Source organism: Falco cherrug, chromosome 4 (assembly GCF_023634085.1).
Source record: "Falco cherrug isolate bFalChe1 chromosome 4, bFalChe1.pri, whole genome shotgun sequence".
Lineage (NCBI taxonomy): Eukaryota > Metazoa > Chordata > Aves > Falconiformes > Falconidae > Falco > Falco cherrug.
This window is the reverse complement of record NC_073700.1, coordinates 48442631-48911595: the sequence shown is the minus strand read 5'-3', so window position 1 is coordinate 48911595 and position 468965 is coordinate 48442631. Positions and strand designations below refer to the sequence as shown.

Below are 468965 nucleotides of genomic sequence, written 5' to 3'. Positions count from 1 at the left end.
ACTTAATTTCTTTCTTGGAAAAATTATGCTTTGTTAAGAGGAGGAAGAAAAAAAAGATTTTAAGTAAAAGGCACTTTTCTTGCTGACCATTTTCCTGTACTTAGTACAGCTAATGTGAAACAATTAAGGAAAAAGATGGCCTGAAGGATAGGTGAGCCAGCCCAGGACCTTCACCTGGGCTCCAGAGGAGAAAATCTTTGAAGTTAAAAGCATTTTCTCAAAATAAATATAAAGTAGTATTTGGTAATATTAAGTCTTTCCTCTAAGGAAGGGCTTTGAATGTCAGCTCCGCGTCTAATGCCACTCTCTTACTCGGTGCAAGAAATCCTTCCTCTGCCTCTTGTTTCAGGAATCATTACTGATGGCTTTTCTTTAAATAATACATAATAAAATGCACATGACCCCCCCCCACCCCGCTCTGAGCTCCCCCTGCTCTCTGCCACTGCACACCCTCAGCTTCACCAGGAGGTGGGAGCCCCCCAGCATGGGCAGACCAGGTGCCACCAGCCTCCTCAGAAAGCCCAAACCAAGTCACTTCGCAGGTGAAAGAAGAGGTTCAGAGAAGCTTCTGCACCAAATGGCTGTGCCCCACGCACCTGGAGGTAGGAGGGTGCCTCCTCATTATCCCACCATCTGGCCTGGAGCTCAGTTCCCTCTTTACACCCAGCAGATGAGGGCTCAAACGCAGCGCTGGGATCAATTCACAGAGGCGCAGAAATTCCAGGGCAAGCCCTAAGCTGACAGGGAGACTGTCATCCCTTCTCCTCCTGCCTCTCTTTGAAATGTCCTCGCTGCTGCCTTTGTTCTTTTGGCTCTTCCTAATCAACCCCCTACTAGCTTTATAGAAGTCAGAATGATGCTCAGCCTAATTACCAGCAAACTTGGGGAGGCCGACGGGGAAAAGGCAGAGCTGGCTTTCCCAGGCAGCCAATAACTGAGCATTACGAGGAATGCGGCTCTGTCAGCACGTCTGCAGTGCTCTACAGAGCTCAACAAGATACAAAAACTATTTCCTGGGCCTGACCCTACGATACCCATTTCAGTTCAAACAAACATGGACTTTACCTGGTGGAGAATGGCGGAACGGGGACGTTGTATAGGGCAGAACAGCAACAAAAGCACAAGGAACTGCATCGTCCCCCCTCGCAGCTGGTGACAACTGGTGAGGCAGGAGATCAGCTTTCCCATCCAGCCTAGTTTAATCCTCTCTAACCTCTACATGGCAATCATCGTGTTGCTTATACGGGCACTGGATAGTTAAAGGTGTCCCGACACCTACAAATGCACACAGGGTCTTTGTTATGTTTGCAGAACTGCCCAGAAATCTGTCTGCAACTTCTGATGACCATGTACTTAAAAAAAAACACAAAAAAACACCAAAACCCCCACACACACTTTCAAGCATCCAAAGCAGGTGGTATCACATAAATGGAAAATTTTTCTTGTTTCTTTTCCAGGTGTTAAATCAACCACAGATCTTTACTGTTGGAAAGCATTTGTAACACCAGTTAAGACTTTATTTGGGTCTGCAGCCTAGGGTATCTGCGCTAGTGGAGATGGTTCTTTGTGCTTAGAACAGATGCTGTCCCATGCGTCACCTCTGGCATGATCCTGCTCAGTCCACTTCCTCTGTTAATTCACGTGTAAGCGATCTCAGAGAACACATTTAATTAGCATTTCCTGGACACATTTGCCCTCCCCTCTCTGTTTGTGGGATACAGCCCCACAAACAACTGGCACACAAGGGAAATACACTCTTTCCTTTTTCTGCATTCCACTTTGGAGGGTTAAGCAGCATTTTCATCCCTCCAGCATATGCAAACCTCTATGAACACGATGCTTTTAGCTCCCTCCCTGATTTTCTAGAGCAGGGCTTTTCAGCACAGCTGCATGTGATTAGGGCATAGCAAGCCCCAGGATTCAGGCATCCCAGCAAGATCTCCTTCAGAGTCTTATTCAAGCCTCCAACCAGTTCTTTATTTCCCTGCCATCAAACGCTTGTTGCTGGCCACAGGGAGACACAGACACAGGTATTTATTTGTCTGGTTCCCTGTCCATTTTCCCCGGGGTGGCTGGGTGCTTTGGTATTGCTTTTGCGCACAGTAACATCTTCACCCCAAGCATTCCTGGATCTACCTGGTCCCAGGCAGCATGGAGAAGGCTACAGGTAACCTAAAGTGTACAACCTACCTCTGCTGTTTGCATCCAGCGTAACTTCATTGCAGACCTCAGGTTGGGGATGGGAGAGGGAGCTAGAGGAAGGTCGTCTTTCTTTCAGGCAATACCGGGGTGCACAGCAGCCCCTGGGAGCCAAGAAGTGCTGGAACAGCTGATGTTTCTCAGCTGGATTGCTTCACAGTCCACAAAACTCTACAGAGGAAAAGCTCTGAAGTGTGAGGAGCAGCAGGATGGCTAAATACACTCCCAACCAGCCCACGTAAAATTACCCTAAATAAAAAGCAGCTGCTCTTCTGCAGTTAAGAGGCAAATGGAGAGTCCCTGTTTGCAGGACTAAAGGCACAAGTGTATCAATCATACAGCAGATTTATCTGGAGTGAAGTTTGCTGTAGGACAGGAACAGTAACCACTGTTTTAATTAAGGCTGCCTAACTGACAAACATAATTAAGTCTGAGAAATTTTCTTAGCTTGGCCATTGTGGCTTACGGGTTATACCTAAATAAGACTGAGGGCCCAAACCTTTTTGAAAGTGCATGAACTGCTGTAAAATTGGTATCATAAGAAAAAAAAATCCATCTCCAGCCCCTCAAAATTAGCAAATATTCTCTCATGCCAACTACACTGTGTTTAAGCTCCCTGCCTGTAAAACAGGATAACGCTGTGCCTTAGTTCACAGGGCTGTCACGAAGATAAAGTACTTTTGAAGTGTTTCAGTTTTAATATGTGAAGCACAGTGGAAAAATGCTTGTAATTAATTATTATCATTAATGATGTGCTTCAAACAGAGCTGTACAAGTGACTTTTTTGCTGCACTGGACAAACTGAAAAATAAAAGAAGGGAAAGGAAGAGACATTTGGTGGTGATTTGATGAACATTTTAGCTTGACATGAACATATAATTTGACATTGAAAAATGCACTTTTGGTTTTGGAGGGATTTTTAATTAATGTTATGTTATTATATTTATTCAAGCTCCTAAAATGATGTCTTGAAAGGCAAAAGTACAGCATATAATTTTACGATTAGTGAAATGAAAGATTTGCAAATTATCTGTCAAAATTATTTGACAAACTCGGTAGAGATTTTCAAGTTTTTCATGGTATCGGACCAGGAATTTTTGCCACATCTCTTGTGCACCTAGACTGAACTGTGGGCGATAAATAATGCATACAGCTATCTGACAGGGTAGAAAAAAAGATCTCACCTCTTCATTTTGCTGAGCTCCAGGTAGCATGTGTGCTGCATGTACCAATCCTATGGAAAGAAAGCATGAGGTCCACATTAATTAATCCCATTATAATCATGAAAATGCACAGGAGAGGATGTTTAAAGTTACTTAGAAAGCTGTTAACGTCAATATTTTCTTTTTAATGCTTGGTTGCCTCACGGCTCTTTCTCTGGGCAGTACATATCAGGATCTTATGAACATAAGTATAATGAGAGATGGGAATCTGGCAAGTCAGTTCTGATGTTACACATTATTACAACTCTTGCCTACATTTCTGTATAAAAGTGTAGGAGATGATGTCTTCAGTCAAATCAGTGACTGTCAAAAACATAGCAAAGCTGAGTTAAAGTGGCTTTAACTTTTCCATTTCTGACTTCATTCAGTGTAATCTGAAAAATGCATTTGCTAAAATTAGTACATGTTGCTTCTTGCAAGATGACACAATTGCTGTCAGGACAGCAACAGTTCTTAATCGTGATGTCATTTAACAAGAAAAAATAAATCAAGATCAGGCTCTTGTGTTCAGTTTCTTGCTGAGAGCTGAGGTCAGGGAATGTGGGATTTACACTGCTGCTCCAAGCTCCCTGCAAGGCTGTGTCCCGGCAAGCCCACAGCTGCTCTCTTTAACTTTGGACCTAAGAAATTAAGAGGGTTTATTTAAAGGGAATGGTGTAAAATGGTCTGAGGCGGCTAAAGTGAGGTAGTCATGGCTGATAAACCTGTACTACCTGAGAGCTTTGTGGTTCCAGGGCGTGGGACGCTGCCAGCAGGCAGAGCTGGGATCACTAGGACCAGCTACTGGGATGATGGTGATGGAGAAGGCCAGGAAAAAGAGCCTAAGAAGCCAGAGAGCCGTGCCTCTGCAAAGGTGACCATGGGCTCCAAACCTCCTTGGTAGGGAGCCAGAAATGTTCTGTCCTGGGTGGAGCTGTGAGCCCTGGACTCCTCCCAAAAGATGGGTGGATGTCCCTTGGGCCCAGCGCAACCTGCAGAGCATCCCTTCCTCCTCCAGCTGCTCCAGAGATGCAGAGTGTGGGCAGAGCCCTGTCCCTATAAATGAGCCAATATGCTTGTCACAGAATCACAGCACAGTCGGGGTGGGAAGGGACCGGCGGAGCCCACCCAGCCCAACCCCTGCTCCAGCAGGGTCCCCCAGCGCAGGCTGCACAGAGCCGCGTCCAGGCGGGTTGTGAATGTCCCCAGAGAAGGAGACGCCACAGCCTCTCCCGGCAGCCTGTCACGGTGCTCCATCACCCTCAGGGTAAAGAGGTTCTTCCTCATATTCAGGTGGAACTTCTTGTGCTGCACTTTGTGCCCGTTGCCCCTTGTCCTGCCACTGGGCACCACCAAGAAGAGCCTGGCCCCGGCCTCTTGGCACCTGCAGGCACTGGTAAGTTGAACACATCGATGCTGTTCCCAGGTGCTCTACGATGTAAGTGGGTTTTGTCAGATGAAGACAGAGCCCAAGAGACAAGTTCCATCTTTCTCCAGGTCTGCTGAGGGGTGATCATGACATCCCTCCCTGCTTCGGCTTCCGCGCTCCCAACTGGGGGCATGACGCCGTCTGCCTTTGAAACACGCTTCTGCAGTGAACCGGAGTCAAAAACAGATGCAGGGAATTTCCAGAAACTTCTCATCAAATTTCAGAACGTATTTGAGATCAAAAGTGGAAGCTATCAGCACCACATGAAGCATTTAAAGACAGTCACGAACAAATTCAGACAAAGGTTTCCTCAGGGAAATTGTTCAACAACATTAACTGTTCCACTTGCTTTCCAGCTTAGCACGCAGTCTAGCGCGATCAACAGATTTTTAACATCAAATCGGACTGGTTTATCATCTTACCTGCCATTCTAAATAGTGCAGCCCAGATCATTTTGCTGTCCCACCTTTTGCTGAGTCCAGTAATATTTGTTTGCCTAAAATGTGCGTTCAAAAAAGGCCCCGAGGGACACCAAGGCACTAGGATTCATGACCTGAACTTCCTACTCACACAGCCAGAGGACGGAAGGGATGAGCCCGGGTGATCCCTGTCTACGGTTTAAAACAGCTGGACCAGCTGTGCTGTGCACTGCTGCCCAGGGCCAGTGCCAAAGCAGGGCAGCCTGTGCAGCGAAGGGTTAAACGACATTCCAGTACCTTGTCTTTGTCACAAAAATGTGACTCTAATCTCCACAGCAGAGAACCTACTACCACCCCCAGACATTTTCTCCCTCATTAATCATCCTGTGATCTAGCAGGGGAGGGGGGCTGGCAGGGGGCAGCCAGCTCTGAGGTCAGTGAAAGCCCATGCCCCAGAAAGGACCTGAGAGCCCATCGGCTGATGGTGGGATGTAGGGGTGGTGGGATGCAGGGGTGGCTTTGCCTCCTGGAAAACCGCACTGTCTGCTCCTGCACATTGTCTAGATGCCCTTTAAAATTCACCAACAGGCAGATGCGCTTGCTGGCTCCTTCCTTCCCAGGGCTTTCCTGGCTTGCTGCAGCAGAAGCTTGTGTCACCTGGAGGCACAGTGGCCATGCCGACACTGCTAAGAGTGGTGTTACCTCTTTGGTGGGAAGGAGGTCTCGTTAGCAGTCCACCCCCTGCACCCAGCGCCCCTGGAGCAGCCTCCTGGGGCAGATGGAGGAAAGCTGGGTCCAGCTGGGCTGTGAGCCACTGCCCCAGCACCAGCGAGACGCATTCCTGGCTCCGTCGGCTTTGCCCGAGTTCAGCAGGGATTAACGTGGATGAATCGGTACCCACCCCGAGACTTCGGTCAGTCAGGGGCCTTTCATCAATTCACGGAATGGTTTGGATCTATGAATTTATGAGACACCCCTGACTGTTTAGACAGGACTGGGTCAGATTCAGATCCTAATGGGTTTGCCTCTGGAAGTCACGGGAAGATCTGAGTCGACCTCAGGGACGGGGGCAAGGGGCCAGCAGAGACAATCAGATCCTCACTGCTTTCTGCCTTTCCCAGGGCTGTAGAAATATTCCCTCATTTTGCACACACGTGTGAAGCATTACATTCCCGTGGGAACTGAGATGCGTACAGAACCAGACAGACCTGTCTGCTTCCCTGGAGCCAAGGGCAAGGATCGAGCCCACGGCACCCACTCACGCTAAGCTGCTATCAGTGTCCTGCTCGAGCCACGGCTCCCGTCTGTGAGATTTGCAGTCTTAGAGCTTGTGACCACAGTTGCAACATTCCTTTTGTTTTCTAGGAATTCGACTCCACCAAGGAGGGAAACCACAGGGAAATTGTTTCAGTGTGCGCTCTGGATTGGGAGAGAAGGGATGGGGCCGAGGCATGATGTATAACACACAACTCAACAGCCAAGATGTTTAAAAAAACACACTTTTCTTTAAACCTAAGGAAAGTAACTTTTTTTCTCTTTAGCTTGGCAGGCAGCAGCAGCCGTGCTGAGCCCAGGCAAGTGTAGTTCAAAGCCAGGCAAGTCTGCTGCAAAAAATCAAGCACTGGACATTTATTAAGATTTTATTCATAAAAAGCCACGCAGTGAGTGCAGTGGGATTTCACTGTGGAACTTCTGACATGGGAGCTGCCTTATTTAGAATGAAAATTGCCTCTTTCTCCTGCCAGGAGTAAGGCGATCCCTCCATTTCCTGTGAAATTCAAATCAGGGACACAAACACCTTTCTTGTTGCCCTCAGGTGGGCTGGAGTCTGCATCCAGCCCTTGCTCGTGGGGGTGGGGAGCCTCAGAGCCACGCAGTGGTCATCTCCAGGCAGATGTGAAGTCTCCCCACCACAGCTGTCTGCTCGAGCCCCAGAGAGGCCCACGCTATTCTCTTTTCCCTTGGTTGAATTCAAAGTCCCCCGTTCTCAAACCTTTTTTTCATTTGTAGCTCTTTTCTCCCCTTTGTGCAATCTGTAGGACAGAAGTTTAACTTGGCAACGGTGCTGGAACAGATGGAGAGCACTGGACCAACTCCCCAGATCCCAGGAACTTCTGCTCAATGCCGTATGCAGGATTTCCAGCCACTTACTGCTTGGATCTGCCAAGGCAAAGCCTAAAAACAATTTTCAGATAGAGAAGCTGGAATCTTCTTTAGGACATCAGCAATCCACAAGTCACCACATGAGCGTACTTCCCCACTGGAAGGTTCAAAGTCTGCAAATTCCATGTGAACTAATTTCAAGTGAAAACAAGGGGATAATTTTAGGGAAAGCTGTAATATTCCTTCCTACCACTCGCTTTGTGGAAGTATCAGGGTGGTGAAATCCAGCTCACTGGCTTATCTTGAAGACAAAGATCAGGCAGAGCTCTGCGCCTGCCTTTCAAACACATCCACACACTTCCAAGCCCAGCCATGAGCAAGGCACAGGTTGGAGCCATTCCTCAGGGGAAAGAACGTCCTTTTTTCTTTTAGTGCAAACAAGTGAGTAAAAAACTTGTTCATGCTCATGAGCAATGTGCACAATCCAAGCCCACCGCAGTCAGTTGGCGCAAGGAGACGGAGCAAAGGAAGGAACCCACAGGGGCTGGAGAGGCTCAGGAGGGGAGCAGGGGGCATGAGCTCCCTTTTTTCCATTGAAAAGTGGTTACTGGTCATTTTACATCATGCAACAAAGGACAGGTGAGTTAAAATTACAATAAGCACAACTTCATAAAGTCTACAAACAAATCTGAAATAGTGATGGGTAGAATTTTCCTGTGGAAAGCAAATTTTCTAGAAGAAATGTTGTTTGAAGTTCTGGAATCATCTGCAAATTCTTTACATTAAAACAAAGAAGGATGTATATATTTTGGAAAGTGAGAACTTCAAGTTTTGATATTTCTTAGACCTTTTCTTTTTCCCCAAAAAACAAAAATATGCAGGGGACCAGATGGGATGCGTCTGAAGGTGCTGATGGTGCTGGCCAAAGTCATTGTGAGGCTGCTCTCCATCATCTTCGAAAGACCAACTGCATCCTAGGCTGTATCAGCACGAGTGCAGCCAGCAGGTCTTGGGCAGTGATTATTTGCCCCTATTCATCACTTGTGAGACCACATCTGGACACTGGCTCCCATTTCTGGCTCCCCAGTATAAGGAAGACCCTGCTGTACTGGCGTATGTCCAGCACAGGCCACCGAGATGGTCAGGGTGTTGGGGTACATGATGTATGAGAAGAGGCTGTGGGAAATTAGTTTGTTCAGTGAGGAGAAGGGAAAGGGAGGAGGATCTTGTTACTTCCCACAGCAACCTAACCACAGGGTGCAGAGAGGACAGAGACAGATTTTCTCAGAGGTGCCCAATGAAAGGCCAAGATGCAATGGACACAAGCTGGAGCAAGGGAAATTCTGCTGAGATATAAAGCTTTGTACAAATATTGGTCAAACACTGTGGGCCAAGCCCAGGCAGATGATGGAATCTCCATTCATGGAGATAATTACCACTCAACATGGACTGACAAGGTGCTCAAACCAGACTTGCTTTGGGCAGGTGCTTGACTAGACATCTCTGGAGGCGCCTTCCAAACTACACAAGCCTATGGGTTTAAGATTAAAATGACAGCTCCATCTCAAATGTTGCCTGTCTTGTTTAGGGTTGGTAAAATACCATGCAAAACCAAATGCGTTATTTCATTTTAGGTCACAGGGCAAATTTCAGGTTGACCTAAGGATCAATAAAGAAGTAATCAAAAAGGGATGTGCAGTGAATCAAAATGAATGTTCCATTTTTCACAACTCCCTGGTGTGGGTGGGCTCTGAAGTACTGAAGGGCCTGAAAGATCACACAGCAAAACCTGGCTAAAAGTGTGGGATGAAGAACCACATAATGGCCAAGAACAATATTCTAGGACATGAGAGAGGATACCTGACATCTTCCCATAGCCCTCAGGTGCGCAGGGCTCAGTGATAAAGTAAAAATGAGAAAAGTAAGCAAAAATGTTGGAGAAAACCTTGTTTCTTGCGTGCAAGAGTCCTTGCTCTCAGACGCAGATGAGCTGGGTTTGTATCTCATTAATTCAAGCAGGAATGCAAACATGGGGATGTCACAGAAGGACAAGACATACTGGACCCTCCATGTGAAAAAGCTGCTGGGTTTTTAAGCAGGACGGGTAGCCTGGGTGGTCAACTGGTGACCAAATGCTGAAGAGCCGCTGGCAGTTTTGGGAATGGATCGAGTGAGAAGACCAAACTATTTGTCCTGTCAGGGCTCTTGGGGTCTGGACAAAACTGCTCTGTGAGCTGGGCTCGGTTCTAGTCCACCACTGTGTTTTGGTGACCTGTGCTACAGAGTGGAGGCTATTCTGACATCCCTGTCATGACATGCCCATGTGGGAGAGGCAGGATTTTAAATACTTCAGGACCTTTGTGGTATGGGGAAGTTCTGACCAGCCCATAGTCCTGAAGGCACCTGCTGGAGGGTGGCTCCCAGACATCTCAGTACTGAGCATGAGTGGAGATAACCACAGATTCAGAAAGTGCCCTGTGCATGTCCTGAGCCAGGTACTCCTCTCCCCACTGGCTTCCCATGCACCATCAGTTTGTGTGCCTAATGAGTATTTTCCAAACGAGGTGCCTCCTCACACATTGTCCGATCCCACTTTCAGACTGAACTCACCTCCTCATGGATCGCAGAGAGGCAAATAACGAGCATCCCATTACATAAAGGTGAAAGCAGCTGGGTTAATCAGCTATATATTTGGAGAATAAAAGCCGTTCTGTGTATGATTTTTATTTTTTTGAGATGGAAAAGACCTGTGAGGTCATCTCTCCTGTTCTCTGCCAATGCACCATGTTGTATTTTGTTTTCCTTTCTTACCAGACAAAACAATTCAGGGTGGTTGAGACCATTGAGCTGCAGTTTAGCTCTTCAAAACCTGTCTGTGTTTGGTACAGCACCGTTCAAAGGAGATATTCCTCGGGACTCCCAAAAGCAGAGGCAGAGTATGAACCGTGCAATGTGACTGACGAGCCATGGGGGATGTTCCCACTACCCTCCTTCGGGCTGACAATGGGTGTTTCAAGGGCAGGCATCTTCAACCCATCGCAACCCAGTAAATTCTGGAAATGTCACTGAAAAGAAGGTGTCCTGACACTCTGACCGAGCACTAGAGCTTTCAGCTGACTAGCAAGCCAAGGTCTATAAAGGGCTTTAAAAGTAAACAGGAAGCACGGTATGTTTATGTTTATTAATTGTTGCAGTTCTCCAGAACACTGTATCAAATCAGCATTGTTCTTCCTCAGACAGATCCCACCCCGTAACACCCACTCTTTCCTGGGACCTCTACTCACTAGCAAGCAAAGGCAGGATGCCTTTTAATAATTTTCTTTCACAGGATGCCATCTCAAACTCTGTACAAGCTCTACTCAAAGCAGAGAGTTTTAAAGAAGGCATTTTGGGGAGCTGTATGTGTGCTCAGGGATGAACACTGGATGAATCCCTCGGGAGAGGCGTGGATGTGCAGGTTTTACACAGTGCATGCTCACACGTGAAGGAATCCCTCCTATGTTCTCTCTCGGCTTGTCATCAGTCCTGCCCAGTTCTAACACAAAAGATGGGAAATTCTGTGAGTTTTCATTCAAATCTTCCCATCTCTGAACAAATCATTTATACCAGAGGTTTCAGCTCCCTGACTGTGGCAAGCGCAATACAATTACAATACAATTGTAAATGTCTACTGCACATATGGCCACCACGCTCCCACATACCATCAAGACTGTCAAAACATGTTAAGAGTCATCCCCCTGCACCCAACAAGCAGTCGGTTTTCAGCAGCATAAGTAACGGTGACCAACCCTACTAAGGGTGGCCTAACCACAACCCAGCATCACTATGAGCACCTGCTTTTTTCCCCAAGCACTTCTTTCTGCATCTGCTTCTAAAACTAAGGCAATGACCTACGCTGTCAAACAACTGCCGTCTTCTGCTTCAGAGCTGGGTGTATTTTAAGGTCAAGTAAGTATTTTTACACACGGCATGGGGCAGTGAAAATCTCTGCAGACAAGTGCTAAATGTGTGAGCCCGTTCGTTGAAAAAGCACAAGGAAAGACTCATCCTGAACTATCAAGTATTTAATCCAAAAACTTCACCTAACAATGCACAGATGGAATGGGACCATCTCTGGTTTTCCTCAGTAGCCTTTTGTTTTCACCAGCAGAACTATCACAGCATCTCAGCAGCTTACAGCTACAAAATAGAAGAGGCGGGCCCTTCCACAACCTTCCTAGATAATTAGAAAATCAAGAGATACATCAAAGTGGAAGTATGGCTGGGTTACCCTCCTCCCGACAGGAGCAGGTTTAAACATCTAGTGAGGAAATGTAGGAGAGCAGGTGGCCAGTGGCAGAATTTTGCATGGCATTGCAGTGACTGAATGTAGCTGCAGTGCATTTCACTTTATGAGGAGAAGGACTAGTCCACAACTTTCCAGGTGAAATTTATGTCAGTTTTTTCTTGCAGCTGGAATCCATAAGTTCTCAGAGGCTATGTCTGTATTAGCAACTAAGTAGACTAGGGACTACTCTTTGGCCCCAAGGCTAAGTGGTGTGGCATGACTTGTGCCGAGTACTCTATTTGCAAAAACTGTGTGGCTGCATCCAAAGAGCCTGTTGGAATGGTTGCTGGACAAAGCCCTGCTGAGAAGCACGGTATGCTCGCTCAGGTGGAGCCCTGTGCTGGAGTGCTTATTGGGCTCCCGTATCTAGTAGCACCTGTAGCAACAGAACAAGGTGTAATGGTTTTAAACTGAAAGAGGGGAGATTCAAACTAGATACCAGGAAATTTTTTTTTACCGTGAGGGTGCTGAAGCACAGGCACAGGTTGGCCAGAGAGGTGGTGGATGCCCCATCCCTGGAAACATCCAAGGCCAGGTTGAACGGGGCTCAGAGCAACATGACCTAGTTGAAGATGTCCTTGCTCATGGCAGGGGGCTGGAGTAGGTGGCCTTTAAAGGTCCCTTCCCACCCACACCATTCCATGATTCTATGATATACCAGCCCGATCGCCCATCACTGACTGAGGCAGCATGCATCACTTCATGTGGCTGCACTGTCCTGGATGGATTCTTTTTAATTCTTGTTGCCTGCAATACAGCGGTTGGTTTGTTCTGTTCAAAGGAGGTCCACAGCTTTTGATTTATTTGCATGTGCAGAATCAGTGGGTAAATGGAAACTTATCCCAGGTTTCTACTGCCTGGGCATTCTTTTCTTCACTTCTTGTCCCAGGATTTGCCTCCCCAGAAGGGGCTGCACAAAACTGCATCTGTATTGCGAACATTGCCAGACCACACAGGCAACACTGGAGCTGGAACAGTACAGCATGTGCTGGAACACTCTTACCATCGCATAACTGCAGTCCAGTGCCACAGACAACAAACCATCCCGAGCAGCACCGTCAGCCCTGTACTCTCCCTGCAGTAAAGTGCAACAATTGAAACGCCTGAGCAAAGCCCAATTCTGCCGTCCATAAATCATGTTACACTAAAAGAGGGGGGAAGCAGCTCCATTCAAATTGGTGTAACAAGGACTGTTCTCCTGCCCTGAAAACAACTACCACACCATAGATCACGTCCAGATCCTCAAACTCTCTTCCTGCCCCAGGACGAAGCAGTGACATCTAAACTGGACCATGATCTCACTCATCCCCTGAGCAGCGCATGGTAACGAGCTGGAAGACTCTTCACTGGCTTCCTCCAGACCTGGGCACTAGCGGTTTATCAGCTTGTACTATCACAGAGCAATGGCCAGCCCCACGCAAGGGTCTGTTTTGTTACTGGTCTGCCCCTGTTGTCTAAGAAGAATCCAAAATCTCCAGGATACATTTGAAATTAATTACTGAAAAACACAGAAGGACCAAAAGTGATGAGAAGAAATTTGTGCCAACCATTCACTCAGTTGCAGTGGCCATTTACAAATGGCTAGCAGCACAAGGATGCAGGATTTCTCTCTTAAATCATGAGATCAGTGCAGCCTTCAGCATCCTTGTAAGAAACACACAGAGCAGACGTCTTTGTGTCTTGGCCTGTCTGGCAGAAGATCTTTCTGTGTCTCTTGGGAGTTGCATCATTATTTTGTCCTCTTGCAAATATTATTAATATTTCAAGGTCTGGGGAAATAGATTTTCCTTTTTCTTCTTTTGGCTCATTAACAGACTCTGCTTGTCAGGGTCGTGTGCGAGTCACCATCACCCTCTGTTATGAGTTAGTCTATCAGCTGATGTCATTGTTTGGCCATAGTAACCTGAATGTCTTTAGTCCGTCGCCTGCAGGGTCTCTTTTCCAGTTCAGTGTAATGAGAGAGTAAGCCAAGAGCCAGCAGCAAATCTGTTTCCTTTTAACATATATAGATTCGAGCTAATAGTTTAGCTCTTACTTCTTTGCCTTCCCTGGGAGGTGCAAAACACCCTCTTTCTTCTCAGCTCACTCTGCCTGGTGCCAGCTGTGAACTAACAGCAGAAGCAAATTTTCCTCAGTGCCAACACCTACATGACTTATTTGAAAAAGGCAGCCCATGGCTGACGTCTGACACAGCGCAGGTGGTGGACCTCGGCCTCAGAGGGCTGGGGCGGCTGGTGGAGGGAGCAGGAACTCTGCCAGGAAAGGTGCTGGTGTGCGCTGACACCACTCCCATGAGTCTTTATTTTTGGTACCTGTTCAAGACTTTCACCGAAATGGGGAATTAAAAGCCTGAAGGAACAGAATGACAATCAGATTTGACTTCCTGAATAACACAGGCTTAACCATATGGCCTGTGTTGCTCCCCATACTGTCTATAATAAAAATCCCTGGGAGTAATTTAATGACAAGTTAAAGGGTAGAAGTTCAGCTAATATCAATACAGTTGAAATCTGCTGGACTAGTAAGGTTTCATACAAAAGTTTGGTTCAAGGACAGTGTGGATGTAACAGGCCAGCAGAGCAGGTACAGCATGAACGACATCAGTAGGGTGCCTACTCAACAGGTTGAGAGTTAAGACAGTTGTCGATAGGATCATGAGCATGCAATAATATCGATGGCTCTGTGACCTTTCATGCCTTCAGCAGAGGCACAGAAAAAAATGCAGAAGTACTGCTAGGAACATTTGCAGACCCCAAGCCAGACAAGTTTTCAACGAGGATAAGGACAGGGCCATTAAAGGGAGTGAGCTGAGCTGCAGTGGCTGTAAAACAGCTAAAAAACTCATCAAAGGTCTGAAGAAAGTTCCTGGTCACAGGGCTGGCAAGGCTGATCTACAGGATTTATCAAAACAAAAGGAAGTCTGAGGGATAAACTGATTGCCATGTATGAATATCACTGGGGGAAGGGGGGAATGCAGGATAGAAAAGAGATCTTTACCACTGGGGGAAAACCCCATAATCAGCTGGATGCCAAAGCCAGATGATTACAAATTAGAAATAAAGAAAGCATTTTTAATAGCAACAGTGATTTGCCCTTGCAACAAGCTGCCAAGGAAGCCATGGATTCCCTGGTCCTTGATGCCTCTGAGCAAGTCTGGATCTCTTGCAGGAGGAAACGCGCTAGTCAAATTGGGTGACTAGGCTCAGTACCAGGATAAATGGGTGAAATTCAGTAATCTCTGATCTATATGAGGTCACTCTAGATGATCTAATGTCCCTTCTGGCCTCTGGCTCTGTGAAGCTATATCACCACGTAAATGTCATCACACCTGCTCACTATGTGTGTGATGACTTCCTGGTCCTTCCCCAGGCTGTTCATCCACATAAAACCGACAACTATGGCATTGACAATTTCAACTAAAAATATCTGAATACCCATTTCCCCTGGGTTTCCTCCCCTGAACCTGTTTCCCCGGGCATTCCTGTCCAAATCTGTCCTCCAAACTTTCTTGGTACATCTGTATCTTTAATAAAAGACCAAGAGCCCTCACCAAAGCCTGCGCTGCACCTGCGATAGCACAGCTGTGCTCAGTAAGCGTGCCGCACAGGCAGTGGAGCCTCCCAGGGCTCCTGAGCATCCCCCTACGGCGGCACCGAGCAGGGAGCTAACAGGCAGAATACCAGCAAGTTCCCCACAAACGCTGGTGGCCACATCTTGTGCTCATGCCCCAGTGGCTTCAGACGGATTGAAGACCGCTGTTAAAGACCAGAACTGGCTATTCCTTGCTTGTGCTACTGAAGAGTTTACAGTGAGCTCCGCTGGCTTTTCAAGGGTCAGCCTCCTCATTTAAGAAACAATGTCCCATGTGTGTGCCTTTCAGCAGAGGTTCCAAAGCTACCACCTACATGGTCCATCACACCTGGCCTCAACAATTGTCTGAACCTCCCTGGCGCAGCTTTGAGCCATTCCCAGGTGTCCCTGGATCACAGGGAGAAGAGCTCAGCACCTCCCTCTCCATGTCCCTTCCTTGAGAAGCTGCAGAGGTTGGCCCTCAGCCTCCTTTTCTCCAAATGAGACCAACCCAGCGTGCTCAGCCACTCCTCACAGGACATCCCTTCCAGCTCTGTCACCAGCTTTGTTGCCCTCCTCTGGTCACCTAATGGGTGGTGGAGACCCCGGAGAACTGCTGATGTTCCTGTGGGTCCCAGCAGAAGGTGAGAGTGATGTGTTTAAGCCATAAGTATACATAGCCAGCAGTCCAAGCCATCTCTATGCTTTACCTGGACGAGCCCATCCTGGACAGGATTGCTCCAGATTCACATGAGCCTTAGGGGACATGTCCAGGGAAGATTCTCAATCCAGAGCTTGAATTCACACTTTCTGCGATGAGCCAGAGGACAATTTTCTGCTTTTTTTTCACCCTGGAATCTTCTCTTTCCCCATTCCCTTTCAGTCTAGTCTCTTGTGTTTCCTTGGCTGCTTCTGTAGGGACACAAGCGAGGCCATTCCGCAGGAAGTTTGTGTCTTTCCTGCAGCTGCATATCACCCAGTGTGTGCCGGGTTTCCTGGTCCTACTCACCGGAGACATGAGTTCATTCAGGCTCCCTCCAGTTAATCACTAACAGGCATGGAAAAAAAACCTCACACACCAGAGGAGAACATAAACATCAATGTGATGTGCACAAGCTTATGAAGACAGGACTATGTGAAACACATGGTTCCATTTTAATAAATACTCTTACATTTCCAGTGACTTTTTTTTTTTTTAATGGCTTGTTACTGAGCTGTGAATAGCAGCACTTGTATTGTTGTTATTGTTGTGTTTTATGAGGACAATACCATGTCCATAGCTGCAGACATCAGATATTTTGGTGGGGAAGATAAGCTTCCAGCAAGAGCCCTTGGCTCCTGCCCAGGTGTCTATTAACTCCTTCTGGGATTGCTCAGGGTCTGACAGCCAGGGGCGGACAACAATGGAGTGGTCAAGAAGCCCCATATGCTCTGAAATATTTTATCTCATCTTCCTTCTTAAACAATTTCAGCCCCTACAGTTGGATGCTTCAAAGTCCTTCATGCTTTCTTTGTGCTCACAAGCAATTTCCTGACAGCCTTGAGCGTGCAGGGAAGAGGCTTGTCTGCCCGTCGGAGACAAAAGAAGGTGAACGTGTGTAGCATAAAGGCCCATATAGCTCATAAATCTCTGTGAGCCTCAATGAACTAGCGTTTGATAAAACTTGAGTGAGAATGGGGAAAAGTAACAGGGAAAAGATAAATTTTCTCCTTATACAGACACATGTAGCTTCATTAACAGCCTCTGTAGCTACAGGGGTGAAGTTTGGAAGGGCAAACTGACACAAGGCAAGACCAGATGTGGGGGCCGGACTCAACTTGCCTGAGCTTCAGCACAGGGGATTTGGTGTCTCCAGGTGTGAGAGGGGTTCTGCTCTCTTGTCCAACACCGCACCCGACACCTTCCTCCTCTGCGGGTGTCCCAGAGTTTACTGGAGGCATGGGCTAGGACCAGGTTCCTCTGAGGTGACACCCAGATACCTGCAGACCGTGCTGGGAAAGGGAAAGTGCAGAGGCAGGTTCAGTGAGCTGGGTCAGCCACATGCCAGAGCCCCTGGAAGGCAGCTGGACACAGTCCTGCCTGGCTTCTCCCCGTGAACCTTGATCACAAGGCTCAGGGTGATGTCTGGAGAAGAAGAGACACCCCTTGTAGCTGCCTCTGTCAGGGAGCCCGGGCAGTCTATTTTCAGGTCATTTGCTTTCTCAGGATGTGATCTCTAGCTGAAATAAATGTATGGACTGGTATTTTGGGGGGAAAGGAGCTCAGCACGCTGAAGTTCAGGATGGCTCGTTGGGTACAAAGTCGTGGGTCTGGGCTGTTGTTGTTCCTCCTCCTCCCACGTGTCTGGCCATTCTGTGTTTGCCAACCTCCTCCATCACAGCAGCATTGTTTCCACTTCAAAAGCCCCACCAAATACAATCCAGCCTGCATGGACCCTGGTCTACAGCAGAGTGTAAACAGGCAGACCTCCTTCCAGGCAGGGCCACGAGGCCAATTTGTGAAGACATCCCAGGAATCCTGCCTGAGGGCTAAAGCATCCATGTTGCTTTTAACACTGGACCACAAAATACTGTCTTTCTGGGTTGAGATTAGACAAGAATTTTCAGGTAAAGACCAAAAGAAGGAAACAGTTATACTGCGTGGAGCAGGACTGTGGGACAGAGGCCCAGCAGCTTTACAAAGGTGAAAAGGCAATTTTCACACCAGCACAGCAGAAGAGGGCACATGCAGGGTGCGGAGAGCCTGGCATGTGCCTGGTTACAGATCCCCCAGCGCCCCTCCTTGCCATTTCTGATTTAACAGCAGCCTCTTACCATGTGCCTGGGATTCCAGCTGCCTGGTGAAGTAATGAGCATGGGCGACCAACAGAAAGAAAGAAGGAAAATTGAAGTTAGATCTAATCCCAGTGCTTCGGGACTGTCTGAACCAGCTCTGCCAGGAGCCTGGAGAGGATCATGGGTTACTTGTTCATAGTAAAGGCTGAATGCACTTTTCAAACCATTTGTTTATGTATATATATTGCTTGGGGAAAGGAATCAAATTAAGCAAAAAGTAAATATAACAGCAGGATTTTAATCTTTCCCAGTGGGTGGATGAAACCTGGACTAACGCAGAGAGAATATTCAGACGCCTAGAATATTCTTGGAGATTTCTGCATGCTGCCATTCCACTGCATGCATCCTCTGCAAGACCCTTCAATCCCACCAGCCTCTTTTTCTGTTTCCTGTTTTATTCCTGTTACATTGTCTTGTTCGTAAGCAGGGAAATTAATCTGCTGTAATTGCTTATGTTTTCCCCATCACTAAAAAGAAGTGTCCTGGAACAAACCCCACATGCTCAGCACCGATCATATAGTGTGTCTGCCCAAGTAAAAAGGGAGAGAAATCCCTCAATAAACACTCCTCAGGCTGTAGGAGCTAGGAAAGGACTCAGGTCCCATCCCAGCGCTGCTGACTCCTTTGCTATTTTGCTCTGCCGCATCACCTCCAGCACTCGCTAGGCTGGGATACGCAGCCTGCTCCTACTGTGCTCCTTTTACTGCTGAGCCCCATGCTCTCCCCCTTCCCTCTTCCCTCCCATGTTGGACAGTACTATGTTTATTTTGGTATTAACTAGAAAAGCCTGTTTTCTGCCCGCTGCAGGGAAAGAGGCTTGGCTGAATGAAAGGGAAGGGGACAGAGGAAAGCACACAGGTTAAATGAGGAGCGGTGTGTCTCCTAGCCCTAAACATCATCCAGACATCATGGGTGCCATGCCACACTGGCATTCTGAGAGACCACAGGCAATCTCAAGGGGAAATCAGGCTTTTCCAGCTTTCACCAAAATCAGTAGGATTCTGCCCACTTCCTAGAACATTCCTGGAACTGAGGATCGCAGAGGTGCAGTTCTCTAAAGCCATCACGTTCCATGTGGAGAGCTGCCATGGCGCTGAGCTCAGGGCTGCGCTCCACTCAGAGCCCAGGACTGCGTCCAAGCTCTTGGCCACTTCCCCACTCCACTCGTTTGGATCTGCTGGAGTTAGTCTAAGCACTTCTCCCTCCGTGCTGGGGAGAAAACACAGAAGTCCTGCTTTTTTTCCAGCGGGCCACTGCAACATGGCAAACCAGCTTGGAAGCGATGCACAGGCAGTGCCTTCACAGCTCAGGAGGAGAACAGCCTGCCATGGCTCAAGGAGCAGCAGCTGCAGGTATCACCACCTTGCAATTACACTACACAAATGCTGCGGTGGTGCACGCACACGATCGAGATGGGCTGTTCCTCATCCACCTTGACTTCAGTTTAAAATAACCCTGCCTTTAATAATTCACACAAGGAGAACACATCCTGTTGCATATATCGGGAATTCGAGAAGCATGACAAATATAAATCACAACCTGGCACATGGAGGTGAGTTCTGCACTTCAGTTGCTCCGTCAACACACTGGTAGATGGTGCTGCAGTAGTAGAAAACCGGCAGGTAGGAAACGTGTTCTGTGCCAGGCTGGAGTGCAGAAGGACTTGTTGCATCTATCCAAAGTGCTACGAGATGGTGAAAAACTATTATAGGGTCAATCTCTCACTTCCTTTGCCGCTTCCACACCTCTGTATTACTGCATCAGATTTCAGCTTCCACTAGAGCAGGCCCTGGCAGGCAGTTTACCCTCAGACACTGCACTGTCTCCTGCGCTTTCCTTAAGTCAGCGGATGGGAAATTTCCAGTATTAGCTCTAGGCACCTCTGCCAACCCTGCCTATAAGGCAATGAGAAGATTTACCAGCTGGTGATAACCATGGCCCTGGGCAGAAGCAGAGTGTATTAGATAACCTGATAACTGCAGCTACCCTTAACAAAGCAACGGAGACTTTAAAAGAACATGAGGGAATATGGGGCCCACAAAAACCACCCTGACAAAGCAGTTTAATTCCCTCCATTCACAGAGTAAAAGCTTAGAAGAGACAAAATGCACTGGGAGTCATCTCTCTCCACTTTATTATAATGTTTGATATGGTTCATAGCCTCAGAGAGAAACCAAAGAAATACCTAGCTACTGGGAGATGGATATGAAAGACATTAAAGGCGTGAACACAGAGCAATTGTGAATGGGTCTGTGTGATGCCAGGAGAGGGAGCTGGGACGATCACACTGCTGGAGGGATCAGAGGATCTCGAGAATTTCAGGTTCATATGCAATAGAGCAACCAAAATCCAGTCGGGTTTAGCAACTGGCTTGGAAATCTCCCAGGAATCTCTGGTTTCCAGCAAGTTGGAATAAAACAAACCATTCTCATGGTATTTAGCCTTTGTGTTCAGACAAAACTAAGCAGCAAGGGAGCCTGAATTTGCTATTTGCACAGCGAGCGAGCAGAAGTTTTTCACAGCCCAAGAACGCTGCCATTTCTGGTCAAAGCTTATGCCAGCTTTTGGGCTATTTATTCTGATGCAAATTATCGTTTCCAGCTACTGTGCTGACAGACTCAGTTATTCCTTAGAAGGAAGGGCTGGAATCAAACTCAGGCTGACCCATGGAGGCGGTACTAAGAACACATGAGAAACACAAAACCCCCACTGCATTCAGAACAGCTAAGGCACGCCAGAGAAATGGGAGAAGCTGGAGTCCAGGAAAACTGGGTAAGTCATGCCCACTGACCAAGAATATCCCTATGAAAATAAACCTGAAAGTAGCTACTAGCTGTGTGGCCATGACTGCCAGAAACCACCAGTTGGCCACCACTGACAAAGTAGCTGTCAGAACTGGAAGAAGTGATGACATGAGCAACGTCTCTCTTCTGCCTGAAGTATTGCCTGGCTTCTGCCTCAGCTCAAGGTCATCTTTTGACTTGACTACTCGTACTGGTTCTGTCTGGGATAAAGTTAATTTTCTTCATAATAGCTCATATGATGTTGGTTTGGATTTGTGACTAAAACAGCGTCGATAACACATCAATGTTTTAGTTATTGCTGAGCACTGCTTACCCAGCACCAAGGTGTATGCAATAACCAGCCATGAGCCCTGCTTGGTTCTTCGCTTACGCTGGAATTTCTAAAACACTGAGTGCCCAGCTGCACTTCTAATCTCTTAACAGGTCAAATTTTTAAAGTGGCCTGATTTGGGGGATGGGGATAAGGTCATCTCTGTAAGGCTGGATTTCACTGTGACTGTGGCCTTTCTTTTACTTCTAACATCACTGGTTCTGGTATCAACACAACCTAAGGTTAACAAGTGTTGGGTTTGCTCTCAAGCTGATGGTCCATGCAGTTTCCACCGTTACATTTTCCTTACAAAAAGTCACTCTGCTAATCCCCCTGCCCGTGAGCCATGCGGCGCACACCTGCATACCCCAAAGTCAACAAACCATTACAGTTCTCATCCATTTGCAAATGCTGTACTTTGGCACTGTCAGCCACAGCATGACCCATCTGCTATTGACTTTGAGTCACTAATACTTTTGGTGTCATACGCTACTATACTGGGTTTACCGATCATGTAAACCAGAGTGCTGCCCCCCCTTTCAAACCCTTCACGTCCACTGAGGAGTCTCCTTTGTATTGATCTTATTGACTTTGTTAGATGACCTCCAGCAGTCACTGTGTCTGAGGCTCAAGCCATCGCTTAAATTCCCTGCCATCATCCTTCGCAGTCCCTAGACTGCAGCTCTGGCAACGCTTCTATCCATTGCCTTTCCTGACCTAGAGCACTGCTCTAAGTTGCTTCTAATTAAACAGAGTTGTGTTTAATTCAGCAATTGCTCAGCACCTGACAGGGCTGCTCCATTCAATATCTAGGCTCCAGCTCATCTTCATCATGTTACATGGGTCACTTCACCCCCTAACGACCTGTTTCCAGCTGCTTCCAGCCCTCCTCGAAGGCCAGCTGCAGGGTGGGAGGCTGCAGGGTAACGTGTCCAGCCAGTCCTACAAGATGAGGAAATGGTGCTCCCAAGAGGCTCGGATGAGACACACCTTCAGAAATATGTATGAGCAAGGCTAAGGTCATGATATATTGTACACCTTAGCAGAAGGCTGCTGAAGGAAATTCTTGGCTCACACTTAAGGCACTTTTTCCAAAGTGTTTGTCACTGGCACTCCCATCAACACATATTCAGGGTGGAAAAATCTGTCCAACATATAAAACAACGCTGCATCCCCTCTCTGTGTTTGTTGTTAGGTTGTTCTGCTTTGGTCTAACCCTTAAATAATCTCCTCCAGTGACAGAAGCTTTTATTCAGCCTCTCTTGTATAGGGAGACCTCTGTTTCAAGTGGAGTACAGATCTTTCAGGAGGGAGAACTCATATTTGACTAACTTGCTTGGAAAAAAAGTAAAAGCTATAACAGTCTTGGAAATTCTGAAATGCAGCCACCATCCACACATACACACAGACGAACACACACTCTGAACCTCCAATCTGGAGGAAAATAAAGGCATTTTGGAAATAGCACTGGCACTAAAGACTTGGTGTCTTTAGTGAAAACACAATTTTGTTTGAACCTCGTAAAAAAAAGGGGGTGGGGGGTGGGGTGGGAAACACCCAAAAAACAGAGATCTGAAAACCCAAGAGTTACAGGTACACAAAAATGGCCACACTGAAATCCACCAAGGTCCTCCTACTGACAGTGAACAGATGCCACAGAAGAAGTGCAATCAGAGGGATGAAATACAGTGTCTCCTCAGTGCCTCACCCACTACAGCTCTAGAAACAGTTACATCCATTCATGGACTCTCTGAATCTGTAGGTTACACTATTTCCTTACTATAGGAAATACAGTAGCTTCGTCCAATGCCCCAGTCATGTTTTTAGAGCATTCACCTCTACGTTGACTAACAGATGCAACTGCTCAGAAATTGTCTTCCAAAGTCTTGGCTAAGGGCTGGTTACTAATGGCAAAAAGAAACTCAACAGAAATTAATTACCGGCACCACTCTAAATTCAACCAGATCCTAGCTCACATACAGAAGGTTGCAGCAATTTGTGATCTCAAAGAACGATCACATCTCCAAGACACTCTAAACTAAACAAATGTAATGATGCCTCTTGCAAGTCCCCTCTGAAAGAAGAACATCTGTTTCCTATGCAGTGGGGAGATATCCTACAATCTAATAGATTTTGGGAGATTAGAAGGATAATAGAAGACATTTGCAATTTTTTAGTATCCTAAAACTTTACTTTTTACATTCAGGAAGCCTGAAATGAAGAAGTTGGATCTAAGTATGAATGTGTGTCTCATGTAATAAAATTGGGATGAATAAAGAACACCAGGAAACACAAAAAAGCTGGAATAATTTACATATCCCTTATCAGCCGGAAAACACTGCATAATACAGACCTTTCTGTCACCATCATTAGCTTTGATCCAGAGTTTCTGCACAAAGAGAAGTGAGCTCAAATGTCACTCCATGTCTTGGAGATCACAACAGTTCACGGAACGGTTCACGAAAAGTGAAGCACCAGAGGCTGGGAGACTTGCCCCCAGTTTGTGCAGGTATCAGTCCCTAACCACAACCTCCAGCAGGAAATTCAGCCTAAATTTGGAGACGTCCTGGCACGATCCACTCCACTCACTCCTTAGCTGACCCTTAAGCACCCACATCCCCACATTGCCTGTCCTCCCAGCTGCGATCACAGAACCCAAACCTAAGAAAATACGGCCCCTTGAGAACTCTAGAAAGGGCTCTGTGAGGAACAGCTGACTCTAACTACAAAAATGGGTCCCCAGATCCCAGCCCCAACTGCAGATTGGAGGAGGATACCGATTGCTGGGAGCTAGAAACTCACACAGCCTGCAGTGCTTGTGGACAGCCAAAACTTGGCTCTGAGGGCAATCGTTCCTGTTGCTTCTGACATGCTGAAGGATCAGAGCTCCTGTGGGGGGGGACAGTCATACCGTGTGGTCTTACTGGGTTTCCAGCTCTCTTTGGAAGATGGGTGATGGTATGCAGAAAGAAGACCCTTACCCTCCTTAGGGCTCCTCGGACTCTGTGTATTTCACAATGATCTTATGGGTCTTTTCCAACCTAAATGATTCTATGATTATCCTCATCTTAGAAGAGGAGAAAGAAGCTGGGAGTGGAGGAGAGATCAGTGACTTGGTAGGTGGTGAAAAGAGAGCAGATCATAAGCAGGACCATTAGAGCAGACAAAGCCCAGGTCTGAGGCCAGGCCACGCATAGCTGTGGAGCCACCTTAGAGGAGCAGAGCCAGCCCTGCAGCCATGCCCCCAAAAAGCCAAGGAAGTCTGTCAGCTCGTTGGGCTCCCCTCGTCTGCTGGCAGACATGGTCAGCACACCATGGGTGAAAGAGCAGGCAGAGATGAGTGGGGTCCTTGCCCCTTTCCACTGCTTCTCAAGGGTGTCTCTGGTCTCTAAGCAACAAAGGCTGGCTCTACAGAAGGGAAAGTTCAGCTCAAAATATGTCCAGACTGAATCTGGGTGTTGTCAACTATTTCTCTGCTGAACTCCTTTCCAGAGACATCTGTGCAGGTGAAGTGGGTCCTAAAGAGCTGTCAGCTATGCTTATTCTCTGGTGGAACATTCTGTGCTCTTCCCATCCATCTTCCCTATTTTTCTGTGTTTTAACAAGTCGATGAGCTAATTTCTGCGCTAGAAGGAAAAGCCTGGGTGGAAACCTTGCGTCAGAGTGCTGAAAAGAGCAGGAAGGGATGTGGCGTCATTCTTGCTGGTGCTGGACACCGGTCTGACTTCATGGAGCTGTCCATGTGTTGGAGAAGACGCTGGCTGTGCACTCTAATTCCTCTCTAAATATCAAAACCAGATTAAACAAGCTAAGTCTCATGGCATCCATAAACCTAATCTTGTGAGGGCTGCAGAGTTCTCCTGGTGCCCCAGGCAAGGGGCTCCAGGTCTGATGAGCCCAGTTACTCCCCAAAATGCACATCAAAATGAACTGAGTCCCAAGACATTCAGCCCCCGTCGAGGCTGGGGCAATGTCGCCTTATGTTTCCATGTGCTGGGTTCAATTCTGAAAGGAAAGTATGCTACTAAAGCCACACAGCCCTCCTGCTCCTTTTGGGACTGAACCAAAAATGTACCTCCCCTCCCCCTGCATTTCCCCTCGACACACCTTTCCTTCCACTGGAACATAACCCCAAATAAGATGTTGGCCTGACATTAAAGTAAAATGTATAAATATTTTTTAAAAGAGAAGAATTCCTGCCTCTCTAACAGTTTGCTCCAACTAATAGGTTTCAGATGTCTCACATACTTCATTCATTCAGCCCCATTCAGTCTCCTAGGAGCCCCCGCTGTATTTATTAAACACAGCAATTGTGGAATGTTCAGCACTTACAGAATAAAACACACCATTTTTTTTTCCAAAAGAGCGTAATTAGAAAGCTTTGTGAGTGACCTAAAACTGTCATTCTGGTTCCAATCCCAGTGCCCACTCCAGCATTCTGCAGCTGTCCCAAATGCTGTGCCACAGCTTAACCCTTGCGGGACTGTACAAGCCCCCAAGAACACTTTTTTTTTTCCTCCTTCGCAAGATCATTTTGCCGCCTTCCCGGAGCACCTCCATTTCACTGTGTTATTATTAAGCATGTACTTTCGGACACTTGGCTCTCAAATGCGTCTTGTCTCTGCAGCCTCAGTAACTCTTCCCACTGCTCGATGCAAGAGTCAAGCCCTGAAATCCTGCAGGATGCCAGTGCTAATTTCAGCAGCAAAGAGCTGGAGAACACGAGATCTTTCCTAGAGGGATTCAAATGGAAGCAGACATAATAGAAGAGCCATTTTTCATTACAATGCTGGCAGCAAGAGCAGAGGAGGATGTCTGGGCTAGAAACACTGTAGAGAGGCAAGAGATGGAGTTTGTTCCAACAAAAGTAACCTGCCAGCACTGGGTGATGGGTCAGAACGGTTTGCTGGAGTCTGGAATCATCCCAGTCCTTCTTTCAGGAGAGACACATGAAAAGCAGATCTTAAAGCCTCTGAGTCTGGGCTGCAAAGCTCTGGTGGAAGCCAGCAGCGGAGAAATGGCCTTTGCTTAAGGCCACATCCAGTTTGTGTGACCGATGCCTTTCTGTCAGGGGCTTGAGTACACTAATAGGACTTAATGGCCCCCAACCAGCCTCGCCTGGGGCCCCTGGGCCAGGAGCTCCATTTCGGCTCCGTCCTGCCTGAATTATGTCCAAGGTGAGCCTGTCCCCAGCTCTGTCACTGGTGGTCTGGACTCTGGCCACCACCTCCACCTGGGTTCTGGTGGGTGTGCACCCTGCCTGGAGAGCTGTGGTGTCCTTCTCACCTACTGCTCTCTGTACTTGAAGGAGCAGCCAACCCTCTCCCAAGAAATCTGGAGGTGCAGAGGAGGCAACTGGAATGGGCAGCGCAAGAACGAGGACATGGGAAAGCTGCTGTCTAGGAGTAAGCATGGCTGGGAGGGAGCAAAGCACTCAGGTGAGACTCACTGGACCTGGGCAGGCATCGGTAGTAAGAAGGGGGCTGTAGGCGCTGCTCTAGGAAAGGCTCATGGCTGTACAGCTTCTGGCTCTTGCTGCCGTCTCCAGACCCCGTGGGACAGAGCAGGATTTTGCCACACCATCAGCAAGGGCTGGGGATGGCAGTAAGGACAAAAGGGTTTAGGGGAGCTGCGATCTCCCCAGTCTGCAACTTGCTGTCCATAAATGTCCTTGCAGAACTGTGGAAAGTGCCCCTCTGCTGTCCTTCTTTGTGTGACTGGAGGAGCCTTCCTCGTGCCCTTCATCTCCCCTTTTACAAGCTCTGGCCACCACATACTGTGCCACTGCTGCGGGTTTTTCCCTCCTGCAGTGGCAGCAGCATCGCAGTAACAGCTGAGCCCTAAACAAACACATCATGGGAAGACTGACCTCTCCCCAAAGGTGTTATGACTCATTTTTCACCCTTTTTTGGCTGAAGAGCTCCACACCCATGCCCACATGGGAGACCCCCTAGTTCATGGGAACTGCACTGGTGTCACAGTTTCCACATTACTACCCACTTCAAAGACCCCAGAATAAGTCTTGTCCCAGACACATCCCCAGGGGAGTCATTGGTTTAGAGTCAGGATCCTTGATTATTAGTCCCACTGCAGGAGGTTATACAGGAATAGATGAATACTAGTGTGCTATAAAACGCACCGAATGCGCTGAGAGTCACTTCAGAGCAATCGTAATGCTTCATTACAGCACTCTCTATGGAAAGCACATCTGTCACAGCTCTCCACTCGGGTAGAAGGACAACTCCTTGCTCTGATCACTTCCAGGGGGTTCCCGTCTTTCCTGTATTTTCCACCACCTAATTGTACAGAAAGCAAAACACTCCCAGGACCCCCAGTTCCTGGAGTATTGCAGATGCTCTGGCTTGCTCCCTGTCCATCTACTCTGTTTTAGCACTGCCTGGTAGCATCACACCAGCCCTTCATTTCCCCTCAGCCAGTCTCCTTCACATCATCTTGGAGTGTTCCTTTTCCTAAATTTCATACAACTGTAAATCAGATCCCACCTGGCCACAACTTGCAGTCAATATAAAGCAATTAGCAATCAGATTAATTCTCTAGTGCATTCAGACCCCTCCAGAGGCACTCATTTCTACTTACAGAGTGTCCATCCACACCCAGGTGCCTAGCTAAGACTGGGATATCTCATGTGTCACTGACCTGGGAACTCCAGAACTAGACAAGGGAGTAAAGGGAATTTCCAGGATGCCGCAGGAATTTCCAGGACAGTTTTCTCATCAAACTTTCCATGTCAAAATTCCCAGCTTGCTTGGAAACGTCTTTTGGGGCTTCAGGTACAAGGTGAGAGTGTGAAGACTGCCGTTTTGAGCCCCTGTGGGCAAAGGGTACCTCTTTCCTTCTTCTCAGGGGCTCCTCGTATCTGTTGTCCTGGCCGGGCTCCCATTTCCCCGAGCTGGGAACATCTCTTTGCGTGAGCAGTGCCCATTTACCAGGGGTTGGACTGGATCACCTTTAAAGATCCCTTCCAACCCAAACTATTCTATGATTCTACCAACAGTTCTACTTTGCCAGTCCTACAGGGACCTTGTCAAGCTGTGTGGCTGCCTCCCTCCCTTCTCCTGGCAAAAGAACTCCTGAACAGCAGGGTGAGGGAATGGATGCAAGGGACAGTACAACAGTGTCACAGGGGAAGGGTGTTCCTGGGGGTTCCCTTGGAAAGCGATGAGATTTGGACGCTCCCAGGGCTCATTCAGGGCTCAACATCCCTGAAAAGCCTCCTCAAGAACCTTCTACACAGCAGGAAACACTGGAAGGTGGAGAACCTGGAAGACCATTTGGGGCACTGGCTGTGCCAGGCTCCCTCCCCTTCCTTCTGTGACTGACCGAGGAAAAGCAGCAGTAACCAGGGGCCAGTGCTGAATGCAAGGAAATGTGGCCGAGCCATTTCTGACTGTCACATGGGTGTGATGCTGATTATCCTGCTTGACTGAAAAGCTTTTACTCCATCATGCTTTCAGACATGAACAAAGTTCTTCCCAGGAAGGGTGTGGCCATCAATTGATCACAGTCTAGCCTCTGTCTATTCCCTCCAAGAACCATGGCAGCCCCGGGGAAGTATACAAGGAGTTCCTTATATACTTCCTTCCCTCAAAACTCAAGCCGGTGATGCTGCTGGGATACCAGCACAGGTATCTCATAGCCACATCCCAGGCAGGTTTTAGACAGGTTTTTCACAGTGCTGTCTACGGAGAAGGTTCCTTTGAAGACCAAGTCACACAAACCCCAACATGGAGCACAACCCCAGTTAATCAGATAGTTAAAATGGCAGAAACACAACTGGAAAATATGCTGCATTGAAAGGCCAGTATATTCAAATTCCTTCTCCCTAATTACATGTGATTGCTTTTTGGCAAATGCTCAAACTGCCAGAGCAGTGAGGTTTTACAAACATTCACATAGGCATTAGATCATTGTTTGAATGAGTTATTGGCAGCCCAAATCTGAAGTAAAAACATAGTTTAAAGAAGACCATATTGAACAGGGTGAAGCTGTCTGTTTTCAAGTCTCCTGATTGTCTCCGGACACCCAAGATCCCCTCTAGCTTCATGTCACTCACACCACAGCAGCATTCACAGGTACAGATGTCATGCTTTTGTGGTGTTCTGACACAGACTCATCACTCACACAAACAACAGGCCATGGGGGGATTCCTTTGCCTTACTGTAGAGTGGAAATGGCAGGTTTAAAATTTATGTGGTGTTCAGGGAGGACGCCATGAGCACCCAAAACCTGAGATGGCTCAGAGTGCAAGCAGCTACAGACAGCGACTGTAAGCCCACACCGACATACACTGGTGATCTTCACTGATCTGCCCATACACGCTTGCATGATACCAGTGGTATGACCATATTAACACTTCAGTTTTCTCCATATTACTAAATATAATAGTGCACATGTCCTCCAGCATCACTCACCACTTTGAGGAGGAAGATGGTGCCTTATAGGAAACATCACTGAAAGCAAATGTCATTGCTGGGAAAACAGATTTCTCTGTACCAGACCTTTCCACATCCAAACATTGCCACACATTTGGAAAAAGGCCTTTCCCCTCTGTATTTTAATAGCCATTTTGCTCCAGCGAAATACATCCTTGCCTCTGCTGGAACAGTTTGACAACAAGGGACCAAGGATCTGAGCTCTGGAGCACTATGCCATCCTCTAGCAAAACCTTTCAGAAAAAGCAGGTGGTAACTCAGCCCCATGGCAAAGGACAAATGGGAACTAACGCAGAATCCACTGGTCCCTCAGGTCAGTACCAGTGCCTGGAGAAAGCCACCTGAGGCAAGAGGATGGAGGACCCACAAAAGAAGGAGACTGCAGACCCAGCGGACCAGACTGCACAGGGTGAGCTGACATTGTACCAGAGCCACACCACAACATCCCTGTAGCACAAGGCCTGGGCTTGAGCCTTTCTGTCCAGCCTGTTCCACTACCAGTGCCTGCTGCCAGCTGCTGCCATCAGGGAGTCCCTGCACCACTGAGGAAGAATTAATGCTGGTTGTAGGGATGAGTCTGTCCTCCACAACACTCAGGTGGTGCAGAGCTTGAGGAGAGCCTCTGGCAGCTTGGCTAGTGGATAGAAACACTGAGCTCTGGCAGCCAACCAGCCTGGAGTACTGCATGGCATGGCTTCCACCCCAGAGGCCCTTGCAGGACACCCTTGCCTTACATGTGCTTCCTAAATTAGACCTCCTGAGGCCAACGTTGGCTTTTTAAGAGGGAGGTGAGCTTGTTAGTAACCAACGTTATCCATTAAACATGAATCAGCAGCTTTTATTAGACTTAGAAGTGCTGTAAAAGGAGAAGAGGGAGGGTACAACATCATGAACCTACTCGCCTCCCCAGTGGAGCCCCTCTGCCTGGCACAGAGGGGTTTTCAGTCAGGCATTCTTGCAGGTTACTGTAATTGTTAAGTCACCTAATGCTGCTAAGTTACAGAAAGCCCCAGACTAAACACAGGAGCCTTGTGAAGGTGCAAGAAGATAGAGACAAGGTTTGTAAAGGGCAGCTCCCCAGCAGGCCCCTTCTCCTGAGGCCAAAGAGAAAGAAAAACCCAAGCTGGAATGGATCTATCTGAGGACTGCCAAGCTCTCCACCCAGGAAAGTCAGGGTATGCAGGCTCCTTTCTTACCAAATCATTTTAGCCACACACTCCCTGCCTGCCACCAGCTGTGCTGCTGGCACACAAAATGCCAGCTAAATCACATCATGACACAGGAGTGAAAAAGCACGTGCACTGTCACTGTGACCCTAGTGATTCCCTTCATGCAGATCCCTTCCACAACATGCTCAGAGATCACCTATACCTGCTGGAGAAGGACCTCATGAAACTTTGGTCCATGGTTTCATTGACTAAGAGGGCTGGTCTTGTAGTTGCATATGTTCTCATGTCCCAGGAGCTACCATTCCAGCTACGGAGATACCATAACCAAGCACACTCCGATTGCCTCAGGTCGCTGTCTTGTAGTCCAAAGACTCAGCTTCCATAAGGAGATTAATCAAGTGGTGTATTTCAGTTACAGAGAAAACTGCAGAAATAGAATCTGAATGTAAATGATGGAGAAACATCTGTGAAAGTTTTGAGAGCTGCCAGGCAACAATAAAAACTGCCCTGCCAAGGACATTTTTTAATCAGAATCCAAATTCAAAGATTTCTTATTAAGAAGGTATGAAGAGAAAACAAACAAAAACTACACATGATGTTCAGACGACAGGAACCATCCTGCAAAAGCCCTCATTGATTTCCCATCATATTTTAGAAAGAATGTGGAATTTATGCGGCTTTAAACTGATTTTAGAATGCAAACCTTGCATTGCATTGCAAGCAATGGCTTTAAGATCTCAATCAACAAAAAGCTTAAAGATATTTCTGAATATTAACTAGTTCCACTCCAGCATCCTATGAGGTATCAGTTATTACTGCCACCCTAAATATACAGAAATTTTGCAGCAAAGCTGATGTCCTTCCTAAGGTCATACACTGATGCAGGTGATGGAGCCAGGAAGAAAAATAATTGGTCGGGGCTTTTAAATAGAAAGCAACTCTGCCTCCCTCAAATAAGTAATGTAAATAATTTTTTTCTTGCTCAAACAGCAGAACCTACAAAATGCAAAGAAAATCAGGTGGACTTTTGTCCCCATACATATAACCAATTTTTTTCATTGCCAGACCTTGTAAACATGCATTCCTAACCTACACGCATTACTGACCTGCTAGTTGCTCTAAACTGCACAGATTTCCCATGTCAGAGACCCAATCTGACTCCATATACCACAATATTAGCTCAAAGGCTGGCTGGCTTACACAATTGCACCAGGAAAACCCAGGAGTTCAGCCCCGTCAGTTTGGAGTCTCTTTTAGCGCGTTTTAGATCACCGAATGGACACACAATGGCCAATTGTCAGCGTGAGGCCAAAGGGAGCTGACATTTTCCCAGAGAAAAATGCCTTTGCTGTGTTTGGAAGGTTACACAGCTGTAAGTCAGACACAGAAGGAGCTGAAACCCTGGAGGGATTATTGCCTCAAACACACATGTCCTATGGAAGGAAACTCTCCTGTGGACTGACATACCATTAACTCCTGCTGGTGGGAGCCCACTCCTATGGCTGGACATCCTTTACAGCCGCAAACTGCTGGTTGCTTGTCCTGCAGATAACTCTCGTCTCATCTCTGACCTAGTGACTTGGCCTGGCTTATATTTATTTTCTCATTTTATAAGAAACAGGCTCTTCTCTGAACTCATTATTGGTGGGAATACTGGCGTGGTGTGAGGCTGAGACCCACACTGTACAATATCAAATACTAGAGCGGGAGAACTGGGACTTGGTCTATTTTCCTGGGAAAAATCTCTGCTCTACGTGCTCCCAATCGTGCCATCAGCTGGAGCAAGACGGAACTTCACTGCATGAGCTGAACGAGCCCTTTCCCAAAACGCCCTTGAAGGGCAGGTAGCACTGCCCGGGCCCAGGCAAAGCCCGGGGAAGGCTGGGGCTCTCCGAGGGGCAGAGGGACACTGCCCGGGCCCCTCCGAAGGGTGGTGAAGGTGCCGAGGAAATCTGGAGGGCAGCAGGGTCCTGGCAAGCCTGGCAACGGCCCCGGTGCTCTCTGGAGGGCAGCAGGACCCTGTGAGAAGCCTGGCAAAGCCCAATGCATCACAGCACAGTCGGGGTGGGAAGGGACCGGCGGAGCCCACCCAGCCCAACCCCTGCTCCAGCAGGGTCCCCCAGCGCAGGCTGCACAGAGCTGCGTCCAGGCGGGTTGTGAATGTCCCCAGAGAAGGAGACGCCACAGCCTCTCCCGGCAGCCTGTCACGGTGCTCCATCACCCTCAGGGTAAAGAGGTTCTTCCTCATATTCAGGTGGAACTTCTTGTGCTGCACTTTGTGCCCGTTGCCCCTTGTCCTGCCACTGGGCACCACCAAGAAGAGCCTGGCCCCGGCCTCTTGGCACTCGCCCTTAAGGCATCTGTAGGCATTAACAAGGTCCCCTCTCAGTCTCCTCTTCTGCAGCTGAGCAGCCCCAGCTCCCTCAGCCTTTCCTCCTCAGGGAGATGCTCCAGCACCCTCATCATCTTCACAGCCTCTGCCAGTAGTTCCCAGTCTCTCTGGAACTGGGCAGCCCAGCACTGGACACAGCACTCCCAATGCAGCCTCACCAGGGCAGAGCAGAGGGGCAGGATCACCCCCCTCAACCTGCTGGCCTCGCTCCTCCTCATGCACCCCAGGATGTCTCAAGGAACAGCAGGTGACAGCAGGGCCAAGCCTGCGCCTTTGCAAAGGCAAGTGAAGTCTCGGTGCTCTCTGGAGGGCAGCAGGGCCCTGCCCGGGCCCCAGGAAAGCCTGGATAAAGCCCTAAGGCATCCTGGAGGCAGCAGAGCTCTGCCTGGGCCCTGGCAATGCCTGGCCAAGAGCTCTGAGGACTCCGGAGAGAAGCACAGCTCCTTGTGGGCCCTGGCAAAGCCTGGCGAAAGCCCCAGGGCTCTCTGGAGGGCAGGAGAGCCCTGTCCTCGCTTTGGCTAAACACAAGGACCCAGGGAATTCTGAAGCAGGGCTCCTTGCAGGTACCAGCACAGCCCAGTAAAGGCCCTGGGGCTCACTGGAGGGAAACAGAGCCATGCCTGTGCCCTGCCAAAGCCCGGTACAAGCCCTGGGCAACATGGGACACCAGCACGGCCTCTTGAGCATCCAGGAAAAGGGCTGCGCTGGGGGGAGGCTGCCTGCAGGGCTCTGCCGCCTCATCTGCACCCTCATGTGTCCCACAGCCTCACCAGAGCCCAGGTCGCACACAGAGCCCAGCCAGGGCCTCCCACGCAGCAGTGGGCAGGACCAAAGCCCTCACCTGCCCTGGCTGGGGGAGCTCGGAGCTCAGGGTGGGGTCTGAGCCCACCACCGGGCAAGAGACGGAGTGGTCAGCCGAGGGAACACAGGGCACCAAAACTGCACCCAGGGACAAAATGGAAGACTTGGGAGGGGCTCTGAGGGAACAAGAGGGCTCTAAAGGGTTAAAAGATGGCTGTGGGGCACCAAGGAGGCACTCGACAGGCCCTGTGAGGCAAGGAGGAAGGTCCTGAGGGGGGCAGAGAGGAAAAGGCTCATAGAAAAAACGGAAGGCCTCGGGAGGGAATCTGAGAGGACGAGAGCCGTCCAGAGGGGGTTATGGCAAAGACTACGCGGGCCCGCGCAGCCCAGCGCAGTGCGGCCGCCGCCCGCGCACAGGGCCCCGCTCTGCGCATGCGCGCCCCCTCCCGCCCGCGCGCCAGCCCCACCCCGCCGGAGGGCGCGGAGCGCCGGCTGCCAGCCCGCGTGCGAGCGGCGGGAAGCGGCGGCAGCACGAGCCTGGCCATGCGCATGTGCGAGCAGCGCCGCCTGGCGGCGGCCACCTGTAAGGACCCCCGGCGCTGTGGTCTGCAAGTGTCCTGCTGCCCCACAGACCCCCGGCGCTGGGGTCTGCAAGTGTCCTGCTGCCCCACAGACCCCCGGGGCTGGGGTCTGCAAGTGTCCTGCTGCCTCCACAGACCCCCGGGGCTGGGGTCTGCAAGTGTCCTGCTGCCCCACAGACCCCCGGGGCTGGGGTCTGCAAGTGTCCTGCTGCCCCACAGACCCCCGGGGCTGGGGTCTGCAAGTGTCCTGCTGCCTCCACAGACCCCCGGGGCTGGGGTCTGCAAGTGTCCTGCTGCCTTCAGAAACCCCCAGGGCTGGGGTCTGCAAGTGTCCTGCTGCCCCACAGACCCCCAGGGCTGGGGTCTGCAAGTGTCCTGCTGCCCCACAGACCCCCGGGGCTGGGGCCAGGCTCAGCTCAGGTCCAGGCAAAGCCACTGTGCCCTCCAGTGCTCCCTGGTTTGAAGGGGAGCGGGCAGGGCCCTGCTGCCCTCCACAGCGCCCTGGGGATGTTTTGCCAGGGATTGTTTCCTCCTTTTCCCTCTCCTTCTGCATCATCTTCTCCTTTTCCTCCAGGAATTTCTCTGCTTACAAGATGTCGTCGAGAACTATGGAAAATGCATGACAGCAATGTCATTGTATTGCGAAATTCAGCTCTGGCCATCCCACCGCCACTTCTGTAGCTCCAGGTGGACATCTCCCAATTTCACCCACATCCCAGGGCAGACCCACACCCACGCCCCTTCATTCTCCTCCAGCTGCTGCTGCTGCTGCTCCCTGCCCATGGGTGGGTGAGACACCTTTTAGCACCATGAATTGCTACAAAAAGGGACGAGACACCAAACCCCCCAGGCTCAGGCTTTGCTAGGACACCCCCTTCCCACTAGGTACTGACAGATCCCAGTGCTCAGCAGAGATCCTGCAGCTCCCTGCAAAACAGCAAATACTTCACCTTGAAAGTGACCTCTGCCAGGCGCCACCGAAGGCAGAAGATGGGAGGTCCCAAGTATGTCTCGTTCCAAGCAGTCTCCTTACGGCCATTTCTTATGCCTAGAGGTGTATTCACCACGCATCTTGCACCTAGAAAGAAGTCCGTAACACATCAAAAGAAAAGAACAAACAGACCAATAAAAGTCCAAGTGATTTTTGGGCCGTGTGAGCCCAGGTTCTGAGCAATGGTTCTTCTCTCCTTTGGAGATTCAGTACCTACTCTTCAAACAAACCCAAAATCACCCACAGCATCACCTCCCCCTCCCTCACCCTTTTTCTTCTGGTCTGTGTGACCTCTAATGGCTGCCGGCAGCAGCTCCCCTGCAGCATACGGAGACTAAATGATTCCCAAGCAACCTCTCCTCCCCTACAGCCACTTCTTTCTGACCAGCACAGCTCCTCTTACCGCAGGCTGAACAGGGCCAGGGCCATCACCTGCACCACGAACTGCTGGTGCTTGAGGAGTTTCAGTTTGTGGCTTAGCAGGGCCGAAGTCTGGTAGAGAGTGTTTCTGCAGGGATGGGGCAGGGACCTGTATGTACCAGAGGAGTGTGAAGCGTGTCAGTGAGGCTCCCGCTTGCCTTTCCAGCCTGAGGCAGCAGTTCCACCCAGCAGGAGCCAGCGTGCCCCAGCCAGCCCAGTACCCCAGCCAGCCCGGTACGCTTCCAGGGGCCCAGCACGCTGCGGGCACTGCCTGTCTGGCCCAGGCAGCGGCCTCTGCCTGCCTCCTGCCCTTAGCCCGAGCCCCCCCCAGCCCTCGCATCACTTTCAAGACCTAACCTGCTTGCCCAGGCAGCCCCTGCCAGGCACCCCGCAGCCCACGATCGGCCTGAGGCTCCCCACACCCCTCAACCACCCTCCCGCCCTCGGACTCCCCCTCAAGGCCCACCTCAGCCTGGGGACCCCCCAGAGCCACCGGGTACGCCTCCAACCTGGGAAGCGCTGAAGACTCCCCCAGCCTAGGGTCCCCTCCACGGTGATCTGGGACCCCGCGGGACCCCCGCCCTCCGTACCCGCCCCGCAGCGACCAGAGTACCCTGGTCATCACACCCAACACCTCCCGCTCCGACATGGCGGCACAGCCCCCTCAGCCGCGACCCGCCACTTCCGGCAGGCAGCCCCGCCCTCCTGCGCCGCTCATTGGTAAGACGGGCCGCGGCCCGGCGGATCCTCGCCTCTCACTGGCTGTCTCTGCCGTCCGTCAGGGAGCCGTGCCGCCGTCGAGGGCCCGCCCGTGGTGACAGGTGGTTCCGGGGCGAGGGCCGGGCCCTGCTTGGAACCCCCTGGGGTCGCCCTGGAACCCTGGAGAGCGGCCACGGGAACCACGCAGGCCTGGGGGGGGGGGGCAGGCTGGGCCATGGCAGGGTCACAGGGACCAGCTGAGGCTACAGAGACCAGCCAAGGCCTTGTGGGGGGCAAACCGCCCCCTGCTCTGGAGCCTCCTCAGGGACCGGTCATAGAATCAAGAGATCATTTGGGCTGGAAAAGACCTTTAAGATCCTTGAGGCCAGCTGTTAACCCAGCACTGCCAAGGCCACCACTAAACCACATCTCCAAACGCTGCATCTGCTTATTTTTAAACACCCCCAGGGATGGTGACGCCACCACCGCCCTGGGCCGTGAAGAAACTTTTCCTGATATCCCATCTAAACCTCCCCTGGTACAACTTGGATATGGACATGGACCAGCTGAGGTGCTGGGGGCTTTGTCAGAGCCAGTGCCCGTCCCTGTGCCCGTGCCCAGGGCTGGCCTGGCCCCGTCTGGCCTCACAGGCAGCAGTGGGACCGTCCCGGGGCAGCTCCACTGCTCCGTGGAGAACATCACAAAAGCAGGACGAGATCTGAGCCTCAAGCTGGTTTATTACCTTTTTCTGGTGGGTCCCTCCAGTACTGGTGGTACCACACTGCTGGGGGCATGGGGACACAGAGTGGCCAGGGCATGTGGCGTCCGTCGGTGGGACAAGGGAGAGAGGGAGGTTGGGGGTGCCACCAGAACTGATGGGATGCCCCGTGCATCCAGCACTACAGTAAAGGAATGCCTGCTTCTTAATGCTACACTGCTGTTCAGGAGTTTTCTTGTTCCCAGTTTGGGTGACAGGGAAGGGGACGCTGGCCCTGCTCTGCCTGTCATGGCTCTACCCAGGGCATCCCCGAGGCTGGCAGGCTCCAGGCGCTGAACTCCCCAGAGTCTGTGAAGTCCTTGGCAGCCACCTGGATGTGGTGGAGCGTCCTGGGTGGCACTCCTGTCAGGGTGTATGATGTCTGCTCGTATGGCCCGATCTAGGGGTAAAGGGGCAGCCATGTGCTGGGGGGCCAGGACACAGCCTTGCTCGGGGGCGCACCCCGCAGCTGTGCCTCAGTTTACCCCGTGTGGGAGGGTGGGGGTGCGGGCAGTACCGTTTTGGTGACAGAGCCACCCTCCTGGGCATAGCGGATGCGATACTTCAGTGGGAAGTACTGTGGGAAGGGCCAAGACCCTGGCGGGCTCCACTCCACCAGCAGCTTCTTGGTCTCCCCGGGGATGGGTGAGACCCGCAGGTCCTCGGGGGGGTCTGGCTTTACTAACGAAGCAGGGAGACAACGAAGGTGTGAGGTGCTGGCTGGGAGACATGGCACGGGACCGCTGGAGACAGTGACACTGTGTCCACCGGCCCCATAGGAAATCCAGGCTGCAGAGGTGGCCTGAGACCCAGCACACCGCACTGATGTTTCCGCATCCCAGGCAGGGGAGGGAGCCGGAGGGGAAAGGCCCAAAGGAAGCCCCAGGGCTGGCTCAGCCTCCGGCTCGCTGCTGGGGAGCGGTGAGTGCAGGGGTCTGCGGGGACCTGGGCATCCCGGCCCCTCCCAGCATCACTCACTGATGTTCTCCAGGAGGAAGGGCAGGAGTCTGGAGGCAGAGCCCAGGGGGTTCATGGCTGTCACATTCACCACGTAGGGGGTGAGGGAGAACATCTGCAAGTCCCCGAAGGAGCAGCTCTGTGGCCCCGTGCGGACGCACTCGCCCATCTCTGTGGCCCCCCCCACACCATGCCTGGGGGGCATAGGGGGAGCTGCTGCGAGGGGGGCTGCCCTGCCTGCAGCCCCACTGCAACGCCATCATGGAGGGCCTTGACCAGGACCCCAGGGCCTCACACTGACCTGTACGTGGCCACAAAGTGGGTTTCCAGCAGTGGCTCGGGGGCCAGGACCCAGGAGCAGTTCACTGCCTGCGGGTAGCTGATGGCCCAGCACTCGACGGCAGGCAGTGCAGGGGGATCTGGGGCAGGGGACAGCCATCACCCCACTGCTGGTCCCCCCAGGGGACCCCCAGCCAGCAGCAGGGGCCACGGTGGGGCCAGGATCACTCACAGCCCAGCTGCAGGCAGACAGTGGCCCAGGTCTCGCCGGTGCCAGGGTGGTGGCAGCTGTAGTGGCCCTCGTGGGCCAGGCTGGCATTGGGGAGGGCCAGCCCCGGTGCAGGATACGTTCCCAGGACAGTCCTGCCCCAGCGCCACTCAGCCGGCCCCCCTGCTGCAGCCGGGCACCGCAGCAGCACCAGGGTGCCCAGGGTGCCATGCTGCAGGGCGCAGCGGCCTGGGGGACGTGGCAGTGGGCATGGGCTGCACCCCCAGCACACCCCCCCAGTGCCCCACTGCGGGCCCTGGCAGAGGGGTCAAGGGGACATGTCATGGCAGGGGGTGACGCTGGGTCAGGAAAGGTCTGGGCCCCCCAGCTCTGTTCCCAGCACCCCAGTGCCCCTCCCTCCCCAATGCCCCCAGCCCCCCTGCCTCTGACCTTGGTCCCCTGATGTCCCCAGACCCCCATTGTCCCTATTCCTCCATCACCAGTCCCCCCATGTCCCCTCCCTCCAGTGTCCCTATACGTCTACCCTTAGATGCCCTGTAATTCTGTCCTCAGTCCCCTCAGTGTCCCCAGTCTCTTTTCCCCTACACCTCCATCCCTGCTCACTCTATCTCCATCCCCAGTAAGCCCAGTCTGCCCAGCCCTTCTGTCTCAAATCACCCCAGATCGCACCATTCCAGACCCACGGTCCCTCTACCACCTGTCCCCCATGGCCCCATACCTCTGTCCCCAGCCCACCCATCCCCCCAGGTCCCCCTGTACCTCCATCCCAGCTGCCCCAGTCCCTCTGTCCCCAGTCCCGCATGCCCCCATACCTCTGTCCCCATTGTCCCCATTGTCCCCAGGGCTGCCTGCCGTGCCGTTGTAGGGAACGGTGCAGGTGGGTGCCACAAAAGCCACCACCCAAAGCCACTTCATGTCCGGAGACACAGCAGAGCTGCCCAGTTCCAGGGACCTGTGGGGACAGGCAGGACGGTCAAACCCCAGGGCAGAGGACAGCAGGGACACCATGGCCACAGGTCCCCAGGTGATTCAGGGACATTGCCATAAAGCCAGGGGTTCAAACCTGTCTCCAGGCCACCCCACAGTGCTGTGCCTCAGTTTCCCTTCTGGCCTTGCCGCACAACCTGGGGACAGGGGATGGGTTCTCACCGCAGTGGCCAAATCCTGCTGCCAGGAAGGAGGAGGGGGCAGAGGCAGGATCGAACGCACCCCGTGTGACCGGGGCTCCCCATGGGGGACCCGCAGCCACCCTCGTGGCCCCATGCCAGGAATCGGGGCTTTGGGTCGTGCTGGGCCTCGAGCAGGGAAGGGGCCAGCACACTCGGATGGCCCCCACCACCCAGGGCATCTGGGGAGGGACTGTCCCTCACAGAGGCTCCCAAAACCCAGCCTGGGGGCTGAGCTGAGGTCCCCACTGTGAACAAGCCCAGCACCACAGGGACGGATCCTGCTCTTGGCATCGCCCACCTTGGCTATGGGCTGGCTGAGCCCGTGGGGGGACAAGCCTCACTTTCCCCCTATCATGGACAAAAGGTTCCCTCCACTGCCCCCCAGCCAGGTGCTGTGGGGTCATCCCTAGCCCCTGACACCCCCCCTGCCCCCAGCCCCACGGGGAGCCCTGTCCCCCGTCACGCTCACCACATCAGGGCCAGGCATCTGGGACCAGAGGCTCTGTCACTGCCGGTGCGGGAAGCTGCAGCCCCGGCCGGCCTCAGCCCACTTCCTCACGCAGGAAACACCGTCCCCAGTGGGGACCCACCGCCCAGCGTGGCTCCACAGGGATCCCCTGTGCATGGGGCCATGGGGCCGCAGGAAAGCAGTTCCAACCCTTCCCACACCACCCCCCCGCTTCCTTCATGGTCACCCACTCCCACTTGGGGACATCAGGGCTGAAGGAGATGATGGCACCGATCCCCTACTGTCCCCAGCTCCGCCACCCTCCCCAGCACCCTGTGCCCACCCTCATCTCCCCCAGAGATGAGCCGTCCCGTTGGTGTGAGTATAAATACTTTATTGCTGCTGTGCTGGGATGTGTGGGGCAGCTGGGGGCGGGTGGGGGTGCATGTGCCAGTGACAGGGTGCTGCCCAGAGAAGTAAAGGGGCACAGGGGTGCTATCATGTGTCTGTCCCCCCAGCCGTGTCACTGGCTGTGCCACCAACCCCTGCGGCACTACCGTGCTGGCGGGGACTCATCTGCCCTGCTCCTGCAGCTGCTGCATCCTCAGGATCTGGCACAGAAGTTTCTGCACATCCTCATCCATGTGGCCCTGGGGTGGAGGGGACATTGGGGGGGACGTCAGAGGGGGGACGTCAGAGAGGGGACGTCAGAGGGGGGACGTCAGGGAGTGTCTGTGGCGCATGGCCCACATGCCCCTGGGTTGGCACCTGGATCCAGCCCCTTGCTGCCTCCCGCATGCACGTGGGCACTGACACGTGGCTGGCTGGTGCCCCGCTCCCCCACACCAGTGTCCCAGTTCCCCTACAGCCATGTCCCCATCTCACCTGCACTGCATAGAGCAGGTGGCTCCGGTAGAGCTTCACCACCTTGCTGTGTCGCTTTTCTGTCTCCTGCAAGAGAGCGAGTGGGTTTAAGTGTGAGGCTGGGGGCTTGCGGAAGCCCAGAACCCACCAGGTGATGGCCATGAGACCCCCCAGTACCCACCACCAGCTTCTCCTCCAGCGCACGGATCCTGTCCTGGAGCAGAGCAGTGTTGAGGGGCGGCTGCGGTGGTCCCCGGGCCTCAGGGAGGGCATTCAGGGCTTCCTTCAGCCTGAAGACCTCCTTAGAGAGCTCAGTGATCTGCACGGAGCGCGGAGGTTACCGGGACCCCTGAGCCCCGGCTCCACGGGGGTCCCCGGGCAAGGGCAGAGCCGGGGCTTCCTCCCCCCACTCCTCCTGCCCCCACTTTCAGTCTCAGTCTGGGGAGGAAAAAAGGGAACAGCCAGGAGAGCGGCATGTCCGCACGCAGGGGCGCGTGCGCATGTGTCCGCGTGTGCACTTACGTGTACAAGCGTGCATTGAAGTGCAGGTGCATGTACATGTATGCACATATAAGCATGTGTGCACATACGTGTCTCCACCCTTCTGCATACACGCATGTAGCTTGCAAGTCTGTCTCCCCTGCGACCCGGCCAGCTCAGCTCACCCGAGCAGCACCCAGGCCGCCGTTTCCCCTCCCAGGAGCCCCTCGCCAACCGCCAGCACCCCCTCCCTGTCCCCCACCTTTCTGTCCCTGTCCTTGACCAGCCGGGCCGAGTCCTCAGCTTGGCTGTGGAGCTCCCGCAGCCGCCGCGCCTCGTCCTGCGCCTCCGCCAGCTGCTTCTGCACAGCGGCCAGGCGATCCTCCGCTGCCTGCCGCTCGCTCTTCATGAAGAGCGCCTGCCGCTGCACGCGGAACACCTCCTCGCACGTCTTCTCGTGCCGCCGCGACAGCTCGCCCAGCTTCTGGGCCAGCGCCGCCGCCTCGGCCTGCAGCCCTGCCTGCGCGGCCTCGTGCTCGCCCCGCGGCACCGCCGCCGCCAGCTCAGCCTCCAGCCGCGCAGCCCTGCGCCCCTTGGCCTCCGCCGCCGCCTCCAGCTGGGCCGCCCGCTCCCGCAGCGCCCGCGCCTGCTCCTCCAGCGCCGCTGTGGCCCGGGCGTGCTCGTCCCGCGGCACCCAGCCCTCCGACTGCGCCTGCCGCAGCCGTGCCAGGGCTTCCTCGTGCTCCTGCCGGCCCACCGGCCGGGCGGCCAGCTGCTCCCGCAGCACGCCCAGCTCAGCCTCCCTGCGGCCCAGCGTCTCCCGCAGCTGCCCCAGCTGGGCTGTCACCTCCTCGTGCTGCCGCACCAGATCGGCCACCCGTCGCTCCAGCACCCCCGGCTCGGGCATGGGGCCACCTGCTGCTCGCCAGTCCCGCGCCTTGGCCTCCAGCTCCCGCCGCAGGGCCTCCGCCTCTGCCTCCGCCCGGCCGCAGCGCTCCAGCAAGGCCTCCCTCTCCCTCGCTGCCTCCTCCAGGGAGGCCGTTGCCTCCACAGACTCCACGCTGGCTTCCAAATGGGTCTGCAGCTCCTTCACCCGCTGCTCCCGCTCCTCCAGCGCCTCCTGCGCCTGCAGCAGGGCTGCCCGGGTCTCCGCCAGCTCAGTGCCGACCTCCTGCTCGGCCGCGGAGGAGGCCTCGGTGTGTGCCCGCAGCTCACCCGGCGCCGCCTTGCTCTCGTCCCTGCTCCAGGCCGGCTCCTTGGCGAGCCTCTGCACCGCGCTCCCCTCCATGACATGCTCCGAGGCACCGCTCCACGCCGCTGGCTGCCCACCGGCTGTGTCCTCCCTCGTGTCCGTGCCCTGCGGCACCTCCAAGCGCTGCGCCCGCAACTGCTCCAGCTCACGTTGGAGGGCTTTGTAGAGGCTGGCGGGCACAACGTCCCCCAGGGTGGACGGGCTGCTCTCATCTCGCTCGTAGTTCTCCAGCACCTGCTGAGGACACAGCGATGCCAGCAGGTGCCAGGGGACGGAGGCAGGGAGGGACAGACGGACAGACAGGGACTTGCCTGTATTTTCTCCCTCAGCTCCTTGTTCTGCATGGTGAGGGACTGCACCTGCCCCTGCAGCGTGGCCAGCAGCTCCTCGGCCGAGGGGCTCAGCGTCTTCTTGGAGAGCAGCAGTTCTGCCCCTGCGGGGCACAGGGCTGTTGGTGCTGCGCCCACCCAAACCCCTGCTCCCTGCTGCAGGGTGCCACCTCCCCACGGGCTGCCAGCCCCACGGCGGCCTCGGGAGGCCAGCAGGGCCCAACCTGGGAACTCAAGCGGGTCTCCCTCCTCGTCCTGCAGTGTCTCGATGTCATAGCTCGTGTTCTCCCTCTCGTTCTAGGGGGGCAGATTAGTGGTCAGCCCCCACACGCCCCAGCCCCTGTTGCTGCCAGCTGCTACCCGCACCCACCTCCAGTGAGGACAAGCGGCTCTGCAGAGCCTCCACCTCCTTGCCCAGCCGCTCCTTCTCTCTATCCCGCACCGCCAGCCGCTCCTCCAGCTGCTGGATCTGTGGGGCAGGACACAAGCACAGGGTCCCCTTAGCTCCCACCAGAGTCCCGATGGCATCCCCAGCACCAGGACCCCTCAGAGAGCTGAGCCCACCCACGACCTCTTCACTGGCCTCACCTGCTTCTCCATGGAGCGCAGGGAGCCCTCGTCCAGCTCTGCCTGCTAGCAGGACACAGAGAGAAAACAGGGAGGAATAAATCCTGTCCTCATCCTTCCCATCCCCTCCGCTCCCTAGGGACATGGTGGCATCTCCCCCATGACGCTGCAGCTGGCCGGTACCTCCCGTCTCTGCTTCTCCTGCTGCTCCAAGCCCCGGATCTTCTGCAAGAACTGTGCCCGCTCCTGCCGCAGCCGCACAATCTCCTCATAGGCATCCCGGTCCTCCTGCAGGGAAGCGGCTCCCAAGCCTTGGTGCCAGGCACCGCCAGTGCCCTCCCCGCTGTCGGCCCCCTCCTGCCCGTCCTCACCAGGGGTCTGTGGCAGGCTGAGCCCAGCCAGGCAGCACTGCCCCCATGGGCAAGCCACACTCCAGGGGTGTGCACGGCACTTTTTCACACCAGAGAGAGAGAAGGAAAGGCTCTGGCAGGGCACAGACCCCCCGGCGCCACACAGCCCCCCAGGAGAGGGGTGCTTGGGGCCTGCAGGGTGGATTGAAAGGGGCTGAGAGCCCCTGCCCTTGCTGACAGTAGGGGCTCGGGGCCTGGGGTGCTGCATGCACCCCAGGTGTGGGGATGAAGCCCCCGTAGCAGCTCAGGTCAGCCTGTGAGCACCACCTCTGCTGCAGGAGCGGGTGAAGCTGGAGTTTGCCTGAGCTTGGCTACCCTGCTCCTGCCAAGCTGGCTGTGGGCATGGAGCTAAGGGGGACCGCCCTCTCACCTGCCCGGGGATGCCCAGGGGAGGCAGAGGGGCTTTCCTCTTCCTTGGGGTGCTGTTCTTCTCCCTGACGGATGACTGGCTAGGTGAAGACGTCTGCAGAGACACCAGGGCAGATAAAGTGGCCTCCCTCCTTCCTGACACATTGTCACCCTGCAGAGCCCCAGGGCTCCTGGGGACCCCCACCCAGCGGCTGGGGCCAGGCCAGCCCTGATGAGGGGTGGGCAGCCAGGCAGGCCCTTACCTGGGATGTCTGCTCAGCTGACTCCTCTTCTGTGGGGCAGAGCGGAAGGAAAGAGAAAGAAATTGGGGAGGTTTAAGGGATCATAGGAGTGGGCACAGCAGGCAGAGCCTGCACAGGTGCAGGGGCACTTCTAAATGTGCTCATGCAGGGATGAGCGCTCAGGGGGAACACACAAGCGCGTGCAGAGGAGAGCACGTGTAGAGGAGAGCACGTGTGTGTACAAGGGGCACACATGCAGACAAATACGAGGATATACATGGATGTGTAATTTCAGGGATGCATACACATGTGCAGACACAGGAAGATCCATGCATACAGACATGCACATGCAGACACACATACATACACACTGGCTGATACACATGCACAATTACACCCCCATGCCTGCAAACACATGTGAATGTGTGTGTGCAAGCATGTGCAGACACTAAGGCAACCCAGGCTCAGCACCACCTCCCAGCCCTCAGCTGGTGACAGCATGGGCAAAGGCACCCCCACCACACGGCAAAAGGGGACATGTGCCCCCAGCCCCGCTCAGCCTCTTCCAGCCGTGGGTCAGACAGCCCTGCCCCAAAGCACCCGAAAGGGTGAAAACGCCCCCGTGGGTCCATCCCCTGCAGACAAGAAGCACCAGGGCGGCACAGCTGCCTTACCGCTGGCCCAGGACCTGCGCTGAGCAGCCTCTTGCAGGAAGTGCTGGATGAGAGCGTTGCCCGTAGCCAGGCTGTAGTGTGTGGCATCGTGACCTGTGGAGTCCACCACGGCCACCCGGGCGCCAGCGTTGACGAGCACCTCCACTGTCTCCACACTGCCATTCTCGCAGGCCAGCATCAAGGCTGTCCTGAGCAGAGTGATGAGACCAGAGGTGAGGGTGCCCATTCCCTCCATCTCCCTGTCCGCCTCCAGTCCCCACCAGTGCAGACTCACCTCCCCTGCAGGTCCTGGCTGTTGACAGCTGCGCCGCGGTGCAGCAGGTACCGGCACAGCTCCGAGTGGCTCATCTTGGCAGCAAGGATCAGCGGTGTGGAGCCATCCTGGGCAGAAGCAGGTTGGGTGAGGGTGTGCAGACAAGGTTCAGATCCCGCTGTGGGGCACCCCGCTCCCCTTACCTCCCCAATTTCCACATCCCACTCCATGCCATTTCACCCCAGGAACTGCCAGCTGCTGCCTTCCACCACAGAAGCTGCTGCGTCCCAAAGGCAGCCCCAGCCCAGCCCCCTGCTGCTCTGCACGGCACAGCAGGGCAAGGAGCAGAGGGATCTCACCTTGTCCTTGATGTTCAAGGGAGCCTTGAAATCGCAGAGGATCTCTGAGCACGAGATGCAGCCACTGACCGCTGGGAGAAGGACAGAAGCTGAGCGCTCTGCCTCCCATGGGGACACGAGCAGGACAGGGCTGGCGCTGTCCCTACTCACCTGCGTGGTGCAGTGCTGTTCGGCCACTGCCATCAGCTACGTCCACAGGGCAGGAGGCCTGAGGGAGAGAACCTGGGTTACAGGAAGGTAAGGGACAAGACAGACAGACTGCTCAAGTGGACGTGTCTCCTTGGTATTATTGGAGGGCCGAGCAGGTGCCAGGCAGCACCACACAGTGCCGGGCAGAGCCAGGAACCACCATGCCAACCACCACCACTGAAAGGGAGTTCAAGGACAGAGAGGACACCCGGCTGGCACAGCACTCGCCCTCCCTCACAGCACCATGCTCCCAGCCCCGGTACCTGCAGCAGCTTGCTGACGCACTGTGGGTGGCCATGCTTGGACGCCAGATGCAGGGCAGTGTAACCTGGGGAGCGGGACAGACAGGCGGGTCAGAGAAATGGGCTTGTGACAGAGGCCACCTGTTGGGTGACAGCTGGGCAGATGGGCACACAAGAGGATCTGCTGGACTGGGGCTAAACAGAAGGGGACATCCCCAGGAGCACCATCGGTCAGTGCTTGAGTCCCCGTAGGAAGCTGAGACAATTTATAGCCCCTGCAGGGGTGGCCGTCACCTCTGTCCCCTCAGCCTCAACACCTGCCAGCAGAGTGGGGACAACCAGGGAGCACCAGTGGCCCTGGGTGCCCATGGCGTTAGCCAGGGGCGTGCGGCAGCCGTGCCCTCACCCGAGCTATCCTTGGTCATGGCATCCACGCCGTGAGCCAGCATGGCTTCGAGGCAGTCCACGTTGCCCCGCATGGCGGCCAGGTGGAACCTGCAGCAAGACCAGGGGCTGTTTCACTCACATCCCTGGCCCCCAGCCCTGTGTCCCCAGCGTGCCAGGGACTGGGTCAGCACTCACGCGGATTTGCCCTCCGAGTCCAGCTTGGTGGGGACCAGGCCCTTACGGACGAGGAGAGATGTCACCCTCCCGGCATCGTTGTAGTCCACAGCTTGCAGAAGCTTCTCATCGTTCTTGGTCCAGTCCTGGCTCTGCAATGAAGCCGAGAGGAGGCTGTGTTGGGCATGCTGTCCCCAGGGACTGGCACGGTGCTGGGCTGGGCTTGGGTGCCTGTCCTCACCCCCATCCCTGCTATCTTCCTCCCTTCCCGATCCCTTGGGGTGGCCATCTCTGGACCAACCCCCTTCCCAGGTGCTGTGGCGTCTGGCCCCCAGTATGGAGGGTTTAGCTGGGACAGGTGACTGGGATGAGGATCCCCTTCACCCTGCCTCCAGTTTGCAGCTCACAGAAGATTTACAGAGCTGCCCCGGTTTAGCTGTGGGTGGGCCAGGCTGTGAACAGTCAGGATCTGGGAATGAGCTGACACTGCCTGGTTGCCCCTGCCCCAGGGTTTGCCCCCGCCATCCCAGTGACCCCACTGCTAAACACAGCCAGCACCCAGGAGGTGCCTGAGCCCCATCCCTGCCCAGGTTTCCCCACTGAGCCCGTTCCCAGCCCTGCCTCGGTCCCCACCAAGGAAGGGACCAAGCCAAGGCTAGCACAGCTGGCAGTGACAGCAGGTCCCCTGGGATGGCTCCAGCCTCCCTGGGATATACAGGGCACAATGCTGTCCCCACCGCTGCACAGGACTGGGGCTGGATGGGGGCTTATTGACCCAGTGGTCCTGCACATCCCCGTCCCGAGGGAGTGACCTGCAGCGGGACAGGACCAGCATGGGAAGCCCTGTGTTCACCCCACAGCCCGTGATGACAACCCGGAGCTCACTGCAGTCAGGGCAGCAGGAAATGGATGTCACCTTTTGGGAGCTGCTTGCATCCAGCCTTGCACCAGCCTGCTGCCCAATGCTAGCCACAGGACCCGTGCCACTGTGCCCACCTGGTGCCCCTGCCAGCCCCTCCAGCCCTGCGGGGGGCAAGGGACCCCATCCAGGGGTGGGGAATAAACCAGTCTCCCAGGATTACTGGGCAAACTGGGAGGGTGGTGCCTGCTCCCCCGCCCCCCGCCCCTTGTCATGCAAAGACAAAGCAGGCTGGAGAAGAGGCAGCTGAGCCCTGGGATGGAGATGGAGGGGGTCCAGGTGGGTGGGAGTGACATGGCTTACCCCGGAGGACGTGACCAAAGGGGACCGGAGATGGAGGGCAGGGACGTACCGCGAAGGAGGCAGCAGCACAGAGGCAGATCTGCTTCATGGTGTTGAGGAAGAGGTGGCGGGCAGCCATGCATCCCTTGCCCCCCGCCTGGGCGAGGGCAGGCTGGGGCTCCAGGCCGTGGACCCCAAACCCCAGCTCGGTCCAGCATCGCTGCCTGGGTGGGGGCCGGGTCCTGCCGCAGTAGGAGCCAGGATCCGCCTCCCTCCATCCCTCAGTCCCTCCTTCTTTCTCTCCTTCCCTCCCTCCCCAGCATCCAGAGCTCCAGGCATCCCTGCATCCCTGCCATGGAGCAGGTACCAAGGTCCCAGTCAGGGAGCAGCACCCAGGCTGGTCCCAGTTAAAATGGGAGGGGCTGGGCGGGGGGGCAACTTTCCCACCCCATGCTTAAAGTGAGGCAGCAATGCACCCCCAAACAAAGCGGATGTGCATCCTCCTGCCAGATCCAGCTCCTCGAGGAGGGGGACATGGGACCCCCTGCACTGCCCTGGGGGGCACAGACTTACCTCCCACCACAGCCCTGGGGCCAAGGGAGGGGCAGGACCCCCTGCCTGTGTCTCAGGGGCTCAGCAAACCCCCCTCAAGGATGGGACCCCAAAATGCAAAGGGTCTCTGGGCAGCTGTCCTGGAAGAGCCCTGGGGGTGGCAGGACAGCCGGAGCCCCTCCCCGCTCCCCACTCACAGCAATGTCCAGGGCAGTGTGGGGAAACTGAGGCACAGAGCACCCTGAGCAGGGCAGGCCTGCAGACTCCACAATGGAGGGCTTGAACCTGTGTCCACATGTCCCCAACCATGTGTCCCCAGTGCACACATCTGCCCGGTGCTGCTACGGGCCCTGGGGACAGCACTGTCACCCTCTGCCCTGCGTGGAGGATGGTGAGAGCCTGCGGCCCCGTGCCAGGCTGGTGCTGAATAATTGAGGAGCATCAACATGCTGGTTCTACTGGCGGTGGCAGCTGGAAAGCTGGCAGCCGTCCCCAGGAGCGGGACAGGGAGGGGACCTGGGACCTGCTTCCTTCTCGCTGCTGATGCCTTTATTCCTTTGCTTTGCCCCACTCCCAACAATGGCCCTGGGAGCACCCTTGGGTACACCGGGAGCTCAATCCCACCAGCCAGGGTTGCACTGCCAACGTCCATGGGGATGCTGTCCCCACAGTGAGCAGCCATCTCACATCCTGGGGATGACCCCCATGTCCTCACGTCCCTGTGAAACTTGGAGCATGCCAGAGCAGGTCCTCGTGTCCCTGTGAAACTTGGGTCATCCCAGGACACGTCTCCATGGACATCCTGGGGCAGGTCCCCATGGACATCCCGGGACAGGGTCCCATGTCCTTGTGCAACCTGGATCATCCTGGGGCAGGTCCCCAAGGACATCCCAGGCCAGGTCCCCATGTCCTTGTGCAACCTGGACCATCCCCGGGCAGGTCCCCACAGATACCCAGGGCAGGTCCCCACGTCCCCATGTCCCTGGGGATGGCACTCACGTCAGCCTTCTTGAACTTGGCCTTCAGGCTCTTCATGGCAGCCCCAGCCCCGTGGCACCTGGATGGGGGATGGCTGTGCTCGAGGGTCTCTCCCCCACTGCTCCAGGCCCAGGCGCCCCCAGCCCTGCTGCTCCAGTGCCCCGGCGGCTGCCGCAGCGCCCAGCGCGGGGGGGCCGCAGGAGTTGGGTTACGGCTGCGGTTACAGCTGGCAGCGCTGGGCAGCCGGGGGGGGGCTCGGGACACACACACACACACACACAAACCCCATCTGGGGAGGGGGCTGCTTGCACCCCTCCAACACCCAGGGGCAGGGAGGCAAGGGGCCATGGCTGGCGGGGCCAGGCCCGGAGGGGGAGTGGGGGGGTCTGAGGGCAGCAAGGCCGGGCTCCGTGGGCCTCTGGGGTGTCTGGGGCTGCGGGTAGTGCGGGGCAGGGCTGGGCTGGGCTGGGCCCTGACGAGCTGGGACCCCCTGCCCCGGCCTGGGACCCCCTGCCCCGGCCTGGGACCCCCTGCCCCAGCCTGGGACCCTACGCCCTGGCCTGGCGCTTCCTACCCTGGCCTGGCACCTCAGCCCCAGCCTGAGATCCCCTGCCCCGGCCTGGCACCTCCTGGCCCTACCAGCACCCCCTGCCCTGCCCTGTCCTGTCACCCCCCGCCCCGGGGGTCCCGGCTGAGGATTCAGCACGGTGAGGGCAGCAGCCCCCGCCCTTCTCGCCCGGCACAAAGATGGCGGCGGCGGCGCCGTCCCCCGGGCGTGCCCGTCCGTGCGCCCCGCCCCGGCGCGTCGCTGCGCGCTTCCGCCCGGCCGCGGGGCTGGCAACAATGCGCGCTCCGGCGGCCGCGGCGGGCCATGGCGGTCAATTACGCGGCCGGGCTCTCGCCCTACTCGGACAAGGGCAAGTGCGGCCTCCCCGAGGTGAGCGCGGCGCGGCCGGGCCCTCCCGCGGCCTGGCGGGTTCCCATGGCAACCGCGCCCTCGGCCCCGTGGGTGGCTGCCGTGGGGAGCCCGGCGCCAGGGCCCCTTTGTGTGTCCCCCGGCCCACGGCTGCCCCCACGAGTCCCCCGCGGCCCACGGCTCCCTGCGTGTGTCCCACCCCCCAGCCCCACGGCTCCCTCCGTGTCCCGTCCCGTCCCCCACAGCTCTCTCCCATTCCCCCCAGCCCCACGGCTCCCTCCGTGTCCCGTCCCGTCCCCCACAGCTCTCTCCCATTCCCCCCAGCCCCACGGCTCCCTCCGTGTCCCGTCCCGGCCCCCACAGCTCTCTCCCATCCCCCCCAGCCCCACAGCTCCCTCCCTCCACGCCTGGCACTACCCCCCTGCTTTGTGCCCCCACCCCGGGGCTCCCAGCCCTGTGGGGACCCCCTGTATTCCCCAGCGGGGATCCCAGAAGGTGGGTGTGAGGGGCCTGCCCAGGCACTGCGGGGTGATCCCAGCCCTGTGCCCCCAGCAGTATTTGGGAAGCTTAAAACAGGTTTTGAGGTGAGGGGACAGGGACATGCAGGGGCCTGTCCTCAGTCCCTCTCCCCAGGAGACCGGGCTGGAGAAGCTTCTCGCAGAAGCGAAATCCTGTGCCCACACCAGAAGGCTGGGTGGGTGCGCAGTCCCACCTAGCCACAGCACTCCTGTGTCCCCCACCTTCCTGGCTTCCCACGCAGCTCGCCGTCCCTCAGCGCTGGCCTGCCTGCAGGGCTGGTGGCCGTGCTGGTGACAGCTGGAGCTGAGCACACGCGGGGTGGCACCGGGTTCACGCCTGCCCTCCCGCTGCCCGGCGGTGCCCTGGAGCCCAGCCACTTCTCGGGGTATCAGCTGCCTGTCAGCGAGAGCAATAAATACCCCTGTCTGCCTTAGGTGTTTTAAGCCCTTACCCTGCATGGAGATGTTTATACAACACAGTTTCTCTCTGATTAAATGCTTTTGTTGTTAAGGAATGCAAAATCTTCTTTCCTTTGGATAAAAAAAATTGTGGTTTACTGGGTCTTTGCACCAGGAGGGGTGTAGTTGGATCTATCCCTGCACCTCTCCATTCCTGTGGTGGTTTGTCTTTTCTTGCTCAGATTTTTGACCCCCCGGAGGAAGTGGAGAGGAAGGTGCAGGAGCTGGCAGACTTGATCAGGAGTTCCTCCAATGTGGTGTTTCACACGGGGGCTGGGATCAGCACTGCCTCGGGGATTCCCGACTTCAGGTAAGGGCAGTGGACTGCAGGTGAGGGGTTGGGGGGATGGTGCCTCCTTCAAGTCCATCTCACACCTTGTAAAGCTCTGGACTGTTTCCCCTGCCAGACCTGCTCCATCCCTCCTCTCCGGTCCTGGATCCAGTTGAAAATACCCTCTCCCTCTTGCACACCCGTTTGAGGTTAAGCCACGCCCACAGAAGCCCTGTGGGCACCCTGCTTGCATCAACGACAAAAATCGCCGGTGATCCACAACCTTCATTTAGTGGTGCCCTGCTCATCCTCCTCCCCTGATAGGGCTTGTGCTGCGTTTACAACTGTGTTTACAACTGTCATCTTGGAGCCCGGGCTGTCAGTTCTCGCTCTTTCTGTCCCTGTTCCTGCAGGGGCCCCAATGGTGTCTGGACTATGGAAGAGAAGGGGCTCTCCCCAAAATTCGACACCACCTTTGAGAATGCCAGGCCCTCCAAGACTCACATGGCATTACTGGGGCTGCAGAGAGTTGGCATCCTGAAATTCCTGGTCAGCCAGAATGTGGACGGCCTTCACGTGCGTTCAGGATTCCCACGGTACTGCCCCTCCCGCCCTGTCTCCACGTCCCTCATGCTTTTCCCTGCCACTGCCACGTGGCTGTTCTCGCTGCCTGATCAGCGTGGCCTTGCAGGCAGGCGTTTGGTGCTGGGTGTTGATTTCCAAGGCTGGCTTGGAAGCTCTCCCCCACATCTGGTGTGGGGAGCGGAAACTGGAAGGGGTACATGAACTAGACTGAATGTAGAGAAGTTATTTTAGTAATTCAGAGGGTGATCAAATAAAGTCAGCCCCAGTTGATGCTCTCTAGAAGTACACCCAGAAGCCATTTGTTCACAAGAAAAACAAACAGGTCATGGTTTGGGCCATCGCATGTTGCCACCCATCAGCTGTGTAGCTGTGGCTGTCGGTGCTGCTGTGAGCAGCCTGGCTGCGCTGCATGGCTGCCTGGGAGATCGTGGCCCAGGGAGTGAGACGTCAGCTTCAGTTAGGGCACATGCTCCTGGGAACTGGGCTCAGAGCTGCGCTCAGAGCACACGATCCTTTCCACTGCCTCTGCACCCATCCAGAGGGGTGAAGGGACAGGAGGGAGGATGAGAGGCTCTGAAGCTGCTCCTGCTGCTCGCAGAGATGCCTCTTGACCTGTTTTACCCGCGTAGCTAGAGCTGTCTCAGAGCACTGGATCTTGTGCTATTTTACAGTTTGCTTAAATTTAATTTCTTGAGAGAAAATAAAGGCAGTGCTGCCCCAGTGATGGAACAATGCCTGGGCCAAAGATGGCCTCAAAAGTATTTTGCCTCACGATAAATTTGCAAAACTGCAGGGGCAGCAAGACGTAGAGAGGGTCCCGCGGTTGGAACTGGTCTGACTTACCGGCTGTGGTCTCTGATTTTCTCGCCCGCTGCGATGAGGGTCAGGGATCCTGCGTGGCTGTTTCCTCTGCAGGGAGCTGTGACGTGTGGGAGCCGAGGGTACAAGATCTCCGCTCCCCGTATGGGTGGGGTCTGAAGCACATTTAGCAGCACAGCTGCCATTTCAAAGATGTCCTTGAAGGAACCTGCCTTTCCATTAGTGCTTGTGGCAACAGGCTCTTTTCCCTTCAAGGAACTTCAGCCTGTTATAAAACCCATTTCCAGCACTTAAGACCAGTGAGCAATTGTTTTGTGAGGCAAACTGCTTGGAGCTGCCTGGAAAGGAATGGGGAGAGCAGCTGAATTCAAGTGAAAAAATAAAATGAAGGGAGTTGGGATGAGAACAAGGAGCATGAGTGGGACCTCAGAGAAGATGTCTCATGAATGTCTTCCGCCATCACTGGCTGAGCAGAGAGCTGCCTCCAGGAGGTGCTTCATAAACAGCCCCGAGTCCTGGTTCCTGCTCCTAGCACCGCGTTTGCCTTTTTAAACTAAAGAACCATGGGAAAAAGAATAGGAAATTCTGACCAGAACTCAGCTGTGCTCCCTGCAGCCTTGTGCTGCTGGCTCCCGCTGTGGTTTAGCACAGCTCTTCTGCCTAAGCAAAGCACGTGCTTAAGTAAGCGTTGCAGAACTGGGGCCAAAATAGGGGCAATCAAGTCCGTCCTGTCTTCATCCACCCTGGAGGAGGCTCCCGGTTGCTGTGGGGCTTGCAGGAACGTGGGGAGAGTATGGCCTTGTTTTCCTCTAGCTTCTGCACTTTGAGGCTTGCACTGAGCTTGAGGGGAGTTTTAGTCACAAGTGGCAGGGGGCTGGAACCGTGCGAGGACATAGGGGAATGCTGAGTGCTGAGAGAAGTGAATATCCAGGTTACTACTGAGTGCAGAGATTTGAGGCTGGATCAGATCAGAGGAGGGGCTAGAATTGGTGCTGCAGATGGAAGCATTTAAAATTAAAAAACCAGGACATGCTGTCCCTCTCCTTAGTCCCAGTTGCAGTGGTTATAGTGTAGCACTTTTGTGATGGGAGATAAAACCACGGTGCAGAAGGCTCTCAGCAGGATCTGAACACATCCTTGGGGTCTCCCCTGCCCCACGAGAAGGACAGCTCTGCCCAAACTCCCTTTGAGCGACCTTTTTTGCATGAAATGCACAAAGCGGTGCTCAGTGTGCCATAGTTCTGCCAGCGCCTGCTTGCCCTGCATGTGATGGCCATGCTTGGCACAGGGAAGCCCCCACACTTGGTGGCTGAATGAACAGCCTTCTCTGCCGGGCCAGCTGCCCCCCTGCAGCACGGCCAGGTTGTTCTGTGGCACCCAGTGCCTGCCTGATGTTGGTGCCTCACTCTGATGCAGCCCTGTTTGTGTCTAACTAATATAATTCCCCCCCGGTGCTGACCCTGTGCTGGGGCACTGTCCCCAGGCCATGGCAGAGGGTCCCTGCCACCCCACCTGTGGTGGTCTGGCAGGTCTGACCTAGCTGAGCTGGGAAGCGGGGAAGCCCCGGAGGTGCAGGAGCTCCTGGTGAGGAGGGGGGCTGGGGCAGCTTTCTCTGTCACCCCAGGGCTCTCCACCCTTCCCCAGCTCACCTCTCCTGTTTCTCCCGCAGGGACAAATTGGCTGAGCTCCACGGGAACATGTTTGTGGAAGAGTGTGTGAAATGCGGCAAGTACGTGAGCCCTGAGCCTGGGGAGGATGGCAGTGGGGTGGGGACTTCGTTGCTGTCCCCGGGGAGCCCTGGAGGCCCTGCACATGCCATGGGGCTGTGTGCATGGGGTCACAGACAGATCTGGCCGTCTGAATCGTAAACCCTGTCAAACGGTGGGAGATGAATATTCTGGGAAATCTCTGTTGCCTGGGAGGCCCTTGGCAAATCCTGCTGGCCGTGGCAAGGCAGCTGTGCCAGCAGGGCTGCCTGCAGCAGGGTCTGTACCTGCCAGCTGGAGAGGAGGTTGCTACAAGCTGGGTTTGCCATCCTGGTCTGTGGCAGACCCCTGGGGCTGTCGCTCAGAGCTGCTGTCCACAGCACCTGGTTAGAGGCGCAGGCAGGGATCGGTGGAGAACTGAGGTGCCTCTGTCATTGCTTGTGTCTCTGAGCCACCGCCTGCTCCTCCAGTGTGGCCTGTGTGGCGTGAGGTGTGCCACATCACGGGGGGCCTCTCACAATGGGTGCCACCTCCCTGCGTGTTTGGCCCCGGATGGCACCGTCTCTCTTGCAGGCAGTACGTGCGGGACGCAGTCGTGGGCAGCATGGGGCTGAAGCCAACGGGCAGGCTGTGCAGCGTCACCAAAGCCCGGGGGCTGCGGGCCTGCAGGTATGGCTGCTGGGGTGCAGGGCTGGGGCTCCCGAGGGGATGTGGGGTGGCGGGGGGACCCTTCACCCGAGCGAGTGACTCTGGTGCACAGACGTGGCTTTGCAGGGCTGGGCCGACAATGCCTCTGGTTGAGGTGAAGAAGCAGAGGGTGTAGGGGGGATCTCCAAAGCCCAGATGGGAAGCCAGCACCCATGTCTTCAAGGAGTCCCAGCCTCCTTGGCAGGGGGTCTCCCACCGATAACTGAGCATGTCCCAGTGCTGGAGAATGCCCTGCTGTGGGATGGCAGCTCTAGAGAGCGAGCCCCTTCCCCTCCAGAAGGATGCGGCCGCTGCGCTGCCTTGCTGCTGCTTTGCCCTTGGTAGGGAAGCGTAAATAGCATTTCCAGCTCTGCAGCTGGAGGTACCCCGAGGTGATCCGGCATCCAGACACGCTCCACGGGCCCCGTGTGCTTCCTCAGCCAGGCTCACCGGGCCCAGCGCAGCTGCTTTCCGCAGCCAGGCTGGCTGCAGAGCCGGCACAGCAGAGCTGGGGGCTGCGGGCGGTGGAGCAGAGCTCTCCTGGCTCAGCTCTGATGCTGGGGAGTGAAAGCTGCATCCCAGCTCTGAACCAGGGCAGCGAGACAGCTGGGGCTTTGGTGGCATCACAGCACCAGCCACAAAATCCCTCGTGCAGATGAAGTCTGTGCCCTCGCCTGCCGGCGAGTCCTCTCAGCTCGTCTGGGCTCACTCTGTCCCTTCACAGTGCAGGGCCAGGGAGGGTGGGACAGGATCTGGGTCGCTGTCCCCTCTGGCAGGGCGGCTCTGCTGGCTGTTCCCGCCTGGCAGGAGAAGCTGCAGTCCCTATGCGTGTTTTCTAGAGGGAAGTTAAGAGACACCATTCTGGACTGGGAGGATTCCCTGCCTGACCGCGACCTTACGCTGGCGGATGAAGCCTGCAGGTACTGTGCTTGGGCTCTTCGTGCCGTGGGTGCTGCAGACACCTGTGGCTGGTGGTGCCACAGGAGGCTGCTGGGGCTGCCTGTCCTCTGCCTGCACCATGGGGGACCTTGGGCTGGCCTTGCCTGGCGTTGGTAGTCGTGTTCTGTGCCTCGCAGCCGTGAGGCTGTACTCACGGAACAGCAGTGCCCAGCTCTCTCCTCAGAAAGCGGCTGAGGGAAACCGCAGCAAATTCTGGCCACAGCTTTGCTTCCCAGCTGCTTGTAGAGTCCACACTGGAACAGGGTGGGAGAAGCAGTCTGCAAACAGCCACGGCTTTTTCTCTGGTCTGGATGTTTTGTCTCCTCCCTACAGGAAAGCTGATCTCTCCATCACCCTGGGGACCTCTCTGCAGATCAAACCCAGCGGCAACCTCCCGCTGATCACGAAGAAGAGAGGAGGGAAGCTGGTCATAGTCAATCTACAAGCAACCAAACACGTGAGTGTCCTTGCCGTTCTGTGCTGCTGCTTTCCCCTCGCGTCCCTTGTTTCGGCCCCATCCCAGGTTAGTCCCCGTGCATCGTCCCCTCCCAGGCGGCCAGGTAGAAGAGTGGCCTCGCTTAGCTAACAGGCTGGGCTTCCCTTGCTGGAGAGTTTAAACCTGCAGCTCCCAATAAACACTGAGAAACGGAAGGTAAATCTCAAGAGCAGAATAAAAACAGCCCAAAGCCTGATGTATCTTCCAGTGAATTACAGCCCGATGAAGTAACTGCACACACATAACCTGTGCTGCGAGGGAGAGGAGTTCGGTTCGTGTTCGGCCCTGGTTTTGGTGCCGTTGTCCAAAGTCTTTCAAACAACCGGTGCTGGGGGGTACCTGGGATGGCATTAGAGCTCCCTTATCCCTGTCCCACCCTGTCCTGGGCTCATAGCCTGGCTCTGCATCCACGTCCCAATCTCAGGGCTGTGTTTTAAGGTGTGACTGCCTGCCCGCACCCTGACGGAGCCCTGTCAGCCTGCCGTGCAGCTGGGGTCAGTTCGTGTTCCACCAGGGATGATGTCTCAGGGACTGGAGCCCGCGTGCAGCTGAGGCATCACCCTGTCCCCGTGCACTCCCTGGGAGGGGACGTTTGTACCCGCACACTATGTTTGTCCCTAACGCCGTGCTTGCCCTCGCTTGCCCCAGGACAGACAGGCCGACCTGCGCATCCACGCCTACGTCGACGATGTCATGACGAAGCTGATGAAGCACTTGGGGCTGGAGGTCCCGGAGTGGACGGGGCCAGTGGTGGTGGAAACCGCTGAGCTCACCAAGCCCGAACAGCTCTTCAAATTTGACCCTGGGGCCCGCAGGCTGCTGAAGGAGGAGCACAATGGCATGGAAGGGCTGTGCCCTGACCTTGGGACCACACTGGTGGAGCACCGTGACAGTCTGAAGCAGGAGTGTCCCAGCCCAGACACAGGGCCAACGACGGTGAAGAAGATGAAGGTGGAGCCTCTCCTCACCTGACCCAGGCTGTTCCCTGTCTGTCTAGACACTCATTTGTGCCGCTTTTCCTACCGACTTTTTTTTTATACCCTTAAACATTGTCCCTTTTTTTATGTAAGTATTAAATACACTTGAATCGCATGTGTTGGGGCAGCTGCACCCACTGGCGCAGGAAGGGTGCTGCCTGCTTGAACCATACCCAGCAACTCGTTCCTTCTCTGCAAGGAGATGCTGGTGGGGCCCAGCTACGTCCCACAGAGCTCGGGGGGCAGAGGGACAGGGGTGCTGGTGCCAGGGCAGTGACAGCGGGGATCGTTGGGGCAGCTGATGCCATCTCAAATGAAGCTGGGGCCAGGCAGTGGTCGGAAGGAGCTGCTGCGATCTCCTGGCTGAGATCTGCCCGCAGAGCCAGTCCTGCGTCCTGCGTGCTGGTGATCTGCGGGGATGTCGCTGGGTCGGGGAAGGGAAGGGGACTGGTGCTGGCCAAATCCTGGCCCGGTGCAGGGCTGGGAGCTGTGGGAAGGTGCCCTGGTCCTGCTGCCCTTCCCTCTGCCTCCTGCTGTGCCCGCTGCTCCCAGGGCAGCCCTAGGCTAGGTCTGGCCACCTCTCCCAGCTCTATTGGACCCTGTTGCCTCAGGATCCCTGGCCCAAAGGTCCTTGAAACCTTGTGGATCACCCCGTATTAAAGCAGGTGGATTTTTTTCCAAAATACCTTGTATTTAGAGATGAAAATAAAACTTAAAAAAACAAACCAAAACCAAAACCAACCAGTTGCAACATCAATAGCCATCCAGCCCAGGGCCCCTCCAGTTCCCTCGTCCCCATCCTGAGCGACCCCGTGTCCCTTCCACAACTTCTGCTGCACCTGAGGGGCAGGAGCAGCCCCTTCCCTCCCAGTCAGGCCAGTGGGAACCGGTCTCATCTTCCCAGTTCACAGATACAAGTAAAGCCAAGTGGGTCCAGCATCTGCCCGTGCCTGGAGGCAGATCCTAGAGGGGTCACCCCGAGGGCTCATTCCATAGGGGATGAGGTGCTGAGCCACCCCATTGCATCCCCCGTGGTCCCTGGGTGCTGCTTAGAGCTCCTCAGCCGGCTCCAGCACCGCAGGCCTGCTGTGGCCGGCCTCGGTCCAAGCCAGCGATGCCAGGCCGTGGTGCGGTACGGTGTCATCCCCCAGCACAGCATTCGCTGGATCCTCGGCCCCGTGGCTCAGCCCCTCAGAGGTGAGTGGCTGCGTGCTGTTATGGGGGGGGGCTTTGTCCAGGCGTGGGGTGAATGTGCGGCCACCGAAAGCTTCGTGCAGGGTCTCGGGGGCGTCACCCAGGTGCTCTGGCCAAAGTGGCTCTGGGAGCTTCTCGTCCCCAGCTTGGGGCTGTGAGTAAGCCACGCGGGAGGCAGCCGCATTGTGCAGGGACCTGGAGAAAACTGAGTGCGAAGGAGGGTCAGGGCCTGCTCTGGTGCCCCGAGCTCCTGGTGCAACCCCAGCGCAGCCCTCACCTCGCACGGGTCTGAAGTCGCCATCTGCTTCTGCCTTGCCAGGGGCAAAGGGGCTGATGGAGGGGAAGACGATGAGTGTGAAAGACAGCAGCAGGACCTGGGGGCAGAGGGGGATGTCACCACGCGCAGTGCTGGAGGGGGACCAGGTTCTGGGACACAGCTGCCAGGGAGGGGGCTGGTGGCAGAACCAAGACTGCATCCCTCTGTCCCTCCTGGTGCATGGGCCCCTGCCAGCGTGGCACCATCCATCCCTTCATCCATCCATCCCTTCATCCATCCATCCGTCCGCCCTCACGTGCCTCCATCCCTTCTTCCACCCATCCAACCCTGGAGCATCTATCCCTCTGCGTTATCTGTCCCACCATCCAGCCCTGCCAGCACAGCTCCACGTGTCTGAGCGCCCCTCCCTCGAAGCAAGGAGGCCAGGGGGGTTTGGGGGTTCCACACACCGCGATGCAGGTTCCCGTCTGCGCTGCCTTGTTGCTTGACTGTACCACAAGGGCCTGGAGCTTCTTCAGCTGCTCTAGGAGGGACCTGGGGACAGGGAGAGCCCATTAGCACCTCCGAGCCCCTCTGGCCCCCCAGCAGGTTTGGCTGGGGGGCGAGTGAGTCCCAGTTCCATCCTACCCCAGCCTGTCCCTCTCCTGCCCTGGGGACACCTACGAGTTCTGCTTCTCTAGGTGCAGGACTTTCCTCTGCAGCTCCTGGTTCTGGGCCGTGCACGCCGACATCCTGAGGGACAGGGGGAGGGAACGAGGTCAGGGGGGACAGCTGTGGGGGCTGACAAGGGGCAGTGTGCCCATCATTGGCCAGCCAGGTGTCCCCGGGCACCTGGGGCAGGGGGAGTGCCAGCCCCAAGGGTTGGTGGCCAGCTATGCCTGGAGCAGGGGTTTGGGGTCCATACCGGCTCTCCAGCCCATCAATATATTCCTTCTTCTTCTTGCGGCTCTCCTGAGCCGATTGCTTGTTCCGGATCTTCCGCCGGATCTTCTTCAGCACCCGCTCCTCGTACTGGGGGAGACAGGGGAGTCAGGGCCACAGTGCTGGGCCCCCTCACTCAGTGCCCTTCCCAGGCATGGTGGGACCCACCTTGGTGAGGGGCAGCTGTGTGGGCAGGGACACCCCCTCCTTCGCCAGCAGCTTCTTCTCGTCCTCAGTCAGCACCAGCTCCTGGAACTGCCCCTGGCTCTGCCGCAGCAGGGAGGTGGGCACCTGTGGCTGCTGGGGGGCCACAGCTGGGTGACAGCCCTGGGTGGTGGGGTCACCCCGTGCCTGACCCCAGGGACCATGGCAGGGACAACAGGGCAGGGATGAGGATCGGATCGTGGTTCAGAAAGGGCCGGGGATGGGACCGTGGTGTGGAAAAGGGGTCAAGTGTGGGGATAGGGAGGAAGGAGGACAGGAATGGGGATGGGGTGGGATGGGGATGGGAATGGGGATGGGGAGTGATGGGGACAGGAATGGGGATGGGATCGTGGTCCAGGAAGGGACAAGGCTGGGGACAAGGAAGGATGGGGACACAGGGGCTGGGACTCACGGCATCAGAGCTGCCCGAGAGCAGCAGGTCCTTCACGGTGAGGGTGCAGGATGCTGGTGGGGAGACCGTGGGCAGGTCCTGGCTCTCCTCCAGGAAGAAGCCGGGATGCCACATGTCTGGGTGAGGGGAGAACAGAGGCTGTCAGCAGTCCTGTGTCCCCGCTGCAGGAGACTCACCCCTGCCATGGCCCCAGAGCTATGGTGACTTGATGCCACTTACCAGTCCAGTGGCCCCTGGCTCTGTCCCCCCAGGCTGTCTCTCTGGCTCTGCCCCAGCCGCCGAACACCCTGCACTGCCCAGGCCACCTCAGCATCCCCAGTTCCCCCAAACCTCCCTCACCATCCAGTCTCCCCCTCCAACACCAGCCTGACCAGTTCACCCCAGTTCCCGAGCTCTCCCCACTCCCCACAGCTCCTCCCCAGTCCTCCCAGTTGTCCCCCGTCTGCCCAGTTCCCTCCAGCACCCCCAGCTCCCCTAATTTCTTCACTATCCCTGAGAGACCCCAGCTTTGCCATCCCCCTCAGCTCCCTGGTGTCCCCAGTCCCTCCAGTGTCCCCAGCCTGGTCCTTTGCCCAGTCTCTCCCCCATGGCTCACCCAGGTCGATGGAGACCTCGGGGTGCAGGACCCCAGTCCCCCCCGGGAGGGGCAGACCCCGACAGGGGCCGGCGTAAGGGTACAGGACCTCGCTGGGACCCCCATCACAGCACCTGGGGGGGCTGTCGAGCTGGTCAGAGGGGGGGTCCTCAGAGACCCCGCTGTCACTGGCAGCCGGGGACCAGCTGGGTGAGTCCGACACTGAGTCCCCGGAGCCCAGGATAGAGCTGAGGAAGTCCTCGCTGTCCTGGGCATGCTGTGGGGACACGAGTGCCTGTCACCCTGGGATGCTTGTCACCCTGGGGTGCCCGTCACCCTGGGGTGCCCACAGGAGCTTCCTGCACTGCAGGGCACTCCCAGCTCCCGGGTAAGGCATGGCAATGGGGTTCTCCTGCCAGACCCAGGGCTGAGGTGGGGATGGACCCCCCAGCCCGTGGGACTCACCCCATCCTTGTGCCAGGCACCCGGTGGCGTCCCCAGCTCCACACCACGGAGAATCCCATCCTGGCGGTCAAAGAGGAGGTCCAGCAGGTCGAGACTGTCGAGGCTGCCCACGCCAGAGGCCATGGCTGCAAGGCGGCAGGGTCAGGTCCCTATCCCAGTGCCCATGACTGCCCCAACACCTCCCCCTCCCCTCCAAGCTGCACAGCTCCAGGGACACCCCAAATCATGGGGCAGGCATGGGGCTGGTGAGAGGGAGCAGGGAGCATGTCTGGGCATGGGCACATGTGTGTGGGACCATGGGGAGGTATATCTACATGTGTGCGCATGTGTGACTGTGCATGTGACCATGTGGATGTGTGCACAGCTGCATGTGCATACAGCTGTGCTGGCACACGTGAGTGCAGAGCTCTGTGTCTGCACAACCACATGGCCATGCAATGTGCATGTGTGTGCTGACGCAGACATGGGTATGTGAACACATGCACACACATGTGCCAGCACCTGTATGTGAGCACATATGGGCATATATGGCAAAGCCCTACATGTACATGTGTGGGAGGAAGAGCATAGGCATGTGGGGGCTCAGGGGCACAGCAGTGGACTCCCCCCCGGCTCCTTCCAGCAGCTGTAGCTCCCAAATCCTCTATTTCCCCCCCCCCCGCCAAGAGAACTGCACAGCTGGGGGTCCCTGCAGGCACCCGGCTGGCCCAGCCCCACCATGCCCCCCAAGTGCAGGAGCAAGATGAGCATCCAGACCTGAGGGCTGGGTCAGGTCCCCTGTCCAGCCCTGTCCCATGTGTGTGATCCCTTGGGAAGAGCAGGTTAATCATTTTGGGTAGCAAGTGGAAAGGGAGGAGACTGCTGCCACCAGCCGGCCCGAGGAGGGGACTTAGCCCTGCTCTGCCACTGCCACCCCAGGCACTGCTTGAGACCCCAGACTCAGAGCAAACCAACAGGCCCACTGACCAGTTGCCCAACTGGCCAATCAGCTGACTCACAACCCAAAAAACCAACCAACTGACCAACCAGTTGACCGACTGACCAACTGGTTGACCAGCCAAATTAACAAACCTATCAAGAAACAGACCAAATGGTAAATCTGTTGGCCAACTGACCAGGTGGTTGCCTGACCAAATAACCAACCCACTGACCAACTGAATGACCAGTCAATTCTCTGATCAATTGATTAACCAACCTGCCACCCAACTACCCATCCCACCACTCAACTCACCACCCAACTACCCACCCCACTCCACCCAGCCATCCAACTCATCACCCAACTGCCTTTCCCAACCTATTAAACACTGAGTCAAGTGTCCTTCAAGCCTAGTTTGGGGATCGTTGTCATTACCGTGGTGTTTGGCTGTCCAATCCAGGCAAGGAGCTTTATTGCACCCTGTCCTTCACCCCCAGTCCTTCCAGTGAGCCCTGATGGCCCCGGGGGACCCTCAGGTAGAGGGACCCTATTGAACACCAGCAGCCAGGACATACCTGTGTGAGATCCCGCTCCCTTGGAGCTGTCCTGTCTTCTCAATCCCCTCAGCACACAGGGGAGCGGGGTGGACACCGAGCCCAGCCACCTCCTTCCGTGGTGCCCTGACCCAAGTGGCAAAGTTTAAACTCCAACTGCACAGAAATAACATCCTGGATTGCAAAATCTCCCATCCCTGATTGGGGATGGCGGTGAACGATGGCAGGGCCGCCCTGGGGATGGACCTGCTGTGCTCCGTAACTCATTAGCCAAATGTTTTTGTCCTCCTCCACCAAACAGGGCAGGAGGGGCCTAAGGCTGGTGAGCGAAGTCCGAGTGCTGTGATTGCCCGTGAACTTTCACCCATTTTTGGGGACAATTTCCCTTTTTTTCAGACAAGCATAGGGGCGTTAATCACATTTTATAGGTGTTGAGAACAACATCCGGGGAAGACATTGACTTGGACTCTACCACTTACGGCTTCCTCCATAACAAACCTTGGTCCCATCTGCTCCCTGCAGCCAGGGCTGGCCCGGATGCCTGGGTTCTGCTGCCTGCTGGCAGGCTGCCTGGACCCCTCCATGCTCATTTTCCCCTGTGGCTGTTGGGGGGGCCGAACACACTACAGCCCTTTGGCAGCTATGTCCATCCCTCCCTATCACCCCGCGATGTGGGTGTCAGCCCAACACGCACCACCCTCCAGGTGAGCCCCTCCCCACCAGATCCCCTGGGATCCCCCCAGATCCCCTCCACGCAGGGAGGGGCTGGGTGAGTAAGGGAGTGTGTGACCCAGGTGTGGCACGGGGACGAGGCCACGTCCCGTTATCTACTGCTCGACGCCCTCTGACCGGGTGGCAGCACTGGCGGCGGCTGCCCGTGCTGGCGGGCCGCTCCCTACTTTATGGCCCTGCGGCAGAGATGGGACCCCCTGGAACTGAGCAAAGGGCACCTGCCCGCCCAGCGCCACAGTTCCCCCGCGGCTGCTCATTGCCCGGCTTCATTAGGGACCTCCAGCATCGCCTGGCCCTGCCGCCTGGGCCTGCCGCCTGGGCCAGGCAGGGGGCAGCGGCTGGGCTACACGGGCAGGGGCAGAGTGGGGGAACGCTTGCTAATTACTAAGTTGCTAATTACTAAGTTGCTAATTACAGGCAAGGCCACTAGCGCTCGCTCCCCCAGCACAACCAGGGGCTATGCGGTGCGCCCCTCCCCCCCCCAGCTTAGGCTTGTCCCCTCAGCCATGGCCGCCCACCTCCTCCTCCCTCTTCCCCTCAGCGAACTCTCGCGAGACCCGGCGGCCCCACCCGCGCCCCGCCCCCGCGCGCCCCCGCCGCGCGCCCCGCCCCCGCGCGCCCCCGCGCCGCGCGGCCGCGCCCCCGCTAGGCCCCGCAGGCGCGGCCCGGCCCGGCCATGCTGGCCAAGAGGAAGCCGGCGCTGCCGGCCCTCAACATCGCCCCCAGCGCTGCCGAGGGGCCGAGCCCCGACGGCTCCGCCGAGTGAGTGAGTGGTGGCGGGGCCCGCCCGGCCTGCGCCGTGGCCGGCGGTGGGCTGGGCCTTGGCGCGGGGCACCGGCCTGGGGGGCCGGGCCAGGCCGGGCCTGGAGCGTGGGGAGACTGGGGGGGCCGGGGCAGGGTGGGTGTGGGGCCCGGGGGGGGTTGGGAGGCCTTGGGGGGCCGAGACGTGGCGGGTATGGGGCCTGGGGGGCCGGGACATGGCGGGCAGGGTCGCTGGGGTGCCGGGACATGGTGGGTATGGGACCTGGGGGACCCTGGGCGGCCGGGACATGGCGGGCAGGGTCGCTGGGGGGCCGGGACGTGGTGGGTATGGGGCCTGGAGGGCCAGGACAGGCCTGGGGGAGGTGAGACAGACCAGAGCTGGATGGGCCCAGCCTGAGGGTATCTGGGGTGTGGAAGGGGCCAGGGAGCTGGAGCTGGAGGGGCAGACTGGGGGTGAGAGGGGCTGGGGCTGGGTCTGACACCCAGGCGTGCTGGGGAAGGTGGAGGCAGCTGGGGGAGCGTCTGGGGACAGCCGGGGGCTTTGGGGAGCAGGCCTGGGTGCACAGTTTGGAGCTGGGATGGGGCCCTGGGCTTGGGGGTCAGGATTTGGGGCAGTGACCAGAGCTTGGCCAGCAGGACGTGTGGGGCGAGGGGTGGCGTGGGGCGAGGGGTGGCGGAGAACAGGGCATGGGCAGTGCTAGGAGGAGGCTGAGCATCACATAGGGGTTCTGGGTGGGAGGGCTGGGGTGAGACCCTGCCGAAGCATCGCCCTAGGTGTGGGTGGTAGAGGCTGAGGGGGTGGGCAGCAAATGGGCGAGAGCAGCTGGAGCTTGCGCGGGTGATGGAGGCTCAGCAGCAGGTGCTGGGGGAGCACAGGCACCCCTTTGTGCTCGGGAGCGGTGGGTTTGGGGGGTGGTGGGGAGGGGTGTTACGGAGCCAGGGGGTTGCTGGACGCGTGGAAAGCCCTTCTCATGTTTCGCAGCAAAACCTAAGAGTGGCTTCTCGTGTCAGGAGAGGGAGAGTTTGCTGGTGCTGTGGTTCTCTCTGGGCTGAGCTGTGCTGCCTCTTTAAGGGTTGAAGGATTTTCCCTACTCCTTGGCTTTCCTAAACAGCTGACTGCACTGAAGCTCCTCTCCAGAGGAGATGTGTGTGTTTGGGCAGATATTGCACCATGGGCTTCACTGTCCAGGTGACCCTGTCAGCACCAGAGCTGAGCCCTGCCTATCTCCAGAGCTTTGCTTTAATCTTGCTGCCATATCAGGGGCTGCGTATGTGTCGCACTATGGGTTTCAGTTGTTTCCCTCCACTTCCCTAAAAAAACCTAACCCCTCTTTTGCTGGCACTGCCCTCACAGTCTCCTGATCATCCCTCCTATCTCCTCCTCCCCTCTCCAGGGCAAACCTGGTGGACCTTCAGAAGAAGCTTGAGGAACTGGAGCTGGATGAGCAGCAGAAGAAGCGTCTGGAAGCTTTCCTCACACAAAAAGCCAAAGTGGGCGAGCTGAAGGACGATGACTTTGAGAGGATCTCTGAATTGGGGGCTGGCAATGGCGGTGTGGTCACCAAAGTGCAGCACAAACCCTCAGGGCTCATTATGGCACGGAAGGTAACAGGGGAGCAGGAGTGGGCTGTGGTGTCGTGCTGGAGAGCGTCCGGCACTCCCCGTGGCTCTGGAAGAGCTGGCTGTGGTTGGGATCTCTCTGCAGTGACCTGTCTGTGCCCTAACTGCCTCGCCTGGGTTGGCACTGTGGTCCCAGCTGCCCCCAGCTCGGTTTTATGTGGAGCCTCTCCTGCCTCGTCTCTGAGCTGCCCTGCCTGCCTCCAAGTCCTCCCCTGGGAGAGGCCACGTTCTCTGCAACAGGTCGATGGGGTTTGGAGTGCCTTGTGTGAAAACACAAGTTTATTCTTTTTTTCCAGCGAAGCTGGTTTTAATGAACTCTGCTAAACTGGATAGAAGCAGTAGGAAGCAGATCTCTTGAGGATCCTAGGTCATGGTTAATGAGGACTGGAAATGGCAGGTGGAGGGATGGGGTTGGCACACACACCATTCCTCGCCCCTCCCTGCCCACTTAACAGATCCCCAATGTAATTCCAAGCAGCTGTGACAGTGGTTCCTCTCAGACATGGATTTATGGGTGACATCTTCAACAGTGGTGCCCTGTAGTGGAAAACTAGGCGATACTTCATCTGCCTATTAGAAAAGGCAGTGCTCGGCAAAACCAGTGCAACCACTTATCCGTAGGGCGGCTTCCTTGAAAGTCTCTGGTCTCACCTGCTGTTGGGATGGTTTAGCGGGTCTCCATGAGCAAATCTGCTTCTCTAGGTGGCTTCGCTCAGAGCTGAGCTCTCAGAATCTTCCAGGGTGTTTGATTTGGGAGTGTTGGATGTCACTGGGTGGTTTTGAGGTTGTTGGGAGTCCAGAAACTGAAGCGAAGGCAAGTTACAGTGCTGCTGTCCTTCCTGCAGAGACTGGCCTTCGTGGGTCTGTGGGAAGGACAGATGTCCCTGGGGTTGGGTGTCCTAGAGCTTATGGTAACTGGCTCTTTTTTTTCTGGCTTGCCATTGTATTTTCTAGCCTCTGCCTTCCCTACCCACAGCTACCCTAACTGACTCTACCAGGAGCCCAAGGAAAAAAGCAACTGCTCTTTCACGTGCATGATCTTCATGGGTTTTTTTACGTTCTGTGGTTTCCTTGATATCAGAACACCTCTTCTTACAACACCTACAGAACTTGTGAAAATGTTCCCGTCTGCTGAGTCAGTTCTGCATCAAACTTCTGACTTGTCTTTCTGCTCTGTTTCCTGTGCAATCTCTGTGTGTTATGTGGCCAGCGGTTGCTTCAGTCGCCGACAGGCTGCACGGGGCTCTGCCTCTCCCTTTATCCTTAATGTTAGTCTGCAAATGGTAAAGCCTACACCAAAGCAGGGCTTCCCTTGAAGACACTGTTTCTTTCCAGCACTCAGGATTTGCTCATGTGGTTCCTGTAAGTTTGTTTTCTGGTTTTTGAATTTTTTCCCCCCATGTATTACACCTTGAATATTTATTTTTTTTCTTCGCAGCTGATTCATTTAGAAATCAAACCGGCTATCAGAAATCAGATTATCCGAGAGCTGCAGGTGCTGCATGAGTGCAATTCCCCATATATCGTGGGTTTCTATGGAGCTTTCTACAGCGACGGAGAGATTTCCATCTGCATGGAGCACATGGTGAGTCCCCGTTCCTCCTCTGGAAACTGCTGCTGCCTGGACTGTTCTGAATTGCATCTCCCTGAGACTTGAAATCGCAGGTGGAATGGGTTAGGGTGCCAGCAGCTGTGATGGCTCCTTGCTGTGGCTGCAGCAGGACTTCTGTGCTCCTGGTTAAGAGCTGCATGCTCTTGCTTAGGCTTTGAAATGACAGAGAGATTGACTTTTTGGAAAGCAGAAGCAGAGGTTTGGGGGTTGGCCAAATGGAAATGTTGTAAACCCACCGCTTTACAGAGCTTGCTGTGAAGCACTGTGTGTGTTTTCTGTTCTCTGTGGCAGAGAATAGTGTTGTGGCTCCTTTGGATTGGTGCTGACAGGATCATCTTTGCATTTACCACTGATGGAAAGGAAGCTCAGAACTAATAGCAAGCAGCAGAGCTGATAGAAGATAGCATTAAAATAGTTTTCAGCAAGAAGCTTCAGCTCTCATCACCAGATATCTTTTGGTTTTTTTCTTCCCCTCTCCCTGGGAAAAGGAGTGTGCTCAATGCTGAGTTGTTGCAGACAGCTGAGCTGCGATGCTATGTGCTGCTTATATACCACTTGCCCTCCCTCGGCATGCTTGCCTATACAGCCAGCTGCTCTGTTTTCCTGCCGAGGATTGGCACATTGGTCATTTCCATGTGTTTTTATTTTAGGATGGGGGCTCTTTGGATCAAGTGTTGAAAGAAGCCAAAAGAATTCCTGAGGAGATCTTGGGGAAAGTCAGTATAGCGGTGAGTTATGGTGGCTCTTTGTGCTTCCAGAAAGGATTTGCTGGGCACAGTTTGGGAACAATACTTGTGTTGCTTTAGGAAGCTTGCTCTGTTTTGCCATACATGCTTTCCTATCCCGAGCTAGGGCAAGAGGCAGTGGTGTGTGTGTGTGAGAGGGGGTGGGGAAGGCATGTCCCCAGCTGCTCTCCGTAGCTCTGACCCCTTGCGTTGTGCTGGCTGGTGTTGAGTTCTCCTGGAGTAGATTTAGGAGAAGCTTTCTCGGGTGGTTAACCCAAGATCTGTGATTGACTTGGTGATAAATTGCAAACCCTGAAACACGTGGACAGTACGTGGTAGCATGCAGAGTTTGTGCAATGTGTCCTGCTGAAGGGAGAGCACTTCCCGTCTCAGCTCTGATCTCATCGTGTCTTTGGTTTCCTTCTAGGTTCTGAGGGGTTTGGCCTATCTGAGAGAGAAGCACCAAATCATGCACAGAGGTGAGAGGAGGAGCCTAAAAATAACTGCCTCAGTTCAAGAGCCCTGTGTTTTACCTAGGTGTGTTTACACTCTTCTCTTGCTGTTGTCAGATGTGAAGCCTTCTAACATCCTGGTTAATTCTCGAGGGGAGATTAAGCTGTGTGATTTCGGGGTCAGCGGTCAACTCATTGACTCCATGGCAAACTCTTTTGTGGGAACTCGGTCCTACATGTCTGTAAGTTCCTTTCAACTTTTGGCTGGTTTTTTGGAGCTTGTTTTTGTGTTTTTACAGTTTGGGTTCAACTCTGCTCTTACAGAATCTGCGTGTAGTGTCTGATTTGCTTAATGGTTTTGCTCTGTGTTTCCATCCTCATCCAGGCTGCCCCATTCCTGGCTCATGCTGGGGGTGAGCCCAGTGCTTTGAGGCACTGTTCTGTGCCGGAGAAGCAGATGCCTCTGCATCCTCTCAAGGAGTCAGTATCCTGTTGGCTCCAGCCTGTGCCCAGCTAGCACTGATGCATGTGGGAGCGCAGAGACTTGCAGGGAAAGACGCTTTGTATCCTACAAATACTTCCATATTATGGCGAGTGTTTGCAGGTTCAAAACCATCTTTTTCTGTGTGCAAAGCTCTGTCCAAAAACCTGAGCGCAAAGGGGATGCAGATGCTGGTACGTGCACCTCCTCTGCTGCCTTGACCCCATGCATTTGCTGGCAAAATGGGGGTAAAAACAGTTTAGTGCAACTGAGTTTTGGTACAGGCTACTGGGAAACTAAAGCCAGCCCCCAGGTCCTGCTGGCTGAAGCGCAAAGGGTGGGGGGTCTTCTGCCAGCACCATGTGCGGTCGTGGCTGGGAGCGAGCGGTGGGTTATTAGGGAAGCCACCCGACCACACTTGTGTGCTTAGATCTGAGCTGCTCTCATATTTTGGGAATGGTTATTCAAGTACAGTTATAGTTAGACAGTGGCTATTTAAAAATAATATCTCCTTTGCACTCAGCCACTGGGCCTGCACAGCTGACTCAAAGCTGCCAGTATGGATGACTTGGATTGATTTATTTATTTTTTATTTTTCTTTCAATGGTAAGAGCTTCGAGTGGATTTTCTGCTTCTCAAATTTGTCTTGGGTTTTAACAGGAATGGGCAGGAAAAAATTATTTTTGTTAATAGAGTTTGTTCGATCGCAGCATGCAGAGAAAGATTCCTACAGTGTACTCTGGACTCCTAAGTATAAGCAGTTGTAAATCAATGGTAGCTGTTGATTAGATGTGTACAAGTGCTTTACGTTTGCACATGATCTTTCTTTTGCATCCTCTTTGCACATGGGCACTTTGGGACAGTCTTTTCCCTAGAAGGGTGGAGAGCTGAGATCGAGAGACCCTCAGGATATAGCGTCTTGTCTATTTAATTTGAGTGCATGATATTTATGACTTTGTGTATTGACATTTTGTGTCGGCGTGTGTTTTTGTGATCTTTCCTTCCAGCCTGAGCGGTTGCAGGGCACCCACTACTCGGTCCAGTCTGACATCTGGAGCATGGGTCTGTCGTTAGTGGAGCTGTCTATCGGAAGGTACCCAATCCCCCCGCCAGACTCCAAGGAACTGGAAGCAATATTTGGCCGTCCTGTGGTGGACGGGGCAGAGGGAGAGTCTCACAGCATCTCGCCGCGGGCCAGGCCCCCAGGACGCCCCGTCAGTGGTAGGGGCTGTCGTATGCATTGGAAACAACACGGAGACGTGGGGGCAAAGGGGTCGGGTTTTGTTCGGTGTGGCTGGGTTCGCCAAAGGCCGTTTTGGATGAGGTTGTGGCGGGGAGGTGAGTGTTCCTAGGGGGACCACTCCCTGCAGAGCAGACAGAGCTGTTTTGATGCTCTGGTAGAATCCGCTCTACAGTGGAGGTTTGTAATTCCTAACAGGCGCAGGTGGGAGCCTGGTCTTGCATGGGGAGGTGGAGATTGCTCCCAGAGTGCTGTGAACGAGCAGGTTTGGAGTGCCAACTAGGGTCTGTTAAGGTTTTGAAGAGCTCAGCTGATCCACCTGCCATGGGCTTCTTTAGACCCTGCTGTGTCCCACAAGAAGGCTCAAAGCCACGCAGCAAAGCCATGCTGGGGATGGAGCAGGCTGTTGGGATGCGGACCCCGTGGAGGAGATACTTTGAGGGACACTATCACAGCCTCTGTTGCTCCTCAGGCTTTGCCCATGCTGCTGACAGATTCCTTTCAAGCTAGTGGCAGCTTTTTGGAAACAGCTTTGCTGGGATCTCTCATAGAAGTACCAGACTGGCACAGGGGTTGGAGGCAGGCTCTGCTTGAGCCATTTGCTTGGAAGCAGAAGGCTCTAGAAGTGCTGCCAGCCTGCCACAGCAGATGGTCTGGTACTCTCCAAATGCTCCAAGCTGGGAAATAAATCTGGACTATAGGCACTGTGAAAGAAATCTGGAATTTCAGAAGTGTTTTGGCTTTCTCTTCGTTATCTTTTAACCACGAGTCAGTTCAAGTGGGTTGCCTCTGCCTCTCCCAGCAAAAGTCCCACAGCACACTTGCTTTTCAAGCAGAATGAAGTCCTTCGCTGTCCCTGAACAGCCTCTTACCACTGTTTTTGTCATCTTAACCATGCAGGCCACGGGATGGACAGCCGGCCTGCCATGGCCATCTTTGAACTGCTGGATTATATAGTTAATGAGGTAGGTGTTTCTTTACTGTCTGCTCTGGTGGGCTTCCCAGAGGTGCCACGGTGTTGTGTCTGCGCTGCTGAGTCAGGGGGAGCTCTGAAACCTTTGCTTGAACAAGGGCTCTTTGATAAAGAGCCCCCCCCAAGCTGCACTGATGTCCTTTCCTTCTCCCTCTGTTCCCTCTTCCCATCTCTTTGTATTGCAAAAGTATCTCTGGGTTTGGACTAAGGCTCTGCAGGGGGAAGTTTGTAATCCCCTTGAAAGAGGAAAGCAGTGAGGGGAGGTCTTGGCTGTAATAATCCGCTCCTGCAACCGGCCATTTCAAACGTGCTCCTTCCTAGATCAGCGAAGGATGAATGCTCCCTCTGCGCAGGCGCTGAGGTCGTGCACGTTTTCTCAGATGAAGCCCTTTGAATGAGGGTGACCGGTGCTAAAACCCCAGACCGAAATGTTCCACCAGACTTGCAAGGTAGGGTCCATCCCACCAGCAAGTGGAAAGAGCAGCTTCCCCTTTCAAGGTGCTAGGACTTGACCCCCAGTTATCATTCCTGGATCAGCTTTGTCTGCCGTAGGCATTGCCAGAGCTGGGATTTGCAAGGTTGGATCCAGAATTGCGATGCTGCAATTCTGGTTTCCCAGCTTTGGCAGTGATTCAGCATGGGGTCCCCCCAGCTGCACGTCGTGCTGGGGCAGCAGTTTGCTGCCAGCCCAGCCGCGTGCTGCCAGGGCAAGACATGGCAGGGAGCAGGCTGCTGGCTGCAAAGGGCAGCTTGGAGGAGGAGGGGAGCTGCAGAGCTGCAGAGCACAGCTTTTCTGCAGCTCATTAAAGGCACTCCTGGCCCATTAATGCGTCGTGATGCAGAAAACCCTTTTCCTTTTCTCTGCAGCCACCTCCCAAGCTGCCGAATGGAGTTTTCACGCAAGATTTCCAGGAGTTTGTAAATAAATGGTAAGGATTTCACCTTATGGCTGAAGGTGGAGGCCTGTAGGTGCTCCCTGACAGCTCTGCAGGCTGCTGCTCCACCCAAAGCGTTCAGCATAACGCAATGTTCTCCATGCTCTGTAGGTGATCTCTCCCTGGCTGCGGTGTGATCCCACGTTGTGCTGGGAACTCCTGCCTTGGGAAGGGTTGAAATAACAGCAGTTTATTTGTGGTGGTGCTTAGTGGTATCCCAGCACCTTCTAAATAGGAGCCTGGCAGGGGGATGGTGGAGCAGATTGCTGGGGCTGTGAGTCACCCCACAGCCTTGCAGGCACCAGGCATACGCCATCGACTTCCAGACCTTCTGATGTGGTGGAGGGACAGCTGAAAATATTGCCAGAGCTCCCGTTAAACCAGAGATTGGAGATTTACAAAAATTGTTAATCCTCGCCAAGCATTAGGTCCTTTTCTCCACTTGCAGGATGCATTTCATCCACACGGTCTAGAAAGAGTCAGATCCTGCAGCTCTCCATAGGAGCTGGGCTGTTGGAGCTGGTGCTTTCTGAGCCGTTTCCATACTGCCAGGCTCCTGGGGAAAGCAGCTGGGGAACCACATGGCTTTTGGTGAAGCTGGAGACCTCTCTAGCCAGATAACTGGTTTCCCCCAAGGAATGTCTCAGTGTTGGTTTTGCTCTCTTGTTCTTCTCATTTCAGCTTAATTAAAAATCCAGCAGAACGGGCAGATCTGAAGATGCTGATGGTAAGTGGGGAGGAGAGCAATTTTCTTTCTGCAGTGGGGCGGCACCACATCTGCAAACTCCTGCCCCATCCCTCTGTGCCTCTCTTGTTCAAAAGGTGAAAACTCCCATGCTGAGCTTAGGATGAGCCAAATAGAGCCCGGGAGAGGGAGTGACTCATCTTTGATTCAAAGGCAGTGATGGTATCTAGCCCCGGACAGGACCCACCCAGCTGTCCTGTGTAGGTGCCTGGGACAAACCTCTGCCTCCTGAGCTGGGCAGATGGACAGGAATATATGGGCTGGACGTGAGCTGGCCATGTGCGCTCCCAGCCCAGAAAGCCGACCGTAGCCTGGGCCACTTCAAAAGTGGTGTGGCCAGCAGGGCGAGAGGGGGGATCCTCCTCCTCTGCTTGGGGAGCCCCCACCTTGCAGTACCATGTCCAGCTCTGGGGTCTCCAGCATAAGGAAGCCATGGACCTGCTCAAGCCACAAAGATGGTCCGAGGGCTGGGGCGCCACACCTGTGAGGGCAGGCTGGGAGAACTGGGGTCTTCAGCCTGGAGAAGAGAAGGCTGGCTCTGGGAAGACCTTATAAGCAGCTTCCAGTACTTGAAGGGGGCCTACAGGAAAGCTGGAGAGGGGCTTTTTATCAGAGGGTGTAGTGATAGGATATGGGGTAATGGTTTTAAACTGGAAGAGGGGAGATTTAGATGAGATCTAGGAAGAAATTCTTTACTGTGAGGGTGGTGAGGTGCTGGCACAGGCTGCCCAGAGCAGCTGTGGATGCCCCATCCCTGGAAGTGTTCAAGGGCAGGTTGGATTTGGCTCTGAGCAACCTGGTCTAGTGGAAGAGGGGTGGGGACTCTGTGATCTTTAAGGTCCCTTCCAACCCAAACCATTCCATGAGCCCAGTTTAACCATGTTGACCTCGGCATCATGCTGAGCCCCTGAGCTACTCTGGGGTACACCCTGGGTGCTCCCATGTAGCCCTGGCAAAGGAGGTGGCCCCGTGCCCTTGTGTGAAGGTTGTTCTGTCCTGCTTGTGCTTCTCTGTTACCTCCTGCCCCCAGGGAGCAGGGTTTGCCATCCAGGGGCAAGCGAGGACCACGGGAAGTGCAGGAGCTGCGGCACCTTGCTCTGCCTGCCTGGACAGAGCAGTGTTTCAGGGCCACGCAGGCTCTGCTCTCCTTTAAATCTTCCTTGCTGCCCTGCCTGCGTGCCCACTATGTGGCCAGCAGCAGTCAAAATCCCAGCCCCAGGCCTGCAAGGAACAAATATTTTCTCAAAAATCTGCTTCTGCTGTCTGAGCTGTAGCACCAGGACGTTCTCACCTCTCCGGGATCTGACCCATGGCGTGGACCTAGGGCTGGGGTCTGGGAGCCGGGGAGCAGCCGGCAATGCTCCTAAGCCTGTTCCCTTTGCTTGCAGAGTCACACCTTCATCAAACGCTCCGAAGTGGAGGAGGTGGATTTCGCCGGTTGGCTGTGCAGAACACTGCGGTTGAACCAGCCCAGCACGCCCACCCGCGCTGCCATGTGAGGGCCGAGCCGACTGCCTGGTGTCAGTACATCTGCCTCTGTCACAGTTCCCTCTCCTTCACTAAATGACAGAACTACCCTCCTTCCTTCTCCCCGGCCCCCCCTCGCCTCGCATCCCAGCGGCAAAGCACCGTCCCCTCGGAAGCATCTTTGCTGGCCAACCCCCAGCCAAAGCGGGGTTGGTGTCTTTGGGTGTGGGGGTGTTCCAGGCCTCTGCTCCAGCTCTGGAGCTCCTGACACTTGGGAAATGTGGTGCTGCTTATGTTAAATTTTTTTCTTTTTCTTTTTTTTTGAAACATGTTCACTTGGGTTAAAAAAGAAAAGAAAAGAATCGTGTGTGTGTGTGCACGCATGCTTGCATGTGTGTGTGAGACGGTGGCAGGGGATGGGGTTGATGCTTCACCTCCTCCCTGGTTTTCATGTGGGCTCCAGGGCGGAGAAATCGGTGGGGCCAGAAATGGAGAAGCCCTGTTTAGGGTGGCCCGAAACAGTGTCACTGTCCTGGCCAGGGTGGCTGGGGATGAGGTGGGCACCCCGCAGTGCGGGCGGGAGGTCTGCGGGGTGCTTGGTGGCTGAGCTGGACAAGAGTGTAGAGGTGAGCTCCCTCCCAGCCCGGCTGCGGGTGGAGGAGAGGAGAGATTTGTATTTTCATTATTTTCTTTTTAAACGGTTGGTTTAAAGCCTGCTCTCATGGCGCGCTGGATGTTTAGCGAAGGCTCTTGACCCGTTGGGCACAGGCTGAGCCATGGGCTCGCAGCGGGAGGGGATGGGGTGGGGGCTGTGGGATGGGGCCATGAGCGGCTCCCCTGGCCCCATGGCAAAGCCCTGGCTCCCACCTTTGGGTGCTGAGGTGAGGGGAGCACCGGCTTTCCTTCCCTGGCGCCTTCCAGTGCGGAGAGGCGGGAGGCAGAGCCCGGTTGTCCACCGTGGCCAGGGGAGAGCTGGGCTAGCCCAGGAGTGGGGTCCCTCTCCCGACCCCGCCATCCCGTGGGAGCGGGGGGTGGGCAGAGAGGGGTGAAACCCCTCCAGGCTGCAGGTTTTCCCCTTCCAGCTGCCGCTCAGCCGGGGTCACTCATGGAACAGGCACCACAGCAGAGCTGCAGGGCTCCCCGTCGGACCCTCCGGAGCCCCCCACTCCCCTCAGCCAGAAGGTGCAGACTGCTCAGGCTGGGCCTTGCAGGGGGGGCAGTGAGCCCACCCAGCAAGACCCACGTCCCAAGGCTGCAGGTTTTTCCAAAGGCCACCTCGGCCCGCCTGTGGCTGCTGGTCCCTCCGTGCCCATCGCGTCCCCTCCTGCCCATGAAGGGCCGGTGGTGGCCCTGTGGCGTGCCCGGCTCTGTGCCCACCGGCACTGGCTGCGCTGCAGGGATAGCAGCTCCCCGCTGTTGCCTCATCTGCCACCACACGTATATATTTTCGGGTGACTTGCTCCCCTGCTCCCCCCACGCAGGGCTCTGCGATCCCCAAGCCACCCACCAGGAGATGATTTTTTGGAAAATTGGTGGGATTTCTTTTGTGTGCTTTTTTTTCTCCTTCTTTTCAGGCTGGGTTTTTTTTTGGGGTGGGTTTTTTTTTTGGTTTTTTTTTTTTTTTTTTTCCCCGTTGGGGTGGTGGCTGGCATCCCCTCTGCCTGTGCTTGGGTTCCACCATGACAGCCCCCCAAAAGCAAGCGCTGTGACTTGGTAACCCCAAACCAAACCCCTTGTACCCTTTTCTTTCCCTGGCAAAGGACAAAGGTGCTGCCTTGCTCAGGGTGAACCCCGGGGAGCGAGACCCCAGATTTCAGGGGGGTGTCTGTGCTTGCTGGCCCAGCTCCTGCCTGGACAAGGCACCCTGGTGCTGTGGGGATGCTCCTCATTACGGGTTTTGTCTCTTAATTTAAGTGGGAGGAGGGGAAGGGCACAGTTTGTAAAGCTTTTGGGTATTTTTCAGTTGGTTTGGTGCTGGGTTTTGAAGGAGGAGGAGAAAGCGCATCAAGCGTTTTGTTGGTGCAATTATTTTTTTTAAAACTCAATATTTTCATCATGGGAAAAAAAAAAATAAATGGCACTTTACATTTACAGGCCTTTTCTCTTCTTGGTTATGCTGCGAGTAGCTTTAACCCCTGTAGGGCCGGAACCTCGGTGTGTCCTCCGTGGATGGGAGCGATGTCACTGACTGTGCTTGGGGACAGGGATGCGCCGGTGGCTCTCGCCGCGCTGCCCAGCGGCTGCCTCCAGTGGAAGCAGGAGATAACGGAATTATCCCGGCACGAGGCAGCCCCGGCCGGTACAGATGCGGGGTCCAAGGATGGTGTGATGTCCTAAATCCTGCCCCAGGGGAGCTGGGATGGACTCTGAAAGATTTGGGGTAAAATATTTATGATTCTGAACTATTTCGGGTGAACAGAAGGGAGAGGCCAGCCCGGGGCAGCTCTGCCAAAATCAATAATGGGCCCAGAACTGAAAAATAACTTTATTTTACAGATTTCTTGCACTGTTAGCAATGGCAGGGCTCAGGGGGGTGGTCGCTGTGCACCCACCATGGAAGCTTCTGCAGCAGCATTTTGGGGACGTCCCCGGTTTTTCTTTTCCTGGTGCTTTCAGGACCCCTGGGGGGGCTGGACCCTCCTGCAGAGACCGAGATAAACTCGCTGCACCCATGGGAGCCGCAGCGTGTTTTGGTGGTGTCGGCTGGGTGTTGTGGTGGGGGTCCCGTGGGGTCCCCAGGCTGGGTGTGAGCATGGCCCCTGGGGCACAGTGGGGTTTTGGGGGGCAGAGGGTGGGGGTCCAGCCAGGGCTGGAGGAACCTCCCTGGTTTTGTGGGACGGGGTGGGGGTGGGTGGGGTCCTCCCTCCCCCAAAGACATACGTGGGTGCTCTCAGTATCTGTGCTGCAGGCACTTTTGGGGTGGCCCCTGTGTGTGGAGGGCTTCTGGGGGGCTGGGGGGCCGTGCTGGGGCTTCATCTTTGAGGCGGGGGGGCTCTGGGCGTGCCCCCGGCCGGGGCAGGGGGGAAAGCGAAAGCAGCCGGCGAGCGTGTGGCTGCCGGCGCGTGGCAGGGCCGGGCCCTGAGGTGCAGCTGCGGGGGGGGGGGGGCCACCGCAGCCCCCTCCACCACCCCACCCCCCCGGCCTTCCCCCCACCCCAGTGTGGTGGTGGGGGCCAGGGTCGCCTCACCACCACCCCCACCCCTCATTTATAGCCCTGTTTCCTCGCCCTGCCTCAGTATCCCCACCTGCAGAAGGGGGTTAATGATACCGACACCCCACCCCCCCCCCCCCGAAAAAACCCCACCAAAACCAATGCTGCAGGCCCCCCCCCACCCCTTAGGGGCTGGGGGGAGGTGGGTGTGGGGGGGTGCAGGGTCAGTGCTGTGGGTGAAGCCCTCCGTGCCCCTGGGGGAGCTGAGTGGGGCTATTTAAGGGAAAAAGGGGAGAAATGGGGAAATCCCGGGGACAGAGGCCCCTGGGAGCCCCGGGGGGGGGGGGGGGGGGGGCGGGCTGTTGATCAAAGCTGTTTCTTTTTCTCTTTCTCTTCCTTTTAATTAATTTTAAAAAATTACTATTAAATCAAAATCTTCCCTAAAAACTTGCCGGGGCTGGGTGCCGCCTGGCAGCCACGGTTTCTTGTGGCTGAACCTGGCACCCTGCAGGAAAGCGGCCCTGGAGGAGCTGTTCACTCTGGAGCGTAATGGTGGGGTATCACTCTGCCCGTGGGTGGGGGCCGCCCCTCCACGTGGGGCAGGCCTGGGGGTGGTGGCCTCGGTGGGTTTGTCCTCTGTCCCTGCAGGGCTGGCACCAGGCCCACCACTGACCTTGGGCTGAGCTTCTCTTTGTGTCCCCTTCCCTGCGTAGGAGGGGGTGTCCTGAGGGACATGGGGGGGACACAAGAGGGGGGTGACAGGCTGGGGGCACAGGGAGGTGCCCTGCAGGGTGATGTGGTTAGGCTGGGGGATGGGTCAGGACAGGGACATGGGTGGGTTTGGGGGTCCAAGGAAGGTGACCTGTGGGGTGACACCTTGGGGGGTGATTTGTGGGGGGGTTCAGGGGTGTGGGGAGGGACCTGGTAGGGTGGCACATGGTGGGGAGGGTGACACGTGTGTCTGGGGGTGTTCAGAGGTGCCATCTGGGGTGACACAGAGTGGTCTGGGGGTGTGGGGATGTGTCCTGGGGGGTGACGGGGTGGGTTTGGGGGTCTGGGGAGGTGACATGGAGCGGGTGATGGGGGGAGGGGGGGGGGGCATGAGGAGGTGCCCTGGGGAGTGACACAGGTGGGTTTGGGGGGTGTGGGGAGGTGGTGGGTAGGGGTGACATGGGAGGGAGCAGGGAGGTGCCCTGGGGGGGTGACACGGTGGGTTTGAGGGTGCGGGGAGGTGCCCCCTGGGGTCACACGGGGGGTGTGTGTGTGTGTGGGTGACACGGGTGGGCTCTGGGAGACGCCCCCGGATTGACACGGGTGGGTCTGGTGGCGCGGAGAGGCGCCCGGTGGGGTGACACGCGGGGAGTGCCCCACACCCCACGGGGCGGGGGTGTATTTGTGCGCGTGCAGGAGGGTCTGGGGTCCCTTCAAAGCCCCTCCCCCCCCCCCCCCCTTTGTCTCTCCCTTCCGCGCTTCCCCCCGCGCCGAGCGGCGCGCGGCGGGGGGCGCCCCCCCCCGGCTGGGAGGCTGCGCCCCGAGGCGGCGGGCGCGGGGGGGCGGCGGGGGGGCGGCGCGCGGCCCCTTTAAGAGCGGGGCGGCCCCGGCCGGAGCAGGAAGGAGCCGCATACGGGCCTCGGCGAGCAGCTCCCGCGGGGCGGCCAGAGCCTGCTCCGCCCGCACGGCTCGGCCCGGCCCGGCTCGGCTCGGCACGGCGCGGCCCGCTCCGCTCGCTCGGCCCGCTCGGCCCCCGCCCGGTACGAGGGGGGGGGGTGGGTGGGGTGTTGTGTGTTCGGGGGGCGGCGGGTGGGGGTCAGGCCTGGGGGGGGGGGAGGGGATAGAAGCCCGAACCCCCCGCCCCCCCCTTGGGGGCAGCGCTAGGGCTGAGGGTGGCGGTGAGGCGGGGGGCGGGGGGCTCTGCTGGCCGGGGGTGGGGGTTGGGCCGGGCCGGGGCCGCTGCCCCCCCCCCCCCCCCCCCTTCGCCGCCCCCCCCCCCCCCCCATTCCCCCCCCCCGCCTGCATACGTTGTACTTGGCCGGGCCGGGCTGGGGGGGTCGCGGAGGGGGGGGGGGAGGGAAGGGCCCTGCGGGGCCATGGGGGGGGGGTGGGGGGGGTGCGGCGTGGCGCGGCGGCTCCTGGGAGTTGTAGTCCGGCGGCCGTGCCGCCCCGCAGGTGCGAGGATGAACGCGGACTCTGTTTCCCAGCAGGCCCCGCGGCCGCGGCGTGTGGGAGGCGTGTTGATAGGCAGCGGGCGGGGCCAATCAGGGGCGCGCCCTCCGCCCCGCGTACCCGCCCGTCGCCGTCCGGCCCAATGGCGGGCGGCGCGCGGGGTGCGGGGTGGCCGAGGACAGGCGCCGTGGGGCCTGCGCTGCCGCCCGGCGCCCCCCGCCCCGGTCCGCCCTGGCCCTGGCCTGAGGGGAGCGCAGGCGGCGGCCGCGGGGCTGGGGCCTGGCCTGCGCGCCCCCCGCCGCCTCCCCCCGCCCGGCCTCCATTGGCGGCGGCCCGCCCGGGGGAAGGGGTGGGGTCGTGGCGCCCGGCCAAGGCTCCCTGTGGGCCCCGCCGCCAGCGGGCCGCGGCGGGGGGGGGGGGGGCGGCCCGGCTCGGCGCAGGGGGGCGGCCCGGCTCTGGGTGGGGTCCCCCGGGGCGTAGCGTCCTGCCAGCCGGGCCGCGGCTGGGCTGACCCGTGCGGGGGCGCCGGGCCCGGCCCGGCCTCTCCCTCCTTCCCTTCCCCGCCGAGCCCCCCCGTCCCCGAGCACCCCAAGGTCGTCACGGCGGGGCGGCGGGCCGGGGGGGGGGGGGCGGCCCGGCTGCTGGCGGGCCCTGCCTTCCTTCTGCGGGGTTGTTTGGTTTTTTGCGGGGGGTGGGTGGTTTGGTTTTTTTTTGCCCGCCCCTTCCTTATCTCCCCCCGGCCGGCTCCGCAGCCACCCCCGTGCGCTGAGCGGGGAGAGGGAGGTCGGCGGCCGTTCGCAGCGATAATCCCCCCCGCCCGCCTGGGTGCTGGGCCCTGCGGGGGGGCAGCCCGGGAGGGCCCTGCGCCATCAGCCCCCCCCCGGAGCTGCGCCGCAGCGGGGGCCGGCAGGAGCTGGCGTGAGGGGCAGCATCCCTGTTCCCGGCGCAGGGCAGGCCTCCGCCTGGCCGCTGTGACGCTCCCCTCGCTTCACCGCCCCCATCTCCTGCCTCTCGAGTTCGCGGTGGTGGGTCGGGAACCGACCTTGAGCTCCAGGTACCCGAGGCTCCTGTGCTGAGCTCCCCCCGGGACAGAGCTGAAGGTTACTGCCGGCTTCCCCAGCAGCGCGGCGTCTCTCAGCCTGATGGCAGGAGACAAAGTCACGGGCAGGGCAGGTCGCTGCGGTGGCCCTGCTCTCAGAGCCGGGTGCTCCCTGGGGAAAGGGCTTTGCTGCTCGCAGTGTTTCAGGAGTGCAGGGAAAAGCCCTCAGACCCGTGCGTGGAGCACAGCTCCCAGCACTTGGGGCTTCCTCTTAGCAGAACTTTTAAATCCTGACGATCCTATGTTGAAAGCAACAGTTCCTGTTGTGCACCCGCAGCCCATGCAACTGCTATGCCTCGGCTGGCTCTGCTGAGGTCTCAGCTCCTGGAGACCCTCTTACTCACAGGGCAGCAGGAGGCTGGCCAGCAAAAGTTTCTCTTGGTAAGAGTTTGCTGCTGGTCTGAGTTCAGGATTAGCTCTCTTCCCTGTGCTGTTAATTGCCTTGGCTATTGAAACCATAACTTATTATATAAGTACTTTATAGACATGGGTAGAGAAGGTCTCTGCCTGGAAGAATTTACAACCTAATGAGGTTTAAAGTTGTGTGCAGCGGAGCTAAAAGGTCATCCTGTCATTTTAAAAAGTGTTGTGTTTTGGTTTGGGTTTTTGTGTTGGTTTTTTTTTTTTTTTAAGGAAATGTTTTATTTCTGAATGTTTCTGCTGGTCCTGGTTGGAAATTGCAGTATGTGGGCACTTCTGGAGGCTGATCAGGAAGAGACGGGCTGGCTTAATTCTCATGGCTTGCTGGAGATGTTGTATTTAAACCACTTTTTAAAAGAGAGAGAGACAGAGAAACAGAGCAGTTTATTAGACAGGAGCCGTTCTTGTTTAATATTCATTCTGGCCCCTGTTTAGGCTTGTTCTGGTGAAAGAGGGAGTGAAGAGGCGCAACCCAAACACGGGTGAGATGGTGGGATTTTTCCACCAAGCCTTAATTGCGTTAGTAACTCAGGGGAGGGTTTTGCAAGGCATGAGCTCTTAATAAATTTGGTGGTGAATGAAAGTAGTTCTTCATTTTCTGCTGATCTGCAACTCTTCTTATGACTTTTTTTTAATTTATTTTTTGCTCATATATGCATCTTGTCGCATTGTGGTAGCGGGATCTGATGATCTTCAGCTGTATCATGGGCTTACTGAAGAGCTCTGCTTTGTAGAGGTGCTGGGCCAGCCGTGGCTGGGTGAAATTAATTTGGCACGGTGAATGTGGTGGGGTTCACTCTGTGCTTTGTGACTTTTAAAGCAGAATTGAAAGTTACAGTTGCTTTCCTGGCTTAAGAATCTGGATGTCAGCACAGGACACAAATCTGGGAAGAAATTTATGCTTCTATCAAGGAGCTGTGATGGATTGGTTGCACTGCTTGTCCAGCTCAGGACCTCGTTTGATGGATAAAGTGCTGCCTGAGCACTGGGTTTTAGCTCCGCAGAATTGAGTCTGCCGCAGGTGTCCAACCTAAAAAATTGGGGGAAGGGGGGAGGGCCTGTGAGATTCCTGGTCTGCATTTGAGACGGAGCCTAAATGCTTGAGAACTATAGTTTAATCTTGATTAAAACTGGCACTTGAGGGTTTTTTCCCAGTCTCAGGATGCTGTGTTTATTGAAAGAGAAGACTTCTGTGCCAAACAATTAGAATCCTACTTGTTATCTTGCATAGTCAAAGCAATAAACAGTTGCTCTTAACTATGCTCTCCACCAGCCTTAATCTCAAATTTGAAGAGACCAGTTTTAATCTGTAATTAAAAGCCATTTGACGAGCAAAACTCGGAGAAAGGGAGAAAGACAGTCAGTCTCTAGGGTGAAGAGAAGCATTTGTACCTAATCCTATGACCCTTTGATCCAAACTGGTGCGTGTTTTGTGTTCGGTGCCTCCTGATCGGCATGAGCCGCTTAGCCATGTGTCTGCCCCAATACCTGTGCCTGGAGCATCCCGCCGATCCCGGAGGAGCTCTGGTAGGACGGAGGAGCTCTGGTAGGACGTCAGAGCAGGAGTAAATGAGGTCAGACAAGTGTCGGGATCCTCAGCGAGTATCTAGGGACAATTGTTTCTTGCCCAGCTCCCTGGCCGTATCGTCTTCCCTCTGTGCATAGTTTCAGTTTCCCTGCCTCCCTGGTGTCATTGCTGGCTCCCGTAGCAGAGCATGGATGTGACTTCCACGGTGCAAATGGAGCAAATATTGTTCTGTGCCTCGAATCGTGGTGGGGCTCCTTCCCCCTGGATACCCAGCTGCCTGAGGGACTTGTAAATCTTCCTGCGAGATCTCGGGCAGCAGCCCCAGGCTGCAGGTGGAAGGGAACTATAGGGATCGGCGTCCTCTCTTAATGTGACAAGGTGTGAGAAACTGGAAACTGGTGCGAGCTGCCCTGTGGCTGCAGGTGGGAGCCAAGGCCACGTTGGTGAGATGAGCCACAGATCCCCTGGCTTTCAGATCCCCTGGCTTTCCGACGACGCCGTTGCTTTGCCGACCCCTTAAAAAAATGTGTACTGCCAGCCTGTCAGGAGCGTGATCTCCCTGACGACAGCCTGGCTGGCTCAAATACTTTTCACCGATCGCTTCGAAGCTGCGCACAGATCCGGGTGCCCTGCCGGGGTGCAGAGGCCTGGGCAGAACACGCAGCGCTGGTGGTCGCTGGGTGGTTTCTTTGCCTGCGAAGGGTTAGCACCTTCAGGACCATTTTCCTCCTGCTTTCCACCCCTGCAGTTCTGTAATGCCCGAGTGAAGCTGCATGAGATCGTCTCCCTTGCTGCTGCCCTGCTTTTTTTCACAGCAGAGGATGCTCCTGAGCTCCCCAGCGCAGCATTTTAACTCACTCTTGCCCACTGTTAGGCTGCAGTTGTGCTCCCTATTTCCTTCCTGGTTCATGCACCTACTTATTTCCCACCGGCAAACTGGAAACCAGTAAGTAGATTTTTTTTTTTTTTTTTTTTGTTTGCTTGAGTACCTACCCTACACAGAGCTGGGCAAACATCGCAGGTAGGCTTGTAGCTACAGGTTGCTGCTCTCCAGTTACTTGGAGCCTCTTGCCCCGACAGGCAGAGTACATGCGGTACTGGTTCAGCGTTCCCTCCCTTCATCCCTGCGCTGCCCAGTTGTGCGCCGAGGAGGGAAGGAAAAGACCTTCGTGGCAGGACAGCGTTGCCAGGGATGAAGCGCATGGCATGCTTGCTCTCAGGATTCGCTTTTTCACGTCGCATGGAGTCAAGAATGGCAAGACAAGCTGTCTGTTTATCCACAAACTAGGAATTACATAAGGGACTGCCCTGCCCGGTACGCTCTGCTTTGTCAGTAAACTCTGATCTTATTCTTTACTTATTTTTCCTTTCCGCCTCCCCCACCTTCCCGGTGTGGAAAAGGCGACCGGTCTTTGAGGTGCCATTTGAGGCAATTGGATTAATGCTGGACGTCGGACAGAATGCTGAAGGCAGGGGGAACAGGGCAGGAAATGTCAGCTTTGGAGGGGGAGGACGCAGAGGCTGCAAAGGGGAACTACGGGGTGGGAGAGGGACCAGTTGGTTTTGGGGCTCAGGGGAGAGCTGGGCATGCAGGGAGCGGGTCATGAAATGGATGGGTGCTGGGGGAGGGGGCTGCAGGATTTGGGATTTTGAGCAGTTCTTATGGTTCCCTTGGTTAAGGAGATGGAGGGAAGCTGTGACAGGGGAGGAGGGGGAGCGTGGTGCGAAGGGGGCAGGTGCTGTCGGCTTTTCTTGGGGCAAAACGCTGATGGTAACTTGGGGAGATTTTGGCTGGAGTGGGGAGTGCAGGATTTGGCCTCTTGCTGGTCTGCAGTCATGCCTGGTCTCTGAAGGGGAGGAGGGTGTAAAAATACGACCCGCAGAAGCTCTGGTTTTCATCCAGCTTTGGGCGGATGGGATGTGCTGCTGGCCCTGCAGCCTCTGCTCAGCCCTCGTGCTTTGCTGAGCAGCAGGTTAATGCCGGTGGCCGCTTCGTGTCTTCAGTCGCTCCCTTTGGTGAAGGGGCCCAATGTTGCTTTTTTGAAATGTTGGCGGCTTATTTCTGGTGTGGATCTCGATGCTTCCAGGTTTAGGGGGCTTTTGAGTTGAAAAAGAAACCTTCCCCTTCTGTACACACAGAGCTCCTAGGCAAGGGCTGGTCCTTCAGCCAGGGTTGAAACACACGCAGTTTCATGTTTTGTGTTTCTGTGTTTTTATTTTCCCTCCCCTCTTTGCGTGTAACTTCTGAGGCTTTCTAAAGCATTTAGGAGAACTAGGGGCTGAATAGCACCGGCTTGGTATTCTGCAAGATCTCCCGAAAACCCCACTGTGGTTTTGCAGGGAGCTGCTCTTTTCTGTATGGCAACAGCGGAGCTATGTGGGAGCAAACCCGTCGGAGGGCTGTGGCAACAGGCATGTGGGCACACTTGGGCTTGGCTTTTGAAGAGTTTGTTTCAGCAGCAAAACAAGCAGCTTCCATTAACGCAAGGGTGGCCGGCCTTCCTGGCCCTGTAAACCGTGCTTGGCTGCCTCAGCAGGCTGAGGGCTGCGTGCGTAGGCTGCAGTGGTTCAGCTGAGGAAAGGAGGGAGCCCTGGGAGTAACTTGCACGCAGCCTGGCTGGAGTGAAGGGGGTCTGAGCCGGGTCTGAGGGTCACTGGGCGGCTCCTGGCCTCCTCGGTGGATGGTGGCTCGTTTCTTCTCGGTGTGGAGAAATTCCTGCCAGCTGGTGGCTGTTGGTGCTGCTCGGTGACGGTCCCAGCGTGTGGACCTCATGTGATGAACCCAGGAGCATCACGTTGAGAAACTCCAAGGCAGAGCAATGGTGCCGGTGATGGGGGGGCTTGTGGCACAGAAGTAAACCCCCACCCACACAGAAGGTCAAGGGACACATGCGGGCCTTGGGTCAGTGACTACACGGGCTTGAACCAAGGTGCATTCCTGCTGGATTAAATGCAGTCTCTGATGACAAAGGAGAAAATTGGCAAGGAGGTCTGGGTGGAGTAACCAGTTCAAACTAACCTTGCAACATAAGAGAAGTATGTCCCGGTTGTTGCTGTCAGTGGTCAAAAGGGCCGCGTGTTGGTGTGGCGCAGGACATTTTTGGAGGGGTGGCAGGTTGGGGAGGCCCTGCACCACGCCGTGCTGTGGCTGCCACTTTCGGATGTGCAGAAACAAGTCTGGTGGAGGCTGAGCCACGGTGCTTCACCGTGTGACGTGGCAGGCAGGAGTAGACCACTGCCGTCTGTTGGGGTCTAAGTTGACTTCTGGTTTTTGCTGGTAGTTGATGCTGCAGCGGAAACAGAACTTCCCCGTGCACTGTGCAAGGCTGTGCTGTGCTCTGGAAGGAAATCCCTTCCTGCTTACTGACATCGGTAGGGATCTGCAGCATCACAGAGCGTGATGTTTGCTCATCTCTCATCTCTCCTCTTAACTGTGGAAGTGAGCTACCAGTATCTTTAGAGATAGATGCCATCAGGCATTAGGTTTATATGAAAGCCACAGACCTTGTCCTGGGAGATGCACAGTGCTTCCCCCATCCCCCAAGCTTTCAGGAGATGTCACAGTGAGCCCTGTGCACTGCAGCAGGTGACTTGCCCTTTGCTGGTTTGGTTTAATTCTCTTGGTAAGCAACAGTAACGCTCTCAGTGTTGTGGTTGTGCTTAGAGGTTGGAGTTGGGATCGACATACAGAGTCTGAATGAGGGAGGCAGGGAGAGAAGCAAGGATGGGATTTCTGAAGAGTCAGTCGCTTGGTGGATTTGGTATTAAAGGTGGTAGTCGTGATCCCTTTCCTCAGCAGCACTTGTCCTTTCACTGTCCATGCCAGTAGAAAAAAACCCCTGCATCTGGCATGTCCCTTCTCTTCTGGGCCATCACGTGAAAAGCCCTTAAACTCAAGCAGTTCTGGAGAATGAAGAGCAACAAGCCCTCTTCTTCCTGGTGTGCTCCATAGCAGTGTCCCTTAGGATTTCCTCTAGCATGATGAGGAATCACAGACCTCTAGCATCTCATTAAGAGACCAGCTCCACTTGGGTAGTCATTATCTCCCTGCTTCATTGTGATCACTCTGTCATGATCGCACCATCTCTTCTGCTGCTTGCTTTGCAACCTGTCGCTGCCAGCAGGATTTGGAAGCCCGGTTCCAGTTGCTCTTGCTCTGGTTCTGGCTTGGCACGAGCAGGCACTGTTTCACCACTGAGGTGTCTTGGTGAAGTTCTCCTTTGCTTCTTCCCACTGCTGCCACAGTGGTAACGGCTGAGAGGGGGCCAGGTTTGGATACTGAAAAGGTTATAAATGGGTTGAGGTGTAAATTTTAAGTTGGTCTCTTGGGGATACCTTCAGTCAGCTGCCATGGTTTGCCGGCAGGGAGACTGCTGAATTACCCCCAAAACCTGTCCAGGAGCTGCTAGGCGATGTGTCACCTTGATGAGAGGCTTGGTGGTCGGTCGTTCCTTCATAGCCCGCTTCAATATCCGAGCTGAAACGCTGGTGTAATGTGGGCTTGGGGCTTCTTCATCCAAATTCTTCAATGCAGCTCTTCCAGCCCGATTTAGATTCTCTGCCAAATATATCAGACCTACGCAGGCTTCTCTGAATGAGCACAGGATGCAGCCGTTCCTGAGCGAGGAAATGGCTGGCTGGTGTCTGGGGAAGGGCTGTCCTTGCTCCACCAGCTCTGCAGAGCTGCCCCTTTTGGCCGGCCTGAGGAGCAGAGGGTACCACGGCAAAGCCAACGCTTGGCACCACTCCTACCTCTGAGGTGCTCTGCTGTGGGAGGGGATCATTATTATTTTAATAGGAAGGAAAATCAAGGTTCTTTATTACTTGTGGTCGTTAAAGTTCCCATGATGCTCATTGAGAGTCCGAGGGGCGTTCAGTTCCAGCACTCCATCCAAACTTCAGTGGGAGCAATTAGCAGATACTCTTCCTACCGAGTTCCCTTGGCAATGGCAGCAGGATGTGGGATTCTCCTTTCCTGTCTGAACTTCTGTGCTGCTAAATTGTTGTGTGTCCTGCCCCAGAGACTGTTGTTTCTGTAGTGTATTAGGTGGTTCTTCCCTGTCAATACACAGCTCGTAAAGTGCTTTGGCTCCTCTAAGATGAAGGATGTGGTGCTGGTCTGGGCTGAAGGATCGGTGGTTGGTGTATCTGCAGGTTTTTGGGTAGATTTCCTTTTACCTTGGGCAGCTGCTTGGTATGAAACAGTCCTAGAACAAGGGTTGACTTGATGTTGGAGCTTCCTGTGCTGCCCAGGTATATATTTCTAGACAGTAGGGAGAGGCAAACCTCCCTGGCAGGTCAGACCTGGCAGTGGCAAGGAAAGCTCGAGCTGTTTTGCTTACCTGATAGTGGGGCGAGTTCATCGAGTTGGACTGAGAGGAAGGGTGGTTGCTGTAACTGAGGAGCTCAGGCTACCTTGTCAGATACTGTCGCAGCATCTTGGTTGTTTTTCCACTTCACATTAAATTTGAGATGTTGGAGCAGGATGCTCGGAAAGCCTCTGGTCTTTGGAAGGATCAGAACAAAGCGACCACCCCGCTTTGAGGAACCGGCGGAGTGGTGGTTTGGTCTGGTTGTGTGAACAGGAGCCCAGTGCCTGCTTGGGAGCCAACTGAATCCTCATGATGTGGTCAGTCTCGTTCTTTAGATGAGCCTTCATGTCATAAATCCAGCAATTAGAGCTGCGGTAACAGAGACTCTGCATTGACAGCTCTGGCAGAGGCACTGGGGAATAAGATGCTCCCAGAGTCGGTGCCTTCAGACAGGGATGTGTAGGGGGCTGGAGGGCATGCCCGTTCGCAGAAGACAGAGCCATATTGTCCACAAAGAGGCCACGGATATTTGCAGGATGCACGTTCTGCTCTGATCTCTTCACTTCAATAGCTGCGTGATCTTGGTCATGCCGTATGTGTCCTCTGGTCTTTTACCCCAGATGCGATATTCAGTCAAGATAAAGGAAAGCTTGAATTTGCTCTTTTTGCTGTTGATGGCTCAATTACCTGCTAAACACAAAGGATTTCTTCCCATTGCATTATCAAAAATGTAGATTTATTAAAAAAAGTCAACACGCTTTTAGTTTATCTTAATTTATTCATCCAGTGCAGTTTGCTTCTGTGGATGTGGAGGGTCTTCCTCTCGAGAACATGCATCTGTTTTGCAGGTCTACATAATTCAGATAGTTTGGCGCTAAAGTGCCGACAGCGCATTCCTTTTAGAGAGCAGTTGAATTTTAATAGCACCATAGAGTGGTTGAAATAGAGACTTCTCCCAAGCAGGCAAAACACCCTCCCTCATTTCCTCCTGCCTACCATCTTCCCACCTTTTTGGCTTTCTGCTGCTGCGTGCTAGGTGTGTTTCCCGAGGCCTCTGCATAGTTTAGGGTGGATCCTGGGCAGAGGGAGACCTGCTTGGGCTTGTCCTTGGGTTGTTGCAGAGCTTGGTGTCAGCAGAGATGATGGCTCATGCTCCAAATGGCCAGAGAGCTGCGTTTTATCTGAAGGGATCCAGGCTTGCAGATACGTCCATGCAGCTGGAAGAAGGAAGGGGGGAACTGGGATGATTGCTCCCAAAATGTAAAGGGAAGAGACAAGGACTTGCATTGTGTGACCTATAATTGGGGTGAGCTATTCATAGGGAAAAAATGCCCGTTTCTCCAGTCGGTGGTGAGTGAGGGCTAGGATAATGTTTGGGCCTTGGGCAGTAAACCACTGACTTTCTTTTTTTCTGTATAGCAACATTATTTTAATAATTCTTTTCTAGCACACAGCACAGGGCTGCTGCAGAGTCTGCCCTGACACTGTCATATGTGCATTTCCTCTAAGAAATAGGGGATAAATAGGGGATAGCAACTTGTGAGCTCCGTTCCTCGGGCACCTTGAGCTGCAGGAGGCCAAATAACCACGTGTCATAGCCCAAAAGGCAGTTATTCCCGGGAAGCCTTGCGCTGTGGGTTGTAGCGGTGCCCTAAAGCCATTTTGCCCTGCGCTGGCTGGAAAAGGCGACGGTGATTTTTCCCTTTGTGCCCCGAGCAGGTGCCTGGTGTTGCTCAAGCTTCTCATCTGTGCTGCTGGAGTGGGTGGCACCTCCGCGGGAGAGGAGGGCCCTGCCTTTGTAAAGCGATTTGGGATCTTTTCCGGATGAAGAGCACATTGAAAACATTCGCTGTTACTGGCTGACCAGATGTGGCTTAGCTCTTCCACCTGATACCTGCATATTTGATAGCCCTTCTAAGCTGCTCAGGTTCCTCTGTTCGCCCAGCTAAATTTTAAAGCAGTGCAAAGAAGCAAAAGGAAAAAAAAAAGAAAATCCCACTGAGGTTATGCGGAAAACTAGTAATTAAGCAGTGTTTTGTCAGCACTTTTGGTTGTGATCACATCTTAATGTGGTCGTCTCATTTGAATGTAAATGTCAGATTCCAGAACTCCTGTAGGAAAGCGATTGGGTGACATCCCACTGGACTCGAGGTGAGTAAAGTGCAAGGTCAGGGGTTTCGGTTAACGCTCTGTTCTGCTCTTCTTTAGTTCATCTAGTAGGTCTGAAAGGAGCAAGTTGATAACTTGAGCTTAAGAAAAGAAAATAAGCCTTTAGTGTTGAGGAGCAGCATCAAACTGCAGTTGGCTCCGGTGCAAAACCAGTCAGATGTGGAATGACCGAGATTGCTGCAAGCATCGTCCTGGGGAGGTGGAGGGGGCTTCCCTTGCTCACGTGGTGCTCAGCACAAAAAAAAATATGTTTTTTCCTGCCTGGAATCGGGCTGACCTGGGGAGCCGAGGCTCAGTTGTGTTGGTATTTTGGAAATGCAGAGCGGGGCTCAGCACCGATAAAAGCGACGTTAGCTGGGTAGTTAAGGATGCAGGTCGTGCTGTGCCAGGTTTGTAAATAAATTTGAGAGCTCCGGTATTGTTGTAAACTCACCCCTTTCGAATGGACCGTATTTTAAGTTGACTGTGAGCCCTCAGCTGCAGCAAGTTACATGTGAGAGCAATCTCTCAAAACGCAGCCGCTTCGGGGTGAAATGTGGCATCTTTGCAGCCCTGCAGAGACGCGCAGTCTGGGACACCAAGTGTGTAATGCCTTTTCGGCGGGCGGAGGGTGTAGGGAGAGAAAAGAGCTGCCTGGGAAATTTAGGTCAGTAGTTGAAGCTCCCCCTTGGTGGCCCATTCAGACCTTATTCTTGCCAAGGAGGGGACTAGCTGGTGGTTGTGCCAACGGCTTTTGTCACTTGTCACCTGGTCGTCGGGACCTTTCCAAGCAGATTTCACCAATCCCTCTGCCGTGGCGTCGTGCCCTGTTGCTGCACCTACTGCAGGCAGGCAGTGGGGTGGGTTTTTTTGAACCTGTAAAGGTGGAAGGCTCTGTCTCTTGTTAACTAATCCCCAGGCTTCAATACTCTGGCTGTTCAGCCCCCTGAAAAGGGAGCAGGGTGTGATTTGTGATTTTTTTTTTTTTTTAAATTTTTTTTTATTTTAAGGGCTGTGTCTCTAGCCACGGCCTGAGCGTCCGGGTGCCGAAGCTGTGCCTGGGGGGCTCAGGGCAGCCTGTTTGCCCCTCGACGTTCTCTGCCGCTGCAGATGAAGGACACAAAGGGCGTGTTGTGCGAGGAGAATGAGTTGCGAAGTTGTACAACTTTCCATGCCAGCCCTCGGCAGTCTCATGACCCTGCAGCCGTTCCCACACTGTCCGGCCGATTGTCCCGGCCCCCTGGCCGGGGGGGTGACCTTGCCTGCATGGCCTTACTTGCTCCCCCAGGCCCCCTCGGTCCCCAGAGCCAGGCACCGTGGCCGACAAAGCCCGGTTGTGTGGGTGATGAAGCTTGACTGTCCAGAAGACTATTGCCCAAAGCTTCAAAATGCTTCATGCAGCTCAAATTCTCTTTAGAGCAGCGGGGAAAAGCTTTGTAAAGCATCTAACCTAGAGGGGAAAGGGGTGGAAGGGGTGCTCTAATCTCACTTTTCAGGACCAGGGGGCATTGCAGGGTGGGCAGAGGTATCAGATCCGCTTTTCCAGGGAGCGGTGTGCCTCAGCGGCTCAGGTTGGGGTGTTTCAGGGAGCTCTGGGATTGCCATGGTGGGAATGGGGCAAGCGATGCCGAGGCAGTGGAGGCCTCCCCTGGTGTAGCCCAGTCCCTCGGGAGGCCAGGAGGGGTCCCTGGGACCACCTGCCGGTGCAGAGACGCGGTGACCTTGCCAAGGTCACGTCTGAAGCCAGTGCCTAAATTCGGAGTGAGTCTTGGTCCCCAAGCAGCGCTCAGCCGTCAAACAGCCTTTTCCTGCAAGGACCCCTTATCTGAAAGCCCCATGAAATAAGAGCTTTGAGTTCAAATCTGCCCCTGTGGGAGCCCAGGAGGCGGCTCTGGCGTTGGTGCCCTTGTTCCAGGTGTCTCGGGAAGCCGCCTGTCTTGGGTGCTTGGCCTTCGTGGCAGGATTTGTGCCGGCTGCCTTGTGCATCCAGCCCTTGGGTTCTTCCCTCCCACCCTGACTCCCCCATCGCGTTTGCATGCTGAGCTTCAGGTGTTACTGTTCAATATCGAGGGGTTTGTTTCAGGCTGTTGTTTCACAGACTCAGAACTGCCTTCTGCCTTTTCTTTGTATTAAAGAAAGTGCAGAAATTCCTTTTTTCCCCCCTTGAATTAATGAAGCTTTTTAAAAATAAGAACTACTGAGAAATCTGCTAGCAAGTGCAGAATGGGGGTGGGTGTGTGTGTCGGGAAGTGAGCGTTGTTTTGCAACCTGGTTGCTAGCTCCCCATGCTGTAACGTGGTGCTGGGAGTTGCTTCCTGTATAATTACTTCTGTTCTGGATGTGATCCTGACTCAGCCAGCCCCCTGCTCCGTCATGTGGGGCAGGCCACTTCCCGCTGTGCCTCAGTTTCTCTATCTGTAAACTGGGGACTTTGATACCGTGCTTGTGACAAGTTGTTTTGTGAAGCAAATTATATATGCGCGGATGTCTTATCTCCTAACGATCCCCATGCTTGGGGCGGAGGCAGCCGATTTATTGATTTATAGGCAGAGAGCATCTCTGCTGCCAGCAGTATGTGGGTTTACTGTTTGAGATGGAGAGCAGGGAAGTACTGTTCTCGGTTTTGGGGATCCGAAGACTGGGCTTGGGAGAAGTTGAGGGGCTCGTTCAAGGCAGGCAGCATGGTGAAGCTGGGCAGGTTTCACTCTTGCCTGGGTTTGACCCCAGTGCCCTTCTCCCGGCAAAGGGGGATCCTTCCCAAACGGAGCTGCTCGGTGCACCCTGGCTTTTTCAGCTCTGGAAAGAGAGGGGATGAATTTACAGTCAGGTGGCTCCGTTTGTGTTGCGCTAGCATGTCAGGAGTGACTGACTTCTTTATCTTTTCCCAACCAAACCCTCGGTGTTGGAAAGAACTGCTGCTTCTGCTGAAAGCCTTGGGATGCAGGGGGCTGGTGCCAGGTCTGCTGCCAGTGCTTCATGAGACCGGTCTCCTTTCCCCTCTGGCCAGTGCAGAGGCTCCTGTTCCTGGGCACGGTGCGGTGGGTGCCTTAAGTTTTAGCGTTGAAGCTCGTCTCTCTGCAAAACGCCCTTAGCAGCAGGGTGGGGTGGTTGGTGTCGCTCTGTTCCCGCACACCAGTGCCCTCGAGTGCTGGGCTTGCTGGTGTGCCCTTTCCAAAGGATGCTGGCTGCCAGCTTCTGAGGTACCTGCAGACCCTGGGACCCCAGGGACAACCAACGGGAACAGTTTCCCCAGCAATTATGTGATTGTACCAGGAGTTGGGCTGGGCAGAGCGAGGCTGAATGAGCAGGGGACCTTTCCGGTAGAAGTGGTGGGAATGGGAAATACTCCCAGAGATGGACTGGGGTACACTGGTGAGGTTCAAGCCGCTGTAGCCCAATGCCGGGCATGCCTGCCAGCTTGGTCCAGATGCTGCCTGGCTGTATTAACTCTGGTCCTTGCCAAGGCTTGCTTACTCTGGCCCAGATTTGTGCTAATTCAGCTGTTCTTCCAGCCTCTAGCTTGAGAGCACCTGGGCTGCATTTCTCCTCCTTCCCAGCGTGAAGATAAGCACGGGTCCGTCCTCGCCTGCCGATGGAGGCATGTCTTAGATGCCAGGCAGGACAGCGGGCCTGGCGGTGATGTGGAGGGGTGCAGAGGATGTGTGAGCCGGTAGCTAGTGCTTGCTGCAGAGCGTGCTGGCGTCGGTCGACAGGTACCTGCTCTGTGCTGGGAGCTTGCCTGTGCGCTGTGATGCCTCCGAGCAGCCAAGGCCCCTGTGACTCATTGCTCTTTCCTTCTTCTCTCGTAGCCTTTTGCGTTGAAGATGGCGGGTGGCGTGGACGGCCCCATAGGGATCCCGTTCCCCGATCACAGCAGTGACATCCTCAGCAGTCTGAATGAGCAGAGAAACAACGGGCTGTTGTGCGACGTGGTCATCTTGGTGGAAGGCCAGGAGTTCCCCACCCACCGCTCCGTCCTGGCAGCATGCAGCCAGTACTTCAAGAAGCTTTTCACCTCAGGGTTAGTGGTGGACCAGCAAAACGTGTATGAGATAGACTTTGTGAGTGCAGACGCCTTGTCGGCTCTGCTGGAGTTCGCTTACACCGCAACCCTTACTGTCAGCACTTCGAACGTCAATGACATCCTCAATGCTGCCACACTGCTGGAGATCCCGGCAGTAAGGGATGTTTGCACGGATCTCCTGGACAGGAAGATTCTGGCCAAAAATGACCAGATGGATACAGTAGATCAAATTGATCAAAGGAACCATCTCAGAGCAAAAGAGTACCTGGAGTTCTTCCAGAGCAACCCTGTCAATGGCCACCAAGGCAGCTTTCCGTGGACCAACCCAGAGTTGAGAGACCTTCAGAGACTGAACTTCCGAGGCCAAGAGGAGGAGGAGGAGCCGGACTGCAATGGCATGGACTTCTACTCACAAGCCCCTCTAAACGAAAGACCAAAGGTGAATGACTGTGATCCTGACAGCAACCCAGCCATGTGGCTGGACAGAGAGGAGGAGGAGGCGGTGGCTCCTGGCTCTCTATTTTCACCTTCTCAGAATGGACATTACAGCAGCCGTGGCCTGCCCACACCGGGAGAAGAGGAGGGGACCCTGGGGGGGCCTCTGGACCAGCAGGAAGCCGGCGACTCCCCCAGCTTCGCTCCTGCTGGAGCGGACACGGAGGATGATGCGAGGGAGGTGGATGGCTTGGCTGCTAGTGCCCTGCTACAGCAAATGATGAATTCTGTGGGGAGACAGCAGCTCGGGGAGGATGACCGAAAGGATGATGATGGGGTCATGGATTATTACTTGAAATATTTCGGCAGTTCGAATGAGGGCGATGTGTATCCGTCCTGGTCCCAGAAGGTGGAGAAGAAGATCAGGGCAAAAGCATTCCAAAAGTGCCCCATCTGTGAGAAGGTGATCCAGGGGGCTGGCAAGCTGCCGCGCCACATCCGCACCCACACCGGGGAGAAGCCCTACGAGTGCAACATTTGCAAAGTCCGATTCACCAGGTAAGGAGTGGGCAGACGCTGCGGGCGAGGGGACTGTCACACAAAACCAGCTCTTGGCTTTCCCTGGGGGCTGGCGCAGGGCTGGTCTTGTGCCATTTTATCTTGCCTGCTCAACTAATTTCCATCTTAACAGGTGAGCTGGATATATGGAGGGCCAGAGTTTGTTCCAAAGAGATGAGCAATTTGGGTGTGTGATCCTTGAGATGTCTCAAGGAGTGTGGCTTGATAGCCAGTGCCGTGCTGTCCCGGTGTCCTCAGTTGCTGAACTCTGCTGGAAACCTGGCCAGACCCGGGCTTCTGCTGAGGCCAAACGATGTGGTTGATGAAATGGAGCTGCAGCCCTTGGTTTTTCCATCGTGGCCAAAGCGCCTAGGGTTGAGGCGAGAGTCGTTTAGAAATGGCTCTGTGGGGTGACAGAAGTGCTGCTGGCTGGCAGTTGGGTTGGGAAGAGGTTGGACCTTGCACTGCTTGTGTCATCTCTCAGTAAACCGTGATGGGCTAAGCGATGGCTGCCCCGAACAACACCCCCCAGTGCCTTGGTTCAGCTCCCCGGGGGCGTTTGCCTCAGCCCTGTTTCTAATCAGGGTTCCTCCGCTCCTTCCCTCCGCTGCGGGAACGCTGAAGAAAGGGGATATTGTTTGGATTCCTCCGGTTCACTCGAGTCCACGCGTTGCAGCGCCGCCTCCTCTCTCTGGTCTCTGCGGCTGTGATGGCTGAGCTGGGGCGGGGGTCCCATCCCAGTGCCCCCCTGGCCCTGCTGAGGGGCTGCGTGGGCTGCCTGGCAGAGGAGCCAGACTGCCTGCTCTGCCTGCTGAAACATTCCCAGTTTCACCAGTGCCCACTGCTCTGCTGCCAGGGCCAGCCCTTCCCCAGAGCCTTGTCCTTGAGGGGGGGTCTATGGGGCTGTGCCCCGCTGTGGGCAGTCTGGGGTGAAGCCTCTGGTGCTGGGACATGGGCAGGAGGCTGTGTCCTGCCCCCGGCGCTGCTGGCCCCCTCCCCTCGGTGCGCCATGGCCGTGGCCGCACCCAGCCCCACGTTGGATAGCTGAGGAATGCAGATAATGGCGGGGGCAGGATGCCAGCCCTCCGCCGCTCCCCCAGCACCAGGCCCTGTGCCTGGGCCTTGCCACGCGGCACCTCCCTGCCCCGTGCCGGATCTGTCCCGCGTGTGTCGGGGCGCCTGGGTGCTGCGCACACAGCCCTGTGCAGGATCCGGCTGCCGCACCTGAGCGGTCCAAGGTCCTCACGCACCCGGGAGCTGGAAGATGTGGAAATGCTACAGGGTCCCTGGCAGCCATCGGCCTTGGGGGTGGCGGAGAGGGGAGGTGGGGGGCTTTTTGGGAGAGGAGGGCGGTGGGGCAGTGCCACCTCGTCGCTTGGCGATCTCGGCCTCCTCCTGTGGGTTTCGGATGGGGACATGCTCCTGGGCGGGCCTGGCATTGCAGAGAACGGGGTGGAAGCTGCCTCCCACCCCCATAAACGAGGCCCTTTCATCCTACACCCAGGCTGCGCTATTTTCCAGCCAAGCGATACCCCCTGCTTCTTCCCCCAGCTGCCGTCTGGGCATGGGGAAGCCCAGACGGGGACGGGGAGCCGTGCTCAGCCCCGCTGTGCCCCATTGCCTGTCTCGCCCCGACAGCGGCTGCTGAGCTCGGCTCTGGTGTTCGCAGTGGTTGTGGAAGACCTTCCATGAGCCTGCTGCTCAAAGTCCCGGCTGGTTTCCAGCTCCTTCTGCTCTCACCTGGCTCTCTGGGGGTGCGTGAGCCTCACCCCCCCAGCACAGCCTGCCGTGGGGTACAGCAGAGTGTGATAAACCCAAGCTGCTGGCCCAGCTCTGCTCTGGGGGCTTCCCAACAGCGATGTCAATGAGTTGCTTTTTGCTGCTTCTCCCCCAGCACCCAGGCTGTGCTTGAAGCCTTATCTCAGAGGCTCCCAATGCAAGAATGGGTGCAAACCTGACTGAGCACTCCATCATCCTGATTTTTCCCCTCGATTTTACCATTATCTTGCATTCCTTCACCATGCTCTCCTTCCCCATCCTCATCCCATCCCTTGACAGCGTATTGCTTGAAAACAGATCTCTTCCCTGTGCTGTTAACAAGGCCGTGCATCCTGGTGGGCTGGGGAAGCCTGGGTGCGGGAACCCTGCTGAGCAAGGAGCAGTCCCTGCTCTTGAAGGAGCTTTTGGGGTAAAGGCAGGAGGAGGAGCCAGGGCTGTTTTGCGTGGGGTGTTTCCCTGCCACCCCCTCGTCGCCAGGTGGGGACCAGAGCCCGGCGGTTTGTGCTGATTTTTGCTTGCTTGTGCTTCCTGGTTCCTCGGCATTCACGGGGGAGGAGCGGCAATGGCATTCTTAATCTTCTGAAAGAAAGGCAGAGTGAGTCTATAAAAATTATAAATACTTATAAAATTATATATATTATAAAATTTTATTTGAAAAAAGCTGTTTTGATGTGCTGCTGCATGCCACGCTGCTTTAAGCAAGGCCCACCTTCCCAGCTCCGGTGGGATCTGCATTAAAACCAGAGGTGGACACAAGGGCCTCGGTGTTTTGATCCTTCCCGCAAGGTTCAGAGTTTCTGTGGCATCGTGCTGCAGAGCTTCCCCCGCCCCCCCCGGGGGGCACAGGCAGGGGTGGCTGTGGGGGGGGGGGGGCGGGGCACGGGGCTGGCACCTGCCTCTTCCATGCGGGAGAGCAGCAAGGGATGGGGCCAGATCCACTTGGGCAGAGGCGAGTGGTTCCCTCGCCCTCCGCCGGGCAGGGATGGTGCTCCTCGCTGCCACCACGTGCTTTGGGCCTGATTTTTTTTCTCCTTCAGGAAGAAGCGAGATGCTGTGCTCACGTGGCCTTGTTGGCCCCCAGCCTGGCTGCTGCAGCTGCCCTCCCCTGGCTGCAGCGAGCTCGGCAGTGTGGGCCCTGCCACGGCCACCCAGGCCAGGCGGTGCTGGGCCCCATACTGGTGCTCAGCCCTGTGCTGATGCTCAGCCATGTACCAATGCTTGGCTCCGTACCAGCTGATGCTCAGCCCTGTGCTGATGCTTGGTCCTGTACTGGGCAGCGTTCAGCCCCGTACCGATGCTCAGCCCCATACCAGGCAACACAGCCCCGTACTGGTGTGACACTCAGCCCCATATCAATGCTCAGCCCCATACCAGGCAATGCTGAGCCCCATATTGATGCTCAGCCCCATACCAGGCAACGTGCAGCCCTGTGCAGGGCGGTGCTCAGCCCTTGTACTGATACTCAACCCTGTACCAGGTGATGCTCAGCCACATATCCATGCTCAGCCCTGTACCATGTGACGCCCTATATGGATGCTCAACCCTGTATCGATGCTCAGCCGCATACCAGATGACGCTCAGCCCCATATGGATGCTCAGCCCCGTACTGGGTGACATTCAGCCCCATATTGATGTTCAGCCCTGTGCAGGGCACTGCTCAGCCCCATACTGGGTGATGCTCAGCCCCGTACAGATTCTCAGCCCTGTACCCAGTGATGCTCAGCCCCTGTACCAGGTGACACTCAGCCCCGTGCTAGGCACTGCTCAGCCCTATACTGGGTGGTGCTCAGCCCTGTATCAATGCTCAGCCCTGTATCAGGTGATGCTCAGCCCCATATTGATGCTCAGTCCTGTATTGATGTTCATTCCCATACGAGGCAGCACTCAGCCCCGTACCAGGCAACGCTCAGCCCCATATCAATGCTTGGTCCTATATCGATGTTCAGCCCCATATCGATGCTCAGCCCTGTACCAGCCGATGCTCAGCCCCGTATCGATGCTCAGCCCCATACTAGCCGATGTTCAGCCCCGTATCGATGCTCAGCCCCGTACTGATGCTCAGCCCCGTACCAGCCGATGCTCAGCCCCGTATCGATGCTCAGCCCCGTATCGATGCTCAGCCCCATACCAGCCGATGCTCAGCCCCATATCGATGCTCAGCCCCATATCAATGCTCAGCCCCGTACCAGCCAATGCTCAGCCCCGTACTGATGCTCAGCCCTGTACCAGCTGATGCTCAGCCCCGTACTGATGCTCAGCCCCGTACCAGCCAATGCTCAGCCTCGTACTGATGCTCAGCCCCGTACCAGCCAATGCTCAGCCCCATATCGATGCTCAGCCCCCTACCAGCCGATGCTCAGCCCTATATCGATGCTCAGCCCCGTACCAGCCGATGTTCAGCCTGGTGCCGGGCACTGCTCAGCCCCGTACTGATGCTGGACCCCGTAGCGGGCTCCAGGCCCAGGGCAGACCCCCAGGCTGACCTGCCCCCCCTGTCCTTTCTCTCCACGCAGGCAGGACAAGCTGAAGGTTCACATGAGGAAGCACACGGGGGAGAAGCCGTACTTGTGCCAGCAATGCGGCGCCGCTTTCGCTCACAACTACGACTTGAAGAACCACATGCGCGTCCACACCGGCCTGCGGCCCTACCAGTGCGACAGCTGCCGCAAGACTTTCGTCCGCTCCGACCACTTGCACAGGCACCTTAAAAAAGATGGATGCAACGGTATTCCATCCAGGAGGGGCCGTAAACCCCGGGTGAGAGATGCTGGGGATCTGCCTACCACCCCTACGGGGAACCCCGAAGATGGAAGTTTTCAAGTCGGTGGGGAGAGTCAAGAATCAGAGGACACCCTGCAGAGGGACGGCGAGGAGCAGCAGCACTTTGAGGATAATTCAAATAATGAAGCATCAGGATTGAATGTAGCAGGAGGGTCGTCTGAGGGTAACACGCAAGGACTCTCCTAAACCAAAAAAACAGAGTGTCACAAAATCTAGTTAGTACTTTTCCTCCGATTTTTCTCTTTAAAGATGTTTCTCTCCCTTTTTTTTAAAAAAAAAAACAGAAAAAAAATATATATATATTACGTTTCCAATCTTCCCATCGTAAGCAGGGCTCCCCCAAGGATCCCTCAGTAGCCAAGGACCTTTTCTTGGAAAGGCAGACGCTAGGAAGCACGGGGTGGGGATGGAAAGTGGCTCTGTCGCATGGAAAAGAGCTTCCATGTAAATCCAAAGCTTTATTTTGTGTCCAAACACACGTTAAAAAAAAAAACAAAAAACAAAAAAAAACTTATTTCAGAGAGAGATCTATTTAAGGAAAAAAAAAGCAAAAATCGAAAAAAAAAAAAAGTGGTAGGAGCAGAAGGGCTCTTTCAGGGCGGGCGGTACACGGTGCCTCGGAGGGCCGGGGGAGCGGGGCAGCCTTCCCCCCTCCGCTTTTTGGGAATTGAAGCTCCGGTGGCGCGAGATGTTGTGGTTGCTGCATCCCGGGACAGAGGTGGGTCGTTTTTTTGGGGTAGGGGGTGCGGGTCCTTTCCACCAGCCCTGGTGCGAAGCTGAATTTGCCAGAGAGGGGAGCCGACAGCTGTGGGTCGGTGTAGAAAATGGCCCAAAATTGCCGAAAATTGCCTAATCGTGTGAGTGGATGAGCAGGATTTTGCAGGGCTGCGGTCAGCAGCGGGTGGCCGACACGTGGGGCTGGGGACACCCGGGGCAGGGGACGCCCGGGGCTGGGGACACCCGGGGCTGGGGACACCCGGGGCTGGGGACGCTGGCTTGGCTGGAGCACCTGCCACCACACCAGTGCATCCATCCCAGTGCCCATCCCTGCATCCATCCCCATCCCGGCGGGTGCGGCAGGTGCCGGGAAGGGGCTGAGCTGGACCTGGCACAGCGCAGATCCCACCAGGCCCTTCCCAGCACCCGCCCCCCCGGCAGAATTTGGGTCTGGGGGGGGAACACCCCCCTCCCCTCCTCCCCCCCCGTATATTTTAGGCACTGAGTCAACGCAGCAGTGTTCCCGCACGCCCCGAAAGCGCCTAAAAATGGCAAATTCCTTCTAAAAAAGGTTATTTGAGGTCTCCCTTAAAGGGGCAGGAGACCTTTGGGCGGGGGGGGAGGCGAGCTGCAGTGGCCCTGGCTCCCCCAGCCCCCATTCCCAAATTATATATATATATATATATATATATATAGATGCTATATGGCTCTAGAGGCGGGTATATAACCCTCGGGGTTAGCAGAGGATAAGAAAAGGCACCTTTCAGCTGGTCACCTGTTTTCTGAATGCACATTTTTAAATGAAAAAGAGATTTTAAGCCCTTTTATTTTGAAAGCACTTTTTAGATTCTCTTCCTTTTTTTTTTTTTTTTGGTTTTGTTTTGGTTTTTTTTTTCCTTTTGGTGTTTTGTTTTTACTTTCAAAGCAAGAGCAGGTTTGGCCGAATGTATTTTGGAGAGGGAGTGAGAGGGGAGTGTGTGCTGGGGGGGAGGGCTGAGTGGTGGGGGTGGGGAAGAGATGGATGTTTATTTAATGCAGAAAAAGCAATAAAAAATAAAAAAAAAACCATGCTAAAAAAATAAAAAAAAAACAAACAAAGAAGTCTTAGCACTTTGCAATGGAACGGGTACTTTGAGATCACTTTATCTTAATTTAAAAAGCAAAAGCAAAACATGTTTACAAATGAAAACCAACTTCTACGGAAAAAAAAAATATTATTAAAAAAAAAATCCTAAATTTATTTTTGTAAGAAAAATGTGTATATATATATATATATTTAAAAAAGAAAAACAAAACCATAGGCAGAATCCAAGTTATATTTCATGGAGTAATAAAAGCCGCAAGGTGTCCGATGGGAGGAACGATGCTAATTAGGTTCTGTGACATGCCCTGACACCAGACCCTCCGAAGTCATTGCACTTCACGAATTAAAAAACAGAAAAAACCATGGAAGCTTGAATTTTAGGCAGGAATCATGGGGTTTTGTTTTGGTTTTGTGTATTGTTCATTTTTCCCCACACCCTTTATTATAATTTTTTTTTAAATTTTATTTCTTTGATGTTTTCTAGCCAGTGCTAGTCCAGACGTCTCTCCCACCCACCCCGGAGCCGGGGGGGGCCGTGATGCTCCCCATGGGCTTCGCATCCCTCCCAGTTCCCCCCTGGGCCGGCAAATTCAGATTTGGGCATCGAATCCTCCTGGGAAGGTGCCGGAGGGACTCAGATCCAGGCCGGCAGCGGGGGCTCTGGGGTGGGGAGGGCTCAGCAGCAACCCCCCCCCAGCGAGACCCCGGCCGGGCTGAACCTTTGCGTAGCACTGGCTAATTCTGGCATATTTAAAAAAAAAACAAAAAAAACAAAAAACCAAAAACCAACAAAAAAAATTAAGCGTGGATTTGTAAATAGACATTTACTTGAGGTTCTTTATTGTAATCAGAGTTGTGGTATCTCTTTTCTAGTTTGTGTTAATTTTCTCCCTGGTTTTTCCACCCCCACCCCCCACCCCCAGCTCCTCGCTGCTGCTCCCCCCCCCCCCCCCCCCCCCCCAGCCCCAAAGGAGCCTTGGAGGGTTTGGGGTGGGGTCCGGGCAAATGGGCCTCTGGCACTTGGGGGGATAAACCCTGTGGCTTCCCTGGGCACCCCTTGGACAGTGGGGAAGGGGGGGGGAAGGGGGGCACAGAGGGAAAAGGGGTAAAAAAAAAGGGGGGAGGGAGAGGGAAAGGAAAAGGGGAGGGAAGAGAGGAAAAAAAAATGAGAAAAAGAAAAAAAAAGGGGGGGGGAAGGGGGGAAGAGAGGAGAAAAAGAAAAAAAAAGGGGGGGGAAGAAAAAAAGGGGAAGGGGGGGAGGCAAAAAAAAAGAAAAAAGGGAAAATGGCACAAAAAGGAAGAGGAGAGAGAATCAGTCTCAGGATTCCCCGTGGAGAGAGCGTCTGCGACACCCCTGTGCCCCCCGCCCTGCACCCACCCCCCTTCCTGCTGGCAACACTTTAGCACAAATTTTAAGTTTGCACTAAAAACCAAACAAAAAAAAAAAGCAAAAATCCCCCGACCCCATCCCGCTGCCATCGCCTGCCTTAACCCCCAGCCCCGCAGCAGCGACGAGGCCCCCCCGCAGCCGCTCCCCCCGCCCCAGCTCAGCATCGAGAGGTGGTTTTTGTTGTTATTGTCATTATTTTATTTTATTTTTAATTCAGGTTGTGATAAAGTGTTGCCAAAGATACTGCTGAGTTACGCCGGGTTGGGAAAAGAAAGAAAAATAAGAAATGATAATAATAACGGGAAAAAATGTGAGGGGGGGGTCAAACTGAACAAGGAAAAAAAGAAAATTAAGGTTTTTGGTACAAAAGAGGCAAAACCAACTGCCCCCCCCCCCCGCCCAGTGTAAGGGCAGTGGGGGGAGCTAGTGTGGGGCTCGGGGCTCAGCCTGGGGGTCCTGGCCCAAGACACCAGGCAGGGCTGGGGTGTCCCCCTGCCCCCAAAGCAACTGGTGATGGTGGGGGGGACAGTTGGGGTTTCACCTCGCTAGTTTGGGGTTCTGAGAGGTGGCAAAGGCGGGGGGGGGGGGAGATGCAGGGGCTTCACCCCCTCCTGGGGGCTGGGGGGCTATGGGGAGGGGGGACATTCCTTCCTGCCCCCCACGCTGCTTGTAAAGATGCTGCATCCAGCCCCCCAGGTTGTGCCCCACAGCCCCCTCCCCCATCAGAGGGACCAGCTGGGGGGTCCTGGCCCCCAGGCTGGGCAGGGAGAGGGGGGGGCTTGTTCTTCCATAGGAAAAGGGCTTATTTCTTGCCCCCCCCCCCCCCCCCCCCAATTCTCCTTCAGCACCCACCAGTTAGTGCCCCCCCCTTCCACCCCCATGTTGGGGCGAGGGTCCCACCGGCAGCTGGGACAGGCCCAGCCCCCCCCTCCTCCCCGGCCCCATTCGCCTATTTAAAAAGAAAATAAGAAAAAAAATTATATATATAGCTATATATCATATCTATTTATATTTTCGATTTATTATGAAAAGTTTTATTTAAATAAAGAGGAACACTTTTTAAAAAAGAGCAAATCACCACGGCGTCACAGGATGGAGCTTTCTTGCGGGGTGGGGGGGGGGAGCCGGGTGGGCCGTACCAAGTAGCAAAAATGCTGCGTTTAAAGTTGTGTTTTCTAAAAATTATATATATATATATATACACACACACACACACACACACACCGAGAGCTTAAACTTCTCCTGGGGTGGGGGGGTCACGCGTGTGCCCGAGCTCTGCCCGGGGACCCAGCGAGGATGCTCAAGACGGGGCCACTTCTATTTTATTTTTTTTCTTTTTTTCTTTTTTTTTCTTTTCCTTTTTTTTTTTTTTTTCTGCGTCTTTATATATAATCTATTAAAGAGATTCTCTATCTAAAGCACTCGCAAGGTTTCAGCGGTTTTTATGTGTAAACTACTTTTGTGGTATATCTGGGTAAAGGAGCGAGGCGAGGAAATTAAAAAAAAAAAAAAAAAAAAAGCACAGAAAAGACATTCCATAGATTGTAACTTTGATAGTTCTTTATAAAGTGTGGGAGATGAGGAAAAAAAAAAATTAAAATAATAAAAATTGCACTTTGGGGGGGGCTTTAAAAAAAAAGAAAATAAACTATATATTAAAAATACACACGCAGCCGTTTGGTCTTCTTGGGAGGTGGAAAAGCTTACGGAGGGCAGCAGCGCGGGGGGGCTCGGCTCGGGGGAGGGGGGGCGGGTTTTCTTGGGTTTTGGTTTTTTTTTTTCCTTTTTTTGGTGTTTTTTTCCCTTTTTTTGTGGTTTGGGGCTGGGGGGGCTGTGCTGGAGGGGGTGACCCACGGCTGCAGGGAGCAGGCGGGGGGGGTGGCCCTGGTTTGGGGGTGTCGGGGTGAGGGGGCGTTGGGGGGCAGCAGTCCCAGGCGGTCACCGTGCCTCAGTTTCCCCAAATGGAGCAACTCCCCCCCCTTGTAAAATAATGGCAAAGGGTGGGGGTCCCACCACCCCAGCGTGGAGTCGGGTGCCCCCTCCCAGTCTGCCCAGTGCCCCCATGGCTGGATCGGGCCCCATTAAGCTGCTTGCGGGGGGCTGAGTCGGGGGGGCGGGGGGGCTGTAATCGCGTTTGGGCAGAGATTAGTGCCGGGGCAAACGCCGGCCCCCAGATGGCCGCGGTTTAAGGGGCCTTTGGGGACGGGGTTTGGGGTACACCCCCCCACCCCCACCCCGGTGGGGACCGGCTGCAAACAGGGAAACTGAGGCAGGTGGGGGGGCGACACGACCGGCAGCACCAAGGGGACCCCGCAGTCCAAAGCCCCCAGACCCTGCTGCCTCCCTGCGCCCCAGCCGGGGGTCCAGCCCCGGGGCCCCCCCAGCCCCCCCAGAGGACACGGCCAATGTTAACGGATTAATTAGTGTCATAAGCTTCCTAGTTTTCGGGAGCGCGAAGAGCTTTGGGGGTTTTATCTCCCGGGATTTAGTGGCCAAGTCGTCGTGCTTAGCGAGACGCCCTAATGCCACTTAACACCTGGGAGCCGCGATTTTCATTAAGGGCGTCAGGGACAATTAGTAAGAAAATAATTAGGGCAGGGGCTGCCGCTGGAGGGTTTAAGCCCCATCCATATGTGCCTGAGCCCACGGCGGGGGGGCTGGGACCCCCTTTCCTGGGTGATGCTGTGGGGGTGGGGCTGGCCCTGATGGGAGAACAGGGGGCAGGTGGTCCCCCCTGGGGTGCCCCTTGAAGGCTGGACCTCAGGGAGGTGGGGGGGGTGTCCCCACTGGGGCATGGGGATGGGGGGTCTCAGCCCAGCGCATCGGGGTTCACTGGTGATGGGGGGACACGTGACCCTGTGACCTGGGGGGGGGGAGGCTGGGCTACAGAGCAGGTGACACCTGCAGAGTCCCTGAGCGGGAGCTGCCCCCACCTTTTGGGAGGGCCCAGATGGGCAGCCCCCAGCCCTGGGCCAGGGACTACAGGAAGGGGGGGCCGGGGAAGGAGGGGGCCGGGGCCCCGGGGTGCGGGGATCCGGCCCCAGCCCCAGCGCGGGGGCAGGCAGCGGTGGGGGGCTGTGGGCAGGGCGAGGGGGGGCAGTGCGGGCAGGGTGAGGGGGGGGGGGGCGGGGGGCGGCGGGGGGCAGCAGGGGCAGCAGCAGCCGAGGCCGTACAGGGCGTAGGGGTGGTAGTAGCCGACGTTCACCCTGCGAGGGGAAAGAGAGCACCAGGGTCAACCCTGAGCCCCAACCCCCGCTGAGGACCCCCCCAGGTCCCCCCCAGCCCCCCCGCTCACCTGCGGGCGCGCCGCCGGGCCCGCCGGCGATGGTAGTCCCCTTTGGCGAAGTCCTCCAGGTTGGCGGGGTGGATGGCCCAGAAGTGGCCTTTACCGTTGTCGCTGCGGCCGGCCTTGACGAAGCACTCGTTAAGGGAGAGGTTGTGGCGGACGCTGTTGCGCCAGCTCTTCTCCTGGGCCGAGAGGCACCGTCAGCCATCGCGCCCACCTCGTGCACCTCCGGGACGTCAGTAGGCACCAGAGTGAACGGTGCTCGACCCACCTGGAGAACCCAGCCCCCCGGTGCCGCCTGACGCTGCCCCGGTGCCGGCACACACACACGCTTTCCCGGTGGATTGGGGTCAGCAGAGACACGGTGAGCCGAGCCCAGCTCCGTCCCGCACCCGCCCCAGCACCCCGGGCTCAGCTCCCTGCCGGCCCACCCCAAACCACCGACACGGGGGGAACCCCCAGCCAAGGGCCCGGCCCCGGCGCCCCTCACCTTGTTCTTGAAGTAGGGGTAGTTGTCCATGATCCACTGGTAGATGTCAGAGAGCAGCAGCTTCTTCTCCGGGGAGGAGAGGATGGCGGTGGAGATGAGGGCGATGTAGGACTGCGATGGCTTGTCCCCGGGCTCCGGCGGGGGCCGGGGGGCGGCCGGGGGGCTCCGGCCAGGGGGCTCGGGGCTGTGGGGCGCCCCGTCACCCCGCTCCGCCAGCAGGGACTCGATGGTGAAGGAGGCCCCGGGCGGGCGCCGTCCCCTGGGCACCGTGTCCCCCATGGTCCCCACGCCGCCGCCAGCTGCAGGGAGACCTCCTGGCCCGGCCCGGTAATTAGTGCAGATTATAGCGTTTGCTAATTGTGTTTTCACAAACGGGCTGCTTCGCAAAGCAGGCTGTTTATCTGGCAAAGCCCCGGGTTTAGCGGGATTTGGACCTTTAAGCCTCATAAATAAAATGATTAATCCGCTGGAGGTGGAGGAATTCGAAGTGGCACCGAGGTGCCGTGGGGACGGGCCCTCGCTGCACCCACCTCGGCCCCCGCTGCCCCCCAGTACGCGGGGGGCTGTGGGGGAGCAGGGGTCTGCCCTGGGCCCCCCCTGCCCCATGCACAGACCCCCCCCTTCCGGGCTCACGCACCGGGGAGCTCCTGGGGACCCCGGGGACAAATCCCAACAAGCCGACACTGCATTAAATGTAAATCTTTCTTTTTATTTAACAAACACTATAATTTGAACTTTGAAGAATGTGTACTGAGGGAAAGAAAAATAATTTTCTTTTTGTTTTTTCTCTTCTCTTTACAAAAAAAGAAAAAAACAGGATATAAGAAAAAACATATGTACAGGAAGAGCTGGCCAACTCAAACAGAAAGCAGTAACAGAAGCATGATGTTTCCAAACAGTGGCTTGGCCTGGAAAATTTAAAGCAATTAAATTAGAATACAAATATTAGAAAAAACTGGACTCTAAAGCTACTGTGCAGCCAGGGATGTGAGCCACAGAACTTTATACAGTAAAACTTAATTTTTGAGCTCTACCCAGGTTTTTGTTTTAATCCCCCTTCCCACCCCCGTCCCCATTTAAACCTGAAAACATATTGCTTACACGCAAACAGAAAAAAAAATTAAAAAAAAAAAACCAAAAAAAAAAAAAAGAGAAGGAAAAGAAAAGCCTATGTCGGACAAATAAGGGTTTCTCTGTGGGAGCAAGACTGGAAACAGCAGAAGAGCAAGGGAGCAGCGGCCGTCTCCTGCCTGCTGCCCACTCCCCCGGCCGCCGGCCGGACACCCTCGCAAGATGCCTGGGGAGAAAGCGTGGGGCTTTTTTAGCCCCCCCCTCCACCACCTCCTGCCTTCCATTTTTCATTTGCCGAGATAAAATGTCAATGGGCAGGAAGGGCTGGGAGTGCGGGATGCTCCCTCTGCCCGGTGCCCTCCCACGGTGGGCAGGGGATGCAGGATCCCAGCCCCGCGCGGGAGAGACTGGGAACTTGGAGGGGAATCCTCCAACATATGCCAGGTCACAGCTTCCTGCTCAACAGCATCCAGAGAGTGATTCTTTGCTTTTGGGCAAGTCACTGACAAGGATTTTTAACAGTTCTGGGTGGACCTTGGTGGCTTTTCTGCTGACGTGAGATCATCCCTGCTTTTGCTTTTTCTCAATCGCAGGATGAGCGCTTTGGAAGTGCCGTCGCTTTGTTTCTGCCACATCGCTGCCGTCACGGGGACGTGCCAGCGGCTGGGAGGAGAGGGCCGAAGGGAGGCCGAGGTGCCAGCAGGGCCGCCCCTGGTGACACCAAGCGCCCCTCACTGAGCTCGAGGGTCTCACTGCAGCATGGCCAGACGCTGCTCAGGCAGCCTCAGCTGCAGCGATGCCCCTCACGCTGGGCATGGGGGCATTGCTCCGGCTCACCACCCTCCCAGCGGCACGGCGAGAGGCAGAGGCAGAGGCCAGCTTCCTTCCAACGTTTACTCTCATCCACGGATCAGAAAAGTCAGCAAGATCCAAAGCAAAACAGAGTTCAGAGGCGTTAGCGGAACAGCAGAGCTGCTTACGCAAAGTTAACTACAAAAATTCTCTAAGACAAAGTCAAAAAGGTTACCGTTTGCAAACTCAAGAACAACAACATTTTGCCATCAAGAGCATAGCAGTAGCTTTGGGTCTGGGACCAAAGTCTTGAACAGAGAAGTGGAAAGTCCAGAGGCTGTTAACGCGTGGTCGCAGGGCTCCACGCATCGTCCCTCGGCTCTGTCCTCAACACCCTGCCAACAGTGCCGCCAGCAGCGCCGGTGCCGGGCCGCACACTGGTTCGTGACTGAAAGAAACCTGAATTGGAGTTTACCGAGGTAGTTGGCTAGAAACTGAGATTCCCCCACCTGGCATTTTCTCGAAGGCCCAAGCACCCCTCACCCCCCACCCCGCTCCTCCTCACGTGCCAGGTGTCCAGCTGTCCTGCAGGTCACTGCCACCACCTCCAGAAACAAAGCCTTCCAAAGAAAAGGGAATGCGCAGCCCTTTTAAGTCTTCAAAAACACCAAGTTATTGCACTTCAAAAATACAACAGATTTGTGGTTCGAGCCCTCCCCACCCTCCCCATGGCTTCTGCTCAACTAAAACGATTCACTACGCACAATTTCTACATTACCTTCGGATTAGGTTTAAAAGATTTAAAACGTGTCTCTTTACATGAGGTGCAGAGCTGCTGGAGCTCCTATCTAGAACAGTGCGGTTCCAATCGTACATCTCTTCCCTCTCACCCCGTGCCCCCCGTCCCCACCCCTAAAAATCCCCCTCTATGCTTGCTGGGTTATACAAACCTCCCGCGCCCACCCACCCTTCTCCGGCCCCTCTCCCCACTCCCCCCTCCCTCCCCACCCCGGACTCACACGTCCAGCAAAAACTTTAGATTAATTAAGGAATGGTTATTTAACAAGACGATAAAAATGCACACAGCTTTGGAGATGCACGGGAGTTAGATGTCCTGTAGATCTGCAGGTGAACTCCACCCATCCAAACCGTCCCAGGGAAGGGCAGCGGAGCGCAGCGAGCTGCAGACCCGACCGCCTGGCTTAAGACACTTTCCTTCCTTCCGACTCCAGTTCGGGGTCAGGCTTTGAGTGGGGTCATTTTCCAACCAAGAAGCAGCTCAATGGTTTGTTTCTCGTTTGTGGTTTGGTGGGTTTTTTTCTTCTTTTTCTTCTTCTTCCTCTTTATCTTGTTTTAATGATTAATTTGGAATAGGAAAGTCAAAAGGAGATCAGGGAGGGAGGGAGATGAGGTGGGAGAGGACATTCTCCCCCTCCTCCAGTTTAATAAGCACCAGAGTATTCAAGTCTGTCCATTCTGAGATTCAGAGCTGCTTCCGCAGTCAGCAGGCAGAAACTAAACCTTTCTCATAAGAGCAGCGTCGTTTTGGTTGGGGTCCCTCATCATCATCATCTTCTTCTTCGTCTTCCTCCTCCTCTTCTTCCGATGACGAGCTGTCCAGTGTTAAATCCACAACATCTGCAGTGGCCTTGCCATTCTCACCGTTACTGTTCGGAGTGGGCAACAGCCCGTTCACATCTGAGGAACCTGAGAGAGGCGGGGGAACAGAGGACTGGTCAAGGCTCAGGGGACGCCCTGGCACTCTTGGTCTCTCACTGCTGCGCGGTACTTAGACGAGCCCAGCTGGAAGGGACCTACAACGATCACCTTGGCCAACAGCCTCAGGGCTGGCCAAAAGCTAAGCACGTTACTAAGGGCATTGGCTGACTTGACTCTTAACATGGAGCGGCTCGGGGCATCGCCTGCCTCGAGGGAGCCCGTTCAGTGTCTGAGCACCTTCTCGGTAAAATGCTTCCTCATGTCCAGTCTGAAGGGCAAAGGGGCACACGAAACACACTGCATCCAAGCAGCCACCTACAAAGAGCCGATGCCACAAACCTAATGCTCTCTCTGGGGTCAGAACTGGCTACAGCGCCCAACGGCACCTGCACCACCCGCTCGGAAGGCACCTGCCTGAGAACCAGGAACCGGCTCAGCCGAAGCAAGAAGCTGCACGACCGCACCGCCAACCCCACCAGCAGACATCGCCCCTGCCAGAGGGCCCAGCTGCACAGGCTGCCCCACAGACAGCCCTGCTCGTCAAAATCCTCTTTTCCCACAAAAATACAGTGCTGTTCCGGGCTGGTCCTGCCGATGACATTCTGGGGGTCGTTGCAGAGGTGCACAATATGACAAACGTGTTCAAAGCCACCAACAACCCAGCTTCGCTGAACAACCCCATTTGGGCTGGGCCCTCCTCTGCAGGGACATGATGCGCCCTGGTGGAGGCTGCTCATTCCTGGAGAGGCTGAAACCGAAGGGGCTATCCACAGGAAGCTCTCCGAGAGTCAAACTCATGTTAAGGTATCACTCAGCTTTTCCCAAGCCAGTCAGGAAACTCTACCTTTGCAATTTGGGCCCATTTCCTACAGTAATTTAAAGTCTTTAGCCCCAGAGATGCTCACCTAGAACTAATATTGGACACTGAGGGCTGCAGCTCCGCTCTTTCTCGGCTCTGATGGGACACCAGGAGCCATCCACCAGGTACTCTATTTCATCTGCATCTTCACATTCCGTCAGGATCTTTGACAGCAGCCTGGACAGGAGAAAAGATGCCATCTATTAAGCTCAAAGCAATCAGCAGAATGCATTTAGCGACGGGCCATCAACCTGGATCTTCACCTTAAACAGCCCTAAATTTACAAGAAATTTGGGGTTAGAAGAAGGCTGCCAAACAGATAGCCCTTGCAGTCAAGGGCTCGTTTTATTTCCCATAAAACAAGCACAGGTTCTGACAGTGCAAACTGTCCCAGTCCTTGCTGACAACGTACCTGAACCATGAACTAACATTTTAATTATGTACAATTAGAAGACAGCTTTGCCTCTTCACCCAGTTTCCCAAGTCTGTGGTACCGCTTCCAGCCAGACGTCTGATGCCCCATCTAGAGCTATGTCAGGGCTGGTGCAGGTATGTTCACACCAAGGCATTAGCAAAAACCAAAATATCTTAGGATATTAGGAAAAAAGCAGTTCAACAAGCAGCGCTTCCCCTCCTTCCTATTTTTATTTCCCAAAAGCTCCACAGCAGCCACCAAAGCAATATAAGCAGCCTCCTGCAACAGAAAAACCCCAAATCCCAAAACATGTTCACCACTGAAAACACACCCAGCATAGACACCTCGCTGTCAGCCACCTCTCATTGCAGACACTAACCAGAACGAGGCCCTTGCTCAGTGTCTCAGGAACCAGGTACCTGCTTTATTCTGACACGTCCCACCGTTTGCCTGGTATGTTTATTCGGACACACTACTGGAACCACAGTTCTGCAAAGCCTTGTTCACTCCTGGACTTGAGCATTTCCCTTCAGTATAAAGAAGAACTAACAACAAACATCTTACAAGCTGAAGAAAACTATCTGTGGCACACTAGCGGGATAAAGTTTCTGCTTTCTCCCTGCTCAAGTAGGAAATGTGTTTCCACAGATGGCCCTGTCATCCAGCCTTCAAGGCTGTGATTCCAAAAAAGCTGACAAGGCCCAGAGGATCTTGGACTGGACCAACCAACTACCTCCTCAGGAGCCTACACCCCTTTTTTTGACTAACAGCATCCAGCTGTGATTGCCAGGTTCCCTCTCGCTTACTTTCAGGGAGGTCTGAAGACTACCTTCATCCAACAGAACTGGCACCGAAACCCAGTCCTGAGCACTGCAGAGCAGGGACAAAGAAATCTGCTGAGCCTTCACTAGTGGCGGCCTCCTCCTCCTCCTCGAGGGACACATGCATTGCTGACCTGTGGAGGTTCCACAATCCAGCCCCTCGTACCTTCCCCTTCAGTCTCAGCAGCCTTGTTAGAGATCTCAAAGGAACTGGATTTTCCTGTCTGTGTTGGCTGGAGGACAAAGCAAACAGGTTATCTCTGCCTAAGCTGCTTCAGACTGTCTAAAAAGCCACAACTCCTGGATCAAATCAGTACCTACAAACGCAGCAATGCTCAGAATATTATCAGCCTGGCCCTGGGAATATACCACCCAGGCGGAGACTTGTCTGCTCACTTCACTGCCTTGTGTGCCAAGGGAGCTGGATGCACCTGAACAATTCCTCTAAACTCTTCCTACTTTTGAGGGAACCTGCATTAGAGATCAATTAAACAAGCCACGAGGGTGGAGATCATTTTCCTGAAGCCAAGAACCATGCATCTTGCTCCACCAGTCCTCAGGGTTGCTCTCAGCTTGGCTAGCACCACTATGGACATCAGTGGTCCCAGCCCATAAAACAGGCTCCCTGTGTTTTGAGGCAACAAAGCTTCTTCTCGGGGTCAGGTGGAGATCACTGTTCACATTAAATTCACTCCTTGCTCCTTCCCTTACTCTTGGACAAAAGCCAGGCAAATTACTGTGCTCTTCTCTAGAGATAGCCTCTGGAACCCACATTTCTGGAGCTGACGAGCATCGTTGCCAGCTTTCTGGCTTGCCTCAGGTGGCCCCTACTGTCAGCCTAGCTCGTTCTGCAGTTTGCATACAGGACACCATCCACCGGGTCTGCAACAAGGAGAGGGAGATATCCTGTTTTTTTCAGGCTAATCCTCTTGGCACACAGCTGCATTTTTAGGCTTTCCAGGATGAAACCTCACTCAGACATACGAGCATCACCTCCAAAATGTTCTTGTACTGTTGAACTGCAGCACTCCAGCTCTCCTAGCTTATGGCGAGCCCTCTGCTCCTCTCTTTGTTAAAAACACAGAGCAAGCTAACTCTCGTCCAGAGATATGGGAAACATCATTCCCGTACGGACTGAAAACTAAGACAAGTTGAGTGCCAAGTCTAAAGCAACCTTTCCCCAGTTCACAGCCGGAGAACTCTTGGCAGGGCTTGGGGCATGCATTTCTTGCCTCACCCTTTTCCAAATGCTGTTTGGAATTTACTTTGCTTTAATTCCCTCCTGTGCTTTTACAGGACTACTCCAGCTATGCCACATTCAAAATAAGACAGTAGAAAGAGAACATCCCTCACACGGAAGAGACAGGGGCTGCCTGGCTGGGAACACTGAGGATGGGGATGCTGGTGTGGCTCCGTCCTTCTGGCCCACTACAGGGCAGACAGCAGCCCCTGAATGGCAGCCAGACAGAAACACAGGGCTGGGGCAAAACTTTGCCATCTGCTCTTCACAACCCCACTCTAAAAGTGCTGTACCAAACGCCTGCTCCCTCCCAGCACGCCCCATTCATCTGACGAGTGCACCGGTGTCCCCTCCCACACCAAGGGGGATGGCAAACCCCAGCAGGGAGTCCCCTGAGCACCCCAAGGTCCTGCTGCAGAGGCTCAGCCTGCTGACAGGGATCGACCAACACTGGGTGTCTCCAGAGGAACCAGGGTGGAAGGCCCAGGGACCCCAGGTAGATCTGCAAAACCTCTAGCCTGGATAATATATCCAAAGCGCTTTAATTCTGTCCTTCCAGTGCATCTGAACCTCCTGCTTCCTTCCCCTGCAGGCATGCAAAACACAGAAACAGCTCCGCTCGAGGCATCCTTCCCATCTAAGATATTCACAACGGCCATATAAATTGTACTGCAACAGTCACACAGACTGTACAAAACCCAAATACTGCATTTGTACCTCTACCTCAAGGGCTGGACGTTCTGTTTACAAGCTGGCACAGAAGGTCCCCCAATCAAATGTACAGCGTGCCAAGAACCGCTTGTGAGCTGATGAGCGCCTCACACCAACAAGAAAACAGAACAATGTTTCCTATCAAAAATCATCTTATCAGGTGCTCATAAAGTGGTTTATTCCATGCAGCATGGTATCTGTCAACCAGGATGGCTAGTTGTGCGGGTTCACCAGCCTGATGAAAAAAGTGAGGCAGTAAGTGCTTGATTCTCAACATGCTGTAGTGTAATCCAAAGAAGTTAAGAACAACAGACAGTCCAGTCTTGCTCTAACACACCAAGACGATTAAAGTCAGAATATTATGCGCCAGCAGAATAAGGTTCCAACTTTGTTTCAAGGTGAGCTTCAATCAGAGGCACAGACCAAAAGACAAGATGTCACACCTAGCAGAGGAAGAAAGGGGTTGAGGACAGTACGGACTCACCCATCAATTATTAGCTGGTCATAGGGTGCTGGTTTGTCACACACAGGGCACATCCATGTGGGCTTTTTCTCATTCATCTGTAGGTAGAAGACTGCATCAAAGCACTGCAGATGTGCACAGGTCTCCGCCCGGCACGGGACTGACAGCCGCATCTTCACTAGCTGTTGAACCAAAGAGAAGATCAGTGATAAAAGCCACCCAAGCAATCACCAGACAGTTCTCCTCCTAAGCAAAAAGGTTCGTTAGTTTGCGAAGCTGGTCTGGCAGCAGAATAGGGTTTCTTGACAAAAACAGACTAAAATATATTGCCAAGACTTACCGGACAGATAAGAGAGACACGAACACCTGTAGTGGCAATTTCACTGTCTGGATCCAAGCGCAGCTTCTCTTTTACTGCAGTAAGAGTAGAGGGCACAAAATGTAACAGATGCAAACTCAGACCCTAGAAACATGTAGTACAGGTCAAGCAGCTCACCGACAGCCCTTGGCTGCATATGAGTCATTTTCCCCACAGATGACAACCTCTGTCAGCCAGGGACAGAGGACATCAGAGACAGAAAACCGTTTGTGTTGGACCAGCCTTACGCAACCTGCAGCGCTCAGTGCAGGCGCTGCTTGGCTAGGCAAAAAACCTCACGGGTGGCGAGGCGGCTCGTGGTCTACAGCCCAGCTGGAGCACACTTCTTGGTCGACCAGGAAGCTCACGTTTTCATACAGACCTCCCGTCCCAGCGACCCAGCTCTCCCAGCCAAACGGCACATGCTGCCTCCCATGCAGGCAGAGCAAATGAAGGAGGCTGAACCGACTCAGGCGTCAGGACGAGGGCATGCTACCTGCTAGCTACTGCTAACGCTCTCTCAGCAATGCTTCCACCTCTTACTTACAAGCTACAGGCTCGCAGCTGGGGTACACAGACAAAATCATGCCGCTGACCAGCTTTGTCGTGTTAATACCATACCAATGGAGCAAACCGGGAGTTAACTTTGTCCCAGTTTGGACGGGACTAAGACACCCACATACCTGAACTTCCCACAGGGAGGGAAAGAATGGATGGATAGAGCTCTAGCACATGGCAGGACTTCGGGAACGAAGTCAGTTTAGACTTTACTGGTTATTAGCATAAGGATCATGGATTTTATTCCCTTCTGAGATCAGTGGCAATAGGACAGGGTTAACTGTCCCCTGAAATGCAGAAAAAGCTCCTCCTCCCCGAAGTAAGCAAACATGGGGTACAGTCAAATTGACAGGAAACCACATCCCATCATTACCCCATCAAATAAACAAGCCTCCTTTTAGTGCTACCAGGCTGTAACTCTTCCATTTATATGCTGGCCAGCTCATTTATTCCAGCAGACTGTTTCACAGGAACTACAAGCAGACCCAGAGGTACCAGGGCAGACAGCTCAAAGAGCAAGGCAGCCATGCAAAAACAGTCACAAGCAGCGATCCAGCATGTATTTGGAAAGAATCAGATGTTAGGAAAGGAGGTAGAGAACCCTGCCCCCGCTGCTGCATCCGGAAAGGAAAACCCAGAGGAGCTGCAGGCAAATCAAAAAGAGCAGCAGATGTGCAGGTCCCACATCAAGGTGCAGAATCACCATAAAAAATTAGCTTTACACTACTACACAACTCCTAAAGAGTAGCTGCTGCTAACACTGCTGTCTGAAAAGGCCTTTGACACTTCCATCACCATTTTTCTTTGGAGCAAGTCAACCATTTATTTTGACCTTTTCAGATCATAACAAGATGTCTCCAGACAATGAGGCTACATGCAGTTTTGCAACACACAGCTCTAATTAAAGAGTGACTTCTCAGATGTGAAATTTCCACAAGATTACAAGATTTGGTGTTGTTTTCTTCACATTAGGAGTGTTTTCATCCAGGCTTAATTTTTCGTAAAGTTCTTTGTAAGAGCATTCTGTGTGCATCAATTACTATGATGCATGGGAATGAGAAATGGGCATTTTCTAGGACCTCCTGATTAGAATCAAGATGCCTTAAGACTGCTTTTGGACCCACAGCCATGTATGTAAGCACCTCTGCTTTCAGACAACGTTCCTATACAGAAGTCAACAGAAGCATATGCAAAAGATGAGTCAGCCCTGAGATGCAACCAAAGTCAAAGGCTAGCTCTAGTGAGTACTGAGGGATGCTGCAACGAACGTGATATGGAAACATTTGCAGAACAGACCAGAGCTATAAAAGCAAAGTTTACAAGCTACTCGTGCTTGCCAGTTTCAGATGTCCAAACAACTTCCAAGCAGTAACTAGGCCAAAGGAACTGAAACAAGACAACGTTCCTATTTGGTTAAATTTAAGGTCACTAAATGCAATTTGCCTCTGCCCTGAAGTCCAGCCAGAGCTGTTAGTTATCTAACTCAGCAGAACTGGAGGCACACACTTGTTACCGAGTGGAAAAGGCGAGAAAGCTGCTTTCAGAACCTGTTTGCCGCTCTCAGATTGAGTGGCCATCCTGCACGTGCTCGCTTTGAAGGGAACAGCACAGACTGCTCAGCCTGGTGTCAAGAAGTGTCAGAGAATGAGAGGATCCTCTGCAGTTCGGGACAACTCAAAAGCCAGCTTCTGCTCAATTCAGTTAAGGTTCTGGTGAACGGCAAAAAAGGGAGCACAGCCAGAGCCTCAAGCTTCTGAGAATGGTGGATATTTAACAAATGGAAATTTTCATTTCTTATGTCAACAGGTAAGTGCTAGCTGTCAGAGTGGTCTAATATGATCAAGACTGCCGTGGACGCTATTTGGTGTGGCGCAGAGATACAGAAGTGTTCAGCATCTGCTGCAGAAATGCTGCATTTCACACAAAGATCAAAAGTTTGGCAGAAGCAGCCATGCATTAGGTGCCTGAAGACTGGACATGCCTGAAATCATCATCTCCCCTATGAACTACAATCTACCTTCAAGATCATGTTTCTTATAATTGGTAAGAGTTGTCCATGATCTGAATAGTATGTTTTAAAGACCATTAACGATCCATTGTTTTAGCTCTCCCATGCAGCACTGAACAGTAAGAATGCTCTCTCTACTCTCTCCAGTAACATTAAATAACTGGAAATCTACCAGACCCATGAGCTGCAAGTCAGATTCTACCTCAGCAAGGTAATTTCCCCTCATTTTCAATAATGTTTTGCATTTGCCTCATACCACAATGATTTACCTGAGTGGTCTAGGATAAGCATCTCTCAGGATCATCTCTTCTCTGAAGTTTTCAACGCATATGAAAGTGCTGGTGGTGAAATCCCACTGCCAGCCCCTACGATTCACAGGGGGTTGGGGGCAGCAGGACATTTTCACCAGGATCCCTTGCTCCAGAAATCTCCTTTGGAAATAGTGCGGGTCAAGGCCGAGGTGCTGTGGTAATGTTCGCCAGCTCATAACTACTCAGGTGAAGGCATGAAGGCATCGCGTCAGAACGACACTGGCCCTCAGCGGCACTCACCACGATACGACCTGGGGACAAATTCTAAATCCAACTAAAGTGATTCAGGGCTTCTGCAGAGCCACAGGAACCACGCACTGCAGAAGCACTGCACTTGCACACAGATCTAGGGCAATTTCACACGACTGACATAACAGCTTCACAGGTCTGTTCAAACACAAAGTGTTTTTATACAACCAGATAAAAGAAATGGTATAAAACTTGGCAGCAGATCCCAAGCACATTTTGAGCAGCCTGGCTACTAGGAATGCTGCAGTCTGACAGGCATACAATGGGCCTCCCCGAGCCACCTCACAAGCAGACATACTCACCAAGAGCTTTGCAGAGTTCCGGATGTTTGATCCCAATGGTTTTCAACCTCTGCAGCAGCTCCGCTGAGGTCATCTGCCGCACTAAGTACAGCCCCACGGAATAGCTCTATGAGACAAGAAAGGGAAAGAATGAGCGAGGCTGCTCTTGTGCACTCGCTCGTGCAGTCCTGTGCAATCTCCTCTGGCACGTACCTTCCCGTAATTCCCCCAGGTAACGGTGATGCGGTTCGTCGCTGCAGACAAGTACATGAGATGGGTGAGGTTGATGGGACGACAGGGCCTTTTAGGTTCCACTCCAGGTTTGTTTGATGGATAGTAGCCCTAAGGCAGAAAGATTAAGTATATATAAATTTTTGATGCTTCTACATGGGTACATCTATTCATCAGCTTTGCTAAATTCTACTCACCTACAGTTTTCAAGGAGGGGGTAGAAGGGAGCTGAACAGTCAGACCAAGCACAAAGTAAAAAAAGGAACAAGACTTTTTGCAAGAACAGTTTATTAGCAACATAGCTAATCCATAGCTTTAAACTAAGCGCTGCACTTTTATACTTTGGCTTCTTGTCTGCATTCATCAGGAAACCAATTTCCTTCTAAATTACACAAGTCCTTCCAAAGTTGCAATGTCACACCTTCTGGCTGAGCTGACTTACCGGCACTGAGCAGTAACTATGATTCACTTTCACTGCAATGTTCGGAGGGTACTGATCCTCCTGAGGAGAACTAGTGTCTGTGTAACAGATTCTGTAAAGAAACGACACATCTCTCAATATCCCCATGCGGTTTGCATGTTCAAAGCTCTCTGCACATCAACAGGTACCAGCAGCCAACCATCACCACACCAACCCATGCTCCCTCATCTGGCCAAAGCAAAGCCAATTCCACTCGGCTCTCCCAGATCGGATGCAGACTCCATACCTGGGCAGCAAAATCTGACACACTGCTGTTTGCTATTGCAGCACTAACTCAAGCAGTACACGTAGGCAGAGGTTAGAAAGCAGAGTTTAAGATGCTTGCGTTAGGCATGTGAGCAAACAACTTACTGCAAGTTATCTTGGTAGCTACAAAAACCACACTGAAAGTTACTTTTGGTAGTGCATTCCCTCCTCCCCTGTTCTCTACCTGATGTTACATCATCCCCATGCTCAGACATACCTTAGCACAACCTGAACCGATTTCACACCGGGTTGCAACTCCCTAGTAAATTAAAGAAAAAACAGAAACTTCAGATTAATTATGTTAAAAAAACCCAAACAAACACCACCCACAAAAAATCCCCCAGAATAACCAAAATCAGCTGTCGCTTTTGCCAGGCTCAAGAGTTTTAGTTTTTGTTTGTTGTTTTTTTTTAAGAGACCTTTAACAGAATTACTTTACAGAATTTTATTTAAATTGTACAATTCTCCCTGAAACTATCAGTGGTCCTGTGATTTTTTTTTTTCCTAATGCACCAACCTACAGCCTTTCTCTGGGTTTTCAAAACTGTAAAGGTGTTGGGTGAAAGGTATCAATTTGCTCGGCATCCTCTTGCTGATTTGTAAGCATTTACAAAAACTAGGTTTTAAGGTCAGGTCTATCTGACAGCATTCTTTCAAGATTCCCTTTGTTCAATTATTCAGCTAAAGGTGTTTGTGCAAATCAAGGAACCAAGTATTATGGCACCAGCAGAACAACTGTGAATATTGCTAACTTCAGTCAGCTACTGATAACAGGATTTCAAGTGGTATCAGGAAAGAAACATACCACAGAAAAAGGGTATTTTATTAGGAGTCTTTACACAAAAGTGTAAAACATACTCTAATTTTGCACAGGACACAAGCCATTAGATAAGATCCCAAAATTACTCTTGATTTGCCTGTGAAAGTGTTTCCCACTCCAGTTCAGTGTTCTAGCGTACATGTTTTGATTCTGGCAGTGGAAGGGATGGAACCTCAGTTCAGCTGACAGACAGGAGCTGATGTGGCAGTTTTAGATCTGGGGGGAACACATCTGGATACCACCCACAAGCAGTGGAAGATGATGGACCTGCACTGAGTGATCATTCAAGACAAGGAAAAACTTATTGTGACTCCCGATACGAAATATTTCAGTCGTGTAACTGACAGTGAAATTTTTCTCACAAGTCTGAATATATGGAGAAAAGAGCATCAAGAATCAGCTACAACACGTGTAGTCTTTTATCACCCTTAAAGACTTCCGTAGTATATCATTTCCTTTCTGTTAAGTTTTCAAACAGCTTCCCATGCACTGCTTCTGTTGACCTACTGGGATCACAACAGTAATCAAGCACTGGATATTCAAGAAACATCATATTTCTCCAACTCTATGATAACAGTATGATTTTACCATAAAGAGAAATATTTAAAAGGTTTTACGCTTAGCTTTGGAGGACCTCTTCTGCATCATTGTCCTTTCACAGCAGCAAGGACAAAGGGAGCAGGTCAGTAAAAGAGGAAGCGTTCCTGCCTGCACTGACATCTCTTAGGCATTTCATTGTGTGAATCAAAAGTTGTATCACGACAGAGGTCAGGGTAAATCCTAATCGGTGCAAGATGTTTTCTTATGCAGTTACTATAGCATCCTTTACCACAAGGAATCCTTCTTTCAGATGCAAACAACGTTACATGTATAGCTTTTGAACTTTTCATGCAAAGAAAAACCTGCAAATATTCACAACACAAGCTCAACAGAGAATTTAGGTCATCAACGATTCCATACCGCTTTTCCTGCCCAAACGGACTATTCAAAAGCAAGATTAGAGGAGCAGAAGTGAAACTTAGGGACTTAGATGGGTAAAACTGTACAGCTCACCTCCCCCAGAGCTATCTGCTTCACATGAGAAGTAGCCTGTTTGCTAATATCTTCAAACAAACAGTGTTTCCTTGCAGAGAACAAAAGCTTCCACAAAGAGGGAACATGGAGGAATTATACAGCTACATTTTCTTGAACTGTTAATACCCAATGCAAAGTACCTGGAATTTCTGATCAACTCCACTTGTCTTGGTGTTAATGCAAAAATGCATGGACTTTCCTGAAGCTTCTCATTATTCTGTGGAACTGAAGAGGAAAAAAAAAAGATTGTACGTCAAACTGATAATATCTAGTTCTTCTTGCATTGCTAAGCACAAGGTGATTTTTTTATGTTCTGAGCTATGTTTATTTCCAAGTCTTGTTTCCTCCCATTCTGCACAAGAATCCCAAACATCATGTGTTTTGGTAAATCTACCATTGATTACAGCTTTGCTCATTTATTGCTTGCCTGTTTCGCTAGTTAGCACACCAACAGTCCACAGTGGCTGTGGACCTGCTTTTTCTTTTTTATTTTTCCTCCCCTCAAATAATCAATGAGCCAACAATCATGTGTTCACATAAGAACAAACCATAAGTGATATCACAATGTGGAGACTAGAACCAGAACTAGAAGCAGAAGAAGAAACCTATGCATGACATGAAAGCATGAAAATACCAGACTGATCAGTCTGATTCTGGAAAAGAAAGGAAACAACAACAACAAAAAGATCAGCTTAGATAATTAAAAAAAGCATGTCAGAAAACAGCTGGAAGAGACAAAACATGACTTACAAACAGGTGACCTTGAGGGTGTATTTATAGGTAGGGCGTTAGAGCAGTTCACTTTCAGAAATACTGAACAGAGAACCCAGCATTAGTTGTGGCTTTTTATCCATTGATAATTTTAAGGTCAAATGCATTTAACATGGTTAAAATGAAGCTTGAGATGTGAAGAACTTACGTTATGATTTCTGCTCCATACCTTTTAATAAATTCAAACACGTTAAGTTTTATTCTCAGTACACGTTTCCAACTGAAGTGACCCTGAGCTGGTGAAAGTCACAGGACAGACACAAAGAACACGAAGTGATAAAACAGCTTTTTTTTTTTTCTTCTCCTTTTTAGCAAGATTTGGGTGTTTTTCTTTGCATCACTTCAACTGCTAGTTTATTCAAAGCCAACATACCAGAATTTGAGAGGTAGGAAAGTGCACTTTATTGTCTATGAATAAGATGAGATGAAGGAAGGATAAAACTTCAGCAGCTCTAAGATCCTGGAAGACACAGTGACAATCTGATTCACTGACTACAGACACTTTCCTTTGGTAACTCAGCTTTTAAAATGAAAAAGGTGCTTTCAGAAATAATAAAAAAAATGGTATCTTTATGGACTTTTAATTTAATTCCATTTTCCATCCAGATGTCTCTTGACCAAAACCAGCGAGAAGTAAAGCATTTCATAAAGACTTATTTTTAGAAAGTGATTAATTAAGAACAACAACAATTGTTTTAATATTGTTGCTTAAATAACTGTCTATAGATATGCTGTTCTGCTGATTGTTCAGCTACACAAAGACAAAGCAAACGTGATTAGGAAAACTGAGAAGCTTTTCATGTTTTATTTTGCATTTATATCAGCCCACTCTTCCTTTAAAAAAAAAAAAAAGGGGGGGGGGGGGGGCACAAAAAAGGCTGAAAGCAGGCTGCCCACAACACTGGCTGGCACCATCAAAGGATGCCATCAGTGATGGAAGTCAAACCCTGTGAAGTATCCACCAAAATTACTATCACCTTGCCAGAAAAACTGTCTAGCATCAAAACCAGCACACTTCTGAATTGCAAACCAGGTTAATTTGCTCGCTTCTGTGACACACCAAATAGTTGCTGACAACACCTGAAGTGAGTACTGCTGGAGGCTGAAAGACTACCACTACCACATACTGGATGTGATGGCAAGTTTGTACAGCAGCCCTGGCTGCAAGGCATCAGCTGCCAATGGGCTACACAGCTTGACTGTGCGACCACCGTTATGGGAGAACAAAAAATACAGTCAGGTGCTGATGTTTCTCTTCAGCTACTTTACTAGCTCTCCTCTTTGTGTGTGAAGCGAAATGAGCAGCAGCGGCATGTGCTCCCCATTTTCTTTATTTCTTAGTTTGAAAGTCTCTTCTCCCGGCAAAAAACGAGGGGTACTTCTCAACTGTGCTCCAGAAAGCTGCTGGAGAGTCACATAAAGCACTCCAACATTACCTGGACAAGAAACAGCTGAAGGGAAATCAAAAAGATATGGACTCAGGATGTGTCCATTCATACCTTGTTGCCAACAGCCATCAGAACTGGATGCTTTGGAGAAAAGAGCAAGAGAGCATGCCCTGAGAGACTGGAAGAAAAACCTCTCCAGGACAGACCTGCGTCAAGACCCAATACTTCAATATCTTAATGCTGGATATAATAAGCCCAAACTCCAGGAGATACAACTTTAGGGTACCTAATCAGCTGTTCATTTCTTTACTGATCAGCCAGAAAAAAATTCACAGTTTTTTAAAGCTAAATATTTTAAGATAACTGAGTTTCATCCTTTTTTCAGGACAGATGCCTCAGCACACAGCTCAGCTCCTGGACTTGTAAGACCGCTGCTGGGATCGATCTATTTTAACAGCTGACAATAGCAGGAAATCAATTTTTAAGACTGAGCTCGATCAGCAGTCCTCAGAATGAGTCAAGACATGAAACTTCCAAAACCCAAAAGGACTTGGCAAACCATATTCAAGACTTTAGCTCAACGTAGCTGCAAATGATTCCCATTCTGAGAAGGCAACCTCGCCAGCAGCTCTCCATCCTGCAGGCCAGACCTGCCACTGATTTCAGGGTTTTAGGGTTTACCTGCACCAAGGTGTATTTTTGGTTTGTTTTGTTTTTATTTTAAGGTGTAACATTCCTCACTACTATACCTATTGGTCAAACTCACTAAAAGCATTAATACCCCCAGGAAAGAGCGATCATATTGTCATCACTGTGACCAGAGATCCCAAAGGTTGATCAGGCAGAGATGAGCTGCTGGCAGGAGACTTCTGTAGGGCTGGGGAGCTTGTTGTGAGTCCTCCTTCACACCCCCACACCTCCAGAAGAGCCCACCTCAGGGCACAAGACAATATACGGGTGGGCTTTTCTTTTTTCCTCCTTGGCTATCAGAACTACTTTGACTCGACTGAAGGGTATTGGTGTTCGTGCAGGTTTGGGGAGATGAAGTTGATTGGTATGGCATCTTTTCAGAAGCAGTCATTTTAACGCATACCACGGTTTGTTTAGGTAGCTATAGCAAGTGTGAGCATGTGCTTTTGTGGGGATTCCTTGGAGATCGCTCAATGCAGCCGTGTTTGCCCTGCAGTTGGGAGAAGGCAGCTGGCTTTGCCACAAAATCGGTGGCCCTGTTTACAGTCACTAAAGTCCAGCTTCAGAGGAGGGGACTGGAGCAGCAGTTTTACCACCCACACATGAGAGGGGACCAACACCACGCTGCAAGACAGGTGTTATCAAAGGGAAAAACTCAAAACAAATCCCGATTACATTGACAGTGGCAGGACCTCCCAGACTACATGGCCTTGTGCTCCCACAGCTGCACTGCAAGCTCTCCTTTGGTGTGCCTCCAGGAGAAGATCAGAAGCTTCAGTATCTACAGCAAGTACAGGCTGCCACAGCTAACATTCACAACAAAAAAAAAAATCATTCAGAATGCCTTACAGCATGCCATTACTGTCAAAAACTGTATTCACACTGCTTTACCCAAAAAGGTGCCAGAGGATAAGTACACTTATCAGCAAGGTGCTCAGAAACCACAGAGCTCACACAAATACTCCACTTGTTAGCTACTTAAAATACAGTGCAGCAAAGATATTAGTATTCACTCCCTCTAAAAAGGTATCTGATCAATCTTAATTTTAAGCCTTATCTACCCAAGAGAATTGCGGCAATTTCAGTAAATTAGAAGAATTCTTTCATGTTGACATCCTTAGACCAAACCAGAAAGCTGCAGCAGAAGCTGTTTTCATGTAGATAACTCAGATGCTAAACTCAATACCTAAATTGTGTGCGCAGTTACCAAGTATGAGACATTAGCTGGTTCATAACGGACCTAATTTATCTGCTTTTAGCTGAAGCCACCTTTGTCTATGAGTATAATAGTAATTTGATAGTTCTTCAGGGAATCTGCTTGGCTACAGACCAAATCAGGCATCCTCACCTTTGATCTCAAGGCAATAGCCTCAAAGAAGCAAGAGAGCCTTTTTATTACGAAAGATGCTTCCAACTGGAGCCTGGAACACATAAATTAACCTTCCCCTACTCCCACCGCAGCTATACGCTTAAAACACCTCTTTGGTAGCCCAGCAAAATGGGGTACTACAACAGCATCTGGGTGTTTCTAAACAGATCCAAGGTCTTAAATCTCTTTTCAGGTACATCCACCATTAAGGAGTTTCTGAGGCTGACGAGAAGCTTACACTTGGTCCAGACACGGAATGGGAAATCTGGGCAACAAAGCATGGATCTATGCAGCTTCCATATGGAAAAACACTTGATTTTCCTCAGAGCGCTTTGTCTTACCATCCTTCCACACTAAGCAGAGCCCCATGTAAGCATAACTTCTAATGTGGAAGTTATTCCAGCACCTGGCTGTTCCAGGTAGCAATGGGGAGCAGCTGATACCCATGAAGTGTTGAAATAACCCCAGTTTTACAGAGAAACAAATGCTTATTATTCACATCGGCATAGGCAGAAGGAATAGTTACTGGTCACCAGGTTGGGAAAATTAAACAAGCGTCTAGAAGACATTGTTAGGTTCTGAACAGCTGACTGGGACAATGGAGACTGAACATCTGTTCATACCCAGCTACTCACCACCATTAAGCAGAAAACGTTCTCATCAAGAGGGAGAATGAGTCAAATATGCTTTAGGGAACAAGCTGACCCGAGGGAGGTGTCAGCTAACAGAGGTGAGATACTAAATTTAATGAGACCTCGGTTCTGATCTGATGTAGAAGATTTAATGCCAACTTTTAACAAAATCTGTTAATCACAGTAAGTACACCACAGCTCTTTGCCTATCACTGGATTTTCCCACATCTCAAAAATTTCTTTTCCTTCAAAATACTACATTTGCGTTTCTGACTAACAAACACCATCCCACATTTAAGACTGAACTAACCCATTCTTCAAACAGCATTTAAAATTTTTTAGCTTTACAGTGGCAGCCACCCGTCAATGACTTTAATGGTCACAGCAGTAACATATTTAATGCCTCCAAATGAAGACAAAAATTACATAAAGTCTGATTAGTCCTTTTTTTTTGTACCTGCACAATCACATCTCCATCTTTTTCCCCCCCCTACAATTCACATGCACATTTTTTTCAGCAAAGCCAGACCAGCTTCCCAAGCTCTAGGTTCATTTAGTCGTGAAGCCTGATATTACCACACTGACTTTATGAGACACTGAGGCTGAGCAGACTACAGTGATACCTCTCCTCCGTATACACTGTCTTCGCTACAAGAACGCTATATTTAACATCAGTGACAACACTCGCTGTTTCTTAGAATTAAGACAATGAAAAATCAGTCTCCTAACCCTAGGGGTGGGGAAATCACCTCTTCCAGTTTTCCTAGCCTAGCTGCCCCTCAAAATATACACCATCATGCACAAATAATTATGACAAGCACAAAAAAAAAAAAAAAGTCAGAAATACTATTTCATGTGCACATCCACCCTCTTTCATCCATAGGGGGCTTTAAGTCAGGTATTTTAAGCACTGAAAAACAGCATTAGTGTAGAATATGCCAGCACACATGCGACACCAACACAGATTTTCCTCAATATACTGCCACATTACAGAGATGGAAGACAGATTATGATTCGCAACATTGCAGTATTTCCAATGAAGGATATGTAAACCACAGCCAAACAAGACAGGCTTTCAAATTACATCTCAAAGTGACCGTGTTTCAGGTCTACAGCAAGGGAAAAAACCCTAGATCTAAATATTCTTTAAATTCTAAGCATGAGGGGAGAGAGGTGGGCATTCACCACCATGTTAATCAGTCTCTCCTTCTGTCACACAGATCCTTGAAAACACTGTCACCTTTTTGACACTTAAACTAGGTTCATTTTTCTTCTCCCGGACCGAATCCATCATGAATGCACCAGCATATTGAAAACTCACCTAATTCTGTTGGCTTCAGCAGTTCATCCAGGGTTGTATAGAAGGGAAGTTTCACCAGTCGAACTTCAGGCTTTGCAACTTTGGGTGGCAACCTTCCCAGTCCGTTAAGGTACTTCCCATAGAGTGCAGGATAGTCAATATTAGTAGTGGAGATAGAAGTCCGAGCAACGGTGCTCCCGCGGTCATACGATGAATGTATGGAGAGTGCCTCAGGAGACCGGTGCTGCTGTGGCTGAGGGTGTGCGACTTCAGAGCTCTTCTTGGCATAGCGAGTCTCATAGAGCTCCTTAATTTTCTTGAAAACCTCAGGGCTGCAGTCAAATTGAACCAATTGCAATGCTCTGGTGACTAGTTCGTGTTTAAGTCCGCTTTTACTCCTGCCAACAAAACCCAGCAACATCTGAAGATCTGAGACTCGGAAACTCATCACCATGTTCTAGGGGATAAAAAATTAAGAACATTCTTACAGTTATAAAAATTCAAAGTGTCAGTTCTCACTATACTCTATAACTGGAATCCAAAATACTAAAAAATAAATTGCTTATAAGACAGACACCAAACTTTCTGTTCAAATCAGCTGTTATTCACCTGATTAGCATCCCATTTCCTAGCTACTTGTTTGAGCAAAGCAAATACAGAGGAGACCATCAACTGATATATCACCAAAATCAGAGGAACACCACGATAATCATCAAATTAGTCAAAAATAATTTGTCATAAATGCTAAGCGTACTCAAGACAGGTTGACTGGAAACAAGAGTGGCCACAAAGGAAAACATCTCCAACAGTAGGCCCACCTCCAAAACAGCACGTCAACTGCTTTACCACAGAGGCTCAAAGCATCCAAACTTCCCAGGCAGTTTTGGGTAATAAAAACTTCATCAAAAATGGTATTAGTGTAAGGCAAAGGAAGAAAGGGAACATGAACTGGAAGTCAGGTGATATTTAAGTGAACTGGGGCCACCAACCCTTTCGCACTGTATTTCTGTACAGGCAAAAAACCCTCAGAAACCTTTCAACATATACAGGATCTTTAAAAACATATAATGTATTTTAGGCTATGGAAAGACATTAAAAGACTGTTAAAGAGAGAAATATGTTTCCCTGAGAACAATGCCTCCAAATTCTATTTGGGTGCTTTGCCAAGTGCTCCCCCATGATCCCTACCAGCAGCCGCCTTGCTGTTGCACTGGTATTACCAATTTCAGTGTTTCAATAAGCAGTAAAATAGCACCTTCATCTTCAAAAATCTACTCTCTTGCTGTGGAAACTCAGGTGGCCTGCAACTGTCAGCAAATTCAGAGACTATACTATACCATTCAACAAATTTTCATCAGATTAAGAACTAGAAATTATTTCTGTTAAAATTACTGCTAGAGCCTGGTCAGACTTAGGTTTCAGTTCTCTCTTACGACAAAGCAGCCTTGTGAGTGCACAAGACAAGCTTATCAAGTACGTATCTTTGAAAATTCAAGTTGCCCTGAAAATATATTTGATAGGTATTCATTCAATATCCTTCCTGGTTTGTGGGAAACACAAGAATTCAAGAAGAAACGCAGCCACCTCACAGTAAAAACCAAAACAACAAAAAAACCCCAAAGCAGCAGAGATACAGCAGGTCTCTCTCCTCCCCAACCTATACTTCACTCTTGTCTGAGGATTAAATAAATAAATTTTAAAAAAGCATAAAAGTCAGGATTTCTGTGGAAGTTAACAGTAGCCTTATAATTTCCTTCAATAAAGCAGATACAGATATTTTTTTTTTTAATTAAATTACTACCAACTCCAGAAACATTTAACAGCTGTTTTTGCATGTGGGGGAATTAGACTAGAGAGAAAATGCCATTTTATTTTCTCCTTTTTCGTGAAATCTGTCATTTCTGGAAGCCCAAAAGATGTTACATAAACACCACTGTCTGTAGATAAAATTTTTGGTAGCTGTGATGTGTCCCAAAATACCTTTGGTGAGAGAGGGAAAAAAGGTAGATAACTTTAAAGAGGAGAGAAAGGATGTTTAATTGCTTGAAAGTCAGGATTCAAGAGATCTCGATTCCTATCGCTTCCTCACTAGATACCACCCAAGCAATCTTTGAGAAATCTAGTTTCTGTATCTCAGTATTCTTCAGCTACAAAATGGAGAAGCGTATTGTCCCCTCTGAGACACTTTGAGGATAAACAGCATATTCGCAAAGATAAACACATCAAGGCAGCAATGCACACCAACAGCATGGCACCAGGGAAGTCACAGTAGTGCAGCAGACAGGTATTCCTGCGCTCCCTGCTCCTACACCACTGGTCACTTGGGACTGTTGGGGCCTAAAGCAGAGTTTGAGCTTGCAGCCTTCTGCAGTTTACGTTTTGAAGAATTTAAGATCCAGAAGGATGACCAGATTTAAGCAGTAACAGAAGAAAAAGCTTCAGACAAAAAAGAACGTCACTGAGGCTTGGACCTGCATGATAATATGAGCAGTAGGGAGATCACCACTGAGATCATTAATGCTAAAGTCTATTCCTCCCCCTGAGGAAACCTGGCGTGCAAGAGGCACAGAACCCATCAAACACCCGCTACGGGGGCAACCACGCTGCCTTGGAAGCGCATCTCCTCCTCCGGAGTCCTGGGCTCAGCACACAACACTGAGAGGGGCCCAAGAGCAAGGAAAGGCAGTGCCTCCTAAAACAAGCCTCTCCAAATCTTATTTGTGCGGCCATCCAGCCACATCGTCACCGATGAGCTGATCCTGCAGGCACGAAACACTTCCCAGCCGTTGGCATTGCTCCAGAAGCGCCCTCAGCACCAGCCTCCTCACGATGTTGTTAGATGAAGCCCACTCAAGTGCCGCCAGCTGGTCCTCCGCACTGCTGGGCACCGACAGCAGGACACAGGGAAGTCCTGGCTCCCAGAGAGGTGCCAGCGAACAGCGAAAAGGGGAGATCCGAGGCAGAGCAGGGGGCCTCTCCACCCCCAAGGCACAAGATGCCTTGGAAGCCCCACACAACCTCGGGCACGTTTGCTGCAAAGACCTTTCACTTCACCCCGCCACGGAGGCCGCCCCCAGCCTCCCCGCCACAGAGAGCCGGGAGCTCTGCCCCTGCACCGGGCACTGCCCGTCCCGCTGCCAACCCCAGCCACGGCGGGGCCAGGATCACCCGAGCCTTCCCGCCGGGCCCGTCCGGACAGCCCCGCTCCGCCAGCCGCGCCCCCCCGCCGGCCCCAGGCGAGCGGCCGGGCCCCGGGCACCACCGGCCGGGCCTTCGCGAGGAAGAGGCGAAGGCCCGGGGAGCAGGGGAGGGAGGTCCGCTGGGCAGCGGGGGAGACACCTGCGTTAATTAACCACTGGGAATTAACGGCGGGGGAGGCCGGGGCCCGGTGCGGCGGCCTGGGGGCAGGCGGCTCCCCGGAGCGGCGAGCCTGGCCGGGCCAGGCCCGAGGTCCGGCGGGGGCCGCGGCCAGGCCCAGAGCCGGGGCGGGGCAGCCCCTGAGGTAAAACGCGGGGGGGGGGGGAGGGGGCGCAGTCCCGGGGCGCCGCCCCCCCGGCTCTCTCCACTGGGGCCAGGGCCGAGACCGTGCCGGCCGCCCCCCCGCGGTCCCCCCGGGCCGGCAGCCGCCCCCCCCCCGGCCCTGCCTGGCCCGGCGCAGGCCCCACCGGCGGGGTGGGGGCACGGCTCACTCACTTTCGCCTCCACCAGCTCCGCCGCCATCTTGGCCTCCAGCGTCCACCGCGCCGGGAGCCGCCGCCGAGTCACGTGACGCCCGCGGCAGGGGAGGGACCGCGCCAGGCGCGCGCCGCCCAATCCCTGCGCGCCCTCCTCTCCTCGAGGGCCGCGGCCCCGCCGCGCATGCGCACTGGCCCCGCCCCGCCTTCCCGCCGCCCTTAAAGGGCCAGCGCCGCTGTAAAGCGGGGCGGCGGCCTCGGCGCTATGCTCTACGGGCGCGGGGTCGGGGCTGCTCCCCGCGGCGAGTGGGACTGAGAGCCAGCGGGCAGGCGGCGGCGCGGCTTTCCCGGGAGCGGTGTATGGTGCCCCCAAAATGGCGTCAGGTGGATGCCCAAGGCCAGGCCCCACCGCGCCAGGTGTCGGCTCGGGCCTGCCCGGGGTCCCGCTGCCTTGTGCAGGCCTCTCCGCCGGGCCCTGCTGGCCCTCCCCACTGAGGGCTGCGCTGGAGGCAGCGGGCCCTGGGGGTGGCACTGGGGGAAGGGCTCCCCCCCCCCCCCCCAGCTCCCAGCCCGGTGCCAGGGGCTTTGCTTTGGCCCTGGGTGGCATTGGCACGCTGCGGCAGCTTTGTCCAGAAACTGCCAAGCACCAGATCCAATCACTCCTGGTTTTGCTGAGAAATGCTGTGGAAGAGCAGGTGGCTGTTGGGGGCTTTTCTGAAGAGAAAACACTGCGGAAAATCCCAAGCGTGGTTCTGGATGGGTGCCTTAAGAGAACCCCCCAGGTCACCAACCCATCCATCCTTCTCCTCACCCCACAGCTGCCTCCACTTGAACTTGAACTTTTCATGTTGGATCTTGGACCCCAGAGCTGCCAAATGCTCCAATGGCCTCTGTTAAGGGATACCACTTGCCCCTGCGTGCCTGCTTCAGCGGCCTTGAGAAGCTCCCACTGTGCCTTCCCTGCAGACATGCTCCCTGCCATGGCACGTGTGGCATCTTCTGGCCAAACCCAACTGTTCCATGGTGATGGTGGCCCAGAGATCCCTCAACTCTCCTGCACAGGTTTGTGCCCCCCATGGGTGCTTCAAGAGGAGATGTTCTCTCCAATAATTCATTTCTTATTAAAAATACCTTCTTTGTAGGTAGAAATTATTTCTCCTAAGCCTGATACTGTTCCCCCTGGGGTCTGGCTGCTCCATTTTGAAGCAGCAAGTGCTCAGCGGGGTCCTCACCAGCTCTCGGCTGAGTTACCAGGAGGTAACCCCAGTAGTCAGGGTGAAATGCTGCACTGGGAGAGGTTTTCCAGCACATTCCTTTCCCTGTCATCAACCTCATAAGCTAATTAAACAAAAAGGCAATTAGTCAGTTTCCTAGGCAGGCTGGTATGTTAATCAGGTTCCCCAGTGTTCCCTTCCAGTCTGGCAAAAGCCAGTATTGGTGCTAAAAATTCAAATGATTGCTATGGAAACCCCAACAGCTGATAACTCATCCTGTCACACCAGGAGAGCAGGGGGCCAAATCTCTCCTGGGTGTAGCTCCACCACCATCCTGCCAGTCCCTGCCTGTGACCAGTGGAGGGGACATGTGGGCTGGGGATGTGCCGAGAGAATTTGGCAGCAACCGTAGCTGCCAGGCGAGGTGGCATGGGGACAGAGCAGCTTGGATTTGTGTGAGCATTCTTACGCTGCAGCCAATGGAGGTGGAGCAGTGGCCTCCTGCGGTGCTGAAAAGAAGGAAAAACCAGCAAAATATTTATGCTGTGGAGATGGAGGTTACATTCCTCCTATCTGGGGTCCCTCTGTCCTTGCGCATAACCTCCCTTTGACCTGTTCCTAACTCTGGTAATGCTATTCACCGCACAGAGCTTGAGATTCCCAACTTGCTGGGACAATTGGACAGGAGTCTGGCCCTTCCTTCCCACGCTGGGTTGGAAGAAACCATCCTGAAATCGCGTGTGGGGTCTTCCTTGGCCTGGCACAGCCATTCCGTGCCCTTCGGCAGGATTATCCTGGTCTCTGCCCTGCTGCGGCACGAAGAACCACGCTGTGGCCCAAGGAGCAGGTGGGCCGCTGGGCTCCCCAGAGGGACCCAGCAGCACAGTCCGGGGCTGCAGGATGAGGCCCCGTGTGCGGAGCAGCACCGTGCGGCCACCCCGGGACCCCCCCGGGACCCCCGAGATGTGGTACGGGGGCGATGAGGGCAGGCAGGGACACATCGTTGCCCGAGTTCTGTCGCTGTATGACGGCCCTCTGCCCGGGAGCAGCCCGGGGCCGGCAGCCCGCAGCAGGGTGCGGGGTTCCGCGGGTGCTCCTTACCCCGGTACACTCCCCGCCGGGGCCCCCGCCGCGCTCCTCCCGACCAGCAGGGGGCGCTGCAGTGCCGACGCCCCTCTTACGGCCGCGCCGGCCGGCGCATGCGCAACGCGGGGACCCTGCGGGATCGGGGCGGGCAGGGGGCACCGGGCGTACCGGGCAGCGGCGGTGCCCGAGCGGCGTTGGCAGGATCCGACGGTGGTCGGTACAGGTGCTCGGGCCGCGGCTGACATCGGGCTCTGCCCTACCGCCTCCTGGGCTCTGCTGGGGCCGGCGGCGGGGACTCTCATCGCTCTGGCAGCGCCGCCGCCCCGGGGATCACCGTCCTCAGCGACTGTACCGACCCCGGTCCCTCCGAGCCGGTTCCCAGCCGAGTTACCGGCAGCGGGTGGGAGGAAGGACCTTCCCCCGCGCTGCGGCCCGAGCTAAGCCACGGCGGGGCGGCGCGGGAGCCGCCGTCCCCAGCTGCCCGCAGGCCCCGGTGCAGCCCCAGTCAGCGGCCACGTGGTCCCGCCTCGGCGGAATAGCTTCGCAACCATAGAGTCTACTAGCCGCTGCGGACCAGAGAGGCGAGGCAGCGCATGCGCATTGGCCACTGGTTGCGCAGGTTCCGCCCCCCGGCCGGCGCCGGCGTATAAGAAGGGGGCGGTTGACGTCAGCGTTCTCTTCCGCCCGCTCTGCGCTCGCCAGCGAGACAGGGCTGCCGCCGCCGCCATTGCTGTAACCCCCCCGCCCCGGAGAATCCACCGCCATCCGCCACCATGGTGAGGCCCTGCGTCTTGCCGCTGCCTTGGGGGGCTGAGCGGGCCCTGTGCTCGCCACACTGTCGGGGATGGCTCGCCGGGGGGCGGTGGCGGGGGCCTGGCGGGCCGGGCTTGGCCGCTGCTGAGGGGAGAGGGGTGGGGCTGGCCAGCGTGCCGCGGGGGGAGGGAGGAGTGTCCCCGGGGGGTTCAAGGCCTTTGCCCGGCTGGGGAGTGGGCTTGGGGGCCTGCGCCATGTCCCAGGCGGGTCCTCTCCTCCCGGTGCTGGTGGGGCCTGGCGGCACGCCGCCTGGCCGGCGGGGGGGTAGCGAGCAGCCGTGATGTGGCACCGGGGCGGTGTTGGCGCTGGGGACGGGGCCTTGCAGCGGCCGGCGGGTGCCTTATGTAACGCTGCGGCCCAGGCGGAGACAGTGGCACGGCCGTACCTGGCTGTCACCGCCCGCCGCGGCGCAGCGCCTGGAGGGGGCTCGCTTTTCGGGAGAGCTGGGCTCAAGGCAGCGTTCCGCGGTTTGTAGGACGTTGGGGTGGAGGAGGAGCGCGCTGGGGGCTTGTGCTGCAACCCCAGGTCCCTCTGCTTGCAGCGCCGCTGTCTGCCGTACCCTTACTGTGGGTTGTCTTGTGACATGGGCTGCATGGGCAGAACTGGTGTCAGTGTGGCGATGGCAGGTATTTGTGGTGTTGGTTGGGCTTCTTAGAGCTACCAAAGCCCTTTCTCATACCCTGTTTTTCCTTCCCCCCCCCTTTCATTCTTCAAGGTGAACTTCACAGTAGACCAGATACGGGCCATCATGGACAAAAAGGCCAACATCAGAAACATGTCTGTGATTGCCCACGTTGATCACGGCAAATCAACCTTGACTGATTCTCTGGTATGCAAAGCTGGTATCATTGCTTCTGCCCGTGCGGGGGAGACCCGTTTCACCGACACAAGGAAGGATGAGCAGGAACGGTGCATCACCATCAAATCAACGTGAGTTTCCTCCCTTCAGGCACCCCAGTGTTCCTGCTGCATGGTCTGAGCGCAGGGGGGGCTTTGAGTCTTCCACTGGTTTGGTTGCAAGGTGAAGGAAGACGGCGTCAGGCTTTCTTTAGTCTAGTTCAGAAGCTCCTCTCTTGTTTGTGAGGATTGCTTAAATGGAAGAGCAAGTATTGATTGGCTTCATAGAGCACTACCTTGGTGGCCACTGGGAAACAGATGTGCAGCTGGGAGCTTCAGTCTTCTGTTTTAGCACTGGGACCGCTGGATGTGGCGGGTGTCTGCCAGAGTCCTGCTGATGTGGCGTGGAGATTGTCTCTGGCAATGTTGGCAGCTGTGTTACCACGGGTGGTTTGAGGACCCTGAGGGACGTGAAGAGGGATGAGAGGCGGTTGGGCCTGGTAGGAAAAGCGGAAATCCTTGGTTGAAAGAAGTGGAATCCTGTGTGGGCACTTCTAATTGCATGGGTTCAGAAGAGCATAGGAAGGGCTGTTCTTAGCCTGCACTCCTGGTTATCTCCCACACTGGCCTCCCAGGAATATACTTCAGGAAATCCTTAAGCCCAGGGGCAGCCATCTGTGTGGGATAAAAGGATGCTTCTAAGCACTGGGGAGGGGTAACGTAAATAATAATTTTAGTAGTTTTTCTTTTATTTCAGAGCTATTTCCCTATTTTATGAGCTTTCTGAAAATGATTTGGCCTTCATCAAGCAGAGCAAGGATGGTTCTGGCTTCTTGATCAACCTGATTGACTCTCCTGGGCACGTGGACTTTTCATCAGAGGTCACTGCTGCTCTTCGTGTCACTGATGGTGCCCTGGTTGTTGTAGATTGTGTCTCTGGTAAGGTTTTTGCAGCCATATAAAACTGGAGTGTATGTTGGGCGAGTTTGAAGACAAGGATAACTAATTCCCCTGTGTTTGGCAGGCGTGTGCGTGCAGACAGAGACTGTGCTGCGTCAGGCCATTGCTGAGAGGATCAAGCCTGTCCTGATGATGAACAAAATGGACCGAGCGCTGCTGGAGCTGCAGCTGGAGCCAGAAGAGCTGTACCAGACCTTCCAGCGCATAGTGGAAAATGTGAACGTTATTATCTCCACATATGGAGAAGGAGAAAGTGGCCCCATGGGAAATATCATGGTAGGTGGGAGGCTGTGAATGCTGTGTTTGAAATAATCCCCTTTAGTGAGAGAGAGCAGTTGTCTCCGTGGTTGTTCTTTCCTGTTTCAAGCGGAGAAGCAAGAGCAGAATGATGAAGATGCTTGTGCTGGTTTGGAGCTCTTGCTAGCTTTCCTCCAATGTCATCTGTTCAAGGCTCTAGCAAGTAGAGGCTATAAATACAACGATGTTTTCTTCCTTTACGAAGGGTGCTGTTTCATAGGACACCTTCTTGCCTGTATAATATCTGTGATGTTGGGTGGTGTGAGATCCTAGGCTCCTGCACAGCATCCCCCCCCAGCTGCCTTCTGCAGTGGAAGGCCAGTAGGTGTTTGCCAGTCCCCACGCTCCGAGCACTGCTCCCTGCTGGGTTCCTGGGTAGCGAGTGATGCTGTTGGCTGGAGGCTCTGACAAAAAGCTTGCGCTTTGTTCCCATTGAGCACTCTCCTGAGTGCTGCAGGCTTTCATGTATTGCTGAGCCTTCCTGTGAAGGATGGGAATGTTACCTGTGCACAAACCAAAGTGGTTGCTGAGCTATCTGAGTGCGTAGCTGGTTGAAGTGAAGAAAAACCAGTCCAGTTCTGTGGTACAGGGCTAAAATGATGGGTGTGGGCCAGGCTGTCCCTGGACCTCAGAGATGACTGCTGTCACAGAACTCGTGCAAGAGTCACATAGTCCTGAAGCTCCATTTTCAAACTTTTTGTACTTGGGTGGTGGTGTTTGGGATGCAGTAGGCTGACTGCTTTTAATGCTCCGTGGCTGTAAGAGCTGTGGCTCTTCATCTATAACCCGGCTCTCATGTTTGTTTCCTTTCAGATTGATCCGGTGCTTGGTACAGTCGGCTTTGGTTCTGGCCTGCATGGCTGGGCTTTCACTCTGAAACAGTTTGCTGAAATGTATGTTGCGAAGTTTGCTGCCAAGGGTGATGCCCAGCTGAATCCATCTGAGCGTGCCAAGAAAGTAGAAGACATGATGAAGAAGTTGTGGGGAGACAGGTGAGGAATCTTGGCTGTTGATCTTAATTCCACATCAGCCCTGTGTTGCTGCGACATGATGCTGTAGAAGATGGTTAAGGAGGGGGGATGTGGCTGTGTCACTTGTCTCAGTGTCTTGGTGCATGTGCTAGCAAAAGAACCGCTTCCTATGAAATCTTTGCAGTATGGGAAACAGATAAATGGGGAGGGGGTGGTGAGTTGGCAACATGAGTTAAATGTGTTTTGGTGAGTTCTGAAAACCTGAGAGTGATGGGGAAAAGCATGAAGATGGTTGTTACTCATCAGCTCTTTTCTCTGGCCTGAGGAAGTAGAACAAGCCACGCTTCTGTAGCTGAGCTGGGCATTTATACTTATCTGACTTGATTCTTTCTCCAGATATTTTGATCCTGCTACTGGCAAGTTCAGCAAATCTGCTACCAGCCCTGATGGAAAGAAGCTACCCAGGACCTTCTGCCAGCTCATCCTTGACCCCATCTTCAAGGTGAGTTCCTTGGTGTTCAGCTGTGGCTGGTTCCTTTATGCTCTGTGGTTTGGTTATGGTGTGTGATGATGGAAAATTTCTTCACTTTGACCTGACTCGTCTGACTGAAGAAATTTAAGTATCTGACACATCTTGTTACTCGGTGCAGGCAGGGAGGCTGGTAGTAAATACTGTGCAGGCAAGTATGTGTCTGAGCCTTGAAATGGATTCAGCAGCATGATGAACCAGAACAGAGATTCTCCTTAGAGACATTTGTGCTGCTGCTTCAAACTGGGTCACTGGTAACATTCATACCTGCTGCTGCTTTTCCAGGTTTTCGATGCAATCATGAACTTCAAGAAAGAGGAGGCGGCTAAACTGATTGAGAAACTGGACATCAAACTTGACAGTGAAGATAAGGACAAAGAGGGCAAACCCCTGCTGAAGGTGAGATTGGTCTGAATCGCCTGTGGGTAGGAGGCGAGTAGTTGTACTGCTCTAACTGCGAGCTTACTAAGCAGCTACAAAACCTGCTTGGGTAGGAGGGTGCTGCTGGGATGTTGGGGGAGCACAGGCAGGTTAACTGCCAGGCCGTGAATGATCTGATTGGGTCTTACTCCTGTGATTTCTGCTCAGGCCGTGATGAGGCGGTGGCTGCCTGCCGGAGATGCCCTGCTGCAGATGATCACTATTCACCTGCCTTCTCCCGTCACAGCCCAGAAGTACCGCTGTGAGCTGCTCTACGAGGGACCCCCTGATGATGAGGCTGCCATAGGTATGATGAGCTGCTGCTTTGCTGCCAGGTGTCTCTTCCCATAAGTGCTCAGCGCTCCAGCATGCGTGTAGCCACCTCATTCTCCAAGTACACAGCTTGGAAGCTGCTGTAGTTCTTGAGTCTGTTGCTGCTATGGATCAAACAAACTTACTACCTCGCAGCTTTACTCCGGAGGACTGAGCTAGTTAAGTAACTGGAGAGTAGCCAGGGTGTATGCCAAAGGCTCAGGCTAAGCCTGCATTTGTTTAAAACATCTCTTAGTGATGTGATCTTTGTCTCTGTGCTGGCCAGCAGTCTGGACAGAAGTCAACAGCAGGATGGGAAGATAGTGTGGCTGCAGGTCTCGCGTGGGGATTTGGGAGTGGGTGGGGGGACAGGGCATGCATGCCAGATGCTAGAAGTAATACTGAACTAAGTTGATTTCTCCCCTTCCTGCCAGGTATTAAGAACTGTGACCCCAAAGGCCCCCTGATGATGTACATCTCTAAAATGGTGCCAACCTCTGACAAGGGACGTTTCTACGCTTTTGGACGTGTCTTTTCTGGTCTGGTCTCAACTGGCTTGAAAGTCAGAATCATGGGACCAAACTACACACCTGGCAAGAAGGAGGATCTGTACCTGAAGCCAATTCAAAGGTCAGTCCCAGCCAGGGTGTGCTCTGTGCTTCACGTTTGTGGTTCTGGTACTCTTCTTGGATCTCTTATCTGAGGCCAGACAGGGAGCTTGGCTGTGGGCTTCAGGTCTGCTGCTGAACTCCAGGATACTGCCTGGTGGGACCTCCTCTTCCAAACGTCCTTAAAACAGCTTTCTTTCACCAGGACCATTCTCATGATGGGCCGCTATGTTGAACCCATTGAGGACGTGCCTTGTGGAAACATTGTTGGTCTGGTTGGTGTTGACCAGTTCCTTGTGAAGACTGGAACCATCACCACCTTTGAGCATGCTCACAACATGAGAGTCATGAAGTTCAGTGTCAGCCCCGTTGTACGTGTGGCTGTGGAAGCCAAGAACCCAGCTGACCTGCCCAAGTTGGTAGAGGGACTGAAGCGTCTTGCCAAGTCTGACCCTATGGTGCAGGTGAATGTCCAGAATGGTTTTGGGGACAGGAGGAATCCTGGTCCTGCTGGCACAGGAGGCTTCTGCCTTGGTCATGATTGCACTGGGGATGCTGGCAGAATAGTCTTGAATTAAGTATTGCTCCCAGTCCCACCAGAGTGAGGAGTGCTTGGGGTTGGTACTGACTCACCCCAGATTGGTGGAGAAATCATCTAAAAGTAAGCTCTATGAGTCAAAGACAAGAATCAGAGACAGTCGCTAGTGTTTTATGTGCAAGAGCTTTCGCTGCATTGCAGCCAAGCTTCACCTGCTGTGTAAATGGTCTTTTCAGTGCATCATTGAGGAGTCTGGGGAGCACATCATTGCTGGTGCTGGGGAGCTGCACTTGGAGATCTGTCTGAAGGATCTGGAAGAGGACCATGCATGCATTCCTATTAAGGTAGAGGGCCTGCAGTGGCAGAGCTGTTGATGAGCTCTGAGCGGCCGTCCTGGTGAGCTGCCTTTTGGTTGGTGGCTTACGCCTCTCTGCTCTGTCACTGCAGAAATCAGATCCTGTTGTGTCCTACCGTGAGACTGTCAGCGAGGAATCCAATGTGATGTGCCTTTCCAAGTCCCCCAACAAACACAACAGGCTGTACATGAAGGCCCGGCCCTTCCCAGACGGCTTGGCCGAAGACATTGACAAGGGTGAGGTCTCTGCCCGCCAGGAGCTGAAGCAGCGAGCTCGGTACCTGGCTGAGAAGTACGAGTGGGATGTCACTGAAGCCAGGAAAATCTGGTGCTTTGGTCCCGATGGCACTGGCCCCAACATCCTGACCGACATCACCAAGGGAGTGCAGTACCTGAATGAGATCAAGGACAGCGTGGTGGCCGGCTTCCAGTGGGCGACGAAGGAGGTAAGGGGCAGCACCTGGCTCCAGTCATGGTGCAGCTGGGATCACTGCGCGATGGGCAGTGTGCAGTGTCATCAAGGGCTGCTGCATGCCTTTTCTCAAAGACATTTCAGAACAACTGTCACACAGTGCAACATTTATAACTCAGAAGTATCTTTTAGGATAAATTAAACTCAGTGACAGCTGGAGTGAAGATGTATCAGTTTAGATGCTCCACCTCAAGACAAAAAACTTTCGCCCAGGACTGCAGAGAAACTCATGGCAGCATGTACTTAAAATTTAAAAAGAGTTCTCAGAGAGCAAAATGCAGCAGCAGGGACAGGAACTATTAAGATGAATAATACAGCTGGCATCAAAAGAAAAGGTACTTTGAGAGCCTCGGCAAAGATCTGGCCTTATTTACCAAATATTTTTTTGTCAGGGCTAGACGGGAGGTGACTCCAGAATAACAAGGTGACAGACTGGGAACAACAACAGGAGAGGGGGTTTTTGTAAGTTAGTTTCAGTCTCAAGAAGATACATGTGAACAAGTTCTTCTTTTTGTCCCAGTAATGTGGAAAAACTACTTTTCCTGGCCTAATGCTGGGGTTGCAGCTTCACAAATGTGTCAGGGCTTCTGTTGACATGAACCTTGGGGCTGTTGCGTGGAGATGCTGGTACGAATGGTTTCAGTGTGTGAAGCCTTCTCTGAGGAGCTGCAGTGGTGATGGCAGGCAGGAATAGCTGACTTGTAGGTCTTGGACAAGGAAGTGATGTGCCAATGGCTCCTTGGTGTGCCAGGTGTGGTCTTGGTGACCTGTTTCCAAGGGACAACCAGAGCCTTCTGGTAGGGAATGCCAGCTGTCTTCCAACATGGTGTTGACTGATGCTCTGCTCTGGTTTTCCAGGGGGTCCTGTGTGAGGAGAACATGCGTGCTGTGCGTTTTGATGTGCATGATGTCACCCTGCATGCTGATGCCATCCACCGTGGAGGTGGGCAGATCATTCCCACTGCTAGGAGATGCCTGTATGCCTGTGTGCTCACTGCTCAGCCCAGGCTCATGGAGCCCATCTATCTTGTGGAAATCCAGGTGAGGAACCTCTGCTCAGCCCAGAAGATCCTGGTTGAGGAAGATGTGAGCAGGGTGGTTTGTGGTCCTGACACCTCTCTCTTTGCAGTGCCCCGAGCAGGTGGTCGGTGGTATCTATGGTGTGCTGAACAGGAAGCGTGGCCATGTGTTTGAGGAGACCCAGGTGGCTGGCACCCCCATGTTCGTGGTCAAGGCCTACCTGCCTGTCAATGAGTCCTTCGGTGAGTGTGCTGGTCCTGGGCCTGTGCAGCTCCTGGGAGGGAGATACTTTTGGTCCAGCTGTTTGACCACAACAATTGTGGAGTCATAGAATCATTTAGGTTGGAAAAGACCCTTAGAGTCCAACTGTGAACTTGCCACTGCCAAGGCTATCACTAAACCATGTCCACACATCTTCTGAATACCTCCAGGGACGGTGACTCCACTGCCTCCCTGTGCAGCCTGTTCCAGTGCTTGACATCCTTTTGATGAAGAAGTTATTCCTAACACCAACCTAAACCTCCCCCAGCACAACTTGAGGCCGTTTCCTCTTGTCTTGTCTCTTCTTACCTGGGAGGAGATAGTGGTGTCACAGAATGCTGTGTGTTGGAAGGGACCTTCAAAGTGCAATCTAGTGCAATCCCCTTGCCATGAGCAGGGACATCTTCGGTGGGATCAGGTTGCTCTGAGCCCCGTCCAGCCTGACCTTGAACACATCCAGGGATGGGGCATCCACCATCTCAGCGCAACCTGTGCTTCAGCACCCTTGGCATAAAAAAGTTTCCCTTGTCTAGTGTGAATCTCCCCTCTTGTTTAAAACCATGACCTTGCCCCGTTGCCTGAAGGCTGCCCCCCTTCTTCTAGCAGCCCCCTGGGAGGCTGCCATGGGGCTTCTCTGGCCCCAGCTCCCCGGCCATCCCATGGAGAGCTGCACTGGTGTCGGCATCTGCTCTGGCTTCCTCTGCCTTACCTGTGCCAGCAGCGCCATGGGGTGTGGGATCAGCGGGTGGTGATGCTGAACGATGCCTGTTCCCCATCCCCCTCACCCCCTCTCTTCTTCCTCACAGGTTTCACAGCGGATTTGAGGTCCAACACGGGGGGCCAGGCTTTCCCCCAGTGTGTCTTCGACCACTGGCAGATCCTGCCTGGGGATCCCTTTGACAGCACCAGCCGTCCTTGCCAGGTGGTGGCTGAGACCCGCAAGCGCAAAGGGCTGAAGGAAGGCATCCCTGCCCTTGACAACTTCCTTGACAAACTCTAATTAAACACCTTGGACTCTGGGGGAGGGAGAAAAAGATTAATTAATTAGCGTTAATGCCCATGCAAAGGGGTAGATGCCCGTGCCCACCATCTCTTTGCATTGTTAATCAGTTTCATAGCAATTTGAGACTTTAAATGAGGAGAGGAGGAAAAAAAAAAAAAAGCCTTATAGGTTTCTGTGTTGCACATGACTCATCTTTGCCATTGTAACTAAAACATTTCCACTAGACTTGCCCAATTCTGTATTTATTTGACTCAAAAGCGTTAATGCAGAAGGTCAGGGGAGGGGACATGCTCCTCCGTTTGTCCCCAGATGGGGTAAATCGATGCAAAACGGGGAGGGGGGGGGAGATGCCCGTCTACAGTGTGACTGTCCGTCGTGACCATCGCCGCCTGTATTAGTGCCACTGGAATTAATAAAATCGGATAATGGTGATGGGTGTGCGTTGCGGTGCTTTGCCGGGAAGTCGGGCGCCCCCTGGCGGGGGGGGTGGGCTCGGCGCGTTACGTGTGGGAGGAGTGTCAGCCCCGCCAGCCAATCCCCGGCTCCGCCTGGGGGCGGGGCATCGTGCGGCGAGTGGGCGGGGCCAGCGGCAGTGCTGGAATGCGGCGACGCGGGCGGCGGCGGCCCAGGTGGGGCCGTGGGGCCGGGGTTGTGGGGCAGGGAGGGGGGTCTGGGGGGCTCTGGGAATGGGAGAGGGGCGGCGGTTTGAATTTTGGGGGTGTGTGAGGGGTGGGATGGGGCTGGGAGGGATGAGGGGCGCGTTGAGGCCTGTAGGGCAGGGAGGGGCTGTGAAGGGCTGGGGGTTTGGGGGCTGTGGGGCGGGGAGGGGCTGTGAGGGATCAGGGGGGCTGGAGGTTTGGGGACTGTGGGGCAGGGAGGGGCTATGGGTGATCGGGGGGGCTGTGAGGGATTGAGGGTGTGGGGCAGGGAGGGGTGGTGAGGGGCTGGGGGTTTGGGAGCTGTGGGGCAGGGAGGGTCTGTGAGGGATTGGGGGGCTGTGAGGGATCTGGGGGGCTGGGGTTTTGGGGGCTGTGAGGCAGGGAGAGGCTATGGGTGATGGTGGGTGGGCTATGAGGGATTGGGGGGGGCTGGTGCCTGTGGGGCAGGGAGGGTCTGTGTGTGAGAGGCTGGGGGTTTGGGGGCTGTGGGGCGGGGAGGGGCTATGGGTGATCGGTGGGGGGGATGTGGGCAGGGAGGGGCTGTGAGGGATCAGGGGGGCTGGGGTTTTGGGGGCTGTGGGGCAGGGAGGGGCTATGGATGATTGGGGTGGTGGGCTATGAGGGATTGGGGGCTATGGGGCAGGGAGGGGCTGTGGGGGATCGGAGTTTGGGGGCTATAGGGCAGGGAGAGGCTGTGGGGCAGGAAGAGGCTGTGAGGGATTAGGGGGGCTGGGATTTGGGGAATGTGGGACAGGGAGGAGCAGTGGGGGATTGGGATGAGTGGGCTGTGGAGTTGGGGGCTATGGGGCAGGGACGGGGTGTTGGGCAGGAAAGGGCTGTGGGGGATTGGGATGGGGCAGCAGGATGCTGCTGGCTGGGTCAGGGGTCCCTCTACCAGTCTGGTGTCACTGGGTGCAGCGCCAAGAGGTTTGGGATTGAGCGTGGCCCACAGCCGTGGGGCCCACAGCCATGGGGCCCATGCAGCCACCACCCTTGTTCCTTCCTCTCTCCCCCCAGGACATCACCACTGGGGCTGGGGTGGGCAGGGGCTTCCCATGGGCCTTGGGGCATGATGAGGCTGGGGGGCAGCCCCAGGATGAATCTGCAGCTCAGCCCCAGCTGCCCCACGGCACAGCACCCAAGGGGCTGCACTGCTCTGGGGCTCCCTGCTGTGTCCCCCTGTGGGGAGAGGGTCCCTGTGCCACATCCTAGCCCCGAGCTGTGCTGCTGTTGGTGTGCAGCTCCCGGGGCATAAACCCCCTTTTCTGGTGCCGCAGGTGCTGATCGCTGGCTGCTCCCCAGCGTCCTCCTCCGCTTACAGGGTCGGAGCGGCTGCAGCTCCACAAGGGCCCCGCAGCCATGTCCACCTTCCGGCAGGAGAGCGTGGAGGACTTCTATGAGATGGGGGAAGAGCTGGGCAGGTGAGTGACATCCCGCCACGCTCTCTGGGGGGCTTCTGTGGCTACACCCCCTCCCCGAGCACTGGGCCAGCAGCTTCATCCGGCTGCTGCAGCCCCCGTGGTATTCCCATGCCGGTGGCATCCCCTGTGCCACAGGTGTGCTACCTGCAGGCAGTGGGGCTGGGGGCTGTGCTGAGAGCCAGGTACCTCTGGCAGCTATTTATTTAAAAAAGAGAAGTCATTAATTAACATTAAGCTCACTTCTATATCTGGGCAGGCCTAGCAGCTCCCTGCGGAGCTCCCGTCCTGTCTGGGTTTGGCCAGGGCTGCCGGGCCTGTGCTGGTGGCTTCCGGCCCTTCCCGGTCGCTGCAGCCTGGCTCTGCGCCTGCGGGACAGATGTGGGGGTGAATCACTGCATGCAGATGGGATTTAATCATCCGGGATGCAAAGGCAGTGGCAGTGGGGGGAGTGTGGGCTGGGTTTGGATCCTCCAGCGCTGCCTTGCCGTGCCAGCCCCATGCCGGCATGGCTGGGACTTGGGGTCTGCTGCCACCATGGGTCCCTGGGGGTGCTCCTCCTTGGGCACTGGGAAGTAATTCTACAGCAGAAACCTTTTGGGTGGCTTTATCCTTTTTTTTTTAAGAGGGCTTTCCAGGGCCTTGTTCCAGGTCTGCTTCCCCTTTGGGGCTGCGCTGTAGCTGTGGTCTGGTGTGAGCCTTGAGGATGGATGTGGTGTCTGGGGGTCGGCTCTCACCTGGGCAAGGCTGGTCCCTGCCCTGGGGGGCCTGTGGGTGCCCACAGCTGTGATCCGCGGGATGTATAAAGGAGTCTTAGGTCCGGGCTGGTGCAGATGCTGGTGACAGTGGGCAGTGACGGGGACTGCACATCACCACGTGCTGGTGGGGATGGCTGGTGGCGATGGCCAATGGCCAGGGCAGTGGGGAGAAGCCTGGGGACTGGGATGGATCCTGTCCCAGGGTGTTGAGGGCCACTTGGGCATTCCGGCAGAGGGGCCGTGGGTGGCTCAGCCAGGATGGGGAGGGACAAGGGTCGACATCCTGCTGTAGCAGTGGTGCTGGTATTGTCAGACCCTAGCCCCTTGAAGTGCCTGTCGATGCCCAGAGCCCTGCCTCCCCCGGCCCCTGACGCAAGCATGCTTTGAACTGCCAGTTCCTCTTAGTTCAGGCATTTCCTCCCCACCTCAGCCCTTCCCCGCTGGAGCTTTATGGTCCCCCAAGGGCCACTGGGCTCCAGGGTTTGCTCCTGGGAGCAGCCCGGGGGCTTTTGGCTGGAAACAGGGACAATGGCATTTCCCACCCGCCAGGCAGTCACAGCAGCACCCAAACAGCCCAAGGAGGGTCGGCAGCTGCCGCATCCCTGGGGGGAATATTTTTCCTCCATCCCAGGCAGTGCTGGGGTTTACATGCCTGCTGTGGCAGTGCCAAGGTGTGTAAACCCCAGGAGCGTGCTGGGAGCATGGAAGCTGCATGTGGGAGGACCCTGATTCCTGACAGTGCTGGGGGAAACCATGTGTCCTCCTGTGCAGCGCAGTGTCCCTGCATGCAGCATCCCACATCCTCATGCTGGTGCTGGCCCCGCTGCCAAGCACACGCTAGCACACGTGATGTGGGAAATCCTCTCCTCACCTCCTCCCTGCATCCCGCAGCGGCCAGTTTGCCATTGTACGAAAGTGCCGGGAGAGGAAAACGGGTCTGGAGTATGCAGCCAAATTCATCAAGAAACGTAGGCTGTCATCCAGCCGTCGGGGCGTGAGCCGGGAGGAGATCGAGAGGGAGGTGGACATCCTGCGGGAGATCCAGCACCCCAATATCATCACGCTGCATGACATCTTTGAGAACAAGACAGATGTGGTGCTGATCCTGGAGCTGGTCTCAGGCGGCGAGCTCTTTGATTTCCTGGCTGAGAAGGAGTCCCTGACAGAGGAGGAGGCCACCCAGTTCCTCAAGCAGATCCTGGACGGGGTGCACTACCTGCACTCCAAGCGCATTGCCCACTTTGACTTGAAGGTGAGGTCTGGGAGGTGCAAACACTGTGAGCTAGGCATCTGGGGAGCAGGGACGAGCATCCAGGCTCCTGTGGAGCGGTGGGGCTGGCTCTGGGATCTCTCCCTACTTGAGGTGTATGTCTTGTCCTCTGAGGAGAGGTGCCCAGGGCAGCACAGGGCTCCCACGGGTTGGCATGTTGGGGTAAACACCAGCTCCTCTCCCATCGTAGCCGGAGAACATCATGCTGCTGGACAAGAACGTGCCAAACCCTCGCATCAAACTCATCGACTTTGGGATCGCCCACAAGATTGAAGCTGGGAATGAATTCAAGAATATATTTGGGACTCCGGAGTTTGTAGGTGAGGCTGGTGGCATCCCTGTGGGGCTCCTCTGGGCTCCAAAAGCTTTGGCTTAATCCTAAGGAGATGCCCAAAGCCCTGCTGTCCATGGGGGCAAGCTTCTTTCCCCCAGACTAAGCCTGTTTTCTCCCCTCTTTCCTTCTAAAGCCCCAGAAATTGTGAACTACGAACCCCTGGGGCTGGAGGCTGACATGTGGTGAGTGTGTCCCCTTCCAAGCACCTTCCAGTGGCACCAGCAGCTGGTCCCCGGGACCGGGGTCATGCAGGCATATCTCCCCTCTTGCTGAAAGTGCAGGGAGAGGGGACTGACAGCACTCTGCGGGGCTTCAGCCTCATCTTCCTCTCTCTTCCAGGAGCATCGGGGTCATCACTTACATCCTGTGAGTATATGGGGAGTCTGGGGGAGGTGGGCTCTGCAGGGTGAGTCCCCTGCCTTGGGCTGTTGCCTTTTTGGGGTGTCATCCCACTCTTGCTGCAGGCTGAGCGGAGCATCCCCCTTCCTGGGGGAAACGAAGCAAGAGACCCTGACCAACATATCTGCTGTCAACTACGACTTCGATGAGGAATATTTCAGCAACACCAGTGAGCTGGCCAAGGACTTCATCCGCCGCCTGCTCGTCAAGGACCCCAAGTGAGAGACAGGGAGCACAGCTGGGGATTGCCCTGGGAGAGGGTTGGTCCCTCCTACCTGACACTCCGCTCCGTGTACAGGCGGCTCCCCCATCTCCTGCCTGCTGCCAGCCCAGAGGGCCTTTGCCCATCCCTGTTGTGCTGCTTGTTTATAAATCCCATTTGTCTCCCTGTTTCCCTCCTGCTGCTTGTAACATTTGGTGTTGTGAAACATCTGGAAACTAAAGTCTTTCCCCTAGGCATGGGGTGAATTCTGGGATCACCCTGAGGGTGCAGCAGCTCAGCTGAAAAGGAGGGAACGGGGTCTGGAAGGGACCAAGGGCTGACTGGAGCACCCAGGGCCTGGGCTGTGCCAGGAGCAGTGGTGTCGTACGATTGGCCATGGGTCGGGAGGTTCCTGAGGGCTCTTCTTCGCTCCTGGGAGGCTGGCTGAGGGTGTGGGGGCTGGATGTGGCCCCTGTCTGGAGCGGCCTCTGAGTACAGGGGGTTTGTCTGGGCTCATCCGTGCCCCAGAGGTGATAGGATCTGAGCTGCTTTTCCAGGACTTTAACAGGGAAGGAGGCAGCAGAGCCTCTGCCCCTCAATCTCAGCCTCACTGTCTTTGCAGGAAGCGGATGACCATTGCTCAAAGCCTGGAACACCCCTGGATTAAGGTGAGGACTCAAAGAATTGGCACTTTTTGGGTGTCAAACATCCAAGAGGTTGTGGTTAGGTGTTGATGCACTGGCAGCTCTCCACTGCTCTTTTCCAAGCCCCAGGTGGGGCTGGTTTGGTGCTGCTGGTGGCCGTGTTGCTGGGGGTGCTGAGCCTGTCTGGGTTCTGCTGTCCCGGCTGTGCCCCACACCTGCAGCTGTCCTTCTCTCTAGGTGATCAAGAGGAGGAATGTCCGCAATGAAGACAACTGCAAGAAGCCTGAGCGCCGCCGGCTGAAGACCACGCGTCTGAAGGAGTACACCATCAAGTCCCACTCCAGCATGCCGCCAAACAACACGTACATCAACTTTGAGCGCTTCTCCAAGGTCATGGAGGAGGTGGCTGCAGCCGAGGAGAGCCTGCGAGAGCTGGAGAGGAACAAGAAGTCCTTCCAGGAGGACATCGAAGCCCTGCTGTCCATCTATGAGGAGAAGGAGTCGTGGTACAAAGAGGAGAATGAGAGCATCAGCCAGGACCTCCGCCAGATCCGGCAGGAGCTGCAGAAGACAGAGGCCCTGAAGAAGCAGGCGCAGGAGGAGACCAAGAGCGTGGTGCAGGTGGCCAACAGCCTCAAGAGGCGTTACCGAAAGCTGGAGAACCACTATGAGGCGCTGGCCAAGCAAGTGGCTTCGGAGATGAAGTTTGTCCAGGAGCTGGTGTGGTCCATTGAGCGGGAGAAGCTGCAGAGCAGCGAGGGAGACGGCAGCATCCGCTAGCTGGGTCGATGCTGAGGTCAGCTGCCCTGGGGCTGGGTTGGGTCCCTCCCGATTCCTCCGGCTGACCCACAGCGGCAGGCAGCGCCGAAGGGGCCTCGGTGGCTCTGCCCCTTGCTCGCCCAAGGAGCCGGTCCACCGACAGCCTTTGGTAAATATCCCCAGGCTCTGCTGGGCTTATGGTGGCATGCTGGGGGCTTACGCCTCCTGGAGACCCCTGCCTCAGGGGGCTTGAGTTGCACTCGCCTGGGTTTTGGCTTCCTGCGTGCAGCTCTTGCTTGGCTTGCCGTCCACATGCTCCCCATGCTCCCCCTGCTTGCTCTCCCCCTCGCTGCCGCAGTGCTTGGAGACCACTTCTCCCTGTCCCACCTGCGGCCTGGGTCTCTGAGCTGCCGCACCACCCTGTCTGGAGCGGGGGTTTGGTGGGGAGACCCCTCCTCTAAACCCTGGCAGCAGTTCAGCATCTGCCACGTGTGAGCCATGACCGAGGACTGATTCCCATGTGGCCAGACATGCTGCAGCCCCATGGGTGACCCTGGCCATCCCTCATTCCCACCGGGGCGTCACACCCCGCTGTTCCCTGCCCCAGCCCTCAGTCCCACCGGGTGCTCCCCCTTTTAACAAAATAAAAGTTTCCATACACCGGGGTGGCCGCCTTGGCTCCTACAGTGGGAGGATGGGTGGTGGGAAGGGAATGAGAATGTGCTCTGGGGTGACAGCTCCTCTGCTGTGCCTCCAGATGGTGTTTGCACCCCTGTTCGAGTGATTACCTTAATTTGGGAGGAGAAAAGCTTTTTTTTTTTTTGTCTTATCAGCCCCAGTGCAGGTGAGGTCCATGCGAGCTTGAAGGGACTCAGGGGATGGGTTGCAGGGTGCTCCCAGGCTGGGGGAGCCCCCAGCCCTTCTTGCCTCAGACATCTGGGGGGCTCAGGGAAGGCTGAGGGATGGTTCTGGGAACTGGGGAAGGTCTATGGGATCTGGGGATTTCCCTGGGACTTGAGGAAGGCCCTTGGGTGTGGGGAAGGTCCCAGGGTGTCTGTGTTCCTACCCTTTTCCCCAAGGATCTCCCTTTTGCAGGGGACCAGCCAGATCCCATTTCACATGGGAACAGAGTGGATAAGGAATTGGCCTCAATATTATTTGGGCCAGGAAGGGCTGATGGGCTCTGCCATCACTGGAATGCACAGGAGAGCAGCTGGTGGCTGGGACTGGGGTCCAGCCCGTGCTGGACCCCCTCCCCTCACCCCTGGCCTCCTGGGGATGGAGACAGGGATGACAAGATCCCAAACTGCTGCCTTCTCCAGAGCGTGTGTGAGAGTCCAGGACAGGGTTTTCTGCCTGGAGCACCACAGGGTTTCTGGCTGCCCACGTTCCTGTGGCCATGGAGCCAAAATCCAGCTGAATTTGATCTGGGGGAATCACCAGCCAAATCCCAGCAGATGGCAGGCGTCTCTCTGGCCCGCCAGCCCCCATGGCAGCAGGGGCAGTGGTGGGTTTTCCTCTGGCTGAGCTCCGGGTGAGAGGATTTGCTCAATTTAAACTTTATTTGTCACTCCAGTGCTTCCCCTGCAATTCCCCAGGGGTCTGGAATAGCAATGAGATGGACACAGATGGATGTAGGAGACGTTCCCCATGCCCCCGTCTGTGCCAGCCATGGGGCAGCCCCCGCTGCCCACTGACGTCCCATGGGGTGTAGGTTTCATCCCAACCCGCAGGGCACGCGGGTCTGGGGATAATTTTAGTCTGCCCTGTTTTTCCAGGGCATGGCACTTGGCATCCAGTGGTGACGGCGTGACTACCTGGCTGGTGGCAGCATCCCAGAGCAGAGCAGGATCTGTGCCACAGCCTCAGGGTGCAGCTCCTGTGGCTCACGAGGGCTCCAGACATGGTGTGGGACATCAGAGCCTGGCTGGGGGGCTGGGGGCTTTTGCCCTCTCCCTGGGCGCTGCATCTTGGGACCTGGTGTTCGGGGAGAGGCTTTGGGGTGTGGGTTCTGCCGTAGTCCTGGGCATTTGATACGCTCTTGCAGAGCTGATTCATCACCAGAGCCAGTGTGTGAAAGGATGTACAGAAATCCTATCGCAACAGTTGTTCCCAAGCTGTGCAAAGTTCACATAGTGCTAAGGCTTCCCAGATGCTCCTTGTGCTGCGGGTTTCTGTTTCATGCTTCTGCAAGGCTCTTGGAAGGTGCTGGCCATTCACCCTGGCTGGCACTGCCTTCTCCTCCTCCTCCTCCTTTTTAATAAGCAGAATTTGGGGTGGTTTTTGTTGACACTGCACTCAGGGTGACCTGCTCTAGAGGGTTTTAATTTGCAAAGTATTGGCTTGACTTCAGCAGGCTGCATCATGTACCATGTACAGCTGCAAAGAAGGGGGAAAATACCAGCCTCTCACCGCGGAGGAGGATTTACTGGGGAGAAAGTGTCTGGGAGGAAATACTGCAGGGACTCGGCTAATGCTGAACACTGTAGGAGCTACGGTGGTGCTCAGAAATGAGGGGGTGTGCTGGTCCTCAGGGGATTTTGGTGATTGGATGTACTGGGATGTTCTGCCTCGGTTCCCCTCTCTGCAATGGGAGCTAACGCCACCTAGGGTGTTTTATATTCTCTCTGGGCAGAGATTATCAAAGTGCCTTTTTTGGGCTTCAATTTTTGCTTCCTAGAGGCTGGCTTGAGGCGAGTGCAATGTCTTTTCCCTTATATGTTTTCAGAAAGTAAAATGGTTTTGCCCGGCTTATCAGGTGAGGGCTAAACCTATCTGTTAACACCGGGGAAGCCCTGATGGAAATTATATGCCAGATCCCGCTGGGGAGCCGGGGCTGCTTTCTTCCTGCCAGCGAGCAGAGCTGCGGCTAATCTGCGGGAAACACTCCACGTAACGATGTCAAATGGACTTACAAGGTATCGGTGACAAGTCACAGCACGCTGTCCCTGGCCCAGGCGTTCCTCAGCTTTGCCATTGATGAGTGCCCAGCCGTGTAACAGTGTAATTATAGTTTTGTGGGTCTCTCCAGGCACGCATGGTGCTGCACGCAAGGCAATATGCCTTTTTATAGCTTGTGGAAGTGTGGGTGATGCCATCAGTATTCATGTCTCGTTTCTGGCTGTGGTGTCCCTGTTCCGGCCAGACAATCGGAAAATATCCGTGTAACACTAGGACAAAGTGGTGGATCCGACTTCCTTCTGGCCGCTTCACCAGGCTGTTTAAAAAACCCCCTCGAAATAGGCTTTCTGGTGGGTTTTTCGGGTGACTTTTTGCTAATCTGTAGCAGCTGCTTTTCTGGAACAATGTTTCTAATTAAGGCATACCCAAAAATCTTCTGAAGTGAGCTGTGCTGACACCACAGCCAAGTTATTTTAGTGCCCAAAAGATCACCACACTCATCCCACGTGAGATGTTTTGTACTTTTAACATGGTGAACCTTTTCTGCGTGGTGCGCTGCACGTGCTTTAGTACATCAGTTTGCTGGCACTTCCTATCTTTAGCCAGTGTATTTTGATAGCGAGTTGACAGATCTCGGCGTGCTCACCTAGCTCACTACACTATTTAACCTCAATTAGTTACCAGGCACAGCGCGGTGGGGAGAGGTTATTATTAGCATGGAGCCAGGCACTAGCCAGGGGCAGCGTGGCAAGCAGGTTGTTGCTCTGGGTTGGTTTTGTTTTGAGAAAGGGAGGCCGAGGGCCAACCTTGTTGCTCTCTGCAGCTTCCCGAGGATGGGACGTGGAGAGGGAGGTGCTGAGCTTTTCTGCCTGGGAACCAGGGAGACACCAGGACACCTGGGAATGGCTCAGAGTTGCGCCAGGGAGGTTCAAACTGGACATGAGGAAGCATTTTACCGAGAAGGTGCTCAGACACTGAACGGGCTCCCTCGAGGCAGGCGATGCCCCGAGCCGCTCCGTGTTAAGAGTCAAGTTGGCCAATGCCCTTAGTAACGTGCTTAGCTTTTGGCCAGCCCTGAGGCGGTCGGGCGGTTGGCCAAGGTGATCGGGTCCCTTCCAGCTGACCTTGTCTAGTCTTGTCTCTTCTACAGCCGCAGCGAGCTGTTCTCCCCAGCACACAGCTGGGTGGCCTTTGCCTCAGGTGCCTGGTGGCAGCACAGACCCACCCAAGCACACAGGGCAGAGAGGAGATGATGTTTTTTGTAGCACTCACTTGTTGCGTTGCTCAGGCTTCCTGCGGGGCTGCCTGGGTGAAGGTCACCGCTCGGCTCAGGGCTGGAGGTTCTGCCAGAAAGCCTGGCAGAGAATAGTTGTGCTGTTCATAAATGAGGAAACTCAGGCAGAACGTTGTTCTCAAAGTACATGATAAGCAGGAAAATAAAGGTCTACCGCTCGGCTTTAGCTTCAGGAACAATATCCCCATTCCTTTCTCAAGCATGTTTTCCTCCATGTTATGAGTTATTTCAATATTCTGATTGTGTTTGCTGAATTACTTTTGTGCTGTCTGGCTTGAAGTGGGAGGCTGCCTTTATCTCACTGAAATACTGAGGAAAAGCTGATCAGCAGAAAAATCAGTAAAATTATTGCCACTGATATTTTACTTGTAGTTTTGCTAGAAGGGGAAGACATGGATGTATAAGAAATCTGTGGACTCCCTACAAACTTACTGGAAGGACTTTAAGAAGCAGAACCTCCTGTACCTGCCCTTTGGAGTTGCAGCATGCTGCCTGGCACATGAACGCAGGGTGTTGTCACAAGCACGTAACCTGCTTGGGTGCAGGCTCCTCTGCGGGAGGTTGTGAAGGCTGGTTACATGGAGTGCAAAGGACAGTTTTCTACAGCCCACAGTCCTCAGAGCACTTTCACAGTGAGTTAAGGAAAAGTCTTTTAGTAAACAGACTGCACATGTACTCCAGGGGTTTTTTTTTCCAGACAGACTAGGATGGAGTTCAGTACTAATACCTGAAGAGTTCCCCAAGCTAGCACAATTTTAATACGAGGCTGCTACTTTCATTCACACACATAGCCATTTCCACCTCTTGAGGCACAGCTACCTGGAGAATTTAGGACCAAATAGCATTCTTGTTTGGATCACAAAAGCAGGAGAGGCTTCTGTCCAGGCTTTGCACCTTGGACACTCATCTGCTATGTGAGGCAGACTGTGCTATCTTTGTGTGCTAATTTGTTTTGAGCACGAAGTGAGAAACACCACAAAGCTGAGACAGACATTAAACTGGTTTCATACCAGCACTTTAACAATATCTGAAGCACTGTTCACCTCCTATAACCACCCCTGAGAACCTCACTCTTGCTGGGATGTATGAACAAGGTGCCCAGGCCAGCGCTAGCACTAGGTTTGAAGCTGCACATGTGTGAAGGCTGTTGTGTTTTTGGAGGAGTTTTGTGCCTATTTCTACTACAGTAAATGCAGTTTATTTATTAAAACAGGACCTCAAAAGAAAAACAGGAAAAAAAAGACTTTGATTTTTACTGAATTTAAGAGATGACATTACAAACAAGCCATTACATAAAGACTTAATAACTGCAGAAGCACATAAGCAGAAGAGTCAGTTGTTTCTACAAGTTGCTCTACTTGTTCCATTATAAAAAACACATTTTCAACTTATGTTTCGTAAGCCAGTGGAATATAAAATAATAAAAAAACCAAAACACCAAAACAATCCTGTCCATCACAGAGTTATGAATAAGTTATCTTCATTTTTCAATTATATACAAAAGATACTTCCCAACGGACAGTATAAGAAGAGTTTACACAAATAAAATGCTCATTCTGACTTCTAAGTACTATTTACATCATCCTGTACACAGGTCTTTCAGGTCTTCTGAGACCCTGAAAAGCAAGAAAGGAAGGTATAACTACACAAGCATAAGAGCAGGTTGCTTCCAGCAGTCAAGTTTCACCCCCTCAGAAGCAGGGACATCCTTACCTATAAGCAATTTAAAAGCTTGTTGTGAATATCTTCAAAGACTTGGTTATAAAGTTCATCTCTAGACTTCAGTCCATCTAAATAAACTGAAAGAAAAGGTTGGAGTCAGGCTGTAGGCTTTTGATCAGAACAAAATTTCTGTGGATTAATTTTAAAATATTTCAGACTATCAACCCAAATGATAGATTGTTAACTTGTTTTCCAATTGGAAAAACAGAACCAGTCTGAAAAACCTGTGGCCCACAGAATCTCTTATCCTATTATAATATAATGTGTTGTTGTATGGTTGGTTTTTTTTCCTGCCCCTCCCAAAGTGCTCTAGTATGAAACAAAGGGAAAAAGTTCCTAGTTCTAAAACGGCACATATTTATCTGGACAAAGTAGGCCAGGATTACAGCTTAGTAAAAATAGTGCCTTGCATCATTACAGTTAAATTTTCATTGAATTAAATTACTGTCTTCCTTAAAATCCACAGTACAATGCCAAAAGATTTGTATTTGGTGAGGCTTACCAACATCAACACCGCAGTCCTCCATTTCTTTCCTGTGTTTTAAGTACATGGGCCAGACGTGTCCGTCAAAGAGACCCGGTGGATCAGGAACGGTGTAGTTCCGTGTACTGCAAACCAACACGGAAGAACATCAGGACTACTGGGATTGTGCTGCATCCTGCACTCTGCTAAAGCCTGAAGTTAAATACAACTGAGCAGCTGTCAGATTACATAAAAGCTCATTGTCATCATCCAGTCTCTCATTGATACTGGTCTGTGTTTTGCAACAAGTTTAAGCACCCAAAGCGAATGCAGAAGCTACAGGTAGCTGATGAAGGCAAAGCAAGCAGTCTGAGGGTTTACTGACATTTGCGGGGGACGCATGCAACAGCTCTGCTCCTTTTGCACCAACGTGCTGATCTTCATAAAACCTGAAGGGGACTGCCAGATCAAGTTTCAGAAAATACCATATGAAAGTTTCTTTCTCCAGTTATATTAACTTTTCAACTGTAATTCTGATGTGACACCAATATATCCCATTAAGAGCACCGTAAAGGTAGCCTGAAGGCTTGCCTCCAGTAGTCTTTATTGGAAGGATTAGACTTGCATCAGAGAATCTTCTTACCTTCTCCTCCTTTTGCATTCATCGTATGGCACCGCCAGGTAGTAGCGTATGTCAAATAGGTCTATCAGTGGTCTAGGGTAGGGTAGAGAGAAAGAACATGTCTGTTTTTTTTTCCTGACACAGGAAAGTGTTAAATCACCCCGAAAGCCATAAAAAAAATCTGCCTCTCATATTAGGGTCTATTGCAGACAAGTGCAACTGTTTTCATTGCGACAGAAGCTCATGTACAGTAGGTTTGTTAGTAGCTATAAAGCATGGAGAATGCTGTTTTCTGAAGATCTGAATGGTATGCCAGGTACTTTTCCCACCCGAGTGCCTGCTACTACTTACTGTGGAAGATCAGACACTAGGCTGGGAAGACCTGGGGTGGGAATCATGCCTCTTTCTAGATCATTTCTAATTCTGCTTGCAGTAGGCCAGTCTAAGTTGCAATTTATCAGTCTGATATGAGCTGACTTATCAAACCGTCTGGCCTGTTGTGCTGCAGCAAGCTGCCAAAACACACATGGACACACACATCTGGTACAAGGCAGCTCACCAACATGTTCTTTTCCAGAAACACAGGGAGTTTGCTCTATGCTATTAGGCTGAAGAAAATAAACCCAGAAAAATCCTTGAAGCAGATCTAGTTTGAACGTAGTGGGATTGCCAGTGCTTAATATAGTATGAACTGAGCAAGCCCCAGGTCTGTGGATGGAATACTCCCTCTGGACTATGGAGAGGCTCCTGTTAACGACATGGAGTGGTTCAGAAGGATCAGTAACCTTCAGGGAAGGTACCAAGGGTTACTTCCCTGGGGGCAGGCTAAGAACACCCGGCAGTTTGCCAGCACGATCTCCAGCTGGCCATTCTGGGTATGGCTAATCCGAGACTGCCATTTTACATTCAGTTTGGAAAGCCGGAATGGTGCTGGCTTGTCTTGTGGTACAGCTTATAAACAGCTCCATTTTTGCCAAGTGTCATGAACAGCTTGTTCTCTAGAGTTTTGTAAACAAAACTATAGTTTGGAGCCAAGAATCTTCTGCTCATTATGTTTATAACATAAACTTAAGAAAATTGCATGTATTTAGCCATTGGAAGTTTTCTCTCTTCACTGCTAGTCTGGTCTCCCCATCTTCCCGGCAAGCACTTTTCCCCCCCCATACAAAAAAAAAAAAGCTCAGTCTTTGCTCCAACATACAATTAATTACTAAGCTCAATTTAGTCAGTGTTAAACAAGTACATGTATCACATGAGAGATCTATTCCTGAATTCCAGGAGAGATTCCAAGCAGTGAATGCAGAATGGATTATCTCCTCGTTCTCATCAACAACCTTTGCAGGTCAAGGCTTAGGCAGCGTGGTGGGAGACCAGGAGGGAAGCCTGTGCCTTCACTACTGGCTCAGTGTTTCCAAGTTCTGGTCTAAAGTTTTCCATGCCCTAGAGTTCAAGGGTGCAGCCTAAATGAAAACTTCCTTGAGAAAGTCACCTTGTGCGCCCCACTTTTGCCAGTATTTCCTGGTAAAATTTACATTTCACATGAGAAAAATTCCTCCCTGTGATACCTCAGAACAAGACAGGAAGGGTATATTAGTAAAGAGGAGGTTTTAGCCCTGGCACTAGAGATCTAGTGTTCTTCCCTGGCAAACCATTAATAGTTCCCCAAACCTTACTTGTAATTATAAAGCAGGAAGCCTTCAATGACCAATATATGGATATCTTTGGAGGCTGGCTCTTTAGAGCCAGGCGTAACATTCACCCCGTGGGAACGGGCAAACTTCACTGGGTTCTCAATCCATGCACGCACAGTGCTCACCATTGCCTCCATATCCAAGGAGTCCAACACTAGTTAGGAGAAAGGGGGTGGGTGGGGAAAAGGTATACAATCAAATACCATCAACCATAGTGGCTTGAAAGTATAAAATAGAATAAACTTGTAAAATTGAAATTACATAAATTTACTGTTAAATCTTTAATAATTAAAAAGAAATACTTAGGAAAAAATATACATTACTGCATCCTATAGCGAACACTGCTCTTACCATCCCATTGTTTAAAGCCGTCTTCCCCGACTTCTATTTGATCTTGTGGCTGAAATATAGTGAGCAATAAAACATTGCTGCAAACTCAGCGTGATCAGTTACCTAAGATCCGATCACAACCTGGATGCTACTGCAATACACAACAAAGCAAGTGTTCACTTAACAAAACAATTACAGACCCTGTTTGGACTATATCAAAGTTCCCATCCTTCACCAACCCCAAGAACTTTGAAAAGTTTTTCTTGGCCCAGTCAAGCCACTTTGGACAAAGAGTTCTAGGTTAATCGTTTGATAGGGTGTTATTAGCCAAAATACTATACAGGCCCCTGTTTATAAGTCAATGTATAAGAACTTAAAATGCAAATACAGTGTTAAGTAACTGCTAAGATTTCACATTCAAGAATAGCTATTTTAACTCCTAGCAGCTGTAAAAAAAAAAAAAAGTAGGATAGCATAGCATGACTTCTGGTCACTCGGTCACTAGCTTTACTTGTGCTAGCATCTGCCAGCTAAACCCACCCGTGAGAAGTCACACAGAATTCCTCCTCTACTTCAAGAGCTCACACCTGCCCAAATTTGTGTGTGAAGTTTCTGGCAAAGAAGCCCTTCCAAATGGGCGCTCCATTCTGTTCCATATGGCTCGTGCTCCTGCACAGGCGGGACAGACCAAGCAGGCAGCTGCCAGTGCTGGAGCACTCTGCACATCAGGGGTCAACACACAGCCACCTGAAGTACCTCTTGGACTTCCACGTGCAGTGGGGTCCAGGTATGCTGTAATTGCTGTGAAGTGGCTGTAGCCTACAAGGTTTAGTAACGTGGTTGTGCAGCTGCTTCCCCTGCTGCTCTCCCAGATGGGTCTTCCACTTTCGTGATTAGTAATCTTTTAATTGGGTTTCTCATACGGAGCTATCAGAACTCCCCAGTACAGCTGTCTGTCTTTATTTAAAGCAGCACAGAGATTGCATAAATCCTGAAGTATCATTTAGAAGCAACATTTTTATTTAAATACAATAAGGGAAACCCAATTATGGAGAAAATTACTTGTGCAGATTACAATAAATAATTTCTAACTTAAATCAGTAGTTCGACCCAAATTTAGATCTGTTGTTAAAACTAAAGGGAACCTTTAGAGAACAACCGTTCTGTGCTTGGCTGTGCCAAGCTCCGCTTCTGCAAAAGCTGGCAGATCCCCACATTTGCAAAGATCAGTATCTCCTCGCCTGTCCAAAGCGGTTTAAAAAATTAAATATATATTTAAGAAAAAAAATTATTAGAAAGTCTGCTGCTCCTAAGCTGTCAAAATGTACTTGGAAAGCATGCATAAGTACATAAAACTTCCAGGGGGGGCCGGCACCGCTATCGCGACACGTACAAGCAGCGGTTAGTGTTTCGAGTAAGGGCAAGAGCTCCGCTTACCTTGAAGAAGTCATCTTGGTGGACCACGCAACAGTTGGGGAGCGCCTTGATGATCCTGTTGGTCAGGGTGGTTTTGCCACCGTTGGTGACACTGCACGGGGAAGGCGAGACAGCGGCGGGAGAACCGCGTTAGAGCCGCAGGGCCCCGCCGGGCCGCCCTGAAGAGACACGAACCGCCGCGGCACCCCGCGCCCAGCCCGTTTGAATTTCCCGCCTCACCGGCGCCGCGGCGCGCGCTGGCCGCCGATTGGTCGGCACCGCCCCTCGCCCCACCCCTTTCCCGCCACCGACTGGCTGGGCCCGGCGCGCGCGGGCGGGCAGGCGGGCTCGGCGGCGGCTTGCGCTGCTTCCCGCCCGCTCAACGGCTGCGCTGAGGGAGCGCGGGGCCGCGCCGCCATCTCCGCCCTCCTTAGAGCCGCTCCCCGGGCCGGGGAAGGTCAGAGGGGCTGCGCGTCTTTCGGCCGCCCGCCACGGCACCCCCGGAGCGGCCTGCGGTGCCCGGCCGGCGCGGGGAGGTCTGAGGCGAGCTCTTAACTCACCCGCTGCCCTAAGGTGCCCCGGCTGGCCTTAGAGGCACCGCCCAGCAGCGCGAACAGCCGCCCGGGGAAAGGCCGGCGGGTAAGACGCGGGTTTATAAAGTGAGGTAGGAACGCGAGCAGCTCGCTTTTTCCCTCAGGGCGTGACTCAGACCTCCCCACACCCGCAAAGCCTGTTTTAATATAAAAGGCTTGACTAATCTTCCTTTCCGAAAGACAAGAGCTGTCAAGACAGCGCTTACTCCTAATTTTTTATTCAAAGGCTGTAAAAAAAGTCTCACGCGGCCTTTAACCCACGTTATTAACTCTAGGCCCTGCCCGGTGCCAGCGCTGCGAACCACCAGCAGCCGGCAGGGGAGCGCCAGGCTCCGCCCGGCCCGGGCACACAGGCTGCCCTGCTCTGCCGGGGAAAGCGACCCTACGGTTCCAAATTAGTACATAAAAATGGTATCTTCAACATAGAAAAATTATATACCAGCATCCCCGTTTTATTTGAATCAGGATTTCTTTCCTCTCTGTCTTTCAGAGCTTTTAAAAGCCTAACTTCATGCTGAAAACGTTCTTTTTCATAGTTGCAGCACATAATTTCATCAGACCTATAAGCTTACTTGAAATGAGTTTTTTTTTCCTTTGTCAGTGTACCTCCTGATCATCTCAGTTTTGTGTATGCCCCCCTGCAGAGCTCTCTAAGTAGCACAAAGAGTCAGCAAGTTGCATCATTTCTAGAGCCTTGTAATATTATAATGGCAGATTTATAATCTTCAAGTCTTACATTATCTCACACACAACAATTAAGTGGGAAGAAAAAGCAGTACATATATATATATACACAATATGAACAGGAACTTACCCTCCAATGCCTATGATGTATTTCATCTTCGCAGAGTTGCCTTCTTAGCAGGGATGTGGTAAGAAAAAACACAGGCTTAGAAACGCTGAAATTGCTTTCAGCGAAACAAGCCTACACCTGACCCTGCTCCCTCTCTTCAGCTCTACCCTGCCTTACTCTTTCATTGAGGGAAAAGGCGCGTTTGGCTCTAATTTATAGGGCCCTGCTGCAGTGCCCTTCCCGCCCTCCCCGGTGGCTCCCCGCCCCGCTTGCTGATGGAAAAGCCCTGTGACTATCATAAGCCCAAGATGTCATATTTTTGAGCCGGGTTTAGCCAATCCTCACCCCGGCAGATGGGGTCATGCGCGTTGCCACCGCACCTGTTTCGGCACCCCTCACAGCCCCCCACTCCCCTGCCTTGCCTATAAATAGCTTTTTGGCAAGCTTTTCCTTTGCCTAAATTAGTAATAGGGTAGGTGGAAATGTCACCCCTTTCCACAATTCCTTTGGGAGTGCTGGGGAAGGTGCAGAGGTGTGTAAGGATATAATTAAGTGTTGGGTTTTTTTTTTTTTCTTGAAGTCAGACAAGCTATGTCTTTGCCTTCCTCTTCATTTTTCCCAATTCCTATTTGATTATTTGAAATGCATTTAGCTATGTCATAAGAAGGATTTTTTTTGTTTCCCTAAACCAATAGGGAAGGCAAGGGATTTTTTTTTTTTTTCTTACTCCTTTTAGTGAGGCTGTTCAGAGAAAGGAATATGCAGGGGGTGATAAGTGAATCCATCTGGACCATTATCTTTTGAACCTTTCGGAGGAATTTTTTGAACAGCTAATTCTTTATACATAGATACAAAGTCATAAAATATTAGCTATCCAGAGGGCCTCCTTCTCCACAGTTTACTCATGTAAGGTAACACTTTTTAAGGTAAGTTAACTCCAGCTGGACTGCTTCCTTGAATAAATACCTCTCACCAATGTGGAACCTGTGCTTTAATTTTAATTATTTCAGATGCTCCTAAAATCAGGGCTGTCTTGAGAGATGTTAGGTGAAGGTAGTTAGCAACAGTTCTGAATGGTTTTTTTCAGGTGAATGTGATGTGAGGTATATAGTACCTATTTTTAAATAGTATCTGGTCTAATAGGGCTTAAATCATCCAGACTATTGTATGCCTTTGTTCTTCCTTTTTATAAAATCAGTCTATGGAAGTATTTAAAGACATACTTAAAGTTTCTTTGTCATACAGTGGTTTGTAAAGTAATTGTAGAAAACTTAGTAGCACAATTATCTAGGTGTCTGGTGTCCTGTTCATTTTCTTTGCAGCTTTGGAGTCTGTAGAGCTGATCCTTGCATCATGATCTTGTACTGCTGGATATGTGTGTGGCATACGAGTGCTGGAGCAGGGCTTGCTCCCTGGCCGAAGGTGAAGGTGGAACTTGTTACAGTGGGATGATTTCAACTGTGTTCAAAGTAGTAGACAGCCATTATTTCTGTTCTAGTTTCTTTGTGGTGCCTCCATCATTTGGTTGCTGGCTACAAAGTATTATCCCTTGAGCTTTTCAGCTGTTAGAGCATAAAATCTGTATATCCAGAATTTAACCATCAAGAATGTGAGGACAGCGTTTTTGAAGGGAGTATTCCTAAAAATCCCTGCTGAGGGCAGGGTGGGGTGCAGCTCCAGCAGCACAGACCGTTGCTAATCCAGGCTACCGAGATGCACCTGGGAGCTTGCAGCTGCCTGGATGTGTGTGGGTACCTTTTGTGGAGCTTCCCCATATACAGCAGCTTTGGAGCTACTGAGGCAGGATGCTCCCTAGGGAGCATGATATCTACAGAAGCCTATAGAACATTCTGGCTGTTAACTGCATCTCTTTTGGCTCACATGGTATCCTATGGCTTAATCATCTCATAACTTATTAATATCCCAGTATTTTGTGTATACCTTTTCCTCAATTTGGGTAATTGTTTGGCATCATGAAATTTTACTCAGAACAACTTCTCCCAAGCTGTTTTTAACTTGAATTTTTCTGCTTCTATTTCAGGACTGAAGAAGGGTTTTGTGGCCTAAAATTTTGTGTTTTTCTTACCCCAGCTATGGCTGTTGATCTAACAAAAGATGTCACTTTCCCCTGCAAAGCTATTTTATGTTCACCAGCCACAAGATCGAGGTCCAGAGCTTTGATAAAATGAGCTGATCATGAATAAACACAGACTGCAAATTAGAAGGTTATTAACTGCCAGAGGTGTAAGATTCTGGAAATCTCACAGTGAAGATGTTGAAGGCAAGAAAATAAATTGGTTTTAAGGAAGAGCCTGGTAAATTTGTCAATGGGATTATAGCAAATGATCTTTTCCAGTTTATTATGCTGTCTTAATTCTGTGTGCTTAATGAATAGACCTCAGCCAGTGTTTCCACTATAGTTATTTATGGTCAACATTAGTACAAGATTTGACTGTTCCTGGAGACATCACTTGCAAATTATACTTTCATCATCATTTCCAAGGTAACTACGTAAAATAATCGCTCTAGAGAAATTCTGAGCTCGAATTCTTGAATATGAAGGAGACATGACTCTCGGGGAAGTTAATTTCCAGCAGCTGCCCATCACTTTAAGCACAGCATGGGGAGTCACCACATCAGCCTCTCAGCTGGTGCAAATTGTCATTCTGCACTGAAATGGAGCAGTGCTAATTTACATCAACTGAAAATTCAACCTAAGATTAGCCCTCTGCTCCAAGTTTTTATGCCATTTATTGTGTTTCTCTTCTGCCCATGAGCTGGGAAGGTGTCTTGGGTAAGAAAGCAAACAGTGGGTTACTTCAGTGTTTATTTTACTACATTGGACCTTATGTACTAGGCAAAAACTGGGAGACTTGGAAGTTGTATGCAAGTTAGGAGGGGACACTGGTCTCTGCTACCTCTGATCCACTCCTCTGTGCACTGGAGTCATGCTAATCCAAATATTTTGGGAACGTGCCATCCCTGAGGTGAGTAAAAATGGTATTCTGCCCTGTTGGATTTATGAATGTGCTTCAGAAATACAGGTTGGGTTTTTGCATGGGAAAAATGAGTATTTGGCCTAAGATGTATCAAAAGAAACAATACATTTCACGGGTAGATAGCAAACAAAAAATAATTATGGCAGTAGCAGCAGCAGTTCTTTCTATTTGGCTGAGTTGTCTGAGATCAGTGAATTCTGGAGCAGTGAAGTCCCATTGTCCCTGTAAAGAATGTTAAAGCTCTGTTTCTTCTGAAAACTGGAGGAATAAAGGACAGAAGGCACATTTTTTTGTTGTTGGTTTGGGGATTCCCCCCACCCCCCTTCCCCCAAGCTCACAGTTGCAAAACTCATTCATGCAGCCCTTGTGTAAAAGCTCATTTTTTAAAACCTTTTCTTCGTGGTCCCTCAGTGCTCCTGAGGATGTGTCTGGCTTTTCCTGAGTTTGTTTTTAAGCTACTTGACGTGGTTTTTCAATCACCCATATTCATACTCATGCACCAAACATCCAGCAAAATAGTATTCACCCACATAGCTCAAATTCTCAGATTCCTGAATGGCCTCAGACTTGCTGTTCCTTTAGGCAGTGGCATGTGTCTGCCTGTATTCGGAGATCTCTGGCATTTCAGCTGTCTGCTTCCCTAAGAACAAAAAAGACCTCGTGCAAAAAAACTGTCTGAAATGAATGTGACAGTTACACTGACCAGCTACAACAAACTTTACCCAACTTTTAAAAATATGTCTATGCAAATGCCAAGTGTTCATAAATGCTTTTTTTAGCAAGTTATGTTAGCCACATTTCTCGGCGAGTTATGTGTTGGTCATCTGAAACTTCCTTTTTTTGGGGCATGTTTATCCTGCAGATACGTTATCTACTTGACACTTTACTAATACAAATACCATTCATCAGTGTGCTTCAATCAAAGATAGAAAATGTTCCCTCCCTTCACATTATTTTTAGAATGTTTACTAAAAGTTTAATATTAATCTTTGTTAAAACTAAGATAAATTTGACAGAAGCCAGTTTGATATTCATGGAGCAGCCATGGTATCATTTCCCTGGGACATTTTAGTTTCTGTGTGCCCACTGTTGCAGAATATGACTCATTTATTCTAAAGCTTTAGTTCAGAATTTAAATCCTTCACTAATCATAAGACATTGTCTATGGTATGAGGAAGGTTATGCCAAGGTTCCTTTTGATAGAGCCCTGGGGGAGGGGGCTGGATGAGACAGCATACCGATTAGTGAAGGAACAGTTGAAAGAATGAGAGCAATTTTCACTTGTGAATGTTTAAATTGTGGGTTTGTGTTTTCTTTCCAGATCACCGCGTTAGGTTGCTAAGAGAGTCCTTCTCCAAGGCTTTGGAGGCTGCTCATCTCTTGACAATGCAAAAACAGTCATACCTGCTCTGGAGGAAGGTAGCCTTTTGTTTCAAACAAAAATGAGGGAAAGAACATCATCACTGTGAACTGCCAGTGACTAGAAAACTAATAATAAAATCAGGCTAGTAGAATAACAAGCTTAAATAGTATAATGCTTAACTAGCTGGCATCTTGTCACAGTGCTATGCAGACTGGCTCACAGCCAGGAGCTACCACCGTCATTGGTGATATTTTCTTCCACTGCTGCAGCTGATCCCATGGCTGCCACTGGTGGCAGAGGGTCTGTAGTGCCGGAGGAGGCAGGGAGGCAGTGGCAGAGAGGTCACACTCTTGAGAATTTAGGCAAGATGGGATCGGCGAGAAGCAGCTGTGTGTGCAAGAAAACCACAGACGAAACTATTTTGGTATACCGTTACTCTGGGGGCATGGGATTAACCTGGAAAAAATATTCCAGAAGGAAGGAAAAGCAATGGGGCCTGAATGAAGGACAAGAGGGTAAGTGTAAAAGGAACAGGTTAAGAGGTAATCTGAAGTGAAGACTTTGAGGGAAGAGAAAACTGGAGCCCAAAGGCAGCCAGTTTATTGCAGCATAAGTCCAATCAGAGATGGAGAAATTTTTCTACATTCTCTGTTCCCAAAGTGTCAGGCTCTGCAGTTGTTTCACTCCCCATGCTCCGCTTCCCGAACCGTGGCTGACTGGAACCCTTTGGAGCTGTTGACCACAATGCCCCAAGAAAGGATCCTCCTTAGATTTCAGTCGCCTGTATAAGGATTTTTTTTCATGGGATCAGTGGATATAGAGGCAGAAATGAGTAAGATATGCAAGAAATGCTTCTATTTTATATCTATTTGGTGCCAGGTAACAACTGCAGTAATTCCAGGGGTAACTTTTTCAAAAGATGCCAGGCATTTCTAATGTCATTTCACAGCTGGTATATGTTTGTAGGTGTGTGACATTGTTAAATTAGTAAGTCCTGATCTGTGTGTTGCTATAAATTGTAATGTCGGTAGCAACGAATTAGAAGCATTTTAAAAAAGTAATAGAATCCCACTTTTTGACTCTCTGGTTTATATTCTAGGAGAGGTAATGTCTAATCTTGCTCCCCACTCAATTGAATGTTGTGGCCAATGTAGAGTCTACTGATGGATGAAGGAGAGGAAGTAAAAACTCTAAGGTAGTTTGGAAAATGAAGAAGGATGGAGAAAGAATAAGGTTTGAAATAAGTGTTCAAGCTTTTCACAGCAAGCAGGCAGTGAAGAAGCTGAGCTATTAAGGTATGTTGTTGATGTGTGATGATTCACCCAGCACTCCAAAATATTCTGACAGTTTTTCAGGTATGTTTGACAGACTCTTCAAAATCAGTCTGAATAGGTAATATACAGAACAACAGAGGGAAGTTTTCCTTTTCTTGCTCTTAAAAGCTCATCCTTGGCCATGCTGCTTCATTCTGAGCTTGTCAGGGCTAAGCCAGCTCTCAGATTTTGAGGTTTCCTGGTGCTCTGCCCCTTGCTACCCTGCTGTCTATGAAATTCCCAGGCTACAATCCTCCCACTCCACCACATTCTATCTGCCTGTTGGAGAAACTGTCTGTCCCAATGGGATTTCACGAGGGAAAACAGAAGCCTGTTGCATTGGTATAGCTGTTAAAAAGGAGCCTCAAGAGAACAAAGAATTCAGCTGGGTGAGAAAGGCAGGCAACCACAGGCTTCCTGTTTTTAGCTTTTATGTGTTGTTTGACCCTACCATGCCACCTGTGTGAGGTGCATTTCTGGGCAGGTTGTCTCTTAAACACTTCTACCAATTCTAAATGTTTCCAAAGATTTTTCTGCTCTTTTCTGCATTCTCAGCATTCCTTCGCAGCTTCTAACTGACTCTTCTTCCTCGCTGTTTCCACTTGCACTGTCCTGGTTCCTGCATGACTAGTTCCTGCTAGGTGCTTCAGTGCAGCCCCTGTCAGAACATCGTGCTGCACTTTAATTTCCTGTGTCGCTCATACGGGACTTGGCGTATTCTGGGCTGCAGCCTTTCAGCTTCCGCTTGAAAGCGTCTTGCCACAGAGTCTGCAGCGGGTAGCTTGTCCTCTGAGTTATTTTGGCTTCAATTTGGGTTATTTTGAGATCTGTTTTAAAGAAACAGAGCATATCAGTTTTGAACCTCATATAGGATTTATATATAAAATATATACTCTAGTATACACTCTATTTCGATAACACTTAAGAAAAAACAGGGTGCTTCAGTGTGTTGGAGTTACTTATCCTGATACAATCCTGGGGTAAGAGACAGTTAAGTACATGCAGCAGGGTGTGCAGGGCTAAGGCTTTGTATTTTAGAAAGGAAATGCTATAAATAGAAGACAAGTTAATGAATACACATTTCTCTTCTTCCGCTCTTTGTGGTTCTCTTAATACCTGTGTTGCTACTCTTTTAGCCATGCTAAATATGTTCAGTACTGTGGTAAGAACGGAGCCCATGTTGCCTTTTTGTGCTCCCCTCGTCTGCCTTGGCTAGAGGTAGCTGAAGAAAAGGACAAAACGCTCCCTTCCCTAGGAGTGAGCTGCCTGCCTCCGTGGGCACCGTGATGTGGCTATGGGATCCACATCGGGGAGCAGAACAATTGCCTCCCATTTCCCGGAACTGGTGTACTCTCAGGGCTACTCTTGCTGTTTGATCTCATTTCAGGGGCACGGAGGTGCATCTGCCACAGCTGCGAGATGCCAGGAGCAGCTCACAGACCAGCTCTGCCCCCAAGAAGGGGATAGTTCCAGTGACAGGGGAAGCTCATTTCTTACCTCTGCTCGAGTCAGCCTGAGGAAGGGGTTCATTCTGCTCAGCCACCTCCCAGTTCAAGGACTGGTGCCATCTGGAGCTGGCAGTGGGACAGCCAGGCTGAGCCCTCCAGCCATGCCTATTTCTGCCTATTGACATGGGCCACAACAGTGACAGCATGAACTGCGACTCGTGTAACTTGAAGATCTCCGGAGAGAGATCCTCGGCAGGGAGATGATCTTCACTGAATAAATTAAGTTGCTGTGGAGGCATTTTATATATAAATTTCATTCTCTAGGTGGATTTACTATGTGGCTGACATTTGTAAGACTAGTTTTGTTGTTAAGAGACAGACAGAAAAATGATACCTATCTTCAATTTTGCCCAAAGCTTGTTAAAGCCACACCATACATGGACTGGTTACTTTCATTACCAGTTTTATTTTGGTTTTTTTTTTGTTTTTGTAATAGGTTAAAACTTTGTCACACACTCTGTGTTCATATTGAAATTTCCCATGCTGAGTGACTGCCTCAGGCTAATGGGTTTTAGTAAGTTCTTGCTAAAATAAGTTGAGTACTTGATGTAATGAGTTTAGCAAAAAATCCCTGTTTTGATAATAGAGCTATACAATTCATTTATTTGTAGCTTGCTTTGGAAAAAAAAAATCCACAAAATTAGACTTACCCAGCAAGCTGCATTAAAAGAATGTTAACATTGCAGAATTAACACATCTATGAGCTAGGTGCCCTGTGTAAAAACATTTTCCGTTTATCATGTAATTAATGACTGTGTTGTAACACACAAACGGAAAGGGTTGATAGCTTTTTAAAGTCTTAAAATGGATTTTAAGAAATGTTCCTTCAACTGGATTTTTGTGGATGTGATCTTTTCAAAGAAGCTGTATTTGGAATTTAGAACATAGTTCACGGTGGTAGAATTACTAATCATTAACCTTGATTTATTTGACTGCAGTATGAGGTACAAACAACAATCAGGGGAATAAAAATTTTTGGCATTTAAAGAATGAAAAAAATGTTAAAATTGAGTAATATGCTGTGAGAAAACATCCTTTAATGTGAGGAATTATCCAGATATGTGAGACTGTGGGTTGTTTGGGGCAGGATGGGGGACACAGAGCAGGACAGAATCAAGTTTATTTTGTTGCAGTTCTGCTTGCTTGCAATAACACAAGGAGTCACTGTCTTTGCATCGGGGCCCAGTCAATCTTAGCTCAAGTGCTCTGCCAATTAGTTTTTCTCGAAGTTCTCTTCTGAGCATGTATAAGCAATATTTTCCAATTCCTACCCATACATTCTCTTTTCCTTCTGTTCCAGGTACAAAATCTTGTTCTTACAGTTCACATTTGGGCATCATTAACTTTTACTTAGAGGCTGAGTTTTCTTTTGTGGCTGTTCTCTGATGGACTGAAAGAAAAAAAATACAACCTATCTAAAATGTATTTCAACTGGAATGTATTGGCTTTCTCTCCTGCTTCAAATCTCTTCTCAAAACTCAGCTCTTCAGCCGGCATTCCCTTATTAATCTCCAGTCTTATGTTACTCAGGGAAACTGACTGCTTTTGATCATATTAGATTGTTAAACAAAAGGTCAAGTAAACAAAGTCTCAAGCATCCTGAGAAGTTAACCCAAGGTGACAAGTTGAACGATCAAAGTACTGAACTCCTACGTGCTAAAAAATGAGGAATGTTCCATCACTTTCTCTCTTTTTCACTTGCATTATCACTTCGTTTTCCTCCCCTAGGCTGTGATTCATTTAACTGGCAGTCTAAAAGATACGTGTGGAGTGTAAGGCTTGATATTTAGCTACATCTCTTACCAGTGGGGAGAGAGAGGCCTCACCACGGAGTGATTCATCCCATCCTAAGATAGGTGAAATCATCTCTTTTCATCAACTGTAGAGGGAACCTAAAACTCACTTAGACTCCATATCTAATTTTTAGATTGCTAAAATTAGGTGAGATGAAGCTCATCCTAAGGTTGTTGTTGAGGTTAGTTGTTTGGAGAAGATTCTAATTGTCTTAAGCTGGGAGTCTTGGTTTCTATCTGTGGCACATCATGATTAGCAGTGATGGCAAATGCCTCAGAACAGCCTATGCCATAATTAGCACGTTCTTGTATACTGCTTCATTGAGGAACCTCAGTCATTTCAAAGGGAAGAACAGTCACATCATGCACATGTGGGAGAAGTGATTTCCACTTGGGTGACAGTTTAGTTCACAACTTGTGACAGAATAGGTTTCAGTACTGAGAAGGAATGGGAAAATACTGACTTTTCATTCAAACTGCAGAAGTGAGGTCTAGGTGGAAAGTGATTTTATGTTTTGGAAGAAAGAGAAGCGTTTTTTCAACATTTTAAAATCACACAATATATGTGCTGTTATAATTTTTTTTTCTGCCTTAAAATTAGAGCTGAGGGTGGAGTAAACGTAGGGTTCACGAAGACAGCATGCAATTTAGCTGGGTTTCAGGCACCTAATTTGAAGAAAATGAGTCATGAAAACTAACTGTGCGGCTGATGGAGAGCTTATAGTGTTTAAACTTTCATTAGGAAAACTTCCAGAAAATTTACCTGTCTTTCTCCTATTGATCTCAATCACAGGTGCTACCATCTTGATTAAAAGGGATAGATATGTACCTGGATCACACGTCCAGTTGCGACAAGGGAAGGAAGTGTCCCAACTCTTAAATCCACTGCAAGACTTCACCTGGTACCTTCAGAGCAGACCCGACCCACAGGATGAGCCATGCACCCCTCCCAGAGTGCTGCAGCAGAGCTTTGCAGGCACCTACTTAAGAAAAATGTAGCACTGGTATATTAAATGGTTTCAGAGCAATAAACTGTTTACCTTTAACTTTCCCATTCTGCCCAAACCCCTCAAACCAACAATGTAATCTTAATATATTTACAAGATTGTGGGGGGGTTTGGGTGCCTCTCTTCTCTGTCTTTTACACAGCAGCCAGTTGGCTGGTTTGCTTTTAATATGTCTCTTCTAGGGAATATTCTTAGCTCTTAAGGACTGCTAAATAAAATTAATAATAGAAAGTGGCAGTCAGTCAAATAGAGGAATATAATGTGGCTAATGGAAAACTACAGGGAAGGGTGATTAAAGGGTATGTTTTCTTTTGAGGAAGGATGTCTTGTCTTCTGATTGGGAACCTTTGTTGGTTTGGTCGGGTAGCAGCTAATCCCATTTCTTGTGGCATGGCGTAGTCATAACAGGGCGAGCTTTTGAACTGTGTCTGCTTGTTGGTTGCATTCTTTGCGCTTAGAGCTGGGTTTTGGCATACCTCAACCAAGACTCCCTGTCTCCTTTTTTGACAGCGTGGACCAGATTCCTTCATGATATGCCATTGATGCTGGTGGCCCTTTGGTGCAAAGCCATGTGAAATATTTTAACGTGTTTCATTCATAACCTAAAAACATGTGCCTACATCAGAGGTGCTGCAAAATAAAGTAACAACAGGTTTTTATAGCACGCTGCCTGGGGTTAGTAGCGTTCTGCTGTTACACCCCTGGAGCAACAGCTTCCTACATTGTTATCATCCACACAAATTTAGCATTTGAGATCTAGCATTGTAGTTCTTCAACCTTTTGCATATAAATTTAACAAAAAATCAGAGAATGAGTAGAAGAGCACATTGCTGATACTACTGTGTTTGAGGTAGGAGTTTTTTGGTGAAAATAAAATAATAGCAAAAAATATGTTTTCATACATGCATACAGCAAAAGTGTAGCCCTACGAACGTATACTCATTTAAACTAATATACATCTCCTGAATGAGCTATTTCACAGTGTGAAAACAGTAATGCTTGTTATAGGATTAGACATGTATGTATTCATACTTCCAATTAATTAACTGAAATATTTTAATAACCTATCTAAAACCGACTCAAATTAGACATCTCAGGCATTTTCCTGTAAATGCTTATTTGTAAGGGTTTGGGGTTTTTTTCTGTTTAAGTGGATTTGGGTTGGGTTTTTTGTGTGCATGTCTTTATTTTTACAATGTAATTCCCGATCTTGTTATCAATTTGAGTATAAAAAGATACGTAAAAATAATGTGAGATGAAAAAACCTGAAAAAAGTGTGGTTCTGTACAGGTTGATAGAAATGCAAGGGAAGCAATTTTTCCTTGACTCTTTTCTAAAGCATAACACTAAGGGAAACTTGGAAAGGTCATATGGCATATTGGTAGAATGGAAGTTATTTTAGTAAAAACATTCCGAGATGTTCATTTTGCAGTATCATAATTGCCAGGGAGGACTTTGACTTGCTTTGTTCTAGGGAATAGGATCCAAACAAAAATTTTCCTTGTATTTTCCATATGGAGCCAAAATCTAAATAAAAGATACTGACAAAAAGAGGGGTATGCATTTTTTGCTTAAGGATTAGTCTCATTTTAATTGAATATCCACAGATTCTTATGGAATAATACAAAGCAAAAAGAATAATACATACTTAACAGCAATCTATGTCTCTAGCATAAACCACCTAATTACAAACACTTTAGAAAAATGACAGTTCACACATTTTTACATGTAGGTTTGGGTTAAAAGGACCCACTACAAAGGAAAAAGAAACTGAGATAGATTATGTTATATTGTCATGGTGACTTTTTAAAATTCACTTTACCAGTAGCATGCTGTATTTTTGACTGCCAGTAGATATGGAAATACAAAAGAGAGAACATGTGCTTTTGTATTTATAGCTGTTTTGCCGGTACGTTTCACCTGCTGTCAGGCCAATCTGAGCTTATTGTCACCAGCATTTCAATAACTTTTTTGTTTTTTCATCCCTAGATAAGTAAAATAGAGGATGCGTTGCTTCTAAAACCTTTACCACTTAGGTTTTCTCATACATGTGTATGCACATCTGTAAGCAAATAATCTTTGGAAAAAATAGATGGAAAAATTGCAATGAGGTATGCTCTAAATATCCACTCACATTTACACAGTACTGTACAGGAGAAATCGTGTTAATTATCCAACTTGAATATACAGCAGCATCTCAGTTTTATTTCCTGTGTCTTCCTTGGGAATCAAACTGACAACAGGTCAAGTCCTGTGACTACCTTAAAGAGATGGGAAGGTATGTCCTAGTCTGTCACCAACGGTACAGGAAGGGATCTGATTTTCCAGTTTGTGGGCTGATGCTGGATGAATATTGACATTCAGCCATTAGACTGTGAGTAAGAACACTGTGATTTTTGTGAATATGCTATCATGGGTGTAAAAAATCTTTTTCTGCAGCTGAAATGTGGCTATCTGTTGATTCACCATTAGAAAATATCATGAAAGGTAGAATCCGAGACCAGGAAAATGCTGTTGGTAACACCTACTTTTTGATATAACACAGTGGCATTCATAAGTCAATATATTTATCCTTCAGAGATGTTTTTGTGAGAGAGAAACAAGGCCTGGTATACATTTGGAACATTGACCAGTATAGCAGTATTGCTAGAAGGATTTAGTTTATTTCATTTATTTTTTAAACATATGTATATATACTGGCAAAAGTTCTAATGTAAATGCACTTTTACTAGCAACTTTTATTTTTTTTTCTTTTGCTGGTATAGCGTATTTCTCTTATGAACTGCATCTCCAGGGGAAAGGTAAAGCTTGGCTGGCAAACCCTTCTGCAGACAGGCTTTGAGGGCAGCTCTCTTTAAGGAACTGGCAAAGAAATTTGAACAATGGCTTCAGTCACCTCCGTTTTCTGTTTGGGCCATTGTCACTGCTTGACTCTGGTGCAAGGTAAGTCTTGGGTTTAAGCCGCTGGCTGACAGCTCCCCACCAAGGCCGTTATACCACGTGGGCAGCCTCTGAGAACCCCATCAGCTGGCCTGGAGAGCTACTGAGATCTCTCACCTGCACTGCAAGGTGGATCGAAATCTGTAACGATCTTCTGAAGATGAATGCAGCATGTTTGGTGCTGTGTTTATTGCAACATGTAGGTCTGATTTTGTTTGAAGCCTGTGCAGGTCTATCAACATCAAACTTTGCTATTTCCTCCGCATTTGGTAAAGGGATGCTGCCAACTTGATTGTTTCTGTGTTTCTGTCAAAGAATTTGTAGCTACTTTGGTTTCAAGTAGCATCTAAAATCACTGTCTGAAAGAAGTCAAATGATACTTTTTTTCTGTTGCTGCTATAAAAACGCGCTTTTTACATTTAGCTATAGTTTATCCATTATGGGTGGCAGGTTCTTTTCTATGTTGAAAAGACATACAGACATCCGTCCATCCATTCAGGAACATAACATTTATACGCTCATAAAATTTTGTTAAAAATTAAAATATAGTGCATACTACTTAGAGTGCTCTATCAGAAAGTGCACTTTTTGAAAAACTGTTTCAAAGAAGTTACAAATTGACTTTTGTATTCAAACAAATTACTTGCTAGCTTGAAATGAAATTGGTCATCTGTCCTTTTCACAGCTGAACTCTTAACCTTGCCCTGAAGGAATGACTTGAAAAATTACGAAGTTTCATCTTCAGGTCTGCTTATTCTGTAGTTCTGCTGAAAATGTAGACAGAGTGTCTTTTCTTTGGAAAAAAACAAAACAACAAAACCAAACTCCACATTCTTCTGGTATGGTTACTGCTGAGGATCAAGAAGCCGTCTGCTTCTTCAGGCCCCAAGACTGAACGTAATTGGGGTTTCTTATCTTCCATGTCCATGTGTTCCATAACAGCAGTGTTTTCTGTGGTGCCAACATTTTTCACTGAAGTGTTTAGTAATTACAGATACATAAAAGCTTTCTGGAGCTGTACTTTTAAAACATTACTAACGCTCTATCAGTTTTTTTCGTTATATAATTGTAAACTACCCTTTCAGTGTCCAACTGCATTGCATTCTTTTGTGGAAAGCAGAGCAGATGATTCTTTATCTAAATGCATAAAAATGGTGTCAAAAGAAAAGAAGGAAAATCTAGGTTTAAGTATTATCAATGGGAGACAGTGAATTAACATACTCTTACACTACAGGGAGATCTGTGATTGTTTATAGTCTGAGCTAAAATTAATTTGATCTGAGGAGTTCTTTCTTAATTTCAGTGGGTTCGTTTAGTCCATCTGACAGACCATGTGTGAAAAAGGACACCCAGTTTTGCAGATTGGGTTAACACATGAATGTTTGGAAATTTCTGACTGCTGCTTCTGTCTTGAAACAGATGCCTGCTGACTGTTGGGAAAGCTTAGGACAGAATGCCTTTTGCGGGGAGGTGGTACTTGGCATAAAACCTAAACTTCAAAAACCCCCAAAATGCTGGTCAGAATTCACTTTGTCAATAACTGGCTCATAATGAAATTTCTAGAAAGTTATGAAGACCGATTTTTGCTTGGTGCTTATCATTAAGATGCCAGTGAGACAGAATCAGGCATCTTTACCATTCTCAGCTTCTAGGCTTAATGCTGCGGGTGCAGTGCTCTGTTCTTCATGCAAAGGTCTGTTCAGTAAATACATCTGTGACTGAAGTGCAGGAGAAAAACGTGTATCAGATAAGAAGTCGTGTCAGAAAGCATATATGTTGCTCCTTTGTAACATTCAGGAAAATAAAGATCTCATCTGTAGCAGCTTTATTCACTGAAAGGAAAAAAGAAAAACTTCATGTGTACATAGGAGGCATCCCTATCTTGAGGAAGATCTTGCTTTGCCAGAATTGTTCTCCAGGGGATTTCAGAGCAGAGTGAAATGGTGGTAATTTCAAATAGCCACGGGTTGGCGTTGCCAGGCTTGAAATATTCCTTAAGTGGTGAAATACGCAGGTAATTCTTCAGCTGCAGTTGTCTGCAAGGGGTTTTGCCTGACAGCATTTGAGATAGTTTGTGTAAGCTGGCTCTGGTGAAATCAGGAGTTTCCAAATGATTTTGGCCAGACAGTTGTTTCTTAATTTTTCTTCCCTCTTTTGCTCACAGAATCCTCACGAGTGCAAAATACAAAAGTCTCGATATCACCTCTGCATCTCTTGGCTAACTGAGAAGCTGAACCCAGATACAGCGACCTGCCTCCACACCTGCAGCATTCTCCGCCTGGTATGTTTTTTTTCCCTGGCAGGTATGTTTATAGATGAGGCCCTTGTTACCCAGGGATGGCAAGTAGGAAATGTCAAACATCTAGCAGCTTGTCTCCGCAATAGGAGGTATTAACAGTGAATGATTGTCTGGTGTCATGAAATCAATACAAAGACAAGGCGTGAAAAACTTTCCTGTCCGTAAGGCTCCTTCTTAAAACCAGACCTTTTTGGTGTGTGTGCGTTGGTAGAAGAAGATGTGCATAAGAAGGTTCTGTGGAGGCTGCCATACAGATGGGACTCTCCTTCTGAGTTATCAGAGTGCCTTACAAACTGAGACAGAACAAATCGGGGAAAAAACATGGCATTTGCTCACAGGAATGGTATGGTGTGAGTTAATGAAAGGAACTGGCAATGAATTAACTGAGGCGGTCAAGGCTGGAATAGGTGCCTAGACCAGTGGGCACTTGGTATTTTCAGGAAGAAACATACACTGGCAATAGAAAGGACAAAAATGCACTCTTTTCATGGCCTGGATTAGATATTCCCTGGGGCAATGGCTGTTGTAACGTCAAACTGGCTGTGCAGTTTAAAGCAAAATGTCTCAGTGCTGGCCAGCAGCAAGTTAGGGGAAGGGTTTATAATTTAAACAAAAAATATATCTCTTTCTGGGCTGGTGACTAATGGACTACAGGATGCTCTTAACTTACTAAGGGTAAATATGGTATCTATCTGCACTACTTAATAGCTCTCCACAGACCATTATTGAAACACACTGGAACCTGTCCTGAAAAGTGCTATTCTTGGCTTGCTTTGCTTTGTGGTTTTTTTTTTGTTTTGTTTTTTGTTTTTTTTTTTTTTTTTTTTTCTTAAAGTAAGATGTTTCCAAAAAGTTTTAAGGACTTTGCATCTTGGAGACAGGGGAGGCAGGCTCCATGATCTTACAGAACTCGGAATAAGATGGCGACAAGGTCTTATACCAAAAGGTCATTTACGTGGGTGACTGCCAGGCTGTGTCATTCTTCTTCTCCATTCATTCCACTCTACTTCGATTCATGACATACTGGGAAGGAACAGAAAGACAGTTCTTTTTAGAAAGCAAATTGTAGCAAAAATGTTATTCCCACTATGTAAAAAAATGTTTGGGTGTAATCCTCTACAAAAGGGTATCAAAGCCAAAGATAATGTCATTCATAGCTTTAATGGGCTTTCTTCTTCGCTAAGGACTCTTCCTGAGTGCATGGGACCATGAAAAAGTTACTGTAGGGTAAAGGAAGGCAGTAAGGGCCCATGTGCACACCTTTACCATGCGGCAAATGCCAGGTAAATTATGGAGGGACAGCTTTTCTCAAGTGCCTCCGCAGCAGCTGCAGCTGTGAGCAGTCCCTGCTTTGGGACAGCCTGCTGTGGTTGCGGCTGTGGCTGCAGCCGCCCCGCAGCAGGGTGAAGGTGCCCCCAGCTTCCCGGTTTGGCATCCCACTGCTGCAAAGTGGCTGATGCCTCTTCTGTGCTAGGTGAGTGGCACCGGGCTAAAGAGGTCCTGAGCCTAATCCAGTCTTGCCTTTCCTTTAAGCGGATTACAAATGCAATGAAATCTATCACATGGAGACAAACAAAGGAGTGAGGGGCAAATCAAACCTGGTTTCTTGATCCTCTGCTGGGGGCACAGGCCTGCTTGGAAGAGAACCAGCAAAACAACAAGTGAGTCTCCATCACAAATGAATCACCCTCTCTTTTGGCCCTGAGGTCCCACTAGTTTCTCAGAATAGTTCAGACATCCAATGGACCTTGTCAATTTTGATCAAAGCTCCTTTTTCTCTGGGAAGAGAATAGCAGAAATATGCCCTGTTCCCCCTCAGGAGCTAGGTAGATAGAATAAAAAAAGAGAGGCTATGTCACTCTGAAGCAGAGCCAAATTCAGGCCAAATTATCCTGGCATTGGATTTCGACACTGTCTTCCAAACCTCCTTAGAATTTTCCTCCCCATCTCATGTTACAGCCTCATATCTTGCCTTTATGCACACCCAAGATGCGCCCGACAGCAGAATTCAGCCCTCTGCATTGCACCGTCGTGCAAATGCTACAACTGAATGTCAGGAGAATGTTCGCCAGTGCCTCTGGCTCTGGTCCACGACCAAACACGTTCTCTAGCTTCTCAGAGGTCAAAAGCTGCGTTGGGAACCCATTCGCATAGGTGAAGGTCAATAACATCACAAAAGCGATGGCACAGGGAGCAGTTATAGAGAGGAGAGGCTTTATCAGTCCCCAGACACTTTAGAAGTGTCCTGGGGTCCAAACATCTCCTGAGATGGCAGAGCCTGGCTCACCAGGCAGTACCGCCAAACAACAGGGCCATTCTCATCACCAAAGACAGTTTAAGATATTTTGTAAGGGAAGGATAAATAAAAAAAGCATAGCTACCTTTCCTTCTCAGCCATATCTTGTTTCTCTTCTGCCCTGTAAACACAAGTCACATTTGAAATCCATGACCTAGAGGCTAGCAGCATGGAAGGGTGACGTACCCAAGGACTTTCTGGGGAGACAGCTGGACCTCAGACAGGTTACCGGTCTGGTCAGAGGTGACCGTTAGCTTTCTGTCCCCGTGATAACTGACGCCTTGATAATCCCAGTGCTCTGGGGATGCCTCTGTTGGCCCTCGAGGGAGGCAGCGGGCTGATTTGGGCTGGTCAACTTGCTTTTCAGTAGCTAATGAACTGAATCCTCCTGAACCGGCATCTCCCGTCCAGTTCAGCAGCACGAGGAGGAGCTGTTACAGCACAGCGCTCTTGTGCTGACCCAGCTGGTCCTGCCTCTGTCCCTGACTGCCTTTTGCTTTTAGCAGAGCTGACTTATCACTGTTTATGGCCACCACTTCTAACCTACATCACCAGTGATGTAATGGGTCTAGAAAATGAAACAAAACAAACTGTAAACTAATGGCCCTCTTTATGCCACTCCAGCAGAATGAAGTGGCTTTTAAAATAAGCACTAGCTCCCACTTTAAGGTCAGTTTGCACAGTCATGTGGGGAGAATGTGCCAATTTTATACATAAGAGTGATTTCTGGTGACCTTTGCTAGCACATATGGTGCATGTTCAGGATGCATGCACTTGTGGGGTTAAGAGCAATGGTTCTGTGGATAAATAACCTTTTAATCAAGCTTCTCCTCCCTCCTGCAGCTTTTGCTGATTTTGAGCAAATCAGTAGAAAGTAAGCGTAGGCTGTGTGGGATAGCAAGGTAGGATGAACACAGAATTGACAGGTTATGACACAAATAACGATGAGAGAAAGCAAAAACATCCCAAGAAAATGAACCCACCCTTTATCTCTGCTCCCTGCTGTCCCCCCAATAATTGTACCTTTCTTTTCTGGCCTTGATCCTCTCTTCTTCATATCTGCAACAAACAGGAAACATTCTTTAAATGTTACCCAGTCAGGACTGTTCACTTTCAGCAAAATGCAACGTTTGCTTTGAAGGTAACAGAAACTGCAACCTGGCACAGCGTGCAGGTTCTTGCTTGGCACCGGTGTAGGAGTGAGCTAAGGCTTGTGCCCCAGGCTCTGCCTTTCTGACACGTGGGTTTTGACTCCACACAAAATCCTGCTACAGAGGATTTCTGTCCTGCGCCTCCTTAGAGCTACACGTGCCCCCACGGCCCCCCTGATACTCACTGTAAGACGCAGTCTGGAATCTGCACATGCTCCATTGGTATTAGTTGCTCCAGTTCCTCCAGGCTGTGAACATACTGGATCTTATTGATAAACTTCACACTGGCAAAGAGAGAGAGAGAGAGTGTGTGCTTGAGGTCTTGTTTTGATGTTCTCTCCATAGGAAGTCAGAATTTTCCTGATGGAAACAGGGAGTTCTGCATCTCTGTATCCTCTGTAGTCTGCGTGTACCCATCTCCTCCAGAGCTAATATGCTGATGACTAAAAATTGTGGTGTGATGCCCTGTTACTGTACCTCCTTTGCTTTGACCCCCATCTCTCAATATCTGTAGGAGGGAAAAAGAACCACCATTTCTGCACATCCCACTAAATCTTTACACGCTATCCACTGGGACAAGCCTTGATCTGCATCCAGACCACCACAGTGTCTCCTAAGACCACCTTTGGGGTTGTCCTTGGAAGTATCAGAGAGATGTAAGACAAATGATGAACAGTCTCAGCTTGGTCACTACTGGTTAAAGGTGAGTTTAAGATCTAATTTTTGAGATTAAACTCCCACTCCAAAACAGCCAAGTTTGGCAACATGGTATATTTACCTGATGAAGGGTCTGGATATAGCCAGCACTGTCCGGATAAACCACGAAGGATGCACAATTATCAATGCTTTGAGGTTTTTACGCAGCCTGTGGAAAAGCCAGGGGACAGAAAGTCAGATTCAGAGTAGCTTTTCTTAAACTCACCTGTAATGTATCAGGGCGCTAATCAGCAACTAATGACGCTCACCAGCCCCAGCTGGATGGCTCCATGCAAAAGCCCTGCCCATGGCCTTAGGAACCCTATTTAAGCAGACCTGGCAGGCTGCAGGAGCACTGCTTTGCTTGGGTGCTGTGTTAGCCTCATCTCTGGGAAGGTGCTTGTGGTGGAAGGAGGGAGAAGAGGAAACGAGGAGAGTGTGAAATAAGTCAGAAAGCTGTCCTAGAGTAAGAAAGTACGGAGTCGGGGGAGTAAGGAAGGAGGGGTGGCTGGGAAGGCTGCAAGGAAGCAGTGGGAGAGATGTGGGAAGAGGCCTGGGAAGAACGAAGAGGCAACACCAACAGGATTCTCACCTTCTGTCTATCATCTGATAGCATTTCTTCAGCCAGCCAAGGCCTGGCATCCTCCTCCGGGGTGTTGCTCCATTTAGATACACGATCATGTAGTCCTCAGCCACCAGCAGCTCCAGGCTACTGATCACGTATCTGTTGGGTGGTGGTCAAAAGCAATGGGAACATGAGACTCAGAAAAGGTCCCTTGAGGTTTTTTCAAGTGCCTGTGTGTCATCCCAAAAGGCACCCAGGCCCTTTCTTTGTAGACCTTGGAATAGGTTTTGGATTCTCCTGGCATCTCTGCAGGATGCCTCGGGGTATTTCTCAGGGATCACTGGTACTTGTTAGCATAGCGCATACACTGATGGACATCCCTGCGCCATTCTTCTGCCTAGCAGTAGTATCTACCAGCTGTTCGGTGTTGTATGCATATGTTCACTACCATGCATATGGTAGTGAGTCCATCACTGGCATAATTAACGCTGAATGTTTGAATACTTTGACTTATTGGACTTGGATGCAAATATTGTGGACAGTGTCTCACCCAGTGATGCTCCAGTCTACAGCTGCACACTGGGTACCCTTGGCCTGGATTCAAACTATTTCCAGCTGAGGTTCCTGATGCAATGAATACATAGAATCTCTTTTTCCCAGAGCCTGAGTTACCTTCCTTGCCCTCCTCCCCCTCGCAGACCTTGACCAGTCACTTACAGGAAGAGATTCTCCATGATGTAGTGGTAATCGGCCAGGTTACTGTCTGGGAGATAGCAGGCAGCAAAGACAATGATGGCATTGAGACCTTCTCCATAGTATCCTGGGAAATAAAGATACAGGCAGCATCAGTGACGCTTTCTGGGGGAGATGCAAGAGCTTAAGGAGAAAAACAGCAGCAAAGGTGTATTGTCAGCTTTGGGCCTGGGCTGGTTTTTGTGCCTCTGTTCAGCTCTAGGTAAGCGCTGGTGCATTTGTCCTTCTTGTGGATCTTTTTCAGAAGTAGATCTGCCTCTGATCCTGATTGTGGCTATAACATACACATGAAGTTCAGGGAAGGAATTTAAGTGTGCCAAAGCACGGAGCTGCGAGCTTTGCCCTTGGTGGCTGCTTGGCTTTGCTCAGGTTTCAGACAGGTCACTAATTTGACACATGGACTGTTAGCTGTGCCACCAGCTCCGGCACTCAGCCACAGAGGGAGTAAGCGCCCACAGCCCCTTTCATCGCTGGCGATGCTTACCTGCACCTAGCTGAGAGTCAGGGTATATTCAGTCTTGCTCAGAGCCAGCATTATCTCTACTCTTGTTTATTGAAACATTGCTCCATGGCTATATGTTTTTTGGCACGAGTGGGGTGCTTTTGTGCTTAGCTGCCACGTAGTTGCGCAAAACTAACAGCAATTTTTCCCTGAAGACAATCAAAGCAATCGGTCAATGATTCCCTCCAGCTTAACAAAGATGGGCTGAAAGAAATCCACTGAGCCAGGATGAGGCCACCCTCTCCCTCACCTCCGTGTGTCACCACTCTCATGTAGGGTTTGATCATCTGGAGGTCGATGCGGTGTTCCTGCTCTCCAATGATGACAGTCCTCCAGAGCCGCCCGTTAGTAGCACTCCCATCTTCTGTCCCGCCATCCCCAAACAGGTCTGCGCTGTCCCCAGGCATGTTCTTGGCTGTGGCTACAGGAGTGTCATCTGGAAAAGGGACAAATATTTTTGCCTTTAATATAATGTATGAAGAGGCTCTGCAAGAGCTTTGGTGCACAATAAGAGACAGTGACAACCACAGGCTGAGGATCATCTGTTTCATCTACAGCTTTGAGCTGTGTAAGTTTGTAGTTCTTAATAATTTTGCTCCACGGCCAAATTGTAATGGAAATAAGCTTAACATCTCACACTGCTTATAGTACCTGCAGTCCCAGGTCGGGCACTGGGCTTTTTGCTGGATCTTCCTTCAGATCCATCTACGCTGGCTGAAGAGGGCATCACCTGTGCCACTTGTCTTCTGACCTGCTCGCAGAGCTGCTTGCATGAATCCTTCTTAGCCTGAGCCAGTCAAAATCAGCCAGGTTGGCAAAGACCATGTTATTCAAGAAGTTTGAACGTTCACATGACAGCTCTAGCAGGCATCACCTTCCAGCCGGGGGGTGGCCCAGCTGCAGCTGGAAGGGAATGTTTGTCTACAGCCTTGTGCCTTCTTCTCAGTTAAGGCTACTCTGATGTTTGCAAGTCCCTGAACTACTTCTGCCCACCCTATCCCTGGATGGAAGTGCTGAGATAGCTGGGGTCCTAGTGGGACAGATGCTGTGTGGAAGATGGGGCTTGGCTGTGCTTTGCTGCTGGGAAAGTTGATCCTCAGCTGCTGATGCTGAGTGGTGTCAAAAGTGATTAAAATGACACTAAAAAAAGCTCCAGCCCCTGCAAACGTTCACCCAGAACCAGCCTTTTACCTTCCCATTCTAGTTCATTCCCATTCCCCAGGAATTCGAGGGAATCTGTCTCATCAGGTGTTTCGATATCATCCACGTTAATGTCCAGGTCATCTGGTGTGTCCAGGAAGTCGTCGGAGAGAATGGAGCCTTCACTCTGGTCCAGGGAAATGTTGATTTCAGGTGCAACAAGTGTCTTCCGTTTCCGATGCGCCCCATTAAAGTTTAATGTATTTGGGGGAGCTGGAGTTAAAAGGAAAATAGCTGACAGGTTGTCCTTGTCCTGTGTCCTTAGCACAAGACATGGTGCTTTCATTATGCATCTTTCAGACTATGGTCCTGGAAGCTAAGGGTGGTGGGTCATAGCTGGGATGTACTGGGTGCCTGCAGGTATGGCTGGATTAAATTCCCAACGCTTCTGACATACCCATGTCCTCCCCCAGCTTCTCGTGAAAGGTTAGCAAATTTAAATCTCTGCTGGTTTCCTCTCCCGCATGGGAATTTTTGCAGATACTCCAAGGGAACTGGCTTTTGCCCTAACTGCAAGCTGCTGTTCCCATTGGCTTCTTTTCCTTTGAACTCCTGATAAGGCAGGCTGGTACTTACAGGATGTATTCTCATCTTCTGTAGGGCTGCCCAGTGACTCCATCCCCGTCTCTTCTGGGAGAGGTCTGCAGGCAAGCCAAGATGCAGAGGTAAAAAGGGAGGAGATAACAGGTGATGTTTAGGAGAAAGTCACTCCATGGCAGGCAGTGGAGAGAACCGGGGACATCAGGGAAAAACAGGCAACCCCATGTGCGCTCCGCCCTTTCCCTCTTACCTATGAGCTCAGCCTGAGCAGTACCCTCAGGTGACTTGCCCAAGAGCAACCCAGCAGCTGGGCCTTCTTGCTGCAATACTGTGCAATCCCTGCTAACACCCGAACCATCCCTGCATTTCTCCCCTAGTACATCCCTCATGCTGCCACTCAGCCAAGAGGCTGGAAAATCCAGCCAGGGACATGGGAACAAATCCTGTCCCCAGAAGAGCCTGGTAACATCCTCATTCTCTCCATATTATCCCCATTTTTATCTCTGCCAGAAGTTTGAGAGGCAGTGCCAAGCTCTAGGGCTCTGGGGTACCAGGGAACATATTCTGCAGTCGGTACTTTGCCTGTATCCTGTTCCCTGCGCAGCGCAGGCAATGCAGCGGGCTGCCCAGCCAGTCTGGCGGTTCCCAAGCCCGGTGGGGGGTGCTTTGATCCCAGCAGCAGCTGAGCTAGCAGCGGAGGCTTAGCACAAGAGCACTTTGCGCTCTCTGCCAATGGTTTTGTAAAGTGCATCTTGCTTTCTGCCACAGGCCCTGGCTGCAGCAGAGCACAACTTTATCCAGCGCAGCTGCCTCCTGAGGCTGTAGTGACTTTGCCCTAAGGCAGGCGGTGGTTGAGGCAAGGGTCAAACCTAAGTGTGAACCCAGAACTGTCACCCCATCCTCACCTCAGCCCTCACCCGACAAAAGCTGACTGTGATACCCAGACCCTGCTGAGGTCTGGAAGCCGGCTTGCCCTCAGCTAAGATGCAGGCAGCAACGCTCAGACCCGTAGCTCGGAGCCAGGACCCACCGCTGCCTTCCTGGGGCTCCAGGAGTTGTAGCTTCTCATGCCTGGCTCCTGCACCCTCCTCGTATAAATCACCATGCCTCCAGCCGGAGGCTAGAGGTATTGATTGATTTAAAAGTTGGCTTGCCTGTATAGATGCTAATGCCAAACCTCATTACGCGGCTGCCACCCTTTGGAAACTGCAGCGTTGCTCCTGACCCATGCTGGGGTAAGTGAAGCCAGGATCTGGCCCCCAGTACTGCAGTGAGGAGCCCCAGCTGGTGACTGAGCAGCGTACTGCCCACCCTCAGCTGGAGACTTCTACGGACAATCTTCCCCTTAATTTGGGCTGGGACTTGTGCTTGTCCTCTGGCATTAGCTGGGTTTGAAACTTCTTGCACAGCTTGACCAAACCCCAGCAACCCCATGGCAAGTTCATGGTGTCAAAGGTCTGCCTAAAAGGGTCCTGAGCCATTCGTGTTTCACCTGCCCCTTGCTGGAAGCTCTCCCTTGACAGGGAAGGGCTCATCCCTCCAAGTGTAAAATCCTGGGTGCTGGGACAGCCCTGGGGTGAAATGGGGATAAACCCCACCAGTTTTAAGGCAGCGCTGTAATGGGGATGTGTGTGTGCAGATAAACCCCACCAGTTTTAAGGCAGCGCTGTAAGGGGGGGGGGGGGGGGGGGCCGGGCGGATAAACCCCACCAGTTTTAAGTCCAGCAGCTGCTGAGGTCCAGCGAGACAGCGGGGGGGAGACTGATGGGGACCGGTACCTCCCAGTCCGCAGGGGGATACAGCCTCGCTCTGCCCTGCAAAGGCTCCTCTTCTTGCTGCCATGACACCAGAGCCACCAGCCAAATTAAACCCTATAAATATTTAGATTAAGGGATAATCCTCTCCTAGCTGGTTATTGTATATTTATGAGTGTTGAAGACCTGATCAAAGGCGCTTGCTCCTTGCTCGCAGGTGCAGCATCTGGACCCTGTGGGCTGCCACGATATTCCTGAGCGGTCAGAGAGACCCCTCTGCCCCCTGCCAGCTTCTCCCCCTCCCTTCGGCTTTTGTCTGGAAGGGGTCGGGCTGGTTGTTTGTCCGGCTGGGAGCTGGCGCCTGGCACAGCTCGGTGAGGCAGCATCACAGGGCCCAGCTGTACCCCAGGTACGTGCTGCACAGGCACCCCGCGCTCCGGTGCTAGCAGCCGTTTACAAAAAGCGGTTCAGAAGTCAGAGGTGAAGAAAAAGGCTTTCTTACCTTCCCAAAGGCTGCTCGGATCACTGCCTCCCAGTCTCTCCCGTAAATCTTCCTTCCCAAACGCAGCTAGCCCCGGATGCCAAATTTTCTGAATGAAGCAGGTTTTCTAGGGGACGGGTGCCACCATTTTGCTCTCTGCTGCCAGCATGCTGCCCTGCTTCCCTCTGCCAGCACCTTCTCTCTGGCCCCAGCCAGCCCGAGCCTTCACTGACCGTGATCCGATGGATTCATGGATTCGTGATGGAGTGAGCATGCTCCTGTATCCGCCCCGCTGCATGCTACAGCATCATTGCAGGACAGCACTTGCACCAACAGCTGAGACACTGTCAGCAGGAGGCTGAACCCTGGGGGGAGCAGCAGGAGGGGGGACCCTTTCCTCCCCGCTCGCCCAGCGCCTTGGCGCTACACCTTTGCAACCTGCAAGGCAGGAGCTTGCTCTGCAGATCAGCTTCTCAGGGAGGGGTGGGAATGTCGCCTTGTGTCCTTAATGAGCAGCTGAATTCAGTTTCCCCAGCCCAGATCTTTTTCTAGGGTATGCTTGGTTTTGGTTTTTTTTTTGGGTTTTTTTTTTTTTGTTGTTGCAAGATTGGTTAATCACAGCTAAGCAAAAATAGCTATGCAGCAAATCATCTGCTGGAGAGCTACTGTCCCACATGCAGCAGCTTCTGCCCTATTATTTTAATGCTTCTAGGGGGAAGCGTCTTGAAAATTATTATTTATTTATTTTTAATGCTAGTTAAACACAGCTGGCATTCACTCATTTGCCTAGTGGCTGTTTGGGCTCTGTTCCCCTTGCATCATTCCTGACTGAACCGCTCTGCAGCCAGTCTATCAGCAGGCTGGGGAGCTTGTTCGTCGGGCTCTGGCCTTGTCCCTGCCACTGATCTGCCACCCAGCCACGGTCACATCCCTTTGCCTCTGCCTCAGCCCCCTTTGCCAGGCAGGAGTGGTGACACCCGTGTCCCATGGTGCTGAGGGCTCGGCAGCAGAAATGCCGTTGAAGGCTGGACTGTGGCTGGGGTAAGTTTGCTGCTTGCGTGGCCAGTGTGAAATGGAGCCTGGCAGCTCCTGCTCCGAGGTGAGGGTGTGGGTTAGTGCCTGGGTGTCCGGGTGCCAGACCAGCTTTGCCCCTTTTTTCTAGGGAGCCTTGGGTCAATACCTTCCTTTTCCTTTTCCGTACCTTGTCTGCCTTCCTACTCCATTAAGTGCTTGTCCTCGCAGTGCTCTGAGGGAGCCTTGGACTGGCAGAGCTCCATCAGCCCAAAGCTGCTCTCAGAGGAAAGAAACCCCCATCCTAGAAACCCAAGGGCTTGGCTGAGCCCACGGCTGGGGCCAGCGGAAGGACGAGCCACGTCCCGTGCGCCGGGTGCTGGGCTGGCAGACAGAGGGGTTCAGAGAGCGACGCAGCTGGGCCGGGGGTGAGTGAGCGAGGCTCATCTGCCAGCACCCAGGGACACAGGAGCCCCTTTCTAGCAGGGCTGGGGCTGTGCGTGCCCCCCCGCACAGCACACTGCGCCTCTGTCTGTGCACACAGGGGCTCTGTGGGTTGCGGGGGAATCCAGCTGCGGCTGGGCAGGGTGAGACAGCCCTGAGAAGCCCCTCGGCAGCCCGCACCCAGCTGCAGCAAGGCTTGGTGTTGGCCATGCTGTGTGCGCCCCAGGAAGCTGTTGCTGGGCCACAGGCTTCAGTGCTGCATGTGTGGGGCAGTGCTGGGGTGCGGATGGGTGTGGGTGCACCCTCTGGGTGGCTGAACTCCCGTTCAGCGCACACTGACCTTATGGGGATTTTTTTGGGCGCTCTGTACAGTTAGTAATGTCTGTGAAGACAAAAGCTGCCGCTGTGGCACCTTCCATCACCCACATGTCATTTCCTACAAGATTTGCAGCCATTTAGGTTCTGCCTGTCAGTTTGAGTGGTCATTGCATCCCGATGACTCTGCATCCTGTGGCAAATCCCTGGCAAAGCAGCATTGCTCTGTTTGGGGAGACACTGCTTGATCCAGAGACTGGGGAAGGAGTCCGTCCATCCATCCCTCCCTCCCTCCCTATACGCACTCATTCATCCATGCTAAGCTCCCTGTACTCTGCACCTGGCTCCTTACCCTCTCCTTGACATACTCACAGAAGGTTGCCAGAAGCCTCCCCAAAATGTTTGAGCATTCCGAGCAGCCTTGCTACAAAACGCTCTGTTCTCTGGCCAGAATCGCCCTGTTGGAGTTAAGACTCCTGTTGCCTGGGGTGGTGGTGGGAGGGACCTGTATGCTCCATGCCGTGCTGGTTTCTTACAGGAAGAAACAAAATTCTCCCTGGCTTTTATGGGGGGAACAAACCTGGGGAAGTCCTCATCTTGCCACTCTTCCTTCACATCCACGTTTTCCATCCGCAAAGTGGCTTCTGTGGTCCCCATCGTACTCAGAGCTGGGGTGGCTGCACAGCGGTTCCCCTGGGGAAGGGCTCAGGCTGGAAGTGGAAGGCAGAGAGGCTGGCATTGAGCATGGAGCATTGAGCATCATGGCCGGGGAGTGTTCATCCGAGCCATTCAGAGCGGGTGTGCTGGTGCTGTGCTCCGCAGAGAAGCAGCGTGATAGCTGCTTGCTTTGCAAAAGCAACAAGGCAAGGACAAGGGGGTTTGTGGCTACTTGACACACTTTGGACAAGGGGGGGGGGGTGGTGGTGGCCCTGGATCAAAGCAATAGCTATCTCTCTGCTCAGTTGTGACCTTAGCTCTTCTCCCTGAGGATCAACACTGTCTGGGCTGATGTCTGCCTGCTTTTCCCTTGCTACTTCTCTTCCAATCCTCATCTCAGCATAAAGAAGCACCTCTGCTGAGGCAAATGAAATGTGGCTAAAAGGAAAAAGAAGAGCGAGCTCCTCCAAGGCTGGCTTCAGGTTGCCTTGGCAGTAGCACGTTTCCATTTTACTGGCCTGGGCAGAAGTTAATGGCTGTGGTTTTGCTGAGAAATTCCTGACTACTGGTGTCTGGTCTGTGCTCCATCCCCATGCTTCTCCCCGCACCCAGAGAGAAACTGTGGAGGGTGAGGAGGCCTTCACAGGATGGTGAATAACCTTCCAGACCCCTGAAGAATTTGCATCCCTGTCTTGCTCCCCAGGTAAACGAAAAATGATGCCAAAAAATGGGAGCACCTCAAACGGAGGCAGGTGCTGCTCCTCAGCTGCTTCTTTCCTGCAGTGCCAAGGAGCAGCACCGGCTCCGACCCAGCGAGCCTGGTTCTTACCCATCCTAACACCACGGCAGCACAAGGGGCCCCGAGGACCATGTGAGTTTGCTGTCACTAGAAGGTTCCTGCGCTGCCAGCCAGCACAAATCAACCCCTTGTACCCATTTCCCACGGCCTGCAGCCCCTCACAGGGTGCGTCAGGGCTCAGGACCAGTCCTTGCAGGGCTGGCTCTGCTCAGAGGGAGCAGGGATGCTGCTCTCAGCTGGATGCTGCTGGAGCACCTGGGCCCGAGGGGACAAGGTCAGCTTTTAAATCAGCTCGTGTGCTGGGCACGTGCATTAACCCGTCCACTGCAGGGCAGCTCTGAACATCCTTCCCGAGCTGAGCCTTCACACTATAAACGTGTCCAGGCACTGGCCTGGATAGTAACACGTATTTTTTTTTTGGGATAAGGGAGCTAGGGTGATTTCCCAAGTGGATGGGGCTGCTCTGCCTCTCCCCTGGTGTCAGGAAAATCAGCATCTCTCAGTTTGACCCATTGCTATAAGGCTCTTCTAGACAGCCAGTGCTTTTACTGCTTCCTTTGGATGCTTCTATTTACAGAGGGTGTCGCTGGTGATGATCTGGAGGAAGATAAATCTGTCTGTCTGTATCTGCTTTAAAGGAATGAAGCTACGTAGAGGCCTGAGTAAATCCAGCATCTGACTTTATTACAGGCACTGGCAGAAATAGCAATGAGAGCAAAGAGCTGGCTGCGAGCGTTGCAGGGTGTGCTCCCTGCCCGGCATCTCTCAGCCTTTCCTCCCAGCACATCATGTATTCTGTCCTCAGCCCCATGCCTGGCTGCATGCGATGCCCATGCATGGTCACGTATGTCTCCATTTTTTATTTCCCTACATGCAGGCAAAGGAGATACCTTGGGGCTCAGAGAGCCCCCACCTTCCCTCCCTCCTCCCCACTGCTGTCATCTGCTTTCTGCTAACCCTGAAGGCATCATGGAGGGAAGAAGAGAAAGGAAAGATACCAAAGCAAATCCTGGGCTGGAGTCTGACGTTTCTTAATGTCAAACATCGCCCGGCAGTATGGAAGCCCAGATGATGCTGTACTCACCGATGCTTGTGGCTAATGAGGAACAAAGAAGATCCTGCCTGTAGCCCAGCTAGGCATTCCTCCCCGCAGAGCCGGGCTGCTCAGGGGGTCCAGCGCCTGGATCCGGGTGCAGATGTGTGCAGCTTCCTCAGCGGAGGAGCGCGGGGACACATCTAGGTCGGCCTTTCTCGCAGCAGCCGTTGCTTTGTGATTTGGATTTTGTTGGGGGGGCGGAATTGAGGGCAGTTACTCGTATTCTTCCATGGCTGCTCCTCCTCCGCTGCCTCCCTCCCCTCCAAGGTATTTTATTATTATTTTCTGCTTGCAGCTGGCAAGCCTCAGCTCTCTTAAGTCAGCTAATTGTACTGCTTTTGTGTGTGAGGAGGATGGCGGCGGTGGTGGTGACAGGGAGGGGGGTGTTATGGAGGATGGGTGGAGAGAGGAGCTGCAGGCACCCCCCTTTCGGTGCCACCCCCCCGCCAATGGGCTGCGCGGTACCAGTATCTCCCTGCTCTCTTCCTCCGGGTGAGTGATGCTGCCAGGGGCTGAGCGCACAGCCTCCTTGCTGCGCTCAGTGGGAGCCAGGGATGCCCGTCATCCAGCAGGATCTGGTCCTAGAGGAGGCGTGGGAGCTGGGGAGGGGTGGGTGAGAAGGGGAGGGCTTTTTAACACAGTGTATCATTCACTGAGAAAGTAGAAGGTGGCCTCCGCGTGTGCTAGGATGCAGGATTTAATGGTCCATCTTGCCTTGCACATGCAAAACTTGTTTGTAACCTAAACCTTAGGCACTGGTCTCACTTCTGGTGCCGGGGCTGTACAGACAGACCTGACAGATGGTCATTCTTGCACTGGGAGATCAACTCCTGTTCCTTGCTTCCAGGGCGTCTGCAACTGCATCAGAGCCTGACACCTTTGCTCGGTTCCTTTGCAAACCTAGAAGTAAATGAAGAAGCAGTGATTTTTCACCTGCTCCAGCCTCGGGCTCCCACGCCTGCTTCTGATTCCTGAGCTCCAGCAAGCAGCCTCCCCTCCAGCTCAGGCCAGAGCCTCTGCTAGAGGCAGAGTTAGTTTGACGATGTCTGCAGTCACAAGTCCCCCTCATGCGTGCATCGAGCGGCCAGCATGCTTGGTGCTGTGCAAAGATGAAGGTAGCTCTGGCTTTAGCTACGCCAGTGAAGGAAGAGTGAGGGTTTGTCTTCTGAGTCATAACAGAAATGGTCGGAGGGAGGACATCGATTATATCACTGACAGAGCAGGACTGTGAAGTCAGCCTGTGCCTGCTGCCCTGGGATTTTCCTGTTACCCTCTGCTAATGATGCATTTGATTTTTCTTTTCAGGGCTGCTCTGTGGGAAGAGGAGCTGCGGTGATCTGGGGGTCAAGGCAGGTGGGGAGGTGGTGGAGTGCTGTGTGCTGGAAGCCGGAGTCTACCTATTGCACCCCTCTTTCTGTTATGGTAAGAGTGGAGTCCTGTCTTGGTCCTGGCTGTCATGCAGCCCTCTCGTGCAGTCTCGGCACAGTGCAAGGGCTCTCCAGCAGTGCCAGCCGAAGCTTGCGGGTTCAGGAGAAGGGCTGATGTGCTGTGCTGACAAGTCAAGTCACAGTTTCACAAGGCGCACTCCGGGCTGGGCCACACCATGCTTCTCCCATCACTTCACCCATTCCATCCTCCTCCTGTAACCGTACGTCCTTGCTGGGTGCTCACATGTCCCACATGCTGGCAACCGCCTCTGGATATTTCTCATCTGGGCTTTTGGAGAGTGTCTGGGTCTGTTGTCATCTCCATGTAAAGACCCCTGACGGGGTCAGGGAACAGGAGTGTGCACGGAGAGAGAGGAGAGTATGGAAATCTCACACCCCATTTATCCCCTGGACCTCCCTCTCTGGGATGCTCTGCCAGCTTCAAACATTTTAACGCCCTGGCTGTTAAGAAAGACATTTTAAACACCTTAAATTTCAACCAGATGCCCAGAACCCACACAGACGTGCGCCGGTACCTCAATGGGGAGGTGGCGTGTGCCCAGCCCTTACAAACCCAAGTGCCGTAGCTTTCTGCAGACATTGTTGTTCTTTTAGGATGAGCGGCTCCTGCAGGATGAGGTGCTGAGGGCAGTATTTCCTCAATCCAGTGGATGTCACCATAAAGCAAGCAACACACATCAGTGCTAGCCAAACACTGGCAGCTCCTAGCCACGTGTACGGTCAGCCTTGAGGTGGGGTATCCCTGGCTTGCATCTCACATTCTGGGCATCCCTGAGGTCCAGGATACACAAGATACTTATGGATGCTTTAGGGATGCATTGTATTTCTTTGTGTGTGCTATGTATTAGAAACAGGAGATTCGTAGAGACAGAAGGAGATGCCAGGAGGTCTGTAACTTTTGATGGCTCCAAAGTTAATTGTCAAAGTCCACAGGGCCATCCCTGGCTAAGGTGAATATTTGCCTTTTACCTTCATTTTTATATGAGAATTGTTCTCGTGTTTTCCAAGGCAGCTGAAGCCCGGGAGCACACGATGACATACGGCAGCATGTGAATGCCACCTACCGGCTGCGGCTCCAGGGCTGGGGGCCGGGGTGCTGCTCCCCAACCCCAGCACCCATGGGGGCAACCCCGCTCACTGATGGGCTGGGTGAGCCCACCTCTGCTTCCCAGGTTTTGTTGGGACTCCGTTTTCTTTAAGTATTCTGGGCTGTATGAAGTGGACACTGCACCAAGTTGGTTTTCCAGCACTGCGGTTCCTCTGGGAATTCTCCGGCGCTGAGCCCAGGTCCTGCCAGTTTGGAGGAGGCGGCAGCAAGGCAGGGGAATGGGTTGTGCAGGATCAGGTCCTGCCTGGTGCTGGCTGTTTTCCTATGCACCTTCTACTCTCTTCCCTCCTTTCGCCTATCTCCACATGCTCCTCTCACCTGGAATAAGGTGTTTTTCTGTTGATAGTGGGGTTTTTTTTTTCAGTCTGTGAGCCAAATACTCACATGAGTTGGAGAAAAGGACGGTGTGTCACTTTTGGAAAGACACCGACTCTAATGTGAGCATCTTCCTTTTATTTTCTTGAACTTGATGCTTATTTTTAGGCAGCAAGAGCTTGTGCTGATGGGGACTTTCTGCAATCCCGCAGGTCACCAGCAGCCCGGAGGCTCCAGATTAATTTCCTACCTGTATGAACCCGTGACTGAAATTACTGGCTTGTTCCAAAGTGCTGCTGTTGTTACCGCAACGAATCCGACTGTTTCCTGTGCACTGGTGGGTCGCAGGCAGAAGCCTGATCTGGGATCTGCCACGGGGGGGCGGTGGATCCCCCCCGCCCGCGGGAATCCCGTGCTGGGGCTGAGCTGCAGGGAACGGGCTGCAGAGGTCACTTTGCACCAGGAGATGGCTGGGGCCAGCACCTGGCAGCCTCCCGGGGCCTTTCTCCAAAGGGAAAACCAGAAAAGGTGCTGCCAGCCCCAGCCTGCGCCTGCTGGCGCTTTAAAGACGGGCTGAGATGCTGTTTCCAAAAGCCGATATTGCAAAGGTGCTGCCGCTGGAGCAAGGACCTTTGCAAAGCAGAGAAGTAAGAGGTACGCACTGGGTGAACTGGGGCTCTGGGGCTTTACTGGTGGCTAAACGCAAACCCTCCCCAAATTCTGGCGAGGACAGGCTGCTGGAGCCGAGGGCTCAGCACCATCTCCGCCCCCCAGGGCTACGGCTTGTTCGCACGCTGCACACATGCAGCGTTTGCACACACGTCTGTGTGGGTTCTGGGCTTCTGGTTGAAATTTAAGGTGTTTAAAATGTCTTTCTTAACGGCCAGGATGTTAAAATGTTTGAAGCTGGCAGAGCATCCCAGAGAGGGAGGTCCAGGGGATAAATGGGGTGTGAGATTTCCATACTCTCCTCTCTCTCCGTGCACACTCCTGTTCCCTGACCCCGTCAGGGGTCTTTACATGGAGATGACAACAGACCCAGACACTCAAAAATGAGAAATGTCCAGAGGCTGTTCTCTTTCCCCTCCTTTTTGACAAGCTTGGGCATTTCCCAAATTTTCCCAAAGTCATTGGCATTTTTACTAAGCCTGTTGCATGGTGGTGACATGCTGATGGTGCCCAGCACACGCTGGGTGCTGAGGGTGCCCATTTTCAGTGCAAGGGGACGGTGGGCTCAAGCCTGTGGGGCTATCGAGGTCTGATGAAATGGGAAAGGAATGGGTCCCCTAATGAGCGCGATGCTCCAGCACAAGCTAAACCTCGTACAATATTTCAGACAATCCACATTGGCATGGGACGTTTTGAACTGTGGGGAGAAGCTCCTCAGAGTTTACACCTTACTGGACACGGAGGATGCCGGCAGGAGGTGTCAGGTCTGCAGAAATGCGGCGTGTTCAGACCAGCTGCTCGCAGGACGGCTCCTCTGAAACGCCTGAGGTTTTCTGTGGTTTTCTCTTTTACAAACCTGCCTTCTGTTTTTCCTTCTTTACAGGTCAGGTAGAGGTTACAGGTTTTCTCTTCATTTATGAGGGTAAGAAATGTGCATTTTATTTCAAATGCTTGGTTGCAAAAAACCCAGGACCTGGAGCCTGGGATTATCACGAAGCTCTGCTCGACTGTCAGACTTGGCAGGGCTGGTGGGGCTGGTGTATCCCTGGGAATGCCCAGGGTGAGGATGCATGGCCAGGTGGGTTGGTGATAAAATCTGACATAATGAGGATGGGTGAAGCTGGAAGGCGCCTCTGGAGATGGTCTAATCCAACCGCCTGCTCCAAGCCAGAGCAGCCAGAGGTGGTTGCTCTGGGTTGTGTCCACTTGGGGTTTGATTATCTCTGAGGATGAGACTCCACAACCATCTGCACCACCTGCTCCAGCATCTGACCACCCTTACAGTAAAAAAAAAATAAAATCCAATAACTGTCTTCTGTTTAAAGGGAGTTTCCTGTCTTTCAGCTCATGGATCTTGCCTCTTGTCCGTTTACCGGGCACCACCAAGAAGAGTCTGGCTCCAATCACTTTAAGCTAGCCTGGCTGAAATTAAGATGAAACATTTGTTTGTAGGGAAAATAAAAGTTATTTTTGTTCCTTTGAAATTATTTACAACTTGAAGCAAAGTTTGAAGTGAAAAAAAAAGAAAAGAGTATTTTGGGGATGAAAATCTGCAGGCTTTGTTTAAGATATGCTTGAAATTAAATGCTTTAACTTTTTATTACACTGTGACATTCTCCATTTGAAATTTGCCTGCCTTTAATTAGAAAAGCGGGGGACCGCAAGTGCCTTCAAACATGCATTTGAAAACAGAGAAACATTTTATTTTGGGGAGAACAAGATGTTTTAATTGTCTCCACTTAAGGAAAAAAAAGTGTTTTGCTGAGAAAAATAGGAAGGTTTCATTCTGGGTTGACCTAAAAAGAAAAAATGTTCCACTTTCTAATTTTTTAATTTTAGCTTTAAATGATAAACCAGGTATTTGCACAGGTCTAAGCTTCACCTATAGGAATCCAAGAAGAGAGGCTGGGGAAGGAGGGGCAGCATTGGGATCTGGTAGGTCTTTGAAATGGGGGTTGGATGGAAGTCGTTCCTGTTGAATGACAGTGGTTGATGTAAATCTGAATTCTCCTTCGCTCGGCACGGGGAGCGCTGGGATGTGTGTTGGGCAGCTTGGTCTCGCCGTGGGCACGGTCACGCTCCACCTGATGCTGTCGAGCTCCGCTCAGTCTTGGCAGAGCTGGAGGCTGTGGCACAAATGTGGAAACCCCTACGCGCTCTCCTGGCAGAGTCTGCCAGCTCCTCTTGGGAGGTTCATCTTCTCCAGCTGAGGTTTTTATAAGGCGACTGCTGCAGTTCCCAGTGCGGGGGTGGCAGCGCTGAAAGTCGTCACCAGCGAAAGCGCCGGCTCAGGCCCCGGTGTGGGGTAAGCTGGGTGCTGCGCTGCACCCCCCGCTGCGCCTCCCGCATCTCTGCCCATCCCTGTGGCATCAGGCCCTTTGCCTCAGGTGTGGGGGGACCAGGTACTGCTGAGGATTTGGTCCAAAGGGGTGGGACCTCTGGAGGACCAGAGGGTGCTGGGTGCAGGCTCTGCAGCAGCGGGAGCCTCTGCTTCTTCTCCTCGCTGCTGCCTCCTGCGCGCTGTTTTGCAGAGGGTATTGGTGCTGCTACATGCTCTTGCAAAGCCCAGATCTGCTCGAAATCCAGAGGCATGAGTGAGCATGAATCCCAGGAGCTCCTGAGGGCATGAGAGCAGTTCGGAGAAGGTAGAATCCATTTAAGTGGGCACCAGCTGCACTGGTAAAGTTATGCATCTCCCAGGAGACAAGGGAGATAAGTGCCCAAATATTTCTGGAAACCAAAGGCATCATGATTCCCAACTGAGCCCGTGCTGGCAGCACCTTTCCTCCTCTCCTATGAAGCTGTTGTCTTGGCCACCGTTGCTGGGGCCAACCTGGGGTACAGGGGGGATTGGTGCTGCTGGATCCCACCAGGGCAGGGGGGACACGTAGGGGGGCGAGTGGGGAGGCCAGCTCCTCCCTGGCTGCAGGTTCCCCATGGAAGACAGCGCCTTGTAGCGGAGCTCAGCCAGGGCTGTGTGGGATGGGGTAGCGCACGTCTGCTCCGAGGAGGCTGCCAGGTTATGGGGCCCTCAGGACTTGGCTGGAAGGAGCCCCTGCGTGGGCAGAGGCGGCTGTCAGGAATGCGTGGCCCCAACCCAGCGTCGCAGGGTTTGCTTACGGGCCCCCTTGCTCTGCGTGGCTCTCGAACCTCTCCAGAGAGGCTCAGGGAGGCGAATCCAGCAGAGCCAAGGCTGGGCTCCTTGGAGAGGTGGAGAGAGTTGCACGAGATATTTGTGGTGTAGCATGGAGAGGCCTGACGGAGAGGCTGGCACTTTCCTACGCAAATCCTGGTCTATTTAAGGCATTTAATGAGGAGACGGTGCTTTTCTTTCTCAGGAGGTGGTTTGCATGGCTAAGCCATGAAGGCAAGCATCCTGTGGTTGCTTGCTGACCTGGTGGTTGGTCCTGGGAGGGTGGTGTGTGGTTCTTGCACAGGAGCCGAGAGCCTGGCTGCTGGACCAGCCATCCCCGATGGAGAGGCACCTGCAGCTCCTGCCCCATGCAGGAGCAGAGCCCAAAGCATGCCAGGCTGCTCCCTGTGCTTGGGCTGCAGTTCCTTGCAAGCCTGCCCGTGGCAAGGGAAACAGCATGCGTGCCTGCACCTCGGCGCCTGAGCCATCCCTGATGTCCCTGGGGACGGAGACGCTTGTTAGTCCTGTATAAACACTTGTCACCTTAGACTGGGCTTTGTGAGACAAGTTCATTTGCGATGGGGATGGAGCCTGAGAAAGGGAGACCTTGACTGACAGGTTGGGTTAAACTCCCTGACAGGCTGAGGGCTTGTGGCTGCATCCCAAGGGACTCTTCAGGGCAGCAGCCCCTGGCCTAGCCCCCTCCCCAGGCTCTGCAGCTGGGCAAAGCCTCGCTGGCTGCAGTGCCCACCTCCTGTGGGCACCCCTCTCCCACCTCCTGCGCCAGAGAAATAAGTCTTGGGGTGGAAAAGAGATGCTGGAGAGGGAGGGCAGCGGGCGGGGGTTTCCTCAGTCCCCACCCCACATCTGAAGCCTTAGATCAAGCCCATGGACAAAAGCATCTGGGAGAGATTATGGCCCCGACCTGGGGGCTGGTGTTTATGCCAAATGAAATGGCTCGTGATAAGAGGGCATCACATGGCCTGACCTGCTCTGCAGGGCCTGTTTACATCTCATAAACAGGAAAATTTCACCCACACCCTCCTCCCTGGTGATTAGCAGCAAATCATCCCTCCTCTGATTGCCTGTTTGACTTCCCTGGGTACAAAAACAGGCAGAAAGGCATAAACAGTGCTGTCCAGTGACCTGCCTTTTTGGTTTTTTTTCCCTTTTTTCCCTGAACTGGGGCTGGCCATGGCTTGGGGAGTGGATTGTTTAGTGTCGAGGTAGCCATGGTGAAAAGCATCCTGGTCCTTGGCTGCATTCACACCTGCTTGGCCGGGTGGGACTTTCTTTGTTCAAGTGCAGCAGGATGCGGATTTTGGAAGTTCCTTGTTTTTTTAGCTTCTCCAGGATGACTCTTGTGGTCTTTGTTCATTTCCTAGTGCCTGGCTGGAGAGGGAGGCAGCATCTGATGGCCTGGGCAGCTGCTCAAAGGTTACGTGGTCTGAAGAACAGAGGATGTGATGCTGTCTGACCTCACCGACAGGCAGGAGAGTCCTCTCAAGCTGGAGGGAGCAATGTCAACAGACAGCGCTGGATCTTGCCCCGTGACCTTGTTGTCAAAGGAGCCTGTGGATACTAAAAAGTTTATATGGGTTTGAGAGGAGACTGGGCAATTGCATGTAGGAGAAATTGCTGAGGGGTTACTAAGTACAGCTGGCTCAAGAGTTCCTTTCAGTTGGAAACAGCTGGAGACAGGGAGAGGACTTGGAGTAGTATCCTATACGTTTGCCTTGTTCTTACATGTCTCCGGGCATCCTCTTATGGTCGCTGTTAAAGGGAAGCTACGAGGGAAACTGAGCCCGTGGCCCGACCTGGTGGGGTGGTCCCTGTGAGGACCCTGACTCTTGTTTTTCATTTTCTGCTGCTTTGGCACCAGCTGCCTCTCCAGGGAGCTGATGCTGGACTCCGCTGCTGGCTGAGCTGTGGACCAGTGAGGCTGTTTTTCAGACCTGCTCTATAGATGGAAAGGAAGCCCAAGCTGTTTCCATCTCCGCACTGAATGAGAAGGGAAGAAGGGCCTGATCCTGCTCAGGCACAGGTGTGGGGGAAGGGAGATGGATGGCTGAAACTGACCCTTTCTCCATCCCACCTGCTTCCTCTTCCCAGCTCAGCCCCTTGTCATTAATTTCTCTCCAAACCTTCCCTTGCCCTCATCCTCTGACCTCCCCTCTCCCTACTGTGCCCTTGCTCTTCTGCTTCTCCCCTTCCCTTGGTCCCTGCACCCTCCTCCCCTGCTCTCACCCTCCATATGAAACGGCTCCCAGCCTGCCAGCAAGCTTACAGGAAAGCGTCTCTACGGTTTGCCAGCTCATGGAGTGTCAAGGAAGGGAAATGGAAGCAAACAAGCAAATGGGCCATGAAAACCAACATCAGTCAAGAATGCAGCTCTCTGTAGCTGGCCATGGGCTAACACCTACAGTGAGACAGCCAGGAAGGTTTTTCTCCTCTGCTTTAAAATATAAGGTTGTGGATTCTTTTTAGTGGTGTTTTTTTTTTTTTTATTGTTCTGCATGAAGGTCCACTTTCCACAGTCAGAACTGCTTAGCAGCAGAGGGGTGTCATGGGTCAGCAGCAGAGAAAACAGATCTTCTCTCTCACGCTTTGTGGGGAGGACGGAAGATAATTCAAACGGATTGACTGGTGGGTTTCATGCAGAGGTTTATAATCTGCTTAGAAATATCCCCCACCCCAAGGAAGCCACACATGATGGGTTGGCAGGGTGAGCTCTGCGGCACGTTGGCTGCAGAGGAAGGCTTCGCACCTGCCCGCCTCTGGGCTCCGTTTCGAAGCAGGTGAGCTTTCCATCACCAGACGTCTCGCAACGAAGCGGGCTGGGGCAGATGTGGTCTGTCTTTTCATCTTGATGTAGTTTATCAGCACCAGCCAGGCCCCCCCGGGGTCTTTATGGGTTAGCGGTGAGATAAACACCACAGTGCCTCGGCTTGGGCGTCTCACTGGGAGGTTTAGCTGAACATAAAAGCACAGCCTGTTCCACCATGGAGGAGGTGTGAAGACCTCACAGAAACCTGCTCAGTTGCGTTGATGGGTCCTGCCTTGGGACCTCACTCTGCTCCAGCTTTGTATTGAGCCACGTTTAGCTGGGCTTGTCCTGGTACCCAGCATCACAGCCACTGAGGGAGCTGCCTTCTCGTTTCAGGTTGCATTTGATTGTGGGCCAATTCCTTCCCCCACGCAGGGGAGAAAGAACATTGTGCCAACATTTCTTCTTAGCTTCATTGACGTTTGTCCCTGCCTGGAAAGGAACCGATGGGAATGAAGGCATTTGGATAGGGGGTACCAGGGAATTCACCCTGGCTGGAGTCACAGGGGCATGGCCTTGTCCCAACCCTCCCAGGACAGTGGCTTTGGAGAAGTCATTGATGCTGTGTATTTTTTGGAGGCTTGAGATCGGGATGGTGTGGCTTGGTCGACTGCCATGGGAGGGGGATCAGCCAGTGCATTGGAGAGGAGCTGGAATGGGGGAGGCTGTGGGTGTTTCCCAGGTCTGTGCTTGGATTTTTGATCCTGATGAGGAGCGGCTGATGATGTGAACTACTTGAAACCACGTGGTGCAAAGTGAATGCTTTCCCTTAAAAAGATGCTTAAACTATTGATTTTAGACAGAGCCCATACAGAAGGTAGTTTGCTCTTGTGTTTTATTGTCTAGTAATAAACATTTATTATTGCTGCTACTCACAAGTGAGTGCCTCAGCACAGCAAGTCTTCAAGTGGTGACAGGAGCATGATAAATTTTGCTACCAGTTTGTGCCCTGATTGGTGGAGGACATTCCTTGCTTTGGGATTCCCAGGCTGTTGACAGCTGACATCTAGGTACAGGCTGCCCCAGTGAAACACCCTGTGACCTTGACATTGATGTGTGAAGGGTTAATAAGGGCTTTGCTCTGCCTCCTTGTTCACATCTGCTGATTAATTCCAGCCAGGTGTCTATGGTTCAGGTCTTAAAACAACAATTGCTGAAGTGTCTGGGAACACTTAGTTAGGCTTCACTCTGCAATTCCAAGTATGGATAAATATTTGCACCTCTGTGGCTGTAAGACACCTTTGAGATATGAAGGCAATTACTGTAGGAGTTCTTTACAAGAGAAAAAGACTGATTTCCTGGGGAGCAGCGGTGGTTCAGAGGCAGACAGGACTTGTGGGTTCTTTTTGCACCTCTCTCTGGGTGGTCTTGGGGAAAAGGTCACGGGGCAGCCGGTTTTGGGTGCTGGAAGGGTTGTCGTCCTACAGCCCCTCTTGGGGAATTCAAACATGCTCCCACCGATTTTTGGCTTTACAGTTTCTGGGCCATGGTTGCTTCCAGTGATCCATTTTACATGGGAGAATGAGGAAGAGAAATGCAGGATGCAGAAGCATGTGCAAAGCCCCTTCCTTGAGCTACCCTGAGGAAAGACCCTGTATGGCTCAGCGATCCTGGAAAATATGTTTCATTTTGGTGAGTTCCTATTTCCACCTCGGTGTAGTTTAATAGCCATAGTGTTCTGCCACTTCCCATTAACAAAGCCAATCGTTTTCAGCTGTGTCTTTGGGGGGACACAGCCCCGTGACTCTGGGTTTCTGGCTTCCAGCAGAGTGCCGTCCTGGATGTGTGCAGGGGTGGCAGAAAATGATGGTGGCTTTGTGGTGAGGGCAATTTGGCTTACCTGGGCCTCTCTGCGTGCCTAGATTCCAAGGAGTGTTCTTCCAAATGTGTTTATTGTGGCCCTGCCGATGCAGCTCTGGTCCTTTTCCTTTTCCTTTTTTTTTTTTTTTTTTTACTTTTTTCTGGGTTTGGATCTGAAAATTGTATGGGAGACTTGTGGACCTAAGCCACAACTCACTGGCCAGTGATGCATGTAACCCTCCTGAGCTGGCGTGTGGCAAACTAAAACTTGCCCCAGGTGTTGTCATTGACTCAATCCAGAGACGTGTATGGGCTACAGGATCCCAATCGTTTGGCCAAACAAATGGCCTCTCAAGAGAGCTCTTCCCTTCGGTGTGTGATGAAGCCGCTTTGTACCTTGCTCTCTGTACCGCTGGGGAGTCTGTGGTGTATTAAAACTATTGTAATAGTTTCACAGGCGTTTCCACATTCAAGTGATCATAATAATGCCCATAAAGTACGCCCCAGTGTGAAGTTTTTATGAATTATTTGACTTAAAGTGAGAGGAGGGGAGGTGGAAAGAAAGAAGAAAAGACCTGGGCTGAGTTAATAGCTCTGGAAGAACCATAAATTTAGAGGAATCATATTGCAGTGGGTTATTCTGTGCGCGCAGTAAAAGGAACATTTATGGCTTTGGTGTGTAGATTTGGGTTGTATAGTTTTGAAGCAAAGACCTCTGAAATAACTTATAACTTTTCTCCTTTCATTTTAATATTGCCTTGAAAAGAAACACCGGCCACTTTGGTGTTGTGCACGAAGGCAAGTGAGGAACGAGGTGGGAGCACAGTGAATTCGGCACCTTGTCCTTGACTGCGGGGCTGAGGCAGGTGAGGAGGGTGAGAAGAAGGATGCTTGGGGGCCCTGAGGGAGATGCTTGGCTCTGAGGGAGATGCTCAGCCCTGGGCTGCCTTCCTCTGAGCCCGCGTTGGGGTTTGGTAGCCACATGTCTCCTATTCGCTGCTGTGGCAATAAATATACGTGATCCCAAATCCCTTGTTAGTAATCATCTTGTCTGGAGGCGTTTCTGGATGCTGTTCACACGCTGCAATAAGGCAGACGGCTGTGAGATTTGTCTTCCCTCATTTCCCAACCTGAAGGTGATGCTTTTATAGGGAAATGAAGGGAAGGGAGCCAGGGGGTACCCAAGAAGCAGGCGTCCCAGCCACACAGCAGGGTTAGTGCCAGGCCTGTGTTTACCCTGGAGCGGAAAGAAGGCAGGTTCTGCCCTTACAAACTGGGAGGAAAGCTTTCACCACGTGCTATGTTAAAGGTTGGGCTCAATGTCCTTAAAGGTCTTTTCCAACCTAGATGACTCCATGATTCCAAGATCCCTAGATGGTGTTTGCAAGTGATGGGGAAGCATTTACACCTCTGATCACCTCCTGCCTGAGGGATGGGGTGGGCGAGCAGAGCTGATTTAGGATGTGGCTCTCTGGGATGCCACAGGCACTCCTTGGTGCTGGATGTCAGAGATGACCTGCTCCGGTGCATCCTGCCCACTGCTGCACCTTCCCTGAGTCCCTGGAGCCAGGGTGGGCTGGAGCTGCCAGGAAAGACGTCTGATTCAAGCAGCAGGAATGCAGACACTATTGCTCCCTGGTTTTTGGGGTTTTTTTTCACTCCTTTGCTACATAGATCAAGCGGAGTGACCTGAAGCAAAGCCCTGGCTCGTAAATCCTCAGTGTTGCCAGGACCCGGAGGGTTTTTTTCCCTCTGTCAAACTGAGTAATCAAATCCCCTCAAACACGTTTTTAATTGGGTAACTGAAGGCTGTAATGTTCCCTCTGGGACATCTGCAGTGTGCTTGCACAGGCAGCAGGGAGACGCTGGCTCCCATTCCCTGGTGCGAGTGACGCCAAGCAGCAGCCAGGGCTTCTCCAGCCTGGAAGCACTTAGGGCTCCGGGTGGCTGCTGGAGCCGTGGCACCCACATGGGAGCAATTTGGGAGATGCCTGGAAGCGCTGCAGCCCTGGCTGTGCTCCCCCGGGGCTGGAGCCAGCGGGGCAGCCATGGGGTGGGGGGTGCTGCCTGCCTCCCTCTTAAATCATCGCAGGTGGGGAGTGAGAGATGGCTGAACGGTGCTGAGATTGTGCTAGAAATTGCGGGGCTTCCAACGAGGCTGCTCGATTACCTGGGCACGGAGGCACGTCTGTCTTTGCTTTGCACTTCTGGGTTTCCCAGGCTATGGATTCAAAGGGAAGGGCACACAACGTGGATATTCCCTTGTTGCATCCTGGCTCCCCCTGCCCAGCCAGCCCCTTCCCTGCTCTGCTCCCCTCAGCAGCTCCTTAGCTGGGGCAGAGCCAGGTCCCACCAGGACCTTCCACCAGGGGATAGTGGAAGAGACACATGGTGTGTGGAGAGAGGGAGGAGATGCTCTTGTCTTGGTCTCCAGCAGATGAAGGTTGCCGAGAGCCCTGCAGCACTTGGTTTCTATCTCAGCCAAGATGGTTATCATTAATTGTACTAACTCTAGCCGTTCCTGACATCCACAGAAATGTCTAATCCTGTTTTGGAGCGACCTACATTCTTGGCCTCTCTACATCCCACTTTCACTGGGAATTTTTCCCTTCAGACAACTGGGCTGTGTTAGAAATGTGTGTTACTGTCACAAGCCAACAGCGAGGTTCTGCTGGGTACGGGATGCTGCAATGGGAGCCCATGGTGGGGGTGCTGGGGCCTTTTGGGTCTTGGTGCTGACACTGCTGGCTGGAGGTGAACCTGACTTCCCCGGGGCACTGCCCTGGCTTCTCAGCCACCAGTTGAGATGGTGTGTCCTGTCCTTCTGTAGATGTTGGCCCTCCAGGTAGGGGTAAAATGGTGCTGGATTTGGAGGTAGAGGTTACATCACTGACTTAAGTAACTGGGGAAATTGGGAGAAATGGAGAGATGGGTAAAGAGGTGGATGTGGTTTGGATGGGAAGGCTGTTCCCCCTTCATGGGCTGCTTTGTTGTCGTGTTGGGAAAATGGCATTGAGACCCGAGGATGTCCCCATCCCTGGGTCTCCCCGGTTCCCTGCTAAGAGCCAGAGGGTGCTGCAAAGCAGTGCCAACAGCAGCTCTTGTCTGCAAGGCTGACATCTCCAGTCTGTCTGTAAGGGGACAGAAAGCAACCCTAACCTTACCAAAATTAATAGGCTGGGAGAGAAGATCCTTGTCCATTCCCATTTCACTAATAGGAAATATTGAAGTGCTGAAAAACCCCCACTATGGCTGTTTTGTGTGCAGGAGCTGCAGGTTCCCATGCAAGCCTGTGAGGTTTTCTCACTGACTCCTGATGGATTTCCCTGCTGGGAGGCAGAAAAATCTTAACTGAAACACCTCAGATCCTGAGAGGCTGGAATATGGGTGTTGGCTTGGGATTGTTTTCCACGGCAAGGTGTTTTTCCATGGGCAACGTGCATTTTCCAAAGTGTTTCTGGTGCAGTCAGGATGCAAAGGAGAGTAAATCGAAGGGCAGTTGATAACTAGAGGGTCATTTTCTGATGGACACTGGCTGGGATCAGATCTGTAATGAGCCCTTGGCTGTTTTTGGAGAGGCGCTGAACCCAGCGCTCCCTGCTCAGTCCCTCGGCTCGGGAGCCTGGATGGAAAGTTCACTTCTCAGACCTGTAAATTTAAACAGCTCAGGAGGCAGCTGGGGTCTAATCCAAAACAGTAGGATGGCGTGAAATATCCTCCCAGAGGGCTTTCCTGCTGTGCTGGATGCAGATCTGAGGCATTTTGCACGGGGCAGGCTGCCGGCAGTGGATGGGGCGCCAGGATCCCGCATTTTGGGGGATCAGGGGGTTGTTCGTAGGGCCCTGCTCAGGTGGCGAGTGGTTCCCTTCTGCAGCTGCCCTGCAGGATGCCGGGCACCAGCGGGGCTCAGGGCTCCTCGCATCCCTGGGAGCCTTGTTTGCTGCTCACCGGCACCATGAGCCTGGAGAAGGATGTGCTGCCTGGATTGGATTTGGGGAGGGGATGTGACAAGATAATTGGGAAAATGCCATTTGCTCCCCGTGGTTTCATTGTGTCCCTTTGGTACACTTGCTTCCAGGTCTCTGAGCAAGCGAGGCACCGAGGCTGGCATGCATCCTGCACTGTGCTGGGGCCAGCCTGAGGAAGGGGGGACGTTAATGCAAAACCCATCCACTGCACCAAAAGCACACGAATCCCCTGCAGGCTGGATTAATGGCTCTTTCCTTTTTATCCTTGTAGTGAAGAGTTACACCCCCTGCGTTTGTTCCAGAGCAGCATCCTGGTTCAGACCCTCTCCCTGTGGGAACCCCATGCAGTAGCACTGGTGTACCCTGGAAACACCATGATGGGATGGAGCTGTGAAATGGCAGATGTCACCGTGCATTGGTGGCACATGAGGATGTTGCTCCCCAGGGGCTGCGAAGAGCCGTTTGGGCAGAGAAACGCAGGTCAAACAAGCCAAAAGCCTATGGCACCCCCGGAGTACTCGGTGTGCCCCGGCACGTGGGGCTGGTTCCTGCTCCCCTTCGGACTCATTGCTGCCAGGGGACCTCGGGGGGCTCCCTGCGGGAGTCCCAGCCAGGATTTTCATCCCTGCCTATGGATTCTGGGAGCTTTGAGGGGTGAAGCAGGGCTTGCATTTCAGGGGAGCAGGGAACCAGTGGGAATGGGGCTCCTGGGCACATCCCTGTGGTAGGTAGGTGGGTACTGACAGGAGCTGTTTCCCAGTAGCACAACTATATATTATCTTAACTAGTGTGTTTATCCACCGACCTGGCCTCCCAGAGACCTTCTCTCTTGAGGTTTTAAAGGACCTTGTGGTGATGTGTGGCCAGTGGTAGAGACAGATGGGATTTGGTAGAATTAACCTGTTGCCCAAGCCCTTGGCTGAACCATGACCTTGAGAGCAGGCTACCAGGGCCTGCTGGCATGCAGGACTGGAGCCGGAGGGTGTCCGTGAGAGCAGGGACAGATGATGGCAATGGGAATCAAGTTAGGTTATGAACCAGGTCATTTTTAAATCATTGTTGGGATCTGGTGCCAAGGAACAGATTAAACCTTGCACATATTCAGTGGATTTCTGATAAAGCAAAGCTAGACCCCCTGTGGCTGTGATCCTACATGGCTTCATTAATGAGAGGAACCAAAATTAACACCGAGCAAGGAGATTTTTCATTGCTGCTGTTGGATAAAGTTCAGCTTGGAGGACTTTTTAACCTTAAAACAGACGTCTTCAGGTCTGGGCTAAATTATGCCTCCACAGGCTGTCATTATATCATAAAAGGAGCAGGTAATTTTAACATTTTTGAACAATTGCCCAGATTAAGTTTGCTAAAGAAGAAACCTCTGTGAGTGTTCATGGACGCATAGAGGAAACCAGGACTGGAATGCTTTGATTTATGAGTGGGGCTGGGGATGCCCGGGAATTGAGCTGGTCCTTGGACAGCTTACACAGGAGAGCAGGAGGCTTGAAAGACCTGCTTGAAATGCTTTGTGGTCTGAAGGATTTCGCTGCTGTACTGATTCATCTCCGATTATCAAACAGAGCACGAATTCCTTCCTGATGACACGCGAGTGAGTGTGTTACCGGAGAAGCCAGCTGATGAATTCAGGGTGAGAGGGATATGGCAGAGGGTCCTTTGGTCTTTGGGGGAGGACTGAGCGCCTCTGGTTGCTGCTCTGACTCACGGAGGCTTCTGCAGCCTGCAGAGCTTGTGATGCTCTTTCATGCTCGCTGGAGATGTGGCCGCTGAACCAGAAGGCATTTTTAAGCTGTAAAACAGCATCCTTGTCCACGGGCTGGTGACGCATTTTGCAAAATAGCCACATTCCCCAAACTGGAAGAGAAAACCCCCAAACCAGCCCCAAATAACAGCACATTGTAAAGACAGGGCTGTTTGTAACTATTCGCTCTTCAACATTTTCAAAGGGGGGTGGGGAATGGAAAAGGAGACATTATGTGCTGTCTTCTGCTCCAACTTACCCACATTTTTGTCCCCCAGTAAAACCTGACTCCCTGAGGGCCTGAGCCGGCACAGCCCATGCCCAGCAGCAGTGGGTGCCAGCAGAAGCATCTTGGCCCTGTTTTGGGGGTGCACACAGCAGCGGAGGCTGTGCAGGATCAGTCCTGGGATGGTGCTGGGACCTCGCTCTGCTGCCGCTGACGTCAGGCGGGAGCGCCCGGGGAGCTGGCTGGAGCGGAGTTAGAAACACCCTTTGCTGGTGTGAATTAGGTTAGAATACGGTCCCAGGAGGAAGGGGGAATTCATTAAAAAGCCACCACATGTGGAGTGAGGTTATAGCTGATTTTGAGCGAGTGCAGCTGACAATCTGAAAATATATTTTCCCCTCCAAAAAGTTTTTATTCTTTCAGCTCTGCCTTGCTGCAGCCTTCAAACACTACAGATGTATGTGCAGGCGATGGTCTGGCGTTGGCATGAGCTTTCCCCAGTAGCGGTACAGAGCAGACCAAGGCACTATCGATGATAGTAAGCTATTTGAAGAAAGATGCTGCTTTTCCATTGCTCAGGTCTTCACACTCATTCCTGCTCAGTGAGAAGGAAGGGGGCATTTTCCAGCTTTTGCAGTAATGATTTCTTTTCCTTCTAGTTTTATGCTGATCTGTTGTGGAATTATTGAGGAATAGCCCAAGCAAAAAGCACCCCAGCTCTTGGCAGGCAACGTAAATTCAGCTCCTGGAGCTGCAGGAACCCCCTTTGGGGATGCTCCTCAGATGCAGATGGACAGGTAAGCCCTCACAGTTTAACGTCATATTGCTAAATTTAACACCGTGCATGTCCTTGACCTGTCTGAGCAACGGGGTTTAGTGTAACCCTGCTCTGAGCTCAGGAAAGCCACAGCCTTTACGCTTGCTTAGCTGGGGCGAAGGAGCCTGTCTTGCCCTGGTGATGTTTGTGGGTGCCTGAGCACCGACCCAGCACTGAGTTACTCTTTGCTTTAATCCCTGCAAAGCCAGGTGACACAACTGCATCAAAACTGCTTTAGATCTGGGTGTCACGAGGTGTCACCCCTGCAAAGATTTTTTGAGCTTGGTACCACTGCGCAGCCCTTTCCAAAGGGAGAGCCCAGCCTGGAGCACAAGATCCTTCCCCGAGCATCCTGGAGAGCTGTGTCCTAAACCTGCTCCGCTCTCCCATCCCTTCTGCCCTCCTTTCCAGGTGTCGTCCTCCCTCCCTGGGATGAAAAACATGCTTTCGTGGTGGCTGTTGGCTTCCATTGTTTTAAGGGTTATAAAATACTTCCACTGAAATCCAAATGGGAGGGAGGACACCAACCCAACCCAAACAAACCCATTGCAATGCCTCCTTTCCCCCGCTTGTGCTGGGGAAGGACTCCCCAGCAGGATGGGCTCCCCTTGCTGTGATTTAGGACCCGTCTCCCTGGGAAGCTCTCTTTGAGCCAAGCAAGAGCACAGATCCTGCACTCCCATTGTTATTCTGCAAAACAGCTGCTAATTTCTGCTTAATCCCTTTCCAAACAGATAGGCTTAAATCAGAAAAGCTTGGTTTTAGGCCAGCCCATGCAAGAAGCTGTCCTGAATCATCTCTCTGGGCAGACGGGCTCTTGTGGGGCTTGTAAAATACTTGAGCACCTTCTTGGCAGAGTTGCAGTGAATAAGAGTGAGTAAAAAAAATTGGCCTGGCCTCCTGGGGAAGGGGTGGCTCCTGGCCCAGCTCCTTCCCAGCAGTGCTGCGGCAGCCTGGGGGAAAAGGACTTGCAGCTGAATTGGGGGTAAGAAAAAAATCCTCAATATTTAGATTGATGAAGTAAGGGAAGAATGCTTATGTGAAGAGAACGGCCCCAAAGGGTGTTTCTGTGCACTGGGAAATTACATGCATGTGTTCCCACTGCTGGTCGAGGTGTCCAGTGCCTGGAACCAGCCTGGGCTCTCCTCTGAACAGGAAAGAGCAGCCAAGACGAGACGGGGATGGACTGCTGCAAGGCAGCATGGCCTCTTGGAGCTGATGGAGGAGGAGAGCATCCTAAACATGTCAGTGCTGGCTTGGGTGGCTGCCAGTGCAGGGCTGGGAGAAGGAGGGCTGGTGAGCTGCCAGCATGGCAGGCAGGATTTCAGGCATGAGGTCTGGGGAAGCGCACAGGTACTCGTGCAACCGGCACATGTGTGTGCACCACGGGCAGCACACATGTGCCTCAAACACAGCTGCCGACGCACACCTGCCTGTACGCCCACAACGCAGCCACAGCTCATCCCTGCTTGGTCCCACTTGCGTTTTCTTCCCCTTCCCTTTGCATGGCTGCACCTCATGGATGTGACCGTGTGTTTTGACTGGGCTGGGAGCAGCCCCAGTCCTGCCAAGCCCCTGCCTCTGGTCCAGCCTTTGGAGGGAAGCTGGAGGGTCCGGCAGGGGAAAATTTGGAGGGAATGGGACTGGTAGGCATTTCTGGTGGTGAGAGTGTTGGCTGGAGGAGGGGAACCACGGGTAGGTCTTTTCTTGCTTCCAGCTCCGGCAGCATCTGAGCATCACTGGTGCTGGGCTGCCATGGGAGGGCAGAGGGTCATGGTACACCCCTGCCACGAGGGTCATCTAGCCCCAGGAACTGGTGTTGCCCTTCAGCAATCCCTCTTCCACAGTCCTGCCGTCCCCCTCTAGCCCTGTGCCATGGTCCTATGGGCACATGGGAAGTGCTGGGGCGTCTGCAGGAATCCTCACCGTCCTCCTCCAACCAGTGCTGGGTTTTCAAGCTAATGGAAAGGAAATAACAGCAGGAGCTGGGGCCAAATGCTGTGGTGTGCAAAGCCCTCTGCCCTGGCTGGAAACTCCTGCCTTTTGCCCTCAATCCATCTGTGATTATTTCTTTTTATTCTGTACAAAAGCAGCTCCCAAATGAGCCTGTAAAGCAGTGGCAGCCACTCTGGAGAATGCCAAAAGCATCTGAAACATCAGTAGTGTGTGTGCACAGAGCTAGAATAATCCTTCCTGCAAATCCTTGGTGGTATGGGAAGCTTGGTGGGCAGCTAGCAGGGCTGCAGAGCATCACCCATGGGGCACCTCACCCCATGCCGCCCACCCTGGGGAGGGTGATAAACTGTCACGCTGGCAAATGGCTTGGTGGTCCAGCTCAGGAAGTGCAGGAGGATGCTGGTGTCAGCTGTAGAGCAGGGAGGCTCCTGCCAGAGCTCCCCAGGGCTAACCCGGGGCTGCCTTTGCCTGGCAAACACTTGACACCGCGCAGAGGGGATGCTGGTGCATCCAGGATGTTTCCATAACTCAGACCCAACACAGGCACCAAAAATAAGATAAGACAAAAATAATTCCAAATAAAGCTCGCCTCTTAAAAGCAATAAATAACCTTGAGCAGATGCTGGCTTGCTTTTAATCCAATTATCTATCAGCAGGCCTACGCACTGCTGGGAGGAAAAGCACACCAACCCCATCTCGCTGGGAAAGGGGGCTTCAGCTTCTTCCAGTTTTGGGGCTCCCACCGGGCCCCCAAACCAGCAGAGCTCTCCAGAAATGTGACATCCATGTGCGGCACAGGTGAGCTCTCTGCCCAAGGGACACACTGCAGCCTGAGGGCACTGCCTATCACCTGCCTTCTGCATTGCTCAAAGCACTCGGAGGGTGAGATTTTGCTCTAAAATACAAGATCTTGGATCCCTCTTCCCCATGGATGCCACAGCAGTGCCTTCAGGAGTTCTGTGGTGCAGCTTCACGGGGAAAAGCCTACAGCAGCCCAGCATGCTCATTTTACAGCCCCCTTCCCCGCCCAGAGGATTGCAGAGCTTTGCATCCCAGTCGGGATGCAACTAATGGGACGCTCATCTTTTGGGGTACCCCGAAGGCAGAGCCAGCTGGACCCTTTGTGCCCGACCAGGAGAAATCTCTGGGAAGGTGGCCGAGCAGAGCCGGCTTTGCTCTCCTTGGCCGCCCACCCCTGTAGACCTACAGTGAGAGGCTGGGATGGGCTCAGGTGGCAACTTCTCCAGCAGTTAGTGGCTACTTTTGGGCCTCAGGTCTCAGCAGCCCCGGCTGGTGGTGAGAAAGCAGATGGAAGGCGAGCCATGTCCGCGCTCGCGGTGACGGCAGTACAAGTATTTCTGGAGGAGTGCCCTCACCAGAGTAAATCGTTGGCAACCATGTGCTAATTCTCTTTTCATAAACAAAGTGAAGGAGATAAAAGCAGCAGCCTCAGCTGCCTCCGCCTTCTCCCTCTAGCACAGCGCCTTGCGCCCTTGCACACCCAGTCCCGCATCTGGAGCTCATTGGGGGCAGCTGCTGGGAGGACAGGGATGGGAACCAGCTGAGCCTCCTTCCACGCTGCCGCCAGGTCCAAACATGGTCCTTGGGAGGGAGCGTGCAAACAGGGCCTCGCTTGGGCTGGGAAGTGTGGTTCAGATTGACAGTGGAAGCAATGAAAAGCCAGGTGGTTTCGTCCATCTGTAAGCAGAAAAGTGAGCTGGCCACCGTGTGCCTTGAACAGTCAAACCAGCTTCAGCTTCCCCCTTGGCCATCCATCCCTCCCAACCAACAGCGTCTGGACACTGGGAAAATGTGCTGCCCTTGGATCTTGCCTGTTCCCTGAATTTTGTCCCATCCCTGGCACAACCCTGAGCTGGGCAGCACAAGGAGGTTGTTTCCCTCGGGCTCTGCAAAGAGGGCAGCATCTTGGGAGCAGGGACCTTGAGCTTGAGCTTCAGGAAGTTGTAACTGGAAGGGCTGATTCGAACCCTTTTCTGCAGTTAAGGGTCATTGCAGATGAGTTTCTCAATGCAGAAAGTTTTTAGTGGGCTAAGGAAAAAAAAAAAAACCCTACGTGGCCATGATGCAAATGTTTGCATTTTCCATTTGCAAGAGGAACATTTTCCATTTTGGGGTTGGAAGTGACTTCTGTTTAGAAACTTGAGGACAGCATAGTACAATGCAAAAATAAACAGCAGAACAGCCCAATTTGCTGCAGTGCAAAATGAAGCATTTTGAAATAAATGAAACTGAGCCCCCTGGTTGGCCCCAAACGAGATCTCAGGAAGTGGGATGGACACCTTGGCTGATCCTTGGCTCTACTGAAGCCTTCCCAGGGCATCTCCCAGTGGAGCCTGCTGCTGGTTTGGGGCAGGATTTTGGAGACTGAGCCCACAGTGCTCACCTGGAGTTACTCTGGACTTGTCAAGCCTGTAGAGAAATGATGTTTTAATCAATCCTGGATATAGCAGATGGCAGCTGTGAGCCGTCTCAGCATGGGAGTGTGCCTGTCCAGCCCCAGCTCACCAAATCGCTCCTGTTCCATTGGGGTTTGCTTTGTGCTTTCCTGACAAACCCTTGCCGGGGTGCTGGTTTTCATTAGCTGGAGGAGGGCGGTTCGCTGCCTTGTTGGCTCTTCCATGTCCGCCCCATCCTTAGGGAAGGCTCAAGGAATTAACTTGAGTCAAGCATGCTCGGGGAGCTCCAAAATGGTCCCCTCTGCAAGAGTCACATTCTGGAGCGCTGTGTCCTGTGTTGCTCTTTGCAATCTGAGACCTGTGGTCTTTGAACTGCACCTTTGTTTGTTTATATAGATTTCTTCTGAAACCAGAGATGTGTTGCTAAGATGATCTTCATTATAATTATATTAGTTACATTTCCAGCTACTTGTCTATTATGTTTTCCCCTTCTAGACCCTTCCCTTGCTTTTTCTTGGAAAAAATAGATGCTGTGCATACAGGGGGTCACTGCCCAAGTCTGCTTTCTTCTGGCAACCAAACTGTGCAGCTGGAGACCTGGACCAGCTGCAAGCAGCCGTCTCCGGGGTGCAGCTCAGCCTTTCCAAAGGATGCTTTGTGAGGGTGTGACCAGTGTCTGGTAAGACCCAATCTTCCTCTTCTCGGTTTTGGGTCGTTATCTCACACTTGGGGGACCATGACTTGTCTCTGCAGCCCCCAGGATGCGGGGGTCCTGCCCACACAGTGGCTGTATCTGAGCCACCGGGTGTGCAGGGGCTCGGGGAGCCGATGGGAGCTGTGCATGCTGCGGTGGAGGACATGGCAATTGCTGTTGGAGGTAACCTCTGCCTCACCCGCTCCCCCAACGAACCATGCACCCACCCATCAGCCCGTATTAGGTACCTGCACCCACATTCAAACCTGAGCTTTGCCAAACCTAAAGGGAGCGACTGCATTTTTGCCTCCTGCTTCCATGCTAAATGATTTCCACAGCCCTTGGTCATTTTTAAACTTTCTTTTTGGTGGAGACCCACAGCAGACAACTGACAAATCACCCTTAATCCACCTGAACTGCTAAATCTCTCAGTAATCCCTGCCCAGCACGGCTCCGACACTGCTCCCCTACAACAGGCCTTCTTGGTACCATTAATCAGTGTCTTTGACTCCCGGGTGCCTCATGATACGTGTCTGTGCAGGGAAACCCTCTCATTTATAAAACTTGGGGACCTCCCACAGTTTCCCATTCCCTGTGACCCCGGCAAGGGGGTCAGTGCACAGAGTAAACTGGTTGAGAGTAAAGGTCTTAATATTTATATGGAAAGCCATTAGCAGGCAATATCTTATCTACCTTCTGTTTTGAAGTGGAGGCTTGGGGCGATGGCAGGGCTACGGGTAGCATTGGAGCTGCCTCCAAAATGCCCTGACATGCTCTGTTTTGCCATCCACACTCGTGGCTGGGTGGTATAGCACGTTCTTAATGTTGTGGGATGAGAGCAGTGGGTGCAGAAGGTTTTCAGAGAGGAAAAAAAAAAAAAAAAAAAAAGAGCTTAGATCCTCACCTGCTGAATTTTAAAGCCGGACAAAAGCTCCCAAATCTACCTTGATACCTCCTGGGAGGGTGTGTTTCAGCCAGCTGGTCCCTGTGAGGATGATGTCCTTCCAGGCCCAGCTGGAGGATGAAATGGTCTTTCCTGGTCTTAAAAAGTATAAACCTATGAAATAGCTGTTGTCTTGTGAGCTCCCCTGAGCCTTCCCCAGATGTTGAGCATAGCTTTGAACACAGAGGTGGTCAAATCTTGTTTTCTCCAGAGGAAACTGTGTTGGAGAGCCTCTGTGTTGGATGAAAAAAAAAAAAAAAGGCAGGGAAGAAGTGAAGATGAAAGTGAAGATATAGCAGTAGTGAGATTCCTGCAGGACTTTTTACATGGGAGGAGAGGTGGTGACACCCTGGGAAGGCAGGCACAGGGACACAGGGGAGCACAGGTATGTGGATGCTGGGTAAGCAAAATATCAAACTGCAATACTGTTGCAGACTGCATTTCTTTAGGAAATGTGGCAAACAGCAAACCAGAGCCAAATTAAAGAGTGAGGCAGTGGGATTCCAAATTTGCTCATGTTTTTTATTTTATTCATAACATCTTCGGCAAGAACCCTCTGCTCCCAGGCTGCTATGCAGCTGTGGATGGAAGTTCGTAGCACCCTTTTATTCGAGTCCGTATCCTCATACGATGCTGGGATTCCAGGTTGGCTGGGAATTGAGATGGAAGCATAGGAATAAAGAAGCTTGTTGGAAGCAGTGAAGCTGTGGCAGTGGGCTGCTGGCTGACCTGCAGTCAGCAGATTGGTGGTAGCGTTCAGCACGTAGATCCTGGGCACTTTGGAGATGCTGGGTGTGGACGGAGGAGAGCGGTGCTGGAGCAGCTGTTGGGGCTCCATGAACCTTAACAAATCTCACAGCAGTTGTCACTTAGTTCAAAAGCCATCAGGGATATCCAGGCACAGGCTGGAAAAGTCTTCAAGGGCGGGGGGAAGTTGACCTCACTACCTAGTTCTGCGAGGCCGATCAAAGCGGATTCCTGGAGCCAAGATTATGGTTGCTCCCTCTTTCCTCTCCTCTCTCCAAGCCCGGCATGGGACGGGTTCATGTGAGATGGAAGAAATATTTTTAAACCAGAAAGCTCCCTGTTGGCAGCACTCAGATTGCAAGTGTGCTAGGAGTGATCGCTGTTCAAAATCGGGCCCTCCCTCACCCACCAGGGATGTTCCTACGTTCTTGTGTGGCTTTTTCACTGCTTAAGTGTCCAGGTCTGTCTGTGCGGACTGTTTGTACCGAGATGGATTTCGGAGGTGGTGTTAACTGTCTGCAGTTGCTGAAATCCTACCCTGACGCCATCACATGCTGATTACTAAATGCTGAGAAATGTAGGATCTTGGCTCTTGACCTGGGAAAGACACTTGATGGTTTCAAGGAATGGGCAGGACGAGGACAGCTCGGGGGGAGCAGCACACCATGTGTTGGGCTGCTACTGAATCAGGGAAGGCAGCATAAATTGTCACAGGGAACACGTTTTTTTGCTGAATTTACAGATACACTTGGGCATGCTGGAGACACATAGCATCTCTGATTCCCAAATAACTTGATTCCTCCCCAGAAGAATGCTGTAGCCCTTCAGTGCTGTGTGTGAATGTGGCCAGGGCAAGTGGGGACATTAGCACTGGCATCTTCCTGGCGTGGTTCAGCTCTGGGTGCAGCACAAGTAATTGCTGGTTGTTTGTTTTTTGTTGTTTTTTTTTTAACCTCTGGAAGGAAATATCACATTTTTGAGACTACAAACAGCTGACAACCTTCCTGCACCACTCCCTGCCGTTATCCTGGAGGCTGGAGCTGGTGGGGAGCAGCAGTGGAGCTGCCTGGCCTGGGATCCCCCAAGGAGTCAGACCCATGCCAAAAGGTAGCGTTGCCCTCTGGGAGGAGCTGCGGTCCCAGCGAACGTACAGGACTGGTGATACACTATAGATAGACCAAAACCATGGGGCAGTCCGGGGAGTGACAGTGGAAATGAGGTTTGGCCCACCCAGGGAGGCAGATGGCTCAGGGGGTGCAGGGTCTGGGGGACTGTTGGTGTTCAGGGCTGGTCGCCAACCCCACGCTCCCATCCCAGTCTCCCTGCTGACACTGAAGGGCTCTGGATCAGGCATTGCTGAATTTGTTCTTGGTGACTGTATCTTCTGCTCTGCTCTTACTGGGCTGTGCCATGAGATGGGTTAGCCTAGAAGATCAGAGATGCCAGTGCTGGATGCCAACCAGGGTGTGTGGTTATACAAAGAGGTACAAACAACATGCTCGGCATCTTAGACCTGTTGCACATTTGGGGCTTGGGCCCTTCCTACCACCCTGATCCTCCTCCCTTAAGGAGGGAAACCCCATAAGAAATTTGGCAGGGTGAGAGCTGTTATTGACACCTTTCATGTCTGTGCAGACAAAAAGGCTGAGGGTAACGAGGCATCAACAGCTGTCATGTTTGGACAAGACCGACCCATCCTACCCACTGAAGCTCAGCTGCATGTTTACCACTGGGTCCATGCTGGTATTTGCCTATTGATGGTCATCTCCCAAAACATCTTTGTTCCTGGAAAGCCTCAACAAAATGTTCTGCAAGAGATGAGCAGGGAGCTGTTGGAGACCGCAGCTGTGAGCGCTCTGGGCAGAGCATCCTGGTAAGTCTTCACAAAGGAATTCTTGATTCCTCCCACTGCTTTGCCCTGCTCTTACTCTTTGCAGTCTGCCCAAAGCAATTGGAGCAGGGAAATGTAGTGCTGTTCCCTTGTAGACTCCGCAGAAGTTTTTCGAAGGAATTGGAGGTACATAGAGACCTTTTCCCAGTTAATTTTAATGCAAACATAAAATGCCTTGATACTAATCAGAGATATATTGCTGGTGGGGCTGAGAGACATGTGCCCTGTCCCCTTGGAGTCTGTGGCTTTTCTTGGGACAAGGTATCTGGTTAGATAAATGTTTCCAAGAACTCACCCCTCAGCTCTAGCCCTGGACTATGCATTTTCCTCACATGCTGCATATGCAACGGGAAACTGCGGGGAGCCAGGGTACAGGTCCAAACACCATCCCATTATCATCTGTACTGCACAAACCTTGGCACAATTTTAGCCCGTGCCAAACAGCGCCCTTCAAACAGCACCTAGACATGGTCCAAGGAGAGCCCAAGGCAGAGACCATTCCCAGCAAAAAGCCTGGATGCAGCTGCAGTTGACCAGGAAGCAGCGGGGATGGGAGTCAAGCTGGGTCACTTGGCCTCAGGGACAAAACCCAGCCTCAGGCCCATTTATTTAGTAACGGAGATGAATCCAGTGTGTTTGCAAATCCATCGTTGTGGACTATCTGCATTTGGTGACCTCTTGGGAGGTAGGTGGTCTCAGCTGTCCACCTGCCGGCATCCCTGGGTGAGCGACGCTTGCCCCATTGGCACGGGGAGCTCAGCCCTTGCATTTCCCTGTGCTCAGCTGGGTGAGAGCTCAGCATCCGAAGCTCCGCCGCCACTTGCTGGGTCAGCAAGGGCAGTAACCAGGAAGCTTCTCCAAAACACAGCATTATTTGTCTTCAGATGTAGGGATTACTGAGACTATTCATCTTATAACAATAACTCTTCATGTCAACCAGGTTTGGTCCTGCCAAGTCTATTACCTGAACAGCCTCTTTGTTCTGCCTGTGATACAGTCTCCCTTCACCTTCTGGATGTCACATGTGCCACTCGGAACAATTCTCAATCCACAGCTTTGTGACTGTTTTCCATGGCTTCCCCACACTTCCTCATTTGTTTCATTTACATTAATTACTCCTGCTGAGCTTAAGTTCCTTTCAGTCCTGGTTTTCAGGGGTACAAAGGTCTTGAATTTTCCATCTGCCTGAAGCCTTTTACCTGGTGCTCCAGGATCATTCCACTGAGAGCTTCCCGTGGTGCTGGGAAACTCAAATCTTCTTCCTCCTCTACAGCCTTGAGTAAAAAATTGCAGCTGGGGACATCTGGGCATGCAGTGTCTTCATTTGTGCTGCTGGTTGCAGAGCTCACGGACCCTCAGCAAGAAAGCCAGCTAACACCTGAACTTCATGGCTGCCTCTACCCTTGTAGGATGAGTCTATTCTCCTGAGGCTGGGCTGAGCCCAGCGTGGCTGGACCATGTTCACGCTAGAGGAATCTTTTTGCCACCAAGGAGTGGTCACATGCAGTCCACCTGTAGGGAATGGTTGCTTGCCCTGGTGACTCCCAAACCACACCTGGGTCACAGCTGGCACAGCACTAGCTGGATCATGCCAAAGCTGGGCCATTCCAAATTTCAGCCTTTAGGTGACTTAAATGCAGAACCTGTGCCCTTGTGTTGTTTAACTTACTGGTATAGGTGTAGCCTACGCCATGGGGGAAAGGGTAAGAAGTCATGGTTTCTCAAGATTTTCTAGACAGAGCAGTATAGTGGCTGGTACCTTCTCAGGCGCGGGTGAGGAGCTGTGCGACCTCAGGCTGCCTGGTTCATCCAGGGTGAGAACACCATGAGTTATGGCCCCCATCCCTCATGCCATGGTGTATTTTTTGCTCTCACCTGTGCTGGAGTGTTCCCAGGTCTGCAGGAGGTATGTGGACACACTTCAGGTGACCCCCTAGCTCTGCCCCAGGAAACACACTCCTGCTGCTACAAGGTCTGGAAATGTAAAATCTTCCACACCTTATTGTCCATTTGCATTTCTCTTGCCCACCCAAAAGACCCCAAACCTGCGTGAAAACTCTGTGAATTTAATTCCAGACCGACAACCTGTATTTACAACTGAATATATTTAAGCTGGATAATAACACATAATGGCTTTTTATACCCCAGCCAAGTGCAGCCAAGCTTGAGGCAAGATCAATTCATTCTGGCCATGGCAAACAAACAACCTCTCCAAGTCTACAGACCGTGGTGTACAATGCCTATTCACCTGGGCTGGAGTCGTTCCAGAGCATGGTCTGCAGCGCTGGACACAGGAGGGATCCCCCAGTCTTGCCCAAGCGCTCCTCTGCCCTGAAGGGCATGGTGATTGCTGAAGTCACCGGTCTGAGATCCTGGAAAGCTGACAAGGAGATGTAGCCTGGCGTGGGGATGGAGGCGGCTGTGCCATGTACCCCATTAGCTGGCAGTGGGGCTTGCAGACCCGATTCCTACACCTCCTCTCCAGGCCAGCTTCGCCCATCCTTCCCAAAGAGAGCTGTCCTCCTGCGACAGAAGGTGGAGAAGAAAGCACATCACCAGCAAATCCTGCGGGTGGAGACCAGCAAAAGAAGCAGACCAGTGCATGTGCAGAGGTGTTTTTAACAGTAAGGTATGCTTTAACCACAAGCATTATTTGACAATTCCTTAATTTGTCAGAGGAATCCATCCTGGCTTTATTACAGCTTTTATTATCGGTTGACGTGTTTCTGGTGGTAGCGACTGGCATACGCAGCTTAAGGCGCCGAGGAACACCTGGAATGTGCTGCTGATCCCTCCCTGAATCTGCACTCATCTTTTTTCTCCTCTTTTCCTGGTTGTGTCATCCACTTCGGTGCCCACCTTCATGGCACACTTTTTCACGAGGACCAAGCCCAGAGGTGAGCTGCAACAGTCCTTTGCTTTTTTTAATAGTTATGGGAGGAGGAACTCAACTTGGGCTGCGAGAGAGAGGCACTGAGTACAGGAGGGACAGGTGTCTGCAGCCATCTGGTTTCACATCTGATTTCAGGGAGGCATTGCTTCCCTCTCTGTTTTCTTATCATGTCTGTTGCTGGTGTAGGTACTGCTGAGATACAAGGTAAGAGGTGACAGGTTCTGCACCCACCAGCTTTTGCTGGAAATGATGTTGTTTTGGGGGATCTTACAGCTACCTGTAAGACCACGGTGGAGTGCAGGCAGGTGCCATATGGGTTTCCTTATCCTTAGGTCAATGTTGGCATGCAATGAAGACTGTCTGGTTAGACAGCCCTGATTACTGCAAAAGCAGCGAGACCTGAGCTTTGGGACACAGGCAGCAGCCCCACACGCGCAGAGACCATAGAGAGTGGGTCTGTAGAAGTTATGGGGTGTTGCAGACCTGAAAGACCATGACTATCACCCAGTACAGAGGATGCTGGTGATAAAAACACTGGTGGTGGTGCTGTGACAGAGACCATCAGAAGCTGGAGGGGGGGTGGTCATACGGGTGCTAGCTGTGCTGAGGAGAATGTGGCTGCTGTTCACAGGACACTGAAGCAAAAGACACAGTGACAAACAAGGCCATTTATTAGTACAGATAAGCTGTTTTGAAATGTTCAATGAGATCATCAACTGAAAGACAAAGAAACCCATGTGGCACCTGCCTGCACTCCACCGTGGTCTTACAGGTAGCTGTAAGATGCCCCCAAACAAGGTCTTACAAGTAGCTGTAAGATCCCCCCAAAACAAGGTCTTACAGGTAGCTGTAAGACCCCACCTGACCCTTCTGTGTGACACTGACATCAAAACTCAGTTTGTGATTCATGGGGCCATTGGCCTGTTCTTCTACTTTGTGTCATCTTTTTGGGGATCCCCTTGGGGTCTTTTCCTTGTTGTGCCCACACAGATGTTCTTCTGAAGTTGACGTGTTGTTCTGGTTCTTCACGTTTGCAGACAGCTCTGCCTGTCTCTTGCAGCCCCATGAAAAGCCCAAAGGCTCAGCCCCGGTGCTCTGCCCCCCTGCTGGGCTGGGCTCGGGGGCAGGGGCTCATTGATGCACAGGGTTCCTGCTTGGGGACCCCTTGGTGGCTTCTTTGGAGGGGTCTGTTGCTCCTGGGCATGCTCTGACTTCTCCATGCCACCCCCTTTTTTAGTACCCATCTGCCCTGCTGAAGTTTCTGCCCACCCAGACGTGGTGAAGTGGGGGACCCCAGCCTGGCCATTTTGTGTCTGTGTTTTTGTGGCTATATATTTTTTGTATCTATAGCTTTATAAATATATATGTATAGATGTGTATATATTTATATAGAAGAATATATAAAACAGTGTATCTGTAGCGAAATTTTTAAAAAATTATGTGTATTTGTACATCCTTTACAAATACTTTGACATATTGTATAGAAGTACAAAATATCCATTTATATACTACATACAGTATATAAATGTTTATATTTTTATACAGGAGCATTTCCTGGCCCAAAGAAGGCAGGCAGCCAATCACAGGGCTGTTTCTTAGTCCCAAGGAAGCAGGCAGCCAATCACAGGAGTGCCTGGGAGCACGTAGGGCAATGGCACTGTCAAAACTGGTGGCCTGCCGCAGGGGAGGACATGGCGGTCCTTTTCTGATGTACTTCAGGCCACACCCGCAGCCAGTCCTGCCGGCCAATCACAGGGCTGCCTGAGGTCACGTGGGTATGATGGTGTCAGGAGGTGGCTGTTAGCCAATCACAGAGCAGAATGCTGTCTGAAAAAGTGGGCCACCGCCCTCCATGCAGTGGTGGCGCCACATCCTAAAATGGGGGTCAAACCAAAATGGCAGCCCCAGGTAGGTCGAGGAAAGGCCTTCCGTGTCTGGGTAAACCAGAAGGCGTGGCTGCCTCTGCCAGCCAATCACAACAGAGCACATGACCAGAAGGGGGGGAGTGGCTTTTGGGCCCAAAGGCTGCTGGGAAGGTGGCAGGATTTCTGGAGGGGCGGTGGGCGGGCAGCTGTCCCTGGGTGCTGCTGGCGCTTCGGCCCGTCCTGCACCCCGAGGCCTGAGGAGCCTGCGGTGGGCAGGGGGACGCGTGGCCTGGTGGGGACAGGCTGTGGGCGGTGATGGGGGGACGCCTGGGCGCTGTGGAAGGGCAGCTGTGCCCTGTGGGTGAGCGTCTGTGTAAGTGCCTGCACAGCGCACTGCAGGCCGCCCTTGCTGCAGGGGTTGGCTGGAGGTACAAGGACTGCAGATCTGCACACCGTCCCCGAGCCCCTGCGCGTATCTCGCTGCCATCGGTGTGCGAGAGCCACCTCCCTGCCAGGACCCCTGTGTGCCCGGCGCTCATTGTCCTGTCTGTGGTGTTTGCAGATCCGTTCATGGAGCTTGCAGATGGAACAATGATCTCCTGCAGGAAACCCTTCATCTTCCTCCTCTTCAGCTTCATCTTCAGCTCCTGTGTCTTGGTTTTTCTTCATCAGTTCAGGACTTTGGAGCTAGAGCATTACAGCCCCAGTCCCACTGCACAACTGGCCCGTGCTGGAAACACCAGCACCCCACGGAAGGGGGAGCACAGGCTGACCATCCTGCTGTGGAAGTGGCCCTTTGGGTACCGCTTTAACTTCATAAACTGCTCACAGCTCTACGGCACCCCGGACTGCCACTTCACTGTCAACCACAGCTGGTCCCAAAAGGCAGATGTGGTGATTATGCACCACAGGGATGTGTGCGGGGACGCGGAGGGGCTGGCCCAGCTCCCCAGAGTCCCATCCCAGCGTTGGATCTGGTTCAACCTGGAGTCCCCAAGTCACTCTCCAAACTTAGGCGCCATGGACAACCTCTTCAACCTGACCATGTCTTACCGGAGAGACTCGGACATATTCACCCCTTATGGGGAGCTGCAGCTCCTTGGCCAGCCCCAACCCCTCAACATCCCACCCAAAACCAAGCTGGTGGCCTGGGTAGTCAGCAACTGGAGAGCAGGCTCCCACCGGGTGAAGTACTACCAGGAGTTGAAGAAACACATCGCTGTGGATGTCTATGGGCAGCATCACTTGCCCCTGCCCTGGGACAAGCTCCTTCCCACCGTGTCCCAGTACAACTTCTACCTGGCTTTTGAGAACTCACAGCATGAAGACTACATCACCGAGAAGCTCTGGAGGAATGCCTTGTCATCTGGCACCGTCCCTGTTGTGCTGGGGCCTCCTCGAGAAAACTATGAGCGCTTCTTGCCCCCTGACTCCTTCATCCATGTTGATGACTTCGCCAGCGCTGGGGACCTGGCACGGTACCTGTGGGAGCTGAGCAGGGATGCCAAGAGATACCGGCGCTACTTCCAGTGGCGCAAGTGGTTGAAACCTGTGGCGGGGGCAGGCTGGGCTCTGCACGTCTGCAGAGCTTGTCACTTCTTGCAGACTACAGAGGCCAGGTACCAGGTTGTGCCCAGTTTGTCTGAGTGGTTTGTGTAACTGCTGTTTGCTCAGCTCTCTGCTCCACTGCAATCTTTTTGTGGGCTGCAATTTCACAGGGTGATTGAACTTGATGGAAATGGAGGGACAAGAGGAGCTTTGAACTGAACAAGGACAAAGAAGCTCTTAGGTGGTTGTACGTCTTTGTCTTACTGGAGAATAGACTGCCAGATAGAGCAGTACACTGTTTTTTTTGCTGATCTATTAGTTACCTGAACAAATTGTTATGCTGGCTACACCTTGGTCTTTGGAGAAGTTCACTTTCAGTCTCAGCAAACAATCCTGGATCAGCTCCACAGGCTGGAGAGCCTAAGCAAGTGGCCGAGAGGGGGAGGTGAAATAGCAATACCTATCATAAACCTGTTTCAAGGACTGTGTACTGTGCAGAGCGGCGGCTTGAAGGGGTAACCACCCCACGAGGCTGCCTGCTGCTGCAGGAGGAACTGGCCGTGCTTCTTTCTCCCAGCCCTGCAGCCCCAGTCCTGCCCTTGCTCTGCCTCGGGCTCTCCCTGACTGCCTTTGGGGTGCTGCATCAGGATGCTAAACGGGTAGAAAGCAACTCAATTTATTTTACAAAGCTGTTTTTTTGACAGATTAGCAAGTCCGTACGGGTTTGAGGAGGGGGTCTGACAGCAGCAGGCTGGTGCAGGTAAGGTGTGGGGTGCCAAGGACGCCCCTGAAAGAAGCGTATGTTTTAGTGCCTGCAGCACCCTGTGGCAAGGAGATGCTCAGGACCAGCCACCTCCTCCCCTGTGCCTCAAACCGCAAATTCTGACATTGGCTGATGCCTCTGGACCATGTGTTTGGAAAACAGAGAATAACTGGCCTTTACTGGGATTCCCGCTGCTGTTCAAGCCCTATCACCAGCAATTGTTTCCTTCCCAGGTCGGGAGCCCTATTGCAGGGAGTCAGTGGACACAGCTCTGCCTTTCCAGGCTCCCTGCCGATGCCACTGGACATTCAGTTTGTTTTCCTGACTGCTACTGATCCCTGAGCTGAGCTTTCAAAGGTCTGTCCTGACCCCAGGACGTTTCCATGAAGAAAATCAGCTCAGAGTCCAGCAATGCATACAGAGATGCAATTGTTTTCTCCGTCATCAGCGTTTAGCAAACATTTCCAAAGAATTCCTTCTGCATTTCCTCCCGCAGTCATTCTGTAGAAGGACCATCAGCAAGACCTTGTCTTTGGATTGTGAGTCCTTTATTTTCATTAGCAACCTTTGTTTTTTCTCTGCTTTGCAGATTGTTGAACACATTGATCAGCACAAGCCTAAGAACAAATCCTTCACTCTGAAATCTGAACCTTTATCCCTCCCATCTTTTTCCTGTCCTCCTGAAAGTACCTGTCTGGATGAGACCTTCCTGAGAGTGCTTAGTTTCTTGAAGAGCCTTTGCTGGACCTTAGCAAACCCCTTTGGAAATTCAGGTAGAAAACCATGCCATGCCTGCCTTAGCCATGTGCTTGCTGGCTGCTTCCAAGAGCAGTAGGTTGGTGAGGCATCGAGTTTTATTGCCAAATAATTGTCCACGCTTCTGCCTCTGCTGTGTCCGCCTGCAGACAGACACATCTCTCCTCCTTTAGCATGTAGCTCCTGGGATCTCATCCTGGTGCTCTTCCTGTCTCCAGAGCCAGTTCAGTTCAGAGCAGCTGGAGAAACTGAAGACCTTAATGTTACTGATTGAGCTGATATGGATGTGGGTAAGGGGTAAATAATATTCTGCAGGTGAGTGCTGCAAACATTCTCTTGCTATGAATGGGCGGCACTGGGGAGTTGAGATGGAATTGTTTTGCTGCTCCTGGGAAGATGATGCCTGTCCCTGGGCTAAATCCTTCCACCTCAAGACTTCCATTGGGAAAACTTCAGCTTTGAGCATTGGCCTCCAGAGCTGCCTTTTGCTGGTGTTGCCAACAAAAACGATTCCAAAACAGAGTGGTTAATTAAACTGAGCAGCAATGGAGTACCACATGTCAGGGCACAAGGTCCAGCTGCTTGGAAAGGGTGTTTCAAATTTCCAGGAGCTGCTAGAGACAACCCATGCTGCACGCATGAACACAGCCATGAGGAGCTCGCTCCTGGCTTTAGCCAGTATCATAAAAAGCCTTCCCAGGAAGAAACCACAGCGTAAAGCCCCATGAACACGTTCAGTTCACCTGAAATATTTTTCTTTAGCCTGTTTTGAAGGGCTGTACTGCAGGGAAGGGGAGTTCCTGGAGGTGGCAATGCAGGGTGTGTTGGGGCAGGGCCGCTGTCTCCAGGGGGTTTAGATGTGTCTTGCAGCAGTGGGTGACTGTGGATGTGCGGCTCCCTTGGCCAACAGCATTCCAAGTACACAAGGTGGCATTCACCAGGTGCACAGCAAGTGGCTGTGCCTGGGCAGGGAGCCCAGGTTTGGTCCCGCTGGAGACGTGGTGATGATGTTTATGGAGAACACCATGTGCATTAAATAAACATCTTGGTAAACAGGCAATTCAGTTCCACCTTGGATGTCGTTCCTTTGAGCCACCTGCAGGCTCACACTGGGGAAGCAAATGCCTGTGAACAGGAACTTCGGTCCAACCCCACGACCCCACCCCGCCCCCCCCCCCCCCCCCCAGCCCCCCCCCCAATCTGTTTTTGTGTAGCCCCTGGACCTGTCATTTGATGTGGCCTCAAGATTGCCCATGGTCCTCTGGAGGGAAACACACCCCGGGGTGTCTGAAATTCTCCATAATATGCACACTAGCAACAAGTAAGTATTATCGACAGCATGTTATCAAAACTGATTGAGTGGCAAATTACAACGCAGCAATGTCATTAAGAAGGTTTAATTAGTTTGGCTCTTTTGCATGCCTTTTTGAGTATGAGAGCATGTGTAATGTATATACATGTGCAGTGCAGTTCGTGTACCTCATGCTCTTAACTTCAGCCTCATAGGTAAGAAAGAAAATCTCTCGTTTCTGAGGAAGGCACTAGGTTAGATATCAAGGAGAGAGAAGTTACTCCTGAGATGACTGAACCTTTTGTTATCCAGGAGCAACGCTGCTGCTGCAGCCAAGCAAGGAAGGAGATGTGGCTGGGCGCAGCCAGAGCTTTTGCTGCTCTACATGCTTTCCTTCTGCCCAGCTGTGAATGGCTGCAGGTTACACTTACAGCTGCCTCGGTCTGTCCAGTGGTCGCTATTTCCATCCAGCAGGAAACATCAGGCAGTAGCAGAAGTCTGGGGAGCCCACCCAGATGGGCAGTATGAAGCTTTAGGTTTGCAGAGGAGCTCAGGGCGAGGAGAGAACGCTGCACCGTGAGCAGCTGGAGGTTTGCACCAGTTCAAAGAGTGACAGGACAAATTCCCAGAAGGAAACTTCACTAAGAACCTTTCAGTGGTAAAATGTTCCCCCCCTGCCTCATTGGCCTAGGACATGCCCAAGTTGCAAAAAAACTGGGGGGACAAGAAGCCTTTCCAAAGCCCACATGAGGAAGGCATGAAGCACGGTCAGAGCCGGCCCCACCGCCCCGAGCTGGGATGCTGTGCCATGCAGGTGGGCCCAGCAGAGCTGGCACTGGTGGCATTTTCTGGAAATGCTACACTTTGGGGACAAAGCACTCAGGGAGCGAGGAAACACCGATCGGCACCATTGTGCTGTTTTCTCTTGCCAGCCTCCCAAGCCCAATTCCCTTTGCTTCCAAGACCTGGAGACATTTAACACCTATTAAAAAGAGATGAGTCCTGTAGATTTTTGGACTCTTTTAACTGGGGGATGGCAGCGCCAGGGTGATGGGCCCCCTCCTCTTGCCCTTGAGCCTGGGGTTATTTTGGCAGGTCAAGGCCAGCCAGGCTCATCAGCCTCATCCCTCTCCTGGGTCCAAGGGCTATTTGGGGACCTGGATGAGCCTTGGGGGGAGCATCAGGGTCTTTCTGACCCTGAGGTTAGCCAGCCTTCGAGGGTGCAGGAGCCAAGGCAAAATAAATATTCAGGGGGGCAGACTTACAAATGTTGACCTCCCCCTCATCCCCCAAATTGTGCTGCAGCCTTTGAGAGGGTGACCAAAATACAAATTTTAGTTCTGCTGAAGCGTTCCGGGCTGAGCAGAACGTGGGGTGTCAGGAGCTTGCACCCAGCCAGACTTGAGCCGTTGTCCTTGAGGAGGGAACGCGGGGTCAGCAGGACAAAAATATTGTGTTAAATCTTCCCCTCCTCTAAGTGGTGGCTGGGTGCTGCCGTGGCCTGGGGAGGGGGTGCCTGTGGGCGACGTGGAGCCACGCACAGGCTGAGTTCGTTAGGGGATGGGAAAGCTGACACCGCACTTGGGAAACTCTGGAAGGGGGGGCTTCATCAAGGGAAACATCTGGATGGCTGCACCACGGGGGCCCCGGGGCTGGGAGACCGCGCTGAGAAGTCACAGACCAGCTTTTCCCAAAGCACCGGTGCTGGGGTTTGCAGTCTCCTTGCTGAGGTGGGTTTCCCCCTCCACACCCAGTTAGAGATACCAGCATGAGGGGCTGCTTCAGTCCCTTGCAGAGAAAAGGTGAACCCCCCCCATTTGCCCCCAAACCTCTAATCTTTTTACCCAAAGGTGGTAGGAGGCAGGCTGAAAGGTTCCCGGCTGAGCCTTTTGGGCAGAGATGGTCCAAAAAGCAGAGGAGGGGAGAGCTTCTTGAAGACAAGAGATGAGACAGAGGCTGCTCCACATGGGAAACCAGGGAGATACTAATGCTGGAAACAGAGAGCTTTTGGAGCAGTGTCTGACTTCTGCCCTGCAGAGACCCCAGGGCTGGAGGCAAGCCAAAAGGAGAGGCAGAGCTTGGGAGAAACCCAAATCCTCCCCAAGCCCGGCTCAGCAGAGCTTTGCATTTGGGGAAGGGAAGAGAAAAAGCTCAGATATGCCAAAATCCTGAAAACAGCAGCTGGAGCCTTACAAGATCCAGAGTTCCATCACCACTGGGTTCGTCTTTCTGGGTGCATGAAGGTGCCTAAACCAGCCCTGTAAACTCAATTATTTCCAGCTTTGCTGAGCCTACGGGCAGATACCCCCTGTGCTTTGGAAACCTGCTCCTTGTTTTGTCCAGTCAGGCTGGGAGGGAGAACATGGAACTACAAAGACTGTTTTCTCCACGGCCATCCAGCACCACCGAGCTCCCTCCTTCCCTGGCAGCAAAGCCCCATCAGCAGCTGCACAAGCAACAAAAATTGTTCCCGAGCTTCACATTTTCAGTTAGTACTACCAGAGATACTGGGAGAGAAATCACCGTATATATGGGTTTAGGTTGTGTTTTTTTAAGGCTTGCAGTCTCCACACTCTTGTCTTCACTTTTATTTCATGTTTTCCAGTTTGAAGTCGGCTGGGTTTGTTTTCCCACGGTTTTTCTTACTGGAAGGTAATTTTGAGAAGCTCAGAGTGGTGGGGTTGAGCACTCTCAGCATCCCATTGCCTGCCTGATACTTTTTCCATTTAAAAATTAACAAATGAACACAAAACGTCATTTGAGAACTGGGGTTTTGAAGCTGGGGCTTTAAAACAAACACCAGCTAGTGAAAATCTCCCTCTTAGTTGGCAACATGCACCTCATCTCCAAGAAATTGCACCCAAAATCAGCCCCAGTCCCAGCCCAGCAGCACGTCCTGGCTTCACACTGTTGCCTGCAACCGTTGTTTTCTTTCTTTCTTTTTTTTTTTTTTCACTCTTAGAAGAGTCAGATTTTCCAAGCAGCCCTCTCCAATTTGGTCATTAAAACTTCAGTTTGTCTTTTTTTTTTTCTTTCTTTCTTTCCTTTTTTTTTTTTTTTGGACAGGCTGGCAGCAGGATTGCAGCTTTTCTTAGCTCTGGAGTGTGCGCGCACACGTACACACATGCACGCACGCGTGCGCACATGCGAAGATTTATGAGTCTCAAAAGATGCTTCATAAAATATTTACAAAGTGGAGCTCCGAGGGTGAATGTTTGACTCGGCCATGAGCCGTCCATAGCTGTCAGGCCTCAGGGTGGCAAGAGGAGGGAATATAAACAGACCTTTTTTTCCATTCCCCAAAAAAATGCTATAAACCTTTGCGGTTCAAAAGCATTTTAGCTTCCCCCGCCCCCCCCCCCCCCCAAGTTGTTCCCCACTGCCTGGTGCCAAGCCTGGCAGAGCAGTGGGGCGGCTCACTGGCTTTGCTCAAAATGGGGTGTTTTGTAAAGAAATGCAGGAGCTTGTGCCCACTCTCACCACTGGCACCGGACAGATTCAGACCATTTTTCAGTGAAAAAAAGTTATTTTTTTCTGGACAGACAGGTGTGGGGGATAGTGCTTCTAAAGGGCAGGGATGCAGGCACTTCCCTGCACCAGGGCCACTGATGCTCTGCATGGTAAATGCCATAATGCATGTAAAATGCAGGGGTGATGTGTTTTAAGATGGGGCAATATGTGCTAATTGGGAGTAATGTGTGCTCAGTGGGGTTAATGAGTGTTAAATGAGGGCGGGGGTAACCTGTTAACTGGAAATAACGTGTGTTAACTGTGGGGTAGCACATGTTAAAAGGGGGCAATGTACATCTAAGAGGCTCAATGTCCCTTAAATGGGATTAACTAATGTCTGCTAAAATGGGGCTTAAACAGCAGGTTGCCTCTGGCTTCAGTCCTCTATGGAGCTACTGGAAACCAGTAGCAGGGAGAAGGAGCTGAGGTGGGACTGGCGTGTGTGGCGGCAGCGCTGGTCCCACCGTTTCCATTTTCCACAGCTTTGAAACGTGTTTGCATCCTGAACTTGGCTGGGCTTTCAAATTGCAGCATTTCACCCAAAACAAAATATTAACCAACCACCATAATCATCTTAATAAGAGCAACAAAACCCCGGGCAATGCCTGCTGCTGACTTTGAGATGTTTTCCCTGTAAAATAAAGCATGTTTCTAACCTCAGCACTGCTTCCAGATGAACAACTGAACTTTTTTCTCTGGCTACTCCTATCAAAATCTTGCGTTTTCTTTTCCTTTTTTTTTTTTCAATGCCATTGTGCCAGAATTGGCATGTCTTTGAGCCAATGCAGCTGGAAGTGCCTTTACAAGAAGGGGGCAAAGATGATTATTTCTGTGGCTAAACCAGCCCAGACCCACGCAGGCAGCAGCCCAGCCTTGGTAATGTTTCAAATTGCTGGTTTGCATAAATATAGTTTTGCAGCGCACAAAAATGCAAGAAACGTGGCTGTTTGCAGGTGTGCATGGAGGTTTCTGCAGGAAACTGCAAAATCAAGCCAAGCGCCTGCCATCCTGCAGCCAGCCACTGGGACCCCCTCTGTGCTCCTAAAAGAAAAGCCAAATTTCCCACTTCCCTGCCCATCCCCATCCCCGTCTTGGGGACATACCACCACTACCATCACGTACCCACCGGCAGCAGCGGAAGACAATAAGCAGTGAGAAATCAATATAATCCTCCTTTTATTTCCACTTTGTCGTGAGTATGTAACGGCATCACACCCGAGTTTATGTTTGTTTAAAAAAAAATCATACTGCATTTTTTCCCCCCCAACGTTCAGAATAAATGGTAGAAATGTAATAAATGTAAACTGCACTTGGCACCATTTGGATCAATAAATAAACTTCAAAAAAAAAAGAGAGAGAGAGAAAGAACGCATTACGTAGATGGCACACTATGGTATCTAAATAAATAACATAAGTTACTTCGAATAAATAGAGAGTATCTAAAATATAGATGCATTGCATCAACTTCTGCAGATGGTCGGTCAGACCCGACAATACCGGAGGGGAAATGGGTTAATCCGGATGGTGCCGAGTGGAGCCGTGGGCTGGACTGCACGCTCCCCCTGCTCCTGCCGGCAGCGGTGAGGCAAGTCGCCTTTTTTCCCTTTTTTTACTTCTCCCCCCTCCGCACCCCGCTCCTCTTGGGCCTCAAATTTGAGGCTACGCCTTGTTTAACCACGAACAAAACCATGTGGCAGCCCTATTTACGACAGGAGGAAGGCTGAGGTTTCAAATACCGCCGAAAAATCATTTGTGTTGATACATTGGGAAAGTGATTTCTTCCTAGCAAGTTCCTGGACCTGTTTAAATAAGGAACACTTCCTTTGTGAGCGCTTTCATCGAGTGGAAACAATGCTGTTAGAACCCATTTCCCCCTCACAGATACCAAACTGGGAGGGAGAGCATGTCAGCAAATGGGATCCCAACCGATGCGAGCGACCGGTGGATCTGAGCCAGAGCCACGGCGCTTCAGCCGCCTCCTGCACTGGCCAGCGTTACACAAACACAGGCACGCACGTATAGAATGTGTATAGTAGACCACAATGAAACGCCCCATAACTCATTGTTGGAGAGCCAGCATAACATCACACTCATATTTTTGCGCTGTCACAACCACGAGAACAGTTTTAAACATCTCCTCGTCTTTCCAAACCTCCTGATTTTTCAAACACCATCAAACACCCTCATCTCCTGGGGAGCAATGCTGCTGCAAACAGCAAAGCTGCAGCGACAGATAGGCAAGCTGCACAAAAAACAACCTAAGAACACCCTACCTGATGGACGTTGCACGCTCTTTATTATTATTAACATTAAATAACGCATGGGATGATGAGGAAGGAGCCAGATGAGACTTTGCTATAGCTTTGAGTAGGGAATTTTCCATCCTTTTTTGCCCTTTCTGCATTGTAGACATTCTTCCGGACAGCTCCAGCTCCTATTACAGCAGAGAGGGCTGTAGAAATGGAAAGCATTAAGGAAATATCAGCCTTTCTATTGGAACCATATTTCCATGCCCAGGCGGCAGCACAGCGGTGCAGGACGGCACGGGCCAAGCAACGCTCCTGCAGCGGAGCCGAAGGAGCTTCATGCAGAAGATGGACCCCAAGTGAGATGCATGAAAGCCACCAAGCAAAAGCCACCCTTTGGCCACGGCTGCGATGCCCCTGCTAACCCCAAGACCTGGTCAGGGAGTCTTGCCGTTGCAAATCCCAGCTGCACCCCCAAAAAAAAAAAAAAAAAAAAAAAAAAAGCAGGCGCAGTGTGCGTGGCCGCCGTGCTGGCAGCAGCAGATCCCAGGCACTTCCCAGCACCTCTGCACAGCCTGCTGCTCAGCTGCCAGCAGGGTGAAAGGGGAAAAAAAGGTTAATTGGAGCTGTTCATGTTGGGTTTAACACACACAGCTTGCACATGGCGTTTCCCCCCGCATTGCATCTGTTTTTTTGGGGTTGCAAGCCAGGTTTGTGCTGCGCACAGGTGCTGCTGGGGGTGTTTTGCAGCTGGAAGGTAGGAGAGTGGGTCTGGGGTGTCCGAGCCCCCTCTGCCTGCTCCTGAGCCCCCTCCACCTGCTCCCGAGCCCCCTTGCCTCCCTGCTGCTCCCAACAAGACCCTGGCAAGATGAGGGTCCCCTTGGGGCTGGAGAGCCATCAGCCCCCTCACACCTGCAAGTCAAGGCACCCTAAATCCTAAATATTGCGAAAAAATGTCCCAAACCAGGGTGCGAACAGTTGCTTGGGGAAATGAAACAGCTCTGGCATCTCCCAGGCACCCGCTGGGCTCAGGGTACCGCCAGCAGCAGCAGCCCTGGGAAGCCATCCTGCAAATCCTCCTCCCATGGCGCCTGGTCCTGCACTGCCTCCGCAACACCTTACCTTGCTTTATTGCTCTAGTTCCTTTTTTTTTTTTTTTTTTACTGGAGGCTTCTGCAACAAAACTAATTTTAGTTTTATAGTACTGAGAACTGGAAAGCACCCAAGTCCTTCAGAGTGCAGTTGTTATTATTATTATTATTATTATTATTAGATTTGGGCGCACGTGCTTTTTTTTTTTTTTTTTTAAGTCAAGAGTGAGCCGATTATCTGCTGTGAGCATGGCATGGATCACGCTGACAGCTGCCCATCTGCTGTCCCCATCCTGCTCCCACTGCGCACCCGCTGGCTGCTTAATTTTGAGACAACTTTTCCATTTCCATCCAAATCCCATGATGCAAACTTTCCCTTGCAGTGCTGCAGCACCTTGCAAGGCTTTTTTGGGGAGCTCCATGCACCTGCAGCGTGGCTTGAGTTTGTCTGGTCTCAGCAGTGTTTGCACGCCCAGGATGCAAGCTCAGCACCCCTTGCTCACCAGCGTGTGCAATGCCCCAGGGACAGGTTCAGCCCTCTGTGCCCACGGCTGCCTTCTCCCTTTCCCAACAGCGAGGGGAAAACTGTGCTACAGAGTGCAGGCTGCCTTCCTGGGGGCGCCGGGTGCGCAGCCAGCCCTGCTGAAGGATGGTGTTTATATTGCTTCACTACATCCTGGCTTCGCTCAGCCGAGAGCGGCGTTTGGATGAAAAGCAAGAAAAAAAAATATCCCACCAGCCCAGCCCTTTGCAGAGGTCTGGAGTGCTGCTGGTCGCCCGCAGGAGATGGAGCGGGGAGAGCTGTCTCCCAGCCCCAGCCGAGCTGGCTGTCCTGGGGGATGCTGACCTGCTCCCCAAAATCCTGCAGCAGCAGCTGCTGGCTGCTGTGGGCATCGACACAAGCACTCCTGCTCATTGCTGCCGCTCTGGGATGGAGGTGCATGGGACTTTTTTCCCCCCGTTTAGCTGGACTGAGGAGCTGGGACACTGTTGTGACCAGGGGGCGGCAAGCAGAGCATTTTCCCTCGTCTTGGTTAATGCCCAGGACATGACACCAATATTCTCCTTCTGTTTATGATTTGCTTTTTCTGGGAAGAGGGCCAAGGGGAGAAAACCCATCAATCCCAGGCAACAAATATAGCCTGCCCAGAGAATGCAAAAGTCTGCGGTCTCATTTATTTCTCCGCAGAGTAAACAAGAGTGACACTGCTGTAAATGTGAACTGGAGCCAAACCCCAGGCCTGCATCCCCCCTCCCGCGTGATTCCAGCCCCACCGAGGCGATGGGCAATACTCACGTGCCGCGGCCGGGACAGCCACTCTGGCTTTCAGGGGATGCTGAACCGCGGATGCTCCTGCCCATGCTGCAAACCCGGCGGAGGGCGGCGAGTGCCACGGCTTCGCTGGTGGCCTCGTGAGGCTCTGTCACCTCCCCGGTGGTGGCAGGTCTCCAGCCCAGCTGCCCGCAGAGGGGGGGGATGGGAGGTTAATCCAGTTACTTCAGATTATCACGAGTTTTAAGAAGAAAAGCCTGTGGCTGTGGGGAGCGAGGCGATGGCAAACGGGGCTCGGGCGGGCACTGGGAGCAGAGCCAGAGCCTTTCGCCCGAGTGCAAACCGCCGTTGGTGCATCTCTGCTCCCAAACACAGGGAGCTGGGGTGCCAAGTTGCCCCTGGCAGTGCATGGATCCCAGCACGGTGGTCACAAAACCCTGGGAAACCCCCGCAGGGGGCAGCTACAGGCTGCAGGGCTCAGCCCCCGTCCTGGGGCACCCACAGCCACCCAATGCACCCCACACCTGTAATGCACCCCATAAGACCCCCGTGCATGCAGCACACCCTGTCCAGTACCACACACCGCACCGCAGGCAGCAACACCTGCTGCGCAGGAACACCCCGCCTGTGCATCATGCTGGTGTGTGCAGCAGCACACCCGCACCCGTCACCTCTGCTGTGTGTGGCACACCCCCGGCAGGGGACTTTGTGACACCCCCTCTGCCGGCAGCGTGACCTGTATGTGTGGCACGGGATGCGCCCCGCGCACGCCATGCATCCCAAGGGTGGAACATGCCCCATGCATGTTGCACACCCACTGTCATCCTCTGGAGGGGCTGACAGGGACCCCTGGGCCACCTCCAGCGGGGGACAAAAGCCACAAGCAGCTGTCACCGCTCCAACAACCGCAGCCTCCACCGTCACCAACAGCCACATCTCTAGTCCTGCGCAGCAAGGAGGACAGCAACGCCAAGGGATCCACCAGCGGCTCAGTCTCTCCTCCTCCAGCCAGAGGTCTAGGGACCATCCTTCTCCCCCCGCCGCAGCCCCCGGTCCCTCTGCCTGCTGCCCAGCGGGGTTTCGGGGCTGGGGCATCGCCTCTCCCGCCCACTCCTCCCGGGGGGGGCCCCAGCCCTTCACACACAGCCGCACTCCTTGGCCGAGAGCTCGTTGACAGTGTAGTAGCGGTTGTAGGCATCCAGGAAGGAGACGTCGTCGTCGTAAGCCAGCGGCCGGCAGCAGGGTCGAGCGCGGACCTTCTCCTTCTTGATCCTCCTCCTGCTCCTCATGCTTTTCAGTGAGAGGTCGTAGCTCCGGACGGCTGCTTCGCAGGTGCCGCTGCAGTAGCGGAAAAGCACCGTCTCGTCTGACTCGTAGCCCAGGCCCAGCTCGCTGACGCTCACCTCCAGCTCCTTCAGGGCACAGGGTTTGTGGCGAGCGCGGGCACGCTTCCTGCGGCTGCCTGCCCGGGGGAAGAGTGGCAGCTCGTGGCCACCCGAGTTCATGGCCTGGCTGTAGCGCTCCACCAGTGCTGAGATCAGCTGCCGGATCTCCCCCTCTGTGTAGCTCTCCAGCAAGCTGCTGTCTGCAAGAGAAGGGGCGAACGTTAGTGGGTGTCCCTTGGGTAGACAGATGTCATTCAGGAGGGAGGTCCCTTGGGTAGATAGATGTTCCCCAGGATGGAGGCCACCTAGGGTGGGTAGGTGTCCCCCAGGATGGGGGTCCCTTGGGGTCAGTGGATGTCCCCCAGGATGGAAGTCCCTTGTGGCTGGTGGATCTCCCCCAGGATGGTGGTCCTCTGGGGCGGTGGCTGTCCCCCAGCGCTGGCTCCTGGCTCCCTCCATGCCCGGCAGCAATGACAAAACCTGCAGAACCCAGCGCTGCAGCCCGACAGCGCCGCCCAGGAACCAGCTTTTCTCTGTGATGGGCATGAGACGCCCCAAGGCTTTAAAACCCAACCCCAAGGCCAGAGATCCCTGTGGCCTCATGAGCCCCAGGGTGGCTCCAAGCCACCCCCAGCCCACAAGGGGAGGGCAAAAAAATCCCCAAATCCCCTTCCCCCCTTTCCCTCTTCTGCCTTATTTTCATTTTTTCTCCCTACGAGCTCTCCCCTGCCTGGAGCTGTCCCAGACAGCCCCTTCCACTGCACAACATCAAGTGCATCCTTCAAAGTGAACTGTGTAAGGGGGGGAATCCCATCCCCTCCCTCACAATTAACTCCTGCCACGGTCACGCTTTCCACGGCTGTGGCCGGGAAGGGGCAGCCCTGCCTCTCCGGCACGGCCACACGCCGGCACCACGGCTGGGATGCCAAAGGGACCAAGTGCCTGCAAAGAGCATCCTGGTAGGAGTTAAAGATGCCAGCGCTACTCCTTAGTGGCATCACCTCAACGTGCCAAAAAATACCCCCAGAAAAGTAGAAAAAGACCTCAAATTCCAACCAAGACATGCTGCTGCAGAAAAGCCGCGATGGGACTGGGGAGAAACACCAATTTAATATTTGCACTGTTTCCCTACGGGCTGGGTGGAAGGGCTGCCCCCCCTGACAAGACCCCCGGGCCAGCAGCCAAGACACAAACTGTCCCTGACAGCCGCTAGGAAGGTCCAAGTCCCTTAGTCCTAACCCTAAAGCCCGGGTTAGTCCAGCCCGGCGCTAGGGGAAGCACAGGAAAGACGGAGGAAAGCATAATTTGACAGCTTGTCATCGATTTCCAAATTTCAACCCAAAAAGTTCTTTATGGTTTGGAATCAAAACAAACATGCTGGCGAGTTTCAGCGGGCTGCCAGCGCGAGGGGCGAGCGGCACTGCGGGGTAAGCCGCTGCCTCCCCACAGAGAGGGGCCGTCCCCCCTCGTCTTCAGCTCCTGTTTGACATTTTGCATTTGTGCAGAAAATAAAATAAAATAAAAAACATTTTTAAAAAAAGCCATTTGGAGCTCAAAAAGCAGCTTCTTTGTACTAAGATGAGCTGTTTGTGTTCAGTTCCCTGTGTGGAGAGCTGACGTGCTCGCACCAAGGTTTGGTGCCCAGCATTTTTGCAGGACCCCCCCCAACTTGCTGGCCCAAGCAGCCCCCGCTGCTCCCTAAACTCGCCTTCAGACACTCCTAAGGGGATGCACAGGAGCGAGAGGGCGGCAGGCAAAGCAAATGGGGAATAAACCCAGTGGGCTGCGTCGGGCTTTGTTTGTGCGCCGAAAGCTGCCCCGCTTGGGGGTGGGGGCCGGATCCTGCAGGTGCGGGGGGGACGGTGCCCGGGGCAGAGGCGCAGCAGCTTACACTGGGAGAGCAGCGAGCTGTGGCGTTGCAGGGCTCGTGGGGATCTCCGCAGAGCTTCCGGCAGCGAGGAGGAGGAGGATGCCCGTGAGGAAGACGGCGAGGAAGGCAAGGGGCTGTATTTCCGGCTTCCGTTGAACATGTCTCTACAAACTAAAATGGATAACATGGAACTGAGGAGCATCGATGCAATGGCTGCAAACTTCCATACCTTCATCTTAGAGCAAGTCAGAACATTGACACTCTGCAAAACAGGCAAAACAAATATCCTTATTACGTGGCCTCCACCCGTGGCCCCCTCTTCCCTCCCCCCATTCCCGTGGCTCGGGCTGGCTGACCATCTCCCACGGGACCACCAGCATCCCCTTGGCTTGACCTCATCCCCTGCACTCTCCCAAGACTTGTCCGCTGTTGCAATAGGGAAACTGAGGTAGGGAGCTACGGCACAGCCCAGGGCTGTGCTGCAAAGGGGAAATTGCACATGGCGGGTGAGGGTGGCCTGGGGCTGGCGGTGGCAGTGGGGACACAGCGGTGTCCTCAGCTGGTCCATCCCCAACAGCACACAGGCCGGTGGGCAGGTGGGTGTCCACTCCCCACGCCCCGGCTGCAGCAGGGGCCGATATTGCAGTGGGTGGCTGTGCGTAAAGGATGGGCAAACTCATGTCACGCCGCCCTGTGACACCTCTTTGCCCGGCGCATCCCTCCTTGGGACATTGTGAGCAGCAGGAGCCCCCAGTGCCACCACCCTCCCCGCTCCCCCCAGAGCCGGGGTGCAGTTTGATGTCCCTGCCCTGCGGTGAGGTGCGCCCAGCACTGTGAGTCTGCTCCTGCCAGCCTGTCGCCCAGATGCTCCAGGGCAGCCTGAGTCCCTCCCCGCTGGTGCACCGACGTGGCAGCTCCACCAAAACCAGCCAAAATCCTGAAAACCTCAGGAACAAAAATGAACAGGGTGGCTGGACCATCCTGGCACGGCTGCGAGGTCTGCGGCAGCACCGGCCACCTCGGCGGTTGTAGCCCAGCAGTTTCTCAAAGCACAAAAAAACCTGGCTGGCATTTCCCTGGCGGGCGAGCTGGGCCCTTACCTTACACCATTCCATCTTCTCCATCGAAACCAGATTGGATCTGATGGGATTTCACAGCTGACCCTGTGGCCAGGCAGGGCAGTGGGGAACTGGTCTGGGCTCCCATCAATGGCTGTCGGCCATTAAATCCCCATCAAAGACAGGCTCTGGAAAGCGGCACGGACTTGCAGCCGCCTCCTGGCCCCTTCTTTTATTTCAGCTCCTTGCAAACTCCAAACATTTCTCCTTTTGAAATAAATTTTCCACGGGGGGAAAAAAAAGAAAAGAAGGAAAGAAAAAAACCCAAAACAAAACCAAGCAAAAAAACCCAACCCCAGTTTAGCAATATTTGCCAAATAGAATTTACCAGGGGGAAAAATGTTTATTTTAAAATGGAATTTGACAGGTTCACTTTTACTTTAGAAAACAACAAGAAGGCTGCGAACGCTGCCTCATCGCCAGCAAGCCTTTATTTTACAGGATGCAGATAATTGCACATTAACTAACAGTAATTATATGCCCTGTAGGTTACAAGATAATTGTAGAACCCAGCCAGACTCTAAATATTTTCAACTGGGCTATAAACAATGCCAAGCTAGAAAAAGAATAGTTTGGCCATATAAGGAGGCAAGACCATGAAATCCCGACGGGGGACAAGCGGCGAGGCTGGCCGAGGCATCGCGCCGACACGCACCGGCACCAAAACCTGCGTTGGGGCCAGGGTTCACAGCCGGCTGGTGTGGAGCATCACAGGCACCGTGGTGGGCAGCATCACAGCACTGTGGTGGGGAGCATCAAGGGCACCACCGTGGGCAGCGTCACGGCACTGTGGTGGGGAGCATCACAGGCACCGCCGTGGGCAGCGTCATGGGCACCACAGTGGGGACAGTGGCATCCCCCTCTGCCATCGCTCCTCCTCCCCAGAGCCAAGGTCAAGCCTGGCTCCCCATCCTGTGGGCACGGGGAGGATGCAGGAGGCTGCTGGGTGTGTTTGCATCGACGTTCGTCATCATAATTAGGTGCCTTAGGTTCCGATTTCCCCTCTGAGGTAAGAGCAGGGAACAGGCACCGAAAATGCTCACCGGCACCAAACAGCTCCCAGCGAGGCAGCGGGATGGGCACTGAAGGGTGAAGGACCAAGGAAATTGCAGTTTGTTCTGGGAGAGCGGGCAAAATCCAGGGGATGAAGGGCCAGGAGGAACCAGCAGCACCCAGAGGTGGGAAGGGACCCCACCTGCAGCGGCAGTCACCCCCCCAGGAGGAACAAGCAGCTTTGGGCAGCTGGTGTCCGAGCGTTCGGGGAGGGGACCCCATGGGGCAGCCAGGACCTAGAGCTCAGCCTTCACCGCTGCCCCCCGAGGGGCTCTCGGGGCACTCAGCCCCTGCTCAGCCCCCTTCGCCCTGGGCCGGTGAGGAAAACAGCAAGGCTGCGACACTCGATCCGTCCACCTGAGGAAGGGCCCCTGGCTTCTTGCAAGCCCATAAAATTTTAGGAGAGTGGTTTCATCCTGTAAAAAAGCCTCCTATTTCAGCAGCCAGTAATTTTGGCCCCCACCCACTTGCCGGTGACCTTTCAAAAAACTAAAACCCCAGTTCCAACGTGCAAAACAATAATAATAAAAAAAATATTCCAGGCTTTGCCTGTGGTTTCTCTTGCTCTAAAAAGCCACAGACCGCATGTGCCAGCCTGTGGGGAAAGCTGAAGTTTGGGGTGGGGGGAAAGGAAAAACACACACGCGCACGCAGGAGTCGCAGCTGTGACTCACCCAGGACGGGGTTCCAGCAGCACCCTCCCATCTTTCTGGTTTCCACATACTTCAAACCCACTCCCAGTAAGGATAAATAATCACAAGGGGTTTGACACGTGCTCCCCTGGGCCCGCTGCTGCAGGCATGGCTGGGGGGTCCCCACCACGCTGTTCAGACCAGGGGGTTTGGCCCTGCTGGCTCAGCCCTATCCCGCAGCCCCAAACCCTCCCCGGTGCAGACCTGCACCCTCAGCTGCCCTGGGGCGGTGGTTTGCACACGAGCGTGCAAAGCACTTGCAAGGAGCTGAACCGGGCAAAGCCTGGCGAGCTCTGACGACAGCTCTGGCCATGCTGAGTGGGGCCGAATCCTGTGGGGACCCAGGGCCAAACCTCCACACCTCAAGTGGCTGCTATCAAAAAGTTGCCTACAGCTACGGCTCAGCATCTTTGTTTGTAAAAATCACAGACTCACAGAACAGTTTGGGTGGCAAGGGACCTTAAAGACCACCTCGTTCCACCCCCTGCCATGAGCAGGGACATCTTCAACCAGACCAGGTTGCTCCGAGCCCTGTCCAGCCTGACCTTGAACACTTCCAGGGATGGGGCACCCACCACCTCTCTGGACACCCTGTGCCAGCGCCTCAACACCCTCAGTGTAAAAAATTTCTTTCTCATACCTAGTCTGAGCGTTGATGTGTCCAAGTCTTGCAACCACTGGCACGGCGAGCCTCCAGCTGGGGAACACCAGGGTCTCCCCCATCCAGACCCCACAGTGCTGGGCATGGCCACTGCTGAGTCTTGCTGCTGCTGCTGCTCTTTGCTCCAGTCTCATTGCAGCTACTGCACCCTGCAAGAGTGCAGCCACCTCCCTGCCTCGCCTGCTCCGGGCTCAGCACTGCAGGATGGGTATCCCACATTCCCAGGATCAGGAGGCAGCCCTGCCACCCTGGGTACCCCGACTGGCACCCAGGCCTGGAGATTCACCCATTCAACCCAGACTGGTGGCTCGTCCCTCAGGCTCAAAGCAATATTGGAAAAAGGTTGCGTTGCATGGATGGGGATGGGGCTCGGCTGCGAGGCAGCTGGGGTCAGGGGGACAAGGCTGCTCGGGCTTTGCTGACTCTCTCCGGAGGGGATGGAGGGACCCAGCAAACCCAGGGCTTTGGGGTGCCACAGGAGCTGTAGGCACAAAATCACGGCTGCAAGGATGTGCCAAGGGACCGGTGGGGAGCACGCGGGCAGGAGGGATCCAGAGAGCTGCAGTCTCACCAGGGATGCCTGGTCCTTGCACAGCCTCTGCCAGCACAACCCCCCTTCTTTTCATGGGGCAAACGGGCAAGTACAGCTGTGCTGGGCACCCTGCTCGGCTCTTACTGCACACCTCGGGGAGCCAAAACCCATGGAGCCATCCCAGCTTTCCGAGCCGGCTTCTGCCCCAGGCTGTGCCTGTGCACTTACTCCAGCCCCAAAATACACCCATGGTCCATGGGTTCATGCCCTGGGTTTGCTGCCGGGGGGCTCTTGGGCTGAGTCCTGGTGGGGTTCGGGTGCTCACAGCCACGTTACATCCCGGGGAGGGACCCAGCGATCCTCCCTGGCTTGATGAAAGGCCAAAGTTTGCACTCAGCTTTCCTGGAGAACAGCCCAAAAGCTCCCTATTTTCCTGCATTCTCCTGATAACCCATTAATGCGATCACAACAGTCTAGCCATGCCATGCCTGCTGCCAAGCAGGAAACTCACCCCTGCAGGAGAAGACCCTTCCCTGCCAGGCAGCTCCCAAACCAGCCCCGCTCCGGCATGAAGCCTTTGCTCCGGCAGCCTCCTCCGCCCTCACCTGCCCTGCTCACCCCACAGCCGGCTCCTGCCAGGGCTCACTGCTTCCCAGGCAGAGAAAAAAACACTCCGTGCCCTGAGGAACTGGAAATCTTAAGGAAAAGCAACAACTACCAGGCCAGCCAACTCCCATTGCTTAGTCTGGAGGGAGCAAGTTGATTATCGTGGCTCGCCCCGCCACTGCAGATCCCCTCAGAACCCCTCTGTGAGCTCCTCGTCTTTCTTTTCAAAGAGGATCCAACAAACCCACCCCATGGCCCTAAGTAAACTTTTCCAAGGCTTGATTCCCATCACAAAACCAAAGTCAAAGCAACAGAGACTCATTTCTGGTTGGGAGTTTTCTCCGCTTCAGCTCCCGAGCGCCGGTGTTTCCGCTGCCTTTTCCTGCTAAACCAAAGAGCAGCGCCCGCGTCCCGCAGAGACATCGCCTCCGCTCATACCACCAGAGCATTTTGGGCTTCTCGGACTTCCCTCGCTTTTCATGCTCTCGGTTTTTCTCATAGCTCTTTTTTTTCTAACCCATTTCCAATTTTTCCAGCAGACTCTCAGGTTTTGTTTCCAGCATCCACTGATCCCTTAAAGCCTCAGCTCCTGGAGTCACGAGATGAGGGAGGAAAAGCAGAATTTTACTTTTTTTACCCTAAATCTTCCTTGCTCGAGGGGGAAGGAGGAGAGTGAAAACTTTCAGTCCTGATGCTTTAAAGCCCAGGAAACAGAACCCAAAAGACATTATAATATAAGTGTGTCATAAATTTTCAGTCGATTCATGCTTCCGGGCATTGATTCATTATTTTCAAGTGCTAGGGCTCAGCCACACTGCAAGAATGGATGAGGCCATGGAGTGGCCGAGGGTTTTTTGGCAACGCAAAACACTTGGAAAGACCAAGGCCTTGACGGAACATCAGAGAGAGCTTCCACCTGCCACACACTGTTTATTTTAGTGCCTTACATGGGAGCCAAGCTGCTTTGAAATCCTGGCTCCTCATGACTCACCCCGCAGGAATTAAACAATTTCCATCCAGGCTCATGGTGAAGGAGCTCCAGGGGCTGCTGAGAAGCGGCTCCTCCAGCAGCAGCCTCCGGCTCAGCGCCTGGTCCTGCTGGGAGCGCGGTCCTGGATGGGACAGGGGTGGCAGAGAGACGTCGGGGCAGCCTTTCCCCAAAACCTGTCACAAGCTCCTGACACGCTTTTTTGGGAACTGAACCCCTGCAAGGAGCATTGGCATCTCCAATGCCCCCAGCCAGGACTGCCTGCAGCAGGGTGGCCGATGCCCCAGGGTCAAACCCACCCCAAACTGGCAAAACTGGCCCCAAAATGGGGAGTGTGGAAAGGAAAAATGCCCCAAACCCTGATCTGAGTTGAACTGTTGGATTTTCCTGTTCTTTTGACAGTAGGTGGGGGCATAAGGGAGGGGAAGAAGGACAACGTCCCCATCTCCAGCTCTGTGCTGGAGGGTGCTCCGGGGCCATGGACTGCCACCACCTCAGTGCAGCCATCCCCTTGGCTGGGGACACGGTGCAGTGGCCTCCTGAGCGGCTCTCCCAGCCCGGCACAGTGGCACAGCCTCGTGCTCTGAACTCCAAAAGCGACAATGGCCACGGTGCGTCCCACACCCTGCAGCACTGGCTCGTCCCTGCGCCGCCTTCCCCCCCTCCCCAGCCCTCCCCGCTCCCCCGTAAGCAAAACCAGAGCTGAGCGCAGGACACATGGTTCTGCTTTTCCTAAGTGAAAACCAGCCCAAGACGAGAAACTCCAAAGCTCTTCCCGCAGCCCCAGCTTCCCCCGCCCCCCCCAGAGGAACAACCACAAATGAGCCAGACTCAGCCCTGGGCTTCTTGGGGGAAGCCTCTTGGGGCAACCACCAAAGCCCCTCCTGGCTGCAGCCACCCGGCACGGCACCAGTGAGGAAACGGCAGTGGTGGAGCCGATCCTGGACCCGCGGGATGGTGGGGAGGGAGAAGGGGCCGTGGCAGAGCCGGGGGAGCATCAGTGTTCCCGGCAGTGCGGGGAGCCCCTCGGCTGAACACGCCAACCATCGGCAAGCTGCGCCGTTCCCACGCTTACATGACATTTACATTCGGGCTGAATTATGGCAGGTTTGGTTTACATCTCTCTAAACAGCTGGGTAAAAATAAAAAAAAAAAACACAAACCACCACAACCCCATCATCACAATAAAAATAATAATAATAATAAAAAAATCCTCACCAAGCCTGTGTGACACAGCTGAAGGATTTGCAAGGGGCACGCGCACCCTGCAGTGCCGCAGGCGATGCCGGGGGGTGACGGCCACACCGTGCTCCAGGTTGTGGCTGGAGAAGAAAGATGTCACGGCTCTGCCACAGCTGGGACGCTGCATCAAAATGTGAGCAGCAAGGTCCCCAGGGTGCAGCTCTCCAGCCCTGCTGAGCTGAGCCTTGGTAGCTGCCGTCAGACGCAGCAGCCCTGCCCATGGCCGCGTCCCTGTTCCCACCATTTCCCTTGTTTCGGACTTTGGGGAGCCAAACCCACTCAAAGCTGGGCTGAGCACCAGAGATGGTGCCAGGAGGTGGCAGGAATTTCGGGTGCATTAACTCATCTGTGCCGTATGCTCATCATGCATCCTGAGGCACCTCTGGTGACGTGCCTCGCCAAAGGGCATCATCTTCTATCCCCACAGGCCACAGAGCTGGGAGTGAGCAGGCAAAGGCCCCCCCGCAGCCCCCATGGCATGGCCAGAGCCCCGAGCCAAGGAGGAGATGCCCTGTCTGTGTTCCTGAGCCAGGGGAGCCCCCAGCAACTGATGGGAGCTGAGCCAACGCTGCCAGCGAGGGGGGGTGGGAGCTCTTCCAGGAGGGGATGGAGCACAGCGGAGGAAACACCTGATTTGCACCACAGCCGAGGGGCACATTGAAGCGCCAGCATCCCACCACCCCAGCTGGCACGGGCAGGAGAAGCCAAATTCACCGGGACGGAAACCCCAGTGCCAGTGCACTGTGCAGTGCCCAGCACCCCTCCGGTGCCCCCAGCCCAGAAGCCCCACGGCCACAACCCACTCACCTCCCGCGTCCCCCCAGAGCAGAGCCGGCCCCACTCAGACCCATTTTGGGGCTGGGTTCCTCCAAGGAGTCCTCGCCAGCCAGATGCCAGGATGGTGCTGACCAGTCCCACCGTCTCCCATCCCTCCCGCAGGATTTGTGCTCTCACCGTGCGGCGTGCGCCCCGGCACGGTGCGGGGCTGCGGGGAGGCAGGCGGCCCCACGGGACGCATCCGTGCCCTGGCAGGCAGCGCCGGCACCTTTGATTCCTTCCCCAGCGGTCCCACGCGGGTTTTCATGTCATTAATTAACAGGGGATACGAAGCGGGTGCCCAGCGGGGAGGAATCCCGCTGCAGATGTGGAGCTGAGCGCAGTGGCGTGGCCATTCCTGCCGCGGTGTCCTGTCGGGTCCCCCCCGTTGGGACTGGCTCAGCCCCGGCTGGGCTTAGCTGGTCCCTGCAAGGGCAAATAAAGATGCTGCTGCTCCCCCTCCAGCCCCGGCTGCCCTCGCCTCCCACCCTGCCGCTCCCGTCCTTGCTGCTCTCTCCATCACTCGCAGGGGCACGACGGAGGCAGAAACACAGCTGCAATATAAATCAGCATTAAAAAAAAAAAAAGCAAAAAAAAAAAGCAGTGGTTTAAATGCAGCACGACTCACTGCAGCGCTCACCCTGCCCCGCCAGCTCAGGGATACCCGGGTGGTGGCTGCACGGGGGTCTGGGGGCACCCGGCTGGGACCTGCACCCCTCACCCCCCCCAGCTCTGCAAATAAATCATTGAAAACATCACACTTCGGGGATCTCTATTCATCTTTCTAGCTGCAAAGCAGCCAAAGTCGTTAAAAATCCTGGCAGGCTGGGCATGGGTGCTGTGGTCCCCAGCTCGTGGTTTCCAGCACGTGCTGGTCCCCAGCCCAGCGGCTGCACATCCCCACTGACCCCGACAAGGTGCGGCTGCTTCGCCAAGGTCAGCGAGGCTGCGGCAACCCAAAACCCTTCATAAGCCGATTCAGCCAGTTCTAAGCAGCGGCAAGAGCTGCCCTTTATGATACAAGATGAGTAATTACAGATAAAATTACTATAAAATGCCTCAGGAGGGTACTGCTCGGCACAGCAGCTGGAGCTGAGAGCACGGTTTGTGGCATGACGCGGAACAAGGCTGTAATGGGGAACGAGGTGGGAATAAAACCTGCACAAAATCCCACTGATGCAGCCAAATCCCATTTGCTGATGGGCAGAGAAAATACAAATCTATCATCTGAAATCCCACCAAACCCAGGATGGTTTCTGTAGCCCTGCAGGAAACCAGCGATAACTCCAGGAAAAAAAAAAAAAAAAAAAAAAAAGGCACATGCAAGAAGCACCCCCAGTGCTGGGCACCCATGGGTGCTGGTGTGCTGACAAACAGCAGCCTCGTGCACTGCCCCACACCGTTTCTCCAGCCCAGAATTTCCCCCTCGTGCTGAAACCTGAAGTCTGAACGTCATTTTTTTATTTTCCTTCGGAGTGACAAACCACCCCTTCATGCACTAAATAACCCTGTGATGCCAAAAGGGGGTGGTTTGTCAGAGGAAACTAATTACTGTGGCTTGTTTGAACAATCCCAGTGCCTCGGGAAATAGGGTTAAAAGCTTAAATTTTGGCAGCGAGACGGAGTCCAGGCCCCAGATGTGCTTTCCTCTGGGCTGGTTTCAACACTGCTGGTATCTGTGAGCTGCCACGGGTGTGCTGGGGGCAAAATCTCCTTTTTTTCCCAAGAAAAGCAAAACCTTCGGTGGGATCCAGGAGGAAAAAACATAACAGAGGCAGGAGGGCAAGAAGGCTGCCATGAAAGCATCACCTCCTCCCACACAGCAGCTTTGGCCATTTTCGCCTTCCCTGTTTGTAGGGTTTTCTTTCCTTGTGGATTTGGCTGGTGTCATGGCATGCTCCAGCCCCCTCCCAGATCCCCAGAGGGGTCACTGTGCTGCAGTGTGCCTCAGTTTCCCCTTTGCAAAAATGCCCTGGGAGCACAACAGCCCTTGAAAACCTCCATGTATTAATTCCCCATTTTTCCAGAGCAGTCAGAGGTGGGAGCAGAGTGGCCACCTCTGACTTTTCCACCTATCTGGTGGGCTGGCATGGTCCCTTCAGCTCCCACCTTAATAATTCCTGTTCTTGTCCCCAGAGAAACAGATCCTGCCCTAACGCAGCATCCCTGCAAGCAGGAAATGAGCGGTGCCAGGGACAGGATGGAGGAGTTACAGCCTCTTGGGTGCCCTGCGAGGGATGAGCAATGAGCACCCATGCACATCCCTCAACAGCATCCCTCAACAGCATCCCTCAACAGCATCCCCCAACAGCATCCCAAGCAAGAAGTGCAGGTGATGCCAATGCCACCTCCAGCCTGGCAGTGGGAATTCCCCCGTATCCTCGCTCCTCTTATCCCTATATATATTTAATTTCTTTTTGTACAAAAGGAGCTGGATTGTCAAGGCACCCGCCAGGGATTACAGCGCTTTGCTAAGGGCAGAGAGACCCGAGAGAGGTTTGCAAATCCAATTTGCACTAAACCCTTCCAGTGGGTTTTGGACGGTGCACAGACTAATATCCCATTAGCATTTACTGTCCAACTCCAGCAGCAACCGCCGACATATTGAACCACTTAGCACTGCTCCAGAGTGAGCAAATGAGGAATTCCTCCCGAGACAGCAACAGCAGTAGACTGGGAATTGAGCTTTTGGGTGGAGGAAGTTCAGAACTGGGGGATGCCTGGGATAAAGAGGGCTGGAGATGACGGGAATAGCTGGAGGGTCTCCAAAAGGCAGCAGATGTGGGTCACCTGGACCTTTGCATGCAGAGATGCCGATACGGTGGCGCAGCATCATGCTGATACAAATGGACACATCCCCTGACCCTTCCTGTTGTCACAGGGAAAAGCCGCTTGGGATGCCCTTGGGGACCAGAGGCTTTCCGAGTGGAAAAGCCACACAGCTTCCAAAAAAGCCAATTTTGCCCTTTGATCACACCCAGGAATCAGTGTGTGGGAGAGCTGCGGTGGCACTGTCCTTCCCACCTGGCTGCTGTCTCCCACAACTCCAGTTCAGATCCAATCGAGCTTGTGGATAAGAGACTGGGACCAATTTTCCTGCCCCCAGCTGATGGCGTGGTGCGCTCTGCGCTGCCACAAAACGCTGTTCGCAATCCCAGCGCAGCCACCCAAACCCTGCCTGTGCTCCTGCAGAGGAGCCGACAAGGGAAGCGAGGGGAGGGCAGGATGGTTGGGGGCTGCAGGAAGGGGCAATCTGCCCCTTTTCTGCCACTTCTCCACCTTTCCCAGCCCAGAGGTTGCAGCGGGACCCACCGGTGCTGCTCAGAGCAACAGGAAATTAAAGCACGGCTGCTGGAAGATAACGGCGCGCTGGAGGAAGAGCTCCAGCAAGATGGATCGTCGTGCATCTCTCCCGCTGCCTGTGGAGCGGAGCCGACAGCCACAGCCAAGCTCTACACCCCGCCGTCCCCGTCCCGGCGGGGAGCCCCAGGCATGCTGATGCCATCTCTCCTCCACTGCCGGTGGCCCATGCAGCCCATCCTGCTGCAGCTTCTGTGCCGGTGTTTGGGGATGGAGAAGATCTATCAGCCCCAGATCTGCTCTGGGAGGCAGGCGGGGGCCAGACCCCTCTCTCCTCCCCATCAATCCTCTGTCGTGGAGACGCGACCGTGAGCGATGCTTTGCCAGGGCACAGCCCTTCATGCCCACACACCCGCCTCTGTCCATGCTTGGAGGGCTCGTGCCACCCAAATCCCAGCTGGATCCTTCCAGCCTCTCCTTTGCCCCCCCAAGCCCAAACTGCCCTTGGGTGCATCCCCACCCTGGTTTGGGGCAGCGGGGCAATTCCACCGGCACCCAGCCCAGCTCAGTGGAGCATCACTGCCAGCGGCTGCCTCCTGCGTCCTCCTGCCACGTGCGGCGGCTCTGCCGCTGGCACTGTCCCTCCCAGATGGCTCCATGGAGCTGCTAAGCCTCAAAAATGTGCTCTTAATAAGCCAGCACCACTTAATGAAGACAGCAGCTGCCCTATTAAATCAGAGGCAAGTCTTTCCTCAGGGACACCCTGGAGGGATGGGACTGATGACCCTGGGTGGGATGCAGCATCTGCTCGAGGGGATGAAGACATTTTGGTTTGTACCCAAGGTTTTGGTCCCCCCAGGTTGCACAAGGGCACAGCATCCCTGCCTGTCCTGGGGAAGGCAGCAGATAGGGAAAAGCCCCAGGGAAAAGCCAAAAGGCCACTCCAGAACCTTGCTGGGATCATCCCCTGCCTGTTCCTCTTGGCACAGCTCTGCTGGCTGCAGCCCAGAGCTGCTTGGGGACCACAACCACTGGGATGGATGCCACAAGGATTTGGGATTTTGGTCAGTGGCACAGGGATGAGCTGAGCCTGCTCTGCTCCAGGAACGCAGCACGAAGCTGACTGGGGCAGCAGGACCAGGGGCTCTGCCCCAGGAGGTCCTTGGCCACCAGCTGCCTTCACCAAGTCCAACAGCACCCGTGTTTTATAGGGGCAGGTCAGGGAGCAACAACAGCCAGCGATAAATACACCCTGTGCTCGAGGCCAGCTCCAGCACAGCACAGCCAAAACCAACATTATTAAAGGCAAAAAAGTCACCACAAGTGGCGCAGAAGCCTGTGGGCTGGTCAGTGATGCGAGTGTGCAGCTAACAGCGATGGCTGTCACTGGTGAGACCCAGAGGTAGCAAAGAAGGGGCAAACGTGGTTCTGACCCCCAGGACTTGAGCAGAACGTGTTTGCTGATGGCCGGCTGCCCCTGGAGCTGCCATGGCCTGGAGGGTGGTGGGCTGCCAGCCCTCCGTAGCCCCCGATGATGATGGCTATTTGCTCCATCCATCCTCCAAATCCTGGCCTATTTGCTTGCTTTAAATAGGCTTTGAAAATTGGCACTCATTTGGTTCCTCTGGGGACACATTTTTTCCCTGGGAAGGACTAGGGGTGGGCTTACAACCACCTCACCCCTCTGCTTCAGCCTGGAAAAAAACAGGGCAAGATGAAATCAAGGGGGTCCCTAAAGCCAGGAGCCCTGCTAACAGCAAACCTGCAAGCCCAGATGCTGCTCATGAACGATCTCCTGGCACAGCACCGGGCATTGTCCAGGAGAGCTCACGGATGAGATTTATCGCCCTGCCCCAAGCACCACGCAGCCAGGTCCCTGAGCTGTGAAAAAGCTGCTGAAATAGAGAAAAATGCAACTCCTGCTTTGGATTATTGCAGCCTGGAAGCGATGCTAGCTTCCCCTCCTGGCACATCCGCTGCTGCGCCAGGGCTGTGCAGGGATGCTGGCCCTTCAGAGCACTGCCTTCACCCAGCGAGGGCCCGGCAGGGCTGCCCTGCTCCCTCCCAGCAGCCACCATCCATCCTGTTATACGCTTGGTTTGGACAAAGTTCAAAGGAAACCTTTTCTGCTGAGGAAAAAAAAAAATGTGGTTCCATCACCATCAAAACGCTTCATGAAACCCAGCGTTGATGCGGCTGACATTGCTTATTAGGGGACTGAGATGCTGGTGACGCGGCCTTTGAACAGCTACAGAAGGAAATGCTTTTTTGTTGTCGTTCGAGAACAACGCAGTGGCAAATAGATTGTTTCAATTTAGCTCTTTGGATGTTGAGTTACAAAGTGAGCCCGTTTTGGGTTTCGTGACGAAGAAGTAATGGGAATAAAACTGCTTCTGGCATTTCCCTTCCCAGGGCAGCTGCAGAGGGGGTCACGTCATTCCTGTGCTGGCGGGATGCTCCTTCACATGAAAGCATCTCTGCACCATGCCCGGCACAACCAAGAGGGAGCACGTTTGGGCTTCTCTTCTTCTCCTTCAAGTTCAATGGGGAAAGACTACTCCAAACTGGCCAAATCCCAGCAAAACCTGGGTTGGGTGGGATGTCTCCAGTCCAACCAGCTAATGGTGGAGCTGGAGCAGATGGCTCACCCTGACCAAGGCACTGGTCTGTCCCATGGCTGCATCACTGTGGCAGCACTCCTGGGGTGCAAAGTGATCCCTGGCACGGTGGGAGTGGAGGGGCTGGGTGGTACGCAGGTCCTCTCACCCCCTCCCCACACATGCTGAGCCATGGGAGCTGCTGGAGTGGGACCACATGCTGTTGCCCCAGCTGGGCTTAGCAAGGGTCCTGGAAATGGGCTGGTGCACACGTGCTTTAGCTTAGGCCAGCAATGAAATTGCCTGTGGCACCAAGGGAAAAAAACCAACCACATCTGTCCTGAGCTGTGCTACTGCACCTCTTGTGATGGGCCCCTGGACCCTCCCTCTGCTTGGCACCTCCCTCTCTGCCAAGGCTCAGCCCCGCTGGGTACCGTAAGATGCTCTATCGGCAGGGGCTGGCATCAACAGGCAACTGTCGGCTCTTTGTGACCCCCAAGCCCGCCCCTGTGTGGGCACAGCGTGGCTCAGCATGTCGCAGGATGGGGCTCTCCCAGGCAGGACGCTGTGTGCTGAGCACCACCGCAGTGGGTGCACGCGTGGCATGCTGTGCTGGGGACAGCCAAGGTGACATCTGCTCTGGTCGCGCTACTGGCCGGGCTGCGTTTAGGGCCACATGAGAAGTACCTTGACCTCAAAAAAGTGGACATTGCAAATCTTGGCTCCTCCCTTGCAGCTCCCCGAAGGTGGAAATCAACCTTGCAAGCACGGCTGGAGCCTGGAGCCTGGAGCCTGGCAGGGCTGTCGGAGAGCAGCCCACCGAGGGGCCTTTGGCTGGGAGAGCAGGAGATGGTGGCGCGGGGAGCTGTGATTCACGTCTGCACCGTGGGAGGGCACCCAGAGCAGCGCAGCCAGGCCCGCACCAGCACCCAGCACCACCCAGCGCCACCCAGCCCTCCCTCAGCCCTCCCTCAGCACGGGCACCCAGGGGCGCCCACCTCCCAGGGAGAAGGGACACTGCAGCAGTGCCTGGACCTGCATGTCCCCCTCTGGCTGCGTCACAGAAAACTGGACCAGCTCCTCTTATTTACAGCCCAGGGGCTGGATGTCACGAGGCCTGGAAGGTGCTGGGCTCCCCCCTTGCCCTCACAAATCCCGTGGCCACGCAGCCCAGCAGGAGCCTGGCCCTGGGGCCGCATCCTGCCGCGAAGCAGCTGCAGCCAGGCACAGCCTGATGGCAAAGCGGGAGGGACAGCTCGGCATCCCGTGGGGTGCTGCAGCTGGCGTCGGGATGCGCTGCACCTCCTCTGCTCCTTCCTCCAGGCAAGACACGAGCTGGACCAGGACTGAGCAAGCACTTAAAAATCCAGCGCTATTTAAAAACTTGAGATGTATTAACAGGTAAGTCCCATTTCTCCCGCTCCCAGCCCAGCCCTGGACCTGCTGGGGACGGAGGTGCAGGATACACCCACGGGCAGCTCCGTGGCGGCACCGAGGATGCTGACGCTGCGGCACTGCCCCAGCCCAGCGCACATCGCAGCACGGCATCGCTGGCTCTGCTTTGCAACCCCGAGCCAGCGCCACGGCGGGTAGAGCTGGGTCTGAACCGAAGGCCTGGTTACAGCCAGCAGCTCAAAAACCAAAACCAAGCGCGCAAGCCTAAAATCTTGCACGGAGACCCCCCCCTTTCCTGCTTGATTTTTCTGCTTTGTGCCATGCAGCATCTCGGCTGCTTCTGCCGTGAAATCTAGGAGCACCCGTGAGCCCGAGAGTCTGAATCTGGGATCCAGAGCTGATCCTGCCTTCAGATCTGGGACTTGAGCACCCGTCCAGGACTCGCACGCCGCCGCCGTCAGCCCCTTCACCCGCCGCAATAAACGTGCCCTCGCCGGCCGCAATAAACGTGCCCTCGACCCGGCGCCTAATCGCGCCTTGGCTCCCGAAGCAGCAGTCGGATTTCCATCGGTGCCGGCTACAAGCTTCCATATATGTGCAATAAAGACACCCGAGGTCCAGGATGTTTTTTTAAAGCCTCCGTACTGCCCGCAGCCCGAGTGGGAAATTCCCTCCCTCGACGCCGGGATGGAACCGGCCTCCCAGTGCCCGCCGGGCTCGGGATGCGGTGCGGGCAGCGGGGCTGGGGCCGGGGGAGGCGGGGGGATGCCGGGGGAGCCCGGGCGCCCATCCTGCCGTTCCTTACACTAATGTTTAGACAGGCGGCGTCCCCCCCGGCGAACAAGCCGCCCCCCGCCCCGCTCGCGGCTCGGCCTGCCGGGACGGTCTCCAAGTATGAAGCAAACTCCTGCGGCAGCCCGAGGGCCGGCGAGCGGGTGGTGGGCGGCGGGGGCCCGATCCTGGCTCGCCCCCCCCCCCCCCCCCGCCTCCGAGCCAGCCCAAGTCACCCGGTTCTGCCCCGTTCGCGGGGCGGCAGCACCCGGGCGGGGGGATAACGCGCGGCGAAGCCTCCGGGGACGCCCCCGGGGGAAGGGGGCTCCGCCGGGACCCCCGGAGCGGGGCCGGGGGGCAGGACCCGCCCGGCGTGGGCAGGTGCCCGGCGTCGCCCGCGGGACTTACCTGGCGGCGGGCCGGGGCGCAGCGCTCAGCGGCGGCGCCGGGCCGGGGCCGGGGCACGCGTGGGGCCGGGGGCCGCCATGGGCGGGGGGGCGGCGGGGCTCGGCACGGCGCGGCGCGGCTCGGCACGGCTGGGCTCTGGCACGGCGGGGCTCGGCCCGGGTGGGCTCTGGCACGGCTGGGCTCCGCACGGCGCGGCTGGCACGACTCGGCTCTGGCGCGGCTGGGCTCGGCGCGGCTCGGCACCGCCGGGCTGGGCTCGGCTCGGCGCGGCTCAGCACGGCGCGGCTGGAGCACGGCGCGGCTCGGCTCGGCTCGGCGGGGGGGCTCGGCCACCGCCTCCTCCCCGCGGCGGGGGGCGGGTTCGGAGCCGCCGGGTCCCCCGCCCCGCCCGGTCCCGCCTCCGCCCGGTCCCGAGCCGCGCTGCGCCCCGGTCCCGGCCCTGGCCCTCCTGGTGCCGGTGCCGCCCCCGCCGCTCCCCCCGCGCCACCGGCCGCTTCTCGCAGCGGAGCCGACGGGCCCGGCCCGGCCCCTCCCCGCCCCGCCCGGGAGCAGCCAAACCCCCCCGGTCCCTGCCCCCGGACCCCCGGTTCTGCCCCGGAGCTGCGGCCGGCCCCGGTGCTAGCAGCCCATAGCTCCCTTAGCGCCCCGATCCCCTCCCCCGGACCCCCCCGGTCCTGCCCCGCAGCCCTGGTGCTGCCCCCGCATCGCCCCGTTGTCCCCGGTCCCTTCCCCGGATCTCCTGGTTCTGTCCCGCTCCCCCCAGTGCTGTCCCCGCTGCCCCCGGTCCCTGTCCCGCATTGCCCGGCTCGCCCTGGTCCCTGTCCCCAGACCCCCCTGGTCCTATCTCGGATCCCCCGGTGCTGCCCCCGGTCCCTGCCCCACTCCCCCCGGTGCTGTCCCCGGGCCCCCCGATGCTGCTCCCGCTCTCCCCGGTCCCTGCCCCCGGACCCCCCCGATTCTGCCCTGCAGCCCCGGTGCTGCCCCGCTCCCCCCAGCGCTCCCGCCGGACCCTCCGGTCCATATCCCCGTTCCCCCCGGTGCTGCCCCCAGTGCCAGAGCCCTGTCGGGGGGGAGGCGCTGGGGGCCGTGCGGCCGAGGGGCCTTCAACCTGTGCAGCCCTGACCACACAGGACTCCGGCAGGCAGCGAGCCTGGGACCCCCCCCAGCAGCAGTACCAGGGGAGCCCCCCAACCCCGTGCCCACCGAGGGCATCCCTGGGGTCACCTCACAGCGGTCTCTGGTCTCCGCAGGGCAGCTGCGGCTTGGTGGCACCGGCACCAGTGGCTTGTCGTCCGGGCTTTGCCCACAGTGGCTGCAGGGCGAGGACAGGTGGAGCGGGCGGTGGGATCCCACACACGCAGGGCACGGGCTGGCCAAAGACACGGAGACGGGGGTCGCACTTTCTGTGTGAGAAACAAACCGTCGGGTTGGATTCACCCCCATGGCACACGCGGTCCTTGCGCCCGGTGCCGAGTCAGGAACCAGCGTGGCCGCACAGATCCGCAGCTCCCAGGCTCCGGGATGAGGCTCCCGCTCTGCGGAGATGCCCGAAATCCCAACCAAAAGCCAGGTCCATCAGATACACCGGAAAGTTGTACTTTATGTTGGTCAAAGCTAAAAACCCCAGGAGTGCATCACATTCCCCAAATGATTCTTATTAAATTATACTTTGTCAGTTAAAATGTTCTTCACGTGCAAAATGTTTTATTTTTCAGTCTCATCCCTTTATCTCATCCCAAAAGTTTCTTTTCTCCAGCAACTTCTTGGTTTGCAGAAGAGAAAGAAATGGTTTGGAGCAACCCAGAGACGATGGTCTTTCCCAGCTTTGGCACACAGCCATGTAACAGATCCCTACAATTTGTCCCGGCCATGCAGGGCTTGGAAGAGTTGGGGACAATGAGGGACCGGGGTGACAAACATCCCAGCTCCAAGCTCCTGGCCCCGGCCCCAGCTGCAGTGATGCTCTAATATGGCAAAGTTGGGAGAAGTTATTTCTAATAATAAATAAATCCAGGTCAGCTACACAGAGAGCGATGTCAAGGAATTTAAATCCCGCAAGAAACAACTTTTAATTTAAGGCAAATCTGGGACTCCGCACACCCGAAATGCTGCCACCCCTCAGCCTCGCCAAGGTCAGAGGGTGGCTCTGGCTGCCCTGCAGTGGCCCTGTCCGGGGGGACCGAACCCCTTGGTGGGAAGGGCTACAGCAGCACCCACAGCTGATGCTTGTGCACCTGGGGGCCTTGGTGGGATGCTTGAAACCAGCCAGGGACATCCCCCCATGTCATCTCTCCCACTTGTCAGCTGTCAAACTCTTCCCCAGCCTCATTCACACCCCACCCCACCCCCCGCTCACCCTGGGGCCAGTGGGACTGATGGAAGTATCCCCATCCCTGGCTCCTTGCAGGTGGGTACCGGCAGTCACCTCGGGGATGACCACAGAAAGGCACTTCAGTTTACAAAAAGAAACAGAAAGTATCATCTCTCCGTTTTGCGGGCTTGGTTAGAAACCAAACGGTTCTTGCTGTTGCCTGTCATCATTGAGTCTTCAGAGTTAACAGCCAGCTTGTGGGTACAGACAGCCCCTACCTCTCTGCGCTCCTGTTGCAGCCCCTTTGCAAGCACCAGCGGCTGCCACAGCCCCGGGTTTCGAGCCGCGTGAGGCTTCGTGCTGGGGGAACTGGCCGGAGGAGCAGGCGGACACCGCTGCAAAGCTCAGCTTCCTGCTTTCCTGCCATTGTACGGAAACAGTTCACTTCAACCCTCCCTTTCTCCAGCTCCCCAAAAGTGCCATCAGGTTTGCGTTGTGGCAGCGTTTGGCAGAAATGTGATCCGTGCCTTCCGCTGGCGGTTGTGCAAGTCGGAGGGGTGCAGGTCGGGGCAGGCGGCGCGTGCTGGCCGGGGTGCGGGGGGAGGCAGGCACGTGTCCCCCACCTGGGGCACCCCGGGCTTCTCACTGCAGCCTGGAAAGGTTTCACCTTTCCTGGAAACCATCACAAATTTCACAGAGCAAACAAACAAACAAAGAACCTGAAATAGAATAGCTCCAATTGGAAAACTACAAAAGAGAAATCCTGTTTATGCAGATATTTGTGGAAAAGCACCAGGAAGAAAACACAGAGTAAAGCTAATTCTAATTGACGACAGGCGGGGAGGTACCCAGGATGGGGGAGACTTGCTTGGGTTTGGGCACAAAGGAAAGCCAAGGCAAACTGCCACCGCCTGCTGGGGACCATGCTGGGCGTGGTAGGTGTGACCCAGAGCGGAGCGGAGCAGGAGGAATGGCCACCACCACCCCTTGGGACAGCTCTGGGGCAGGACCCAGCCCGTACCGGACCCACCAGCTCTGCCCGCTGCTGGAGGAGACTGGCGTGTTGGCCAGCACCAGCGAGCAAGGGTTGTGAGTACATCAGCCGTGCTTGGATTTAATCAACCAAAAGGGGGGAAAAAAATAAAATTCAAAATGGGGTGAAACAGCACCACCGAAATCCTTTGGCCACCCCCACTGGGGCTGCAGGGGTGGCTCTGTATACACCTGGGGGAGAGCCCATCTCTGCCCCCAAAGGTCCCCTGGCTGCAGCAGGGGGCAGGGAGCAGCCCGGAGCCGGGAGGAAGGTGCCCAGCCCCGGCAGCAGGGCTGGAGCCGAGTGGGGAATACAACCCAGATGTGTCTGCTTTCATCCAGCTGTGCGTCTCCAGGACCCCTCTTGCAGGGCTGGGGCTTGGAGGCATTCTCAGGCCTGCCCCGTACATCTCCAGTGCAGATCTAGAGGGATCCTGTTGCACAAAAGCCTTCATCTCCCCAGCCTGGGATGCTGCTGGATGGCACCAGCGCCAGGGGTGTCCAGGCAGGACGCGGAGCAGGCACACGTTGGTGCGGTGGCTGGTCCCCGACACAGGCTGGTGAGCAGAGAGCCACCCGTATGCCGCCAGCAGCTGAGAACGCTCCCAACTCGCTGCATGCAGCGCCTCCTCCTCGGCAGCAAATTCCAAGTGGGGGCACCCCGGGGGGTGGCAGGCGGGGAGGCTGCGGGTCCCCTCCAGCTCCAGCTGTGCCACCCACACTGGGGCAGCTTTGGGACCACTCTGCTGGTTACAGCATCTCCTACACGGTCTCCCTTGCCTGTTCTAGTCCCAGGGAGAAGAGTGAGCTCCTAAACATACCTAAACACCCTTAAATATCCTTTAAACACCCTTAAATGTGCAGGGCAAGCTAGGGTGGAGGGAGCCTCCCAGTGCTCCCCACCGTGTCTGTGCCCCAAGCCCTGGCAGCATTGGGGCTGGTGGCTGGTGTTCAGGATGCGCTCAGCATCGGCTCTCCCCAGCAGGTTCCTGCGCAGAGGGGCTGAAGCCCCTGACTCCCCCTACTTGGACCTCAGGGACCAGGTCCCTCATCCTCAGCAGCAGACAGAGCTGGGGGCTGGCACCCTCAGACCTGGCCCCCCTCCATCCCCCAGTGTCCCTTAGGGACCAGGGAGCTGCTGAAGCCAGGGCTACCTCCCTCTCTCATCCACCAGCCCTCCCTGGCCAGCTCCCAGAGAGGCTGGTGACCTTGGAGATGGTCAAAGCTCCCCAGGATAAGGCCCTGAGCAACATAAGCAAGGCACTGCCCTGCATGGAAGGTTGGACCTGTCACCTCCAGGTGTCCCTTCTAACCATCGCCATGCCACCATCCCCAAAACACTCGCCCAGTTCAGCAGGAGACTGTCGAAGTGTTACCTTAGGATGACGCATGGGCTACAGCACACGGCTTTTGGCGCTGCTCCCCAGCTGCTTCCTCTGCCCTGGGGTGTCAGGATTTCCTTTACTCCTTCCTCAGCCACCCCTGCTGTCTTTCTGGACCTGCCACCAGTGTAGCGCACGCCCAGGGGCACCCTCGGACTCGTCTTTCGGCAGGACGAGCGCTCCAAGGGCGAGCGGTGGGCACACCTCGCCCACATTGCTTCCTCTGCCATCGCATGGGGAGCTGGGGTCACCTCTTCCAGCTGCCACGGGGCCGCAGCGTCAGTCTGATTGTACTTGGTGGGCTCAGGAGCCACCCAAGCCTGCTTGCTCCTAAAATTAAAAAAAGGAAAAAATTGAGAACGCTGAGGAGAGGTGAGAAGCCTTGCAAGGCCCCCAGCTGAGCTGCTGACGCCGCAGGGTCCGCGGTGGCTGTGCCATGTCCCCCTTGGGGTGGCTCCGCGCCGCACTCCCCCATGCAAGCAGAGCTTCGCCCTGTTGGAAATCAAGACGTTACTTTGCAATGGGAGGGCTGGAGATGCTGAAGAGATCTGAAAAAGAGGCGAATATGGCTTGGGGAGGGGGGGGTGTGTAGGTGCCCCTTGGGAAGCAGCCATGCTGGGACAGACCTGCTAGGGCACAGCTGAAGACAGTTAGAGGCTGCTCTTGGCATGGGGCGTTCAGGGAGGCAACAGCCGTAGGGATGGAGGGATCAGAGGTCTAGGAGAGACTTGGTGCTCTCTTTATGGCTGGCTCAGTCCTTCTGTTTGCCTAGTGTTTGTTTTTGCAAGTATTAATACGCTGGGACTGTTTTCTTTAGCACACATTGAGTCTGGAGGGTTTTGCTGGGGGTCTGGGATCTGGGCGACCTTGGCCCATCAGGGGACCTTCCCAGGAGTGGTCTACAGAGCCTGGCCCACGGTTGCCTCAGGTCCCCACAGCCCTGGCAGGATCTGCAGAGGTGTGTGCCCCTGCCACAGCGTGCACCTGGCCCGAGCCCGTGGGGTTCTGTGAGGTGGTGGGAGCCGTGGGGTGGGCAGCAGCAATGGGTGCTGCTGCTCTTCTTTCTGAAATGAGGAGGATTCACCTTGATGCACCTGGCTGCTCTGCAAAGCAGCACTGCATGACACCCTCCTGCTCTGCAACCCGCAGAAGGCAACAGTTGTCCTGCCAAAAACCCAGTAGCTGCTAAACAAACAATTTAATGCAAAACAGCCTCAATGGAGCAGGAGCAAACGTGCCCAAGAAAGCGTCGAAGCCATTACAGAGCCACAGAAAAAGCACATGACGTTGCAAAGGCTTTGCAGAGCGCTCAGGAAGCACAGCCTGGTACAATTTGCATCTTTTGTTTTAACTAACATTTTCCTAATGACATGTGTAATATGGTCCGTGATATGTAGCTGCCATCTATCCTGCAGCGTCTGCTAAGAGCCCAGATGTCATCCTGTCTGGTCGCAGCATCTGCAGTCCCCACACCTCACCCTGCTGCACCTGGCGGGGCTGGGACCAGCACCTTCTGCCTAAAATCAGGAGGAATGAAACCCAGAGTGTGACTGGGAGCCTCTGGCTTGGGGAGGAGGTTTGGGAGTTGCTCGCATTTGGCTTGGCTGCCTCTTGCTGACCAGTCAAGCTACCCTGGATCCCCCCCAGTTTGATCTACCTGCCAGCTGCTGCTCTGCAGGGTGGCTGTGAGCAGAGCCTGCAGATTTCCCTTTGCTCTTCCAGTGTTTCCTGCTTGCAGCTACAAAAGGAGCCTGAGCAGGCTGCACATCTGGGTACCTGCAAAGGATGCCCACCTTGGGCATCTCGCAGGGATGTGCCAGGACAAGGAGGGATGCTCATAAAACTGTTGCCTGTAGCTGCATGGACTGGAAAGCTTTCAGTGCTGCCTTTGAGCTGCGTGAGCAGGGGGCAGGTGACAGGCACAGGGAATGGATGTGCAACAACCCAGTTCTGGCCTTGCAGCAGCCGAGCTCTACCTTGTCTCCATGGGGAGATGAAGCCAGACTTCATAGCCACCACGCACTTGGCCTCCCGTCCTGCTGTGTGTCCCCTAGAAGGTGCGAAAAGACCTCAGGTGTCTCCTGATCAAAGCTGGCCCTGGCATGGTGGCCCTACGGAGTTGAAGGCTGTGGTGAAGCAACCTGCCTACAGCGACCCAGGCGAACCAGGGGCAACGCAGAGCCCCAAAGGGCAATGCCTGCCCCGCACCACGCACCTTCCCAGGACAGACCCAGGATGCACCGCGCAGTTTCCCAGAGCAGACCTCCATGCAGGAGGGAGCGGGACACAGGCAGGAGTAGCACCCGGCCGGTCTGCCCACTGCAAAGGGTAGAGACTTGTGAAAGAGGCAGCAGTTCCCCAAAATGAGAGATCTGGCAGATGAGAATGGCTGAGTAAGCCTGTTCCCAGGCTTGGGGCCAAAACCAGCTGCCACCAGATACCACGGGTACCTCGTCCTGGTCCCTTGTGGCATCTACAGCTTGGCTGGAGAACGGGGACTGGGCACTGTGCCCCATCTTGGATGTCTTCCCTATGCAGCATCTTCAAAGAGCCACAAACAGCCCTGGATTCCCATGTCATTTGACCCAGGGAGGGATGCGCAGCGGGTATCTCTCGGAACCTTGCTCACCTCATTGATCCATTGGGAGATGAGTTCGGAGACATGATCTGTATCAAGAAGAGATGTGAAGCACTAGGATGGAGTGGAAAATTGGAACTGGTCAGAAAATGCGTGGTACATAATGTCACACACAAAATCTACTATGAACAAGTGTTCGTAAACACTGAGGGGAAAAATCTAAGAAATTAAGTCATTTTAAATGTCAAATAGCCCATGGACCCCACATCTGGACATGACAGATGAACAAAAACATAGACATTAGAAATTCCTGAAAACTAACACAGGAACAATGATTAATTTCTCTCTGTTCCAGGGCAATCGCATTATATACACACAAAGGAGTCATAAAAATTCCTGGATGACGGAACAAAATCCTTACAGAGCTCCACAGATAAAATACAACCATACTGGAAGGAGCTGGAAATGTCCAGGGAAGGAGCATGCCCGGGGCTGGCTCCTATATACCATGCTGGATAAAACACCTTCCCTAGAGGATGCAACTGCAAGATTATACCTGGTGAAAGTGCTGGTGAACACAAGTGCCATGTTTCCAGCTTGAGATGAGACAAATCCTTCCTGCTGACAGCAGCAGCTCCCCTCGTGCCTGCTGCAAACAGCCACGCACAAGACGAGCCGGGCATTGCCCCCTCATAAAACCCGAGCACACGTGGCAAAGGAATTGAGGATGCAGATGCATCAGTGGTGGCACAAGCAAGGATGGTGCAGAAGATGGCAGAAAGGGAACCGGTAAAGAGGTCAGCATCCTGGCCCTGCTACGGCTAATTTCAAACTCCTACTAAGCCCCAAGCACCGGAGCTGAGCATTTAGGAATGCAAGAAAATGAAGGGATAAACTCAAATCATTTCGGTCCAAGAGAGGGGCTTCTTTCTTCATTTAACAGAAAGATATTCCAAACCAAAACCACAAAGAAAATATCATTAGAAGAGGCCGGAGTGTTGCTTGGTGACTGTTCATTGGCTTTTTGTGGGATGTTTTTCATCAAAAACGGCTGTGTAGTCTGCAAAATTAATTAAGGAGGGTGCTGAGCAGTGCCAGGGGCAGAGGGGAGTTTAGGGGCTGCCCGCATGGGCCACAGACCCCGTACGAGGAAAACAGTCCCTCTGAGAGCAGCAAACACCCACCTCGGCTCTGCAACAATGGACCCCCGCGACAGGCAGCCACAGAGATTGGGGTCCCAGCACCTCTGGGTCCACTGCATCCTCTGTGCATCCTCGCCGGCTGCATCCCGAGTAATCCCGTCCTCGCTGGAGGCTGCAGCCCAGCTCCCAGCCTGCTCGTAATTCGCTCCCTGCTGCTCGGCAGCCCAGAGCGGTGAACCCGGCCGATAGGGATGTCATTCCCTTCTCCTAATGGGCCGTGAAACTTCAGCACGCTCAGGATACTCGGAGTCCTGTCTGGGAAAAGATACAGAAAAAACGTGGGACTTGGGGCAAAATGGTGCTAAATGGCAAAACACATCAAGGCAAGAGAGAGGTGAAACAGGAATGCCAGGGCACCGGTCTCACCCATGGCGCAGGGGACTGGCCACGGCTGCCAGGGTCCCTGCTCCCCAGCAGGTCCCTGGGCACAGCCGTGTCCCCATCTGTCCCTGGCAGATGATGTCAGCAGCCGTGCCTCGCACCTTCCCCATCCCAGTCCCCCAACTTCCCAGCCAGGAGAGGTGTGCTGGGCGAGAGCCATGGCAACTCTTACACAGTGTCAACAAAAATCAGCAAAATAATGACTTTCTCGTTGAAATCTCCGGGGAGGGAAAAAGGCTTCAGGCCAGATCTGCCTGCCATAAAACAGGCTTTAAAATTTTTCAGCGGATGCTGAAGTGGAGCTAAGGCGAGAGCCTGCTCCAGCTCAGCCACATCCCAGCCTGCCGGGAATACGAGCTGGGGAGCCACGGGCTGTCCAGTCCTCCCACAGTGCCAGGAGAGACGGCACAGATGCTGTGGTTGCACCAGTCCCTGCATATGAGCATCTCACCCCAGCTGCATCAGCCTAAGGATGGTTGGATCTTGGATACTGGCCTGGAGAGGGACACCTTGGATTAATCCTATTTTTTTGTTTGGCATACCTCTTGAAAAACTATTTTATTTTAAATGCAAATCCAATGGTTTCCAAAAAAAACTTCCTTTTTGGTTTGGTTTTTTTTTTTTTAAATGGAAAAATTCAGCTAGAAGACCGTTTTCTGGGCTGGGTATGAAACGCTCCTCCTGCGCAGGCTGTCAGGGACCGTCCTCCACCTTCCCTGCGAGCAAAACCAACCCTTCCGCCTCGCTGCTCAGCAGGGACCCAATTACACATATGAAGCTGACCCGGCCAAAACGCAGCCCAGAAGAGTTTGACACAAAGTTGGGAACCTGCCAAGAAATTCCTAATTGAAAGTGGTGACTGCAATGTCTATCCATGGGGTCTCCGCCTGGTGAACCCTCCTCTGTCACTGTGAGTTACGAGCGCGCTCTGGTTTGAAATGAGGCAGAGTAAATCTAATCATATTTTTATGAGCCCCTTTTCCTCTTGCATGGGCTGAGCTCTGGGCACATGCTGTGCAGCAGAAGAGCGGTGGCTGTGCCTTTTTCCATCTCCATCTCCTTTCTTTGAGTAACGTGCCAGAATATTAACAGATTAAAAGTTCAAGCTGTAATAAACAGAGTCCCCAAAAGTGAGTTGCAGTGACAGGCAGGCAAAAGAACAGAGGTGCTTTCCAGCAGCACAGACTCTGCAACGTGTCCCTCACCTTCTCCCCATAACATGCTCCCGATGGGATGCTTGGGAGGGACCAGGATACGGAGCTGTGGGGGATACAAGCCACACGGGTCGCTCCTCGAGCTGAGCAGGGTTGTCGGGAATGAAGCAAGAAGAGAAGCGCCGCAACATCGCTGGTGTCCTGGGGGTCTGTCTCAGCGCCTGGCAGCAAGGCTGTCCCACACACCTGCATTTCTCCCTTCTCCACCTGAACCTGGACTGCCTCGACCACCGCCGAGCCACAGCAGGCAGCCCCCAGCAATTCCCAAGGTCCCCGGGACCTTGCCCAGGGCTCCGCTCCGGAGCAGTAACGAGCCACTGTAAAGCATTCTGCCTGCTGCAGAGCTATCTCCAAAGAGTTGTTTCACACCTCCTCGGGCGTGAAGGTCACGGACCAGATGTTCCCCATCAGCAGACAGATCCTAGTACTTTTTACACCGGATTTAAGCCCTGCAGTCAAATCGCCTTCATTTTCTCAGAGGCAAGTGATACTTGTTCTTGGAGCAGTATTTGGCTGGGAAGGGAAGGGGATGAACGCTGAAGCACAAGGAGTGCGATCCTTGGGATACAGAGCAGATCCTGCCTTCCCAAGATCTCTTCCAAAATAACTGCTGGCAGCCAGAGGTGCCTGGCTCTGGAAAAGCATGCTGTCATCCAGGATGCTGAACTGACCGGCTGGCTCGTCTCAGGGTACAGGGTACCACAAGCACACTCATGTCGCTGCCCACCCTGGCAGAGCAGGGATGCTCAGAGGTTCAGCAGCCGGCACTGCTGCCGGGGAGCTGAGCTCTTACGATGCCACAAGAAACGGCCCAGCTGACGTGGGCTCTTTGCTGGAGGTCTCCCACCAGGAACAGTCCTTGTTCTGCCACTGGCCACCCACAGGGACCCTAGGGATCTGGTCTTCCAGCTTCATCCCTGGTGGTGTACCCACAGCAGGAGGGAGACGGACGGGGCTGTGACCTGCAGGCACGTCCAGGGGAGAGAAATGGCTTTAGATAATATCCCTTCAGACGCCAGCAGGACACCCCTTTGGGAGCTTTGAGCCGCAGCCCTCAGCCTCATAGACCCATCTGTAGTCATGGGCTTGGGGGCTGCAAGCCGACCACTGTGGAGCAGAATTCAGTCTGCAACAGGATCAGTGCTGGCGGCACAGGGAGCAGCATAAGGACATTGTCCTGGCACTGCCCAGGGAAAGCAGAGGAGGGGCCGCTCTCGCAGGAGGATTTATCTAATGCCCTCAGTGCTGTCGAACACAATAGCCTAATCTCTACGACACGTGCCCTCCAAGGAGGACTGCATTAGTATCGCTCACCAGTCTAATGAGAAATATGTCAAAAAGCAGATCTGAGCCTGAGCCTCACCCAAGGGAGCCGAACCAGCCCAGGAGGGGATTTGGGTCCTGCTGCCTCCACTCTACATAGAAATAACCCAAGCCCTGATCAGACAACCTGCTCACTGACTGCGAGACAAATGCTAGAGAGAAGGGATCCATTACAGAGAGCCTGAGAAGCTGCTCTGGGATTGTATCTCCTTACAAAGAAACCCCATTCCAAAGCTGCTGCCTTGTGCGTGCTTGTGCAGAACCCGTGCTGCTGCTGAACGCCAAAGCAGGCAGCTGCTGAGAGCTCCCGACTGGCCATTTAGAAAGAGGCGACTGGGCTTCTCGGGGGAAAGTCACATTTTTTTGAGAATCAAAGACTGGGGAGAGGCCCCGTTCACTGGAAACGATGACCAGGAGCCACAGTGCCGGCGGGCGGCTGGCAGCAGGAGGGAGGGAGCTTAATCTGGAGCAGGTGCTGTGCAGGGCGCTCTCATGCAGGTTAGGAAGGACAGAGCATCACAGCAACATGCCCCAGTGTTCAGGTCCTGCCACAGTGCAGACCAATGCTTCTGCTGCACAATTGCTTTTGCCAAGTACCTGCAACATCCCTTGCGCGGGCAGCCACCTCCGTCCTGCCGTCAGCCCAGCTCAGGCTTGGAGCAAAGTGACACGGTGCATTGGGGGAGCTCAGATTGGGAGCTGCTGGTCCAGAGAGACTCAGCATCCATCTGCGTCCTTACTACAGATCCTTGTGGGGATCCTTGTGGCTCAGCCCTGGCAGCTTGTCAGACCACATCCATGCTCCAGCTATGCCCTCTGCTCCAGTGCTAAGAGAAGGTGCTGGGGAATTGGTTTAATTCCTCCTGGCAAAGCACCATGTGAAGGACTCACCTACCCCTGGGTGCTGGTGGCTGTGCCTGGGAGGGCTCAGCCCAGGAGCACTGCTCACTGCTCCCTCTCCATTACATTCCAGCCAGGTATCATCCTTCCAAAGGTGCGTAGCTGGTCTCAGCATGGGGCCATCCGCATCCTCAGCTCTGGCTGAGGGTTTGCAGCTGGAGCCGCCTGCACAGTTCAGCTTCCGACTCTGCTGCTGGGGCAGAGGGGGTGACTTCAAAGCTGTTCTGCCTTTTATAAAATCCCCTACCACGGAAATGGGGATGCCTGGAATTTACAGATGCCTGGCAGGTTTGCAAATAAAACGTTCACATCGGCGGGCTGCCTTGGGGAGGGGGTGGTTTAAGTATTGATAATATGGCGACATATGGAAGCGTCAGCTTAGAGCAGAGCCTTGCGCTGCGTGCACAGAGGCAGGGTTTGCCCCAAAGAGATGCGAAGCAGCCAGAGAGAAGAGCCTTGTGCATTGGGGCGAAGGAAAAACCCAGCCTTTGGGCTGAACTGAGCCACGTCCTGGCTGTGGCACTTGGAGAAGTGGTGAGGGTCAGCCCTGAAACAGGGGCTGGAGGGGAGACAGAGGCAGTGGCTTGAGGCAGGTCTCCAGCAGCTGAGTTACAGGCATTTTAAAAAACCCTCAAGCATAAATGCAATGCTGGGAGATCCTGCCTGCCCGTAGGGCTGCACCCCTGCTCCTAGTCAACACCAATGCAAAATACAACGGATTTGCTTAAATCCCGACACAGACCACAGCCAAACCATCCTGCCCCCAGGACAAACACAGCAGGAGCCTGTTATCTCCCTTCCTGAACTTGCCTCTGTTCCCAGCAGAGCCTGCCCCAGGGCCCATGCACCCCAAGATGTGGCCAGCCCTCCTTCCCGCTGCTGGCACACCCACAAGTCTGCCCTGCTCCGGCTGCTCCACTTCCAGCCATCGCTGCTGGTGCAGGGAGCTGGGCTTGCTGGTGCTGTACCAGGGACACAGAAGCATTCCAAGGGTCATCTCCGGAGGGCAAATCTCTGCTGACTGTAGGAAGGTCTCTGGACATGATGCATTTTAAAATGTTAACATTCTTCTGTCAAAAAGGATGCACCCAGAAAGGCAATTGAACTGGCAGGGAAAGCGATTTACTCCAAATTTATACTCCAAAAAAGGGATTTCAGATCCAGCCTTTCCTAGCCCTCTGGGCTGGTGTCTACCTCCCTCTCCATGGAGCACACTGGTCCTGCCAGACAAGCCCTGCACACCAGCTCCACAGCCAATAAATCCTCTTCTGCATTAAACATTGCAGGTCTCAATTAATTAAATGAGCACAACCACCACAGTCCCCTCAGCAATTAGAGAAGTGGCTGAGTAATTAGATGGAATGTTAATTTAATTTCCAGGAGGGGGAAAGAAAAAGAAAGAAAGGAAAAGAAGAAGGAGCAAATGGGATTACATTTGACGAGAGGGAAATTAAAAGTCACTTAATCATAGAGCAATTAAAGTTCCCCAAACTATGTAGCTAGAAAAAACCCCAACCCTAGGACAGGACCACCAGCATATATTGTGAGTGATGCTCACCCAGGTGGAATACCAGCCGAAAGCCCATGCGTGCATGGATTTGTGTAACACCCACCCTGGCTTAGCCTTGCCTTTCCCCTTCGTTAGGGACCCCGGAGAAGGCTATTGCCTTGCAAACAATGGCCTCATCCTGGCCCTACCTCCAGATAATGCTCTTATCAGCCTTCCTCAGCTAAGTAAGATCAGTTGTCCTCTGCCAGGAGAAATAGAAATGCAAGGCAGCAACTCCCCACAGCCCAGAGGCCGTGCCGCAGGGAAACCAAGGCTGGTGGTCCAGGGCTTGGACAGGGAGGGTCACCCCCAGTGTGGGCAGCTCCAGGGCTGGGGACCACCCCGCAGCGGCACCAGGCTGCGAGCAGCTGCACCCTGCATGGCACATGCCCTCCCAGCAGGCTGTCTCCTCTCTGCATTTTTTTTACGTGTTTCTGATGTAAACATTGCTTTCCAGCTGCTGGGAGCATCAACAGGTACCAGGTTTCACCCGGGACCCTCCTGACAGACCACGGGTGGTCCCACGGCAAGCAATGCCCAGAGCCCACCGAGGGTTTCCTAGAAGGACTGGAGGCTGAAGTGGAAAATCCTTCCTTGGGCGTAAGATGTGGACAAGACGTTCAGCATCAAACCTGCCAGGGGGCTGACAGCCCCCATGAGGTCTGGTGTCATCGGAGGGGCTGGAGGACCCCTGCCCGTGCCTTTCCCTGTCCTGACCTGCCTTTCAGGGAGCACAGCCATGGTGGGGTACACGTTCCCCAGCCCCTCTGTGCTCAGCAAGAAGCAGGGCTGGGCACCAGGCCTTTGGGCATGATGAAGCTGCCTCAATTCAGCTCCCGGTGGCCTCCTGCCTTATCCCAGCCTGCGGCGAGGTTTGGAGATAAAGATAGGTTTTGTTCAGTTTAATTAGAGCTGGCGTGGCAGAGCTTCTTGCTGCCAAGGGCTGACAGGCAGATTAATTAATCCGCTCACCGTTGTCACTCGGAGACGGCTCCTCAGCAGCAAAGTGGGGGGAACCCTGGAGAGAGGCAGAGAGCCTCAGCTGCACAGAAAAGCCAGCAGGGAGAGGGGATGGAGGGAGATGTTTTCTCCCTGTTGATGCTTTTCCCCTTTTCCCCGCACAGGGTTCAAACCTCCTCCTGCCCAGGCACCTCCCCAGAGCGACACTGACCTCCTGTGAAAGCCAGAACTCGTGAGCAATGGAGCTGAAGGTCTCACACCCTCCAGCCCGAAACCATCGGGACTATGGCAGGGGCTTTGCAGAGGGTGGGACAGGGCGCTCATGTCCCTGCGGACCTTTGGGAAGCAGCAAATGGTTTGCTAGCACTAGAAGTCTGATTTTGTTACAGAAAGACGTGTGAAATAAGGCAAAGCAGAAGGCTCATGCAAGCACCGTGCCTCCAGCTGGTGAGCAGCCACCCGGCTGCAAATGCCCGTGCTAATTCCAGTACCCACAACTCACTGGCTTTTAATTACGATGTGGTGCATTCACAGCAATCTGGTAGGAAAAAAACTGTTTTCCACCACAGAGCTGTGTCTGAAATGTTATTTGAAGGCTGGAAGCAATCACAGCGGGGAGTGAGTAGAGGTGTAACAAGCTCAGAGCACCAGAATGTCACTGGGGGACCAGTTGGATGTTCCCAGCTCCGCTGCCATGTCACGGGCAGGTACCTACACCCTGCCCTTGCACAGGGCCGGCTGCTTCCCACCTCCAGCCGCCGGCCCTGCATGCCGATGGAGGCAGGCATGCAGGCAGGTGGGGAGAATCGTGGGCTGCGGCACGTACGGACTTGCTTGGGAGAAAAGAGCAGGAGAAGAGCTGGGATTGAGCCCTTGGGAGCGCTCAGGGGGAACGGCTGTGGTCACTCGTGCTCAGGAAAATAACCGGGGTGGATGAAGAGGAACTGAGACTCAAAAGAAACAGAGTGTCCAGCTTGCAGGCAAGGACTATGGGAGCTGGCTTGTTTATCCTGGGAAACCAGGGAGCGAGGAGGTGGGATGGAGCACTGAAAGCACCCTTGCAGGCAGAGGAGACTGCAGAGATGGAGGCGATTTAGGGTAAAGATGAACATTTGCTCTGATGTAAAGGGGCACTAGCTGGCTGCCCATAAACCTGCAGGACAGCTCCCGATGCTTAGGGAGACAGAAACGGCTTTGCTAGGCAAAAGCACAGATGCTTTGAGGTAAGGCTACGTGAGACACGGACTCCACACAAGGGCCCTTTCCCCTGCACAGGTCCCTCCGTGCATCCCACCACAGGCAGCCTGGCCCCACCATGCTCCCCACGGCAGTACCTGCACCCTGGCTGTCCCACCGCAGCCAGCATTCCCCAGCTTCGCTCCAGCCTTTCTCCCGGCCTCCAGCACAGCACTGCCCCAGCCTGGCTGGAAAAAAACAGGTTTAGGTAGACAGAAGAGCTGCATCTCCAGCAAGCCCTGCCACATCCCCCTCCTCAGGGTCACATCCCCCTCCAGCAGCTCAGGGGCTCCCCAAACTCCCTCTCTGTCCCACCCAGACCACCTCCCCACCCGCCATCATCAGACAGCCTCCTTCAGCTCCACAGACCTCTCCCTGCAGATCCCTTCCCCACCTCAGCATCCTGAGGGAAGCTAGAGCCAGACCTCTGCCCCTGCCCTTCCAGGTCTCTTATCCCCTGCACCCAGGTCCACAAGTCCTGCCTGGACTTCATGTTAACCCCCACGATGCCACGGGGGCGTCAAAAAAGCTCATGGGGAATGTCTCTGGAGAAGGGCATTGTTTTACGTTCGCTGCAGTCACTCCTGAAATGCAGCTTTGCTGGGTGCTGCCCACATTTAAAGCACACAAATAAAATCAGGGATGAAGCACAAGCACCAACACAGTGCCAGGCGTGAGACAGCCAGTACTTACTCTATTAAGAATAAACGAGTGCATAAGCTGCATCTCTCTCTAAGGTATGAAGGTCTGGCCTTCGTCAGTGAGGGCACACTGCGGGAGGGGAGGCTTGGGCAGGCACCAGGCTGGGCTGCTCCACCTGGCTCCCTGCAGGCTGCAGGTGAGAGGCCAGGTCCTGTCCCGTATCCCTCGGCGATGCCCTGCCTTCCGAGTGGGCAGCGCTGCAGGACCATCCCTGGGAACCTCGCAGGAGAAGAGCAGAGATGGCTCGCTGCACGGCTGGTTTCATGGGATGAGAAACTTCCACCAGCAGGCTCGGAGATCCCCCAGCAGATCCACTTGATACAAGTAACCCAACAAGGGAGCAAAGAGGACTTTTACTTAGCGGAAAAGTGTCGTCCTCCTGCAAAACACACACAGAGACACTTTATTTCCCAATGCCCCATCTCCCTGGACTGCTCCCGTGTCACCCCAGCTTGCCTGGAGCAGAACGCCATAAAATTCAGCATTTGCTCCAAGTCCATTCCCTCCTCCGTGAGCCCTGGGGAACACACATGATCTGCTCTGGGGGTTTTGCAGAGGTTGCATAAGCCCCACATGCCTCCGGGATGCCGCTGCCCTTTATTGTTTATTTGCTTAGCAGTAATTATAGCAGCGTAATTATAATCAGCACTCGTTTACATAAAGCATCACTTTGCTGGGCTCCTAGGCCCCCCTGCTCTCCAAGGCATGTGCCAAGAGAAACCTTGGGAGCACAGAAATGCACATGACACTAGGTCCAGGGAAATGGAAAACAGGAGAGGAGGGAGAAGGCCCCCCCCAGCCAACTTGGCCCACGTTTCCCTCTGGATGAGACGCTGGATGGGAAAGCTGGGAGCGCTGTGGTGTTTACACGCGCTGTCAAGGGGAAGGGTACAGCTATGCTGCACCTTTTAGTTGTGAATTAATAGGCAGCCAGCTCCATCGCAGTAATTAATGGGGCTGTACAGACTGACAGGGCACTGCTCCCGGCCATGCTCCTTGTGACCCATAAAAACCAAACACGTTTATGCGGGATCAAGCATTTGGGCAGGGTCAAAACTCACCTTTTCAAGTGTGGGCAGCATCTAGAGGCGTCAACTAAGGATAGGATTTTTTTAATAAAAAAAAAGTCCAGAGACAAGCTCATCCTGAGTTTTCTTCCATCCCTGCAGCAAGCTGACTTGGCTTTACTCCTGAGAAATCAAAGAGAAGTCTGTATGTATTAGGTTGATTTACAAAACAGTTCCCATCTGAGCTTTTTAAATAAGATACAGGTTTTCAAGTAAGCCCAGTACAGGGCTGCTGAAGACAGCAGCAAGGGGGAAAAAAAACCCCCAACTTTTCATCCACAAAAACTGTGGATGAAAGTATTTGCATTTTCTTCCTCTGTGCTTCCAAAGCTTGGTTTAAAAAAAATAAATATAAGCAGTCTTTTCATTTAGAAAAGCAGCTTCTCTGGGTCTTTAGGGGAAAAAAAATTCTAAAACTTGATTGATCTCTTCCAAAACTCAATAGGTAAGAATAAAGCTGGTAACTAAAAGATTTTCATTTTAAAATAAGGTGCTTTGATAGACATTTGGGGAGCTCCTGTTGAAAAGCAGCTGTATTTGGAGCTTTTATACTGCTGCTATATGCATCCTCGTCCTAGTCAATTCTTGTCCTCACCCCTTCAGATAAACTAATCTGAGGTTTTTGGCAGATCTATGGAAGTTAGGAGCACATGGACGCTGGGGATGGATGGCGTGGCATCAACACACCTGCACGCCGTCATGTGCTGGGACAGGAGCATCAGCTCCCTCGGCAGAGCCGGGCTCTCCAGCAGCCCCAGCTGTGTCTCCTGGCTGTTTTTCCAGACAAGTTTGTGTGAGCCCAGACATTGCATGTGCTGGGGTTACACTGGTCAAAATGACAAAGGATTCAGTCCCTTTGCCAGGCTGCAAGTATAGTCCGAGCCTGCCCGTCATGGAAAGCCCACTGCCCTGTTCTGCCTGGAGCTGGACTGTCCCCACAGTTTGTGTCTGGGCTAATCATTATCATTACTGGGGAGGGATGAAGCCCACTGTCTTCGGTCCTCTTTTTCCTCCCTTTCCAGGACTCCCAGATTTTTTAAAGTGTTTCCTCACTGTTAATTGCAAGTTACTCGTGTAACTCAGGGCCCGCACGCCTTCCAGCACCACCACCTCGTCCCAGCCCTGCTCAGGCACGGGGCAGGTGGGAGGCTGCGGGGTGGGCACTGGTGGCAGCACTGCCCTCCATCCCGCCCTGCCTCTGATGCTTCGGCAGCGAGCTCACCCCCCCTCCAGCACACAGAACCGAAACAGCAACAGGTCCCTGCTGTCATCACAGCCTTCCACTGGATCCCAGGAGCTCTTTGGCTTTCCTACTTCAGCAGCCAGGGACCGGGGGTACTATTTTTCCCAGGGCTTTTCTTGGGATTTACAACAAGGATCAACAGGCAGGAAGAGCCGGTCCCAAGGGAGAGGATGTCTGTGATTGCGTGCCTCAGGAGAGCACTTGTCTGGGCTTCCCAGCCGCTCAGCCCGTGGTCTCCGGGATCTGTTCTCTGTTCGGAGCGGTGATGACAAGCTTTGCCTCGCTCCCGGCATCCATATCGGTAAGGGGTATTCGCCCTGAGGCTGGTCATGGGAGACAAGGATGGTCTGCCTAGAAGTCACGTCATCTGTGTTCTAAGGGAAGACATTCCCAAATTCCATTTCTCCTTCCTCTCCAGAAACATCTTCTTTGCTCCGGGAGATGGCCCTTCCTGGCCAACAGCCCACACATTGCTGATCTGCTCAGCACACCTCTGAAGATGGACCAGCACCCAGCCAGATGGCTTTGAGTCCAACAGGAGTTACTGGATAGCTGCCAGAGATCAATCATGGAATAATTCCTTTTTTCTTATAAGCTGTCTACATTGCAGAGATGTTATAAATCACCCAGAGGCAGCTGGTCTGTGGGTGAGGCAGGCTTGGAGGGTGGATGAGGTGCCTACAGACGCGATGTAGAAAGCAACCACACATGATGAGCTACTCCAAGGTTTTGGTTTCATCAGTTATGAGTCAGTCTCAAGGAAACATTTGGGAAATAAACCAGCAGAGCTCATTGTTCCTGCAATTCCTAGCTACCAAAACCAGTCAAGAGGGCACCAGTGGCAGCAATCAGAGATTTTACTGGTTTGTAAAAGGCCTTGCATAAGGCAAGGCTAGAAAGCAAGGACACCTCCCACAAAAGCCCTGCACTCCCCAGACACCTTGGGGATTTCAATGTCCCAAGTGCTACCAGCAGCTGTAAAGCAGCAGGTAGTTGTTTCTATTTGGTGAATTTTGTTCCCTCCTGCAGCACTCACTGGCTCTCTGGGGCTATACGCCAAAAATGTGCAGAGTTAATGAGTTAAATTATTTCATCCCAACTCACAGGCAGCAGCCTCAACCCAAGGCATGGTGAGACCCAAGATTTTTCTGTGCCCACCAGGTCTGGAGTGTTCCAGTGTTGTGGTTTAACCCCAGCCAGTGACTAAGCACCAGGCAGCTGCTCACTCACCCCCCCCTGCAGAGGGATGGAGAGGAGATTCGGGAAAAAGGTAAAATTTGTGGGTTGAGATAAGAACAATTTAATAATTAAACTATAACAACAATTACAGTGAGATAGAAAGGCAGGGAGAGAAGAATAAAATCCAAAAGGGAATTAAAAAACCCAACAAAAAAGTGATGCACAGTACAGTTGCTCACCACCCGCTGACCGATGCCCCGCCAGCCCCCGAGCCGCAATCGACAGGACCTGGCCAACCCCCCAGTTTATATCCTCGGCATGGTGGCCCATGGTATGGAATAGCCCTTTGGCTAGTTTGGGCTGTGTCCCCTCCCAGTTTCTTGTGCCCCTCCAGCCTTCGCACTGGCAGGGCCTGAGAAACCGAAAAGTCTTTCACTTAGTATTTACCTAGCAACAGCTAAAAACATCAGCGTGTTATCAACATTATTCTCATATTAGATCCAAAACAGCATTGTACCAGCTACTGAGAAGAAAATTAACTCTATCCCAGATGAAACCAGGACGACCAGGCAGGGGGACGCAGCAAGGATGCTTCGGCCGGGCAGCTCGCTCCCCCCGCCACCATCCCTTCCTCGGTCTCTTGCTTTCATTAGCACTGATCGTTCCTTCGGGCCTGGAGCCAGAGCGAAATCTCATCTCCGGAGGATACATTTTTAGACAGTTTACAGAATCTGGCTTCCTGCTTTTAAATATCTTGGGTTCTTTTGTTTCCCGTCACCTGGAAAGTAGGTGTGAGAAAAGACAGTGTCCCCAAGTGACTCTGTGGGCAATCTTGCCAGGAGCGAGCAACCCCTGTGGCTTTGGAAGGAGCCAGAAGCAAAGTAACCTGAAGGTACCTAGGGATGCTGACCGGACCTGCAACCATCCTGGGCACCACTATCGCCTCCTGCTTCCCCACTTCTGTGGTGGGGTACGACCTTCTGCCCTGCATGGTGTATGGACAGGACACACAGGACCACCGTTAGAGTGGAGGGGCTGAGACACAAAACAAAACCATGGAAGGACCCACCGGTGTCAGCCCTGAGACTCCATCGCGGTTCCTCATCGCATCTTGGATGGGCCAAAGGGTCAGCACCACCGTTGAAGTGCTGTGTCAGTCCCCAGCATATTTCTGCCGTGTTTCTTCTCACCAGGCAAGCCCGGGCCAGGCGTGACACAAAGCGTGCTCTGTCTCGCACATCCTCTTGGAGCTGGGCACACGCTGGCGCAGCCGCCCACCACGGGAAGCTGCTGGCGGGGGGGGGACTTGGCTACCTCGAGGCAGGAGTCAAAGGGGTTTTGCCATGTCTAGACTTCTCTTCACGGATGCTGGCTTAGGGAAGCTTTAGAGATGACATGTCCCTGGACCATCCCATTCATTCCTTTCTTCAGAACTGCAGCAAGTGGTGTTCCCACTAGCAATTTTACATCAAATGATGTTTGATGGAGCAGGGGGAAAAAAAATAAGGCCTTTTTTGTTGTTTGTTTTTTTTTTTAAACACAGAAACCCGTAAAACACTCTAGAAAATTTTGCTTATTCTCCTTTGAGTGGCAGCTGGCTGTCAGCAGCTCAGCACTCATTTGATCTCCAACCCCGAGCTTGGAAACCCACTCCAGGCTGGTGAACAGCCCCTGCGGCCAGGTGGCAGCTCTCCAGGTGAGCACAGCCCAGCCAGGGGTGCTAAACCCCAGCTCTGCCCCTGCCAGCCCCAGGCCCCCGCCAGCCCCAGGCACGGGGAAGATGCCCCTCTCTCTGCAGCGGGGTCATGGGGTGAGCAGAGATTTCCTGGAGCTGCTTGAATAAGAGAAGCAAAGTGGGAAGGCAGCAGTGGCCGTGCTAGCTCAGCGACCAGGGGAGATACAAACAAAGCAGTAAGTCACCTCTCTTCAGCCACAAGCTCAGCCACAGCTCCCATGCCATAAAGGATTAAACGTGGACTAAACCCAAGGACAACATTCTCAAGCCTTGGAAGCAAAGGTACCCAGGAGCTCTGTGCCCTGCAGCTTTGTGTGGAGGTGCCCGAGCATCTCCACTTGGTGGGATGCCCTTGGGCCACCAGCACAGAGCATGAGGCAGTGGATCCCCTTGCCGGGACCCCCGGCACAACCCATGCAAGGGGCCAGAGCCACCCCTCGCCCTGAGCCACGGAGACCACATCCTGGCTTTTTGTTCTCAAAAGAGCGTGCAGGCAATTGGGTGCCAGCCACAAGAGTTCGTGCTGGTGCCTACTTCCTCCCTTGGCACGCAGCGGTGCCGGGCGCCTCTGGCCAATTCTTTGCTTGCGTAAACAGCCCAAGTAACGAAGATAAATGAGGCTGAGTGGCAGGGGAGGGCAGCACATCGGCTGCCAGCCAGCCCTTCCCTGTGAATCAGGGCATGCTGCAGCACTCTGAGGCCACGCTTTTGGTTAGCGGCTACAGCATCCCACGAGGTGCTTTATGAGATGCCTTAGACTGGCTCCCCCAGATCACCAACCGCTTGTTTTAAGAGTTTGAGCAGAGGGGGTTAAGGTGATTTTTCAGGCTGGCAAAAAAGCTTAACTCATGAAGAAACACATCTCCACATAAAACTACTCAGTGAAGAAAAAAAAGTTCCCCTATGTTGCAACCATTCCTTAGGCATTTTGCAGACCCAGCCTCAGGCACACATGCTCATCATCATGCCAAGATTTCCCGTGGCTCTGACAGGAGGGGGTTCAAAGCCTGTTCTCACCAGGCAGAAGGTTCTGGGTCACGCTGGGTGCCCCAGCACAGGGCTCAGCCCACAGGTGAGCACTGCTGCTACCTCCGTGGTGCTTACCCAAGGAGGCTGACATCTCCTCGGTCTGTGTTGGCAGTCAGAGGAAGCCAACCCCTGCGGTGATGCTGATGCTTCCTACTGACGAAGAGCATTGACTTGCTGCCCCAGCCCCAGGGGCTGTGTCTAAGCTGCATCTTCCAAGGGATACAAGAGGTTAATATTAAAAAACCCTGTCCTGAGCCATGCTAATGCCATGCAGAACAGAGCACCCCTGCCAAGAAGCTTATCTGAGGCTCTTTGTGAACAAAGTGAACCCTGGAAGGTGGCGAGGCTCAGTGACAGGGAGCAGGGATGCAAGCCAAGACCTCTGCCTCTGGCCAGAGGAGAAATTTCCATCTTAGAGAGGAGCCACCCCGTTCTGATAACCCCACTGTTCCCACCACAGTGAGGGACCTTGCGGGGGCCAGGGACCCTGCTCCCTGGGGGCTGCTGGCATGGCTCAGCTCTGCCACAGTAGCATCTCACAGCTCTGACTGCACGGATGGGCATCTCAGCTAAAAAGCATCCTTAAGGGATGCAGCGCAGGGCAGGCATCCCTCCATGGCATCTCTGTATTTCTGCTGGCTCCTGCAACTTCCAAATTGGGACTGAAAAGAGCCACCTCACCCAGTTGTTAACCACCGCAGCAACACAGTGTTTAGTGCCTCTCCGCTTTGCAAGCCATAGGTTCAAGCTCCCGCAAAAAACGGGTATCACACCAGATAGATACAATGAGCCTTTCACAGCCCTTAAAACCTCTGGAAATAAACTTGTATGAGCTGTACGTCTAATGAACATGTGGGAAAATCTCAGAGCAGCCAGAATTTCACAGAGGCCCTGACTCGAACTTTCTGCTTCCCAAATCCTCCCGAGGCAGCATGGATTGGGAATGGAAAGAGAGTGACTCCAAGCAAGCACTCTTTCCATCCCAGTGCCCAGCCACGTTTATAAAACTCAGCTGTGACTGAGCACAGCCTGTCTGTAACACTCTGTTTATTTTTAATCGGGTAAATTGGTGGCTCAAAATTGAGTCTGGCCCTACCAGCTCCTGGAAATTTAATCCACATATCACTTCTCTGGAGCTACCGTGCAGCAGCTAAGTGACCCTGGACTTAGAGCCCTCTCTGCACAGCTGTGAGGCAGCCGCATTTGGCCTGTGATTTACAGTGCTTTGCAGCTGGGAAACCTGCTGCAGCCCCAGGCAAGCTCAGTGGGCAAAACATAAGGGAAACCCTCTGCCATTTCAGCTAGGGAAAAGCCATGCCAGGTAAAAACACAGGGGACAGGCCACCGGGCTGGACTAGAGATGTGAGGGCAGCTGCATCCTGCTGCTTTGCATGGAGACAACCAAGTCGAGGGGTGCACCAGCCCTTCTGGGAGCTCCAGGGGGGCACTGAGCTGCTCCCAGTGTCTCCTCCTCTCCAGGGCACTGGAACTCACTGTCCCGTGTTTGCTTTACTCTCTAGTATCAGTGTAGGAGACTCATGGAATGTTTCTTGCTCCCTGGGGCACAATAGGAAGAACAGGTCTGTCAGTTCCCGGAGAGATGCCAACATATAGGAGCTGGTGTGTAAAGATCCTGATTAGACTTGGCAGGCAGCACGAGCAAAACTTCCTCTCACCCTTGTGCACCTTGCCATCAGCAGAGCTCTCCTGCTGATCCTCTGGAGTGGCAACAGGGTTTAATCTCCATGGAGATGGGTCTAATACAAGTCTGTGATCTGCCACAGGTGGTGGCTTGGCTACTTACAGTTCGTGATGAGCCAAACTACCTTTTTCCTTCTGTTCTCCATCCCTTTTGGCAGCCACCCTGGAGCATGGCAGCCTGGATGCCAGGACAGGGCTTGGGGACTGCAAGTACTCCCAGAGCCTCCAGCCTGTGTGGACAAGAAGGGCAGAAGCAAAGCCCTGGGTGCAGCTGGGAGAAGCCAGGACCTGGCTGCTCACACATCTGCAGTCAGTATTTGGCCTTCTTGGAAACACCATGTGCAGGCAAGATGGGGTAACACTGAAGCTGAAGGTGCTCCTGAGCCTGCAGCTGGGAGACACTCCCCGAATCTCACTGCAGCTCCTGGAGTGGTGTTTGGCTTTCTCAAAGGATTTGCCATTAGCAACAGATTTATCTTGGGGTTTACTTTCCTTCCTTTGCAAAAACCCTGTTTGGACAATGCATAGCAACATCCTTGCTTAGTACAGATGAGGATTAAAGTGAGCAGATGCTTGTTTGCTTGCACTAGCTGGGGAATTGGACCTAAAACATTCAACAGAGTGAGTTTGTCTTTTCCCAGCTGGAGACTTCCCCCTGCGTGTTTTGAAGCTCTCTGTAGCCCAGCAGGCCTCCAGCACACACAGCCCAGCTCCCCAATGTGTGGTCCTCCAAGCACAGGTAGCCTGCAAGGCTGCAAAAAAGCACCTGTGCATTGGATCTTATAGAAAGAGACCCAATGAGGCTACATCACATACACCTGTGGCTGGCATATCACTCTACAAGCAAAAGGGCATCCTTTGGCATGTAATAAACCTTATATAAAGCAATAAACCGATGCAGCACAGCATACAGATTTTGGAGCTGTGGATGGACAGAGAGATGACAGTATGCTGAGGGCCAGGAGATTCAAAGCTGAACTGTTCGGATGCCTGCAGGGTGAGTTGCTCTTCCCATTAGCTGCAGATGTTTCATTGCCGAAGCTGGCTGATTCTTATGGAATCAGAGTCGAAGGGGTTAGTCTTGGCATCCTCAAAATCAGTTGTCATTGCAGAAGACTCCCAAGAACCCAATCTTACTGTGCTGGCTGCTGACTAGCACCCACCTGCTCTTGCTTCCTTGAAGCCAGTAAAGGGGGAGGCAAGGCAGCCAGCAGGCAGGAGGGTCTTCTGCCTGTGAGGTTTCCCTCCCTCTCATTCTTGGGGTGTCAACAGGACAAACCAGGATGGCTGAAGAATTTTGCTAAGAGAAGAAAAAGCATAAATAAGTAATGGAAAGGTGCTGTAATGGATGGACTCTAATCTAGATTCTCAGAGAAACCTGTTGTTTCTGGGATTATTCCCTCTCCCCTGCCAAAAGGAGACAATCAAAGGAGCTGAACACTTCAGCGCTGCTTCTCAAGGTGATAGCAGATTATCCGGCTTTCTTGCTCATCACGAGCTCTCGCTCCAAGGACTGACAGAGCTGTTGCTCTCTCAGACCCACACTAAAAGACACAGCCTTGCAGAATGCCTGGGCACAAGGACACAGACACCAGCCTCTTTCCTGGGACCGTTAATGCAGGACTTGCATGCAGAGCAGAGCCCCACAACACCTGACCTCCAGAATTGCCCCAGGTCGTCTTTGGTCAAGGGCGATGAATACTTTTAGTATTCAGAGAGCAGAGAGACTCTGCTCACACTCACGCTGGTACCCACATATGTAGCCAGGGCGGTGTAAATACACCTTGGCACACCCGGGAATGAAGCAGGAGAGGGGAATACTAGTGCCACAATGAGAAAAACGACACCCACCACCAAGCAGAACCCAGCAGAGAGTCAGAGTGTCTGCTGGAGGCTGTGGGAGGTCCGGGCTCACCGCCTCCCCACCACATCCCACAGACATCAATGAGCTTGATCCAGACCCCTCATACCAAAGACGAATCACTGCAGGTGAAAGGGACCCAGTTCCAGCCCTGCATGGTACAGACCACTCACTGGTTTCCAGTGGCCAAGGCACCTCTCCTGCATGGGTGACTGGGAAGCTGGGAAGAGGGACAGGCACAGTCTCTGTCCTCCATGATACGCCAGTCCACTGAGAACCACCTGTGCTCCTGGGAGCAAAGACAAGGCAGGGATGGTGTCTTCCCGTTCTCCCCACAGCTGGCTCCAGGCCAGAGCACAGGGACCCGTGGCCACCCCGGTGCCAGGCCAGCCCTTGCATGGCAGCACGGCGGCTTTGCAGACCCAGGCTAGTTGTGCCTAAACCACGGCAGTCCAGGTTTCTCTGGCTGAGCCTCCCTCACAGGAAGCACTGACGGGCTAATGGTTGTGTCTGAACGTATTAACCAAATTACTTGCTATGCTCTCTGTTTTCCTGGAGCCTCAGCCAGACCCCAAGACTATTTATCTTGGCTTTGAACCCTCCGCCCGTCGCTGCGCAGCATGAGCACATAACCACAGAGATTTGTTAATAGAAACCAAAGCAGAAATCACCACCAAGGCTTGCAGGCAAGGGGCCTGTCCTATTACGACAGCTCAGAGCCTTGCTAATTGGCGTCACGAACAGCATCTGCTGGGGTTTCTGGACCTGCTGCTCGGAGGGATCAGGCAGGGGCAGCAGGGTCTCAGCACTCTGTCACCTCCAGCCCTGTGGCCACTTCCCCACTTCTGCCTTGCAGCCCTGTGGCAATGGGATTGCAGCCAGCCTGGCCCTTGGAGACCTCCTTGCCTGTGCCCAGTCCTGCCCAGGGATTCTCCCATATTCTGCTTTCATTTCATGGCACGATGGTCCCAACTGAGCTCAAGGTCACAGCATGCAAGGTGGTGAACCCCCACCCACCTGGTGAAAGATGGGTCCACCTTCTCCTCTTGTCAAAAAAGGTAAGGATTGAGAGCGCACAGACCTCCTGGCGTGTTTGCTCCTGACTGATGAACATCAGCCCTCCTGGGCCTTACAGTGGAGTGACTGCAGAGCAACTGGAGGAAGGTCTCCCCCCATCACTGTCAAACAGCAAACCTCAGGGCTCTAGGAGCACAGTTTCACTCCACAAGTTCCCCAAAAGTTAATCCAGCCTGATTTCAAGCAGCTCAAACACAGGTTCCCTTACTCCCTTTAGGAGACTCTAAGGCCACATCTACAGGGTGGATTTTATACTGCTTTTCCTCATCCACTTGGACTTCAACCCGGCTGAGACCATCTGGTGTCAATGGCTGTGCAGAGGTTCCTGTTTCAGTTGAAACAAGATCTGAGGTTTTCTCAGCCTCTACCATACACTGAGGCTGCAGCAGTTTAAACAATAAACCAAGGTCAGGATTAGATTGCACAGTGAGCCCCGAGTCCAAGCTTTTATCCATGACAGCCTCATGCTGGTCATGTAGACCATGGGGACAGGGAGCAGACTTTGTGGTGGTTCCCTCTGTCGAGGGTTTGGACCTTTGTCACCCTGCCAAAATCACAGGCTACTTGCACAAGGGACAGACCTCTCCTGAGCTCTGTGTTCCCTCACCAGTCTTCTGTCCTTCTCCCACATCCAGAAGCTACTACAAACACAACATGTTGACATCTCAGCAGGTTTCTGGAGCACGCAGCGGCCCAGCCAGTGGGCAGAGCTGTTACCTGAGCAGCTCAAGAGCAGCCAGGTGACCTGTGGCCAGGGTCTCTCTGCAAATCTGTGTATCCAGGGCTTATTTCCTAGCAGAGGGGCAAGGATCTAGCATTCATTCCCCATGAGTGAATGGAATCTGCCTTGAATTTAAATGCAATAATCTCAGCCCAACCCTAGAAACCACAACTGAAACTTCGCAGTGAAAGCCAGTGTGTTTTGAATAACACATCACTAGAGGTTTCCCAGTTCATAACACTCCCAAGCCAGTGCAAAATGCACAGGGATCCATGAGCGAGAAATGCTGGGTAAGTGGAAGCGCTGCTGGGACTGTTTCTTATTTACAGTCAGGCTGCAGTCACTGCAGAGCAGGACTGGAAGCATCTGCATCATTTTTATCATCTCCGAGGACAACAGCAGAGCTCCTCAGCAGGTGAAAATTGCCAGAGGTCAGTTCTGTAGGAAATTCTCCATTTACCCCGCACTGAGGACTCAGTTTCATTGCTAGGACAGAAATGTCTGTCTTATTGCTATCTGTCCAGCTAGAATTGCCCATCCTTAACAGCAAACACTTCAGTGATGACCCGAGTGTTACTGAAGAACTAACAATCTCCATGGAGATCCTTATTGATTCCAGTCATTCCTACCTGTTCTGAGACCAGGGTCATGGGGCTGTCACCCGAGTTCAATGTTCCTCTCATTTATGCACAGCACAAGAGATTATTTTAAACAGCATGGTGATGGTGATGTACCTCTCGGCCAGGCTCTGATGGTAGTGAGGAAATCTGAGACTGGAAAACTTTCTCCCACTTCCAATTAGTGGGGATAAATCTTTCCTTGAATCTTCTCACATCCTGAAATCCTGTGCCTGGACAGAAACAAATGAAGTGTGTTACGTTTTAGGCAACGGGCAATGAGAACACACAAAGGGAAGCAGACAGGTCTGCAAACAGGCAGAGGGTTGGCAAGCACTGCATAGCTCACAAGACTCCGCGATGGCCGGACTCAGCCCAGCACCCTGGCAAATGCCTCTGAGCTGACTGAAAGCACAGCAATGTTGGCTCCATTACGGTTTGGATTACGTTAGCCATGCTAAAGGTTCTACTGCTGCTCTGGGGCCGTGAACGAGATGGTTTTTCTCCCATAAACTGAACAACCAGACCAAGGTCAAAGTCCCACAGTGTGTTGGAGATGTCTGCAAAGCCTTGTGCTGGTTAGTACCTGGTCCTGGGCATCCCTCTGACCCCTGGTTAAACCGGCTGAGCCCCCCTCTCCCCCAGGAATACTGCCTTCTTCCACATATTTGTCACTATCCAACAGGGACAGAAGCTGGTTTCCTTCACCCTGCAACTCTCACAAATTAGGTCATTTTATTTCCTGAGCAAGATAGTGGCCAAAGCCCCCCAGCAGCTCAAAAATGCCAATTTAATTAAATTTTTTTATTCAAAATATAAGTCACAGCTAATATCTGGCATGAAATACTCAAAAGAGAATGTGCAGATCCCAGCCCTGAGCAACAAAGTAGGAGCCGGTTTCCTTTTAGTCTATACACAGATATATGTTTATATATACATTCGTATATACAGAGAGCAAGAGAGCTTTTACAAACCTGTTTGGGCTTCCTAGATGTACTGAAGTCACAAACCAGCAGGCACACATTGTAAAATTTCACTTCAGTAATTTTCAGAACCATGAAGTGCTTTGAGAAGAAAAAAAGGGAAGACCCCAGTGTTTGCTGGCACCACCAGAGAGGACAGGCAAGGACATCAATCTTCATTCTCATTAGCACTGGAAAGAATGTCTAACTGCATTTATGATGGCAAGCAGCATCTCAGAAGTTACGGCTTGTTTCCTTGATAATAAATCTAACATCACAATCTAACTTATCTTGGATGTTTTGCTTTTCTGAGCTGTGCTTAAGAGATATTTTTGTAAGGCCAGACTTGGTTAATCCAAACAGAGGTGCCTCCGTGGAGTTTCACTTGCTGCAGACAGGGCTGAAAAGCAGATTTCAACACCCTAAACTGGTGTAAGAAAGGAGTAAATCAATGCAGGATGGCAAACAGGGTGTAAAGGAGAGGAGGATTAGCTCTGCAGACAGGGAGGGACATGCACGGAGCAAAAGCAATCAACCACTAACAGGGTACTGAGCTGCCTTTTTTTCAGTGAAATGACTTCTGATGGGCAACAGAGCTAGGGATGCTGGAGCCAGGTCCTGGTAACAGCTCGTGGGGCATGGCAGTACCAGTGCCACAAATACCCTCCCACACCAGCATGGGGCTGTTTCACACGTTGCAGTGAGCTGTGCTGGGGCAGCTTTGCTTCCAGCCCTGGGGATAGCTGCTAGCACGCTATGCCCCTCAGCTCATTAAACATATGAAATTTCTGGCTAAAAAAAAATTAATAATAATAGTCAGGGCTGTTTCTAACCTTGGGTGGCTTTGCTTTCTGCTTTTGCCATTCTCTTCTTAACGACTCCCAGAGCTAAGATGCCAAGAGAAGGATTGATATCCAGACTTGCTCGTTCAGGGATACTGAGGTGATTTTTTTATTGGAGCCAGGAGTAAAGATTTCTATTTTTCCAAGACCAGGGAAAGCATGTTCAGGCTGATAAATATCTGTCAGCAAAAACCATTAGCTGATTAAGTGAACTGCAAGGGGAAAATAAAAGACAAAAAAGCCCTGTCATTCCCAGTGCAGCAGCTCAATGGCCTTTTCCTCCATGCAGGATTTCTAATAGATTTCTTAAGAGCGTTTTCTGCAGGTCTGCACATGTATTGGTCTATTAGAGGGATGGATCTTCAGAACTTGTCTAAAATGAACCTCATCCTCAGGAATCACAAGTAAGTAGCTGCCCAGCATCAGCTTCTTTTTTTGCTTCTTCCTAGCACCAAGTATGGGCTCATCTCTGCTGCAAAGCCTGCATCAGAGACTGTCAGCATCCTCTCCAGCATAGGTACTGGTCAGGGTAGGGAGACCTTACGGCTAAACATCATGCAGAGCCCCAGAAATCGTTGCTTCTAGCAGTAAGTACATCACTCTTCTGTGGCTCCCTCTCTGTAAAACAAAAATGATTGCAACTCTGTCCAAAGTAATCATTTAAGCCCCATGATGGAGGGTCCTCTTTAGCCGGTCCCTGCAGGTGACTGAAGCCTTTAGAAGCGTGCTGTAGGTCTCATGAGTTTTAGTGTCAATCTCAAAGCCTCAGGTCCTGAAGTGATCACACACTTCTAGGTGAAGCTTATGCACTCTTGGGGTCATCAAGAAAAACCTCAGAAACATCACCACAAAAGCCCTAGAACTAAAAAGCAATGAAAAAGGATGCTCATTATTTCCTCTTTAACCTGCCTGGGTTTCAATACAGCATAGTAGTTTATGACAGATCAGGGACAGGTAGTGGTTTATCACTTTGAAATAACTGGGGTCAGCAATAATGCAATGGGAAATACCAGTCTACAGTCTCTCCCCTCTGCATAGTTGGCAACAGTGAAAAACGATTTACTGCAGCAGCAAAGGTTTATATCTAATCCTCTCTGTAATCTCTTACTCTAAGAAACTTCAGGATACTGCGGGTGGGAAGCAGGCTCAACCTTAATCTCTGGACTTGCATGAGAGCAACAGGTCACAACAGGCCTTACCTTCTATAGCTGAGCATCTGAGCTCACGTGGGATTACACCTGGACCTGGACTCTGTACAGGCACACAAGACACAGCAGCAAAAGCACTGGGAAGGAGAAGGATGGATGCAAAGCTTGACTCTGCTCCTCCTGCCTTCCCTCCTTCCTTCCCAGATGTGGCTGGAGAACCAGCACAGCCCCACCATGCCACATTCAATGAGAAAAGCCAGGCATGTCATAAAACAGAAAACTAATTGCCCCCAGATGTCTCATTAAGGCCACAAGAAAATCCTTACAGGGTCAGGAAAGCACTTGTGGAAAGCACTAGGTCACACTGCCAAAACTTCCCCAGGGCTACAAACAAGCCTACAGCTTGGTGACACCTGAGCACAGACCCACAAACCCATGGCTCATGCCAGGAGCCTGGCAAGCAGGACCAACCTCCCATCAAGCAAAGCAGCAGCTCTGCCTGCTTCCTGGTGGGAATATACTTACTTGTACAGAGAAGAAGGATCACAGACCTTAGGGTGGCTTGAGCTGCCCCTGCTGCCTTTTGCATTGCTGAAAGCAAGGCAGCTATTACAGCAGGAGAGGTACAAGACCACCCTCTGGCTACTGGCATCTTTTTAACAGCTTACCACGCCTGCATGCCCAAACTCTGCTAAAGCTGCTGTCACCAAAGCTAGGCTTCTCAATATCCCCCACCCCCATGACACTAGGCAGGTTTTACTTCCACCCAATTAGTCCTGCTAAACCAGAGGCTGCGGTGCCCCCTGCAGCAGCCGTTATCCCACAGGACAACGGCCTCACGTCCCGTCCGGGTGGCAGGAAGCTTTGGGGTGACCGAGGTAATGTTGCTCATAGAGGCTGCTCCATCTGCAACTCGTCCTGTGCCAGAACAGCAGCGGGGAGATAAGGAGTCTCAAAGGTCTCATGGAAAACTCCGACAAGCAGTCTATTTTGAGCTGGCCTGGCTCGCTTTTCCTGCCGGCCGCTGTCCCCACTCCTTGTGCACAGGCATGGGATGAGCTGGACCTTGAGTCTCTGGAGGACAGGACAGGGGAGCAAGCTGTCCCCATCGATGGGAGGCGAGCAAAGGCAGCAGCAGCAGCGGCCTCTGATGTGCGTGGGAACAAGCATCCAGAGCTGGTGAGCGGCCATGCACCGCTGGCTTTGTGGCTTTCACCTGCACTGCAGGCTGCTTCGAGTCCCATGTTCCCACTGGAGTGACCCTGGCCCGACGGGAAGGACTTGAAGTGACGCGGAGTCCTGGTCTCCATCTGCAGAATTATTTCAGTTCAGAAGCTTTTGCCTGGGGAGAGGGAGGAGGACTAAGTCACAGGCAGGAAAAGTGCAGCAGTCAGGAAATTTCAACTCTGGGTGTACTTCTCTGGAGAGAAGCAAATGGGCCTGAGCTCACTCTGCCCACACTCCACCTTGTTGCACAGATGCTCTCATCCAGATGCCATCCAGGGCAAGAGCAGAGCTGTTCTCACCCACCTGGACCTGCTTGGGTCCCACCACAGCACCATGACCAAGGAGGGCTTTGCTGCAGCGAGCCACCCCATCAGCTCCCCACCCTGGCCCCTGCCTCACCATTTACACGCTCCACGCTCCCTGCCCTTTGGCTGGCCTCCCTCCTGCTCTGCAGCACAGGCCTGGCACATGCTGCGCCCCTGGCTCCTTACAGCGCCAGCCCTGGGCTGGTACAGCTCCGCTGGGCTAGCTGCGTGGCTCCTTCCCTCCCCTCTGCAAGCCCCGACTAGAGGACGTGGGTTTGTTTCCCCAGCACCAGGCTCTGACTCGCTGACTCAGTCTCAGACCAAAGCATCCCACATCCTCATCCCACTTGTCTTCTGCTCACTGTACACTCGCTCTCCAATTGCTTCAGTCCCCACTGGTGCAAGAACATCAGCTTTGCTTGGTTTGTTTGGACACAAAACATGGCCTGAAGATTCAGTTCACTAAAAAAAATAAAAATAAAAATATAATCCTGGTCCAGGAGCGCTTGGAGGGGAACAGAGCTGGGATGCGGCCAGCACTCGTTCCTCACCACACCCTTGCAAAGATGGGAACCAGGGCGTTTGTGCTTTAGAGCAGACCAGCCTATTTTGGGAAAAGACGAAGGGAAACCATGACAAAAGCTGATATGGAAAAGTGGATACCAACCAGGCTGATGGCATTTACTTGGTGCTAGGGAGATAAGCCCAGTGCCAGCCAGCATCAACTCGGCAGCTTCCAAAGCAGGTGGGGATGCTCTGAGCACCAGTGGAGGGAGGGGATGCCTGTACCACCCATCCAGCCCACACTGGGTACGGCCTGGGCACCGTGCGGGTGACAGATCTTGCTCAAGGCTGCTCCTGCCTTGAGAGGCCCGCGAGAGAGGCAAAGGCGCGTGCTGCTGACTCCAGAGAAAGCAATTTTTAAGGGATGAGAAAAAGGAGGGCTTTCTGACTGAACTGCTGCAATGTCTGGGAACAGGGTTCCTGGGATATGGGAACTATGCAGCAGACAGCTGGGGACAGGGACTGTGATTCATCGTGGATACTTCGGAAGCAGAGAAAGGGCACAGGGAGCCAAGGCAGTTAAGTAGGGATATAAGAAGGAGAATAAGCAATGGGCCCAAGGCTTTGCAAACTATAAACACTGTGATGGAGGAGCTTTGTATTCAAAATAAGCAAAGGCGAATTAAAGGCGGGAATCAGGGGAAGGGAAAGACAGCAGGGAGGAAAGAAACTGAGCAGAGATCTGCGACCAATGCCAGGTGAAGAGAAAGCTTTTCCCAGGTTCTTCTGAAAACACAGGGGACGTGGAAACCTGAGAAAGTGTGGGGAGAAATTAGTGAAGGACAGCAGAGCTGGTGTCAAAAGAGGTCCCCAGCAGAGCCCCGGAATGCTTTTCAGTGCTTCCAAGCAGAACAGAAAGAACTGGTTTAAAGGAAGACAGGTCCAAGGGCTATGCCCCAGGAGCCACTCTGAGAAGCTAGGTATCGACTCCTGGCTGGGTTTGTGTCAAAGCTCAGCTGAAACGCAGCACTGTCACATGAAAGTACTCAGTGTCCACATCCACCACAAAGTCCTTGCCACGCTAATCCTAGCGGGCACAGAGGAAGGACATAATTCACCCCTCCCCACCTTCCTACAGGCTAGGAGCCTCACGAACCCAAGCAAAGCAAGACACAGGGCAGCCCTGCAGGGAAAGGACCCTACAGCCCTCTCCTGCTTGTAGAGTACAAGCCAGTTTTGTGTCAGCGGTCACACTAGAACCAGGCTGCTGAGGCAAAATTCCCAAAACCACAACATGTGCTGATGGGTGGCTCTGTGCTGAACAGGGAGACTTGCTCCTTGCCTCCAGGAAGACAACAAGGCTGCCTAGAAGCCTCACCATAAGTACATACTCCCCTTCAGCCTATGAGGATGAGAAAAAAGAAGGATGCATAAGGAGGCACCAACTTGCCCAGCATCCAGGACAAAGGTCACTCATGGTATTGCTCCAGGCACAGAGAAACCTGCTCCCACAAGACCAGTTTTCCACTCCCTTGGCAACCTTAGGTGTGTTAGATGGCTCAGAAGTTTCCAAACTTGGCATCCTTATTCCCATACCAATTTGCCTCTCCTCCAGATCCCAGCTCCATCCTGAGCCCTCTACGCAGTGACTAATACATTCACCTCTTGGGGGAGAAGAGTACAAATAATGTTAAGTGGCTTCTTTAGATGCAGGAGGCACCAGCAACTCTTTGCAGCACTGTGAAGCCTGGGAAAGTTTCATTCAGCCAAGATGCTAATCAGTGCTACAGCAAACTGCTGAGTCAGGAAAACAGAAGCACAGGACTGATTTGCAGAAAGCGAAGTGCCAGATGCCTTCACATATGCTCCACTTTCACCCAGCCCAACAGGTTTCATGACTGCTGTGACACATTCCTCTGGGGTCCCTGAGCTCTGGCACCATCCCATGGCAGCCTCATTCCCCCAGGGCCTGGGTCCACCCAGCCAGCCCCGCAAGCTCTCCGCAAGTCTTCGTGATGGACCTGTATTGATCTGCCTCTACACTTTGGTTTCTATCTCCATTTATCAGGCCTTCACGTTCTTTTAATCCCACCTCAGCCCTCCCCAAAGTAATGAGATAAGAGGCAGGCTGGAAAGGCTGATAAAAGAGAACTGAACAAATCCATTAATGCTGTTTCTGTGCCAGGAATTACAAACCCCAGCCCTTGTTGATTATGCTTGCCAGCCAGAGTCCCAAGACAGCAAAGCCAAAGAAGAAAGTCAGGCTCACTAATAACTTGTCCTGAGAAAAAAGCAACACCTGGAGGACCATGACTCTGGTTCTTATGCTGTATGCAACACTGATTTGTTGTCTGGGCAGAGAGGTAGGTCAAAGCAGGGTGCTCAAACCCAAGCAGCTACAGCATCAGTTATGTGGAAGCCTAAACCAGTGCAACTGCTGGCTGCCCCAGCCCTGCCCTCTTGGCTGGACGGCCGCCCTGGCCCACGCAGTCATCACACCCTGTGCCGAACCATTTCAGCAAGCTAAACCAGCAAAACAATTCACTTTGGCTTCCGTGCAGTTCAGCAGAGCCTTTATTTCAAAAAGGCTTTATTCTGCAGAGCCTGCATGGACCTACTGACCTGTTCAATGATAACATGGTACATGTATAAGTGTACGAGCCTTGGCCAGGAGGTGACTGCGATGAACGACAGCCGAAAGACACAGGATCTGAAGCACACGTGAAGAATGTGTGGAGACCCTACCAGTACTGAGCTACCACATGTCCACTCTTGAAGGAACACAATTGTGAGCCTGCAAGATGTTTCAGTATCCCTGATGTAAAAAAAAAAAAAAAAAGACACACACAAACCAACTTAACCGTCAAATCACAGGAAGAGTCAGATTCAGATTCAGGACATCTTTCTTGTCAGGGTACTAAATCAGAGAGTGGAGGACAACTTACCAGGTCAACTGGAATATGTTTTAATTGTGACCTTTGGAAAAAAATTTCCTTGTATAAAATAGAGATTAATGAACATTTCAGAAGACACAGTTGTGTTAGCCTAATCCCTCCCCTCCACATTTTCCTTGGCATGTGGCCTAATGGATACGTCTATGTAAAAACCAACAAAAACTAATAAAATAAACAAACACACTCATCCAACCAACACTCTCTCTGAAACAGATTCTGATTCTATTTTAATCAATAACTTCTAAAAATCAAATCCTTTCTCATTAAAAATAAACCATAGCCACTTCAGGGAAAAACACTGTTAAGACTTCTCCAGGATCCCCCAGTTTATGGGAGGCAGAGGCAGGAATCCAGGTCACTGGTCAGGACTGCACATGGCACAGAAGAGCACAAAATATCAGCAAGTACCTGATTTCATCCTGAACCTTAAGGGTTTTATCATCTGGGGCTTCTCTCCCTTTTAAGCAGATATTTGGGCTCCTGATGTTTGTTGGTCCAGCAACTGGGGTCTTGCAACCCACCCTGGAGCCAGCCCCAGCATTGCTGAAGAGGCTGTTAGTTTTCTTTCCTGGAAGTGATGCCCGTTGACAAGGTGCTCCATCTTCCTCTCAGCTCCCACTTGAGCAGTCCAAAGGGTCATTAGGAAATGGACCTAATTATGTTTGATGGATGGGGACTGGGGACTATTAGTCATCTCTGTGCAGCAGACAGACCATAAAGGATACTTCACAGAACTGGACTGCAAATGCTGCAACTTCACAGCCTGTACTCAGCTGGACACCACAGACCCAGAACCTCTACTGTTCCCAAGGCTTCAAATTCTGAGCAAAAGGCCAGGGAGCAGGGAGGGCAAATATCAAATTAGTGTCCTGACACCCACAATGAGACCAAAATGAGAATATGCTAGGATAATTTAGTTTCAGTTCTGCTGGCTGCAGGCAGATTAGCTCAGACCCCAGAACACACTATACTCAAGCAACACCTGTGAAGGAAATATTCCTGTCCTGGGAAAGGGGAAAAAAATAACCAGGATCAGCCAGATCAGTAACTCGCCGTTTCCTGCAATCACACAAATAGTTGCATCACTGCAAAGGAGAGAACGGTACACATCAGTGGAAGCAGCTCACGGGAAAATGCGTTCAAGTGATGCTTTTAACCAGCCTAGAGGGGAAGGCAGGCTTGCGAAGCAGTCCGTACCCTGTCTGCAGTCAGGAAAATCACCTTCCTGCTTTAGCTCTCCCTCACGAGGTCATCTGGGAGCAAGGCCCTGCGGGCAAACAAGGACTGAGCTCCTCCCTGCCAAGTGTGCTTCTGTCTTGCCGTTTGCCTTGTGGCAGGTGTCACAGCCCCTGTTAAACACCATCCCACTTAACCATCCATCAGCACTTACAGGGCCTTATCGCAACTTAATCCACTGTCATCCCATCTTTCACAGGGAAAACGGGATGAAGCTGCAGCAAAGCCTGCGGAGTGAGATAAAGGCGCCTTCTGCAACCCATCCCCATGGCAAGACTGCACACCAGGGTGGCCCCAGTAAGCTGAAGCACACAACAACGCTGCTCAGCGCAGCTGCAGGGTGATGCTCGTTCCAGCCAGGACCTGCCTGGGTACCCAGCACTGAGCCACAGCACCCTCAGCACGCACTCCTGGGCTCTCGCAGGCTCATAACCCCCTCTCGTGGCAAATACACAGCCCGCTGCTCCCTGACCCCACACAGGAAAGACTTTTCCAGCACTGGATCCCGCTCCAGATTTCCAGAGCCCTTTAGAGGCTCTGCCGATGAAGCACATGAATATTGATGATTTGCAGAGATGCAGCAGAAAAAGCAGCTGCAGGGAGACAGACTCTCCAGAGCCAAGTTCATTAAACGCTGCCTGGTGTGCAACACTGCGTGGCACAGGAGAAAGGAGAGAGAAACAGGGAGCTTTTGTGGGGAGAAATTGATCAAACTTTTCAATAGCACATAGGGGACCACCATCCTACCTTTAACAAGGAAAGGACACCCCATTCCTTAAATTAAAGCTTTGGAAAAATCCTCACCTGTTCTTAAGACTGTATGACTCTATGGAAAAAAGAGTTTTACAGCTGGACAGAGATGCATTGCTTGAGTGCTTGTGTTAGCAATCCTGCCTTGTAGGACAACACCAGCACAAACAGGCTCTGGCTACCTATCCCTGACTCACCTCAGGTGGCTTTCAGGGATTTATTTGAAGGAAGGTTATATTCTTAGTGCTAACATACAGCTGTTTGCACATTTTAATACGGAACCTGTCTTCTGCTTTGCTGAGAGCAGGGGCTGTACTGGGAATAGGAGAAGCCCTTATGGATTGATGTCCTATAGCTCCTGTATCTCTCCTCACACATCGATAATCATAGCTCCTTCCTGTACCTGTTGTAGCCCCTGTGCTGCAGTAATGCCAGATCTCACACATGCATACACCCTTCCAACATACACGCTCCCCCCAGGTAGCGGTACCCTTCCCTGCCATGCCCTCCATCACCCTGTACCTGCTCCCCGCGTTGCCACGCAGGAACTGGGGCACACTGCAGCTGGCTTCGGAGCTGTATGTGCCCACTGGCTGCTGAGCTCCCACCCTGTCAGCTGGCCAACTGCCCGAGACCTCCCTTAGAGGGGGCACAAATTTGGGTACTAAACCGAACTGTGCACCCCCATGAAACTTTTAGGAATTCAATGCTTTTGAGACATTTCCTCCCTGCCAAACGCTGCTGAGATTAGCCAAGGGATTCAACTGTTGTTAGCAGGGGGAAGGTGCACACATAGCAATACACAGAGATGCAATCTCATGTCAGTATTAAGCCAGCCTAGAGAGCAAGTCTATTAATCCCTGCTGCGAAGGGACATGGGGATAGTGGGGGAGAAACAAATGGGAAGGAAGTTTTCCAGTTCAGGAAGGGGAGTGTCAAGGCTCATTGCAAACACTGCAGTCTCTTCGCTTCCCTACCAGTACAGCGAGTTCTGGTAGCACATCTCACGTTCAGGCTCCAAGACCCCAGCCAAAGCCCGTTTGCTTTCTTCTGGACTTTTCACACCCAAGGCATTGCCAAGGTCTACTTGGACAAAGCTAATGGCTGCTCTCAGTGCTGCTATTCTGTCACACTCCAAGAGCATGAGCAGAGCTGCCAGCAGCTGTTTGAGTGCAGCAAAAAGCCAGAAAGGATGGTTTGTCCTGTATAAGCACCCTAAAGCTCACACACGATATTTATTAGAACTGCTAAACCAAAGCTGGTTCGCTCTCTCTCCCTTGTGCTGTAGGAAAGAAGAGTGAAATGACATCTTTCCATCTCAAAAACAATTACAATTTTCTGGGGACAATATTGCTTGTTCTCTTGTCTCTTTTCCTACTCATTTGCATGGGCCCATGTCCACACTATAGGCACAGCTGCCTCTTTCATGAAAAGGCTGAGCTAGCCTTTAAGTTACAGTGATACGGGCCAAGTGCATGCTCTGCAGCTGAGCTGGACGCCAGCGACCAGCACAGGAACGCTGCAGTCACTGTGCTAGCACGATACCCCAGGCACCACTGAGCAGCCTGGAGTGGCACAGCTATGCAGGGCACAGAAATGAAACCGCCTGGCTACAAATCCCTTAAGATAAAGAGGACTCCCCATCAGCTGGGCAAGGTCCTTGGCATACACTGGTATCTCACACTGAAGGCAGGCAAGGGCAACCGCCTCCAATACTCAGTTTTTTAAGGCATATGGTGAGTCTTCCAGAAGAAAGACAGGATAAAAAACTGGCACACCATCATATCGGAAGGCAGGGGAAAACTGGGGGTGGTTCTAATTTTGCAAAACCTCATCAGCCACTGCAGCATAGGCTGCTCCAAGTTTAGATGACATTGCATCAGTCCTCTCTACCTTTTAGTCAGGAGGAGGAAGGGAAAAAAAATACTTCTACCCTAGTGTACAAAAAATCAGATGTTAAGAAAGACTTTGGATAAAGCTAGCACCGAGATTTTATTGTCCAAAACTAAATGAAATTGCAGGGTTTTTTCCTTGTAAAGCCCTATTCCTAGCTGGATGCTGAAGAGGGCAGTGAAGGAAGTTGCATGGGTCACCCACCCTGTTTATCTTTGGTAGTATCTGCTTGTCCCACTGTTAAAGGGTCAACCACCAACTCATATGCAGAAGGGAATGGGAGAGAGGAGATTCAAAGAACCTCCTTCATTCAGGTGCCTCACAAAGAAAACTGAGCAAAAATTTACCAAAAGATGCTAAGAAACAACTGGCTCCAAAATTCAACATAAGGGAGCTCTAAAAAGGACTGTGATTTTAGACAGCGCTGCAAAGCCCTCCTCCTGAGGCTTCGGGCACAAGCGTGAGGAGAGAGACGAGGCTCTGCCACCTCCCCACCATTGCTCCTCTCCTGGAGCAACATCCATCCTTGAGCAGGGCAGTTCCCTGGGTCACTGCATGGGGTGAATCATGGTTGAGGCGAGGTAAGGTCCAAAACTGACTAACAGAAGAACATGCTTTAGCTTTTTGTTTCTGAACCTCAGCACCCACCACTGAAAACAGCCATGTGTCAGTCGCAGGCCCTGCTATCACGATTAAAGCTAAACCAAACCATCTGTGACCCTAAAAATCAGCAGATGTTGTTCCTCTCTGACTCATGCAGGCAGAGCAGGCATGAGGACAAACAGAGGCAACAGGGAAGATCCCAGCTTGCTCGCCATTCCTCAGCTTGCAAGCTCCCCAGCTCATTTCCAGGACTGCTGCTGAGCTGCAGAGGCAACACACTCATAGCAGCCAGTTTTTTGGGGAGAAAAACATTGCTCACCTGGAATCCAGCAAATACATTGTGCCAGCGATGGGGAGGAACTTGGCATGGAGGATCAGCTCAGGTATGACACAAGCTGCAACTGCTAGGATAGCATGGGATTGGTCTTGCAAAAAAGATCCTGCTCCATTACTGTGTAGCACCGAGGCTCCATCCACCTGTAAGAGACACATAGATGAGCAAGAGTCTTACGGCCTGAGCACGTGAGAACACCCAGTATGCACACATGTGCATTTCAACATGCATCCAGCATGGGAAAGGGTAGAGGCAGCCCCAGGCTGCCTGGGGGAAGGCAGGCGGCTCTGCAGCCAGGAAGCTGCGGGAGTCACGGTGGCTGGGGTGCCAAAGCAGGTCCCAGCAGAAAACAGAATGCAAAGCACCTGGGGGTGAATCGGAACATGCGCTGCACTGGCGACCAGGACAGAGATCAAACTGTTATTCATCAATGACGGGAAAAGTCACCAAAATAGAAGTTTTGGAAGGTTCTAAAACTATTTGTTAAGTGGGGCCAAATTTGACTAATAGCTTCAGCCAAAATGGAGAAAATAATTAGAAAAACATTGAAACGTGTCATTTTTAGTTCTTCTTCTTTTCTTATTTTTTCTAACTGAAACATTTCACTTCGGAAATGATGAAATATTTTAGTCACAGCAGGATCTTGGAGCTTTTGTCCCAGTGAAACAGGAATGTTTATTTGGTTTGTCACTTACTGACTGAGTTAAATGTCAGGAGGAAATCTCAGTGTTGCTTTTTCATGTAAAAATAAAAAAGTACCAAAGATTTTATCTGGTAGTACAGGGCATTAGAAGGGACCGGCTGAAGGCAAGCACCTTTGCTGTCCAGATCTTCAACTCCCCTGAAGTTTCAAAAGAGGACTGAGCCACAGGGGATTAGCCAACCTACATGGAAAGGTGATGGGGTGGCCTCAGGTGACAGGGGAGGTCAGAAGAAAAGGGTCCCTCTCAGGAGCCTCTCCCCCTCCCAGCCCAAGGAGCTGCCCCAAAATGGCCCTGGGAACAGCAGGGTCAAGGGCATTGAAGGCTGCCAGGGACATCAAAGGTAGGTGTGAAAAGCCCCAAGAGCTGTGAGAACAGGAGAATTGGGGCCTTCCCCAACTCCAGTGCCCAGGGGTGCTGGGGAAAGCCACATCCTGCCTCTTCTGTCATGCAGCGTGGCCTGCGCCAAGAAATCAGCCTGTGCTGTGATGGGTGCCTTGGCTTTGTCTTATTTTAGGGTCCGATGAAAAGACCTGGGGTCTTCTCCAAGCTTTACTAATGCAGGGCTGAGTACCACAGCCAAGAGACACAGGATCACACGCTGCTCCCTCGCTCCCACCACCCCCACTCAAACCCAGACGTCCTGTACATTTCCCTCCCTCCCCTGTTAGAAATCCCTGCCCACACACCACGTAGATTTTGCAGCTCCAAGGGCTCACCACCATGGTTTATTATTGCAGTTTCAGGAACGATCATTCCTGCCATAGGTGGTACAACATCCACAACAGACCCTCAACTCCAGTCCACTTCCAGCACACTGACAGCTTATCCCAAAACCACAGAGGCCTTGCCCAGATAATGACCTTTAACTACTCCATCCATGGGCCAAACGCTAAGTCAGCTCTCTGAACAGCTCTTAAACTAGCCAAGAGGGAATGACAGCAAGAGATATTTTTCTAAATGCCATTACACAACTGCCCACCCAAAGCCTGGCTCAGCCATTTATAAGCATTTGAGGAGCACACCCCATTTCCCAAGTGTCCCACCACAGACCTTCTAGGGGCAGACATGGCAAAGCGACTTTCAGGGTCTTGGTGTGGGGTATGGAGACCCCAGCATGCATAAACGGTCAGCTGCTGGGAGGAGACTCAGACCTGGTGATTACGGCAGGAGGGAATTGGGAGCTGGGACATGAAACTAGAGAGGGGAAACATTTAAGGTTTAATCTTGGAAACAGCTTCCTGATAGTAGATTTATGAGCAATGGGAATAGTCTCCCTTGCAGAAGGCTGGAAGCTCTGTTGCACAGGGCTTTAAAACCAAGACCGGATAAAAGATGAGACAATAGACAGGAGGAATGGATTTTGCTTTGACCAGAAGATGGATAGGACCCGAGAGTTCACTTCCAGCTCTAGCTACCCTCCCATACACCAGCAGCAAATCTCACACCTGCCTTCTGCGGCCTTTGCCCATCTACACAATCAGCCAGCAAAGGTGGTCAGAACATTACTGCATTGCTATAAAAGGCATGCAAACAAATGCGACCAGCCCAAGTTTCTATTGCTGCTCTCACCCCGCTGCAGCTGTGGAGGCGACCTCTTGGGGCTGCTACAGAACCTCATTTTTCAGCTAACGCCTGGGTGTAGTAGCCAGAACCATGGGCTTGACACATCCAGCTTATGTGGGAGCCCATGGAAGGGGTAGTTTCATTAATACATGTGTCTTGTTTAACTTGGACATTGAAGAAGCTGAACTTTTTCTGACTTAGTTTTCCCTGTATATAATCACACTTTCCTGTAATCAACCTTTCATTTTTTCCTGATGCGGCCTTTCCCAGTGAGTTCTTGGGTATCGTTTTTTTTCAAAGCTGCTTTAGCACTGCTCAAGGATGTTGACATGAGAGCTCTGGCGATCAAAGCACTATACTCCCAACAAAAGCCGTCCAGCTCAGGCAGCCACAATGCACATTTCACAGCTACTCACTCCCCTGGCCCCACTTCCAGCCTCAGTATGACATGACGACAGCAAGGGGTGAAAAAGCTAAAGCAGCCAACAAGAGCAGCACCTCTCTGTACCTAGCAGAGATTCCCCCTGCCTTCCTTTGTATGTGTCCTCAAGCAACCACAGGTGAACATCGAGCTGCTCGGCTGCACATGGCTAAGCCCTCAGCACATTGGGCAGGAGCAGCTGTGCTGATGCACAACACACAGACTGCAGCTGGCTCCCATTCAGTGCCCGAGAGGCTGCAGCAGAGCTGGCACTCCCAGGGGCTTCATGCCGTGCTCTCAGACCTTTCCCCAGGGTCTGTTGGGAAGCTTGTCCAAGGCTCAGCCTCGTAAAATTGCTGAGCCACTGCCCTGAGAAGGGATTAGATGCAAAAGTCTGTGACCTCAGCTGAGTGCAGCAAGTCAAAAGCATTCTGACTTCAGGCTTATTGCCCCACAAAAACATCAGTGAAATCATTTCATTAATCTCCAGGGCCTCATTTCCTCCCTTCCTTCCTCAGCCAAGCTGAAGCTTAAAATAGTATTTTGCATTCCTCATATTTCACTCCAAAACTAATTAATACCCAATCAGCCAAAAGCTCTTCTCACAGCAGCCTGGCTTGATCGTGTAACCTGCCCACCCTTGGCAACAGCAAAAGCACCCTACCAAGCTCCCAGCTCCTCCCAAAAGACATTTCTGATGGAGCATCTGGAGACAACTGCACTAAGGCAACACAAAACAGGAAAACACCAAAATTAAAGCCCCATGTGCAATCTTACCTCTGTCCCATGTGCACACACAACTCTTACATGCCTGTAAACAAACTCAACGCTGCCTTAATTCCCCGACGTCACAAGCACGGCTGCTCTTCACCAGCATCTAGCAGCCCCTAAAGGCAAAAACCACAAGTCACCTTCTACTTCCTCTTGTTGATACCTGCACTACAATGCAGGGCTGGAATCACATTCCAGCCTTCACTTTCCTGGGCTTATGGAAACAAAGAGGTAATTATTTGGCTAGAAGGTCCTGGCAAGCCCTCAGATTCAGTGCACAGCAGGGAACAGGGAAGACGGAGTACAAGTCTTTCTTCATTTGGACTTCACAGCTATTTCTTGCCCTCTCGGTAGCCCAGGTCAAGCACTAGCCAAACAAGGCTGTGTAAGTGACTGAGTGTAACTGCAGAGGAAGGGATGCGAGCCAAAGATGGAGAGGGAACCTGATCAAGGAGAGCTCAACGCATCACCCCGTGAGACATCAAGCCCCCTCGCTACAAGATGTCTGTTGCTTAAGGCCTGTGCACAGATGAGGTGGTGGCTGTTCCTGGCATGCAGGGACTGCGGATCCGCGGAGGGGTGTAACGAGTGCCCCAAACACATGGGGAAGACACAGCAGCTACAGGGAAGGGAGCAGAGGCCAGTGCATGCTGTCACATACCAAACACCCCACATTTGACACATCAGTTTGGTTTCCAGCGTAAGCTTCCTCCCACATACCAAACGCAAGGGCAGACTTTACACACCGGTCAGTCTCATAAGCACCAGCCCTTGCTCACTGCGTTAGGACAGCCTCATTAATCCAACCATCAAGAACATGTGGCAGCACTGCAGATCTGGAGTCCATTTTGCATTGACTGCAGCCCATATCTGAGGACAACCCCAGTCCCCAGGGACAAGGTAGCCTTGCCTGACAGCCCCACCACCCACCCTGTCCGTGGCAGGGGGAAGGCAGGAGAGCACACAGCCTGTGAAGAAGAGGACAGACCAGCTCTTCCCATGGGCCACCACTGGTTGAAAGACGAAGCCCTCCCACAGCTCAGCTGGGTTGAGCTTGAAAACATTTCGAAAGGATAACATAGAAAATCCTGTTGCCAGAGCAGCTGCAACAAAATTCTGCCCATGGAACAGCCCCAAGGCAGCGGTGCAGGCATGGCTCACCCCCTCGGTTTAGGCCCAGCACCTAGTGACTGGGCCTTGCATTTACTCCTTAAAAAAATCTCCCAAACACACAAAACCCCCACACCAAGTGCCCTGCATTGCTGCAGAGTGCTCCACCTGCTCCAGCTGACAGCTACGTAGAGGCAGAAGAGACAATCACCCTCCGCCAAATCAGGGAACCCCTCAGCAGTCATGAGGCAAAGCTCCAGTGTTTTTTTTTCCACTGCTGAGGGGGTCCCTCAGCCGTGACGAGCCGTGCCCGGCTCAGGAGCCAGGCCTGGGGCAGCATCTGGTGCTAATTCCCGTTAATCCTGGATCCCTCACTGCACTTTTGGAGGTGCCCCAAAAGAGAAACCCTGAAGAGGCACTACAAGGGCCGGCACTGCTCCCTGGTGCAAGGCCGCACACCGGCCTTGTCTCCCCACACGGGCCCCGCGCTGGGCACTCCCCGCCGCGGCCTGCTCCCGCCGCCAGGCCCTCCCGCAGCCGGCGGACCGCGGTCTCCCCCAACAAGCCCAGCGGGCTCAGAGGCTCCCGCAGCCGCCCCTCACAGCGCCCGGCCGGCCGCACCGAGCGCCGCCCGCTTCCCGCACTCCCCGGCCGGCCGCTGTGAGGCCGCCACCCCCGCCGCTGGGCCTTTTATAGCCGCCCCGCCGCGCGCCCCGTCACGTGGTGCCGCCCCGTCACGTGGCGCGGCCCCGCCCCTCGCGTCACCGCCGCGTGCGGCAGCATGGCGGCTGCGGGGGTGGCGCCGGTCCGCGCCCGGTGAGTGCGGGTCCCAGGCCCCCCTGTCCTCCCGGCCCGCTGCGTGCCCGGCCCTGCCATCTCCCGGTACGTGCCGGGCCCCGCCGTAGCCCCCCCGGTTCGTGCCCGGCCCCTCCATAGCCTCCCAGTTGATGCCCAGTCTCTCCGTAGCCCCCCCAGTTCGTGCCCGGCCCCTCCATAGCCCCCCGGTGGATGCCCAGTCTCTTCATAGCCCCCCCCAGTTCGTGCCCGGACCCTCCATAACCCCCCGGGTTCGTGCCCAGACCCCCCATAAGCCCCCTAGTTCGTGCCCGGACCCTCCATAGCCCCCCGGTTGATGCCCAGTCTCTCCATAACCGCCCTGGTTCGTGCCCAGTCTCTCCGTAGCCCCCCCGCTTCATGCCCGGCCCCTCCATAACCCCCCTGGTTCGTGCCTGGCCCCTCCATAGCCCCCCGGTTGGTGCCTAGCCTCTCCATAACCCCCCCAGTTCGTACCCAGTCTCTCCGTAGCGCCCCTGCTTCATGCCAAGCCCCTCCATAGCCCCCTGGTTGATGCCCAGTCTCTCCGTAACCCCCCTGTCTCTCCATAGCCCCCCGGTTCGTGCCCAGCCCTCCAGTAGCCCCCCGGTTGGTGCCCAGTCTCTCCATAGCCCCCCAGTTCCTGCCCGGCCCCCCCATAGCCCCCCGACCCTGTGCCCATCCCACTGTAGCCCCCCCACCCAGCAGAGCCCTCTCCCTACATCCCGGGCACCCACCGGGACACAGCGGGGGCTGCCTCTGTCTCCACAGGTTCCTGGCCTCCAAGGAGCAGTTCCATGCCTACCTGCGGGCTGGCGGGCAGCCGGGCAGCAAGGAGGAGGAGGAGGAGGAAGAGGTGGAGGAGGAGGGAGAGGAGAAGAAGGAGGCCAGCGGCTGCGAGAGCGAGCCCCCCGCCAAGCGGGTGAAGCCAGAGGAGCTCAGTGAGGATGGGGAAAGCCAAGAGGATGCAGGAGCAGAGGACAAGGAGCCCGTGGAGCGCAGGCGGGCGCGGGGGCAGAACAAGAGCAGGCCGTGCATGAAACCCACCTGCTACGAGCAGCGCAGGCTGTGCCCATCGGTAACGCAGGTAGGGCAGCGGGGGCCCTGCTCCGCACTGGGACAGGGGGTCTGGGACCCTGGGGGGCCCTTCCTGCTCAAGGACAGGCTGCATTGACATTTAAGTCTAGGAAAGCACATGGAAGGTAGAACCACGTAGGGGACACTCCCGGCAGGGAGGGCATGGCTATGCTGGCAGAACCGCCTCCGTCAGCTGGCTGGGGAGGGTGAAGTGGGATGAGCTGAGAAGAACAAGTGTCAGCTTCCCTGACATGTAGCACTAAAATATCCCCTCAAGTGGGCACGTCACTGCCCTTCTGCAGCACGTTCCTGGGAGTGTTTCAGGGGGCAGCGACATGAGGAGTGAGGGGCGCGCTGGGCCGGGGCAGACCCAGGCTCATCTGGCTTGTGCTGGAAGGTACAGGCACGCCCGGGCAGGCAAGTGGCGGGCAGAGGTTTTAACCTCCTCTTCGTTGTTCTAAGGGGTGTGCAGAGAAGTGCTACTTCGGGCCGCGATGCCGCTTCCTTCACGACATCGGCGAGTACATGGCCACCAAGCCGGCTGACCTGGGGCGCAGCTGCGTGCTCTTTGAAACCTTCGGCAAGTGCGCTTATGGCGTGACATGCCGCTTCGCCCAGGCCCACCTCGGGGATGGCTACCAGAACATCGTCAATGCAGATCTGACCAAGCAGTGGGAAGGGAAGTCGCTGGTGAGGAACAACCTCTCCAAGGACCTCCAGCACCAGCTGCGCAAGAGGAAGTTCAGCTTCAAGAAGGCTGACGAGTATCTCCGTGGTTTGGCCAAGCCCCACAGCGATGGTGGGAAGGGAGGCAAAGCCACGGGGTGCTCTGCAGAGAAGCAAGAGGTGTCCAACTGCGCAACACCCCAGGAGAGCCTGGGGGACAGCCCCGAATGTCCTGTGCTGCCAGTGCAGGGAGAGGATCCCAAAACAGACACCTCACAGAGTCCCAGCCCCACAGGCCGCCAGGAGGCTTCCTCCATCAAAACAGTGGGCCCGCTTACAGACGAAGACACGATAAAGCTGCGATCGTGTGAGAAGAAGAAGGTGAGAGTTTGGTCGAGGGCTGCCGTCTCTTGTGTGCCTGTCAAGTGGTTGAGATTGTGCTTGGGAAGACAGAAGAGACCTCTTAGCTGGGTGAGAGGCAGGCAGAGGACAGAGCTGCCTGGGCACTGCGTTCCTGAGGGGAAGGATGCGGGAAGGTGAGCTCTGGGGGCTGCGGTGGTGTCCTTGGAGGGGTGAAAACCAAGAGAAGCTGCAGCCCCTTGTGCCTGGTGGAGGGTAGGGGCTGAGTTGTGTGAGGGTGGGGATGTTCCGCAAGGAGAGCTGAGGCTGGGGCTGGTGCGTTTGTGTGTGCTGCATGGTCCTCTCCCGGGGTGAGAGCATTGCCTTCATCCTCCTCATCATCACCTCCGTCCTTGCATCCATTAGCCAGCCTGTCTAGCCCCTGTATCTGTAACTGCTTTGAGTTTTCTCCAAGCTGAGCAGTGCAAACAGATCGGTTCAAGTTTTGGTTTCTTTATCCAAATGATATGTTCTCAGGGAACAGTTGAAGTTCTTGAATAAAACGGGTGGTTTTCTGGGTTTCCCACTGAGTTTTACCCAAGGCAAATGATAAAATTATTAGCTGGAACATCTTCCCATTTAACCACTTCTGGTTCAGCTCTGCTAACATGCTCCTCCATTCTTGTGTTTTTTCCAGCTGGAAATCCAAGGCAAGCTCTACTTGGCTCCACTGACCACGGTAGGTAAATTGTCTGTCCTGTTGTCAAAATGTGCCATTTCCACCTTTGGAACAGAGCAAATCTCCTGACAAACCATCTCTCTGCTGCCTCTTCCAGTGCGGTAACCTCCCTTTCCGAAGGATATGCAAGCGCTTCGGGGCAGACGTCACCTGCGGAGAGATGGCTGTGTGCACAAACCTGCTCCAGGGCCAGTCCTCCGAGTGGGCTCTCCTCAAACGGCATCATACCGAAGATATTTTTGGGGTGCAGGTGAGTGCTATCATCTTGATAACCAAACAAATGGTAACTCGATTCAGAGGAGAAAAGCTGCTTCTTGAACCCGTGCAACCTGTCCCCCTTTGGTAGCTGGAGGGAGCGTTCCCAGACACGATGACCAAGTGTGCAGAGCTCCTGAACCAGACAATTGAAGTGGACTTTGTAGACATCAATGTTGGCTGTCCCATTGATTTGGTCTACAAGAAGGTAAGAAGATGTTCTGCGGTGTGTTTTGCTTCCTTCGGTAGATGTTTGTGTGACCTGCTCCTGCCAGTCTGACCCAGAGCTCCCCGTGCATTTTATGGGCGCTAGACTTGAGCCAGAAGGCAAATCAGCGGTCCAAAGAGCAGGGGATGGTTGCTGTCTCTGCCTGTCAAAGGCAGAAGTTGGAAAGGAAGAGAGCTGTAAGACTTTCTCCAAGTGTTGAGATGCTCCAAGCCTTACCTGCATCCCCTGAGCAGAGGGCTGCTGTTGGGCAGCTCCACGGAGGCTCTTCACTACGCAAGGAGGCAGAGAGTCTTGACTGCGCCATGTTTTGTCCCCTAGGGAGGAGGCTGTGCTCTGATGACTCGGTCCAACAAGTTTGAACAGATCGTCCGAGGGATGAACTCGGTGAGTCAGACCACCTGCCAGCGGTGGGAGATGAGCTGGTGGAGCCATCTCATGCCCCAGCCTGGCCTCATTCTCCCGTTTCTGCAGGTGCTGGATGTCCCACTGACTGTGAAGATACGGACAGGAGTGCAAGAAAAGATTAATGTGGCTCATAAAATAATCCCCAAGATCCGGGAGTGGGGAGCATCCATGGTCACGGTACAGGGATTACTTGCTGTGGCGTGAGATTGTTGGCTGGTGTCGGGGGGGCTCTGCTTGCATGTCAGCCTAGAGCACGATGTGGGGGTGACCTTACCCTTCCCCAAACTGAGTAGCTGTTTCAAGCACCTTTGACGAGCTGTGTACTACCTCTTAGCATTTTCTGCTAATGACAGAGAAAAATCCAGATGCAGAGAGTATTTTCCTAGGTGCTGCTGAGCCTTGCATCCGTTACAGAGGGAGATGGTTCCTGCAGTGCCCTGGAACAGAGGTTTCAGCCAAATAAGCCTCATCACAGCAGGGCTGGGGAAGCGATGGGACCAGCCCGTCGGCACGGGGATGGGTAGTTCCTGCCCACAGGAAATATTCCCCTTCCCTGTGAACAGTCACATTCGGTGAGGGCTCACTGCCACTTTCTTCCCCAGCTTCACGGCCGCTCCCGGGAGCAGCGGTACACGAGGGGTGCTGACTGGGACTACATAGCAGAATGTGCAAAAATAGCGAGCCCCATGCCTCTTTTTGGTAGGTCTTTCTGTTGTTCTGTCACGTGGGCTGGGAAAAGCTGCGTGTTTGATTTCAGATGCCTTTAAAAAATACGAGAATAGGCTCCCAAGGACATTCAGCCTGGGGGAAAGGTTGGGGTATCCCTACATGATGCAGCAGCTCCGGTGCAGCGCGGATCTGCCCAAGTGCTTGGGCCAGACGAGAGGAGCGCTGAGCAGAGTAGGAGGGGAGGGGACAGGCAGGATACAGAGCACTTGGTTTTTAGCAGGTGCTTTCTCCCTTGGGCACTGTGGCACAAAGAGTCCCAGCTAAACCTTCAGGGTAAGAGCTGGGAGGGGAGAAGGCTCTGCTTTTCCTTGTAAGGGGAACGTTAATCCAGAACATCCCTGAGAGTCTCAACAGGAGCCCCAGAGCCCCTTTGGACAGTCTGGCTCTTGGACCTTGTGTCCATTTTGAATTTTATCCCATGCCTGGATTAACTCATTTTGACTTGCCCTCACGTATCCCTTTGACCTCTGGCTTCTCCCTTCTGGACAGGAAACGGTGATATTTTGTCGTACGAAGATGCTAATCGAGCCATGCAGATGGGCGTTTCGGGGGTTATGATTGCAAGGCAAGTGCCTGTGGTTCCCCTTTGCTTCTGAGCTCTGTTGGTGCAAGAGGAAAAATGGAATTTAAAATATACCTAAGCAAACCCAAAACATGAGATCTTTCCTCTTGGTGAAACTACTCTAAAAATTAGTAAAGTCATTTTGCATCTGTGGGAGCTTAGAGCAGCTTCCTGTTGAAATTGAGAAAGTAAAGCAGCATCGGCTGCACGTGAGCCTCTTAAATTAACTGGCATCCTCGGAAACATCAGTCATGGGAATAACAATGCACATTTTTTTGGGGCTACAGAGGGGCACTCATCAAACCATGGCTTTTCACTGAAATGAAGGAGCAGAGACACTGGGATATCTCCTCCAGCGAGAGATTTGATATCCTCAAAGACTTCACCAACTATGGCCTTGAGCACTGGGGGTCAGATACTCAGGGAGTGGAGAAGACGAGGAAGTTCCTGCTGGAATGGCTCTCATTCCTGTGCAGGTAATTCTCCCCAGCTGAGAGGATCTGTAATGCAGCAAGTGCGTACCCTTTGAACAATAGCACATGCTGCCACTACGTTGCATTGCAGGTATATTCCAGTTGGGTTATTAGAACACCTACCTCAGAAAATTAATGAGCGGCCACCTTACTACATGGGAAGAGACTATTTGGAGACGCTGATGGCAAGCCAAAACGTGGATGATTGGATTAAAATAAGGTAATAAAGCACTGAATTTCATTGAAATTCTTAGGAAGGGACATCACAGAGCCCCACGCAGCCCCACTCTGCCTGCACATGTTGCAGCACTCTCCAAGCTGCAACAAGGTCTTTTACCATCTCATACCAGCATACTCTTCATACAGTCCCTCTGCTGCCTTCACCTCATGCAGGGCCCACTCTCTTCTCTTCTTCCTCTCTATTTCTCCCTCTGCTGCTCTCTCTCCATTAGCTCTCAACCACTTAACAGAACCAGCCACAGCTGCACCTTATCTACATCAGCCAACCCGACACCCCTGAAGCCAACCCACAGTTGTATATTATCAATGCTAATTAACCCAGCTTCATTCCTCTACACGCATGCATCTTCCAAAGAGGAGGTGATGACTCCCATCAGTTTTAAGAGGTGGTAAGAGAACAGCCAGGGTTAACCAGCGCTTTACTTGGAGGTTTTAACTGAGCTTGAAGTTGCCATAAAGAGCTTTCTCCATCCCTCTCTGTGCTTCAGCCCATCATTCTGTACCCGCTGCAAATCTGGGGTAGTTGACCTCTCTCATGACATGCTGTTCATCCCAGGACAGTTGTAGGAACTAACGGAGCGCAGTGAAGGGACATCTCAGGCTTTCAGCATCAGATCGCTCCGTGCTCTGCCCAGACAGTCCCAGCCCACAAGGCCCATGCAGACACCAAGCAGGGGGGTGGTCCCCATCCCCAGGTTAGAGCTGAGCATTTTCTCCTTTTTTCATTACCTGATTTCTGAGTTCAAGCAGCAAAGATCAGGAAACTTTTCCCCCACACCCACGAGTCCCCAGGCACTGGCTGGAAATGACTCCGCAAGCTCCAAGCCAGCTAGAATGAGAGCTGGAGCAGCCAGCTGCTATTTCCCATCTCGGGGAAACAGAGATCAGCAAAAACGGAGCGTGGCTACAGCCTTCTCTGATTTTGCTAATCCTCACCCATTGTGTTAGTACTGGGAACGGCTGCCCAAAACCGTGTTAGAAGTATATTTTTAAATGCCATTTTTCAAGCGGAACCTGCCTGCATGCTGCTGCGCAAACCTTTGTAACCTGTGGCCTTTACAGTGCCACATAATAGGCATTTGTAGGCACCAGAACTCAAGATTTTAAAGCAATTTAGGTTTATTTGTTAAAGCTCATTTTAAGATGCTGACCAGAAGCTGGGTTCTCCGAGCGCCCTATTTCTGCTGCTGTGCTGTAGGTGCAGTCTCTTGCTGTGCAGTTCTGTGACTCTCCCTCTGACATGTCTTACGGAAAGCTGTAGTGGTGCTGTACGGAACCAGCATCTAGGAAATAAGTTAAACCTCCTTGACTAAAAGAAAGTCACTCTGACCTGAAAATACAATGTGCGTTCCAAAGTGAGAACTAGTTGAAGTCTTAAGCGAGGATAAACCTGATGGCAGTAGAACTGGCTTACATCGGTTTAGGACCTGACCTTAAACATTAAGAGGTGGGGAGGAACTTTTCAGAGGCTCACGTTGATTTTAGGTGCGTCATTGCGAGCGGGTCACCAAACCCGGTGGCATTCAGGTCACCAAACTTAAGAAGCTGTTTTGGCACCAGCTCTCAGCAAGAAGGGCATTGCCTATACCTGGCAGCTGGGTCCCTCCTGTGCTGGGGTTCAGGGTTGAAGCTCAGCACCAGCGGTGGCTTTGTGCAGCAGCCCTAGGTTTTGGGGAGGGTAAAGGCTTGGTTTGACACATCTGACTGCAGTCACTGTCGCTGCAGAGCTACAGGGCCATGCACTGGCTGGGGACTGGTGGCTCTTGTACTGAACACAAACCTCTCCTTGATTTTTGTTTGGGTTTGGTTTTCTTTCTTCCAGCGAGATGCTTCTGGGACCCGTACCTACCAGCTTCACCTTCCTGCCTAAACACAAGGCGAATTCCTACAGATAGGGCTGGTGAGGCCCTTTGCCACAGCATTGCGTCGCAAGGCATTGGGATGGTGTGTGTCGAGGAGCAGGGCTGCTCAGCTGCTCTCTGAAATGAAATAAAGTTTTATGTTTTTAAAAGTGTGGTTGCCTTCATGTCCCGGGCATCGGTCCCTGCCACGAGTTACGTGCACGGTCTTGCAGCCAGAGGCGCCTCGCTAACAAGAGAGCAATCCATTTAATTAACGGGGTATGGGCCAGAAGAGATCTTTGGCCTCCAGTTCCTGGCAGGAGGTGCCCCAGCTCCCCACCCCACACACCGTTCACACAGCGGGAGCGAGAGGTCTCTGTTCCTACCAGGATGCCCTTGGCAGTGCCAAATCCTCCATGTACCAGGAGGGGATGTTCTGACTCGGTCCCTGGGGTCCTGTAGAGCACAAGCTGCCCCAGCACCTCATCAGTGGACATTGTGCAGCATCCAGTCCTTTTCTGGGAGCATGCAGCGGCGGGTACCATCCCCTCCCGGGTGTCACGGACCCAGGGAAGGCACAGCCCCCTCCCGGGGGGATCCAGAGCTCTGTGTTTCTCCATCAGGAGGCTAAAAGCTGACAGCACTACGGGAGGGGGGTGGGGGTGGGGCTGGGGGAACGCATGCCACCGAGTGATGATGCAGAACCTTACCCCTTGAGGTCCTGTGTCCTACTCTGCGTCCCTCCAGTCAATGCCGCACGTGGGAGGGTGGGCAAAATGGCCACAAACGTGTTTGCCGTGGCCCCAGGAGGCTGCGGGTGCAGCCTCATCCCCACACGCTTCAGCTGAATCAACTTGTCCTTTTCCTCCCTGAAAAATACTGTTTAAAGCAAAAACCACTTGCCCCCATAGCCCCTAAGAGCCGCCTGTAGGGGCCAGGGGCACCCCAGCCCCCCTCAACCCTTTCCCTCCCCAGGAGGAGCTGGGGAGGTTGGAAACTTCATCTTTTTATGGCCCAGTTGCCACATGAGCAGTCCCCAGTGATGCCGCTGGGATGTTTGCTCTCTCCGAAGCCAGGGGAGCAGCTTTGCTCTCCCATCCTGCTCATGGCACTGAGCCCCTCACACACAACCAGCGCGCGGTCACCGTGGCCGGGACCATCCCGCATCCCACGAGTCGTGTCCAACGAGCAGGACCAGGCGGGCACCTTTTGTCGTTGGCGCCCTGAGTCCTTGCCACAAGAAGGTCTCATCTCCCACCGGTTTTAGGAATTTCCCAGCTCGGCACAGCCACAGGCTCTTCCCAGCTGGTGTCCGGCAGGTGGAAACTGCCGTCAGGACAAGGCCTCCCGACCCCATCCAGGGATTTCTGCGAATTGCCGCCGGGATACACACAACTGCCTCGCTCCCCACCGGCCTCCTCCTCCCCCAGAGGCTCCCGACCACCGCGAGGGCTGGAGCTCAAACCTCCGCTGCCCCCTGGTGCAACACCTGCCGGCCCCACAGCCCCCCGCACAGCCCCCCCTCCGGCCCAGCGCCCCCGCATGGGGCTCCCTGCCCGTCCCGCTGACCCCCAGCGTGTCCCAGCTCGGGGAAGGGACCGAGGCTTCCAGCCGAAGGCACCTGCCCCCACGCCGAGAGCTGCCTGCAGCCCCCTTAACCCCTGCCCCGCCGGGGGGCGGGGCCGCCGGGGCCGTTGGAACACGGGGCGCCCCAACATTGCACCCTGGTTACGGCCGAGAGTCCTTGGCAGCCGAGGCAGGAGGGACCATGGTGCGGCCCCCGCTGCAGCTCCCACCTCTGCAGCCCTCGGGGTGCAGCCCCTGGGGCCCCCCGATGCTCCAGCTGCTTCCCAACTTTGAGCTCCCCAAATCCTTCTGCCCCCAAGGTAGGAACCGACCCAGCCGCCCAGCCCGGGGACGCTCCCGGGGGCACCGGTGGAGGCGAGCCCCGGCCACCGCTCCTGTCTCTCTTCCAGGCTCCGCCAGCCCGTCCCAGCCGGCCAAGCAGGAGCAGCCCCCCCCTGCAGCCTGGGCACCCGAGGTCCCCCTGGAGCCCCCCGCAGGTACGGAGACTTCTGTCCCCTCTGGCACCCCTGTCCCCTCGGCACCCCCCCCCCCCCCACCCCCCCCTTCCCTGGCAGTTTCCGCACGGGGCGGGGGTTCAGCAGCCTGCACCAGTGTGTCTGCCCTCGCCTGCTGGTGTGTGCCCAGGAAATCCCATTTCCAGAGAATTCCCCAAGGCTCACGCCCCACCCGCAATTTGCGACCCTGTCCCCCCGGCACAGCTGCTCACCCCACGGGGAGCTCCCCACACACCCGGTGCAGGGCTGGGGGATGTCAGCGCTGGGGGCCGGCTGGGTGGGGGGGTGGCCCTGGAGGGTCCCCCCAGCTCAGCACGGCTCCCGCTCACCCATGCAGGGCTGCAGAGGGCTCCGTGCGGATGCTACTTTGATCCCCGCTTCTTCCATCTTCAGTGGACCAGCAGCATCCTGCCTCCACCAGTCACCGCCATAGCCAACTACAGCAGCACCTCTCTGCTGGGGGGTGCCCGGGGGGACTCCGGGACCCCCCAGGGCCAACTGCCACACCTTGTGCCTGACGCACAGAAGGGGGGAGCCATGGCCCCGGCGCCCCTGGTGCTGCCAACATCCATTGCTGGCTCCCAGCTCATCCAGGGCCAGCCCGAAGAGACCATCTGCAGCACGGCCACCCCTGCGGGGGCAGCCCCAGGCAGCCATGTCCCCCCCAGCCCCTCTGCTGCCCCCCACAACCAAGTGGTTGTGGATCTAGAAGACAGCTATGATGTGCCCGAAGAGGTGCTTCTTCAGGAGGCCCTGAGGCTCTTTGGTTTATCCTCGGACACGGCAGGGCACATCCAGGAGGGTCCCAGCAGCGTCCCCACCCCTGGGGACACCAGCCCAGCTGTGCCCTGCTGTGACTTGAGCTCCCTCGCCCTGCCTGAAGACCTGTTCGATGGCGATTACAGCGTCTCCGAGATGACGGACTCCCTGGTGAGCCTGGAGGTGTTCAACACCATTGAGATGGAGCCCCAGGAGCTGTGGGGGGACATGGACTGGGACCTGTCACCGTCCCCACCTGCAGCACCATAGCAGCAGGGCAAGAGGCAGAACACCTGGCTCCTGCCCCCCAGCAAGGGGGGAGCCAGCGCCTGGGGGGATTAAATCCACATAATCCACATGAGGGGTGGGGAGAGGGGGGATCAGGGGAGGACTGTTCTGTACTGGGGGGAGTGGGAGCAAAGAGTGCTCTGTACTGGGTGGGATTTAGCAAGTTTGATGTTTTGGCAAGTCTTATTGTTTTCCATTAAATGTTGTTTCTCCATCCCGCTCCGTGCCTGTGTGGGAGGGAACATGGGGAAATGGCACCCAAGAGGTGCAGAAGCCCCAGGTCAGAACCAGCGAGCCCCAAAGGGCACCGAGACCGCCCCCCCCCCCCCCCCCCAGGGCCAAGCCCCTGCCAGAGGACCACTCCCCTGTCCCTCTCCCCAGGGGAAGCAGCCCTTTGGGGATAGCTACGACAGACAGGTCCCTGCAGGACCCATGGACACGGCCCCACGCAGAAAGTGGCACAGAGCCCCCAGGACAAGGGCAGACCTGGGGGCTGAGGGGGGGACTGGACGCACACCACAACAAGGGCTGCCACCCCTTAGCCTTGAACACAACCAGCGTCCCCTGCAGCAGGGACAGCGCTCGGTGCAAAGCCCTTCCAAGCCTCAGGACAATCCTGCCCTTGCTCACGTCCACGCTCAGCTGCACAGCCCGGTATCACCCCAGCAGCGGTGATGGAGGAGCCACCTGCCAGGCAGGACCCTCTCCCCTCGCCTGCCTGCGCCTTCGGTGGCCGCAACAGCCTCCCTAGGGGGAAACAGAAAAAAAACACCAAAAAACCCACACCAGCCAGAAAGTGCCTGGAAACTTGGTCCCTTTATTGCCCGTTTCGCACCTGAGCTCCACAGCCTGGGGCCGACGCAGCCTTCGGGAAGCGGCATCACCTCGCCAGGTCCGGCAGCGGGTGCGAGCTGAGGTCCCCTCGGGGCAGCACCCCAGCGCCGGGGGTTGGGGGGCTGAGCCCCTTCCTTAGGGCTGCCCCAGTGATGCCACTGGGGTGGTGCGAGCTGCTCCGGACCCCGGGTGGGCACAGTGGCCTCAGCATGGCACAGCTCCCGGTGCTGCTCAGCATCTCACCTCGCACACTGACCCTCCCCAGGCATCGTCCTTGCCCCAAACTCCTGTCCCCTGCAGCAGCTGCACCGCCACCACCCGCAGCTCTCGGGGGCCACAGAGAGTTCTGCTGCTCGAGAGGAGGAAAAAAAAAAAAAAGAAAAAAAAAGACAAACCCAGAACCCAAACGGAAAGGATCCTCAGTGCCGGAGGACGAGCTCCCCTCTCCCAAAGCTGCTGCAGAAGCCCTTGGTGCCATCGGGGCCGTGGGGCAGGCGAAGGACCCCATCCTGCAGGCTGAGGGGCTCTGTCACCCGCTTGGCTGCCAGGGCACGGCTGGGGAAAGGGCTGGCATCCAGAGCGGGGCTGTGCCAGGGGGCACCAGCGCCCAGCCCACTCCCCCAGCTGCTGCGGCTCTCGGGGCCAGAGCAAAGGCTGCAGCAGCTGCTGGTGCTCCAGCCTGTGCCCAGCGGAGGGAAGACTTTGCTGGTGAGCAGCGACCCGGCGAAGGCACTGCTGAAGGCGCTGGGCTTGAAGTCACCGCTGGGCCAGTCGGGTGCCGGGGGGTCCTTGCTCAGGAGGGGGGACCGTGACACCAGGGCACCGTCTGGCTCCAGGGAGCTGCAGAGCAGGGAGTCCCCGATGCTGTAGGGTACCGGTGTGGATGCCACCTGTGCCTTCCAGCCCAGCTGGTCCCCCAGCTCCTTCGCCACCTCCCTCTCAGCTCCAGCTTTCTTCTTGGAGCCCTTCCCGCAGAGCCGGACCACTTTGATGCTCTCACTGCCCAGTCGGCTTTGGTGGCCCAGGTCCTCGAAGGCCCTGCAGGCGCTTTCCAGGCTCTCGTACTCCACCAGCGCACAGCACTTGCTCAGCAGCTCGGGGAAGCGTGACGTGTATTTTCGTACATCCGAGGGCAGCTTGCGGCCCGGGCGCAGGATGCGGATGGAGGCAATAGCCCCGAAGGGGCTGAACAACCTTGTGATGGTCTCCAGGAAATTCTTCTGCAGCAGCGGCAGCACATCCTGCTCCTGGGGCAGCAGCTCCCAGGCCAGCAGCAGCTTGCTGGGGGGGATGCTCAGCAGGGACTCTGGGATGGGGACCCGCCGCCTCACTTTGGTGCCCTCCTTGTTCACCTCCAGCAGCTCGGAGAACTGCAGGGCATAGAGCGTGAGCCGCCAGTCGCGTGTCAGGTATTTCACCTGTGGGAGAGAGGGGGCCGCTGAGTTCCCATGAGTCTCCCCAGGCAGGGACCACCCTAAACCCATCATCCACGCAGGCTGCAACCCCATCAGCCTGAAGCAATGGAAAGGCAACATCTCCCTTTCATGGGAGCATCTTCGCGGTTGGTCTGCGGCAACAAGCTATGGCTTCCCCATATGTCACACCACCAGTGCTTCCCTGCAGCTTTTTTAGTTAAGGGATGATCTCTTCCCAAGCAGCCAGGGGGAACTATGGGCAGAAGAGGTGAATCTAGCCCTGAAGGTGGTCCGAGAACCGTTCGCCACTTCCCCAGCCACGCTCCCTCGTTTGAGAGCTGCTGCAGCACATCAAAGGCAGAGAGCAGAGCCCAGCTCTGCACCACCAGCACTTTGCCAGGACACAGACAACCCAAGCACCACCTCCCCATACACCCCCCCAGGGACAGCCAGAGCACACCCAGACACCCCCACACAAAGTCCACCTCCCACCCCAGCTGGCCGGCACCATGGGCCGCCTACCTTCTTGAAGGACGTCAGCAGTTTGATGCTGACAAAGCCCATCTTGTTCTTCTGGACATGTTTCAGGAGGAAGGCATCCTTAGCCAGGTTCTCATCTGAGAGGTAGAACTCCACCTGGGACACAATCCTGCGGACCAGCTGTGGGTCAGGGATGGAGAAGTTGCAGTCCAACAGATCAGCTCCCAGAGCATCGTTCACGTTGCAGAAGCTCCTGCCAGGGCAGCAGGGACACAGGTGTGAGCTGGTGGCCTTTGGTACGTGCAGCCCTGCTTGGTCTCAGCTGCAACAGTTCAGAGAGCGGAGACACCAGGGAGAGCCAGGGCCACCCACCAGCTTTGCTCTGGCTGCAGGGGAGCGATGTCAGCCTGCACCCTGCGAGCCACCTGGTGCTAGAACACAAACCTAAACCCACCCCAGACAAGGTACACATTGTCCTGGAGACAAACAGAAGGCAAGAGCAGGTCTGAGCCCGTGTGCACAGACAGCCCAGCAGCCACGTACCTGTTGAAGCTCTCAAGGATATCCTCCTGGCTGAGCAGGGAGAGCGAGTGGCTCTGTGGCAAAAGGAGATGCAGCGCCGGGAAGGAATTTCTTTGTACTGGCACTGGGGTGCTGCAGCTGGGCTGGGAACTGAGCCCTAAGGCCACTCCAGAGCTACATGACGAGGTCATCCTTCATCTAGGACATCACAGATGAGAAGGACAGTGCTGGGATGCTTCCTGACCACAACCAGCCCCAGGGCAGAGCCCTGCTCTGGGCTGCAGCCCCCAGGGATAGCAGTTTGCTGTGTCCTTACCTGCTTGGCAGTGCTGGGAAGGGTAGAAAGTCCTGACACTACATCCTCAAGACCTGCAGACAACAGACCCTCACCACCTCCAAACTAAGGCTCCTAAGAAACAAAGTGAAAAGCGAGGAAGAAAAAACCCCTAGAGCAAGCAGGCTGCTGGTTTATAAGAGCGGCCGCCCGGGATTCCCAGCAGGCAGTCAGGGACCTGCCCTGAGACCCATCAGGCTCCAGGTGAAACCAGTCTGTGGGTTAAATGGCCCCAGCTGAGCCCTGGGGGCAGCCAGGCTCCTCCTGCCTCCACTGCTGAGCAAGGCTGGGTATGCACCAGCACCAGCACCACCACCGGTACCCAGAGGGGTAGTGAGCTGATGCTATGAGGCTGAGGCACCTCAGTTCATGCCTCAGTTTCCCTGTTTTGTGCAGGGACAGTAACTGTTGCATGGAGGTGGATGGAGGGTTTGCTCCAGGGTTTCCTTTGGGCTCTTGGCGCTGCCAGAGTGACAGCAAGTGTCCTTCTTGAAGACACACCCCCCCCAGCCCACTGAGAGGGATCAGAAGAGCCCCAAGAGTGGGTTAAGCCCAGGGCACCATCACAGGGGATGATGCTCTGGGGCAGGATGGCTGGTAGCTTCAGTGTGAGGTGGGGAAGGTCTGGGCTGAAACATGTCCCTGTTGCCTGAGCCCCGCGTTGGGCAGCAGCTGGGGGGCTGGGGGTGATGCCAGCGGGTGGGGGGCTGTGGAGGTGGCTGAGAACTGGAGCTGCCACTTGGAAGGGTCGATGCTGGGGAGCCCAACCCTGCTGGCCCTCAGCCCCTCTGTCCAGGCGCAGGGTTTAGCTGATGTTTGTGCCCTGTGGCCACAAGGACCAGCCAAGGGCTCGTCACCCCGAGCCCTCAACCTGCCGACTGGCACATCTCTGCATGGGAGCCAGCTGGAAGCTCATCCCTCTGGCACAGCTCACAGGGAGCGGCAATGCCAAACCACTTCTGGGATGTTGCACCCCCCTGGTTTCCCTGGGGTTGGTGTGCTTGGAGTCACCCCCCTGCCACCTCCATGTCCCCTGCCACCTCCTGGATTTCTCTGCCGCTTGGGGACTGCGGTGGGATGGTGGGTGGAAAAGAAAGTCCTGGGATGAGAAAGGTGGCCGAGAGCCACCCAGCAGGGAAACCGGGGACAGCCACTGTCCCTGATGGGTGGTGGCACTCGGTGGCAGGTGACAATGAGGACACCACTCACCTGAATCTGTGGGAGGGAGATCCACCGCCAGTCAGGATGCTACAGGGATTAACCCACCCAACGCTCCCTTCCGAGTTGTCTCTCACCTGGAGTCCCGCGTGTTGCCGGTGCTGCAGAGCCCCCTGTGCCCACCCCTGCGTGCCCCGTCCCTGGCTTTCCCCGTTCTCCACAGGGGTCCCGTCCCTGAGCCTGGCAGCCCCCCAGCCCGCCAGCCCACCCCCCAGTGACGCTCACACCACCTCTGCAGGGATTTGCCCACCTAGGAGGGGCGCTGGAGCCAGGGGCAAGCCGGGGCTGGGGGGGGTGTTTTAATGGGAGCATTTTCTCCCCGCTTGCAGCTGGGTATGCTCAGGGTGAGGAGGTGCTGCTCTGCTCCTCTGGGGGAAATAACTCCCCGTTCCAGCCCCGAGACTCAATGTCTGAAGGAAGATGCTCAGGCTGGTCCAGTCATCCCCGCAAAACCCATAATCCAGAGGGAGCGTGAAGCAAGCCGGGATGCAGGGGTTGAGGCTCTTCCCCATCCCAAGGGGTCAGAGCAGGAGCGAGCTGTCCCTCGTCACATCCCTGTCTCACTGCTCCCATCCTCCACAATCAGTCTGGAAGTGGAATTAGAAAATGCTTCTTACGGCCCCGTGCTTAGCAGCAGCCTGATCCTTCAGCCCCTTCCCTGCCCCGTGAACTCTGGGGTAATGGGCATGCTGCCCCCACGAACCAGCCACTTGCATGGTGCATCTGCCTTCCTGCAGGCGCTGGATCCCTGGCCAAAACTGCTTTAATTAGAGTGTCCTGGGCAGATCCTGCATCTCCCCCTGCCGCTGCAGCCTTGCAGCATCTGCCCAACATCCCCTTTCCGTGATTAAAGAAGAAATGGGACCACAACAATTATTGTACAGGCCTGAGCATTTGATACATGTTTATTGCTATTCAGGTTTAGCTGGGAATTTTGTGCATATTGGGTTTAGGTGGTTATCCAGACTCCTTGCACAGCGCTGCAGAGCTCCAGAGCATCTCATTTGCACATCCATGGTGAGCAGAAGGTGGCTGGGTCCGGTTGGTAGCGGCTGCAAAGAAGAGCCAATGCACCAGCTGAAGTTAATATCACACTCAGTGGGAGCAGGGGAGTTTAAGACTTGGTTGCTCAGTTGGTTTTTTAGACCATCTTATCTCATTAGCAGGATCTGAAGGGTGGACTCTGACCCAAGGAGTATTCTTTGTCGTTATTTACAGATAAATCCGGCTTTCTCACTTGTCTCCTGCTACTTCAATATGAGACATTTACAAACATCACCCTGACAGACAACAAGCACAGGACAGTAAGAGGGAAAGATGTGTCACTATACACACTTTCTTTTTACTTTCCATTAGCAATATTTTTTAAAGTGTCACAGCTACCTTAGTACCATTCGGAATGAGTAAATAATATATTTGGATAGAATATACTCTGATATGCAAATGTACACGAGACCCCTGGAAAGCTCACATCAAATACTGTATCATTAGAAATAATAATAATAATAATAAAAGCTATTTATGACACGGCCTTTATTCACAGAAAGATTTGCCCCGGGGCTTTGCTTTTGCAGTTTGGCTTGACAACAGATTCCACCCCCCTCCTCTGCCCTGTAGCCCCCATCAGCCCACACCCCACAGGACAGGGAAGGGGAGAACAAAGCCCCGCCGAGGCAGAAGCTCCTCCAGCTCAGCCCCACAGGAGCCACCGCTGCAACGATGCCGCAGGAGAAGGCGAAGCGACACAGCAAGGGGAAATGCCACCGTGGCATCGGGGGTACCCAGGGCCGTGACAGTCCCCCGCTGCTACACGGGACGGGCTGTTCCATCAGCGCCCGAGCTCGCCGGCTCGCCCGGAGCGGGGGGAAGCAGGCACGCTGGCCCACCCTAAGGCACTGCAGTCGCACACCGTCGCCCATGCTCCGGACGCAGCCCCGCGGGCAGCTGCACCCTACCTTCCACATTTTAGAAGGACATCAAGCGAGAATTTTACAAAACCCAGGACATGGGACCAGTTCCCCTCTGCCCAGGTACCCTGGCGAGGATGGGGACTGCCCGTGGGATTGCCCATGGGCATCGGAGCGCAGGGGGCAATGAACACACTTTGTGACCGGCTGCTGCTTCCTCGGAGTCCTTTGGTATCTTGAGCTGGCCTGGCAGCGTCCCAGGAGCATTCGCGGATCAGTGATGAAATGCCAAGCTGGGGAGACACGGGAGCAGGTGGGAATGTGTGTCCCGTAGTCCCAGGGCATGTATGTGCCAGTCCCAGGTTAGGCACGTGCACCGCTCCGCCGGGACCCGATGGATGTGCAGCCTGGAGCCCCCTCCCCAGGCGGATACAACAGACAGACCGTCCTGTGCTCCTGGAACATGTGATTTGGCAAAGTCAGAGCCAGGACAGCTTGTCTTGAAAGGCTGGAGGAGAAGGGTCAGGTATTTTTCCTTCTTCTTGGGCACTGACTGGTTCAAGTTTGTATCACAGTGAAGTCTGAGAAGTGGGGAAGAAACCCAAACCACCTTCCCTGAAAGAGAAAGCCTTGTTTGCCCGCCTCGCTCGGGCTGGGGAGGACAGCCTCTCCCAGACAGGCACGTCTGATCCACTGCTGACCGTGGAGGCTCCCATCGCTCAGAAGCAACTTTGGACCTTCTCCCTCCGGCCAGCAGCCACGCTGGAAGAAAGCAAGTGGCCAAACCAGCCCCGTCCCACTGCCCGCCCGGGCTCACCCCCAGAGCTCATCCCCACACACAAGTAAACATAAAGAGAAACTAAGAGGCACTAATGACGCAGATACGGGGAGACTCAGGCTTGTGACCGCCAAACCTGGCTCCGGATGTCTTCATCCAGCTGGAGAAAAGCCGAGTCCCCGTTTCAGATCTCCTGCAGCGAGTAGCCAGGGTCGCTGCGCTCCCGTTTTACCAGCGGTTCCCCCATGTGCCGGGCGTCCGTGTCCACCTCGCTGCCCAGGTCACTAATGTCATCTGCAAAGGACAGGTCTCGGCATGAGAGTGGCGACTGGAGGGGAAAAGGTTTTTTTTCCCAACAGAGCAGGGTGGAAGAGCCAGCACAAGGTTGCCCCTCCCCCAAGGATTCAACCCTGACCCAGAAGGACTTCCCCTGAGGGAAAGGAGGTACCTTTGTCCAGCAGTGTTGGGGACAGGGATGTGAGGTCACCGAACTGAAAGAAAAAGGAGTTACAAGGTAAGTGAAGCTTACTGAAGATCCAAAGTGCCAGACCTGCAAGTTGGCATTTATTTCCAAGCAATTCTAACAATTGCTTAATTAATTAATTGCTAACAAGCAGCTTCAGCTCTCCGGTGAAACCACAAGCACCAGCAGTGCCAGTGGTGAAGAGCAGAAAGCAAAACCAACCACATGTTTTGGGGGAAAAGTGTGTCACTGTCATATAAACCTCTGGGCAAACACCACACGCAACAATCCAGGGCAGGACCGAGCTCTGGAACAAAGGGAGAAATTTTTCCATCTCCCAAGTCACGACCAAGCACTGCCACAGACCGAAGGATGGTGCCTTTTCTCCAGCCCTCTGCATCTGTCGGGTGTGATAAACGCAGTCATGATTCAAGGACAAAGACCTTGAGATTTGAAAAAGCGCGCCACAGGAGAGCCAATAGGAGGAGAAGGCGTACGCTAACGGCCCAGTGGGGAAAGAGCGGGACGAACATCTGGCGAGAGGAGATTGGTCGAGATCCGGGCATAAAAGATGCCGCTTTTAGGACTCAGGTGTGCGTGTGGTGGAACTAATTGAGTTCTCCGCACACCCAGCGCTGGTTTTGCTTATTGTTTCTCAACCTAAATTGATTCAACTCCAAATAAAATTGTTTTAATTGTTATCGCTTATAACAATTTGGTGACCCCGACGTGATCTCGCTGTGCTTTCCTGGACTGTGACTCTTCGAGGGGTGCCCCACAGACTGTGGCTCAAGAGTAGCAGTCTAGGTCAGTCTCCGGAGATCAACAAACAAAAGAGAAACAATAACCAAAAGGGATTGGAGATCCTAGGGAAAAACTGCAGTAGAAAGGACCCGTAATTCTGGTGCACGAAGATCCGAACGAAGACGACGGAGTCGTGAGTATAAGGGAAGCCGTTCGGTTGGGTGGGATCGGTTGCTTGTGTGTAAGAGTGTGATTGAGACGGAACATAATTCTGGAAATGGACTCTAGGTTCGGAGCCAGGAGTCGAGTTCTGAAGCGAGTGTGGAGGTCTTCTAACCGCGGTTCCAAACTCCCACGAGGGACCTGGCCAGTGAAAGACCAAAGCGGTTCCTATAGGATTCGTGGGTGGGATCGCGACTCCTATAGGGTATGTGGGTGGGTGAAGGGTTCACCCCCTGCAGGACACTCTTACCGGTAACTATGGGCGATAGGAAGCCACTGTAAAAGTCCTAGGATTCGCGGGTGGGTGATAGGTCCAAAACCCCCTGTAGACATTGGTATCGGTAACCAAGGGTGTAACACTCCCGGGTATCGTAGGGGGTCGTCAGATTTGAGACAGATCCCCTGTGAGACACTTTTTGGTTGCTAAGGGCTATAGGAATTGCCACAAAATTCCTAATACAATGGGCCAACAGGAGTCAAGATTTGAAGAGGAAACAAACGAAGAAAAGGAATGCCCACAAATTATTCCCCTGAATAGTGCTTTAGGAATAATGCTCAGGCATTGGTGTCACTGGCCATCTCAAGAGGGAAAAACTAAAACAAAAATGGTCCATTACTGTATGAATGTGTGGACGAGAGAGGAAATTCAATCCGATTATGTATATTGGCCAATATTTGGATGTTTTGATGACTGGATGTGTGAGACATTAAATTTATATGTGAATAATAAAGAGCCCTTTAGTCAGGAAGAAAGTGAATATGCTGCACTGTGGAGAGGGTCGGAGACGGGAAGATTGGTTTCATTATTTCCTTTGAGATAAAAGAGGGAAAGGGAGGCATGAGAGATTGAAACTAAAACAACCACATCATCATGGGAGCCATTACCCCCGCCTTATTTAAGGCAGGACGTGGAAGGCCGTCAGGAGAGGATACATCCCCCACTGCCTCCTGACCCCGTTCCGTTGGCTCCCCCACTGCCTCCCGACCCCGTTCCTTCGACTTCCCTACTCTCTCCTCCTTGTAGTCACACAAGGAGTAAAACAGTACAGAAAGAGAGAGGTGAAATTTATAAAAAAGAAGGAGCAGTGGCTCTGGCTCCCCTCCGAGAGGTACCAACGGAGCAGATATAGGAGGAATTGGATTTGTATCGGTACCTTTGAATACAGGAGATGTGAGATCTTTTAAAAGAGAAATGGGTTGTCTACTAGATGATCCTTTGGGAGTCTCTGAACGATTAGACCAGTTCCTAGGTCCTAATACCTATACCTGGGAAGAAATGCAATCTATCTTAGGAATATTATTTACAACTGAAGAAAGGTCTATGATTGGACAGGCAGGGATACAGATGTGGGAAAGAAGGTATCAACAAGGCCCCCCTGGGGAACAGAAATGGCCTAACCAGAACTCAAACTGGAGTAACCCAAATGCCCGTGATAGACAAAATATGTCAGATTTGAGAGAGTTGATTATCCAAGGAATCAAGGAGGCAGTCCCAAGGGGGCAGAATACTAATAAGGTTTTTAGTGAACAACAGGAAAAGGACGAGTCTCCTGTGGATTGGTTAGAGAAACTGAGGAAAACTTTACAAATGTATTCGGGGCTAGACTCAGCCTCTCCAGTTGGAGAAGCATTCCTAAAAATCCAATTTGTGGCTGGATCATGGAGGGATATAAGAAAGAAACTGGAAAAGTTAGACAGTTGGCAAGAACGAGGATTACAAGAACTGTTGAAGGAAGCTCAGAAAGTGTATGTACAGAGGGATGAGGAAAAACAAAAAGAGAAAGCAAGAATGTTTGTAGCGGCAGTCTGGGAAACTCAACAAATGGAGGATTTCCTGGGGAAAATGCCCAAATGTTACCATTATGAGCAGAGGTGACATTTCAAAAAGGACTGGAGGAGACGAATGAAGGACAAACAGATGTTTAATGAAGATGAATAGGGGTATCAGGGCTCTACATTCTGGGGACAAAAACAACATCTGAGCCCTTGATAAATTTAAAGATTGGTCCCCAAGAGGAGAAAGTAATGGGGTTTTTTTGTTGATACCGGAGGTGAACGATCTACAGTTTGGCACATCCCTTTGGGATGCTGAGCAAGTAGAGATACAGCTTTGGTAGTAGGAGCAACAGGGGAACCTTTCAGGGTTCCTATTATTAAAAATGTAAAAATTGAATTTAAAAGAACTTGAAGTAACGGCTGGGGAAATTTATATTGACTTCTGTAAAAGGGTAATTGAATTTACAAAAATTTAAAGTACAAGAGAACCGATGTTATCTTTAGTAGCTGATTGAACCTGCTTTTCCCTAATTTTCCAGGACCTCTGTTGGTGTTTGTTATGTTGGGAGTCGCACACCTTGATAAAACTGGAGAGGGCAAGACCGGAGGGAATTGGTGCTGCAGCTGACAAGGTCTGCCGAGGGCTGCAACCGCTGAGCAGTATGACCCTGACCGGACCTCTCTTGATAAGGGTCCTGATTGGAACCCTGTGGGAAGGTGTGGACATCCTTTATCCTTCCAACTTTATATTAAGAAAACAGAGGGATGGATAAAGAAAGGAGAAAATAAAAAACATCGTTTGTTATCTAGCTTGTTTTATCATGAGATGAAAACGGGAGTCAAATATGAAGTTCCCACAGTTGCTAAAAATGTGTTTGTCAAACTAGTTAAAAATATAACAAAGGGTAACTATTTAATCTTACCAATTGTTGTATGTAATTGAGTTACCGAAGTGAGTGTTATACTCTTGGGAATATTTGGGGGGTTGTTACTTATCCCTGTTTAATTCAATGTTTTACTTGATTAATAATTTGGGGGGTTGTTACTTGTCCCTGTTTGATTTGAGCATTGGAAACTAAAGACATGAATCAATAAGGTAAACAAAAACAAAAGGGGGGATTGTGATAAACGCAGTCATGATTCATGTCAAAAATAGAATGTACTGTGATAAGTGTAATTGTTGTACCCTGTGTAAATCTGGGACCTGTATCGCAGTTGTGGTGAGTGGGCGCGTGTGGTTCTCCTTTGAGACAATGTGATGGCTTCCCCGTCCCCTGAGGCTGCTTGGAAAAGCCGCCAAAGGAGATAAAGAAAGAGAAACCACGCCAGGGAAGGCCCGCCGAAGGAGACGAAGACCTTGAGATTTGAAAAAGCGCGCCACAGGAGAGCCAATAGGAGGGGAAGGCGTACGCTAACGGCCCAGTGGGGAAAGAGCGGGACGAACATCCGGCGAGAGGAGATTGGTCGAGATCCGGGCATAAAAGACGCTGCTGTTAGGACTCAGGTGTGCGTGTGGTGGAACCGAGTTCTCCGCGCACCCAGCGCTGGTTTTGCTTTTGTTTCTCAACCTAAATTGATTGAACCCCAAATAAAATTGTTTTAATTGTTATCGTTTATAACACGGGCAACTGCTCAGACATGCCAGCTCTCCACCTCTCGTGGGACTCTACCATCACTCTACCTCTCTGCAACTCTCTGCAAAGCCTTTGCATTCATGTCAGCGCAGCCCTTTCGCTTGCAAGGCCACAGTGCCAACCGTAACCAGAGAGCTGGGGACATATTTGGCTCTGGAGATGTGTTGTCGTCCTCTACGACGAGGTCTGAAACACTAATGGCTATAACAACGCTGAAAAGTCATGCAGAGTTGGGCAGCAGAAGGAACTGAGGAGGGCAGGAGTTATAAAGTGAGCCATGGAAATGGAAGGACACAATTCATCCTGTTTTGCTGGGGAGAATCAGCCTCCTCCTGGAGAACAGAAATATTGCAAGCGTTTAATGAAGGAAAGGCAAAACCCGAAGGATGAAAGCTTCCCACAGCCAGGTTTTGCTTTAGCATCAATAAAATATTGCAGGGGGAGCGGGAAGGACCTCACAGCCCTGCTGACCTGATGCAACAGCATGGGGCTAATGGGAGGGGAAGGGAAAGCACGAGGCATGCAGTTGATTTGTCTGGCTCCCCTGCATAAGTTGCATGGAAGGAAGAAAACAGCATGAGATTCAAGAGGCAAATGAGATCAGTTTTAATCTAACAGTGGTTTCTATATTGCTGTCAGAGGTTGATCAGTGGCTTTTAAATCTGCATTTCAGCATGAAAAACTGGATGTGGCTTCAGCTAGGCAGGACAGGACCTGCCTATGAGGCAGGCACCAGATTTACTGTCTCATTTGTTTTAAAAAAAACCCAAACCCTCACAAACAACCCAAACCACCCATCATTTCTCTTCAAGTCAAAAACAGAGAAAGTGGCTGACGCGCACGTAACTGCAGCACACAGAGGCCTGAAGAAGTTCAGTGAACGGTACCACTGAAAGTTGCAGGGAAAGAAACTTTTGGACCTTCTTTTGCTTGGTTGACTTTTTGTGTTTGATGGGACTTTGCTCTGGCAAGAACCCCCAGGTCAGGGCTGGTACCCACAGGTTGTGGAGGTAAGCATTCCTCCCTGCCCCAGGCCTCCGAAGCCCAGCTAATGCTCAACCGCCCCCAAACCCACCAGCTCAGGAATTAGTGAGCCCCGATGGAAGATGCTCAAGGAGCTGGATCCTTGTGCCAGGCACTCAAAACAACCCAGCAGATCCTTCAGCAAAGATGGTGATAAAAGCATGTTCAGGACACAGTGCGGTCTGTGAACCAGCCGTGCCTCTTTCAGCGCTGCTCAGCTGGGGTTTGTTTCTAGGGAATAAACAATCCTCACCTCTCCCATCACAGCAATCGGTGTCTCCCCTGTTGCCTGGGCAACACGATGCTCTACCAGATAAAACATGTATTCGTCATAGAGCAGGCGAATCAGGTGGAAGGAGCCAAAGCTGGCAGCACTGCGCAAGGTGAGGTCACGGATCACCATGGAGCTGGAAAATGGCCAGGAAACAAAGTATTTGGGTTGAGTTTTACACTTGCATCACGGCTGATGTGAGTTCTTGACCCTGAAGGTACTGTGGGACACTGTGCTCTGTTTCTAACCCTAACCCAAGAATCAAAGTTGACAGAGCATCCTATCACCATTCCAAAAGGATACAGGAGACATAACACTCCATAACACTCCCTTCTGGACCAGGGCAGAGCAACAGTTAACTGGAGTTGCACAGGAGTAAAGAACTTATCTTTGGCTTTTCAAGGAGCTATTTACATGCCCTAAGCCCGACGCAGAAATACCTCCAAAACAAGAAAGAAAATGTACCTATAGAAAGACCATTTCAGCAGGAATTGCCTGGCTGCCTTGGGGAAGCTGGGACTGCCCTCGTGATGCTTCAGCACTTGGGTAACAACATTATCCAGCCAACTGGCCCACTGGTCCAGAGAACTCTGCTGCTGCAGGGTGAGCTTGAAATCCTGCTCCAGCTTCTGCACCACGCTTTCCTCGCACTGGCACACCCATGAGGCTTGCTCCTGCTCGGGAAGAAGGGTTGACAGTTACTCACGCCAAGCCTGCGTGGTTGTTGCATCCCAACCCAGGAATTCAACTTCATTTCTAGCAGACAAGGACTCCAAACCATCTCTGAACCATGTCTCCTCCGATCCGTCCAGACCACAGGACATTATTAACATTGGAACTATATTACCGTTGGTAGCACTACTTCTTACAGAAGGTCCTTAGTGCCTTCTCCGCTATTCACAGTGAGATGGCAAACTTACCTGGGAAAGTAACACTAAAACCATTGAATTGTTCATTTAATCCCTTTTTATTCTGGGAAATATGACACTGGTTACCAGCAGACAGTATCGAGTCCTAGTTCTGGACAACACAACCTAGGAAAAGACACTGTGAGTTACCTGCACGTTGGCGAAGTCGACCCGATTGAGATCGCTGAGCATCTGGTTGATCTGGGAAGTGTTCTGCAGCACTGCACGGGCGGCCTGAGCCAGGTGGTTCAGGGACGTGTATCTCCGTAACGTCTGGGCAAAGGCACTCACTACCCCGACCTGCAACACAGCACGCAGGGCAGCGCGAGCAGGATGCTGGGACGGCAACCTCTCCTCAACGCTGAGCTCAAGCACATGGCGCACATCGGCTGGGGTAACCCGCACCGTCCCACCCGCGCTGCTCTCCAAAGCACACACCAGCGCTCCCGAGCTGCACTTTTGCAGCATCTGTTGCATCTTGCAAAACAGCCCTATAGCATCTTGCAAACCAGCCTCTGCATTTCTTTCCCTTTAAACTAACAAGTTTCCACACTCTTGCTTCCAGCAGAGACCAGCAAGGTGAGAACAGGCTGCAAGCTTTAGGAGAGCAGGAGTAGGATGGCGTTGGGTTCAGCCCCTGCAAGGCCGTTCAGTCCCTGAGGCGTCCCGTGCTTTCTAGGACAGCCTCATTCCAGTGCAGAGATTTTCTTCCACAAAGCTTTAAGTGCAATTGCAGGATGCAGGAATGGTTCTAATGGACAAGGGGTCATCAGCTGCTGGGACAAGGGAACTGCCCTACCTGTCCTCCCACTCCTTGCTGATTTTGGTTCATAATACTGTGCTAGTCTGAGGTACAGGTGGCCAAACCCTAGGAGTGATTTCCAGTTGCTGCGGAAAGCTGTAACAGGCACACACATGCACTCAGTGCATCTCCCCGACCTGCAACACCCTCCCTCCACTTACCTTGGTCTGGACAATCTCGGGGGGAAATTCACTCATTGCGTTCATCAGCCAGCCTTCCAAACTCTTGGCAAAATTACGAATCGCCTGTGTAAGCGTGCCTGCAAAGAAGTCTACGGCGTTAGAAAGGCTCTGCACCATCTTTGGAGACCACTTTCTAGCTGAGGGCTGCTGCGGAGGCACAGCCTCTTGTCGGGTTAGCTGTGATCTGGGTTTAGCATCCACGAAACCAGCTGGCTCCCGAGGTGCACTCCAATTGTTCTTATTCTCTAATGTTGTTACTCAAACTTTTATTCTTATTTTCTTATTCTTTCTTATCCTTTTCTTATTCATGGTCCTTCTGAGCGTTTTCCAAATGTTGATGTGTGCTCTTTACAGACACACCAGCCCCAGCACCGTAGACTGACCAGAGCAGCTCAGAGGGACATGGCTTTCCAGTACTGCTCAGCCCGGTCAAGGGTTGAGCTGAGACCTCGGTGAGACCAACACATGCGCTTCACTGAGGAGCCAAATCAGAGAGAAACCCTTCAATATCCCACACTAACCTCCCAAATGAAAGTTGACCCCTAATTTCCAGGAGGTGTGGCAGGGGACAGGATGGTCCTACGTAAACAAAGATACTATCTCCAAGGAAACACCTCACCAGGATTAGTTTGTGCTTACTTGTGCATCAAGCCTATGCATTTACCTCGACTCCTAGCCAAAGTCAGGAGATGTGATATGCAATAAACCAAATTTTAAAAGGCATGGGAATTTCCAGGGGCCACAAAGCACTGTCGACAGAGAGCAATGCTGCAGCAGGAATATTGCCGTTGCCATAATATTTTAGCTTGTATTCAAAACAAAAACCTCTAAATCAGGTTTTACAATGGAAATCTTTGTGACAAGTGGTAGCCAGACCGGGTGAGCCACGGACCGCTGTTTGTCAGACACGGCATCCCATGACTCAGCCCAGCGTGGAGCAGGATGGAGCAGGAGTCAGGACCACCCGTGCCTGCCCGAGCACGCTGCAGGATACTCACTGGGCACCGGTCTGAGCACGTCTGGGATGAGAATCTCCACCAGGGCCTGGTACAAGATGTGATCACAGCTTCTCATCCATTTGAGGATGGGTTCGTATTTGCACAGAGTGATCAGCTTGTCTTTTGGGAGGATCCCTTCATGTTCTTCTTCGCTGCCGGGGGGGTAGGGAGGCAGTGTAAGCAGCAGGTTTGCATTCAGTGCATTCACTCCTCTTCTTGATTTCTAGCCCCAGTTTTCATCAGAAAAAAGCCCATTCATGTTGCTTTCAAAAGGAAACCTTTGAGTTTGTACAAATCTCATCTGATTCTGCAAGCACCTCTCCATCCACGAGGTCAGAGCTCTGATCACAGTTTTCCCTCACACCCGCACCTCCCAGCACCTGCCCTGCCTGCCTTTGCTTCTTCCATCCTCAGCCCTTCGCACACTTGTCTTCACACGTACGTGCGAATTGTGCACTTATTTCAGCAAGCAAGGGCTTAGCTGGTTCCTCCTCACAGATGCAGCTGTTTCCAAAACCTTCACGCCTCTCTGCTCTCCCCTCTGTTCTAAACCTCAGCAGCTGCAGCAGTGGAGGACAAAAAAAAAGTTTGCAGCTCATGTTTGAGCAGATTAGCTGGTATTAACAAATACTACAAATGGTTTCAAGGTGTTTAACACCTGGAGATGCTGAAGGCTTTCAGAAGGGAAAAGATGTGGTGTTTTGATGAGAACAGAGCTACTGTCTCTAACTGAATGAGGTCAATCAAGCCTGCATTGTTTTCACTTTATAGAGGTATGGAAGCTTTCCCCGCATGATTAAGGCATAAGATATTTGGTTAAAGAGCAAGCAGGGAGGACTGAAGCCCTAATGCACTGCCAGAGCATCAAAGCCGAGCTGCTCAGACACTACGCTGGGAACTGGCCATTTGGAAGGGCCTTTGCCCACGCGTTGGATCATTAAAGCCAAGCCCTGGACATACTATAAGGAGGTACTTATAGCCCCTGCCTGAGCAGTTTTACTAAGGGAACTCCACAGGTATACTCACATGGAGAAACTGGCCATCAAGTACCTAAACCTTCTGTTAAGTGGAAGCATATTCTGCATTTTATCATGCTTGCAGTTTGCCACTTTGATAATATTCTGGTTTTATATTTGTACATCTATAAAGCAGGGGGAGGGAGTGCTTTATTTACCTGTCTTGATTATTAGCAGCGGTACTGCTTTAGTGGTACCAGAGCACACAGCCTTGAAAAGACAGGCTGGTTTAGACTCAGCCCAGCAGAAACGCTGCCTCCAGCATCCAAGTGAGCCTCTTTGCACCTGGCACAGCTCTCTGGTGCTGCAATATGCCTTGAGGATATACCCTCAAGTAAAAGATTCTGAAACAATCAAACACAGCTACAGTGATTCTTTGTGGGAATGGGAAAATATCCGTTGGGTAGCATCTACTGAGGACAACAGGGCCGTAATTCTATAGATATGTATGGGGTATTTGCTTATATACTCAAACTTTTACTGTTTTTCTTCTGAATATAAAATGACCGCACTGGAAGTCCTTATCTTATCAGTAGAAGTGGACAATACAGACTTTTAATATAAATTTTAAGAAGAAACCTTTGCCTTCTCCATTTTCTCTGTTTTCACTTACTTCCATTCCCTTGGCAGCAGACTACCAACACATAAAGGATGAAGAAAAGGCAACAAGTCAGGCAGGAGTACAAAGATGTGAGGAGCTTTGTTTCCCACTACCTGCCTCAAACGAGGCAGTTAAAAGATCTGGGTCACCAGCCAAGAAGTGAGTTAGCCCAGATGTGATAGAACCAGAGAATCACTTAGGCTGGAAAAGACCCTTAAGATCATCAAGTCCAACTGTAGACCCAGCACTGCCAAGGCCACCACTAAACCATGGCCCTAAGCACCACGTCCACACGTCTTTTAAATACCCGCAGGGATGGGGACTCAACCACTTCCCAGTGCAGCCTGTTCCAGTGCTTGACAATCCTTTTGGTGAGGAAGTTCTTCCCAATATCCAGCCTAAACATCCCCTGGCGCAAGGTGAGGCTGTTTCCTCTTGTCCTGTCACTTGTTACTTGGGAGAAGAGATGGACCCCCCCTGCCCACAGCCTCCTTTCAGGGAGCTGCAGAGAGCGAGGAGGTTCCCCCTGAGCCTCCTTTTCTCCAGGCTGAGCACCCCCAGTTCCCCCAGCTGCTCCCTGTCAGACTGGTGCCCCAGCCCCTTCCCCAGCTCTGGACACGCTCCAGCCCCTCCGGGTCTGTCTCATCACGGGAGGCTCCAGACTGAAGCCAGGATTCAAGGTGCATCCCCACCAGTGCTGAGCACAGTGGGACTATCACTGCCCCAGTCCCGCTGGCCATGGCCCTTCAGACACAAGCCAGGATGCTGTTGGCCACCTGGGCACATGTTCAGCTGGCTGTCAACCAGCACCCCCAGGTCCTTTGCCACCAGGCAGCTTCCCAGCCCCTCTTCCCCAGGCCTGTAGCGTTGCACGTCACTAAAACCTCAGAGCCTGAGACATCACTTGAGACCGATACCTCACGGCACGGAATCGTTCCTGCCTGCTCCTGATGACCATTTATGAAAGCAGCATCCCGTTCTCATCCATCTTTGCATTTGGGATGAGCACTGTTGACAGGAGGTATAAGGCAGGCAGATGTACAGAACCAGAGCAGATGCCTCCCTTGGAGGTCTGAACTTTCTGTGGTCATTATGTCATTAAATACTCCTGACACTCTTTGTAATGATTCTACAGGGAAGTAAATACTTTCAGGTCCTACAAAGCCCTCAAAATGCCTAATGAAGCTGAAAACACTTCATGCATTTTAAAAATAAAAAAACCACCACCAGAAAATGGAGCATTCGGAAATAATCAGAGCACAACAGCGTACCTGGATGGCAGGGCAGCAGAGCCATCACTAGATGGTGTTTTAGGACTCCAGAAGGATTGCCACAGTTTCTCAATATAATGAAACTGAAGATTCATTACAACATCCAAAGTTGCCTAACAAAGAACACAATTCATTAGCTGCTCCGCTAGCATCCTCTCACACAGTGTAAGCATAAATTTCATGTGCTGCCACTTAGATTAAATAATTTACAAGAAAAATAAAGGAAAGGGCATTGTTTCGATAATGAACATAACATAAAACAAGTCACACAATGAAAACATAACATAAAGCACAATATTTGAGTTGTAATACGCAGCAAATCAAGCATTTCCTATTATATTCCAGCTTTTTCTAAGCGCAGGATATGAGATGAGCACATGAATTATGTCCCACATCAATTAATAAATCAATTAAAATACTCCAAATAATCACCTCACAGTGCCGCCTGTAAAGAAGCTGCAGAGTTTTCACATCGTTCAAGGTGAACCCTTCTTGTAAGAGGACGTTACCTAGATCAGGGGCTGGGAACTTGGGAAAGGCATGGGTTACATCTAGAGGAAAAAAAAGGTCGGGAAACATGGTGAGAATTAGGAACACTTGGTTATGCCGGACTGCAGACGAGTACAAGGTGCTGCTGTCGCTGATGGCTATCTTTCGTGTTTCCATCGGGATGCAACAGGAGAAGTAAGACCAATAATCCAGTACTGTCCCTGGTTCGTGCTGTTATACTGGGCAAAAAGCAAACAACTGCAGCCCATTTATTCCGTGTGGAAAGGAAAATGTTTTCTTTCTCTCTGTAATAACAGAAACAAGAATATATTGTCCTCATCTACCGTGCTTCCCATTAGATTTTCTCCGAACCTGAAAAATGCCTCTCTGGTACAATGGGAAATATAATTGGGCAGCAGAGTATCAGGAGCAATTGTATTTCAGAGCTGGCCGGGATTTGCTCTCTCTACTGGAGGTGGTGGAGACATTCAGATCCAGGACCAGCAAAGCCAGAGGGCTTGTCTTCTCACAAGGAGCAGGTCCACACGGATCGTCTCCAATCAGATACGTACTGCAGCCTTTGCAATGAAAAGAACTGCCCTTCTCCCTCTGGCTGCCTGCCTTAGCACCGCTCTTCTGGAGCTTTGCTCCTTCCACCCCATTTGGATAAAACCAGACAGATAAAAATATACTAAAAGGAACCAACAGACCTGACGGCATAAGAAAAAAGCCTTCCTTGGGTAAAGGAGTTGGGAAATAAACTTAGCAAGTGTGACTTTACAAAAGCTTATTAGAACGTATACTATAATGGATAATATATAATACTCTAGATTTATTAGAAAAGCAAACAAATGCAGGACAGCCAGGGCTTGCTGGACAAGACCTTCCTTCCCCTTACAGCTCTAAGCCGGGGCGTGCGGTATCTAATACGTTAAAGCTGTCTCCTCACCTATGAACTGCTGATGATGTTGACTTTGAGCAGCAACCGACTGCTCCGGCGTCGTGTGCGGGTTACTGTTGGACCCGCTCTCTGCCATGCCATCCATCTTCTGTGCTGGTCTATACCTAAATTTAGAGCATGGCTTGGGATTGACACAGGCACGAGCAAACACGTTCTCATTATATGCGACGCAGTGATGCAGACTCTCGTGTTCGTTGTGCACTACGTGAGGCTACGTTCAAGGCCAGCATCGTGAGGGCTGAGCATTTATATCACTTACTCATATGGAGGGGGGAAAATCAGAACCTCCTTTTGAAAAGCACTCCCCAAGACAGAATTAAAGGGGTTAAGAAGTTTGCCCAAGGTGACACCAAAAAAAAGAAAAAGAAAATGAGAAGCAGAGCTGAAGTGGGTGCCAGAGCACAGGTTGTGTCTCAGGAGCTGAATTTTGCTTTTACTTTCTGTTTGGGAGCTGAAGAAATAAATTCCTCTGCTCCTTCTTCCCTCCAGCAAGAACCAGAAGTGTCCATGCTTCCAGGAGACCATTCCAAATTCCTTTGTACATTGTTTTATATTCAAAATTACTCAGACACAAGACCAGCCACAGCACTATTTAACTTGCACTTTTGCATAAAAAAACCCCAAAAAACCCAAAACCCCAAATCTGCCCGAAAACAACACAACCCCCCAAGTCCTTTACACTGATTTGGCACAACCAACTCTGCGGCTGAGGTCTTACGAAGGCTCGGTCACAGTGATGCCATGAGAAGTGGCACGTGCTGGGGCATTCTCCGTCGCTGTGGGCTGAATCACGCCACTGGCAAACAGAGTAGGCAGATAAATGCCATTTTCATAGAATCATAGAATGGTTTGGGTTGGAAAGGACCTTTAAAGGTCACCTAGTCCAACCCCCCTGCCATAAGCAAGGACATCTTCAACGAGGTCAGGCGGCTCAGAGCCCCGTCCAACCTGGCCTTGAACGTTTCCACGATGGGCACCCACCAGAATTACTCCCGGGCTCCTCCACTACTCAGAGCAGCCAGCAACTTGCAGCCCCGTCTCCCACAGCTCAGCGCTGGCACTTCAGCCACACTCGGGGCTGAGCTGTCCCAACACGTTCCCTTTGCTGCCAAGCGAAGCCTGATCCCAAGACGTGGCCTGCTGCATCCCTTGGGACAGGACCTTTGCCCACGGCAGGGCTGGGGGCACGCAGCGAGCTGCAGGGCACTGGGACCACCTACCTCTGCTTCTGGTGGATGGGCTGCTGCCTCATTGCCATGTACTGGGTATCCTCCTGCAGACGGTTCAGCGGAGACTCCGGCTTGAGACGGATCCCATAATAATGGTATTTGGAGTTTCCCCTGGAGAAGTATCAGCGTTGAAACCGCTCAGTGAAAGCCAGTCAATGGAAGGGACATCGTAGCCCTGCAATTTACTCTTGGGCTTGTTTTGAAAACACAGCCTCCTTCTTACAGCACCCCTCAGTCTGTGGCCAAGCGCTGCTCGAACGGCCGAACCAAGGAACTAATGAATGCCATCACCCCCTATAAAATTTAAAACCACACGTCGCAAAGTTCAGTGACATCCACATCTAAAAGCCGGCAAGGTTTGTTTCAAGTCACCCATGGTAACTGGAGAAGAAGAGACAAGTGCTACAACACCAAGTGTTATTAAACAGAATGACAGAAAGACCTCAGGGGACACTCTGCTATTTGGTTAGGGTTGGAGGATTTGTTTTTTTCCATAAAAACAAACTTCCATGTTTATCTAGACTTGGATGGAACAAGTCTGACTGAATAGTCAAGTATGATAAGAAAAATGTCTTTCTGTTGCCAATGCTTTCACAGCCACAGCAACGGGCTTTGATGTGGCTTTGTTCTTGGAGTTGCTCATTTTTAAAGTTTTTGTAAAAACTGAAAGCTTTCTGCAAGCCAAAGAGGGTGGAATCCTTTTCCCTTTGCTTGTCAGTGAAGCTGCTGTGATGCTCCTCAGAAGAATGCCTTTCCGTCACATTCGGCAGATGCGCCAGTTAAAAAAGTTTTTCCACCAAACCGGAATTTTTCAACCCCCAAGCATCTGCATTTGGGAGCAAGAAGGACAATTAGGCAGCCGTGGATACGTGATGACGGTATGTCCAACTCGGCTTTAGCCAATTTGTCGCTAATAATGGCTGAGCTGAGCCCTCCATGGGAGAGGAGACCAAGCCGGGGGGCAGAGCGGGGTCTCCAGAGCCCTTACTGGGGAGGCTTAAAATTCCTCTGCTGTGTCACAACGGAAGGGGCTGGAGGCACCTTCAATCCAATGATGCTTCCCATTGGAAAATTACACCGAGAAATTTAGGAGAGGGGCATGTGTTGAAGAATTAACCCTTTCTTCCACGCTGGGGGAATTTGCTCTTGCCCAGGGCATGGCTGAAGCGTTCAGCCATTGCCACCGTACAAAGGCTTTTACACCTCCCCAACGCTCAGGTGTGCAGCACGCTTCGGCCACGCCGCGAGTGATTTTTTGAAGTGCCTGCAAATTAAATACCACCTGCATTCATAACCTAAAGGAACGAGTAAGAAAATAACGGTGGACAGCTATTTTAATATTTATTCATAAATTTAATTCATAAATTTAATATTTATGTACCCTTCCCAGCCTGCACATTTGCAGTTTTAAATGGGATTTTTGCTTGGTTTTTTCTTTAATCCTTGATGGGATTAAAGAATTTCTCTCCTCTAAAAAAATTATTTCAGAGCTCTTGCACTTGAACCAATCTACAGAAATCCACACTCCTCCCTGCTCTTCCTACGACTGTTGCCTCCACACTCCAGCTGTGGAATGCCCTGGACACATCTGGTTTTGTTCTTGTTTAGAAGCCCAAATATCTAAGCTTGAATTTCATTATAAAATCTTACACAATCAGAGCAATCACTACTTCTCCAGCATATTAGCTAATTTTTAAAAATTAGGAGCTGGGATAAAATGCAAATTCAGCTGTGCAAGCTGTGCAGGCGATCCCTTGAAGGACACATCTGTAATTACAGCCAGTGTACTTTCTTCTGTCGTGCTTTTGTTGTGTTATATGGATCTTCGGTGTTTTAAAAGAAAAAATTCTGTCACGAGATTCAGCCTGCCACTTTGGGTATTGAAGAAGGAAGCCATTTACATCTGTACAGCTTGTCTGCATCAGAGATGTGGGCACGGGTTCTGCGATGGAGGACCTTTACCGGACCCAACGGGAGGAACCATCGCACTGTGCCAGAATTTTGACAGCAGCAATCGGGAAGATTAGTGACTTCATCTTTCTGAGACAGTAATGGAATCAGAAGAAGCCTAGGTTCAAATAAAATATTCTCAGACTCCTTAGGAAAAGGACACAGACCAAATTCCACTGTGTGGCTGGACAAGGCACCATCACCAGAGACCTGGAGCGTGTCCAAAATTCATTGTATTGTCCAGCCTCTCACACCTTTCATGGTGAGGGAGCAGCTTTGCCTAACAACACACAGAAATCACTCCATGCATCAGAGCAGCCATCCCTTTCCCCACAAGACCATTCCCGCTTGTTCCTGTAGATCTTGGAGGAAACACCTGCGCCTGCTAAAGGCTGCTCGGTAAATTCTCAGTATGTGTGACAGAAGTTCTAGGAGTTGGTGTTTTTTTTAAATGTAGATTCGCACCAACCTGGTTCCCAGGCGGCGGGTCCTCAGCCCCATGAACACCGAACGGATCAGTTTCCCGAAGGAAGCGGCATTCACTGGATCCAGTTTGTGCTCCTGGCAGTGCCGCAGGTAATGGTTGTAGAGGGAGCTCCTGGGAAGGCTGACGCCTTCCGCCGTCTCGTAGTTGTCCAACAACCACTGGAGCTTCAGGTATGGAAAACAAATAAATAAATAAAGAACACATGAAAGTCTAAAGAGGGCTGGAACAGGCTGCATCAAAGCGTCAACACTTAAATGTCAGGAGAGCTCGTCTGACATGTTCAAGAGAACTTAATGCTGGGTAGTTAATTTATATAACTTATGCCAGTTGCATTTTTATAAAAGGACTCCCAGTCCAAAGCTAATAACCCAAACAAAAATGCTGTCAGATTTTGCAAAGGCATTAAGACACAGCCTGCCTGCCATCTCAGTGTCCACCTTGGATAGAGATTAATTTCTGCAGAGATAAAATAAAGCTGTAAGAACTTGTATTTTCCAAGAATAAAGATGTTAAGATACTGCCTAGGAGGAATAAAATTTAGGGAAACCAATATGCTGCAAAGTCTTTATTAATTTGAAGATTGGCATGTGTGCAACTGTTCCCTTAACAATAAAATTAACAGTTACCAAAGCAACGATAAAAATCTGTGGGGGTCCATCTACTTTTCAAAATTTACTGTCTGAACTTCTGACATTTCTGTTGATTAAAGTTTGCAATTAATATAAATTATTTATACCCAGGCGGCCCGAAAGGGCAGGCCTGGTGCACAATGTCAGCACAGGAATTAAAATGCAAAAAGACAAAACCCCCGCTCTCCTTCAGCTGGCGAAATGACTTCGGCATCCATAAAATAAGTGTTATGTTAAGTGAATCTCTGAAGGAACTAGATGCACAAATGGACTAAAATCAATAGCTTTGGTAAGAGCCCTTTCATTGTCGTTAGGGACATCTGGGACTAACGATGTCAAGACCTCCCTCGCCACCCAGCCCTCCAGCCCTGATCCACAGGAGGCACAGCTCCACCAGAAGCTGCTGAATTCACACCCCAGCAATGGCGAAACAGACTCCGGGTATGGATGCCACAATATTAGCACAACAAATAGAACAAGCACGTATTGCAATTAAGCACGAAATCAGCGGGATTTAACCATGCACATGGATGTACAAGTTGGCCTATGCTTAAGTCCCCTCCACTCATACTCCAGTATCCAGCTCTTTTCTCCCAGTGAAACTCTGAGGTCCCAGTTCACGGCTATACTCCAGTTTTGTATCAGTAACTGTGAAAATACAACCTGAAATGTGCAATGACACCTCTGACACCTCACTCCAGTGAGTCATTTTCAGGTTTTGTGTGTCACACCCAACTCTCACACAAAGGCTTTCCAGCACCTCTGACCGTACGTTCTGCCATTATCATTCACCTGTCCCAGTTTTAAACTTACGCTGCATCAAATGCGCCGAATCCAAAGCTGTACAGTTAAAACTCTTTCATTCATTAGTTGGGTTCCATCCAAAGCAACCACAAGTTCAAATGACTGGGCCCGTCAGTTCTGGTGGCCTTTGAGCAGACCAGGGGCTGCCACAGATGGAAGAAGAGAAACCTCTTGGCCATTTTTGCTGTCCCACTTTCCGCAGAGCTGCCTGTCACCTTCCCACCTTCCACCTCCACCTAAGACACCCTTTGGTGTGTTCTTCCAGCGACCGACCACCTTTCGGACCTCCAGACCCTACAGCCCCAAGAGGTGTCTGCCAGTGATCTGCAACCCTCTGTTCTCTCGCCGGCAGAAGAGGTGAGAAGTCCCCCAGGAAGCCCCCCAAAGCCATTCAGTACCCCCGAGACCCCACCCCCCAATTATCCATCCCCAGCAAAAGTGGACCCCAGTGGTTATGACATAAAAGACCAGCAAGAACTCAGGTTTTAGGCAGTCCACATCTGCACTAATTTTGGCCCATCCCCTATATTTAAAAGATTAATGATTAAGAAGGTCCTCTTTTTTTTAACCATTTATTTTATTTATCCTATGGAAGATACTGAATGTGGATCAGCTATTTATTTTCTAAACCTATTCTAATTCCAAGTGTTAAAAAAATGTATACATATATATAAAAGTTGAAAGTTTCTATGGAAAATTCATCTATAGGGAAAACCTTCTCATTTAAATGTGAGCCTGGGCATTTTTACTCTAATCCCAGATATTTCTAGATTATTCGCTTCATCTTCCAGCTTTCTTTTCTGCAAGTGTCTTTTATATTCTTTTAAAACACCACAGAGTTTCACAATATGAACTCCCACTGTTGAATTACAAATCTATTACAAAACACACAGAAGAGCTTAAAAAAGAAATCTGTTAGAATATAAATAATTTTCAAAACATGATTTTTGCTCTTCCTGCATTAGTAATAACAAACCAGGCACTTTAAACGAGAACATTAAAGAGTCTTTCCATTTGTATCCCTTATTCTGTTTATTGTTTGAATTTTGCTTAGTGGTGACAATGACACGATACTATACAGTTTAATTTCTGGGTTTACTATGAGCAGGATCCAATAAAATCACTACGCAGCCGTATGCTGCTTTGTTTGTTATAGGCACTACAGGGGAACATTTCAATTTCATTTCTACTTCTAACTTTATTTCTACTGACTGTTTGTTTTGATTTTTTAAAAAATAACCTTTAGCGAAAAACCTCGGCTTTGTTCCATTCAAGGATGGCTTTTTAAGGATAGAAAAAGTGATACCTGGGGCTGTCTGGGAAAAGAAAGAAAAAATTTTTTTTCTGAAGGTCCAGGTTTGGAGAGGTTTTCTTATGAGCATTTCTATGAAAAAGAAACCTTTTTCATAGAAATGAAAAGAAAAAAAAAGACATCTGCGGTTCCTAAGCCCCCGCTCAGTTCAGCTCAGAGTCAGGACGGACCCCAGACCCCGCTGCGAGCACCCCGAACACAGCAACGGGGAGGAACGCTTCCCTCACACCTGCAGCTCCCTGCTCAGCCCCACCGATCTTTTGCAATTCAAGTTTCAACCGAACTTAGTTATTTTCTTGAAAAGTCTCTTTTCCAACAAGTGCCCGTCAGCTCTGGTCCCTTGCGTAGTTGCGCCCCGAGCCACCTGCATCCATCAGCACCGCCCGCCCTTCTCTGCTGAGCAGGAAATCCATCCTTCATTAGGGCGTTACATCCCTCCCCCGGCCAAGGCAGAATTATTCCCTTTAACAATTTTCCTACCTCTCTCTTTAGTCTCATTTTAGATGTTTCCACCTAAACATCATTTGGGGGTAAGATCTTTTCCTCAGGGGAAAAACTCCATCAGCACCTACCTAAGAGCCATTCAACCACAGGGAAGAAGTCCAATAGGCTTTTGGGGGTTTATTCGGGTTTTTGTTTGTTTGTTTTACGGTGAGGAAAAAATCCACCTCCCTCCTACTCCTATGAGTGCTGTGCACACCGAGGAGCCGCAGAGCCTTGGGCAGGTTCTAGCATCCAGCTCCCTCCTTACGTGCCTAGCTTTAGGCACTCACGTACAAAAACTGTAGTAATTTTCCTCAAATTTCTTTGCATCATCTGCAAGACCATAATCGGCAAAGACGTAATCCTCTGGCCCAGAGTCTCTGGAGTACCCTCGTGAGCAGGGCTTCTTCAATAACAGTAATGGATTGACATGATTTCATTAGAAACATCATGTGTCGCTGGGGTATTAACATTCGCTTAGGCTTCCAAATTTGATCTTTCAAGTGCACTTAAATAACCTCTCAGAGAGTTTTTGAAGCTAAATTGCGTTATCAAGTGTGGCTCCACTTCACATTGACTGTGTTTAAACAGCATTACATAAAAAAATTGCCTCTTGACTGAGATACCTTTAGGGTTTCTTTGGTTTGGTTGTATTTTTGAAATCAAAGATTCCTGGCACGCAACATCTGCAGATGGCAACAAAATAAACCACTTATCCCAATAACTCACAGATTTGAAAAATGTGAGATTTAAAATGAGAGACAGAACAGTTAATGAAAAACTCTGCAACCTTAAAAGTCACAACTAATAGCGCAATTAGCATGAACTCACAACTTCCCCAGCTACTCGCTTTTGTCAAGCTCATCTATGACAGTACCGTGTGCTGGTCACACAAGCATTTGGGATGGGTAATCCCCTGTCTGGTTTGTTGTTTTGGTTTTTTTTTTTTTCACATAAAGGGGTGGGAACCAAAACACCCTGGAGAGCCCGATGCCCTGTGACACAGCACGTGCCGGGGAGACGTGCAGAGCAGTTCGGTGCCGCGCTCACCGGGCTGCCCCACACGCCTCTGGCATTCTCCAGTCTCCAGCTGGTGGATACCCCATCCCTGGAAACATTCAAGGTCAGGCTGGACGGGGCTCTGAGCATCCTGATCCAGCTGAAGATGTCCCTGCCCATGGCAGGGGGTTGCACTAGCTGGCCTTCGAAGGTCCCTTCCAACCCAAACCATCTGATGATGGGTCTGTGGAACGACTCCAGCCTTCTACTCATCCCAGGGCTCACTTCCAATGGAGGTCAGGTCCCTCGGGCCAGTCGAAGCCCCAGAACCCCCCCCAGGCAGAGGCTACGCACCCTCCCTGGGCACCAGCACCGACCGTCCTCCAGCTCTGGAAAGAGATTGCCTGCTCTGGGTCTGCAACGTGCTGCATTTACTACAGGCACTGCTCGTCCCATCACCTCCTCGTTACTCGCACATATCCACAGACACGGCTCCGTGCTCCCGGAAGGCAGGGCAAGGACACTGGAGGGTCACAGGGCAGAAGGGCTCCACAAGGTTCCTTGGCTCAGGCTCTGCACCTTGGCAGAGGGAATTACCCACCCCAGCCCTGGAGCTGCCCAGGGCAGCGCGTTGCTTGTGCCTGGACCAACATCTTGAGCAGAGAGGAGTGGAGAGCTGATGTGTACACACATGCTTAGGAAGTAGTCTATTTGCTTTAGAATTTGTAAAAGAACTTAAGCCTTAGGCCAAACGATGAGCCGTGACCTCAGAAAAGAGACATTAAGTTCTTTACTTCTACCCTGCAAGCGGGGAAGATGTGATCAGAGGCTGGATTGGGCCCCAACTCCATCCTGCACAGCCTGTGGTCAGATGAAATCTCTTTCCTGTCTTTGCTTTCTTTCCTCTGCGCTTTCCCTGCTTTTTGTCAAATCTCCTTCAATACCACACCACGACCCCCCCGTTCTGCTTCTGCACTTGAACCAACAAGAAAAATTCTAGAAGGGACATTATCCTTAGCCAAATCCATATGGTGCTGGGGGCACAGCATGGGGGTACACGCACAGCCACCGCCTGGGATGGAAAGGATGCACGGAGATGCTCAGAACAGGAACTACCAGCCTGATCCTGCAGGTTTGTGTTTCCCAGCTCCAACCAGGAACCTTCAATTCCTAGAGGCTGAAATAAGGATTAAGCTCGTCCAGGACCCTGGCTTGGAGTTCGACAACAGCCTAAGAGAATCAGATCCTTAGGTTTAATGCTCCTTTCACTTTCTCAGGCCATTTCTCTAGGGTGAAGAGGGCACAGATTTTTTTTGCAGAACCCAAGAATGACAACAGATCTGCCCCCAAATACAAAGCAAAAGGAAATCTGTTAGAATCCAGAAGTACTGCTTTGTGCACTGTGATTTATCAGTGCAGAACATGCTTCAGCCTAATCCAAAGCACAATGAAGTCAAGGCAAGTCCAATGACTTCAAGAGGACTTGAATTAGACCCTTCAAATCTCACACAAGCATGTGCTTGTCGTTAATCATTACTGCATGGGAGCCGTAAACCATGATGCAGAAGGCCCAGCAGAACAGTGGGAACTTCACACAAAGCAGAGACATTGTTGGCAGAGTGAGAAGAGAGAGGTCTAGCAAACGAATTTAGCATAGCATTGTAACAGTAATGGTCTCCCTGAGGCACAGAAAGAGGCAATCAAGGCATCCACAGGAGCAAGCTTTTGGTATGCGCTATCTAAGGGTACCTGTCATGATTCACACCAAGTTACTGCTGTAAAATTGCAAATTATTTTCCAGCCATCTTTCAATTCCAGTGAAAGGAAAGAACTTCCTCAAATGTGTTTATCTAATTGCCAGCAATTTCCATTGCAAGGCAGACAAAATAAATAAACACAGTGCAGAGGCAGTTAACAGAATCCAGAGCATCTCATAAACAAGCATTAACATCATGGCACTTTTTGCAGCTTCTTATTTCTTGGGAATGGGCTGCTTTGGGCAGCACAGCTGAATCCCAGGCTGCTCTGAGTGGCTCAGCTACAAATAATGCTCCTACCAAAGCAGGAAAAAGGTTGTAAATTCCGATTGTAACTTACATGGCTGTTGAGCAAACTGCTTTTGTGTGATGTAATCCCTTCAGTTTTTTGTAGGTTTTCAATCGCCATTTCAAGCTAAAGAAAATGTGCACAGGGGAAAAAAAGGAAAAAAAGAAAAAGAAAGGAAATCAGATAGTTAGCAACAGCCAGGTTTATTATTTCTTTATTAATATTTGAATGATTAATGCTTTATATCAACAGGCTTGTGAAAAAGAGGCAAACAGATGAGGCACAGTCCTTATGGGATGAAGCTGCAGATGTTATTGTATGGCATGCAAACTAACACAGCAAGAATCCCTGTTAGGGCGAAAGAGCGAGACCAGGGGACTTTTGATCTTCCACTATATACATTGCCCATTTATAAAAGAGAAGCCGTTTTCCTTTTCCTTTCCCCTTCATATTAGCCCAAACCACCACCAGACATAGGCTGCAGCAATCAAAGGAGATTTGCTACAGAGAAAGTGCATTTCACCCAGACCTTTCAATGAAAACTGGAAGTAATGGCTGGTTATTATTACTTCTTCACATTTTTGACAAAAAACTAATGGCAACTAAATAAAACAGGCACAAGGAGGGTTGACACACAATGCACATGCCGGCATGAATAAGAGCTCCCTGCTACTGGAGCGAGGTGCAAAGGGGCTCTGAAGGAAGAAGATGGGTTTCAATTAAGTGAGCTTCTTCCCGCAAGGGCAGGCTGGCCCATCTTGACGCTACCCAGTTCCTTTCCATTCACCCCAGAGCTGCTGCAAGCAGAGCCATGGTGAGGCAGGCTGCCCCCGCGAGCCCCCTTGCCTCCCTCCTGTCCAGCTTCTGTTCTACACCCAGCCCAGCCACGGCTGCTGCCTTGTGCCCGGACCCTCCCCCAGACCCCTCTTGTCTCCTTTCTGCTGCTGGGGCTCCCCTGACGATCTGGCAAACTGCTCAGCCGATAGCTGCTGGTCCCAGAGCTCTGGTCCTCCTGAGCACAAGCTTTTTGCAAGTGAGGAAAAGGAGGGGAAAACCCCCAACCAAGCAACAAACCCTCACAATAAGGGACTGGCAGAGGCAGAACCTGCTGTTTCTCTCCAGTAGATGTTCTCAAACCCCTGTTCTCTAGGACCTGTTAGTGCAGGCAGGACAAGGCAGCACAAATCAGCCAGTAAAACTTGCAGTCAGCAGCTGTCTCTAGCATCTGTCCTCATTTCACATGCATGGTCGTGCACTCATCTGTAGGCACATGAACAAAGCGTCTGCACAACCATCAGTCAATGGCCTCCACACTCAGTTTGCACTGACTCATAGCAGGCTGAAGATAAAAGGTCGAGATAAAACCAGCCATTTACAAAACCAAGCTCTGTCAGAAAGGTGGGAGAACAGAACAAATCAGATACAACTTTTGAAACAACATTCAACACCCAAAGATGCAGTCTGTGCCATATCCCTGCCGGAATGTGATACTCTGCCCAGGCACCTCCGGCACATGCTCCTCGGTTTCCATCCAAAAGTGCCATCCCTTCTTGGGAAGTTATCACCGAATTCAAACAAGGGTCAGCCTAAGACTATGTATCAGTGGGGTTTTTTTGAGAAAACTGTCTAGCACACTGTGATGTACCACGAGGAACCAACGCCCGATTGCTGATGCAGCCTTCAGGAAATGAGTCAGTGTTGGAGGGAGACACCAGTTCCTTCCTCTGTTCAAGGAGCAAGAGTGCCCGCTTGAGCAACACCTCTTGAGCAAGCACAGAAACCCCGCCTGGCCTTTGGGCATTTTGGTAGGCATCCCATACAAATGGGCAACTTGCATCTGCAGAGGAAAATATTACAGGGGAGAGACTAAAGGCTTTTCAACAGCCCCGCGCAAAGGTGAGGAGCTCTCAGGACCCACTTACGGGAGGTCTCAAGGATTTCCTCTCTTGGTACAGCCTAATTTAAGCTATACCAAGCCTATAATTAAATAAAGATTAATAGTGCTCCATTGGCCTAGACATTGGACGGGACTGCTTCACGTGCTGTTTCAGCCCATTCGATGGAGCGGAGCATCATTATTTGAGCAGACGTGGCAGACGGGTGTCTCTAAATGCCCTTGCACTGCTGGCCACTGACATCCATGCAAACACCACAGCTTCCTTGGCTACTTCTGGAGGAGCTGTATTTTTCTTTCTCTCCACAAAGTTCTTAACCCTGCCTCAAACACATTTAGCCAGGACGACAGCCTCTCCAGCCCCTTTAACACCAGCCTTTCCTATTCTCTTTTAAGCAAGACATTGCAAGGAAAACCAGTGTTCCTACCCATTGATTTCATTTAGTCATTGCTCTCCTGAAGCCTTCCACTATCTGTCCACCCATTATTATGCAAAATTCAAAGCAGTTATCACGGCTCTGCTCTATCCTGCTGAAAAAACTGAAAGCCACACACAGACACATCCCTACACTGTCTTCCACAAGCTATTTCATCCCCTTGAGCCCCTCCACAACAGCCACAGACATTTTATGCTGCAATACCTTCCAAAAGTTCATTCCTACATACAACAGAGTATATTTATTTCAGGTACATTTTCATAAAGGTCACTTCCTATATTCTTTTTTTGCTGAACAGCTTTCTCTCATGTGACAGACAGCTACAAACTAACTGTTCATGGGACACTTCTATTGACACATGTTCTACTCAGGCTTTTTACATTGTGCCTGTCCGCATGGAGATTCAAAAAACCCAAACCCCAACTAACAACAACAAAAAACCAAACAACCAAAACCCAAGAGTAGTATTGTGCAGCTATACAAGATGCAGTCCCACGCAGGTGACCAGATCAGCATTTACCTCCTTCAAAATATCAAGCCTGAGCAAAAATCAGAAGATAGTCCAATGCTAGATTTTAAATATGAACAGTTAAAACGTGCGCACACAATTGTCACACATGAAAGAGACTCCACGTAATCCAGATACATCTGTCATTCTCTCTTCTACCCAAAGCTAAGGATTTTTCCCCTACTCCCACCTAAGGCAGAGCACATTTACTCCAGGATCAAAAGGCAACTTTTCAAGGCACAGAGATTCAAAAAACATGAAGTTGATATTCTAAAACTCAATGGGGGAAAAAAAGCACAACCTAACTGGCCAGATTTTCCTGAGTACTCAGTAGTGAACAGCTCCTGTTTTTCTCCCTGGTTGGTGCTGTTCACATTTTTACAATCTGGCCACATACACTGAATTACACCTACACCTGTAATTATGTTTACATACAAATACATAAACACACACAAGTCAGTCTGGAGAGGAAGGTGCGCAGTGTCCCAGAAAATGAGCCCCAACCCACTCCTGGCAGCAGCTGCTACTACGGGCTGGTAGATTCTCAGATAAAAGCCCTGGTAGCTACTAGCTGCAGAAAAGCTGTTTTGTATTAATAGTTGTAGCGCCCGCCCCCCCCCCCTCCCAAGTCCCACACAGCTGTACAGCTGTGCTCTAGCAAGCTGGCACCTCAACTGACAGGTGGAGGAACATGTTTTAAAAAAGTTAAGAGCTTTAAAACATTTCTGTTTGATCAGTGTTATCCCTAAAATCCATTTTCTGTAGCATATGGCATGGATAGAATACACAATGGTGTAGGAGATACATACAAAGACTTCTCGATCACTGTGCATTTGGCATGACCAGCTTGACATACCTAATGTGCCAATTATTCACGGTGTTAATAAAGGATTTTTCATGTCTCTTCATAATTAAAAATATATATTACTTTATTTTTGGTAAGCCAAGACCCATGTTCAGACGTTACACTTATTAGTGTAAATACAGACAATTCTTTTGAATTGAAAAGCCGAAACCTTTTGCTTGGGTGAAAAAAAAAACTAAAAACCTCGAGAATTTTCTCTTATCTCCATGCTGCATAATTTCAGTGATCCACTCAGAAAGCCTGACAAGCCTCTAACCACCAGCAAGAGACACATTCCAAACTCCCGTTGAAAAGTATCTGTAGTACACCAGTGTCTATTCTCTCCCTTGCGTTTGCATGGCATGTTATACAGACATATACACAGCGATAAAGGCAGGAAGTTTTATTTTCTGAAGGCTTTTCAGTTCCCTTGGAATAATTCCTGGCCCCCGAGCTGCAACATCTGCAGGGCTACATACCGTTGCTGGTGAGGAGCGTGAAGTATGTGACAGAGAATGTCTAGTGTTTTCCATCCCCCCATGAATGAGACAGGCTCCCGAGCCGGAGAGGATCGAACTTCCCCCAATGTCCATGGTGATGCCCACCATGTTGTGAGAGGGAATGGCTGTAGGAGAGGATGCCGCTGTAGTCACCTGAGCTCCACCTCCCTGCGGTTCGAAATAGGATGCTGCGCTGCTGGGGGTGTAAATCTGAGCGTCGGGGTTGTAGGAGTAGGCAGCTCGTCTGTCAAAGGAACGATAAGGTCAGGAGGTGGAGAGAAGCTTGCAGATAGAATCTCGTGGACAACGGTTCTGGACCACCTTTGGAAAACAACTCAGCACCACTCTTGGTGGGATTTGCTCCACTGAAATTGAACCCTGGGCTATAGAAATCAGTCCTGACAGTGTGAGACAGCCCTGGAGCGAAGGGCCACAGCCACCGCGCAGCACGGAGCCCAGCAGCTGCTCCGCAGTCACTGCAAGCAACCTCAGAGCAGAAGGCTGAGAGCACCCCGGAGGGCAGCAAAGACATCAGGGCCAAAGCAGGGGCACAGCAGACAGGAGGAAGAAGAAACCTTCCAAAAGCCCCTTCTTCCTCTAGCAGTTGTGCTCCGGGCTCCTAAAGCCCCTGCACCTCACCACTCAACGGGCTGGGCAGAGGGGAACACCCGACCCCTTCATGTAGCAGGATTCCCTGGAGAACAGTCCCTCCACAAGGACACCACCACCTCCAAGGCTGGAGTCTTGCAGGAACTACCCCCCTACACACAACGCACCATGTGGGACAGTTGTTCCTCCTCTTCCTCCCTTTAAGGGCAGGCAGAGCCCGCAGCAGCGCTGGGCTGGAAGGGGCTGGGAGGAGCGATGGGCTCAGCCTGGCTGGGGGGAACGGGGCTCTGCTGCAGCCAACAAGACTCTTACATGGTTCCGTTGGTATAAACAGCTTCTCCTCCTTCCACATACTGGACCTGGGATGGATACACGTGCTGCACCGCTTGCACCTGAAACGAGCATCATCAACTCAAGTTACAGATTGCCTAGGAACAGCGGGAGAAATCACATATTACACCCTTAAACGGCTTTCAACCTTACCTTGACATTTAGACTTTCTTTTAAAAAGAAAAATAAAAAGAAAACAAAAATCCCATATGCTTAGGAATCCCAAAGGACATATTTATTTTAAAAGGTCACATTAAAATAAATAAATAAGCAGTTGCTCCATGAGCAGTGGAAACAATGGAGCTGGGTTTCCTCTGCACACACATCTCGGGGCTGGTTCTCTGCTGACTAATAAGGGTGAGATCATGCTGCAGCCTTTCCTTCAGAGAGGAGGTCAGCAGTGACCATCTGCACCCCAGCCCCCTTCTTCATCGGTCTGGGAGGGACGTAGTTGCCCTCTGTCAAGTTTTTTTTGGTTTTGGTTTGGGTTTTTTTCCCGAAACTGAGCAACCAAATTAAAAATTGCTAGAGGAAAAAGTCAAGAGTCAGACTCACTGTCCACATGAAGCAGCACCACACATGCCTGGTTTCTTAGGAAACAAGGACTGCAAAAGGCAAAGTTCAGATAAATAAAAACACTTGCATGGCTCTGTCACCTAACGTTTCTATGAAGCCACACACAGGCAGTACATTTGTTTGTATAATTAAACTCCCAAACACTTTGCCTCTAAGAAAATCTTTACAGAGGAGGACTGCTTTTAAATGGCAATTAAAAGGATCCATCAAATCTTCAAATGTATGGAAGACAACTGCTACAGTAAAGGTTCTTTCTAAACTTTAAATATCTTGAGAGTTTCTTTTGCCATCGGTCTAAGAAAGGAAGAGAGAGATGGAGAAAGCTGCTCTCACGGTGATCTCCAGTTCTCTAACCACACACAAAATTAAGAGCATGGATTTATCTAAGCAGCTATCTGGCACAGTTTCAAATGTCGTGTGGGACATGAGGTCCTGTCGACATGGGGGTCCCTGCGTGGTGTCCCACCCTGGAGATATTACCTGTTGCGGAACCTGCTGAACTCTGGGAACAGAGATTTGCTGCATCTGCGCTCCTTTGGGAGCGGAGCCTGCTGCTTGGACCAAAACCCTCTGAAAGAAGAAGATACAGTAGCACACACTTACTTTCAGTCTGCAATACAGGTGAGTGAAGTATCCTCTGTCAAAACTTTCATGGAAAGCCTGCCTGCTACTCTAGCGGTCACGGTACCCCTGACCTAGCATCCCTGTGGTCCCCAACCTTCCAGTGTAACCTGCATCAGACACCAGCCTGAACTCAGCACCCCCAACTTGGGAAAAGCTGGATCCACGATTTCTGACATGGATCATCTTTAAGTCTCCACCTGAGGAAATAACAGCTAACAGCTGATGGATGGGAGGCGCTCAACCTGCGGTTCAGTCACAGTTAAACAAGAATCACTCCTCACACATTCACATTTTCCTCCTACGGCTGCAAAGTCTCTTCTCTGTACCAAACCACGTTCTGCAACCTGCAACAAGAAATCGCACCCTCCAGGGTGCCACACAGCCCTTACAGTTTCTACCAGCACCCAAAGCTCAGATGGTTCTGACCTCCCTTCAGTGCCACCAAGGGCACAGAAACACGTCGTGTAGCCTTGCAGTGCTCACTCTGTCCTCTGCACCATCGTTTCCATCGTTCCCCTGGCTCTGTGTTACGCTCGCCATTCAGTTTGAGGTTGGCCACACATCTCGTAGAGTGCTCAGCACCTTGCAGATCCAGCAAAACAAGCGTGGGGTTGTGTTGGGGTGGATGGAAAGAAATGATTCAGCGAAGCCCGTGGGAACAGAGCCAAATATCAGTATGGCCTTTTAAACCAATGAGGACCTTCTCCAAGGTGACGGTCATCCTCGGTGGCTTGGGGCTTTAAAAATACCCAGCAGTTGAGCCAACAGGGCAAAAAGCTGAAAAACAACCCCATATGAATCTAGAAGAGACCCTGATAATTACTAGCTACCTTATATGTATATATTTCTAATTTTTAGTCCTCTGACACGCTCCCAATATGTCCTTTGTAACCAGCCAGAAATTCTGTTCCAGCAGAATTACAGGAATATGGTAATTGCCCAGATTTCTGCATCACCAGTCCCCAGGCTGACCTTCAGCAAGTCTAGACACGTTGGAGACCCTGCAGCTGAGCTAGCGGTGAGGACACGCACACGGGTGCCAGCCATCACTTTGTCCCCAGGAGGCTGTAACCAGTGCACCATGGGAACAACATGAGTCCTTGTTCAAGTCAGGCCTTGGCAATGCCACCTGCATCAAATTCTCAGCAAGACCCTTTCCTTTCTCCCACTTTTTACCCATGTTCCATCATTGCTTTTCCCAAAGAACACGTCTCCTCCTTTGGCACAGCTGCCCAGCTCAGCTACCTGTGTCATTTGTCACTGCCTGCCTGGTTGCTCCTACTACTTTCCAACAAAAGAAAATGAATCATCCCCAACCTGTAAGATGAGGCCATCCTGTTCATACAGCCTTCGCTCACACTGAAAGGTAGACCAGTGATCAACGATGCCGAAGGCTTCAGCCTCACACCAGTCATGCTGCCAGTAGCTCATTCTTTGTCCCGATGGTGAGAAGGGAAGGCTCTGGATGTTCCTTCTCTTCAGCAACTTTCCACGATCCTCTGGGTCTTCCTTAATCCATGGAGTTCCACTTGATACTCCGTGTCATGATGACAGCACCAGCAAAGGCTGTATGGGTAATTTCATAATCCAAACCCAATGGGTTTTCTAAACTTCTTTAACACGTTGTCACAGCCAAACTCACGTTAACGACTGACGATCCCTAAGCGACTTGACACTATCGACCAGCTGTATCCACATCGTTACAATACCAACAAGAAATGTCACCCAGAGAAATGGAAGATGGGAAAGTTGAGAGATGACAGCGAGCTGGCCAGCCACGCACCCAGTCACAAATGTGAATGTCCATGTCTCCTGGTGAATCAAATGCTCCTACCAATTCACAATTTTTAATTGTTCCTTTCCGTCAGCATCCAATGGCAGCTACTTCTGCTCACTTGGGAGTTAGAGAAGGGTGTAGCTAAGTTGTACCCACCCATCCTCTTATCCTTCCAGCTTCCTGCAACAGAAACTTCTTTTGATAGTTCCCCAAAAGGCATAAAAAGGAACAAGTTTCACTTAACCCTTCCCGTTTTGCAGTAGGTAGTTTTCATTCATCAGCTGAAGCTATCATTTCTCCCCTATCCAGAGACCTCCCAAGTGGCTCATATCCATGTATGTGAATCGTGAATCTCCCCTCCTCGATTTAAAAAGTCGGGATCCACCTACCAAAGGAAGAGACCAGCATGTGGCTCCTCCACCCTCTCCCCCCCCTTCCTTCTCTGTTGAGCTTGGTGCCTTATTTGCAGAGACACCTTTAAAGACTGTTACATTTTCTCCTGCTTTTGTTGACACATCAAATAATGACAACAGGATATTATATACTGAAGCAAACACCAAACCAGCACAAAGTGACTTCCTTGGGTAGCCAAGTTAAAATCTAAATCCCATGTTTTAAAGCTTCCATATTCATCGGGCTAACACTGAAATATCTATGGCCTTTATCAACACAAAGTGCAGCAACAGGTTCAACCCACTACCTCAACAAGCTGAGCAAAATCCTCTCCCGCATACAAAAACCTGGGATTAAAATACATCTGCCAGTAAAACAGGTCTCTTCTCCATGGAAACGGCATTCCCAGCTGTGCATACGTTACCTGCTGCGACGCTGGCACTGGCTGCACAACTGGAGCTTGGGCTGATGCAGAGCTGTGAAGTGCCACAGATGCTGCTGAGTCTGATCCACCCTCTGAACTCTGCATGCTCACTGCTGGGGAGAGGAGAGCAGAGGGGAGATCAGCCAGGGGACGCACAGCACACACCGCAGCAAGCGCCCAAGGAACCCGCATCTAGAAGGAACAAAATCCCAGTGGAAGATCAAGGGGAAGTGCTAGGAAGGAAGGTAGCCACCTTCCTACACAGAGGACTCTTTTTAGTCTTGGAGCTAATTTTAATACAGTATTATATTAAGAAAAAAGAAAGTTGCACAATTGTTCCACAGAAAGGAGAGGGAAGGAACAGAAAACGCACTTCTAAATATAACCGAAAAGTAGTGTTGGAAAATTATTGTGTCATAGTGAGGATCACTTCAGATCTGGAAGATCTGTAAGAGCATATTTTAAAAATAATTTTTTCTCCCCCTCTGCCTTATCATGTTTAACTACTGCAAAAAAGAATTTTAATCAGGTTTAAGTACATGCCTGGAACTTGGCTAATGCTTTCATTTGGAAAGCAGTGCAGTCAATTAGGGTTTATAATCACAACTGATAATCAAACATGAACAGCAGAAGAACAGTGATTCACCATCATTTAAAAACCCCTGAACCACCCCCACAAAGAAACACGCCCGCCCTCCCATCCATGCCCTTGCCCCAGATGCCACTAGGGTCCCCAACCAGACATGCGTCATCGCCCGCCGGTCCTGCTCTGCGCTGCAGCCCTGCGGGAGCTGTGCCCTCAGCATCTTCAAGTCACCCAGGTCCCGCTGTCCCGGCACTCACCCAGCACTGCTCAGCCGCCTTGGGAAGCACTCCCAAGGGTGATGTGGGAATGTCCTGGGGATGGGGAGATGGCAGGAGAGCAGGGCTGAGCGCCTGCCCTGCACACAGGCTCTCCATCCCCTGGGACTCCTCGCTCCCCCATGGCACTGCTCCGGCACCCCATGCCCCAGAGACACCCAGGGCTGCTGTGACGGTGCTTCCTGACAGCAATGTCATTTTGGGGGTTTTGATGTAATGTGGAAGGGTGGGAGAGCCTTTTTTTCTCAGTTTCTTGTGAAAGTTCCTCTTCAAAAAACTTTTTCTAGGAGGGTTTCTGCTGTCACTTCAAAAACAAAAGGTTCAGAAACATCCAGGTTTGAGCAGTGCTGTTTCTCCTTTCTCAGCCTCGCTGCCGAGTGCAAACGCAGCCTCCAAATCATGGCATGAAATCTCGTGTCTTATTTCTCTTCCCCATCCAATATTTAAACTTTTTCCTCAACTCTGTGCAAGTTAAGAGGCAAAAGGAAAGGAGAAATGGAGGGACACTGCATCCTGATCAATTGACAGCTCTTTGTGGTAAAAAGAAAGGCAAGGGGGAGGTGAAGTTACAAGTTACCTGGTTATTCTCCTTCAGCCACCAAAAAAACCCCAAATATTTAGCTTCTTCACAAAACAAGTTTTTAAGATTTTTTCCCAGTCAGTGCTGACCCCATATTCCCATGTTACCCATTAGCAAATTACAACAATTACTCTCCTGACTTCCCTGAAACCCCACAGCTTGCAAGTAATTTTCACATCATCTTTCTCGCATCCAGGAAAGTGTAGCCACAGAACCCACATAGTCGCTGCTCCAAACACAGCTACCAGATGAATCTAACAAACCAGAGCCAAGGCAAAGAAATTTAGTCGCTGTTTATTTATTGCCACCCATGTCCCTTTGTAGCCCTCCGACCTGCCCATCGCACATGCACAACCCCCTTCCCTGCAGCTCCACTATATAGAGGCAGCACCTGCTTCTCCCCATCACTGCCTCTGCGTGGGTTTTAGCCAAAACCTCTCCATGAGAAGTCACCAGTTGCAACAGCGCTGGGGTATCATGAAAAATAACAGTTTTCACAGTAAATTAATGAAAGAGCCTGCCATCCGTCCCTGCCCAAACACTTGGCCAGCACTGTCAGCAGAGGAGGCAGGTTTACAAAGCTCACGTGAAGATGCTCAGGCAAAAGAGAGACGTCACTTTTAGCACAGATATTCTCCTGACTTTTGCAAGAGTGTTTTATTGTCTGACATTTGTGCCCAGACCTCCAGTTCACAGCTTCCTAGGGTTTTGCGAGTGGAAAAATATAGCATGGTGTGGTTAGAGAAGAAAGGTGGGTAAATTGCCAAATATATTTTAATGACCTATTTGAGAACGGTTCTGGCAGGTCAGCTCTTGGCATTTCAGGTCTACAGAAAGGTCTCTTTCCAAGTGTGGTTATAATCAGAAAAGGACAGCCAGAAGAGATGCCATCTCAAAATTGCCACCTACTCATCTCTGCTGATAAATTTTGTCTTCTGGTTTCCCTCAGTGACCGAAAGAGACCAGAGAGAGGCAGGCAGGGTGGAAGATGAATTGTCTGCTGCCAAAATAAATCATCAACATTATTTTCGGATTTGTTACAAAACACAGGCTCTGTTAATGATGACAACCAAGCCAGACACAAAGACTCCGAGGAACTGTGCAGCTGGTACTTCCAGACAAGGTAGACAGACACAGAAGTACTGGACCGCCAAGGCACATGTACAAGACCCCTTATTATTTTGTTTATTGGTGAAACATCCTGGATAAAGAATAATTCATTTTCCATTAAAGCCATCCCGTGCTTCCTGAGAACTGGAGAGGCAGATATGTGCATGCCATCTGCTAACATTAATTCGCACTGATGAAAAGCTGGTAACAGAATTCCTACACTCCGAGAAACCACTGCCAGGTGTTTCAGGGCTCTGCCGATGTCCCGGAGCACAGGTACCAAGCGAGCCAGCAGCTGAGCCAGGGCGCCAGGGGATGGATGAAGCATTGGCTTTCAAGGAGGAGAGGGAACGTGGCACCCGAAGCCTTGCTCTTTCCTCTTCTTGGGAGCCGTGTGTGCAGAGCATCCCGGTAGCTCCGTACGGAATGCTGGCGGCTGGAGCGCCGGCACGGCTCTCTGGCAGTTCTGCTGCATCCCTAAAGCAAATGCCCAGGAAAGGACTCGCTGCTCTCCTTCCATCTCATTTTTCACCTCCCACGGGGGCGAAAGTTGTGCAGTGTTCTTGATCACCCTAACAGAGACTCCGGCGGTCAAAAGCCTGTTCCATAAAGATCTATGATTTGGTGCCTCCTCCCGAGATCTGGTCTAAGGACGAGAGGCTCATGCCAGCCGTGCCAGCTCCCCGCGCCTGGCGGGGGGACAACCACAGCGGTCTGGCAGCAGGAGTGACTGACAGAAGCCATCAAAGTGTCTCGTGGCTCCTGACAGCCGGTGAAAGCCTGACAGCTTGGCAGCCGCCCTAGTACCAGGGAGTTTGCACAAATTCATTAGCTAATTAGTCAACAAAGCCGCTGGTGGGGCACAGAGAGGATCAGCAGCCACAGGACAATCTCAGCTCCAGGGCTCCTTACCAGGTTAAGGAGAGCAAGAAGGCAAGGCAGTTGTAATGCCAGGGGAACAAGCAGGCAGGACCTGACCATGCTTAAGGAATAAAAATGCAGTGAGAAGGGGCTTATCCAGCCATCGGCAGCGGTTCAGGCAGAGGCAAGTTTAAAATTCTGGTTGCACAAGACGGCCGGTGACATCACGTGCGGCGTCACCACTGTGGAAGGCGTTGCAGAAATCTGGATTCCAGATTGCATCATCACTGAGTGAATCAGGCCGATAACAAGGCTGGTGCCTCTGGAAACCTTCTGTTTACACACAGCTATCTCGGTATCCAAGCAAACAGCAGTGACAGGAAAGGAAATACAGAAAAAACTAGTAACTTCTGGGTGCTATTTCTGGTTCTGCCACCAGCTTTGCTCCGTGACCTTCAACAGGATGCTTCCCTTTCCCCGTGCTTCAATTTTCCCACTCCTAAAAAAGCCACAACGCTCCCCTAGGTGAGGGATTTTTTCAGCACTGGTCTCAGAGGGCTGTCAAAGTCTGAATGCATTTAAGAAAGACAAGTAGTAATATTACAGGGGTTGATAAAAACTCCAGCTGTCACCCTTTCATTCACAAGCCACTTGCCTTCATGTAAATAGCCTTGCCTTTGTTAATCTCTCCTGCCTAAAGCAGCTCCAAAATGCTGGGGAAACAGAGATAAGAGAGGCATTCAAAAATATTTTCCACATTCAAATTTGCAGCGAGAGGAGAGGGGGAAAACAGGAGGGGGCAGCAGAACAAACACCACATAGCTTCCTCCTGCGAGGTGCCTGCGAGCGCCCGGAAGGGAAAACAGCAGCATCCTCTGCAACATTCCCAAACTCCCAAAAAGAGTGTGGGGAAGGAGACGGGCTGATGCAAGAGCCCCCCAGCAGCGGGAAGGGTGCCCGTCCTGGGTGCTCTGTCCATGCTGCAGCCCACGAGCTCTGCCGTCCAGGATGTGAGGAGGAACTGCAAGTATTTTTCCACAGAATGTTTTAATATAAACGATCAGCTCCCGAACACTCAAAACAAAACCGGTTCGGAGCTAAATGCGGAGCTCTCAGGCGTCTAATAACTACTGCTGATCAGAGCCAGAGCAGGGAGTCTGCCCCGGGGAAATATTTGGTTTATTTCTCTTCGGTGCTCTGGTCCTCGCTCCACAGGACCAGCAGCACCAGCAGCGATCCCAGGCGGCTCCGAGACTTCAAATAAAAGAGGATTTCAGCCCCTGCCTTCCTCAGGCCCTGGGTCGCTTCTGCAGTAATTGCAACCAACCTACCTGGTGGTTTTATACCAGAAGAACTTCACTAGAAGTATATTCACTTCACCATTTGAAGTCAAATATAACTTTCCCCCCTCACTACCACCACCTTATTTTAATTTTTTAAGAGCAGCCTTACATAAATCAGGGGTGGAAGTGGCACAGCCTTGGCTCTCATGTGGTATTTAGGTCTTGTATTTACATATCTTTGTTTTCTGAAGGTGAAAATGTAAAACATATTATTTACCCTAGAAGAGAAACCAGCGAATGCTTTTTTTTTAATCCAGAATAACCATATAATCATACCAGTGTTGCTTTCAAAATACTAAAATTGCTACTGTTTCAGTGAACCACTTGCTCACTTGAAGACAAAACATATCATTTTTTTATTTAATTTGCTTTTCAAAGCTTACTTGGTCATCCATTAAACTTTTTCAATTCCTTTATTTCATCCTTCTTTTCTGGTAGAACTTCTGAAATAGAATATAGTACCGGTACATAACTGAGGGAAAGAAAAATACCTTGGATGAGGGTTTTGTTGTTGTTTTTAAAAACAGTCAATTATTCTACCTCTGGGACAAAGTTTCTCACAGGTACTTATATTTAAGCTTCCCAGTAAACCTTGGTGGGTGTTATTACCCCTACTTGGTAAGTAATTCCACTGCCTCTCCATCTGCCGTTTGTAAATGGGCTTAACAACTTCTTCTCAAAGGGGTTTTAAACGTCGGGCATAAAAATCTGCCAGGAAAATGACTGCCTTGAAGTACAGAACCCAAGACTAAATCAGATTGTGGATCACTGAAGGATGTGCTTCATGGCTTTCATTTCAAATTAAGATATAAAGGTTTCAAATTAAGATATAACGGTGGGAAAAGTTTATTTTTCCAGGTGAACCTGCTATAATTACCCTTGCCTTTTTATTTCTGATGCCGTGTGTTCTTCAAACAGGAAGCGAATGCCAACTGCATTAGCTCTCCAGCTAAAATGAGGTATCCTGGATTTTTAATTGCCTGCATGCATTGTCAGAAACATCCCATAACACGACCTGACGATAAACCTGGAGCTAGAATATGTACGGTCATGGGGTCATCAAGGTATATAGGGTGGATGCACCAGAACCGCAGGAAACCTCCAGAGCTGGATGCGATTGCTAAAGGCATTTTATAGAAAACTTTACCCGAAATTAATGCAGTAGGTAACCTTTGTACATCTTTAATATTATCATGAGTTAACGAGATTTAGTATACCCGACAGCCAGGGTGCTCAGCTGGGCACAGTTTGTGCTCCAAGTTTTCTTTCTGTTCAATAGATCTCAGGCTAAGCAGGGGGGAAAATAACCAGGGAATCACATACAGTCACATTTCCATATGCAAATTCATGATACAGCTATGAATTTTTTATACAAATCTCCTGATATCTGTTATCTTATGGAAAATAATGGGAAGATTGTAGTTTAATTTAAAAAAAAAATTCTCTCTCATCCATAACATTGACATGCTATGATCAAAATTCAAACCCAGTTTTTGCTTTTTTTTCCCTTTTGTTTGGTTTTGTGCATTTTTTGCATACTTTGAAAGGAAGGCTTATATTTAAAAATAGTTATTTGGTTTCTGGAACTTTTATTCAGGTTTAGTTGGCTTGGAGCTTAGATAAATAGGAAAACCAGAACAGCAATAACTGAATTCAGAAGAAATAAAAATGCTATTGAACCATCACATTCTATATGGGCTCTAAATGGTATTTTCTCCCCTGACCATAGAAAAAGGAACTAGAGCTTTTACATTTAATAGATTCGCTACCGAGAACCCTCAACACTCTCAAAAGTGACTGAAAATAATAAAAGGAATGCAGGGAATACCAGATTCTAGCTCTCTTTTCTAGCAGATGCACACTACCCATCAACTTCATCCACTACGCTCTATGCCACATTTATTTTAGTAAAGAAAAACTTCCCAAATATTTTCCGTTTCATTCAACATTTTTGGCTTAGTCTCTGTTTAACAATTTGCCCTGAAAAGGCATTAGCTGTGTTTTAACCAGAGCATAGAAAGGAAGTGTTTCTTTCTTTGGAAGAAGAAACTTCTTTATTTGATGTGAATGAAAATGCAACCGAGTGAATTATACTGCCTTAGAGCAGAACTGAGGCAAATACTTGTCTCCGACCCAGCTTGACTCCTGCCTCCACATGCATCCTTTACCCCTGCTGTGCGTGTCTCCAAAGCACGGTATCTCCAAGAAAAAACAAGCATTGCCTTGAAATTACAATCAGGAAAATACTATTTTTTTTTTTTTTCCGTTGCCCAAAAGACTCAGAAGCCTGAGGAGCACAAGAGCCAGCACTTGCAGCACAAGGCTCTGAAGCGAGACCAAGGGCCAAGTACACCCCCAGCTTTGCACCCTCTTTGGAAAAACGCGATTCCAGCTCACCCATGCATGAAAGCAAAATAAATTCTTCCCTTTTGGATGGCTGAGCCAAAGCAAACCTGCTCTGCCAGCATCCCTGTTTAGCAGTTATCTTTTCCTTCAGACCATAGAGGGGATGCTCTCAAACCTTGTCCAAAAAGTTGTACAACCGGTCACGGTGATATTAGCCTGACTTGGGAAAGCTGCACTATCCGCTGGGGTTTTAACTGCTCTAAAAGCACTGGAAGAAGGGCCTGCTGTCCTGACTTCCAGAGAGAGCCAGGAAACACCAGAGCAGGTCAAGACTGGACAGAGCCTTGGTGCATCAAAACTTGGACATCCACACCAAAGCCCCTCATCCCGCACTGAGGCCAGTCCGTAACGCCTGCGGCCACGCGATGCCGAGCCCCCCCACAGAGCCCAGGATGCTGCAGGATGGTGCTGGCACCCTCGCCAGCAGCACCAAGCCCTCCTGTACCCCTGTGTGCCGAGGGCTGCGGCAGCGCTCGCCCTTCCCAACCCTCCTCCACCAGCATCCCCGGCCAGCAGAGGATGGGGAGAGGCTGAGACCATCGCCGACTGCAGCTGGGAGCGAGCTCTGCCAGGCTCACCGAGCTGGCACTAAAGCGTGTCCTGAACCCCGTGTCACAACCTTCAGCCTTTTCATAAGCGGTGCTAAGCGGAGGGCATGGAAGGGGGAAGCAAACACGACAAGGGACTTGGTAACAGGCTGACTCTGGAGAGGCTGCTCATTACATCGCTTCAAAATGTTATAAACAGAGAAGGCACCAGACCCTTCCACTGATTAGGTTAAATTAATTTAAAACAGAAGCAAATGCTGCTTGTCTAAGAGATCCAGTTACCTGGAAACACAGATAAACCCAAAACACAAGCTTCAAGGGCAGCAGGCAGTATAGCTGGGTGGTGGCTTTTTTTTTTTTCTTTTTTCAGAAACCTGGTCCTCATGGAAAAATACAAATTTGGAAATGGTTTTTATTAGGAAGTTAATAATATACTGCAATACAAATATACACTCAGTCTTTAATTAGATTTCACGAAGTCAAGTAATATATATATACACACACGCACGTAACTGTTGTGTAACAGCAGTTCACTAATCTTTTGCTGTTTCTTTAAAATAACTTTCAGAGAGGCAGAAGAGAGCGAGGCATGTATCTGTGCTGGCTGGATAACCAGAAGTTTCCTTAAGAGCCAGCTGAGACCGAATAGCCAAAGCCCTCGTGCTGTACGCTGCTGGCAGCTGTCTGTGGCCAAACCCCACGTGCACGGGTCTCAGACCTGAACAAGGGCAAAGAAACGTTGTGAATCTCCCTCCCGTACAAAAACCTGCCCTATTTTCTTCCTGGGTTAATAATACAGACACTTTCCAAGTGTCAAAAGCCAGGACTGGATTCCTTGGAACCGAATGCATCCCTTCTGGTGCTCAGAAATGCAACCGATTTACAGCCGCACTGCATTTCACCCTCAGCCTCTCAACAGACATACCTGCACGAATCCCGGCTGTTTGCTCTTCGGAAAAAGTCCCAACAGCTTCCAGAATTTTTAGCCTAGGATGACCCTGCTAACAAGCACTTGAAACTCCCTGTTTCTTTCCTATTAACTAGCTAAAAACTTCACTTCAGAAAAGCTTTGCTACAACGATGGCAAATAACGCTGCCCACGAAACAATGTATGGGGATCTGTTGAGCAGCAAGAAAGCTTTCAGGTCTGCGAAGAGGAATTAAAAGGTACACGCTACACTGTACACCATGTCCAGGCCCTTCAGATACTGGCTGCAACACACACATTGATGCTATCTGATGAAAGCAAGCACAAGTTCTGGGCTCAAATTAATAATTTCCCCATATTTTTAGTATGTGCACTGCAGGGGTTTCCCAGGGCTGCGAGTCAGTACAGTGCATCAAGCAAAAATCCAGCACAAGAGCATTTCAAAGGTTCCTACTCTAGGACCAATCTCAAAGTTTCAGTCATCAATCAAACCACAACATCTGGTTACTTGACCCCTGTGGTCTGTAGCTCTGGTTCTGCACGCTCCCAGGAGGATCCCCGGTACCTGGGTACAGCCAGCCCTCCCCTGACGGAGCTGGGCTCCTTTCAGAACACAGAACTGCAAACCTGGGTACTCAACTGCGTTTTTGCAAGACCTGCTTTTATAGCTTGTCCCATGGCAGAAAACTATGGAATATGTCACATATTTTAAATTAATTCCAAGAGATCAGCTTAATCGAAACTGGTACACTCGTCAGCACTCACTTTTTGCTTGTTTAGGCTAGACAATCCTTTCCCTGGCCTTAAGGCTAGCCAGCCTTTGCACAGTTTAAGTGTGAAGTCAGAGATGTGCTGCAGCTTTTCATTTCGATGTGGGGCGGCAGCAGCAGCTGTCTCCATCATGCCTATCCAGTGAACAGCACATACAGACGTAACCGCTGCCAACACAGCCCAGTACATTGTTATTTATTGATATAGCACCATCCACAAGCATTGCAGTGCTTAACTTTGTTAAGTAGAACAAGCCACAAACATAAACTGTGGCCCTGCGGAGAACAGACAGCTTTGTCTTAGATTTTACAGCACCAGCTGAGACAGTGCTCCCGTGGTCTCTGGGAGAGATTCCACCATGGGGTGGACTGAAGCAGGGCAGGAGGGGATAAACAAGCGGTCACGGGTGTTACTGTTGCTGTGGGTTTATACCGGTGAGCTGGAGAAGCCCCAAAGGAGAGTTGGAGCAAGGAGAGAAACAAGTGGTCACTTCTCCCCTCCGAAAGACAGGTGGTGCCTGGGCTGGAGGAGGAGGGCTGGCTTGCTTTCTCCTAACACCAAGGGCAAGTTTCTCGGTCTCTCTCGAGTACTTGCATGAGCTCTGACCCCACCGTCCTCCTGCCTGCACACGAGATGCTCCTCTAGGCTGTGCTAACTCGGCCCACTCCTGGGGAGCATCACCCTCAGCAGGGACTGGTGATACTAGGGAGGAGCCACCACGGAGGTCTGGGTGGTTCATCTTCCACAGAAAATGGAGTCTTGCCCTTTATGTGATGGTGCCACACCAGAACATCCTGCAAACTTTCCCCATGACAGTCTGGGATCTGCTTATTGATGATTCTGCTTCTACACATGCAGTAGAACTGCCCCGAGTCCAAAATGTTTTGCCTACGTGCATTTGCAAGTGGCTGATCAGAGCCACAGGCTGGCATGGTGGGGGGTCCCACAACCAAACTCATGGCTGTTCTCCATCACAGCACCCAGTGCACTGCTACCAGTGAAGACGGGGAACGAGACGCTGGGTTTTTTCCCTGTGGAAATTTAAGGTTCATACAGCCATTAGTGACTGGCACCACAGGCTCCGGGACTAAACAAGACCCCAAATAGACATAAACTATCTAGAGACGTGCAATTCTTCCTGGAAAGGCAAAGAAATGAGAAGGCTGCCCTAGAAACGCAGTTTGGGAATATATATTTGAATATTCTGCACTTGGGGAAAGGCACTGCTGTATTTTTGGTCAGGACAGACCATATTCTAGATGAACAGGAGAGAAAGGCTTGCAACAACTGTACGCTGCTCTACAAGTTCTCACTCTCCCAAAGAAAGAAAATTGACTGTTACCGAACTAGAATTAACCGAGTTGTATCTTTTATCCAGGTAATCAATTCCTGTGGGCAGTACTTTTGGTGGCTTTCCGACAGACGGCTCAGCCCACAAAACTTTCTGTCTGTAGTCCAGCCACAGAGGGGTTCAGATGACACCCAGAAACCACGTTATTTCCTCCATCCCCTAAGCGGGCAAGGCAAAGCTGCAGTTTTAAAAGCTCAGCCTCCAGCGCCATGCTGACAGGTCAGGGTTGTTCTTAGAGTCTAAGCCCAGCGGGAAAGATTTAAGCTCTTTTGCATCACCAATAAGGGGCAGGGGGAGCTGTTTTTACCCCTCAGCCTGAGGCTGCTTTGGGGGGGGGGGGGGGGCGGGGGGCAGGGGGGACCCCACACTGCATAGCCCGGGAGCCCCAGCCCAGCCAAAACGCGGTGCCGGGCAGGATGCGGCCCACGCTGTTTGGGGAGCAACAGCAGTTGCCATGGGCGACGCGGTCCACTCCCGTGTCCAGGGTGCGTTGCTAGGCAACGCGGGGAGCGCTTCCCAAACCAAACATCCCCATCCCCGCTCCCGCCCGCCGCGAACGCACACTAAATATGTCAGCGGGTATTTTCAGAAGCCCGGGAGGACTGACAAATAATTTCTTTGCTATAGTAACTGTGAGGGGGGGGGTGTAGGGGGGTAAGGACTGCGGGGTGTGCTGCTTTGTTTTGGTTTTGTTTTATTTTATTTAATTGCTATTTCAGAATAAACGGATTAACAGGCTGGGCAGCATTCTTCAAAGCAGATGCCCAGGAAAGGAACCTTTTTGCCTGTTTTTAAAAATATTATTAAAGAGTTAACCCAGGAGCAACGAGCCATTATGCAAAGCCCCGTGTGCCCAGCTTGCACCCAGGGATGCACAGCACCGCCCAGGGACGCACAGCACCCACAGCACCGGCACCAGCAGAGCTGCAGCATCACACAGCCAGAGCTCCCACAAAAACACAAGCCCCTGCGCAAGTACTCTTTCAACTTTTTCGTCCTCTTTTTCATCTATCTGTAGATTCCTATAAGTTTCCTAGCAGAATTTAGATCCCTTTAAAGCAGGATTTAGCTTACTTAAAAGAGGTTTACTTTTCTTTGTGGTTATCTCCGAGCATGGAGAAAGGTAGTCTGACTGGGAAATAAGCTTTCAGGAGAGGGTGTGTGTAGTTTTTCAGTGTCCTCCAATTTGATGAAGAGGAGAAATCACCAGAAGGATGTTTTCTCCTAGTTCCACAAACATTGGAAACTAATTCAAATTCTCTGGTTTGCATTTTTTACATTGAAACTTTACAAACACTCAGAGGATTTTAAGGGAGAGCCTCCTCTCTGTGGAAATAAAGAATAGAGAGAGGCTTTTGTTGGGCTGGTGCAACAGATCATTGTCCTGGGCACAGTGGTATGATCTAAAACATAAAAGTTCTGCTGTGCTTGCTAATCATCTTTAAGGCCACATGCTGCTGTCACCGGTTCCCCAATTCAATAGGAGCAGAAGCTGGGCAGAATTTGTCCCTCCAACATTTAAACCTAAGCTTAGGCATTGGCATCACATCAGTTCACCTGCACAGTGATTAATTAACAATAAAGCTTATCACTGAAGTTGCTGATTTCCAGGCTGTGGTGCTTTTAGTGCTTCCTTTGGCTTTCCTCTGGTGTTTCACAGTCCTCCCGGGAACTGCAACCGAACTGCAGCAAGGCATTTGCTTCTCTGAGGTAGATGTCTTGAAAAGCAGAAATCACTCATCCACTGGATAAAAAATAAAAACTCATAGCACTGGGCACTTTCTAAATAAAGTCTTTCAAAAATTCTGTTCTTTGTTGAAGGATTTTTTTTTCCTCCCCCCTCCAAAACTATTGCTGACCTCAGCCCCCAAACTCCTCCTTGGTCTTTTAGTATTTGATTGCATTTATCTCCTTCTCAGGGGGGCTCACATGCCTCTTGCATGAGAACAGTAGACCCTGGAGCATTTTGCAGAAGGCAGCTGATTTTCTTCTGATGTTCAGAGCGGCATTCAACAGAGAGCAGACACTCATGCAAGGCAGCCAAGAGTTCAGCACCGCTTGGCAACTTAAAAATGACAACTGAAAATTAAGAAATGTCATAACTTGAAGAACCTCCCCAGCAAAGGGATAAAATATGCATATTTGCAGCTATTTGAGGTGATCCAGTAGCATTTGCACAAAAATATAAACTCGAACCAAGCTCCTTTACTGCACAGTATCCTTGCCCAGCCTACCTATTGCCTTAGGGTACAGCTCAGCATTGAAGTCTCCAAGCTTTGTGAAATATCTTTAAAGGATGCTTTAACACTGCAACATTTGGCAAGTAAAGGACTTCTACAGATAATTCTGTAAGAGGAACACCTCTGCCATGGCAGCAGAAGCAGCATATATGAAGGTGACCAACCTCTCGATAACTCTGGTCTCGTTCAAGCGCCAGCCTGCAAAGCAAGCCAAAACTCACTGCCTGGACCCCTTGCTCGTTCCACCAAAATTACTAGAGTGATATTTTTGCTGGCATTGACCCAAGACCCATCAACTCATTTCAGTGTGTAGAAAAGGCTAGCTGCCTTAAAAGACCCACTATTCTTACTCCTTATTAAGATGAGCAAATTAAGTCCAAGATTCTTCTCATTCCATTCCTTTCTGCTAAGTGCCCTTATTTCTGCTTTCATGTGCTAAAAAGTTACGGCTGGGATGAGGAAAACACAGGAGAATTGAGACTTGACACCTCTCATCTCAAGGGTAGATGCTAGCGGAGGGTTTTAGGGTTTCAGTTCCTGGAGTCCTGTTACTCCCACAGAGCTATGTGCAACATGAAAAAGGCTTTCCAGCTTTCCAACTTTTACTGAATAAGGAAAAAAGAAGAACCCAATTTCAGAAAATCACTGTTAAACCAGTCAGCCTTCCTTATTTTTATCTCCTGGGGGGTTTTAATCCAACCTTATACTTTGGGGAATTTCTGGCCCCATGGGGGAGGGAGCAGTTTATTTGCAATCATATAGCAGCTCAACCCCACCCCACCCCTTTTTTTGTTTTTCCAAAGTATCTTTCTACTTTTGCTTTCCAAAAAACGAAATGTACATCCACTTCTTGCGAGAATGAGAGCAAAGTTAGAAGCGTTAAGTGTGACTGCAGGAGCTATTTCCAGTCCACACAGCATTTACTGCATGTGCTGAGCAGTATATTGAAGAGGCCGTGAAATGCTAATGATCTCCAGACTGCTAGAGATACAGTCCTAAATAGAAGGGAAAAGTCTCTTTTGAGAGATTTTTTGCCCATTCCATCTCCAAAAACCATACAAAACTTTAACACCTCCCTTTGGCTAAAGCTTTCCAAGTTACACTCGAAAAATTGAAAAGGAAAAACAGATGGGGGTGGGGGAGTGGATAGAGACGATCCGACGGAGCTAAAATATCCATTAGTGGTAAATTCCATCATCTCCTCCCCCTCCCAAAAAAGCGGACTGCATGGGTCAGATTCCACTAGCAAACCAAGAAACCAGCTCCAACCACCATCCCTCAGACAGACCATTTTACTCTCTTGCTTGTCTAACCGGCTGCTAGGCAACCCCAGCAGCATCACTGCTCATATGCATTAAGTATTAACTATTATTTCATTCCTTCCCCCTTTTCCACAAAAAGGCAGCAACCTCAATCCACAGCAGTTCTTTTCCCAAAAGCGAACGCTGGCTAAACGAAGCTGGCAAGGGAGTGAAAGCCCAGTAAGGGTTGAACATACCCGGTGTAGCTATAGGATGCTCTCGATGCGTGCAGGCACTGTGGGATGCAGAGGATTTCCATCAGCCAGCATTAGCCACCTACCCCAAATGCCCCCCCCGAGGGGCTGAAGGGCTCATTTTTTGGTACACCAGGAGAAGCAGCTACTCTGGGTCAACCTCTGGAGGTAACTCCTCTGCGCTGCCTACGCAGGAAGGCCAAAATCCTGATTTCAGTGCCCAGAGTGAAGCAACGCAAAGCCGCCAGTGCTGCTGCTGCAGCCTGCCCTCAAACGGCGGGGCATCCTTTTGGAGCTGGGAACTCTCCTGTGACAATACAGCCCTGGTTTCACCAGGACAAGTGACAAAACTGTAGAGCAGGGCTGGGGGACAGCAGAAAGGGGGCTGCTGCCCTGCCAAAGGCAAGCGCTAGGGCAGAATTTGAGAGACTACACAGTGCGTGAGGCTGCTGCTCCCCTCCCTCTTCTGAGCCACTTCTGCAAGTTGCAGCCCCACACAGCCAACAGCAACTCTTCCAGCGATTTCAGCAGACATCCTGCCTGAAGGAACAAAAATCAAAATTGGGATAAGACAAAAGAAAGCAGCAGCTGCTTGTGTTTAAAAATGGCCGAGAGAATTCAGCTCAGCAAAGACAGTCAGCGACATAATCAGCTCTGCTTGAGAGCCTGGTCCTAAACTTTGGTGACACTCCTGTATCCTAAGTAATTACCAAAGTGCTGCTAAGGACCGTAAGGCCTCAGGACAACAAATTTTTCACGTGCAGGCAGACTCCAAAGGCAGGAGAAGAAGGGCTGCACACCCCTGCCCTGGGAGGAAAGGCTGCTGCCAGCACTCCTTCAGCCCAGTGACATTTTTGAGTAATTACAGAACCTTAAGATCCATTATAATGTTAATTTGCTGGCTAGTTGTTGTGCAGAAGTGTAATTAGACGTTTCGTAGCTATGATGCAGACTGGGAGGAATGCTAAGAATGCCTCCACTTACAAACTGAGCAACTAGCAGAAGACCAGGAGCTGGAGCAGAGAGGAGCATCCACACACCACTGGAACCTGGGAAGGAGAACCAGAGCAGGTCTTGGTGTCAGAAGGTCCTGGTTTCAGACCCCCTGCAGATGCAGCAGGCTCCACTACAGCCAAAACACAATGGCAATGTTCAGGCAAGACACCAGCAAGCAAGGAGAAGGTCGGACATGCTTTGCTTTACGTCTTTACAGACGCCTCCTCTATCTGTGCATCAGATCAGGGACTAGAAGGGTACCACTCTGCATATTTGCCTCAACTTAGAGCATCCTATTGATACATGTCACCATCTTAATTCAAGTTTCCAGGCTAAATGTCTTCAATGTCTTCTCTAATACAGACCAGCCAGAAAATGTTTTGTTTTTCAAGTTATGAGACATTTCCTGGGTTGGGGCTGCACTCGTAAGCAACAACAGTGGACTACAGCTGAGGATGACAAAACCTTTTAAAATTAAAACAAATCTCTTTATACACAATGACTGCCCATTTCACAATTAAGAGAAGCAATAATGGTGGGTTTTGGTTTGATTTTTTTTTTTTTTTTTTAACACTAATGTCATGGCACATTTGGAACCAGATTCAGACACAATTTCATTTCCGAAACATAACTGTTAAAAGGACGGCCAAATCTGATATAAATTTTCCTCCACAAAATAAACTGATTAAATGCAAACTAAATTGGAGTCCCTAAAGCTTTGTAACAGTAAACTTCATGTAGCAGTTTTGTAATTTGCAGATGGAGATACAGGAGAGTATTCATTTGCAGTCCAACACAAGTACCTAGTTACTCTGCAAAATAGTATTTTTAAGCTATCAGTAGTATCTAAATTATTCAGGGATGGAAAAAACAAATCCATCTCCTCTAGAAAGGAAAGCCACCAGCTGCTGAGAACAAAGTAACTATCCTCCCAAGGCCAAATAATCAGCAAAGCAAACACTAGCAGGGAAGTGCAGCACCATTAGCAAAGAGAAAAGTTTTCTAGGAATACTCTTGCAGTCAAAAAGTGTTTTGCAACAGAGCATGTTTTATATGATACAGCACTTCACAAAGGAGCAGAAAAGGCCAAGTGAGAAGCAGTACCCTAACCATCACCATCTTCTCCTGGGTGACTGCACAAGGCAGTGAATTGACCTGACAAAGTGAGTGACCACCAGGCTCAGGGGCTGGGACTCCTGCCTTTTTTTATTATTATTTTTTTCTCACCACCACCCCCCCCCCCCCCCACCCGATATTTCAAATGGCAACAGCCTGCCACACTTGTTCGGTCAGGCTGAGTTTCAATGGTGAGAGACTCCCCAGATGGGGCGGAGGGCATCGCTTGGGCCACTCCATCACCAAAACAGCCCGTGCTGTGCTCTCGTGTTCATCTCACCGCGATAACCCGCGTGCTCTCAGTCCCTCATCAGTAAGAGTTGCAGAGATTTTAATTTTTAATTCACATGAATGTGACGGCAGTAACAGGGAAGGAATCAGGGCTCTTCTGCCAGGTTCCTGGAGGAAGGTGGAACTCCCTTGGCTGCCCAGATGTTTACAAATCCACACAAAGAGCCCAATCAACACTGCGCTGATTAACAAAACTTGTTAGTGTTATAAACAAGGTCAATCTCCCTCACAGTGATGCCACAGACGACTTAGAAAAGTCTTTTGTATCAAAGTTGCAAAAACCAGGAGCAGGTATTTTCTTCCTGGAACAAGGACGGAGGTGCAAGGACGTTGTCCGAGCTGTAGCACCTGGACATCCTTGTGTCCAGGAGCACCACCTGAATGCTGCAGGTTTAAGCATCCTCCAGAACTGCCTGAAGCATCCACCCATCCTGTTTTTCACACAAAGCACAGTGCAAGAAACGCTGAATTGCTCTGAACATCAGCAGCGACTTTCCCCCCTTATTCTGCTTGCGAAGAACAATGAAGAATTGTCATTACAGGAAGCAGAGGAAGATCAGTCTGAGACATTAAGAGCCAGACCCTGCTCCTCTGTGTGGGCTGTGAAGCTTTCAGTGGATTTTTCCATAAGAGAGATTGCACAGGTGTCTTGATTAAACCACCTCAAACTGCTTCTCCTGTCTGAGCTTCAAAAGCAGCTTCAAAAGCATCAGAGGAATCAGTTAGTATTCATATCTTCCCCTGGCACTGCAGATTCACTTTTTTTTTTTTCATTTTAAATTATGAATTGTTTAGCTATCGACCCATTACTGCTCTCTCTTCTTTTCCCTTCCATTGTCTGAATTGCATAAATCTGTCTTCTAAAAGAAAGTTGGAAGACCCAATCGAACACTAACCTCACCATTCCATGGGTTAAATCCCCTGTTTGCAGCATTCTTGCCCAAATAGACAAAAGAAGGAAAAAAAGACATTTGTGAAGGAGAGAGAGCATTAATTACGGATGGGTTTTGGCACCGTCAAACGAAACATCAGTTTATTCTGTTACTCGAAGTATTGGGACTGGGGTTTCTACAACTTCCAGACTTGACCCTTTCCTGCTCCCTGACTCATGGGTCTCTCATGGGCTATGGTCTGTAGGTATTTATGAGCCAAGCGTGCTTCAAACAACTCAAAACATTTCAGAAAAAAACAGTACCTCTGGAGAGCTTCAGTTCAGTAGTCAGTAACGACCATCGCACTGCCAATTTTGAAAGCAGAATGATTAGTTCTCTTAAAAACACAGTTAAACTTGTCAGTGGCTCCTTTATTTACCCAGAAGAGATATGGGTGGGGAATAGGGGGAAGAGTTTCTTTGGTGCAGCCAGATGGAATGCCAAATCCAGACAGGGAGCTAAGGGGAAGATGTCAAAACGTGCTTTCCATTAACATAACAGCAGAAAACACAACTGGTTTAAAATACTACATACAAACAATTACTGTTCTGCTAACAGACCCTTTGCCAATACAAGGGATTTTATAACCATAGTTAGTTTAAACCAACAGCAACAGAGTTGTAAGTCAGCAATATGTTATTTTATTCGGAAATATTTGCTCAGGATGCTACTTGACATCAGACTTCAGTCAAAATAAACTTTAGCAAATTATATGTTAAATGATCCCATCTGCCTGTTTCAAAGGCAAAAAAGTAGATTTTTTTAATCCTGAATTTCCAGTTCTATATTCCAAAACAGAAGGGTCAGTTTCTGTTCTCATTTAGCACATTGTAGATCAAAAGTGAATGGGTTTAGTTCAGTGCTATAGGTCAGAGGAGTACAATCAAGACATTAACAGCAGTTTTAAAAAAATAAAAAAAATACGACATTAATTTTCTTAGTGGAGAAATTCTACTTTTTGCAGATGGAGGGAGAAAAAGAAAACACCATCATCTCCTTCTCTGCATCTGCACTTAGGTTGCCCAGGCAAAAAGCACTCCACTAGAAATATTGCACATTGTTCAGCTGAGCGTTCACATAATTATTTTTTTTTCTCCCACAATCACTAGATGCCAAAAAAGTCAGCCAGCTCTCCCTCCAACACCGACATGAAGCTACAGAGGGATCTTTCAAAGATACAATTCAAGAAATGGACTCAAAGGAGTACTACGAACAATTTATATTAAGTTCACAAGAGACCTTGCTGTCTCGAGGAAAGAGGCAGTTACAGCAATGATGCCAGAAGCCATTTGCAAAGAGGGGAGGGGAAAAAAAAAAAAAAAAAAAAAAAAAAGGAGGGTGGGGTTTTTTAGAAAAATGGTGTTTGCGGCCTTTATCTCCAGTTCCACAAGTGCATGCACATGTGTGTCCAAGGGAGAATGCTGTTTGTGCTTCTGCAGTGGGAAAACAGCCACTGGTGTTATAAACTCACAAAACGCTAACAGTACAGAGATGAGTTTACCTTCCAAAATAGGTTTTCAATGCACTATTGTCTCAAAAGAATAATACAGCCAACTCGCTGTACCCAGCTGAGTAAGATTTCTGGGGGTAGAGAGGGGGCAGATTTTTAGAATTAAAATCCCCTCTTATTACATTATTGGACCATAAGATTGCATACCTTCTTCAACTGATCAGCATATGCTCCTGCTGATCTGGGGGGTAAATGTGAATTCCAGGGAACAGGCAGGAGCTCAACCCTTATCTTAAATTTCTGAGGCAAGAAAATTAGTGATTTTTTTTATAAACCTGATAGAGAAAAAGGTATAAAAATCCTTGCAGAGAGACCACAGGCTGTCAGTTCTTACCAATGTTCAATTTACCTCTAGCCTAGGATGGCTGTAAGCCAAAAGTGTAAAGTAGAAATTCACCCCTAGACTATTTACTTTTCTCCAGCAGAAATACTGCATGATGTTCTGGCTAATCCCGTAATTCAATCCCCGTATAGGAAGAAAGCAGTTAGAAACCAGGAGATGCATTCAAAATGTTCACCACGGAACATTTTGTTGCCCAACATTGAAATATAAGTTCAACCAAGTAGCTGCCAAAACAAAAGCTATCACAAAAATTCCGTAATGATAGACTAATAAGAGACTCATCACCAAAGCATTAAGTAATTCTTTGGGGAACATGAATAAGAACTGCAATGTATGATGTATTAATGTAGTTATTTGGTGGCATTTAAGACAACAAAGCTTGAGTTTAAAGGATGAGGTTAGAATACTGCTGGAAAAATTCAATCCATGACATAAATTGTCTCTCAAAATGTGCAAAGAGAGGGAGTGTCACCAAAATTACCCTGTGTTTCTCATCAGGTGCTGCAAACAGAGCAACACATAACAACAGAGTTTAGCTTGTCTACAGTTCATCCTCCCAAAGATTTTTGTTGCAAAATTCACTTTTTGAGAGCAGTCTACATGTGGGTTCATTTAAATTGTAAAACAGCCTGAACAATGATACTGGAGTCACTGCAGCAAGGAATGCCCCAATCATTCTTTTCCCCAAAAGAATTTCTCTAATGAAATAATTTCTCCAGGGGTCAGTCTGATGTTTTCCTTCTCTTGTTTTTTTTTAGGACCATAACATGGCTCTGAGCACGGTCTCTGCATCTCCACCAGCAAGCACGCTGCAAGATTGCCAGCAGAAGGGAGAGCAAACTGGGGGAGTAACATCCTCCGAGTGGGTGCTTCTCCCAGGGGACTGTCCCCAAGCGCACCCAGAGGAGCAGAGGGGAGCAGCCACAGCACCGGGTGCTGCTCTTAGAGGGCACGGAGCAGCCCCAGCCGTGCAGCCTGTGTCCCTGTTCTCAGCATCCTGAGGGTCAAAGGCAAGTGCCTCTGCACCCAGTGTTCTCAGAGGGCACGAAGATGCCTGTGTGATTTTGCTCAGTGAGTAAAGCAGCACTAACGTGAGGATTTCAAAGCACTTTACAAATATTACAAGCCTACCCATCTCAACTCTCTGGCTCCTGGCAAAGGCAGGTATTGAATTTTTCCCTAACAGAAAATGGAAATGAAAGCACAGAGCAAATAAAGCTCGGTTTCCCAGACAGGCTGAGAATCTCAGTACCAATAGATGTGGGTTCTGGATCAGAAAGAGATGGGACTTGCTAGATCAGAGACTAATTTATACCTCAGAGCAGTCCCATGGGAGGTCTATGGTGGCACGGAAACCCCAGCAAGGACAGGGTCTGGCGGCTATGAGGTGCATCAGAAACATGGAATAAAGATCGTTCAGCGTGGTGTCCTCTTGGAACTACACTCTTTTATAATGTACATATATGTAGATATACAGGTATATTTTCATACTTACGTGTTTGCAGGTATCTAAAATATATGTGTATCTCCACATACACAGATATAGCCTCAGGGCCTGCATAAACATACAGAGAGATGTTATTGTGATGGACACACCCTCAGATGTCTCAATATTAAAATGTCTCCTTTCAGTCTCCACCTAAGGAAGTGATGACTAGTGTTTTTTACAACTGAGATAGGGAGACAGCGCTTGCATGGTACCTGTGGAGCTAAACACAAAACACATTGCCCTGCAGGGCAGCAGCCGGGGACTTAAAAATTCCTGAGCATTAATTACAATAAGGTGGATCATGATTTTATGAGCGATTGCATCCATGAGAAAGATGCAGAAAAGTACCCAGTCCACAGTTTGCATTCAGGTCAGACTTACCCTGCAATCCACCACCCTGCTCGGCTGTAATCCACCATGACAATAGATACAGTGAAATAAACAGAAAGGCACTGCCTGGCCCATACTTGCATACACTCTGTCCTCACACCGCGTTAAGAACCAGAATACTGACCCCCAAAAATCAACTCTAAAAATTAGGTGCTTGTAGCTTATCAAGCACCAACATGATAGCTCACCTTGTGCATTTCCTCCGCAAAGGCAGAGAAGGGTGCCTGCTCTCATGGAAGCTGATACCTAGAAGGGTTACATCTCTTAAATAGCCTAAAGATCCTTTACTTGAAGGGTTACATCTCTTAAATAGCCTAAAGATCCTTTACTTGAAGGTGCTGGGGCTCTTCCCTAGTAACAACAAGCTGTGGCGACAGCTCTTCCCAACAGTTCGGGGATGACGCAGCAGCAGCTGATGAGGCATCACACTGGAATGTCTTGGATGGGGACTGCAGAGGAGGTTTCTGTGACGGATAAACCACAAGTAACTAATCCCCATCCTTGTGCCAGCCTTGGCTCTGCCTCTCCCGTGAAGCCACTGTGAGCACCCTGGGGCAGAGACCGAGCCCCGCTGCACCCAGGATAATGTGCTGTCGGGGTGGGCTGGGGCTTCCTGGCGCTGCAACAGCTCAAACATCTGTGGGTTTTAACAGATACTACATAATCGGTCTAAAAGAAGCTGTTTCTGTCTACTGCCTCTACCTCAAGAAAGTTTAAATAATGAACTGACTCAAAACTTCAGTAGCCAGGTAAACCTCTGGCAACACATCGTTTATGAAATGTTACAGAAATGTTGACTGCACTTTTTAGCTAAAAGCAAGGGGGGGGGGGGGGGTGTTGTTGTTTTGTTGTTTGTTTGGGGTTTTTAAAAAGATTTTTAAGTTCTGAGCAGCACCTAGATTGAGAAGAATGAAAACCTGGAAAACAGCAAGAATCAAAAAAGCACTTTTACTGCTCCAGTATGTTTTGAAACATGAATTATCTTGCTTACAACTCCTTATCTTACACAATTACCTCTAACGGTTGCAGCATACAAGACAATACTCTGAAATTTAAATACTCCCATTTATTAGCACAGCAAGCAGCAGTTATAACCACCTCAGTGGTCCTGCTGCCAGCGGCTCCGATCTGGTGATTATTGTCTGATCCTGGTGTTGGGAGCAATCTTATGGAAAGTACCATAGTCAATGCTATTCCTTGAAGGAAAACACCAACAGATGTCCTGGCTAAGGCAGGAGTAGGAACAACCTGAGCTTTCACAACGCCCAAGCTGTGAAAACGCCCAAGTCAGCCTCAGCAAGGGAATGCCACAGAGCTGGTGCCTAAAACACCAAAGGTGAATCTTGGATTTGTGCTTCGGAGGACAGGTAATTAATTCTGAGTTCAAACAGCTGTGGAGGACAGGCAGCCTGCAGGCAAGCCCCAGTTTCTTCAAGGGTTTTAGGACCAGGGTGGAGGATACTTCAAATTCCTGGTGGGTGCAAGTCTACTAAACAATGGTGCACATCCATCATACTAAGAAGAATAAATACTTGCCAGGAAGAAGGAAGCTCTGAAGATTAGCTTGGTCACCAGAAGCCATTGTTTCTCTTATTATCTGTAGCTACTAAAGAAAAATTTCCTGCCATGATTGGCCATTTAAGTCCACGAACATTTGAAAATATCTGCATTTCATCTTTCATCTGAAAGAGGGGGGGGTTAGATTAGATCTAAGGAAGAAATTCTCACTGTGAGGGGGGTGAGGCTGGCACAGGCTGCCCAGAGCAGCTGTGGGTGCCCCATCCCTGGAAGTGTTCAAGGGCAGGTTGGACGGGGCTCGGAGCAACCTGGGCTGGTGGAAATGTCCCTGCCCATGGCAGGGAGGTGGAACTAGATGATCTTTAATGTCCCTTTCAACACAATCTGTTCTGTGATTCTTTGGAGAGAGGAAGCGGTGGGGGTTGAAACAGCACGTAAAATATTTTGTTTAAATGCAAGGACTGAAGATAAATTAGACAGAACTAGTTCACACACACTTACGCACATCTACCCCCACATTTCACAGCCCAGAGGTGGATTTCAAGTTGTTTTTTTGACTGTACCATCCAAGACAGCTCGGGGGAGGAGAAAGGAGGGGAAAGATATCCTTGCCCAGGCCAGGGAGGTGACAGCACTGACAAACAGCGTACCTACAGCACATGAGAGGTTGGTCTTATCTCAGAACTCGCTTCCTCCCAGCTTTCTGCAAGCTTAAACTTATCAGAGGCAAGAAAACGTGCAAATTCCCTTTACTGCCCAAACACCACAGCCTGGGTAAAAGAAAAGGCTAGACTACTGCCTGTGCCAGAAATGCCCCAGATCTGGCTGAACTAACCAGAATATCCAGCTCTGTGCCTTGCTTCCCATGAGCATCCCCTAGCCGCATGGAGACAGGCCATTTGTCCACCTAGTCCCAAATCTCCAGGTACCTCCTTTTGCTTCCCTCCTCCAGCCGTAGCCTGGGTTGCCACAGACCAGCAAGGTTTGGGGGATCAGCGCAGAACGAGCGGGCTGTCCCGTGGGAAGCAGCGATACCCTGCTGGGTGAGGACAGGCTGCCTTCTCCACCCTTCCCAGCAAAGCCCTGCTTTGTCCAGGTGGAGACTCGGTTCTGCCCTTGGGCACAGGTGAAACCCTCTCCCCACCATGGCCAGGAGGCGATAGGGAGAGGAATACCATTCGTGTTCGGAGTTACTGTCCCTGTGCCTTGTTAGCCAGTCCCGCAGCCTCACTTACACACCCGGTGAAGGGTACTTTATTGTCTAATTGTGAAATTGTCTGTTACCAACCAGTAAAGCCTTCTGAACCTGTCCTAAGCACAAGAAGCACTAACCCAACCCACACATCATCAAGCACTGGCTCAGCTCAGGATCAGATCTTGGAGAAAGCCAGGCAGGGAACAGAAAAAGGCCTTTTCACACAAACTGATTAGAGCTCCCCTATGCCGGCATCTAGTCCTGAGAGCAACGAAACAGGGGAAATCCTCTGTGCAAAAGCTATCATCAGATGCACCATGCTCTGACCACTGAGACTGTACCACTCTAGAAGACATATGCATCCACCATGAATAACCTTTCCAAATCAAGTGAGCAGAATAACTCCAACCAGTGTAGCACTGAGGCCATCACTGCATCGCAGTGTAGGGCTGTGGGATGTCTATTCAAGATAATAATAAAAAATAAATGCTGAGGACTGGAGGCAGGTCTCTTGCTCAAAACATGGAGCTTGCTGCCATGTACCACAGTACAACACAAATCCTTTCCTATGAGGGCAGCCGAGCAGGCAACGTTTTGGAAACCCTGACCCACACTGCAGATTTCTCACAGCAGAACAGCCTCAGCTGGCAAAGGCGCAGAAAGGAAACACACCCCTTCGGCACCATGCGTGGCAGCAAAATTTATGGCACAGATGCAGCAAGCGACAGAAAAGTGCTTTTGTCAGCTCAGCTTGGGCTGCCCCAAAGGCAGGACAACTCCTGAAGAGCGTGGAGATGCTGTTACAGGCATCTCGGACACGGTGGAACCCACAGAAGCCTTCTTGCCTCCTGCTTTCACCTTGCTCCCGGTTGTGTCCTTCATTTTCTTTATAAGAACTAGAGACTTGGAAAAACTAGAGATGCCCTGGAGTCTCCTGAGTGTGAAGCTGCTCTGCCACAGAAGACAGGGATGTGTTTCAAACTGCTGGACCTCATCATAGCCTACACACAGGTACCTGCTGTCATTTGTCCTTACACAGATATGTTCCTGCACATAAAGCCGGAAAAGCAGCACCTCAAACAGAAAAAAAAAGATTTGTGGAGACTGGACAGTCATAATATGCATCAGTGAACTGAGTGATGCATCAGTGAGGAATATGGCTGCAGTCAATGCAATTATTATTTCCTTCAGCTTCTTGCTAGAGACATTGAAGATTTCCTTCAATGCAGTAAGGATTTGTGACAAGAAAACGAATCTGGGGGTTTTTTGCATTTGCTTTTATATAAAGTCATCATTGGCATAGCATTCTGTGGCCTCTGTTACTTTGAAAGCAACTGCAATGGTCAACTTAATCTCTTGCAAAGCTTCAGCGCTACAACACATTTGTACTCTTGCTGAGACTTCTTTGGAATTTATTAAGCTCAGGAAGATAAATTCTTAATAGAAATCTAATTTAGGAAAAAAACCAAGCTTCTCAATTGCCTTTGAATTACTTTTCAGACACCTTCATTTGGCGTTTGTACAGCTCTGAACTCTTGTGTAATACCAGATCAACAAAACAAAACAGTTGATAAAAGTTCTGGTTGGGAAGACTTGCCTCTGTTGCAATTTAAAATACTCCTTGTAGATGCAATGCTGGAGAGATACTGCCTAACCCACCAGTGTCCTAAGCAAGGAGGAATATCATCGGCAGATTTTTGCATTCATTGACATGAAAACACATGCCTATACATACCATTTTAACATGTCAGGTGAATTCAGGAAATTTAAACTTTTCTAGTCCTGGTTTAGCTGGGTGAAAGGCAGCCATCTTTCACAAAAACATGACCCAAAGCTGAAGGTGGGTTTGTGGGTTGTCTTTTTTTTTCCTTCCCTCCCCCCCCCCCCCCCCCCAATTGGAGACAGTTTGTGTACTGATGTGCCCCAAAATAATTTCTTCTATGCTTTCTGGGTTAAGAAAAGTGATTGTCTGTAGGTAGTGCCCACTATGAAAGGATTCCTCTTTGTTCAGCGTATTAAGAGGTACATGGCTGGTGCTGCAGAAATGTTTTGTCGTCTATTTATGTATTTACAGCATAATTAGTACATATGTTACTTAGATGGAAACAGCCTAACATGAAAAAGCCAGCACATTCTTAGACAATAAGGTGGATTTGTGAATGTTTGAATGCAGGAACGAAGAAGTGCCAGTCCAAATAAGACAAAATACCGAGCCTCAAAGAACAGATTACAGAAAGAAACCTCGCATATGTTTCAAATATCAGGAACATAATCCCGGCTCGCCGTGCGCTGACACGGGGAGGATAGGCGCTCCTCGCCGCAGCACCCACGGCAAGCCCTGGCACGCTGGTCGGGGCAGCGCTTTGCTCCAGCTGGCCGGCAGCCAGACGTTAACTGCGCTGGCATTTGTTTCGAGGGAGGGAAAGAAGGGAAAACTGGGTTTAAATATAACTCGGCAGCCTCCAGCAGAAACTTTGGCTGAGAAGCCGAGTGGTAAGAGACGCCTGTTGAATCAGCACTGCCCTCCCTGCGCTGTGACTCCGCACACCGAGGACGCTTTTAACTCTAGAGTACTAAAACTGAACAAGGAAAATATGCTAGAATACATTAAAACAGCTATGTTTACAGGCCTGTATTAAAAGCAAAAACATGTTGCGATTAAATAGAACAGCTGTCAATGCTCTGAGGTGTTACAAGCATGAGACTATTTAAAGACAATGACTGGCGCCGTCTATTTTACTGCGATCGAGCTAGGAAAAGCTACAGTTATTAACCGCTGACAGAGGCTTTGCATTCATGGCTGCCCTGAAGGAGTTTTGTGACAGGCAGGGTGTAACAAGTACAGAGGTGACTTTTAGTGGCAATGAATTCCCTCAGCTGGAGAATTTACCCCAACAAATAGCCCAGACACGCAACATCAACATCGTCGGAGGTGCTGGCTGCTCGGGTCTTCGATGATTACGCCCTTAAGTTACCATCTCACGTTAACACACACAGACGTATACAGAAAGTGTATTTCTTACATATATAACACACGACTTAACAACAACTCTCTCTACACCATGCTCAGCCTTAAGTCTTGAGATAGGCGACCCTGTCCCTCCCCCCAACCCTGCTGCAGGGACTCCATGGGACACACAGTGCCTAGCCTCCCGATTAAGACCAGCCTCCATTTATATGCCAAACCTACAAATTTATATGCCAAACCTTCAAAACACTTTGAGAGCATGGGTCTGACGCTAAGGGAGAATCTGCTGTGTCGGGCCATGGCCACAGCACCCAGCGCGTTGCCTGCACGTCTTGCACCCTCTCCGGTTGCTGCAGCGCAGCGTTGGGATTTCTCACCCTCTCGGACCCTTCCACAGCAAACGGAGCTGGCACGCAGGGCCCCAGGACAGGGACACGGTACTGTGAGAGGAATTCATGAGATGCAAATGACACAGCAGGGAAATGCAAAGCAGGGACTGTCCTGGGAGTCCCATGTGAAGGCTGAGGGACCTGGCTCCTGCACTCCTCTGTGGTGGTGGATGCTCTCATCACCATCCACCAATGCACGCATTCGGATCATTCCTGGGTTTGCAGAAAACAGGGGGGACAAGGCAATTCCAGTTGTCAGCCCCTCAGGGACAAAGCAGTTCCAGCCACCAACCCCTCACTTGCTTTTGGATCCTGTAGTTACCCCAGAACCCAGATTCCATTTAAAAAGATGAGTATTTCCCAACCTCACCTTATGGGGAACAGCTTTGAGAACATGTACTTAAAACAAAAAACACCAGAGCATGCCCACATCTGTATACGCCGTAAGGCAAATGCAAAGCATCTCACAACATTTAAATAAATTTCACGTCCCTTGGGACGGCAATATTGAGCAGTAAAGAACCAGCTGGATGTGTGCTTTTTTGTAAAACCATGAACTAAGATTTTCAAAATGAAACAACGAGCACCCAATGTTGGAGCTACCGCATCCCAGTCCCGATGTCAGATATCCAGCACCCCACAAGTGTGGGCTTTTTTCCTCACCTGACTTCAGCCATCTAGAAGTCAAAACTTTGCCCATCCTAAATTCCCACAAAAGGTACCTCCAGAGGCTGCTTCAACCCATCCTGGAACAGGTAACCACGAGGGCATTCCAAGATGCCTTGCCATCCGTAGATTGACTGCCACTAGACACGTAACTTTAAAATCAAACCTGAGATAAGACCAAATTAATCTTAAACTGACTGAAGCAAACTCACACCAAAAAAGTCAAACAGCAGAGGCAAAAAGCAATCCCCAGTCTTTGGGCACTGAAGGTTTGTATTTGGAGACTGATTTTTTTTTTTTTCTTTTTTAAGCCAGCAATACTCTATGTTCTCAAGCGATTTGTAACTGAGATAGAGAGCTGAAAAGTTTGGGCAGCAGCAGATGGAAAAAAGCCTCAACTATCAAATGAATCTGAAGCTGAGTGCGGTCAGTTTATGGATATTTCAAGCGCAAAACCATAAAGGAGATGTAATAAAGTTATTATTTATTCCCCTGTTTGCTTCTTTCAATAGCAAAACCAAAATAAAGACTTCAGAACAGGACCTAAGTAAAAAGAATGGAAAGATTTAATCAGGCTGCAGGAACTCACGCTTGAAATAGGCACATGCACAAACTCCTCCTGAAGAGGGGCCGAGCCGCGGTTCGCAACGCACTTTATTCAAACCGAGCAGAGAAACCAAGTCGGGAATTGACGGCGGATGCTTAAAAATAGGTCTGATCGAAGTTTGCGCCCGCTCCTAAGCCCGACAGGAGCAAGCGCCGGGGCGCAGCGCCCGGGGAGCGGGGGATGAGCCGGCACTGAAGCCCCCCCGCCCCCCGCCCGCGGCCCCGGGGAGCGCGGCCGGCACCAGCGCCGGGCGGGAGCCGCGACCTCCAGCGCTGCCGGCCCGGTGCCCCCCGCAGCCGCCTCCGACCCGGCCCCGGCGGCCGGAGCCGGCGCTCGCCGGGACAACAGGAGCCGGGCTGAGGAGCCGGTCGCGGCGGAGCGGCCCCCTCGGCCAGGGGGCGGTGTGGGGCCCGGGGGGCGAGGAGCGGGGCAGGCCGCGCCCCGGGCAGCGGCCCCCGGGGGGTGTGTGTGCCGCCTCCCCCGCTCCGCCCGGGGCCGCCGCCGCTCCCAACTTTCCGGGGGCGGCGCGAGGAGCTCCCTCAGCCCTGCGGGAACAAGCCGAGGCGCGAAGCCGCTGCAGCCGGACCGGGGCGGGGGGGGTGGGTGTCCCCGCGACCCTCCGCGACCCCCCGCCTCACCGGCCCCCGCGGCAGCCGCGAAGCGCCTCACACACACACACCCCGCCACATCCACCCCGCCGCGGGCCCCCTCCGCGGGCGGGCCCCCTCCGCGGGCGGCCCCGGCGGGGCGCCGCGCCCCCGCTCACCTGCCCTCCCCGCCGGGCGCCGCGGGCTGCGCTGGGCTCCGGCCGCCGGGGCCGCGCGTTGCTCCCGTTGGCAAGTAACAGTCTCCAGGGCTACGGTCACTATGGCGCCTGGCGCCGGGTCTCGAGGCAACTGTTGCTAGCCTCTACCCTCACGTCACCGCCCGGCCCCGCCCACTCCACCGCCCGGGGGGGCGTGTCCCGCGCGGCGCCGCCGGCAGTTGGCGGGACGGCTGTCTGTCAGGGGAGGGGCGGGACGCGGCGGATATGGGCCAATAGCGGCGGGAAAGGGGTGGGGCGGAGAGTTGGCGCGCGGTTTGGCGCTTCTGAGCGGGGCGGGGCGGGGCGAGAGGCCGCCGTGGGCGGAGCCAGGGCGCCTTGTGGGCGGGACAGGGGCCCTCTGTGGGCGGGACAGGGGCCCTCTGTGGGCGTGGCCAGTGCGCTCCGTGGACGGGACCAGGCTCTTTGGGCGGGGCCACACGGTCCGTGGGCGGGGCCAGACGCTCCGTGGTGGGGCTAGGGCGCTCTGTGGGCGGGGCCAGGGCGGGGGCGCTGCTGTAGAGCCAAGAAAATGTTTTTTCCTCTATTAAAACACTAAAAAGTTCCCGTTGCATTCCCGGCAACAGCACAAATCCGGCCGCTCCCGGGGGACCTCGGGGTTTCTCCCAGTTGCCGCTGGTTTCTCCCTACCTGAGCTCCCAGCTCCCCATGACATCAAACCGTTTCTATAGTGACCGGCTGTGAAGTCACAGACAACAAAGCGGGGGGGGGGGGGGGGGGGCGGGGGGGCGTGCTAATGGCGGAACAGGGGCCCGGGACGCTGGTGTAGCGCAAACTCTAGAAAGAGAACGCAAACTCTAGAAAGAGAAGTGGATGGGCGTGCAGCATCCCTGGGCATGGGTACTGGCTCCTGCATCCTGCATCCCACATCCCGCATCCCGCATCCCGCCCCAACGCAGGCAAGCGGCACCGGCAGTGCCTGAAATTTGCCTGGGGGATGCAGTGGGTAAGGACAGAAGCTGAATCATCGTCCCATCACACAAAATTATCCAACAGTGAACGCTTCCTGATGGAGCATCCATCACGGGTTTTAAAGAACAGGCCAAGTCCATGGAATGCTGGGCTCAAGCCCCGATCGGCTGCAGCAGCAGGTGTGTTTGCGGGTGAGCTCCACGCCAAGCTGCCGTGAATCCAGAGGAGACCGTCTGCCAGCTGATGGCAACTCGGGAACGGCTCCCAGCACCCGCGCTCGGCCAGCACGTGTGCAGAATGCGAGCACCCCACAGATACAGATATTTGCACATGTGCAGCGGGGCAAGGCTTTGGGGTGCTGCACCGGGGAAAACTCACGTAGCACCTGCTTATGGGTGGGAAGATGTAGCTGATGTTTTTATGTTGGTGATGGAAGAAAAATGAAGCCTAAACTGTACTCCCTGCAGTCAGAGAACTGCAAAAGCAGCAGCTACCTCAGCCCTACACTTTCTCCTCATGAACATCCCCGCTATGCCCACGGTAAGGATTGGTGTGATCCAGCACAGACCTTCTCTGCCCTCCTAGAAGCGGTTCAGGCTGGAAACTCAGCAGATTTCAGGTGGGATTTCCTTGAAATCCCTCCCCTGAGTGACCAGGAGAGACTTGGAAGCTCGTGCTGTGTGAAGAAGGGGATTTCCAGAAATTAGGCATTTCCAGTTTGGACATGACTGCCTGGCCTCGCCAGCAAGGCAGTGGCAGGTGTCCTGAACGTGTACAGACTAAAATCTATCCATGAAGATGGCCTTTATTCCTTCATTTGGGGGGGGGGGGGGGGGGGGGGGGCGGAGCAGGCTTTTTATAGCAGGCATGACAAGTTCTGCGCCTGCAGGGTTGGGAAGCTCCTCTGGATACAGATTCCTATAAAAACAAATCAGCATGTACAAACCTTTCCAGATAGTTAAAGTAACTCCCTTGGAAATTAATATTAGAGTAGTTGCAAGAACCGCAACTCATGCTGAGCCACCTTGTCCCAGTCAAAAAAGAAAAAAAAAAAGCCTTTGCAAAAAGCAAAGAACAACCAATCTCTCTTGTTTTCTGGCATTTCATGCAGGCTGTTTTGTGCCTGTGCCTAAGAGATGGTGAAGGAAACACTGCTGCTTCTGTTAATATGATTTTTCTCTTTTTCACCTTGCATTTGTAATAGGTAACAAATTTAAACATATTTGAAAGTTAAGATAGTTCCGTTGTTCAAATTCTAAGAGGCTTCTCTTTGCAATCAAAGGGTCTTGACAGTATTGCGATGCTGATGAACCTGGTCATGGCTTTGCGGTTAAGGTTAAATACAGTTTCGCTCCTAAAGAAGAAACTAGGAATGGAGGGATAGTTTTAAAAACCAGTGGGGATGTGTCCTTCCTCTTAGTGCGGGTAATCACATCTCCCACCAACACACATCAACCTCGTTGCTTCCGAGTTGGCATGACCAGTGCAGCCCAGTCCTACATCCTGGGCATTTCTCTTAAGTTTAAAATGACCGATAGATCTGGGGTGGCCAAGACACTTGCTTTAATCACAGGAGAAGGAGGTGCTCCACTCCCCACAGCCTCTCCTGTTTACTTTAATTCTGGCAGTAAGGGCTGCATAATGAAAACCAGTACATGCTCTAGGTCGGTCTCTGTTCTTCTCTGTGGTTTCTGAAGGCAGGTGCTGCCAATGAAAGCAACACTTTTTATAAAGCTTTACAGAATACTTGTGTTTGTGGGGGTTTTGTTTGGGTTTTTTCCCCCAGTTACACCCAGCAGAATCACCATGTGCGCTTTTCAGTTGCTTTTGAAAAATGCCCATCAGACATTTCAAGATTTCAAGGATCACCTTATTGACATGCAATATAAAGCTTTTATGATGTATTTTTCTTTAACGTTTTCTGAAAAGTATGTCCCAGCCTAAGCCAAGGAAGTGTGTGGAATTTGTACCCATGGAGACTCCAATAACACAGTCAGCTCCAAAGGCCGCAGGGTTATTAGTTTTCTTACCTAACATATCAGGAAAGGAGTTACTGGAAAAGGGAGAGATGGAGAGAACGGAACTGAGTGAGGCAATATAAATAGGAGAGACTGGACTTGCTGGTCAGCATTTCATATGTCTGCAGACCTGGGGTTGGTGTACCTGCTTTCCATAGATTACTACAACTTATATTGGAAAAATTCAGAGTTGTGTGAGCACCAAGGACACGGGTGAGATTTTGAGAAGCTCCAAAGAAAAATAAGTCACTCTCTTAATGGGCTGTGGACCCTTAAGCCAAGATTATTTAAAAAGATCAACTTTTAGTGAGGGTGTCGTTGCTTAATAAACAGTAAAACAGAAAATAGGGATGGAATGGTTTTTGAGAAGACATCTAATGCACATAAATATCCACCTTTACCATGGGAAATGGAGATCAGATTAATTTCTTAATAGCTCCTTCGGATGTGTTTGAAGATTGTTCTCTAAATCAGACAACCCTCTGTTTTTTCTTGAAGAAAACTCCAGGCCTTTCCTACAGAAGTGCCATGTAAAATAGTTATTTTTGAACCTGCAATACTGTGGACACTTATTCCTGCTTAAGCACTGCACTTTGCATCTGGCCATATTGAATTGCATCGTGTTTATTTTGAGTCACTACTCAAATTTACTAATAGCTTAATGAAATCCTTCAGAAGTGCCTGCGGTCCTTCCCCGTTTGGTATCACTTGCAATGTGGTGTTGCAGGTCTGTTATCACTTTAATTTTTATGGCACAATTTTCCACTGTACAGCATCCATACCTCTGCAAATGAAATGTAAACCACATTCAGCTGTGCTCTTATTCTTTCCAAAGAGGGATTACTGTATGAAACCCAAAGCAGAGGTTCCTTGTCTTCTTGTACCCTGCCAGCAATATCATGAAATTCTTGATAATACCTTTGATAAAGTCCTACAAACCTTGGAAGTTGGCCGGTTTCCTCCTGGGAACCCAGGGAGTAATGACAAGGCTGTTATTTTTAATTAGGGATCTGTCTGTCACCTCTTGTGTCAAGCTGATCACTGGAATTAATTTTCCCTTGTTTCTTGCAACCTGTTGCATAAGCCACATCTCACCTCACTCAGCCCCGACAGTATCGGGGTGGGTCTGGGCAAAGGAGCCTTATTTAAGAAAGCTGCTGGTAAAGAATGAGAAGAAACGAAGCCTGCTGGCAAAGGAGCACGCTTGCTGCAGCTGTAACAGCCACCCACAGGAGGGCACATTCCTCAAAGCAAACCGGAGTTCAGCTAAAATCCAATCCGACTCAAAGCATCTGTCTGACTCGATTTCACTAAAGGGAGATTTTGACAGAAACTAGCGTTTTGATGGAAGCAAATGCCCTGCAAAGGTAGTGGGATCCTTTGACATTCAATGTTTATCCATCACAAATACTGTTGTTTCAGTTGCTGGTAATGAAACCTGAAATGAAGCTATTCCCTTGAACTGTTATACGGAAAAAAATGAAAAAAATCCCAGAGGATTAAACCCAAACCAGAACAAAAAGTTGCCTTTGGGGTTTTTCATTTCCAAAGAAAGGTTTGATTGTGTTCAGCCAGTTTGAATGGGGAGAATCACAAGTACTAACCCAGACAGGACTTTCCACCTCCAAGCTTTCTGTGCCGCGTTCCCCCCGTCCGTGCTGTATTTTACTGCTGAGTGATCTCAGTGATCTGGTGCAGTGTGTAAGGAGCCAGAACCGGTGGCTCTCTGCGTCCGCTCTGCCACAGTATAAACAGCATCACCCCATGCAGACTAAGACTGGCTAAACAGCAATAACGGATTTTCTTTCAATATACCAGCAATAAAACTTAACTTCACAATCATTTTAATGCAGATGGGACAGGGTCTGCTTTTGTAGGCACGTAGTTGCTCGAGAGATGCACTTGAGATCTCTGCACCAGCTGCTACTGAGGAAGCTTCTTCAGAGGGACTGAAGCAAACTGAAGCGACAGCTTTTCCTGCGTGGAGCTGCCACATCCCTCGTGCACTGCAGGTGGATAATGCCAGGTGAAAGCCTGCTCCAACCACAGCCCCAGGAGTGTTGTCTCCTGCATCACACATTTCTAAATTTTCTGCTGGTCAGACAGCCACCCTCCTCAGGGCTTTTGGCTGGGCTTAGGAGGATAAATCTGTTGAGCGCGGTTGTGCCAAGGCCACGCTGGAATTTCTTAGTGGCATTGTGGCACGTCCTCCCCTGCCCACATGTCTCTTCAGCGGGAAAATCCAGGCTGTCACTGCTCCAGTGTTATGGGATGCTCCATCCTGCCCTGACAGCACAGCAGAGTCCTGCTTTCCCTCCAGCCTTCCTCTGACAGCAAACAGTGAGTGCTGAAGGTGGCAGAAAGAAGAAATGGTGTTTAGCCTTTCCCTTGCCCTTTCTTCTATGTCCCTTGGGTGGCAGCAAGTATCGCAGCAGTCCCTGGCAAGGGCTTCCCAATTTGAGGATGTGGGCTTTGAAGAGGTTACTCTTCTCAACGTTCTTCCCCATAACAAGGTTTTAGCACAGCTGGAAACCCAAATGCTCCTTCCTAGCCTTGAAATCTCATTTCAGCAGAGTTAAAGGACCGAGCGTTTATCTGGTGTGTTATCTGTTTGGTTTGGCTGTAGCTGTCTGGAAAACACGGCTGTAGCTGGCTGCAAAAAACACGGTGTATGGTCATGGAAAAAACAGTGTATGTGGGTTTTGTGTGCTACTCCTTGCAGGGAGCTGTAGCTTTCTCAGCTCACAGAAGCTAGAGGAGGATGTGTCCACAACCTGGATGTAATCAAAGACAGTCATGTTGATATAACTAAATTAATACAGCTTATGTCAACATAACTTCTGTATGGAGGCAACGTCTGTGTAATTAAACTCTCAGTGACTGAATAGCTCTGGCATAAGGTTTCAATGGAATTTCTGTACAATGCAGAACTTCTTTTCTAGTGCAGTGAGTTTGAAAAATGGGGCTACAAGAAAGCCGGAGAGGAGCTTTTTACAAGGGCATGTAGCCATAGGACAGGCTTTAAACTGAATGAGGGTAGATTTAGATGAGATATTAGGAAGAAATTCTTTACTGTGAGAGTGTTGAGGTGCTGGCACAGGGTGCCCAGAGCAGCTGTGGATGCCCCATCCCTGGAAGTGTTCAAGGCCAGGCTGGACGGGGCTCAGATCAACCTGGTCTAGTGGAAGATTCACACCACCTTCTCGTGCATTTTGGAGGTGAATGTTACCAGCGGTGTAGCTGAGAAACAATTGCTGAAATTGCCATCAGGCAAAATCAGCTACCCTAACTTAGACAAGTTATTTATATGATTTCAGCTGTATCAGTTGCTTTTGCCTGCAATAATTTAGCAAACATTTGTGCAGCAATAAATCTACGGGGCTGATAATCAGCAGGGGTGAGACTGAAGTCACACACACACTTAAACAGCAGTGTGATGTGCAGTTTAAGACACTTGACTGCACTCAGGCAGGTGGGAAGAGCTGCTGGGTTTCTGCACCAGAAGGATCACAGCAAACAGCTTCAACTGGATGTAAGGGAGGTGTAACTGAGTCTCTAAGGTTTTGACGGACAGGCTGCAGTGAAATGCTGTGTCTGTCCTCACCTTTCCATGCCAGCCCTCTGCCAAAAGCCATCAACTGCCCAGAAGCACCAAGAGAAAGGTAGGTATGCTTTTGCTTTGGCCACCTCCACGCCAAGCCTAGCTTTGCAGCCTCACCCAGCAGCAAAGTGAGTCCGAGCTGCAACGCTGTGAACTGCAGCAGCTAAGGTAAGGGGTGACAATGACAGGCAGTAACTACTTCAACTGCTACAGAGTGATTTCCTCGAGCCAGCAGATGAGGGACAATTTTCTTCTACAAAGAAGAAAAAATCACCATCGGGAATCGTGCTGCAGTGGCCGTATGGGCATAGATGGCTGGCCTGCGGGACAGACCGCAACAGGGCAAAGACCACACGGCTGGATATAGCAGAACGTGTGTGCTGACCGGATAAGCTGGGGCAGAATTATTCCGAAAACGGGACTGTGGAAGGCCAGCCTTATCTGCCTACCCTGTGAACGTTCCCAATGTTTCAGGTCACTTCTTCCATCCTGAACAGGGACAAAAAAAGTCTTATGGAAGTTCAGAGCATGAATATTAAACAGGAACAGCTTGTTCATATGGGGAGGTTCATGCTCATGACTGATCATTTTACAGTTCTGTAACTTTTTTACTACAGTGAGTTTATGTTTAAAAAACATGGAAAAATATTAAGTAGCCCTGTGCATTATTAACATTTCAGACTGAATTACAGGTGCAAAGGCCTTGCACTGCACTCCCAGCTACAGTCAACCATCCCCAGCCACTTCTCCGCCTGTATTGTCTCACAGCACACTGAACGGGATCCGCACTCTGTGTGATCAAGTTACAGACCATGTTTCCGTGTTGTGATCTCTTAACTCTGGTCACACGTTCATCACTTTCCTGGTTACAACACAGTTTAAATGGGGAGGGCAGACAGGGCATAGCCTTGTTCTGCTTTGGGCTAGACCGGTAAACACTGGGACATTGCAACAAAGTCCCTTGGTTTGGGAACCTGGAAGCAGCCCACCTTTCTCCTACAGAGCAAAAGATAGAAATCTTTTGTTTACTGAAGTTCCAGAGATGCAATTAGGGGTTTTTTTCCAGAGCTGCTGGAAACAACTCTTCTACACCTAACTTCTGTATGCATCTCATTTTAGAGCAAAGGGCTTTCTGTCAAATTCTTTTTCAAAAGTGGAATTACCTGTGGGCATAAATAGCATTGCAATTTGGTTTTAGCTTTAATGTTCAGAGTACATAGACAAGACCTCCAGAGGTAGGTGATATATGGCATCAAACTAAATTATTATATAGGTTAGAAATTTGAATTCTCCACTGCCTTTCACATTTTATGGATGTGTGTGCCACATACTATACTTTGCATGTTGCATAAAACAATGGACAGCCTTTGCCTATACTGTGTTGTTTCAACATCCACTAGTGTGCAGGTTTGAATGAGTATTTAAAAAAAAAAAAAAAAGTGTTTGTGCCTATGACAGACAGGGCAGACACTTTCTCCTCCAGTTTTATTTAGAAGAACAAAGCTGCGAAAGAGTCACATTATTACAGACAGGCAGGTAAGTATCAGCTGGTGTGTCCTGGTGAAGACTCCTTGGTTTTGTTAAAGCTATGTTGATTTGTGACAGCTGAGAGTTGGGTATGAATCTAGAACTTAATTTGGTCTGGGATTTTAGTGTGTGTGTGTGTTTGTGTGCACATGTCTTTTTTGTTGTGTGTTTTTTGGGTATGTTGTTTTTTTTCCAGAGACCTACGCCTATTTACTGTAGACACTTTCATATGACCAGAAAGATGTTGCAAGTCCTTGGTGGGAAAGACAACATGATCTATTTAAGTTTAGAAATAACTATGCTATAAACAGACTTTTTTGTCTCCCTTCCTTCCTTGTGACAGCATGTTTACCAGCATATTTCCCCAGTGCATTCGTTCTCCTCTTGAAAAGCTTCATATGGAAATTGCTGAAACAGAGTATTGCCCACCCCCCACACCCCCACCCCCGTTATCTTTCAAGTCAATGTCCTGAAGTGCAACTACATCTCGGGTTGAGTCACTTGCTACCAGTCACTCTGAGTTGGAAATTTGTAAGCGTTATCAGAGGAATACTAGCCCAGAATAGCTTACAGATCCAATGCCAGTGCTGGACGGGAAGGGTGACAAAAGTGAAAAGTTGTGTAAACTGTCTTGGGTCATTTAGGTGGGCATAGGAGAAATGATTAAACTGAAGAATAAACTTATTTCTACACTCTCTCTCTGTGTCCACAGCTGTATGAAATGATTCTTTGCTTAAGGTAGGAAAGAACTTGCAAATGGAATTTCTTCTGTTTTACCAGAAAGCAGGGTGATGTTCTGTCAGTCACAGGAAACCTGTGGCCGAGATGAAGAACTCAGCTCTTGGCAGCAGCCAGCCTATGTCTCACTGACTAACTAACCCCCGTCAGGAAGGAGTGTGCTGTCCGTACACCAGTGTTTCTAACCACAGTTGGGTGACTTGTCATACATGAGCTTAAAGTACCATGGCCCCCATCTGCATTTACCCTGAGCCCTGTCAAGGCACTTACCCTACCACTCTTGTCTTGTGAGGGACACCCCTGTCTCTGATGACATCTTCCTCCACCTTGGTCTTCTGCTGCACCATGTTAAATACCTGCAAATGTCAAGACAGGACAGAAACATGAAGGCATCATAGAATCATTTAGGTTGGAAAAGACCCTTAAGATCAGAGTCCAACCATTAATCCAGCACTGCCAAGGCCACCACTAAACCATGGCCCTGAGTGCCACGTCTACACATGTTAATTAACTGCTCAAGTTAACTGCTGGTAAATACAGAGTCAGCAAAGGTGATAGTCTGCGAAGAGTGCAGTCATTCTGGTGCATTTGCTAGTTCAAGCTTAACTAAGGGCTGTGCTGTGCTATCACCAGTCACTAATGACAGCTCTTGTAGTTGTTATACAGAGGTATAAGCTGATCCCTTGCAGGCAGCAAGAGCAGCCCCTTTCCGGCCTGTGGCAGAGCTGCCTGAGCACAACCTGCACTTATCTTTGCTCCTATCTAGTCCTTCACCAGTAACCGGGTCCCCTTTGGTCCCAGAACCAACGGGACTTTTGCAAACACCAGGGCATCTGCCTCAGTAGTGATGCAACCTCAGCTTGATAGACAAGGACACTGGGAGCACAAAAAAGCAGCTTGGCCAAGGTAATTTGTTGGCTTAGGGCATCGCCAAAAATAGAAGTGGTTACCCCTGCCACTTCAGCTAACCTTTGGGCTGTGAATCTTTTTTTGGTTCACTGAGAACTATGTGCCCCTTGTCAGCACAGCAGGTACTGGCTAACGACCAAGGCATCCCTGGAATAAGAGGGTTAGTAGACCACCAAGTTTACAGATCTCACCAATTTTCTGGATGCTGTTTGTATTCTTGCGCTTCAGATTAAATTTGCCAGCCGAATCAGAACGGGAGTCACGTGAGGGATTTGGCCAGGCTGCAGTGGAGCTGCAAGGGAAGGCTCAAACTGCAGGAGATGGTAAACAGTCAAGAAAGCAAGAACTCCTGGGTGCCTGGACCCGCTGACACACAGTGCTGGACTCCCGGGGCTGGCTTGGCAGTCCCTGTCCCACTGTGCCGTTGCTGTTTCGCAGCTGCAATATCCTCAGCGCTGTTCTGTCCTCTGGGCCTGCTGCTGCTCCAGCTGTGGCCCTGACCTTCTGGCAGGAGCTTCTCTCATGACATATTCCTTAGGTTTGCTCATCAACTAAATGGTGTGAACCATGCCCTCCCCCACCGCAAGGGAGCGGGAAGTATCTCTGGGCACAGGGGGGAGGGAGAGAAAAAGTCTCAGGAGAAAAAACAACATTTAGGAATTTTTGATCTGCGCTGGCAAAAGAGCAGCAATAATTAATTTGACAGATACAGCTGTTTTGTTACCAGGATAAACAAATTTCTGGCTTTTCTGCAACTTTATCAGCTAGGAACAACTGAGAACAGTGCAACGATCTACCTGACCGTAACTTAAAAAAAAAAAAAATCAATTTAAAAACGTGCCGCTGGACGTTAAGAGGACGTTAAGGGCACTAGGCCGCGGCCTGCGCCCCAGGCCCGGTGGCGGGTGCCCGATACTGTGCTGCAAATCCAGCCCGTTCCCCTCGTCTGTGCCTCGGAGCCCGGGGCCAGGCTGCTCGGGGCCGGCCTCCCTTTTGCTGCCGCCGGCCGCCGTGCCACTCCCCCGCCGCTCCTCCCGCCCGGCTCCCCGCGCTGCCGCCCGGGCAGGCCAGGCCGCGCCGCCCGCCCATCGCCTCACGCAACCGCGTTACCCGGCTCTGAGGCGCGGTCCGCGCGCGCCGCGCTGGGGGTGACTGCGGGGCGCCTTCGCGCCGCCTTCGCGCCCGGCTGCCGCCGCCCTGGTTCAGCCCGTCCCGCCCTCAGCCTGCGGGGCCTGGGCTCAGGGTCGGGCTCAGGCTCGGGCTCAGGGTCGGGCTCAGGCTCAGGCTCAGGCTCGGCTCCAGGGCGCGGCGGCGGGACAACGACCGCGGGTGACCTCGGCGGCGGGAGGGGGCGGGACCTCGTCGCCTTCCGACAGCCGCGTCACCCAATGGCGCGACAGCGCGGGTCACGGGGAGGCGGGAGGACACGCCCTTTCTGGGCAATGGCCCCGCCCTCCGGAGCGCCTTAAAGGGGCCTCGCGTGGCCACGCGCGGTAGCAGCCCGCGTGGGGAGGGGGGGTGTCATCGCGCTCCCGCCGGCTCCTGAGGTAACGGCGCGCGGGGCTCCGCGTCCCACGGGGTGGCGGGGGCAGCTCCAGTCCCGCGGGCCTTCGTGGTACGGGAAACTTGTGGGAAGCGACAGGGTGTCCCGGGTGGGCTGCGGGGCTGGGGCGAGTGTTGAGCCCACGCGTGAGCCTGCCCGCCCCGGAGGTCTCACTCCTTCGCTGTGAGATCAGCCTGCAGCTGCCGGGCCAGCAGCTCGTTTCACGCGTGGGGTGGCCTGGCCAGGGGTCCAGAATAGCTTTGAGGTTTTGGTTCCACAAGCCCACGGTTTGGCCCATCTGGGGCCCGTGGTGCTGTGAGGGGGTCCCGTACTGTGAGAGGGGCCCATGGCCCTGTGAGGGGGTGATGGGGGCCGTGCTGTGAGGGGAACCATGCTGTGAGGGGTTGATGGGGGCTCATGGCCCTCTGAGGGGGTGATGGGAGCCATGCTGTGAGGGGCTGAGGGGGTCCGGTGCTGTGAGGGGGTCCGGTGCTGTGAGGGGGTCTGGTGCTGTGAGGGGTTCCATGGTGCTGTGAGGGGGTGAGGGTGTCCCATGCTGTGAGGGGGGCCCATGGCGCTGTGAGGGGGTGATGGGGGCCACGCTGCCGGGGGGGGGGGGGGGCGGGGCACGCTGCGAGGGGAGCCATGCTGTGAGGGGCTGAGGGGGGCCCATGGCGCTGTGGGGGGGTGATGGGGGCTGTGCTGTGAGGGGGGGCCCACACAGTGAGGGGAGCCATGCTGTGAGGGGCTGAGGGGGCCCATGGCGCTGTGAGGGGGTGATGGGGGCCGTGCTGTAAGGGGAGCCATGCTGTGAGGGGAGCCATGCTGTGAGGGGCTGAGGGGGCCTGTGCTGTGGGCTGGGGCTGGTGGGCCATCGCAGGGCTGCCACCCCCCAGTCCCAGCCGGAGCAGGTGGTGAAACACCGTCGAGGCCATCAGGGATGCACCAGTACCGGCTCCAAGCCTGGCTGGGCTTGATGTGATGAAGACCTGGGTGGTGTGGAAGTTGGCAGAAACACGTGTGATGTGTCTTGGAAAAATCTGTCCCTGTGCTTTCTTACTTGGCGTGAGGGGGTTTCCCGCCCAGATGGTACAGTAAAATGAACAGCAGTTTAGGCAACTTAAACCAGCCTCCTGGTGAGTCACTTTGCTGGGGAATTCACCTAAAATATCCCGGTGTCCTGGAGAAGCAATCTGCGTAAAATTCAGAATGGCAAGTTGCACAGTGGCTGGCGTGGCTGAGGAAATACGTGGTGACAGTGCCCCCAGCCCTCGGTGGCTGCCCGCGCTGGTGCTGTTTCACGTGGGCAAGCCCCAGGTGCCGCCGAGGGTGACGTTCTGTGGCAGTTTCGTTCCACCAAAGCTCAGCTCAGAAGGAGCTGCCATGGAGTCAAATGTCTGCCTGCTGTTGTGTCTATCATTCAAGATCCTTGGCGTGATACCATCTTTATAATGGGGCTTGGAGCTGTTTTCCCTCGTGTGCCCTCTGCTCCTGCATCAGGCAATTTCCCAGCACAGCTGTAGGCTGACCCGTGGTCGTGGTACTGCTGAGGAGAAAACCTTTAGGGCTTAGCAAGTTTTTGTCACTGCCCTTTTTAAAAATAGACTTCATCTAAAAGAGGAAGAGGAGGTTGCTCAGCTACCGTTTCCTCACTTAATAAATCTTTAAAGAAAACAAGGGAACAAAAAGGCTAAGTTTCAGTTTTGGTGGAAATGTGGACAGGCAGTAAGATAATGTGGCAATCTCCTAAAGCTGATCTGCACGTGATAAAAATGGACCAGGTCAGCCATGGTGTCTTTACCAATAAAAAGAAATCAGCAACAGGAAGCAAAGTGGGATGTGCGGGAAAATGTGAAGATGGCTGATGAACTATGCATTAATTTGAATTTGAACCAGTATTTTTGAAGGTCTGTGTGTGTTTTAAGTGAACACATGTTCAGAGCCCGTTATAAATGAAACCTTCGCTCCTGTCCTGTTGACCCTCACGATTTTACATATAGTCAAGCTTTTAAATTGTTTGTCAGTGAAGCTCTGCAGCAGTTTCAATGAAACCATTCACTAACTTCCAGTTCTTCTAGGACACAACGCTCCCTTCAAGCAGAAGATTCTTTGTATTTAAATTACTTAAGTTGTCACACAGATTTAATTAAAAGGGAGATTTCTTTCAGCAGGTTTTTGTTTGGGTGCATGTTCCTCATGTTCCTGAACATCTGTGGTACATCATGGTGTGTTAACTCCTCTGGAAACAGTGTGGGGTAGGTGAGGATCATTTGTGATCCCGTCCACCCCCGGTGAGCTACTGGGAGTGTTAAGCCTGGCTCTGGTGAGCATGTGTGTGTTCTCCAGCAGCTGGTGTAGCAGAGCTGTGTTTCTAACTCAGCATCAGCAGAGGAAGGGGCAAGCGGCAGTGCTTAGCCAAGCCAGTGAGAGTATATATGCACAAATTTTTGTTTGTAACCAAGATTTGTTATATAAAATGCATGACTGACTTGGGATTCCTGTGGTCTGTGCTCACAAGGAAACTTGCACAACCAGGTTGCATTTCAGCTCTTTTTCATGGTTCAGGTGTACCTGGGCACTCCAGAAGTTCTGTGTCTGCTTATGCGGGGAGGTGCAGCTGCTCTCCAGGTGCTGAGGGCCATGTGGCATTAATATCTAGATTCTCCTAGATGAACCCATCCTGTTGGATGTGATAGTGACGTCCTGCTGTGTCCCACTGGACTTTGCAGTTGTGCAGCCTTGTGTCCTTGATCTTTGTGCCATACCTGGTGTGCCCACACTTGGGAACCAAGCACCCATCAGCAGGGGACCCTGCATCAGGGTTGTGCCCCCGTACAGGGGGTCGTGGTGAGCAGCATGTACGCAGTGCAGCAAGGGGAGAATGCAGCTATGGTCCCCACTGTGAAGCGTTTTTTCCTCTTGAGTGACTGGGGACACACACAGAAACCCACAATTGGTTTTCAGCCAACCTCTGCCACCCAGGAGCTTGCTGGGTTGTCCTGCAAGACAGCTGGCATGAGGACATCTCCACCCTTCCACTTGAAACTTTCTTGCTGCATTAAAGAGCAGATGGCAAGAGAAACACTGTAATTAGTGCAGAGAGAAAAGCTTCCTTCAGGGGTGCAGGGGAGCCTTAAACCCCTCCTTGTGGGGCGCTGGGAAGGCATGTGGGTACAGTACTGTGAAAGGGGGTCAGGCCTGATGGCAGCTGCTGCAGTACGTTCCTCCTCGCCTTGCACCTGGGTCTGTCTTTGAGCCAGAGGGGTGGTGGTGGTGGCACCTCCAGTGGGCACCGTGCAGTCTGGTAACCACCATGCTCTCCTAGGTGTGGGTTTGAGTTCCTCCAGGCTGGGGAGGGAGTGCAACCCAGGTTTCACAGGTCTGGGTGGCTGCTCCTAGGACTGGGTGCTCTGTAGAGCTAATGCCCCTTTTCTTATAGCTGTCTTACAGAAAAACCCACACACATATAAAAAAAAAAGCAAAAAACAAGTAATAAAAAAACCAAACCTCAAAATAAACTTCTTTGGTGTTTTGGTGTGGAATGGGGTGTTGGGTGATGTCTGGCATTTATCATGGAGCTTCAGAGATGGGATTTTTTGAGGCATCCCTTTCTCAGCTGCTTGTGAATTAAACTATTTTTTGTATCATGAATTGCAGCGTGTGGTGTGAGCAGCAACGTGTCCTTGCGTAGATGAGGGAGGGAAGGTGCTTGCCTGGGCTGGAGGCAGGCTGGCCTGCTGGCGCTGTGGCTGGCCCTGGCTTTCCCCACCCATCAGAGGCAGAAGGCTGCAGTTAGATAAAAGGGCTTTTTCCTTGTCCTCCTGTCTGTCCTCGTTGAAACAAATATGCTCTTCACCTTGCCGGCTTGAAATTGCGTCTGTCTGATGTTGGTACAAGATAGCATGCTAAAATCCCACTTTTTAAAAAGATCAAGGTTAATGAGATTCATCTCAAATCAGTTAGAAATGCCTTGAAACAATTAAAGCTCAGCCTGTCAAGTCGTAAGCATCAAAGGCTTTTAATGAATGTAAACCTTAACTAAAATCAACGTAGCTTTCAGCCTGAGATGATGAAACCCCCTAACGACAAAGTACTGAAAGAAAGCAGCGTTGGGCTGCCAAAAACAACAGCTGCAAAAGCGCTGATTTTTGTGAGAACAGATTAAATCTCTGTGGTGTCCCAGGGCTGTGTCGCCTGAAAGGGACCCTAAAGCCCCAGTGTCCCCGAGGCTGGCGGCAGGCGTGGGGCGAGAGCTTCCTTAAGAGGTGGTAGTGTGGGGTGACGAGCTGCTTCCAATTGCAAGGCAGGCAGCACATGACATAAGATGCTCCAGATCTGCCTCCTGGGCGCTAGTTTAAAAATAAAGGATATTACACATCCTCCTCAGCGTTGGTGCGGAGCAGCTGCGGGAGGAGAGGACGCACAAAGGCGATGCGTTGTAAGGCTGGACCTGGAGCCCTGTGGTGGCGGGTTTGGGGGGAGTCTGAGAGCTGAGGGGGAACGTTTGGGACAAAGGGAGTGTAAAATTTGAATTGTTAGGTTCATGGTGCTCTTTCAGAGCTGTAATTGTCACGCTTGGTTTTGGATGCGGGAATGGATGTATCATCTACTGCTGATCAGGTTTTTCAAATGAACCGAGCATGATGTGGGGTGCGCTGCATCCGGTTAGAATTTGCTGTACTTCATGCAAATACAGCAGCCTTGAGTCATGCCTGCTTTGGGCTTGCCTTGGTCAGATAGCTACACCAATGGAAGCCGATTTTACTGTAGCATTCATTTGTATTTTGATTTTTAAAACCTGTTTTTACAGGGACAATGCTGTGTGAGTCAGATGCGCGTACGGCACTTGCAGAACCAGTCCCTGCGGCTTATTTTAATTCGGATCCTCAAGGGAACTGTGAGGTGTCACTGGATGATGTACTGCTCAACTCTTCAGCCAGGTTTGTCTAATTTAAGATTTTATTTTCTCTGTGGTACCTGTTTACGTAGGATGTAGTTTGTATTCTCTCATGTTTACTTAGATTAATTATGATATGTTCTTTTGGAAGAAATTTCAAGCATGTGTTACTACTTCCAAAATCCAAAAGCTGAATCTCTACTCTCTCCCTCTCAAAAGAAGAAGAACAGAATTAAATTTCCTGTACATAGCTACCATGCAGAGTGTAGAGCTTGAAGTAGTGTGCATTTAATATAAACTTAGAGCGCAGGAATGGTAGAATGTTCTGTGTAGTCAGAAGGATCACCTTTTATAAAGGAACTTTGCATAATTGTTAGTTCTATGTGATTGGGAGGGCACTGATCAAATACTTGGAATACCTAGTAAGTACTTCTTTGTTGGTGACGTGTTGCAGTACTGTACACAGAGGTGTGCCTCTGTAGGGGATAGCTTGTGTGCAGTAGCAGTGCTGATTTTCATCAGACTCCTGTTAGTCTCTCTGTAAATCTAAGCAGTCTCTCACTAAAGAGCAGATTAGGCTTTAAGGGTCTGTGTCTCACCACAGTGTAATGGGATATAGCTGACAAAAACCTCTGCTTAATTTTTTTCAGGCTGCATTTGAATTATATGTAGTAAGGGGGAGAAAAAGATGACTTGATTCACTGAAGGGGATTTTGGGGGCCTTTTTTGCTCGTATTACTGGGTCATTTGCATGCTTTGATCATAAAAGCTGGTGGAGAAATAGTGCAGAACTGTTGCAACTGAGGATTAATTTGTGCTGAAAAATGCTCTCAATAATGAGGAGGAAACGCGTAGTAGGGAACATCTCGTAATCCCTTTAGGGGAAATAAAGGGGGAAAAAAATGTACTTCCCTCTAGTTTCCGGCTTGCGGATTAGTTAGGAGAAGCAGTTCTGCTTTTGGACAGAACATAGGAGTAGCCATGTCAAATGTTCTCTGTGCCTTAAACCTTACCATATGCCCAAAGCAGTAATAGTTGACTGTCCCCTAGAAATCCAGAGAAAATGTAAACCAGAGGGAAGCGATTTACCCCTTACACCGAAATTCACACGGTGCCTTGTGCCGTCTTGTCCTCTCTGTGGTCTAGTAGAAAGGGAAGAAAATCTGGGGCTCGGTGGGAACCCTGCCTGGGTTGGGGGGGAGGGTTGCCTGGGACCGATTTGCTCCTGCCTGTGTGCAGGTGTGGTCTGATTGTGACAGGCAGAGGTGTCAGGGCTGCTTTTTGTCCCCAGGCTGCCCCTGCAGAGGGCAGGGGCTATTGTGATGTCAGGGCCTTGCAGCCCTTCTAGAAGGCCTGGGAGTTGGTGCTAGAGAAGAAACCTTGCACAAGCATTGCCATGGGGCAGAGTAAACACCTAGCACTGGCATGAAGAAACAAACACCTTTGTAATGGCCTGGAGCAAAGGGCCCTGGGAGGGCTGTTTGGCAAGGCAAGATGGAAGTTTTGGTCCTCTGGAATATAATCTTGGGTTGATTGAAAGTTGACTTCAGCGCTGCGCTGATGGTCCGAGCAGGGTATTACCCAGGGCAGGGGGACAAGCATCATCTGCCTGTAGGTTGGAGGGTGGGATGTCCTTTGAGGGAACAGAGCACAGGGACTCGAATACCAAATCTCACAGGGTCTGGCTTCCAACTCATTGTCTGAAGTGGGAATGGGACTTGATTATTCCTTATCCTCTTCATTTATGGTTGTGCAAGAGCCCGTCTTGGAAAGGGATGGAGGAATAACACTGACAGCTACAGGCAGGTGGTGTTTCACCACGTCTTCCAAGGCCTAAAGTAAAAGGGGCAACTTTCAGCTGGCCCCGCAGGACCAGCTCCTGGTGAGGAGCGTGGCTGAGGTAGACGAGGGAGGTGCCTGTTTCCGTTTCTTCACAAACATCTGGTGGGAGCCCTGTGCACTAACTTTATTGGGAATACCTAAGAGTGAGATTTCCTGTTAAATCAATTTCCTGCTCTTCAGCTGGCCTGGCCTTCTGCAGGAAATCTCTGTGGGTTTCCCCACAGGGCGACGAGCCGGGGGATTGCTGTACGGCTCAGGAGAGGGGCTCACAGGCCTTCCCTTCGTTAGGCTTGCATGTTGCAGACAGGAGATAAGCACCAGATCCACATGCTCCTTCCTGCCTGCCATCTCCTCACTGCTGTAGGCTCTTTGTTTTGGGCACCTAGAGCAGACCTCTGGTATTAAATTATCGCTGTTTTCTGGATGATGTGTTTATGGATTCTTCTGCAGCTTATCTGGAAGGATAGCTACCATTAGGGCAACATATATGTGTTTAAGAGCAGTTCAGGCAAAACTTGCACACTCTCTGAGAGGGACCTGTTGCGTTGCCATAGCCATGCAGGCTAATGAAATGAACAGTCACCTGCAGAACATCAGGAACCACTTTGACATCCAAGGACTAATATAATTAAGGGATAGAGCAAGCAAGCCCCAGGTGTTCTTCAGCCAGTGTGCTGAAGCCTCTCCAGGGCTAACTGCTTGTGCTTTGCAGAACCGTTGAGGTCCACAGTGCTGAGACAGTTGAAGATACTAAGATGGAGGGACATCAGATAGACACGCTTGGGTTCAAAGGTAAGTGGAAAGAACTTCTAGTTACTGTATTGTGCATAAAATTATTATTGAAATGAGGGAGGAATTTATCAAACCATAACAATGGAAGAAGAAACGCAAACTGAGGGATGGTCTGCCCAGAAGTGTCTTGAACTTAGACTTTAAACCTAAGTAGAATGCACTTCCAGGAGTGAAATACGTAGTGTCACTGCCTAATGCTTATCTACCAGGTAATAATGTACTGCTTTCAGTCCTCCTTAAAAAAAAAAAAAAAAAAGCAAAGGGGAAAAAAAGCACACAGCATATATCGTGGGAAGCTGCCACCTTACCAGTACAAGAGCTTTAGGGCTTTTGTTAAACATTTGGGAAATGTTTAACAAAATTTTGAAAGTGCTTTAGAAGCTTCATCTGTTAACCCTGGTCTAAGATACTGGGAGTCGTATGGCAAACTTGCTGGGAATACAAAGTCAAAAAAGAGGTGTGGGAGCAGGTGCAGTAGCATTTGCTTTCATATGTTTGATACTTGGCTTTATATTTTTGTTATGGTAACAAGCAATTTCTAAGTATAGGATGCTGAACACTTTTCTTTCAAACCAGCCTCTTCACCTCCTACCTCCAGTGTGTGGACAACACGACGAGATGGAGAAGTCAGGCTGAGGATGGATGAACAGGGCATAGGCAGCCAGGCACCAAAGACTGTTCATGAACTATTCCAGGAAGCTGCTAGTAAATACGGTGATTATTATGCCCTTGCATCCAAAAAGGGTGGCCAGTGGATAAAACTAACATATAAGATGTACTATGATGAGTGCTGGAAAGCAGCAAAAAGTTTTCTGAAGGTAAGCTTTTGTTGAATTCCTCTCATTCCTGCTCAGTCAATTTAACTGCTAAAATGGCTCTAGTCAACTGCATCTTAAACCTGCAAATTCTCTGAGTGTAGGTGAGTCTTAAAGTGACAGGGAAATACCTGAACATGCCATGAACAGCTTGGTAATGACCGCAGTGTCTTTGTTTGAATTTCTTGCAAGTTGTTTCCACATTTAACTAAAAAGTAAGGGAACATTTAAAGTGAGGTGTTTGAGGTATATGGCAAACCTGGACAACGCTCTTCATGAGGCGTGTAAATTTTAATCTTTCTAAGAAAAAACTTGAAGGGATGCTTATCGGTCAGACTTAAATGTCCACACTGGCTGAGTCTTTTGTTGGGAGTACTGCTGGGAGTTAAGATGCTCAAAGAGAGAAACCAATGTTACATGCACTTACTGTTATCATTATGAAGTCTTATTTCTTGAAGTTAAAGCCATTCTGCTTTTATTCTTACGGTGGGATCTTCCACGCTATATACTTCCACTCTGGGACAAAGCCAGAGAATGGCTGAAGGAGATTTAAAGACTGGGACTTCAACAGCTGGAATTTCATAGCAAGGTGCCTCTGACTGTCATTGGAGCTTGTTGCTCTTGTAATTTTTGATATCTGACATACCTAACCTATACTAAATGACTAAATGTCTCAGTAGGTCATGCCTAACTTAAGCCCTTACCTTCTCATTCCCAGTCCAAAGGGAATGGGTAACTACCTGGATTGCAGTTTTACAATACAATTAGTGTCAGTGAGCTGGTCATACTGACTGCAGACCTAAGCAAATCCTTTTTTTTTTCTGCCTACTGATAAAGTGGGCCAGTGTCTGATGTAAAACTTAACTGGTTCCATATTAGGTCTTTGGAAGTTTTTCAGTGTGAATTACAGTATATGATAGCATGAACTTTTCCCTTGATGTTGTGCTCACAGCAGAGGTCTTTAAATTAACTCTCAGCATTCTTCAAAGGAAAACCAAGATTGCTGTAATCTCATCTCTTGTTTACAGCTGGGACTAGAGCGTTTCCATGGAGTGTGCATTTTGGGATTTAATTCTGCAGAGTGGTTTATTGCTGATATTGGAGCTATCCTTGCAGGGTAAGAATGAGTGTTGTCTCTTGACATGCGTTTTGCTTTAGCATTCAGATAGTAATTTCAGTATTCATGTGAGAAGTAGTTTTTTGATTGCAAATAACACAACAAAACAAACCACACACAAAAAAATGCAGAACAAAACCAATTGCCTTCATTTGAATTTAATGAAGATGGCTAGAACCTAAACCCTTTACTTCATTATGAACTAATGAGACAAAAACTATTTTTTTTTTAGCTAGCTGGTACTCTCAAAATAAGATAACAGTCGGTTAATCCAAGAGCATGCTTGCTTACACTGTGATTGAAAATATGATGGGAAGTGCTAGAGAATCACAGCACAGCCTTTTTCCACCTGAGGCATTTTGGTCCCTCATACCATTCTGACATTTCCCATGCCCCAAAACAGAGCCTTTGTTCTTGCAGTTAAGCTGTCCACTTTTTGTTGTTGTTTTATGGGAAATGCTTCCTGAAGTTTTTCCTCTGTTAAAGTCTGAAAATGGTCTGAATTTTGCCAGCAACTCTGCTTATCCTCTAATTCTGTGTTTTGCCTTTCTATTTTTCTTTTTTCCCTTTTCTTTTGTAGTGGATTTGCTGTTGGTATCTACACTACAAACTCTCCTGAGGCCTGTCATTATGTAGCAGAGAACTGCAGTGCTAACATTGTGGTTGTGGAAAACCATAAACAACTGCAGAAAATCTTAGAAGTAAATATACTTTTTTAAATGGCTGGGGGCTGCAGCATCCTGTTGGCAGATGTGGGAGGGTAGATGCCATGGGAGGGTAATACCTGAGGGAAACACTGGGTGTAAAAGCAGAGGGTGAACTGATTGAGCCTACTTTGCGTGCTCCCTGCTCAAGCCAGATGAGTAGTCACCAGTGCTAAATCTTAGAGGTGTTAAACGGTGGTTCTGTAGCTTAGCAAAGCCTTGAGCTTAAAATACAAGAAGCCAAAATGAACAGTGGAGCGTCCCCTAAGGTTGTCTGGCAACGTCCCAGTCCAAATGATTATTGTCTCTAGTGAGGCTTCTCCGTCCTCTGTCAATAACACAGGTGAGATTCTCTTAGCTTCACTTACAGTGGCAAATAGCAATAGCACGGTCAGTGGTGGGTTACTTAGGCCTAAAAGGGACAGGCAGGATTTGCTTCTGCTCATTCATCTCGCTTCTTAACACAGATTCAGCATGAACTACCTCATCTGAAAGCTATTATCCAGTATGGGGAAGAGCTAAAAGAGAAGAGACCAAATCTGTACTCTGTAAGTACTGAGCATCTTGATGGCTTGTAAATACTGGCTGTGTTTAGCTGATGGTTTGCAACCGTCACCTTCCACGGGACCATGTGAGCTTAGTGAGGGATTTCTTGCCTTGCTGAAGCACTAGATGTCTACTGTTGTTGAAACCTCGATAATCCATGTTGTAAGGGAGAGTGTTGGTGTACAGACCTCTGCAAGGCAGCCTCGGGTCCCACAGTTACCTCAGCTCTGCACTCCCACTGAACACCAGGCTTGCTGCAGAGCTAGTAAGCTTCTTCGGGGTGGATCAGTCTCCTTCTCTGCTTCTTGCCATGCCAGTTGTGGCAGCCAGAAGACAACATTGTGGGGCTGCAGTGCGTATTTACAGCCTCTTCCAGATTCTGGCAGAGGTTTGGATGTAGGAAAGAGTTTCCTTCCCTTTATAGCAGAGGGTTTAATTTTGCATGTGAATGACAGCCTACAAAGTGATCCAGCCCTTCTCTTCTCTATACAGTGGAGTGAGTTCATGGACCTTGGCAAAGATGTTCCAGATACTCAGCTCCGTGAAATCATTGCGTCACAGAAGCCTAATCAGTGCTGTACGCTAATATATACCTCAGGGACCACCGGACAGCCAAAGGGAGTAATGCTCAGCCATGACAATGTAAGTATCATTTGTAAAGCTGCCCATTCCAAGAACGGTGACCTTGGGTGGGTGCTCAGGGAGGGCAGGGGTCAGCTGAAGAACGTGCCTGATGTTAAGAACACAGGACGTGGTAGAGCTGTTGTGTGAGCTGTGTGTTCTGTGTTGCGCCAGCTCATAAGTGCTGACACTTCATACTGATGTGGGTTCTTGTTACAGTTGACGTGGACGGCATCGGCAGCAGGGCGCTTCATAATGCTGACAGATGCTAAAGAAAAGCAAGAGCTGGTGGTTAGCTATCTGCCCCTCAGTCATATTGCTGCACAGATGTCAGATATTTGGTCGGCAATGACATTCGGTGTACAAGTCTTTTTTGCTCAGCCTGATGCATTAAAGGTAAAAATGTAAGATTATAAAAAACCTACAGCCATCCACCTGCTTGTGGCTGGGGTGGGTGCTTTAAAACAAACATGGATGGCTTATCTCAGGATTCCGAAAGCTGTGCTAACTCGGTTTGTTTGCTCTGTGACTGACTGCTCCCATTTAAGGGTCTGTTGATCTGAGAATATAGCCACTCTGACCTTTGCCTTCTGACTCTGTAGTGCAAGCTGGGCTAAGCTGATCAAGCACTTCACAACTAGGAGCTTCTTGGTGTCCCACCTGACACCAGTTCTCTGCCCTGACAGCTTGGTTGAGCAATGGCTTTGTATTTGCTCTGTCCATGTTGCAAAACACCACCACCATTAAATCTATGTCCTGAGAAAAGAACGGTTCTTCTCTCAGCACTGTATCACATTGGCACTGAAAGCGTTGGCCCTTGCTGTCTTCTCAAAACCTGGGTTCCTTTCTTTTGGTGGCACTGCAGCTGGAAATGAGCAATTCCTCAAAATAGATGGCAGAGTCCTAAGCTTTGGCTATTGACAGTGTTGACCTGAAGCCAACAGTGAGGCGCTTCTGAAAGCTGTATTAAATTCTGCTTTGCTCAGGGCACCTTGGTGGACACCCTGCGGGAGGTGAGGCCAACCGCTTTTTTGGGAGTTCCTCGTGTCTGGGAAAAAATGGAAGAAAAAATGAAATCCATAGGTGCAAAATCATCAGCACTCAGGAGAAAAGTGGCATCGTGGGCCAAGGGAGTCGGGCTGCAGACAAACCTGAAGCGGATGAATGGGTAATTCTGAACTACACTTAAGTTACAAATTATGTTAACTTAAGTTACAAATACTAGAACTTTACTATCAGATCAGGAATTATATTCCATGGTAACCAGCCAGACTTACAGACAGTAAAAGCCAGATGCAGTCCTTGAACCAGAGGGTGAGCAGCAAGGGCTGGCAGGGGAAATTAATTCTTTTACTGATTAAACTAAAATAGGATGAAGGTGAAGGGAGGAAGGGGGAGAAGTTCTGCTTGGTGACCGAGATCTTGTGACCATTTTTCTCCTACAGGTATTCAGAAGTCCCGGTGAACTTCCGCCTTGCCAGGCACTTGGTGTACAAGAAAGTGCGAAAGGCCATTGGGCTGGACCAGTGCACAAAGTGCTACACGGGGGCTGCTCCCATTACCAGAGAGACACTGGAATTTTTTTTAAGCCTGAACATTCCCGTGTTTGAGCTATATGGCATGAGCGAGAGCTCTGGACCTCACACAATGTCTCTACCTCACGCATTCAAGCTTACCAGGTAAATGCCTCTCTGTGAGCGGGGCACTGCTGCCTGCGGGGAGGAGCTGCTTTCGGGTTTCTCCTGATCTGGTGTGTCTGTCTCACCTGGTGCAGCTCATCCCCAGAGTCTTGCTGCCAGTAAAAAGTTGCTAGGGAGCCAGTTCCTTCGGCCACATCTTGCAGATGAAGAGATGTGCCAAGGGCAACAGCAGTGTTACTTAAATTTAACTTGGCCTGGATCCTCTAGGAGCTGAGGAGGAAGCAAAGGACTGATGAGAAGAAGGAGGAATTAGTAATTCTAGCCTACAGTTCACTTGAATGTCAAATGAATAAATGCAGTAAGACTGTGGTTGTTACGTTGAATGGCTTGTTCAGTCCCCACAGGTTCAGTCTGCAGAGTAAATACCACCATCAGTAAAAGTTCGCTGCCAAGGACATAAATAATCTAACTCAAAGCTCAGGTGTTTGGGACAGTAAGTGGAAAACACCAGGTGTTGTGTGTGAGTGCTGATCTTTTGGCAACAACAGCTTTTTTCTGAAGTTCCCCTTACATAAGCTGATGCCTTTTAAGTTTCTAAGCTCTTCGCTGAAGCAGCTGTAAGAGAAGCTGCCTGACTTTGTTCAGGCACTTCAGCTTGAGAGGGTACTGCTAGAATCTCACTCTGCTGCTTAGCTATTGAATTATTAAAAAAATACAACAACAAAAGCCATGGGTTTGTGTTCTCTTTAAGCTGTGGAAAGGAAATCACAGGCTGCCGGACACTGATCCATAAGCCAGATAGAGATGGCAACGGGGAGATCTGCTTCTCAGGAAGGCACATCTTCATGGGCTACTTGAACATGGAAGAAAAAACCAAAGAGGCAATCGATGAAGATGGCTGGCTGCATTCGGGTGACCTTGGCAAGCATGATAAAGATGGATTCCTCTACATCACTGGCAGAATCAAAGGTAACACGTCCCCTGACTTGAGTGTCTTGAGGCTGTGAAGTACTGTGACAGGATGCATCACGCTAGTTCTGTGGGCGTGAGTTGCACAGAAGAATATCTAAATACTTGTGAAGTTCTGAATGCGCATGTGGCTGCAGGGCATCCTGCTGCTGGGAAGGCGAGGGATGGCCTCTGAAACCAGTGTGCATTTGCAGAGTAAGGAAGAAACCTTCTGACTTCAGAAGCAGGAGTTAGAGCTTGGCTGGCTTTGAGGTGCTGGAGCCACCCAGCTGCGTGTGCTACCAGCTGCCTCCAGTATCAGCTGGCTCTGCCAGTTACCCTCTTAAACAACAGCTTAACACTGCTGTGACAACGGCTTGCAGCAATGTAGTTCTTGAGACACCGCTTTGCCCAACCCCAAATAAATCCAATTTCATGTGAGTCTTCAGTCATCAGAAAGGTCATGCAAAGCTTTAAGGAGCTGCTTTAAGAAATAGAAGACAGCTGAGAAAGACAGACTGTCCCCTGCTCGGCATCAGCTGTGTAACCTCAAACACCCTGCCCCAGCAAAACTCTTGCTTCACTTTGTGAACCACTTGGGTACCAGCTCACACGCCGTAGAGCCGCAGGTGCCTGTGGCGGTGTACTGAGGTGCTCAGACACCACACCCCGTGTTCCCAAACTGCAAACATCTCTGGACATTAAAGCAGCTTTTGCAATGCTGTTTGTGTGCACACAGCTGTGCTGTCTCCTCTCCCTGAGCCTGGCTGGTGTCCTTCTGGTTCGCTGCCTTCTCCAGCTGTTGGGACACAGACTCACTCTCTGATCCAGCAGATGCAAAGGAGCGGTCAAGTTATTTCAGATTGTGAAGGAAGGGGGGAAAGCTCCAAGTGTTAATAAAGATTTGACTGTTTTCCAGAGCTCATCATCACTGCAGGAGGTGAGAATGTTCCTCCCGTTCCAATTGAGGATGCTGTAAAAGATGCTGTTCCCATCATCAGCAATGCAATGTTGGTTGGAGACAAAGCAAAATTCCTTGCTATGCTTCTAACGCTAAAGGTAATGGAAAACAGCATGGGAATCCACCTGTGTTGCTGAATGCATTTAATTCGAGCGAGGAGGGTAACTGTTATGCGTTTTCACAGCATCCTGTAGAGACAGGAGGCATCGTGGGGTCTGACTTGTAGCTGAGTGGCAAACAGCAGTTGTAACTACAGGCAAATGAACGTTGCCACTTGATTGGGTTCTTCTGTTGTTCAGGACAACTGTTTCCCTCTGTGCCACGCAGGTCAGAAAGAAACAAGCAAAAGCCCTAAAAGTAAGACTGAAAACAGAAACCCTTCTGCTTTTCTCGCACGTTGTCCCTGTCCCCTGAAGCAGCCTGGGCAGTAACAAGCTGTCTGTGGTTTCTTTTTAAGACCCTGGCTTTAAACTCCATGGTGATGCATCTGTGGTGGCCTGCACGGGCTTCCCTCGAGCCCCGCGGGCTGGGGGGCTCAGGACCACGGCGTCACTCATTAGCGAGAGCAGCACCGGCCTCCTTGCCCCTGTGCAGAGGCACCGACCCAGGCCCTGGGGGCGGCAGTGCCGTCCTGCTCTTGGCCAGGTGTCACTGTTCTGCTGCTGTGGGATGTAGGGAAGTAAACTGGGGTCCCCAGAAAAAGGTCAAGCAAAAAAGCGATCAACTCGGGATAGCGCAGGAGGGATTTGGAAGACAAGCTGCGTGCCCGGCTGGCTGCGTGGGCAGAGGCCTGCAGGGGCCTCACCTGCAGTTTGCCCCAGTGAGCTCTCGTTCGAAGCGGTGGTTTGCGTCAAGCGTATGAAAACCGCAGAGGCTGGTGGGTGGGCCCTTGTCCCCGGGGTGGGGAAGGGGAGGGGGTGGCTTCCCCCGGCTGTAAGGCTCGTGAGGACGAAGGGAACCATGTTGGGCAATAGTTACCTGCTCCGACCTCTCCTGCAGTGCAACGTGGATGTGGAAACCGGCGAGCCAGGAGATGATCTGACTGCGGAAGCTATTGAATACTGCCGGAAACTGGGCAGCAAGGCTACCAAAGTCTCCGAAATTATCAGCAGCAAAGACAAGGCTATCTATGCGGCTATCCAGAAGGGAATTTCAGCAGTCAACGAGGGAGCTGTCTCAAATGCCCAGAAAGTCCAGAAGTGGGTCCTTCTGGAGAAGGATTTTTCTGTCCTTGGTGGAGAGCTTGGTGAGTGGCGGGTGGGGCTATCAGGGCGACCCTGTCACCCTTCCCTTGGGTACGGAACAGACCCCAGTACACAGAGGTGCTACCCCGGCCTCTCCTCGCTGGGGCTTTTCCTTACCGTTGTGGGAAGGGCGGGCTGAATTCCTTCTCCTGCCGGGCAGAGCTGAGCCCTGCGCACCCCAGTTCTGCGCTGTCGCTGGCAGGAGGGCTGCGCCCTTCCTGTTCGCAGGGGAAGGCAGGCAGGTGTATCGATCGCGCAGAGCAGCGCAGAAGTCCGTGCGTGCTCTGGCTCTTGCTCTGGGCTCGCTTCGCTCAAATATGGATTTGTGGCTCTCAGTGGTGCCATCACCATTAAAACCTTGTGCCATGTTTTTTCCCACAGGCCCAACAATGAAGCTGAAGAGACCAGTGGTGGCGCAGAAGTACAAAGACCAAATCGCTCAGTTCTACGCAGATGCGGATAAACCTGCCGCCGCAGGGAACACCCTCCGGCAGTAGCCTGGAGGCACATTGCCCCACTGGGAAGGATCCCCTGGGTGCCCTTGAAATAAAGGAGGCTGGGTCAGTGCACAGCCCTCCCGCATCGCTTACCTGTGCATTTCTTGGCCCTCGTACTGCAGCGTGTTGGGTGTGTTCGTGCCCAGTGTTCCCCCATCTCTGTTCTACCGCTGAGGTACTCCTGAGTGTCTCTGCTTTGTATTTTTTGTCCTGCCACTTTTAGAAGGGCAGTGCAATGTTTACCTTCAGTCCATATTACATGTTCTGTTTTAACCAAAGTTTCCTTTTCCTGAGCCAAATGTAAAACAATCGGGAACTGCCCTTTTCCTGCTGGGGGAGAAATGCAGGTTTCTTTTTATAGTGGTGTATGTCCCTCCCTCCTGCTGCATGTTTAACTGCATGCTGATGACATTGGAATTATTTTAAGTCTCTTTACTCACTATCTTCTGTCAAAGATGACGTCAAAGATGATGAATGCCACATGCCTGCACACGCTGGCTAAGTGCGTATGGGGAACCTCGTGTATATCAGATTTGTCTGTGCAATATTTTGAGTCCTTTTTATATTTGAGTTATATGAAGCCATAAATTGTATTGTTAAAATAGTACATGCGACCCGTGTTCTGAGAAGCCTCTTATAAATAGTCCCTTGTGTGAGGCGCTGTAAAAACATGTGTGAAATCTGTCTGTAGTCTTATAATCGGAGAGGTGCTGGCGGGAGCATCCTGGAACGGGGCGGGTGGCTGAGGCTTTGTGCCAGGGGGAGGCAACGGCACTGGGGGCGCAGCCGCCCAGGGCCGGTGCTGTTGAAGGCCTGCCAGCAGCCACGCCAGGGACCGTGAAGGCCCTTCGCATTGAATTCATCAAACGCAGGACACTGGCTCGCCGCAGTGGTTGCGCGAGGCATATTACATCCTGCCCAGTTCTGCGAGGCTGGTTAAGCCCAAGAGGCAGTGAAGGATTGCTTGTCAGTGGCTTATTTTGAACTAGAAATCACTGGCCAGAACCAAGTGGAACAGCCTCGCTCCTGGATTCCAAGGAGTATTTCTCACAGCCGCAGGAGGAGCAGGAGGCGATGCCAGGTGATGCACGCTGCCATGCTGTGGGGGGCAGCTATGCTACTAAGTAACACAAACGGCTCAAGTACGGAGCTGCACCTCCGGCTCTACTTGCACCCCAGCCCGGCTGCGGTGGGTGTTAGCGGGACCTGGGGGGGTTATGGGGGGGTTAAACCTGAACTTTGTCTTTGATTGGGCTCGGTGAAATTCCACATGCACATATGCTGATGGCACCCGCCTGGAAGTAACATGCGATTGTAACTGCTGCTGCTCTTGTGCAATTCTCAGCTGTCTGCATTTGCAGTGTCTCCAGCACTCTGAGGAATGCCTAATAAACTGCTGCTCCTGCCTGAACGCTCCCGTGATTTCTGCCCACCGAGGCTCAGTTGAGGTCAGGGGCTGAGGTGCCAGGGTGGCAAAAAGGTTCATTTGCCTTATGGCAGGGAGCTTCAGGCGGACCAGCTCCTTGCAAGGCTGAAGGTGCTCCCGTCGGCACCAGGGAGGAGGCCGATGTGCACAGGCACTGCGACACTGCCGAGGGGCACTGAGCTCCTGCCCCGCACCTTTGCTCACAGGCAGGGTGAGGGACACCTGTGCCCAAGCTTGGCCTTGCTGTTGGGGTGCGTGGGAACCTCTCCCCACCTGCAGAAGGTGAGAGGCAGCGCCTGGCCCGCCCTGGGCAAAGCTTGCTGGGCACTCGCTGCTCCTTCCTGCTGTGGTGAGCAGTGGGGAACCCGCCACAAAGAGCATTTAACCAACTGACTTAACTTGGAAGCATTCCCGGGCACAGAGGCCTCCACAGCCATCCTGCGCCCAAAACAAGCCCCCTTCTCCTTCGCTTTCCAGCAGCCATGCCCCAGCGCTGCCCGCAGGCGAGGGGCTGGCAGAGCTGAAGGGCGGGCGGCGGCGCTTCAGGGAAGCCTCATCGCTGTCCCTGGAGAAGCAAATACAACAAACGAAAAATGCTTGCAGTTTTACTTTTCCATCTTACTTTATTTCACTTTTTCTAGAAAATTCCTCCATAGTTCCACAAATTTAACAAAAAGTTTAAAATTCAGGACAAACAATCCTGTAACGTATTACAAACATGATTATTTTTTTTTTTTAATCTTGAAGTTAGTCTTGGGCCAGCTGAATTTCTTACAGCTGAGTGAAGAATTCATTTCCCAACACAACTTTTAAAATCCTCAAGTGACAAGGTATTTAATACCTCGGCTCTAGGCAGAAATACAATTAAAAATTATCTAGAAGTTGAAGTACTTACATTTTTCTTTTAGGAGTGCAAACTCATCTTGTCAGTTTTTGATGGCTATTTCGCGCCCCCGGGGAAAGCAACACCGATCAATTTCCTTGTTTTGGAAGTAATACTCGTGCAAGGTGCACAAGGGCTGGCGCCAGCAGCGCTCCAGCCAGTGAGTGCCAGGCGCTGGGGCCAGGAGAGAGAAGCTCCCAGTATCCCCACCATGCTCCAGTGCATTCGCCAACACGGCAGCTGAAATTTTGCAGAACCAGAGCAACTCGGGTCTCTGCTTGCAGAGAACGTGACGGGGCAAGCTCCGTAAGGGAAGTTTCAACCTCTCTCACCATCAAATACCTTCAAGATCTGACAAAAACTGCTTCTGGATTGTTGCATCAATTGCTTTGCTAGTTCTGATGCTACCACCGCACACTGCAATAGAACTGGTGGCAAAATCATTGCACTTCCATGTATTCAGCCTGACCGCAGCACAGCCAGTCTCGTTACCTACGTGTCCAATACTCCTCAGCTGGTCTGTTGGAATCCAGCCAGCCTTACTATCCCTTTTTTTTTCTTTTTTCATTTTTTTTTTCTTTTTAACAGTAAATGTCAGTAATCAAAGCCTCAAGGCTTAATACATACGCAGACCAAGACAGCAGGAAAACACTCCTGACCCCTCTTTTGCCCTTTAATACAAAGGCCAAGGACAAAGGAGAAGCTGTATCCTGATCTCACCTCCAACACGACTCAATTCAGCACGACTCTGAAAGCCTTCAGGCTGCTCAGCACTTGTTCACGCCTTCAGTAACAAGACGAAGGACACTGAAAAGTAACAGAGTTCTGTCCATTTTCCTTGGAAAAACCATTATGGCTAGAAGTCAATTTTGGATAATTTTTTTTTTTCCTTTTTTTAACAACGCAAGCTACTACACATCCTCGAAGACCTGAAGCAATGCTGACAGCAGCACTGCCACCTCCTTCCTAGAGTACAATAATCCATCCATGCTCTCAAGAGTGACACAAGAACAAACACTTTATCCACAAATACCTGTACACGGCATGTTCAGAACAGCATTCAGCCAGCCTATAGAGAATCTACACAGGGAACTCGTTCATATGTAACTAGAGGGGGACACAAGACGAGGCCCAAACATGACCGTTCTTTTTTGCAGAGTCATTCCTCCTGTGGTCCCCGACGCTACCACATACCCCAAAAAACAACAACTCTGTAGAACAACTAAGTACTTGCAAGAAACCTTTTAGTAACAAATCAGCATGTGCACACAATGGAAAAGAACTATTGCTGGGGGAACAATCCTATTTCAGGTTTTCAAGGAGACTATAAACAGTCTAAAAAAATCCATGTGTAAAATACTTCTTATAAAAACCAAACAAAATTCTTATCAATGCTCATTAGACTTCACGAATAAAGTCGGTTCCAGGACAGGTGATGCCACGGCCGCGGGCGGCCCCTTCCAGCGGAGTTCAGGAACACCCTCCCACGCGTGTTCTTGGACTGGCTGGGAGCAGCGCGACCGTTCGGAGCGTTACAGGAGAAGGGGGCAGAAGGGAGGTGGCACCTCCAATCCCTCGTGGGTGACTCTGGAAGCTACTGAGAGTCCCAGGAGAAATGAAGTGCTGCCAGGATGGGCGAGACCGATGCAATAGCTGTGGGAGCAGGTCGCCCGGGTGGAAAGAGGAGGCAAAGACCTCGGGAGATCTTGGGCTCAGGCTGGCTACCACCGCCGCTCCTACTGCTTCGGGGACCACATCACCAACACCCCTGCTTCACTGGGGGCAGCGGACATGAGGCACCACGTGCCAGGGGCCCCTGCACGCCCAGGGAGCAGAGGTTGGGGCTGTAGTGACCGCACAAGGCTTGCCTCCTCCACGCCACAGGCCCAACAGAGACCGTGAGTAGCTTGCACGTACCCACCACACCTAACGCAGAACACGGGCGAGTCTGTGACACTCGTGGGCTGCGTCTGCCGTCCTCCGTCCTCCACCGCTGTGCATCCCACTGCCAACCAGGACAGAACTGCAGCTCCTCCTCCTCTTCCCACTGTCCTCCACCTTCTCAGTGTACATTTTTGCACAGGATTTCTATCCAGGCTTGGCATTGTCCATCAAGAAAGAAAACAGCTGAGATCACTGTCGAGACAGGGTTTGCACCTGGCATGAGCTTGATTTTTTTTTTATATATATATATACACACACACACGACACATGAAAGATGGTACAAAGACAAAATTAATGGGAATCGGGTCAACATGACCCAACTCAAACAAGCTTATCATCATATTGCCACTTAAGTTGATTAGTTGCAACATTTCCATGATAAAGAAAGGGATAACCCAAAACAAGGGACCGCAATTTCGTAATGGAGAAGGGACAGCAAACCCTGGCGTGATGCAACCCCCCTGCTCCCACACCGGGCTTTCACAGGTACGGAGGGCCGCTCACGAGCAGGAGGCTCCTCGGGACTGCTGCTCCCCTCCTCGCTGCCTGCAGCCCACTGAACATTTGGCAAAAGCTTACACACTGATTGGGGAAACCGAGCAATTCTTAAAAAAAAAAAAAAAAAAGAGAGAGAGAAAAAAACCCACACAAAAACCAACCCCTGACTGAATTTAGGGAACGGGAGTGTAATGCAGTCTTGATGAAAGCTATGGGACTTCCGTCACACCCACCTAGACAACACGTGGAAGTCAATACTAGTTTTAACTAGGAACGTAGGAAAGATTCCGGATTAGTGTTTACTGTTTCCTGCCGCTTCTTGGCCAGGCAGCAGGGCGAGAAAGGGAGGAGGAAGCAAACCTGACTTCACTTGGTTTTTTACATCAGCGTTTTCCAGGTGCGTCCAAAGATAAAAATTCTCCCTTGTTTTGGTTTTCCCAAAGTACAGCCACTACTATAGGGGCCACTGTAGGAGATTCCTCTTTGAGAACATAGAACAAAACCAATCACGTATTTTGGCAAAGTTATTAAACACTGACAAATGAGAAGACGACAGGTGAGCCCCTTCCAGAGCACGAAATGCTTTGAAGATTGCTGTTCAGCTTCCACACACTAGAAATTGTCCACAAGAGGCATTTTAACAAACAAGTCAAATCTTATTAAGCGCCCTTCCCCTGCCATAGCCATTAAAAAACATAACAGAAAAACACACCCTTAAGATCATAAGACCCAACTAGGCCCTTCTTATACATACAGTACATACATATATATAATATATATATAAAATATACAGCTTACAGTTTCGTAGTCCTATTACAGTTAAAGCAGACTGAAAGGAGTGAGACTTTGTTTAGGAGCTCAGATCAACAAACAAGACATCTCAAAACCCCAGCAGGAGACAGCAGATTCTAGAGGCCTCTTCAAAGAGCACAAACTGTCTCTGCAGGAGGCTGAAGGTCCTGCGCGTGGAACGATGCCCTGTAGGAATCGGGAGCCAAATTACAGCAGTGCTCTGTACCGAACCGTGGCAGAACTAACTGGCAAGTGATCAAAACTGGGATCTGTCCCCTTTCCTCTGCAGCAGACCAGCAGGACCCCGGGAGGCCTCCTCTGTCATCAGTCTCTCGGCTAGCTTTGTAAAAGCCAATCTTACTTACACAGCACGAACGCTTCTTCACAGAGCTGGAGGGAACGGGACTCACTAGAGCTCTCCGCAGGCAGGCTGGTCCCTAGATTTGATGAAGAAAACATCATCCACACTTCTTCAGATCTCAGAGACGCCTGAAAATGTGCTCTTAAAACACAGTTGCTTGAAGTAAAACCAAAAAGTTCACACTGTGCGGCTAAGTGCAGCACATCTTTTGCTCTACTCAGGACCTGTGCCCAAGCATACTTATGAAGCTAGGGAGGACAGACTCAGCAATATGGGTGCTTGTTTGAAGCCTACAAGAAAGTGCAGCTGGCTGTGCATTCATCGAGCATGGCTGTTCTCTAAGGCAGTGCTTCGGGTGAATCGAGAGAATAAGAAGGCCTAGTTCCATGGGTTCGTTTCCTGGTACCAATAAACGGGATTTCTGGTTTCAAAAGCAGCCTACTTCTAAGGCCAAGCGTCATGTCGCTACTGCTTCCAAGTAGCTCTGCAGCTTACGGACGGTTGTCTCATCCAAGGAGAAGAGGTCAAAGTCAAAGGTTGTGTTGGTAACATTAAAATGCCCGGTTTCCTCAATGAGATTTACAATCTGTACAGAAAGGAGACAAGCAACGATGTATACAGAGACCCCATAAAGATTAACTACAGCAGAAAGGCCAGCAGATACCAAGCAACCCATCCAGTCTTTCTCATCCCTTTAGAATAGCCTGAGAGATGAGAACGTCTCGCAACAGGAAGGGAATACTCTCCCCAAAAAATAAACCAGCTCCTCCTGCACGCCTGACTAGCTCGGTGCTGAATGTGACACGGGCACACTTCTTTCCTTCTGAATTAGCCAAGGGAGCCCAGCTTTGGGCCCGCTGGCAAAGGAAAGATGCACAAACCACACTTCTCTATCTTTTCCAACAAAAACATTGCATGCAGATCTGGTTTTGTGGGGTTTTTTTTTTTCTACGTATCTTTGCTTTCAAAGCGAACCAGACGCTCTCGTGAAGGAGAGGCAAGTGAAAGGTTAAGCATCACAGGGGTCCGGCTGAGACTCTTGGACACAAAGATTACCAGAGTACAACAGCTTGCCAGAAAGCTGACAAATGATCTCTACCTGCTGTAGCACATTGCGCTCTCGTAGTGCCATTAGTCGCCTGTGAAGCTCCACTAATTCATCAGTGTAGGCCTGTAAAGGAGGCATGAACAGAAACAGTGACATACGTGGCGTGTTTGTACGACTGCCAAAGCGACTTTCCTAGCGAGGATCAGAGGAACTTGAGGCCCTTGCAGACATGTTCCTATTCCCAGTTTTTCCCTAAATTTTTTTACTGCCTCCTCCATCCTTATATCAAGTACTGGGAGATTAAAGCCTTCACATAAATACGGATGGTCTGAAGACCATCAGCAAGACTATTTAACACCACCATTAAGCAAACACCTGTAACCAGCTTTTACAAGTGGTCAGAACCTTTTGAGTTTAGAGGACCTCGTTCACCAAGGTGTACTTCAGTGCGAGTTCTTCATCAGCAGGTTGTACTAATAAACTACTCACTACCTGAAAATACCTGCATCGGTGACCAACACCCCAGCAATCTGCTGAACAATGACTTGTGTGCAGGGAAGGAAAAGCTCTTTGAGTGCACCATATACCCAAGGTAGTTTCACAGACACCACAATGGAAAATGCAGGATTGTTTACAAGCTCAACATGTTAATTGCTCTTATATAAGATTGGTTTGTTTTTTCTTTATGTTTTGTATTACTTAGGCAGCCAACAAGGCAAGTTTCTGTTGGCACGCTATTGTTCACGGCATAGAATCTTAATCCATAAAGCTGCCCCAGAGTTGCTCAGGCCCTATCAGCAAACCTGAACTCATCTAAGTAATTGTGTCAAGGCAAAACAAAAACCAAAGGGCCCCCCACCCCCTGGGTACAGTCACGCAGAGAAAAGCATTTTTCCCCCCAAACACCCCAGCAGTACTGAGTGCTACGCTTGCTGGGACAGCTAGTGTCTTTTATAAAACCTCTGAAAAAGGCTGGAAAAGCTGATGGCATTTCAGGCACTCTCTTCAATGGCTCTCAACGGTGTCCTCTCCTATCTGCGTTAAGTAGTCTAATAAAATATACCATTATCTACAAACCTTGCCCCAGATAAGCCATCTCAGCTATGATGAACAGTGGAAGATGCTGTAGCTAACAGGAAACTCACGCGAGTATCTCCATGATCACACTTACACCTAACGTTAAGTGATTAACCTGTGTGATATTCTCCTGCTAACAAAGAAAAGTGAGAGCTACAGACTGATTCTTTGATTACTGTAAGGACCTCAATGATTAGACCAAGGAAAAATACTCAGCTCCCACTTGATTGATTTCTTTAAGGAAAAAACCAGTAGGAGAACTTTCTGGACAATTTGGGGTTTGGCAATTTGCTTGCAAGTTAGCCACGCTTTCTCTAGAAGCATGTACACTGCTCCGCTTTCCTTGGAGGCAAGAAGGAAGGGAATTTCATTGAACAAACAAAGGTTTTAACTAAACCAGCAAAGCAGAGCATCAAACAGTCCTTCATTTGTAAGATCAAAGACAGATGAAAACTGCCTTTTAATGAAGAGGCACTCGCCACTGCAGCAGTGGCTAGATCACTGGTTCAGACAAAGGGCAAACAAATAAAACAATTTTAACGTTTTGCATATTGAAATGACTTGGGGGTCTATCTATTTAATATACACAATTTCTGCAGTGTCACTCTCCAAAGTCTGTCCTTTCCACATCTGTTTTTCATTACACTCAGGCTTTTAACCTGCCGAGACAGAACAATGTGAACAGGCTAGGCTGATTTATACTGTTTTCTACACAGAAATGTTAGGGAGCACCCAACAGTTCTATGACATGCAAACCCTCAAATGTACCTTGTCGTATGTTCCCTTCTTCAGGATCTTCTCTGGCTTGTTACAGGACTCTGGGCTTTTTCTTCCAGATGCCTGAGGGTAAAAGAAATCAACATTAGAGACTAGTATTACTTAGGACAACACGGTTGTTTAATGGGTTGGATGCACAGCACTGAACAGAAATTACCTGCCTGATGAAGACAGTGAAATAGGGAAAATTTGGTGCAAGTGAGAACTAACACCACGGACTGAACACAACAGGAACCAAGAGTGATGGAAAGCAGCACTGTGCGGGCAGGTAGGATGCAATACCTTGTTATTTGCTGGGGGCAGTTTCTGGCCAGGAGGTGGCTCTCGACTCGGCAGGCAGGAATCTGCACTGTTATCACTGTCGCTGTCACTAAGGCTCAGTCTGAAAAACAAGCAGCAGAGAATTAGCATCACCAGGCAATAGGAAACTTACCTGGCTGTCAACTAAACCACGCAGAGTTAAGTGACGTTCTCTTCTTTATTACAGACTACTGAACTGTCTGGGAGAAACGGTCAATCTGCAACTTCCAAGAATCCCTTTTTTTCCCAGGCTGTATTGCCTCTGCCATCTTCCATTCTCTGGGCAGGCAGAGCAGTGAGTTTTAGTTTGCACATTACAGCTGGCAGTTCAACTCTTTCATACACAAGTCCCCTTAGAACAACTGAGTGAGGACCACCAAATTTTCACAAATGGCAACTGTTCATTTTGGTGATTCATTCCAAGGTCACCGAGTACCCGCATGAGAGGCTTACTAACACTTCCACTGAGAACACAGGCAACAGAGAGAGAGAGAAAAAAAAAAGGGGGGGCATTTAGTGTTTCTGCTGCGATCTTTGAGATTTCTTATTTATACTCATTCTTCTCGTGGCCTTACAGATGTATTATAGCAGGTGTCCTACTTTTGATGGGCTTGGAAAACCGTTTTATTAACTTTCTCCTAAAGGTCTAAAAAATATCCTTCGAAGTCTCTCTAATCCTGTTTAGCTGATAATGACAGAGCGCAACAGATTTTTTTTGTTGTGTTTGGTGAACACAAGCATAATTTCAAATTTGCAGCTGTTATCTGGGCCAGGCATTGCATTTCAAATATTCAGCCTGAGACTCCAGGTCTTGGCTACAACAGCGTTTCCTGAGGGGAGAAGGATGAAATTCAACTATTTCCAGTGACTAAAGCAGGAAACAGCTGGTAAGCAAATCTCATAGGAGTCAAGTAACGAACTGTCAGCACGCACTATCAGCAAAGACTAAGACTTCTCAGTTTTGTACCAGTCACATGCAGGAAGAAGCACCACACATGCTGACAGCCTCCATAACACTTCTCTAATCTCTGCAGATCAAAGGTGTCACACGCCATTCAGCTCAGCAGAGATCTGAAGATGACAATTAGGTGACTATTTTAAGGGGCTCAGTCACTAACACCTGCAAGCTCAACACATACCACTTCCCAGTGGCTTCCTCTCTTTGAGCTCCAGTGATCTCTCCTCATCCAATTCTGTTCTCATCCTGCTGTTTTCATCAACTGTGTCCTCGCCCCGTGTGAAGTACTCCACACATCTGCCCTTTCTCTCCTCCTCTCACACTTCCCTCTCATGCATAGCCCCATCACTTTGATTTCTCCCTCCAAATGGAGGGCACTCAAAAATACCAAACATGGAAGGCAAAAAGACAACAAACATTTTTCCTCCTGATTTTTTACCACCTGGAATCCCGGCTGACTGGGTTTGCTTTGACTGCTGCCTCTTCTCCAGAGGAGCTGTCATCATCATCTGACTCCTCTGACTGCAGATCTTCCACCATCGAGCGCAGCGGGCCTGGGATCAGAGGGAGAAAGCAATTCAACACCAGGACACATGCGGCAGAACTCCATCCGAGCTATCTGATCTAAACTGGACTAGTTATTATTAAGATACATGACAATTTTCCAATAAGATGTCACTGCTATTTTCTTCTTGCACAAAGATCTTGCTAAAAGACAATTTTATTCCAGTCTCAAAGCTAAAGCAGAGTTGATAAAACTTTACAACTGCTATAAAGCCACCCTAGCCTTCCCCCAAACCCTCCCGCTCTCCTCTGAAACGAAAACAAAGGGACACATTTTTCCTGCATTTGGGGACTATTTTATATGCCACTCAAGGGACAGTACTTGTAGCAACAGAGCATTTGCTAAGGTTAGAACGTTTACTATTGCCACAGTATATCTCTTTGGATTATCAGTGGAGGAATGTGAAAAGCTATGGTATGCACTGGCAAAGTGATGAATGTCACACAATTTTTAATAAAACATATGAGATTGGAGGAGAAATATTCTGGTGACGCTATAGATCAAGCAGCAGCAAACACATTTATAAACAGAGGCAGAAGCCAAAGTCAACAGGGAAAGAACCAAATCCAGAGAGACATCCTACGCATAAATTGACTGCCAAAAGAAGAAAAATAGTTGTTCCTGATTACGCTATGACATTATTGCCTTTTCTTGCTGAAGTGTCACAGCTTCAACACATGGTTGCATACAAGAAACATATTAGCCTTATATATGGTGCTGGGGAAACAGATTTAATTCTCATGAGCCTTTTAAGGTTACGCAAGGAAGATTCTAACAAATTTTATTTCTTGCAACACACCTTGACTGTGGTTCTGAGATGGCTCGAAATCAGAGTCAGAGCTGGAGTCGGAGCTGGAGCTGGAGTTGGAAGGGCTGGACTGGACAGACTTAACCCCCCATAAAAGGGAAAAAAAAAGAAAAAGAATCTTAACCTTTCTAATACAGAAAACCAGTGCAGAGCACAAAGCACAGTGAGACAGAAGCATTTGAGCACTCTACAACATCATACATCACTGAATGCAGTTCTTGGAATTACAGACAATATACAAAATGCAAGGTGAATAGAAACAACATTTATGAAAACTTTGGCACGCTGTAACTCAGCACTCCTGGGCAGCAGCATCAACAGCTTCCACCAACACCCTTCATGCCACTAGTTTCAAATAGCCTCAAGTGATGAAATATAGCATCTGAAAAATGTCTAAGAAAAAAATCCCTTACTTTCCAATGTGAAAGATGACTGGCGTATCACCTAGACACTTTTTAAGACTGCTTTGAAAATTGTATTTATTGCAACCCACCAACATTCCTGCTGAACACCCCATACTGATCATTAAAGACGGAAAGGATGCCTACCCTCACTAGCTCACTCAACTCCAAAATTAGTTCCAATTTATTAGTATACCCTCAAAACAGTTGTTTCTACACCAGTTTGAGTGATCCTCTGTACTGTTTCCACTTTATTGTGAAAGCATAACGGAAACCAGATAAACTCTAGCGAAACCAGCTCTGCTGACTGTCAGTATTCAGCAGAAATGCCAGAAGCATACTATGCAGTAAAGAGTGACTAAAAAGATATGATGAGCTACTGCTAGTAACAGCATCCAGCAGCAATATTTTACTGCTACATATGTTTTTAACATAAAACCAAATATTGTACAACAATCATAGGCTGTAGCTTAAAGGACCACGAGGTGGCAGTGAAGGCTAAAGCAACTATTTCATCCCCAATAGCAGCAGCAACTATTACAACCATCCTAAAGATATTTTTTTTTGTAATTAGCAGGACCTAGTTTGTACTGTAATATTATTTTGCCTTTCTGAAAGTAATTCCCTAGAAATGCAGCATTTCAACTTCATTGCACCATTTCTGAGACTCCACCTATTACTTCCACTACCAAATCCTGGTGCTAGAAAAAACATACCTTCCCACTGAACAATAACTTTTATTACAAAACGTCATTATTATAAAAACATCATACACAGGTAGAAAGAGGCACAGCAGCAGCTTTGGGCATTAATAAGTGAAAGCGGTGAAAGTGGTGGCAGGACTTTCATCCCACTACCACCCTCCCCTATAATTTATCACTGAGTATTGTTAAGAATCTCATTTATTCAACTATTTTCTCTGCCTTTTTACAATGTCAAAAAGGGAGATTACAACCCTTGTCAATTATTCAGCAGCAAAGAAGAATAATTTAACAATCCCGATATCTGCTATATTGGCACACCGCAGCAGCCCTATTTGTTTAGAAAAATTACAACATGAAAGTAAAGAGCAGTATTTTCAAGATAAGGGAGCACTGTTCTTGTGCCTCACCCACGGATTCAACCCTAACATCCTTCATTCTGAAAATCCAACAGGTGTTCCCTTAAAATGACCGAATGGACTGAAGTCAGGAGCTGTACAGACCCCATCTCTCCTTCTGCCATTAACCCTATCAGCTATTCCAGCCGCTGAGGAGGCCTCCAGCTGGACATGCTCTGCATGCTCAGGCTGCAGTTGCTGTCACCATGATATGACAAAAGCACATGCCGACAATGGAAAAAAGCAATCCTGTCCTCACATCTCAGCCTCTCCCTTTTGTCAGCACTAGCATTTAGGCAGCCAAGCATGAGGCCAGTTCAGGGAACTGGACTTGACGGGGGAAGGAAAAAGAAAAAATAAAAGAAAAAAAATAAAAGAAAAAAAAGAAAGGACAACTAACTTTCAGCAGAGACTGAAATGGAAGGAGAAACTCCTCCAGCCTCCTGCAAGTCACATGAGCTCTCATGCCAGCAGCACAAATGAGAGCAAGACTGTTCCTTTCAACAGCAGCCTGCAAAGATGTCAACTCAAAGCAATCGTGGAGTTGCAGCCTCAGAGCATGTTGCACAATATGTTGGCTGCAGCAGCAAAGCTGATTTAAGAGTTTCCGGGCCCTAGTCCACCTCCAGCTGCTCATTCGCTTTAGTGATGTGGCTTACCACACAGATCCACAAACAGCTGTACCAGTACAAACGATGGAGTAGCAAACTGCAGCGTTGGGACCAAAAAGAACCCCCCAGGGCGGAAAAGGAACTCAAAGAGCCTGCTCTGCCGATGCCAATGCATTATGCAGTTATACCCTTAAGCTTCAAGTTCCACGGAAACCTAAGCTGATCTGACTGGCAGCTGCCATGGTTCCCCCTCCACCACACTCTTGAGTATTCCTACCCTCCTTCTGGGCTAGCACTCAAATACCTCTGTCAAGCATCCAACAGACACAAGAGCTGGTGCAAGAGAGGACACAGAAGCATACAAAGCTTGGTGGGGGCAGGACAGGACTGCAGCAGACGCTGTGGACCCACAACCACAGTTTGTGGTTTCACGGAACAGTCTAAACAGCACTATCAGCTTACAGATGCATGGTGAGTCCCAAGGGGATGGATGACACCTAAGAAATAATGAAGTACAAGACACTCAGGACTTAACAGAGATCAACAGAGTACAGAAGCTCGCAGTGAGGGCCATGTATCTGGTACAGAAATGACGGGCTTGCTACGCTCTGATGTGCTTCAGGTATAAGGCCAAAGTGGAGAGGAGCTGCCTCTTTTTAATGTACAAGCTATACATTTAATCAATCTGGAAAAAAAATATCTTTTCAGAGTAACTTGAATTATCACTTCCCCAATAAACTCTTCTGCTGGGAATCCTTTGCAAAAAAATCCTTTCTGAAATAAACACATCACTACTTACTTTATCATGGTGCTGATTAAATCATAATATGAATTGTCCCTAGAAGACTTATTCTAGTCAAACAAATCTTTCTAAAAGTGGTCAGTAGGAAGCTGTTCAGAAATTCCTGTGACATTATCTGGCTTCTTTATAGCAAATACAAAATATACAGGCGAAAAGTAGAGAGAGTATGGACTTAAGTTGTCTTTCCCCTCCCACGTTTCTTTTTGCCTTCTTTAGGAAAATGATTTTTAGAAGACAGAGGATGAGTAATGTTCATAGTTGTAAAAAGAGAAAAATATTTAGACAGCTTTTAAAAATAGTAGTACAATAACAATTTCTTTTATGTTTTACAACACAACTTATTTAGGTTTAGTGGCATGTGGTTGTATTTTGAGCTGTAGCCAATAGCACATTTCTCACAAGCCACGTCAGGAATAGGGGGTTTTATTTACATTTTAATACCTTTTTTTTTTCCAGAAACAAAACTGAAATTATTTTCTCCTTTTCGGAATTAAGCTCACGTTCAAAAACATTATGTTATCATAGGCAGACAGAAAGTGTATCTATGCCTACTATACCCTAGCTCTATAAATGTCACTGCAAGGGATGAATGAGAGACCATAACCTTAAACTCTGGCTTTTAGAAAACTGCCTGCAGATAAACCTTAATAGAACTGCGTATCTAAACGGGAGGTAAACCAGGTAGCAGTAACGATTAATACTGATAGGATTTTCAAAGAAGAGTTATTTGAGATACAACCCAGCCTAAGCATTTGCCAATCTGGTTCCCTATCTTGACTGAGGGAAGATTTTTGAACACCTTTTTCATGCAGGGATTTAAAAAGCATGCTTAAAATTTCTGGTAAAGGACAAATCCCTACTCACCTCTGACTTGAAAGAAGTTTCATCCTCTGAATTCGACTCCTCCATTTCCACAGGCTTTTTGATCTCCTTGGCCTCACTTTCTGATTTTACCTTTTCCACTTTGGCATTCTTCATCTCCTTGGTTTGTTTCTTCTCTGGATATGAGGAAGACGAGGTTCTGGGAGATGTCCCAAGGATATTCTTTACCCCTTTGGAGCTACTCTTTTTTTGTTTTTTGGCACTAGGCTTTGGTGACTCCACATTGGAGGGCCTCTTGCTGGAAGACTTTAACTCCGGCTGCGGCCCACCCTTTGGAGAAGTGTTCTCCAGTTTGGTCTCCTTCACGGCCAGTTTTGGTTCCTTGAAAGCAGCTTTTGGAGGTGCCTTCTCCTCCTTAGGCAGTTTGTTCTCAGTTGGTTTTCTGGAGGAGTCCTTCAAAGGCTTGTTCTGTTCTCTTTCAAGGTCTTTGGAGGAGTTTTTGCTCTCAGAGTCTTTTCTTGGCCTTTCTCTGTGCTCCTTGGTTACTTTGTGTGGCTTGGATGCCTTGCTGCTTTCCTTGTTTGCATCCTAAAATTCAGCAGCAGAAACACGCAAGGTAGGTACAAAACTGAAGCTCCATGAAGAATTATAAAACACATTCTCATAAATCACTGAAGCATTTGTCTCATGTAGACATCCACCCACAGATGCATAACGTACTTATCTACCTCTGAGGTAAACATCTAGAATTCCCTAAAGCTGATGGACAGAAATTGACAGTAGGCACTTAAACATCTACATTATGACAGGACAAAACATGTTTCACAAACGCCTCTTCCTTTCCATGGTCTATAAACAGAAGTCTATAAACATCTATAATATCTTTTAGGTTGGAAAAGACCTTAAAGATCATCAAGTCCAACCGTTAACCCAGGACTGCCAAGTCCATCACTACAGATGTTTAGTTCAGATTTAATCTGCAGGATTAATATCTGAAGCCAGATAAGGGGAAACTCAGTCTAGCAGTGTTAACACAAAGTTATACCTCACGCCACATTTGAGGGGGGGGGGGGGGGGGGGGGGGGGGAAGAAAGAAAGAGGTTTCTTTAAGGTTATATCACATCCATGTCAAATGCAAGCTATGTTTGCAGCCTAGGCCCCAACTCACCACATCAACCCCACTGCAGCCTGGCAAAAATACCAGAAGTCCCCACAACCACAAGAGAGCCAAAGTCTCTGATATCAGCAGGCATTTTATCACCTTTATTAAGAGCTTTAAGACACCAATCATTAGGACCCTGCCCACCCCAGCAGTCAGGGGTGCACGAAGGCAAAGGAGTACTTCCTTTGCAATTTCTAAGTGAATTTAAAACACTTACAGAAGTGGGTCTTGTAGGGAGACACTGACACACGAACTGGACACCCTGAGATGCAAACACACGTGCACATGAAGGAAGAGAAGCAGGACACCACTGTCTCTTTAGCTACTGGCAATTTTCACCAGAGCTTGTGTCAGAGCCCTTTGTTTCTCTTCTGTGTTTTCTAATGCTTAATTCCTGACCAAAATTAAATCAGCCACTAACGGGAAAGCAGTCTTTATTCCATTTCATAACATCAACATCAGAAAGCATGACTGAAGTGCCCAAAGTGTTTAGAGCCCTGAAGAAAATGAATATCAAAATTGAATTATACTATAAAATTAAATGCTCTTAATATTTGTGACTGTTCAGGCTGATAAAGTGTATGTAATCTGCTTCAAAACACATTGCTTGTGGATTGTTTCTCCTATGTAGAATTATACAAAAATAGCTTCCTCACATAAGTGAAAGAAGAAAACCTAAGGTGCTCCTGAAGTCTCAGGAACTAGATACTGCTGGATGCAAACGTCAAATCTTGAAATCACTTGTTTGATGAAGTGCAGCATGTTTTATGTTCTTTACACCACTACCCCAAGCAGTCCTAACAACAGAGGAAGCACTGACTCCATCTCTAAGCAGCAAGGCTGAGTAGGCAAGGACTCAGGAGTACAGCTTTACATGACTGGCACGGAAAGATGCACATAATTCATCCTCAGCATCAAGTATACAAGTCAGAGTAATCGGAAAGGACTTCATTCAACTTTATCTGCTATAGCATAGCAAATCAGGAGAAAGATACGGTTCACCAAAAATTCTGTCTTGGACATTTAATTTTCTTTTCAATATTTCCCTGGAGAGAAGTCTAGCAAATCATAAAAAGGCCTCCTAAATTATGGTAAGTTCCAGACCATTAGCTAGTGAACTACAGAGTACAAGCAAGAAGGTTTCAGAATCAGAAGTAGCTGGAAAGAGCTGCTAAACAAGTTCTTAATAGCAAGTCCTGAAAGGCTTCTTCACCTCAGGATGACACAAAAACATGAGTCACTGACCTTTGACCCATGGGATGGTTTGGTCTTTTTGGGATCAGAGAAGGCAGAAAGCGGTATTGTGGGTAACATCGGATAATCAGGACTTGGCCTTGAAACAGTTTCTGCTCCTTCTGGCATTACCATTACCTAGTAATAAAGAAGAGAAAAATTATGTATGAGTAAAGTTGCATGGACTATTAACACATGATTATGTTAAGTCACTCGCTCAATTAAGCCACTATTATTCATCTTTTGAATGTTTTTTCCCCTGCTTAAAGGCCATAAAAAAATATTGTCTAGGTAATGCTCAGTTTCAAGGCAACTCCTCAAACACAGAACATTAAAACCACACAAAAAAAAAAGGCAACATGCAGTATCAAGTATCTTTCCCAAAGGGAACGCCAATATTCTGAGCACAAGCAGGCAATAAAGCACTGGACAAGAACTGTGTGTTCTGCTGCTAATGCTCTTATCCTGCAAAAGGGTAGCAATATAGATCTGGAAGGAATGAACAAGACTTCATCAACTTAGTAGAAGCTGAATTCCCTCATTCAGGGAAAAAAAAAAAAAAAAAAAGAGAGAACAAAAAGAACAAACTAGGCCCTGAGTCTCTCCCCTGACAAGATCTTAACACCAAGCACTGAGCTCCATGAAACACATTCCCTCTTACTTCCCCTGTGTTCTGTCAGAATAATCCTGACAAAAATTTTCACTGGACAGATGGCATCAAAAGTGATTCACAGATGAAACACCTTCATACGTAAGGAATGCAATAATGTAGTGTGAAACTCCTAGAAAGCAAGTGATGTTCCAGCCATCCTATGGCTGAAATAAGCACCTTCCTCTGTGCCCAATACAGAAAAACACCAGCACACTAAGGAAGTTCCAGACAGATCAGCTTGGAATACTTGCCACTCCTGAGATCTACTATCAACAAACTTCCCCACAACATTTTTACTTTTTCAGGCTAGAAAGATGTTTTTTCAGAAGTAAATTTAGTCAGCAATTAAGATCAACTTAAATAAAATCCTTGAAGAGAACACTACCATATTTGGGGGTGTCACAGAATACAGTCAAGACATCCTCTGTGTAGTTAAAAATTTCATGTACTTTGTGGCTTGTACCCATTTACCTTGTAGTTATTTGAAGATCATTTCTTTAGTCTATCACTGCATATTACTTTCCCAGAAGTAAGAGTCCATCCGCTGTGGCAACCCGTATCTTCAAGAGTACTTTTTTTTTCCTCCCACACCCATTTTCACTGTATATTCCAACACTTTTTCTTACTTTTTTATTATCTAAGCCACAAGGAGTTGACCTTGGGTTCAGAGGACATTTATTGACTAGGAAGCACTAAGTATTAAGCTTTCCTGTGGCAAAAATGAGTAAGGAATAGATTAGAAGCCTCTCCCTTTTCTTAAGCTTTTCTACACTGATACAGCTCACAACACTAGGAAGGTCACAGATAACTGTAACTGCCTGATGGACAGTGTGCCACATCCACAGATCTCCATTTCCAGAGGGGTTTTACTGCTCTGATATTAATGGTCACATTTAAATTGAAAAATGAAGTGCCACCAATCACACTAGCAATGGTTTAGTTCTGCTTCAAGTGCTTCAGTCGTATAACCAGGAGTAAAAATTGGCTGGGTCATCCTTTAGATGAACACAGAAAATTGTAGCCTGCTGGGCTGCAGCTAAAAAGAAACCTCAGAGCAAAACGAGATCACTACACATTTCAGCAGAACCTCTTCAGATCTCCAATCCCTTTGGCACTTACCCCTCCAGCCTTAATGAGTTTGCGTCTGAATTCCTTGGTGGGGTTGTTGAAAGTCAGTTTCTCACAACGAAGGTGGTTCACAGGTGGATTCCCCTCCAAATTTAAGAACAGGTCGTATGTGAAACAAACCTTTTTTGGCTCCTCCTAAAAACAAGACAGACTTTGGGAAAACGGAAGAAATCTGGCAAGCACCCTATGTCAGAGGAATCAAACAGTCATGTCTGAAAATCCCAAATAAACCACTCAGTGTTGCATTCACAGTTTTTCATCATGAGATCAGAGAGCCAGAAATTAAACTGTTGGTGCCTGAAGTTAACGTACTGTTCATCAGAAACTCAGGCATGGCTTTTCACTGCAAAAGCAACACACAGACAAGGATACTGATTGACAATTGCCTGTTTAAAGCTGTTCAAGTCTTCCTAGGAAAGCAGATTCACAAGCTTTATCCACTATCCTGTTTTCACCGAAATTCAGATCTTATCTCCTCTGGGAAGCAACTGAACTATAAGCATCAATATTAAGAAAAGCATAATCCTTTACCCAGAGAAAGAACAACTTCTGAACTCACAGGATCTCTGTGGGTACTGAGAAAAGATTAAATGCAATGGTAAAAGGATGACTTGTTTTGTAAAATCCTTTTCAATATGCATATTGCAGAGGCTGAATGGGAAGATATCCTAGGCTTTTGAACTTTCCAAGGGCACTTTCACCGAAGAAATCCCGAGTTTGTATGCATATTGGGGATCATCTGCGCCTCACTGGTTTTGTTCCACCTGCTGCAGAAGCACAGGAAACACTCTGCATTTGCAGTACAGAATGGAAGAAACCTCTTTTTTTTTCTCCCAAAATCGCAAATATTGCATACTGCTTGTGTATAACAAATATCAATAGCACATTTCCTGGCATTATCTCACACTCTGCATTTCAAGATGAAAACTCAAAAATGTGGCAAAAGAGACTCTCCTGAAAACCACACAGATCCTTACAGTACATTCAGTATTTACATGAATGCATCCCACATGCCTCATTCAATGCGCAACATCAAGCAGCTGCACAGCAGTCTTCTCCACAATTCATATCCAGCAGCTTGATTTCCTGGTGTAGTTGCATTGTTGTATGGGAACAGACGCCGCAGGCTTCTAGGCCAAGCCATTAGATTTGCTGAAAATAGGTTGAAGCGTCAAATGGCTTCAGACCACACTGATTCCTGCTGTTCGCTTGGTGGATACTAACATCGCTAAAGAAGCCATTTCTTGTACAAACTATAGCTCTAATAATAAAAAGTGTGGTAACCACACCTGGTTTACATCAAAATCAGTGCCCTAAGCTCAGCCAGGAGCCAAGGTTTTGGGTTCTAACTCCCCAAACAGGGAAAGGCAGAAATCTAAGCAGACACGTACAATAGAAGAGTCTCACATTAACAAGGAAGAACATGCTACCAACAGGAGGGTCTTCAGACCCTCTTTTGGAAAAGTCCTGAAGAATCCACACAGCCTTGAAAGGGTTCAACGTCTACTGAAACTGATGAATGGGAAGAAAAAGAAAAATACTTGCAAAATACACTGCCTTGTCATTTTCCTCTTTTCTATGACCATTCTCATTAACTGAATCATTAGCGAGCTCTGCATGTGCATGCTTACACTGGAGTTCAAACAGCAGCTGTAGAGGGTCCCTCAATGTCTAATAAACTTAAATGAAGGATGAATAGAAATCCAAATGTGGCCTAAGAACAGTTTCAAAAATGCTCTTTCTAGTTTACAACACAGAGTAAATTGATCTTGGGGTGTATTAGCAAAAGCAGACTTTACTCATAGTGTTACACCATCACATTATCAGACCTCTGCTTTGGCATTTGCCTATTTGCTTTCAGAGCAGAAGGGCAGCAGATTCCTGTTCCTTTTATCTTACATATCCCATTTTTTATATGGATTCAAAAGCAGAGAACCTCCCAAATATTTATCATAACTACTGAAGAGCTTCCACTTTCTGTAAAATTAAGACAGTTTTTCAACGTGATTTTTTTGCCAACTCAGAGATCACGACTGCCCTGGGAACCCAGCCCTAGCCAAGTACCCTGATCATTAAAATATCCTTTGTATTGCCTCAGGCCATCAGAAGCCCCCCACCCAAGTGAATAGTTAAGATTACAGCACTCCTAAAAGAATGAGTACAAAAGTCTCAAAGCAAAAAGCTGCAAATAAACATTCTTTCCTTTACTGCCTTCACTGACCAGCTAATGATTACAGCTCAAGACACTCCAAAGCTTAATCCATCCGGTCCTCCCTAAAAGGTTCTTCCCTCCAAACAACCACCAAGGGGGGTGGAGGGGTGGGAAAGAAGCCAGGGGGGTGGGAAAGAGGAAAACCAAGGAAAATATCTCAGTTGACCTGAACCTACACATCCTCTCACTTTAAATGGAAAGCTACACTGAATTCACAGTGCCACACTTCAAAGCTTTTCTAAACAACACGGGATCCACACATCCTGCGCTTGGAGTTGTGATAAAGCACAGGTACTTTTTCACCCACGAACTCGGGGCCAGGGAGTCTGATCGCATACTGCAACACCACTTTACGTACTCCTGCTAGAGCAGCAACTATACTCACAAGCCAGGGTTTATTCTTAGATGATTCCACTTTGTGATATTCAACCCTTGACGTCAGCAAGTACAACTGAAGAGGGGACTTTCTGTGGATATTTTGTTGCTCTCTGAGACCACAAGCTTTTCTAAAGGGCCTTACACCCAGGAAAGGCTTTAGAAAGGATGGATCATACCCATTTCTAACCGGTAGATATTGCGGCTATTCAGATTAAAATGCAATTTTTAATTGGTCGATTTTGACATGAAATGGTTAACCTGGTATGGGATCTCTCAGCACGCCACCTTAGAACCTGAATTTGTATCTGCCCCTTAAACCTCAGGATGCCAGAGAAGTAAACTGGAAGCGCATACAACAAAGCTAGGGATGAGCTTTTATTTGCAGCTGCTGTAAATTCCCCTCCCTCCAGTGAATCCCCCTACTCCGCCTCCTATCTCTAAAGCCGAGGACATTACACTTCATTTCTACTGTTTTCCAGCTTCCTGTCTGCACTGACTACCACTGCACTGTTACAAACACTGGAGTGGCTTTATTTTTCTCCTGAGTTCTGAAGCAATGGGTTAAAGTTCTTTTGGCACTTTTTGTAATATGAGGAATTTTTCAAAGTCTTTTGTTAAAATTTCCTTGTCCTGTTTTTAAGGCAGGGTGTGCCCTTTGCCACTTAACACGAATCAAAAGAATTTCACTGGTAGCGTGCGCATAAAGCTCATACATCACTTTTAGAAAGCCATAAAATAAAATTATCTACAAAAATCTAGCACACCAAGGAAGCAGACTCATGGTTATTCAATAACTATAACATCTAACACTACTTCCCTTTTGCCATAGATCCAGCCTGACAGAGTCATTTATCCACAACTGGTCCATAATGTCTGTATAAATGAAACCCCCTTTCCAGGCTTGTACAACCCGTTTGACTAGTCTTCCACCCGGCTTCCACACAGGACATTTATAAGTGAATAGCCCAATATTACTTTTTTTTTTTTTTGAAGTAGCCTTACGTTACACTCTGCTAACAAGTCCATGAAGCACCCCTTATCTTTTTTGAGATTCCACAGCGTTAAGTAAAAACAGAGAACAGCATTTTGGGACTTTCCTCCATCTGAAACCTATTACTTAGTTTGGAAAGTTAGGAAAATATACTCATTGCTCAAAGACAAGCATTTAATAACCTACCAGCTCTTACACACGGTATGATGCTGTCGTGGCCAGTAAAGCTGCTATGTTTGACAATGCTTCCTTGCCAGGCACTGCAATCTATTCAGCATATGGAGATGCCTATTGATATGCCACACTGAATGGCTACTGAAACACACACAGCCTAGGTGTTTTGGCCAGGAAAGCACTCTGCTCAGATAGATGAATGGGTAAACGGGTAATATGTATTAATTTATGACAGAAAAAGGTAAGAAAAGATTCACCACAGCAGCAGCAGCGCAAGAGAAAGTGCAGCAGTTTTGGTAAGTAAAGTGACACAGAGCAGATCTAAAAAATGTGAGCAACAAATGCTTCCGCTTAAAGGCCAGACAAAACGACAAGTTTTACTCCTTCCACAACTTTCTGCAACACTGAATAAATGCTAACAGGTTAAATTACTCCCCTTTTTCTCAAACATGTGCAGACCCTGCCCCAAAACCACAGCAACTTGTAAAGTAAATTCAAATGCCTCATGCAAACACGGGCTCTTCAGCAGCCTTCCTGAGGCATATTTCACAAGCCAATACCTCCCTGATGGCACAGTCCTGACACACAGTTCTAATTGATCTCCAGTTTCACCTATCCTGCCATATGTGCAACCCACATACAATGTCTCCACCGAGCCCCTACTTTGATACACAAATAGTTTTTCCCTTCTCCAATATTTTTCTTTGTATTTTATATATCTCACACCTACAAATATTGCAGAAAGGGTAAAATAAACATGTCTTTATTTTGAACCTAACTGGAAAAATCAAACCAATCTTTCTGCTTTCTTTGCTTATCTCCCTTTTCACTAACAGAAAAAGCCCAAGTTACATGTATCCATTATGTAAATACTGGAAGCCTTTTATCTCTAGCACTGAAATTGGGAGGCAGTATCTGTAAAGAGACTTTAATACAACATCTTATCCATGTTACATTAATGTCATCTGCCTTATATCAGAATAGCATGAAAGTATACTGGACCTTTTGTTGGGGGGGTGCGCGTGTGATCTAGTTTGATTAGGATGTAAAAAATGTAACAGGGGATGAATACCAAAGTCATACCTGTATTACAGCCTCCAGATTACAACATACACCACTATGAGAGACGTATTTGGAGACAACAATGAGGCCATGAAAAAACCCTCGAGACTGTAGAAATCAAGAGGGGAGAGGGAAGGGGAAGAGCAGTAGAAAAACAGCAATGCATTTATTGTACCCAGTTTGTATTGATTCAAGCACCAGAAGCCACTAACAGCAGCCCTCATTACAGGAACACAAAGGATTTAAAAATAAAAATAGCCTACTAACATTCTCAGTCCAACAATGCCAAATGATCCACTATCATTAGTCAACTCTGCTTTCAAAAGCTTTATCATTGAACCTGCTGAGACCCTGCCATTTGTTTTTCAGGTTCAGTTGCAGAGGCAAAGGCTCTAGCAGACCACCAATATCTAAAGAGACTGCAAGTCCTGTGGCCTGCGCAGACCACTGCAACTCTCTAGAAAGCCTGGAGATACAAACTGTCCAGGCTCACAGCAACACTCAAAATGCATATTCTGTGATTCAAATGACAAGACTGAGAAAGCACCTACTTACTGAGGAACTGAATTACAGCACTGGAAGGACAAACACGTACCAACAAGGCATAACTATGTTCACAGAAGAACAAGCTCTTGCACCTTTTTTTTAATATTCTGCTGACACTTCCCTGTCTGACAGAAAGGCACCAAAAGCTTCAGTGGGGCCAAGAGCACTGACTCTCCTACTCCAAACAGGCAACAACAATAACAAAAAGAGAGTACTCCAACACAAAGAGTTAATGGGCAGTTTTATGCAAAGTTGCCAAAAAAAATAATAATAATCCCTGATGAAGCCCATTAAAACCATTTTTAAGCCATTCTTAGTAAAACTGTTCCTTAGCACTGAACAGGCCCGTGTTTCTTTAGCCAAAGCAAAGAGTACACTGGCTCCGACAACCACTATTTATCATCCTAGTAACAAATTAGAACAGGGAAAGGAAACTACAAAGAAAGAAGCCTTAAACTGTGGGGGGAAAAAAAATTCCAGCCAGCCACGGCAAAGATCAACCTTCACCGATCAGTTCACCCCCTCTTTAAATCCTTTCTCTTCTCACCTTTACAAAGCTAAACATGCATCGATAAGCAAATCCCACAGCCTTTGCAACTCGTTTCAACTGAGAGAACACACAACAAAAACGTGCTAGAATGTAGGGAGCATATGGCCAGAAAGACCTACCCGATTCCTCCTGCCCAGCCACCTACGGAACACTGCCTTCCACCCAATCCCAGAATCAATCCATAACATCTACTTGAAAAGAGTTATTCAAGGATGAGTCCCAAATGCTGTAATCAGTTCAGGCAAATTCAGAACAATATATGCTCCACACACAACAGCTGATCCCCACCAGTGTCAACAGGTTTACAGAGATCAGAGTGAACATATGGTCTCAAAGTAGTAAAGACTTTTATTTATTTGGTGCTTTAATGTCACATTCTTTAATGCAGGAAGGAGAAAATAGGCTGTATTCTAAGCCTTTGCCACTCTTCCTCCTCCTCCTCCCCAATATTTTTAATTTCTACTGTATCCCAGTCTTTGCTTATTTGTTTTTGCATTTCTATCTTTGCAGAATAATTTTCCTTTTACATTTCCTTCAACTCCACTTACTGAAAATAATCATAGCTCTTAATATTTCAAGATGGCATTATCACCAGGCAATAGCGGTCAGAGGAGCCAAATTCTTCGCATCGTCAGGCAGCTTCTAAGCTTCCTGCAATCATAAGTACCAAGCTTAACTTCCAAATGTGCAAAGAACATTACATTTGCTGACATAAGGACAGAAAAATTACTTTTAAGGCGTAAAAGCAAATTTCAAACAACTTCAGTATAGCTCATGTATTTGAAGCTCATGGTTGAACCTGGGAATGTGTCTCTGTTCAAATGACACGCTGGAAGACAGAAGCTATCATGTTTTCCCTCAGCCGCTGCCTGCCACAAATTAATAATGGGAGGTGCCATCTGAAACTCCTTAATTAGTCAATTTGTCAATCAGCTTAAAAGTGAAAAAGAACTAGTCTGTAATGCATGCAGCTAAAAAAACAGGGCAAAGATTAGTATTTTGAAGATCTGTAATTTTGAAAACAAGCCTGCAACTAAACCTGTTCTGTTTATTTTTCATGTTTCTGAAGACCAAAATGTCAAAACCAAACCGCCTTCTCCTAGATTAACTGCTACTTCCATTGTTTCCACTAAGAACAGAGACCACCTATTTCCCTTATTTATAAAAGTCATCCTATCCCTAATGCTAGAAAGAACAACTATGCAGTCACGTGTTTATAGAAACAATGAGAAGTGATGACCTCGGTGGGTGTGAAACCAAGTTATATTCAGAAGAGCTGCCAGTTCCATATTCTGCAAGGAGCACAGGAATATAAGGGAGGGAGAGAAAGAGAACCTATGAATGCAGACAGTCAATGCAAACAAGTGCATCCACCAAAAAATACAGGAAAGGCAGAAATGAGACAGAAAGACCTGAGGACTTGCGAAGGTCAAAGCCATCAGAGACCTGCAGGGAAAAGGCAAGTGTGAGAAAAGACTGGGTGAAGACAGGAAGGAAAAATAAAAGGTAAGAGTAGAAACAAAACACAGTTCACCCATCACAGTCATTAGAGATTCCCCGTACAATGAATCAGCATGGAAAATTCACATTTTTTGGTCAGAACATAAGGGTAGATTTTGAACCTGAATTAAGCCAACATACCAGTGCAGATGAAGAGTTTCCTATTTCCATCCAAAACCTCAGAAAAGCCACCAGAAGTCAAACTACTTCTAAACTCTTGAGGGCTTTTTCTGCATTCAAGTAGTAGTTTTCAGTCTTTGCCAAAAAGCTGCTTCTATCAACAACTTTCATCCCCAACCCTCTAACTGCCATTTCTCTTCACATCCTTCTGGCTTACCCCACCCACTCAAAAGAAACTTGTGGGCAAAACGTTCCCAGGTTTAGAAAACAAGTCTTCTTGTGGTTCAGTCTCATTATTTGGCTTATTACTCAGACTCATAAAGCGGGGTTAGAGCAATGCGGTAGGCCAAAAAAACAAACTAAAATGTTAATTATTCACAAAATGACACTACCAGGAGAGTACACTGCGCTAGACTGGGGAGAGAAGGAAACAAGAGACAGGTATGTTTGTGGGAGGTACAATGGAAAGGACGCTGGGAAGCCAGACAGAATTCGGTTGTTATACGTGGTCTGCTGTCAACAAAACCCGGGGTAATGGTTTGTGCTCAGAGGGCTGAGGGTGCTGCGGGTGAGAGCATATGTTACAGTGATGCGGCTTAATGGACAAATTCTTAGTTTATCTAGGTTCCCTCTTAGGGATAATAAGCAAAGCAAATTCTTTTATTATTTAAGTAGTAATCAAAGCCAGAAAGAGTCATTATTCATGTTTAACAAAACAATTTAACTGGATCTGAGTTAATAGGAACACAAGTGCCCAAATCCCTATTTTCATAACCTTCTTCAAGTCATGTAGCACGTGACCTCTGCGGTAAGACTTCAAGCAAGCAATAAATCCCAAATTTTAACCTTCATATACTTGTTGGCAATGCATCTTAAGATTTAAAATATTTAGTGTTTTCTTTTTGGAAGAGTACTGAATGAGAACAACAATCCTTTTAACATAGCTGTAAATACTCGTCCTATGTATGCAAATGTTTGTCTTGGGCCTATACAGATTTTATACCTGTGTAGTAAATTTAATAAGACTGCAAATAAAAAAAAATTTAATATATTGCCAGTTAACACAGTATTTACAAATTTTTACAAATAAGTGTTTTATGTTTTACTTCCCCATTTACATAAAATATCTTAAACCACTTTAATACTATCCATACTAAGGAAGGTTGTTACAAGTGGTACAATCCCTTGTTCAGAATCTCTGTGACCATTGACTGTCCTGATATTACCTTTCTACACAATTCCATTTCTGCCAAAAGCTTTCTTTGAAGTCTGGCAGGAGCTTCCAACTCCCAGTTAAATTCTATTTATTAGACTAATAAAAAACACACACATAAAACAGTCACATAATTTAGAGTCTTTCTGTCAGGCAGTTTCAGGCTCTGGCACAGCTCAAAACAATTAGAAGACCAGAAATCAGATTCTACCTTATTTTTGAAGTGCACTTCAATAGGCATAATGAAGCCTGCGTAGCCAGACTCCTCCACTTTGTAAGGGGGCTCCTTGCACACTGAAAAGAGAACAGACAAATGTTAACTTTGAATATAATGCAGCTTAATTTGAGCCAAAAAGGAATTACAAGATGAGTAATAGGCCTCTGACAACTCAGGACACATTTAAAACACTGACCTTTGTGGGAAAAAGAAAAACCAAAACAAAATAAGATGGTGGTCACAAGCTTAGTTAAGAACATGAAAATCTGTTCTTAGCTCCTCCCATGGAAAGGAAACATAAAACACTCCATGCCAGAGTCTCCCGCAATTCTTCCCCCTCTTTTGCAGTGAGATACAGTTACATTTCTGTGCTGTTCCACAACAATGCAAACCGCCTGCTAAAGCTGTCTTGCGAAAAAAGGGGAAGACCTAAAAGGTGGGAATTGGAACAGTACAGAAAGGTAACGTTTACTTTGATTCTCATATTTATTAATCAAAACACTATATACCATGCAAGCGGATTATTTTTTTTCCTTGAAATGCTCTCCTGCAATGCTCAATCTTCATAATTACGTAACGACCATACTACCAGCCGCTTCATCCAAACATCATAACAAACCTGAAGGGCAGGTAAGCACTGCCATTTATTTAACATACAAGGAAATGAAGAAAGGTTAAACAGTTTGCCACTAAGGTCACAGGGCTGCTTACTGCAGAAACATCAATTACAAAAGTTAATTGCTTTAAGAAATTCATCTGCATGCCTCCTGCCTCAGTTCCCCCTGTCCTACTACCTATGCTACCGAATCCTTCCTGTCACCTACCACTGCATTTCAGTATAGCAACAGCAGAGCTGAAGGATTCTCAAATCATTTATTTGGCCATGGCATACTTCTACATAACAGCTGCCAGAAGAAACATGAGACGAACACAAATATTCTCCCTCTCAGGAACCGGATGCACTTGCTTGTAATTTATGCACTACAATATATGTAAATAAAGTAAATTAAGTAATTAGAGGAATTCAGTGCAAATCTTTTTACTTTCTCTAAAGAATTCCAAGCAATTAACATGACTAGGAAACTACCTCAGACCTAAAAGGCACACAAATTATTTTCCTTTAATGCAGATATATTATCCCCAGCTCTAAATCTACCATCATTAAGGTGCTAGAAAGCAGTATTCAAAATTCAATTGTGAAAAAAGAGCATATCTAAAAATAATAAAAATCTCTAGACTCACTTTAACTTGAACTTCATACAAGAACCCTATCGTTCAGGGGAAAAAGCCCAAAACCAAAGAACAGTGCCAATATGGCAGCAGGAATCTTAAGACTATCTGCCAAGCAGCCTTTGTTCCTTTGCTGCTGTATTCTAACAAATTAAAATTACTACACAAGCAATCTGCTAGTAGCACAAGCCTACCTTCACCCGTAGCTTCTGCTCCAAGTAAGAGCGAACCATCTGAAGAAACCCTTCAAACAAATCTAGAAATAGTATGCATATGTCATACCATTTACGCACAACCCAGACACACTTTGGTCAAAAGCAAGCTGGCATTATGAGCAAGCTTAAGAAAGCATGCAAAACCTAGAGATCAGAAAAAACCTGTCTCTTTAAAGGTAGATGATACGCAATAGACTGCGCAAAGACCACGTACTATCCCAACACAGTTGTTTGTAAGTCAGTAATTGCACCAGATGACAAGAATTACAGCACAGCAGATTGTAACTTTTATCCTATAAATTAGCTTTCAGCTCAGGACTGCACTTGCTTATCATACATCAGTTTTACCACATCAATTTGAAGGAGATGATATTAATACACAGACTAGATTCACATCCTCATGAGCTGAACACCTTTGAGTTGCTTTCCACTGTGGACTCTCATGAACAGCCCATGTAGCAGGTAGTCCTAAGACATCCTGTGTGACCAGCAGATTTCCAGAGAAATATTTCAATTAACATTACACAGTAACTTACAGCAATACTATTAGGCAGCCAGCATTCCTTGTAATGCTACATAACAGTAACACTGCAGATGTAGTTACACAATCTTAAGCAGATCTAACTGTGCTGCTGCCCAAAAGGGCAATTCCTGCTCCTCCACCTCAGCTATGCGTTCCTGCTGCCCCGTGCCAAGAATAAGGTTCACATTGCTGCACAGAGAGCAAAGAACAGACCCAGCAGACAGTAACACTACAATTTGTACACTATCCCCATCCATGCTGACAGCACAGTGCTCACACAGAGACGTGCGGCTGCAATGTACGTATGTATACAAGCCCAGTATTTGAACATCTCTCACCAATCACATGCCTCCAGTCTTTGTTGGGAAATATTAACAAATCAAACCCATCTTTCCCATTTAGTAACCTGAATTATATTCTGCTGTCACTAAATGTCTTGAGAACTTTCATGTACTAGAGCCTAAATAAGAGAAAGCATCTCACCTCCAGCCCTTTCATCAGAAGAAAGGTCCCATTCTCCCTGACCTTCCTCAAACAAAGACAGTAAAGGTTAAAGCTGAAATGCACGCAATGTACATTTTGCTCCTCTTTAAGAAGTTAATTTTACTGAAAAGTGACAGTCCAAGCCAACCTTGACTTGCACAATGCCCTTTCGTACAGAGAAGGCCTAATAACACATCTTCAAAAATGCACTCACCTCGCTTGGGTTTTGGGAAGCTCTCATGTAGCCGAAAGACCACCCTTTCCACAAAATGCTGGATGTCACATTGCTCCGGGCCACGGACAAACACCATCCAGTCATGAGTAAACCCTTCAGTGGTGGGCTTTTTCCGCAGTTGGGCTCGGTGCCCCAGCTCCAATTTCACTTGAACTGTGCACTGTTTTAGGACAGAGGTAAGACCATAAGGAAAATGAAACAGCTTGCGTGTTATGCATAATGCTAAGCCCCACCGACAGAAGACACTGGATCACCGTAGGGGAGGAATACAACAGCCTCCACAGAGAGGTTAACTCATACTGAAAAGTACAATGTTATCAACAGAAAACGTATCATAAAAATAGCTCCTAGCACCACTTCATACCTATTTTCTTCCTAATATTAGCATTGCAGAGAAAACAGCTTTAGAAGAGGGATAGGTTTATCTGCCTCCCTTATCATCTAAATTGTCAGCAAAGTCCCAATTGTGGAATCTTTATTTCTAGAAAGTGTCAGAGACAGAACTTGATGTTCACAGCTTAAAGAATTCACAGCACTGACAGAAAACTGATCTTAAAACTGGAAAAATTAGATCATGAATTGGGGGTTTATGATATTTTCTAGAATATGTAATCCATTAGAATAAAACTACAATGCTCTCTGTATTCTTTTAAATACATTTTATTAACACACTTTCAAAGACCAAGTCAACATACAGCATGCTGGCACAACATCCAAGACTAAAATGACCTAATTCTGCTTTGCACTCCCGAATCCTACTCTCATCATTGAATAACAGAGAAGGTGTATTCAACGTCTCACTCAAAGCACAAAAACCCCATTAAATGTCTTAAAAAACAGATTAAATTAATTGTGAAGATCCACGCATTATTGCGGACTTCACAGTCAGAAGAAAGCAAACAAATTAAACAGATGTAAGAGGAAAGGCAAACATGATTCAGACACAAGTTAAAGCAAGCAAATCTCAGGGCAAGATTTGCAGAGACAGGGAATAACACCTAAGGTATCCAACTAATTACTAATTTTGTGTATATATGTTATACAAACTAGACTAGCACCACAGCTATCTCAAACTCAACCTACCCAAATCCAGCTTCAGCAACTGGAAGCTTATAAAAAAAGGGGCCAGTTTTAGTCCTTACCTCCTTCTTCACCTAAGACTTGAAAACAGGTGTCTTGTTCTTTCTGGCAGGTTTCAATTACCATTGGGAAAGGCAACATTATTTGTCATTACCAGTATTACAGGTGGATACAGAGCCAAACCTGAGGGCATGATGTTAGACAATGAACATGGAAAGAGAAAGCTTCCCAAGCTCTAGACAAATGTTTAGGAAAAATATTATCCTCATTTTCCCACTGAGGAACTGCAACAAGGAGTATGACCATGATTAACGCTCAAAAAAACATTTTGCTTCTCCAACCTGACATTTTATGGGAACGTGGTTTTTTAGAACATCGTTAACACTTTATGAAAAAAACACAAGTCACTCAGTCTCAGTATTCTTTTCTTTGTAAAAAGATCACACAGGAGGTCTAGAGAGTACCAGGCATCAAAGCTCGACCTCCCAAATTGTAGCCCAGTTCCAATTTCAACTATAAGCCTTAACACACTCTTTCAGGCCATTATCTTTGCAGCAAAATACCTTCAGCTGACATCCAACACATCAATTCCAAGACTCAGGGACAAACTCATTTAATTCCTTCACCAGTATTATTACAACATTTCTTTAGGTTACCTTCCTCTTCAAGTTCTCTTGGCAGGCCATTTTTTCCCATTCTGCGCTTCATGGCTTATCTACACTAGCTCCATCTCGCTCCTGCGCTAAAAATGAAGATACACTGCTGTCTGTTCTTTCATGTCGAATTAAGGAATTAGAAAAAAAAATGGCAAGGTGTGCTTCACTCAAAGCACTGCAATCTCTCCTACAGTGGAAGAGCATTATGTGGAGACAGTCTGCCTAAATCCTAAGCCCACATAGGAGGGTGCTCGCAGGCCTGCTTTATCTGGGATACTTCCCACAGTGTTCACGCAAGCATTCACATCAACCGAGCCAGTCTGTTCTGCAGCTTCACGTTATCGATTCCATAATTACCCTTTAAATCATGCTACTGTTGCCAGTTACTACCCCTCTTCAGAGAAGTGCAAATGACTGTCAGTCTACAAAATTTGCCTTTCTAGTTGAAACGGCTGAGAAATTTTAGCTGAGAAACAGATGGGACTATGTGGAAGAGAACAAAATTAAAGATAAAAGAGAACTGTTTAACTGAGAGCAAAAGTTGTACTTGCCATACTCCTCACATACCGGTCCAATTAACGATCGCTATGAATTAAACCCGAAGTTGAAACACATTTGAAAATAAGATCTCCCAACATAACACACGTATAAGTTGCTCCACTGAAAATGGAGGGTTTTTTTTTTTTCCCCAAGCGTGTCTCTCAACAAAGGAAAATCAGGATCCTATTCAAACAATTTGTAATAATACAAAGGAGTCTGCTTTTCAACTTCTCAATAAACATTCTGAAGGCTGCTCTGGTTTTTTGTTTGATGTGCTAATTGCCTGAAAGCCGTAACCAGTTTCCATTCACTCTCCTTTGGATAGTTATTCAAAGGATAGTGGGGCTCACCTCCCGAACCTCAGGCTCATAGGTAACCTGTTACCAACCCGCACGCACCCGCACACAAAAGGCCGGAGCCAGCCTGCTCTGCATCACCTCAGGTAAACTTCCAGCATCCATCCCCGCCCGCTGCAGCGCCGCGGCGACCGGCCGCTACCAGCCGGCTCCCCGCCGCCTCCCCGGAGCGGCAATAACTCTCCCGGTGGCATTAACCCTTTGCACGGCGGCTGATGGAGGCAGTAACGCCGGCACCACCCCTCCCCGTAAATAAGCCCGGGCAGGAATTTGCGGGAAATGCTGCTGCCACCCCCCGCCGCGGGCGAGGCTGCAGCGCGGCCGCCCATGAAGGGGCGAGGACTGAGCAACCCGCCCCCCCCCCAAAAAAAAGGGGGGAGGTGTGCCTCCCAAAGGGGGGCGATGCCCTCAACGCCACCGGAGGGAATCACCTCCCCTCCTTCCTCGAAGACGGGGGTGGCCCCCCCCGATGCAAGGCCCCCTCCCCGGTGCACGGGGAAGGGGGGGCAGCCCCTCCCCACGCGTGCCCCCCGCGCGGGGGGAGGGGCGGCGTCGGGGGCCCCACCCCCACGGCGGCGCGGCGGGGCGGGCGCCGCCGCTCCCCTCACCTGATTGTCCATGGCTGGGCGCAGCGCCGCGGGCCCCGTTCGCTCGCTCGCTCCCGCCGGGGCGGTTTCGCTGGCCGGTCGGCGGGGGGGGTAGTCTGTTTCCCCCCCTCTCTTCCTTCCCTCTACGAGCGAAGCCGCTCTCCGTCCCCCCCCCACCCCCCTCCCCGCCGCCTCGGCCGCCGCCGCCGCCTCCTCGGTCGCGGCCCCTCACGGCCCCGCCGCCGCCGCTCGCCTCATTGTGTGTCACTCACAGGCAGCAGCCCCGCCACCCCCCCGGCGCCCGCCCCGCGGAACCGGAAACCGACCCCACCAGAGAGGCACCCGCCCGCCGCCAATAGCTGCGCCGCCTCACGCCTGCAGGCGGGGCTTCCGCCCGGGAGCCGCCGACCATCCCCGCCTCTGCCTGATGGGCAGTCGCTGTACCCAATCGGCGACGGGCAGGCTACCGAGGGGGCGGAGGCAGGGGCGGGGCCCACGCTGGGTCAAGCGGGGAGTGGGAGGCGGGGCGGGTGGTGGGAGGGAGTGGGGCCTCGCCGCCCCCCCTGCCCCCGAGGCGGGCGCGGCGCTGCGGCGCGCTCCTGCCTTGCGGCGTGGCCGGGCTCGGGCCCGCTCCCCGCTCCCCGGTGTCGCTCCTGAGCCTGTCCACGGCCCCCTGGAGTGGCGCAGCACAGCTGGCACTGGCACCAAGCGCTTGGGCCTCGTGCGCCCTGGCCGCGCCAACCCGCCCCTTTTCCCTCCCTCGGCCCACGCTTCCCCGCCGCTAGCGGCAGCGAATCTCACCCGTTTATTAATTTCCTACACGAATGAGCTGAGAACAAGGGAAACCACAGCTCCCAGTACAGCGGACACGGCAGTCTAGAATGGCTGGGCAGGGCTGAGCCTTGGCTGGGGAGGAAGCTGGCGGCACTGCTCGCCCTCGGTTCTCCTTGTTCTCCTTCAGCCTCTCTCCTTCCTTCTCATATTTTCTCCATCTCTGCCCCTCTCATTTTCCCCTCACTGTTCTTCATTTTCGTTCAATGCCCCCCCTTTTCCCTCTTTAGCCATCATTTCTTCTCAGTTTCTCTCCTTTTTCCTTGTTCTCCTCGTTTCCTCTCGCTTTCCTTCATTCTCCTGCATTTTTTCCTTGCTCTCCCTTGTTTCCTCAGCTGCCTTTAACTCTCCCTCATTTTCTCGCATTTCCCCCTCACTCTCCCTCATTTCCCCGAGTTTCAATTTTTCCCTCAGTCCCCCTTATTCTCCCCAAGTCTCCTACATTTTCCCTGTTTCAATTTTTCCCTCATTTTCCACAGTCCCCCTCAATTTTCCCCTCAGTTTCCCCCATTTCCCCTTTAGTCTCCCTCATTTTCGCCGTTTCCTCATTTTTTCCCCTCAATCCCCCACATTTTCCCTCAGTCTCCCCCATTTCCCCCTTACACCCCCTCATTTTCCCCCTCAGTCCCTCACATTTTCCCTCGGTTTCTCTCTCCCCTCGGTGCGGTGCCCCTCATTTCCCTCTCAGCCCCCCTCATTTTCCCTCAGCCTCTGTTTCCCCCTGCGGCTCCCTCACTCTCCCCTCGGTCTCTCGCCTCCCCCCTTTGTCCCTCACCTTCCCCTCATCCTCCCGCAGCTCCTCTCGCCTTCCCGCGCTTCCCCTCCGCCCGCAGCCCCCGGGCCCGGCCCGCCGCGCTGCCCGCCCGCGGCCGCGCCGCGATGGAGCCGGCGGGGGAGCGGGGTGTTCGCGGCGGGGGAAACAATATCTCGTTTTCTGGTCTGTAGCGGGAGGCATTTGCAATGCAAATGGGCCCAGGGATTCCTTCAGTGAAGCGGTGGCTATCAGCCGCAGGCTCAGCTGGGTGACGAGCCCGGAGGTCACTGTCCTGGCTGAGAAAGGAGCTGCTGGCTGCGGCGGAGGCAGCATTAAAAGCCGCCCGCCCTGCAAACGCGGTTTTCTCAGCACCGCTGCTGACTCGGAGCGTGACAATTTGCATCTGAAAAGTGGGTTTTGTTTACCTTTTCTTCGGGCTCTAAATGACAAGTTATTGCGCTCGATTTTGTGAGCCTTAAATTAACGCGGGACTGTCTTTACAAGTGCGATTTGTGACTGTTTCTGAGCAAATTTTCTTTTAGGTGCAAGGCAGAATTTTTTTCTTCGCGCAACTTTCTTGTTTGAAATAGTTTGTTGATCTCTGTAAGGCAGAAGAAAAATGCGTGTTAGCCAATAACGTGTGTGTTGCTAACTGATAGCCACAGGCAAGGATTAATCGGTTCCCAAATCATTCTAAAGAGCCAGTTTACCTCATCAACCTGATAGAGGATATTAGTAAAGCAAAATGCTTAATCGCTTCAGTTGGCAACAACAACAACAAAAAAGAGCCTGATTTGGATTCTTTTAAGTGCTCCAGTTTTAATTTTCCATGTTTCTGTCTGATGCAGTCCCAAGAGACATCTCCTCGGACAGTCTCTTTTCTTCTCCATTGAGGCAGGGCCTCTTTCTTTGGGAGTTCTCATTGATATCTTTAATTGTGGACATTATTCCCATGCATGCGACTCTTAGATCTAAATCTTTTATTTTCTAACTCCAGTCCTAGCTATTCACTCATAGCCTCATCACAGTCGATGGTCGGTACATGCTCCCAGGCCTGAATCTTTTCTGGAAATGTCTCTTTTCCCAAGTTTGACTCCACTCTTGCTCTGTTGCATTTCCTCCTTGTGCAAGAGATGTTGCTCAGACGCGCAAGACCCTGAACTTTTCCCTTTCCTGAAAAATTGTCTGTAACATCCTCTGAAATAACATCAGAATTTGCTTTTTATTTTAATTCCCATCGGTGACAAGTTTTCTGCGCCTTTATTTTTGCCTCACCTGGTGTTAATGGTTGTTTCCATGCTCTACCAGTGCAGGACTGGGACTGCCCTCCCTCCACAGCACGCCTGTGTTTACTTCTGCTAGTTTGGACCCAAGTTGCTCCTCCAGCTTTCAGCTGTGACCTGGGGTGAGATCTGAACAAGGACTTTGACACTTCCAAGTCAAGGATGGGAAACCCAGAGCAGGCGCCTGAGCTTGCACAGCACCTCAGGTAAGCAGTCTAGTACATGGTCATTAAACTGCATTAGACTGAAGAAGTTGGGATGCCCCATTCAGAGAAAGCACATTATATTGATGCCTGCTCCAAGCCAGCACCCCACGGCTCTGTGCTGGGACGTGAAGTGCAAGTGGATTCGTTTAAAATGTGCTGGGGTAGCTTTTTACATTCAACTGCGAGAATACTCAAGCAGAGAAATTCCTATAACCAGCCTTTGCTCCTCTAGCTGTTCCCAGCTCTGAACAGTTTCCAGCCCAATGACTGATCAAGCTTACCCCTGTTTTTCTTTTCAAGCTCCCCACCCTGCAAAAAAAACAATCACAGCCAAGGGTAGAAAATTTGCCAGGCTCTGTAAGAGTGCGTTGGGGGTTTCAGGTGCTGGGTAGTGCTGGGGAAGGTGTAGCCAGCAGTCATTCAGGCTCCTCCAAACTTCTAATTTTGCAGGGACATCTCAAGCTAACGAGCTGTCAGCTGAGTGCCTTCGCACCCAAGGCAGCCGTGGGCTGAGCTCCTGTTTCTTTATATCTATTCCAGCAACTTCTGGGTTTTGCAATAAGCGTCTGCAAATCCAATTAGCGTCTTTCTTTGTGGCACTGTATGCTGGCAGAGATCTGCTGTGTTGCTGCCATCTACAGTAGGGCCAGTGCCAATGGATAAGAAACAGGTCTTATTTGCATATTCAAATATGCAAATCATCCATGACAGCTCTCCCTAATTTTTGTTTGGACTTTTTTATTTTTCTTTCCAGAGTCTTGCTTCAAAGATCCTTGTCTTGGACTGAAAGGTGTGTGTTTAATCTGGCTTGGCCCACGGTAGGGGACTATGCCAAGAACTGGTTCTGTCTCCTGGGAGTTGGGGATGGTGGAAAATAAAGTGGAAAGAAGACTTTGTGCTGCACTTTTCCTGGTCTTGGCCAGGTAAACGCAGTGATAGGAAAGATTTCTGGGGTGTTTCCCCCAGCACAGGCTAATCTATAGTCCTGGGAAGGTGGAACACATCCTTTCTTTTTCCTGCTGGACCACACCATCCGTGGCTGCTTTAGAGGCCAAACCTGGCTGTTCTTGGGGAGCGTGAGTGAAGGAGGCAACAACCGGAGTGTTTGAGAAGAGCTGCATCCTACTTCTTTGGTGGGAAAAGTCATGTCGTGTATGAGATGGGACAGTGCAGCCCATGCTCGGGTGTCCACAGACACCACCTGGGAGAGATGTCAGAAGTGCTCCTCCAGGCACCTCTCCTCCCTCTTCCTTGGCTCCCCTTCTCTGCAGGAACACAACACTGACACCACACACCCCAAACACACACAGACCCTTACCCCCCCTGGCAGCCCCCTAAGACAATCCCAATTTCCATGCAACCCATGATACCCAAATCACCAGCCTCCAAGCAACTTCTCTCAGTTTGCAGCAAAAGTACTGTCCTGTGGGCATCGCTCGTCGGGATGGTTGACTGTACATCAGCTGTAAGGCTCTATCGTCAATTTATATGTGCACGTCTGTATGTTTGCGGCTTGCCCTCCTTATCCTTGGAGAAACAAGTTTCTTTCACTATTTTTTGCCATGCATTATTATTTTCTCATTACTAATTTAGTTGCATCTTCCTTGTTTCCGCTCTTGAACTGAAGACCACAGCTTCTGTGGTCAGTCTCTGCTTTGAGTGGCTTGGACACCAGCCAGCCAAGAAGCAAGGCTGTCTCCAGCACTTAAAGAGTCAGGCAGTGTAGAAAAATCAGGATCTTGTAATAGTCCCAGAGACTCAGAGATTAAGGCACAAACCCTGCATTTGAGCAGGGTTTCTCTGAGAGAATACGTGCCTCCACTTTGTGTCCATGTGCAGCATGACTGAGTGGAAAGACCCCCAAGTTCTCTCCAGGACGTAAGTCAGCACCACCTTCTCTTATCAGCTGCAAAGGGATTATAGCGGTCTTCACCTACTTCTGTGAAGCACGTCCAATGAGCCAAGTACTCTGTGGCATTTCCAAGGTGAACATACCTGCAGTTAAAACAAAGAACAAACGATATTCTAGGTAATAAGGGGCAGATCCTGTACTTACCGTGGCTTTGCCAACAACGGTGTCATGTCCTTATGTACAGCCTCAGAATACAGCTTAAACCTGAAGTCAAGAGAGGATTCGGTTTCTCTGGTGGCACCGAGAGGTGCTGGGTGTTGCTTTGGTTTGCATACAGCTGTTGGTGGCCTTTGTTGTCTTTAGTTCATGGCACAGGCTCACTGCAGGGCTTGTTTGTGTTGGCTGCCAGGGAGAAAACAGCACAGGTAGTGACAGTGAGAGAAGCCGTGAGTTCGGCAGCAATGCTTGTTCTGGTGTAGCAGGGCTCCTGGTTTGCTAATCAGCATTGGGATCCCTGCAGGGAAGCATGTTCATTTGAATCAGCTGTTAATCCCAGCAATATTTATTCTTCTAAAAATGATTCTCTTTTGCCTGTTCTCTGCCTTCCTCTCCTTCTCCAGTTCATGCTCCACACTACAGTATTCACAACACATATTTAACACCAGGGAAGTATAGCGAAAGTCCAGATTGTTAATGGCCAAAAACTCTGATTGCCAAAAAGATACTCCTAGCAACTACTAGCTGCATCTGGGAAAAATTAGAGACAGCTTGGAAATTCTTTAGTTCCCTTATTAATGAAGGACTTAGTAGAAAAAAAACCCCACACTGTAATACAGTTTAGCTTATCTAAGTTCTTTTGTGCCTGAGGAAAATCTAAATTATAGCGTACTACAGCTACTGAAAAATGCAAAAGGCTTTTAATGTACAATAACCCTGCAAACCAGAAGGAAGAGGGAAAATTTTCTTAGTAAGTGGGAACACAATGACAATTTATTTTATTCTTTCTGTGTATTTAGTGCTGGTGAAAAGAGCCAGATGAATAGTCACAAATACGTCATGTCCCTTGCAGATGCAAGATGGGCAGCGCAAGCGTCCTCAAACTGCCCCGCCAACGTGCTTCAATTCTGAATGAGAAGGACCAGCTTTCTGGGTGAGAAAGGAGTCTGTCTCTATTCAGTCTCTGACCCCTCTGCTCAAGGCTGTTAATGAAGGGGCCTCATTAACACCAAAGGTGAGGTTGGCATTATAATGTAGCTACTGGTCCACTGCAGGCTGAATTGACACCTATCAATTCATTTTGCCTGGCTATTGAGCAGCCGTCGGATGATGGTACCTTTCTCTTGTACTCTACAGACAGGGGTCAAGTTTGGCCAAGTGATGTAATGGTCTGTGCTGTGCCAAACCTGCCAGCCGGCTGGACCTGCCACGGAGAGCATTGCACAAGCTGGATTTGCCCAGCACTGAATACGAGCTGCTGGTAGAAGTGCAGGCTGGAGAAGATGGGCCCAGGCATCTTATGTGCCCATTGAAGCAAACACAATCACAGTACAATAGGAGGGAGTGAAATTCACTGGTGAAATTTGTGTCTGCTTTGCATGGGGCTTCTTTTGCTTGATGCCAAAGTCATTGAAAGGTGCTCATCTGCATGCTCAGAGAGAGGCCACCTTCTGACTGGTGACTGTCACCCTAGACAGGATAACCGTTAGTCCACTGAAAAATACCAGACGGGGGAAAAAATAGCTTGAAAAATAGGACATGACAGGAGGAGATCAGTAGGGGAGTCTGACCAGCACTCAAAAGCCTGTTCTGAATTGTTTTCTGAATTGTTTTCTGGATTGATGAGTCCAAAAAGCAGGTAGAAATTACTATCCCAGACAAATATACTGTCAGATATAACCTCTCCCAAGGTGTTTCCTAGGGCTTTAATGTAGTAGTCCAGTGGCCACACACTCATGCTTGCCATGTTTCTGAGCATCCTGAGCTCTGGCTCACAAGGTGTAGTGCCTTTTCCTCTCAGGACTGGTCTTCCTGCTATTTCCAACCCCAGTAAGTCAGTTTGGTGGGTTTTAGAGCAACTGGCCATTTCCAACATCAGCAGATACCTACCCAGCCTGGTGGTTTGATCCTCTCTGTCCTCAGAGCAGGTTGTGAGACATCCCAGAGCTGGTGAAGCAGTGCTTCAGAGACTGTAACATTCAAATCAGTATGAATTTCTGATTTTTGTGGATTCTGGGTCAGCTGCTCTCATGACAGATTCCAGCAAAACAGCTTAGTTTTGCTGGAATGGTATGAAATGAGCTTTCACCTGTCTACACAGCAACTGGAGGTGGGGATTGCCACATATGTAAATGTATGCAAACCACCTCTAATCTAGCTAGCTCAGGTATGATAGCAGTTCAGATAATCCTCCACACTGCAGTGTGGGCTATGCAAACTTATCTGTGACTCAGGGAATTTGGCTGGCCCTACCGTTTGAAATTTATCCCATTGAAACTTAATCATTATCGCTGATATCGCTACCTGTGAGACAATAGTGCACCTGATTGCAGCAAAGTCATATCTTAGCAGCATGGCATGTCTCAGATGCCTCGGAGCTTGATTTTGTTGCATAAAGGCTCAGCCAGTGCCATTTCAAGGGCGTCAGGTTGGAATATAAAGCAATACACACATGCGACAAATACCATTCTGACCACCACAGGGAGAACTGAGAATTGTGTCTGTAGCTACACTGCAGAGGCAGAGCTGTAACAAATTCTTTCCCTTTGTTACTCAGGCATCAAAATAAGGCATGTAATACATGCTCATGAGTGAATCCATTACACATATATTTTATATGCCATCAATATTTTAGATAGATGAAGAATACAATCAATTTGGGCACATTTCATGCAACTTTGAAATGCATTATGTAAACATTGCAGATGCAGAATGTTTCTTCCATTGCCTCTGCATTTTTATATGCTATGAAATCTATTTTAAATATATGCGTGAAATGTGTCATGAAACATCTGATATATGTGGAAAACATATTAGTGTACCGTATGGGCAGTGTATAAGGTCACTCAGGAACAGCTTGAAAACAGCAATCATTTGCATATGGAGCTGTTTGTATGATGATACCATCACAGGGAAATAAGGGCTATGTCCCTGGTCTGTGTAGGTCGCTGGCAACATTGGTACTGTTGGACTCACGATGAGAACAAATACAAATAGCTGAATTGTTTGGTGCCTGGAAATTTTTATCCATTCCTCATAACAGAGCAATTCATAGAGTTTTGTAGAAGTTAAGGTACAGTAAGCAGGAGAGTAAAATCACATTTTCAGTGACACTTTGCTCTATGATATTTGGATCATTATAAGTCATCTTTGTTCTGCTGCTACAGAGCAGATCCTGTTCTCCCTTTCAAGCATCACCTCAAACTGGACTTGCTCTTTGGGCTGAACAGAGTTAATGTGCATTGGAGATGGTACAAATGGGATCAGACCCTGTCTTTAATCTAGGTGTATGCCTTTCTGTAAGGATGGTAAATGTTACTCAGTGTTACGTGAGTAAATCTTTAAGTCTGATAGGATGATTCATGATGAATAACAAATTCAACTTGTTGCCATTTTTGCTCTATTTCACAGATTTGGTTTTGATTTCACTTGGCAGTGCTCTGGTGAATGTTAATACTTGGCAATATTAGGATAGTAAACAGCAAAATCTCACATACATTAATTTTTGCATTTTCACATTACAGTTCTTCATTGATTAATTTTTAAATTGGTCCCAGAAAGCATTTACAGAAATATTGCAGTTTGCACTTTATTGGCATTACATGGCACTATTTCTGGCTCCAGCCCAGCAAAATATATTCTTAAGTGTAAGTAAGTGCCATTGATATCAATGGAATTATTCATATTCTTAAAATTAAACATATGCTTTAGCATTTTAGTGAACCGAGACAGCTGGTCTCTTATGGAAGGCCTATCTAAATAAATGCAGCATCGATTGCAGATTGCGAATTTTATAACCCGATGCACAACTGAGTGTTGCTTTTGGTGAATACTTCTGCATTTGGGATAAATCTTTGCCTTTTGTTAAATATTTTTGACAGTGAAACTAAGTGTGCCATTTCAGAAAAACCCTATTCAGTTTTACATTTATAAAAAAACATGTGCTTAAAGTGGGCTCATGAATCAGGACCCAAGTGACTGAACGTTCATAGAAAGTGAATAAAGGAAAGTGGACAACAGTCCTAATTGAAACCATGTTTTGAGCTGCAATGTGAAGGCACAGAAAAATTAATCCTTCCATTTTAGGTATTTTGATAGCAGCCATTACTAGAGAATTGAAGTTATTTGAACCACTTTGTCAGATAAATGTGAACTGCTTGTTTTTCTTTGGAAAACAGCAGTGAGAATGTCTTACTAAGTGGAACCAAATCATGGGGTTTTAGAGAAACAGCTGAAGAGATCATTTGATCTTTTGTTTAAAGAACATTTTTGTCAACTGGTTTATTTGGCCATGTAATGGCTGTGCTTCTCCTTACTGAGAAGCACTTCTACACACACCTCCTCTATGATCACTGGTCAAACCCACGCCGATTATGTGTGCAGCCACCATGTGAGCTAATACAGAAGGACATGGGCAGAGGATCTCAAGACCATGCAAACATGGTGACACAGAGTATTTGCTAAAATACGACTTTCAGCTGATCAGGACCTGATGCTTTCATCTGTCCAGAACAGCCATCAATATCTGGAAAATCATGGCATTTTTTTATGTCCCTATGGCTAGTTTTGTCTTAAATGTAAAGGGGATAGCAAGGATGTAGGTAAAACAGTGGGAAAAAAAAAATTAAACATGTTTCCTAGCAGTTGTGAGGTGGGTATAACAGAACTGCCAGCCCCTGGGTTGGAAATCCTGTGGCGAACCTCAAAAGTAGCACTTAGAGTTGAAAGGACAAGACTTTCAGAATTAATAATTCTTGGAGCTTATTTCTTTCCTTCCTGGGTTTCTCAGCCCTTTGAGTTCATGGTTTCAAACTTTTGACTGCAGACCTAGGAGATTAAAACTAAAAAAAAAAATCAAAGCTGAATCAATGTTGTTTTAACATGACTCCAGCAGAGGGTTCTTTAAATCAATCGTAAAGATTGCCAGGCTGGCAATAAAATCCCAGGACCTAGTGACATCCATTCCGTGTTTCAAAACTATTATCTTCCTACTCCTTGAGACAGTTAACAAATAAAGATCTTTTGCAAAAGGCATAAGAGACACTCCAGTGAAGCAGTTTCTTCTCCTGGCATTGTTAAGAGCAGAGACTGGGTTATTATTAATTACTTTTGCATTATTTATGCAGGTCCATGAATGTGCAATGTCTTTTACAGATAAATCACTCTGCCTCAAAAAGTTTCCAGTCTGCGAGCCAAACCCTGCAGTGTAAATCTATAACAGCAGGAGGCAATTCGGTGCAGCAGAACAGGTAAGTGTTAGTCCTTGATTCTGCAGAACTGGTGCGTTATCAACATTATTATTTAATTTGTGTTGCAATTGCACCAAATAGACTCAATTGATGCTGCTGTTTCACAACCTCTTTAATCTGGCATCAGTTGAAAGGAGCAGCCTCTATCCTTTTCCTCATTCCTGCTCCTTCTCTTGCCTCTTTTTTTGTGGTTCAGGCAGCCACATGGGGAACCAAATCAGGGAAATGATCCGGGTTAAGACTCATCTGGCAAAAATACGGAAAGGTTTAATTTTGACCAGTCCTAACTCAGATCCCTGAGTATGCGGGTTTGCAGCTCTTCCTGCCCTGCCTGTTTTCCTGTGTTCCTGTGCTGAGCGAGCTGGGTGGTTACACCCAGAGAGGCGCTCACACAGCCAAGGGTCCTGGTGCAGAAGGTACCATCAGGACTCCCCATGGCCTGGGGGGGTTGAGAAGGGGCCACTGTTGCTTTTTGCCCTCTGAGGGCTCCTAACTTTCTCTGTCCAGCATGCTGGTCATCCCTGCAGGACCCCTTTCAGCTCAAGGCAAAAATGCCCTGACCCATCCCTTTGACAGCCCCCTTCGTTTTTGTGGGAAGTCAGTTCTGCACCCCACAAGCCAGAGCCATGGCTCCCTGACAGGAAGGACAGAGCATCCCCAGCCTCAGATAAACCCATGCAGCCCTGGGGACGGCCAGACCACAGTCACACACTGGTGTCAGGGTTGCTTGGCTTTCTCAGGCTACAGCCCTGCTTGGAGCAGGAGGCCCTGCCTCAGGCGCTGCAGTCCTTTTAAAGCTGCTTTGTGGGTTTCTTTTCTTTTCTCTCTTTCTCCCCCCCCGCCCCCCCCCCCCCCCAGGTTCCCAGGGCTGAGGATTCAGCTTCTGGCTTCATCCAGAAATCCCTGAGGGTTTCAGATCCCCACGAGGCCTCTCAATGTCTTGATCTGCTTGAATAGGCATTTTTAACGTGGCCCCGGCTGTCATCAGGCCCTGTTACAGTCACTCAACTGCAGCAACATTGTTCTCAAGGCAGCAGCGCCCGGGACACCTCCCTTATTACCATACTGCACGGGGGATTTTGCCGCTGGGTTTCTCTGCTGAGCATCACACCAGCTCCATGGCCAGAGACGGCCAATTAGCCCTCCTTGCCCACGCCCCAGCCTCCATCCCTTCGTGGCTCTCAGCATCTCTGGCCTGCAGGGCTGCTGGCGCCTGTCCATCTCTGGCGGTCCTGTCGGAGGTGAAGGTGACCCCCTTTTCCTGTGCCAGGCTCCCTGGCAACGCAGCCTTTCTTTGCGAGCGGCCTCCTCCACCCCCTGACGGGGAGAGGGGCTGTGAAAGCCCCGCTGCACTTTTGAACTTGCTGCTGGCGCGCTCAGTGGCTGCGCAGGGCAGCCACGACGGAGGGGCCGAGCCCAGCGGGGACCCGGTGCAATTGCCCAGAAGTTATTAATAGGCTGTAGAAGAATGTGATGGGCTGGGGAAGGGGTGAGGCGGGGGGAGAGCAAGGAGTAAAACGGGGAGGGTCAGTGAAAGGGAGATGGGGTGATGAGGCAAGAGTGATGGCATGCAGGAAGACAAAGAGGCAAACAGAGGAGGAGATGGGCACCAGCATGGAGAGGCAAGGCCATATAAAGGCTGGAGCTCCAATTCTCCCTTGTCCTGCACCTTGTGCAGGTGTTTTATCGGTGGCTGTGCTGGAGGAGAGGTCTCTGACCCCGTGCTGGGTGATGGAAAGGGCAAGAGGGACCAGGCCTGGGGGTTCAGTCCTTGAGCAAGGCATCCCTTTCCCCAAGATGAAAAATTGCTCGGGGTTACTGAGCCAAATTTGCCATCTAGTGGCTTTGGGGACCATTGCAGAGGGACCCACGAGACAGCAGCAGCCCCGGCACAGGCACTGGGTGGCATGCTGCACAGCACCTTCTACCTCAGTTACACCCAGAGTGCTTTTGCTTTTGCTTTACTCACAGCGGCCCAAAAAGCCTGTGGTCCCTGAAGTGATGTTGCCTTGTTCTGGCTGTGTTGAAGTGAGCCAGTATCAGCGACTCCGCCAGCTTCTCAGTGCTCTCCAGGGACAGCCCCCGCTGATTGTGCGAGGACCCAGACCCACAACATGGTTCAACTCGTCACTGTCATGCAGCAAGGCTCAGAGAACACGAGTGTGTCCTGTGGCTGTGGGAGCACCTTCTTCACTCTTACACTATGGGAAGAACCTGGAAAGCGTCGCTTTGTACTTGTGGCACAGCAGTGGTCTTTCTCTGAGGCTTTACATGTTCTCTTGCTTCTTGAAAGGTACCAACAAGTTTGTCTAATGTACTGGCTCCTTAACTCGTGCTCTGCCACCAGCCAGCCCTCAGCAGGCAGAGGAGTCTCCAAGTTACACATGACCATTGGAGACTGGGGAGGAACAAGGGCAGTTGGGGGTTGAAAGGGTAGAGCATGGGGCACAGCACCCCAGGACCTGGGCCAGCACAGCCTCTTTTGGGCTGTCACCCTGGAGGATTTCTCTTTATAAACAGCTCTTCCTAGGTCAGAGAGCGCTTTGGCCACCCTGTCTGGGGGAGTGACTAACAGATAACAGGAGACATGGTGCAGTCAGGGGAAAGAAAGGGGCTCAGTGCAAGTCAGTGACCACAGCTTTAATGCATAGCTCTCCTGAGCAAGACCAAATACATCAATAAATAAATACATCTATTAATAATAATAATACTTCGAGCAGCCCCAAAAAACCCAACTGTCACCAGTTTAGCTTCTGTGTTCTCGGCTGTGCCCATGTCAGCAAAGGGTGCTGCTGCCTGACTAATGCAGAAGACACAGAAGAAGCACCATCTCCCTCCCCTTCTCAGTGCGGATCTGCTGGAGGAGGAGATCTTCAGCTCCCTGGACACCAGTCTGGGCAGAGTCTTTCGAGGCACCTGTGGGCTCCCACCCTGCTTCATGCCCAGCATCACGAGGCCTCAGCTGCTCCCTGCCCCATCCGCTAGCCACATTGCCCTTGTCCAAGGAACAGGCGCACAACTGAGGTGTTCCCCATGCAGGCGCACACGTGTGCATCACGCACCCCATGCCCAAGGGATGCCTGACGGCAACCAGCAACCGGCTCTAGCACTGCTTGTGGGGTTCCTCCAGGGCAACGTAAGGCACCACAACAGGCCAAGAGTCGCTGGGCCAATATCCAAGCTTTGGCTTGAATGATGGCATCTCGTAGCTGACATCGAAGTAGATGACCAGTGGGCAGCAGTATAGGAGGGACATGGCTATCAGCACATGCCTAGCAAGGAAACCAGAAAGACACGTGTTGGACATGGATAACTCCACCTGCTCCTGCACCTTGTAGTGGTGTGCGGCTGGCATTGTCACCGTGAGGCTAGAGCCAGGGGTTACGGCAATGGCAGGCAAAGGTCCCAGTCCTGTCATGCATGAGGGCTGCAGGGAGCGTGGGTTCTGCAAGCTTTGTACCTATGGGGAAACCCTAGAGTTGCTCTGTGAGCTGGGGCAGGAGCAACTCTTTGTGCAGAGGGGATGGGGTGGTGCAGGGGACTTCAGCCCCAAACCAGCCCACCCATTCTCCACCTTGCCTGGCCCAGCTCAGCAGTGCTGGGTATCCGTCCCTGTCACCCCAGTGATTTGTGAGGATGAATCTGAGAATGCTGCTGTGTGCAGCACTTGCAGCCATGCTTGGCCAGGCACTGAAAGCACCCAAGCAAATCAGTGTCTTTCAGTCTGGCTATTAAAATAACTCAAAGAACACTGCACTTCATGCAGCTTCCTGGGAGCAGATGCAGCTCTTTGAAAGCAAGCTGCTTACCTGGAGGGACTTCTAGAACAATTTCACTTGCAAAACACTGTTTGGCTAGTACATAGGAGGTAAGGGATATTAAGCAGTGATTAGGGCCAAATCCCTGGGCTGGGGCCAGGCTGAGGAGCAGCATCAATGACAGAAGAAAGGGCGAGAGGGTTGAGCAGAGATGTGGCTGCTCCCTGGTTGGGTATCTCATCCCAGCTGCCACTTCTCCATAGCTATGGCCCTTCAGCCCCTGAAACGTTTGGGCTGGGATTCCTGCCCTTATACTGGAGCCCTTACCAGAAGCTGTGGAAGTAGGGGAAGTCGATTGCCTGCCAGAGCCCGCAGAGCCATCTGTCGCTTATCCAGCTGCTGATGGCCAGTACCCACCACACAACCATGACTGTGGCCATCCGATGAACCCTTTTGTCATTGCACCTGGAAGACACAGTGAGGAAGAGGAAGCAATCATGTTGGAAGAAAAGTGAATTTTAAAGAGGGCTGGTTCCTGTCTGCAAATGCTAATGCAACAGGGCAGTTTCTTCTGGAGACTAGTCATCAGACCACAATAACTGAAGAAGTATGGCTCTGTAGAGAGAGTTTCTGACTTTCTGTGGTGAGGATAATGCTAGGAGATGCCAAGGCATTCCTGTCTTTCTCCCCAGATTCTGGTGGGTTCTTCCAACCCCACTCTGGTTCCTAAATCCCCACAAAGGGGAAGGAGCTGCCATAGGTGGTAGCTGGGGAGGAGAAGATACACTTGGATTGTCTCCATTCTGTGTGGCACCTGGTCCAGATTGTCGCCTTGTACCCCACTGCCCACAGTCCTGCCTATGCCTCTTCCTGGTCCTTCCTAGGCTGCCCCAATTCTTTGCAGAGCTGATAATCCAATGTGTGGCTGATGAAGACTTGGGCTCAATTCACTGTTTTGCCCAGTCACTGACACACGTGAGCCTGCCAGGAGCATGCAATGGACCTGCAGATAACCCCTCTCAGCTCTCTCCTTACTTTTTCAGCTCACGCCACGTCAGGTACAGCAGGTGGAAGGCGATGCAGTTGAGTGCGTAGGCATTGAAGGCCGGTTTGATGAAGGACATCAAGGTACTGATCACAGTGGTGACAGCACTCAGCCAGAGAAAATGCTTCCTAAAGGGAGTTGGGAGTGAGTGTCAGTGCCCCCAAGGTTCACAGTATGGAAGGATAAGGATGGGAGAGCTCCTGCTCATTGCCCGGGAGAGGAAACCCTTCTCCAGCACCTCCAATCTGTTTGCACATGGCTGACCTCTGCCTCTGCAGCAGTCCTGGCAGGAAGGCTGAGGTATCTGTTTATATCGGTGCTTTGCCCAAAGCCCCCAGTTAGTCCCTGACTGAGAGGGGACACAGCCCAGAAGGTACCTTGTGCATTTTCATGGTGATGCCAGAGACGCACACTGAGAACCGAAGGCAGAACCGAAGGCATCGGGAGCTTTGCTTAGGGAAGGGCTGCAAAGCAGGAGTCCCAGCAGTGTGGGGCAGGGGCTTGAACCATGCAAACATGCAGATTTGGGCTGACTGAACAACAATAGGGCTCAGAGGGGCCTTTCACATGCAAATCCCTTCCCAAGTCCCTTCCCCTCTCCCCCAACCGTGTCTCCACAGTGAACTCCTGGTGACCTCCTCTTAGGCATGGGAAGAGCAGACTTGGAGCAGGCCTTTGCAAGGCTTCTCCGGGGCTGGCTCAGAGGGCTCCAGCAAGCCTGCCAGGATGGGACCATCCTTTGAGCAAAGCCCTGCTGGGTTCCTGTTTCTGCTGATCCATGCTCACCCAGTATTCCCATTCTTTCTGCTGAGCTCCAGGCAGCCCTCCTGCAAACAACCTTTAAAATAGGGCGTGTTAACTTGGACCAGTTTATCCTATGGGAAGCCCCGTCAGCCTTCAGGGAGAGCTCTCTGTGGATGGCAGGGGATGCTATAAATTCTGACAGCATGCATAATTGAATGTCAGTGCTCAGGAACATTTAATTTCCTAATTGATTTTGAAATTCTCCACGCAAAGTTTCCTCTGCAGCTTCTCAAAGACAAACAGCTCCAGCTGACAGGAGCCCAGCACAGCCCTTCCCTGTGGGAGCGTTTCTTACTCTTCCTCTGTCAGCACATCCACCACTGAGTGATAGAGGGTCTGGTCCCAAAGCAAACTGCAGTAACCTCAATGCTGACCCCTTGCAGGGGAGGGGAGCTGGCTGCGGGCTGGGGTGGGTCTGTGGGTCGCACACATCGATGTCAATGTCCCATCCCTCCCCTGAAAGCCTGCAACCCTGTGTCCCTCTGAGTCATACCTGGTCTTGATGCACCTGGGGAAGTAAACCCTTGGGTACCAAAAGGAATATGCCACAGCCAGTGTCCAGAGGATGGACAGCTCATCCAAAAGTTGTCCCACATAGCTCAGTGTCATGTGAAAGTACATGGAGAAGATACCTACAAGGAGCAAGGATAGCTTGTATCAGCAAAGCTTCATCCTCACACAAACCCATCTGGCCTGGGAAGTTCTTGGGGGCCATTCCTGAAGACACACCATTCCTGAAGAGCAGAGGCATGGGCCTTGGTGTTAACGGAGGCCTGTGTCAGTCAGTCCACACAGCGCCATGGGGATTTACTGGCTGGAAGCTGTGCATCCACAGCCAGCAGGACCCAGGAGCTGCAGGGCTTTAGACAGACATGGCTGTTTGGTGTCCCACCCCAGCTGGCCCCTGTGCTTTAGCTGCTAAGATACCTCCAAAGGTATCATGAATGAGCAGTCTGGTATTCTGGCAACTTGTCTGGTCTTCTCACAACCTTGGCACCCACCTACGCAGAAGAGCATGCCAGAGACGACATACATGGGCAAGGTGCGCTGCTGACAGTACTGCCGGTTCAGGTAGAGCAGGGCAGGAGAAAGGACAAAGAAGCTTACATTGCTGATCTGAAAAAGAAGAGGCACATTCAGCTTATTGCATATTCTTGGGCAAGTCTCATCCCACCATGTGCCTCCGTGTCTCCATGTGTGAAGAGGATACTGATCTCTAGTGGAAAGCGTTGTGTGGAAGCCGGTACTACTCTTGGCACAGGGAGAGGGCAGAGGCGTTTCTGGAGAAGCAAGGCTGGAACTGGGAGGACAGCTATTGCTGTGACAGCAATGGCTGCAGACACCTGTGCTCTTCCTGCAGGCACCTCTGGGGCCAGCAAGCCCAGGATAAGCCGGTGTGCCCCTTTTGGGTGACTGTTTATCTTCAGCTGTCCAGTGTCTTCAAGCAAGCTGCCAAAGCTCTTCTGTTTTCAGCAATCCCCCTCTCCTGTCAACCCAGACCCGCCAGAAACTCCTTGAATGGCTTCTGCCCCTTTCAGCCAGCAGCCTGCCCCCGGCGAGGGGCTGGGTGGGTGTGAGGAGCTAGGCCACCACAGCAAACCACAGTCAGGAAAACCATCCTTAGCTGGGAGCAGGTGTGGTGGAGGGCAGCACAGCAAGCAGGACGTTGGTAAGTGGGAACAGGCAGGGTTGAGGTGGCATCCTGTAGTGTCATGTGCGAAGCCACCTGGCCTCGTGGGAGAGGTATTCTGGGTACTAGTAATTACGTGAAGTCATAAACCTCCTTTAAACATACCTAGCAAATTAATGCAGTGATATTATTCTGCCCTAATTTCTCTGCAAAACTGCTTCATTGACAGAGTTCTATTTGTCTGGGAACAAGGGGATGGTACTGGGGCTCAGCCTGCTGCTGCTGCCTAGACTGGTTGAAGGTGCCGGTGCTTTGGGGAACAGTAGGTGCTGATGGGCAAAATCTGGGACCTGGGGAACAGCAGCAAGTGCCCAAAGCCTGGACCTTTCTGCTGGATCAGGCCCATTCCACCCTGCAGCTATGGGGGAATGAAGTTTGAAATAATCCTGGCTTTTTCACCTGATTTTGCAATTCAGTAAAGGGGTATCACAGGGAAGCACAGCCTCTGCAGGGAAAATCTTTCTTGCTTATGAAAGTTTGGGACTGTTGTGCTATGTTTTACCTGCCAGACAGCTCTTTGGGGGACAGCAGGGAAGAGCCATCTGCTAAAGTGCCATTTGGCAAGCCACCAGGAGACTTTTATCTCACCCTGACAATCCTTTTCCTTTCATCTTCCAGCTAGATTCTGATCTAGACCCCACGCCTGGAACCTGACATCCACAGCTGGAGTCTTACCCCTCAGCAGCCCTTACATGCACCAAGTAAACTGCAAAATTGACGCTCGGCTTGTGATGCCCCATGGGATCTAAGTTTATGGTAACAGGGCTGCAAATCACAGGGATGTTGTCATATACATGAAACACACCCTCTCATATTTCAGAGAGAAACATAATTCACACTTAATGTAAGGTCTCTATTCCCTTTAACACCTGGAGATTAATCTTGAATTTCACTAAGGCTTTTACGAAACAAGTTGATGCTCCCATTAACAGCAGCTCTCAGGCCAAATGTATTGGTTTTCTACATGTGCTTAGAGCCAAATCCAGGCCTATTCCCATTCCAGCTATGAAAAGAGAAGTGCTGCTCCCACTTGCACACTTGAGGTCAAACCGTTCAGAAATGATCAAGAAACCAAACCATGTGTTAAAGTAACAACTGTGTTGCAAACATTTCTTTTCCTGTGAAATGGTTGAAGAGGCTTTAGGAAGACAAGCAGGGATAGCAAGAAGAGAGAAAATGCTTGCAGAAAGGGCAGCAGTATGCAAGTGCCAGCATGCACGTCAGTGTGAGGAAACCCGGGAGTTTGAGATTGCGTATAGAGAGGTCTGAATCCCTGCTGCAGTGGGCATTGCAACAGTGCCATTAATTACATGATAGCAATGTTATCACTTCATTAATTCAGCGTGAGATGTGCAAGATCAGATATCAGAGGGGAGGGATAATCAGGGGAACTGTTCCAATATGGTCAAAAAGAAAGTGATTCCTTGCAGAGCAGCCAAACTCAGAGCTTAGGGGAGGACTGCTACAAAACTGCATCTGTGGGGGACAGATCAGGGGTCTTCACCACTCGTCAGATCCAAGGCCTGATTTGTAAGTGCTGCCTTATATCTTTCCGCTAGGATGGGGTGAGCTCCATCTCAAATGTGGTTAGGAGGGGTTTGCTCCCAGTACTCCCATTAGGAAGTTTTTCCAGAGTCTCTGCTCATGCTGTGTGTCCCCAGCATGGCTTCTACCTAGCTGGGTTGTACTGGCCCAGGAGGCATGAGCTCTTTCTGCCCAGGATCCAGGGAGAAAAGAGGTGATGGAGCCAAGGTGTGATCTGACCTGTGTCAGTGACTCAGCCCTATGGTTTTCCACAGTGTGAGCTCATAGCAATGTCCCACTTCCTAACAAGTGTGAGTTATTTCTCCAGTTGACTAAACCAAGCTTAGGCCTGTACTGACATCTGCTTCTTTCACTAGGAGAAAACTGAGACTGGGATCAGTGACATGGCTTTAATCTTGGTGCATTAGTAGGATCATCAGAAAGGCCCCAGGGCTTCTGCAACTTGGCGCTTTGCAGCCTAAGATGAAAGGAAAGACCTGCAGAGAATCTGTTTGCATCTCCATCCATGACAGGGTGAGAACAAGCCTTGGATACAGATTGGGGCAGGAGATGCTGGTTTGCAGAGCTCTGCCTGGCTCTGTGAGCATGGCAACAGTGCAACAGCAGCCAAGGCATGTGCTGGTCCTTACTCAAGACAGGCGTTTTCTGCAGTGAAAGGAGATTTCTGCAAGACTCATGGGAGTGTGTTCATTCACTTAGGCCAGCGAACCAGCTTTAGCTGACAGAAGAGCCCACAGGGCCAAAGACAGCAGTGAATACCTCAGAGGCTCTCCAGACCTGTATAGCAAGTTCCTAATAGCCAGAGCTGCGTAGCAGAAGATGAGGCTGTTTGTCCTGCCATCACAATGTCCTGGCAGTGCTTTGGGGCAGGAAACAGCTGTTTGTTTAGTGCCTGCAGAGTGCTGGGCAAGGAGCTGCCATCCTCCTGCATGCGACTTTCTGGGCAGACAAGAGAACAATGCCTCTGTGATGCTGCAGGGTTAGTGAGCCCGTGCAGAGGGCTGGGGTGTGGAGGACCAGGGTGCACACCACGGCTCTGGCGCACTCTGAGTGCTTCTCTGGGCATATCTAGGTAATCTGCACCTGCAGCCGGGCATATCTCCACCAATCGATGAAACATCCACAAGCTCTGGATATACGGCAGTGTCAGAGCTCCTGCTGCTTTGCCAGCGAGACTGCTGGGGATCTGGGTGTCATTACCAGCATCCTGGATCAGCCATTTCAGGAAAGAAATGAGGGTAGAAAGACAAGTCCCTGACTGATGACCCTCATGTAGCACAGTACTGTTCTTCTACGAACAGCCAGAAGACAATAAATTTCTGGGTCACTGAGTCACTATAAATAGTTAGTGCTTTGCTGCTGAACTGCCTCCAATCACAAACCACCATGTATTATTAGGTACTTAAAGATACTGTTTACATTCTTTGCTCATACCCTTGGTGCTTATTTCTAATAAAAAGCATCAAACCCAAGCAGACCTGAGAGAGAGTGTGGCTGGCACAGAGTAATTCTCAGCAGCACATTGCTGCTGCTGGCACAAAGCTACCTTGCTTGAGCCCCCGGCAGCGTTGCAAAGAAGACACTGAAAGGATGCACCATTAGGAAGCCCTGCTGATTTACTGGTGTAGGAGTCTTGGGTAGGAGCTGGCTGGATTCCCAGCTAGTCTAAAACTGGCAAACTGATGCTGAAGTCAATATTGATATAATTATCTCAGGGCAGGCCAGTGAGATAAAGCCCATAAAGCTTGCCACAGGGAAGAAGCTGAATATAGGGAACAAATGAATGGAGGAGAGAAGAGGATGAGGTCCAGGCTGTTAGGAACACATCCAAGATAGTGTCCTGATCCCCAGCTGCATCCACAACATGCTGCCAGCCAGCAGGGATAGGTAGGGATCTCAGTCCGGTCAGTTTTCTAGAGTCCCCCCTGTAGGGCACATCACAAGGAGCCTGATCTCTGCTGCTCTCTCGAAATGGGAATCGCATCTTAAGGCAGAAACTGCAGAAGTGGTACCCTCCACCTACATGGGCACTCTGCTGAGCTCCATGGACTGGTAAAAATTAGTTTGGCAAGAAGGAGTTCAGTGCAGGGACCAAAAAAAAGCGCTTTCTTTGCTGGGAAAGAGGTGCCCTGTGTTCACATATAGGGAGGAACAAGGGCTAGTTTAATCACTGGGAAAAGTCCTGCAGGGTTTGCTCTGCCCACATCTCTGTGTTCCTCAGTATTGCAGTGGCTCACATCTGTGTGGAAACATGAATTGGAGCAGTTTTCCTGTCCTAGAGGAGGGCTGTGTCTGAGTCCTACCCAGTGAAAATTCATCCCGACAAGCCCAGTGGCGTAGTATGGAAACATAGGAGAAGGCTGTGGCTAGTAGGGACCTCAGTCCAGAACTAGACACCTGGGTAAGGTTTTCAGGAATAGCTACATAATCTAGAAACCTGTGCCACAAAACGACCTTGGCACCTAAGCTAACTTACTAAAATAAATAAGTTTTTTCTTAATGGAAATTGAAAAGGGCTTTGGGTTCTAAGAAAGATAGTTATGCATCTGGCCACACCAACTGGTGTCTAGCAGTGTGCTGCAGAGAAGTTAGACACACAAATGCTTTTGGAGAGCTCCTGAGGTACTTCTTGGTGTGTTAAAAGGAACCTCAGCCACTTTGACAGTCTGGGTGTAAATCAGGATCCTTGTGAAAACGGGGTCTCAGCTCCAAAGACACATTTTAAAAATGCTGCTTATGTACTAAACTAGGAGGTGAGGCAGATTTATCTCCCAGTATGAATTCCGATTAAAAACGTAGCTCTCAGACTTCCCGCTCTTTGTGGAAATCAGCCCCTCTCCAGTGTTGCCAGTGACACTCCAAAACACAGAGACCTTTGGCATCCCCAGCTGCATTTGAAACACTGATATAAGTGATTTCTGTATCTCCTTGCTAGCTGTGCCTTCCTCTGCAGCTCTGAGCCCATCCGACAGGGATGCAGTGCCAGTAAACAAGCAACAACACAACACATTCAGTTGGGTGCCAGAGGGAAGCAGGATTTGGCCTGGACCGGCAGATCTTTGTTTCTTAACTGCCTCAAGGAGAAGTGACTATACACAGCCCGAGCATCCCTCCTCTGAGACCCGAGCTGGGCAATTATTGCTGGGGAGCTGCTGGACTGAGGGGAGGGAATTATTGTTATTCTAGGCAATTTATTAAAAGCAGGAAATGCTTTTTAAAAAGAGGAAGAGACATTTCCATGAGAACAAGAACTTCTAGGGTTAGGCAGTAATTGCTAAAAGTTGTAAACAAGGCCTTTGGAAGGTTGTAAATCCACATGCCTCACATCCTTGCTAGCCTGTAATTGCACTGAGGTAGAAGGACACGCTTGCAGAGAGCGGTTGTGTACCGAGGCCTCTGCAAACAGATGTGGATGCTTCTAGCCACGCTTAAGCCGGAAGGCTGCATTCAAGGGCCTGGCACTGGATGGAGCCTGAATTATAAAGGATCATAGGAGGTGAAACTGGCTTATGCATCAGCTTCCCTCTGTGCTGAGTTCCAGATTCCCAACCTGCCCAACACGGTTCATGCAAGTGCTGTGTCTCATTTTGCCACTCCTGTACATTTAGCTGGAATATATAAGCCCTGTGTGGGACTTACCCCAATTGGCAGGAGAGCTGCAGGACTGGTATAACAGGATCTCACAAATCTGGGCGAAGGAGCACTGCCAGGGTTTTCTCACTGGGAACTCAGCTCCACACAAGCCAGAAGTACCCCTGACCCCAGCTTGTTTTCTGAGCAACTGGCTGTTGTAAGCAATAAAAGTCCCATGATTTACCTGAAGTCAGAAAACATTCCCCATACCAGCACCCTCCAACACCAGGAAGTTCAAAGGAGTGAGTAGGAGGAAAGAAAAGGTTGTCCCGTCTTTTTCTCCCAAAAGCAGCTCCTGGGTGCCCGGAGACGGCTGCCTTTGTGCCCCAGCCAGCCCTTGGATGCACCCGCACTCACGGTGTTGTAGTACTCTGCAATGACCGTCGAGCGCTCAAAGTTGCCTTCACACCAGTCGACTTCAGCACTTTGGTAGGAAAATATGCTCGGCATCGTTGGGCCACCTTTGCAAAAGGGAGAGGAGTGGGTTAGTTTTGCACGTGGGCAAGGAGTGTGCTGCACAGCCAAAGGGAAAGTGGAAAAGCACACTCTGCCTGCCTGCCTCCTGCGCACATGCACACCCACGTTGCACCAAGTCTGCTCAAGCACCGCATCCTTACCCTGCTACAAAAGACGCATCCTCTTCCCAGCATGCATCATATTGCAGAATATTTCCTCCTCTCTCACCACGATGCAGGAGTGGCAAATCACCCTAGGAAATGTTCTCGAACTCCACAATCTCATCCATGGCATTAACATCTCTCATCAGAGGTTGTTGGCGCCACACGATGCTTCCCCATTTCAGCCCTGTCCCTGTCACAGTGTCTTCTCCCTTCTCTTCACTTTCTTTATGACTCAGGTCTTTCTGCCAAGAGGACTTCCCTGTACTTTGTAGGCTGTGAGCTACCTTCTGGGAGTGGACAACTCTACAGGGTTAATTGCTCATTGGCTCTGTTCTCCTTAGTTGTTTCTCAGCATCTTCCTGAGGGCTGGAGCTTGCTTTCTGCAAGCTCAGCCCTGGAGCACCAGCACAGACCCTGGGTATTACCGGAGTCCTGGGGGCACAGAGCAAAGGCACTGGGAGGTGTCTCTTCAGTGGCAGTGATTTCACTTTGAATGTGCTCCCATGCAATCTCTGTCCTGGTTTCCCAGTGAAAGGCATCAGAGCTTCACACCTTGAGTGGGCTCTCCACTGCCAGGTCCCCCAGCCTGGCCTCTGGTAGTGGCAGGAGCTGCAGTTACAGGTGGGAGGCTAAACAAAAAAATCTAACCTTTTGCTTGGTTTTCTTCCCCATGCTAAAGACTTTGCTATACTCAGTGTGAGCATCATTTCTCAGCTCTCTTTTATTCATTTG

The 468965-nt window shown here is 51.2% G+C and overlaps 22 protein-coding genes, 5 long non-coding RNA genes and 1 other non-coding gene across 65 annotated transcripts; 11 read left to right on the top strand and 17 right to left on the bottom strand.

Moving 5' to 3' along the window:
• Positions 1–30481: 30481 nt before the first annotated feature.
• On the bottom strand, positions 30482–36659 carry LOC114015167 (collagen alpha-1(I) chain-like). Of its 5 annotated transcripts, none has more exons than XM_055710076.1 (3): positions 36596–36659; positions 35545–36114; positions 30482–35200 (listed from the first exon to the last, which is right to left on the bottom strand). In XM_055710076.1, exon 3 carries the CDS (start codon positions 35148–35150, stop codon positions 34209–34211), a length of 942 nt encoding a protein of 313 aa, XP_055566051.1. In that variant the 5' UTR covers positions 35151–35200; positions 35545–36114; positions 36596–36659; the 3' UTR covers positions 30482–34208. The 5 variants fall into 5 exon arrangements, with proteins under 5 accessions (XP_055566051.1, XP_055566050.1, XP_055566049.1 ...); XM_055710075.1 differs by having other exon boundaries at positions 36619–36659; XM_055710074.1 differs by lacking the exon at positions 36596–36659 and adding an exon at positions 36472–36586.
• Positions 36660–37423: 764 nt separating this feature from the next.
• Positions 37424–40878, bottom strand: EBI3 (Epstein-Barr virus induced 3). 3 transcript variants are annotated; one of them, XM_027801375.2, is made up of 8 exons: positions 40565–40878; positions 39990–40050; positions 39739–39878; positions 38930–39154; positions 38720–38837; positions 38440–38612; positions 37979–38142; positions 37424–37861 (listed from the first exon to the last, which is right to left on the bottom strand). In XM_027801375.2, exons 3-8 carry the CDS (start codon positions 39839–39841, stop codon positions 37709–37711), a joined length of 936 nt encoding a protein of 311 aa, XP_027657176.2. In that variant the 5' UTR covers positions 39842–39878; positions 39990–40050; positions 40565–40878; the 3' UTR covers positions 37424–37708. The 3 variants fall into 3 exon arrangements, with proteins under 3 accessions (XP_027657176.2, XP_005436529.3, XP_027657175.2); XM_005436472.4 differs by lacking the exon at positions 39990–40050; XM_027801374.2 differs by lacking the exon at positions 40565–40878 and having other exon boundaries at positions 39990–40470.
• A 42-nt stretch (positions 40879–40920) lies between these two features.
• On the bottom strand, positions 40921–50739 carry ANKRD24 (ankyrin repeat domain 24). 4 transcript variants are annotated; one of them, XM_055706956.1, is made up of 19 exons: positions 48585–50739; positions 47335–47465; positions 47159–47247; positions 46774–46838; positions 46472–46529; positions 46322–46392; positions 45984–46090; positions 45710–45897; positions 45057–45085; positions 44816–44908; positions 44219–44323; positions 44057–44101; positions 43839–43937; positions 43693–43765; positions 43451–43572; positions 42150–43373; positions 41589–41726; positions 41429–41494; positions 40921–41193 (listed from the first exon to the last, which is right to left on the bottom strand). In XM_055706956.1, the coding sequence occupies exons 1-19, from the start codon at positions 48651–48653 to the stop codon at positions 41116–41118; spliced, it is 2850 nt and encodes a 949-aa protein (XP_055562931.1). In that variant the 5' UTR covers positions 48654–50739; the 3' UTR covers positions 40921–41115. The 4 variants fall into 4 exon arrangements, with proteins under 4 accessions (XP_055562931.1, XP_055562929.1, XP_055562930.1 ...); XM_055706954.1 differs by having other exon boundaries at positions 50066–50739; XM_055706955.1 differs by having other exon boundaries at positions 44057–44098; positions 50066–50739.
• A 97-nt stretch (positions 50740–50836) lies between these two features.
• Positions 50837–58532, top strand: SIRT6 (sirtuin 6). The gene is made up of 8 exons (XM_055706960.1): positions 50837–50981; positions 52120–52247; positions 52622–52804; positions 55282–55341; positions 55892–55987; positions 56845–56925; positions 57278–57401; positions 58089–58532. Exons 1-8 carry the CDS (start codon positions 50916–50918, stop codon positions 58410–58412), a joined length of 1062 nt encoding a protein of 353 aa, XP_055562935.1. The 5' UTR covers positions 50837–50915; the 3' UTR covers positions 58413–58532.
• A 544-nt stretch (positions 58533–59076) lies between these two features.
• Positions 59077–64046, bottom strand: CREB3L3 (cAMP responsive element binding protein 3 like 3). Of its 4 annotated transcripts, none has more exons than XM_027801368.2 (10): positions 63956–64046; positions 62465–62589; positions 62021–62276; positions 61426–61541; positions 60978–61160; positions 60793–60899; positions 60552–60620; positions 60338–60422; positions 59889–59985; positions 59077–59816 (listed from the first exon to the last, which is right to left on the bottom strand). In XM_027801368.2, exons 2-10 carry the CDS (start codon positions 62585–62587, stop codon positions 59467–59469), a joined length of 1386 nt encoding a protein of 461 aa, XP_027657169.2. In that variant the 5' UTR covers positions 62588–62589; positions 63956–64046; the 3' UTR covers positions 59077–59466. The 4 variants fall into 4 exon arrangements, with proteins under 4 accessions (XP_027657169.2, XP_027657170.2, XP_027657172.2 ...); XM_027801369.2 differs by having other exon boundaries at positions 60978–61136; positions 63956–64043; XM_027801371.2 differs by having other exon boundaries at positions 60978–61106; positions 63956–64043.
• Positions 64047–65278: 1232 nt separating this feature from the next.
• Positions 65279–77718, top strand: MAP2K2 (mitogen-activated protein kinase kinase 2). 2 transcript variants are annotated; one of them, XR_008731718.1, is made up of 11 exons: positions 65279–65428; positions 66823–67033; positions 68487–68633; positions 69311–69388; positions 69813–69864; positions 69955–70079; positions 71326–71539; positions 72459–72523; positions 72853–72980; positions 73399–73460; positions 74148–74193. XR_008731718.1 is itself a non-coding variant. In XM_055706963.1 (11 exons), the coding sequence occupies exons 1-11, from the start codon at positions 65343–65345 to the stop codon at positions 75708–75710; spliced, it is 1197 nt and encodes a 398-aa protein (XP_055562938.1). In that variant the 5' UTR covers positions 65279–65342; the 3' UTR covers positions 75711–77718. The 2 variants fall into 2 exon arrangements, 1 of the variants encoding a protein (XP_055562938.1); XM_055706963.1 differs by lacking the exon at positions 72853–72980 and adding an exon at positions 75600–77718.
• Positions 77703–80882, bottom strand: LOC114015172 (uncharacterized). Its single transcript, XR_008731719.1, has 3 exons — positions 80848–80882; positions 78231–78318; positions 77703–78044 (listed from the first exon to the last, which is right to left on the bottom strand). It is a non-coding gene; the product is annotated as an uncharacterized LOC114015172 (long non-coding RNA).
• On the top strand, positions 80433–103724 carry ZBTB7A (zinc finger and BTB domain containing 7A). 3 transcript variants are annotated; one of them, XM_027801377.2, is made up of 4 exons: positions 84558–85354; positions 95012–95212; positions 95309–96516; positions 100809–103724. In XM_027801377.2, exons 3-4 carry the CDS (start codon positions 95324–95326, stop codon positions 101260–101262), a joined length of 1647 nt encoding a protein of 548 aa, XP_027657178.1. In that variant the 5' UTR covers positions 84558–85354; positions 95012–95212; positions 95309–95323; the 3' UTR covers positions 101263–103724. The 3 variants fall into 3 exon arrangements, with proteins under 3 accessions (XP_055562937.1, XP_027657178.1, XP_014133206.1); XM_055706962.1 differs by lacking the exons at positions 84558–85354; positions 95012–95212 and adding an exon at positions 80433–80580; XM_014277731.3 differs by lacking the exon at positions 95012–95212.
• Positions 103725–106076: 2352 nt separating this feature from the next.
• On the bottom strand, positions 106077–110819 carry LOC129735841 (forkhead box protein E3-like). The gene is made up of 3 exons (XM_055706965.1): positions 108044–110819; positions 107563–107735; positions 106077–107473 (listed from the first exon to the last, which is right to left on the bottom strand). The coding sequence occupies exons 1-3, from the start codon at positions 108647–108649 to the stop codon at positions 107077–107079; spliced, it is 1176 nt and encodes a 391-aa protein (XP_055562940.1). The 5' UTR covers positions 108650–110819; the 3' UTR covers positions 106077–107076.
• Positions 110820–111151: 332 nt separating this feature from the next.
• PIAS4 (protein inhibitor of activated STAT 4) lies at positions 111152–132740 on the bottom strand. The gene is made up of 11 exons (XM_055706959.1): positions 132595–132740; positions 128923–129358; positions 122892–122976; positions 121075–121116; positions 120573–120663; positions 120113–120241; positions 119921–120026; positions 116475–116548; positions 116156–116316; positions 112531–112661; positions 111152–111613 (listed from the first exon to the last, which is right to left on the bottom strand). The coding sequence occupies exons 1-11, from the start codon at positions 132619–132621 to the stop codon at positions 111408–111410; spliced, it is 1488 nt and encodes a 495-aa protein (XP_055562934.1). The 5' UTR covers positions 132622–132740; the 3' UTR covers positions 111152–111407.
• A 2760-nt stretch (positions 132741–135500) lies between these two features.
• Positions 135501–144703, top strand: EEF2 (eukaryotic translation elongation factor 2). The gene is made up of 15 exons (XM_055706958.1): positions 135501–135651; positions 136404–136618; positions 137283–137464; positions 137550–137761; positions 138596–138774; positions 139150–139255; positions 139568–139681; positions 139871–140009; positions 140449–140644; positions 140828–141086; positions 141397–141504; positions 141608–141961; positions 142846–143028; positions 143117–143249; positions 144075–144703. Exons 1-15 carry the CDS (start codon positions 135649–135651, stop codon positions 144266–144268), a joined length of 2577 nt encoding a protein of 858 aa, XP_055562933.1. The 5' UTR covers positions 135501–135648; the 3' UTR covers positions 144269–144703.
• LOC114015177 (small nucleolar RNA SNORD37) lies at positions 139317–139383 on the top strand. Its single transcript, XR_003558957.1, has one exon. It is a non-coding gene; the product is annotated as a small nucleolar RNA SNORD37 (small nucleolar RNA).
• Positions 144704–144837: 134 nt separating the features above from the next.
• DAPK3 (death associated protein kinase 3) lies at positions 144838–151379 on the top strand. The gene is made up of 9 exons (XM_055706952.1): positions 144838–144900; positions 146208–146351; positions 147998–148358; positions 148567–148696; positions 148844–148892; positions 149050–149076; positions 149175–149327; positions 149934–149979; positions 150193–151379. Exons 2-9 carry the CDS (start codon positions 146290–146292, stop codon positions 150733–150735), a joined length of 1371 nt encoding a protein of 456 aa, XP_055562927.1. The 5' UTR covers positions 144838–144900; positions 146208–146289; the 3' UTR covers positions 150736–151379.
• Positions 151380–156136: 4757 nt separating this feature from the next.
• Positions 156137–162733, bottom strand: NMRK2 (nicotinamide riboside kinase 2). 2 transcript variants are annotated; one of them, XM_027801343.2, is made up of 8 exons: positions 162561–162733; positions 161175–161265; positions 159759–159807; positions 159390–159561; positions 157738–157809; positions 157134–157240; positions 156623–156708; positions 156137–156551 (listed from the first exon to the last, which is right to left on the bottom strand). In XM_027801343.2, the coding sequence occupies exons 1-7, from the start codon at positions 162584–162586 to the stop codon at positions 156623–156625; spliced, it is 603 nt and encodes a 200-aa protein (XP_027657144.1). In that variant the 5' UTR covers positions 162587–162733; the 3' UTR covers positions 156137–156551. The 2 variants fall into 2 exon arrangements, with proteins under 2 accessions (XP_027657144.1, XP_005436504.1); XM_005436447.4 differs by having other exon boundaries at positions 156137–156525.
• On the top strand, positions 161295–177712 carry LOC114015169 (uncharacterized). 6 transcript variants are annotated; one of them, XR_008731716.1, is made up of 6 exons: positions 162862–163465; positions 163862–163961; positions 164581–165526; positions 166860–166957; positions 168001–172519; positions 177627–177712. It is a non-coding gene; the product is annotated as an uncharacterized LOC114015169 (long non-coding RNA). The 6 variants fall into 6 exon arrangements; XR_008731715.1 differs by lacking the exon at positions 177627–177712 and adding an exon at positions 173033–173186; XR_003558943.2 differs by lacking the exon at positions 177627–177712 and having other exon boundaries at positions 162866–163465; positions 168001–171578; positions 172309–172837.
• Positions 172248–192561, bottom strand: ATCAY (ATCAY kinesin light chain interacting caytaxin). 3 transcript variants are annotated; one of them, XM_014277720.3, is made up of 13 exons: positions 192010–192561; positions 190050–190179; positions 185501–185565; positions 184916–185137; positions 183975–184160; positions 183187–183289; positions 182497–182628; positions 181987–182073; positions 181394–181492; positions 181081–181116; positions 180143–180178; positions 179360–179392; positions 172248–178784 (listed from the first exon to the last, which is right to left on the bottom strand). In XM_014277720.3, the coding sequence occupies exons 2-13, from the start codon at positions 190124–190126 to the stop codon at positions 178775–178777; spliced, it is 1086 nt and encodes a 361-aa protein (XP_014133195.2). In that variant the 5' UTR covers positions 190127–190179; positions 192010–192561; the 3' UTR covers positions 172248–178774. The 3 variants fall into 3 exon arrangements, with proteins under 3 accessions (XP_014133195.2, XP_027657201.1, XP_027657202.1); XM_027801400.2 differs by having other exon boundaries at positions 179360–179395; positions 192010–192560; XM_027801401.2 differs by lacking the exons at positions 190050–190179; positions 192010–192561 and adding an exon at positions 187721–190033 and having other exon boundaries at positions 179360–179395.
• Positions 192562–223052: 30491 nt separating this feature from the next.
• On the top strand, positions 223053–227705 carry FUT3 (fucosyltransferase 3 (Lewis blood group)). The gene has a single exon (XM_027801399.2). It carries the CDS (start codon positions 223810–223812, stop codon positions 225151–225153), a length of 1344 nt encoding a protein of 447 aa, XP_027657200.1. The 5' UTR covers positions 223053–223809; the 3' UTR covers positions 225154–227705.
• A 4820-nt stretch (positions 227706–232525) lies between these two features.
• Positions 232526–255790, bottom strand: NRTN (neurturin). 3 transcript variants are annotated; one of them, XR_008731700.1, is made up of 4 exons: positions 255407–255518; positions 239249–239489; positions 235997–237557; positions 232526–233814 (listed from the first exon to the last, which is right to left on the bottom strand). XR_008731700.1 is itself a non-coding variant. In XM_055706920.1 (3 exons), the coding sequence occupies exons 2-3, from the start codon at positions 239460–239462 to the stop codon at positions 237109–237111; spliced, it is 663 nt and encodes a 220-aa protein (XP_055562895.1). In that variant the 5' UTR covers positions 239463–239489; positions 255407–255790; the 3' UTR covers positions 232526–237108. The 3 variants fall into 3 exon arrangements, 2 of the variants coding, with proteins under 2 accessions (XP_055562895.1, XP_055562894.1); XM_055706920.1 differs by having other exon boundaries at positions 232526–237557; positions 255407–255790; XM_055706919.1 differs by having other exon boundaries at positions 232526–237557; positions 239249–239398; positions 255407–255503.
• A 1345-nt stretch (positions 255791–257135) lies between these two features.
• Positions 257136–271654, bottom strand: LOC129735837 (uncharacterized). Of its 2 annotated transcripts, XM_055706918.1 has the most exons (5): positions 271573–271654; positions 263894–264166; positions 262761–262823; positions 260126–260461; positions 257136–258389 (listed from the first exon to the last, which is right to left on the bottom strand). In XM_055706918.1, exons 2-5 carry the CDS (start codon positions 263968–263970, stop codon positions 258200–258202), a joined length of 666 nt encoding a protein of 221 aa, XP_055562893.1. In that variant the 5' UTR covers positions 263971–264166; positions 271573–271654; the 3' UTR covers positions 257136–258199. The 2 variants fall into 2 exon arrangements, 1 of the variants encoding a protein (XP_055562893.1); XR_008731699.1 differs by having other exon boundaries at positions 257136–260461; positions 262108–262823.
• A 519-nt stretch (positions 271655–272173) lies between these two features.
• Positions 272174–302398, bottom strand: LOC114015176 (uncharacterized). 2 transcript variants are annotated; one of them, XR_008731703.1, is made up of 6 exons: positions 300630–302398; positions 297150–297307; positions 285381–288700; positions 284419–284639; positions 273238–273366; positions 272174–272555 (listed from the first exon to the last, which is right to left on the bottom strand). It is a non-coding gene; the product is annotated as an uncharacterized LOC114015176 (long non-coding RNA). The 2 variants fall into 2 exon arrangements; XR_003558956.2 differs by lacking the exons at positions 272174–272555; positions 273238–273366 and adding an exon at positions 277414–281430.
• Positions 302399–302493: 95 nt separating this feature from the next.
• Positions 302494–310274, top strand: DUS3L (dihydrouridine synthase 3 like). The gene is made up of 13 exons (XM_055706912.1): positions 302494–302549; positions 303318–303633; positions 304086–304670; positions 305326–305367; positions 305465–305617; positions 305714–305830; positions 306170–306235; positions 306323–306433; positions 306859–306955; positions 307475–307550; positions 307835–308023; positions 308112–308240; positions 310083–310274. The coding sequence occupies exons 1-13, from the start codon at positions 302515–302517 to the stop codon at positions 310153–310155; spliced, it is 1989 nt and encodes a 662-aa protein (XP_055562887.1). The 5' UTR covers positions 302494–302514; the 3' UTR covers positions 310156–310274.
• Positions 310275–314482: 4208 nt separating this feature from the next.
• On the bottom strand, positions 314483–316671 carry LOC102047391 (la-related protein 6-like). Its single transcript, XM_005434392.2, has 3 exons — positions 316502–316671; positions 316001–316211; positions 314483–315481 (listed from the first exon to the last, which is right to left on the bottom strand). The coding sequence occupies exons 1-3, from the start codon at positions 316669–316671 to the stop codon at positions 314483–314485; spliced, it is 1380 nt and encodes a 459-aa protein (XP_005434449.2).
• Positions 316672–318905: 2234 nt separating this feature from the next.
• On the bottom strand, positions 318906–382792 carry RFX2 (regulatory factor X2). 7 transcript variants are annotated; one of them, XM_055706904.1, is made up of 19 exons: positions 382604–382792; positions 352934–353125; positions 350196–350285; positions 349122–349201; positions 348180–348444; positions 344069–344143; positions 337727–337908; positions 335299–335418; positions 334067–334182; positions 333061–333179; positions 332629–332741; positions 329741–329892; positions 328722–328819; positions 327909–328058; positions 327316–327524; positions 326833–326986; positions 321166–321208; positions 320854–321011; positions 318906–320554 (listed from the first exon to the last, which is right to left on the bottom strand). In XM_055706904.1, the coding sequence occupies exons 2-18, from the start codon at positions 353123–353125 to the stop codon at positions 320902–320904; spliced, it is 2268 nt and encodes a 755-aa protein (XP_055562879.1). In that variant the 5' UTR covers positions 382604–382792; the 3' UTR covers positions 318906–320554; positions 320854–320901. The 7 variants fall into 7 exon arrangements, with proteins under 7 accessions (XP_055562879.1, XP_055562878.1, XP_055562884.1 ...); XM_055706903.1 differs by having other exon boundaries at positions 318906–321011; XM_055706909.1 differs by having other exon boundaries at positions 318906–321011; positions 352934–353043.
• A 3406-nt stretch (positions 382793–386198) lies between these two features.
• LOC106630806 (uncharacterized) lies at positions 386199–393644 on the bottom strand. Of its 2 annotated transcripts, none has more exons than XR_008731702.1 (4): positions 393476–393644; positions 392557–392657; positions 391727–391812; positions 386199–386374 (listed from the first exon to the last, which is right to left on the bottom strand). It is a non-coding gene; the product is annotated as an uncharacterized LOC106630806 (long non-coding RNA). The 2 variants fall into 2 exon arrangements; XR_008731701.1 differs by lacking the exon at positions 386199–386374 and adding an exon at positions 387114–387937.
• Positions 393645–393807: 163 nt separating this feature from the next.
• ACSBG2 (acyl-CoA synthetase bubblegum family member 2) lies at positions 393808–411943 on the top strand. 3 transcript variants are annotated; one of them, XM_027798469.2, is made up of 15 exons: positions 393808–393912; positions 398719–398848; positions 401360–401439; positions 402016–402257; positions 403283–403371; positions 403952–404072; positions 404543–404623; positions 405114–405263; positions 405462–405638; positions 406229–406410; positions 406688–406921; positions 407634–407851; positions 408750–408889; positions 409791–410037; positions 410417–411943. In XM_027798469.2, exons 2-15 carry the CDS (start codon positions 398724–398726, stop codon positions 410530–410532), a joined length of 2202 nt encoding a protein of 733 aa, XP_027654270.2. In that variant the 5' UTR covers positions 393808–393912; positions 398719–398723; the 3' UTR covers positions 410533–411943. The 3 variants fall into 3 exon arrangements, with proteins under 3 accessions (XP_027654270.2, XP_027654271.2, XP_005434448.3); XM_027798470.2 differs by having other exon boundaries at positions 393808–393980; XM_005434391.4 differs by lacking the exon at positions 393808–393912 and adding an exon at positions 398198–398346.
• A 612-nt stretch (positions 411944–412555) lies between these two features.
• MLLT1 (MLLT1 super elongation complex subunit) lies at positions 412556–444928 on the bottom strand. 2 transcript variants are annotated; one of them, XM_055706913.1, is made up of 12 exons: positions 444769–444927; positions 441508–441688; positions 438837–438919; positions 429871–430014; positions 428112–428237; positions 425747–426292; positions 421961–422048; positions 421039–421150; positions 419621–419720; positions 419330–419401; positions 417536–417607; positions 412556–417022 (listed from the first exon to the last, which is right to left on the bottom strand). In XM_055706913.1, the coding sequence occupies exons 1-12, from the start codon at positions 444778–444780 to the stop codon at positions 416894–416896; spliced, it is 1665 nt and encodes a 554-aa protein (XP_055562888.1). In that variant the 5' UTR covers positions 444781–444927; the 3' UTR covers positions 412556–416893. The 2 variants fall into 2 exon arrangements, with proteins under 2 accessions (XP_055562888.1, XP_055562889.1); XM_055706914.1 differs by lacking the exon at positions 417536–417607 and having other exon boundaries at positions 444769–444928.
• Positions 444929–447592: 2664 nt separating this feature from the next.
• LOC114014520 (uncharacterized) lies at positions 447593–451211 on the top strand. The gene is made up of 3 exons (XR_003558045.2): positions 447593–447821; positions 450743–450904; positions 451027–451211. It is a non-coding gene; the product is annotated as an uncharacterized LOC114014520 (long non-coding RNA).
• A 7030-nt stretch (positions 451212–458241) lies between these two features.
• On the bottom strand, positions 458242–468063 carry ACER1 (alkaline ceramidase 1). The gene is made up of 6 exons (XM_005434375.1): positions 467971–468063; positions 461747–461861; positions 461239–461377; positions 459932–460069; positions 459224–459361; positions 458242–458410 (listed from the first exon to the last, which is right to left on the bottom strand). The coding sequence occupies exons 1-6, from the start codon at positions 468061–468063 to the stop codon at positions 458242–458244; spliced, it is 792 nt and encodes a 263-aa protein (XP_005434432.1).
• Between the last annotated feature and the right edge of the window lie 902 nt (positions 468064–468965).

Coding starts and splice junctions, on each gene's coding strand:
- ACER1 (XM_005434375.1), bottom strand. CDS start 468,063: ATGCCGAGCATATTTTCCTACCAAAGTGCTGAAGTCGACTGGTGTGAA. Junction 461,862..467,970: donor TTGCAGAGTACTACAACACC/GTGAGTGCGGGT, acceptor CTTCTTTTTCAG/ATCAGCAATGTAAGCTTCTT. Junction 459,362..459,931: donor ACGTGGCGTGAGCTGAAAAA/GTAAGGAGAGAG, acceptor TGTGTCTTCCAG/GTGCAATGACAAAAGGGTTC.
- NRTN (XM_055706920.1), bottom strand. CDS start 239,462: ATGAAGGTATGGAAGTTTGCAGCCATTGCATCGATGCTCCTCAGTTCC. Junction 237,558..239,248: donor CAGCTCGCTGCTCTCCCAGT/GTAAGCTGCTGC, acceptor CTTCTCTTGCAG/ACAGCAGCTTGCTGGAGAGC.
- FUT3 (XM_027801399.2), top strand. CDS start 223,810: ATGGGGGGACGCCTGGGCGCTGTGGAAGGGCAGCTGTGCCCTGTGGGT.
- ATCAY (XM_027801400.2), bottom strand. CDS start 190,126: ATGGGGACCACAGAAGCCACTTTGCGGATGGAAAACGTGGATGTGAAG. Junction 184,161..184,915: donor GAATGAACTAGAATGGGAAG/GTAAAAGGCTGG, acceptor TCCCTTTTCCAG/ATGACACTCCTGTAGCCACA. Junction 180,179..181,080: donor ATCAAGGCCAGAAAAGAAAG/GTACAATTATTG, acceptor TTGTGTTTACAG/GGCAGAAGAGAAACAAGATA.
- LOC129735841 (XM_055706965.1), bottom strand. CDS start 108,649: ATGGGGCAGGGGGGGCCCAGGGCAGACCCCTGCTCCCCCACAGCCCCC. Junction 107,736..108,043: donor ACCCCTACTTCAAGAACAAG/GTGAGGGGCGCC, acceptor CTCTCGGCCCAG/GAGAAGAGCTGGCGCAACAG. Junction 107,474..107,562: donor GCCCGGCGGCGCGCCCGCAG/GTGAGCGGGGGG, acceptor TTCCCCTCGCAG/GGTGAACGTCGGCTACTACC.
- LOC114015167 (XM_055710076.1), bottom strand. CDS start 35,150: ATGATGCAGAAGGAGAGGGAAAAGGAGGAAACAATCCCTGGCAAAACA.
- DAPK3 (XM_055706952.1), top strand. CDS start 146,290: ATGTCCACCTTCCGGCAGGAGAGCGTGGAGGACTTCTATGAGATGGGG. Junction 146,352..147,997: donor ATGGGGGAAGAGCTGGGCAG/GTGAGTGACATC, acceptor TGCATCCCGCAG/CGGCCAGTTTGCCATTGTAC. Junction 148,893..149,049: donor GGGCTGGAGGCTGACATGTG/GTGAGTGTGTCC, acceptor TCTCTCTTCCAG/GAGCATCGGGGTCATCACTT.
- PIAS4 (XM_055706959.1), bottom strand. CDS start 132,621: ATGGCGGCGGAGCTGGTGGAGGCGAAA. Junction 120,664..121,074: donor TCGGTTCAGGTTGTGCTAAG/GTATGTCTGAGC, acceptor GTTTCTTTACAG/AATCTGTTACACAGACACTA. Junction 120,242..120,572: donor ATAGTTACTGCTCAGTGCCG/GTAAGTCAGCTC, acceptor TTTCTGCCTTAG/GGCTACTATCCATCAAACAA.
- MAP2K2 (XM_055706963.1), top strand. CDS start 65,343: ATGCTGGCCAAGAGGAAGCCGGCGCTGCCGGCCCTCAACATCGCCCCC. Junction 65,429..66,822: donor AGCCCCGACGGCTCCGCCGA/GTGAGTGAGTGG, acceptor TCCCCTCTCCAG/GGCAAACCTGGTGGACCTTC. Junction 70,080..71,325: donor GAACTCGGTCCTACATGTCT/GTAAGTTCCTTT, acceptor CTTTCCTTCCAG/CCTGAGCGGTTGCAGGGCAC.
- SIRT6 (XM_055706960.1), top strand. CDS start 50,916: ATGGCGGTCAATTACGCGGCCGGGCTCTCGCCCTACTCGGACAAGGGC. Junction 52,248..52,621: donor TCGGGGATTCCCGACTTCAG/GTAAGGGCAGTG, acceptor CTGTTCCTGCAG/GGGCCCCAATGGTGTCTGGA. Junction 55,342..55,891: donor GAGTGTGTGAAATGCGGCAA/GTACGTGAGCCC, acceptor TCTCTCTTGCAG/GCAGTACGTGCGGGACGCAG.
- DUS3L (XM_055706912.1), top strand. CDS start 302,515: ATGGCGGCTGCGGGGGTGGCGCCGGTCCGCGCCCG. Junction 306,956..307,474: donor GAGCCCCATGCCTCTTTTTG/GTAGGTCTTTCT, acceptor CCTTCTGGACAG/GAAACGGTGATATTTTGTCG. Junction 307,551..307,834: donor TCGGGGGTTATGATTGCAAG/GCAAGTGCCTGT, acceptor TTGGGGCTACAG/AGGGGCACTCATCAAACCAT.
- RFX2 (XM_055706903.1), bottom strand. CDS start 353,125: ATGCGGGTTCCTTGGGCGCTTGCTGCGGTGTGTGCTGTGCGTCCCCTG. Junction 335,419..337,726: donor ACCCGCCGCCTGGGAACCAG/GTTGGTGCGAAT, acceptor ATACTTCTCCAG/GGGAAACTCCAAATACCATT. Junction 321,012..321,165: donor CCCAACACTGCTGGACAAAG/GTACCTCCTTTC, acceptor TGTCCTTTGCAG/ATGACATTAGTGACCTGGGC.
- EBI3 (XM_027801374.2), bottom strand. CDS start 40,189: ATGGGGCCACGAGGGTGGCTGCGGGTCCCCCATGGGGAGCCCCGGTCA. Junction 39,879..39,989: donor GTGGGGTGGCCTGGAGACAG/GTTTGAACCCCT, acceptor CTGTCCCCACAG/GTCCCTGGAACTGGGCAGCT. Junction 37,862..37,978: donor GTGGCTCTGTCACCAAAACG/GTACTGCCCGCA, acceptor CTTTACCCCTAG/ATCGGGCCATACGAGCAGAC.
- ZBTB7A (XM_055706962.1), top strand. CDS start 95,324: ATGGCGGGTGGCGTGGACGGCCCCATAGGGATCCCGTTCCCCGATCAC. Junction 96,517..100,808: donor TGCAAAGTCCGATTCACCAG/GTAAGGAGTGGG, acceptor CTCTCCACGCAG/GCAGGACAAGCTGAAGGTTC.
- LOC129735837 (XM_055706918.1), bottom strand. CDS start 263,970: ATGCAGTGGACCCAGAGGTGCTGGGACCCCAATCTCTGTGGCTGCCTG. Junction 260,462..262,760: donor TCTCCCAATGGATCAATGAG/GTGAGCAAGGTT, acceptor TTTTAATTTTAG/GAGCAAGCAGGCTTGGGTGG. Junction 258,390..260,125: donor AGCCCATGCGTCATCCTAAG/GTAACACTTCGA, acceptor GATGGTTTCCAG/GAAAGGTGAAACCTTTCCAG.
- EEF2 (XM_055706958.1), top strand. Junction 137,465..137,549: donor TGTTGTAGATTGTGTCTCTG/GTAAGGTTTTTG, acceptor TGTGTTTGGCAG/GCGTGTGCGTGCAGACAGAG. Junction 141,505..141,607: donor ATGCATGCATTCCTATTAAG/GTAGAGGGCCTG, acceptor CTGTCACTGCAG/AAATCAGATCCTGTTGTGTC.
- NMRK2 (XM_027801343.2), bottom strand. CDS start 162,586: ATGAAATACATCATAGGCATTGGAGG. Junction 159,562..159,758: donor CGGCTTTAAACAATGGGATG/GTAAGAGCAGTG, acceptor TCTCCTAACTAG/TGTTGGACTCCTTGGATATG. Junction 156,709..157,133: donor GGACTGCGGTGTTGATGTTG/GTAAGCCTCACC, acceptor CTTTTCTTTCAG/TTTATTTAGATGGACTGAAG.
- ACSBG2 (XM_005434391.4), top strand. Junction 405,639..406,228: donor CTCAGCCTGATGCATTAAAG/GTAAAAATGTAA, acceptor TGCTTTGCTCAG/GGCACCTTGGTGGACACCCT. Junction 410,038..410,416: donor TGTCCTTGGTGGAGAGCTTG/GTGAGTGGCGGG, acceptor TTTTTCCCACAG/GCCCAACAATGAAGCTGAAG.
- ANKRD24 (XM_055706954.1), bottom strand. CDS start 50,392: ATGGCCCCTTGCCTCCCTGCCCCTGGGTGTTGGAGGGGTGCAAGCAGC. Junction 44,324..44,815: donor CCCTGGGCATCCCCGGGCAG/GTGAGAGGGCGG, acceptor GCTTCCCTGCAG/GAGGACCGGGATGCCTATGA. Junction 41,727..42,149: donor TCAAGGACAGGGACAGAAAG/GTGGGGGACAGG, acceptor CGCTCCGTGCAG/ATCACTGAGCTCTCTAAGGA.
- LOC102047391 (XM_005434392.2), bottom strand. CDS start 316,671: ATGACCTCGTCATGTAGCTCTGGAGTGGCCTTAGGGCTCAGTTCCCAG. Junction 316,212..316,501: donor ATCCTTGAGAGCTTCAACAG/GTACGTGGCTGC, acceptor CTGCCCTGGCAG/GAGCTTCTGCAACGTGAACG. Junction 315,482..316,000: donor TGCTGACGTCCTTCAAGAAG/GTAGGCGGCCCA, acceptor TCTCTCCCACAG/GTGAAATACCTGACACGCGA.
- MLLT1 (XM_055706913.1), bottom strand. Junction 428,238..429,870: donor AACTCATTAAGGCTGGAGGG/GTAAGTGCCAAA, acceptor CTTTATTACTAG/GTAATGGTAATGCCAGAAGG. Junction 419,721..421,038: donor CCAGTCAGCCGGGATTCCAG/GTGGTAAAAAAT, acceptor CTTGTTTTTCAG/ACTGAGCCTTAGTGACAGCG.
- CREB3L3 (XM_027801368.2), bottom strand. CDS start 62,587: ATGGCCTCTGGCGTGGGCAGCCTCGACAGTCTCGACCTGCTGGACCTC. Junction 60,900..60,977: donor CACAGCTGCCCCTCACCAAG/GTGGGTCCCACC, acceptor TGTCTCCCCCAG/TACGAGGAGCGGGTGCTGAA. Junction 59,817..59,888: donor CGACTTCAGACCCGTGCGAG/GTGAGGGCTGCG, acceptor CTTCGCACTCAG/TTTTCTCCAGGTCCCTGCAC.